The 476,340-nt window shown below is 35.4% G+C and overlaps 3 protein-coding genes and 1 long non-coding RNA gene across 8 annotated transcripts; all 4 read right to left on the bottom strand.

Moving 5' to 3' along the window:
* Positions 1-15,696: 15,696 nt before the first annotated feature.
* Positions 15,697-91,215, bottom strand: LOC138694816 (G-protein coupled receptor Mth2-like). 2 transcript variants are annotated; one of them, XM_069818912.1, is made up of 8 exons: positions 90,855-91,215; positions 77,381-77,667; positions 71,013-71,317; positions 64,578-64,656; positions 58,750-58,901; positions 49,033-49,180; positions 41,518-41,613; positions 15,697-16,250 (listed from the first exon to the last, which is right to left on the bottom strand). In XM_069818912.1, exons 2-8 carry the CDS (start codon positions 77,665-77,667, stop codon positions 16,043-16,045), a joined length of 1,275 nt encoding a protein of 424 aa, XP_069675013.1. In that variant the 5' UTR covers positions 90,855-91,215; the 3' UTR covers positions 15,697-16,042. The 2 variants fall into 2 exon arrangements, with proteins under 2 accessions (XP_069675013.1, XP_069675012.1); XM_069818911.1 differs by lacking the exon at positions 90,855-91,215 and adding an exon at positions 83,493-83,777.
* Positions 91,216-95,355: 4,140 nt separating this feature from the next.
* LOC138694815 (uncharacterized) lies at positions 95,356-370,203 on the bottom strand. 4 transcript variants are annotated; one of them, XM_069818908.1, is made up of 13 exons: positions 369,877-370,203; positions 360,620-360,682; positions 264,045-264,084; positions 212,361-213,309; positions 144,562-144,694; positions 133,781-134,090; positions 116,508-116,739; positions 114,407-114,634; positions 107,365-107,610; positions 105,843-105,963; positions 104,804-104,983; positions 103,190-103,325; positions 95,356-99,417 (listed from the first exon to the last, which is right to left on the bottom strand). In XM_069818908.1, exons 4-13 carry the CDS (start codon positions 212,413-212,415, stop codon positions 97,762-97,764), a joined length of 3,297 nt encoding a protein of 1,098 aa, XP_069675009.1. In that variant the 5' UTR covers positions 212,416-213,309; positions 264,045-264,084; positions 360,620-360,682; positions 369,877-370,203; the 3' UTR covers positions 95,356-97,761. The 4 variants fall into 4 exon arrangements, with proteins under 4 accessions (XP_069675009.1, XP_069675008.1, XP_069675010.1 ...); XM_069818907.1 differs by lacking the exons at positions 360,620-360,682; positions 369,877-370,203 and adding an exon at positions 294,150-294,302; XM_069818909.1 differs by lacking the exons at positions 360,620-360,682; positions 369,877-370,203 and adding an exon at positions 284,895-285,003.
* Positions 370,204-379,004: 8,801 nt separating this feature from the next.
* Positions 379,005-445,605, bottom strand: LOC138694814 (pancreatic triacylglycerol lipase-like). Its single transcript, XM_069818906.1, has 10 exons — positions 445,403-445,605; positions 443,525-443,787; positions 402,259-402,375; positions 398,154-398,425; positions 394,081-394,318; positions 389,647-389,877; positions 386,171-386,425; positions 384,717-384,831; positions 382,055-382,249; positions 379,005-379,422 (listed from the first exon to the last, which is right to left on the bottom strand). The coding sequence occupies exons 2-10, from the start codon at positions 443,607-443,609 to the stop codon at positions 379,326-379,328; spliced, it is 1,605 nt and encodes a 534-aa protein (XP_069675007.1). The 5' UTR covers positions 443,610-443,787; positions 445,403-445,605; the 3' UTR covers positions 379,005-379,325.
* A 2,494-nt stretch (positions 445,606-448,099) lies between these two features.
* Positions 448,100-455,828, bottom strand: LOC138695320 (uncharacterized). Its single transcript, XR_011331128.1, has 3 exons — positions 454,941-455,828; positions 452,768-452,916; positions 448,100-448,351 (listed from the first exon to the last, which is right to left on the bottom strand). It is a non-coding gene; the product is annotated as an uncharacterized lncRNA (long non-coding RNA).
* Positions 455,829-476,340: the final 20,512 nt, after the last annotated feature.

Below are 476,340 nucleotides of genomic sequence, written 5' to 3'. Positions count from 1 at the left end.
GGTTCGCAAGCTAAGAAACATCTCAAAAAATTGTTAAAAAAAATTAAAATAGAATTTGCAAAACTTTTTTTTCAAATAAATAATGGAAAAAAATTCTTTTCAAAGAATTTGTTCAAAAAAATTTACAAATAAATTTTGCAAAAAAATTTCACAAGAGAAAATAAAATAAGATTTAAAGAACTTTTTTAAAAGTAAATTTTGAAATATAAATTGAAAAAAAAATTTCAAAAATTTTTCGAAAAAATTTTCAAAATAATTTGTCAAAAGAAATTTTTTGAGAAAATATTTTCAAAACAAAATTAAAAAAAAAATTTTCAAAAACAATTTTCAAAGGAATTTTGCAAAAGAATTTCACAAGAAAAAAAAAAGATTTAAAAAATTTTTTAAAAGGAAATTTGGAAATATATATTTTTTTCAAAAAAGGAAAAAAATTTTCATTAATTTTAAAAAATTTTCAAAAAAATTTTTCAAAAAGTAAAATAATTTGAAAAATTTAAAAAATTTCAAAAATAAGTTGTCAAAAGAAATGTTTGTGAAATAATTTTTCAAAGAAATTTTCTGAAAAAAATTTTTTTTCCTTTTTGAAATTTTTTTGGCAATTTGTAAACATTAATGAATTTTTTTTTAATTTTTGTTTTTGAAAAATTTTTTTGTAAATTTGCAAAACATCTTTTCCAACAAAATAATGTAGAATTCTTTTCCAAATATATTTAAAAAAAATTTCAAGGAATTTTCCAAAAAAATTAAAAAAAAAATAAAAAATTTAAAAAATTTTCAAACGAGATCTTGAAAAATTAAAACAAATTAAAAAGACATTAAAAAAAAAATAAAAAATTAAAAAAAAAATTTTAAAAATTTCAAAAACTAAAAAGAATTTTTTTGAAAGAATTAAAAAAAAAATTAAAAAAAATTCCAATATTTCTTTAAACTGAAAAAAATATTTTCTGAAATATTTTTTTTTTAATTTTTTTGGCAATTTTCCTCTGAATTTTTTTTGAAAAAATTTTTTCTTTAATTCTTTTATGAAAATTTTTCTGAAAATTATTTTAATTTTTTTGTAGAAATTTCTTTTGACATTTTTGAAAATTTTTTTGTTGATTTTTTATTTTTTTTTTAATTTTTTTGGAAATATTTGTTTTAAATATTTTTCAATTTTTTTTTTATTTTCTTTAATTGAATTTTTTTTTAATTTTATTAGAATTTTTTTGGAAATCAAAAGAAAATTGAGAAATTAGTTTGAAAAAAATTTATTTCAAATTTTTTTAAATTTTTTTTAAATTTTCTTGATCTCATTTTGAATTTTTTTAAATTTAGGTCCCGCAACTTTGAGTTTGCCACACGTAACACGTTAGAAACCCGAAGTTTGGTATCTTGAATCCAGAGTTATGGACCCGGATCCCGAAGTTTGGGATCCGAAACCCGGAGTTTGGTATCCGTTATCCGGAGTTTGTGACCCGTAACCCGGAGTTTGGTACTCGGAACCTTCAGTTTTGGGCCCGGAACCCGGAGTTTGTGACCCTTAACCCGGAGTTTGGGACCCGGATCCCGCATTTCGGGCCCAGAACCCGGATTTTAGGAGCATGAACCCGGAGTATTGGACCCGGAACCCGGAGTTTTGGACCTGGAACCCGGAGTTTGGGAGCCAGACCCCGGAGTTTGTGACCCGCAACCCGGAGTTTGGGACCCGGAACCCGGAGTTTTGGACCAGAAACCCGGAGTTTGTGACCCGGAACCCGGAGTTTAGGACCCTGAACCCGTAGTTTGGAAGCAGGAATTCGGAGTTTGGGACCGGAACTCGGTGTTTGGGACCCGTAACCCGGAGTTTGGGTTCCGGAACCCGGAGTTTTGGACCGGAACCCGGCGTTTTGGACCGTGACCCGGAGTCTTGGACCAGAACCCGGAGTTTGGGATCCGGAACACGGAGATTTGGCAGCCGGAACCCGGTGTTTGGGACCCGGAAACCGGAGTTTGGGACCCTGAACCCGTAGTTTGGGAGCAGGAATTCGGAGTTTGTGACCCGTAACCCGGAGTTTGGGACCCTGAACCCGCATTTTTGGGCCCAGAACCCGGAGTTTAGGAGCCGAAAGCCGGAGCTTGGGACCAGAACCCCGGAGTTTGGGACCCGGAACCCGGAGTTTGGGACCCGGAACCCGGAGTTTGGGACCTTGAACCCGTAGTATGGGTTCCGGAACCCGGAGTTTTTTACCGGAACCCGGCGTTTTGGGCCGGGACCCGGAGTCTTGGACCAGAACCCGGAGTTTGGGATCCGGAACACGGAGATTTGGCAGCCGGAACCCGGAGTTTGGGACCCGGAACGCGGAGTTTGGGACCCGGAAACCGGAGTTTGGGACCCTGAACCCGTAGTTTGGGAGCAGGAATTCGGAGTTTGGGACCGGAGCCCGGAGTTTGGGTTCCGGAACCCGGAGTTTTGACCGGTACCCGGAGTTTGGGAGCCGGAACCGGAGTTTGGCATCCGGAACCCGCTGTTTGGGAGCCGGAACCGGAGTTTGACAGCCGGAGCCCGGTGTTTTGGTGCCGGATCGCGCTGTTTTTTACCCGGAACCCGGAGTTTTGGGAGCCGGAACCTTAAGTTTGGGAGGCGGAACCCGGAGTTTGGGACCCGGAACCCGGAGTTTGGGATACGGAACCCGGAATTTGGGACGCCGGGAACCCGGGGTTTGGGACCCGGAACCCGGAGTTTGGGACCAGGAACCCAGAGTTTGGCACCTGGAACACGAAGTTTGGTATCAGGGATCCGGAGCTGGGAGACTATACTGAAACACTACCGTGGAGTTTGGGACCGGGAATCCGGAGTTTGGGGCCCGGGAGTAGGAGTTTGGGATCCGGAACCCGGAGTTTGGAATCGGGAACCCGGAAACCGGACTGGTATCCGTGACCCGGATTTTCGAGACTGGAATATGAAATCCGAACAGGGATTAAGGGACCCGGAACACGGAGTTTGGGACCTGGGAACCGGAGTTTGGAATCAGAAACCCGGAGTTTAGTATACGGAACCCGTAGTTTGGGAACCGGAAGCCGGAGTTTGGTTTCAGGAACCCGGAGTTTTTAACCGAAACCCGGAATTTGGGACTCGGAAACCGGAGTTTGGTATTCCGGGACCAGGAGTTTGGAGACTGGAATATCAAATCCGAACGCGGATTTTTGTACCTGGAACACGGAGTTCGGGATCCGGGAATCGGAGTTTGGAACAAGGAACCCGGAGTTTCTGACCGAGATCCCGGACTTTGGTATACTGAACCCGGATTTTGGTAACCGGAGCACGGAGTTTGGTATCCGGGACCCACAGTTTTTAACCGAAACCCGGAATTTGGGACCCGTAATTTGGAGTTTGAAATCGGGAACCCAGAGTTTGGACCCGAAACCCAGACTAAGGGAACCGGAACACGGAGTTTGGGGACTGGAATATGAAATCCGAACCCGATTTTGGGACCCGGAACAGGGAGTTCGGAACCAGGAACCCGGAGTTTCTGTCCCGGACCCGTAGTCTGAGATAGGGAACCCGAGTTTCGTATCAGGAACCCGGAGTTTCGAACCGGAATATATTTATTTATTTATATATGATTTTATTTAATTTTATTTACTGATATTTAATTTAATTTTATTTATTTAATTTATTAATATTTAATTTATTTATTTATATTTAATTTGATTTATTTATTTATATTTCACTTTATTAATATCTTTATATATATATATATATATATATTCATTTATTTATTTATTTATTTTAATTTAATTTATTTATATTTAATTTTACACATTTTTATTTATCTATTTATATTTTATTGTTATATAATTAATTAGTTAATAATTCATTTATATTGAATATTATTTTCTTTTATTTAATTATTTATTTATTTATATTTAATTTTATTCAATTTATTTATTTATATTAATTTTTTAATGTTATAAATATATTTATATTTAATTTTATTTAATTAATTTACTTATATATTTATATTTAATTTTATTTATTTATTTATTTATATTTAATTTAATTTATTTAATTAATTATTGATATTTAATTTTATTGTATTTATTTATATTTAATTTTATTAATCCGAAAGCCGGAGTTTGGAACCCGGAACCCGGAGTTTGGGTCCCGGAACCCGGAGTTTTGGACCAGAAACCCGGAATTTGGGACCCGGAACCCGGAGTTTGGGACCCTGAACCCGTAGTTTGGAAGCAGGAATTCGGAGTTTGGCACCGGAACTCTGTGTTTGGGACCCGGAACCCGGAGTTTTGGACCGGAACCCGGCGTTTTGGACCGGGACCCGGAGTCTTGGACCAGAACCCGGAGTTTGGGATCCGGAACACGGAGATTTGGCAGCCGGAACCCGGTGTTTGGGACCCGGAAACCGGAGTTTGGGACCCTGAACCCGTAGTTTGGGAGGAGGAATTCGGAGTTTGTGACCGGAACCCGGAGTTTGGGTTCCGGAACCAGGAGTTTTGACCGGTACCCGGATTTTGGGAGCCGGAACCGGAGTTTGGCAGCCGGAACCCGGTGTTTTGGTGCCGGATCGCGCTGTTTGTACCCGGAACCCGGAGTTTTGGGTGCCGGAACCCTAAGTTTGGGAGGCGGAACGCGGAGTTTGGGAGCAGAAACCCGGAGTTTGGGACCCGCAACTCGGAGTTTGGGATCCGGAACCATGAGTTTGGGACCCGGAACCCGGAGTTTGGGATACGGAACCCGGAATTTGGGACACCGGGAACCCGGAGTTTGGGACCAGGAACCCAGAGTTTGGCACCTGGAACACGAAGTTTGGTATCAGGGATCCGGATCTGGGAGACTAAACTGAAACACTACCGTGGAGTTTGGGACCAGGAATTCGGAGTTTGGGGCCCGGGAATAGGAGTTTGGGATCCGGAACCCGGAGTTTGGAATCGGGAACCCGGAAACCGGACTAGTATCCGTGACCAGGATTTTCGAGACTGGAATATGAAATCCGAACAGGGATTAAGGGACCCGGAACACGGAGTTTGGGACCTGGGAACCGGAGTTTGGAATCAGAAACCCGGAGTTTAGTATACGGAACCCGCAGTTTGGGAACCTAAAGCCGGAGTTTGGTTTCAGGAACCCGGAGTTTTTAACCGAAACCCGGAATTTGGGACTCGGAAACCGGAGTTTGGTATTCCGGGACCAGGAGTTTGGAGACTGGAATATCAAATCCGAACGTGGATTTTTGTACCTGGAACACGGAGTTCGGGATCCGGGAATCGGAGTTTGGAACAAGGAACCCGGAGTTTCTGACCGAGAACCCGGACTTTGGTATACTGAACCCGGATTTTGGTAACCGGAGCACGGAGTTTGGTATCCGGGACCCACGGTTTTTAACCGTAACCCGGAATTTGGAGTTTGAAATCGGGAACCCAGAGTTTGGACCCGAAACCCAGACTAAGGGAACCGGAACACGGAGTTTGGGGACTGGAATATGAAATCCGAACCCCATTTTGGGACCCGGAACAGGGAGTTCGGAACCAGGAACCCGGAGTTTCTGTCCCGGACCCGTAGTCTGAGATAGGGAACCCGAGTTTCGTATCAGGAACCCGGAGTTTCGAACCGGAATATATTTATTTATTTATATATGATTTTATTTAATTTTAATTATTGATTTATTTATTTATATTTAATAGTATTTCATTTGTTTACTTAACTTATTTAATTTTATTTAATTTTATTTACTGATATTTAATTTAATTTTATTTATTTAATTTATTAATATTTAATTTATTTACTTATATTTAATTTGATTTATTTATTTCTATTTCACTTTATTTATATATATATTAATTTATTTATTTATATTTAATTTTATTTTATTTCATTAATTTATTTATACTTATTTTTATTTATCTATTTACATTTTATTGTTATATAATTAATTAGTTAATAATTCATTTATATTGAATATTATTTTCTTTTATTTAATTATTTATTTATTTATATTTAATTTTATTCAATTTGATTCATTTATTTACATATTTATTTATATTTAATTTTACTCAATTTATTTATTTATATTAATTTTTTAATGTTATAAATATATTCATATTTCATTTTATTTAATTAATTTACTTATATATTTATATTTAATTTTATTTATTTATGTTTAATTTTATTTACTTGATTTATTTATATTTAATTTTATTTATTTATATTTAATTTAATTTATTTAATTATTTATTGATATTTAATTTTATTGTATTTATTTATATTTAATTTTATTAATCTATTTATATTTAATTAAATTCGTGCTTAAATCTTTCCACTCGCGCAATAAAGACGCATTTACTTCACAAGTACCATTAATAACTATTATTGTATATTCTCTTCATTTGCTTAATTTATTTTTTGTGACAGTTTTTCTCTGTAGGAGTAAATATTTTTTAGAGTGGATTACGTATGTAATCCAAAATATGGGTGGATTACGTATGTAATCCAAATATGGGCGGATTACGTATGTATTCCAAATATAAGTGGATTACATATGTCATCCAAACCTGTGTGGATTACACATGTAATCCAAATCTATGTGGCTTACATAAGTATGCAAATGTGTGCGAATTATATATGTAATCCAAATCTGTGCGGATTACATATGTAATCCACCCATAATTGGAACTGCAACTATTACATATGTAATCCAAATCTGTGTAGCTTACATTGATATGCAAATGTGTGTGGATTACATACGTAATCCAAATCTGTGCGGATTACATATGTAATCCACCCATAATTGGAACTGCAACTTGGAATATCGAGCATGTGCAAGCTGTTTAAACAGGAACAAGTTTTACTGAACATACACACTGAGTTAAAACTGAAACATGGAATACTGAGCATGCGCAGTATGTCATAACTCGTCCAAGTTGGAGTTCCAATTATGGGTGGATTACATATGTAATCCGCACAGATTTGGATTACATATGTAATCCACACACATTTGCATACTTATGTACGCCACATAGATTTGGATTACATATGTAATAGTTGCAGTTCCAATTATGGGTGGATTACATATGTAATCCACACACATTTGCATACTTATGTACGCCACATGGATTTGGATTACATATGTAATAGTTGCGGTTCCAATTATGGGTGGATTACATATGTAATCCGCACAGATTTGGATTACATATGTAATCCACACACATTTGCATACTTATGTACGCCACATAGATTTGGATTACATATGTAATAGTTGCAGTTCCAATTATGGGTGGATTACATATGTAATCCGCACAGATTTGGGTTACATATGTAATCCACACACATTTGCATACTTATGTAAGCTACATAGATTTAGATTACATATGTACTCCACACAGATATGGATTACATATGTAATCCACCCATATTTGGATTACATAAATAATCCGAGCTTGCACAATATGCTTAAACTGGAACATGTAATACTGAGCAAGTCCACTGCATTAAAAATAGAATTTCAGTACTGAGCATGCGCAGTGTGTGGTAAGTGGAACTTGGGGCGATGAGAATGCGCAGGCAGCTATAAATATGAGTACGCGCAGGTTCTTAAAACCGAAACTTGGACTACTGAGCATGGGTTGTGTGTCATAACTGCAACTTGGAATACTGATCATGGGTATCGTGTTATAACAGAGAGAGAGAGTATATGGATCATATAATTATGTAATTCGACTGTCAGTAGGAGACAAATGTAATCCACTGCTGTTGATTAAGTTATCACATCCTTTAGTGTTACAGTTAATTAGCCCTGTTGTCTGGAGTGTTTGGTTTTATATGTGATTGGTTTCTGTGCAGGGGTATTTATGTAAAGTGTTCTGTTGTAACTGGAATACTGCACGCAACACAGATGAACTCCCACTTGATACTGCCTTCACACCACTCTGCTCCGCAGTATTCACAACACTTCTGTCCCGTAAGTCGAGATGATTCCCAGTGTACCCAACTCCAGAAACACAAAATTCACTATGTAGCTGCCAAAATTCCGCTACAGTGGCCGTATTAAATAAATATGGAGCAATCAGAAATATGTTACTGGGTCATATAAAGAGATTTTTATTGTTTCCTGACGTAATGTATATTATGAAAGCGTAATGGAACGGAGAAAAATTCTCTCCGGCGCCGGGATTTGAACCCGGGTTTTCAGCTCTAGGTGCTGATGCTTTATCCACTAAGCCACACCAGATACCACCCCGGCGTCGGACAGAATCGTCTCAGTTTTAAGTTCCAACTCTTGGGTTCCCTCTAGATGTCTATGAACGAAGGACTGAAGTCCACACATGTGCTGAGGTGCACTCGTTATGAGTGACTAGTTGGCCGGGATGCGACGGAATAAGCGCCGTCTTAAATCACAAGTGATTTACGCACATCATATATTATTTACTGTACCGAAGTACATATGATATTTCCATGCAGGTATTCTGCGTCATCATATGATGAAAGAGTAATGGAAATATCATATGTACTTCGGTACAGTAAATAATATATGACATGCGTAAATCACTTGTGATTTAAGACGGCGCTTATTCCGTCGGATCCCGGCCAACTAGTCACTCATAACGAGTGCACCTCAGCACATGTGTGGACTTCAGTCCTTCGTTCATAGACATCTATGACGTAGTGCAGAGGGCGGCCACTAGAGGGAACCCAAGAGTTGGAACTTAAAACTGAGACGATTCTGTCCGATGCCGGGGTGGTATCCAATGTGGCTTAGTGGATAAAGCATCAGCACATAGAGCTGAAAACCTGGGTTCAAATCCCTGCGCCGGAGAGAATTTTTCTCCGTTCCATTACTCTTTCATCGTATGATGACGCAGAATACCTGCATGGAAATATCATATGTACTTCGGAACAGTAAATAATATATGTAATGTATATTGTTTCAAAATCAAAGCAGTGAAATACATTCATTTTATTTCAGATTTATTCACAAATAGGCCTACTTAACTTTAATGAATAAATAGGCCTATTTTGTAAACAGAAATATAAGTACAGCCTAATGATATTTTATTACAACATATTTATTTTATAAAGACAAGTCTGAAAGCAAGTTGCTTTATTTATTCGTCTCTCTGTAATAACACACTGCAAATTTAAATTGACTTGTATTATTATTATTGTAATGTTACTTAAAGCTGGAATACATGTAAATCTTAAGAATATTATAACTTATTTCTTTACTTCCAGACTCTAGACTACACAATGTGTAAGTTATTTTTATGGTATCAGCACATAGATCTACTACTGAAAAAACATTAATATGATTCTGCATCCGTAAGAAGGCTATATAATAATTTTTTATGTAGGTAAAATAAAAATTAATCAGATTCCTTCCCAGTTGAATCTTGTGAAGTTCATGGAGTACTCTTATCATACATTTGTTGGTTGCAGCTTGTAATATTAACACCTATTTTGTAGGTCTCTCAGTATACATTTTTAACTTTCAGGTCTAATTTTATTCTCAGTAAAGCACTTGCAATGACAGGCGACAGTCTATTCTTTTTGCTACAGTTGCTAAAGCAGTAATTATTTTAATTTCTACGTGTGATTACAAGCATTATCGATATCTCTTATAGAACATTATGTTACACAAAATCTTTAGAAAAACGAATTGAATTTATTTGGGAAGATCCAGAGAAAATAACAAATTCAATATTATAACATGATTTTTTTTTGTAATTCCGCCACATTTCGGGAGGATTTCGATTATTGCCGCTAGGTTTCCCGAAACCTCATATTCTGCTAAGCATAGAAGAATTCCGCTACAGTTGGGCACACTGACAAGTCCTCACCAGGAAAACAAAATGAAGGTTCCACAAAAGTAAATACATTAGACATTCAAACTAACCAACGAGAAATAGAGAGAGACCCTTCTCATCAATTAGCCTCGCAACCAGACAATACTAATTGAAGGGTACATGGGAATAATGATCGAAGTCCATTTTAAAAAGTTTCGAGAAAATCGAATTTTAAAGTTTAAGCACTTAATACTTTGTTATGCGAGTATTTAATAGAAATTGACGTAGTGGAATGTCAAGAACGATTATTTCTTATTACTAGCCAGACCACATGATAGTACTTCCTTTCCAATATAAGATGGCATTATTAACTCAATTTCGATTTTTGATGGACCTTGATCATTTTTCCCGTGTACCCTTCAATTGGAAAAAAAAAAAAAAAAAAAAAAAAAAAACATGAATCAAAATGTAAATAAAGAGAGAGGAATAAAAGTAGAAAAGAGAAAAGGAAACGAGGAAAATCAGGGGTAAAAAATGTGACCTACTAACCAAAACTCACAGTCCTCTTCGTTCTCTCTACACACACTGTTCTATCATTCCTATCCTTCTATTCTCTCAGTCAGCTCCATCATGTCTTTTCTATAAACAAAATACTTCTTGAATAGATGGGTATTTAGTGACGAAGCAACCTTCCATGTCAGTGGGCGAGTGAATACCCATAATGCAAAGATATGGGGACGTGAAAATCCGCATATCTCATATGAACTGGAATGGGCTAGTCCTAAAGTTAATGTCTGGTGCACGGTAAGTCACTATAATCTTTATAGGTCGTTTATCTATACTGTTTATGTGTCGTTTATTTTCACAGAGGAAACAGTTCCATCAGGATCATGCCTGGACATACTGAAAAACTTTTTCAAAGCAACAGGCAAACATCAATGGTTATTGTATTCCAACAGGATGGTGCATCACCTCACTGGGCAACAGACGTCCGTGATCTGGATGACACATTTGGTAAGAACTGGTGTGATCGAGGAGAGCCAATTATGTGGCCTCCAAATTCCCCAGACCTGACACCACCCGATTTCTTTCTCTAGGGTTTTGTGAAGAATGATGTGTATGCACTGTGACCCAGGGATATTAATGATCTCAGAGCAAGGATTTTCTCAGCTTTTGAGAAAGCTACCCCTGAAATGTTAGACCACACATGGGAGGAATTAGCCTCTAGATGTAAACTGTGCCATGTTTGCAATGGTGGGCACATAGAGGTCTAATTTGGACAAAATTCCCATTCTTCTAGAATGCATGCACACATTATTTAACAATAAATAGCAACAGTTCTCATTTTGTCACGTTTTTATTTTATGTCTTCCCAAACAGATCACTCAGTATATTTACTTACTGGCTTTTAAGGAACCCGGAGGTTCAATGCCGCCCTCACATAAGCCCGCCATTGGTCCCTATCCTGAGCAAGTTTAATCCAGTCTCTACCATCATATCCTACCTCCCTCAAATCCATTTTAATATTATCTTCCCATCTACGTCTCGGCCCCCCCAAAGGTCTTTTGCCCTCCGGCCTCCCAACTAACACCTATATGCATTTCTGGATTCGCCCATACGTGCTACATGTCCTGCCCATCTCAAACGTCTGGATTTTATGGTCCTAATTATATCAGGTGAAGAATACAATGCGTGCAGCTCTGTGTTGTGTAACTTTCCATTCTCCTGTAACTTCATCCCTCTTAGCCCCAAATATTTTCCTAAGAACCTTATTCTCAAACACCCTTAATCTCTGTTCCTCTCTCAAAGTGAGAGTCCAAGTTTCACAACCATACAGAACAACCGGTAATATAACTGCTTTATAAATTCTAACTTTCAGACTTTTTGACAGAAGACTAGATGACAAAAGCTTCTCAACCGAATAATAACAGGCATTTCCCATATTTATTCTGCATTTAATTTCCTTCCGAGTGTCATTTATATTTGTTACTGTTGCTCCAAGATATTTGAATTTTTCCACCTATTCGAAGGATAAAACTACAATTTTTATAGTTCCATTTCGTACAATATTCTGGTCACGAGACATAATCATATACCTAGTCTTTTCGGGATTTACTTCCAACCCTATCGCCTTACTTGCTTCAAATAGGATCACTCAGTATATCGTCAAAAATACTATTTCATCACTTTTCTGCATGTGCAGCCTACTATACACTGTACAATTGGATATGAAAGGTTTATTCCACAAAGAGTTGAAGTTTATTTTTCAATATACTGTGTACTTCCTAACGAAGTAAGAAATACTCGTAATAATTATATCACCAACAAAACCAATGCTTAAAAATAAACCACAGCCTAATAGCTGCTTATAGATTGTTTGTGGGAGTTGGGGGAGGGGTGGCGGCAGATTTTAGCAGCACTATACCTAAATCCGTCCCTGACGATGGAGTCTTATCCTTGCACAATATCTGCAATATGGTGATGGATTTATCACTAATCTGTGGAGATGAACAACCAGACAGATACGCCCAGTGTATAAACTGAATAGTGTTATTTCTGTGTCTCACTTTTCCTTCGAAATTCGTCATGGACAAAATACATAAATAGAAGTGATAGAATAGAATATGTAGATGGAATAGTTTAGATAGAATTAAGTAGGATAGATTAGCTGGCATACATTATGTAGATGCAGAAATAACTAAAATGCTCTCTCAATTATTATCACTCAATAAAAGAATTGTATTCCAATGGATACCAAGCCATTGTGGAATCCTGGGAAACGAGAATGCGGATGCTTTAGCAAAGAAGGGCAGCACTGCTACTTACAGACCTGTTACTAAATCTACGTATTACTCTGTGAAGAGATTTATTAAATCTACATACTTAGACTTCAACAAACAAAATTTGATAACTCAATCCCAAGGGAAAAAATGGAACTCTCTGCATCAAAATCCACAGTTAATTCCCGATTTACCACGAAAATCGTCTGTAACTGCATTTAGATTGGCAACAGGCCATGATTGTTTGGCCAAACACCTGCATAGAATTGGAATATATCAGTCCCCTAACTGTCCATTGTGCAACTCAAACCAAGAAATGGATTCGGAACACCTCAAAATCTGTGCTTCAGTGGCTAGTCATGATAATATCTTTGAAAACTATTGGAGTGCAAGAGGTCAAATGACTTTATTGTCAAACGCCTGGCATTAGAAAACAACAACAACATTATGTAGATAGAAAAGATAGAATGAAGTAGATATAACAGATAGACTAAATAGAATGGAGTAGACAGAACAAAATAGATAGAATAGATTGGATAAAAATAGATCAGAAACATCGAATAGATTAAATAGATAAAATTGATTAGAAGTTAGCATAGATTAGAGTATACAGAATAGATAGGGTAAAATGGAATAGATAGTACCTATAGATTATATAGAACAGATCTAGTAGAATAGAAACTCCCTCTTGAAACTAAAGCCCTTTGCTATGCTAGATTTAAAAAGTCAATGAAACATATTTTACTTTTCCACATGCCTTTTACTGTCAATGGGTATCTTAGTTTAGCACTCCAAATTTAACTTACAGTAGTTAGTGTCTCCTTTTTGCGTTTACTGCTCTTCTTTTCTGTTTGATTCATGTTTGGGGTGAGACTGCCCAAGAAGATATAGTACCTATGAACATATTTCTATGTACGTAACACATGTTAAGGCTCATTCACAATGAAAATTAAACATAACGTAAGCGTTAACATAAGAATGTAAACGTTATGGTAAAATCAAGAAGTCATATCATCATTCACGATGGGAACATAAACATAACAGCAAACATACTTGGTAACCATGGAAACATAACAACAATGCCATTTCCTCATATTCTGTCGTATACTTCAGTGCTCCACGATTGTGTTCTGTTTGCAAATCACGTAAGCATAAGCATGAAAGTTTGGAGTTTGCAAATTTTCATGTTAACGTCTCACGGTAATGTTTATGTCAATGCTTATGTGAATCATTGTGAATGATCCCATTTGGTAGCCTGGGCGCAAACTTCTGTGTTTATGTTACGGTTATGTTTAATTTTCATTGTGAATGGGCCTTTAGACAAACAAATTTTATTTTTCAAACTCTTAATATATTCTTTATATTAATTTAAAATCAATTTGTCAACTTAATGACATATCTACTTTAATATTTCTTTTTCAACATGTTTTTAGATAGAATACTTTACCTTAATTATCTTTAATAAGCAGATAATTTGAAATCAAACAAATTCTACTACTATTATTTCAATTTGAATTACACAACATTATTAATTTCATCCTAGATTGAAGATCATCATCAGTTACAATTGTACATACAGTTCTGCGTCATCAATTAATATTAGAGGACCACCTTTCATCATAGAAATATTTTGCTCGTAACGCAGTCATTACCAACATCGATGGCTTAAAAGCTTCAACATATGAATTTAACACCTATATTTTATTGTATATACAACATTATCAATTCGAATGAAATTTCAATGCATTCACAATGAAAGGCGTATAATAGGTTAACAAAAACATGGATTGTAAGCAAGTTGGATTAACAAAGAGTTATAATCGTAAGCATGTCTTCACACAACACTTCACATGATTCCTTTCAGATTTAAGATTCTTAAAATGTGAAGACTTGCAAAATTTATATTTTATATGTATTTGTAATTATATAATAAGGTTTTAACCAATTGACAATAAGGGCATATGCACATAAAATAAGAGATTATTGATATTTCTAAATTCAATTCCTAAATTATGTTGATTTTAATATATTTTAAGCTCATACATGCTCACTGAGTCAGGGTTTTAATTGTTGGTAATAAGGACACATGCATTTAAAACTAAGAGATTATTATATTGTAACATAAATATTGTGACAGCCCGCCGAGACTCGATCACGCGTTCCACAGAGGGCAGGATGCACGTGGAAGGATCGGGCGACGTGGCGAAGGAAGCTGCAGCCACGCAAACTAGAGGGGCGAGACGTAAGGGGAAGGACGGCACGCTGGTGCATGCCAAGAGGGGAAGAAAGCCAACTGCAGCGCGAGGTGAAGGGAGAGAAGGAGCAACGTGACAGATTATTCTCGAAAACGAATTGTCCTGTAACGGAAACGTCCGGAAGGTCCGCGAAGCGTTGCCTAGCAAATAAAAGGAAGCCAGCCTCCGAGAGGATTTGAGATTTGGACAGCAAGCCAGTTAGTCTTGTGTAGCAGGAAGCCAGCTTCGAGGCCGGAATTCGACTTGAGTGTGTCCGCAGCTGTGTGAGCATCCTGGACAGTGGACTGTCGCCAGAAGTCCGGAGTTCGAGTGCAGTGGACCGCAGTTGGGGGACCTGAGTTCGAAGTTCAGTGGACTGTCTCTGAAGGTCTGGGGTTCGAGATACTGTGAACTTGAGTGACTGAGCTAGAAGAACTAGCCGAGGCAAACGAACTGTGAACTGAGAACTGACAGCTCTGTTTTGTAAATAGTGCTTTGTGAACATTAGTTAAGATTAAGAGTTCATTGTTGTTCTCAATAATCCAAGTAAATTGTCATTGTCGTCTGTGGAGTGCAACGAATACTGTGTTACTGTGTGGAGTGGAAATCCCATTGCTGACGGAAGAGTTTAAATTATTGGAAGTGACTATTGTTGAATCAATAAAATTTCATTATTGTTTTGTAATAAAAGTTACAATATGTATCTCATGATTTCGTCTGGAATGATGAAAACGTTAATACTAAAATATATCATGTATATAAGGGCTTACACCTTACATACATATGAAGTTTAAGTCATTGACTGAAAACATCAAATTATTGTATTGCAGAAAAGTGAAGGTTCAAGGAAACTTTGGAATGAAAGAAACAAATCTTAATGTCATGAAAGTTCCATTCAAGTACAATTCATAGCATTAATGATAACACTGACACTGGTTTCTTGATTATATATTTTCAGTTATAAATCATAATTCATTGGTACAGTAAAAAAATTAAATTATGGTTTATTCAACGATGCTCGCAACTCCAGAGCTTATATCAGCATCGCTGGTGTGCCGGAACATTTTTCTCTCGTAGGAGTTATTTTATATGCCAGTAAATCTACTGACATGAGCCTGTCGCATTTAAACACACTTCAATGATACAGTAAAATTACGCTGATACACAAGCATAACATGATACAGTAAAATGTGACTTCGAAATAAGAAATATTTCTGAAATACTTTTGTTTATAACAAAATAAATGTTTTATATTACAAATATTTTAATGAGAAAAATTCAATGTGCCGTCTGTGACAGCTCTACTTCCTCTGATAATATGGCTTCTGGAACTTCTTGATTCTCTCCAACCGTCCTACTTCTTACGCAGAACTTACTGGCACATTTGAACTGTTTAAGCAATCCACGCAGAGCTCTCTTTCGGAAGAGTACAAGAATGATGAAGATGAACAATCCTTGAAGCATAACTGCCAGATTCATCACTACCCTGAAAAATATAAGTATTTCCTAGATTAATAAACTACTAAAATGATTAATAAACTACTGAAAAGGATATATTAAACAATGTGACCATAATATAAATATGGAGTGACAAAGAGTCACTTCACACATTACATTAAATTATTTTCTGTCATAGTTGCTTAAATTATTTCACTTTGTTTTGTGCTCAAATTATTTTCCTCCTTCATTACCACATATGAACGGTACACGGGAATAACGATCAAGCTCAATTTAGAAAGATTCGAGAAAAATTAATTTTAAGGATTTTTAATACTTAGTTGTGTGTATTTAATAGAAATTGACATAGTGGAATGTAGAAAATCATGATTTCTTATTTATTAAACAATGAAATTTTGTTCCAAACTAGGATGGCTATAATGGAAAATGCAATATAAACAAGGTGTAAACTACCAAAATAAGAATGATCAAGGTCCAAATATAAAACAATAGAGGCACATGGGATATAACATACATTAAATGAAACAAACTCTAACTGAAACAGTTACTTTCTTTTTGGTCGCTGGATGGCAGGTGACCTAGCACTTTCGCTCGATGACAAGTGACCTACTTTCGCTGGATGGCAAGTGGCCTAATTTCCCTCGATGGCAAGTAGCCTAATTTCGCTAGAGGGCAAGTCACCTACTTTCGCTGGATGGCAAGTGACCTACTTTCGCTGGATGGCAAGTGACCTACTTTTCCTCCATGGCAAGCGACCTACTTTCGCTGGATGGCAAGGGAAATACTTTTCCTCCATGGCAAGTGACCTACTTTCGCTCGATGGCAAGTGACCTACTTTCGCTCGATGGCAAGTGACATAATTTCGCTCGATGGCAAATGACCTACTTCCAATGGATAGCAAGCAACCTACTTTCCCTCAACGGCAAAATACCTACTTTCCCCAGGTGGTTAGTGACCTACTTCTCCTCGAAGGCAAGTGATCTTCTTTCGCTGGATGGCAACTGACATACTTTACCTCGGTGGCAAGTGACCTACTTTCCCTAGATGGCAAGTGACCTACTTTCCCTCGATAGCAAGTCACCTACTTTCGCTGGTTGACAAGTGACCTACTTTACCTCGAAGGCAAGTGACCTACTTTCCCTCGATGGCAAGTGACCGATTTTCGCTGAATGGCAAGTGACCTACTTTCGCTGGATGGCAAAAAACCTACTTCCTCTGGATAGAAAGTGACCCACTATTGCTCGATGGCAAGTGACCTACTTTCGCTTGATGAAAAGTGACCTACTTTCTCTCGATGGCAAGTGACCTACTTTCGCTCGATGGCAAGTGACCTAATTTCCCTGGATGGCAAGTGACCTACTTTCGCTGGATGGCAAGTGACCTACTTTCGCTGGATGGCAAGGCATCTACTTTTCCTCGATGGCAAGTGACCTACTTACCTTCGATAGTAAGTGACTTACTTTCCTTCGATGGCAAGTACCCTACTTTCGATGGATGTCAAGTGACCTACTTTTGCTGAATGGCAAGTGACCTACTTTCCCTCGATGGCAAGCGACCTACTTTCGCTGGATGCAATTGACCTACTTTCGCTGGATGGCAAGTGACCTACTTTCCCTGGATGGCAAGTAACCTAATTTCGCTGGATGGCAATTGACCTACTTTCGGTCGATGGCAAGTGACCTACTTTCACTCTATGGAAAGTGAGCTACTTTTGCTGGATTGCAAGTGACCTACTTTCGCTGGATGGAAGGTGACCTACTTTCGCTGGATTGAAGGTGACCCACTTTCGCTGGATGGCAAGTGACCTAATTTCCCTCGACGGCAAGTGACCTACTTTCGCTGGATGGCAAGTGACATACTTTCCATAGATTGCAAGTGACCTAATTTTCCTCTGTGGCAAGTGACCTACTTTCGCTCGATGGCAAGTGACCTAATTTCCCTCGATGGCAAGTGACCTACTTTCGCTGGATGGCAAGTGACCTATTTTCGCTGGATTGCAAGTGACCTACTTTCGCTGGATGGCAAGACATCTATTTTTCCTCGATGGCAAGTGACCTACGTACCTTCGATAGTAATGTGACCTACTTTCCTTCGATGACAAGTGACCTACTTTCGATCAATGGCAAGTGACCTAATCTCGCTGGATGGCAAGTGACCTACTTTCGCTGGATGGCAAGTGACCTACTTTTCCTCGATGGCAAGTGACCTACTTTCGCTTGATAGCAAGTGACCTACTTTCCCTCGATAACAAGTGACCTACTTCGGATGGATGGAAAGTGCCCTACCTTTCCTCGACTGCAAGTGACCTACTTTCACTGGACCCAAGTGCCTACTTTCCCTGGCGTCGTGGACAAGTAACCGGAGCCCTGGAATCAGAATTCTTAGTCAGAGAACCTGAACCTTTAATTCGGAACACAACCTGGAACTAAAAATCCTTGACCCGCAAACCTGTACCCGTAATCCGGAAAATGGTACCCGACACTCGGAGTTCTGAACTCCCAACTTTAACTCTGTAACTTTCATTTTTATTTTATCTATTTTAATATAATTTAATTTATTTTAATCTATTTTATTTTAATTTAATTAATTCAATCCAATTATTAATTTAATTATTTTATTAGAATTTAATTTGCTTGAATTAATTCAAATTCATGTAATTTTTAAATTTATTTTATTTCATTTAAATTAAATTAAACTTAGTTGATTGCATTTTAATTTATTTTAAGTAGTTTTATTTTGTTTGAATTTATTTTAATTATAATTAATTTTATTTATTTACTTATTTATAATACTTATTTTCTTGTTTAGTTTAACCTGATTTTATTTTATATTAGTTTAATTTATTATTTCTTACTTTATAACACTTTATTTAATTTTATTTAATCAAATCAGTTGAATTTATCTTATTGTAATGTAATTTATTTCAGTTTAATTTGATTTTAGTTTTGATTTAATTTAATTTATTTAATTTCTTTATTTATTTTTGGTTTTCATTTATTTTAATTTTATTTTATTTGTTTTTTATTTTACTATCTTTTAATTTATTTCTTATTCTAGGTTATTTTAAATTGATTTTAATTTAAGTTATTTTTATTTTAATTTAAGTATATGATTCAAATTGATTTAATTTTTATAAATTTATATTATTTCAATTTATTTTTATTTAATTCAATGAGTTTTATTTGGTTTTTATTTGTTTTATTTCAATTTAATTCATATCAATTTAAATTAAATGGATTTATTTCTTTTTATAGATGTTAATTTACTTTAATTTATTTAATTTATTATTTATTTCATCCTTATTCATTTTCAGTTTAAATTAATTATTGTTAATTTATCTTATTTTAATTTAATTTAATGTAATGTATTTGTATCCTGAACCTGGTACCCAGCATACTAGATCGGAACTCGGAATCATTAAAAATGGAATGCGGAATTCTGAACCAGGAACCCTTTATCCTGAACCCGCAGTCTTGGACTCTTAACTCGGAAACCTGGACATGGAAACCGAAACTCAAAATTCTGAACCTGGACTCTTCCGTCCGGAATACGGAATAATAAAAAAAATCCGGAGTACTGCTTCCGGAACCAGGAGTACTGGTCCAGCAACTCCGAATCCTCAACCCAAAGTCTTCGGCCTGGAACCGGGAGCATTGGAAGCAGAACTGAGAGTATGGGACCTGGAATCTCGAGTCCTGCAACTGGAACCCGGAGTTCGGAAAAACTGAACCCGGATCACACTACTCGGAAACTGGAACCAGCAACCCGAAACTACTAGTACTGAACTCCCAACTTCAACTTTAACTTTCATTTTAACTTAATCTCTTTCAATTTAATTCAATTTATTTTATTCTATTTTAAATACATTTATTTTTATTTAATTGATTTTAATTTAGTTCACTTTTGGTACTTTAATTTATTTAATTTCTTTTTAATTTATTTTATTTCATTTTACTTTATTTTAATTTGTTTTATTTCAACCTAATTCTTATTTCCTTTATCTTATTTACTAAAATTTAATTTAGTTTAATTTGATTTATTTATATTTAATTAATTTTATTACATTTTATTTCATTTTCAATTAGTTTCAGTTTCATTTATTTTTATTTATGTTTTAAAAACTTTTAAGATATTTTTTCACATATTTATTAAATTCTTTTATTACTTTTTCAATATTATCTCTTTCATTTTTTTAATTTTTTTTATTTTTCTCGATTTATAAATTTTTTCAGATGTTTTTAATTTTGTATTTTTTATTTTTTTATTTTATTACATTTTTTTCAATTTCGTCTTCGAATTTTTTTATTTTTTTTAATTAAAAAAAACTTTTCTCTTTATTGAGAAATTTTTTCCATTTTATTAAGTTTAATTTATTCAATTTCATTTAATTTATTTTATTATTTTATTAACTCAATTTAATATAACTTAATTTTCTACTTTTATTTACTTTACTTCAATTAATTTTAATTCATTTAAATTTAATTTATTTATTTCGTCTATTTTTATTTTATTTTGCATTACTTTAATTTACATTAATTTAATTTATTTTAACATCTTTTAACTTATTTCATTTTAGTTTATTTTAATTTATTTTAATTCGATGGAACTTATTTCAATTGATTCTGATTTTAATCCAATTTCATTTATTTTATTTTCCTTTCCATTCATTAATTTCAACTTAATTGATTTTCATTGATTTATTTTTTAATTAACATTTTACATTAAGTTATTTTAATTTAATTGATTTTATTAAATTTATTTTAATTTATTTCATTTTAGTATGTTTTAATTGAATTTAATTTATATCTTCTTAAATTATTTCATCTTAATTAAAAATTGTATTAATTTCTTTTATTTCAATTTAGTACTTTCCCTCGATAGTAAGTGACCTATATTACCTGGATGGCAAGTGACCAATTTACCCCTCGATGGCAAGAGCCCTACTTTCGCGGGATGGCAAGTGACCTACATTCGCTGGATCGTAAGTGAACTACTTTCCCTGGACTGCAAGTGACCAACTTTCGCTCGGTGCCAAGTGACCTACTTTCGCTCGATGGCAAGTGACCTACTTTCGCTGGGTGGCGAATGACCTACTTTCCATGGATGGCAAGTGGCATACTTTCCCTCAATGGCAAGTGACCTAATTTCGCTGGATAGCAAGTGACCTACATTCCCTCGACGGCAAGTGACCTACTTTCCCTGAATGGCAAGTGACCTACTTTCCATCGATGGCAAGTGACCTATTTCCGCTGCATGGCAAGAAACATACTTTCGCTGGATGAAAAGTGACCCACTTTCGCTCGGTGGCAAGTGACCTACTTTCGCAAGATCGCAAGTGACCTACTTTCCTGGATGGCAAGTGACCTACTTTCCTGGATGGCAAGTGACCTACTTTCGCTCGATGGCAAGTAACCTACTTTCGCTGGACGGCAAGTGGCCTACTTTCGCTGGATGGAAAGTGACCTACTTTCGCTGGATGGAAAGTGACCTACTTTCGCTGGATGGCAAGTGACCTAATTTCCCTCGAAGGCAAGTGACTTAGTTTCGTTGGATGGCAAGTGACCCAGTTTCCCTGGATTGCAAGTGACCTAATTTCCTTCGGTGGCAAGTGACCTACTTTCACTCAATGGCAAGTCACCTACTTTCGCTGGATGGCAATGACCTACTTTCCCTAGATGGCAAGTGGCCTACTTTCGCTTGATGGCGAGTGACCTACTTTTCCTCGATGACAAGAGACCTCTTTCCCTCCATGGCAAGTGACCTATTCTCGCTGGATGGCAGCTGACCTACTTTCGCTGAATGGCAAGTGACCTACTTTTCCTCGATGGCAAGTAACCTACTCTCCTTCGAGGGCAAGTGACCTACTTTCGCTGGATGCCAAGTGACCTATTTTCGATGGATGACAGGTGACCTACTTTCGCTGGATGGCAAGTGACCTACTTTTCCTCCATGGCAAGTAGCTCGATGGCAAGTGACCTATTTTCGTTGGATGGCAAGTGACCTACTTTCGCTCGATGGCAAGTAACCTACTTTCCCTCGATGGAAAGTGACCTATTTTCGCTGGATGGCAAGTGACCTACTTTTCCTCGATGGAATGTAACCTACTTTCGCTCTATAGCAAGTGACCTACTTTCTCTCGATGGCAAATGACCAACTTTCCCTCGATGGCAAGTGACCTACTTTCGCTGGACCCAAGTGACCTACTTTCCCTGGCGTCGTGGACAAGTAACCGGGAGTCCTGCAATCAGAATTCTGAGTCAGAGAACCGGAACCTTTAATTCAGAACACAACCTGGAACTATAAATCCTTGACCCACAAACCTGTACCCATAATCCGGAATATGGTACCCGACACTCGGAGCTCTGAACTCCGAAATTAAGTCTATAACTTTCACTTTTCTTTTATCTATTTTAATTTAATTTAATCATTATTTTAATTATTTTATTAGAATTTAATTTGCTTCAATTTATTTAAATTCGTGTAATTTTTTAATTTATTTTATTTCACTTAAATTTAATTAAACTCAGTTGATTACATTTCAATTCATTTTAAGAAATGTTATTTTGTTTTAATTTATTTTAATTATAACTTATTTATTTAGTTATTTATAATATTTATTTACTTGCTTAGTTTAACTTTAATTAATTTTATATTATTTCAATTTATTATATCTTACATTATATTATATTTTATCTAAATTTATTTATTCAATTCAGTTGAATTTTTAAATTTATTTTTGTTTTTCATTAATTTTAATTTAATTTCATTTAATTTTTATTTTACTATGTTTTAATTTATTTCTTATTCTAGGTAATTTTAAATTGATTTTAATGTAAGTTATTTTTATTTTAATTTAGGTAGGCCTATATGATTCAGATTGATTTAATTTTTATTAATTTATATTATTTCAATTTATTTTTATTTAGTTCAATGAGTTTTATTTGATTTTTATTTGTTTTATTTCAATTTAATTCATATCAATTTAAAGTAATTGGATTTATTTCTTTTTATACATATTAATTACTGTTAATTTATCTTATTTTAATTTAATTTAATGTAATGTATTTGTATCCTGAACCTGGTACTCGGCATACTAGATCGGAACCAGGAATCATTAAAAATGGAAACCGGAATTCTGAACCAGGAACCCATTATCCTGAACCCGCAGTCCTGGACTCTTAACTCAGAGTCCTGGACATGGAAACCGAAACTCAAAATCCTGAACCTGGACTCTTCTGTTGGAACCCGGAATAAAAAACCCGGAGTACTGTTTCCGAAACCAGGAGTAATGGTCCAGCAACTCCGAATCCTCAACCCAAAGTCTTCGAGCTGGAACCAGGAGCATTGAACCCGGAACTGAGAGTATGGGACCTGGAATCTCGAGTCCTGTAACTGGAACCCGGAGTTCGGAAAACTGAACCCGGATCACGCTACTCGGAAATTGGAACCAGCAACCCGGAACTACAAGTACTGAACTCCCAACTTCAACTTTAACTTTCATTTTAACTTAATCTATTTCAATTTAATTCAATTAGTTTTATTTTATTTTAAATACATTCATTTTAATTTAATTGATTTTAATTTAGTTCACTTTTCGTATTTTAATTTACTTTATTTCAGTTTAATTCATTTTATTGCAATTTGCTTTATTTTATTTTTTTATAATTTAATTTATCTTGTTACATGAATTTAATTTATTTATTTATTTGTCGTATTGCAACCTAATTTTCATTTCTTTTATCTTATTTAATAAAATTTATTTTAGTTTAATTTAATTTATTTATATTTAATTAATTTTATTATATTTTATTTTATTTTCATTTATTTTTAGTTTCATTTATTTTTATTTATGTTTTACAATTTTTAAGATAATTTTTCACATATTCATTAAATTCTTTTATTTCTTTTTTAATTTTATCTCTTTCATTTTTTTTTATTTTCTTTTTTTTTATATTTTTCAAATGTTTTTAATTTTCTATTTTTTATTTTTTTAGAACTTTTTATTTATTTTTATTTTTAAAATATCTTTTTATTCCTTAAAATTTTAAAAAATCTTTTTTTTTATTTTTTTTTTTCATTTTCGTTTTCGAATTTTTTTTATTTTTCTTAATTAAGAAAACTTTTCTCTTTATTGAAAATGGTTTTCTATTTTATTAAGTTTAATTTATTCAATTTCATGTTATTAATTTTATTACTTTATGTTAACTCAATTTAATTTAACTTAATTTTGTTATTTTTATTTATTTTACTTGAATTAATTTCAACTCAATTAAATTTAATTTATTTTATTTCGTCTTATTTTTATTTTATTTTGCTTTACTTTAATTTAAATTAATTTAATTTATTTTAACATGTTTTAACGTATTTTGTTTTAGTTTATTTTAATTTATTTTAATTTAATGTAACTTATTTTCATTGATTCTGATTTTAATCGAATTTCATTTATTTTATTTTCCTTTCATTTCATTAATTATATTTTATCTTAATTTAATTTCATTGATATATTTTTTATTAATATTTTACATTAATTTATTTTAATTTAATTGATTTTATTAAATTTATTTTTTAATTTATTTCTTTTTAGTATGATTTAATTTAATTTAGTTTATATCTTCTTATATTTCATCTTAACTTAAAATTGTTTTAATTTCTTTTATTTCAATTTACTACTTTCCCTCGATAGTAAGTAACCTACTTTACATGGATGGCAAGTGACCTACTTACCCCTCGATGGCAAGTGACCTACTTTCGCTCGATGGCAAGTGACCTATTTTGCCTCGATGGCAAGTGACCTACTTTCCCTCGATGGCAAGTAACCTACTTTCCCTCGATGGAAAGTGACCAACTTTCCCTCGATGGCAAGTGACCTACTTTCGCTGGATGGCAAGTGACCTACTTCAGATGGATGGAAAGTGCCCTAACTTTCCTCGACTGCAAGTGACCTACTTTCCCTGGCGTCGTGGACAAGTAACCGGGAGTCCTGGAATCAGAATTCTGAGTCAGAGAACTTGAACCTTTAATTCAGAACACAACCTGGAACTATAAATCCTTGACCCACAAACCTGTACCCATAATCCGGAATATGGTACCCGACACTCGGAGTTCTGAACTCCCAAATTAAGTCTATAACTTTCACTTTTCTTTTATCTATTTTAATTTAATTTAATCATTATTTTAATTATTTTATTAGAATTTAATTTGCTTCAATTTATTTAAATTCATGTAATTTTTTAATTTATTTTATTTCATTTAAATTAAATTAAACTTAGTTGATTACATTTCAATTCATTTTAAGAAATGTTATTTTGTTTTAATTTATTTTAATTATAACTTATTTATTTAGTTATTTATAATATTTATTTACTTGCTTAGTTTAACTTTAATTAATGTTATATTATTTCAATTTATTATATCTTACATTATATTATATTTTATCTAAATTTATTTATTCAATTCTGTTGAATTTTTAAATTTATTTTTGTTTTTCATTAATTTTAATTTAATTTCATTTAATTTTTATTTTACTATGTTTTAATTTATTTCTTATTCTAGGTAATTTTAAATTGATTTTAATGTAAGTTATTTTTATTTTAATTTAGGTAGGCCTATATGATTCAGATTGATTTAATTTTTATTAATTTATATTATTTCAATTTATTTTTATTTAGTTCAATGAGTTTTATTTGATTTTTATTTGTTTTATTTCAATTTAATTCATATCAATTTAAAGTAATTGGATTTATTTCTTTTTATACATATTAATTACTGTTAATTTATCTTATTTTAATTTAATTTAATGTAATGTATTTGTATCCTGAACCTGGTACTCGGCATACTAGATCGGAACCAGGAATCATTAAAAATGGAAACCGGAATTCTGAACCAGGAACCCATTATCCTGAACCCGCAGTCCTGGACTCTTAACTCAGAGTCCTGGACATGGAAACCGAAACTCAAAATCCTGAACCTGGACTCTTCTGTTGGAACCCGGAATAAAAAACCCGGAGTACTGTTTCCGAAACCAGGAGTAATGGTCCAGCAACTCCGAATCCTCAACCCAAAGTCTTCGAGCTGGAACCAGGAGCATTGAACCCGGAACTGAGAGTATGGGACCTGGAATCTCGAGTCCTGTAACTGGAACCCGGAGTTCGGAAAACTGAACCCGGATCACGCTACTCGGAAATTGGAACCAGCAACCCGGAACTACAAGTACTGAACTCCCAACTTCAACTTTAACTTTCATTTTAACTTAATCTATTTCAATTTAATTCAATTAGTTTTATTTTATTTTAAATACATTCATTTTAATTTAATTGATTTTAATTTAGTTCACTTTTCGTATTTTAATTTACTTTATTTCAGTTTAATTCATTTTATTGCAATTTGCTTTATTTTATTTTTTTATAATTTAATTTATCTTGTTACATGAATTTTATTTATTTATTTATTTGTCGTATTGCAACCTAATTTTCATTTCTTTTATCTTATTTAATAAAATTTATTTTAGTTTAATTTAATTTATTTATATTTAATTAATTTTATTATATTTTATTTTATTTTCATTTATTTTTAGTTTCATTTATTTTTATTTATGTTTTACAATTTTTAAGATAATTTTTCACATATTCATTAAATTCTTTTATTTCTTTTTTAATTTTATCTCTTTCATTTTTTTTATTTTCTTTTTTTTATATTTTTCAAATGTTTTTAATTTTCTATTTTTTATTTTTTTAGAACTTTTTATTTATTTTTATTTTTAAAATATCTTTTTATTCCTTAAAATTTTAAAAAATCTTTTTTTTTATTTTTTTTTTTCATTTTCGTTTTCGAATTTTTTTTATTTTTCTTAATTAAGAAAACTTTTCTCTTTATTGAAAATGGTTTTCTATTTTATTAAGTTTAATTTATTCAATTTCATGTTATTAATTTTATTACTTTATGTTAACTCAATTTAATTTAACTTAATTTTGTTATTTTTATTTATTTTACTTGAATTAATTTCAAGTCAATTAAATTAAATTTATTTTATTTCGTCTTATTTTTATTTTATTTTGCTTTACTTTAATTTAAATTAATTTAATTTATTTTAACATGTTTTAACGTATTTTGTTTTAGTTTATTTTAATTTATTTTAATTTAATGTAACTTATTTTCATTGATTCTGATTTTAATCGAATTTCATTTATTTTATTTTCCTTTCATTTCATTAATTATATTTTATCTTAATTTAATTTCATTGATATATTTTTTATTAATATTTTACATTAATTTATTTTAATTTAATTTAATTTAGTTTATATCTTCTTATATTTCATCTTAACTTAAAATTGTTTTAATTTCTTTTATTTCAATTTACTACTTTCCCTCGATAGTAAGTAACCTACTTTACATGGATGGCAAGTGACCTACTTACCCCTCGATGGCAAGTGACCTACTTTCGCTCGATGGCAAGTGACCTATTTTGCCTCGATGGCAAGTGACCTACTTTCCCTCGATGGCAAGTAACCTACTTTCCCTCGATGGAAAGTGACCAACTTTCCCTCGATGGCAAGTGACCTACTTTCGCTGGATGGCAAGTGACCTACTTCAGATGGATGGAAAGTGCCCTAACTTTCCTCGACTGCAAGTGACCTACTTTCCCTGGCGTCGTGGACAAGTAACCGGGAGTCCTGGAATCAGAATTCTGAGTCAGAGAACTTGAACCTTTAATTCAGAACACAACCTGGAACTATAAATCCTTGACCCACAAACCTGTACCCATAATCCGGAATATGGTACCCGACACTCGGAGTTCTGAACTCCCAAATTAAGTCTATAACTTTCACTTTTCTTTTATCTATTTTAATTTAATTTAATCATTATTTTAATTATTTTATTAGAATTTAATTTGCTTCAATTTATTTAAATTCATGTAATTTTTTAATTTATTTTATTTCATTTAAATTAAATTAAACTTAGTTGATTACATTTCAATTCATTTTAAGAAATGTTATTTTGTTTTAATTTATTTTAATTATAACTTATTTATTTAGTTATTTATAATATTTATTTACTTGCTTAGTTTAACTTTAATTAATGTTATATTATTTCAATTTATTATATCTTACATTATATTATATTTTATCTAAATTTATTTATTCAATTCTGTTGAATTTTTAAATTTATTTTTGTTTTTCATTAATTTTAATTTAATTTCATTTAATTTTTATTTTACTATGTTTTAATTTATTTCTTATTCTAGGTAATTTTAAATTGATTTTAATGTAAGTTATTTTTATTTTAATTTAGGTAGGCCTATATGATTCAGATTGATTTAATTTTTATTAATTTATATTATTTCAATTTATTTTTATTTAGTTCAATGAGTTTTATTTGATTTTTATTTGTTTTATTTCAATTTAATTCATATCAATTTAAAGTAATTGGATTTATTTCTTTTTATACATATTAATTACTGTTAATTTATCTTATTTTAATTTAATTTAATGTAATGTATTTGTATCCTGAACCTGGTACTCGGCATACTAGATCGGAACCAGGAATCATTAAAAATGGAAACCGGAATTCTGAACCAGGAACCCATTATCCTGAACCCGCAGTCCTGGACTCTTAACTCAGAGTCCTGGACATGGAAACCGAAACTCAAAATCCTGAACCTGGACTCTTCTGTTGGAACCCGGAATAAAAAACCCGGAGTACTGTTTCCGAAACCAGGAGTAATGGTCCAGCAACTCCGAATCCTCAACCCAAAGTCTTCGAGCTGGAACCAGGAGCATTGAACCCGGAACTGAGAGTATGGGACCTGGAATCTCGAGTCCTGTAACTGGAACCCGGAGTTCGGAAAACTGAACCCGGATCACGCTACTCGGAAATTGGAACCAGCAACCCGGAACTACAAGTACTGAACTCCCAACTTCAACTTTAACTTTCATTTTAACTTAATCTATTTCAATTTAATTCAATTAGTTTTATTTTATTTTAAATACATTCATTTTAATTTAATTGATTTTAATTTAGTTCACTTTTCGTATTTTAATTTATTTTATTTCAGTTTAATTCATTTTATTGCAATTTGCTTTATTTTATTTTTTTATAATTTAATTTATCTTGTTACATGAATTTTATTTATTTATTTATTTGTCGTATTGCAACCTAATTTTCATTTCTTTTATCTTATTTAATAAAATTTATTTTAGTTTAATTTAATTTATTTATATTTAATTAATTTTATTATATTTTATTTTATTTTCATTTATTTTTATTTATGTTTTACAATTTTTAAGATAATTTTTCACATATTCATTAAATTCTTTTATTTCTTTTTTAATTTTATCTCTTTCATTTTTTTTATTTTCTTTTTTTATATTTTTCAAATGTTTTTAATTTTCTATTTTTTATTTTTTTAGAACTTTTTATTTATTTTTATTTTTAAAATATCTTTTTATTCCTTAAAATTAAAAAAAAAATTTTTTTTTTTTCATTTTCGTTTTCGAATTTTTTTTTATTTTTCTTAATTATAAAAAATTTTCTCTTTATTGAAAATGGTTTTCTATTTTATTAAGTTTAATTTATTCAATTTCATGTTATTAATTTTATTGCTTTATGTTAACTCAATTTAATTTAACTTAATTTTGTTATTTTTATTTATTTTACTTGAATTAATTTCAAGTCAATTAAATTAAATTTATTTTATTTCGTCTTATTTTTATTTTATTTTGCTTTACCTTAATTTAAATTAATTTAATTTATTTTAACATGTTTTAACGTATTTTGTTTTAGTTTATTTTAATTTATTTTAATTTAATGTAACTTATTTCCATTGATTCTGATTTTAATCGAATTTCATTTATTTTATTTTCCTTTCATTTCATTAATTATATTTTATCTTAATTTAATTTCATTGATATATTTTTTATTAATATTTTACATTAATTTATTTTAATTTAATTGATTTTATTAAATTTATTTTTTAATTTATTTCTTTTTAGTATTATTTAATTTAATTTAGTTTATATCTTCTTATATTTCATCTTAACTTAAAAGTGTTTTAATTTCTTTTATTTCAATTTACTACTTTCCCTCGATAGTAAGTAACCTACTTTACATGGATGGCAAGTGACCTACTTACCCCTCGATGGCAAGTGACCTACTTTCGCTGGATGGCAAGTGATCTACTTCCCCTGAATTGCTAGTGATCTACTTTGCTCGGTGACAAGTGACCTACTTTCACTCAATGCCAAGTGACCTAATTTCACTGTATGGAAAGAGACCTACTTTCTCTGGATTTCAAGTGACCTGCTTTCGTTGGATGCCAAGTGACCTACTTTCTCTGGATGGAAAGTTACCAACTTTCGATGGATGGAAAGTGACCTACTTTCGCTGGTTGGCAAGTGACCTACTTTTCCTCAATGGCAAGTGACCTATTCCCCTTCGATGGCAAGTGACCTACTTTCGCTCGATGGCAAGTCACCTACTTTCGCTGGATGGCAAGTGACCTAATTTCCCTCGATGGCAAGTGACCTACTTTCGCTGGATAGCAAGTGACCTACTTTCCCTTGATGGCAAGTGACCTACTTTCGCTCGATTGCAAGTGACCTACTTTCGCTCGATTGCAAGTGACCTACTTTCGCTGGATAGCAAGTGACCTACTTTCCCTCGATGGCAAGTGACCTACTTTTGCTCGATGGCAAGTGACCTACTTTTGCTCGATGGCAAGTGACCTACTTTCGCTCGATTGCAAGTGACCTACTTTCGCTGGATAGCAAGTGACCTACTTTCCCTCGATGGCAAGTGACCTACTTTTGCTCGATGGCAAGTGACCTACTTTCGCTGGATAGCAAGTGACCTACTTTCCCTCGATGGCAAGTGACCTACTTTTGCTCGATGGCAAGTGACCTACTTTTGCTCGATGGCAAGTGACCTACTTTCGCTGAACGGCAAGTGACCTACTTTCGCTGGATGTCAAGTGACCTACTTTCGCTGGATGGCAAGTGACCTATTTTCGCTCGATGGCAGGTGACCTACTTTCGCTCGATGACAAGTAACCTACTTTTACTCGATGGCAAGTGACCTACTTTCGCTGGATGGCAAGTGACCTACTTTCGGTCAATGGCAAGTGACCTACTTTCGCTGGATTGCAAGTGACCTACTGTCCCTCGATGGCAAGTGACCTTTCCCTGGATGGCAAATGACCTACTTTCCCTCGATGGCAAGTGACCTACTTTGCCCCCATGGCAAGTTACCTACTTTCCCTCGAAGGCAAGTGACTTACTTTCGCTGGATGGCAAGTGACCTACTTTCGCTGGATGGCAAGTGACCTACTTTCACTGGCTGGCAAGTGACCTACTTTCCCTCGATGACAAGTTACCTACTTTCGCTGGATGGCAAGTGACCTACTTTCACTGGATGGCAAGTGACCTTTCGCTCAATGGCAAGTGACCTACTTTCGCTCTATGGCGAGTGACGTACTTTCGCTGGATGGCAAGTGACCTACTTTCCCAGGATGGCAAGTGACCTACTTTCCCTCGATGGCAAGTGACCTGCTCTCGCTCTAGGATTGTGTTAGCAACGCGTTTTTGAATCTCTAGGAGTGGTTTAGCTGCTCATTTTTGACGCTCTAGGTTTGTGTTAGCGGTGCGGTTTTGACGCTCTAGGATTATATTAGCGACGCGTTTTTGACGGTCTAGAGTTGGGTTATGGTTGACGCTCTAGGCTTGCGTGAGGGGCGTATTTTTAATTTTAATTCAATTTAATTCCATTTTATTTTATTGTAAATTAATTCGATTTTATTTAATTTAAAATGAATTTGTTATCATATAGTTTTAAATTACTGTAATTTATTAAAATTGCTTTTAATATAAATTAGTACAAGTTAATATATTATTTTAATTAACATTAATTTATTTTGTGCCGAGAACAAGGTTGATAAGTGCTGTGAATAGAGCTCCTCGAACTCTATCTGTAGTGTAAAGGGCAAACCTCTGCCCTGAGGCATATGGCCGTTAGAGACGGGCAAAATAAAAAAAATGGTAATTTTTACTTTCCAAAACAGACTTTACTCCAAAGAAGGAGAATGAAGGCGGCCAGAAACTCGCCGTTTTCACTGTAGCATCCCCACATGTTTACTACTAAAAACCAGTAAAATCGAACAAATTCATTGCATTTTTTCCTAGCCTTATTTTTTTGCTTACCCTAAATGTTTCAGTCTCTAATCTCCGTAAATAATGGCGATATTGAGAAACAGGATGCGCTGTATTCCCCCCGACTCACTTCGGATGTGGTAGCATCAAAATGGAAATCCCGAACAGAAGCTGATGCTCGAAAAAAAAAATACCAACCGCCAACATTCTCACCATCATAATTCCGCCGCATGTGTAGCGAGAACAAAGCTGATAAATCCGGCGAATACAGCTCCTCGAACTGTATCTCTAGTGTAAAGGGCAACCCTCTGGATTCTTTCTTGTACATGAACATACACAGAAAAGGACGGGAATGGGCACACTACTCAAGGAAATCCACCTTGAGCTGCAAATAGGTGCAAAATAGACATAGAGGAAATTCAAAGAACACATCATGAAGAGAGCCATAATTCAAGATGCACCATGTGTAACATAAAGAAAGATATAAGAACAAAAACATCCTGTGATAAATGTATGAAACCCATGTGCCTGAAACATCCACAGTTTACATTTTTGGTGATTTTTATATGGGATATGTGTAAGCAAAAAAGAAGATACTGGTAAAAAAAGGTTTTACAATAAACATAAGATAAATGATAGGCTACATTTAACTGAATACTTATTTTACTAAAGACACATCGAAATAACAATATATTTCATGAAATACCCACCAAAATAGCCTATTTTGCTCATACTATCACTTTCTGTATGAGCAAGTATCATTACAGTATGTATACAATAATTTATATTTATATATATATATATATATATATATTCCTTCGCATCGGTACTCATAGTTATTATTTATAAGTTTACTAGTTTCGATCTCAAGAAATAATGCCCTACATGGACTCAAACTATATCCTTTTAGTATTTTGACATTTTAAAAATATTCCTTCCTAGTCACAGAGATAGAGAGAAATTAGGAAAAGACATAGGGAATCTTGGAAAAAAATTCACTTCATACTTACAATCAAATTTATACAAAACAAAACCAAATGCATATAAAATAATGAAATATATTAATCAAGATATTAAAGAATCTGAAAATCTTAAATGTGGATTAACGAAAGAACACTTGAAGATCTCCCCGGAAAAGGATGTAACATCAAATTAATAAAATATGTGATTTAGCCTAATTTAGCCTACGTGGAAAAAGTAATTTTGAAGTATTCATCTATAATCAGGGGCGGATGCAAGGGGGGGGATTAAGGGGATATATCCCCTCCCGAAATTTTGAGAAAAATACGAAACAAGAAACAAAAATAATATTAATTTTAATTCGTGAATGTACATAGGAATTAGAGAGTTTTCCATGTAAATTCTCTTTGCTAAAGTGTTAAATTCCAAGAACTGCAGGAAGACAAACACAGCGTTCTTACTTCAAGACAGAAAGTCATGAAGGGTATTTTATGCTTTTAATTTTCCTTCTCTTCTTAGACTATTTCATTAGTCAGCTCAAGGATAGGTTTTTAAATCATAAGGGAATCCTAAAGTCCATACAAACTTTGCTGCCTAGAAACATAGTGCGAGCATCAGATGAAGATTTAGAAACTGCTGTTGAGGCTATAGTAAATCAGTGGCCCAATGATGTTGATGCATCACCAGTCTTTCTTCAATGAATTGAAGATGTGGAGAAGAAATTTCCTAGGTCAGAAAAATCTTCACCTAATACCTACTGATTTTATATCATCTTTGAACAGATGCAATGAAATTATTTTTCCCTGCACTCGCAAGGCGCTGAAACTTCTCTGCACGTTGCCTGTAACTACAGCAACACCAGAATGGTCGTTCTCAACTTTGCGGTATTTGAAGACTTACTTGTGGAGCACGATGAGAGCAGACAGATTAAATGGACTGGCCTTGATGTATATACATAAAAATGTATAAGTAAAAGCTCATGAAGTACTGGATGAACTGTCTAAAAAGCCTCGTCACCTTCTTCTGTAAATGTCATTCTGTCATTGTTTTTCTATTGCAGTCATTTTAAATATGTTGTTGTTGTCTAGTGCCTTGCATTTGGCAATGAAGCCATTAGCAGTCGTGCTTTCCAATACTTTTGAACTGTAGTTTCTTCTGATCTTAATGCTTCACAGGTCTTCAAGTGGTCTTCATTCATTTCTGCTGGATCGTTACACAGGACACATATGGGTGAAGCTGAGATACCTATTATGTAGAGATGACTTGCTAGACAGTCATGATTTGTCAATAGTCTGAAGGCTGCAACTGCTGTTTTCCTTGGTCTCTGGGGGATTATATCTGTGTTGGAAAGTAGTGTAATCCATTTTTTGTCTTTAGCATTTGATTCTATTTCTTGTAGGTATGAATGAGAAAATTTTGTAGTGATCAAGCGTTTTATTGAGGAATATGAGAAATTAAATTTAGATTTTTGTTTTATTGTTGTGCCTTTCTTGGCAAGTGTGTCTGCAGTTTCATTCCCCATGACTCCACAGTGTGCTGGAATCCATTGGAGACGGACAATCTTATTAACTTTTTGGAGTTGTGTCAACATTTTGTAGCATTCCCTTATTTTTGTTGACTTCTTTGTAGCATTTGAACATATTCCCTGAATTGCAGCTTTAGAATCTGAAAGAATTACTGTCTTGTTATATTTATTTAAGGGAAGATTTAATAATTGTCGGAGAGCAATGTGTATAGCCTCTATTTCACCATCATAATTTGTTGTGTCTCTGCCAACAGAATGATAAAAGGAAAAATGTGTACATGTAACTCCAGCTCCAGTAAGGTTTTCTGTGGTTGATCCATCAGTATATATGTGTAGCCATTCTTCTGTAGGGTATCTAGTATTGATCGTTTCCAGTGTTAGAAGTTTTTGTATTTCTTTTGGTGTGTCTGATTTATTTATTTCCTCTGTTAATTCCAAACTTAAGATAGGTTGCAATAATTCCAATGGATTTTCTCTTATAAGTAAATTTTCTCTTGTGTTAGGAATCCTCAATTTAGATTTAATCTGTGTTAAATTTTCTAGGAAACTACTATGAGTTTTAAGGATTGAAGAAGGGAGGTTCTTTTCTGTCCATTTAGAGTTTGGCAGTCGTAACATTTTCTCATGTTGGAGCAGTGCTTGTTCTTCTATTTTTGTTGTTATTGATGGGATCCGTGTTAAGGCAAGCATGGCATCAACAGGTGTGGATTTAACTGCTCCAGTGATTAGGCGAATAGCCTGATTTTGTATTTGTTCAAGTTTATTGATGTTAGCATTTGCTGCTGTTATTAAAGATTCAGAACAGTACAAGAGGTTTGGTTTAATATACATTTTGTATGTTGCATTAAGGACTCTCCTTGAGCAGCCCCATTTAGCACCAGCTAACCTTTTCAGGATTTGCAGTTTCTTTTCAACCTTTTCTGAGATGTTTGTTATATGTTTTTTCCAACTAAGTTTTCTGTCGAAAGTGATCCCCAAGTATTTGGCATCATCAACTGCTTTGAGTGGTTTATCATTATAATTTATGTTAATAGCCACTGGTTTATATTTTAGTGTAAATAATTCATAAGTTGTTTTTTCTACATTAATAGTCATGAGGTTTTTGGAGCTCCATTCATGTACTTTGTTTAGGGCTGTTTCTATTCTGTCTTTAATTAATTTAGGTTTTTTTGGAGAGCCTGGAGTCCAAATGACTACGTCGTCAGCAAATAAAGCAATTTTGGTTTCTGAAGTTTGTATTATTGATGGAAGGTGGTTTATATAAATATTAAAGAGCGTTGTGCTCAGAACAGCACCTTGTGGAAGTCCTCGGTGTGTTTGTTTATATTTTGAAATATATGTATTATATTTTGTAGCACAAAATCTTTGTGAAATAAACTGGGTTATCCATTTCAGCATGTTACTTTCCACATCTATTGATTGCAACTTCTCAATTAATTTTATTTCTCCAGGCTGAGTCATATGCTGACTGAAAATCAATGAATACTGCTAAGGTGTCCTCTTGTCTATTGAAAGCTTCCTTGATGTCTTGGCTTAGTAGAAGTAATTTTCACTTGTACTATGATTCTGTCTGAAGCTGGTCTGTGAACTATTAAGTAGGTTGTAGTATTCTAGGAACCAGTTAATTAGATGCTACCATTCTTTCCATCACTTTTGCAATAACGCTGGTTAAAGATATTGGTCTGAAGCTATTAATATTGTTTGAAGGTTTATTTTTCTTTAAAATCGGGATGATAATGGCTTTTTTCCAGTCGGATGGTACAGTCATTTTCCAACATGTGTTATACAGTTTAAGTAGGATTTCTTTTCCTTTCCTGCCAAGGTGTTTAATAAACTCTGGTTGGATCTTGTCAGGTCCTGGAGATTTTTTGTTCTGTAATTGTTCTATTGCTAGATCCAGTTCTGTGTCTGTGTAAGGGGTAGTGATGCGTCTCCTATAGCCTCTCCTACCCAATTCCCAACCTCAACCTGCCCGTGGTACACCCTGGGGACCGAGTCACAGTGGTATAACTGTTTCATCTAAAATGGAGAAAATGCCATTTACATATGTGCTGGCCTATCACAGCACAACAGCGTCCCTCAGCGGCACATGAGGGAAAGGTCGGTGGATCTAAATAACATCTATTTAGTCCTCCCGGCTAGGTCCGAAGGACCCGTTGACCAACGACAGGTGCGGTCCCCCTTGCATAAAGGGGGTTTACGTCGGGTGATGTAACTGCCACATTGTAAAAACTGGTGCCCGTTAAGAAAACAGTTACATGAAAGCCACAACATACATGGGTATGAGTCCTAAAGATAAATATTCCGGAGTTAAAACTGTCCCCCAATTGGATCTCCGGGTGGGGACATCTTTAGGCAAATCTCATTTTAAATATTAAAATTTAAAAATTATGGTTTATTTAACAACGCTCGCAATTGCCGAGGTTATATCAACGTCGCCGGTGTGCTGGAATTTTTTCCCTCAGGACTTCTTTTATATGCCAGTAAATCGACCAATATGAGGCCTGTCGCATTTAAACACACTTAAATGCCATCAGCATGGGGTAGAACCTGCAACTTCGAGCACAGAAGGCTATACCGACTACGCTACTCAGGCCAACTTGTAAATGTTTGTGACTCGGAAACAAATTATGAGTATATAAACTTATTTCTCATTGCTCCATTTTTACTATCTCCAGAAATCCCTCCCTGAAAAAAAATCCTGCATCCGCCCCTGTCTATAACAACAAATTATTACATCCAATGGCTGAATAAACCTTCATCCTTGATTAGACAAATGGTTCTACTATAGGCCTAATGAAATATGCCTCGAAATTATTTTCTTTTCTTCAGAAACGTGCATTATAGATTCGTTAGTTACACCCTTATTTCATTTAAATTACTATGAAACACTCTGGTATGATGCCATTACTCAGAAGAAATACTGGACAACAACATCCAAAATAAGATTGAATTATCAATGGAAGATTTAATGGAAAGTAAATTCTCAGAACCACAGAGCAACATTGATGCAGCCGCAATGTATATGAAACAGAGAACATGCTCTTACGACATGTATTGCTCAAGAGAGATTTTTCCTGAAAATGTTCTCTTTTTATGTATAACACCCAGTAGTTGTTTCAATATAATAAATGTTGTTGTTGTTTTCTAATGCCAAACGTTTGACAATAAAGTCATTTGAATAATAATAAATGTAGAACCAGAAGATATACAAACTGGAGTCAGTTGTTTGGAGCAGCATTTCAAAGCAGATCTACTTTTCCTATTTGTCATGTGATTTTTGTATCACACTGTATTAAAGTTACTTCAGTAAAATCTCGTTAATACGCTCCTGCTTATAATGCCATCCTGTTCATTATGCTCTTTTTATACGGTCCCTGGACATTTCTCATATAATTCTGCATAATTTTGCCCTCTTCTAACGCTTCCAAATCCTGCTCGTAGCACTTTTTTCAAATCATAAATGAGTAAAAAATTCCGTATAAATTGCAAAAAAACTTGTAATGTTTTAAAAGCATGTGAAAAAATATACTGCTGTGACTGTACAGAGTGTCAATGCATCGCGAGTGCAGAAAAGAAATTTCACCTTCTACTTGAAAAAAGCCTCTGTTGGGCACGGTCGGAAGTTGCACTTACCAGTACTTCTCTTTGTATGAAAGAATTTTAACACTCAAAATTCTCCCTGTCATTACATTTCTGTCATTTCTATGAAATATAATAATATTTTGAATTCTGTGGAGTGTGCATTAACTTTGCAATGCAAAATGGCATAACAATGTATGAATTTAATCCCCCTTTCTTTAGGGATGATGATGAGGAATGGACTCCTGTGCAAAAATTGGGGAAAGTTACATGGAGTGTTTTGTGTCAGTTGCCAATGGTCTAGTGACATCAGAAATCAGCGATGATGGCGAATCATGCTGCCACTACCGTCAAGATAAAGACAGTGATGAGGAAATTGAATCTGCAGAGGAAAGTGTCTCCAAACCAAACGAAGCCCTTGGAGCAGTAAATGTGTTTCGAAAATACATTAGTGTTGCTCCTAGGATATATCAAGCAAGTTATCTGTAGTTCCTTGAACCACAGAGATGGTACAAACGTACGGCAAACAACAATCAAAGATTTTTTTCATATGAAACGAGCTCTTATTTGCATTTTTCACTGTAACTAATATAATAATAAATAATCCATGACACGACAGCCCATGAAGGACCATGACCAACCAGACACCTGCTGGCCTCATGTCCACATGCCGAAACAGAGGTCATCCAACCAGAATGGAGGTATCATGTGGTTAGTATGATGATCCCTCCAGCCGTTATAGCTGGCTTTCGTAACCGGATTTTGCTACCTAACATAGCTCCCCAAGTGCATCATGATGCTGGGTGGACACCAGTCCCATAATACACTGGCTGAAATTTCATGAGAAAATTTCTTCCTCCATGAGGACTCGAACCAGCACGGATTACGTAATGCGTGTCCTAGACAGGATGCCTTACACCACGACGCCAAGGTGCAGAACCACTATAACTAATGCATAATAAAATATGTTTCTTATAAACTGGTATCTAAATTATGTTCCCCATTTCATAAATCATTTCCCGTCTATAGCGCTGTACCACTTATTACACTTGAAGGCCACAGTTCCTTGATGAGTGCATTAATGGAGTTACACAGTACTTCAATGAGTAACATAAAAAACAAACAATACTGTCAACATCACTGACTCAGTAAGAGCAATAAACTGAAATTGTGGACCACTTGTAAATTATGATTGCGGTGCAATACTACATTGAGCCAAAGATGAGAATGATTCAAATTTCTACACTATGACAGGGAAAAAAGGAAAACATTATGCATGTGATCAATGAGATTTCAATGGAGGTCTTCCACGTAGAAAGCAAATGTTCTAACCATTCATGTAACAGTATGGCTTTTAAGAAACATAAAAATTATTATACAAACAGATATAAAAATTCTGGCAGTAAATTAACAATGCAAATTTTTTTCTTCTTCCTGTCAAGGAGAAGGCCTGTCTACATGTTTAACACCTATTACAGTACAGAATCCTTCCATCTTTTGAGAAGTGTTCATAAACTGCTCTCTCCCTTTGGGTGATATCACAGTCTACTATATACAGTCACGAGGCTTGAGTTTTGAGGGTGCTAGAAACAATAGACTGTGATGGTTCTATTTTGCATTGCCTGTAATGAGGCGATATTAGTGATCCTAGTGGTGAGCAACTATCTAATGTTTGCATATTTACTACGTATTGAGCTTCGCGACTGTATATACTAGACTGTGGTGATATTTTAAATTAGTTTAGACAGACCCCAAAATTCATTCTTACTACCAATATATAAGAATTCAAATTTTGTTGATACTGAGTTATGATAGTTATGATTGGAGTGGTTTTTAAATGCCACCATGTTCATCTAGCTTTAGGGTTACCAAACACATTCCCTAATTTTTTGTGCACCCAGGCATGACCAAGGAGATTTTACTGAATTGCTAGAGTATGGTTTTAATAGTGTTTTGGATTTTAAAACCTAATTCATACACATTCGAAAGTAATTATAATCGATACAAAAATAAAAATTGTAATTTTATTACAGATAGAGAAGTTGGTGTCATTCAAATGCAGTAGATATAAATTACCGAAGTTCACAATGATCTCTGGTGTCAAACTTTGAAGTATAAGGTTATTCTAAAGTTCCCAGTTTGAAATGGCCATATCTTCTGTACATATTAACAGTTTGGTTCCATAGAGATACTGGTACCATTATGATTTAGAGGATTTTTTTTTTCCAATATGCATTTCGTTGCTACAACAACTGTATCACACTTGCATAAATAAAATAATAATTTTTACAATGGTTTTGCTTTTACGAGTTCACAATGCCCTCGTTCATCGCTGTTATGAATGCAATAGACAACATCCAAATGCATTGAGAAGGTTTCGAACGTTACATGGATTGAAAAATGGACCCTGCTCTGTAAAAATCATTTCGTAAGCTGACAAATTTGAAGAAACTGGTGAAGTTACCAATAAAAAGCGATCAAGTGGTCAATTTAACTTTTTTTTCTTGTTTCTTCCTGTTATGATAAACTCTCATTTCTTTAGAAACAAATTGATGTTCTTATTTTTGCAGAATCTAATAATAATTTGCCGAAGTTATAGCCATTTGAACTTATTTTAGAATAGCATTATCTTGCTGCATGACATTGAGCTGTGATAGTAAAATTAAATCAATATGGAATCCATAAGGTATTTTCCTTACTTGCCTTTCATTTCAACTGAATTTTCATTTACTTTGAAGATATTTAAAGGAATGAAAATCATTACAGGCCATATTTTTAAAGTTATATCGGAAGAATGTCTTATTTTTCCCTAGTCTTTAGCCTAAGATGTTCTTGGTCCCAGAAATTTTATCTGGTAACTATGTCTACCTTGTTCTGCTCATGTATTATCTTGAAAACAAATAAATACATTATGTCACCTCAACTGTCTCCAACTAAAAGATACTAGTACCAATAGTCAGAGCAATGGTCGTGTTGACACCTTACAAAAATTTGGAGTAGCTGTATACTCAATTAAATGGGACATAACTTCCAATTCAGAATTATTGTCAAATACCGGTACTACTATTATACACTTTTTAATCACTTACCAATAAACTTTGTTGGTTGATGAAATCACAGCAAAAATTATACGGACAACCCATGTCATCCCCATAAGGAGGAACAGCTTCAGGTACAGAAGGCATCTGCAATGTGAATAGACTGTAAGCTATATAATATTGATTATAGCAGTAACAATAAAAGAACAACAATGGTGATGGTGATGGTGATGATGATAACGATAATGATGATGATGACGATGATGATGACAGTTTAATCTTCAATCTTCTTAATGTATCCAGCTGTTTGCCGACAACATAAAGTCCACTATAGTCTATCCAGTTGTTGTTTTTCACGAGAAATGAGGGGTATTTTGATTGGTGTACCCTCTCGTGGGTACTCACCTTGTCGTGGTGAGGGGGCTTAAACTTGTTGTTTAAGCTAACAAGTAACAAAGAGGTACCCACATGAGCTGCATTAACACCAATGCAGTCCCACTATATTTTTCACTGCTTATGATTCATGGAGTCCCTCAGTGTAAAATTCTCCGGAGGTAAAATAGTCCCTCAATCGGATCTCCGGGTAGGGACTGCACTGAGAGATGCCAAGAATCGTACTAAAGTAGTTATTTGGAACACCAAAAGTCACACCGTCCATTCAATCAGAGCCAAGTTCAATATTGAAAAGAACCATATAAGGTTCGTTTCAACAACAGTCAGGAACCGTCCGTAACCATCGTGAGCATGCGCAGTACAGAAAAAGCGTTCCAACACAATCCGAACCAGTTCTGAACCGGAAACATGTACTGCAGTCGGGCGTTCCAACAAGCTTTTGACACGGGTTCGGAACGGTCAAAATAGTCCGTGGATTGAGGCATGTACGGAAGAGTACGCAAGACGCGCATGCGCATAAGCTCACCAACGTCTCCTGGATACTGAAGAAAGACAAGATCGACTGTTCACATCATTGAGGTTAAAGATGAAAAGTGACAGTGCAGACGAATAATAAAACTAGAGATTTAATTTAAAGTTTCGCCAAAAAGAAAGGGAATGGAAATTATTTGGGTATTGAAATAGTTAATTACAATTTCAACATGCAGCTTTGATTAAAAATATAATAAATAACGTACATACATTAATAATTAAAAAAATAACTATTTTTAGATGAGAGTCCCCCAATACACGACGTTGAATTATCGGAATTCTTACCTTGCATATTTTTTGTCATATTTTTATAGAAAATGATCGAAATTCTATTTTCTGCAATTAGAATTAGCTGCGAAATGATAATAATTAAGTATCCCGTTCTTAGCAAAGATGATCACAGTTATAGCATCTCTGGATTCAGTACATAACGATCCGCGAAAGCGTTCCAACAGCGTCCAGTCCAGTTTCAATCCCATAGCAGATGCTCAACTAGCGCATGCGCATAAGATGATACAGGAACCGTACACGAACTGATCCATGAACCGCTTGTTGGAACGAACCTATAATGAGACAGAGAGGCAAATTTAATACCAAAAGGATTGAAGTATGGTGCCAGTCCAATGCAGAAGCAAATGACAGTTTAATAAGAAACAAGAGTTGTACCATAACTGGTCTTCCAGAACAACAGAAAAACTGAGTGTCAATAGAATTATTATTTGCAGCAACACAACCATCCTAAACATACTGTTCAGATAGCAAAGGTGTAGTTGTACAACATCCCTTGAGGATTTAAAACCCCACCTCAATGACATGATCTCAATCCAACGCGAATTTGTCGCATTTATTGGTCAAAGAAATCAAGAAACATTGCAAATCAAGAAAGACAGACTTTCATAATGTCCTTATGTAACAATTTTCTTTTGACACAACAGAAAATTGGTGCACTCCTTGCCACAAGGGTACAAACAGCTACTGTAGCAAATGGAACACATATCACTCATTAAAAGAGACTTATTCCAGCTTGTTCTAATTTATTATTTAACTTGCCAGACCCGTGCACTTTACTCCACTTCTTAGAAATAAATATTATTGACTTAAATCTATTACATTTTAAAATACAGTTTTGTTATTACTTCGTTAACAATATAGCTTATTATAAGTTGTAAGTCGTTTGCTCCTGAATTAATTTCAAAGTTATATTTAAATCTATGAATGTAACTGTTATTATCAAGCAATACTTTCTGGACTTGTTCAGTCAATTTTACTTTAAGCTTGGTACTATATTAGACCTAACCGACAATAAATTAGTCAGCATCTCAAATAAAATATACTTGTAAGAACTGAAGGTTGTTACTCTCAGCTGGAAGAAGACTTCCAATTAAATAATAAGCCTATACTTGAACTTTAAATGTTGGCATAAAATTGACTTCATGTATTTCTTTTGCATCAAACGATGCCATATGGAGTAAGGTGTTGTACTGTCTTATATTATTTAAAACGTGTGTTGATAATGGATGTACTCCTATAAGTTAATTTTTTATTTGTTTTTGTGGAGGCTCTTGAATCTCAGGAGGAACAACTTTTGTAACAGTGCAACATGAACCATTTGGCTCATTACCCCATTTTTTGCATTGCTTTTATTGTATAGTTGGTTCATTTTACCTATTTGAACACAATTCAAATGAGCATAAGCAATACAAGGTGTATCTAAATTGGTGTCAAATATTTCGGGGACATGTTCCTAACACCAAAACATTACAAAAAGTTCATATAAACATTGGTCTCAAAATAATTTATTTCAGAGTTACGAGACAAAATTTAATGTTACAAAAATTGCTCGAAGTGGCTTCCTCCTGATTCGATGTATCCCCTAAACCTGCGTTACATGCTCTGGTGTACTCTGTTGAAAATTCCTGGAATGTTTCGTATTTCGTGAAATCCATTTGGATACGCTCTCAGAATATCAACATTAAGTACAGGAGTCGCATAAAACAGGGACTTTAAATGTCCCCAGACGAAGAAATCCATTGGATTCAAATCAGGCGATCGAGCAGGCCATGCAATGAATCCCCTTCAGCCAATACATCTTTGGAGAAATTCTTCATTAAAAAAATTACGAACTATCAGACTGAAATGAGCTGGAGCAGCATTGTGTTAAAACACATTCGTTGGATGACATCCAGAAGCACATCATCAATTAAATGATGCAAATCATTTCGTTCTGTTCAATCACATAATACATTTTCTTCTGATTTCTTTGCTCTACAAAATACAAACAAACAAAAAACAATAAAAAAATCAGCGGTCAATGAAGGGACAAATCCTTTAATAACTCCCTAACGAATGGTTTTCAGACCCATGTTCGTATTAACTTTTTTAATTGTTTTGATGTTAGGAACACGTCCCTGAAATATTTGACACCAATTTAGATCATAACAGAATGTACTATTACTGCATACCTAATCAATACACTCTGAACATTCTGATTAGTACTAAATGTATCTTAGTTTTTAATGTGAAATTATTTACTTCATATCCTTTCATGCACAACTGTTATTATTCTTAGAGCTTCCTTTTGTGAAACAAAAAATATGTTTTGCTTTCAAGAGTTTCCCTGGAATATTAATCCATATTTTATTGTGAAATGAAAGTATGCAAAGTATGACACTTTAAGGGCGTTTATAACGCCAATAAAACATAAGGATCTTAATGTAGAACAGGCAGAGCTCAATTTAGGAGTAATATATTCTATGTGTGTTTTCCAGTTCAAGTGATGATCCAGCTCCAACCAAGAAACTTTGTATCATAGGTTCTTTGAGATCAGTTCTATTTGATCTAATATTGTACGAAAAACCAAGCATTATTATGTGTACCAAATTTGATTACACTGCACAGTGGGCCAGAACCAGGTAAAAATTAGACAAAAGTAGAAAAAAATCACTTGTTTATAATTGGTCGGCCACTTCCTAGCCCATCGCACTGGGCTTCACAGCCCATCGTAGTCCACCGCACTGCTCAGCACTGCAGTGACGTCATCCCACCAGTTGATTGCATTCTAGTGCTTTCCTGCTTGCCCATATTGGTTGTGCTTTCGCTTGGCGTGCGGCATGAGCATACAGGACACATTACAAAATTAAATTATTTTCCACTGCTGTCGAACACAGATTTAAAAACTGTCCCTATTGTATTTTTTTAATTTCCATCTGACTCTATTGTTTTAAACTCTCTAGCAGCGAATTTCTCCTTCACTACTTTTTCTCTAGAGAGATTGTATTTTAGAATGTATGCTTTCACAGCTGGTGTCTGTGATGAAGGTTTTCTGGGCTGCTATTACACTATCAAAGTTCTTTGGCAAATATCTTTTTATAAAATATATATTATACAATATATGACAGTGTAATGGGTTTTCTTTTATAAAAGTTTCTTTGATAAAAGATCTTTTATAAAATGTAAGTGCAGCTTGTTATCTTTGATAAAAGATTTCTATATCTTGAAACAAATATAGTGGAATGCAAATATAAATGGACTGTTGCTACCACAAAAATTCTGATATTAGAATATGAAGGAAATGAAATGTTGTAAATAAATAATTTTTATAATATAATATTAATATTATATGGACGAATCCAGAAATGCATATAGAGTGTTAGTTGGGACGCCAGAGGGAAAAAGACCTTTGGGGAGGCCGAGATGTAGATGAGAGGATAATACAAAAATGGATTTGAGGGAGGTAGGATATGATGATAGAGACTGGATTAATCTTGCATAGGATAGGAACCGATGGTGGGCTTATGTGAGGGCGGCAATGAACCTGCGGGTTCATTAAAAGCCATTTGCAATTAAGTAAGTAATATTTTATAATAATTTGCATAACTTTTCAAGTCTTCTCAATGTAGCTCTTTCAATAATTTCTGATGTATATTTATCTTATCACTTCTTGCAATCCATGGTTGAACCCATGACCACATATTTGTATTGTGATCAGGAGCAGTGGCGGCTCGTACCTGAAAACAATAGCGTGCTAAAAATAGTTTTAGACTCTCCTAATTTTTTAAAGTGAAATCCATCCGTCAACATTTTGAATCGACTTAGAACTGCCTTTAAACACATTGCTATTTTCAATGTATTCTCTCACTACATTGTCCACGCTGCTTATCAGATTAGTAAGACCTATGAACACACCGAGATTATCTGACATTTCCGTCTCATCGTGGCCACGTAGCGCTAGTTCAAATTTCCCACAAAATTGAATACAATCAATTATTTTCGATAAAATATATCGATTTTTTCGACTTTCTCATTATATTTCTGTGCTGATTCTTGATAAGCTCTATTAGCTGCGCTGCAATATTTGAGGTGCCAATCGTACAAAGATCAAACGAGTTTATGTTTCTTGCTGTGTGAATGTTTCTTTATATAGTCATTCAGAGACCAAGATCTTTGACACGAATCACCGCTACTAGGAGGCAAGGGAAGCAGAACAGAGCATTTCGTATTTCGCATCCACATATCCAGTTAATGTTGTCATAAACTCTTCTGTTACATTTCCTAGAGTACACATAGTTTTTACCATCCTTTACTTTCTGCACAATATTGGTGTTGGCCGCCCTAGATTTTTAATTCTAATTTAATTTTCTATGGCTGCTTGGAGAAAGCAGTTATGAGTAATGAATCAATGGAGTTCATCATGATATAACTACAATGAATCCCATAAACCTGCACACACTGTTTTGAAAGTGGAAAATAATCCCTATTTTAACAGACTCCCGCGAAAAGGTATGCCAACATAGACCCCGTAACACGTAGATAATAAACTCAAAACTTCTGCTGAGATTATATAAAAGTAAACCTGTTTACACAAACGTTCAAAAATGGATTTCAATATGATTATATTTATGAAAAACACAAAAAGCAAAAATAAGCTACATAATTATATAAAACGTATTTTCTTTATTTCAAAGTTATTTCTTTAGCGGTGTCAAGGCAGCTCTGTTCTGTCGACTGCTGCGAACCAAAGAATATAGAAGGGAAGAGAAAAAGTTTCACCAAAACAAGTGAAGAAGAGCGTACCGCACTGCACAATAGTGAGCACGGTGTTGTGTGAAAAAGAAGGACAAAATATCAAGGAGGGGCGAGGTGAAGTGCTGTTCTGCGAATGAGCAGACACTGCTAGCCGGGCTAAATTGGGAATTAGCACGTAGAGTAAAGATGGATTCCATTGAGTTTATAGCACCAAATTATCGAAAATAGTGAACTATTATAAGTAGAATTTGTATTATGTGCGTTTTTTTAACAATATTATTTCGACGATAATTTTATGGCATGCTACAGCACGTTAGCACGTAGGGAGCAGCCGCCACTGATCAGGAGTTTAACCCAAAGGCATTTCTTTTTCAGTAACATGCATATTGCAATAATTGAACTAATTGCAGCTAAACAGGCATAATACTGTTCTTCATTCATGGTGTTATAAACTTAACGCGTAAATATTAGTATAAACAAACCATAAATTTGAGACGTAAATATCAGTTTCAACAAATCCATCGAACACGTGTTCATTGTTGTGGAACAAGTCTTAGGAGAGATTTGTTCCTAATTTTAGGTTATGTTTGTTAAAATCTTTTATAAAAGATTTTAAAAAATTTTATGTAGGCCTAGTTTAATATACCCCAAATCCTATCTTTTATCAAAGATCTTTGATAAAATATTTTATCATAATATTCTTTGTCAAAGAACTTTGATAGTGTAATAGTAGCCTCACAGAGACTGTAATTTCGTTGCGATGTATCATTATTTGGACTCATCTTAAAAAACAGAAAACAAAAACGAAAACGTTTCAAACAGTAGCTGATTGTTGATCGAACCGCACACACAAGCACAAATTCCTGCAAACTCAATTGATAAGTAACTGATAGAAGCGGAAACTTGGGCTCGATGCTTTGACACAAACGACTCCACCGCACTAAACTGCTCCACAAGAAGCCTGCCGTGACCTGTCAGTGATGCAATGTGACGTTACAGGCTAGTTCCGTGCGACACTGCTGTGTAGCCCAGTGCGGTGCAGTGCTGAAGCAGCCCATGGCTGGGCCCACTGTGCAGGTCTCTGATACAGTTATAGCAGAAGAGAAAAATGGTTATCTTCTTTTATAATTTTTAATTATGGTTTATTTAACGATGCTCGCAACTGCCGAGGTTATATCAGCATAGCCAGTGTGCCAGAATTTTGTCCTGAAGGAGTTCTTTTACATGCCAGTAAATCTACTGACATGAACCTGTCGCATTTAACTATCAGTGCTATATCGACTGCGCTACCCAGGCTGGCTGTTCTTGTATAATATGTTTTGATCCAAAGTTACTAAATGAAGACAATGAACAAGCATTCTTATATTCCAACGCAAGAACATTAAATGTAGAATTCAAGGAAATCAACACATAATCGCAAGCCTTGTTTTCAATGTTTCAAATCAATCAACAATTTAAAGAGGCCTAACACGATGATAATTTGTATGTGTTGAGAAATAACCATCACCACAGTTCACATACAATAAAGTTAATCAGTGATTATACAAGTGTTAAAAGAGTGTATCCAACAATGAAGAATAAAGTTAACTTCTTTAAGTCACGAAACATGGGACTTACTTGTACTTCAGACTGCGAATTTCGTCAGATGACTGACTCTGATCTGTGCCACCACATAGTCTGCAACCAGTCCATATGAAGTATACAGTATTCAGGCAAATGATCAAGATCACGGGTATTGCGACGTACGCCAACACATTTACTGGTGCTGCAATTATTAGGAAAAAAACGACTTTAATAATAATAATAATAATAATAATAATAATAATAATAATAATAATAATAATAATACCCCAGTATTAGTAACAATAATGATAGTAGTAGTAGTAATAATAATAATAATAATATTAATAATAATAATAATAATAATAATAATAATAATAATAATAATAATGACTAGAATTTTTATGATACTGCATCTTTTTTTCCTCTGGATAGAAATGTTGCTCGATTTAATATTACACATTTCATACAAAATTCAGTGAACTAAAACCCATTTGTTAAGCTGACTGTATTATTTTGCATTTTCTTGCAAATTTCATAAGAAACTGCATTTTTACTGGTATTTTGCAGTTGTTGTGCATTTCTGAATGTTTTTAGAGGGTAACAATATATTATTTGTTTGCCATTGAATATAAAATGCATTTTTATGATTTGAGTATTATTTTCTATCCAGCTTATAAAACTTTCAACAAGAAAATGCACATATAAGATGAGGTAATAGTAATTTCCATGTACCTACTACAATGCAATAGAGAAATGGTGCCATTTAAATTAAAATTATGCAAAATTTGCACGGTAAATCACACATCAAAAGCAAATTATGCTACCATCAAGTCTTATTTCGGATCCCTGCCTACTGTGGGTTTGTTGAAGAAAAAAAAACCTGATGTACGATGCTGTCGCATATCGGGATAGTTCGGCTGCATTCTATCTGAAAAAGATGTTATATTTGTTTAACTGACTGCATACAGCCACACATATTATCAAGTGAGATTGTATTGTATTTATTAACATTCCATGGTATTCATACATACTTACAGCTAGAATATGGAACAAGTCAAAAAACTTAATACTATTATAAAATCTTAATTTATAGTCACAGTCTAGATGAAATATATACAGACAGATTTACAATATTGTCTACTAGTACAACACATAGTTTTAGTATCAATTTCATGAAGTGTTATTGAATGTCATGAATTCACCTACAGAATAGAAGGCGTGAGAAATTAGGTACTTCTTCAATTTGACCCTAAATAATTTTATGCTTTGAGTTTCATTTTTTATATCCATAAGGAGGCTATTAAAAATTTTTACTGCCATATAACGCACTCCTTTTTGATAGCACGATAGACTTACCGATTGCGTATGAAAGTCATTTTTTTGACGTGTATTTATGCTATGAACTGTTGAATTAGTTACAAAGTTTTCACGATTACATATGAGGAAGACTATTAATGAAAAGATATACTGACAAGCCATGGGCATTATTTGTAGTTTTTTTAAAATAGTCCTACACGATTCCCTAGATTTGGCACCTACTATTATTCTAATTACTCTTTTTTGTAATAGAAATATATTGTTACTATCTGTGGAATTTCCCCAAAATATTATTCCAAAACTCATTACCGAGTGGAAGTATGCAAAGTATATTGTTTTTAAGGTATTGATATTTACTATCTTTTGCATAGATCTAATAGCAAAACAAGCTGAATTTAGTTTGGGGGTAATTTCTTTAATATGATTTTTCCAATTTAACACATTATCGATTTTTAAGCCAAGAAATTTGGTTGTTGTTGTTTCTAATAGGGATCTATTGTTAATTATTACGCTAGAAATTTGCGACGTTGAATTTGGACAGGATTTAAATTGAATTATGTTAGTTTTGTTACAATTTAATACTAATTTATTGACTGAGAACCAGTCACATATTTTGAAGAGAATTTCCTCTGTTGAAGATTGGAATGTGTTGGAGTTATTGGCTGTAATTACTATACTTGTGTCATCTGCAAATAATATGGGATGACCTACATCTTTTATAAGGGGGGCAAGATCATTTATAAACACTATACTGCCTGATAATAGATGTACAGTCTTAGAAAAAAGTTTTGTCGCACAGATACTTTATAAGAAAGGAGGCAGTGCACATGATCAGAGGACGAGTGATCTGGTTCATAAGAGAAGGATAGTTGAGGTAATAAAATTAGTTTTGTTTCGTTGTATGTCTGATCATGTGCTCTGCCTCTTTATCAGCGAGAACCTCAATCAGAGGTAGTGGCAGTAATACAGTAACTCTTACAATAAAAATTACTACAATAATTACAGCAATTAAATTACAATAATTACAGCAATAAAATAACATAGATAAAATAAAACAAATTGATTCTAACTATAAATAAATAAATGCCATAAACCCAGATTATGCTATAAATAACGTCTACTATAAGCAAAAGTAAACCTAACTTACAAGTAAACCTATTTCTATTAAACCCAACTATTGTCACCTTAAGTAATTGCAAGTCACCTTAATTAATTACATGTCACAACTCAGATAATCATACTGCACACAATTTCAGCTTAATCTTTTCAACTTTTTCTTAAATGTAACGATTTTGAGAGGAACACCTCACAATGGGCAAGATACGAAATTTAGCTGGGAAAAAGTATTTTCATTCACCCTCACCAATTCATCTTTTTTCACTTTACTATAATTGTCAGAAGATTGTTCTTCACTTATCTGCAAAGGAGGGTGGGATTCTAAAGTTTATGAAGACGATATGAACAAAACCAAATCTATTCAATAGAAAAGATCCAACACAGGGCAGCAAAATATGTCAAAATGGGGAGGGACATGGCAAAGAGATAATAAAAGACTTAGGGTGGGAATTTCTCAAATCAAGGTGATGAAAAATCAGATTGAGAGCATTGTTTAAGGCACAAATGGACACAAAACAAGGACCGACATCAATACTAAATTAGTGACACCATCATACTTGGGCAGAGCTGATCATATTATGAAGTTTAAATGGAGAAAACAAAGAACAGACATGGCAAAATTTTCCTTTGTTAACCGCACAGTAGTAGACTGGGACAGCTTATCTGTGGCAGTCTTTCAGGGTGGTCCTCTCAAAATCAATACATTTAAGGAAAGGTTGAAAAGATTGGACTGAGATTTTAATTGTAATTATCTAAGTTGAGAGGTTAGGTTAGGTTAAATTAAGTAGCTGTATAGTATTATTATTATTATTATTATTATTATTATTATATCAGAGGTTACTTGAAGGAAAAACTGAATGAGGTAGAAACAAATAGTAAGAATAAAAACATTCGAGATTTATATAGGGGTATAAAGGAATTTAAGAACGGATATCAGCCAAGGGTAAACGTGATCAAGGATGAGAATGGTGACTTGCTTGCAGACTCTCATGCAATCCTAAACAGATGGAAAAACTATTTTGCGCAACTACTAAATGTTCATAGGCCAAATAGAAATGATCGGGACGAAATTCAAATACAAACTGCTGAGCCATTTATACCCGAACCCACGCTTTCAGAAGTCGAAATTGCGATAGAAAATCTGAAAAAGCACAAGTCTCCAGGTGTCGATCAAATTCCAGCAGAATTAATACAAGAGGGTGGAAGTGCATTATATAGCGAAATTTATAAACTTGTACTTGCTATTTGGGAAAAGGAAATTGTACCAGAACAATGGAAGGAGTCCATAATTGTACCTATTTTTAAAAAGGGGGACAAAACCAACTGTGGTAACTTTCGAGGAATATCACTTTTGTTGACGTCGTACAAAATTTTGTCCAATATTCTTTTGAGAAGATTAACTCCGTATGTAGATGAAATTATTGGGGATCATCAGTGCAGTTTTCGGCGTAATAGATCGACTATTGATCAGATTTTTTGTATTCGACAGATAATGGAGAAAAAATGGGAGTATAAGGGTACAGTACATCAGTTATTCACAGATTTCAAAAAGGCATATGACTCGGTTAAGAGGGAAGTATTATATGACATTCTTATTGAATTTGGTATTCCCAAGAAACTAGTTCGATTAATTAAAATGTGTCTCAGTGAAACATACAGCAGAGTCCGTATAGGTCAGTTTCTATCTGATGCTTTTCCAATTCACTGCGGGCTAAAGCAGGGAGATGCACTATCACCTTTACTTTTTAACTTCGCTTTAGAATATGCCATTAGGAAAGTTCAGGATAACAGGCAGGGTTTGGAATTGAACAGGTTCTTGTCTATGCAGATGACGTGAATATGTTAGGAGAAAATACACAAACGATTAGGGAAAACACGGAAATTTTACTTGAAGCAAGTAAAGCGATCGGTTTGGAAGTAAATCCCGAAAAGACAAAGTATATGATTGTGTCTCGTGACCAGAATATTGTACGAAATGGAAATATAAAAATTGGAGATTTATCCTTCAAAGAGGTGAAAAAATTCAAATATCTTGGAGCAACAGTAACAAATATAAATAACACTCGGGAGGAAATTAAACGCAGAAAAAATATGGGAAATGCGTGTTATTATTCGGTTGAGAATCTGTTATCATCCAGTCTGCTGCCCAAAAATCTTAAAGTTAGAATTTATAAAACAGTTATATTATCGGTTCTTCTGTATGGTTGTGAAACTTGGACTCTCACTCTGAGAGAGGAACATAGGTTAAGAGTGTTTGAGAATAAGGTGCTTAGGAAAATATTTGGGGCTAAGCGGGATGAAGTTACAGGGGAATGGAGAAAGTTACACAACGCAGAACTGCACGCATTGTATTCTTCACCTGACATAATTAGAAACATTAAATCCAGACGTTTGAGATGGGCAAGGCATATAGCACGTATGGGCGAATCCAGAAATGCATATAGAGTGTTAGTTGGGAGACCGGAGGGAAAAAGACCTTTAGGGAGGCCGAGACGTAGATGGGAGGATAATATTAAAATGGATTTGAGGGAAGTGGGATATGATGGAGATTGGATTAATCTTGCACAGGATAGGGACCGATGGCGGGCTTATGTGAGGGCAGCAATGAGCCTTTGGGTTCCTTAAAAGCCATTTGTAAGTAAGTATTATATCAGAGGTGTTGACGACACTGAAAACCCCATCACATTCAGGAAATATAGCTATATTTTTCATTCATGCACGACGAATTTGGTATATAAGTAACTTAAAGTACTTATTTGGGGTGGGCTGAGAGGGCATACAGCTGTCATGACCACCAGTGATTACATTCAATTTCCACTACTATAAAACCTAGGCATTTTCAAGGTATTTTAACAATTTTCTCTAGTGCCAGGGACACGAGTAACCTTCACTTTATATTAATAATAATAACGATTTATTTTAGCTGGCAGAGTTAAGGCTGTAAGGCCTTCTCTTCCACTCAACCAGCAAAAAGTGTATATACATATGCATGAACTTATTAGTAATTCCATTGATATTTACATTATCACAATATTCTAATTCAGTTCTATAGAATTCAACAATATTCTTACATTTTGCACCACAACTTTTTAAAATCAAATGTTTTCACTCATCTCTACATTCACAGTATGGTACCTACTTTAATTTGATTAATGTGATGATGAACTAGGAATTTGGAATTTCAAACTCAGAAATAATATACATTTTTCTCCACCATTTCTTCGTTTTTTTTTTTTAAATACTTTTCCTGTATTTCTACTCATATTCACAATTATAAATAGAAAACACAAAAAAACAAAGGAAACACTATTTCATCCAACTTGTTGATTTCAGCTCAGCCAAAAATAACAGAAGATTGTTTTCTACAATGTAGCCACTTCATAATATTTCCCTCTAAACAAGGTAGCCAATACATGAAATTTCCCTAAAACACTCATATATTCCCGCAATAAGGCAAATTCAGAAAGTAGATTTCGTGTCTTAAGGGCCATAGTGGGGGTGGGGGAGGATGCAGGTGTACGCCGTTGTCCTACTTTCTTTCCGAGGAGGGATGCAGTTCCCTTACTATTTTTATAATGAAGAATATTTTATCATTTTGCAACTCAAATCAAGAAATGGATTCAGAACATCTCAAAATCTGTGCGTCAGTAGCTAACCATGACAATATCTTTGAAAAATATTGGAGTACAAGAGATAAAATGACTTTATTGCCAAATGCCTGGCATTAGAAAACAACAACAACACATTTTATCATTAGCTTTCAATATCTTTTTTAATTAAAATATTCAAAATACTGTCTGAGTTACAGCTCTGATCACAAATAACAGATTGATCAGCCTTACAGACTTTCAAGACAACCACTTTTATCAATTTCACTATCCTATCATCCAGTGGTGGCACTAGTATTTGTGGGGCCCTAGGCAAACCTGTATTCAAGGCCCTATACCAATATAACAACAACACTAATAATAATAATAATAATAATAATAATAATAATAATAATAATAATAATCATAATGATGAAAATAATGATAATGATAATAATAATAATAATAATAATAATAATAATAATAATAATAATAATATAATAATAATGATGATGATGATTATGATGATGATAATAATAATAATAATAATAATACTAATACTAATAATAATAATAATAATAATAATAATAATAATAATAATAATAAAGGTGGTAGTATATTAAACTACTCACCATTATGTTGCTGAATTGTGATCATGCCTTCATTTTTAGTCTTACGAAGAAGCTTCTTACACACTGACAATAAATCACAGTACCAGTAATCTATCACCAACTGTGGTAACTTTCGAGGAATATCACTTTTGTTGACGTCGTACAAAATTTTGTCCAATATTCTTTTGAGAAGATTAACTCCGTACGTAGATGAAATTATTGGGGATCATCAGTGCGGTTTTCGGTGTAATAGATCGACTATTGATCAGATTTTTTGTATTCGACAGATAATGGAGAAAAAATGGGAGTATAAGGGTAGAGTACATCAGTTATTCATAATTTCAAAAAGGCATATGACTCGGTTAAGAGGGAAGTATTATATGATATTCTTATTGAATTTGGTATTCCCAAGAAACTAGTTCGATTAATTAAAATGTGTCTCAGTGAAACATACAGCAGAGTCCGTATAGGTCAGTTTCTATCTGATGCTTTTCCAATTCACTGCAGGCTAAAGCAGGGAGATGCACTATCACCTTTACTTTTTAACTTCGCTCTAGAATATGCCATTAGGAAAGTTCAGGATAACAGGCAGGGTTTGGAATTGAACGGGTTCTTGTCTATGCGGATGACGTGAATATGTTAGGAAAAAATACACAAACAATTAGGGAAAACACGGAAATTTTACTTGAAGCAAGTAAAGCGATCGGTTTGGAAGTAAATCCCGAAAAGACAAAGTATATGATTATGTTTCGTGACCAGAATATAGTACAAAATGGAAATATAAAAATTGGAGATTTATCCTTCGAAGAGGTGGAAAAATTCAAACATCTTGGAGCAACAGTAACAAATATGAATGACACTCAGGAGGAAATTAAACGCAGAAAAAATATGGGATGTGCGTGTTATTATTCGGTTGAGAAGCTCTTATCATCCAGTCTGCTGTCCAAAAATCTGAAAGTTAGAATTTATAAAACAATTATATTACCGGTTGTTCTGTATGGTTGTGAAACTTGGACTCTCACTCTGAGAGAGGAACATAGGTTAAGGGTGTTTGAGAATAAGGTGCTTAGGAAAATATTTGGGGCTAAGCGGGATGAAGTTAAAGGAGAATGGAGAAAGTTACACAACACAGAACTGCACACATTGTATTCTTCACCTGACATAATTAGGAACTTAAAATCCAGATGTTTGAGATGGGCAGGGCATGTAGCACATATGGGCGAATCCAGAAATGCATATAGAGTGTTAGTTGGGAGACCGGAGGGAAAAAGACCTTTAGGGAGGCCGAGACGTAGATGGGAGGATAATATTAAAATGGATTTGAGGGAGGTGGGGTATGATGATAGAGACTGGATTAATCTTGCACAGGATAGGGACCGATGGCAGGCTTATGTGTGGGCGGCAATGAACCTTTGGGTTCCTTAAAAGCCATTTGTAAGTAAGTAAGTACCAGTAATCTATCAGGTTAATATATATTTTTTTAAATGAACTAAAATGTTTGCACACGAAATCAAAACTCATTTCATTTTTCTACTTTTCACTGAACTGAAATCTTGAATTAAATCTGAATAGTCTGGACTATTTTCATGGGATTTAGAAGAGTACCAAGGTTTTTCCAGTCGTTATACCCCTGAAAAGACAATGCTGTCATTGAGGTCGAAAAAAGTCGGCAACCAAAACAATATGGCCTAGTCTATCTCGATTTTTTTTAATATAGAATACAAGCTAACGTCGATCCTGTTTTTCTTTATTGCTTAAAATTCTGTAATAATGGATAGGTGAAAAGTGTCTCTTATTGACATCTAATGGAAACACAGTGTTTTCTTCTCGAATGAGTTCTTTTTCGACAATTTGCATCCTTTTCTTGTCCTGAATTTGTGGCCAATTTTCAGGGTCAGCACTATCAAAAGTGCATATTTCACTACCTGAACCTGTTGCATTAACGTTTTCATTAGAAGACGCACCACCAGTGTGATTGTTTATATTACTTTCATTAAATTGATTACACTCACATTTATATTTTGTAGAAGTGGAGGGTTCTTGAAGGGTCAAATCATCACTTCTCGCAGAATGCTCAGTTATGGGCACTATTTCATGGATCTTAATACGAGTATATTTTATACTGAACAGCATAGCTGCTTCCTCAATTGCTCTGTCGCCGCCCATTTTTGCCTTTTTTAAATGGCATGATTCGAATTTTCTACGTCTGTTGCGTTCTCTCTCAGACATTACAACGAAAACATAACACAGTAGACTTAAACTAAAAAAAATGATAACTCTCTTGGGAAAGTATAAATGGATAAACAACACTGGACCTTTACCGCAACAAGACCGAACCTTACTTGTCGGTCAGATGTTAACTGTGATACTGTTTGTAACATAAATAGGCCTATGGCTCATTAGAATTCATACTGCGTGACAATGAGAAGTAATTTTATATTCATTATTAGGTAATGGAATATTTATAAACTTTATAATAATTCAAGAAAATATACATTTATCGGTGTTGTATAACATGTTTTGAACATTTAAAATTTATGATCTTACAAAGCATGTTGAAAGTTGAGATAGTCAATATAATATGATATAATACATATATAAAATTGTTTTATTAATTCAGTCTAATTGACATATCACAAATATAAAAGTCAATGACACTTACCCATGTAAGTGTCATTGACTTTTATATTTGTGATATGTCAATAAAAAAATTTATATTTGTATAGTACACAATGATCACATGGATAAGTGTCATTGACTTTTATATTTGTAATATGTCAATTAGACTGAATTAATAAAACAATTTTATATATGTATTAAATCATTTAAAATTTAATTTAACAATTTGTGATAGTTAGCGTATTTAAGTTTTATCATTATTTATAATATTTCCTCATTGTTGGTCGAATGTGCGTGTGGAGCAGGAGGAACAAAAATAAGAGTTCCAAGAAAGCCGATTGAGTGAGAATAGAATGACTTTAATGAATAAATGAATGAATGCATTGACTGCACTTTAAATGCTGGCCTAGTGTCAATATTATTATGTTTATATCCTAATTTGAGAAACATTCTACATACCATTAGAAATAGCATTATATCCTACTTTAGATTCTGATTTTCTATGTCTCAGTTTTACTTACCATCAAACCAGCATGAACTTTCGGATTTTTCTTCTTCACTCGGCAGATGATGCATCACTGTGGCTACTATCAAGAATATCAGAGGCACACCCCAGGCGAAGCAATTATAGATAATCAGCAAGGGTTTATCCGACACAGGAAATCTACGAAATCTGTAAAAAAATTTTTAAATGTTTACCTAATTTCTAATATGTTTAATATCATATAGGCCTATAATTGCTAACTTAATGTCGTTTATATAATTTCGTGTCATAATGTCCCCTACACACTAACAGGGGAACTGTCCCAAGTCGTGTAGCTTGAATTTAATGAAAATGCATATATTTAAGCTAATTTTCGTTCATTAACAAACGTGCTGATAGTCGTTCATTTCACTTTTTCTTAGTTTACGAAATATGACTTGAAAATCAATGTAACTTACACCGCTTCTTGCACGCACTTGAAACGACACTGTAGCACATCTCCCGCATTAATGCTCTAGTTTAGTCTATTTTCTTTTTCTCTTAACTCACGTTAATAGAGTACTCTTACTGAAATACAAATTCAATTTGAATATATTAACTTTGTGACTCACTTTAAATTTGATAGTGTGGATTAGAAATGAAATGGTCAGGACAAAGAGCCATTGAACTGTACAAACATTTTATATAGGCTGGTTTTTCACTCTCTTCTCTAACACACACTGTTTCCAACATGCAATATTGTTGCTAAAACGTTATCAAACTTTCTCATATGTTTCTCTGTCACATCTCTGCCATGCGTATATGTTGTTGTTGTTTTCTAATGCCAGGCATTTGACAATAAAGTCATTTGACCTCTTGCACTCCAATACTTTTCAAAGATATTATCATGGCCAGCCACTGAAGCACAGATTTTGAGGTGTTCCGAATCCATCTCTTGATCTGAGTTGCACAATGGGCAGATAGGGGACTGATATATTCCAATTCTATGCAGGTGTTTGGCCAAACAATCACGGCCTGTTGCCAATCTAAATGCAGCTACAGACGATTTTCGTGGTAAATCGGGAATTAACTGTGGATTATGATGCAGAGAGTTCCATTTTTTCCCTTGAGATTGTGGGAATGGCAAGTTGTAGCCGATTTAAGTGAACACATAATTTTAACGTTTTGGTGGCTACTTCATTCACACACAACCCCCAGAATGTCTGGAGGACCACACCTGCTGTTGGTCGACGGGTCCACTGGACCTAGTTGGGAGATCTTGTTGATCACCAGCTTACCCTCCTTAAGCCACTGAAGGACGACTTTAGTGCCATAGCAGGTCAGCACTAGGAACAGCAAAGTAGAAAGAGGAGAAAGGAAAGGGAAATGAACCCCTAAGCCTCGAATGCTCTAATGCCATCGGGGTCGAAGAAAGTAAGAGTTCAGTGAGAGGACTGGATAGGAAAGGATAAAGAGGGAATTAGGTATTTAATAGAGGAAAATTATACCAAATTTAGTCATTAACTCATCAAGCTGACCAGTGCTAATTGATGAGTAGCCTCTCCCTTTAGTTCAGCTTGTAAAATTATGCTTACTAACAGCAGCACCACAGGAAGGTAGATATGGGACAATGGGTATTTGTCCAGGTTGGTTCCTTAAAGCCTTCAATGGGAAGGATTAATGGCTCTCCCAACTGTATCCGACAGATACCCTTTTGCAACCCTCATGCGTATATTGGCATGTCTTTGAAGACAGGTGAATGAAATTGTTGATACAAACAGAATGGAATGTCATTATGAAACCCCTATCATGGAATGTGTCTGTAATGTTTCCACAGATAATTTTTTATCTGAAATATTCTTCTAGCCTTCGAATTAGAATTCTATATTGGCTAAAAAAAATATACATCCAAGAGCTGCAAAAATTTTGTAGTTTTTAGAGGGATAATTTGTGTTTTAATTGTTTTACCATCTAAAGTATTTTTTACTCCTTCAAAAGTAAAAATATAGTGTCATCTATCTGACCACTCCAGAAATCCACAAGTAGTAGCATGTCTTTCGAAACATCCGAGAGAAATACATCTCTTAACCATCTTCTTATGTGATTTTTCTCCCAGTTTACCGGAACTACTTGCATCAACCACAACATTAAATAGCTTATAATTATCTACATGTTTTACTTTTGGTCCAAATTCCCATTTTAGTTCTTGAAAGCATAGTATGTACAGTCATATTCCTAGACTTCCAGCTGCACTACCTATGGATTTGGACGGTGTACGAATGAGTGAAAGATGCCATGGATTGCACTATTACTTTATTAATGTGAGTTGAAGATCCGAGTGCGCGCAAGAAGTGGTATAAGTAGCAACGATTTTCAAGTCAATATATTTCGTAAACGAGGAAAAAGTGAAACGAACGACTATCACCACTTTCCTTAACGAATGGAAATTAGCTTAAATACCGGTATGCATTTTCATTAAATTCAAGCTATACGACCTGGGACGGTTCCCTTGTAAGGAACTAAGCTCTTGTGAATGTTAATATTATTTTAACAAGAAACATTTATGCACTTGAGAATCAAGAAATTATCAAACTTTCTGTTAATATGGTAGTATCATTCAAATTACAGTACTAGATGACTGAAATTATGATGTGTTCAAAACAAAGTAGTGTCAAATCCAGCCAGCCATGATAAAACGTAAGGAGAAACAAATTAATGTGACATCATAGGGCCTAATGAATTCACTATTACTCGTACACTAATGCGGGTGATTAATAAATTCAGAGAGTATAATGACAAAAATAGTTAATTTAATACAATCTAACTCTAAAATACTTACAAAAAGTTAAATTACTCGTATTACTTTTATTTTGAAAAAATAAATGATACTTCGGGAATTATTACTTTTATTTTGATCAAATAAATTATATTTCGGGAATTATATACATATATATATATATATATATATATATATATATATATATATATAATTTGAACTGGTAATGGAAATTACGATAAAACAGCTGAATGGATTTTAATGAATGACCTTCATTTTCAAGTATGGTATCCAAGGATGTGCGGGAAAATAGTAGTTTTCAGTGATATCGCAGTCTAGTATATACAGTCACGAAGCTTGAGTTGATGAGGTTGCTAGGAACAATAGACTGTGCAGGTACTATTTCGCATTGTCTGTAATGAGGCGATAGTAGTGATCCTAGTGGTTAGCAACTATCTATGGATGCATATTTATTACATATTGAGCTTAGTGGCTGTATATACTAGACTGTGGTGATATGTTAATTTTACTAGATGATTTTTCTATTTTCCAAAATCTGTCATCAGTTTTGAGAAATAATGGTTTTTCAGATAAAAACAAAACATACACTACAATAAACAATATCATACTAAGAATCATGACCTGCAGAATTGCTGACATGTCGATCTTCATTTGTGTAATTTTCTTAGAACGTTTTTATATTGATTATTAAAAACTTCAAGACTTACTAAAAAGAATTTACAGGTCTGATTCTCTGATGTGTAATTTTCTGAGTATCGCTGTGTATTGGATATTAAAAACTACAAAAGTTAAGAATGTTTGATGACATTATTACCATTAAAATGAATTATTATTATTATTATTATTATTATTATTATTATTATTATTATAGTTATTGCTAGGATGTATTTGTCACTAGTTATATACATTAACGTTATACGGATGATATTTTTTTTTAGTAGGTTATTTTATGACGCTTTATCAACAGCTTAGGTTATTTAGCGTCTGAATGAGATGAAGGTGATAATGCCGGTGAAATGAATCTGGGGTCCAACACCGAAAATTACCCAGCATTTGCTCATATTGGGTTGAGGGAAAACCCCGGAAAAAACCTCAACCAGTAACTTGCCCCGACCAGGAATCGAACCCGGGCCACCTGGTTTCGCGGCTAGACTCACTAACCGTTACTCCACGGATGATATGAAAATGAAACTTTTTGAGGTTATATAAGTAGACATAGAGAACATCTTAAATTAGAATTTTATTGTTATAATTTACTGTGTAACAGCTATATATGTTACTGAAAACTACAAAACTTACATAAGATAACAATATTGTTATTAAAATTAAATATGTTTGTAGTTATTAATCAAGTGATATTGTGTTTTTCATATATTTAATGGTGATGTGGTGTAGATATTTATATGTGTGATTATCTAATATTCCTTGGTAGTAGTGCAGTACTATGGAAGAGGCATTAGTAATTGAATCATGCATCCTATTTTAGCTGCGTCTTTAAACTACATCAAAATTAATTTCATATTCTTCTGGTTTACTCCATTACATTTATGAGTGCTGCCAAACATATCATTTTGTTGTAGGGAGAAGAGGCTATTTCACTTTTTACTGCCAAAATGAGTTAGTTTATTTCTCACAACCAGCAACGAATCAAACACTGAAACTGCTAATGATTTACGATGGACAATTTTATTTAGGACACATATAAGATTCTACAACTCTGATATAGCATTCGCCTCATTTTTCGCATCTCAGCAATAGATTCCTCACAACAGCCCATATTGCTGAAAATATATGAGATAATTCATAAATAACTTAGGTCTCTGATCTTCTGCCATTAACAATTCATTATGAGCTTATAGGCAATTATACGTCATTGATTCAACATATGCTAATTTTTTATGTTGCCAAAATGATGTCCAGCATTCACAGGTAGGCATACTTAATACACTCTAAACGTTGTCCGATATTGTTTCTAACAATCTTCATGCTATTTCCTAAAAAATGCAGTACAAATATTTGCAAATGAAGTTGTGCGATCTGCAGATTTAAGTTTCGTTGATTATATTGGGTTAGATCAACGGCTATACAATAAACTTATTGCAGAAGATATTGTGGGTGTTTTTGTATCCGAAGATGGTGAGCCACCATTATACCATTGTTGTGCATGGCAGAGAAGGAGGACCAAATTACGACCTTAACTATGATCTGATGATATAGGCACCCCCTTTTCTTCCCTTATGAACCACAATATTGTAACACTGTGCACCATGCCAGCAAAACAAGCTCACTAGAATGACTTTGCTTCAGTTTGTATCAATTCGGATTGCTGTTCGTAGCAATTTCTCACACATTCATTAGTCACACAAGTTAATCCAGCAATATTTTGTAGACCAGTATTGTCTAGAAGAAGCACAAAAATGACAGTTCCTAACGAAATACCAAAAGGTATTACTTACTGATAAAGTAAAAGGCCTACAAGATTTTTTAGTCTCCCGATCACCTCAGCAAGATCTCTTAGCAGGGAAAAGTGATTCTGCCCTCTACATTTCAAGCTAGTTCACGAAACATGCAGCAGCTATGCCAAGATGCTATAACTATTGTTGGAAAGCATGGCAAACCTGACATTTTCTTAACTCTCATCTACAATCCGCAATGACCTGAAATAGCTACTGCTTTATTCCCACATGAAAAACCCACAGATCGTCCTGACATTGTTACTTGCGTTTTCGCACTGAAACTCAAGAACTGAAGATGGATATGTTCAAGAAAAAGTATTTGGCATTAAAGAAAACCATTCAGAGGGAGTATGTTTGATTATTATGGAAGCCAATAACTTTCAAAATGTCTGGTACTCTTCACTGAAAATAAATCCGAAAAACTTTTATTTGAACTTCTAATGAACTTAGTTTGCAGCATTTGCTGCACAAGTCACTTGTTACTTTTATTTTGAACAAATAAGTGATACTTCGGGACTTGCACATTCTTGTTGTTGTAACTAAATTTATGTTAATATTAAATATCATTATGAAGAAGTCCAACTACATTTTCATTACAGTAGAAGGTAGCAGGCCTAAATGATGCATACTTACACTGCTTTTCTCCATATGTTGAATGAAACGACGTTCAACCAGAAGAATGAAGATAACGTCCAGTAGTAAGTGAAGAGTGCTGAAAATTACATAAAAATTATTCACTTGGTACTGGTTCTCTATTTGTTTTAAAAGTTCTACATGCATATAGCCTATCATAATTCATAACTTAATGCAGTACATTCAGTACGTATGATGAGTGTCGAATAGTGATTGGAACCATACCAGCATTCGGGAATAAGGACAGAAGAAATTAGTCTACCCAAGAGAAAGATAATTCAATTCCGCTAAACTGGAGAATTACCTATGGCAGCTATCAACCGTGCTGTTATGGTTACGACCAAATAGAACTAAATACACATTGTCGCCAACATAAGGGCATGACGTTGGCCTGTAGAGTTGTTAGAAGGAGAAATTTGTTTCACACAGCTCGGTACGGCCCAGTGACTAGTAGCCAGCGTAATCGGCGTTGCTCTACCGTGCGCATTATCCAGTTGCTCCTTTAATTTTTTTATTAAAATATATTTATCTAATTTTCCTCTCAATGTTTAAACAGTGATCGATCCAGGAAAAATATGCTGGGTGCTCAGTTCAAACTTAAACCAGTCTTGCACTTCAACTACCCATTCTGCAACAAACCATATAATATATTATACGTTATGAATTTATAAGGTAAATCAAAAACTCAAAGAAAAATCCATTCATGCCTTAATGAATTTTAGTGTACTGGTACTAACTTAACTTTAGAATTTTTAGTAGGTAAACTTATGTGTTAAAATAATACAGGGTGATTATAAAGTAAGTACCCATTTTTGTGAAATAACAATTTTTTACTTTTTATTTTCAGTTAATTTGAAAGAATGCTGTCCATTGAAGAACGAATAGCAGTTGTTTGTGGAAGATTGCGTGGATGGACATACCAACAGATCCAAGAGGACTTCAATCGTAGGTTCCGAAAACCTCGGCCAAACAGGAAGACCATAAGCAAGTTGGTGAACAAATTCAAGAGGACAGGCAATGTTGCCGATGTTAAACGTTCTGGGCAGCCATCCACATCAGATGACACCGTGGCACGTATTGAGGAGGCTATCACACGTAGCCCATCTGCTTCTACCAGGCGGCTTAGCAGAGAACTCGGTATCCCTCAGTCGACAGTTTGGAAAACATTGCACTATCGCCTGCACATGAAAGCGTACACAATTCAAGTCCTGCATCACCTTGAGCAAGAGGACTATGCTGCCCGAGAGGCTATGTGTGCTGCAGAAGAAGAACAATTGATGAACAATGTGTTGTTTTCCGATGAGGCAACATTTCACACGTGTGGCGTAGCGAATCGTCACAAATGCAGAATTTGGGCTACGGAACAACCACATGAGATCCGAGAATGGCAGAGGGATACACCGACAGTTAACGTTTGGTTGGGAATAACAAAATTGACAGTTTATGGACCTTTCATGTTTGGCGAACCGACAATTACTGGAAACAGTTACCTAGATATGCTGCAACAATTTCTTGAGCCTCAGTTGGTAGCCAATGGAATTCTGGACACTGTTGTTTACCAACAGGATGGGGCACCAGCCCATTTCGCTCTCATTGTCCGGGATTATCTTAATGCTACATTTCCGGGATGATGGATTGGCCGTGGGTCAACAAGGTTGTGGGCATCCCGTTCTCCAGACTTAACACCACTAGATTTTTTTTGTTTGGGGATTTGTGAAGTCTCAAGTGTACAGGGTCAAGATAAGAGATGTGGACCAACTCAAACGTCGCATCAGAGACGCTGTACGCCTCATTACACCAGATATTCTGGAACGGGTGTTTCGACACTCAGTGCAACGCTGGGAGATGTGTCGAGACATGCGAGGTGGTCATGTTGAATGCGGTGATTTTGTATGGTATATCACTGTACTTCCTTATAATTATCATTTCAGCTTCGTTGAAGTCCGTTTTCCTAGAAATGGGTACTTACTTTATAATCACCCTGTATATAAGAACTTTATTCTAGATATCATGTAGGAAAAAAAAACTTGTGGATTTATTCATGTTGGAAAGCCATTTATCAATAAGAAACCATCTCAGTAAACAATGGTTACGGTACCTTTACAACAAAGTTTACAAAGCCATTTTACAAAAGACTAGTGAGATACTCGTACAGTTGGGACGTTCGTTCTGTGCCGGTGAGAATCATGTGGTAGCTAGCCAGTGAGCCTACACTCTTGCGCATGCGCAGAATATGGCAAGTGGCCAGTCTCGCAGAAAGCCTTGGCTGTGTAACATCGTCCTGCCACGTGCGTGATAATTGCTTTTTGTTAGTTTAGTTAGTTCATATTCATATTGTTTATTTATTATCGTGGCAAATTGCAGTTGTGTGTGTTTGTGTAGACTAAAATGCCTCCTATTCAGTCTAAACTTGGCGCAAAAACACTGCATAGCCAAACTCGGGAAGTTGTAAACAATATACATTCTTTCATGAAGAGTGAAGCAGCTTCTGGAGACTTTTTAATACCGCTGAAAAAGGTGCAAGAACGAGTGAGTGCAGCAACTAAAGTGCCCGAAAGAACAATAAGAAAGATAATTAAAGAAGAGAAACAGTGTGAGGAAGAAGGGACCTCTTTTGGAACGCCCGGTAAAGTTCATCGTGTACCGAAACACATCACAGATGTTGATGATTTTGATAAAAGAGTTATACGACAGACAATTTATAATTTTTATATAAATGACAAAACAGTGCCCACTGTCAGTAAACTGCTACCTAAACTAAAAGGTGCCATAAACTTTAACGGCGGTAGTACAAGTTTAAAGATCATTTTACGTGATATGGGGTTTCAATGGAAGAAGACAAGAAATAATAAAGCGGTATTACAGGAAAGGCATGATATTCGAGAACAGCGCGTATCATATTTACGCGCAATAAAGAAATACAGAGAAGAAGGTAGGCCTCTAATATACGAGGATGAAACGTATATTCATAGCACACATACAAGACCAAAAAATTGGAGTGATGACAAAACCGCAGGTTTACTGGCGCCTATTTCGAAAGGACCTAGGCTTATTATTGTTCATGCAGGGGGTCGAGCGGGTTTTGTACCTGGCGCATTTCTGATGTTTAAATCGAACAGGAAAACTAGAGACTACCATCATGAAATGAATGCCAACAATTACCAGAAGTGGATAACGGAAAAGTTGATTCCGAATTTGCCCCCTAGATCTGTTTTTATAATGGATAACGCACCTTACCATAACGTGCAGTTGCATAAAGCTCCCTCAAGTAATTCAAAGAAAAGTGATATGCAGGACTGGCTTAGAAAAAACAATGTGCAGTTTCAGGAAAATATGCTGAAAGTGGAGCTTTACGGGCTCATTAAAACACATAAGCCACTTCATAAAACTTACGTGATTGACAATCTCTTAGCTATGAATGGACACTGTGTACTCAGATTGCCGCCGTATTCACCTGAGCTAAATCCATTGGAATTGATTTGGGCAGATATCAAGCAGTGGGTAGCCGGTCAAAACACAACTTTTAAATTAGAGCAAGTGATGAAATTGTGCCAACAATGGGTTGATGACATCAGTGTAGAAAAATGGGAAAAAGTATGTGAACATGTTGAAAAAATCGAAGATGAATATATTGAACAGGAAGGAATTATGGAAAATGTAATTGAAAGCTTCATAATTACGGGTGGAGACAGCAGTAGTGAAAGCGACGACGATGAAGATGATGATCATAACGAAAATCACGACGACAATGGTGGTGATATATCTGGTATCGAAAGTTTGTCTGATGATTAGATATATTGATTGCGTCTGTTTCTCTTCATTGCTATATAATTGAACCATGGATATCATGTTATGTTTATAATCAGTTTTTATTTATTATGATAACGCGTGTGATGTGATAAGTGATACTGGACAACTGTGAGTGGAATGCGCCGTTCATCGCACATCCTGGAACCAACTGCGCATGATGATGTCACTACACGCTGCAGATCCCAGCCGAGGCGGTAAGTCACGTGTTTCTATAAACTCACTCTGTTGCTCAAGTAACCAAGCACACCGGCACAGAACGACCATCCCAACTGTACATAGCTAGAATGCACGTGTTCTTTACACTTTATGATAGAGTTTAGAAAGTCAATCTAGCTGACATTAAACAGAGATGTACAGTAGAATCCATCTTAACTGGCACCAAAGGGACTAGGCTAGTTCCAGATACGAGATTCTGCCAGATAACTAAATAAATACCAGTATATACAAAAAAAACAAGTTCGTATTTCATGGTGTCAAATGTTGAAACTGCAGCCATGTGAAGCTTATTTCTCTATCACTTGCTCATAACTGAATAAACATAAAAATGTGTGGATTTTCCTTATTAAACCACATCACACAACACAAATAATACACTGTGTTAGGTTAGAATATTCACTAAAAACTAAAGTTCGTGCGAACTTCTTAATGTGGCAACATTGACAGCCCGAACATAATTAAATAAACATAAAAATTGTGTGAATTTTTTATTAAAAAACATCACACAACACAAATACTACACTAATTTTAGGTTCGAATATTCACTGAAAACAAAACTTCGTGCGAATTCCTAATGTGGTAACACTGACGGCTCGAACGTAATTAAATAAACATAAAAACTGTGTGGCTTTTCTTTATTAAAACATATCACACAACACAAACAATACACTTATCTTAGGTTCTGAAAATGAAAGTTCTTGCGAACTTCCTAACATGGCAAAACTGACAGCCCCGACTGTAGCAATGTGCCAGACTTAAACTTTTTTTTTTGACACAGTCAAAAGTGCTGTTGTTTTGGTATTGCCGGTTATTTGGTTGCCAGTTATGAAGGATTTTACTGCACCAACAGGATTGTACATGCTCTTTACGCTTTAAAATGGAGCTTTTAAAGAAATTAGCAGAGATCGGCACAATATGAAAAAAAATTACAATTATGAAACTTATTGTGGCAAAATATAAAATATATAATAGATGTTTCAATATTAAAATATCTTCGTATCTAAACCACATTTGGAACAAGTTTGCATCACAATTAAAAAAAAAAAAAATCTAAAGATTAATAGTTTTCTCTGCATTTAATATAATACTGTCTGCCTATGTGGTGCAGTTGGTACAGTGCTGGCCTTCTGTGCCTGAGGTTGAGAGTGCGATCCCGGCCCAGGTCGATCGCATTTAAGTGTGTTTAAATGCAACAGGCTCATGTCAGTATATATCCATTTGTCCAATTAATCTGTTGCTGGACACTTGAAATTAAAATGTAATGTAATGGAATTTCGAGAGGAAAGCAATACAACCCAGCACTGTGACCTTTAAAGATAAATTGCGCTAACCCTCAAGCTAGGTACGAGGGGGATCCAGGAAATAACGACCGTTTTGTTGTAATAATTAAAAATATATATATTTATTTGAAAAAACAAAGTCTGTTACATAACTGAAGCTTCCTTTACTTCTCTACATAATCACACCTACATTTAAACATTTGTCGTATCTGTTCACTAGCTTTAGAATTCCCGTGTTATACTCCTCTGCCGCCAGTTCATTAAGCCAGGTGTTCACTGTCTTCAACTCTTCATCACTTCCAAAACGCGTACCACCCAGAAAGTCTTTCAGCTTAGTGAAGAGGTGAAAATCGCTAGGAGCAAGGTCTCACAATAACGATTTGCATTGATCGTAGTGCCTTTTGGCATGAAATCCAGCAAAAGAAGACCTTTGCGATCCCAAAAGACAGTAGCCATGACTTTTTGTGTTGAGAGAGTCTGTTTGAATTTTCTCGGTTTCTTTCATTCATTACAGTATCACCATACACTTCTTTCAATTTCCTATAAATTTCTGCAGGTTTCAAATGTCGGGCATTCAAAAATCGAATCACACTCCTCACCTCACAGTCGGCGGGATTATCAATCACGTCGTTCATTTTGAAGTAACACAAAATGCACAATGACGACTTGTTGCAACCAGTACTCACAATATTATGAGAACACATGTTAAGGAAGCCAGTTGACCTTCAAACAAGGAAGGGGAGTAAGCTGCGCAGCGGGTATGCGCGAACGGTCGTTATTTCCTGGATCCCCCTCGTACATTCCCAAACCACACTGGCTGACTACATTAAGGTTTGCTGTGTACCCAGGCTTCAAGCAGGCAACCTCCCTCTTCCCTAGTCCAGTCTCCTTCGTACATCACCATGGAATACTATGGAATGATGACGGAATGCAGAGATGGCGACGAAATGATGTAGATGCGTGATATGGGGAAACGAGAGAATTCTGAGGAAACCCCAACTGTGACTTAGTCGCCACAATGTCACTATGGATTTTTCGATGGAAGATCTCAGGTTGAAGCCTGACTACTCAGTCACCGCAGAGTTTACATTTCAAATTACTATGCCAGAGATCAGTCCAACATACGTACCTTGATATACACAGTAGTCAGAGGAAATTAAATGCATAAGAAACATCCCGACGGACGTGTAGGCGAAGCAAAAACACAGCACGGTACACATGAGGCAATTTCCCTGGAGGTCCCTGAGCTCGGGAACCAGCACATATACAGCAAACGTCAAAAGCAGGAAAACCGCAGATATCAATGTACAGGCGCTGTACAATTTGATCTCCCAAGACAGCTCGGGACTGGGATAGTCTTCTGAATCACAAATTATGGCGACGTCTTTTTCGGTATTTCTGTCATTCTGTACTGTAAGTGTGGTGATGCAGTACCTGGGAAAAGTAGACACAATATCATTGTATTAGACGCATATTGGTACCAAATAAGCGCAACATGAAAATCGATGTATACCACATTGTTGCATGTTGCCCATTGCTCCTTTGATGTAATCCTGCCTTAACGGTTTGTATACAGTATTTAGCAGTAAATTGGGCTAACATGTTTTTCGAATTAATACAACATTTAAACGCCTGCAAGATTAAACTACCCGAAGACATACAATGACGTTGCCAATTTGAATTCATTACATGAAAGTTGCTAAGAGAGCTTTTGTTTACATGTGCTATTCAGACGTGAATAACGTTCATCTAAGAAGTTATAATGAAACTCGTGCAGGTAAGGCGATTTGCAAGAAAATATGCTGGCAATCTTGTTCCAGGAAGGGAAACTGTTCAACTTGTTAAAAAATTATGACAAACAGTATACGGTATCTCAACGAAAAAAAAAGCCTTCTATCAGACACAGAGATCTTATGGAATAAAAATTAGATAAAATATGTGAACGAGTGAATATACTCCAAAAAATCTCTCTGAACTCCTTCAGCTTGCCCAGAAAAAATATCAGTCAGAAAACTGCTTTAAACACTCCTGAGGAACTAATGCGTGTCAACGGCAATTTTCTACGCTCTTGGTGAGCTGATGGACATCATTTTCAACAATTCTTCCAACATACAGTTTAGTGCTTATTATCATCATTAGTTTTAAATACCAATTTATGCTGTCGGTAATAAAAAGGCGCGCTGATACTAGCATTGATGTTGGCACCCTTTTCCCGGCTGCAATGTGAGGCACAGAGCAGGCACAAAACAGAGTCTGACCGCTATGTATTATGTTCTGCTCAAGTCATCCATATCGCCCCCTCTTTTTGTTATTTCTTACATTAATAAATTATGTTACGCCCCTTCGAGACAACAAACACCTCTTTGTTTACATTTAAAATACCAAGAAATATTATGGGGGTACGCCAAATTATGAAATTAGAATTATGATAGAGAAATTGATAATTGTAAGGTTTGTATATTACAGTAGAATGTTATTGGCGTCTTTAGGTTTATAACAAGGTTTCTCTGAACATAACATTAATGAAACATGGGACTTTTTCATAGGAAATTTTGTTAATACTTTTGAGTTCAAACATCAAGAATAACTTAATATAATTTACTTGCCAACATCGACTCTCCTTATTTCTTCTTGGATCTCCGGTTTTCCATTGGACAACATACCTTTGCGTGCATTTAACTAAGTAATTATGAAAGTTATTTCAATGTCCGTTATGCATCATATTCTGGTATGCATTTTGCCACAAAATGGCACAGATAACTCATTTGTGACAAAATGTTAACTCTCCCCATTTTCCCCCTGTAGTCCTCAAATGCAATAACCATCCGTGAATAACTCAATGTGATTATATTCTTGTCATTGTAGTTACGAACAGAAAGACGCATAATGTGGTCACCACTACATTTCTGTGACACAAGGGGACACTTTCGTAACTTTAAAAACTTTCTTCTTCCCCCCCTCCATTACACAGGTTTCAACCATCTTTTCACAGTATGTTTCCATTCACATTGTACTGAAAAGTAAATAATACATTTTTAATAATTATTTTTTAATATTTTTGGACATATACAGAGTGGAAGTTAAATAACCCTGGAGACTGAAAGGGACGATAGGGTACACTTAAATGAATAGAAAACCTATATTATGTTTTGTGATTAAATGCATAATTAATTAGAAAATTAAGTTGGAAATTTCAGCACTCTGGCAACATCGCCGCTAACACACTCCTCTTTCTGTAATACAGATGTAAGAGGTCAACGAACTCAGGTCTGTCTTCCTAGGTCAGACATGTCAAAGTGAGCCAAAGATGGCATTTGTCATAGCCGTGGTTCATCTTTTTTACAGTAGCCATATGATTGAGAGTTCGATTGCTCGAAGTTACATACATTGCTAATCTCTCGTCATAGTAAACATACTAAAAGATAGGTTGTATTTTTTTGTTTTACTTATTTTATTGATTGAGTTTACTTTTTTTAAGGTGTATCATTATTGTAATGTTATAACATAGTTTTCTAGTGGAAGCAAAAAGTACAACCTTGATAATTTGTGAATACTGAAAGATTTTTCAAGCACAATTACGTGCCTTACAATACTTACAAATGAAGTAGACATTATTTTTCTTCTACAATATTTAAAATGTAAAATAATTAAATTTCAATGACTTCAAAAATCGAAGTTTATAAACCTGTTTTCCATACTTCAGAAAATAAAAAATAGCAATAGTTTAGAATATATTATTCGTTAAGTGAGGGGGAAAATAATAATATTATGTAATTAACTAATTAAATATTTTTCAATAAGCATGTTTAATATTACAGTTATGGAGTAACCTGCTTGTATGAATCTATTTCAATACAAACATACTGTACACAGAGTTCCGGGTTTTACGTATAGTATCATAAATTTAACATTTAACGTTATAGTTCACTTTATAGATCTCTTGGATATGGAACAACAAGTTTTGATGGAGAAATCATTGCAATAAGTGAAAGTCTCAGGAATCTTCTCTGCCACATCAATAAATTTAAAAATGCAGTTATATTGTCAGACTCCAAAGCAGCTATTCTATCAATAGTCTCTAGACACACACCTTCATCTCAAATAGCAGAAATAAATAAAATGCTCTCTCAACTAATAACACTCAATAAAAGAATTGTATTCCAATGGATACCATCCCACTGTGGAATCCTGGGAAACGAGAATGTGGATGCTTTAGCAAAGAAGGGCAGCACTGCTACTTACAGACCTGTTACTAAATCTACGTATTCCTCTGTAAAAAGATTTATTAAATCTACATACTTAGACTTTAACAAACAAAGTTGATAACACAATCTCAAGGGAAAAAATGGAACTCTCTGCATCATAATCCACAGTTGATTCCCGATTTACCACGCAAATCGTCTGTAGCTGCATTTCGATTGGCAACAGGCCATGACTGTTTGGCCAAGCATCTGCATATAATTGGAATATAATGTCTCCTAACTATTCATTGTGCAACTCAAATCAAGAAATGGATTCAGAACATCACAAAATCTGTGCGTCAGTGGCTAACCATGACAATATCTTTGAAAAATATTAGAGTGCAAGAGGTCAAATGACTTTATTGTCAAATGCCTGGCATTAGAAAACAACAACAACACATTTAACGTAAGAACACTGTAACATTTGGCTAAATATTCCAAGGCTGTAAATGTGTAGAACAAGTAAAAGCTGCTAACTTATTACTTTAGAGGTTAAATTCCATTTACATTTCTAATTTGTATACGAGAGTATGCTGAAAAGTAATACCTATTTTTTTTTTATTGCTGTAAATATAGTTAAAAATATTAGTGATAGTACACTGTATTCAGTGAACTTTCTGCTTTCAGTGACGTAAGTTTCGTATCTCTGTCAGTAAAGAGCTTCTGAGTTATAGCCGGAAACATGGGGGCGTGTACCAGCAGTATGTTTGTGTTTCTGAAGCAGCATGCTGTGATCGAGTTTTTAACAGCAGAAAATGTGCCCCCAATAGACATTCATTGGAGATTTAAGGCTGTTTATTGTTATCAATGTGTTGATATCAGTACTGTGCGACATTGGTCTGCTCGTGCTCGTAATGAATCACAGTCTCCCTTCTGTCTGCACGGCATCGTCAGAATCAAAGAGATGTCCTCTCAAGTGTTCTTTAAGTTTTGGAAACAGATGAAAATCTGATGTTGCCAGGTCGGGACTATATGGAGGATGATCAACAACAGCGAAACCAAGACACTGAATGTGTTCTGTTGTTATTGCATTGGTGTGCGGATGAGCGCTGTTATGCTGTAGGAGGCGCTGCTCCATATCTGGACGAACCCTTCGAATTCAGACTTTCAGTTCTTTTAGGATTTCACAATACCTTACAGAATTAATGGTAGTGCCTTTAGGCATGAATTCCATATGCATTACACCTTGAATATCCCAAAAGACTGTCAGCATGAGTTTGCCTGCTGATGGCACAGCCTTGAACTTTTTGGGTGCAAGTGATCCTTTGTGATGGAACTGCATTGATGAACTCTTTGTTTTCAGGATCAAAGTGATGTACCCAGCTTTTATCACCTGTGACAATGTTCTTTAAGAATTCATCAACTTCCCATTCACAGCGCAGAAGCAATTGTTGGCAAATGTCCAATCTGTTTCATGTGAGAAAGGAGTATTCGAGCCACCAATCATATGCAAATTTTCTGAAATCTCAGTTCTGCAATTATCGCCTGCACACGCTCCCTTGATATGCCACACTGGATTGACAGGTGTCCCTGCATTATGCGACGATTCACTGTAATGAGTTCACCAACACAATTCTGATGAGCATCATCAGTTGCAGTACGTGGTCTTCCACTGTGTCCTTTGTCACACAAGTTGAGAGTTACACCAGGTTCATTACGAGCACGAGCAGACCAACGCTGCATGCACAGTACTGATGCCGACACATTGATTACAATAAACAGTCTTCAATCTCCAATGAATGTCTATCGGGGGCACATTTTTTGTTGTTAAAAACTCGATCACAGCACGCTGCTTCAGACACACCGACATACTGCTGGTACATGTCGCCATGTTTCAGGCTGTAACTCAGAGCTCTCTACTGAGAGAGATACGAAACTTGTGTCACTGAAAGCAGAAAGTTCACTGAATACAATGTACTATCACTAATATTTTTAACATATTCACAGCAAAAAAAAAAAAGAGAGAGAGAGAGAGAGAGCGAGAGAGAGAAAGAAATAGGATGCGTTACTTTTCAGCACACCTTCATAGTTTAATAACTTATAACTAAAACGCTACATTTTCACTGTAGAAATAAAGAAAACTTTTACAAATAATACTTGAAGATTATTATAAATCTCATTAATAACTTCAGTGTTATGCTCTAATAACATAAGCTATTTAAGTTTAAATAATTAATACAAATATTATTAAAACAATTCACATTATAAAAATACAATAGCAAATTTTTAATTATAGTACAGTAGTAGACTATTATTTTTTATAGGAGACAGCTGCTACAATTGCCACACGAGCCACAACCATCTTGTAGTCATGAGTGAACTTGACAAGACTGCCCTAGGTGAACCTCTACTGCCCTGGCAATGTTGTAATCTGTTTGCTTCATTCAGTGGCTTAAAATTAGTGGTTTTTAAATTAAATTTACACGAAAACCGTCCATGCTATGGTAATATGCCAGAGGAATAAAAGATTTTTTATTACATTTTCTATCGATATGGATAAAAATCACGATCCTACTCTCAATAGTTACCGAAAAAGAGGGTGTTAAACATTTGGGAAAAAAAAAATTTTCTGAGAAAACTATGAACTTTCCACCAATATGGCATTACACTTTTTTGTTACATACAACATGAGCTATTCGCTCTGAAAATCTGCAGGGTTATTTCACTTCCACCCTGTATATTTTCAGTCAAATTTAATTCTAGGTTTATCAGATTTTAATATGCAGTGCAGAATAGATAGAGAAATAACTCCAAATATGTATGTCCTTCAGTTTAGTAATTACAGCCTTCAAAATGTATAATTATTTTTTTTTAATTTAACAACAACAAAAATTATTATTCGAAGCACAAACAAACTTACACAAAATCAATACTCGGAAATGATCTAGGATATGGTGTCTATGTGTCTGCAACATTTCATAAAGATTGGACCACATTTACTATAAAATGTAGGGTCAGAAATATTAAAAAAAAGAAAAAGAGGTTGCAGCAAATGGCAATTTAAAAATACTTTTCAATTTTATTTCCCGCACAGACATTGTAAAAACACCTTTTAAAAAACAACTTAGAAGTGGAATTGAACAATTTCCTTTGGTATGATGAAAGTACACATAAGCTTAGTAATGGTGTTTCAAGTTGAAAAAAATCCCTAAAATTTTACATTTTTCTCCAGTATTTCTCCTTTGTACACACATGTGCGGGAAGAAGATGCTAACCTAGTCATACCATATCTCTAATAAAATAAGACTTCACTTACTTTCCGGCTGGAATTGTGTATACCATAGCATTGCTTAGTATCAAGGAGTCATCACTGGGTTCTATACGGTATACTCCTGACTTTAAAATGTGGAAAAGATTTCCAGAGCAATTGAGTGAGACGTCAAACAACGAAGATCCCTCTTCATGGCTGGTACATCGTCTCTCATGGAATAATAATAAATTGTCTCCTGGACAACATGGACGGGCAGAAATCTCTCTTGAAATTGCTACTGTGAGGACGAGCAACCATTGCTTGTAAAACTTCTCACGAAAATACACACCCATCTGTGGAACAACATAAAAAAATCATATATCACTACATAATTTAGGCTAATAATAATAATAATAATAATAATAATAATAATAATAATAATAATAATAATAATAATAATAATAATATTTCATTGACCCTGCAAATGATGTATAGGACTTTTCAACTTAACATAATGCTAAATATTAATACAAATGTACAAATGAAATAATATAAGATAAATATATTAACCTATATTAAGTTTGGATGCCTAGATTTTATGAAAGTATTTAAAAAATATAAGTGGGCTCTCATTTTAAAATTTCCAAGTCTAAATAACAATTTATATCAACACGCATTTTGTATAACTAAACTGAAATGTGCCCAAGCACAAATTTCTTCTCTTTCAGGCTGCAATGCTTAAAGTAGTCAAAACTAATGTATTAAACAAATAAATTTAAAAAAAAATTAATTAATTTAATTTTAACAAAAAACACATCAATTTAGATACTGAGGGGGAAGTTTGAAACCAGTGTTAATCGCATTTTAAGTTTCAGCCTCTCGCTCCAACCCCTTTGAAATTTCAAATGGCATCCCTATATTATATTTTTTTTTTATTTTAGTAGGTTATTTTACGACGCTTTATCAACATCTTTGATTATTTAGCGTCTGAATGAGAAGAAGGTGATAATGCCGGTGAAATGAGTCCTGGGTCCAGCACCAAAAGTTACCCAGCATTTGCTCATATTGGGTTGAGGGAAAACCCCGGAAAAAACCTCAACCAGGTAACTTACCCCGACCGGGAATCGAACCCGGGCCACCTGGTTTCATGGCCAGATGCGCTAGCCGTTACTCCACAGGTGTGGACTCCCTATATTATAATACTTAATTTTGAAAGACTATTCAATTGTTTATACCTGTTTATACATCTCATTCACTTGTTCTCAAATCTTCTGTTTTCTATCGTCGCCTGACAACCTGGATTGTTGTTATTGTCAGTTGGGTGTAGAATGAAAACACAGTTTATTTTCGGTAATTTCGTAAATTTGATTACTTAGATTCACTAAATTAAACGTTCAAAATGTGCTCCACTGTTGCTCCAGATAGTAATACAACCTATTTCGGAATTCCTCTACATAGCATTGTCATAGGTTAGTATCAAAACCATAAATAAATTATGTACATCCAAACTTCGGATTATATCATTCTCTATCCTGCTTTAATTGTTTTAAGAATAGGTTTATTAGACATAACCATAACATTCCTTCATGTTACTATCTAATACCGTACTTACTTACTTATGGATTTTAAGGAACCCGGAGATTCATTGCCACCCTCACACAAGCATGCCGTCGGTCCCTGTCCTGAGCAAGAGTAATCCAGTCTCTACCATCATATCCCACCTCCCTCAAATCCATTTTTATATTATCCTCCCATCTACGTGCCAGCCTCCCCAAAGGTCTTTTCCCTTCTGGCCCCACAACTAACAATCTATATGCATTCCTGAATTCGCCCATATGTGCTACATGCCCTGCCCATCTCAAACATATCTGGATTTGATGTTTCTAATTATGTCAGGTGAAGAAGACAATGCATGCAGTTCTGTGTTCTGTTCTTATTGCATTGGTGTGCGGATGAGCGCTGTTATGCTGTAGGAGGCGCTGCTCCATATCTGGACGAACCCTTCGAATTCAGACTTTCAGTTCTTTTAGGATTTCACAATACCTTACAGAATTAATGGTAGTGCCTTTAGGCATGAATTCCATATGCATTACACCTTGAATATCCCAAAAGACTGTCAGCATGAGTTTGCCTGCTGATGGCACAGCCTTGAACTTTTTGGGTGCAAGTGATCCTTTGTGATGGAACTGCATTGATGAACTCTTTGTTTTCAGGATCGAAGTGATGTACCCAGCTTTTATCACCAGTGACAATGTTCTTTAAGAATTCCTCACCTTCCCGTTCACAGCGCAGAAGCAATTGTTGGCAAATGTCCAATCTGTTTCATGTGAGGAAGGAGTATTCGAGCCACCAATCGTATGCAAATTTTCTGAAATCTCAGTTCTGCAATTATCGCCTGCACACGCTCCCTTGATATGCCACACTGGATCTCCATTCTCCTGTAACTTCATCCCTCTTAGCCTCAAATATTTTCCTAAGGACCTTATTCTCAAACACCCTTAACCTCCGTTCCTCTCTCAACATGAAGAGTCCAAGTTTCATAACAATACAGAACAACTGGAAATATAACTGTTTTATAAATTCTAACTTTCAGCTTTTTTTGAGAGCAGACTGGATAACAAAAGCTTCTCAACCGAATAATAACAGGCATTTCCCATATTCATTCTGTGTTTAATTACCTTCCGAGTGTCATTTATACTTGTTACTGTTGCTCCAAGATATTTGAATTCTTCCACCTCTTCAAAGGATAAATTTCCAATTTTTATATTTCCATTTCGTACAATATTCTGGTCACGAGACATAATCATATACTTTGTCTTTTCGGGATTTACTTCCAAGCCTATCTCTTTATTTACTTCAAGTAAAATTTCCGTGTTTTCCCTAATAGTTTGTGGATTTTCTTCTAACATATTCAGGTCATCCGCATTGACAGGCACCTGATGTAACCCATTCAATTCTGTTATCCTGGACTTTCCTAATGTCATATTCTAGAAAAAGTTAAAAAGTAAAGGTGATAATGCATCTTCTTACTTTAGCCCACACTGAATTGGAAAAGCATCCGATAGGAAGTGGCCTATATAGACTCTGCTGTATGTTTCACTGAGACACATTTTAATTAATTGAACTAGTTTCTTGGGAATACCAAATTCAATAAGAATATCATATAAAATTTCTCTCTTAACCGAGTCATATGCCTTTTTAAAATCTATGAATAACTAATGTATTGTACCTTTATACTCCCATTTTTTCTCCAATATCTGTTGAATACAAAAAGTCTGATCAAAAAAAATTATGGTTTGTTTAACGATGCTCACAACTGCCGAGGTCATATCAACATCGCCGGTAAGTCAGAATTTTGTCTCATAGGAGTTCTTTTACATGTTAGTAAATCTATCATGAAAATATGTGGCCCAAACTGCACCCTTCATGTTCTCAAGATCATGCACATTGCATCTTATAGCCATCCCATGATAATTCTGCAACTTGACTATCATGCTATCCATGAGTCTTTTTGCTCCACCTATTCCTTTTCCATCTGATAGTTTTTTTCCAGCCAGGTTTCTTTTTAGTTTCCACAGACGACTACCATGCGTTTTTGTACATGGCTCATACATTCTAATTTTCTATTTATGTCTTCTCCATAAGGTTTACTTTCTACCACTCTCATAAAGTCTTTGCTATCTCCATCCCCTAAATACCTAAGATATTTTACCCCTCTTTTCTCTATAGACCTCTGGAAAATGCGTACTGCGCCCTCTGCCTCCATTCCTCTGCTGAAACTCTCAAAATTTTTGTCACAATTAGGATGATCTTGACTACAAGACTGTTTATAAGTATGACAGTACTTGGTCAAAATGTCTGTATCTATCACTTTTCCAGTATCTACAGATGTTGCAGCAATAACACCATGAAGAGAGGTATGTCTCTTTTCTGCCACGTTCCATCCAAAGCAATGGATATGTCAGCAGAACCATCACTGCATTCAACTGCTTCTTTCACTGCAATATCCACAGAATGTTGTATAGGCTACTACATTTTCTACTGAATTCAGAAGGACTATATTTATTTTATGAAATTTAAAATACGGGTTTAGTTTAAAAATGTTATGTTTTATTTACGATGCTCACAACTGCCGAGGTTATATCAGCATCGCCGGTGTGCCGGAATTTTGTCCTGCAGGAGTTTTTTTACATGCCAGTAAATCCACTGACATGAGCCTGTCACATTTAAGCACACTTAAATGCCATTGATCTGGCCTGGGATCGAATCCGAAACCTCGGGCATAGAAGGCCAGTGCTATATGCCTACTGCGCCAACCAGGCCAATTGAGCAGGGGCGGCTTTTGGGGTAGTGCCAGTGTGCCATGGCACCGCCAATGAAATAAACAAAAAATGATATCCTAAATAGCAGTTGTAATAGTTTATTTCTACACATTTTATTCGTATTTCATCTGAACGAACGCACGCACAGATCGGGACGCACTCTTGCACCGTTTTTCCGAACTTTGGAGCCACTTCTGTCCATATAACACTGTACCAAAGGCTACTGATTCTAGTTTATATACGTTTCTTATGGCAGACTTTGAGCCGAATTCAGTTTGACTCAGTAGTTAATATTCCGCCCGCTAGAGCACAGTAATGCAGAAATTTCGCTAGATGGCAGGATTGTTGGAGACATTAGGAAGGGAACCATGAACTGCAGACTTGCACGAAAACACAAGTTAAAGTTCCGCGCCAAATGTTAATGTAATGTTGCCAATTCAAAACTAATGCACATAACTTGGATTTGAATGCGTAAAGTATTACCCGTTTAACTATATTGAATGCAGAGATAGTCATGGTTCTTTTTAGAAAGATAAATATTTTTTTTCATATTATGTAACACTGTTAATGTTGTGTAATATTTGTTTTATTTTGTGGCAACTAAATATCGCTACATTGTTGCTATAGTATTGATGCTTTTGTTAACGATGCATGAGATCTATGCAGGACATGAATATGTGTTATTCAGGCCGCTGCCTTGGATTCATCGGCCTGTTAAATAAAATGCAAACGTGTTCGTTTATTATCTATATCACTGTTTATCTCGTGTGTTCTTGCCAGTAACTTTATTAGTTATAAAATTTATTTGTATTTGACTAACAATACTGTGAAAGTTTTGCATTATCTGTATCTGTAAATTTCGTTATTAATTTCGGAAATGTTATTGTAACTGTTATTAGATGCATTATTAACTATACACCTGGTAAAATAATAAAATAGCTGGTTTAATTAATGTGTTTTATTTAACATAATGTAAACGTGAGCTGCGATTATCAGTTTTCCTAGGGTAATTTGCGTAAAACCTTTTTTCATTTTTGGCACCACCACCAGAATGCCTCACCGGCCGCCACTGTAATTGAGCTAAAAGTGTTGCTAGCATTGTATCCTCTACCTATACACCTCATAGCATACATAAACCTTACATTCACATCATAGCCATTTTCAGTGTCCTTTGAAATTATTTTCCACTTTACACTAACTGCAAATACTGAGAGAAGTAGCCATTCCAACTCTTTTATCAATATTTTCTACAACTGACAAGGTATTTTCATGTTTACAAACCTTGCATACTGAAAATTTGCAAACTGCTTCTGATAAGATACTGACATCTATAATTAGGCCTATGTCACCTTATTTTAATTGGTTAAATATGAAAGAACAGATCGCTGGTAAGGAAAGTTATCCTCACTCTCGTCGCACGGCAGCTGCTCTCTGTCTACTGTCTACCCTCCGTCCCGATGAGTTACTCCCAAGCCCACCATAATGAAATGTGCATTCGAGACTCACGCATTTAGCATAACAACACACAACAGCTTCTACGATCTGTTCTTTCAGATTTTCCCCTTAATGAAATTGGTGGGATAAATTTCAGAACACGGATTCCTTCCTTTCCCTTTTACTTCAAAATTCCAACCTTGTGCACACAAAATAAATTATTGGCACTGAAAAGTGCCTTTTCGTAAGCACGATGATGTGCATTCGAAAAACACAGACAAATCTGCTCTTTTTAGTATTTCAAGATATAATTGACAGTGAGAAAAGCGTATACTGAAATTTTCCCTATTGGTGGAGTAGATTTTTCTCTGACATTATTGGAAGCACACGTATGGCATCAGTCTTATCAGCTATAACCTCACTTTTATCTCCAACTCTTCTGAAACCAGTACAATAGTTTCCAGTAAACTTTCTTTTACCAAACCTCTTCATACGACCCATTTTTGAGTATGAGATAAAAAAATATAAGCATACACAACACAACACTTGATTTTATAGAAATGATCAGAACATGGCACACATAACACATTTAAAACATAGCACAATAAAATTTTTTGCCGCTAATACAGTGTTGCCAACACATAAATAGTATCCCCATCAATCTATCACCTGGAAATCCGTCAGAATCCGTCAAAAAAAAAAAAAACAAAAAAAAGTAAGATCCACTCAATATATTTATATACAAATAAAAGCAAATATTAACGCAACTTCCTTAACAATCTTGATTAAAATAATAATAATTCATCCACATCATCTACTTCTAGTTCTGCTGTTGATGTGCTTTGTTGGTCTACGCTCCCCCCAAAATTAAACAATTACAAATGACAGCAGCTAAAAAAGTCAAAGGGCGATGTAAATGGTAATTTCCGCCAGAAAATCCGTCACCCGTCAAAGCCATTTTTTCCTGTCTGCTACATAGAAATTCCGTCGGAATAATTTTGACGAAATTTCCGTCTAGTTGGCAACGCTAAAAACAGCATGTATTCGATTGCAATTGTTACACAGGACAACCAATTGCATAAATCGAACATTTCCCTTCATGGATTAGGGTGCTATCAGTAAGATGCGAGATATATTTCAGCCACCTTGGAATCCATCACAGAAACATGCACCGTCTGAACCGGGCTTGAGTGACAGCAGGAAAGGGACGTAGTCACTAAATGTCAGATTCTATTTATATATACATTTCAGGCATTAAATATTCGAATTTACATTCAATTTTTCAGTATAATGTTTACCACGTATCAGAGATGCAATAAATCACAGTCTAGTATATACATTCACGAGGCTTAGTACTCAAGAAATTAACATCCACAGATAGTTGCTAACCACCAGGATCGCTACTATCGCCTCATCACATACCCTTTCCCTAGCAGATGATAAAATGTATTTTACTTTCGATATCGTGTTCTTTTGAAAAAATTACCAACTATTGAAATATGAAATACATAAGGTTTATATATTATTTTCATAGAGTATATATTATATTCTATACACTCACCTTCCTGGATCTTTCGAAAGAAGCATAACTCTGACCTCTTTTTCTTTCAATAAATTTATAGTGCTACAAACGTCTCCTTGTCCTATATTATTATTCAAATTATTGTATTTTAGCCATTTATAGTTATTACAACCGATAATGAACATTTTACAGTTTACACAACTTTCCACAACAATGCGAAATACGGCACAGTCAGTGTCTTTTCGATCTAGATCAGGCCGCAATATATGTTCGGCTTTTCTATTTCAGTGTATGGAGCTCAGTGAAATATTATATTATCAGTGGCGTAGCGTCAATGTAAGCTAAAAAGCTTAGCTTCCCCAGTTAATAATAATTTCATAGTAAACCTGCAGTTTATGGACAAAATTATTTATTAATTTTAATAGAATTTATATTTACGCGTTAAATATTGTGATGCGGCAGCTCAGGATGATTTGTGATGCAACAGTAAACAAGAAGCCTGCACACACCAGCTTCCAAGCAGACTGGTTTCTTCTGTGTAATCCACCCCGCAGATTTTCCATCCCTTTCTAACTAAACTACCCTAGTCGCAAGGCTCGCAAGAAGCTAGCTTTAACATTTAAAATAAGTAGTTTCCGAGTTATCCCTTTTCGTCAGTTGTGTTCAGTTGAAGTGTAGTGTGCATTGTGGCTGATATAATAAATAATGAGCGAAATAACAGTTCCTGACACTAATTTACTTGAATTTTTTTTAGGACAATTGTATTATCAAGTCCACACCTGTGGACTAACGGTCAGCGCCTTTGGCCGCGAAACCAGGTGGCCCGGGTTCGAATCCCGGTCGGGGCAAGTTACCTGGTTGAGGTTTTTTCCGGGGTTTTCCCTCAACTCAATATGAGCAAATGCTGGGTAACTTTCGGTGCTGGACCCCGGACTCATTTCACCGGCATTATCACCTTCATATCATTCAGACGCTAAATAACCTAGATGTTGATACAGCGTCGTAAAATAACCCAATAAAATAAATAAAAAAATGTATTATCAAGACTGACTTACGAACAAAAGTGTGATAACAAATGACCGACTCCCTTGCTGTCAATGGACACAACCAAAAGACAGACGCATACTTACGTAATAATACTAATATTGTGATTTCTCTAAGTATGACAGGGAGTGAGCTAATGTTATACGTATACGTGTCTATTTGTTAAGAGGTATGTGTAAACCGTCAAATCATATTTTACTACGTATCATTTTGAGGTCATGCCTTATTGGTGTTACGATGTTCCAACCAATCTTCGACTGCTGACTTGAAATTGACTACTATTTATTTTAAGACTGTATTTTTGTAATACGTTTTCTCATATTGCATGAAAGACAACTTGAGTTAGCTTCCCCTGCTCAAAATTTCATGCTACGCCACTGTATATTATAACTTTATTGCGTATCATTGCTAAGTTTTATTTAGTGTAATGTGTCCATAAGTTACGTTTACTTCTTGTTGCATAATATGTTGCAGAAATAATTATAAAACTGTGCTATTTTAATGTGAAGAGAATTTTACATGTTAACATAATCTGTTCGCATCAACATTTTAAGTTTAGAATGGAAGCTATTTTGAGGTTTAATAAAAAAATAATTTATATTGTGATTTTAATTTAGCACACCTACCTTCCTTAATTTTATTGTAGACAGAAAATTTACTATACCACTCCTATGAAATTAGTGTAGTACGTACGATTGTGTTACTTCGTCTCTTAGGTAGTAGATAAATAAAATAATTCAGTACTCAATTGTAGTATTAATATACAGACAAATTGAATGTGCGGGGTATCATACATGACATTATGTTTAATTATAATGTATAATTGCGAATATAGAAATATAAGTTAAATATAGTAAACATCGTCCACACCTGTGGAGTAACGGTCAGCGCGTCTGGCCGCGAAACCAAGTGGCCCGGGTTCGATTCCCGGTCGGGGCAAGTTACCTGGTTGAGGTTTTTTCCGGGGTTTTCCCTCAACCCAATACGAGCGAATGCTGGGTAACTTTCGGTGCTGGACCCCGGACTCATTTCACCGGCATTATCACCTTCATTTCATTCAGACGCTAAATAACCTAGATGTTGATACAGCGTCGTAAAATAACCCAATAAAAATAGTAAACATCATCATCATCCTTTACGAATTAGGCCTCTGTGGACCTGTTTCGGCCCCATCTAGCAGTCTTCTAAAAGGTCTTCCTGGTCGAAGATGTCCTCTAGGTTTATACTGCATCATAATTTTTGGGATTCTTGAATTTTCCATTCTTCTTACATGATCTAGCCAATTTAATTTGTATCTGTTGATTTTTTCTTCTAATGACTCTACTTATAATCGTTCTAAAATTTCTTCATTCCTTTTTCGGTCTAAAAGTGTATATCCTGCTGTCCTGAAAAATTTAATTTCCGTTGCTTTGATTCTGTCCATGTCTTTTTTCTTTAATGTCCAAATCTCGCTTCCGTATAAAAGGGAGAGTAATGCTAGTGTATTATATATTTTTATTCTTGTAGATTTTTGTACTAATTTAGCTTTTAATGTATTGTTTATTATTCCTAGAATTTGTGTAAATTTGGTAATTTTCTTGTTCACATCTTTTTCATTTTGATAAGATATTTCACAGCCCAGAAAATTGAAATTTTTTACTTGTTCGAGGCATTGGTTATTGTGTATTATCTTACTTCTGACTGGGTCTTGTCCTAAAAATGCCATTACTTTTGATTTTTGTGCTGAAATTTCCATCCCAAAATCTTTTAATATTTTATTTAATGTATATAATCCTCTTTGTAAATTATCCTCTGTAAACATAACCTATAATTTCCATATGTCATAACATGCATATGTAATGGCAGGGCATTGGAGACCACTAAAATTAGACAGAAAGGGGCAACTGGTACAGTAAACATAACCTATAATTTCAACATATCTAAATATCCGTGCAGTGCAACTGAAAACTATTGAATCGTGCATAAATGAATGTACAAGAATTTCGCAATATTTAATCGAAATAAAGGCAGGTATTACACTTACGAACAACGTAATTCTCACACCAAAAATAATATTACACCTTAACTCGCAAGTGAATTATGTCTAAAGTGTCTCATAATCATTGTTTTAAATGTTATCATTGCAATTACACTACATTTTAGAGGAATATATGTTACTCTTTATGCATTCCAACTAATTTATATGGTTGAAACGCCGCCCTTCGTGATCGGGTTAAGAGAGTTACATGGTATGCCTTGTCTTACGGCATGTATTAGATCACGATGGCAGTGGCACAGTCTATTGTTCCTAATACTCACAGCGCTCCAAGCGGCTAGCAACTATTGCGAGAAATGCAAAAAATCATCCCAAGCTTCATGACTGTATATACTAGACTGTGGTAAAACAACAATTTTTATATCTGTATGTGTTTTATAAAAGTGTAATACGACGTTATTGTTACCATATTAATAATGCAGCGATATGAAAAACTCTGAATACAAGTCTGAAGGTGAATTAAATCTGGAAGTAAGCAGACAGTGAATGCATACCAAGTCCAAGTGTCTTGGCATTAAGTTTAATAAAATAATAATATATTCTCGGACCTGTGGCGGTTCGTGCCTAAAATGATAAGGGGTTCGCTACTTTTATGATATTATTGGGTTGGTCCATAAGTTCGTAGCGTTTTTCGTTGCTATGGTAGCTGTCACTATATTACTATTAAATGAATGACAGTGCACAAAAACGCTACGAACTTATGCACCACTATAATGCATAGTTTTCCAACAATTTAAACAATAGGCCTATCTCACTTCTGAAAAAAATTAAAAGAAAAAAATACTACAGTTCTTCAAAGTAGATAATTACCTTAAAATAAGCCTGATGATGATTATGATGATGATGGTCAATTATCTTTGAAAGAACATAGCGATTTTTCCTTACGTTATCATTCTGTCTTTCAATATTTTGCCTGAAAGTAGAGCTAAGCTGTTGTCTAATTTCTGTTCTTACAAGGACTGATAAATCTAGGCAAGCATTCTTATGAGCAATAGATTCCTCATGCTTCTTAATTTTCTGTGTCAAATGGCTTAAATCTGACACACCAGTGCATGTCCAGCTCGTATATTTAGTCTTTACCCTTAGCAAATAGCATGCACGGGAAACAAAATAATTTATTTGTAGATTCACAACCGCAAATCCAGCTGTTTCTTTCATATATTTTTACATAAAAAGCCTGCAAAATGTCTTACCTCAGCTTGTTTGTGCTTGCTTTAAATCGAGTTGAGGTAACGGCCTTCCAAGCTTCTTTATTTTACACTTATCTTCCAACATTAAAAATGAAAAAAAAAAAAAATGTTTGTAAAAGATATTGAACACTACTCATTTTATTTAGAAACGAATACTAGTCACACTCACAAATGAATACATTAAGACTAAAACAATAAGAACGATCTTTGTCATTGCGTGTCGGCTGTCTCACTATTACGTCACTGGGCAGCTGCGCTCGCCGCGCATGCAAGTCCAGAAGCTGGCTCGGCGAGGTTCAGACGAGAAATTGAATCTCGTAAGCATGTATTCGAGGTATAAGATTCATAGGTTTTCATACGACAAAAATACTTCAGAGCTGCAAGTAAACTTATTAAAGACTAGCCGTACCCGTGCGCTCCGCTCCGCTAGAAATAAATATAAAGTAATTATATAATTAAAATAGGACGTTTGATCCAGGGAACATTCGTGTTTGATAGAAGGATAAATCGTTTAATATGTTACTTATTTTAAATTGCATCCAAATAATTAAAATGCGATCATTTTGGTCCAGAGACACTCATTTGGTGCAATGACAATTCCTTTAACATGTTTCTTAATTTTTATTACATGCAACCATAGTTTAATGAAGACTGACATCATTTAGATTTAATGTGTATATTTTATTTTACTTGTTATAGGTTTCCATTGAATTATGGTAATAACTTAATTTTAACCCTTGTTTTCAACGTATTCAGTAAATGGAGTTTGGCCCACTATGGTACTGAACCCTTCAAATAACTTAAATTATATTATATAATATTACATATTATATTATATTATATTATATTATATTATATTATATTATATTATATTATATTATATTATATTATATTATATCAGAAGTTATTGTAATAAAATTATAGCATTATGTCCATCTAGAGAAATTACACTTTCCAGTGATGAAATAATAATTAATTATACAAATCGGTTAATTTAGCTTCCGATATTACTTCATACAAACACAGAAACATTCTCTGTAGGCTATCTTTCATAGCTTTCGATTGTTGCTGTCCAAGGTCCCTTATAGACGAAGTCATTTGTTTTTAATTCATTACACGGCCTTAGATGGCAGTTATTTTAATTTTAAAACTCATTTAGGGGCCTATCTCATTAAATATCAGTCCTATCAAAATTTTTTTAAGGAATAAAACTTATCGCAAATTATTTTTAAAGAAACGTTTGTTATGTGACATTTTTCACAAAAATCAATAATAAGCGAGATATTTCGATTTATTTAATTCAGGCCCCCTTATAACTCCCCTTTTAAATAATGTATTTTGAATGCCATATAGCCTAAAATCTAAGTTATAACGAACTTAATTTATATTCCAATTTTCATCGAAATCAGTTGAGCCATTATCGCGTGAAAAGGTAACAAACATACAGACAGACAGATATACAAACAAAAATTAAAAAAAAGCGATTTTCGGTTTCAGGGTGGTTAATTATATATGTTAGGACCAATTACTTTTGGAAAATCGAAAATTACCAGAAAAATTTCGGCTACAGATTTATTATTAGTATAGATGAGCAAGAAACAAAGAATGATAGTGTAAATTATAAATAAATTTATTCAAATAATTAAATTGTTTTTTTTTTTTCTGGGGGTTCTCTGAACCATTGAACGCACAGGACGCACCGCCCCAGTCTCGGACGAATAGCGGGAGTTTAGACCAGTGATCGGCAAAGATTACGTCATATAAACTGCAGCCCGCAATACACAGTAAAGGAACATAGGAGGAAGAGGTTATCCAAACAAACTGCTTAACACTGAATAAACAAGGGTAGGTAAGGAGATCATGCCTTACCCCTTCGCCCTGTTTGTGTACTAATTCGCGAAACACGAAATGCCGATCACTGGTTTAGAAAATCAGTGAACATTATACCATTATACCTACGTACTATAATAGGAACAACGTAATATTTACTTACTGTGCTAAGTCTAAAAAAATCACAGTATTTTCTATGTCAATCAGGTACTATAATAGGAACAACGTAATATGTCTGCTTATTGTGCTAAGTCGAAAAAAAAATCACAGTATTTTCTATGCCAATAAACAGAAATCGACTGCGTTCGTCCCATAGTCACGTGACACGTCCGTGTTTCAATGTTGATGCCTCTCAGTATTCTGCGCAGCTATACACGTTCTTTATAATGGAATTAACGAAATAATAATTATCGCACTCACAAAATGGCTCACAACAGAATAGAAAAATAGTTACAATAAGTCAATAACAGTGTAACATGAGAATACAATGTAGCCAACGGAACGAAGGCAGCGATCAAAGATTATAATGGTACATAGTGGACGCCCTCAAATAGTTTGTTTTTGAACTCCTAACCAAGTCCATCCAGTGCAGCAATCTGGTGGTTCTTTTAAGAACTTCAAGGAGCGATCTGAGTGCTCTTCTTCATTCATAATTTTATTGTTCTTTTGGTCTAGGAGTCGGTTCTGGCCCGAGGGCCGTAGGTTGGAGACCTCTGCACTATAATACAAAGATTACTGTGCATTGTGGAGAACTGATTGTTGCTAGAGGAAAAATGTTTCTCGTAGAACATTTGAACTAACGCAGTCTTTGGCCAGCATAAATTCGACTTGTCTAGCTGGAACTTCAAGTGGACCTTCAGTATAACTGGGCAATAATGGAAATCTTATTTCAAGCATTCACTTAGGGCTCCCCTCTAGATATGTCTTGAAAAAATGGACATTTCTTAAATAAGAAGACAAAGTAGCTGAGCACTTAATATTTAGTTTTTTGTACCATAAGTTATATTTTCGAATAATAATTAGTTTAAATGTGTATGATGTTCAAAACGTCTGTGCAGCTGAACTTGGCATTTCCAAGCAAATAATTCGACTAACTGTACTGGTGCTACATGTATCACAAATTTATGTTAAGGCAAATCAATGGCGCTGCAAAACGAAGTTTTCAATGGTTTGAATGTGCAGAACATAATGGAATCGAATTACGTCATTCCACATTACAGGTATTTCGTTCCACTTATCAGGAGCAACAGGACAATCTGTTTATAATTACTGTCCTGTTTGTTACGTCACGCTCGGAAATGCGGAATCGTCCGTGACAATGATATGTTCACACACGAGCAAGTTATTCGATTGCTAAAAAATGTATGTATTTCACCTTCGTTTTGAGAGTGAACACTTTTTCGTTCATAAATTAATTAATGTGGACTTGTACTAGTGTTCTGCAATGATCGAACATCAAAGAGGCAACCAAGATAATACAAAATTCGTCTTATTACATATGAAAAACTAATCGCAAGATCTGTGCTAAATTCTTAAGCGGTTATAACATGAAGGGGGAGAGTGCAGAACAGCGAATACAGAGTTCGCCAGGGAGACGGGCGATTTTAAAGTACGCCCGCTACAGCACGGTGTGGCTACAGAAATATTGTAGGGGATAATGGACTAAAATGTGAATGTAAGGAGAAAAATGGTAAATACAATGAGAACGAGTAGGTAACTATAACGTCATTGAGTGGAATAAAAGAAGAAAAAGGAGAAATGAAATGGAAAGAGGCAAGGGGGAATAAAGAGGAAAAAGCGAAGGAATAATGCAGGAAAAGAAAGAATAATAAAAGGAAAAGAGACGAGAGATAATAAAAAGAAAAGAGACGAGGGGATAGTAAAGAGAAATTAGATATCGAGGGTATGAAAAGAGATAAGACGTTGGAGGGAACAAAGAGGAAAGAGACGAGGGAGGAATGAAAGGGGAGGAAAGGAGGGAATAAAAGATGAAAAGACGAGGGGGAACGAAAGGAGAATACGTGAGGAAGAGTAAAAGGGGAAGAGACGAGGGGAATGAAAGGAGAATACGTGAAGAGTAAAAGGGGAAGAGACGAGGGGAATGAAAGGAGAATACGTGAGGAAGAGTAAAAGGGGAAGAGACGAGGGGAATGAAAGGAGAATACGTGAGGAAGAGTAAAAGGGGAAGAGACGAGGGGAATGAAAGGAGAATACGTGAGGAAGAGTAAAAGGGGAAAAGACGAGGAGAATGAAAGGAGAATACGTGAGGAAGAGTAAAAGGGGAAGAGACAAGGGGAATGAAAGGAGAATACGTGAGGAAGAGTAAAATGGGAAGAGACGAGGGGAATGAAAGGAGAATACGTGAGGGAAGTAAAAGGGGAAGAGACGAGGGGAATGAAAGGAGAATAGGTGAGGTGAGAGTTGAAAGGGTAGAGACGAGGAGATATAAAAGGAGCTTAAATGAGAGAGTAAAAGGAGAAGGTACGAGGAGGAATGAAAGGAACCTACGTAAGGGGGAGTAAAAGGAGAAGATATCAGGTGGAGTGAAAGAAGAATAGGTGAGGGGAAGTATAAAGAGGAAGATAGGAGGGGGAATGAAAGAATAGGTGCTGGGGAGAAAATCAGGAATGTGCAAATCGGAAAAATTTGTTTAGGCTTGTTATCTTTACTTGCCAGTCTGGGAAGAACAATTGTTCGTATATGCAAATCTAACTTTCAGGTGAAGCAGACTTGAATAATTTCAAGGGAAAAATTGTTCCGGGGCCGAGTATCCTTCCCGGGACCTTTGGTGAAGTTCCTGAGTAGCTCAGCCGGTAGAGTGTTTGTGCGCTCATCAAAGGTTCCGAGATCGATACCCGGCTGCAAAATAATTTTTCTTTTGAAATTATTCAATTGTTCGTATATATCTGAAGTCTGATTAGTGTAATATGTAACTAGTCAGCGATGTATGCAATGTAAGGAGGAAGAAACTGGCCAACATACTGTATTATCTCCTGTCTTAGTCGCCTCATTAGTGATGCCTTATTGATGTCACTTGTGAGGTTCATACCTGTCTTCAGACAGTTGACTAAGCAACAACAACATTCATGCCACTACATATTTCTGATTAAATTCATGATGTGGCGTGCTGTACTTGTACAAGATCGCGGCCATTCAGCTACTCATTCATTCACAGAATAGGAGTGGTAAGCACAATAAGCCATAGGTTGCAGTGTAAAACTTCAGCTCCTCCTCTGTACAAGAGAAAAAAAAGCTATAAGGGTTCGGGAATTATACGATTTTGAAAAACGGTAGTAATGTATTAATGCTGCGTGTTACCAAGTAGCATAATATTTTCGACATCGGACTTATGGGAAAAAAAAATATATATATTGGTTTACTAATAAACGTAATTACGTATTTCAACATACTGATGTTATTGTAGAACTATAAAGTGGATTTTTAATTATGGTTGTGCTGCAGTGTGTTCCATATACGGATTATATTCTATAATATAACAATTAAGCAAATATAATAATTTAAATAGATTTGCGTAATATATACGTTACTGTAGGCTCGTTAACAGAAAGTCACACAGAGTTTGTGTGCACTCGATGTGGGTCTGTGGCATCTCGTCAGCCCACACAGTTGTGTGTGTATATAAAGGGAAAAATTGAGACGATGTCGGGTGGAGTTCCTGGGTAGCTCAGTTGGTAGAGCGCTGGTACGTTCAACCAGAGGTCTCGGGATCGATACCCGGCCCCAGAACAATTTTTCCTTGAAATTTTTCAATAAAATGTGACACGAAAAATTTCACTGGAGACATGAATATAAATAATAAATAATATTGGACTTACGAAGGATCCTTGTGATGAAATACTATAATCCATATTATGAATCTTGGATGTAAAAGTATTCTGCGGTTATAAAACGAGTGAGAAATGAGATGAATAAACGGAGGTGGAATATTGAAACAATATAATGTTGTTAGCAAAATGTCTAAACAAATTCCCGTGCAAGGTTAAAAAAAATGGCAAAAACCTCAGACATTTGTTTCCATAAATTATAGATTTCTGTAGTTATATGCTTTAAATTGAAATATGTGTTGCAATCTCTTCAGAATCTATACTGATTTTTCGGCCAAAGTCCATAACATTCTAAAGAACATGATAATCTATGAACTATGGTTTGTTCGAAAATTTCTCTAAGTAGGTAAATTGAAAAGAATAATGGGACTGTACTTAGCAGTAGTATTACTTTGTTTACCGGGTTTAAATATCGGAATGACGTAACATTCTAGCCACTGAGATGGTATAAGAAATGAGAAAAACCTTGTGTGAGAGTATTTAAAATTGGTAATGGAAGATGGTTTATCATGGAAAATGAAATTTCAACAGGTCCTAGTACCGTATCTCCTTTATGTTTATTAAGAATAATTTTTAATTCATTAACTTTAATGCTTTGATTCCCTCCATAATCGCAAACAATGTCTTGTATACAACTACAGTGGCGACATCAGCACTCAGTGGTCATGTAACATTAAAAACGTAGTACCTACCTACATACTCACCTATCTTTCAGTCTATATGTCTTGTGTGCCTCCCTATCGAGGAATACCTCATGGAAAAGGTGTTGAAAGGATAATTTTTTCACATGTTAGGTGGTAATTTTAGGCACTCAAGTAATTGATTTTAACAGTTATATAATTATGTATTATTTGCTTCGTTAACAGAGATATAAAATATAACAAATGTGGTTTTGTATAAACCAATAATATGAAAGTATTTACAACAGAAATGTGGTTTAAACTGACGTGTATATCTTATAAAAATATAAATATGGCTCAATTCGTAACGTATCAAAGAGCTTGAAAAATCAACTGTTTTTAATTCTATGTAACTTATTACTTAAAGAAATAAACAAACATGAGACATCACATAGCATAATTATTAAATTAAATTAATCACATACATACAGGGACACTTGTACATAACATCTTATTGGAAAATTTTCATCCTGAGAGACAGTTAAAATTGTGTGCCTTTATATACAATTGTTACTGCATTTATTTACATATGATATTCATATTTTATTTACCAGTAGTATTTAAATCACACTGGGAATGCTACATATTTCTTTACTCGAATATTAAAATTACAAAGTTGAGTTTAATTGACTCTCCTTGTGCTTGATGCAAAACCTGTTAAGAGTACAGTACAGTACCGAATGAAATACCGTAATTTACAAAATTACTTTTTGTTTCCCTGCTTGTGTTGAGATAACTAGTTGGGGAGCATTGCAGAATGAAGTCGTACATCAGACCAAAAAAGCAGCGAGAATAGCGGGCTGCAAGAATGATATTATATGGAAAAATAAATATCTAAATAAGGATACTAAGACAAGAATCTATAAAGCAGCGATATGCCCAATATCGACCTATGCTACTGAGACAAGAGCGGATACTTCTAGAACGAAACGGATTTTAGAGACAAATGAGATGAATATTTTAAGAAAAATCGTTCATAAAACTAGAAGGGACAAGGTTAGAATTGAAGAAATTAGAAGACAGTTAAGTATCCAGGCAATAAGTGACTGGGTGGATAGACAAAGAACTGAATAGAACCAACATGTATTCCACATGGCATTGGATAGAATTATTGTATGCTTAGCAAGGGGCAGTTTACCTGTGGAGGGAAAGAGATCGCCTGGAAGACCAAAAAAGAGATGGAGAGACTCCTAATTTCTGGATGGAATAGGTTATAGGCTTAGTATAACGAGGAGGAGGAGGAGGAGGAGGAGGAGAAGAAGAAGAAGAAGAAGAAGAAGAAGAAGAAGAAGAAAAAGAAGAAGAAGATTTTTTTGTTTTCAGTGCCTCAGGATAATGATTTTATATATCATCTGACTTATAGAATTACAAATAAAACTGTCAGATATTTCTCTTTCCAATCAAGGGCAGATATGACTATTTCATTATTATTCTGTAGCAGTTACCTCTAAAGTATTTGGATACCTGCTTTTCAAAATGGTAACAAATGTTAATTGCTCCAAAATAAAAATAAAAACAGCAGTTAAATAATTCATAAAAATATTTTTCTGTCCAGTAGTTCAGAACAATGGTTTTAGATCATGGGACTTCTAGAATGACAAGTAAAACTGTCTGATCTTTCTCTTTTCAAATCAAGAACAGATATGACTGTTTCATTATTATGCTGTATAGCATATACCGGTACGTCTAAAGGATGAAGAAAGTGTTTGGATACCTACTTTTCACACTGGTAACAGTAAGTGCTCCAAAATAAAAATAAATACAGTACCGGTAATATTAAATAATTTACAAAATACTTTTTATTTTCAGTGGCTCAGGATAATGGTTTCATGTCATCTGACTTCTAGAATTACAAATAAAATTGTCTGATCTTTATCGTTTCCGGGTAAATTGACATATTTTTATTGTTGTGTTTGCTGATGCACTTGGCTAAATACAAGATTACGAAATGTTTACAAGTAACTTATTATTATACAATAATTTTGTAGTTTGCTCCTCATCTGCATTATAGGAACCACCATTGCAGTTAGGCAATAATGATCCTTTTTATGAAACTGTTTCAACATGGTTATCTTTTGATGACAGTATGATTTATTTACTCAAAATAGGATGGGTTGCTTGCTTTCTCTCTTCCACATGGCTTTTGATAACAAGGAATCTGCTTACAATGATGATATTTTTCCTCTGGTATGATATTGAGACTAAATTATGCTTGCAGCCTAAAATTCTCAACTCTTTTAGCAAATATTTTAGAATTAACTGAGACAATTTCAAGATGTTTTACAATTAAAATTATTCACATTGTATTCTTAAATATAATTTACTATTAACTGGTACTTAATAGTTATTCCCTTTATGTCATAAAATATTGCAAGTCAATTTGTAAATACGTTTGTGAGATGCAAGATAGTCACCGATTGTGTGAAATCATAATAGTTAAACAACCAGCAAATTATCAATTGTTGAGAATTAAATAAAATTATTTATCCTGATAATCCAAGTAAAATTTTACCTTTGGTGTTTTATCTTGTGCATATAGTATGAATCATCTCTCAGGAATTTTAGGATATCTGTAAAATATACTGAAAAAATTGTTATAATTAAAACTACCATCTTTAACTTTATTATACTGTTTATTGCTATTATTTGCAGCTCTCTGGTCGTTACTGTTTGATTTGTTGTTGGTTTGCTGAACATTCTCATTTTTGTCAGCTGTGTTGGGATATCGTAACAATGGAATATATCTGGGCATTTCGATATTATGACTTCCTTCTTGATTCTCGTGAGTAACATATGTGTAAGTATATGGTACAAAAATATTTAGATTCGGTGTTGTATCTTTCACATGAGGTGAATTTCCAACAGAATCAATTCTAGGTTGAAAAATGTCTTTCTTTACGTGGCTAGTTCCAGAAACTTCTGTTGTTGATTCTCCTTTGAAATTGTGGAATGTGCTAGGTGTCGGATGATTGTTTTGCTTTGTGTTCACATTGCTTATGGAAGGTCGTGTTGTTGTAAAATGTTTTGGCCTTCGTTGTGTCTGTGCACCAGGATTCCTCCTGCCACGATCATCTTGAATTCCTGTTACAATCTGTGAATTAAGGGTATATAACCTGTTGCTTGAAGCAGACGTAATCTGATCAGAGTCTGAAGCATCTGTTGACTTGTAGTAACCTAGTTTACTTATAGCAGCCATTGGTAATGAAAACGTTAATCTTGCGTAACGTTCAGCTTGAGCCAGTATTGCTGCAAGGCGTTGAGGAAAAAACTGCACTGTTAGTGGTGATGAATTTGATTTCTTTATGATTTTGTTTGTTGGCGAAACAGATAACCTTCTTCCCTCTCCATTTGTTTCATTTGTCGACGGTGATACATCATACGATTTGTCTTCTATCACTGGTGTTTTTGTGGTGGTGGTAGCAGTTTCAGTAACCCAGTGCTGCCAAGTTTGAACACCACCGATTGGCGGTGGATTCAGGTCTACTGAAGGCATCCAGTTAGTTTTTTCGTCGTTCTGGTAACTTCCCGCTGCAATTTCTCGAGTTTTTACCACTGATGGACGTGGAGTTGATGTAGTTGTCTTTGGGTTCAGTACTGGCTCCGTTATCTCAGGTTTTCCTTGATGTGCCTCTGAAGTAGAGTTTATAGTTAATGCATCTTTTCCTGAGTCTTCTACTTCTCTTGGCCAGCTTGCAGGATGAGATGTTGAGGTTGGTGTCAGAACAGGTTCTTTTATTTCATGTCTAATTGGTGATGCTTCTGTTGAACTGCTGGAATTTTCTTCTTGAGTTGAATTGGTATCCGTAGAGATTTCCATGTCTACACTACTTCCTAAGGTCTGATTGTGAAGAATAACATTTGTTATATGAGTGTTGAAAGATCTAGAATTTTCTCTCTTATTATGTGTCCCTTCCAGACTGTTAGAATTGCTGTTGTCAAGAAAATCTATTGGTTGCCAGGGTAAACTCTCTAGTGGCTGAGGTGTAACAGGCTCTGCAGCATCCAAAAGGGTGGCTCTATCCTGTTTAATATCTCCGATTTGAGTGGTTTTGAGTATAGCTTCTTTGTTTATGAATTCATCACCTATCTTAACAATAGGTGTGAGAGTGAACTTTTCTAATTTATCTGTCGCATTTAATGAAAGAAGGCCCAAAGATTGCTTCAGTTGTTCTTTTTTCTCACTTTCGTTGGTTGGTGAAGGCTGAAAGGAATTATACATAAATATTAGTACATAGCCAACTAAAGAAATAACGATTTTAACTATATAGGCCCAATACATTGATTAAATTTACTCCAGACTGATCGATTTTTGTTTGGCACTGTTCTATATGAAAGTACATATCAATCAATTCGAAGTACTGACATCTATAATTTTTTTTGCTTGAATTCACGTGTTCCATGGCATCCTTGTGCAATTCAAAATTACAAGTAGGTAATGAAAAGGTAATATAGAATTGAAAATCAGTTATTTTTTTAATAGTTGCATAGAGACTCGCTTATTCCTATAGTTAGTAATACATTTTACGCATTGTAAAGTAAGTACAAAATACCTGGAGCTCTAGATGTGGAAAGAGACGTTCCTACTGCTATATACCACACAGACTCCTACTTAAAATCGATAACATCAACTAGCCAGTATTTGTGGGGAAAATGTTCACTTAATTTTTCATGAAAATAAATATTAATAGTACCGGTAGCCTACATTTATCAAGAATAGTAGCTTATATGTATAACTATTATCAAAATATAATAACATAATTTAAAGTCTGCTTACATATAAAATTCATACAGACTTACCTAATCACAACTACAAGCACTAACTAGCGCTAAAGACTGTTACCTATAGTAGCATCATTTACATCAGGGCTGAGGACGTTACATGATTCTGAGAAATGAGCGCTGTTAACTTTAAAGAGTAATACTTCCGAGTGCTGTGACGCATGCACAGGCCTATTGTACGTCACTCACTGTTAGTGCAGTGGATGACTCTGCAGTAGGATGGCGAACTTTGAAGGTGCACCCGCCTGAGAAGCTGTATGTCAGACGTAAACCTAAATTATATTTTGAGATTGAACATGGCTAATTAATTTGTTCCAAACATTGAACGGCTTCTGCAAATGAAACGACCTCATAAGAGTCGTTAAGTCTCGGAAAACAACCACATAGTTATTTTGGTTATTGAGTTTCAAATAGTTTTGTTTCAGTAGAAAATATTTATTGATTTCAAATTGACAGAAGTACGCATAAAGAAAAGTGTAAGAGAGTGTTTATCATTAATTTCCTTCTTGTATTTCTGATTGTAATCCTTTATTACATATGTTTATATTATTAATACCTTTATGTAATTGTTAAAGCATTGTGCATATAAATTGTGTAAATAAGCCTAATGATTTATTTGTGTGTGTGTGTGTGTGTGTGTGCGTGCGTGTGTGTATGTGTGTGCATAGAGCGACGATTATTTCCTTAAATTATTAAGAATGTTATAAAGTCTGTACTGTACAATGGTTTGCTGTAATATCCTTATAAACTATTATGTAGGTACTGTCAAATGGGCAAACTTGGAACAGTGTTTAACTTGGAACATTGTCATAGGGTATTTTCGTTTTGTCACAGTGGCAACATAATCTTCACTTGTTACTTTGTTGTACAGCACATTGGTTCTATTACAGTTTGGTGTTACTGTGACAAAACGAAAATACCCTCTGATAATGTTCCAGTTAAACACTGTTCCAAGTTTGCCTATTTGACGGTTCACTGATTTACATTATACCCCATTGATAAGTATTTGATATTGATCTTGTTTTTACACAAAACACTTCTTGGAGCAACTAAACGCAGAGTTGTCACATCTTGTTCAAAGAAAATAATTATTATCAACATCAAGTTTAAAAAAACGCGTCAGAAATGTGATACTGTATATAATTCTATTGATATGATCCAAGATATAATCACAGATGCCTGGCCTGCTATGTAATACTTATCTATTAATCATAATTATTGTTATAGAAGTAAAGAGTATCTCAGAAGTGACGCACAGCAGTTCTGCTTTTCGTCTCAAGATATCATTGACTCCCAAATGCGCTTATGTTTCAAAGAATTTCGGATTGTTTAGCAGTCTTCCACATGAAGGTCATGAAGACTCCCTACATCTTACATCGAGGTTGCGTACAGAAGCGATTTTTAATACCCACATAAATCAATCTTCTTAATGTATCCAGCTGTTTGCTGACAACAAAAAGTCCACTATAGTCCATTGTAGTCTATTCAATTGTTGTTTTTCACGAGAAATGAGGGGTATTTTGATCGGTGTTCATTATAGATGCCTGTTGCTAGTAGCCAGAGTTGGGGTGTAGTCTATATATACTGCAGGGCTGTGTCTTCTGCAACTAGTACTGATGATTTTAATTTACTTCTTTTGTAGTTTATGGATGGACAGTATAGAAGAATGTGTTCCAGATCTTCATCATGATTATTACACCACAGACAAGTAGGATTATCAGAAATGTGAAATCGGTGTAGGTACAATTGAGTGACAGTGTGACCTGTTCTGGCTCTTGTTAAAAATGTTTGAACATGTCTGGGCAAGTTTTTGTACATTTCCAGGTCATTTGGTTTCTTTTGTACGGACTGTAAAATTTTTCCTTTGTCAGAAGAGAGCCAATTGTTGATCCATAGGTTTGTAAAATGAGACTTTACTGAAGCAAAGCATTGGATAGAGATATCACTTGAAGAGGTCTTGGTTGCAAATATGTTGCCTGCTTTGCAATATTATCGACTTTCTCGTTTCCAGGTATACCACAATGACTAGGTATCCAATGAAATGTTATTTCCTTTTGGAATTCTTTTAGTTTACTTAGTTGTTTCTGAATTGGAATAATTCTATGTGCATATAGGTTTGGTACATATTTAATTATATTAAATATAGCCCCCTTGGAGATACATAAATAAAAGTGGTGGATTTAGATCAGGGGCACGTATAGAGTCCAAGTAATTGTTCCGTCTCTACCTAAAGAACAATCACGGAACTTTCGACTGAGAAACCGACAAACACAGATAGTGAAATGAGTAGGAGCTCCATCATGCATGAAGAATATGTTTTGTTGTATCGGTAATAGCCATTTTCTAACAGAATAGGTAAGTTGTTCTTCAAAAACACTTTGTATACTTTGCATGTTCGTTTGTCGAGGTTGTAGAAAAATATTTTTCTAAGAAGGATATAAAGCGTTTCTGAATCTGTGTTCTTATAACATATTTTCAGTCTCTATTTGCGAGGAATGTTTGCCTGAATTGGCGTACTTTTTAGTTGCGCTCTGTTTAAACCTAATACAAGTCCTTATATTGTGTTGTTATCAAAACAACTCACATTAGTTACCTTGCTTTCGTGAGGACGTTTCTTACTTGAACTTTTAAGTTCATTTGTAACTCGTTTTATCATTGCCTGTAACACTGTTCATCCTGTCTCAAACCTGACTTACTGATAACGAGGGTTTCCTATTTTTTGCGTTTTGATATTCACCTTCAAAATATTTATGAATATAACACAATATCTGGGTGAATCGGTATACCTTTCCCTCCTGGCAAGCAAACAGCCACAATGAAAATGAAACAGTTGAAATAAACGTCTGCCATAACTAGAAAAATAACTTCACAGAGCACAAATCAAGCAAGTGTTCTCACAGTTAAAGCAAAAACAAAGTGAAACATGGACTTGCTGCCTGTCTTGCACAATGAAACTATTTATGACCCTCACTATACCTGAAACTTGTCTGGAAGTGGCAAACAATCACACCTCCCACCTCTAATCACTTAAAATATTTAAGCGAAAACATTCTTTTGTTTTGCCAAACAGATTATAGTCATGGTGTAGAAATGTTAGTTGGGAAATGATTTATAGTGGTGATGATATAAAGTACTGGTATTCATTTCTAATATATCCAATTATTTAATCCATAATTGAAATGGGTAATACTTACTGTCGAAGAGGAGATAGTCCAATTATCTTTGTCATCTAGCAGGTTATCTCTTGGTGGATTACATTCACCAGGATAAAGGGGCAGATTCACTGGTATGCCAGATTCTAGAACCAGGCCCTTCTTACACACAGACATACTGAAAAAATAAAATAACATCTTTCAATTTCACTTCCTAGAACTGTAAATGCCTTATTTCACTCTATACCCAAGTGAAATATGTGAGGGAACAGAACGGAAGTGCGACAGGTCACATGGTCCTTCACGCAGTGTATAATAGTCTATACGTATAAAATATGAATGTTTTTCTGATCTGTTTAATTCTGTCACTTTCGTTGGAAAAAACAGAATGTAACACACTTGCGGAAATGATAATTGTAAAATTCGTGTGATTTAAATACTGGCTTCACTCGTGCTCCAACTTTCATACTCATTTACAATAGAGACCTTTCCGCACATTTATTACAATATATGTGTTCTGAAATTGATCAACACTTAACACACAGATCAATTTCAGAACACACACACTATTTGACACAACTCTTCATCACACGAACGCACCCACACAACAGGCAGCGAAGTTGAGATGACGCCGAGACACCTGAGGATGGTGTCAAGTAGCACCGAAACAACTGTAAGCCGCACATGCTTACATAATTAACACGAGTAAGATCGCCATTTAATTAATTAATTATATTTTGTGAGAGGGGGATAGAAGTTATCCCTGGCAGGGATGTTAATATGAATTTATGAGAGGGGGATAATTTTCCAACAGGGAGGGAAATCCCTTCATTCCCCCAGTTAATTCGCACTCTGCGCATATTATACATACACACACAAAGAAAAAGAGGGATATTAAGTGCCTAATAAAGAAGGAATTTACAATACGTCTAAATAGGACTGAGTGTGCAGAATAATCAAATCACAGCTTAGAAAGTAGGCCAACAGTATCTCAATCTCTTTAGCACTGAACTATTGGCTGTTGATTCCAGAGTAAAGCCTCACTTTAGCTACAGTGTTTACGTTTTGATTGCAGGTATTGAAAACAATGTCAGACAGAAAGTTGATTTGATGGCGTCCTACACATCACACAAAGATGAGAGTTGTACAGCTATCGCCAGGAATGTAAGCCCCTTCCATTTATAATATTCTTAGCTTCATATTTTAAGTAAATTTTTCGAGAGTAAATAGCACGCACACACGTACGCACGCACGCACGCACGCACGCACGCACACACACACACAAATATTATTCCGAAGCATATTCCATGTTGTTAGCTCATCATATGTAACAAGCGTGAACCATAGCTGGCAATGCTGGTGGGTGGAGGCCTTCATATGCTATTAAGTATTGCATTCAGTTTAGGCCAACATAGACCCATAGACCATGCCTGAAACAGCGGACTCTGAATAGAGAGGGGCCCCAACATGTTTGTAGCATAAGGTGATTTCTAAAATTGCAGAGAGTTTTCCCATTTAAGGTTATTAGTAATTCTGTGACAGTAATCAGGCCACTTATCTCTAAGGACTCAAATACGTTACAAATTATAATTGTAAGTTCGGAAAATTACTATTCATTTGTATGAGTTACAAAATGAAAGATGAATGCATACTCACCTCTTACCGAAGCTGTCGGTGAGAGTGACTTTATCTATGCTCCAAGAAGAGAGACCACTAGATATCCAGCCACTGTATGCTGTGTACATGATCTGAACACTCTTGGGCTCTTGCAGGACGGGATGTGGTACAGCAATGCGCGCCAAAGAACTTCCCATTTTTAACTCCTCGTCATCTTTCCTGCAAAGTAATAGTAAAAACAAAAACCAATTGAAATCTGGTGGGAAAGATATCACAAAATTCGACAGTAAAACTTCAAGTTCTTGTTCAAATACATTGAATTAACTAAAGTGATTTTTATCTAAGCTGTTTTGCCTATAGAATCAATTAAAATTTGGTAAACCATTGTAAGTTTATAGCAGGTAATAATTAATTCAATAATAAATAATTATTTTAATTTTATTTGCTAATACTGTAACAGTAACTATCATTTTAGTATGTTAGGTATTATGCTCTATTCAAAATTACATAGGAATTCCATGTTGACCACTTGTGCGTTAAATTGTGTAAGATATTGCACCTATTAAAACCTTTGGGGAAGCCGAGACGTAGATTTTTTTATTTTATTGGGTTATTTTACGACGCTGTATCAACATCTAGGTTATTTAGCGTCTGAATGAAATGAAGGTGATAATGCCGGTGAAATGAGTCCGGGGTCCAGCACCGAAAGTTACCCAGCATTTGCTCGTATTGGGTTGAGGAAAAACCCCGGAAAAAACCTCAACCAGGTAATTTGCCCCGACCGGGATTCGAACCCGGGCCACCTGGTTTCGCGGCCAGACGCGCTGACCGTTATTCCACAGGTGTGGACCCGAGACGTAGATGGGAGGATAATATTAAAATGGATTTGAGGGAGGTGGGATATGATGGTAGGGACTGGATTGATCTTGCTCAAGATAGGGACCAATGGTTGGCTTATGTGAGAGCGGCAATGAACCTCTCAGTTCCTTAAAAGCCGTAAGTAAGTAGTATTGCACCTATTAAAAAGATTGAAAGCAATTCCTACTAGGAGAAGAGGAAATATTTTTGTGTTACTTACTGTGTAAGAGGAAATGTTTCATTTATCTCAGAGTTTCCTATAAGTGTCAGCTGAATTTTTCCATAGCTTGTAAGTGGCTCAGGATGAAGAGAACTCTCTACTCTCACGTGATACTGATGAGCTGGAAGTAGATTATATAATAATAATAATAATAATAATAATAATAATAATAATAAATAATAAATTATTACAAATCAAAATGATATAAGGAATCTTCCAGAAAAACACTATCAGCTTCTTATGTTCTATGCATCTTATCATCTTAGTAGGATTTTTAATAACACTAAATACTCTACTATCGTAAAACGGGGTGACTTGATATGCTGGGAGGGGGGGCGACTTGATACTTTTTGTAGGTTGATGTTTTGGAACGAAACATCAACCTACAAAACGCGTATCAAGTCCCCCCCCCCCCAGTGTATCAAGTCAGTCCGTTTTACAACAGTACCTGTTTAAAATACTAAGAAAGAGAAGCTCAACATAAAGATATCTCCTACACTACAATAACTTGAAAATTCATTTAAAGATTCCGTGAAAGAGCTGAACAGACTTATAAGACTCGACAAATATACTGGCCAACATGATTTTTTCCCCAAGGAAACTTAACAGTGACTCTAGTGCATGTTTAATCCTGAATTCAAATACGTAATTACAATTTTTCTAGCATATTTTTTTTTGTGATAGTCACTTTACTTTTTTAAAATGCTAGTGTTCTTTGTGGCTTGTCATGGGCGAATTAACTTCATATTTACTGTTTTATTCTATATACCTAGGTACATTGAGAGGATTGAGATCTTCTACTATGATAGAAAACAAGCTGCCAAGCAGTGTTGCCACCCCATTTGCAATAAATTATTGTGTCGACACTTACAAATTATCGTTTTTTGAATAAAATTATCTTACAGTACTAATTTTTCTCTTTCATCAATCAATCAATAAATTATTATTATTATTATTATTATTATTATTATTATTATTATTATTATTATTATTATTATTATTATTATTATTTATTAATTTATTTAATTAATCTGACAGGATTAAGGCCATAAGGCCTTCTCTTCCATCCCATCCAATTATTTAAAGCAAAAATGTTTCCTCAAAAGGGAATTATTCCTGTGTTCGTCCATAGCCTGAATTTAGATTAAGTTTATATTTAAGACCTCTCCTGGCACCGCATTATCATAATCATCCTATCATATCATCGGGGTAATGTAACTCCACCTTTTAGGTGTCCCACCTTAAGAAGTGAATTGCACCTAAGCCACTGTCAAAAGAGAAGACCAGAAATGTCTAAAGACAACTTGGTGACAATGGAGAAAAAAATATATATTGGTAGTATAACACTGGTCTGAATAGCGATATTTTTAAGAAATTGCATTTCCAAAAACTTAATTTTATTTTCTGTGCAACAATCAAAACATTTTCTCCTCTAGAGTGAATCTGCTATACCCTAGAGAAAATTTATTCTGAATGTAGCTTGTAAACATCGCCTAGATTTCAACATTAAAAATAACCATACCACAAAAAGGTTCTTCTTCTCTTGTGATAAGAAATAGCGTCCCTCTACCATTGGATCGATCAGCATAATAACCCATGTTGCCACATCGTCTTTCCCCATTGCAAGGGAAGCAGTCTCCTTCAAGAAACTTGTCGTAGGATTCGCATGGAAATGAAGGAAAATGACATCGTGGCGAGACAGAATCAGTGAAGAATTTGTAAGCTCGTCGGTGATTACAGAGGCTTCGTCCTTCCACATCAGATGCCGCTGAAATTACAAAAACAGAAAATAAGGTAAATCGATGTAATCTACGTAAAGATCAATTTTTTGGTCCTACAGAATACGTCTGTTGTATTAGTAGTAAAGGTAAATCGAGCCTGGAAGAGGATATCAGATGGAGTGTAATGTGTAATACCTTATTATTTTTTCTCACACTGTCATGGATTTATCACAGTCTACTATATACAGTCGCGAAGCTTGAGGTGATTTTTTGCAAATCTCGTGATAAAGCGCTCCAAGCGGTTAGCAACTAGAAACAATAGACTGTCCACGGTCGACTTTGAACTGAATCGTATTTCCATCGAGTGCTAGCTCGTTGCGTATTTCACATTGATGCTTGTGAAATGTTCGTTATTGGTTGTAATGAAAATGTTAATGGCTAAAATACAATAATTGGAATAATAATATTTTACTAGAGACGTAGAAAAATTAAGTTTGTTTTAATGAAATTTATTGATCACGTTTTATTTTCAATTTTGGTGGGATTATTATTGCTTAGCCCTACTTTTTTTTTTCAAAGGATATGTTTTTAATTATAGCTGTTAATTTTGTTGTTATTTTTATTTGTTACTTTATTAGAGACGTAGAAAAAGTTTGTTACAATTAAAAAAATTTATTAATCACGTTTTATTTCCAATTCTGGTGTGATTATTATTGCTTAACCTCAACTACGTAAGCCTACACTACAAGTACCGGTACACGTACATAAGTTAATCCATTAATTCATATTTCCATTATTATTGTTGTAAAGGGAAATGCAAATTAATATTTATTGGTTTCATAGTTAATTATCGCTATAATCTTGAATGAGTGAAGCGATTATAGTAAATTTCAGTTCGTTTTGCACAAACAAAAATAATATTAACCTATTTCTTGCAGGTATCTTCGAGTTTATGGTGGAATTTAATATACTTCATTAAAATAATAAATTAACTTTATGCATCTAATATTTCAATAATGGAAGGAAGGTGTTAATTTTTCCAAAAGAACACAACGGAAGTGTAACATATTTTGTTGGCTGCTAGGAGAGAGATCTGCGATGATGAGGCGATAGTAGCGATCCTAGTGGTGGGCAACTATCCATGTTTGCATTTTTACTACATATTGACCTTCGCGACTGTATATAGTAGACTGTGGTTTTATATAGCTTCTTAAAGCTTTAAGTTTTTCTAACAGACAGGTTTAAAAGCTGTCGTCATTGAATTTTTAATTATATTTCTTAACTTGACATTTCATTTTATCATTAGAGAAAATACAAAAGAAGGATCATAGCGTTGTTGCACAAAATAAATTTCACTTAGACGAAAGATACATTTTAACAGTGAAGCTGTGAACAATTTTCCTACCTGAATTGCTTATTGATTTGTTTCATAATCACTATATACTAAATTTCGGTGCAGAGATGGTGATGTCCGCAGTGCTGCAAGGCAGATAAATCCGAATGACAACACAATAACAATTAAATACATTACAAAGACAGAGATAAAATTTTATTAAGCATAGAAGGCTCTTCAAGATTGGATAGAATGAAGAAAGAAGGCAGAAGATCAGAACTGGATGTAGAAATATTAAATACCGGTAATAAAGCAATTTAACACCGACAAATTTGAATTGATCATCTATCTAGGATGGAAACTTACAGACGACGACCCAGGAAACACTAATGGGATATGTGGAATGGACAAAATGTGTCTGAACCTTGAATTGGAGAAATAAAACGAGGTTTGCAGCATACAACAGGTTTACATATCATAGACATGAACCCAATTTTTCTTTCACTCTAAGCAAGTAAATAAATATGCCTACAAAATAAATTTTGAAAAATAAAAGTTGTAGACTTTTTAATCTTTGTTTTATTTTTTTTTGTTTTGGTTTTTGTTTTTTTTTGTTTTTTTTTTTTTGTTTTTGTTGTTTTTTTTTTTTTTTTTGTTTTTAAAAATTCAAATTCAACTTTAAATTCGCTTAAATCGTATGATGCAGACTAAAGTTACCCCAAAAGGCCATGAGCTCTTGTTCAGGTATAGTCCAGTAGAGCAAAAGTTAGGATTTATATACATTTTATATATAGATACCAATAATAATTGGATAATAATAACAATATTAGAATAATAGTGACGAAAAATAATACAAATGAAAACAGTAATAACAATTAAATAATAATAATAATAATAATAATAATAATAATAATAATAATAATAATAATAATAATGTTAATAAAATTGATATAAAAACCATTACGCGAGAGAAAGTTACGAAGAAGTTCAGTACCCATACCGGTATGTCGCACAGACGACAGCAATCAACTGTCAGATTGATACTATAATGCATTGACAAAAAAGAAAAAGAAAAAAAAAACCTACATACAATCAGAGGAAGTTAATGCTGAAAAACAAAACCATCTTCGGGTCAACCATTCCTTATTTCTGGGATAAATACAATATTTGCTAGAGATACGGTAACAAAATTTTTCGTTCAATGGCGAGGAAAATATAAATTTTAGAAATATCTACAGACAGAGATAGTGACTAATATAAGCAAATATTCTGTGGCAATACTAAGAAATCATTTATATGCAACATACAGTATTTAATTATTAAGAAATTTATCTAGTTATGTTTTCTGTTTAGGTAGTGTTTTATCTTTTATCTTTCTTTTTAACCCAATCAAAACCCACTGTATGAAATCATTGTTTTTAGTATTCTGGGTCTGAAGGCAAACCTTGTTGTAGTCAGATGTATAAAATAAATAAATTAAATATTAGTAATAATTCTATATTATTAGTAACACATAAAACTTATAAAATTAGTAACAGTAAAAACTAAAAGAATAATAAAATGTTGTTGTTGTTTTCTAATGCCAGGCATTTGACAATAAAGTCATTTGACCTCTTGCACTCCAATATTTTTCAAAGATATTATCATGGCCAGCCACTGAAGCACAGATTTTGAGGTATTCCGAATCCATTTCTTGGTTTGAGTTGCACAATGGGCAAACATAGTGATACAAACAATTTTACTTTATTTTTAAACTTAAGATTGTGTAAACTGTTTAAGCTCTGGATTATTTTTTTGTAATTACTGAATTGTACATTGTTGGTCCATAATTCTTGCTGTGTCTTAATCCAGCTGTTATAAAGCATTTAGGTTCTGCTAAAATAGTTGGGAAATTTCTTCTGGTATTATGTTCATGCAAATCAGTTACAAACTTCATTCGATTTTTGTGAAAATTAATTAACCAGTTCTGAAGATGGCCAATAGCAGGCTGAAACATATTAACAAGGTAATGTAAAATTTAACACAAGAAAGACAAATAAAACGTTTTCCGAAGTGATATAGAGTTAAAAGTTGTGCAATCAAGATGTGTAATTAATTAGTAAAGTGTATTTATGTATTTTATCTATGAATGTGAGTAATTCAGAATAAAAATTACTTAAGGATAAATTAACGCAAATACAAATAGTTACCTACATGAGCATGATTTATTTCAATTGTGGTACATACGATTATTCTTAAACTCTTTGAAAAAGAAGTTTGGAAATAATCGGATGAATATAAATTAGAATTCGTAAACTATATTACAAGAATGGAACACTAAATCTTATGACACAATTTGTTTATATGTCAAGACAACATGTGTGTCACACAAGTCTTGTTAAGTCTCTGTAACACTAGGATTACATTTTATTAGCTTCGCACGGTTTCACACTGTAATAGGAGGTATGCTAGCGCGAGAAAGCCCAGTATCGGTCCTTATTCCTTCAAATATGTCAGAGTTTCCGTGTTTTAAAAATATTGATAGATGAATTCAGTCAATTATCAAGGGATAGGCATGATAAAGTGGGTCAAAATGTATTTTATTGTACTTAAACAATAAAAAATACAAGTATATAAGCTTAATTCATTACATCTGTAGATTACAGGCGATAAGGAGGACTTTCCAAAATACTACTGAATGAGGATAAAAGAGCCTTAAGAAGACCAAATTGATGATGATGATGATGATGATGATGATGATGATGATGATCTTACAACAAAGTTCAATATTCATTAGGAGGATTCTTGTATTGCAGCCAGTGGCAGTTTTAGGCATGTTGATATTATTGCAATTGACTATCTGAATAATTAGGCTTATATTATAGTTGCTACTACAGCATATTATGATGTTGTGTACTATATGAGGTTCTGGCTGATAATAGTACATTATGCAACGAGCCTATAAGGATAGTAATTAAAACGCGAGTATATGTTTGTTTATGAAACGAGCGCAAGCGACTTTTTATGCTCGTCCATATTTCTAACTTGAAATTTTCAGAAGTATTCATTTTATTCGCATCTGACAGAAGATCAAAAGTGACCTTGTGCATAGCTCGTTAATTGTGAGATGTGCGCAGACGCGAAAGTATTGATTTTTTTCCGAGGAACAATAATGTCATGGACTTTGATATAATTTAGAGAATAACATGAACTAATTTTGATATTGTGAATGTGTAAGGTACAATTTAAATTGTGAATTTGTAATACATATGTTAAATTTTGGATTTATAAGGTATAATTTAAATTTGACTCTATCTATTACAATAGCGTATTGCTAGATAACTATGAACTATTCTACATATATCAAATTCGATTAATAATACAAACATAGTATGTAATATTGCAACACTTGTACAAAATTTTTCTTATAATGCATTTAGGCATAAGCTTTGTAACTGGCGAGCGGATTGATTCTATATAGTACATAGATAATTTAATTGTGGATTTGTAATGTGTATTTGTAACGTATTAATTAATTGTGGATTTGTAATGTACTTAAGCATAAGATTTATAATTAGCTAGTTGATCATCTATTGTGTAGAGTAGATAATTTTTATTTATTTTAATTTTTGGATTGTAATATCTATTTTAACCGACTCTGTATATTGCAATAATGTACCGCTATATGAATATCAACTATGAACTATAAAATATGTAACATAAACATAGCATGTAGTATTGCAAATCTTGTATGCAATGGAACATGCTGTTTCAGCACAATAAAGGAAAAAAAACCTGGAAATTGATTTAGGATTGAAAAACGAGATGATAAATTGAATTTATTTGAATATTATTTACAATTAACGCTAATTATTATAGTAACAGAACATAACCTTCTGCGACAGTATTGGATTTCCAGCCTCCGTGACGTTTCCCTCGTTGTCTTTCGATTGCATATCCGAGAATAATCGAAAACCTGAACTTTAATGAATAGGTGTACTTTAATGACATGCATTAAAGGACTGCTACCAGGTGTATAATTACTACATTTTGGCATGGTCGAGCATAAATCTATTATCAGGAAGTACATCTTACTTGACAACAGCCCATTAAAAGAAAGGACTGTATGTGAAAATGATGACACATGGTTAACCTACATTATACTCTCTATGCCTAGGGTCCAGACATATTATTTTAATCCCAACTTCTGGTACTGTGGTTAGCTCTGTATTCTCAATTCTACTATTTCCATAATTTTATAATCAATTATTTTTCACTCTTCTTAGAGAGATTGTAGGTTTAATTTGTAATTCAGTAAATACAAAAATATTCTTTGTTTTTAACTTCTATGATAAAATGTCTAGCTTTCATTAATCAGGTAATCTTGTCGTACTTTAATTTTTATTGTAATTGTAATTGTAAATTTAATATTAATTGTAATTTTATTGTTCATTATTATAGTTGTAATCCCCTGGTAGAGGGGCAGAGAAGACCTGACGGCCTTATCTCTACCAGGTTAAATAAATAAATACTAAATACTAAATACTAAGACGAATTTAATTTGTAACTCCTGGTCAGCATTTATATTTTCGTGTTTACAATTTTCAACATTTTTTAATGTGTTATGTTTACTATGCCTAGCACACTTAATTAAGTTGATTACAGTTTTTATTGCAAGCCAACTTAATTGTATAAATGTTTGTTAGTTGGAAACGACAAGAATTTATAATTTTTATGTAGTAGAATCGCGAGTTCTGCAATATTAAAGTAATAATAGAAACGTACGCTACACTTTGAGTGAACCATAGTGGAAAATGTGTTGTGAACTGGATTTAATTTCGGGATGTCATTTTATATCAAGAGAAAATATAATGCATGTCCTTCATCAATTACTTCTCTCTTCATAGACTCATATTCTTCATTTGTAAATCGAAATAAAAACCATTCAAACCAACACAACTGTTGTTTCTTATTACGGAATAAGAAGTTCCCCTTTTCAACCTATCTTGGTTACAAGAATGGGACACAGTTCTTCTAATTCCAATATACTCGTAGGCCTCATTGTGGAAATTAAAAAAGAAAAATATATTTTATCAAACTATAAATATGTTAAATTTTTGGGACTCACATATTCGGTCGAAATGATTACCCGAATTCTTAATTACAAATGAACAATTATAATATTTAATTTTAATTGAGACGTATTATTTACGTATTTAAGTATTTTCCTTAAAAATTCCTTACACAGTATGGTACTAGTACTAAAAAGATCTGGTTCTGGTCATTGTTACTGAATCTTTACACTAGTGACGTCTCTGGAGAGAGAGAGAATGTTCTGAGTCATCAACAAGGTAAAGAAACGAAACGTGATCTGTTGAAGAAGTGAATATCTGAATTGAATAGCTGAAGCAATTCTCATGTAGTAAAAACTTGTAATCCTATATAAATTGTTGAAAAACTGAATGAAAGTTTCACTAGAATGATACAGCAAAATAGCAACTGGTAAATCAAGATGCTTTGTTGTCGCTTACACCAAAGAATGTCAGTTACCGCTCCTACAAACAGATTGGTGCAGCCTTTCTGCATCCGACCTCCGTTTGGATAAAAATCCACATCGCCCATTGGTTGCCATGATCCCAGTCCTCCAAGAATTAGGTTTTCTCCATTCGAATGTATAACATCCACAAACATGGCATCAGACGAGTCCAAACGGACCTTCGGATCTTGACTTTCAAACAGAGGGGCTGCAGGATCTAAACCTGAAACACGAGAGGAATGTTAAATATAAGCACATTTATGTTAATTAACCTGTCTTTTGCATTAAATATTACTTTTCATTAGACACAATACTAATGTGTTAGCAAATTATAATATCCAATTGAATGGCAGTTCATATTATTACTGTATTATTTATACAGAGCTTCTATTATATGTACAGATCCAGAAATAAAATTTTGTTTCTGGCTGTGTACTGACTGCTGGCGTGGTGTTTTGCTTCTCGGCTTTTCAAGCAGGTATCATTCGCTGCATTACAGAGCATGGCAGAAACACTCACCAGCGAACAGGGATGATAAAGAATGGACACTGAGCGAATTTTCCTGTGTTTTGTTTCTCTGTGCGCCAGCGTTTAGTTCCACTTTCAAGCACTAGAGGTTAGTGTAATCGAGCATATGCTAAGATAATAATTGAGAATAGAGTTGAGACACAGAATCCAAACATCGCCTACCTTATTGCATAATCCAGCAACGCTTTGCTTCAAATAAATTCAAGTTAACAGCTTTTCCTTATTTCTCAGTGACAAACTAGTTGTAATAATAATATTTTATATTTCAGATGTAATAAATTATATTATAAAATAACATAATACATTATAAAATTAAGTATCGAATTCGTTTAATATTTGTATATAATATAATATAGGTATATGGTTTTACTTCTCGTAAGAGTTTTGTTTTTTCCATTTTCAGCGCTATCAAATCATTACATATTTTAATTGTTGTTTGGGTCAACGTCTCAACTCTCATTATAAAGGAACTCTAGAGTCTAGACATTACAGTTAATGACGGATTTATTATTTTATGGATCCAATTCATTTTATTTGAGTACATAATGTACCTAGATGTATTAATTATATGTGTTATATTTCCACTGTGTCGACTGCTAGCTGGTGTGATGTCAGCGCCAACTCTAGGGAGAAAGCAGAATCTCACGCTTTAGCTGGCTTGAAGGTCATTGAAATCAGTCCGGCTACATCAAAGGTACCGACGCGAAGTGTCCATTCTTTATAATCCCTATTCGCTGCACTCACCAACCAACACGCTGGATGATTTCTTATTATTCCCAAAGTGTGGGTCACGACCCTCGGAGAGGGGGCGTCGTGTAAAGAGCTAAGGTGGGTCGCGAGATGATTTATATTAAAAAAAGAGAGAGGGAGGAGGGAGGAGAGGGAAGTGGAGGGGAGGGAGGGGAGGAGAGTGGCGGGAGGGAAACGAGAGAGGGGGAGGGAGGGAGAGAGGAGAGAGAGATCATTTTAAATTTCAAGGCGATTTCTCACTTTTGTTATTTTGATGGTAATCACTGACGGGAAATATATTTTGCATAAATACGAGGTTGCAAATGCTATCAAAAATTTAAGAGTTTCTTTTGCAAACTGCAGTATTCTTGCATTATTTTGATATAAAACTGATCTATGATCTGCAAAAAAAAATTAATAATGTGTTTTAGCCATGGACCCAAAAGTTTAGGTCTACTTCCCTTGCACACAAAAAAAAAAGATCAGCGAATGAAAGATAAGTATTTTCCCAGAAATGCTAACTTCACAAACTCCGCTGAACAGTTGGGCTTGATTTCTTGCAACGTTACTGCACGAGTTTTAGCTGCTTATCTGTATTCTATAATCTTTCCAAATTATCGTTATTTTCGATTTTAGAGAGATTTGTATTTTGCGAATGAGATTAAGTATCCGAACGGTAGTGGGGAGTCAGAAACAAAAGTCTCGCCCAAAAGTGGGTCGCGCCTTCATAAAGTTTGTAATCCGCTAGTCTAAAGTACAGAAACAGGTTGATCGTTTTTAAATACTTTTTTAAGCTCATGAGCCCTTTTCACCAAATGACATCCCGAACGCTTGCTGACCTGTGATGCGGCTGAGGTTCTTGAGTTCGGCGCCTGCAAATCCCGCGACGTGGGCGCCCAGACTGAAGCCTATGACGTGTACGTTGTGGATTGGCAGGCCGATGTGCTTGTTGAGGCCCGCGAGCAGCATGGACAGCTGTTTGCCCACCAGGCGCGTGTTGGCCGCCGCCCGCACGTAGTTGGGTATCACAGCTCCCGCCTCCCAGTCCACGCAGATCACATTGCACTCCTCCTGCAACGGCGCCAATATGCACAATATACAAATTTCTATCAAATATATTATTTGATTTAGTTTAGCAGTGTTAAGCCCGATATTTTTCTTCAGGGACAGAAGAAAGAAATAAATTCAGGCAGAGGTGGAAAAATGTATTGTGTTCCGAAGTAAAGGCCAGTTTGTATAATTGGCTAGAAAGTGGCAGAGTACACTACTCTACTAACACTTTTGTTAGAGTACCGTTCACACAAAGCTAATTTTTGGTAGAGGAAAGTTTTTTTTTTCCTTTTCTGAAGAGGGCCCTAAGCCGCAGCCTGAGACTTATTCTGCCGACCTTCTTATTGGGGGATGATGGTTGTTGAAGTTCTTAGGACCGCATTCCTGGAAGTATGTGATTCACTGCTTGGTGCCATTTTAGCGATTCAGTTACGGCATTTAGGCTTGGCTGAGTCTCCCTGTTGTCCGCAGCCTCCTTAGATCGATGCAGTGGCGGTTCCTCGGGGGAGGGAAGGGAGGAACGTCCTCCTCACATTTTTCTTCTTTTGAAAGTAAATACCAAATAAAATATGTGCCTTGAAATTCAAGGAAAATTCGATCATTTTTAAGTTCACGGCTATAAGAAAACCTTGGTTGATCGAGTTTTAAACGATGCGCGCTCATGTACTGCTATAAAACTGTGAGAAAGATGCGAGATTGTTTGTGTGGAGGAAAGTCAATCCATTCCTCCTTTACTGCAGTTAGCACACATAGACAACAGCGCGCTAGCGGCCAGAGAAAGAAGCAGAGTTTTAAAGCGAGTAAATGAACGGAGAGGGAGGAGATCCTTCTCTGAATCAGCGCATGGGCGGGAAATAGAAACCGACTGGTCGTGGAGCAAGCTCGCTACCGCTGCCATCTAACGATCTTGCATTCAACGAGACTATAACACAACTAGGAGGAGGCACAATAAAACAGTTTTAAAACTACGCTATGAAAGACACCATATAAACTTTTTTTACAAATTATAAATCAAAAATTTTATTCATTGCACTTTATATAGGTTACTATTCATGATTTGAAACTTTCAAGGCTATTTGAAAGTTAAAGTCGTGTTTATATAAAACAAAGAGGAAGTAGTTCTACGTTAGTATCGCAGATCTTTTTGGCCCCTGAAATTCATTTCCGTTCATTGTGTACTAGACAGAGCAACAGCCAAGTTGTCGGTTTTATACAAATATATTTGAAATTGAAAGTAAGTAGGTACTCCAAACTACATTATTTTCAACATAAAAAATTGGGCACCGGCAACTTTGAACAATAATGGTAGTATGACTTTACAAGAACTGATATTCTTCAAAAGCATGTTGTACTGAACTTGTACAATGTACATGTGGCAACACATACCACGTGGGTGGGTGCAGTGTTCTCGCTTTCCTCAGATTATTTCCCATTCCCATTTCTGTGGTTCCGATTAAGTGTTAGTAGCTATAGTCTCTTCCAACACGTGTGGTGCTGTAGTGTGCTCGAAAAATGCTGCGAGGTGAATTTCCTTGTAATTATTAATGTGTGCAATTATTCAACAATGAATGGGAGTGAAAACATTATATATATATATATATATATATATATATATATATATAATGGGAAACTTAGGAAACTCAGTTTACAAGAACAGATTATTGCTATACAGAAGGGAAGGCCAACCCCAACACTACCTGCTCTTACATGTGTGCATGTTGGCTAATTTGTAGCATGTTTCATTAAAGAAGGTGTCATTTCGTCCTGTTACTTCCTTTCCTCCTCTTAAGAAATACGCAGGAGTCGCCACTGGATCGATGGTATCTTTACAAATCATGTACTACGTCATGCTGCATTCTATATTTACCTGAAGATCGCAGATTTATTTTTTTTACTTATTTTTAGAATTATTTTAGTTTTTTAGGTTTTTATTTATCCTTAATGATATACTTTATTTTATTGAATGAGATATTATTAGTTTTAATTCTGGATCTATTGTTATAACATTTTCATTTGATTGAATGTCCTTAATATTTATGGGTTTTGTATTTTTTATTTCTTCTTTGATTATTTTGGAAAGTGACGATTCAATTACCGAATCCTCCAATTATAATTGGTATTACTATAAAGAAAATTATAATGAATGCATGAGCAGTAACAATTACGATATAGATTTGGTCATCTCCGATTAATGAACCTGGTTGACCAAGTTCAGCGCGGATTAATATTCTTAGTGATGTTCACACTATACCTGCTGCATCCTATATTTACCTGAAGATTGCAGCACCGTAGATACCGTGATCCACCATGACTTCAGGTCTGAGGGAGCTACATAGATTTATTTTTTTATTTTATTGGGTTACTTTACGACGCTGTATCAACATCTCAGGTTATTTAGCTTCTGAGTGAAATGAAGGTGATAATGCCGGTGAAATGAATCCGGAGTCCAACACCGAAAGTTACCCAGCATTTGCTCGTATTGGGTTGAGGGAAAACCCCGGAAAAACCCTCAACCAGGTAACTTGTCCCGACCGGGATTCGAACCCGGGCCACCTGGTTTCGCGGCCAGACGCGCTGACCGTTACTCCACAGGTATGGACCGCTGCATAGATATACTAGATCCCTGGTCTGTCTTAGTCCGCTGTGGAAGCCCCTTCGACTCCCTGGGATTATATGCAGCTCCCCCAGACAGATGACACCTGTAGACGAATCACAGCATCACGTCTGCTGGATTTCCTGGTCGATCTAAGACCATTGTAGATAAGCAAAAGACATCAACGATTGACGAATTTTGGAAAGATGCTGCAAGAACGCGACGATTTCCTACGCTAGGTGCTTTTGTTGCAAATGTGTTTTCATTGTTCGAGAAGACTTATGTTTATGAAGCTGCATTTTCATTAATGAAATTAACAAAGTCATATATTCATAGCAGAATGTCGGATAAACACTTGTCTAATTATCTTCGGTTAATGACTTCTAAGAAAATTAACGCAAACATTCATGAACTTGTGAAGAGAACGCGTTGTCAGCTTTCTACGAAAGCAGCTTGTTCGTCCAAAATGTAAGATGTAAATAAATCTATTTGTCGCAAAGAAGTAGCCTACGTTTATTATTCCAATAAGCATTTTTCCCTTTAACGAAAACACTCATTGCATTTCTCTCACATAAATTATTCATTCCTGAACAAAAAGAGCGCTTATTGATACAGAGCTGACTAGTCTTTCAATATCGCGCGTTCGCAGGCTTCCTCTACCCTCGCGCTGGTGAGAACCAACGCTACATTTGGTCAAAGCAGCTACGTCCTTGACAGTCGCGAGCACCATGGTGCTCTTTCAATGACATTTGGTGCTCTCGTTATGAGATTCAAAAGTGTTCGCGAGCACGAACACTCCTTAGATCCATTTTCCATTCAAACATTGTTATATAAGTCAGAACAAATAGTGTTACCATCCATTCATTATATCTTAGGGTGCTATTCATAGACATTTCGCAGCACGCGCTACGAGAGTACTAAGCTAGCCCCGGCTATCCACTGGTTACTAGTACAGAATTCAAATCATATCCTATCGCTAACACTGGTTTATGAATACGAAAAACGATGATCATCCACCGAAAGCCCGCGCTAAAAATGTCTATGAATACGGCCCTATGAGACCTGATAGGCCTTCCCATATTTCATGGTACGTAACTCCTTTTAATTCAGTGTGGATTAAAAAAATCAGTATTATTCAACAGAATAATATGGCTCCTTGTGCGGAGCTTCACTTGACAGATCTCCAGTCCTCCTTAGCTCTGAAACATTTGTTTAAAAGGAGAAATTCATAGCCTTTGAAGAACAGAAGATACAAAAAAGAATACAAACATTACGGAAAGTTTCTCTTAAATATCTGGCTATGTTCGAGACCTATGCGAAAAAACTTTCTCACTTATGAAATACCTCAAGAACAAAGCAGGATCACGATTGACTAATTCACATCTGCAGGACTGTTACGTGTAGCTACAAGCGACTTCTCCTTGGACATCACTGAAATTCTGAGTAACATTTAAGTTCAAGGATATCATTATCTTGGTGAATGTTTTAAAAATAAATTTGTTTGTTTGTTTATTTTATTTATATATTCATATAGGCCTATTAAACCTATTCAATTTCATGGTGCTCACTCACTTACTATTACATGTGAGCGGTGCTCACAATCTTTAAAAGGTTGAGAACCCTTACACTAGCGGAGCCTCAGTTCGGCACTCCTGATTTAGATGAATATTTTTTCTTGTTTTAAGTTCTCTATCCATGCTCCAAAGGTTTCCCGCATATTAGTCAGTTCAGTATTCTTTTCTCTGTAAGTTGTAAAGAAAGATGTTGTCTGTACGCGATTTAACTTGTATACAACGCTTCGCTCTTCACTGATCCTCTCATTAAATTTGTTTTCTGGTTCAAATATTTTGACAATGGCTATTACACTTTTACTACGTCATACTACTTTTGACCAATAAAACGGTAGGAAAGGACGTCTTTAAATCAATCATGGCTGCTTATCGCACAATTTTATCGCTTCCCTAGCATTTGTTTAATTCTATCACTTCCGTAGCAGTTTCTTGTTTTTATCACTACACTAGCATTTGTTTCTTTGTTTTCCAACATTTCAAACTGCAAATTCTTTACGGTGCTATAAAACATGCTTTGCGATCATAATTTGTTTCCCGCATAGATAGTCGACTGGAAATGGCGGCTCCGTTCAAACATTTTGGTGAAGGTAACATTAGTGAAATAGAATTCTGTAAGTCAATATTAATATCTATTTTATTGTATTAGAGTACTTTATTTATTCTAATATTTATATACTTTCTTCTGTTTTTATCACCTCCCTACATTTATTTCTTTGTTTGCCAACATTTCAAACTGCACATTCTTTACGGTACTATAAAACATGCTTTGCGATAGTCATTTGTTTAGAGCATAGACAGTCAACTGAAAATGGCGGCTCTGCGTTTTGGTGAAGTTAACATTAGTGAAATAGAATTTCAGGAAGTCAATATTTTATTATATTAGCGTACTTTATTTCTTCTAATCTTTATATACTTTCTTCTAATCGTGTAATAATCAATTAAATCTCACTCGAGTTTTGATTTTCTGTAGATAAATCAAAACCTCTAGTGAGATTACTTAGGAAGTGTTGCATATTAACAGCACTCGGCCACCTTGACTATCATTAAAGCTTTCAGAACCTCACAGAGGTCTGATCTCTTCAGGAGAGAGTCCAAGGTCACTTGAGGGTGAAATTGTGCTGCCGTGATTAAAAGCCGAGTCATCGCATGAAGGGTGGGAAGAGCTGCAACGATTTCGCGGTTGAGTTGAGAGCTATGTGGAACACCGTCCAGGTTCCGAGAAGTGAGTGGCTTGATGGAGTGTCAATCTCTCATGGGGAATCTTATGTATTAATCACTTTTACCTACGCTCTGTGGGTCACAGAGTGGACTACTTCCCTTTCTTTCCACACCTGACGCTTTCAGTATGACGAAACTGAAATCTAGTTTGCAGTTTTTTTTTTTTTTTTGCACAAGGCGTCGTTTTGGTTCGTTACGTTTTAATGTTCTACACCTCAATTTGTTGTTCATCTCGTTCTGAGTTACCTGCATATAAATGAAAGTTTTTAACATCTGAGGTTATTTATTGCAAGATGTCCTTGCTGTACCCCAGAATTAAAGGGCAGCTTTGATACTACTTGGGGACAAATGGCCGTAGGTTTGAATCCCATCTACATCCCGGAGACGTGACGGCTCCATTTCAAGCAAATTAGATTCTGATGTGAGGCTAACAATGAAGTATGAAAACTATTCATCTCATTCAAGAACAAAGAAATCAAGTAAAACAATTGAATAAATAAAAATAAATAAATAAATAATAATAATAATAATAATAATAATAATAATAATAATAATAATAATCTGATTGGCTATGTGCTGTATATTTTTAGTAGAGCCATCAATGTAGCTCAGCTGGCCTGCTGATTCGGAGCTGCGCTCGGGCTTGGGTTGGTTGGTTTGATTGATTGGTTTCTTCCGAGGTTTTCCCCAGCCGTGGGACTGATGCCGGATGGTCTATGGCGAGTCCTCGACCTCATTTCACTTCACCCCCGTTTGGTCTGATTACCTGGTTGGTTTTTTCCGAGGTTTTTCCCAACCATAAGGCAAATGCCAGGTAATCTGTTGGCGAATCCTCGGCCTCCCCTCATCTAACTACATCTCGCCAAAAAATTGTAAAAAATTGAAATTGAAAAAATTGTAAAATTTTGACTTGTTCCACATCTTAAAGCTTCATTGCTAATGTAAGATCTATGGAATACAATAAATGAAATGAAAAAAATGAAAAAACAAACCCAGCATTCTCCAGTTTTTTTTTTTTTTTTTGCCTTTCTCTTATGTATTATATCTAGGAAGAATTCATATTTTGCTATATGAAGTTGTTACGACACCAGATCTATTCCTTCCTCATTATTACAAATAAAGGTCCGCTCCCACTTAGCGGAATCGAACCGAACAGAATTTCTCTTACAATGTATGTATTTAAATGGAAGATAGCAGAAAGCGGCGCGTCGACTCGAACAGAAGAGAATTCAGGAGCTAGAATATTTATTCCACTGCCGGAATAGAATTTCTTGTTTCGGGCATGATCGTAAGTTCTCGTGAAGCGTTCGTGAAAAAAAACAAATGAACCACATCCATTCTTGGCGGCTTAATTTGTTTACTATTCAAAGTTATTGCTGAAATAGTACGTATACAAAAATCGCAATGTAATATGAACGAAGAAAAATTAATAAATCATGTGTAGAATTATTCCCTTTTGTAGCCTATGACAAAATACCAAACACAAAAGTGCTGTTCGGTTCGATTCCATTAGGTGTGAGTGGCAGCAGACTTTTCGTTTCGATTCGATTCGGTTCGATTCTGCTAAGTGGGAGCGGGCCTTAAGACTTTCTCGTTCTAGTCTGTTCACGGTTACAAAAATGAGGCGCAGCCCTTCGATTCCGCTACATAAATAACAAATCTATCAAGTTTAATTTTTAACAAAATATTGTTAAATTCGATGTGTATCTGGACCTTTAATTATTTTAATCTTCAGTCCAGTTTTTGGTACTTGTCAGATATGAAGGCCTTTCTAGGACCAATGCAGATAATCTGTACGAGCTAGTTAGGCTGTCGCATACTTTTATGAATGATGGATATGGTGTAATGAATTAGCAGAAAATATCGAAGTATCCTAAGAAAACTTACCCCAGAGTCTTTCTGTGTATCTCAAATTTCACTGGCACTGCCGGGTATCGAACTATGTTCTCTTCAGTGAAAGGTTGTCGTTCTCGGCTCTCTTTTAACTCACGAGAACAATTTCATTTCATGCTATATGATTAAAAATGTGTGCAATTTTTAGAGATGGAAACTCAATTGTACGCACTGAGCATGTCACTTGTAATTTCAACAGTAACATTGCGCTGTAGAAGAGAAAGTCTGCGCATTTGACAAGTTCGCTGCTAACAATTCAATTTTAAAGCTTTCGGCGAATACTGATTGATTCTGGAAAGTGAGGAAAAACGCAATCATTTAACCGGAAAGACGTCATACCGCCCAACTCGAGATTGTAATCTTTCGTGCAGAAAGAAGAAAGTGTTGGCAAAGCATGACACTTTGGTTCGTTTGTGTCTAATTACCGGATGAGGCTATTGGCAGAACTGCTGCAGGTACAGCGGTGATGATCCTGATCAAGGCGATAGTCCGATGTAATACGTACATCCAACAAGGGCTAGTAAGCTTTCATTTGTGACTTTCTATTTCTGTAATCAGAAATGTAATCGGTAACATGAAATGTGAATGAAGATGTATTAAACCACAGTCTAGTATAACTTAGTCACGAAGCTCAATACGTAGTAAATATGGATCCATAGATAGTCGCTGACCACTAGGATCGCTAATATCGTCTCATTACAGACAATGCGAAATAGTACCGGCACAGTCTATTGTTCCTAGCACCCTCACAACAACTCAAGTTTCGTGACTGTATATACTAGACTGTGATTAAACTGTATTAATTTGTAAACTTGTGTGTATATACATACAACCTCAAGATTTCTTATCTTATTTAAGAGTGTTGGCTATTCTAAACATAAAGTTAAATAACTTAGAAAAAATTACACACAAAATGTTTTTAACGGGAAAAATAATGGTGCTTTTACAAGACAGTTTGGAGTGGACTTTTATCAATGTTATTACAGAACTATAGGAATCAGGGTGTGTCGGAAACTGGATATACTTTCCTCTTTGAGATAAAGAAAAGGAAAGAGTATCCAATTCGTTGAGGACCAATTACTAAATTTTATTAGCAATGGAAAATTCTTTCGTTCAAATCACCACTGAAGGAAAAACTCTTTAGAAGATATAAATTATTGTGTAATATACCTATGTGTGTGTGCGTGCGTGTGTGTGTATCTCTATACAATCCACAGCTTCAGATAAATTACTTGGCGTGTAATATAAGCAGTAACATGAGCTGCTGCCAGGAAGTCAAAAGGAGGATAGCAATGGCAAAGGAAGCTTTTAATAGAAAAAGGAGCATCTTCTGCGGATCTCTGGAAAAAAAAAAAAACTAAGGAAAAGACTAGTGAAGTGCTTTGTATGGGTTGTAGCATTGTATAGGGCTGAAACTGGTCTTTCATAGAAAATAAGTGAATTTTAACTCATAGTATAAATAAATACATTGAATTAATAATTCTAAGTAGGCCCCTGTTACTATTTAAGCCAGTGCTTACAGAAACTCTCTCTGGCATTCAAGAGCAAACAAGACTTTCTTGTTTCTTCAGTCTTCACTCCTATGATCGCTGGAAAGTAAAAATGTTAAATGTCCCGTTTTGGCCTTCTGAAGACTCTGGCAAGTCCAGTTGAAACTTATTTTGCGCATATAGCCAGCGCAATGGATATAAGGAGAATATAAACATACCGTAGTCTGTTCCCTCCCTCTACGGGTCAACTACAAGGGGAGGTAAAGAGCATGTGACTTTGCGTGACTGTTTACATTCTCCAACTACCCATTAAGCTGACTTTACATCTTATAAACGTGTGCAAGACGAGTTTAGGCTGGAATTTCATGAACCTGGCATTCCTAAGAGTCAATAATACTACGTTTAATTGCCAAGTGCGTAAGTTCTCGAGAATTTGCGGGATATTAGGCTGTTTTTTTAATATTTCCAAATTGAAAACATTTACTCGTCCTTTTGTTAAGATTTTAATTATCGCCACCAAATCTGAGTCTTCGCCCATAGCAGTCCTTGTTCACATCCAGTAGCTGCATGAGGCAGTTTGTAGTTTCACGTGCAATCGGGAATAGTGGGATTTGATGCTGATACGATATGCACCGGTGGCTACCTGTGACTACGAAATGTTTCTGGTATTTTTAAGCTCATATTAGGAAGTTAAACTCGTTATTACACGCCTCGACTCGGATACTGCCAGAAGAAAATGCAAATCCACGAGAGCCCCTTGAGATATCTCGAACAAGGAAGTAAGATACGATTTCCGTAAAGTAAATCGGAACAAAGCTGACACGCAACAAAGAGATAAGAACATTATTACGCAACCCAAATGACTGCCGCACAGAATCTCTCTAATTTTTGTGAGACACTAGTTCTAACTCGGAAGATAAATAAGAATATTATAGTTCACGAAGAATTTTGACTTTCATTTCGATCAAGATCGCGATATTCACCATCATCATCATCATCATCATCATCATCATCATCATCATCATCATCATTCAAAACTTTGATTTCCTGCATGCTTTTCGCCTCATTAAACAAAATTATTCGTCCAGCGTCGTCTGAATCTTCCAACTTCTCTTCTTTCAGTTGAAAGGAAAACAAATATAATTACTGGGAGTCTTACACTATCCATTCCGGAGCCATCCATTTGGTACGGATGTCAATTTTCCCCCTTGACCATAGCCCATTTGAGTACAACAATATTTCCATTTATTTTTAAGTTGTACCACAGTCTAGTATATACAGTCACAAAGCTCAATACGTAGTAAATATGCATACATTAGATAGTTGCTCACCACTAGGATCGCTAATATCGCCTCATTACAGGCAATGCAAAATATTGCCGGCACAGTCTATTGTTTCTAGCACCCTCAAAACTCAAGCTTAGTGACTGTATATAGTAGACTGTGGTTGTACTCTTGAATTGTCTTGTATATTATCCGTTTCGTTTACTTTTGGTCATTGTAAGGCTAATGACGTTTGTCAATTATTCTGCATTAAATAAATAAATATTTGTAATTAACGGGACATAGCCTATTTGCGTACAAGGTAGCCTATAGCATATTGTTTATTGTTTATTGTTAGTAAAATAACATGTACAAAAATACAGACTTAATTCTTCCCTGAAGGAGTAAAAACTCGTGCTCAGAGAGAAATATACCTATATTATTCAGGTATACTGTTGGTAACATGAAAAATCTAGTATTGTTATACTATTCTTTTACACAGTTGGTAATATGAATACTCGATAGATGTATCGTTCTTTTACACGGCTCGTAGCATGAAAAATCGATTACTTACTATGCCATTCCTTTACACAGCCAGTAACATGAAAAATTGATTACTATACCATATTTCGGGATATAACAGTCATCATTAATTAATAATGCTATTTAAAGTCTTATGTTTATCTCAATGTTAAAAGTAATGTTACAAGTAAATGAGAATGGGGAGAAAATGATCTCTTAGATGATTCCAAGTTTTGTTTCCACAGAAATATGAAGGACAATGTAAAATCATGAAACTTCTCTAAAATCTGTATGTGATAATGAGTTAGTTTTAATTTAAATAAATGTGATAAATAACCACGAAAGAAATTAAGGCTTTATGTTTGATTAACGGTAATTTCATAGAAACGATTTTAAATTATGATGTTATGTCCCATGGGTTAATTCCTACTATCGATGTGAGAACATGAAATGAGTTACGATTTTTACTAAAATTTAAAGACGTGTTTTAAACTAACAATTTTAATTAAAAACATAACATTGTTTAATGTCAACAATTATATCTTGTACATAAATTTCGGAAATCGAGCCTTGTTGCTTCAGCTTACAAAGTCAGCATGCTGTTTCGCTGGTTATTCTCAATTTCTTTCGCATTGCGTCTTCAGGTACACGACTGTAGTTTGCAAGACAGGTAGTAGTACGATTAAAGAGGCTAATTGTAATTCCAGCAGCGATCTCTTAACGGATACACGTCGTTCCATTGTGTTGACCGAGTTCCTGTCTCTTCCTGCCGCATTGTTCAGCCATCAGAACAAATTTCACTAAATTTGCATTCGTTCTACTACATACCACTCTACTAACGACTACCAAATGTGAGAGTGATCGTGGTGGTGGTGCTAATGAGGCGGTGATGCAATTATGATACTTACTATTTTTCTGTTCCGAATTCACCTTAGCCTGAAGGCTTGTTGTTTCTTTTTCTCCATAGAATAGGTCATAGATGAAGCATGGAGAGATAAGTCCGAGGTTCCGCCATTGAATTACCTGACATTCATCTTACAATTGAGGAAAATTTCAGAAAAAATCGACACGTGCACAGTTTTATGTAATGCTAGCAGTGTGCGGATGGGCATTATCATGCTGCAGAATCACTTGCTGCAGTCTTCTCGGTCGTTTTTCTTGAATTGCAGTCCCAAGACACTGAGTTTTTATCAATAAATCTCATTGTCAGCAATGATTCTTACATTCCTCGGAAGCATTTCATAGTAGATGACGCCTTGCCTGTCCACAGACGCACAATATTAGCTTAGGTGAATAGATACCAGATTTTGCACGGGAGTTACTTTTTTGTTAAGGTTCAGCCATTCATTTCTGTTCTTTAATGTCCATTGAAAAGCGTAATTTTTCGTCGCCAGTAATAAAATAGGACAAAAACATCGATGTTTTTGACGAGCTAAAGAATGACAAAAAATCAAAGCAGCAAAAATGATAACATACTGTTTTTTTTTCTTTTTACTCAAAACGTACGGTATACATACACCCGATTTTATTAATTTTTGCCCATGGAATGCAAATGTCTTACGATGGTCGATTGACCACAATTCATCACATTGGACAATTTCTGAGTTGACGTGGATCATCGTGAGTTAAATCGTTTGAACGGTCTTAAAAGTCGGTCTTCCTGAACGTGGAGAATAATTTATGTTGAAGTGAGAAAATTATTTTCGTGCCATACTTTCGCCGATGGCGTTCCCCCGTGAACGGCAGAAATGTTTCTAGCGACCTCCTATGCCTTTACTCCTCAGTTAATCACAAACAAGTGGATCTGTCAAAAATTTTATTTTCTTCTACTTGACACTTTATTTTCCTTAGCTCATAATTAAGCCAAATTTTCTTAAATGTTGAACAAACATATTCAGTTTGACAATACTATGACATTAAAATGACAAAAAATCAAAAATAACTTTCTTGCAAAATTCCTATTGGCATGGAAAATAAAAACACTACGAACCCATGTATCAACCTATTATGTTTCCTTCTTTAACTCGCCTATTACCCTGTCTGCCATCACATGTTTATTATTATTAAGTTATTATTCTTTATTCGAATCAAGAGTAGAAGGTAAAGGGAGGAGGGGTAGACCAAGAATAGAATGGGAACAATACGTTAATGATGTGGTGAGGAGAAGAGGGAAGGAAATCCGGGAAATAAGAAGATTGGAATTGGACCGGGAGAGATATAAGAAATGGGTGGAGGACCCGACGCTGCAAGGCATAAGGGATAGACGAAGAAGAAGAAGTTATTATTCTTGACTCTAAATCGTAGGTCAGCGACATCTTAACCAATATAGATTGCGTCACGTGGTTGACCTTATCAAGTGTTGCTGCTTTGCAAACACACCTATGCTCAAACCATACACGGAGGAAGGAAACGTGAGGTGTACAAGGGGCAGGAACAAGTCCTTGCACTTGAATGCTAATTCATGTTAATGAACCTTTAAAGGTATCCTTCACCCATTCATTAGAACACACATACCGGCCGGAAAGAGTGGCGAGAATAATTAAAGACTGCTGGAGAATAGGTGGAGGCCAGACGAGAGAGGAGGGAGGGAGAAATGCCTCCACAATGACTATAATGAACGAGATTGCTAGTCGAGAACTTTATTGCAAGAAGACCCGCCTAGCCTAGTGAGTTAACCTGACGGTTTCTGATAGAAGTGGTGAGATTTATGATGGAGAAAACAGTTAGGGGCAAGTTTTATCCGAGTACTTCGAGTTCTCTGATATTCTTTGTGTTCAAGAGAAATTTGAGTAGGAAAAGAATCCTAAGCACCAGTTGATTTCCGTAATGTTATTATTCCTGTGATAATGGGGTTGGATCCAGCTTACAAGGAAACCTTCAAAACCTGTCATGTTGTAAATGTTATTCAATTTTCGTACAAAGGAAGACGCTGAAATGAAAGAGCGAATAAAAAAAAATTGGCTTATTATGTGAACTACAAGATCCTCAAAATGAGGTATAAAAATATTGAGTGACAATCAGCGCGTCTGGCTGCGAAACCAGGTGGCCCGGGTTCGAATCCCGGTCGGGGCAAGTTATCTGGTTGAGGTTTTTTCCGGGGTTTTCCCTCAACCCAATACGAGCAAATGCTGGGTAACTTTCGGTGTTGGACCCCGGACTCATTTCACCGGCATTATCACCTTCATATCATTCAGACGCTAAATAACCTAGATGTTGATACAGCGTCGTAAAATAACCCAATAAAAAAAATTGAAAATCATTTAAGTAGCCCAATGGCTGTACTCATACGGTTAGCTTTCCGAGACCAGAAGCTCCCCCTCCCTTCCTGTGTGGATGCTACAGCGGCTTAGCTTATCGTATCAGACACTCTGCAAGAAAAAGCATGCATGCAAGTATTTATTTCAACCAGTAAAAGATTCCACATTGTCGCATACTGATGCAGACCTATGCATGTTTTATTTTGTCTTCAGTATCACTGAATCTATTAAATGTTTTTAGGCTTGCTATGCAATATTTTCGTGAGAGAAATGTTAAAGAAATGGCTTTTTTATTGACCGTCTATACAGTTAACAACTTGTCTTTATGAACAACCGCGTTTCGGAATAATACATCTCATCTTCAGTGTTCCTGTTGATATTAATTACACTGTGTCAAGTCCATGTCATTGTACCTCATTATGTTCATTTAGGTTTACGTTAATGAATTCAGCTTTTACATTCACTTGCCAAACAAATATCGTGCAATTAATTGTTATTATTTACATTATGATTCATGAACCACATATTATTTACTTATTTGGTAGTATATACCTACTGTATATACACTTTTATTCTTTTACGGAAAATTCTAATATATACACATTCATATTTTTATATAAAATTATTACATATGAGGAGCATCGTTTCAAAACGTATTATGTGCCCCTTACAATTTTTTTACACGAACGACGAAAAACTGGATTACTCGCAAACCGGAGAAGTTTTCAAAACACTACACAAAACCATTTTTAAGTACTGGTTTGACAGTTTACAAATATGGCGACTTGGAACCATCAGACTTCACAGCCTGAAAGATAAATAAGTAGAAAGTAAGAAATTTAATTTCGTCAACTGGGGGACTTAATACGTTTTGAAACGATGCTCCTCATATATAATAAAATATTGTCACTCCCATATTGAGTAAAATTCTTTAAATTATCATATATACAAATAGCTTATTGTCAGTGTATTTATTTGATGACGTGAATTATTGCATATTTTTAATGTGGCTTACTTTATGTCTAAATGTTTTTAAAAGTTGTTTAATTTGGTTATTAAAATTTAAAATACCCTGGGTTTTTATTTTTGCGTCCAGGTATTTCTTGTCTAGCATTTGTTTTCTTCATTACGGTGTTGAGGAAAGAGCAACAGACGACATTCTACTGTGATTCAAATTTGTCTTCAAAACTGTATAAATATTATACATACTTTTCTCTTCTTTTTATATTTTATTATGTTTTTTATATAATTCATTTGCAATGGCAGCCCCTGTGGGGGGAAGTAAAATAAGAAAATAATAAATTAATAATACTTAAGCTGTCTATGCCTATCTATTTTTTTAATTTGTAGAGTTATTGTAAATGTGTTGTAAGTTCCGGACCTCCATCGTCAGCTATTAGAGCAACAGCACATCTTCAATTGAAGATTGTACATAGTAGAATATATGAATACGTAAAGATAACTGTACATCCAATTTAAGTACGTTACTATTACTGTATATAAACTCCAGGGACGTAGATATTAAACTTGCCAAACTTTAGCAACTGTTAAGGACAATCAAATCAACTCTATTAAAGAAAGTTCGACCAGAAACAATTTTGAAATTATATAAAGTTATGGCAGTCCCGGCATTATTATATGGATCAGAGACATAGTCATTAACGAAAGGGCAACTTCGAAGAATAGAAGCTGCTGAAATGCGATTGCTAAGACCTCTTGCAGGATATACTCTTTACGACCATAAAAAGAACGCTGATATCCGAACAGAATCGAATATCACCGCCATTACGGATATTATAGAATCTTACCGCAACAACTGGAATGAACATGTATTAAGAATGCCCAACAATAGGTTACCCAAGAGACTATTGGACTATACACCTCATGGAAAACGAGACATCGGAAGAGATGGAAAGACCAACTTTCTTCTGGAAGCGGAACAGACCAGGATGCCTAATCCAAGACTGTTAATGATGATGACTATTACTGTACATATATAAAGCATTGTTTCAATAAAATTATTTTGTTTCATATTCTTAATTATCGTATATTATTTAAGGTCATTCTTATCACTGTCTAATATTATTATTTAATGAATATTCATAATGGGTATACTAGATCAAAATATTATTTAGTTTTATTTTAGTAATATTGTTTTATAAATTTAAAATTACGAGTGTGACAACAATTTGTAAATATAATATCGGAATGACTTTCGGTTGGTATACAGTATAGAGTGTTAGTTGGGAGACCGGAGGGAAAAAGACCTTTGGGGAAGCCAAGACGTAGATGGGAGGATAATATTAAAATGGATTTGAGGGAGGTGGGATATGATGATAGAGAGTGGGTTAATCTTGCACAAGGTAGGGACCGATGGCGGGCTTATGTGAGGGCGGCATTGAACCTGCGAGTTCCTTAAAAGCCATTTGTAAGTAAGTAAGTAAGTAAGTAAGTAAGTATACAGTTCAGCGATACGCTCCATCCTTAACTTCCTTCCCATCATTGCGGCGCAACGTAAACATCATGTGCTGGCGAAGTGCGTGCGTGTCTACTTAGTATGAAACTACTCTACGTATTTCAACCGATAATGTTACCTCCAAAAGAAGGGTCTCGCAGTAAAGGTAATGGGCTTTTTTTTTTTTTTGTTATATGCCTTTTCTTCACAGGGCCTTTCAGTTTGCAAAGTTTGGAAAAGAATCTCAACATGGCACAGTTGAAGGTTTCCTTGTTATGTTCTGCTGGAAATTGAACCATTATAACCAGAAGCACCACCATTCCAACCATAGTGAACAGTTCCGGTTGTTTAGAAGCATCAATGTATATCAGAAAGCGGCACGTTCATGTACAAAGAAACTTTCTTTCACAGTGTGAAAATGTTTGTTTCATCGCACCAGCATCAATTTAATTGACACTAATATAATCTAATAGTTGATATAGAATCTACTAAAGAACCAGGGTGAGAAAAAAGGCGAAGAAAAGAAAAGAGGAGATAAATGTATGGAAGAAAAAAAGGTAAATGAAATGACAGGATTGTAGAAAGAAGGGAAAATTAAGAAGAGACAGAAGACAAAGAGATAAAACGTGAATACTGTAACAATAGATCCTGATCCCATCTATGTTTTCATATTTTCATTAACGAGTGTTGATCAATTAAATAATATAATCCATACATTGACGACGTTGAAGTTCGAAGATCAATAATTCAAAGATCCAAACAAAAATTACTAAACAACAGGAAAAATATACGGATGCTCACCACAGTCATGAGGGCGGACCTCATCTCGTAGACCCATACATGGCTGCAGGATCCTCCGAAGCCGTGAACTATGACCTTGGTGGGAGCGCTGAGGTTGAAGGCCTTGGCAGCCCACGGCCACACGGCGCTCAGGTTGGTGAAGGGCATGTCCATCACGGGGGTGTTGCCGCGCGCCCTGCCAGAGTACAGGAGGAACCTGGTGGACACCTCCTCGGGGGGAGATGGGAGCATGTCCAGGTAGCTGAACGGACCGGAGTCCTGGAAGCACCCCACCTCCGGGTAGCAGACGGAGGACTCCGCCCTCTTCCTCCTGTAATATATAGTTCAGTAAAGGAATGATCAACCTTAATTACATGGTAAAAATAGGCTTCTTAGGGCAAGACAACCCTTTATTCAAGCCTCAAGTCATCTCAGTTGGAACTGCCTATATCATGCAATTCTACAAAGTAGCTATCACAAGGATAAAAGTGTCTATCATAAAAATGCAGCATTGGCCACTGGGTACGAATGATTTCATACTAATGCATGAAAACTAACAATACATACAGTCGGACACTAAAGTCTACATACACCCCCATTTTTAGCATATTTTGTACAACTCTGACTGCACAGATGTTAACGTGAAACTCTATGTCTGCGTTCACTTCCATAACAAAAACCAATGTATTCAGACCAGTATCTTGCACTACAAGCTTGATAGATGCAACTGTTTGTGTTTACTGAAGTACAGAAGTCAACATACACTTCGATTCTTTCGTCAGTTGTAGGAGAGACGTTGCAGTGAACACAGTAAAATTGGTGCAGTTTGTTGATACAGTAGATGTGTATTACAATACATAATTTGATCGCGTATCATGGATCCAAAAGGAACTGAAATACCAGTGGAAGTGAGAAAAAATATAATTGAACTCAATAAAAAGGGCTTTCCACTGCGTAAAATTGGGGAAATTGTTAGAAGGAGCCATGCAAGTGTCCAAACCGTAATAAGAAACAACAATGATCGAGGTAGTGTAGAAAACAAAGCTAAATGTGGAAGACCAACAAAATTATCTAACAGGGAGCAACGACACATCACTAGAAAAGTAAATTCAGATCCCAAAATTACAGCTACGGAGTTGGCGGTAGATGTCGCAAATACTAGTGGAAATATTGTTCATCCCATCACAGTACGAAGACTTCTGAAAAAGCATGAGTTTCAAAGTAGAACAGCAAGGAAAAAACTGTTCATAAGCATGGTAAATGAACAGAAGCGCCTAGAATTTGCAACTCTGCATCCAAGTAAAGATTCCACATACTGGAATACAGTATTCTTCACGGATAAGAGTAAATTCAACATCTTTCAGTATGATGGAGAGCAAAAGCTGTGGCGAAAAAGGAATGAAAGTTTGAAAAAGAAAAATCTTGTCACATCAGTGAAGCATGGTGGTGGAAATATTCTTGTATGGGGTTGCATGCCTGGAGCTAGGGTTGGGAATTTAGTATTTATTGAGGATATTATGGATAAATGGAAGTATCTCACCATATTAAAGGAGAATTTGAAACAATCTGTTGAGAAACTGGGACTAGGAACAGAGTGGGTGTTTCAGCAAGACAATGACCCCAAGCATACGGCCATTGTCGTAAGAGAATGGCTAATTTACAATGTACCAAAACAGTTGCATTCGCCTCCCCAGTAACCAGACATCAACCCAATTGAACATCTTTGGGGGGAACTAAAACAGAGGATAAAAAAAATACAAAAGAAAAAGCAAGAAGGATTTGAAAGCTGCCTTAGTGAAAGAGTGGAATAAATTTACATCAGCGGACACAAAAAAATTGGTGGAATCTATGCCTCGAAGTTTGGAAGCTGTGATAGAAGCAAAAGGTGGAAATACACAATATTAAATGGTGCCTGAAAGTAAAAATAATCAAAATGTATGTTGACTTTTGTACCTGAACGGTTTTTCTTTTGTGTGCTTAAGATGTTATTATATGGAATTGTTATTAATAATGCAGTATATATGTTGTTTTTCATTTCCTAAAATGTTTGTTTATGTCACAGAAAGTGAATACATAATATTTTCTTTATTGATTTTGAATTTAAGTGTTATTTTTAGGGTGTATGTAGACTTTAGTGTCCGACTGTAGGCCTATTTATCTAAACAAACTTTAATTTGTGAATTTATTTTTTCACTTTTTTACTTTTGACGCAGAATCACGTCATTCTCCTTACTAGATATGAGGAGCTAAGTTGGGAGTTGACCGTCACATAAAATTGCAATTCCCCCGCTCCCAATGCAAGGAATACAATGATAACAATGAGAATACAGTGGAACAAAGGCGAAAATATGTTGAATTTATTCGTCTTATTTTGACGCAGAACAACGTCTTTCTCCTTACTAGATATGAGGAGATAAGTTAGGAGTTGACCGTCACATAAAATTGCAATTCCCTCCGCTCCCAATGCAAGGAATACAACGACAACAATGAGAATACAGTGGAACAAAGGCGAAAATATGTTGAATTTATTCGTCTTATTTTGACGCAGAACAACGTCTTTCTCCTTACTAGATATGAGGAGATAAGTTAGGAGTTGACCGTCACATAAAATTGCAATTCCCCCGCTCCCAATGCAAGGAATACAACGACAACAATGAGAATACAGTGGAACAAAGGCGAAAATATGTTGAATTTATTCGTCTTATTTTGACGCAGAACAACGTCTTTCTCCTTACTAGATATGAGGAGATAAGTTAGGAGTTGACCGTCACATAAAATTGCAATTCCCCCGCTCCCAATGCAAGGAATACAACGACAACAATGAGAATACAGTGGAACAAAGGCGAAAATATGTTGAATTTATTCGTCTTATTTTGACGCAGAACAACGTCTTTCTCCTTACTAGATATGAGGAGCTAAGTTGGGAGTTGACCGTCACATAAAATTGCAATTCCCCCGCTCCCAATGCAAGGAATACAATGATAACAATGAGAATACAGTGGAACAAAGGCGAAAATATGTTGAATTTATTCGTCTTATTTTGACGCAGAACAACGTCTTTCTCCTTACTAGATATGAGGAGATAAGTTAGGAGTTGACCGTCACATAAAATTGCAATTCCCCCGCTCCCAATGCAAGGAATGCAACGACAACAATGAGAATACAGTGGAACAAAGGCGAAAATATGTTGAATTTATTCGTCTTATTTTGACGCAGAACAACGTCTTTCTCCTTACTAGATATGAGGAGATAAGTTAGGAGTTGACCGTCACATAAAATTGCAATTCCCCCGCTCCCAATGCAAGGAATACAACGACAACAATGAGAATACAGTGGAACAAAGGCGAAAATATGTTGAATTTATTCGTCTTATTTTGACGCAGAACAACGTCTTTCTCCTTACTAGATATGAGGAGCTAAGTTGGGAGTTGACCGTCACATAAAATTGCAATTCCCCCGCTCCCAATGCAAGGAATACAATGATAACAATGAGAATACAGTGGAACAAAGGCGAAAATATGTTGAATTTATTCGTCTTATTTTGACGCAGAACAACGTCTTTCTCCTTACTAGATATGAGGAGATAAGTTAGGAGTTGACCGTCACATAAAATTGCAATTCCCCCGCTCCCAATGCAAGGAATACAACGACAACAATGAGAATACAGTGAAACAAAGGCGAAAATATGTTGAATTTATTCGTCTTGTTTTGACGCAGAACAACACCTTTCTCCTTAGTAGATATGAGGAGATAAGTTAGGAGTTGACCGTCACATAAAATTGCAATTCCCTCCGCTCCCAATGCAAGGAATACAACGACAACAATGAGAATACAGTGGAAACAAGGGGAGAATATGTTGAATTTATTCGTCTTGATTACTTTTGACGCAGAACCACGTCTTTTTCCTTACTAGGTATGACGAGATAAGTTGGGAGTTGAACGTCACATAAAAATGCAAGGAGAAGAAGGGGAATACAAGGAAATATGGTACTCCATAACGTCAATAGAAGCATATAATTATGTGAAAAATACATTTGAAATTAGTAAGCTGCAGTCTGATTGAGCTTTGGCTGTTATGTACAGTCTTAGAAAAATATTTTGTATCACAGATATTTTGTTCCAAAAAGGAGGCAGTGCGCATGATCAGAGGACGAGCGATCTGGTTCACAAGAGGATTAATTGAGGTAATGAAATTAGTTTTGTTTCGTTGTATGTCTGATCATGCGCACTGTCTCCTTTCTGGGACTTAAAAAGTATCTGTGCGACAAAACTTTTTTCTAAGAACTGCACATCTATTATCAGACAGTACATCTCAATTGACGTTACATGTCAGAGGAAGAACACTTGTTTGTATACATCTGAAGTCTATTAAAATGTAGGCTATATTATGTTAAAATCCAACATTATTAAAACACATAACAATGCAATTAAAATTCATTTAGCTAGACTTACTGTCCCATCTTCAGTAGCTTTCTGAAAATACGAAAAACAACTATTGTAATGTATATATCTTGAAATATTTCTTGAATATTTAATGAATTTAGAGTATAATATTGTATTAATAAGTTATACAGATGTAGAAAGTGAAAATGGATATCGAGGCCTGATCAGCTGTTGTTTATACTATTCGTGTTGGTACGTATAGCCGACTGACTAGATGCGCGTAAGCTCGGAGCTATATGTACGCGTAATGTAACTACGGTGGTCATTTTGTGAATTAATATGTAATTCAATGAGAATGTTCCTGTTTACAAGGGTTTTTTATTTAGGTTGTTCTGGTTATTTAATTTATCATTATATATTTCTATAGATTCCAAAATGTTAAGTGCATGGTCCTTATTCTGTGTATGTAATAATTATATCACATCAGATTATGTGTCTGTGAAAAAAAAATGTTGGTTATTATAAATATGTTTATTAAGGGAGGAGATGGATAAAATTTCTAACTTTTCTACTTTTTGAGCTAGTTGGTTCATTTTTGGCACACATAGCCCACATATGATATATATATATATATATATATATATATATATATATATATATATATATATATATATACACACACACACACACACACACACACACACACACACACATGCTACAAATTTTCATGCATGTCACTCAGATATTTTCTGAGTTATGCCACTTTTCTAAAAAAATTGCGGTATATTTTCAAAATATATCTCCTCGTACAAATCTTAAATATATGATCTAGAAAAAATACAGTATCTTGGATGTACCTAGAAAAGCACTAAGTATCCACATTTTAGAGATATATCCTTAAAATAGAGAAAAAAATTATTATTTTGTCAAAAGTGTTTTTTTTTCAATTTACTAGTACCTATTGTTATATAAATTATTTTTAATTTCAAAAGTAATCAACATATTATCAAAAATCGATTACTCTGGTTTGTTAACCATACTATATAGAACATACATTAAAAATTTCGTGTTCCTTAGCATCAAAATTGTAAGAATATTTACACTTCCTGATGAAATGTGCTGAAAAAAATGTGTGAGAAAACAGCTTGTAAAATTTGCATGGGATTGAAGATTAAGGGTGCAGTCATTTACATTTTGCGTAATTTTTTATGCTTTCGAGCATTGGGACTTGTTCAACATATAAATAAGAGATTGCCGATTCATTTTTTTACAAGAAAACGATAATGAGATTTTTGACTGAAAATGACCCTTAAAAGCCGATTGAAAATTGAAGCGGTGAGATCAATAACCATTCAAGTCCACTTCTGGCCATTCATTTTTTGCAAAATTTGAAATTAAATTTTGGGTATTTCCACAAGTGTTACGACTTTAAAAGTTGGTATACTACTTTGTCTTGATCTCGAAAACAACCAGAAATATTATGCGCAAATAATAATAATTAGGTAAGAAAGAAAAAAAGTTTTTTTTTGTTTTTTTTTTTTTTCGAAACTTGTGTAAATGGACTTGAATGGTTATTGATCTCACCGCTTCAATTATTGTTATGAGAAATCTGTCTGTGGTCTTTATATCTTGTATTGAATGTTCTACCGGTCTGACCTATAGGCTATACGTGGATTTGCAATTAGGGTAAAAAAGAGCAGTGAATTAAAATGCATAAAGATACGAGTATAAAAAGAAGTGAAAAGTGATAGAAGGGAATAACAAAAAAATATAGATAGAAGGAAATAAAATGAAGAGAGAGAAATACAGAAGGGACTGAAAAGACATAAATATATAAAAAGAAATGACAAGTGATGACATGTGCTAGAAGGAATTAACAACAGATGGAGGGATAGAAATAGGAAGATATAGTGGTAGAAATAAATTTAAAGAACTATGAATAAAAGCAAACAAAGTGGTAGGCGTACACATAGAAAGCAATAGAGAAGAAGTAACAAAAAAGAGAAATATAAAGACACAGAAAGACAGATGGAAATAGAAAGAATAGAAAGCAGACTCGGCTCCTTCTGTATGAAGAATCATTAAAGATGACGCTTTTGTAACTTCTGATTATAGCACAAAAGCCAGTTGATGAGCGTTGTCTCAATTTTGCAATGTTCATCTCTGACCCCTTTAAGATTCGTGGTATTTGAATTCTTGAATTTACTACCTTTCACATTACTGCAAATGTCAACAGGTGAATTGCTGAGGAATTAAATTTTGAAATTCCAGCAACGGTTCGTATTTCACAATTGCAAAATGACTTGTACCTTCTGCCAAGTGTTACGAGGATCTTGAGATGCAGCAGCATGTGCTTGTCATCTTGGTTAACCTGTGCTTAAATCGTGTGAATAGAAAAAAACTAAGTAGTCGACGTCAAGAAAACGACACATATTTCCCATAATACCGGTACTCTTCATACGTTTCGCAAAATTCAATTCTTGACTGTGTCATGCTAGGAATGAGTTCCCGTTCACATGCTTACTTTCTTCCTTCATCATTTAAAAGTCACATAAAACTGGATAATACGTATCTATTTTATTATTATGAAGAAATGGAGCTCGTTCCGTTACCCAGAGCAAGTCGCTTGCATCTATGGGTAGATTAGGCCTATTATAATGATTTAATTAAGTTAGGTATATTACTTTGTATAAACTAAGTTTACAAATTTTTTTGAAATGGATAACGGACATTATTATCCGCATTTAAATAGGAACATTGAATATTGTTTCGGTGTTGCACATAAATACCAACCAACCATACCAACACATAAGACATCATCGTATTCATCATCATACACAATCTCGCTTTCGCGCTTGTGGAATACCCTACCCAGTGACATCAGAGACTGTCGGAATTTAGTAGCGTTCAAAAGCAAACTTATTAAGCATTTTCTTACTGCGTAGAGTAGGTTTAATTTTTACTTAGTTAATAAAAAAAAATTCTCTCTTCTTAATTTTTACAATGAACTGTCTAGCTTTTATTAGTCTGTTAATCTTTTAGTACTTTGATTTTTATTGTATTTGTAAATTCAATATTAATTGTAATTATAATTGTAATTGTATTCTTAATATTGTAGTTGTAATCCCCTGGTAGAGGGGAAGAGAAGGCCTGATGGCCTTATCTCTACCAGATTAAATAAATAAATAAATAAATAAATAAATAAATAAATAAATAAATAAATAAATAAATAAATAAATAAATAAATAAATAGGGCTAGGCCTACATTCTTCAGTCTCAGAAAGTAAGATAGCTAATGTAATTTTTAATACACAATTATGCACGTTCCGTTGTTTTAATTTCTTTATTTTTCTGGTTTTTAAATTGACGATTGAGCAACTCAATGTAATGTGAAATATTTTCTCAAAAATGAGAGTATTTAGTATTTTTAAAAACTGTATTTTTGTTTAATTTTAGGTAGATTCTTCTAATACTCTATAGTATTAAATTTACTGTTTTGAAATTTTCTACAATGACAGACCAGTTCATTACGAACAAAATAATATATTACGAGAGTAAAATAATGCATATCGAGCGGGCTAGCGGCGTGGTAGAGGGCTGGCCTTGCATTCCTGAGGTCCGGAGTTCGATCCCAGGGCCGGCAATCCTAACTGAGTTTTTTCATGGTTTCCTCAGTTATTTCCAGGCAAATGCCGGCCATGGACGGCGATCCTTCCCTTAATCCTTTCATATGTATGAGTGAATGCTGTGTAATGTTTGTGTTGTATCGGAGGTGGCCCTGGCATTGAGCTGATCCCTCATCCGCGGAGGCCCTCCATGTCCTTCTGTGGTCAAAAAAGTATGTATGTGATCCATAGATTAATTCCTCTCCCGACAGGTCGCGACCCTGTATGGCCCGTGTGGCGTGGGTCGTATATTTTATTTTTATTTTATTGAGTTATTTTACGACGCTGTAACAACATCTCAGGTTATTTAGCGTCTGAATGAAATTAAGGTGATAATGCCGGTGAAATAAGTCCAGGGTTCATCACTGAAAGTTACCCAGCATTTGCTCGTATTGGGTTGGCCAGGTAACTTGCCCCTACCGGGATTCGAACCCGGGCCACTGCGTGTCGTATAAATGAACCTAAAAGGGAGAGGTTAAACTAAGGTAAAGAGAGAGAAAAAATAATGCATAATTAATGTCGTTACTTCTCTAATTAAGAAATAGCATTAATTTTGTAAAATATTAGTATATTATACAGTATGCGGTAGCTATATTGCAAGATTCATCGCCATGGTGTCCCGAATCTTGCAATTCCATAGCTTGATTGGCTTGTGTCTTATTATCTCGGTTTTGAATATTTAACTGTTTTGAATAGATTTGTACCTAATAACCTTATTTTACAAATTTAAATGTTCAGTGTTGTTTACTTCTTAATTTCATTGGCATTCTGAAACAATATAAAATACAGCTTTTATGTTGTTGTTAGTCAACTGACCGAAGACAGTTTGAACATCATAAATGACACCGATATGGCATCACCCATGAGACATCTAAGCCAGGAGATAATGAGGTAAGGTGGCTAGTTCTTTTCTCCCTCCATTTCATACTTCGCTGATTAGTAACATATTACACTAATCAGACTTCAAATGTATACAAACAAAATTGTTCTTTCTCTGACACATATCATCAAGTGAGATGTGCTGCCTGATAATACAGAGTGATTTATATAGAACTAACACATTTCTTCTTTCTTTCTTTCTTTGTTTTTTTCTTTCTTTCTTTCTTTCTTTCTTTCTTTCTTTCTTTCTTTCTTTCTTTCTTTCTTTCTTTCTTTCTTTCTTTCTTTCTTTCAAAACGAATGATGCTAGCCACAATTTGTTAAACATCAAATGTAGAGTATCTTTTCGAGATTACTAACCTTTATAGCAAATGTTGAAAATTCTTTATTTATTCGGCTGGAAATTCACTTAATGACCAGTTTTTAACGTCAAATTAAGCAGGAGTTTTGATTCGCTGTCACGAGATGCACAGATGTTTATTCTTTATTCTTTATTGTTGGCAGCAGTAGCGGCCCGCGGTTACAAAGGTTGGCAGTTCTGCATGAAAAATAGTGTCTTTAGCAAACGCATGCTGTTTATTGCATCTAAATCGGATAACGCGTGTAATTACAGCCCCTTTTCGAAGTTGACTGTGCACCCGAAATTGTACTCCAACCATCCGTGCGCTACACCTCTCCCACCTGGCACAACTAGTCACGTAGTGGAGATGTGCCCCACATGCTTTTCTAGTTTTTTTAAGTCAAATTAACTAAATCCTTCACTCCGGTGTTTCTCCATGTATTTTCTCCTCTAAACAGAACACAGAAAGCGTTTTCATGAGCGCACCAAAAAACCAATCGTTTCCATGACATATTTCGGTATTAAAATGACTAGTAGGCTACATGATTTCCTCGACTTTTTCCAAAAATTTCAATATTTAAATTCTGTGTAGGACGTCCTAATTTCTTAAGTTAACATGCAATTTCTCTTTTAATTTCGAAAAGGGTTGGTCGATTAGGTTTTCATTTCATTCATTTTTAATATAAAATATTTCCTTAGACACACTGACTAATCACATCACACCACCCACAGTACTATAACACACTGGAACTGTAATGATATACAGTAGTCCAGAAGCCTATGTGTTCTAACGCAGGTCATAAAGAGATGAGGGTGTTGGCGGTTCTTTTGTATATTCGGAGAGAGCTGCTTCGGCTGCAGCTCTAATGCAGTCTTATGGAACGGTGAAGAAAACCAGTTTTCTGCTGCAGACTACTCTACGATGAGCTTCAGGAACTGCTGATCACAGATCCGAAAAGTACACTACAGCTAAAATTCTCGAGCAGTTCAAGGTTCCTACAGACAGTAAAATCTCGAATCGAAGGAGAATGAATTGGAAAAATAGATGAAACAATGAACTAGATTCCATAAAAGCACGTTTTACGTTTTTAATTTTTTCAGTCTATTTAAATGGCGGTTCTGCAGCTCTGCAGTGCTTATTGTAGAGCCGCTCCTGGTTGGCAGCTATTTTCGACATTTTGTTTTAGTCACTGAAAATGCAGTACACATTAAATCAACGGCTCTTCCTTGTGAAGCAATACTGGATTACGAATTCAATTACAGCTATTCATAGGGCATACCAGAGAGAATTTGGTGTTCGTAATCCCCTCAAACAAACACAATACTGGGATTGGTAAACAAATTGGAAACAACTGGAACTCTAAAAGAATAATAATTTTTAATCTAATATGGAATTCACGTGTCTTCAAAACTGCGGCTAAACTGCCGCGTAATACCATGGTCAACGCTAACAAAGGCATTGTTAAGTACTGGTATTATATTATATAATCTGTTTATGAACTTCGAATAAAAAAAAGACAATTTTTCAATCTTACCTGTGAGAGTTGTGACGTTTATTCCACTCTTCCATGGAAGTAATAACGGCCTTCAGGATCTCCTCATCTCGCACCTCGTCCAAGGCCTCCTGGTCAGGCGTTGCCCACGGCGTCCCCCCTCCAGCCAGACACTCTGCAATAAATAACAACTATGTGTACTCATGTTCAACAAGTGACAAGCGACGGCTTGTTCCTTGAGAGGCAGTCCCCCTGGCAAGAATATTAAAATAGGATTCAAAAACAAGTTTCAAGGCGAACTCTAAATTTTACTGCCTTAATATGAAATGAAAGCTACACTACATAGTCCCATTGAATTACTGAAGCTTTCATATTCACATAGCAATAAAAATACTTTGAATTACAACAAAAATTCGAAAAGAAAATAAAATCAGAAAATACATTAAGATACTCGTACTTAAAATAATAAAGCGAGTAAATACAAAACTGCGCTCGAATGAATTCTTTAAACTGAGTGGAGAGATATAAATGTGCAGACTGAAGAGGACAACAGAATACATTAAAATAAATAAAAATCTATTAGCGTTTTGTAATTAAGTGCATGGTTAATTAGAAAATTAGGCTGAAAGTGTGCTTAGTTCGGCAACAGCGTATTACCGGCTCACGTACGAATACACACATGAACTCAGCAGACAGCATTCCGTCCCTTAGTCACTGCAGTAAGGTTTTCATACTTTATAATCGTAGGAAATAACGATACGAGTTAATCATTTTATTTAATTCTAAACAAACCTGTCCATTCTATTTAAAGATTGCAAAGGAATAAATTATTCCCTATTAGTTTCCCTAATAACATGATTAAAAATCAGTATCGTACAGACAAGAGTTATCGGGTAAAGCAGTGTTAACATTTACAGGAAAAATATTTTTTCTGAAAAAAAGTATTAATTTAGGACTAATGTAGTATTAGAATTTTTGTCGTACTCCATCCAAACAATAATCTGTTGAAATATGCACACAGATAGGCTACATAACTTTCACCCTGTACTGCATATCGGCAATTATTTCATTGCGCACAGCAGGCAAGTTAGATAGGTAGATAGGTAGACAGGTAGACTGATAGATAGATAGATAGATAGATAGATAGATAGATAGATAGATAGATAGATAGATAGATAGATAGATAGATAGATAGATAGATAGATAGATAGATAGATAGATAGATAGATAGATAGATAGATAGATAGGTAGATAGGTAGATAGGTGGATAGGTAGACAGGTAGACTGATAGATAGATAGATAGATAGATAGATAGATAGATAGATAGATAGATAGATAGATAGATAGATAGATAGATAGATAGATAGATAGATAGATAGATAGATAGATAGATAGATAGATAGATAGATAGATAGATAGATAGGTAGATAGGTGGATAGGTAGACAGGTAGACTGATAGATAGATAGATAGATAGATAGATAGGTAGATAGGTAGATAGGTAGATAGGTAGATAGGTAGACAGGTAGACAGGTAGACAGATAGACTGATAGACTGATAGACAGATAGATAGATAGATAGATAGATAGATAGATAGATAGATAGATAGATAGATAGATAGATAGATAGATAGATAGATAGATAGATAGATAGATAGATAGATAGATAGATAGATAGATATCCAGGTAGCTAGGCGGGTAGCTAAGTAGGAAATAGGTGGGTAGATAGATAGATACGTAGACAGTTGGCAAGCTATATAGATAGTTAGGTAGATAGGTAGGTAGGTAAATATATAGATATGTAGGTACCTAGGTGGGTAGCGAGACGTGTAGCTAGGCGGACACCTAGGCTTGTAGCTAGAAAAGTAGCTAGGCTGGTAGCTAGGCGAGTAGCTAGGCTAGTAGCTAGGTGAGTAGCTAGGCTGGTAGCTAGGCGTGTACATAGACGAGTAGCCAGGCTGGTAGCTAGGCGGGTAGGTAGCAACGTATGTAAATTGGTAGATACCTAGGTAAGTAGCTAGATAGGTGGGTAGGCAGATAGTTGGGTATGTGGATGGGTGGGTGGATGGATAGACAGATAGACACACAAACAGATAGATGGATGGATTGATGGATGGACAGACAGACAGATAGGCAGGCAGGCAGACAGATAGGTAGTTAGGTAGATAGGTAGGTAGGTAGGTAGATGGATGGATGGATGGATAGGTAGATAGAGAGATAGGCAGGCAGGCAGGCAGGCAGGCAGGCAGGCAGACAGACAGACAGACAGACAGACAGACAGACAGACAGACAGACAGACAGACAGACAGACAGACAGACAGACAGACAGACAGACAGATAGATAGATAGATAGATAGATAGATAGATAGATAGATAGATAGATAGATAGATAGATAGATAGATAGATAGGCCTAACCCTTTGAGCGTAGTAAACAAATTTGGTTAACAAACGAGCTTCAGTATGGTGTAACAAATCGTTAGCGCAACTTTAGACGAAAGCCATTGACTTTTTATGAACATAATGATTACATTGCAGTTTACACTTGTAATATAGCACACTTGCTTCATTGTGAATATATATTTAATAGATGTACTTATATTGCGTCTGCAATGAAGCAATAACAACAATAACAAAATATTCCTTTGCTTATATTACCATTTTAAACAGCCAGTGAAAGCAAGTTAAAATGTTGCTTTTTTGATGATGGTGATTGTGAAGACAACGTCGATGATGAAGATGGCCATCGTCAGGGAGTTAAAGAAGAGGGAAACTTATCTCAAATCATACTTAAATGACATGTAATGGTTCTTGAGTCATCATCCCTTCCTAAGTCTTCAATAGTGCTATTTTCAATATAACGTACAATTAGTTGCTGAATTAAACCAATTTTCTATTTTCAATATAACGCAAAGTTAGTTGCTGAATTAAACCAATTTGCTATTTTCAATTTGAAATGTGCATATGGAGAAGAATGGAGCGTGTGAAATAAACAGAATAAGAAATGAAGCAGTGCTAGAAAGAGTGGGTGAAGAAAGAATAATGTCGAGACTGATCAGGAAGAGAAAAAGAAATTGGCTGGGCCGTTGGCTGAAAGAAACTGCCTACTGAAGGATGCACTAGAAGGGATGGAGAACGGAAGAAAAGTTTGAGGCAGTAGAAGATATCAGATGACAGGCGACATTAAGATATATGGATCATATGCAGAGACTGAAAGGAAGACAGAAAATAGAAAATGCTGGGTTTGAAGTGAAAGACTTGCCCTTTTTGCTAACACTGAATGAGAGACAAAGACTCACTACTACGGTGATCTTGCTTTGTGTTATCGGTATTGCGTTATCTCTAACCCTGACCATGATGGTACGAGACTTTGTATTGATGCTCTCGGCAGCACATAGTTCCACACGTCAAGAGAGAAAGATTTCACAAGGATGCGTGTTACGGAAGAAAGAAACGTAATTTTACCCAGTACTATTCAAAACCAGACAAATGCATGTATGAACTTTTTTCTTCACAATGATGTCAGAAATCAAATGAAGACTTATTACAAAAACAACCCTTGTCAAAATTGCTATTTTTCAGGAGAACAATAAAAATAAATACAGTAGAACAACACATGTCAGCTGTTTCCGTACAACTGGTGTTTATCCTTGTGGCTATTGCACCTGACATCAGTCGTTTTTGGAGTCTATAAACATTTGAAATAGTAGCAAATGTGTCCTTAACTCAGTTTCATTAAAAATGACTCGGGCTGTTTTTGTAATATTTAATGTCTCAAATCCTATAGTCCCGTCGTTCTTATTTCCGGCAGCCAATCACTTTGCAGGTCGGCTACATTTAAACGTGTGCGTCTTGTGATTCGCTGATGATGACATTATGCATTTCCTAAGGCTCGATAAATGCTTAATATAATCGTCCGCCATTTTGGCTCTTTCGTTGGCGTTCGCAGAAAGCACACGAAGTCGTTATTTGCCGCTCAGTTATTTGCTAAATTACAGTGCGTTTGATTTAATATCGTAGGAGCTACGACATGATAATCTTTGACGGTGTGGCAAATAGTTTCCTCGTCTGGTAGCTCAGCAACGAAAGAACAAACAGGGCGAACGATACTACCTACCTAGATTTTATGGAGCCTTCACTTCCTAAGACATAAGTAAAGAGGAGAAGTCACGCCGGGAATAACAGCGTCGCGACTATAGAGTAAGGCATGATATTCGTGAATCACTCTGTATAATTACTATCAGTCAGGATCAAACATTTTAGTGGCCAAAAATCTGAACGATTACATTTAGTACCATTCCTTAAAAGCAATATGCAATTATTTGAGACAATATTTTGAAGAGAAGAAAAATTTCATTAGGATATTCATACTTCCCACAAGAATTGGTTCGGGTATATTCAACGTAAAAGAAAAATCAGTTCAGTTCATTAGTCATCATCATTAGTAATACAGACTATTGGAAGCCTTGATCGCCCCTACAATGCGCCTCCATTCGTTCCATAGTCAATTAGCAGAAAACAATTTGTACTGAAAAACGATATGCTGAAAGACAATTTCTAGATGTGAGTGACGCTGAAGACATGTATTTTAATGAACATTTCGAAATTGATTTTTGCAGCATCATAACGTTTTTCCATACTTTTTAAACGAGAAAATAAAGTACGTATCTCCTCTTTTTTTCAATTTTGGCAGGTGTGCTAGTGTCTATTATCATGTTGAAATATAATTTCTTACACACAAATATATTTAATTGCAATCCATAGCATTGGACTCAGGTCGTCAGTAACAAGTGTCCTCGATTCGCAATGATTGTACTAAACAACAATCCAAATAAATACAGTTATAAATACAGGCCGTTAGCCTATTTATTTTTGTTCGCACTTGTTTTGTTTGCTTTGGAAGACTACACTTTCACCTATCGACCAGACAGCAGTTGTCACGATTGCAGTAGATGTAACGTGCAGTTTCAACAGTGTATACGTTGTTTATTTTCACTTTTTAGAACTATTTAACACTGCAAGAAAGGTTTTTTTTTTACTGAAGTGTACTTCTGGTGAACAAGATCAGAGAATGAGAGTTCACGGAGTTCTGCCTTGTTTTTTTCTTCTTCTTTACAACTTTAACAGTTTCATTCGACCTATACACTTCATTTCATCTCTTCTTTCCAATCATTTCAAAGCTCTTCGTTTTGTACAAAATATTACAGAAGATGTCGTACGAGATTCGGAGACATCCGATGGAGTTGTCAATTCAGATTGCTACTTCCCTATGAACCGCTCATTACCATGCACCAGCATCAGTCGATGAGTAGCTGGTGAGATCTAATTCTAGTCAACGGAAACATTGTTTCGAGCTGAAAACATCATGGGGTGAGACAAATGATTAACGGGCCTGGAGCTCACACAGACACAGGGTCCTGCGCATCCTGTTACATTTATGATAATTAAATTACTCAAAACATAGCAAAAACTTAGCCTACGCCTTGTGAGAAGCTGAACCTTGTAGGCAGAGTTTAATAGGTAAGTTCCTACAACGTCAGGAAAGGTATTGGATTTTTAAAGTCGAAAGGCGTTTTACCTACGACTCTATCGCAGAAACAACATACAAGTCTCTGGCGCGTAACTTGACATACCGCATTTAATTGTGTATTAACCTTGCGCATGTAATAGCCCCACTCAAATTTTGAGGACAAAAATAAGCATATTTTTCTGAACTTAACATTTAAAGACTGCCTTGCAGTAAAAAAATATTTATAGGGGGTTAACTAGTACGGAATATTTAACTTAAAGTACCGTCATTTCTTATAACTATGGTCCTGAAATACAACTATGGTCCATTCAATTTTTGTACTCCATAACGTAGTACCTCGTTTATCTACAGTACGTTACATACAGAACTGCCAATAGTCATAATTCCAATTCAATCCAAGTAAAATACATATATTAAATATGTTTCAGTTTAGATGTTTCGCACAGTGTACAAGTTCTATGTTTAAGGTAACTATACTTCTATAGTGAAAATATTCTGAGTTCAATCATAAGATAAATCTTACGATTGAACTCAAAATATTTTCACTATATTATATTAGATTTATCTGAATACAAAATTAATTGCAAAATAACTATACTTCGTCTTCATACCTGAAATTTGCGCTTGTTTACATCTTAATGCTATACTTTGTTCCATAAGGTATGACAGACGACAGGCGATAAGCGTGGAATGAGACCACTGCCATTAACTCAACAACAATTATTCTTCCCTCTGTCTCTGCCAGCAATGTTTACGTCGCCTGTGAGACATTATGGAACGAAGTATAAGCACAGTCTAGTATATACAATCATGAAACTTGAGTTTATGAGGGTGCTAGGAACAACAGACTGTGCAGATACTATTTCGCATTGTCTGTAATGAGGCGATATTAGCGACCCTAGTGGTTAGCAACTATCTATGGATGCATACTTATTACGTATTGAGCTTCGTGACTGTATGTATACTAGACTGTGGTGTAAGTACAGCTCACAGTCAGTTACATTGTACGATTGATGCGCAGGCAACTTTGCGTCCATGGTAGTAAATGTTCCATCTCTACTGACCAGTGTTAAATTTTACAATTCAAAAGACGGAAACAAATTTAATGATAAACATTTTCTGTTGCGAAAACAGGGTGATTCAGAAAATTCTGCACCAAACTTAATAATAGTAGTTGTAGTAAGATTAGTAATATTATTTTATTTAACGACGCTTTCAATTTCAGATATTATTCAGCGTCGAAATCCAACGTGGGCGAGAAATTGCTAACAAATATTACTTAATATAACGTATAAAGTTGTTTTATGAGTAGTAAATCTATAACACTTGACCCATCCGGGTAAAGCCATATCACCCTTCAAAATCCACAGTTTTCAGTTGGATATGAACCCACAAACCTCGGATCCAACAGTTACTATTACCACGTTTCAGAAGTAATATTAGTTATAATTCTATACAAACCACTGCCGTTTCTTAATATTTATGTAAACATGACATACTTCTTTGTAAATAGTAAGTCATAACTGAAGCGACTAGGTATATACTATCCTTTTATACTGCCTTAAACGCTCAACGAAGTTCGAAAAAACCTTTTGAATTACGATTTACGTACAGTGAATAATAAAAGTGAAGCAAGATCCTTTCAACAGTGAATATTAATAGTTTGTACGACCGCCGTAGTGTTATACAGACATACTGTCATAGCAGTACGAAGAGGAAATAGTTTAACCACATGTAATTTAGCACGAACACACTTGTAAATAAGTTGTAGGGCCATTCTGAATCGTGAATGAGTACTCTACTGCCTTTGGCTGTATTTCCAGTTCTCCCGTTTGTAACAGACAAGCAAAAAGTTAATAGGTCTCTTGTGATGTAACATCCACGATCACTCTGTAGTATTTTAGCCTACAAATTTTATTGACCTTCATTCGCTTTGCATGTCGGCACGTGAAATATATTTTTAAATGAATTATACGGTCCGGTTCATTAATTTAATTCTTATTCTTTTTTTTTACCTTTGTCAGGATTTGAACTTTATTACTCCTTAGGCAATTTTAATCTCATACATCAGGCCAGAGTTTTCATACTTTGAAGAAAGAAAAATTGTCAGGAAGGCAACACGTGTTTAGTCAATATATCCATTTCCTTCAACATTATGCGAACAATATTATTGTTTACAGTTTACTTCCTTGACTAATCAAAGACATATATGTGACACAACAGTGCTATGTCACTTTCATATGCGAGATATTATATTGATTTAATGTCCTCTGACTTCGACAGACTCAATTAGAAAGTCAGATAAGTAAGAGATATTGAATTGTATATTCACAGGTTGTTAAAGAGCAGTCATGAAGAACTGGGGAAGAGAGAGGTGGAAGCATGGGGAAAGAGTTTGTTCCCCGTCCACAATTCCTCGGCCTTGAAATACATATCTGTGACGTCCGCAAGCACAATTAATACATATTTCCTCTCCTCCTACCATATTCAATGACGTGTGGGGTGAAAGAAAGGTATGAATCACGTGTTCCGGCTTGTGACGTGTGTCACAATTGTAGCACAGTTTTGCATCGCTGTTAAAGAGTATAACATTGTTTCCCCGTTTCCATATTCTTCGGTTACAAGTTTGTTCTTCTGTGAGATTTTATAAATACTTAGGCCCATATTCATAGACATTCTTAGCGCGGGCTTCCGTTGGATGATCAGCGAACTAACGTTTTTCGTATTCATAAACCAGTATTAGCGATATGATATGATATGAATCCTGTACAAGTAATCAGTCGATAACCGGGGCTAGTTTAGAACGCTCGTAGCGCGGGCTAGCGAAATGTCTATGAATAGCACCCTTAGTTTCTTGATCTATCTCATTCTTTCATGTCTCTCCATTTTCTTCTTCTTCTTGAGGATACCGAGTGGAAAATTTTGGTAGGCTGGCAACTGCTTTTCAGATGAAAATTGCTAGTCGTTAGGAGCTGGAGATATTGCTTACGAATTAATAGGATTTGGAAAATTTGGTCGAGAAGCAATAGCAAAACAAGAATTTTATCAACAACTTATTCAACAAACTGTAATATCATTTCAATTAATAATGACTTATACACTATAATTTCATTTCATATGAAAGAACATAGAAAAGAATCGAAGAGTATTAGAAGAATAGCAAAAAGATTCGTATATTTGGAAAAATATTTCTAAAAAAAATTAAGAATTATATACAATACAACTGGAGAAGGACACAGTTGATTTACACCAAGAAAATCTTATATTTACTGTAGGATATCTTTGTCTTACAACATTTAGTTCTCATTGGTAGTCAGAAAGCTTTGATTCAGTTCGGAAATGTAAACTTTGGAAAGCAATGCGATATTTGGAAATATACTTACACTTCAGAAGTCACTTTGCTGGGAAGCCGGTGTCGTAAACAATCCTCTCTCTGATAGAAGACTTCAGACAAAACTTGTCAGCAATTATTTCTCGTTTATGTTGAATTTCGACTAACTGCTACTACTACCTTCCAAAGTGACGTTAAGGATTTTATAGCCTTTAAAATCCATTATAGTCTATGGTATTTGAAGTGAGGATAGAAAACTGTGTCATACCAGGTTAGTAATACGGTAAAGAATATGCATTTCCTCTTTAATTTGTTTAGAATTACTTTCTTCTGTTTTGTGATACTTTTCCTTCGTAAACAACAAACATGTTTACAAATCTGTAGCAATCTTCGAATACCAGAATTTTATGAATTCTACCGCGTCGTCAAGGTTACTGTTAGCTTTTACCTATTGAATAATGCACCACTTACAACGTATGCTAATAAGGAATTGTCTTTACAAAGACATTTTGAGCACTAAAAAGTTATGTGATTGCTGCATATGTGTGAGCTGAGTTTAAAGTACTGTAAAGCATATGTATTGCTTCGAAATTCTTTGAACAAACCGAAGCATAGCCGGTTACTTAGAAAGTGGACCTTTGCTTTGTTCGGTAATTACCAGAGTTGCTTAACTCGCCGTTTTACATAGTATTTCCATTTTGTCTGATATTGAGCTAACAGGACTAGTTCAAAGGAGCAAATAAACCGTGCAGTTAACACTGCACATACTTTCTCTTCATACATTCTGCATAGTAAATATTAAGCCGGAAGCCATACTGCAGCTTTAACGCTATGTTGCACCGACGATCTTCGATTCAAATCTCGCCTGAAGTATGATTGTTCGCTTGTGTTGTACTACACGTGAAGGCAGAATATGTTCCGGCGGCCCAATATCACAATATGAGGCCGAGGAAATTTCCAGATACAGTGGAATCTTCTTTTTAATTCCAACTCTAAGGGCGAAATTAAAAAAAAAATTAATATTCAAAATTCGAATTAACCAACAAATTATACTCCAGAAAATTCATAGAAATAAAATAATTACACATTCGTTCACAGTAATGGGCAATGGATGTTCAGTATGCAATCTTTAACCGCTGTAATGCTTTATCCTTATCCTCTAGTTCTAGGATGTATCGAAATAGAGAGTGTTTTTCTTTTTATAAATTAAAAAAATTGGGAGTCTAAAATGTTGTTTTGTGAGTTCAGTATTATGTATAACCACATTTGATCCTCAACGGACGATTTTTAACCTCAAAGTTTTCAGATTTTAACTAAAATACGTCTGGATTATTCCACAGCTCTTCCTTTCCTAAAGACTGTAATAGTTATTCAATTTACATATCGATAGCTAAGAAGTGATATCTCGTACCTACAAAAGTGATCGTTTAGTTTAACTACACTATTATTTAAATCAACTACATTATTATTAAGTTAAAATTTTATCATCCAGTCGGCCTGGTATGCTTAAATGCGACAGGCTCATGTTAGTAAACTTACTGGCATATAAAAGAACTCATGCGGGACAAAATTCCGGCACACCGGCGACGCTGATATAACCTCGGCAGTTGCGAACGTCGTTAGATAAAACATAAATTTTTTATCATCCAGTCTGCTCTAGAAAAAGCTGAAAGTTTGATTGCCGGTTGCTCTGTATTGTTGTGAAACTTGGGCTCTCACTTTGAGAGAGTAACAGAGGTTAAGGTTGTTCGAGAATAAGGTGCTTAGGAAAATAGTTATAGCTAAGAGGGTTGAAGTTACAGGAGAATGGAGATAGTTACACAACGCAGAACTGCACGTATTGTATTATTCACCTAACATAATAGGAACATTAAATCCAGACGTTTGAGATGGGTAGGGCATGTAGCACATATGGGTGAATCCAGAAATGCATAGAGAATGTTAGTTGGAAGACCCGAGGGAAAAAGACCTTTGGGGAGGCCAAGACGTAGATGGGAGGATATTATTAAAATGGATTTGAGGGAGGTGTGATATGATGGCAGGGACTAGATTAATCTTGCTCAGGATAGGGACCGATGCCGGGCTTATGTGAGGGCGGCAATGAACCTGCGGGTTCCTTAAAAAGAACTATCACAATATTATTCGTATCACAGTATTACCAACCTTTACCATTTATTCTAAAACTGTGCAGATTCTAACACATTCCTTGGAGAGTACAACAACAAATCCTAATACATTAGTCTCAAATGAATACTTTCGTCAGAAAAAATAAATAATTTTTCCTTTGTCATTACTGTTTCACTCAATAAACTCCTCGCCCCGATCCGTGATCAATTGATCAATCTCAGCCCCCCTCGCGTATGTGGTACCTAAGAGGTTACGTCCTATTTCGGCTTCCCCTTCAAAATTTTCTAGAGCTCCTTCAGGGGAGCAGCGTAAACCGGAGTGAGACTAGTGGCCAACAGGCTTGGAGCTCACATATTTAGTTTTGTACAGCCCCCAACCCCTTGCAAGGACGCGTCTTGCGTACCTTTTAAATTTTCCTCCCATTTCTCCTTCGATTTTTCGACACAGGATCAGTTGCCTCAGGTACGCCGAGAAGAGTCTTGCGACCTCGGATACCACTCCACTGAAGATGTCTGCCGCAGTTGCAGACGAAACGTCTGGTATAAAACCAACTAATAGACCACGGCCTCTCTGCCCGGAAAATGAATCTACATCTATAGACTCCGGCCGTGAAAGCCTACACTGCAAAATTAACCGCCTCTACGGGGAGGATAAATACAAACTGATCCGAAGACTGGAGGTGCTCCGAAAGAAAAAAGCACAGCTTTTGTGCTCTTTGACCTATCTTCTACGTTGCCGCGATACTGGGGTTATCCCGAGGTTTCTACGGTTAAAACGTCTGTTCCGGACGGCATCATCCCACCGCATTTACAACCGGACGGAGAAGGCCCTGCTGAGGGACAGAATTCATCAAACCCGCCGTGAACTGGCCTGGAACGACAAGAATTTATATTCACTACACCTACAGCTGAGCTACATCCTGACTACAGAAGATTGGACAGATGTAGATAGGATGACACATGCCACCATGACATCCACATCACTACACATCACCGATCGTCTTAAGAAGAAATATGAGAACAGCGTGACAACCAAGGCCCCCGCGACCTTGGACCCCGCTCGGACAGTAGTGAATCTATCCGACACGATACTAACACCAGAAGAAATGGCGGTACTGGCCAAAGGCGGGAACTTCGCAGTAACACCACGTGTGTTACCGTTCGAAGACATCATTGCCAATGTGGAATCCGGGATAAGAGGAGTGAGCATGGATAAGGCTGAAGAAATTCGAAGAGAGACAGCTCGAATTCTGCAACGTGCGCAGCCTTCGAAGAGCAATTTAACCAGAGATGAGTCAAGGGCGATTAAATCCCTTAACGAGAAAGAAGACATTCTAATCCTGGCAGCAGACAAAGGGAACGCGACAGTAATCTTAAACACCAAAGATTACGAACGAAAAATTGGTGACCTGCTGGACCCCAACACATATAAGAAGCTGACACGGGATCCGACGGCAGCAATCCTGAAGAAAACTAACCAGCTGATAAATACCTCGTCAATTCCAGCGGCCGTACAACGCTCCATTAAGAAATCGGAGGCATTACCGCCTAGACTATACGGCCTACCAAAAATACATAAAAAGGAGGTTCCACTCAGACCGATCGTCAATGCTATCGGCTCTCCTACCTATGAGCTGGCAAAATACCTCAGCAACCAATTGAAACAACACGTAGGAAAGAAGAGTTCTTACATCAGAGACTCGACCCACTTCATAGAAAAAATCAAGATGTTGAGAACGCGGCCTGAAGATTTACTTGTAAGCTTTGACGTGGTGTCATTGTTTACTAAAGTACCGGTCAAGGACACACTGGAGCTGCTACACAAGTTCTACCCGCAAGATGTAGTGGACCTGTTTCACCAGGTTCTGACCACAACGTATTTCCAATGGAATTATGAATTCTATGAACAGCTGGATGGTGTGGCTATGGGGAGCCCGCTAAGTCCAATGATAGCCAACTTCTATATGGAGTTTCTTGAAGAGTCGATCCTCGAAGCCGCGACACTTAAGCCTTCATGCTGGTTTAGATACGTCGATGATACGTTCGTAATCTGGCCCCATGGTGAACGATCATTGATGGATTTCCTGAGGCAGTTGAATAGCTTCCATTCGCAAGTACAATTCACTATGGAAACGGAAAAGGACGGCAGGTTACCCTTCCTGGACGTTATGGTACAAAGGAGGACAGATGGCACCCTAGGTCATGACGTCTACAGGAAGCCGACCCACACAGACAGATATCTGCATAAGACCTCCAATCATCATCCCGGCCAGAAACGGGCCATGATGAAAACCCTGATCAACAGGGCCAGGCGGGTAGCCGAGCCACGACACATCCAACGGGAGCTGAGCCATGTAGCGACAGCACTCATGGCCAATGGCTACTCAAGGCCGGAGATAAAGAGAGCCATGCGCCCCAGAGTAACACCGTCGATGCGGTCACAGGAACGAGCGACTAAGAAGGGCACGGTCTTCCTACCCTACTTAAGGAATGTGACGGACCGGATCAGCAGGGTGCTGAAGCGTCATGAAGTGGAAACGACCTTCCTGCCGACCAAGCAAATCCGGAACATGCTGAGGTCATCCAAGGACAAACGAGATAAGCTGCTGTCCGCCGGAGTTTACAGGATTCCGTGTTCGTGCGGGAAGGTCTACATCGGTACTACACAGCGGAGCGTCAGGACGAGACTGACAGAACATAATAGGAATTGCCGCCTAGGACAGATCGACAAATCGGCAGTGGCAGCACATGCCTATCAAGAGGGCGATCACAACATTAGATTCAAGGACACGGACATCTTGAGCACGACGACGCACTTCTTCCCCCGTCTACATAGAGAAGCGATCGAAATACATAAACATAACAACAACTTTAATCGCAAGGAAGAAGGCGTAAAGCTAAACAAGTGTTGGTACCCGGTCCTAAACAACAGATAAGAAGCCACTACAACAAAAGGACGGAACCCAGAACGGGAGCAGCGAACAAAGCGGCGCGGACCGCAGCGACAACAGGCCTCGGCCCGCGAGCCGCACTATAAATACGCTCGCACAACCAGACACAGGATAATGCTTGGAAATCCAAGGTTGAGACGATGGACAGCAGAAACATGTCAGATGTCTGGCGTGTATCTCGAGCTCTGTCCAATCCGTCTCAATCTATTCACCCATTAGTAGTCGGTCCAGATGTCACGGCCTTTACTCCTGCGGAGAAGGCTACCGCACTGGCAGACGTTCTAGAGACCACTTTTCAACCCGTGGAACAAAATTTAAACTTGCCCCATATCAGAGCTGTTGAGGAATCGGTTCGAGACCTCCTTAGCAGGGAGCCGGAAAATGGGATACGACCTACGAACACCCACGAGGTCGCCCATTTCATTCGTCGCCTCGGCCCTCATAAGGCCGCAGGAGCCGACGGTATCCAAGGAATTATATTGCAGCATCTCCCAAGGTCAGCTATGAAGCGCATAGCAGAGATAATTAATAACATCTTGGCTTCCGGTCACTATCCCATTCCCTGGAAAGAAGCTCACGTAGTTCTCTTTCCAAAGCCCGGAAAGGATAAGACGAATCCAAGCAACTATAGGCCTATTAGTCTCCTCAGTTGTCTCAGCAAACTGGCGGAGCGGGTCATACATAGACGCCTCACTGAAGTAGTATTGCCCCAAATCAGGAACGAGCAATTCGGTTTTCACCCTGGCCGTTCCACTACACTCCAGGCACTCCGCATGACGGAGGACATTACCTGGGCTATGAGCACGAAGCGTGTAGTAGCTGCAGCTTACCTGGACATCGAGCGAGCATTCGACAAGGTTTGGCATGAGGGACTCCTCGTTAAGTTACTGGGCATGGGAGTCCCAGATGGAATGATACGCCTCATTTCTAACTACCTCCGAGGCCGTACATTCAAAACCCGTGTAGGCACAAGTTTCTCCACCCCCCGTGAAATTCACGCAGGAGTCCCACAGGGTTCCATTATCGGGCCCATACTTTTCAATATATTCATTAATGACCTCCCGTTTCGCTATATCCACGGCAGAAGTAGTCATCTGTATATCTATGCAGACGACACTGCCCTCTTGGCGATGGGCAAAACCTATAGATTAGCGTCCCGTAGATTACAGTCGATCTTAGATCACCTCCAGCCGTGGTTCCACGACTGGAGAATCAAGGTCAATGTAGAGAAATGTCAGGCCATACTCTTTTCACTAAGAGCGAGGCTCGAAGACATACCACCACCACCCACACTTTTCGGACGAGAAATGCCGTGGATGAACCAAATTAAATATTTAGGGATCATCATGGACTCTCATCTCAACTTCCGAGATCACATCCAATCCCTTCTTCGTAAGGCCAACGGGCTGATAGTTAGACACTATCCCATTCTGGCGGCCTTAACTCCTGACAACCTGAGGGTAGGACTTACCATGTATAAGGCCCTCATTCGCTCTGTCATTACCTATGCCGCACCCGCATGGGGGTTTGCGGCAGTGTCCCATCTCCGTAAACTCCAAGTTGTCCAAAACCAGGTGATTCGACTCATTACCCATCTCCCCCGAGTCGCCTCGAGAAGAAAGTTCCATGATGAACTAGAGTTGCCAACCATAGACGAGTTCATTGCTCGACTGGCTAGGAACCTGTATGCGGAAGCTCGTGCTAACCCCAACCCGCTCATATCTGGCCTCGGCCAGTATGATCCTAGGTTACGGCGTAGACACCAGACAGGTCCATTAGCTATACTATTGAGACAGGAGGACAGGGAGGCTGGCGTTACTCCCAGGTTTTGGTAGCCACGGCTCAACTCCATGAGACTCCTTGGATAGTGCAACCGCTGTAAAATGACCTTGTCTTAACTGGGCTAAACAAAATCCCTCCATAACATTATCTACATTTGTTGATCGATGGAAATCTAATAGAGCCAATTGGCTAGTATATATCCATCGATTCATAGAGTCATTCAACCTAAGAGCCAACTGGCTAGTCTCTGATATTGAGACAACTCATCCTGCCTAAGGTTTTTCCGTGGTTTTCCTAAGGCGCTAAGACAAATGTCGGGATGAGCCCTAAAAGAAATGGGCCACGGACCTGCACTCATATCCCCATGAATCTCCTTAATTAACAATTACATCTCTCCCCCCTCTTCGCAATTGAGCCATCATATAGCCAAATGGCTGGTCTCGAAATTGAGACAAATCAACAAGGCTCATGACCTCCTACATAATAGCCAAATTGGCTAGTCTCTTATATGAGACAACTCATCCTGCCTAAGGTATTCCGTGGTTTTCCTCAGGCGTAAGACAAATGTCGGGATGAGCCCTATAAGAAATGGGCCACGGACCTATATGCCCTTCCCCATATATATTCCACCTTTATTATAAATTATGTATGCCCTAGTTCAGATAATATTAATAGTCTATTAAACATATGAGGTCACTCAATAAGTCGCAAATTGAAAGGACAGGGATATCTCAAATTGCAGCTTAGATTTCACGGCGCTTCTTCCGACGGCCTTCACCTGCTTTGTCATCGAACAACAGATGACGGCGTCTTGCCATCCTGACGGCAAACACCAGCCAACTCCTCCTCGCCCCGTTCCGTGATCAATTGATCAATCTCAGCCCCCCTCGCGTATGTGGTACCTAAGAGGTTACGTCCAATTTCGGCTTCCCCTTCAAAATTTTCTAGAGCTCCTTCAGGGGAGCAGCGTAACCCGGAGTGAGACTAGTGGCCAACAGGCTTGGAGCTCACATATTTAGTTTTGTACAGCCCCCAACCCCTTGCAAGGACGCGTTTTGCGTACCTTTTAAATTTTCCTCCCAATTCTCCTTCGATTTTTCGAGTTTTTTCGAGACACAGGATACCGCTGAGAAATTCAACTACAAGGCGGCAGACTGGGTGTTCTTTCAAGACCAGGTAGCCGCTACGCTTCCACCACTCCCCCCTGAAGTCACTCCGGCAGGGATAGATAGGTCAGTTAGCGACCTGACGGAGTGCATAAAGAAGGCAATGGTTGCTGCAATACCGAAACGGTCTTCACAACCGGGACGGATGCAGCTGCCAGCCTATATTAGAGACCTAAAGATCGCCCGCAATAGAGCAAGAACATTGTGGAAGCGTACTAGGTTAGATCAACATAGAATAGAAATGAACCGCTTGCGCAGGCGGATCAGTGAGGCAGTCCACGAAACGGTCGTGGATGCTTGGAAATCCAAGGTTGAAACGATGGACAACAGAAACATGTCAGATGTCTGGCGTGTATCTCGAGCTCTGTCCAATCCGTCTCAATCTATTCACCCATTAGTAGTCGGTCCAGATGTCACGGCCTTTACTCCTGAGGAAAAGGCTACTGCACTGGCAGACGTGCTAGAGACCACTTTTCAACCCGTGGAACAAAATTTAAACTTGCCCCATATCAGAGCTGTTGAGGAATCGGTTCGAGACCTCCTTAGCAGGGAGCCGGAAAATGGGATACGACCTACGAACACCCACGAGGTCGCCCATTTCATTCGTCGCCTCGGCCCTCATAAGGCCGCAGGAGCCGACGGTATCCAAGGAATTATATTGCAGCATCTCCCAAAGTCAGCTATGAAGCGCATAGCAGAGATAATTAATATTATCTTGGCTTCCGGTCACTATCCCATTCCCTGGAAAGAGGCTCACGTAGTTCTCTTTCCAAAGCCCGGAAAGGATAAGACGAATCCAAGCAACTATAGGCCTATTAGTCTCCTCAGTTGTCTCAGCAAACTGGCGGAGCGGGTCATACATAGACGCCTCACTGAAATAGTGTTGCCCCAAATCAGGAACGAGCAGTTCGGTTTCCACCCTGGTCGTTCCACTACACTCCAGGCACTCCGCATGACGGAGGACATTACCTGGGCTATGAACACGAAGCGTGTAGTAGCTGCAGCTTACCTGGACATCGAGCGAGCATTCGACAAGGTCTGGCATGAGGGACTCCTCGTTAAGTTACTGGGCATGGGAGTCCCAGATGGAATGATACGCCTCATTTCTAACTACCTCCGAGGCCGTACATTCAAAACCCGTGTAGGCACTAGTTTCTCCACCCCCCGTGAAATTCACGCAGGAGTCCCACAGGGTTCCATTATCGGGCCCATACTTTTCAATATATTCATTAATGACCTCCCGTTTCGCTATATCCACGGCAGAAGTAGTCATCTGTATATCTATGCAGACGACACTGCCCTCTTGGCGATGGGCAAAACCTATAGATTAGCGTCCCGTAGGTTGCAGTCGATCTTAGATCACCTCCAGCCGTGGTTCCACGACTGGAGAATCAAGGTCAATGTAGAGAAATGTCAGGCCATACTCTTTTCACTAAGAGCGAGGCTCGAAGACATACCACCACCACCCACACTTTTCGGACGAGAAATGCCGTGGATTAACCAAATTAAATATTTAGGGATCATTATGGACTCTCATCTCAACTTCCGAGATCACATCCAATCCCTTCTTCGTAAGGCCAACGGGCTGATAGTTAGACACTATCCCATTCTGGCGGCCTTAACTCCTGACAACCTGAGGGTAGGACTTACCATGTATAAGGCCCTCATTCGCTCTGTCATTACCTATGCCGCACCCGCATGGGGGTTTGCGGCAGTGTCCCATCTCCGTAAACTCCAAGTTGTCCAAAACCAGGTGATTCGACTCATTACCCATCTCCCCCGAGTCGCCTCGAGAAGAAAGTTCCATGATGAACTAGAGTTGCCAACCATAGACGAGTTCATTGCTCGACTGGCTAGGAACCTGTATGCGGAAGCTCGTGCTAACCCCAACCCGCTCATATCTGGCCTCGGCCAATATGATCCTAGGTTACGGCGTAGACACCAGACAGGTCCATTAGCTATACTATTGAGACACGAGGACAGGGAGGCTGGCGTTACTCCCAGCATTTGGTAGCCACGACTCAACTCCATGAGACTCCTTGGATAGTGCAACCGCTTTAAAATGACCTTGTCTTAACTGGGCTAAACAAAATCCCTCCCTAACAATATCTACTTTTGTTGATAGATGGAAGTATCATAGAGCCAATTGGCTAGTATATATCCATCGATTCATAGAGTCATTCAACCTAAGAGCCAACTGGCTAGTCTCTGATATTGAGACAACTCATCCTGCCTAAGGTTTTTCCGTGGTTTTCCTAAGGCGCTAAGACAAATGTCGGGATGAGCCCTAAAAGAAATGGGCCACGGACCTGCACTCATATCCCCATTAATCTCCCTAATTACTTAAATTAATCAACTAATTACATCTCTCCCCCTCTTCGTAATTGAGCCACCATATAGCCAAATGGCTTGTCTCAAAATTGAGACGATTCAACAAGGCTCATGACAGCAATCACCTCCTACATAATAGCCAAATTGGCTAGTCTCTTATACATGAGACAACTCATCTCGCCTAAGGTATTCCGTGGTTTTCCTCAGGCGTAAGAGAAATGTCGGGATGAGCCCTATAAGAAATGGGCCACGGACCTATATGCCCTTCCCCATATATATTCCACTCTTATTATAAACGATGTATGCCCTAGTTCGGATAATATAAATAGTCTATTAAATATACGAGGTCACTCAATAAGTCGCAAATTGAAAGGACAGGGAACTCTCAAATTGCAGATTAGATTTCACGGCGCTTCTTCCGACGGCCTTCACGTGCTTTGTCATCGAATAACAGATGACGGCGTCTTGCTATTCTAACGGCAAACACCAGCCAACTCCTCCTCGCCCCGTTCCGTGATCAATTGCTCAAAGTCAGTCCCCCCCCCGCGTATGTGGTACCTAAGAGGTTACGTCCAATTTCGGCTTCCCCTTCAAAATTTTCTAGAGCTCCCTCAGGGGAGCAGCGTAACCCGGAGTGAGACTAGTGGCCAACAGGCTTGGAGCTCACATATTTAGTTTTGTACAGCCCCCGACCCCTTGCAAGGACGCGTTTTGCGTACCTTTTAAATTTTCCTCCCAATTCTCCTTCGATTTTTCGAGACACAGGATCAGTCGCCTCAGGTACGCCGAGAAGAGTCTTGCGACCTCGGATACCACTCCACTGCCGCAGTTGCATACGAAACGTCTGGTATAAAACCAACTAATAGACCACGGCCTCTCAGCCCGGAAAATGAATCTACATCTAATTCTGATTTTTACTCTTATCATTAGAGAAACTGATTCCGAATGATCAGGCTATCCCTTTGCAATCTTTCAATGAAATGAACTGTTCTTTATTGAAAATTACATAAAAATACTGACACGTATTGTTATTTCCTCCCATAGGAAATCTCGCAACCCTGCTGCAGTGACTGAGGAATGGAACGCTTCTATTCAGACCGAGTGCGTGCGTGTATTCTTAGGTGAACTGGTGATGAGCCAAGTAAAGTTCCTGATTTTGACATGTAGAATACCTGTATAGCATTATAAATGTGTTTCATATATTATTTTTGTACATCATTATGAAACAATTAATAAAGAAATAACATCAAATTTGTAATAAGGGTAGTTTGATATCATGGTCTATGAAGAAAGGGCTGCTATGACAGTAATTATTTATTAAATGTTATACTGTAGTACGGCAAAACGTTTCATAATATTAAATTTATGGCACAAGTTATGCTGTCGTAATAGAAATCATGACGTTTTAGTTGTCATGGTAATATTTTATGGCACTGGTACAATAATGTGGTATATTATGAACGATTTTTACTAACGATAAAGAGTGTTTATAATGCTGGAATACTATTGCCCCTTCAATCTTCACTGTCCTGTATATGCTCAGATCTAATAGAGCCATGTCCCATTCTCAGAGGAGTATCTGATGACTCCCAGCGACCGGAGCCCCAAGTCCTTCCTATACCAGTATCGATGCAATCCCCACGACTTCACTCCAGTCTTTTTTTTTACTATTGCAGAAGATAGTGAAATGAGGGGAAAATGGAGAGTGTTGGAGGGAATGATAGGGGGAAACGGGAGTACTCTGAGAATATCTCTCTTCGGCCACTCTGCTCTATTATCTTCTGGTTTAGTTGCCTCAAAAGTGGTGTCTTACTGGTATCACTTGTGAGGGTCAGATCTGTCTTCGGACAGTTGACTAAACAACGTCTACTTTGTCTACCACAAATTTCATTACGATCTGACCAGGGATCGAACCCGTATATCTGGTTGGAAGATCAGCGTACCAGCGCTTAAGCCGCAGAGACATCTGTATGCTGTACGCACGAATGCACCTGAAATTTTCAGAACAAATTCAATATGGTACCTGTGCCAACATCATTTCTCCTCCACACATCAAGATTTGGCTAACAAATCTCCCAAGGTAATAAATATGCCAAAGGCGAGTTACTGTTTCTTCCTGTTTGTTCTTCGTCGGTGATAGCCGCCTTCCCTCTTCCCCGGAAGGGCTTTCATAAAAAGTTGATGAATCGATGCTGCTTATGGAGCCAAGTTCCGAAAGCCGCTTTCAAAGTGAGTGGACAGAGTTCAATGCTTCACGGTAAGAAAGTGGTTTGATGGGAAGATAATCATAAGTGTCTGTTACGCTGTTCCTTTGAAGTTGTAATGAGCCCCTAATTACGAACGGGAAGTGTGGAGTTCATTATCATTATCGTCATATAATTTCAAGGACTGATGACTCGCAAAACAGAATCGTTTAATCTTTAAAATAATTATAATTATGTAGTCAAGAATTGAGCCTCATGGTCAGTTTCTTCTTCAATAATTGGAGAATCCTAAATCTCAGAATTCGGGAGAAATCAAATAGATCGTAGTGTACATCATGATGGATATATTATGGACTAACCATGCTTAACGGGTCTAACAGAGTAGTCGATTCTTTAGCTGTTGGTTGATATAATACTGATGATGGAATCTGCAAAGTATATTTTCCTTTATAATTACTAGAGACGAGAATTTCATGCACTATAAAATCCCAAAATATGGACGCATTCATGCACTATCAAACTATGAAACATGCACGATCAAGCGAAAAATACACTAAAATATGCACTTTAATTTTTGTTCCAAATTTTTTATTTCACTTCACTTTTCTTTTTTGCACAGTTAACAACTAACATCATTTCTAAATTGGTTTCTGTGAGGTTTCTGCGCTTGTCAGTCAAGATGTTTCTGTAGGCAGAGAATGACTTCTCTACATCGCAAGAAGTTATGGGTGCAAACGTGAATTAACCTTTTCCTGTTATTTAGTTTTTCTTTCTTTTTCTTCTTCATTCCTGATTCCTGAAGCTAAAATAAGGGGCATAGAAATCGAAAAACTGAGGTGTCCACTCATAACCATTAAAATATGCATTTAAACTGAATATAATGTATATTATATACATGATTAAGCTACAAATTGTTTAAATATACATTATGCATGTTTTTATACCAAAAAAAGGCCAAAACATGCAAATATGCACGGAGAAACTACACATATTTGGAACAGTAAAGTAATGAAATGGGTAAGTGCTAAGTTTGAGCTATGTCCTGTATTTCTATAAAGACATCCATTTGCATGGAATTATCATCTCTAATAATTACCTTCTTAGCCTGAGATCGACCAAATATCTTAAATTTTATTGTTTATTTTCTGAAACATTATACTCGTTTTTTACAGGGTGGAAGGAGACTAAATAGAAGGTCCTTTTGAGAGATGAATCAGGGCAGTGAGTTAAACAAAGTAGTGTAATATTATTGTAATCTTTTCTAACGAGTCACCAGGAAAATATCATTTTTAGTTGATTTTTAAAATGTGTATTCCAGGGAAACTGGAGGCTTTGGAGAGGTGATGTGGGAGATTTTGTAGAGCAAATATCAACAAATGTGTCATCATTGGTTTGTTTCTTAACACTGATGGTTTGGTTGTAATTTCATTGAAGATCTGTAACAAAGTATGTGACAGGAAGACATGGTAACAGTACATTCAGTGACGGTAGAAGAAAGTCGGAAGGAGGAAATGCAGAGCCACTAGTGACCCTCTGTGACGCGTTATGCTACTGAATCTTTCGTGAAGTTTCGTGCAGCTCCATAAAAAAAATGGCTCGCCTGATTTTACTACGTCCCAGATACAACGCATTCCGCATGTATTATAAGCAGTAACATGAGCTGCTGTCAGGAAGTCAAAAGGGGGATAGCATGATAAAGGAACCTTTATAAGTGATGCTAGACTTAATAAAATATACCACGTTAATTTCACTGATTTAAATATAGCCACAATATAACCTGAGTACCTAATTCCCACGTTTCATAACGCAGTTTTGTAGTACTCTAAAAGATGTTTGACAATTAGGAACTGGTGTGGGTTACCTGTAAGCTTGTTATGTCAGTCTATGATTGGCATGTAAACAGAAGAAATAACGTTTTAATTAATTACTTCAACCTAATAAAAGCTACTGCCATTCTCTTGCTGCGATAAAAATGAGCGTGGGCACAATCCACAAAAAACACAGTGACTTGCAGGAGTATAACTTCAATTATGTCACAATTAAATCTATTATACGTCTCGTAATGAATGTAACCTAATTGAGGTCAATTTTTAAATCACATAAGATAATTTATTGCTTTTCGTCAGCGTAAAAGACACCTAGAAACTACATCATCACGAATGAAACATCTTATGCCACACACAGTATAATGTTACCTATAATAATAATAATAATAATAATAATAATAATAATAATAATAATAATAATAATAATAATAATAATAATAATATATTATAGCGGGCAGAGTTGAAGCCGTAAGACATTCTCTCTCAATGAACTAGCAAAAAGTATACATTTATATACAGTAATATAAACTTAACAAGTTACAAAAATTGAGATCAATACAAGTTGCATTGGCTATACGCCTACATGAGTTACGAATTGATGAGTAAAATACAATTACTTATGTCTTATTACTCGTTTTAAGGATAATTTAAATATTCCAACACATCGCTTATCAAGTTTCAATAAAACCTACGTGGTCTATGGCTGAAAAATATATAGGGTAAAGGTTGGTAATATTGTGATACTAATAATATTATGATAATTTTTTTGAGAATTTTTTACAATTTTACTGAGCGAGAGAAAGATCGGTTTTTCGCGTCAACGTATTAAGGGAATATTCTGCACAAAATCAGTCATTCTCGCGCTCAGTAAAATTGTAAAAGTTTCTTAAAAAGTACTATCATAATATTATTAGTATCACAATATTACCAACCTTTATCCTAATCATCCGCGTGATCAAATTAAAAATATGAATGATTTAAAGTGTTTTAAAAGGTATGTCAAAAGAATTTCAACAAACCTGTCTCCCTGCAATTCAGACTAAATACGTCTCGGTTTACATTGGTGGTAATAATTGAATCGCACTTTTTAGAAAGGAACTAAGTCAAAATTTGTCACTTTTATTTCTTCTGATGAAATGATTAATACTTCCAAGGCGCAAAGATAAGCAAAGGAAGGAACTTAAACAAACCTTTCCCTGTATCTCTAACATCGAGTTGATGTTTATATGACGGCACTGGTACACTGGTATTTATTCATGAAAGTAAGTTCTTTTGCTCTCCTGAAAAATAGAACATTTTGACTTAGTTCCTTTCTAAAAAGTGCGATTCAATTGTAATTTTAATTCTGTTTAAGTATTTTTTATCTTTTTTATAAGTTCTAAGGCTCTTAGCTTCTTTATTGATAAATAAATAAATAAAAAATAAATAGATAAATAAAAAATAAATAAATAAATAAAAAATAAATAAATAGATAAATAAATAAGTAAATAAATAAATAAATCAATAAATGAATTAGACAGTGAAATACAAACTAAGTTGCAAATTAAAAAAAAAGTAGACTACATAAAGTGATTAATACATTTAAAATTATTAGTAGTTAATAAATTACACTGAGAAAAAACATGTAGGATTGTCAGAATGAGAAGAGTTCGGGGTATAAGAAGATATTAGATGATAGACGACATTAAAATATATGGATCATATGAGGAATGGAAGAGGAAGGCAGAAAATAGGAAAGACTGGAGAAAGCTGGGTTTGGAGTGAAGGACCTGCCCTTGGACAGAACACTATATGAATGAATGAGTTATATTTAAATTTATGTGACTTCCAATCATGTTAACAGTCATTATAAATAAGAAACAATTCCTTAAAAATCGAAATATAATAATACCCAACCGAAAGCATAAACGTGCCACGCAATTGCAGAGATTCTAAGAGTTCCCTGTCACTTTTCTGTGTCTTTGTTTCTTCCTTCCTGTTCCCATATTTTTGTTCTTCCTTCATTTTTTCCTAATTTCCTTTCCATCTCGCACCTGTCCACAATGGACTAACCTGTTCGTTGTACCACATGGACTGGTGCCTGCTCATCGTTTCACCTTTCGTTTTGTTGCGGAAATAATTATACTTGCAGCTTCTTCTCTTTCCGTGAACGGCGACTCCCACTCGCATAACATTTCACGTGCGACGGCGTTTCCGACATAATGAGGCAGTCTGTGACGCAACATGTATTCTTTGAATGTTTTCTAATATTTTATGACTTGGCTTGCTTTTAATTACACAATCATTAACAAAACATTTCGAGAGATTTAATACACCACGCGGACTCTGGCCTTTGCCATATTGGATATTTTCCTACCGGACACTGATTGGTCACACGGCAGGACGACAGACAGTACATAACATAAAATTAATTGCGGATAAACGTTCGTGTGCTGAATAGGATTCAAACCCATGACTGGCATGCTAAAGCTACACGCTTTTGACATTGCGTACACTGTGGTTTATCAAAGTATATCGAAAGAAGAGAGAGAAACCTGTGTTAGTGGTAGTACTAGTAAAGACAACACAATGGATAGTTGGAGAATGTAAACAGTCACGCAAGGTCACATGCTCTTTACCTCTCCATGTGTTTGGGCCGTAAAGGGAGATAACAGGCTATGACGTGTTTACATTCTCCAACTATCTATTGCATTCTCTATACGCCTGGCATTTAAATCCTTAATCGAAGAAAACCAAATGTAATATCGTTGTGAACTCTTAACCATTAGCTACTTTACAGATTTTATCATCAGAATTAGTGTTTAATCTTTAAAAGGAATCTCGCTGGGGGAAACGGGAAAAACTCGCGAAAACCACCACCGAACCATAGGCGGAGTTATGGGAGGGCGTGGGGGGCACTGCCCCCCAAACTTGTCTGAACTCTTTTTCTTCCTTTAACGTTAGAAAATATTTAATTCAGAAGATCTTTTTCGCTTTTGTTTATGATTTAAGTTTCTGTGCTAAAATGTGCAAAAAGGATTTTTTTTTCATCACAGGCCTGTGTTATCTTTTTGATATTTTAAAATCATATGACATGCACATTATCTATTTTAAGTAGCCTATAGTTCACTAACATCCATAAGCAACTTACTTAAGGAACCCGGAGATTCATTGCCGCCCTCACATAAGCCCGCCATCAGTCCCTATCCTGAACAAGATAAATCCAGTCCCTATCATCATATCCCTCCTCCCTCAAATCCATTTTAATATTATCCTCCCATCTACGTCTCAGCCTCCCAAAGATCTTTTTCCCTCCGGCCTCCCAACTAACACTCTATATGCATTTCTGGATTCGCCCATACATGCTACATGCCCTGCCCATCTCAAACATCTGGATTTAATGTTCCTAATTATGTCAGGTGAAGAATACACAATGTATGCAGTTCTGCGTTGTGTAACTTTCTCCATTCTCCTGTAAATTCATCCCTCTTAGCCCCAAATATTTTTCTAAACACCCTATTCCCGAACACCCTTAACCTCTCTGTTACTGTCTAAAAGTGAGAGCCCAAGTTTCACAACCATGCACAACAACCGGTAATATAACTGTTTTATAAATTATAATTTTCAGCTTTTTTTTGACAGCAGACTAGATGACAAAATCTTATCAACTGAATAAAAACAAGCATTTCCCATAATTATTCTGCGTTTAACTTGTTACTGTATGCTCCAAGATATTTGAATTTTTTCCACCTTTTCAAAGGATAAATTTCCAATTTTTACATTTCCATTTCGTACTATATTCTGGTCATAAACATAATCATATACTTTTTTTCTGGATTTACTTTCAAGCCTAACTTCTTACTAACCAAAAATAAAATTCCCGTGTTTTCGCTAATCGTTTTTGGATTTTCTCCTAACACATTCACATCAACCGCATAAACAAGCAGATGATGTAACCCGTTCAATTCCAAACTCTCTCCGTTTTCCCGAACTTTCTTAATGGCATATTCTAGAGAAAAGTTAAAAAGTAAAGGTGATAGTGCATCTCCTTACTTTAGCCTGCACTAAACCGAAAAAAGCATCAGACAGAAACTGGCCTATACGGACTCTGCAGCACGGTTAACTGAGACACATTTTAATTAATCGAACTAGTTTCTTAGGAGCACCAAATTCAATAAGAATATTATATAAAACTTCTCTCCGTAACCAACTATAATTAATTTGTTCTGAATTTCTCCCACGAAAAGCCAGAGTTGGTTTAGTTTGCTTATAAATATAATATGCTTTGCACATCTTATTTAATTGATTTATTGACAGACCTACGTGTAAATAATTATGGGTGTTTTCTAACAGGATCTGATTATATAAACAACTGTTTATAAAAATACTTTTACAGTAGATATTTTAAGTTCTGGGTCTGCTAAAATACTCTATTCTTTCATAATGTTGGTATAAATGTCACAACAGATGGCAGAAACTGTACGGAAATATTACACTCAGCTGTAATCTTACGTCTACAGGAACACTCAGGAAGTGCCAAGCAAGAGAATTACTATAATTTTGGACGTGCTTTGCTCAAGCACGTACGTAACTACTCTCTGAATTCCTTTACTTCCGACAGAAGAGGAAATAAATTGGCATTTGTTGGACGGAACTGCTCATTCACGATTACGGAAGTCCAGCAGTAAAAATGAAGGCGTTTAAAACTCGATACCTTCAAATTGCTTACCCGTTGAAAACTAGGGGAAATCAATCATTGAACAGATGACATGATAATTTGAGATTATACAGTGAGGTTCACGAGGATTTTCCGCCACTTACGAAGCTTATTTTCGAAGACATTCTGAGCAAAATATGGCATATAAACATGTATCCTAATTTCAATATTTTCAGAGTTACACTAATTTGAAGTTTTTAGAAAAATATCTTTTTTATTTAGTTTTAAGGATAAGGGAATATTATAAATAGACAATAAACTATTTAGAAGTATCATTTCTTTAACTGGCTAGTGTTCTGAAGCTAAAAATATGTTGTTAATTGCTTTGTACAGATTTTGTTTTTCAATTTTTAATTAAAAGTTACAAAATTCTTACGCACTTACCACACAAATTGTTAGAAATCATACGACTTTAGGAACTTGAATCTTTACAGTTTAATTATGCATATTAATGCACAGTCTTAAAGAATTTACAAGAGTGGCGTGATTTGAAACAACTGTTGTGGTAAATGCGTAAGAAAAATCTAATGTTGCAGTTAAAAACCGAAAAATAATTCTGTACGAAGCAACTATGAAATTCAAAACATATATTCAGCTTCAGAATACTAGTTAATTAAAGAAATGATACTCCTGAAAAGTTCATTCTTTACCTGTAATATTCTTTTATCTTTAAAAGTAAAGAATAATGATATTTTACAAACAACTATAAATTAGTGTAACTCTGAAAATATTGAGATTAGGACACATGTTTATAAGATAATTTTGCTCGATATGTGTTCGAAAATGAGCTCCATAAGTGGCGGTAAATCCTCGTGAATCATCCTGTATAATAGAAAAGGCAAAAGTTATTACTTCTTACAACACTTCCTGACGATTAAATACCAACGTGATCGACCCTAATAATACTTTTTATTTTAAACAATCCTCCCATTTTTGTTAATATTCAAGAAGTTTTAAAACAAAATCAAGATAAAGACCACGTAACGAATTAAGAATCCTTAATTTTTATGCGAACACTCGCAATGTTTACAGGGACTGAGATGCAGCTTTGACACTGAGTGAAAGTCATGATCGCTGGTTTAAATCAAGCCTAGGGCATGTTTGTTCGTCCTTTTCCAAAGAGATATCCTATGTTGTTTCAAGTTGAGGCATGATGATGAGATGACCCACCTCACGAGATATTCATTTAGCATCAGATCTAGTGAAAGCTTAGATATGCACTCAGGTCAAGATTCTTCAAGGACTACACTGCAAGGTGTGGTAAAAATTGCTGTAGTAATAGTGACAGTACTGTAAATACTAGTAAAGGCTAGTTCACAACAAACCAGGAACGGAAACGAAACGAGAACGAGAACGGAAATATTGTTAAAATTAATGTATTTAAATGTGTGCATTCGCATTAACTATTGTGAATACACACATTTAAATACAATTATTTTAACAATATTTCCGTTCTCGTTCTCGCTGTCGTTTCCGTTCCCGGTTTATTGTGAACCAGCCTTAACAGCGACGGCACTAGAAGTAATGGACACAGTAATAATAAACTACGGTACTAAAGGAATAGTACAATAGCAACTGCACTACAGTAATGGTAATAACAGGGGCAGCCAGAAGAGTGGTGATATTAGCAATAACAGAAATAACTGTAGTCGAAATAAATAGTAATAATAGTATTGTAAAGAGTAGTAATAGTATCAGCAGTAATATTAATATTCATAGTACCTCTAGTAGCAGTGGTAGGGGAATAAGTAGGATGTCCATGTAGTATAAAAAATAGTTACAGTGGTATTAGCAACAGTAGTTGTTGTAAAATACTAGTATAACATTACTTATAACAATAGTAGCAAAGTAGTAATAGCAAAAGTAATACTACATAAAGGATCAGTAGTAGCAATAATGCTAATAATAATACACTAATAGTAGCAAGAATAGTAGTATAGTAGCAGTAATATTAGCTGTAGGAGTAACAGTAATGATAATATTAGTAAAGTAATAGTAGTAACAGTAGTAATTAAAGTTATAGTAATATCAGCAATAGTTTCAGGCCTAATAGCTCGAGTAATTGTGATAATATTCGCACAGTAATAATAGTAACAATATTTCTTACAATAGTATCAAGAGCAATATCAGTTTCAGGATCAATAGTGATGATAATATAAGTAGTAGTAGCAAGTGGAAGTTTAACTTATAGTAGTAACAGTAGCAGACTTAATAGTTGAAGAATCAATGGTAATAATATTAGTACAGTAATAGTAGCAACAGTGTTACAGTGGTAGGGGAATAAGTAGGATGTCCATGTAGTATAAAAAATAGTTACAGTGGTATTAGCAACAGTAGTTGTTGTAAAATACTAGTATAACATTACTTATAACAATAGTAGCAAAGTAGTAATAGCAAAAGTAATACTACATAAAGGATCAGTAGTAGCAACAATGCTAATAATAGTACACTAATAGTAGCAAGAATAGTAGTATAGTAGCAGTAATATTTGCTGTATGAATAACAGTAATGATAATATTAGTAAAGTAATAGTGTAACAGTAGTAATTAAAGTTATAGTAATAGCAGCAATAGTTTCAGGCCTAAGAGCTCGAGTATTGGTGATAATATCCGCACGGTAATAATAGTAACAATATTTCTTACAATATTATCAAGAGCAATATCAGTTTCAGGATCAATAGTTGTGATAATATACTGTAGGTAGTAGTAGCAAGTGGCAGTTTAACTTATAGTAGTAACAGTAGCAGGCTTAATAGTTGAAGAATCAATGGTAATAATATTAGTACAGTAATAGTAGCAACAGTATTACTTACAGTGGTAGGAGAATAAGTAGGAAGTTCATGTAGATGTTGTAAAATACTAGTAGTAACATTACTTATAACAATAGTAGCAAAGTAGTAATAGCAAAAGTAATACTACATAAAGGATCAGTAGTAGCAATAATGCTAATAATAGTACACTGATAGTAGCAAGAGTAGTAGTATAGTAGCAGTAATATTAGCTGTAGGAGTGACAGTAATGATACTATTAGTAAAGCAATAGTAGTAATAATAGTAATTAAAGTTATACTAATAGCAGCAATAGTTTTAGGCCTAATAGCTCGAGTAATGGTGATAATATTCGCACAGAAATAATAGTAACAATATTTCTTACAATAGTATCAAGAGCAATATTAGTTTCAGGATCAATAGTGATTATAATATAAGTAGTAGTAGCAAGTGGCAGTTTAACTTATAGTAGTAACAGTAGCAGGCTTAATAGTTGAAGAATCAATGGTAATACTATTTGTACAGTAACAGTAGCAACAGTATTACTTACAGTGGTAGTTATAGTAATATACTTTATTGCCAGCACAAAGTTACATATTGATTTTTTTAAATATAAGAACTCTCTAGCACCCCCAGAAATAGTAAGTTACATAAAAAGAGTAAGTTGAAGGGGTAATGATAATAATTCTCTATTATCACACTGATAGCAGCAAAAGTAGCAATAGTAATATTAGTAAAGGAATAATGATAAGATTATCACAGTAATAGTAGCAACAGTAGGTACAATAGTGCCAATATTAGTTGAAGCAGTAAGTGATAAAAATATTAGTACAGTCATAGTAGCAACAGTAGTAGTAATTGTAGTAGTAATAGTAGTATTAGTTGAAATAATAATGATAATAATATTAGCACAAGAATGGTAGCAACAGTACTTATAATAGTTATAAAAATAGCAATAGTAATATTAGTTGAAGGAGCCATAGTGATAATGTTAGTATAGTAATAAGAGCATCAGTAGTGGTTAGAGTAGTAGCAATTAGCGTCGTGCATTACAGGCACGGTTCAAGTTTATCGAGTATGGTAAAATTCGATATTCGCCGATGTTCGCTCTGCAGGAGGAGGCCTGTTATGTTTGTTACAACTTGTTATAAAAATATTCGCTGTCTTCCACGTATGTATTAATCGCTTGAGAATTTTAGCACAAAACTTGCGATTAGTTTTTCATATGAAATAAGACAAAGTTTTTAATGTCTTGGTCACCTCTCTGATGTTCACAGATTGCAGGACACTAGTAGCAATAGTAGTATTATTTGAAATAATATATATAATAATATTAGCACAGTAATGGCAGCAAGAGCAGCAGTAGTGGTTAAGTGCTAATAGTACTTAATAGTAATAATAGTCTTAGTTGAAGTTGAAATGATAATAATATTAGCACAACAATTGTAGCAACAGTGGTAGTTATAGTGGTAACAATAGTACTATCAGTTGAAGAGGTAGTGATAGTAATAGTAGTAGCAGTAGTAGTTATAGTGATAGCAAGATTAGTATTAGTTGAAGGAGATATAATAATATTAAAAGAGCAATTGTAGCAACAGTGGTAGTTATAGTGGTAACAATAGCAGTATCAGTTGAAGAGGTAGTGATAGTAATATCAGTACAGTAACAGTAGTAGTTATATTAGTAGCAATAGTAGTATTAGTTGAAGCAATAGTGATAATATTAATAGAGCAACAGTAGCAACATAGAATAGTGTTAGTATGGTAATAGTAATAACAGTAGTAATGGAGCAGTATGCCTAGTAGAAAATGCAGTGTCAGTTCAAGGTGCATTAGTAAAAATATCCTTAGTTTTAATAGCAGTAGCAATAATAATAACAGATATTGTCAGAATTCGAGGTAAGTCGAATTAGAAGGATTATGATTTCTTTATGTTCTGTGGATTAATTATTATTGATGATTATTTTTAATGATAATACATTGACATTCTTTTATGTATATTTGAAAACGAAATACTATTGTCTGGACAAATTATAGTAATAATAATAATAATAATAATAATAATAATAATAATAATAATAATAATAAACAATGGCGAAAGAATTGGATAATGAACTAAAAAGCACTGAATACAACGAAGAAGAAAGGGATGTTTACCTCATTGACGGTCATAATAATTATGATAATGATGAAACTACTTTATATTTCCATATAGTTATCTGTTTTATCCGTTTTCAACTGCAAAGGCTACTTATATGCGAACACTCTGCAATGTGCTGATGCTGAGCTGAAGGCTATTTTATAGTTCTGGCCGACAACACCGGCTCTTCTTCACGGAGCGAAGACAGTGAAATAATGATGGAAAGCGAAGGAACAATAATGGCGGAAATACGAATTCTGCGATAAAACTTGCGTAACACCGCCTTTTATTCGCCACAAATTTACCTTGCAAAAACCCAGGTGTCCAGAACAGAGTCCGATACTCCAGTTAACGCTGCGTCATGTGATTGTATTTAAACTCTAATTTTGTATAAATGTGGTATAACTATGAGAAATAACTAGAGCAACAAGGAGTGTTGGTGAGACTCCGTTACACCAGTTGTTGAGAAATCGACCGATCTGCACCATTTCCTACGCTCGCGTATAATTACGGTGTCTATGAAATGGAATTTGTTGGATCTCGTTTATTGAGAATATCAGTCTTATCTCACGATATTGGCATCCTTTTCATCACGATTTCTTATCCACATAATTTGGTCTACAATTTCCAAACCCATTATTGATAGTCCTACGTAAAGTAATAATAGCCTAATAGTTTTGTACCCTACGTATAAGGGGTAAACTTGAAGTCTTGAAACTTAACATGAATCCTAAAACTGATTTAAACAGCTGCATATATTTTGTGAATGTACAAAGCATAATGGCATCGAGTGCCTTTACGCTAAAGACTAATAGAGATTTAATATTCGGGAAAACGCAACCACCATAGGATTTATTTAATTATTTACATTGCGCGAAAAGTCTGTATTCTTAATATTCTTAGATTAGGTAAGAGTAGATTTAAGGATTAAATAAGTCCTACCACTGGTAGGATGAGTAGATATACACTCAATAAATGGAGTGAGAAAATATTGCTTTGCATTGCATTACATTACATATGAATTGTACCGTAGTGTAATGTAGTGTAGTGTACTGTATCTACTGTGTTTATTATATTATATTATTATTATATTATATATTACATTTAAATGTAACAGTGTTGTAAAACTGTTCTGACTTTAATACACAAACTATTATTACAATTATTGAGCTTTACCCCACTAAACTGAAAACACGTCAGAACGCAGAATCCGCTCTTTCGCTTAGTCTGTCTTCCTGATAGTTATACCAGTACCACCGTTTAGAAATCTGATTATCTATATTCCTTGTATAGTTGTATACAATTCTTGCCGTGATTGAGGTTACCATGAGCCGAGACGGTAACGAGTAACAGCAGCTTTCGCGCACCACAAGTAGCGAAATTTTCTGCAATACTTCCGGTATCCATTTAATATAATATTAATGAAAGTTTATTTAATAGCGCTTGTCACCTGCAGTTGTCCCTAGCTACGTGAAACAGCAGTTTAAGAGACGAAATTTCACTAACAAAAAACAGTGACATAATGTGGTTTTCATTTCACGATCCATACAGTGGGTTTCTGCTTGAATCTAATTTCCGTATACAGTATCAGTACTGCAGGATTGTAACAACATTTTAATATTCTTAAGCGGTTTGGTACAGTTTACAGCAGTAAAATTTTGGAAATATTCAACATTTTTTCCTCCATTACTTATCTTGTACAATAATGAAAATTGGTATGTATAAAACACTGTCCTTCTGCTGTATGAAAAAAAAAATAGTTTTACGATTTAAAAAAAAATTATATATATTTTCTCAAAATTCAAAATGTTGGCAGTTCACTGTGCAGTGATGAAGCGTTTCCCTCATAACTCAAAAACTTGTTAAATTTTTCACGTTCTCTCTCTTTTATTTTATTGCTGAAACTCATGTTTACAATATCATGCTCTTTCAATTACATTCCTTAATAAATAAAATGTTTTTTTATTTTCTGAAACAGAAAATACTGATATTTGACCATTTTTTAAAGTGAATTTATTTTTATCACACAGTCTATCAAAGGTAGAGAAGTGATTTTCCATCATATTATAGATATGACATGCATAAATACTCACAAAAATTTCATCACAGAATGTTGGATAGTTTTTGAGTTATGTGGGAAACGCTTCATCACCGCACAGTGAACTGAATTAAAAAAAATGCAAATAATCTTTTAAATCGTAAAAATATTTTTTTAATATAGCAGAAGGACAGTGTTTCACACATACTAATTTTCATTATTGTACAAGATACAGTAATGGAGGAAAAAATGTTGAATATTTCCAAAATTTTACTGCTGTAAACTGTACCTAACCCCTTAAGTACGCTGATTTTTTTACAGTGCATTTATTTTCCTGTGACATTCTTAAGTATGTTAAAATTTCTTCCCTTTCATGGTCCATTCTTTTATTCAAAACTGATAAGTATTGTTAAGTATGGACTCGTTTATTTAATAATATCAGATATTAAAAAAATATATACAAATTTTCTCTATATTTTTCGACTTTCCTCTTGTTTAATCTTATTTATATTGCGTTGTAAGAACATATTTATTGGCTTTTTAGCCATTAACGGTCCTATAAGTACATTAATGCATAACATCCACCAATGTTAATATTCGTAATAGTTCGTTAAAGAGTTTTTTAACTTGAAGGTCTGATTTTGGTTCTGTAAAGAACTTAACGTTTCGAGGTTGAGTTATAGGCCGTAGCTGCGTCATGGCTTGGACTAGCGATAAAGGATGAGAGGTGATTCGAGTCTTCTTGGGAAAATACATTTTGTCACGATATTTCGATATTGGGATAGATGTTCATCCAGCATCGTAATAAATTTGGATAACTACAGTAAGAAGCGAAATTTGGTTTTGCAAGCCAGCTATGATGTTTGGGGAAATAACAGCGCCAACCATCATCGTACTGGTTGGATGATCGTTCATCTCTGCTAAGGTATGTGGAAATGGACGCCACGGCATAGAAAAAGTCGGTAATGTAAATCATAACAAAATACGAGTATTATTTGGAAGGGAATTATCACTCTAATAAAATGTTAAATTAATGAAATAAAATTAACTGGGTTGACATTATCTAGTTTCAAAAATAAACTAAAATTGCACTTTTCCAATTCAGATTCCTTTCAATATAAGCCCTTTGTATATATACAGTATATATACACACACACAGTAGAGCATCGATTATCCGAAACAAATGGGAACGCGGGGTGTTCGGATAATTGATTTTTCGGATAACCGATCATTTACGAAAACAAATTGTGCCGGTGAGGCACGTAGAGTACCTATGTATTTTGTATCACACGTCTTATAAAATAACATAGAAAACGGACTAGCCTAGTCTGACAAGTTCAAAACGGCTATTAAAGTAGGCTTACAGTTTAGGAAAAGAAGTCCAAACTTATTATTCATTTTTTTTTTTTGCTTCAGAGCAGAGACTCGCTTTTTTTCCACTAAATCTTGCAAACAGGGCTAGCGAAACTTCTACATGGCGCGCGCGCAAATTCAAATTTTCCAACTGGAATGCTTTCGGTTAACTGATGTTTCGGTTGATCGGTATTCGGATAATCGATGCTCTACTGTATATATATATATATCTTTTTCTTCCTTTTTTGTTCATCAACACTGAACTCTCTTGATCACCAGATAAATTTATTATCATAGCCTTTTTATCGTGTATTTTATTTAAATTTTGTTTTTATATTATTTCAATGTACATTAATTTACTCTTTCTAGGGGTGATAGAATGATTATTATATAAAAACAATATGTATATTTCTTCTAACAATAAAGTAGGCCTATTATTATTATTATTATTATTATTATTATTATTATTATTATTATTAATACATTTGTTATATTCTTTCTTACATTTTCCCTATCAATTATTTGTACTGATTGAGTTGCTTATGGTATATTCCAGTCTTTAGGTATGTATTTTACTTTTTTCTATTAGCCTATGGTATTATTTTTTTTTGTACAGTGTCAACTCTTGTTATGTTATTATTTTCTGTAATATGTTAGTATTTTGTTCTTTAACGTTAAGTAAATAAATAAATGATTGAATAAATAAATACATAAATAAATACACATATAAATACGTAAATAAGTATACATAAACAAACACACAAGCAAACAAACAAAGAAACAAATACATAAATAAAAAATAAATAAATAAATAAGGTTCCTGAAACTTTTAGGATTTTATAAAAAAATTTATCATCATGTTTTCCTATCTTTATTTCTCAGTGTAACCATAGACTATATCTTTCATCAATAATTTTATTAAGGGTCATAGAATGTAATTAAACAATAAAAATGTACAGCACGTGTTCCGCATTAGGTCATTGGAAGAATTGGACGTCTAAGATCACGCTCGACCTCGTTTGCCTCTCAACTTCGTGCAGTACACTTAACTACGACACTTCTTATTGCCAATATTCAAAGTCCTGACCTCTAGATCGTGAGACGGTCGCCCAGAATACACTCCTCACCACTCGAAGGCATTTTTATCAGATCGTGACGACGGATCGTGTAACTAATTCCTCCAAGCCTCGACGCTACTGGTCCCGTGTGAAGAGGCATGGGATTCCTGTCTCGTCTGCAATCTGCACGTCGGCTGTGCAGGAATGTATGTAACTGGCGTGACAGAGTTGCGTTCTGTAGTAATGCGGCGCGTTTAATACGCTCGCTGTGAAACTTGCTCTGCATTTCTGCCATAAATAGGCTTGTTTTATGACATGATGATCAACCGGTCTGAGTGTTTCATGCAAGACTGTATCATGACACGTTTTAATAGTACAAGCTCTAGAAAAGTTACATAAATTTATGTTTTCTGTACGAATACTAGAACATACTGATTTTTTTAGTGATTTTTCAACCTCATTCACCGAGTAAGGTCCATCTAAAGCTGTGATTTCCAGTTCTACAACTCAGCCGCCTGAGTGCTTTTCCCCGTTGGAGTAGAGATATAAAACGTTCATTAGAGAGCGTAAGAGGAGTAATGATATGTTCCAAAGATTACGCTATGTATCCGTAAAATGTTATAATCATTTAATCACACTGTTTTACACGGGGTTCTTCAAAAGTAATGCACAGTTGCAATTAAAACTGAACGAAGGAATTTTCGACAAAAATCTCAGATAGATCAAACCTTGTATTTAGAAACTGCTTGGTCCACTTGGCGGTATGAACTTAGGGTGGTGAGGTAGGGGGCCCTCATTGGATGAGCAGGTGAGGGATCACATGCGGCCGGTGTGCTGGTACACCTCATCCTCATTCATCCCATAAATTCGGGGTGCACAATAGACCTCAGTATAGCCGACGTGCAAAGGATCGTCCCTAACCAGCCCCTAGCCACCGTTAACTAAGCTAACCTAACCTAGAAAGGGATATTTTTATAGAAAGAAACATTTTTGCCACTATTTTTGTCCATGTCATGATGTCATTTTTGAATTACACCCTCTAGTTTTTAGTATTAGCTGAAAGAGCATATTTTTTCTCTCGCTATGTAATAACTCATTTGTTTTATTCAGAAGCACTATGGTTGTAGTTACTAAATACATACAATTACATTGTTGATACATTTTGTTAATTCTTTAGTTATGGAAGCAGTTTTATTACTGAAATCAACATAAACAAGATGTCCTTAACAGAAAATGAGACAATTGTGAGTGGTAATGATAGGATTTGGTGACAGAAGACGTGGTATGCAAACTTTTTAACGAAACTCATCTCAATCGGCCACCTATTTCTCAATCGACTGTAAGCAGGATGAGGAAAAGTTCTCTTCTTTTGTTTTATTTAGCTAGTAAGTAAAGTGAGTACAATTGGACGGAGTTACGCAATAAGAGTCTAAGCGCCAAAAACCTGTTTCGAGATATTGGCCACGGAGTAGGCTACGTTCCGGCACCGGGTTTCCCCTTCCTTCCTCACCTTCATTATCATCCTCACCCATTCTTTATACTATACTTACACGAATACTTACACAAATACTTACAAATACACTCACCCTAGTACACGACATAACTTTTCAGATACACATCATGCATAACGTAGTCCGCCGAAGTGGTGTGCAACTTGAAAATGGGTCGCAGTCCTGCCATCTATCCGCAGTATGTGGAACCATAATCACGTAAGTACGGCCGACTTGATGTTCGCTTCGCTTCTTTTTACAAAGAAGCGAAGGGAGCATCAAGTCGGCCGTGACCAAGTGATGTGGATAAGCATTAGACACACACACACACACATACACACACTTCTAAAATATTTTTTTATTTTATGTTCAACGTTGTATTTGTTTCTAAATGATGCAAAATTAATGTATATTAATAAGGCGCTTATGTTTCATTTTGTAAATCATCTCGCGAACCTCCCAACTCTTTACACCACACCAAGGGGTCGCGATCCCCACTTTGGGAACCACTGCTCTACACAAATGAAGTCCACATATTATATACATAACCTACTAAAAGTTTATTATAACCCATGTGGAGTTGTAATATTTTTAAAAAATAATAGTCTATTATTGAGATGTGCTTGAACATCAAACAGACATGTGCATAATGCATGCGTAATTGTAGAAAGTTAACACAATGCTGATACACAGACAGATAAGGATAACAATATTTACTGGATAATCTTACATGCCTACAGCATATACAGTATACCAGTTAAATTTTTATTGTCTGTGGCTCAAAAACAGCTCTTTATTTGTTTTCTTAATAGTGCATTGTTTTCATGGATTATTATTATTATTATTATTATTATTATTATTATTATTATTATTATTATTATTATTATTATTATTATTATTGGAGAATTTTCTTATACATAGCTTGTTTCATTATGTGCAATAGACTCACTTAATATTTATTTACTACACCACTCATAAGTTTCCTCAAATTTCCTGCCACTTCTTCTACGTAGATAAAACGTATCTACACCCATGAAATATTGAAAAACTAAGGAAGCAAAACATATTGTGTCTTATATTAATGTGATGTACCGAAGTGCATATGGAGTTTCAATGCAGTAATTCTGCGTTTCCATATGGTGAAGAATCGGTAGAACGGGTTCGAGTCCCGGTGCCGGAGAGAGAAAGGTCTTTCAGACTACGAAGAGAAACCGTAAACTGTTTCAATACTTTGTGTGGAGAGTTTTTGTTTAAACTTAGAAGTTATGATAATGGTAATTTTGTAAGTGGTTATGGTGATATGATAATATGATGATGACATGATTCTTACTACAGCTATCTTAATGTTTTTTCGCTTTGTACTAAGAATAAGCGATAATTTCTAGGGAATCCCTCCCTAAAATATTGTCACCGCATAATTCCATTCAGCCAGCAAAGCAACGGTTTTGTGCTCATGTAAACATTCAAACCTTCTGAACCTGTTTATGACCTACAAACTTTCGACATTGTCCTCTATAACGCATAGCAGTCAAGGACTTCTAGAAACAAAATACAAACATTTGCATTCCATTTCATAATCACCGCAAGACCTACATACACTTATATATATTGCGTATATTTTCATTTTTAAATATAAGTCATAAGAATGAAGGCCACCAAATTAACCTCCGGCACGGGCAAGAATGTCACCTCTTCATCACAACCACTACAATTCCAGGCCTATTACTGCAAACAAGTTATTTGATTTTCTTATTTAGAGCTAGAAGTGAGACAACTACATAAAAAATGACTACTTCATGTTCGACAAAATTTGAGACGCTATTTATTCAGGAGTACACAGGGTGAATCGTAAGCAATGTCATTCATTTCAGGGGGTTATTCTCTGAGATATTTCAAACAAACACGTTTAATACAATTTTGCTCGTTTTCGCTTCCTTTTCGAGATAATTTTTTTTATATTAAATATTTCATAGCGTGCTTTGAGAAAGGCATTGATGCAATTCCCAATATCTTCAGTCAATTTAAGAGAACAGTCTAATATTATAATAAATCATTGAAATAATTTTAGTTTTGTCCTTCAAATGTGCAGAAATTTCATCCGAACAATGTAACATTGTAAAATTAATTTGCAGAACAAAAAGTTACATTTGTTCGGTTCAAATTTGTGCACATTTAAAGGACAAAATCAAAGTTCTTTCAATCATTTATTATCATAATAAAATACAGTGCTCTCTTAAAATTGACTGAGCATATTGGGAATTCAATCAATGGCTTTTCAAAACAGGCTATGGAATACAATTTTTATCTCGAAAATGAGCGAAAACGAGCAAAATTGTATGATATTAATTTTTTATATCTAAAAAAAAATAGTCCCTTAAAATAGTGCCATTACTTACGCTTCATCCTGTGTATTTCCGTCAGAATGAGCACTGTTAGTAGGCAAAGTTATCCGCTTTATTGATCAGTATATGTTATTGCTATAATAAACTACACATAAGTTTGGTTCGTTTATAACTTTTCAACAGGAAAAATGTCATAGTAAATTTCTACAATAGCTGACGAACAAGCATTTATTAGGAATGAAAGAAAGTAAATTCAGGGAACAATGATTCATCACATCCAACTCGGAAAACAGATGTTTATAGACATTTTAGAAGTCTCCAGAAACTGTTATTTTATGCATTTTAAATTGCACCACATAAAAAAGCTATTCGACCCACGAGCTGTTCGTCAGACAAAGCTTCTTTCGTTAATGCGCTACGATACCAGATTCCACGGCTTCTTAATCATGTACAGCCTGTTTCGTTAGGAAGACATAAAATAAAATCGCTATAATATTACATCAGGAGTGATGCAAAAGTTATTTTAGTTGTAATACACTACGACAATAAAACGCTGGAGATTTGTATCATTGCTTTTACGAACAAATTAAGTCAAAATATTACTTAGCAACGGCTAAATAAACAAAACGCCGTTTACTGCAAGGCAACTAGCGAAATGTGTGGTGCGGTTTGCAAGATTGTAATATCAGTTCAATGTCGTTTTATTTATATAGTGTATGGAGAGCTCTGAATTACAAATCGGTAAGGTTATGGTATCGCACATCAGAAGGCGTTTTCTCGAAACAGAAGCTGCTGTTAGCGCTCTTATGATAGCAAGTCCCAAGAAGAGTCTCAATGTTTGTCAGCAGGGATGGCTATGCCATTTCAACTTATCAATATTATCTCAAAATAAATCCTTAACGCATGCAACGTGCTCAGGCATCACGATATGTGACTGCATCTTCAGAAAGAGATCACTTTTTTCATACATCTGCAAATGGAAAACAACATGACCATGGTGTTCCAGCGTCCTGGTTAAGGTTTTTCCGAGGTTTTCTCTCAACCAACTGAAGCAGAATTCTGTGGCTCCAAAGCAAAATGTATGGTGGTTCAGATGAAGATGTAAATGCCAGAATAAAGAAAGCAAGACATGCATTTATTCAATTGAAATCGATTTGGAAGTCGAAGCAAATCTCCTTAAAACTTAAATTAAGATTATTTAACTCAAATGTAAAGTCGATTTTACTATACGGGTGCGACACTTGGAAGGCAACGAAACAAATTGGAAATAAATTGCAAGTGTTTATAAGTCGTTGCTTGAGGAACATCATGGGTATTTGGTGGCCAGAGATTATAACTAATAAGGAACTCTGGAGAAGAGCAGATCAGCACGAAATCAGCAAAGAAATCAAATTCAGAAAATGGAAGTGGGTTGAGCATGTACTAAGGAGAGAAAATGATAACATTACTAAAATGGCTCTGGATTGGAACCCGCAAGGACTGAACAGACGAAGAGGAAGACCTAAAATAACATGGAGCAAGACAATTAGAGAAGAGGCTAAACAGGCAGGGAAAAGCTGGAAACAAATTAAAGCGTTGGCGAACAATAGAGTACGATGACGTGCTTTCATCAAGGCCCTATGCTTCCCTGCGGAGTGACCAGGACTACTACTACTAAAGCAAACTGTGATAGACATTTCTTGCAGTTCTTCATAGCGAGCATTTAAAGTTTGAACGACTGTCTAAAATCATAGGATTCATGTTTCATAAAACGGGTTAGAGCGGAAAATAATAGAGATATGCATGTATTTTTTTTTCCATAACAGATACCATCAGCATGCACAACATATCGCAAAATTCATCTTCGCTAAAAAATGGCATTACCTTTTGCCTTGGAACCACAGAATTACTAGGTAAATTTTGGCGTTGGACCCCGCATTCATTTCGCCATCATCACCTGCCTTTCTTTCCCATATTTCGGACTTGCGCCCGATGTAGAATTGGCTGCTGGACCCCGTGGTATGTGGTCATTAGTTGCTGGTGGTTGTGCTATGTCCCATGGGCTCTTTCCTGGGCTCGGTACTTTTTGTGACCAGGATTGACGGATCGCGGTGATGTCTACATGGAAAGGTAAAAGAGATTCTGTAGGGGAGTTCGCAGGCGGCCCGCAGGGGAATTTGTAGCGCGGGGGACCTTAAGGCAGGCACATCATTCCATTTCGGATGGGACCATACAAGCAGTCCCCAGCCCCTGTACGTCCCCTCACGGTGGACTAATACTGTAGATGGTGTTCAGCAGGATGGCGCTTCACCTCAAGAAGTTTGTGAATATCATTCAACATCAACTGGTGAGGTCGTGGTGATCAATTACGTGGCCTCTAAATTATGAAGACCTGACGTCAACTGAATCCTATCTTCGGGGTTTTGTAAAGAATGATGTCTATGCCATGCGACTCAGGAATATTGATGATCTCAAAACAAAAACTGCCTCAGCTTTTGAAAAATTATCCTGAGATCATGCAAATCTAGTCTTTCAGGTGAAGCTTCCTGTAAAGCAGATTTGAATAATTTCAAGGGAAAAATTGTTCTGGGGCCGGGTATCGATCCCGGGACCTTTGGTTGAACGTACCAGCGCTCTCCCAACTGAGCTACCCGGGAATTTTTCAAATCTGCTTTACAGGAAGCTTCACCTGAAAGACTAGATTTGCATAATATATATGTCACTGTGTACGTTAACAGAAAACCACAATTCCAAGTCACACAGAGTTTGTGTGCACTCGATGTGGGTCTCTGGCGTTTCGTCAGCCCACACGAGTTGTGTGGATATAAAGGGAAAAGTTGAGACGGTGTCGGGTGGAGTTCCCGGGTAGCTCAGTTGGGAGAGCGCTGGTACGTTCAACCAAAGGTCCCGGGATCGATACCCGGCCCCGGAACAATTTTTCCTTAAAATTATTCTATCCTGAGATCAGATTGCACATGGAAAGAATACGTTTCACGATATGAATTGTGTTGTGTAGGCCTACACAATAGTGGACATATTGATGTGTAATGTAGTCAAAACTACAATCCTTATAGAATGTTGTTACATATTACTAAAAATAATAAATATCAATGGTTCTGATTTCACAGTATTTTTATATTGTCTCTCCCCAAACGGATCACCCTGTATATTTCATTTTCATCACATATTATACAATGTACTTTCAAAGGAGCAGAAAAACATTCCTCAACACTCTTAAATTTAACACAAGATCGCACTTGTATTATAACTGTTCTCGTTGTATTTATAATGGAGTACTACATAGTTGTTGAGTTGCAGTGCGGTAGTCTTTTCAAGCATTTAATTCTTGTACCTGTTTGTGTACGACTAGAACGCACAAATTAGGACACAACATTCAGTGCTATTTGGATAACCTCACTTTCCACCCAACCGCTCACTGACATGAATGTTGCCATCACCATTACAAACAGGCATTTCATCTCCATACACGAAAAGGGTTAACTGACTTTGTTGATGTTATTAAAGAAGGTGTGGTATTTTGTGCCACTACTCTATTGTAAATGTTCCTGTTAAAGGCCATCGAATGACTGACAAATTGACCCAAATTTTATTACAATCAGCAACGAATTTTAACGACTTCCTCCATATTTCCACAGAAAATATCTGGACTGCTAGAACGTGGTCTCCCCACACCGGAGATCTGGGTCAAAATTCACACGAGTTCAAATGAAATTTGTGGCGAACTGGTGAATAGAGTCGGTTTCCTCTAACAGAATTCCATCATCTCTATATTCGTCACTAGGGTCAGGATTTTTATGCCACAAAAATGTTGGAAATATTTATGCATTTATGCGTTATAAATCCGAAAATATGTGCTAAAACATTAATAATAATTATTAAGTATGGCTACAATAGTTCAGTAATGTCAGTTTACATATTATAATGTTATCTTCAGGGCGTTGCAGTCCGTTACGAAGACCATTCTCAAATTTTCGGTAGTGTATGATTGACTATTTTCACGAAATAGTCTTGTAGCGGGAAAATGCTCGTTTCACATCACAAGTTGTAAGTTTAGTATACTTAAATGAAACTAATTGTTTCGCATACAGGTTTTCAGCAAGTGACGTACAGTCCTCATCAACCAAGGTACTGGCAACAGCAGATAAAGTGTTGAATCCACTATTTCTATTAAACAGAGTTGTTGCTTTTTATTTGAGCGTATCTACCTTCCCTCCTATGAGCTTATTTATTTATTTAACCTGGTAGAGATAAGGACATCAGACATTCTCTTCCCCTCTACCAGGGGATTACAACTACAATATTAAGAATACAATAATAATAATAATAATAATAATAATAATAATAATAATAATAATAATAATTTATTTATTTAATCTGGCAGAGCTAAGGCCAGTAGGCTTTCTCTTCCGCCCAGCCAGACTCTAATTCTATGACCAAGCCCTGGATTTTTAGGTTTTAAAAACTATTTTTTTTCAATCCACGTTTTAGAAATTTTTAGGATTTTAAATCTTCTATTTAGGAATTTACAGTTTTTACAGAAAACAGTAACTATAAGTAACATATCATTAATAGGCCCTATGTCGCAATAATTATTAGACTTACATTAAAATAGCCATTATTATAACATTGTAAGTCTAAAAAGCAGCCTGATGATACACGTGGTGATGCTGTGTCTTATGGGTCCATTTACCAATATCAAAGCACATTAATAGTTTATTACGTTTACAACTCTGTCCCTTTCTTACATTATTACACCCGAAAACCACTCAATTAATTTTTCCTTTTCAGCCATGTTGAGTTTGTGTTACTTAAAAGTTAGTACTGCGACAATATGACAGGAGGCAGATCATCATCTAGTAACGAACTAGCTGTAAAATCCGTTAAATTTTACCCAAGGGTTTTTTCTTTCAGGCTTCATGTTCGATCATAAAGTTTGGGAATCGGGACCCCGTAATTAAAGACCATAACAGAGGACCACGCTTAAGATTTTCCCACACTGAAAAGGCTTCAGTACTTAGCCGGATATGAACAGCGAACTTTGGTTCCAGAGGCAAGAACGTTATCACTTTTCCACCACGGACAAGTTTAAGTTGCACACCGCAATTTAAAACGCGTAGAAAAAGAAAAGAGAAACAAATATATATACATGTAACAAAATGGCTCTTTCTTGTTTTTTCACGATTAAAAATCTTTTCGATTTTAAGCATAAGCTAATAAAATTTGTTTTTAACACGCAAAACGATTTTACTTTTATGGAATGTCAGACTCTTTAACTTTCCATTATTTGCTCCGACACTATAAGCGTGGCTTATAGATGTCGCTAGTGCCGAGAAATGTAGACCACATAGTTCATGGGAGACTATCCAGAGAGCACCACAGGCGGTGCATTAGACTCGTAATGAATGATGATTGATGATGGTTAATTGTTATGATAACTGATGATGGAGAATTGTTGAGATGGCGCATGGGAACAGGTTTATTCGGAGAAAACTCGTGTTGCCTGGGTCATGGGCTTGCCCAGCACAAGTTATACAGGTGGATTATCTGCCGAACCCCCTGGCTTACAAGCGCAGGGTGCTAGCACAATACCACAGTGGCGGTTCGCAGGAAAATTATAAATCTAGTTAAATTGCTATCTATATTGTCGATACAGACAAAAAATCAGTATTTTCTATTTGTTCGAAATAGCATTTTAATGTGATTATAAACACTTATTTCCTGGTTATTTTACCAAATGCTATTCCAAGAGAGATACTATAGACTTCCTAATTTTTGGTACATTACGCTACTGACATGTTATAACTTTGCCATGCAATGTTTATTGTGCATTACTCTTTCAACATTAACTACTCGCACTATATTTCGTATCTGAAAATCTATAAAATAGCTAAAAGCATAATTACGTAGCATTATGTAGAAGACAGCAATGTTTCAAGTATTATACAAAACATGTAGCGTTAAATTATAATACTCCAATCGTAATATACTGATTCAACATAAATTAATTCTTTCCAGCTCATTAGAAAAATAGGTTATGCAATTGCATAAAAATCCGGGCGACAGCTTTAAAGTAGAAGCAGGATTTCATGTAACTGTTCTATTGTAAACTGTTCCTGTTACAGAAAATCAAACGACTGACAAATTGGTTAAACTTTTGTTACAACATGGCAGGAATTTTAACAACTTCCTATATATTTCCGCATGTCTGATTTCATGTTTTTCTAGATGGAAATAGCCGGAAACAGAATTATAAAAATTATATTCGGCGTCCTAAATACGAATGTAATCCTAAATTACCTCAGAACTGTAAACTGGCAAAAAAGGTAAATAATTCAGTATGTTCAATAACGAGCTAGACTATATTATTTCGAAAACCTAAAACTAGGTTTTAATCTACGATGGGTAATAGTCTATTTAACAACTACGGTACATCAATATTACATAAATTGTTCTTCTTTCTTCTGACATTTCTTCCACAACCCTCCTAACAATATTCTTCTATCATAGTGATTTATAACAAATTCATCTAAGTAATTTGGTTTTAATTTTGGCAAAAATATTAATTTCACCATTCCCAATTAGGCTTAATAGGGTTTCTATTGCTCTAAAATGTTCCGTGACAGCTTCTTTCCAAATATCATTCAATTTTCTCATCGCTTTCAGTTACTCTCAAAATGGTAGCTACAGACCTATAAGATATAAAAAATGACAATGAAGTTATAACAATAAATTTGGATATTCCGTACCACAGCCACGTGGTCTAAGGCAAAATGGTTTGGACTGATTATACGGAATGCGCACTGGTTCGAGTCTTAAGTGAGAAGAAAGTTTCACATATTTCTGTTAGCGTATAAGACCGATGGATCCCATTTAAACAACAGATTATGTCAGTATTACATAAATTACAAACAATTATGTCGCCACTTACACAGACGTACTGTCTTTCGGATTCCTCTACTTACTTCTATACTTTAGCACTTGTTTTAGGCAGCTTTATTTCAACTAGTAGTGCATAATATCATAAACATTGCTGAACTGAAGTATACTGTACTTGTTTAGGAGTAAGGAACCTGTTTTAGAGTGATCCTGCAGTGCGCGTTACTTGTTTTGGTGAATACGGCGTCTCCTGAAGGACTACTGAAGTAATGTATACTCCGTGCACACTTATACTCATTCCAATATTGTTGGACGAAGAAAACGGTCTTTAGTTATGGAATAATTTATATTTAATTTAAATTGTCATTTTTCCCAACACTTTTTTACCCGATCCAACAATAATGTCACCTATTGAGAAATAGCGGAATTATTGCCGAGGTAAACTAAGCCCATAATTCCAAAGATGAAACCATAAGCCTTGTGTTATTTCCGTCATCCTTTGGAGTCACTTAAGTAGTTGCCTGCTAAAGATTGTAGATTCTTTGGTTTAAAGAATGCGTGCAATAAGGGTCTAAGCAGGGACCGCTGAAGTATACCATTGCACTATTTCAAACTTTGACAATTTGTTATATCTTTTGCTCTGATTTAGCCCGTGGTTGGAAAGGTCGCTTACACGATAAGAAAATTGAAGGTCAGATATTTTTGAACGGCAGTGTATACTGCTGAATAATTTCAAGGGAAAAATTGTTTTGGGGTCGGGTATCGATCCCAGGAACTCTGGTTGAAGGGGAAAATTGACGTTCAATCAGAGTTCCCGGGATCGATACCCGGCCCCGGAACGATTTTTCCCTTGAAATTATTCAAATCTGCTTTACAGGGAGTTTTACCTGAAAAACTAGATTTGCAGTGCATACTGCTGTCCACACGAAATCGAGTCCAATAAATGCCCATTTCGACGAATTTCCGTACCGTCTGAACGGAGCCATATTTATCAAACATCGCGATCGGAAAATGGGGGAGCTACGAAGAGTAGTGCAATCCGCTCTAACCAGTTTATTTTTTATGACTTGGTTATTTGACTACGCTGTATCAACTACTAGATTATTTAGCATCGGTGGGATTGGTGATAGCGAGATGGCATTTGGCGGAGATGAGGACGAGGATTCGATATAGATTAGCCTACCTGAAATTCGTCTTGCGGTTGAAGAGAACCTCGGAAAAAATTGAACCAAGTAATAATCAGCTCAAACGGGAATCGAACCCACGCCCGAACGCAGGCAAGCGCCTCAACCGACTGACAAACAAACGTTCTGATGGGGGCAGATAAAAAAGTTAATTTTTTTTCTTCCACCATGTTTATAATGTCAAAAGAAGTGCTTATACAAATTTTGGCCACTCGACTGCAATTACTAGGGCCGTAAAAAATTAATTCGCCAGGGGCCGCTAACAGAAAAAAAATACAATTTCATTGGACAAATTTATTGGAACGGACACAGCAACTGTTGAGCTATTTTTCAACATATTTTCCATCGAAATTGAGACATTTCTCATATCATGGGATCGACAGAGAGAGGTGGAGACTCAGTCAAACGCTGGTTCTGATCTGAGGCGGTTGACTTCTACGACACAAAAATCGATTCTATGGTATGACAAATGTCTCAATTCCAGTGGGGATATGTTGACAAATAGCGCAACAATTGCTGTATCTGTTTCAATAAATATTTCCATGAAATTGTGCTTTTTTCTATAAACGGCCCCAGGGAAAATCACTTTCTGGACGATCTCGTAATTGCGGTCGAGTGGCCAAAATTTGTATAAGCACTTCTTTTGATATTATTAACATTGTGGAAGGAAAAAAATTAACTTTTTTATCTGCCCCCATCAGAACGTTTGCTTGTGAGTTACGCCGGTGATTCTAACCAATTTAAATGGCTGGGGCGATCATATGCTGACTACACTGTTTAGTTGTAATATTTACAGAATATAACAAATTAAAGTTTCTATCTGATGCGTTTCCAATTCACTGCGGGCTAAAGCAGGGAGATGCACTATCACCTTTACTTTTTAACTTCGCTCTAGAATATGCCATTAGGAAAGTTCAGGATAACAGGCAGGGTTTGTCTATGCGGATGACGTGAATATGTTAGGAGAAAATACACAAACGATTAGGGAAAACATCGAAATTTTACTTGAAGCAAGTAAAGCGATCGGTTTGGAAGTAAATCCCGAAAAGACAAAGTATATGATTGTCTCGTGACCAGAATATTGTACGAAATGGAAATATAAAAATTGGAGATTTATCCTTCGAAAAGGTGGAAAAATTCAAATATCTTGGAGCAACAGTAACAAATATAAATGACACTGGGGAGGAAATTAAACGCAGAATAAATATGGGAAATGCGTGTTATTATTCGGTTGAGAAGCTCTTATCATCCAGTCTGCTGTCCAAAAATCTGAAAGTTAGAATTTATAAAACAGTTATATTACCAGTTGTTCTGTATGGTTGTGAAACTTGGACTCTCACTCTGAGAGAGGAACATAGGTTAAGGGTGTTTGAGAATAAGGTGCGTAGGAAAATATTTGGGGCTAAGCGGGATGAAGTTACAGGAGAATGGAGAAAGTTACACAACACAGAACTGCACGCATTGTATTCTTCACCTGACATAATTAGGAACATTAAATCCAGACGTTTGAGATGGGCTGGGCATGTAGCACGTATGGGTGAATACAGAAATGCATATAGTGTGTTAGTTGGGAGACCGGAGGGAAAAAGACCTTTAGGGAGGCCGAGACGTAGATGGGAGGATAATATTAAAATGGATTTGAGGGAGGTGGGATATGATGATAGAGATTGGATTAATCTTGCACAGGATAGGTACCGATGGCAGGCGTATGTGAGGGCAGCAATGAACCTTCGGGTTCCTTAAAAGCCATTTGTAAGTAAGTAAGTAAAAGTTTGACATTTACGAATACGGGGCACTACGTCTACTGATGCTACTGCTACTATCATCATCACTACTACTACTACTTACTACTTACTACCACTACCATTGCTACTACTATTCCAAGAAAACTATGCAAATTTCTTTCGCTCTAAGTGCATAGCACAGTTTGAAAGTCACTAAACTAAATAAATCCTTCGCCTACTGACTTTTTCCCTAATTAGCTCAAAGAACTTAATTAAACTGGAATTCTGAGGCTGAACCTGTAACAATTACCATTGTCTTAGAACTCAGATATTGTATTGGACATGTAATTCAGAATTAAAATTAACAAAACTCATACAAAATTTATTTTACAGATGAAAAACAATACAAACCGCGAAATATGATATACTCATTGTCTACAAAGATAATGGGAGAAATTGTTATAGCTTACAATGGTCTGGTTCTATAGCTAAGAATGACGTATTATTCTTAGCGCTTCAAGCAAAAACACTGAAGTCAATCACACAGGGACAATAGAAAACATGAGGATTTTGACCTTGTCCACCGAACCATACTGTAAACCTTCAAGCTTCGGTATGTTACGGTGCTGACTGTTGGACGAGCATCGCCGGACATCGTCAACAGTTTACTCCGGCGTGCTTTCTTTTATTCCACGGGCCATAGTCCATCGATTCTTTTTTCTTTGTACCTACCTATTACTGTTTGCAATTACTACACGTATTTTTATTTAATCTCACATATTTCAAGTTTATTAATTTTTTTCTTTCGACTTTAAATACTGTAGCTTAAATAATTTGAGATGGGCAGGACATGTAGCACGTATGGGCGAATCCAGAAATGCATATAGAGTGTTAGTTGGGAGGCCGGAGGGAAAAAGACCTTTGGGGAGGCCGAGACGTAGATGGGAAGATAATATTAAAATGGATTTGAGGGAGGTAGGATATGATGGTAGAGACTGGATTAATCTTGCTCAGGATAGGGACCAATGGCGGGCTTATGTGAGGGCGGCAATGAACCTACGGGTTCCTTAAAATCCAGTTCTGAAGAAGGCTCATAACAGGCTGAAACATGTTAACCAGGTATGATAGAATTTAACACAAGAAAGATATATAATACATATTCCGAAATGATATAGTGTTAAAAGTTGTGTAACCAAAACGTATGTTTAAATAATAGTTTAATTAGAATAGATTTTAATTTTTGTAAGGAATAAAAATGGAAATTTGCTCGGTTGGGCGTTTTCAAGAGAATGAAGAGGTGTAATGTACTGCCTTATATATAATAGATATACATATCAGCCAGAACTTCTATCAAAGGTAAGAATGCAATAGGAGTATAGAGACATACATATTTTTGTACGCTGTGCGTAATCTTATTACACAACGTTACTATATCGCTCGAAATTAGAAGCCAATTTATTGATAAAAAAAATCTGAACCAAAAGTTGAGAACATTATTTTCGACTCAATTTTGGACAAGAATTAAGAATGTTCTATTGCCACTCATAAAATGTAGACAGCTCTGTATAAATAAGAAATTTGACAGTCTACAAGGAAAGGTTCTTCTAGATTAGTTATCACCAAAGCTCGGAACTTGGGGACTTGTGTCTTTGCACGTGACTAAGCGACCGGACTTTAATGTCAACATACTCCCGCTTCCAGCACGGAGGTACTGTCAGGTCTGCTACAAAAGTGGTTTCTGGCTCCGACAACATATTGATAATATTATGGCAGGTTGAAACACGTAATTTCATAGCATATATATATATATATATGCTATGAAATTACATGTTATATATATATATAATAAAAATAAACATGAAAAATATATCAAATTTACTGTTCTGCTGTGTACATTTTATTACAGTGTATGACTACCTACATTCGAAGATTTTTCGGTATTAGACTTAAAATACTTAATTTTTTCACTGTTACTGTTTTCTGTTCGATTTTCAGCAGTTGCTAGCTGATCTCGTATCTGAGAAAGATAAGTATATCCTAAATTTTTCTCGAAAATAGTTTTCAATTAGTGTGTCACTACTAGGGCAGGTCCCTCTACGTCTCGATCCATGGCTATGAACAGATTTTTCTCCGATTTGAGGGGCTGCAATGCCTTTCATTGAATTCCGTTTCCAGCTTCTAGTTTGTGTGTGGCACAACTTACAAAATATAAACTCACCATTCGAAAAAAATAATGTATCTCCTCCGAATTCTCCACGAAATTCTGTATCTTAAATTTAAAACAAAATGTATTTTCAAACTTCTATAATACTCATTCGAAATAACACGTATTTTCTATTTCCTCAAACAGACCGTTTACCTTTAATTCTCAGAATGTCATTGGGTTCGACATAACAGTTTCTTCGTCCGTCTTCCTGTCATTCGTTGTGGCCACTTTCTTAGTACATACGACTGTCCCTGAGCACTTGCAGCGTGAGCTTTGTGTACGTTGTACCTGTAACCTTACTCATGCACACGACACAAGTCCCCAAGTTCCGAGCTTTGGTTATCACCATAGGTAGGAAATTCGTACCAAAACAGTATATTTCATTTGAGTACAGCGAGGAGTATAGACGTCACCCGCTCCTCGCCCTGCTGCCGCTCGCTACAGACGATACACAGTACGTTCACATAAACAACGTATAATGGCATTCTGTGGAGCTGTGTAGAGTCGTGAATAGTTTGAAGAATATTGTTAATTTATATTAATATTTTGGGTTCTGAACAAAGTGAGCTATTCTGTTATTATTGTATTAATTACGTAATGTTAATATTATGCATGATTAAAAAAAGTAATTTCATCTGTTATTAAATAATAAAATTATGCAAACAGGAGTGCATAACACGTTTATTTTTTCCGGGATTATTCTTCATTAAATCGATGGCCCAGAACCAGACTGTTCCAAGTCCATTTTACTATTTTCTTTTTTCAGGAGAGCTATTTTAAGCACCTGACATACAGACCTTCATGAAACAATTTGGAATAGCTTCATAGCAACCTTATGGATAGGAATATTTACAATTTTGTGCGATTCATATATATGCAGACAGGAACTGGAATACAATGAAACACAGATTTCTTTCTTATAAAAAGTTGGACTTAGAACAGTCTGGTTCTCAGCCATCGAAATGTTGACGTTTCGTGCTGCTATACATTCGGTTGCGTTACAGTTCAAGTTCAACATCGGAATTTCTATACAAACTTCCTAGCTGTCATTACAATAGAAACGAAAAATTTTCTTGAAAACAATTATGGATTTAATATTATGTGTCAAATACGAGATGCACTATTAGATTCACAAAATAGTTGTCCACCTGATGCTAGTACGATATACTGTATCATATTTCATATTTGCTCCAGTAACGTCTTGTGATATAGAACGAATATTTTCAGAGTGCAAATATTTTTTTTTCTGAATATAAAATAAGTATTTCTTTTGATAAAATGAAAATTTTCATTCTTATTTGTTATAATGAGGCTATAATCATAATTGTAGCATATACTTTATATGTTATTTTTATATGTGTCGGTAAATTATTTTAGTTTGGGAGTTTCGAAGTTTATAACTACAAATTATCGTTTCTTTATACTGTATTACTCGTTTATTATTTTCTTGTTCTAAAGCTGTGGACGATTAGAGCACATCTGAAACCAGAACGACAAACATGTACAGCCGCTGCCATCGTTGTGGTTCACTGACATTGAGAGATGCGCTATTATTTTTCATTTGGTAGAGATGTAATCCAAGCTCACACAACTTAACAATTTTCAATTAAATGGTTTTATTATTTCCAGTCTATGACTTATACAAGTATTCAAGGAGTATTTTCTTTATATTACATATTTGCTGTTTGCATACATTATCCAATATGTTAACCTCATTTTTATTTTGATATTGTTTGTAGATTTTTGCCTGACTGGCTTGCATAATTTTACAATTCATTCTGAAAACATCCTCAAAATGAAATGTAAAATTATGCAACCCGGTCAGGTAAAAATCTACAAGCAATATCTTAATCTCAAAATAAAAATGAGGTTAACATATTGGATAATGCATACAAACAGCAAATATGTAATAGCCTATAAAGGAAATACTCCTTGAATATTTGTATGATAAGTCATAGGCAGAAAATAATAAAACAATTTAATTGAATTTACTACGACTTATCTAAAAAATTCCTAAAATGATTTGCGAAATTATGTAAGCCAGTCAGGCAAAATTCTACTAATAATATCTTAACCTCAAAATAAAAATGAAGTTAACATATTGGATAATGTTTACAAACAGCAAATATGTAATAGCCTATATTTGAATATTTGTATGATAACTCATAGACTTAAAATAATAAAACCATTTAATTGAATTTACTGCGACTTATCTAAAAAATTCCTAAAATGATTTGTGAAATTATGCAAGCCAGTCAGGCAAAATTCTACTAATAATATCTTAACCTCAAAATAAAAATGAGGTTAACATATTGGATAATGCATACAAACAGCAAATATGTAATAGCTTATAAAGGAAATACTCCTTGAATATTTGTATGATAAGTCATAGACTTAAAATAATAAAACCATTTAATTGAATTTACTACGACTTATCTAAAAAATTCCTAAAATGATTTGTGAAATTATGCAAGCCAGTCAGGCAAAATTCTGCTAATAATATCTTAACCTCAAAATAAAAATGAGGTTAACATATTGGATAATGTATACAAACAGCAAATATGTAATATAAAGAAAATACTCCTTGAATATTTGTGTGATACGTCATAGGTTGAAAATAATAAAACCATTTAATTGAATTTACTACGGCTTATCTGAAAAAATCCTCAAAGTGAGTTGTAAAATTATGCAAGCCAGTCAGGCAAAAATCTACAAACAATATCTTAATCTCAAAATAAAAATGAGGTTAACATATTGGATAATGTATACAAACAGCAAATATGTAATAGTTTATAAAGGAAATACTCCTTGAATATTTGTATGATAAGTCATAGGCGGAAAATAATAAAACCATTTAATTGGATTTACTACGACTTATCTGAAAAAATCCTCAAAATGAATTGTAAAATTAACAGTTTTGGTATCAACTTCCTAGCTCTGGTTATCACAATATTACCTTTCAGAAGAAATGAGCATTAAGACATCATAGCATTCAGCTAGCTTGATGTTAGAGTAAATTATGAGAAGTGAAAATGAAAACAGAATGCTTACTTACTTTCAAATTATAGGAGACCTAAGTATAATGCAGAAGAAATTAGTAATAAATCTCTTTCTTATTACGTGAACATGAATTACAAAAATAAAATGATGTCAGGAAGTTTACTTTTCTTTGTGTATTAGGCGATTAGTGCATCTGCGCAGAGATGAGAAATAAATCACCTTAGGTGTCTTTAGTTTCAGCTTGATAGCGTCTTGCCTCTGCATCATTGTTCACGCAGCGTTCAGTTGCTGTCTCACGTAATATATAGCACACGTTTTACGGTCACTACCTCAAGTACTCCAATTTTTGCAGTCACGAACCATGATCAATAAATAACAAATCGACAGTTGAGGAAGTCCAGTGTACACTGGGAAACTGAAAACTGTCCCAGGCTTATCTACTACTATTGTCACTTATTTCACGCACTGTTAACTAATTGTGCTAAAGAGTTCCTGAATTTCTGGAATCGATATTTGGACTTTAATTTATAAAAGTAACACATTCACCTTCCTTTTCTTCACTGCCTGAACACTCTTTAAAAATTAGAAAAAAAAAAAATCTTAACATAATGTATTCAGACCATTAGGCTTACTTACAACAGCTAAGAGTATAAAATTTGTAATAATAAAAATACAAGTATACAGGAAATTTATAATTTCACCGAAATGTAAAATTTGAAGATGTCGTAATCTGTCAATGTTCATTCATGCAAAAATACTCCAAAGCATTGGTTTGGTGACATTTTAGTAAATTCAATATGTAATCTTCATCTTACGATGTTTGGTGACGTATATGCGTCCGTTGATGTGACATATTAATGAATTAAATACTATTATAGTCACAATCATGCCATGGCATGAAAGAAAAATTTCACAACCTCGAGCGGGAATCGAACTTACGACTTCCTGGTCTCCGGTCAGGCGCTCTACCACTGAGCTATCGAGCTCGTCTCAGGCCAAAGGCTTGGAATTATCCTTTCATACTGGCGACTCTGTTATAGAGTACTGTCCATAGCGTCTGATCTAGTCAGCACTGCTTATGGGTGGAAAGAAACTTTACAAATGTAATCTTCATCTTACGATGTAATCTTCATCTTTCATACAATGGCATGATTGTGACTATAACAGTATTTAATTCATTAATATGTCGCATCAACGGACGTATATACGTCACCATACATCGTAAGATGAAGATTACATTTGTAAAGTTTCTTTCCACCCATAAGCAGTGCTGACTAGATCAGACGCTATGGACAGTACTCTATAACAGAGTCGCCAGTATGAAAGGAAATTCCGAGCCTTTGGCGTGAGACGAACTCGATAGCTCAGTGGTAGAGCGCCTGACCGGAGACCAGGAAGTCGCAAGTTTGATTCCCGCTCGAGGTTGTGAAATTTTTCTTTCATACCATGGCATGATTGTGACTATAATAGTATTTACTTCATCAATATGTATTTTTTTTATCTAGTGGTGGATATTTAACTTTGCATGGTAACTGTAGATCATTTTTCCGCCATAGTGTTGCTCTCAATACACTAAAGGAGGTAGCCTAATCTACACAGATTCGTATATTTATAAAGGAAACTAATGTGTCCCGCAAAAATATACCACAAAGCACCGTGTTTGCCTGCCACAAATTATTCTAAATCTATCTCCCAAGAGTCGAACCTGAATTACCAGCACGGAAAGCAGACACTCTAGCCGTTCGGCTAATGTTGCTTCTATTAAGTAATTTTATTTCTGTAGGTAATACTTTATTAGGTATCCCGCGGATATTGTTCTTTGGTTAGCTTACACGCTTCCTAACATAGGGGTCCGTTGTGGCGGGGATTTAACTGGGATGGATGCCTGTCCTTTACCTTGTACTTGTCCTGCAACGTCTCCGCGGTGGTCTTGCTTCGTGCTAACCACATTGTGAGGGAGGCCTGCAATGTGAATATCAGTATGAGCGGAGGAGGTTTAAATATATTCCGTCCTCTACACCGCACAGCATTGGCTTATAGAAGACGAAATAAGTCGAACAAAGGAACATATTTTATTACGATACACGGTCGCTTAAATAGAAAGTCGCCAGAAATCTGATCTAAAGTTGAATGGATTGCATTTCATATCTAAAGAAAATAAACAATTATAAGATGGTAAATTTATAAAAGTGATAAATCAGAGTCTACTGGACAATGCTCAGTAACGTTTGATGTAATCAAATATCATGTTCGTAGGATGAATGGAACCATTAATCGGATCATAGATTCCATCTTGATCTTAATCCTTGGCAACAGTAACAAATGTTCAATGTACAGGAATCTCATTCTGCGAAAATCGCTCGTGATAAAGTTGTAGCTTTTCCTTATCGACACATCTAACCTCTTCATAAACTGAATATAACTTGATTAATGCTGCCTGTCCTGTTGGGTATTGGTTCTTATCCAGTAGCTCAGCTCAGATGAGTTTCTTTTTTACATTGTTCCTCACATTTACCAAAAACATAAAACTTAAAAAAAACTATATTCTTTCTGGGAAAACATTTTAATATCACCTATCAAATTTTGTTAGTTAAAATTATTTACATTGTATGTACACACGCACGCATGTAAAATTAAATTATTGTTTATTTAACGCCGCTCTCAACTGCAGAGGCTATATCAGCGTCGCCGGTGTGCTGGAATTTTGTCCCGCAGGAGTTCTTTTACATGCCAGTAAATCTACTGTCATGAGCCGTCGCATTTAAACACATGTATGTATGTATGTATGTATGTATGTATGTATGTATGTATGTATGTATGTATGTATGTATGTATGTATGTATGTATGTATGTATGTATGTATGTATATACCGGTACTCTTTGGCAATGTGGTGTTTTACATTTCCTGTATATGCTCCTATCGCTAATTATGATTATATTATTAAGAATCATGCCATTAATATTAATATTTTGTCGAAAACAGTTGATAATTTGTTTCTTATACATCCTTGGTCTATGTACTAATACCGATTTCAATTTTCAATAATTACATTTTCCCTTTTCATCGCCATGTGTTCGTACATCGCCAAATATTAGCCTATTACTTCGTTTCAGTAATGTGTTATTTATACTATTGATATTGCAAAGCTTCTTTTGCTGTTCCTATTTATATCTGCTTCGTGGTTGCCGTCTCCTAACTAAAAAATATAGGCCTATGTTATATTAAAACATTATTGATTCAGCCTTAATTTATTTCTCTTCTATTTAACTAATTAAGTATTTCTTTATTGCTTCGTTCTTTCTTATTTCTTCAACACTTCCCATTTATTAATTTTTATTTTCTCCATTCTTGCTTGCTGTCCTTACTCCTGTCTATTTTCTAATTCTTCCTTCTTTACTTTCCTCACTTTCAACCATTTTATTTTTTTGTTTTTCCTTCCTTTTTATTGCTCAAAGCTAGGTGTCATCGCCTGTTCTGGTCTTATGCATTTATAACTCATTAATTACTATCCGAAGTACAATATTTAATCTCCTTAGTTTAACAAATTTGAAAACAGCACATATACAATATATACATATACAGTAACAGTGGAAATCTCAGAAATTACGACTTCTGTCAGAATGTCGGACACAGCACACTTGCAGGTGCGCGTCTCAGGGACATACACGCTGAGTTATCACGACACCTGCACCAAGTGAAACGGGTTTCCGCACTATTCCTAAATATTCACCTAGTTTCCACACTTTACTAACACATTTCACGTTTTCTCCTACGGCATTTTTTATGCTTGAGGAGGAGATTTCCTGATATTACTGACAACATGGGTGTTTGTTTATGTGTATCTGAAGTGCAGCAGTAGTTTTACGAGTAAGCACAAAAGTGTACTAAGTTTAAGCTGGATAGACAAGAAGGATGGGTAGGTTTGCGTGCTTTAATTTCAGCCGCTGTGCCTTCTGATAATAACGCCGGTACCTAGGACTACAAGAAGGGCGTTCTTTTTTGGCACGAAAAAATAAAATATGTAATGAACAGTCACTTCCTGCATCTGTTCAGTGTACTGTTAACACGACGTTGATGGTTATTCGTACTGGGTATTATCGACCAGATTGTACACATCTCTTGAGCGATAGCGACCGTCAGATTGGAAATGGATGGTACCTACTAACAATATGTTACGCTGATTTGTACACGTCAACTACAACACATCAATTGTATCAGATTATGTATGTTGTCGCTGTTTGTAGTTGAGGGAAAACCTCGGAAAATATCTCTACCAGGTAACCTGTACCAACCAGGATTTGAACCCGGGCCCGCTCGTTTCACGGTCAAGAGTGTTAACCATTACTCCACAGTGGTTGACGTAGTAAGTTGGTATGCAGTAAGATTAATTTTGAAATGTAAACAACTTGAATACGATATTAATAGTGCCTATTTCAGTGTTTGTATTTAATGAGAAATAATAGGACCGTGTTGAAACAAAACGTAAGAAGTGCTGGTGATAAAAATATTTTGCAGTGTTACAGCGTTCATATTTCACAAATGAGTTGAGTCAGGTTAAAGACTTGCAGAGACAAGCCTTAGCTTATGAATACCAATTCAGTAAGGCAAGTAGGCTTGCCAAGACCAGATCCATGAAATAACCAAGTTTATAAGGGTAGATATAAAAAGTATAACTGGTAGTTTAATAAATCCACCTATGAAAGATGGGAATGAATGTTCTTGTGTAGACTAGAGAATTCATTTCGTCGTTAATGGAGAAAAATATTGCACAGAATTCCACATTTAAAGAAGAAAAATGAGAAGAATTCGCTGCAGGAAATAATAATAGGCTAGATGGAATTTATACAGGAAACATGGAGTATGAGGTAAGGTTTCTTATGACATGATTGAAATTCAAATTTTGTGCTCCACCCATTATAAACACCCACGAGCCGCTACTGATCATTATTATCGTCATTCTTCACGCATTAGTCATACTTTAGGTGTAGCAGATACAAAATGATTTCATTTCAACTAAAGCTACAATATTAATTCATTGAAACATTTTCAGCAGTTATCAGATTATTTCATTCAAATATTAACAACATATTTCTATTTTATCAACTGGCTTCTATTATCAAAATACGAATGGAATTTTTTACTATTCAATATAAGAAAAAATATTGTAATTTATTTGTGTAACATGTTTATGCACATCACCAGGAATTGTACAATGCAATATAAAACATTTGGAAGTAATTTGGAATAGTGTCAGATTTAAAATGTAGGAGGGGAAATTATAGAATTAAATATAGAAGAAATGGAAATAAAACTAAAATTAGAAACATAAATATAGGCCTAATCCAAAATTTCTATCCATAAACACAATGTTTAGAATAATTTATAGAAAAATAATTATTTCAACTGCTCTCCTCTACGCTGCAGAAAACTGGGTCCCGTTGAGTAAGAAAGTAGTGCACTAATCTCATTTGTAAATAAAATATTACGAAAATATTCACGTCCAATTAATGAAAATAACACGTGCAAAATCTGAAGCAACAAATATATCAGGGAAATTTATAACAACATCGATTTAACTGTAATAATCCGAAGTAGACGATTAATGTGTTTCCGATATAGCCTATTCTGTGTAAAGAAGGCTTAAAACATCAAGTTCTGCTTCGACTTTCAGACGACAAAAAATCTTCGGGCAACCAAGACTTCGTTGGAGAGACCAAGCACTACGGGACCTTCAGCAAGTCAGAGGTAATGTGGATTTGGCACTGAATATACAAGTATGGAAGTCACCAGTGGGCGAGACCAAAAACTTCTGGTTTTAAATGGTCATGGTTGTAACTTAATTTTATTTGCAGTATTATAAAATTGTATTTGGGGCTAAGAGGGATGAAGTTACAGGAGAATGGAGAAAGTTACACAACACAGAACTGCACCCATTGTATTCTTCACCTGACATAATTAGGAACATTAAATCCAGACGTTTGAGATGGGCAGGGCATGTAGCACGTATGGGCGAATCCAGAAATGCATATAGAGTGTTAGTTGGGAGACCAGAGGGAAAAAGACCTTTAGGGAGGCCGAGACGTAGATGGGAGGATAATATTAAAATGGATTTGAGGGAGGTGAGGTATGATGATAGAGACTGGATTAATCTTGCACAGGATAGGGACCGCTGGCGGGCTTATGTGAGGGCGGCAATGAACCTTCGGGTTCCTTAAAAGCCATTTGTAAGTAAGTAAGTTGTATTATAAAATTGTATTTAATTACAAATCTCTTGTACTTCGATTCTCGACGATCCAATTTTCTGTTTACTGACGTGATGTTCAATGTTCACAAAACTCAGTTCAGTTGCTTGTTAACTACTTTCGTCTTTCAGACCCAATGTCCGAATTTCATTTCATAGAATAGACTAGATAGAGTCCATATCATTTTCTCTGAGATTTTAAGGCCATAGATTTCATTCCTTATGTCGCTGATGTGTATTCTATTTCAGTGTTACTCAGCCTTTTGATGGTGAGGCCTTTCTTTTGCTCACATTTCTTTAGTGCGGCCCTTTGCCTAATAATCATAACGGGTATATTTAGAATTCATTCTAGTTTTGAGTTAGACAATCGAACATTTGAGAAAGATCGTAAGTATACAGGCCTAGACCTATATGTGTTTTATATTGTATGTAGCTATAATATATATGCACATATATAACATTATTATATATTATATAGCCTAATTATCTACGGTGCGCGACACCTGTTCCATATAACTGATTCCGACAATGAACAAAAGTAGAAAAATTAATTCTTTTGTACGATAAAAAATTGTCTTAGTTGGGCAGCTGGGAGGAGAAATTTCGTCAATTCGAAAGAAAATATTGATTATGCTTTTATTTGTCAGAAAATAATTGAATTATTATTATTATTATTATTATTATTATTATTATTATTATTATTATTATTAGACTACTGCTGCTGCTGTTGCTACTGATACTATTACAGCTGTAAAAGGGCTAATAAATATTGTCTGGCAGATTATTATTATTATTATTATTATTATTATTATTATTATTATTATTATTATTAGACTGCTGCTGCTGTTGCTACTGCTACTGTTACAGGTGTAAAAGGGCTAATAAATATTGCCTGGCAGATTATTATTATTATATTATTGTTATTATTATTATTATTATTATTATTATTATTATTATTATTAGACTGCTGCTGCTGCTGTTGCTACTGCTACTATTACAGGTGTAAAAGGGCTAATAAATATTGTCTGGCAGATTATTATTATTATTATTATTATTATTATTATTATTATTATTATTAGACTGCTGCTGCTGTTGCTACTGCTACTGTTACAGGTGTAAAAGGGCTAATAAATATTGCCTGGCAGATTATTATTATATTATTATTATTATTATTATTATTATTATATTATTATTATTATTATTATTATTATATTATTATTATTATTATTATTATTATTATTATTATTATTATTATTATTATTATTAGACTGCTGCTGCTGTTGCTACTGCTACTGTTACAGCTGTAAAAGGGCTAATAAATATTGCCTGGCAGATTATTATTATATTATTATTATTATATTATTATTATTATTATTATTATTATTATTATTAGACTGCTGCTGCTGCTGTTGCTACTGCTACTATTACAGGTGTAAAAGGGCTAATAAATATTGTCTGGCAGATTATTATTATTATTATTATTATTATTATTATTATTATTATTATTAGACTGCTGCTGCTGTTGCTACTGCTACTGTTACAGGTGTAAAAGGGCTAATAAATATTGCCTGGCAGATTATTATTATATTATTATTATATTATTATTATTATTATTATTATTATTATTATTATTAGACTGCTGCTGCTGCTGTTGCTACTGCTACTATTACAGGTGTAAAAGGGCTAATAAATATTGTCTGGCAGATTATTATTATTATTATTATTATTATTATTATTATTATTATTTATTTTTTTTTCGCGGCACCCCAGTAGATAGATAGATGGATGGATGGATGGATGGATGGATGGATAGGTAGGTAGGTAGGTAGGTAGATAGATAGATAGATAGATAGATAGATAGATAGATAGATAGATAGATAGATAGATAGATAGATAGATAGATAGATAGATAGATAGATAGATAGATAGATAGATAGATAGATAGATAGATAGATAGATAGATAGATAGATAGATAGATAGATAGATAGATAGATAGATAGATAGATAGATAGATAGATAGATAGATAGATAGATATAGGTAGGTAGGTAGGTAGGTAGGTAGGTAGATAGATAGATAGATAGATAGATAGATAGATAGATAGATAGATAGATAGATAGATAGATAGATAGATAGATAGATAGATAGATAGATAGATAGATAGATAGATAGATAGATAGATAGATAGATAGATAGATAGATAGATAGATAGATAGATAGATAGATAGATAGATAGATAGATAGATAGATAGATAGATAGATAGATAGATAGATAGATAGATAGATAGATAGATAGATAGATAGATAGATAGATAGATAGATAGATAGATAGATAGATAGATAGATAGATAGATAGATAGATAGATAGATAGATAGATAGATAGATAGATAGATAGATAGATAGATAGATAGATAGAACTTTATTGTCGATGGCATAATGTATGCATAGACATGGTCAAATATATACAATTACAATTTAATGTAAAATAAGTCAAATATAAAAAACATTATTCATTTCAAGGGCCCATGCGTGCATCCTCAAGACTGTAGGGACACAATTTTATTAATTTCGTTTTTATATAATTCCTAAATTTCAGAGAATTTTTTGTATATTTGATGTCATCAGGCAAACTGTTGTATATTTTGATACCAAAGACCATATATGTTCTACTAGTGTTTGTAAGGTGGTGAGCTGGAATAGTTAAACTATTTTTGTTACGAGTGTCGTAGGTATGGAAATCACAATTTTCATGAAAATCAGACAGAGTTTTATAAATTAGTAGTAAAACATTAAAAGTATATAAACCATAAACAGTGAGAATATTATATTGTAAAAAATGTTCCCTACAAGAGGTCCTACTGTCAACACCCGCTATGCATCTGACAATACGCTTTTGAGCAATAAATATATCATTCAGCATGGTTCCAGATCCCCAAAAACAAATACCATATGAAAGCTTTGACTCGACTAGGCCTAAGAGCTCTTTGGCTTCCCAGGGGGCCGCAATCCCCGAGTTGAGAATTACTATAAATCAATTTTATTTATTTAGTTATGTTTCAAATACAGTATAATATTTGTATTACACTATGTTAGTGTTATGAAATATAAGACCTGTAAGAACTTATTCTACCGTTTGCTTAACAATATTATAAATAGAAGTAATAAAAGGCATGTATAATATTTGGTATAATTATTATTATGGGCGTAGTAAGGATTTATGTTGCGAGGGGTAGAACATCCACCTGTCTTCTTCTGTCGTAATAAAGGAATAAGTTTGCTCTTATGGTATAATTGAGGAGATATATGTACAAGGGGCGTATACTTCTATAAGCCCTTTTTTAGGTACGAGTATAATTAATTTTCTTGTTCCCCATAATCATATTGCCCATCTTGCAAAATTTTGTTTCAATATCTCTAATACAGCGATCATGGCGATCGATTGTTTATCTGCATCATGGCGATCGATTGTTTATCTGCATAATAAGGTACGAGTACACAACATAAACTTTATAAAGAACACGCCAATCGTTAAGAGTCTTTCTTTAAGTCATGCGGCTACACACAAAACAAGTGACATTCATCTTAACCGTGAACATTTTCAAAATTCAGTCTTATCAAAGAATGGCATTTTCTCCACATGACGGGATTGCAGTATGTTCGTCATATTCTGGGTCTTATGAACCATTATTCTTCACAAAAAGATGTTCAACCATTCCACTGAATGGCCTATAAGTTTACCATCAATTTCCATTGTACAACTTAATACTGCCTAGAAAAATGACATTCGGAGTCTCTTCAAATACCTCACTGAAAATGAGGTGGCTTAGTTTGAAGACATACTCACCAAAGCTAACCAACAAAATATGACAGAAGGAGGAAGAGAGTGAAGTGACTCAAAGAAGATTGCTGAGATGAAAAATGACAAGCAAGAAAAGTTTGTGGATCATTTGTTAAACCATCAACAAAATTATTAGAGATTCCACATCAGTCTATTGAAAAATATAAATTACTCATTTATTTTGAATTATCTTTATTTTGTATGACCATATTATATGTATTTCTGCCATAGTAAGAGAAGTTGAAGTTAATGCAATTAGAAAGGGTATATGAATGTGTTAATTTTGTTTGTATATATTTTCAGGTTCTATTTTTTATCATTACTCTAACATGCAACAGAGTAAAACAGGCTGCAATAAAAGGAAATACTACTACTATTAATAATAATAGTAATAATCACAATAATAATAGCTGTTTCATACCACATATGTTTTTATGTAATTTTCCTTTTTATTTGTTTTTTCTGTGTATTGTATATAATATGTCTATGTCTTATGTGTTGAACATGCACTTGTATGTCATGTATAGTTCATGTCATTTTATGTCATATACGTCCTTAATAGTAATATGTATATTTCTACGAAATGCTTACTTATTATTAATATTATTACTACTATTATTATTTTTTTTTGTAAGTAACAAGTCTGTGTGTGATATGTCCTGGGAAAGTACTGTATGTAATACTGTATGTCTGCATTTCATATATATATATATATATATATATAATATCCATTTTATCTTATATCCTTGTATTTGCATAATATAAATATGATTTTCATTGTCATACACATTTAATGTAATATGTGTATTTTATGTCACAATTATGTATATATTTTATGTAACTATTTGTACAGGGCTATAATATGTATGATTTAATTACAGCCCTAATATACCTTTGGGTAAAATAGGGTTGTATAAACTTGGAAATTCAATAATAATAATAATAATAATAATAATAATAATAATAATAATAATAATAATAATAATAATAATAATAATAATAATAATATTATTATTATTATACAATAATAATAATAATAATAATAATATTATTATTATTATACAATAATAATAATAATAATAATAATAATAATATTATTATTATTATTATTATTATTATTATTATTATTATTATTATTATTATTATTATTATTATTATTGCAAGTGACTTAAAATAGCTATTTGAATTTAGTTTTGGTATATTAAATTCCTGTCGTTAAAATTATATATACTAAGGACATCTACTGGTACATTTTAAAGTGTAAGTTGCTATTTCAATTGTTAAACAATATCCGTTTCAAAGAATTGTTTTCAATAATAAATTATTACGTTCATTACTACATTCATTAAAACAGTTTTTTAAGTACTTAACACAAGCACTAAACCAAAATGAAAATTTCAAATGTCATTTCCTTTGAACATGGTTTTCTGGTATACGCCCCTTTTACATACAACTCCTCAATTAATATACAATTACCATATTTAAGGGATTACAAAACCAATTACGTCCAAATTTAAGGTTCCTGGCGTCGCGTACATTTTGTTTCTACTTTCAGTTAAGTATTTTTATTTATTTGCTTGATTTTAAGTGCCTGCTCCCATCTGTTTTCTTTAATTAGAATAGAAAATACATTAATAATGACTTACCCAAGGCGAATTGAAGAAAAACTGCCAGTACTGCTATGCGTACACCACTGATCATTGTTGTCGACTTAACCTTCCGACCTCTGATCAGCTGAAGCAGATCTCAGGTCACAGCAGTGTCACCCGCCCCGTTGACCTGTTCAGCGACCTGAGGCGCCACTGTCGTTTTTCACTTAACCACAACACTTTGGAAATGTTTCTTCAAAAAATTGTGATCGATTTGATCACGATTTTCCAATTCGTCTACTACATTTTAATATGGATTAAAGATTAAACTATAACATTATGCACAACGATGAATGTTATCCGATAATAGCAATCGGAAGGTCCTTTGAAAAAATTCGAACAATAAATTTACACTTCGATTTGCTATTGTATTATGTTTTCAGTTAATTCAAAAAATATTCCTAGAGTTGTTTTTAGAAACGTTATTCTTCTGTCACTTGACACAATCCGTTTTCGATTCGCTATTGTTCTCTCTTTGCTAGCAGTTTTCTGCTCACTCGAAATATTTCTGCGGTTAAGAAACGTTATTCTTCTGTCAAAATTCGTTTCGATTTTCTATTGTCTTCTCGTAGCTGTCCACTCAACTTCACTGTCAAGACTGTTTTCCACTGTATTGTATGTACTTCTGTAGTGCCGTATCGAGCCACTCACTTTTCTCCTAAGGTTTGCTACACATCTAAACTATTTTCAGGCTCTTCCAAACAATTTATAATTTTTTTCTACCGCAACAATAACCCGTTGTGAGGAAAACACTACTGCAGTTGAAGCGTGATGGAACCTACTTAGGAATTAGCTTTAGTAGGCTACACTCGCAGCTTGGCCTCTGCGCCCTCCGTTGAGTGGCAGTGGTATGACTTGACGCTGCCGCGTCGTCGGTAAAGTGAAGACTTTCTCCTGCTGGTAAGCCCACACCGCTGCATTGCACTGCTTTGCGGGAGACCATAACCTTTAGGAGAAAGGAAACAAAAAAAGTAGTGTTATACGCTGAAAACCAGGTTCGTTCGTTAGTAGGTTACATATTGATTGTGAGCCGTACTGCACTGGCCGGAAGGAACAGCGCTGAATAGAATAATGTCGTCGAACAGGAAATGGTTACTGGGAAATGTAAATCACATGCAATAATGATTACAATAATAGTAATAATAATAATAATAATAATAATCATCATCATCCCACTATTTTGCGTTAAATAAAAATGCAATTAAGTAGTTTTCTTCTTAAAATTATTCCAAATTTCATATTACTAAGTTCCACAGTCTACTCTACATTAGGCCAGAGGGTTGAACTAAAGTAATGTGAGGAAAAGGGAGTTCTCATCATCAAAAAGGTTTAAAAACACTGTGCTAATCAACAGTGATTAACCAGTCATAGGAAAGCACAAGAGTTACAATAATGAACCCAAGAACGATAAAGAAAGTTATAATAATAATAATAATAATAATAATAATAATAATAATAATAATAATAATAATAATAATAATAATAATAATAATAAAATGATGGCAATATCACACAAGAAAAAATCAAGGTGAATATTCAATTAAATTGCTTTATTATTTTCAGTCTATGATTTATGATACAAATATTCAAGGAGTAGCCTAGTTCCTTTATATTACATATTTTGTTGTTTATATTAACGTTTTCATCGCGCCTGCGACATCATTAGATACATTCTTACATTATCCAATATGTTAACCTCATTTTCAATGTGCATGAGCATAGTGAATATCAAATATCAATAAAAACAAGGATTAGAAGTTAAAATTAAAATGTATAAAGTAAAAACATTTAAAATATGTGCTACGAGCTTTCCTTAAAAATAGTACTAATAATAATAATAATAATAATAATAATAATAATAATAATAATAATAATTGGATTCAATTCTCTTTGCAGACGATTTGGTATTATTAGCACTTTCAGAAGACGACCTCCAAAGTCAATATACTGTATAATTAGCAGCAAGTAGCAGCCATATACAATATGGAAATTTCAACAGATAAAACAAAAATTATGGCATTCTGTGGGAAATACCCAATACAAAGTAAAATTTATCTCGATAATAAAATATTAGAAAGATGTAGGTAGTTTCCCATATTTAGGTTACAATCTTTCCAATTTTGAAGAATTGGACATATCACAGAAAATTAATAAATACACAAGAGCTATGGGCATTATAAATAATGTGATGAAACCATCCTTGGTTCAGAAACACACCCGCATACGTCTCTACAACACATTGGCACGACCGATGCTCAGCTATGGCAGCGAAGCATGGACACTGAGGAAAGCAGATAAAAGCAGAATAACGGCTTGTGAAATCCGATTCATGCGAAGAACAGCGGGCTATACTAAGTGGGATCTGAAAAGAAACTGTGAAATTTTAAAGGAACTAAAAACTCAACCAGTTTTAGATTACATTGTTCAATATCAGTCTAATTGGAAACATCATTTGGAAAGAATGAGTAATAGTAGACTCCCAAAGGCAATTTATGATTATGTACCACATGGCCAAAAATCTGTGGGTCGTCCTGCTAAGAGATGACGTGAAAATTTTATGTGAGACCGTAACAGGCCTTGTGGCCTAACACTTGTCAGGCAGAAGAAGATAATAATAATAATAATAATAATAATAATAATAATAATAATAATAATAATAATAAATGTAAATATGTAGCACATATTTTAAATGTTTTTACTTTGTACCTTTTAATTTTAACTTTTAACCTTTGTTTTTATTTATATTTGATATTCACTATGCTCATGCACATTAGAAATGAGGATATCATATTGGATAATGTAAGAATGTATCTGATGATGTCGCAGGTGCGATGAAAACGTTAATACAAACAGCAAAATATGTAATATAAAGGAACTACTCCTTGAATATTTGTATGATAAGTCATAGACTGAAAATAATAAAACCTTTAACTTAATTTACTACGACTTATCTGAAAAAAATCCTCAAAATGAATTATAAAAAAAAAAGAGATGAATACGTCAAAATGATCATTCCGCTTTTTCAAACAACACTCGATATCCAGAATGACTTGACAGTATTTGGATCATTAGCTGTACTTGTAATAGAGTAAAGTTTTGGAACAAAATTGTTTTAATTGATAATTTAACGACGCTGTATCAACTGTGACATTACTGCATATAGGTATGTGGAATTAGGAATAGCAAGATAGCATTTGGTGAAATGAAGCCGAGGATTAGCCATTCATCATCAGCTGACATGCGCCTTACAGTTGAACAAAATCCCGGAAGATATAATTTTATTATAACCAGCGATTCGAGCAAAGTCTAAGGATCTGGACACTAGCTCCTTGCCTTTCATGAATATTCCTTTGTTTGGTCCCAAATGCAAATTCTGAAGCAGGACTAAGGCATGCCTCAAATTTCGTCCCCAGATTGTAGAACAACTTCATTAAAACATTCAAAATTAGCATCTTCCAATAAAAAATTATTTAAAAAGCAAGCACTTCAATTAATTTTAAATACTGATTAGTATTCTAGTAATTATATATATACATATATATTTTTCATTTTTGATATTTTTCATTTTTTTATATTTCTCTCTTACATGACATTTTTGAAAAAAAAAAAATATAGTCTATATATATTTTATGTTATCAATCCTTCAAAATGCAATAAATCAAATAGAACTAAAATATCATCTATGTATGTAATATATTACTCCATTATATTATTGCATAATATCTTGTATTTATTTTACAATTGTATTATTTAATACTTTTTAATTTTATTTTATTATTGTTTAAAGGGGCCATCGCCCCTTGTTCTTTCAAGTTAACCAACTCTTCCGTGTTTTACCTGATATAATTTCATTGTATTTCTTGTATTATTATTTTGATATTCATCACTTTACTTTTGCTTACATATATTTTATTACTTAAATTAAACAAATAATTATTTTAGTGTAGGGTTAAGCGTGTAATATTACTTTTTAATTATGTAATGTAAACTCCACTCCCGGCCACAAGCTTTTGCTTCATCGGGAGTGCCAACCAAAAGTGTACCATTATTATCGTTCAAATAAAATTATTATTATTATTATTATTATTATTATTATTATTTTAATATTAATTTACTGTTACCGGATAGTGTACAGTATCACCAATACCATTCACGAAAGGCGATGGGAAACGTTACTGAGCCAGAAGTTTGACAGATGAAACAGCTGAACAGACAGATCAGGTATTACACTTGTGGACAATGTTATAAAAAATATTTTGTGCGAGATCGTGCGTATTTGCTTGGTTTCCGCACAAAACCAACCCGCGGTAAGCCTAAAATTCCACATTCAGTATTCCCAACCGAACACACATAACAATTTCCCTCTTCTTACCGCTTAAGTGACATATTCATTTTACTGCTTTAGGCTTTTAACATATTATTTTTAGAGACGTTCAATATAGTAATAATTATAAATTGGAAACTTACCACTGCAATTTCACCTAAATTGCACTGTTAATTATTGTTTTTAAATATTTACAAAAATTAAGTAAACTCTACAACTCCACTAAAGTTACTGCATTTCGTGATGCATGTAACATTAAGGAAGCCATTTGTTTTAAGTTCGCATTTATAGACTGGGGGAAAAAAAGACAGACGTATATCACGGCCTGCTGGAGTATAGTAAATACAGAAAAAATTTTAAAGCAACAATGTTGAAGATAGATATTTTTGTTTTCCAAAATTGCCGTCATTGAACAGAAACCAAGATGGAGATTTCATTGCAACTAATTAGAAATTCGTCTTTCAGGTATGTAATAAACGATCTTCGCACAAAATAATGTACGATACACGAGCGGTATGTTTTCTTTCAATTCTCGGAAATTAAAAAAGTTCAACTACGTTTCGCTTTTTCTAACTTTTCCTCGAACATGAAAACTTCAACATACCGCTCTTGTAACGCATATTACTATTCTGAAAGATTTAACAATCCTAATGACATTACATTTACATCTGCATACACAACAAAAACATTAAAAAATATTGATTTTTGCCATTTAAATTTAAAAACTTAAGATAATAGTTGTTGAAATTTTGCTAATAGTTAAACCAGCAAAAGTTGCAAGTCCATGGTCTAAGGTCGTAACTCGTAACTGCCTGGATATTTAGCAACAACACACTCAAGATAATACAGAAAGTCGTCCTGTGGAGATGTAACACAGTCCAAGGATTGTTTCGCATAACAATTTATGGGTCAGAAAGCAGATACATTAGTTGAACTTCACCTTGGTCTGTAGCAATCCAAGAAGCTAGGGTCAATGTAACGTCACGAGATGTAACTAACAATAGCATACAATTAATAATAATAATAATAATAATAATAATAATAATAATAATAATAATAATGCCGCCACGGTGGTCTAGTGGCTAGAGCGCTGGATTTACAATCCTGTGGATCCGGGTTCGATCTCCAGTGTATCCCCGATTTTTAACTTTTGTTGGGTAAGCTCGTGATCCAGGTAGGTATAGTTTGGTCGAATTCCACATTAACATCTAAAATCAAAGGCAAGACTGCCTTGAAGCCAAATGTTAAAGGCGGTAAGATGGAAAGAACAGCTCTGATTTCATTGAACACAATAATGGGACCGCGTATCGCTTTAGCTATTCTAACACAATACGCGGAGTAGATATTGCCAGAGTGTATGTTAATGTATGTATTTATATAATAATGTAAAGAGTGTCCCAACAAGAACGCCAGATTTAATAATGTGAATAAATGCAACAAAACAGATAACAGAACTGACTGCCAAAAGGCATTTTTAAAATTATTTGAGAGAAATACAGTATATTAGCTATCTTAGTGAAAAAGAAAACCTCTGATTGAGGTTCTACTGAAATGTACATTTTTATCAGGCAGTACATCTTACTTGACGATATGTGTCAAAGAAAGAACAATTATTCTTTGTATACATCTGAAGTCTGATTAACTGATTAGTGTAATATATTATTCCCGGCGTGACTCCTCCTCTTTGCTTACGCCTTATGAAGTGAAGGCTCTATAAAGTCTAGGTAGGTAGTATCGTTCGCCATTTTTGTTCTTTCGTTGCCGGGCTACCAGACGAGGAATCTATTTGCCACACCGTTAAATATTATCATGTCGTAGCTCCTATGATAATAAATCAAACGCACTGTAATTGAGCAAATAATTGGGCGGCAAATAACGTCCTCGTGTGCTTTCCGCGAACGCCAACGAAAACGCCAAAATGGCGGGCGATTATGTAAAGTATTTATCGAGCCTTAGGAAATGCATAACGTCATCATCAGCGAATCACAACACGCACATGTTTAAATGTAGCCGACTTGCAATGTGATTGGCTACCGGAAATAAGAACGACGGGACATAGTGATGTGTACAATGGAGGGGGAAAGGAATTGGCCACCTTACCCCATTATCTCCTGGCTTAGTTTCCTCCTGAATGATATCTTGTTGATGTCACTTGTGGGGTCCAGACCTGTCTTCGGACAGTTGACTACACAACAGTGAGAGTGGAGACATTTCATTTTGGAATCCTATTATTCTCTTTACTGGCCTACAGCACCATTGATGACTGGGATTTTGTATAGAACTCAGTTAAGTAACAAGGATAATTTACAAATGATAATAATAATAATAATAATAATAATAATATTATTATTATTTACAGCTTTATTTTGCCATGAATGTTGCAAATACAATGCCGTGCATAAGATTATTACTAAAATTAGATTGTGTATGAGAGTAAAAAAAAAAAACAATAATCACGAAATTTTTAACAAATTGTTACATTTTTACCATAAGTAAGATAACTTATTCATTATTACAAAAGAAAAACTGGCCCTGAAAATAATTACACATAAAGGTGTAAAATGTATCATAATGAAATATAGGCCTACACTCAGTGACTAAGGAAACACAAATCTATTTTTTTGATATATTAATACTATAAAAAAACCAAATAAGGTATTTCTATTTTGATAAAGGAATTATGAATGTATCGAGTATAGCAGTGTCGAAGTATCGAATATCGAGACCGAAAATATGTATCGGTGTATAGTATCGACAGAATTTGGTATCGACTCATTTCTAACATTTATACTAGGTTAGTATATTATGCCCGGGGGTTCAACTGCGAGTGGATAATGCGATCGACCTTGGCTGAGTCATGAAGGACATGAGAATCTGTAATCACGTATCAGGACGGATCCCTTTACCTGGGAAAGTAAAGTGAGAAGACGACAAGTCGGGAATGAAATGCTAGAAGGTGATAAAGACAAAATGCTCACGAGTAACGAGAGTGAAAGACGACGGAGACTGGAAGTGGAAAGCAGCGGTTAATGCAACAAAAAGAACTGGCGGTAATAATAGAGTTGTAGGATAGCCAGGTCGTGGTTTGTAACACTTTTTTGCTTTCATGTTTCTCACATACTATTACATATCCTCAAGATGTTTCATTTTATTTCGGCAGGAAAGTATTAGCTAGCACAGTTCTACACTGGCAAAGAAGAAATCTTTCTCAAAAAGTCAGCCGATGCTTTGACACAGATATCACATGTTGAAGGCAGCTTTCGATTTAGGTTTCGATCAATTATTAGTGGCTTTCAATGATGATGTTGTGGAATATTAAAGTGAATGCTATTTAAAAATGAGTATAATATTACATACTATCATTTTTCTTCATACATTCATGCGTTTCGTACCAATTATTCAGTTCTTTTAAGGGGTTAGTTACAGCTTACAGCAGTAAAATTTTGGAAATATTCAACATTTTTTTCCTCCATTACTGTATCTCGTACAACAGTGAAAATTAGTATATGTAAAACACTCTCCTTCTGCTATAAGAAAAAAATATTTTTACGATTTAAAAAAATTATTTACATTTTTTTTTCAAAATTCAATTCACTGTGTAGTGATGATGCGTTTTCCACATAACTAAAAAACTATCCACCATTCTGTGATGAAATTTTTTTTGTGTATTTATGCATGTCATATCTACAATATGATGCAGGATCACTTCTCTACTTTTGATAGTTTTTTTTTATAAAAAATAAATTCATTTTAAAAAGTGGTCAAATATCAGAATTTTCTATTACACAAAATAAAAAAAAAATATTATTTATTAAGGAATGCAGTTGGGAAGAGCATGATATTGTAAACATGAGTTTCAGCAATAAAATAAAAGAGGGAGAACATGAAAAAGTTAACAAGATTTTGAGTTATGATGGAAATGCTTCATCACTGCACAGTGAACTGCTAACATTTTGAATTTTGAAAAAAAAATATGTATATATATATATATATATATATATATATATATAATTCTTTTAACCTTAAAAATATTTTTCTTTCATATAGCAGAAAGACAGTGTTTTATACATACCAATTTCCGCTATTGTACAAGATACAGAAATGGAGGAAAAACATGTTGAATATTTCCAAAAATTTTACTGCTGTAAGCTGTACCTAACCCCTTAACAGGCTTAGAATTGAAGGGTTCAGAGCCATAGTGGGCCAAGCGCCATTTATTAAAAGCGGAGAAAGCAAGGGTTAAAGTTAAGTGAATACCATAGTTTAATGAAGATTGACATATTATTTAGTTTTGATGTGTATACTTTATATTACTTGCTATATGTTTCCATTGAATTATGGTAAGAACTTCATTTTAACCCTTGTTTTCTACGGTTTTAGTAAATGGTGCTTGGCCCACTATGGTTCTGAAACCTTCAATTATCTTATCACTCTTATTGTTTATGCAGCGTTTCTCTCAAAGTGTTCCACGAGGAAATCCCTGGGATTCGGAGAATCTTAAATGTTTTAAAAATTTTATTTGATATTAGCAGGATACTATAAAATGTATACAGTACAAATATCATGAAATTATGACTCAATAGAAACATTAAACATCATTATTAATTATGATGATTATGATAATCATAATAACAAAACAAAAAAATATGGATTGAAATGGTTCCGTGGTTAAACTATAGGTAAGAGGGGTTCTGTGTTTATACTATAGGTTAAAAATAGTTCCGCGATGGTGAAAAGCTTGAGTAACACTGGTTTATAGTTTATTTTCTTGAACAATTTATTATTGAAAAGATGTAGTACTAGCTTGATGGTAGAACATCATATTTAAGAAATAGCCAATTATTACAAAAACTTAAACACTTCAGCACATAAAAATTCACCAGTGTTAAAAATGTGTTCAAAATTTAATGAAATATGTAAAACATGGGATCTAGATTTCAGCATTTCTTATATTAAATATAAACTTTTTTTCTTATTAATATGCTGAAAGCAGTTGAATTTAAATAGTACTGAGGAATTTTTATTTAATTTTAACTACGGTGATAATCATATACAGCAAGGTGCACTAAAAGCTTCTGTTTTGTCTCAATTCTATAGCTAGTCTTTGCATCTCTTCATACAGCATGCAACATCCTTCTACTTTTGGTTCGTAGACTCAGAGTTTATTTGGAAATATATCTGAAAACAATATTTTTAATCGTACACTAGTTCATTACTTCCGTGACGCATGTCACACTAAACTGATTTTAATTATGATGGAATTAATACATTTTAATTCTGTTTTACCACATAATTATGGTAGTTCATGAATAGGTTTCGTAGCATAGAGGATCGACTAAATAGACTGCTGAAATTAAGTTCCAAATATAATTAAGCCAGCGATAAATCTTAGACCCCTTCGGCGTAGAAAATAACACATTAGCAAGATTTGCCTCTTTGCTAACACTCACTCGCGAACTTTCAACGACAGTCTTATTATCATAATTTTTTCACGTTTAATTTTGTAACTTGCTATTTGACGTCCATGTTAAATGGAAGTTTGACGATGCAGTAACGACTGTGCATTGAATATCACTGGAGAAAGCGGCTCATTTCCCTACAGAGACAAGGGAGATTGTTAATGTCTCATACAACAGACGCCCTGAGTGGAAGTCGAACCGACTCTCTACAACACGTGATACTAAGAGGCAGTCCCTTTCTCAATGTTTTTGCTTCCTTTTTTTAACGGTCTTACAGAAGTCTTCAGAACCTTCGTAACAATCAGTACCTTGATTTTATTTTCCTGATTCGAGTTTTGAAACAGTAGTAGTATTTTTTTTAATTTGTTATTTTACGACGCTTTTTCAAATGAGTCCAGGGTCCAATGCCAAAAGTTACTCAGCATTGCTCTTGATGGGTTGAGGGAAAACCCCGGAAAAATCCTCAATAAGGCGACTGGTCCCAACTAGGATTTAAAGTCGGTCCCGCTCGTTTCACGGTCAGACATGCTAATGTATGAACTGTACAATTTTATATAGCTTAACGAAAGTATGCTTGTAAATTGAATTAATCTGTTTGCTTTGTATTGTATATGTTTATATAGTTTGGCTGGTGAATTATTGTATAAGCTTTTAATTGAATAGTAATCTGTATAGCTCTACTGATGAATTGTTTATGTTCGTAATTTGAAGTAATTTGCATGATATGTATTATCAATTTCTGTATATCCCACTGAATTGTTTATGCCTTTAAATTGAATTAACCTACTTCTATGTATTATATTTTATAGCTCAACTGATGAATAATCGTTTGGGTTTGTAAATTTAATAATCTGATTGGCTATATACTCTATATTTTTAGTAGAGCCATCAATGTAGCTCAGTCGGCAGACTCGCTGGCCTACTAATCCGGAGCTGCTCTCGGTCTTGGGTTTGATCCCCCGTTTGGTTGATTGGTTTCTTCCGAGGTTTTCCCGAGCCGAGGGACTAATGCCGGGTGGTCAATGACGAGTCTTCGGCCTCACTTCACCTGACCCCCGTTTGGTCTGATTACCTGGTTGGGTTTTTTCCGAGGTTTTCCCCAACCATAAGGCAAAGGTGAATCCCACTATATCTCGCCAAAACAATGGTAAAAAACTGAAATTGAAATTCTAAAAAAATTGTAAAATTTTAAATTGTAATCTTGTAAAATTTTGACTTATTCCACATCTTAAAAATTCCTTACTAATGTAAGATCTATGGAATATAATAAATGAAATGAAAACCGTTAATTACTCCACAACGGCGGTCCGGTGGGCAGTAGTATTACCACAGCCTAGTATACACAGTCACAAAGCTTAATATGTAGTAAATATGCATCCATAGATAGTTGCTAATCACTAGGATCGCCAATATCGCCTCATTACAGACAATGCGAAATAGTACCGGCACAGTCTATTGTTCCTAGCACCCTCACAACTCAAGCTTCGTGACTGTATATACTAGACTGTGGTATTAAAAAGCCTGCGGAGTTATTTGTTGACGGAGCAGGAATTTTACAGAAAAGGCATCAATAATTTTGTCTGTTGACCTTCCATTCATAGATGAAGTTCTCTCACGTCCTGTAAATCTATTACGACAAAAAACTGGCTTTAATTCCTTTCTGAAGGAGCACAAGTATTGTTTTACTGAAGGCTCAATTGCATTCTATTATTTTTTGAGCCTGAAAATCTTTCGCATCAAATAGCAAGTACAGCATAAAATAAAAAAAACGTGCTTGTAAAGATCAAGTAAAATGTTCGACCCTTGCTACTGAGGGGTGAACGGAAAATATTGATTTATTCGGATGGTAGAGTTAAAGGCTTCTCACAAACACTTTATTGCTTACCATTAAGTATTTCAAGGTTTTGTTTTCTTCCTAAAACGACAAAATATTTCGCACATTCATTCGGAACCGTTCTGAATCCCAAGTTACTTCGACACGTTAGAATGCTTGTGATCGTTGGAGTGCTCCTTCCCGCATCGCTTTACTGGACCATGTGACCTGCATATTTGAGATAAAGGCACTCAATGCTGACATGAAATGTAACGGTCACCGATCTATCGTATTGCAAATGATGACTGTAGCGTTCTCAGGTGTTACTGTGTTCGGTCTGCGGTGAGTATATTCTTCATCTCACGCTTTCAATGTTACTGTTTTGAATAAGACACATTCAAACTAATTAGAATCTAAAAATATTTATACGTATAAAATAAGTTCACTCATTTCTTTATACATATACTGTATAACACTTGAGACGTAGCTTTCAGATTATGTGGAAGTCTCAAATTTGAGATTGAATCCTACCTGAGACTTTGATGCTGAAGTCTATAGTTAATGTAATGTTTCATGTTTTTGGAGAAAAAATTGTTTCCTGCTAATCCTGTCCGTTTGCTACGTAGAAAATTTTTAAAGAAGCTTATACAAATTTTCGATACTGTTAGGAAAATATAATAATAATAATAATAATAATAATAATAATAATAATAATAATAATAATAATAATAGTTATAAATGGCTTCTAAGGAACGCAGAACTGCACGAATTGTATTCTTCACCTGACATAATTAGGAACATTAAATCCAGACGTTTGAGATGGGCAGGGCATGTAGCACGTATGGGCGAATCCAGAAATGCATATAGAGTGTTAGTTGGGAGGCCGGAGGGAAAAAGACCTTTAGGGAGGCCGAGACGTAGATGGGAAGATAATATTAAAATGGTAAAATTCCCCTAATTTTTTCCCTAATCGTTGTGGATTTTCTTCTAACATATTCACGTCATCCGCATAGACAAGCAGCTGATGTAACCCGTTCAATTCCAAACCCTCTCTGTTATCCTGGACTTTCCTAATGGCATACTCCTTGCTTTAGCCCACAGTGAATTGGAAATGCATCTGACAGAAACTGACCTATACGAACTCTGCTGTACGTTTCACTGAGACACATTTTAATTAATCGAACTAGTTTCTTGGGAATGCCAAATTCAATAAGAATATCATATAAAAAAGTTCTCTCTTAACCGAGTCATATGCCTTTTTGAAATCTCGCACAACAATAGTGGCAAAAATATTTTGTTCACATAAATATATTCCTTTCTAAATAAAAGATTCGACGTGGCTGAGGTTTTATCCAAAATCCCCTCATTTAATTTGAATTGCAATGTAACTGTGTGAAATTTTTGAAAAACTCTGTATAAATACTGAGGACGACACCGAAACAAAAGAATTGAAAGACTAGAGCTGATTGAGCGAAGGTGCGAAGCAGGAGCCACGCCGGGTAAGTGCACCGCTCTCTCGCGTGATGGCCAGCTGCGGAATCGAGATCGCGGCTGCCGGGTCGTGAGAGGTCACGCCCGCACAACGGATTTGCTGCGACTGAGTAAAACCTTTAACACCGCCTGCAGGTCAGTGTCAGTGGGTCGGTGCATCGCGAGCAGTCAGTCACGCCGTGTTCTACCGCCACACGTGTGCCGTGCCTTCAGCTTCTTACTCATTTCGTATCCGGCTTTTACTTGCCTTGATCTTCCGGTGCCGATGACGTCATAGAGATCCTGCTCTTACTGCGGTTCACGCCCATTCCGTCTGTTTCCATTTCCGTAGACATCGCTCTCTTTTCTTTATTAAATAGACATACTCTGCTTTATACTTTAGTCAACTCAGACATAATATTTTATTTTTCTAGTCTGAATGTAGCGGTAATGGAGTAATGGTAGAAAGAAAACGACAGACATATTCGGATAAAATCAGTCCCACAAACGGAATCGAGTCACTAACCTTAGGTCAGAATCCGACAGGAGGATGGCGTTTTTTAATAAATGCATGATGCGCGATCGTTTCATTCTTTTGGATGTTTGATATCCCTTTTCCTTATTTCTGTACGTCTGATGGTTTTACTTGTTATTTTATTTTGTCTTAATTTTAATTACTAAGGGTGCTATTCATAGATATTTCGCTAGCCCGCGCTACGAGCGTGCTAAACTAGCCCCGGCTATCGACTCATTACTTGTACAGGATTCATATCATATCATATCGCTAACACCGGTTTATGAATACGAAAAATGTTAGTTCGCTGATCATCCACCGGAAGCCCGCACTAAGAATGTCTATGAATATGGCCCTAAATTACTAAATATACTGGACTGCTTGCAGCTTTCTATTTTTAATTTTATGAAGAAACTATGTATTCAAAAGTTGTCAGTGAAATGCGTCATAGTGCCACTACAGGGAATGAGATGAGAGTAAAGTGAAAGACTATTGACACTTATGTAGGACCTATAGATAATTATGTAGGTTGTATTGTAAAATTAGGTATTTTATTTTATGTTTTATTATTATTGTGTTAAATTGTATTGTGTATTATTATTGTATTGTGTGTAAAATTGTATATGTGTTGTAAAATTGTATTGTGTATTGTAAATTTTATTGTGTATTGGTTATCATTTTATTGTGTATTGTTAATATTGTATATACCACTGCCACCGGGTGCTTGCCCACTTGCAGTGTAAATAAATACATACATACATATGGGGTAAAAAATTAATATTTTAAACATGTTCTGAAAAATCTATGTGTATTATTTATAAAGAGCCTGTTTTTTTATTGGCACCATTTAGTTGTTTTTCCATTTTTGGATTCTTCAGATCTCAAAAGGTATACAATTTAGCTAAATAACCCAGTAGTTGATACAGCTTCGTATCAACTACTGGGTTATTTAGCGTCGATGGAATTGGTGATAGCGAGATGGTATTTGGCGAGATGAGGCCGAGGATCCGCCATAGATTACCTAACGTTCGCTTCACTTTTGGAGAAAACCTCAGAAAAAAAAAACAACCAGGTAATCAACCCAAGCGGGAATCGAATCCACGACCGAGCGCAACGCGCTACCGCCTAAACCATGCCGATTAATTTAGCTCAATTCATGGCTTTCTTATTCTCCATAGTGATAAATAGATATAACAAATTCTCTTTAATCAATTAATTAATTAATTCATTCATTCATATATTTATTTATTCCCGTGAAGTTAAGATAGCAGGACTTCTCTTCCATACCACCACAAATCCTTACACACACAAAACTGTAAATCAGCAACGAAAAAACTAATTAATAACATTCAATTACACAAAAATATATATACAAAGCAACGTTTACACTTACAGTAATTACAGCGGGATCATATATTTGAAGCATTTTTACAAAATAACAGTTTAGAAAAAAACACACACACAGTGTTCTGCTCAAGGGCAGTTCTTTCACTGGAAACTCAGCTTCCTCCGATCTTCTCTATTTTCTACCTTCCTCTTTGTCTCTGCATATGATCCACATATCTTAATGTCGTCTATCATTTGGTATCTTCTTCTGCCCCGAACTCTTCTCTCGTTCACCATTCCTTCCAGTGCATCATTCAGTAGGCAGTTTCTTCTCAGGAGGTAGTGACCCAACCAGTTCCTTTTTCTCTTTCTGATCAGTTTCAGAATTATTCTTTTCTCACCCACTCTTTCCAACACAGCTTCATTTCTTATTATGTCTGTCCATTTCACACTTTAAATTCCTCTCCACATTCATATTTCAAATGCTTCTAGTCGCTTCTCTTTACTTCGTAATGTCTATGTTTCTGCCTCATTAAACGCCACACTCCATACAAAGCACTTCACTAGTCTCTTCCTTAGTTCTTTCTCCAGAGTTCCGCAGAAGATGCTCCTTTTTCTATTAAGAGCTTTCTTTGCCATTGCTATCCTCCTTTTGACTTCCTGGCAGCAGTTCATGTTACTGCACCCGAAGTATTTGAATATGTCCATTTGTTCTAGTGTCTTATTTCTAATTCGCACGTTTACCTTTTTTAGATCTCTTCCAACAACCATGGTCTTCGTCTTGTTTGCATTTATCTTCATCCCATACTGCTCACAGCTGTAATTTAGCTCCAGTTGCATATCCCTTAGTGTCGTCTCTTTTTATGCTAGCAACGACAAGCTATCAGCAAGGTTTATGCACTTTATTTTTCTTCCACCTACTATCACCCCTTCTATGTTCTGACAACAGTTCAGTTTAGAAATGGTAAATAATATAATTTTGAACGTTTTGAGACCTAAATAATCCAAAAAGGGAAAATGAGTACTTGAGTATATTATACCATAAAAAACAGATTCCTTTCCACATGCTTTATAAATGAAAAACACAGTTCTTGAAAACATGTTCAAAATATTCCTTTTTTACCCCTCCCCCATAACTTTTTTGTATAAAGTTTCTTCATAAAATGAAGAACAGGAAAGCTACGGTGTTCTGTACTATTTGCTCACTATAATATCAGCAGAATCACCACAACAGATCCTGAAGTACATCTTAAGGTATATGTACACCTTTACATACAAAAAATTTCGTTTTGCATAATTTTGCTCTGTAAAATTTTTATACAATTGAGAATGGTACCAGAAAGAAAATGAAGTGAACAGATCCCTTGAAATTATGTCTAAAATGTTTATAAAAATTATTTTGTTTGTAATTTTGACATACAACTTGAAACATGATAGTTCATGCAGTTTTTAAGATAGAGCCAATTTTTTTCGCTGTTTTATAGTTAAAACTACTCTTTAGTGCCTGATATAGAGCTATTTTTTATTTTCATTAGTATTAATTAAATATTACCATATATGTAACTTATATTAATATTTTATGTTGCATATGTCATTTAAAAAATCCATAGATAATTATTAACTATATTAATGTTATTTTACTCATTGTCAGGCACTAGGGGACATTTCAACTTCAAAATGACACCAATATCTTCTTGGTATCACCATATTTGGCTGAGATATCATGTTTAAAAGAATTAAATATTCTAAAATTACTATTTGCAGGAAATGAGCCACAAACTTTCAGAGCCTAGAAGACTCGATCATCATATGTCACCTCTTAAGCAGCTTCATGTCCGTCCAGTTTCAGCCTCTTTCTGCCTCTCAAATACCTCCTCCTTGTTTCAACTTCAGGTGTTAAATGTTTTTTTTTTTTTGGCATTTTGTCCTTATTTTCAATTGATGCAACAAATCCTGAGAAGGTGTTTGTTCCAGGGTTTATTCCTATCCTCCTCAGAATTTTAATTTATACTTTTGGACTCTTATTAAAATGACGTACAACATCACTTACACACAAATTTACAGTTTTATGACTAATAGTAAAAGATTATAAATTACTTCATTATGTAAAAACGTGTTTTCAATCTAATGATCTTGCACTGATATCTATGCATCTATTTTGGGACTAGAAAGAAGTTTATTTTACAAGCAATGCTGGACGAGGGGATTGACTGCTACCAGGATCACTCCAAAAGTAATCCACAATATTTATTTAAAAATTACATTTTTATCCTACAGCTTTGCTATTTTCATAGAATGTAGACACATCCTTCAGGAACAATACGTCACTTTTCCACATAATCCCCGCACCTTTCAACTGCCTTATGCCACCTTGGAATGAGGGCCTGTATACCTGCACGATGAAAGTCTGGACCAACACGTCTGAGCCACTCTTTAGTAGCGTGCACGAAGGAGTCATCATCTTCAAACCTCGTTCCTTCAGTTTACCAAAGAGATGGTAATCGCATGGTATCAGATCAGGACTATAAAGCGGATGTTTCAGTGTTGTCCATCCAAGTACAGCAGCCATCTCGAAGAAGTTTCATCATGGCGCCACTCATGGGAACGACTTAAATTAAATTTGAATACATGGGGGAAGGATGTATCTATGACCTCCATAAATTGCAAAGGTTTAGAATAAAAAATAAATTTAAAAAAAATGTTGTGCGTTACTTTTGGAGTTATCTTCGTAGAAGTGACCGTGGCTGATGACGCAGAATTTTGGAAAATGGGACTTATCTGAAAAATCATAAGGCATAAATCGAAAATCCTTATATAAAAATAAAGGGGAGAAAATTCTCTATTAAAATAGTTATATTTTGAAAATTCTAATTTTTCATCATTTCTTTGCGTTTTGTGGGTGTACATATACCTTAATCTCAAGAAAGGACATTTACTCGAAGTCAGAGAGGACCATAAATAAAGCTTATGAATGTAAACCCCATGACTTAGTTTAAGATGCCAATGAATATGTTTGATGAATTTTGGAGGCCTCTGGTAGAAAAGAGTGGGCACACCGTTTCACAGTTTCATCGATACCTGATCTTCACGAGGTGTACAAATTGAAAGTGAGTGTAAATTAAGCAGAGGTCATTTGAGAAGACTCAGTCATTAACTGCCCAGGATTGGAAACCAACTTGAATGCCGGAGCACCACTCCGACTAGGCGTAGCTCTCACATTTAATTGTATGTATGCTTATTACTGTCCAGGCTATTATAGATTTCTCTAAGCGAGTTTAAAGGATTTCACTCTCCGTTTACGCATGGGCCACGATTAGTCGCTTGGTATCCGTGTTCTCATCTTCACAAGGAATCGAGGTCTTGTTCCGGCCTTGATCTTGCTTTTCCTCTTCCGAATAAAAAACAAAACACGTATCTATATTATGCAGCTGCTCAGGCACCTCTTCTCTTCGCAGTCACGTACATAGGCAAATCTCAAGAACACATCATAGTCATAATGGAAAGTTGCAGATGTGATGACTTCTTCTTTGTTGTTTAGTTAACTGAACCACACAAGTGATACCAACATCGCCGATTAACCACGCGTTACACTAATCAGACTTCAGAGAAATTGGAGTAATGAATTTAAATGTAATTTGTAAAATTGTAAAAGAAAGGTGTAACGAAATCACGAGACAAAGAGTTATATCAAAATCTGAAGCTATTAAGAGTATTAAATAAGTTTTAAGGACATAAAAAACGTCATGGGAATAACAAGAATGAAGATGGGTTTGGCTTGTGGAAGCTAGGAATATGGAAATTGAAAAACAGGAGTGGTACTGGGAGAAGACACGTTTCATATAATATTAGAATGTCAAGAAACAGACAATGCAAGAAAAAAGTGGTTAGGCAAAAATATAGTGTTAATAGATTTGTAGTCTACAAGGAAATATGTAGTACAACTAATACAAGCGAGTTAAACAAATTAGGTAATTTTTTTTATGATAGTGAAGTTGAAATGGGAAGAGAAAGTTAAATTTAATTATGTATTAGGTTAGGTTAGGTAACAGTGGCTAGGGGTGGGTTAGGGACGAACTTTTGCACGTCGGCCATACTGAGGCCTATTGTGCACCTCGAATTTATGGGATGAATGAGGATGAGGTGTACCAGCCCACCGGCTGCATGTGGCCCCTCACCCGCTCACCCAATAGTGTTGCCAACTAGACGGAAATTGTAGCAGACGGGAAAAGAATGGCTTTGACGGGTGACAGATTTTCTGGGGGAAATTACGATTTACATCGTCTTTTGTCTTTTTTAGCTGCTGTCACTTTAATTATTTAATTTGGAGGGGGTTACTTTTTCTTTGAACTGTACTGTACCATGTTAGAATCCCATTTCAGATTTCCTCAGTAATCACGTCAGAGTCTGACGAATTATTACTTTTAATCAAGATTGGTGGGTAAGTTGTTTTAAAATTTGCTCTTATATATATATATATATATATATATATATATATATATATATATATTGTGGGGTCTTATTTTTATTATTTTTAAAATTTTGTCGGATTCTGACGGATTTTCAGGTGTTAGATTGACGGGGATACAATTTATGTGTTGGCAACACTGTCCCCAATCCCCCGTCCTAAGTTCATACTGCCAAGATGACCAAGCAGCACGGCCCTTCCAAGGTGTCGAAGCGCCCTTGGAAGTGCTCTTAAAGAATGAATCCTGATAGAGATACCGTATTTGCTCGCGTAATTTGCGCCCCCGCGTATTTTGCACACCCTAATTTTTAAGGGATTATTTTGAACTTTATTTTTGCTCCGTGTATTTTGCGCACACATTTTACGTACATATTTTTTTCAGTGTAGTAGGGATTACGTACATATTTGTTTCAGTGTAGTAGGGATTTTCCTTCCCTACAGTCCATCGTAGGTCATTCACCAGCAACTGAAGTACCTGCTTCAGAAAGAAACCCCAAAGTCCCGCTACTTTAACAATGCTTGTGCTTGGTAGAGACAAGTTACCGGTATAAAAAATTAGCCCTACCGTAAATACTTACCTATACATATACTAATTGAGATAAACTCAGAACAGGACCTCTTATTTGAAAAATCCGCATATTTTACGCACCCCAATTTTTTTGTGGCCAAAGTTAATTAAAAAGTGCGCAAATTTCGCGAGCAAATACGGTACTGAAGAAGGCTGGGAACCTAGGGACGGTTGCGGAAGTCCTTTTTGTTTTAAGAGTCCCATGACCAATGTAATAACTTAATAATTGATTCTTTGACTGAAGGCTTAGCAGTGTTTTCATAACGTAGATTATTTGTTATGGTGAGTTGCTAGTCACAAGCTGTCTTCATTTATTACTCTGTCAGTGGGAGAAACTGCAGAGTTTCTATCTGCCTCTTACCGGACCACCCTTCTTTTTCTGCGCATGACGCCATATCTTACAATAGGGTCAGTGTCTCTCATCCTCACTCTTAACCAACATAGCCGTCTGAAATCGCAATGTCTAGTGCTCTTACATGCACAGTATCAGAGAGCTTTCTACTCCGCTTCTTCCATTAGGGTGTCTTATCCAAACAAAGAAGCATTGTCAAAGAGAGTTAGTTGACTGACTAGTTCCGGGTCTGCGAAAGGTGCCTTCAAACGTTAAGCATTACAGTTAAACCTTCTACTCCAAATGGAAAGTTTTATACTGAGATTGCGACGAAATACAGGGACATCATTTTATTTTTACTTAAATTTTAATTGTACCTGAGTTTTTTAATGTACTTCACTCCCACCCCTTTTACTAACGAAGTTACAACTGTCCTCTACACAGAACCAAGGCCGCAGTACTGAGTTAGTGATTATAGTACGTTTCAGAAATATGTTCGCGTTTTCCAGTGACGAAAACTTCCAATATTGAATCATATTTTCGCACAGGTACTGTCGTCCGTTTGCCTACGTCGCATCTCGATTTCCCCACCTGCTTCTGCTCGTTCCACTGTAAAGACTAGTGGCTGGGCTTTCTTAGCTCCTTTCTGAAAACTTTAATTTCTGTTAGGAATTAATTGGGCGTCTACGTAATATTATGCAACTGTTTAAAATAACTTAAATAAAAGGGCCTCGTTAAGTAATTAACTGTCACATGATCCCCCCCCCCCTTTCTACGATCCTGCACATAACCACTTGGACGGACAGTAGATAGCATGTCTGAGTAATTTTATCTGTGCGGGTCGGGCAGAAGTGAAGATTGAATTTACAGTGCGTAAGATACTCTTTTATAGAGTAGGTACGGAATTATTTCAATATGAGTTACTAGTACGAAGGACGAAACTGGTAATTGGAATTAGATGCAATAGTGTATAGTGCGATAATAGGCAAAAAGAACTGAACCCTGTATCGAAATGAACGGCCACCGTTTTCAAAAATGTGTTTAGATATCCATATTATGATTATTTTTCATTTTAACTTCATTCTCTATATCGTACGCTAATGTGCTGTATACAGTATAATATACACTGCATAATGAATACGTTCGTGAGTAAAAACACTTATTGTTAATATTGTACTGTATTTTGAATAAACAAAACCTAATGATAATTATCAAACTCAAAATCGCGATATTTCCTACTTTACGTAAATGGATGAACTACTTTTCTTCCCTCCTTTACCTAGTAAAGTGATTTGTTTGTATTTTACGCCAGTATCATCGAACTCCAGTCGTGGAAGGAGGTAGCAAACGGTGTTTCCGGGTCTCAATCATTAATCCAAAGGTATAACCAGTTTAATATTAAAAATGTTAGTAAAAAATAAAATGATGTCCCTGTATAATGAATACCAAATATGTGTAACAGATATTACGTCAAAATAAATTGATGTTACTTTACGTCGGCTTTCCATTCCGGAGAACAAGTTCGAATCTCGCCAAGGGCAAGTGAATTTTTTTTCATTATCACAATCACTATCTTCATAATTATCTTATGGTTTCGCCCTTTTATTTCACTTTACCTCATTTTACTTCTACTTATGCTTTCACCCCTGATCTTCTGATTAATACATTTTCTGCTTTTTCTGTTATTTTGAATTCTGTACTTACTTCCTTTCTTTCTCATTCCACATCATCTTCTGAATTTTCTCTTATTTTTTAACGGGTTATTTACGACGCTTTATCAACATCTATGATTATCTAGCGTCTGAATGATATGAAGGCGATAATGCCAGCGAAATGAGTCCAGGGTCCAGTGTCGAAAGTTACCCTACATTCGCTTTTAATTGGTTGAGGGAAAACTCCAACCAGGTAACATATTCCAACTAGGATTTGAACCCGCGCCAGCTCGTTTTACGGTTAGCTAATCGTTACTCCACAACGGTGGACTAAATTTTACTTATTACTCTCCTATTATTTCTTTTCATCTTCATCTATTCATGCTTTCACTTTATTTGTGTTTTCTTGTTCTCATTTCTTCTTTCTCTTTTTCCTTCTTCATATGGTATTCTCCATTTCTGTCTTTTGTTTTCATTGTACTTTAATGTTGGTAATTTGCTTAAGTTTTGTTATTGAGTTAGAAAGGAACATGTTCGTAATTCACTGGTGTTGCTGTTATTGATTCAGAATGAGATATTTTTGTCTTCTTGCTTCTTATTATTTCTTTCACTTTTTATCAAGAAAAAAAAAAAACATGACATATAATGAAATCTCGTCTTTGATAGACTTGTTAATTGTTGTGTCTAAGGTTCGCGAGTTAACACACGCCAATGTCGATGGATTTTAAAAAACTATAGAACACTTAGTCAGGCTTCCTCCGGGAGGGAAGTAAAGCTGGAGGTTACGTGTCGTAGATTTACGGACTGTAAAATAACCTTGTTCCTGATAGAGGACTCAGGCAAAATTTGTTGGCCACTTTCCGCCCACTTTCAATTTCATAATGGATAATCTTAAGTGTGGATTGGAAAGACAGGAGGCTGTTCAGTAACCTTTATATGAAACGAGTCAAAGTCAGGATAGGAGAAGAAATGTCAGACGGAACTGAAATAGGGAGAGGAGTACGACAAGGATGCCCTTTATCATCTACTCTGTTTAACATCTAATTGGAGGATTTAGTGAAAAACTGTTTTCAGAACATGGGAGGAGTGATAGTAGGAGGAACAAGAATAAAGTGTGTAAGATTTGCTGATGATATGGCGTTGATAGCTGAAGAGGAGATGATACTAAGGGATATGCTGCTGGAGCTAAATTATTACAGCTTTGAGCAGTATGAAATGAAGATAAATGCCAACAAGACGAAGACCATAGTCATAGGAAGAAATGTAAAGAAGGTAAACTTGCGAATTCTAAATGAGGCATAGAGCAAGTGGACAGCTTCATATACTTGGGGTGTACTATAAGCAGTAACATGAGCTGCTGCCAGGAAGTCAGCAGGAGGATAGCAATGGCAAAGGAAGCTTTTAATAGAAAAAGGAGCATTTTCTGCGGACCTCTGGAGAAAAAACTAAGGAAGAGATTAGTGAAGTGCTTTGTATGGAGTGTGGCTTTGTATGGGGCAGAAACATGGACATTACGACGAAATGAAGAGAAGTGAATAGAAGCATTTGAAATATAGATATGGAGAAGGATGAAGCGTGTGAAATGAACATTCATTCATTCATTCATTCATTCATTCATTCATTCATTCATTCATTCATTCATTCATTCATTATCTTCCATAGATCTTACATGAGCAATGAAGCTTTAAGATGTGGAACAAGTCAAAATGTTACAATATTACAATTACAATTTTTACAATTTTTTACAATATTTTACTATTTTTACAGTTTTAGAATGTAGTAATTTTCTACAATGATGAGGCGTGGTCCGAGGATTCGCCAAAAGATTACCCGGCATTTGCCTTTTGGTTAGGAAAAACCTCGGAAAAACCCAACTAGGTAATCAAATCAAAGGGGGAAATGAAGTGATGCCGAGGGCTCGCCATAGACCATCCGGCTTCAGTCCCACGGCTGGGGAAAATCTCGGAAGAAACCATTCAATGAGACCAAAGGGGGATCCAACCCAAGCCCGAACGCAGCTCCGGATCAGCAGCCAAAATACAGAATAAGAAACGAAGTTGTGTTGAAAAGAATGGGTGAAGAAGGAATGATGTCGAAACTGATCAGAAAGAGGAAAAGGAATTAGCTGGGTCACTGGTTGAGAAGCAACTGCAGGATGCACTGGAAGGAATGGTGAACGGGAGAAGAGTTCGTGGCAGAAGAAGATATCAGATGACAGACGACATTAAGATATATGGGTCATATGCGGAGACAAAGAGGAAGGCAGAAAATAGGAAAGATTGGAGAAAGGTGGGTTTGCAACTTTAGTAAATTATAAACCTATGTTTTCGCTCAACAACGCCAGCGAATTACGAACATATCTCTTTCTGACTCAACAAGAACAAGAACTTTGGGTCGTCCGTGAAACGATGGAGTGAGACCGTAATAGGCCACCAAGCTTAATACGTGATAAGAAGCAGAAGGAGAAGATTATTATTATTATTATTATTATTATTATTATTATTATTATTATTACGTTAATTATTTTCATTTAATGAAAAAACTGGTAGAATATGCCTCTAACGAACAGTATGCATCTAAAATAATACGTAACGATTTTCATAACGGATACTTTAATATAAAGAATTTGGTATTCTCTCTCTGTGGATGGGTAATTGCAAGAGAGGATGTAGGACGTGAAGTAACATGCTACATTCACATTCCAGCTCCATTGTCTTTGCAGAAACATTCAGTGAGATGGATGTCAATAAAATTAAAACCGTAATGAATATCATAAGATGTTCTACATTTGCGGTTACTTATTTCTTGGGGGCGGAGACGGGTGGTTTATTTTTCTCGGATGTTACCGGTTCGATTTCCATGGACTGCAGTCGTGATAAAATGTAAGCCACTCAAAACCACACTGAATGACATGTAACAATCAGATGAATATTGCTATGCAAAGAGTTTATAATTCATTTACGCTGAAAATATGATGGACCACATTAAAACAGGGATTTCTATTGCAGAATATTACGTTTTAATACCATTTTACTTTCAAATTTCTCAGTATATGAAAGTAAAGAGTGCCGCCTCCTTGGATTTGTGATCTAAGGCATCCTGCCTAGGACTCGCTTTACGGAATGCGCGCTGGTTCGAGTCCTCATGGGGGAAGAAATTTTCTCATGAAATTTCGGCCAGTGTATGGGATCGGTGTCCACCCAGCATCGTGATGCACTTGGGGAGCTACGATAGGTAGCGAAAATCCGGTTTCGAAAACCAGCTATAATGGCTGGGGGGATCATAAGTGCTAACCACACGATACCTCCAGTCTGGTTGGATGATCGTCCACCTCTGCTTCGGCATGTGGACGTGAGGCCAGCAGCCGGGTGGTCGGTCCATGGTCTATGGGCTGTAGCGCCATGGATTTACTTTACGTTTACTTTACGAAAGTAAAAAGGACATATTTTTTGCTATAAAAATCGATTTATAATTTTAACGAAAATATTTTTCGGCATTCCTGATAAAGAAAAAGTGGTTTCTGACATGCTGTTCACGTATATGTATGGAGATATTTCTTCTAAGTCACAGCTCCCCCTCTTTGATTGCACTCAGTGTGCCTAGTATTATAATTCCACACAATTTTATGACTTACAAATACTGAAACAGATCATAAAACGTTCCGAATGGAACGAGTTAGCGGACATGCAGATGGCATAAGGAACAGCATCTGGTTCTGATCGAAGAGCTCAAGGATTTACCAGAAACTATTCCCAAACTGGCGAGTTCTCCCCCGCTTTTTGCGGTGGCTGATGGTCAGACCTTCAGCCTGTCACGCAGGCGGTCCGAGTTCGAGTCCTAGTTACTTCTGAAATTTTCCATTGAAAAATCATTAGTGACACTTGTGGCAGACAAGGCCGCAGTTGGGGTTTTTCTGGGGTTCTCCCGTTTCCCCATATTAGGCATCTACATCATTCCGTCAATATTTTTCCATTTCGTCATAATTCCGTAGCATTCCCCTTCTGGCGACGCACGGAAGGAAGGGGCTGGCCTAGGGATGACTGGGGTGGCCTGCTCGAAACCTGGATACGCAGCGAACCTTAGTGTAGTCAGCCGATGTGGGCTTGGTAATGAGCCTAACTTGAGGGTTAGCGCAATAGATCGTGAAAGGTCGCAATGCTGGGTCATAGCGTTTCCCTCCCGAGAATTCCATTCTATTTCCCAACGCACTACTTTTGCCAGTATTCATCGTAGATTGCACGATAGGGGCTGATTAATTTTCAATTAAATCACTGCCTTGATCTATTACTATCGATTCGACTAACATAAATAATTACATGATAAGCTGTTACACTGAAACTGAGCGTCACAGCCTGTAGATTCCTTTACTAAAAATGTCTGCAGGCTAAATACTGTAAGTTCTCTACCCGATCCAAACGTTTGCCGGTGTAGTAAAGATACATCCTTTATATACAAAATGGCCCACTTAACTCTTTCACCTCCAATAGCGTGTGAAATATTTCAGATATAGGCCTACACAAACCGACAATTACAAGTTAAATTACATCTGATACACATAATGTATTTTTTGTACATGAAATCATTTTCAAGATATTAGTGTCAACTTTCTTCTTTAAACGGAAACCAACTATGTTTTGTATTGCAAATGTTGCGTTAGCTCTGTCTAATAACAACTGGCTACTTTACAGACTGTTTGAATGTCATCAATAAGAGTAGGGGAGAGTCGGGTAGTATCGGACATCGGATAGTATCGGACAGTGCGTTTCTTTCATCTATCGGATAGTATCGGACAGTGCGTTTCTTTCATCTATCACCATATGGTAGTACCTGAATGACATGGTTACGTTTCTCTATGCGACGTCACAGAAATGTAACCATGTCAATCAGGTACTATCATCGTGTGGTAGATGAAAGAAACTCACTGTCCGATATTACCCGATGTCCGATACTACCCGACTCTCCCCTAAACATAAACAATGTCTGAAGCACCCTTTCTTATAATACCGACTTAATTGAAGATCGAACACACCTATGCCTAGTACTGTACAGTGGTGGCAAAAAAAAATCAGACCGTACCTTGTAGCTGATTTCAGAGCTTTGTTCACTCCAGAGCACGATAAACTGGTAACTAAGACTTTTGTGGTTCGAATCCTGCCTTGGAAGGAGACTTTATTTTGTTCCTTATTCAAATTTATTCCCAATACTTTTCGATTGCTGGTAAAATTCATGTTCTAGGAATAATAAGTTAATTAAGCAGTAAAATATCGCTGCAATCGATTGCTGGTAAAATTCATGTTCTAGGAATAATAAGTTAATTAAGCAGTAAAATATCGCCGCAATCGAAAAGTATTGGAAATAAATTTGAATAAGGAACAAAAAAAGTTTCCTTGCCAGGCAGGATTCGAACCACGAAAGTCTTAGTTACCAGTCTATCGTGCTCTGGAGTGAACAAGGCTCTGAAATCAGCTACAAGGGTCGGTCCGATTTTTTTTTCCACTACTGTACACTATCCAATACAACCCTTATTTCTTCAGTTCTGTGCTGGACAATTGAATGATAAGACTTCGGCGAGAAATCTGATTGTACTTCGGAGATTTTGTGTTTTGTTTATGTTTTTTTTTTTGAGAATAATTGTTTATTCTTTAATGTACACTACTTTTATGTGTCACTTCACCACGTGCAACATTTCCATTGTATTAAAATGTACAGTACATTGTGACTGTGATTTAATTGGCGCACAAATCTAACCATAATTGTCCTCCCTGTGTTCGATCCTTGGTCAGACATTGCTTATGTTTACTCTTACCGGTGACATTCTAACAGTCAGTAAAGTAGCTAGTTGTTATTAGACACAGCTAACGTATCATTTTCAATACAAAACATAGTTGATAGAAAATTGACTCTAATATCTTGACAATGATTTCATGTACAAAATATGCATTACGTGTATAAGATGTCCCCTTCGATGTAATTTAACTTGTAATTGTCGGTTTGTGCATATCTGAAATATTTCACATGCTACCGGGCACCGAAAAATTTGTTCGCAGTGCAATAAATCCATCTGCCTAGTTATTCTGTTGCTTTTACTCTAAATTTAATTACTGTCTGTATTCATAAGAACAACGGGAAACATCCATCTCATTTATGTCCCTACTCGTCTCTTGACCAAGTTAAATAATAAACTTATATACCACATGTTTCATAGTTGTGTGAATGAAGTCATTTTACTGTCAACGAGCATTGTGTGGAACTTCAGTTGTAGGTAATGTAAATACAATAACATTCAGTTGACAAAGGTAATATAAATTAACCACGATACTACAACCGTCTAGTTGTCTGCTTGGCCTAAAAAATTGCCCAGCTGTTGTAAGATTTCTCACGATCAATCTTAAAGTCTAAGGGGAGTCCAACATTCCTACAAGTTTTACGAATGTATTATTTAAGATTCTACTAGTAGAAACTAACTTAAAATGTTGTCTTTAACGAAGGATCCATCATTCATAGATTTATGTTATGTTTCAATTAATCGATTTGAGAGAGGAACATAGGTTAAGGGTGTTTGAGAATAAGGTGCTTAGGAAAATATTTGGGGCTAAGAGGGATGAAGTTACAGGAGAATGGAGAAAGTTACACAACGCAGAACTGCACGCATTGTATTCTTCACTTGACATAATTAGGAACATTAAATCCAGACGTTTGAGATGGGTAGGGCATGTAGCACGTATGGGCGAATCCAGAAATGCATATAGAGTGTTAGTTGGGAGGCCGGAGGGAAAAAGACCTTTAGGGAGGCCGAGACGTAGATGGGAAGATATTATTAAAATGGATTTGAGGGAGGTGAGATATGATGATAGAGACTGGATTAATCTTGCTCAGGATAGGGACCAGTGGCGGGCTTATGTGAGGGCGACAATGAACCTCCGGGTTCCTTAAAAGCCAGCAACTTCAATTAATCGATAAGGAAAAATTTGTTATATAATGATAAAACGTGAATATGTTACGAGAAAATCCACAAACGATTAGGAGAAAAAAGGGAATTTTACTTGAAGCAAGTAAATAGATAGGTTTGGAAGTAAACCCCGCAAAGACAAAGTATATGATTATGTCTCGTGACCAGAACACAATACGAAATGGAAATATAAAAATTGGAAATTTATCCTTTGAAGAGGTGGAAAAATTCAAATAGCCTATATCCGAGCAAGAGTAACAAATATAAATGACACTTGGGAGGAAATTAAATGCAGAATAAATATGGGAAATGTCTGTTATTATTCGGTTGAGAAGATTATGTCATCTAGTCTGCTGTCAAAAAAACTGAAAGTTAGAATTTATAAAACAGTTATAAGGTGTTCAGGAACATATTTGGGGCTAAGAGATATGAAGTTTTAGGAGAATGGAGAAATTTACATAAAGCAGAACTGTAAACTGTACCCTGTTGTATTCTTCACCTGACATAATTAGAAACGCTAAATCCAGACATTTGAGATGGGCAGGGCATGTAGCACGTATGGGCGAATCCAGAAATTCATTTAGAGTGTTAGTTGAGAGGCCGGAGGATAAAAGACCTTTGGGAAGGCCGAGATGTAGATGGGAGGTTAATATAAAAATGGATTTGAGGGAGGTGGCATATGATGATAGAGATTGGATTAATCTAGCACATGCTAGGGACCGATGGCGGGCTTATGTGAGGGCGGCAATTAACCTGCGGATTCCTTAAAAGCCATTTGTAAGTAAGTATTATTATTGTTATTATTATTATTATTATTATTATTATTATTATTATTATCATTATTAAAATATGAACTGTTAAATCCAGAAAACATTAAACGAACGTTTCACGATAAAGTCAGAACTCAAACTAACGAACAGGTAAATACCGCTCTAAAAATGAATTTAAAATTGACAGTGTACACTGCAGAACTGTTAAAACAACCTTGTCAATATGTTTCATAACAAGTTAAATTTAATATTGTGTCGGCTTAATTTTATTAAGAGGTCGGTAGTAGGCAGTAGGTTTCTAGGTAATAAATATAGCATTGTTATAATTCGAACCTGCCGCAATACCAAGCACAGGAGTTATATTGAAGTAGGGGTAGGAGGACTATGCCTTATGTCGATGTAGACTTTGTTACCCTGACAGTGAGAAATAAGAGAAGGGAAAACGATTATGGATAACAAAATGTTCAAAACTAAATACGTAATTTTTTCAAAAAGTTCAAGGGGAGGTTCAAATTCGGTAACCCCCCCTTTGCGTACGCCCATAGTTAGACTTCACTAAATCTAGGAAATTGGTCTCAACATCCATCCATCAGTCAGATTGATTATGCAATTCCTGCAGTACTATCACTTGGGAATATTGATGCCTCTTTAAAAGCCATTCCCTGAACGAATTAAACTGGTGAGAAGGCTTTATAATTTTACTTCGCCTTTTTACAGCGAGACAAGTCGTGAAAACACAAATAGGCACAGCTTCCTCTAGAGTGGATTCGTCAAAACTGAGGAGGATTACTGAGCTGTGTGGACTCAAATGGCTTACGTGATGACTTGCATGCGCAGTTTCATTCGACGATTTACGTCTGGACAGGAATTTAGTGCAGTGCTATAACCACTGGACCACTGGGTGGCTTCTTCTTCTTCTTCTTCTTCTTCTTCTTCTAATTATTATTATTATTATTATTATTATTATTATTATTATTATTATTATTATTATTACTAGCCGTACCTGTGCGCTCCGCTGCACCTGTTAGAAATAAATATAAAGTAATTACATTTATTAAAATAGGACGTTTGATCCAGGGAACATTCGTGTTTGATAGAAGGATAAATCGTTTAATATGTTACCGGTACTTAATTTAAATTGTATTTAAATAATTGAAATGAGGTCATTTTGGTCCAGAGAGCAATCATTTGGTGGAATGACAATTCCTTTAACATGTTTCTTAATTGTTATTACATGCAACCATAGTTTAATGAAGATTGACACATCATTTAGTTTTAATGTGTATACTTTATATTACTTGCTATATGTTTCAGAAGTTACTGTAATAACATTGCAGAATTATGTCCATCTAGAGAAACTACACTTTTCAATGGTGAAATAATAATTAAAAAATTAATTAGCTTCCGATATTACTTCATACAAACACAGAAACATTCTCTTAGGCTATGTTTAATAGCTTTCGATTATTGTTGTCCAAGGCCCCTTATAGACGAAGTCATTTGTTTTTATTTCAGTACAGCGCCTTAGATGGCGTTGTTATTGTAATTTTGAAACTCATTTATTTCATTAAATATCACTCCTATCAAAATTTTGTATAGAATAAAACTTATCGGAAATTAGTTTTAAAGAAACTTTTGTTATGTAATATTTTTCATGAAAATCAATAATAAGTGAGATATTTCGATTTATTTAATGCAGGCCCCCTTATAACCCCCCTTTTAAATAAAGTATTTTGAATGCCATATAGCCTAAAATCTAAGTTACAACGAACTTAATTTATATTCTAATTTTCATATAAATCGGTTCAGCCATTATCGCGTGAAAAGGTAACAAACATCCAGACAGACAGACATACTGTACAAACAAAAATTTCAAAAAAGCGATTTTCGGTTTCAGGATGGTTAATTATACATGTTAACACCAATTATTTTTGTAAAATCGAAAATTACCAGAAAAATTTTGTCTACAGATTTATTATTAGTATAGATTATTATTATTTCCAGTTTTGATTGGAGTGGAACGGATCTTATGGCCCATACCGTGATGCAGATGATGATGATGATGAATAGTGTGAGTTTATTGTCCCAGTTCACGAATAAGTCATACATGCTTTGCGCAACAAAGAGTACAGTAACTACAGTCTGTCATTCCCTAATAATCCTTAACAAATCATACGTGCTCAAGCACTCACTAAACCCGATGATCACAGAGGTCGAGGCGACGCAGTCAATGGAACATGATACCAAACCGCAAGACTTAATAACGGTGATGACGTCACGCTCTAATGAGCGAGTATGGTCACCCCTGAATTGGAAGTGCTTGAGGCGTATCATTTCCGTTATGTGAAGAAGACACTACCTGTCACACGGCACAGCATTAGAATCGACCATCTGGCACGTTAACAAGGTCAGGATATCAACAGTTCACGAGACGTCTGCGCGCGCAGCGACAAAAAAGGATTTGTCTGATTTCCACGGATCATCCTATTTAATTGCTATGAGCGCACTCACGTGTGTTAAAGTCATATACAGCACATTCAAACAATCAATCACATCTGATGAAGGAATATTGCATGTTATGCAACATGTTTTTTGACTACTAGCGTAAATGATTTTATCCACAAAAGCTTAATAATGCCTACTCATCCGCAGTTACTTCACCATGGTAGTGTGTTGATTATCCCCCCCCCCCAGTGCAACAATCAACTTTAAAAAATGTTAAATCTTTCTCTGAAATGAGTTATTTTGAAAAAAAAAAACTTTCCTTCAGATATTGAAGAAGCAGCTTTAACTGTTATTTCATCCCTTTTATCAGACAAATCGAGAGTGAAATATGAATTGGCATATGACAGCTTCCCGAAATGGTGCGAAAATAAGAAAGTAGGTAATATTACAAAGAGAAGGTTTTGGCTATCTTAAGGCTGGTTCACAATAAACCGGGAATGAAAACGACAACGAGAACAAGAACGGAAACAATCTATACTAATAATAAATCTGTAGCCGAAATTTTTCTGGTAATTTTCGATTTTACAAAAATAATTGGTCCTAACATATATAATTAATCGCCCTGAAACCGAAAATCGCTTTTTTGAAAATTTTGTTTGTATGTCTGTCTGTCTGTCTGGATGTTTGTTACCTTTTCACGCGATATGGCTGAACCGATTTATATGAAAATTGGAATATAAATTAAGTTCGTTGTAACTTAGAATTTAGGCTATATGACATTCAAAATATTTTATTTAAAAGGGGGGTTATAAGGGGGCTTGAATTAAATAAATCGAAATATCTCCCTTATTATTAATTTTCGTGAAAAATATTACATAACAAAAGTTTCTTTAAAAATAATTTCCGATAAGTTTTATTCTATGCAACATTTTGATAGGACTGATATTTAATGAGATAAATGAGTTTCAAAATTACAATAACAACGCCATCTAAGGCGGTGTAATGAAATAAAAAACAAATGACTTCGTCTATAAGGGACCTTGGACAACAACAATCGAAAGCTATGAAACATAGCATACAGAGAATGTTTCTGTGTTTGTGTGAAGTAACATCGGAAGCTAAATTAACCGATTTGTATTATTAATTATTAATTCAACATTGGAAAGTGTAGTTTCTCTAGATGGACATAATGCTATAATGTTATTACAGTAACTTCTGAGTGAATCGAGGGCAGGTAAGATTAAAATAGCTTCTCATGCACAGAAAACTTGATAGGCTATTCTGTACATTCGTTTCCTGTATTTCCTAAAATAATTTTTATGACCAAATGAATGGTCTCTGGATCAAAATGATCGCATTTTAATTTTTTAATACAATTTAAATTAAGTAACATAATAAACGATTTATCCTTCTATCAAACACGAATGTTCCCTGGATCAAACGTGCTATTTTAATTATGTAATTACTTTATATTTATTTCTAACAAGTGCAGCGGAGCGCACGGGTACGGCTAGTGTTAAAATAAATGTATATAATGTGAGCATTTATTTTAACATTATTTCCGTTCTCGTTCTCGTTTTCGTTCCCGGTTTATTGTGAACCAGGCTTTACTCTGAATACGGAGTATCCCAAATTGATGTATACACTCTATGAAAAGAAATGAGATAGAAATACGATTTTTGCGGTTTATGATTCAGAAGGCAGTGGAAAGCATGGAAACATGTTCATCTGTTTATAAACAAACATGGCCGTGCAATTATCGTTCGATGAACGTAAGTGGATACTGAAATGTAATTAGAAAGTGGAGAATGTTGTTGAGGTTCAACGACGTTGGAGAGTTGAATTTAAAAATGTTGGAAACCACGATTCCACGTCTTAATGAACTCTTTGAGAATAAAAATAGGTTTTACTTTCAACAAGACGGGGCTCCAGCTCATTTTTATGTCAATATGAGGAATTATCTCGATCGTACACTCAATCGGAGATGGATAGGACGAAGAGGAAGTGCTGCGGAGTTCCCGCCTCGATCTCCGGATTTAACCCCTCCAGACTTCTACCTCTGGGGAGCTCTAAAGGACACAGTGTACGCCACAAAACCACAAACACTGGAGGAACTGAGAGTTCAGATTGAACATGTCTCTAATGATATTCCATTAGCAACAATCCAGTTGGTATGTCGTTCTGTTGTACGCAGTTGTTGGGAGTGTACTATGGCAGAATATGGCCATTTTGAGTATGTATGGGCTTAAGGAATACAAAACCACAAAAATCGTATTTTTGTCTCATCTCATTGGTGAGAAACAGTATTTAAAAATGTATATACATCAATTTGGGACACTCTGTATATAGCTTATGCACAATATAATATCATATATAGGGAAACAACTCAAAATTTCACCGGCATGATCACCTTCATCTCATTCAGACGCTAAATAACGTAAGATGTTGATACAGCGTCGTAAAATAACCTACTGAAAGAAAAGAAAAGTATGAAGGAAAAAGTTTGCAAGGAACTAAGGATTTGCAACCAATACTATTCTTCATCATACAACTAGGTTATTTTACGACGCTTTATCAACAGCTTAGGTTATTTAGCGTCTGAATGAGATGAAGGTGATAATGCCGGTGAAATGAGTCCGGGGTTTAGTACCGAAAGTTATCCAGCATTTGCTCATATTGAGCTGAGGGAAAACCCCGGAAAAAACCTCAACCAGGTAACTTGGCCCGACCGGGAATCGAACCCGGGCCACCTGGTTTCGCGGCCAGACGTGCTAGCCATTACTCCACAGGTGTGGACTTCATCATACAAATCCATGTGATGTATCTGGCTCTGGAGCATAGAAGTGCTATGCAGTTGTAGAATCATATGAAGATATGAAATAATAACATTAACTCGTTTTCGAAAAAAAAAGTGATGTATCTGATTTTGCAACTCACATGTGAATTCGTGTACGTTCATACTGATGGTCAGTTTTCAGCCAACCGGCATCTGAATTTCGGATCAACCATGTCTGCGGGGGAAAGTAGCACGCCCGAGTGTTGCCAGCCTGTCTCATCATTGTCGACTTGGCTACTGATGTTCCGCCATTTTACCTCGGACTATCCGGTTCTTTTTTGTAGAATCAAGAAAAGCTGCTCTATTCATGCACTTCTGCGGAGAAAAAATAGGACGCGTTCTCCATGGATAACTGCACCACGTGCATTGTGAGCTTACGTCATAATACAGGGCTTGTAAGAGAACTATATTTTACTACTTTAAATTACTTTGCTGTGGTTTAAGTGGTAGCGTGTACAGCTACAACTCCAGCGTAACTGAGTTCGATTCCTGGCGTTCTCCATGGATAACTGCACCACGTGCATTGTGAGCTTACGTCATAATACAGGGCTTGTACGAGAACTATATTTTACTACTTTAAATTACCTTGCTGTGGTTTAAGTGGTAGCGTGTACAGTTACAACTCCAGCGTAACTGAGTTCGATTCCTGGCGTTCTCCATGGATAACTGCACCACGTGCATTGTGAGCTTACGTCATAATACAGGGCTTGTACGAGAACTATATTTTACTACTTTAAATTACCTTGCTGTGGTTTAAGTGGTAGCGTGTTCAGTTACAACTCCAGCGTAACTGAGTTCGATTCCTGGCGTTCTCCATGGATAACTGCACCACGTGCATTGTGAGCTTACGTCATAATACAGGGCTTGTACGAGAACTATATTTTACTACTTTAAATTACCTTGCTGTGGTTTAAGTGGTAGCGTGTTCAGTTACAACTCCAGCGTAACTGAGTTCGATTCCTGGCGTTCTCCATGGATAACTGCACCACGTGCATTGTGAGCTTACGTCATAATACAGGGCTTGTACGAGAACTATATTTTACTACTTTAAATTACCTTGCTGTGGTTTAAGTGGTAGCGTGTTCAGTTACAACTCCAGCGTAACTGAGTTCGATTCCTGGCGTTCTCCATGGATAACTGCACCACGTGCATTGTGAGCTTACGTCATAATACAGGGCTTGTACGAGAACTATATTTTACTACTTTAAATTACCTTGCTGTGGTTTAAGTGGTAGCGTGTTCAGTTACAACTCCAGCGTAACTGAGTTCGATTCCTGGCGTTCTCCATGGATAACTGCACCACGTGCATTGTGAGCTTACGTCATAATACAGGGCTTGTAAGAGAACTATATTTTACTACTTAAAATTACCTTGCTGTGGTTTAAGTGGTAGCATGTACAGTTACAACTCCAGCGTAACTGAGTTCGATTCCTGACAGGAAAATAGAGATTTATGTGCCCATAAAAGGACTGAAAATGTATCAACTATAACCTTGTGCCATGTTGAACGCTTGATCAGAAATGTATTTATATTATGAAATGCTTAATGTTATAGTCGCTGTTATTCCCGACGTGACTCCTCCTCTTTGCTTACGTCTTAGGAAGAGAAGGCTCTATAAAGTCTAGGGTCCACATCTGTGGAGTAACGGTCAGCGCGTCTGGCTGCGAAATCAGGTGGCCCGGGTTCGATTCCCGGTCGGGGCAAGTTACCTGGTTGAGGTTTTTCCCGGAGTTTTCCCTCAACCCAATACGAGCAAATGCTGGGTAACTTTCGGTGCTGGACCCGGACTCACTTCACCGGCATTATCACTTTCATCTCATTCAGAAGCTAAATAACTTAAGCTGTTGATAAAGCGTCGTAAAATAACCTACTAAAGTCTAGGTAGGTAGTATCGTTCGCCATTTTTGTTCTTTCGTTGCCGAGCTACCATACGAGGAATCTATTTGCCACACCGTTAAACATTATCATGTGGTAGCTCCTGTGATAATAAATCAAACGCATTGTAATTCAGCAAATAATTGAGGGTGTGCTTTCTGCGAACGCCAACGAAAGAGCCAAAATGGCGGGAAATTATATTAAGTATCTATCGAGCCTTAAGAAATGAATATCGTCTTCATCAGCGAATCACAAGACGCACACGTTTAAATATAGCCGATCTGGAAGATCTGGAAGTGGACGTATACTTCAAATGACAATCTACTATGAACTAAGCAAATGTAGTTCCATCGGTGAAGACGAACTTCAAATGGCAGTCGACGAAATACATAAATTAAATCCTAGCAGTGAAGAAAAGCGTCAAAATGGCAATCTGTGAATTACACAAGTGAAGTTCCAACAGTGAAAATGAACTTCAAATTGCAGTCGGTAAAATATACACATGAAATGCTAGCAGTGAAGACAAACGTTAAATAACAATATATAAACTACACAAATGGAAGTTATAGAAATAAAGACAAACTTAAAATTACAGTCTGTGTACTACAAAAATCAAGTTCAAAAGTCGAGATGAGCTTCACTGCATAAATGGCAGTCGATGAATTACACAAATGAAGTTTCAACAGTGAAAACAAACGTTAAATTACAATCTATAAACTCTACAAACGAAAATTATAGAGATGAAGGCAAATTGAAAATGATAATTTGTGAACTACATAAATAAAGCTTAAAGAGTCAAGATGAATGTCAAATAATAACCGATGTTATACACAACACTAACGTTTCAACAGGGAATAATAACGTCAAAAGAGAAGATAAACTTCTAAGGAACTCTATTAACTATATACGAAGATTAATTCCAAATGACAGTCATTGAAACACACAAATGAAATTACAGCAGTGAAGACAAACGTCAAATGACAGTCTATAAACTACACAATTAAAAGATCTGAAAGTAAATACAAACTTCAGATAGTAATCTATGAACTACGCTAATTAAGTTAAAAAAGTAAAGATAAACTTCAGATAGCACTAGCTATCTGATATGCGAATGTATGCTAAATTTCTCATCGAGAGTTCATAGTCTAAACCTCAATCAAAGTATTTTCTTACAAAATAATGGAAAAGGCTAAATAGATCTATGGTAACAGCGATACGAAAAAGACACCTCCAATTTTGGTAAGAAATACGCATTGGCTATAACGAGTACTCGATAGTGTGTCATCGGTAGGGACTGATGTTGATGAAAAGTCTTCTTATTTTTCACATTAGGACGATGCCTATTAATATATAAATTCTTTCTATGTTAATATCAACTTAAAAAAATAATTTCTTATATTGCATTTTTTGACGTTTTTGAACTAATAGGTCATTTTTATATTTTTTTCGGCATTTTTTGGTAATTTTTAATACTTTGAAAAACTTTTAGATCATTTGTAATGTATTTTACTTTCTTCTTTACCGATAGGTCTGTTAAATCATTTTCTAAGGAAATAAGTCAGTAGTAATTAGCTACTGAATGAGTGAATAACAGTGAAGTTTGAGTTTTGTAGTTTGGAACTAACTCTAAAGTGCATCCCTCATTCCACTGAAGGCTTCACTTCACACAACGGAAGTAATATAAAATGCTTGACAATAGCTTAGTTTCAGTGAGGGCTTTGACCGCTACTGTTCTTATGTCGGTATGAGGGTGTCTTTAGAATTTATGTTTGGAAGGGGGGAAACTTTCACCATGTCCTGGACAGGACGTTGTGTTCTCAGCATGGTTCGGAAGGGATGTCTACTGTAGTAGACAGTATTTTAAACACAAAGATTGCAAGAATACACGCTGCGCCCACAATTTGTTTCGTCATTCACACTCCCTCATCTGGAAGATCTGGTAACAAAAGTGAAGCGCGGGAGGAGGAAGAAACGGAGAACGAAGGCACTGACATGGACCACCCCTGATTGAAACACATTGTAAACCCTCATTAAAATTTATAGTTTTTCCTTAAAACCTTCATTTTGTTGCATGTTCTTTTCCTTTATCTTAGCTAAATTCCAGGAAGTTGCCTCCTCTCTCCGAGATTTGCAGGGCAATCATTGAAACAAGGTGACTAATTTTTAAGAAGTTGTGGTGCGAATACTGTGAATAATATTTAAATATCATTTTCTTTTAATTATATGTCATTTTTTCATTAGTTTAAGGGCATTTTAATGATCATTTTAAGTAGATTTTTAGGTCATCAACATCCGCACCCTAATCATCAGAGTTGTAAAATCTATAATCTAAGCGAAAGATAAATCAACGATGGGTTTTTCCTGATGTCGGAACAGGAAATTATTATGTATATATTCTAGCGATGATCACAACCATGATGTAATTTTAAGAGGTTTTCTGACATAATTTAAATTAAAAAAATTCGATTGTTATTGAAATAATTTTCTACTGTTAGAAACGTACGTTTAAAAAACAGAATATTTAAAATCTAAGTAACGATGTGTACTTCCGTATGTCTTGCACCTCACACTGACTACCACAGTTTCATGCAGTAAAGTAGGTACTGATTGTACTGTTCCTTCCCGTTCTACGACTCAATTAATTTATAGGCAACATCCTTCGCGTAGTGGACCATTTCGCTCTTCAGCACACTTAAATGTAATTATGGTCAGCTGACTACAACGAGCCTCTTAATAGTTTCAACTACTACAACTTCAATGTAGTCAATGATTTTATTAGTAGGAAGGCGTATTGTTCTATATTTCAATGATTTTTCGGGGGTAAATCTTAAAGAGTTCAAATAGGAATAAAATGACTATAACAGATGGGAAAACGAAATGCGATAAGACTGGTGAAAAGCTCGCGAGTTTAAATTTAGCTACTATTATGGTGATCTCAGTCCGTTAGTTGTGAAGAATTTACGAACACCTTACTGTTCACATCAGCGACACACTTCCGTGTTCATTGACAAGGCTTCTTTTGTTTTACTGGATAAGTGAATAAATGTTAAAAGAAACACGCCGCAAAGAAGGTCACAACTCATTTCAGGATACAGAGCTACCAGTATTCACCACATAGAGACAAAACCAAACATGTAGCCCAGGCCTGGACACAATTTTTTTTATTTTATTGGGTTATTTTACGATGCTGTATCAACATCTAGGTTATTTAGCGTCTGAATGATATGAAGGTGAAATGAGTCCGGGGTCCAGCACCGAAAGTCTGGACATTATTAACTCAATTGAGGCACTGCAGATTTCTCTTTAACTCCCCACTCCTCCTTCCCCGGGTGAGACGAGTACATAGGATGTATTGCTCAGTGACGGATTGTATAAGATTTTTACGAACTTTCGGCTCTCGCTGGTCGCCTGAAATCCAACACTGACGCACAATGGCTACTGTGTGTTTGTTTATAAGAGAGTGTAAACGAAAAGGACATGGACGGGGGTATCTGAGTTACATTTCACTTATCCGTTGTACCCAGGGCTGATGTAGGCTGTAGATAAATACAGTAGATTGACAGATGAATGGACGGATGCATCGATGCATTGATTGATTGATATGTGGGTATGAAGCCAAGTAGGTAATTAGGTAAGTAAAGCCTGGACTGGCGTTACGGAATGCGCGCTGGTTCGAGTCCTCATAGGGAAGGAATTTTCTTAAGAAATGTCGGCCTGTTTATGGGATCAGTGCCCACCCAGCATCATGATGAATTTGGGGAGCTACGGTAGATAGCGACGGTTTCGTAAACCAGCTATAAAGGCTAAGGGGATGATCATTCTGACCACACGTTACCTCTGTACTGATTGGATGATCGTTAACCTATGCTGAACTTTGTGGATGTGAGGCCAACAGCCGGCTGATGTCTTGACCGTTCATGGGCTGTTGCATCATGCATTTAATTTAATTTTTAAACAGAAGAACTGACCCACCCACAGATTAGATAGGTGGATGTATGGATGAATCGATGGATGGACAGGTAAGTAGGAGGGAGGTGACATGAGTAGACAGACAGACAGACACACCGAGGCAGGCAGAGATCGGTGGATGACCAGACAGAGAAGACGACTTGATTAGATTACATTACGCCTACATCAGATTAGATTACATTTAGATCAGATCAGATTTAGAGAGATGAACGGAGAGACGTATCGACGAACAGACAGACATACAGACGGACTGACAAATGAGTTCTCAGAGGTCGATTTCATGGCAAGAAGTGTTTGTTCCATTCTCATAAAATGGAATAACTACCGGTACTATTCAGAATTCTGAGAAATGATTTGTCTTGCAACGTTAACTTTTATGCGTGCCGTGCAAGATGGAAGATACTGCACGTTCTGTGCCTACATTGCTGTGCCTGTTGGCATTGACTCTATTATTTGTGAGTTTGTGACCTCAACCTGAATAAACTGCCAAGTAGGTACTCGTCCCTTTGTAACTAGGCTTATTACTTCAATGGTAAGGAGTTCTTATGAAGTAGTTTCTTTATTTGGAAAGCAATATATTCGACGTTGAAATAGACACAAAATACATCCTTCCTATATTCACATATTCCACAAGATCCTAATAAAGCAGGGAAGTAAATTATGTGCTTCCATAACATTAGATGTAGGAGTAAGAAAGGGATCAGCTTCAACACTGTTGCTACTTAATTCCAGGAAAAAATTCTTCACACTCTTTTAGCTGGGTTCTAATTTTATTCTAGAGCTGCTTCTGGAATTTATAAAGTAAAGACATTCACTGTCTTCGTCTGGGTTCGAACCAGCTACATTTCAGTCCGTAGATACTCCATCTATCGATTTATGAAATCACTTCCTTAAAAGAACAGTGAACAGCGTATGGCTCAAAAACAAAGAAGCTGAAAGCCTCAAGGGTAGTAATCGATGAAGACGACGTACGAATCCACCACTATACAGGACCAAAAGGACGTTATACAAATGTAACACAAGTTTACTGCTGATCAGTGATAAATAGAACCCTTTATGCCTGTTTTATTCCTTTGTACGTAAGAGGGAACTTCATCCAAGATCAATGTTTGGTTTCTCCAACTTTTATAGTGTCTATATAAATGCAAACGCCTATTTAAGATATAATAGCATATTTCAGGAGTAGCAGCCTATTATTACTTACTTTTGAACAATTATGTGTGTTACATGTCCCGCCCTGTAGATTTTTCCCTTCATTATGACGTTCAAAGTTAAAATAGTGTTATTACCAACTATTGTTTTGTTACCGTATCTCTACCATTCCCAGGATGCGAATTAACGGGGAGAAATCCCCCCTGTTGGAAAGTTATCCCCCTCTCATAAATTCATGTTAACATCCCTGCCAGGGATAACTTTATCCCCCACATAAAATATAATTATTGTTTCAATTCGAGTATACTTTATAAAGTACAGTATAAAGTAAGTAAAGAAAATAATATTGACGTATTATCATTACCGGCAAGCTGACAACAGTCAATAATTTAGGAATTACACATCTTATCTTAAGCCTGTTCATGGATATAATTATTATTATGGTCAAGATGCAAGACAAGCAACTCAATGCGACCAAGCGTTGAGCCGTATCGAATGAAGATAATGATTTTATGTATGGTATTCTCTATCTAGGATTCTACCCCCCGCTCATCAGAAATCTTAATTCGCACTCTTACCATTCCATTATTGAGGTAGCATTCTTTCAGACGTGCGCGCTCGTAACGAGATTTTCCAATAAATATCGAGATAAACATGACGTTAGGCGGCATTCTTCTCAATTGTCCTATACTATTTAATTACTCGAAACATATTGCCACTTTGAATCTGCTTAGTGGTTCGGTATATAGTACTAACAACTTCTGTAACGCCAAAAGAAAAGAGTTCAAGAAGTAGCCCAGGTCAATGAAGAAATGGATTGGTGAAGACGAAGGTTTCATGGCAGACGAAAGGATAATTTTCTTTTAATACTACGAGAAATTGTACCGTATGTTTCTGTTTATATAATTCTGACATATTTTGAAGTTCGAAATAGCGAAACCACAGGCTCAAATATGAGTAATCTGCAGACAGTGGATTTCATTAATGCAGTTTTTTCCTCTACATTTAAACGGATTTAAAATGGATTTGAGAGAGGCAGGATGTGACGGTAGAGACTGGATTAATCTTACTCAGAATAGGGTCCGATGGCGAGTTATGTGAGGGCGGCAATGAACCTCCGGGTTTTCTAAAAGCCATTAGTGAGTAAGTACATTTTTAATTAAAATGCAGTTTGAAGGCTTATCGTTCTTCGCATAATATTAAGCTAGAAAAGTCAGCTGTAAATTCTATTTCGGATATAGGAGTTTCATATTTTTTATTGCTTAAATGTAACAAGGGAATTTAATCTTTTTATTAGTTACTTTTTTTTTTTTTAGAAAATCGGTTTAATAATTCATTTTCCTTTTATTAAGATTTAGATTAGACCTTGGACCGATATATTGGTCTTATTTATTAACACACAAAATGTGGGAACAAGTGGCATTTAAAGCACTATAAAACCCAACTGCTCATAGTTATATACAATAAAAGTGATTTAATACAGTTATATGAACACTTTTAATGATTGAATAAAATTAATAAAATCGGTTAAAAACCATACATGTTTCGGAGGAATGCTCCTCCATCTTCAGTGGTAGTACCACGACGCTGGTATGTATGTTCGACCGCGTAACGTAGCTTAACGTAGTCTTCCTTAAGCTACGTTACGCGGTCGAACATCCATACCAGCGTCGTGGTACTACCACTGAAGATGGAGGAGCATTCCTCCGAAACATGTATGGTTTTTAACCGATTTTATTAATTTTATTCAATCATTAAAAGTGTTCATATAACTGTATTAAATCACTTTTATTGTATATAACTATCCTACTCATGAACACTGTTGTATCTGACCTAACTTATGTAATTTAACCAACTGCTCATTTTAAAAATGCAGCACAGCAAAATAAGTGAAAATATTAATAATTTTTATGCCCATTATATACATGTTTAATTTAGTTCGTACTTTAATGCCTATTTTAAGTGCCTATTTCGAATGTTTTAATACCTTTTTGCCTGCGTTTTAAGTGCCTGGTGATAAGAGGTAGGTCTACAGCTGAGATAAAATAAATAAGGAAAGCAGAAACATTATATTTGTAAGGTACTGGTATGTATAATGTTTTATATTTTCTTTATTGTACGAACGATGTGATTGATTTTACCTACCTTATAGTATATATTAGTAGTGGTAGTGGTAGTGGTAGTGGTCGTGGTAATGGTAGTAGTAGTAGTAGTAGTAGTAGTAGTAGTAGTAGTAGTAGTAGTAGTAGTAGTAGTGGTAGCAGTATAGTAGTAGTAATAATAATAATAATAATAATAATAATAATAATAATAATAATAATAGTAATAATAATACGTACTTACAAATGGCTTTTAAGGAACACGCAGGTTCATTTCCGCCCTTACATAAGTCTGCCATCGGTTCCTATCCTGAGCAAGACTAATCCACTCTCTATCATCATATCCCACTCTCTCAAATCCATTTTAATATTATCCTCCCATCTACATCTCGGCCTCCCCAAAGGTCTTTTTCCCTCCGGTCTCCCAACTAACAATTAATAATAATAATAATAATAATAATAATAATAATAATAATACAGTAGTAGTACTAGTTGTAGTTGAAGATAGGCCTACACTACCAGTCAAAAGTTTTCACTCAGCTATGAAAACAACTATATACTTTATTTCAATGTACAAACACATCGGAAAGACTAAATAGACCAACAAAATAAATATTTTCTCTCCCTAGCATTATGATATGATAGAATATGCAGAACGAAATCCCTGTTTTAACCACAAATCTATAGTTATGATAGGTGATCGAAAACTTTTGACCGATAGTGTATATCCTAAACAAGAACTAATAGAACTAATTAAATTTTATATTGTGATATTTTAATTTAGCCTATCCTGATGAGTAAGATTTTTTTATTTAATTTCCGATAGCCTATATACAATTCATTATACTTTCTTGTTCACTGTAATCAAGCGTTTGTTAAAAATCATAGCATTTTTAAGCGATCAATAGTAATAATAATAATAATAATAATAATAATAATAATAATAATAATAATAATATTGTTTCCACACAACCTTTCCGGAAAGGAACTTTAATTGAGTAACTTATTAACATTATGGAAGCAGGATCCGTATGAAATGCCAGCATTTGGCACATTGTCAGCAAAGAAGCAAAGTACTTGAAGAAATCTCCATATTTTGTTGGTAGCACTGACAGGAAGATGGTACGATTACGCGACGACACGCATGTCGTAATTGAGATGTTTCTCTTTTGTCTCAGATATTGCCTTGATTTCGCTCGAGTTATCGCACGGTACAGTTTCACAATATGCTTTGTTGCTCTAGTGACATCAGCGAGTTGCAAGTCTCGGACAATTACAAACAAGGAAGGTTAAGTTTATTTAACTGAATTATTATGACACTGCAGATATTATCTGTTTTAAAATAATGACACGAGTTGGCACGTTCTTGCGACCTTAACTTACTGACTTACATTAAAACAATGTGCCAAAAAATTCTCATTGCAACGAGATTTCTTTCCGTTGCTTTCAATTTAGTACTTATCTCGAATCGCATGAGAATCTTCCACACCATCAGGTAGGTTATTCAGTTTCACCTTGGAAGTTTGTTTTGTATAGAGGAAAATGCTGCGAATGTGAGTGTCACAATATGACACATATTTTGTTCATCGTTTTAGTAACAATTCAATTCCTTCATCATGTTGCAAATTATATTACAGCTTACAGTTTATTTCCTTCAATTCGAAAGATACTGTTTCGTGAGATGAGACTGAGAAATCACCATAGGATTACCTAACATCCACTTTATATTCAGGGAAAACTTCGAAAAACTCAACCAGGAAGTCAGCTATCAGAATCGACCCCGAGCCCGATTGTAGTCTCAGATCTCTAGAAGGGATGCTATTGTAACTGAAGAAAATAAGGTTGGGTGTCCCAAGAGTTTTGAGATAAAGGTCGACGACATGAAAACACAAATTCTGGTAAAAATCTCTTAAATAGTTTACTTTTAGAAATGTGCTATACGTGCCATTATCAAAGATAAAATTCGTTCAAGTTATATCTCTCTTGTTTTCGTGGATTATATTCGTATTATTTCACTTACAATATTTTACAATTTTACAATACTCAGGTTTGCAGGGATAATTGTTTTTAATAGATTTCTGTATAGGGAGGACCTACATTATCAGTGTATGTATGAGGTAGCATACATGTTCGTAAAGTTCCTTGCACAACACCTGTAAGTAGTGGAAACCTGCCTATAACTGATATATATTAAGACATTGTTAAATTGTGTACAATTTCCTATTGTAATAATAATAATAATAATAATAATAATAATAATAATAATAATAATAATAATAAACAGTTATATTACCGGTTGTTCTTTATGGTTGTGAAATTTGGAATCTCACTTTGAGAGAGGAATATAGGTTAAGGATGTTTTACAATAAGGTGTTTAGGAAAATATTTGGGGCTAAGCAGGATGAAGTTACAGGAGAATGGAGAAAGTTTCACAAAACAGAACTGCACGCATTGTATTCTTCACCTGACATAATTAGGAACATTAAATCCAGACGTTTGAGATGGACAGGGCATGTAGCACGTATGGGGGAATCCAGAAATGCATATGGAGTGTTAGTTGGGAGGCCGAACGGAAAAATACCTTTGGGGAGGTCGAGTCGTAGATGGGAAGTTAATATTAAAATGGATTTGATGGAGGTGGGATGTGATGATAGAGACTGGATTAATCTTGCTCAGTATAGGGACCAATGGCGGGCGTATTTGAGGGTGGCAATGAACCTCCGTGTTCCTTAAAAGCAAGCAAGTAAGTAAGTAAGTAAGTAAGTAAGTAATAATAATAATAATAATAATAATAATAATAATAATAATAATAATAATAATAATAATATGCTATCCTTTTAGAGGAATGAGGGCGATCTTTCCAACTTAGAAAATCATTACTCTCCGCCCATAAAAGTCTTGTTTCAGCCAGGATTTTATTCTCTTTGAGCTGAGAGTATTTTCTTATAAACAAAAATAGTGAAAATGTATTTTTAAGTAAGATGTAATTGTTACTTACTTACAAGTGGCTTTTATAGAACCGGAGGTTCATTGCTGCCCTCACATAAGCCCGCCATCAGTCCCTATCCTGAGCAAGATTAATCCAGTCTCTAGCATCATATCCCGCCTCCATCAAATCCATTTTAATATTATCCTCCTATCCACGTCTCAGCCTCCCCAAAGGTCTTTTTTTCTCCGGCCTCCCAACTAAAACTATATGCATTTCTCGATTCGCCCATACGTGCTACATGTCCTGACCACCTCAAACGTCTGGATTTAATGTTCCTAATTATGTCAGGTGAAGAATACAATGCGTGCAGTTCCGTGTTGTGTAGCTTTCTCCATTCTCCTGTAACTTCATCCCTCTTAGCCCCAAATATTTTCCTAAGTACATTATTCTCAGACACCCTTAACCTATATTCCTCTCTCAAAGTGAGAGTCCAAGTTTCACGACCATACAGAACAACCGGTAATATAACTGTTTTATAAATTCTAACTTTCAGATTTTTTCACAGCAGACTGGACGATAAAAGCTTCTCAACCGAATAATGACATATTTATTCTGTGTTTAATTTCCTCCTGAGTATCATTTATATTTGTTACTGTTGCTCCTAGATATTTGAATTTTTCCACCTATTCAAAGGATAAATTTTCATTTGTTATATTTCCATTTCGTACAATATTCTCGTCAAGAGACATGATCATATACTTTGTCTTTTCGGGATTTACTTCCAACCGATAGCTAAGTAGGCTGTTTGTAGATGAACACGTAAGTTGGTAATAAATGTACGTAGTTGGTGGGCCTAAGTAGATACAGTAAGTATATTGGTACTTAGGTGGAAAGGTCGATACATAGATGGACAGACAGACAGACAGATAGACAGGTAGGTAGGTAGGTAGATAGGGAGTTAGACAAGCAGACAGATATATACATAGAGAGCTAGATATGAATTGATGTATAGGAGTTAAGGAGTTGATGGATGGACAGATAATGTCTCCGCCTCTGGGAAAATAAACAGTTACTTACTTACTTACTTACTTACAAATGGCTTTTAAGGAACCCGAAGGTTCATTGCCGCCCTCACATAAGCCCGCCAGCGGTCCCTATCCTGTGCAATATTAATCCAGTCTCTATCATCCTATCCCACCTCCCTCAAATCCATTTTAATATTATCCTCCCATCTACGTCTTGGTCTTCCCAAAGGTATTTTTCCCTCTGGTCTCCCAACTAACACTCTATATGCATTTCTGGATTCGCCCATACGTGCTACATGCCCTGCCCATCTCAAACGTCTGGATTTAATGTTCCTAATTATGTCAGGTGAAGAATACAATGCGTGCAATTCTGCGTTGTGTAACTTTCTCCATTCTCCTGTGACTTCATCCCGCTTAGCCCCAAATATTTTCCTAAGCACAGTTACAGTATTAATAATAATAATAATAATAATAATAATAATAATAATAATAATAATAATAATAATAATAAATCTACCTGTTCAAGAGTGCTCTACACACGTTTACAGATCACTGTTGTCTACACTGTTGTCAGATCACTTTATCACCTGTCTTCCCGTCCACTCCGCTTGATCAATGCACGAAGACTGGCTAGTAGCACTACCCGCACGCGCTCAAATGACATTAGCCAAGGAATATTGCTTCTTGTTCCGAGGAAACCGCGCGTCTAGTCGTTGGACGGACTCCAGTGTCTATACCCCCACTTCGGTGATATATTATTACATCGGTGATTGTCTAGTATGAAATGAGCGGTTCGTCCCATGTTCGAAGGTGGCCGGTTACCTAACTGTATACTTTACCAATTAGCCGTTAAGAAGAAGAGTATTTCATATCTTAGATGTACTTCCTCTGTGTTGCCGTCCAACCGTGTCGATTCCAGTAGGTTATGAGTGTCTTTCAAGAAGTAATGAATTAGTGTCAGGAACAACGGGGGAGGTCGAGCGTATGTGGTTATTTACAGACATCGGTTGTCCAACATGAAACTTCATGTGAATAAACTCTGCAATATCAGGTCAAGGCTAGAATTTATTAGAATTATATAATTTAATCGTCCTATGATATAAAGTTTACTAGCAACAACGTTATGCAACCGTTTCTACTTATTCAAAGAGTTGAGATATGTTTCTTCATTTCAAAATATATAATATTTAGTGATTATTTTACTAGAAGAAAATTTACCTTCTCTTTTACAAAATGTGTGGATAACATTAAAACTTTCTGAACTTGAAAAATGTGGAAACTTACGACAGAGTATTCAGACAAAAATTTTGAGATAAATAAAGTGAATACAACGTTACAATAAATTTGATAATTTGCGGGTTTACAGGAAAAAGTTGGTCTCAATACTTTCCTATGTAGTTACCAATTATTTTTTTTTCCCCACGAAATACAATTAAGTACATGTATGTTAATATCCCTAAAGAAATCAAGAAAATTCCTTGGCTACAGAATGGCACTTAATTTTTCAACATTCTATATGCAAGGAATCTCATATAAATATGATCAACTTGATATTCTCGTCATAAGAAACATACAATTTGCAGAAATTACTGAAACCAAAAGGAAAGTAAAAGATAGAAAAGAAACAAATACAGTGGAAGCTCTTAAGCTCGACAGAAATCAAGTTCAACATCCTATAGTTTGACTGCTTAAGTAGGATAATTAGACACGCCCTATACGGGCACAAAGAAATGGGTTTGCCATTTGAATGGGAATTGGTTCTGTGTCTTGTAGTGATACTTTTGTTAAAGGAAAACAGAATATTTCATTGATTAGGACATCCATATTTAATCACTGATTTTAAATTAATGAACTCCTCTTTTTCTATTTGAAAATTGTGCCGTTTGTGAGATGGAACTGTCGAAACCCACTGTGGTACTGGAAACGCATAGGCTACACAAGTCTCGGGGCGGGCAGGAAATGCAAGTAAAGTACTGTATTCGTTGATGGATAACCAATAAGAATTCGTATTATTTCATCCGCCACACCCACTACCCTTTTTGGACTGAACTTTCAATTCTGTTCAGTCGAACTTAGGAGAGTCCACTGTAATTACATACAGTCAACAGAGAAGAGAGGTCGAAAGCTGGTGTTGTGGAGATGTTGTTTGCTGTTTAGTCAACTGTCCGAAGACAGATTTGAACTTCATAAGTGACACCAATAAGGCATCCCTCATGAAACAACTAAGCTAGGAGATAATGGGGTTGGGTGGTCAATTCATTTCTCCCTTTGTGGCAATGGTACACAAATAAATGAACTCTGCAATATAAGACCGAAGCTAGAATTTTATATCATATTTTAAATTATGTAATTATAATAACGTTTACTACCGGAGATAATTGTTTACCTGCCATCCAAATTCTTAAAAAAATTTAGATATGTTACTTAATCTTAAAATACACTCGTATGTAAAAGTAATATAATATTTTTACTGGGACATTTTTAATTTAGTGTTGTAACCTGTATGGGTATATTAAAGTATTCTCAACTTTAAGAACATGTAAAAGTATAATATGATACTATAGTGTGCTGAGAAGATTGTGGGACATACTAAGTAACATATTCATTAAATAGGCCTACAATTAAAACGCTGTAGGTTACTGCCTCTTTAGAAATAAATAAAATGTTTTAGAGAAAGAAAAGAATTTTTAACTTTTTCAATATAGAATGTGTAAATAATTTTATATAGGCCTAAAGACGCTCAACTTAATATTTCTATCAAAATTAACATAGGCCTAGACATTGAAATGAATTGAAAGTTGCAAAAAATATTAACATTTTAATTTAAAAAATCGAATTTAAAAGTTACACGAACATTAAAATATGTTAAGACATTCTTCGCTCACATGTAATAGCTGAATTTATAAAAATCGGTCCTAATGCTATAACAAAAAGTTACTTTTAATTAAAGTCAGCAACTACATCGGTCGATCTGGAGTTCTACTGGACTCTGACAAAATTCGCAACGAAAAGTGGAAATAATTCTTCACATAGACTAGAAATTAATTTCTTCTAATTTCGTCTAATTCTGAAGACATATTGGGTTGCTTATTTAATTTATGTCTCCATCTTATACAGGAAACTAAATTAGAAAATCGCTTGGCTAGATTTAGAATTCATGGTCATTCGACTTCAAATAAAAATTTATTAATTATATGATCAATAATGCAATATTTCATATGCGCCATTCTAGGATAAACTGACTCGTGGATACTGAATATAAACAAAATCCGTCTGATATTTCAGGAGAAACCGCTGCATTCTGACAGATAACATACCAGAAACCACTTTTTAGTGTCATTGATACTAAAAACGTTTGATTTCCCGAAAAGTTGGGGACAAATGCTTTGCATAATCACAATGATTTATTTATTGAGAACATAAAGGGGAATTACATATTCTTCCTAATATTGTGTAAAATCTTTTTTAGCATTCCTCTCCAAAATATTAAGCTTATTAATTATGTACATATCTTTTGGATCGCGCTGAGGTCACTAACGATAGGAGAAGTGAGTAGTAAACTCGTTCTCTAATGACTTTATAGGCACACTGACAAAAAAAAGGGTAATTTTTGCAAATCGAAGGAAGGTAACATTATAGCTGTGCATGTCTTACGTCACAATATAAATATAATTTAAGACAACATAAACTGAAATGCCTGTGTTACTTACGTGAGTTACACCAATATTATTGCTGCCACGAGACGAATTCCTGGAAAATAATAAAATCTACAATTAGTTGTAAAACTTAGGAACCTTATTTAATAGCCTATACAAAGTCACATTATATGATGCCTCTAGGAATAAAAAAACGGTTGAAATCAGAAAGACATTAAAAACTGCTTTGTTACATACATTTACTCCGATAAAATTCATAAATCTAGTAGAATAAATACTGGTTTCATTTACAATGTATGCCACAAAAACAACTATAAATTATAAATCAATTGGATGTAGATTTTGAGGCCCTTCCATTTCAAGATGGATGGATAAGATGAAAACCTTCTGATGATCTAAATCACGATAAAGAGAAGAAAAACTACTTTTGCACTAACCGAAGATATCTTAAGAAATTATAGTATTGATGAAATAAACCTAAAGTATTCTTTGGGGGATTTCAATGAAATTTTACACATAGGCCTACTCATTGACAATACTTCGCCATGGGCGTGGATATTTGCCAATTTTCAATTCAATGCCCTGTGTTGTAGTAGTAATACTGGTTTAGCAAATTATTTTCTGACCGAAAAGCGGCGATTTTGGCTATCAGTGGAAGGGCTCCCAAACGCTGATCAGGGAGATAGCGTAGTAGGGCGATTCGACAAACCACAATCTAAGCAGTTACAACGTCATTTAGTCCATCGTTGTGGAATAACAGTTAGCATGCCTGACCTTGTAACGAGCGGGCCCGGATTCTAATCCTGGTTGTGAAAAGTTACCTGGTTGAGTTTTTTTTTCGGGAGTTTCCCTCAACCCATTAAGAGCAAATACTGGATAACTTTCGGCGCTGGACCCTGGACTCATTTTTCCCGCATTATCACCTTTATCTCACTCAGACGCCAGATAACCATAGCAGTTGATACAGCGTCGTAAAATAACCAATTCAAAATAAAACAATGCCATTTCTTCACCCGAAAGTCGTTGTTAGCAGAAGAGGAGACGATATTAAGATATATGCTACACGAGCTAATTGACAACTGTGAACAGTATAGGATGAAGATAAATGCAAAGAAGACGAAGACCACGGTTATCGGAAGAAAAATAAAGAAGGTAAACATACGAATTCTAAATGAGGACGAAGAGCAAGTGGACAGCTTCAAATACCTGGGATGTACTATAAGCAGTAACATGAGCTGCTGCCAGGAAGTTAAAAGAAGGATATCAATGACAAAGGAAGTTTTTTATAGAAAAAGGAGCAAGAAAGACTGGGCAGAAAACTGTGAATGAACTGGATTAATTAACTAAGGAAGGAAATTCTGAAACTGTCTGCTTCTCGTCCCAAACGTTTTTGGTACCTATATAAGATATAAGATATAAATATCAGTCGGAATGTTTGCCTCCCCTCTCAAGTCCCAGACGTAACACCCTGTGAATTTTATGTACACAAAACTTTGAAAAAGAAAATGTTTACTGTAATAGTATATTACGATACAAGCTTGGGAATTTCTTTTTTCAAAATCGAGGAAAAGTCTGAAAAACGAGCAGAGCATTGAAAATTTAGAGCAATATTATTCCAAAGCCTTCGCAAAAGTATACTGTAATGGTAACTAAGTAACAATAAATGTTCTTTATTTGTTTTAGTTGTCCGATTTAAAGATCAATTTTCGCATCTGTATGTAATAAAGAGTTCTGTGAATTTTAATTTCATTGATCGTAAAGTTTTGTTTTTTTACAGTCGTTCGAAGCGATCCACACATTTATTGAAATACACTTATTTTAAAATCGATATAGGCTAATTTTCTTTTAAATAGGAGATATCGAACCCTAAATAGTTGAAGGAAGATATTCGTACTAAAATTATGTCATTAATAATTTAGGCTGTAACTTATTTAATAATATTTCACATTAATAATTCGCGCTATCTCCGCAATCAGAGTGTGGGAACGGACCCGTCGATAGCCAAAGTTTCCCCTTTTTGTCCAGGGACTAATTTGTTAATATAGTAGCAGCAGAAGTAGTAGTAGTAGTAGTAGTAGTAGTAGTAGTAGTAGTAGTAGTAGTAGTAGTAGTAGTGGTAGTAGTAGTAGTAGTAGTAGTAGTAGTAGTAGTAGTAGTAGTAGTAGTAGTAGCAGCAGCAGCATTTTTAACATCGCTTCCAACTGCAGCTTTTCTAGCACAATTTTAAACGGCAAGGGCAAATAATGTGAAGTAAATTATTTATAATTAATACCAAGAGAAGCGTGTGCTTTTTCTAGTGTCGTACCTCCAGCACTGGTGCTAACTTTTCAGCTTTCTCTCCAATTTAAAACAATTAATTGCATGCAAAATGAGGATGAGAAATCCCTTACGGGACCTCCTGGGCCTATTCCCCAGTTACATGTTATTTCTCTCATTGTCGCAGATTTTCCCTGCGGTCTTTGTTTACACCAACACGAACATATAGTTACTATCTCAAACGCGAAACTTCCCTGATATCTAATTAAATTTCTCTCTTAATCTCTATTCTAATCAAGCAGCTGAAAAATACGAGACTCCTATTATACGCCACATCATTTTTCTCTGTGGTACAGGTATCAGCGTATCCGACTACAGTTTCAGCTGACTCGAGTTCGGATTCTTACATACCATTGATGAATTGGTGCATGAGCGAAATAGTTGTCGATATTTTATAGGCGAGAACATTACTGCATATCAACCTACACCAGCGATTTCGTGACGATGTAGAACATCTTGGCAGATGGAAAACTGCATTGTTCCAGTTTAGACGCTTTGTCATTGGATTTAATTTCAGTGCGTGGTGAGTGAAGAGAATTTGTTTCCAGGAAGACTAGAAGATTTTGTAACCACAGCAACTTAAATTATATAAGTATTAGGACACTTTTCTGAAACCAATTTTTAAAAGCGTGTAGTGATTATGTCGGTAAATATTCCATAACCTAGCACAGCACGAGTCTAATTGCGAAAGCCACAGCTCCCCAATTCACCCAAGATATTTGTTCAGTGACTTTGAATGATGTGGCAGAATTGCTAAAGAGAAGCAGTCCTCGACTTAAGTTCTGTAGACCAAATGTTAGTCTTCTGAATAACAGCGTTACATAGGGAATGTGATGCGTAATGGAAACCATTCACTTGAAATACTGTATTTACATAGGAGATTTTCTTACGACGAATGTTTTGCAGTGTGTTACATATTATGTAGGCAATAGGAAGTATTTAATGCAAATATCATGTTTATTGACATAGAGAGAATTGGGAACGTGCAATGCATACTTTATTTTTAAAATGTATTTTACATGTAATGAATACTGTATGTGGACATGAAGAAGGAGCGTGTGAAATGGCCAGATAGAATAAAAAATTAAGCTGTGCTAGAAAGAGTGGGTAGAGAAAGAATAATGCTGAAATTTACCAGGAGAAGAAAATTAAATGGCCGAGTCATCACTGGCTAAGAAGAAACTGCCTACTGAAGGATGAGCTGGAAGGAATGATGAATGGGAGAAGAATGTATCAAATGATAGACTACATTAATATTTGAAGAGTCCACTGCAAGAATGATGGATGTCACTTTCTTGTTGAAAATGAACCAAGACTGCCAATGCATAGCTTAAGACATATAGAATGTACATAGGGAGTTATATGGCATTAACACTGATAGTCATTGTCCAGTAATGATCGGAAAATCACAGTTAAGCTTTGAGCGCTAAGCATTTCAAACTTTCAATTGCTTCTCCTGCAAAATGTATTCCAAATGACATCCATCATTATTGCAGTGGACTCTTCATTTGTGGATCGTATGCGGAGATTAAGAGGAAGGCGGGTAATAATAAAGACTAGAGAATGCTGGATTTGCAGTGAAAGGCCGACCCTTTGGCAGAAAACTGAATGAATGTAATGAATTCTCTTTTCCGTCGAAAATGGGTTCTTTTATTCAGAAATATGTTACAACATATAATAGGTATTAAAAAACTTAAATCTTACATCTTGGTCCGCAAAATTAAATTGAAATACAATAAAAAAATAAAAATCGATAAACAATTTGAGGCCATGTATTGTGGGTCCCTATCACCACGGCATGGAGCGTCCTCAGGTTGCGGATAGAGGAGACGGCTCCCAGATATGGAGGGTAGCAGCAAATTTATTGAATAAGCAGTCATGGACAGCCGATAAAGGGGTAGTCCTCCAGTTTGGGGGTTGGGCGAATCCAGAAGTGCTTATAGAGTGTTAAAGGGAAAAAGACCTTTGGGGAGGCCGAGATGTAGATGAGAGGATAATATTAAAATGGATTTGAGGGAGGTGGGATATGATGATAGAGAGTGGATTAATTTTGCACAGGATAGGGACCAAATTTGAAAGCCCTAGTTTCTACTTAACAAATTCCGATCTTGTTAAATCTTAATAACTTTTCAATTTCATTTAGTACAACTGTTCCGTGCGCTCGCGTACATATTTCACATCGAGATGTCTGTATCTAGATTTATGTGGCTTATCAAGCTTTTATAGCTATAACAGTATTCTGATCTATATACATGCACTTTGCTCTGTTCTTGTACATGACCCTCCATTATAACTTGGTATAATAGGTATCACAACTTGATACATATTTCTGTTCTTCCCCCACAGATCTCAAGTCAAATCTGGACTTCAATACAGATACCAACCTGTCTCAATCACAACTGTATCGCACATGTTTTAATTTAATTCTGTATGTAATAACTTTTAATAACTTTGATTATGGCTCACATAGTCTACAGTAGTTTTAACATAGTAATGTTTTAATCTCATTGTGTGTCCATTTACTTCTACAGAGAGACATGTTAATTGATTTATTTATTTGTATCATATATACATGTACCAACTTCATGCACATAGGCATAAACTTTTCTGAAGATGGCTTAATCAAGCCGAAAACGTTAAAAATCAAATAAATGTAACAAGTTATTGAAAACTAATAAATTTGTTAAATAGATAAGCACTGACGGTTCATGATAAAACTTTATTGTTACAGGATAGGGACCGATGGCGGGCTTATGTGAAGGCGGCAATGAACCTGCGGGTTCCTTAAAAGCCATTGTAAGTAAGTAAGACATTTTGAGGAAATTTCTATGAATGGGTGTACTGTATATAAATATAAATATAAATATATATTTATGTATACATAGGCCTATATGTATTAGGATAATGGAATTATGATAAATAAATACAATATGCTGTAAGATTTAAGTGTGTGTAATGAACGGAATGAAACAAGCTATGAATAACACACAGTTCTCAAATAATAATAATAATAATAATAATAATAATAATAATAATAATAATAATAATAATAATACATTAAAACAGAGTGTACTATTAAGGAAACAGGTAAAAACAGTTTTCGAGCCACAAATGAACATTTAACTGGTACACAGTACAGACAGTTCCTATAAGGACCGGCTCCACTCCAACTTCTACCTAGCAAAGTCTGTTGTCGGACGGTGAGCGATCGTACATCGCCGTAAAGACAGGTCCCTGCACGCTGCCCTATGAAGATCGGTCCCACTCGACCCTTCACCGCTTACAAGCAAATATTCTCATGGGGGCAGATAAAGAAAAAGTTATGTTTTTTCTTCCAGCATGTTAATAATTAAAAACAAGTGCTTATACAAATTTTGGCCACTCGAGCACAATTACGAGAGCCGTAAAGAAAATAAATTTCCCTGGGGCCGTTTACAGAGAGAAAACACAATTTCATGAAAAAAATTATTGAAACAGATACATAATTGTTGAGGTATTTATCAAAATAGGTTATTTTTTATTTTAGTAGGTTATTTTTACGACGCTTTATCAACATCTTAGGTTATTTAGCGTCTGAATGTTATGAAGGTGATAATGCCGGTGAAATGAGTCCGGAGTCCAACACCGAAAGTTACCCAGCATTTGCTCATATTGGGTTGAGAGAAAACCCCGGAAAAAACCTCAACCAAGTAACTTACTCCAACCGGCAATCGAACCCGGCCCACCTGGTTTCGCGGCCAGACGCGCTAACCGTTACTCCACAGGTGTGGACTTTTATCAAAATAATCCACACCGGGATTGAGATATATGTCATACCATGGGATCAACTTTTGTATTCCTGCATCGTAGAATTCTGCCACTGGAATCGGAACCAGTGTGTAACAGCTCTACACCTCCCTATGGATCTCACAGTATAACAAATATCTCAGTTCTGGTGGTGACTATGTTAAAAAAATAGCTCAACAATTTTATTGCTGTGTCTGTTTCAATAAATATTTCCATGAAATTGTGTTTTCTTTCTGTAAACGGCTCCAGGGAAACTTAATTTCTGTACGGTCCTTGTAATTGCACTTGAGTGACCAAAATTTGTATAAGCACTTGTTTTGACATTATTAACACGTGGAAAAGAAAATAACTTTTTTATCTGCTCTCATGAGAATTTTTGCTCGTTAGCTTTCTCGGGACAGGCGCTCCGCACTACCGTCATTAAGCTGGTCTGTGTAGGAACTCTCTGTATATAAGTATATGAGAATATCTCGTAAATATTGCTATTGTTAGGTTCTATTTAGCCATCTGCATATATGAGTTCCAACCTTGTATTAACTTTCTGTAATTATGCATATAGGCCTACATGTATTGTGCACGGGTCTGTTTCCCAACCATGTTAAAGCACAACTGAATACATTACTTTTATTGCTCTCAGTGCTATCGTGCTGGTCTTCCATAACAGATCGCCCATTTATTTGTTTATTTATTTACTTATTTATTTATTTATTTATTTATTTATTTATTTATTTATTTATTTATTTATTTATTTATTTATCTATCCATCCATCCACCCACCCACCCACCCACCCAACCACCCACTCACTCACTTATTTACTTAGTTATTTATTTATTTACTTATTTATTTATTTATTTATTTATATATTTATCCATCCATCCACCCATCCAACCACCCACCCATCCACCCACTCACTCACTCACTCACTTATTTACTTAGTTACTTACTTATTTACTTACTTATTTATTTATTTATCTATCCATCCATCCATCCACCCACCCACCCACCCACCCACTCACTTACTTATTTACTTATTTATTTATTTATTTATTTATTTATTTATTTATTTATTTATTTATTTATCCATCCATCCACCAATCCAACCACCCACCCATCCACCCACTCACTCACTCACTTATTTACTTAGTTACTTACTTACTTAGTTACTTATTTATTTATTTATTTATTTAATTATTTATTTATTTATCTATCCATCCATCCACCCATCCACCCACCCACCCACTCACTCACTTATTTACTTAGTTACTTACTTATTTATTTATTTATTTATTTATTTATTTATTTATTTATTTATTTATTTATTTATTTATTTATTTATCCATCCATCCACCCATCCACCCACCCACCCACCCACTCACTCACTCACTTACTTATTTACTTACTTACTTACTTACTTAGTTACTTATTTATTTATTTATTTATTTATTTATTTATCCATCCATCCATCCATCCACCCATCCAACCACCCACCCATCCACCCACTCACTCACTCACTTACTTATTTACTTAGTTACTTACTTATTTATTTATTTATTTATTTATCTATCCATCCATCCACCCACTCACTCACTCACCTACTTATTTACTTAGTTACTTACTTACTTATTTACTTAGTTACTTACTTACTTAGTTATTTATTTATTTATTTATTTATTTATTTATTTATTTATTTATTTATTTATTTATTTATTTATTTATCTATCTATCCTTCCATCCACCCACTCACTCACTTACTTATTTACTTAGTTACTTACTTACTTAGTTACTTATTTATTTATTTATTTATTTATTTATTTATTTATTTATTTATTTATTTATTTATTTATCTATCCACCCATCCACCCACCCACCCACTCACTCACTTACTTATTTACTTAGTTACTTACTTATTTATTTATTTATTTATTTATTTATTCAGGTGTAGTTAAGGCCATCAAGCCTTCTCTTCCACACCACCAGAAATACAAATACAATAATAGAAATAAAAAGAAAAATCACACTATAAACAAGATTATGTTCGATTTGAAATTTTATCGCATATAAGGGTGCACACTGGGCCAATCTGAGCCTGAATACATGGATTCATGACTCTCATGAAGCCAAGCAAAGACAGTTGCTACTCAGTCATCCATTGAATAAATGTGCAATGACGGCAAGGAGGAATTACGTAGCTATACGAGAGTACGAAATATGGGCCACATACGTTACTGTTAACCCTTCCTTTGCAGACTGTATGAGTTACAGATAATTAATGACTACCTATCTGCGTAGTCATGTGCGGGGTGAACAACAAAAGACAAACATTAAGTCCTGCTTTATGAACATTTTTAAGCAGGATATGCTTCACGGCCACTGAAGACAGCTGAAAGCAAACTGTGAACGCGTAGTAAAAGAATTGCACATAGGGCAAGTTGCTATGGGAAGCTATAAGTCATGTTTTGTCTGAGCGAAGGTCGTATTTTCAATGATAGTATCGTCTGCTACATGACGGATAGCGGAAATAATAACAGTTACATAAGATTTACTAGGACAAGGAAATAGGCATTAGTTTGTTCCAGAACGGAAATGGCTTGATCATAAAATAATAATTTTTGTGCCATGTATATTGCTTTATAAACGTTCCTGTTTTAAGTAAGGTAAGGTAAGTAACGTATGAAACAAAAAAACATATTGTATTAACATTCAAATGTATTTATAGGGAGAAGAGACATGTTATGCCCCCTACATGCATGAACAGCACATAGCTACTAATGTCATAAACTGCCAAGACGCATAACTCGCTTTACAAGTGCCATTATTAGCAACAAGTCATAAATGGATTCCGATGAAGGTCCTCTCAGAACACGCTCATTGATTCGCTCGATACCTTTTCTGTGTGTATTAAATAGAGAATATTACGACTCTGAAAAACGCGACGTACATTCTATTTATAATTAGGTACACTACAAACATTATACGTTTAAATATGATCACTGTGTTGTTAAAACATGCATGCATGCATTTGTGTGTGTGCGTGCGTATGTGTGTGTGCGTGCTATGAACTGACGAATTGACCAGTGTGAAGAATGCTATTAACATTGAATTGGCAGGCAGAGATGTGTGGGCAATGAAGAAAAATATGGTGCTATTACACATTCAGAAATGTTTTACTTACTACCAAATTAAAACTAAAGCAGTGAAGGTATTACAAAAATGCTTTAATACAGTATTGTGCAACACTTACTTTCTGCTTATTCACTGTCACGCAGTGGTGTATCAACTTCATTTCGCGCGCAATAAAAGCAGGTTACTGAATGAAAATGCATTGTGCATGAATGATAGCCTACACATGTATGCGGAGGGAGTCACATTTGTCTGGGTTTTGCAGATAAGATAAAAGTAACAGCCCTTACCCGTCATATGTTGCAAGCCATCTTTTCTATGTATGTATGTATGTATGTATGTATGTATGTATGTATGTATGTATGTATGTATGTATGTATGTATGTATGTATGTATGTATGTATGTATGTATGTATGTACGGGAGGCTGGTCTTCGCTGTACCCTTGATGAGACGAGGATAAAGATTTGTTAGGGTGTCACAGGAGAACCAGAGATCCCGGAGAAAACCCCTGTGTTACCTGGACCACCGACTTGTCCAACACAAGTTATAAATCGGGGGTAGCCTACGCTGGGGATCGAACCCGGGTCCACAAGATTGTAAGTCCAGCACTGTAGCCACTAGACCACCGTGGCGGCTTATTGTACTGTATGTATGTATGTATGTATGTATGTATGTAGGTATGTATGTATGTATGTATGTACGGGAGGCTGGTCTTCGCTGTACCCGTGATGAGACGAGGATAAAGATTTGTTAGGATGTCACAGGAGAACCAGAGATCCCGGAGAAAACCCCTGTGTTACCTGGACCACCGACTTGTCCAACACAAGTTATAAATCGCGGGTAGCCTACGCTGGGGATCGAACCCGGGTCCACAAGATTATAAGTCCAGCACTGTAGCCACTAGACCACCGTGGCGGCGTATTGTACTGTATGTATGTATGTATGTATGTATGTATGTATGTATGTATGTACGGGAGGCTGGTCTTCTCTGTACCCGTGATGAGACGAGGATAAAGATTTGTTAGGATGTCACAGGAGAACCAGAGATCCCGGAGAAAACCCCTGTGTTACCTGGACCACCGACTTGTCCAACACAAGTTATAAATCGGGGGTAGCCTACGCTGGGGATCGAACCCGGGTCCACAAGATTATAAGTCCAGCACTGTAGCCACTAGACCACCGTGGCGGCGTATTGTACTGTATGTATGTATGTATGTATGTATGTATACACATATATATTCTTCCTCTTCTTCCTATCACGTATTAAGCCTGTGGCCTGTTACGGTCTCTATCGTTTCAGCGGACGGCCCAAAGATATATATATATGTGTGTGTGTGTGTGTGTGTGTGTGTGTGTGTGTGTGTTTGTTAGTATCTACAGCAAAATTAACGAAAGAAATTGCATTCGCAGGGTGGTTGCTTGGGTCTTGGCAGCTTTTCCCAAACTGGCGGGACGCGACGCCCAAGGGAGGAGAACGTGGTGGCATATCAAAGAGGCCGTGAAATAAAAGTAACGTAATTTGTACAAAAGGAACAACAACATTTCCTGATTTAGACTGCTCAGTTCGTTTGGTCACATATTCGTTATATTTTGCACTGTCAATTGAAGAAATTATTTCACGGATTATTTTTACCGAGCCCATGCTAAGTACTGAAGTTACAATTCTGGAAAATTGAATGACAGCACAAGCCGCAACCTCGGATATTATTCTCTGTCTCCACTTCTTCTATAACAGGCACTGGTAAACAAGGCTTGTTCACGTTTGAACATACACCTTGTGAGGGAGCGGTGTACGCGATAAGTCCAAATTCGCATACATCGACGTATAAAAACAAGTCGACTTCAACACGTTGCTGTCAAAACAGCTAAGCAGTTTGAATTAGATGCTCATTTAAGTTTTTATTATTATTATTATTATTATTATTATTATTATTATCATTATTATTATTATTATTATTATTATTATTATTAATATTATTATTATTATTCAGTTCTTGTATTCTTGCAGAGAAATCCAGAAGTACTGATTTTATTGTTCTTTTACGTTTTTTGGGATTGCGATGCTAAATTGCTTGAAAAACATTGAATCAAGATATAAAATATATAGCCTATAAACTTAAAAAGAAAGAGTAAAATTTCTACGAGTACCACATATATATACAAATTTGAAGAGACACCACTAAAGATATCCAAAAGAGAAGGTTGAAAAAATGTGACAAAACAGGAAACATAACATAAAACTAAACTACAGGTTGGCTCTAAAAACAGAGGAGAAGAGTAAAACGCGCAGATTACGATTTTAAAACTAATTTAAGCAATTTATATTCTATCGAAACAGATTTAAATATACTGATTCTTGACGACTAGAAGAAGAAGAAGAAGAAGAAGAAGAAGAAGAAGAAGAAGAAGAAGAACATCTTCTGTTCATTGTATCACAGTTCTAAAAACCGAATATCAATAATTATTAACGCTGCTATTTTGAAAGAATTCTAATGCAAATACTGTTTATGTAGCCTACAGCTCCTTCAGAAGTAACTGTTTTTGTAGCAAGTGGACACAAGAGTACTGTATTTGTAACTGTAGCAACATTTTCCACTAACACGCAGGCTCTATTTTCAAGTACAGTCTCAATTAACTGTCTTATATAATCGCCATAGAGATTTAAACGTTGTTTAGTGAAGAAAGTAATTAGGCCTACTATACTGACACATTTTACAAATTGACGATTGGCAATGAAGGTTTACAGTAAACAAGATATAACGACTTCAAAACCCTCGAATATGAAATAAAATAAAAGAAAATTATAACTATGGCCATGTAAAACCTAGAAGTTTTTTTTGTCTCGCCCGCAAGTGTCTGTAATGCTTGTCTATCCAGTGTCGTAGTTTCATTTCCTACAACTTTCTGAAGGTCATGGTAGCACTTCGTCTCTGCACTTAAGGTCTGATTATACAAAAACGTCTTTTTCCGTCTGGAAGTCCAAGCAGTTCTTGAGATAGAAAGCAGTAACGCAGAATATGTCCAGACCATCTTTTCATTTTCTACGAATTTTTGTAATTAAATCAATATTAATATAAAATGTCATAATACCTTTGTTACTTGTGTTATTTTAGTTATTTGAAGGCCCTATATCAACTACGAGGTTATTCAGCGTCGATTTTATTTATTTCAGTAGGTTATTTTACGACGCTTTATCAACAGCTTAGGTTATTTAGCGTCTGAATGAGATGAAGGTGATAATGCCGGTGAAATGAGTCCGGGGTCCAGCACCGAAAGTTACCCAGCATTTGCTCATATTGGGTTGAGGGAAAACCCCGGAAAAAACCTCAACCAGGTAACTTGCCCCGACCGGGAATCGAACCCGGGCTACCTGGTTTCGCGGCCAGACGTGCTAACCGTTACTCCACAGGTGTGGACTTCAGCGTCGATGGAATGGGCGATAGCGAGATGGTATTTGGCGATATGAGGCCGAGGATTTGCCACAGATTATCTGACATTTGCTTTACGGTTGGGGAACACGTCGGTAAAAGCCCAATCAGGTAATCAGCCCAGACAAGAATCGAATCCGCACCCGAGCGCAACTTCAGATCAGCAGACAAGCACCTTAGTCGACTGAGCAACGCTGGTGGCCTTTTCCATGTGTTGTTTACATTAATTTGGTCCTTCTTTGGCATTGTTATTTTTTCCCAAATGTGAATAGTAGAGGCAATTTTTCTTACTCAAAACAAAGTTTTTTACACCATAAACAACAGCAGAGAAAATAACTGGTCTGTAGGCTTAAATCCTGAATTTTATGTTTCTAGATAATAATTCATACTTATTTATTTATTGACCATAAAATAACAATTTCGTACTTAATGATTTATTGACCATAAAATAACAATTTCGTACTTAATGATTTATTAACCATAAAATAACTTCTATTTCTATCTAGTTCTTATTTATTTCTCTTCTAAATTTCATTAGATAGTTTTTACTCCTAAATATCTGAAATCTGGCACTCTTTTAAAAATGATACACTTTCGTACTTATGTTCATTAACTGTGGTTTACAATTACTATTTCTGGTGATGTGCATAAATTTAATGTTTCGCTAATTAAGTTATTGGCATTAAGAGTTCCAGTAATTAATTTGTCAACTAGTGTCATGAGATGCTATACTTTGCCATCAACCAGTAATACTATGTCACCAGCATAAGCAATGATGTTAAATATTGCATTTAATTTGATGCCAATATCAAGACGCTGAACTTTCTGCTCAGCTTTTTCAGTACTTAGATAATAAGAAAGACTGGAGATAAGACACCGTTCCTGTATTAACATTGGTGATATCTCTTAAGTAAGTGCCAATTTTAATTTTACATTTAGTAATTTCTGTTCATAGCATGTATAAACAAATAAATTTGTCTGAAATTTAAACTTAGTTTATTACTTTACAAAAGGATTATGATATGATATGATATGATATGATATGATATGATATGATATGATATGATATGATATGATATGATATGATATGATATGATATGATATAAGTGCATAAGATTTACTGATGATATGGCGTTGTTAACAGAAGAGGAGACGATATTAAGGAATATGCTACTGGAGGTAAATGACAGCTGTGAGAAGCATGGGATGAAGATATATGCAAACAAGACGAAGACCATGGTTGTCACAAGAAAAATAAAACAGCTAAATTTACGAATTCTAAATGAGGAAGCAGAGCAAGTGAACAGCTTCAAATAATTGGGATGTAGCTACTATGAACAGTAATATGAGCTGCAGCCAGGAAGTCAAAAGGAAGATATCAATGGCAAAGGAAGCTTTTAATAGAAAAAGAAAAAGGAGCATCTTCTGCGGACCTCTAGAAAAAGAACTAAGGAAGAGACTAGTGAACTGCTTTGTGTAGAGTATGGGACAAAAACATGGACATTAAGACCAAGTAAAGAGAAACGAATAGAAGTATTTGAAATGTGGATATGGAGAAGAATGGAGCGTGTGAAGTGGGCAAACAGAATAAGAAATGAAGTTGTGTCTGAAAGAGTGGGTAAAGAAAGAATGATGCTGAAACTGATCAGAAAGAGGAAAAGGAATTGATTGGGTCACTGGCTGAGAAGAAACTGCCTACTGAAGGATGTATTGGAAGGAATGGTGAACGGGACAAAAATTCAGGGCAGAAGAAGATATCAGATAATAGGCGACATTCAGATATGTGGATCATATGCGGAGACTAAGAGGAAGACAGAAAATAGAAAAGATTGGAGAATGTTGAGTATGCAATGAAACACCTGTCCATGGGCACACTTACTTATTTATGATATAATATGATATGATATGATATGATATGATATGATATGATATGATATATGATATGATATGATATGATATATGATATGAAATGATATGATATATGATATGAAATGATATGATATATGAGACTTTTTGGTTAATTTTCTTCTCGCAAGTCTTACGAAATGAATGATTGCAGTTAGTCTTACCTCCACTGCGGATCAATGATCTCAAGGAGCGTTGCAACACGTTACATTTCGTATTCTCAAAACTATTGGACGTATTAAAAAACTTATATAACAAAACTTGTTCGCATTGACTTCATCTATTACCACGTGAATTAATGTAATAGGTTCCCTTCCACCCTGTATATATTTATGTACAGGGAGATCATTTTATTTTTACTTCAATTTTTATTGTACCTGAGTTTTTAATGTACTTCACTCCCATCCCTTCTACTAATGAAGTTCAACCGTCCTCCACACAGATCCAAGACCGCATATACAGTCATAGTAGTCTTACGGTCATAGTAAACAGTACGTTCCAAAAATATGTTCGCGTTTTCCAGTGACGAAAGAGCTTTCAATATTGAATCATTTTCGCACAGGTACTATCGTCCATTTGTCTACGTCGTATCCCAGTTTCCCCCACCAGCTTTTATTCGCCAGCTAGTGGCTGGGCTGTCTTAGCTCTGTTCTGGGAACATTAATTTCTGTTAGGAATTGGACGTCTACGTAATATTATACAACTGTTTAAAATAACTTAAATAAAAGGGTCTCGTTAAGTAATTAACTGTCACGTGATTTTCTCCCTGTCTACGACCCTACGACATAACCACTTGGACGTACAGTAGATAGTATGTCTGAGTAATTTTATCTTTTCGGGTAGGGCAGAAGTGAAGATTGAATTTACAGTACGTAAGGTACTCTTTTATAGAGTAGGTACAGAATTATTTCAACATGAGTTACTAGTACGAAGAACGAAACTGGTAATTGGGATTAGGTACAATAGCCTATAGTGCGATAATATGCACATTGGAACTGAAGCTTGTATCGAAATGAACTGCCATCATTTTCAAAAATGTGCTTAATATCCATATTATGATTATTTTTAAATTTAACTTCATTCTTTATATTGTACGCTAATGTGCTGTTAATACTGTACTCTATTTTGATTAAACAAAACCTAATGAAAATGATCAAACTCAAAAGCGCAATATTTCCTAGTTTACGTAAATGGATGTACTCTTTTCTTCCCTCCTATACCTAGTAAAGTGATTTGTTTGTATATTACGCCAGTATCATCGAACTCCAGTCGTGGAAGAGGGTAGCAAACGACGTTGATCCAGAGGTATAGGCAAGTTAATATTAAAAATGTTAGTAAAAATAAAATGATGTTCCTGTATATGTATGTACATACACACTTTGCCTAATATATGTTCTAAAATTTGCAAACATAATTTACTTTTAAGTATGTTATATTTACGTAACCAAATCATTGCAATACAGCCTGGTAAAGAAAGGTGTGGAAACTGCAACTACAAACATGCTATCACATAACGACTCGTGTACTGGTTGAAGTTTACTAATACGGTGTCAGTTGACAGATTTCTCAACCTACTGAAATTATTCCGGCTATTCAGCCTAAGGGCATCGACGCCGAATTTTAATTCGAGTTCATACATAACAAATTACATAATTTTTGTTCGTGTAAATTACACATAGTATGCAAAGATGTCGCCAAATTATTCCGAAATCGATCTCTTCCTAGGGACATTCGCACACATAATACAGGGTGGCAGTGATGTAACTGTTTAGATCGAAAAGGACAATAGAACACACTAAAATAAATAAAGACATATTATGGGTTTTGTGAGTAAATGCAAAATTAGGCTGAAAGTGTGCGTAGTTTGGCAATAGTACGTCTCCGGCTGAAGTATGAAAGCACACACACACTCGGTCTAAACAGCATAGTTCCGTCCCTTAGTCACTGCAGCAGGGTTGCCAGCAGAGTGCTGTATTGGAGTTAAATCGCTCGCTTGAACTCGGTCGAGTGTCGCACCCTCGAGTGAGATACGATCGGTCGTGGTACGCTCGTAATATATAGAAGCACAGTACAAGGTCATCTCGACATGTCTTATCTTGTATGGAAGGCGACAGATAAGATACACATATGTTTTGCTCACACGGTAAAAATAACGTTTAATGGAACAGTCAATGGAACGTACCAAAACAGGAACATGAAGTTAAAAATAAAATAGTATGAAAAACTTCGATATACAGTTATTATTTCTAATTAATAATTATTCAATATTTGATTTACTAGTACATAATATATATTAAATACTATGATAGGTCCATACATAGTGTTCCGCCTATATACTGAGACAATGTAGAAACGTTTTACAAAATATTATTGATATAGCAGTAGATTAATAACAATATTAGTACAGAGATATATAATAAAACAAATAATCATGCTGCACAACTGTTACAGACGCAAAGATTGATACATTAATTAATAGAGATTATTATTATTATTATTATTATTATTATTATTATTACTATTATTATTATTATTATTACTAGAAAACTAGATACAGTTCTTGCATTATCGTGATTGTGAACTCCGTTTATAATAATTACATTTACATCCAATAACATATATCAGATGTGGCAAAAACAAAATCACTCCTGTGGGGGGGGGGGATACCTACAACATTTACATTACATTTTAAAGCAAGTTTTGTAGTTGTACTATGGAGAGGTTAGTTAAACACTGCAAAGTTTTGAAATGATAAACATCTATGATGTTACTACACAGTTCATCACTGTGACAAGAACGAATGTCTAACGCTCGGCTTATACCGTTCGAGGATTTATCGCTCGTGACAATTTTACCGATCATGCATGTGCGCTACCTATCGGATTATGCTATAAACTACTTGGCGCTCGAGCGAAAACGTCCGATGCAGACCTTTGGTTGCCAGACTTCCAAATTGCAGCAAATAGTGATACATGTTAATCTTTTTATTTAGCCCAATTTACAAGAAAAACGTCAATTTTAATGAAAAACTGCAAAGTTATAAGCAGAGAACAGACTTTGGCAGAATGCCTTTTTAAATGTGTTAAATCTATCTTCATTTTGAAAGTAAATCTGTACGAATTATACCTTTGTGATTGAAACGTCACAGTTTTATGTTGCCCTTTTCTGCCTTTTTTAATATAAATGCCTAATTTACAAAATAAATGCTTTTTTTGCCTTTATTTGATTATTTATCTCTTATTTATTAATTTATTATTAAAAATTACCTAAGATATATTTTAATTTATTTCTATAACCGCTACAATGAAAGTGACTTCACCGAATGTATATTATTGTCTTTCAGTCAGTTCATATTATTTTTGGAACAATGAGTGCTGCCGTGCAAAAATGTATATCAGTAAGCATTTTAATTATCGCTTGTGTTTATTTGACAAGGCAACAATGAATGCGGGTCTAACGTCATTTTTAACGGTTATTTTTCTATCAGTTTTCATTGCGACGTTGTTGTAGCTATAGCTAAATATTTCATATCGCAACATATCAGTACAACTAAACATAAAAATTCACTTTCCAAGGTTACTGGGAAGAAGATTTCTTTGCTTTCCAAAGTTTTTGTAATTGCCTTTTATTGCGTATTTTCGCTATTTATAATGCCTTCTTGCCTGCCTATTTTAGCTATTTATGGTATCTTTTTGCCTGCCTATTTTAATGATTCATAATGCCTAAACTTCCGGTCTCTGGTGATAAGTTATTCCTTATCAGTTTCTTTAATGATAAGAGTAAAAATCAGAATCGTACGGATAGTACTTATCGAGTAAAGCAGTGTTAACATTTAGGAGAAAAATATTTTTTAAGTATTAATTCTGGACTAATATGGTATCAGTTGTTGTACTCTATTCAAAGAATAAACTGTTAAAATTTGCATAGTTAAATTACTTTCATTCTGTATATACGAAATGAGTGTAGGCCTTTCTGTCTACTATGATAGAGTTCGACTCTCATTCCGATGGTCTAAAAAACTTTATAATTTTCAATAAAACGTTAATTAAAATATCTAAGTTTGTTAAAATCAGTTAATTGCTTTAGATATTCATCAAGATGACACAGTGTAAGTAGGCAGAAGACGCAGTTTGTTGATAGTGGCTGTGCACCAGCTATTGACATCATTCAGAAAATCTCCTGTGTGAAAGGAATTGACTTCGTCCAAACGTGGCTTGTGAAGATACAGTACATTATTTTGTAGACTCACACGACCGTTATTTTTTAATTTCATTTCATATGCTTTGACCATAATGTGGATTGAAACTTTTTTATTTCTATACTTTGTAATTCTTTGTAAGATTCTTTAAACTACATCAAATTAGGGCTGTAATTTTTGTACACTTACAGTTTAAATATTAGCAAATATATAACGATTGTTTCTATGCGTTCACGTAAAAGTCAGGTGAAATATTGGTAATTTTCAGTCAAAAATTGCATTTTCTTTCTTTTTTGTAAAAAATAATCAGCAAATTATAAGTTGAGCAAGTTTCAGTGCACTGCGGCGCTTGGAAGCATAACAATTACCGATGCTTAAATGACTGCAGTTTTGAATTTGAATTCCATGCAAGTAAATTTTACAAGCTGTTTTATCAAACTTTCTTCAGCACATTTCGTCATGTTTAAACGGTAAAAACTCTTATAATGTTGATGCTAGTAACATAAAATGCTTACAGCATGTTCTATGTACTGTGGTTAACGAAACATAATAGACCTACATCATTTTTTGATAAACTAAATACTTTCGATATTAAAAATAATACAGATTTCGTGGACATAAATTTAAAATTTGATGTTACATATTTACATTTTTTCTACTTATAGATGTAAATTTAAAATTCTGGATGCTTAGTTATTTTCTAACTATATCAGAGATGCCGTAAAAAGTTATGCGTAAAATTTGAATTTTGTAAGAAGAGTTATTTTAAAAAAAAATTTTTTAATAATCCAAAAACCATTCATTTCATCATAATGAAACTTACATTTCTAAGAATACTTATGGCAAGGAGATATGAAGTCTCTACCTTAAATTGTAGAAAACAGAAATTTCACCCATCACCCCCTTTACGCAGTCATTCTACTCAACGAAATACAAATTAAATGGCCTCCGCGCAAAACAACACAAAATATCTAGTTAACAAAAGATAAAAAACCCATGTCCTTTTTAGTATATTAGAACCGACGATAGTTGACTCCATGCACTGACAAGCCTTTGTCTATATCTCGTCCGTGCAAAACCGATAAATATTAATAACAATAATATAAAAACATTAACCAAAAATAAATGATAATCTGACACTAGTGATTACATCTAAAACGTGGACGTAAAATTACTCAATATTAGTTTATAACATATAGGGAGACTGTTGTACTTTGAGCATAGTGTACCTTGCATCATTTTTTGTTTCTGATTTTTGCTGCTACCTAGCCGACTCAAACTGAATTAGATTGTAGAGAAAGCCGCTAGGTAGCTCTGGTCATAGTTCCGGTTTGATTTATTACAAAGTATGAGTTCTGTGGACGAAACAACTTTTTAGGTACCAAAAGTAAATATTTCATTCATTGTTCTATGCTTTCTAACACGAAACCAAATTGTATTTGCAACTATCATTCAAGTACGGTGTGTTCTCTATCATCTGGTGAGTAAATACATATGTTAATTTCCATTATTTATTCTCATCTCTAGCTTAGACAGCCTTATTTGTTTAAACGTGAACCCTCTTGTACCTTGGATCACAAAAAATATTTTACCGAGAGACATGTTCCAAAGTAATTGGTTTTTGTTTTCCTTTTATTTTACGATCATGTCACGAAGTAGGCCTAAGTCTGGAGTTAAAAGGATCCTAATTGATACGGATGCCTTGAAGAAGGCTGTTGAAGCAGTTATTGCTTCTCCAGAAAATAAAATCTCAATCAGAAAAGCCTACAAATGATGGCAAATACATTTTTATAATTATTATGAGTTTTTTACAGCTATATTTCCATCTATATTCCTTGTGTTCCAATGTTCCAAGGTACAAGAGGGTAAGCTCCAAGGTACACGATCCTGTTGTACCATGGAGCACTTTACATATTCCTTTATTTTATTTTTTCATCCTTAATAGATGTGTAAAACAGGAAAATACTTGTAGAATGTTATAAAGGAATATTCAATAATTATTTCAAGCAATCTTTCATTTAAAAAAATTCATTTCCCAAAATTAAAAAAAGATAAAATTTGAAAAGTGATTCAAGGTACAACAGTCTCCCCTACATAAGATAAACTAAGTCTAGATAAGTAAATAAAACCTTATATTAGAGTTCTTACCCTAGGAAATACTGAAGTACGTCGAAAGCACGTGTTGCACTGACAGATGAAACAATTACTCATCCCTTCTTAAGTCAAATGTAGTCTTTTATAGAAGTACCCGAGTTTTTGTCTTATTCCCATGCCTCTAATTGACCATTTTATTTCCTACGCTCATCTGAACCCTCATTTTATGTGGAACAGTTTAACTAGAGGAGTACGCCCTTAGCGACCTCACTTATTCTGAATTGAACTCAATTCCTCTAATGAGAATATTGCTAGTGGCAGCTTTACTCTTATTGAGGCGTAAGGATTTACCAGTCTGAGTGGATGATTGGCCCCCGGTCGAGTGGTGAGACGTCAGTTATGTGCTGCAAGGCAAATATTTGAGCGCCATTGCGTTAAACCAGGCTCTGATATGTCACGCAAAGAATTAGGCTACTACGTAAATTTTAATTCGGGGAATCTTAATCATCATTTGTAGAATAACAGCAAAAAAATATTCACTTGAAACTCATAATGACATTAACGGTCTCATTGCAGCTGCAAATATCATGTTCAATTTTATGGCCTAATGTACCGGCCTTACTTACAAATGGCTTTTAGAGAATCCGAAGGTTCATTGCCCTCTCACATAAGCCCGCCATCGGTTCCTATCCTGAGCAAGATTAATCCAGTCTCTACCATCATATCCTACCTCTGTCAAATCCATTTTAATATTATCCTCTCATCTACGTCTCGGGCTCCTTAAAAGTCTTTTTCCTTCAGGCCTTCCAACTAACACTCTATATGCATTTATGATGAGTTATATGTCCTGCTCATCAAAAACATCTGGATTTAATGTTTTCAATTATAATAGGTAAAGAATACAATGCGTGCAGTTCTACGCTATGTGACTCTCCATTCTCCTGTAACTTCATCCCTCTTAGCCGCATATATTTTCCTAGGCACCTTATTCTCGAAGACACTTCTGTTTCTTTCTCAAAGTGAGAGTCCAAATTTCACCGCCATACAGAACAACCGGTAATATAACTGTTTTAAAAATTCTAACTTTCAGTTTTTTTGGTAGCAGACTGGATGACAAAGACTTCTCAATGGAATAATAATAGGCATTTCCCATATTTATTCTACGTTTAATTTCTTCTCGAGTGCCATTTATATCTGTTGCTGTTGCTCCAAGGTATTTGAATTTTTCCACCTCTTCAAAGGATAAATTTCCAATTCTTATACTTCTATTTTATGCTATGTTCTGGTCACGAGACATAATCATATACTTTGTTTTTCCGCAATTTATTTCCGAACCTATCTCCTTACTTGCTTCAAGTAAAATTTCTGTGTTTTCCGTAATCGTTTGTGGATTTTGTCCTAACATATTCACGTCATTCCCATAAACAAGTAGCTGATGTAACCTGTTCAATTCCAAACCCTCTCTGTTTTCCTGCACTTTCCTAATGGCGTATTCTAGAGCAAAATTAAAAAGTAAAGGTGATAGTGCATCTCCTTGCTTTAACCCGCAGTGAATTGGAAAAGCGTCGGACAGGAACTGGTCTGTCTATACGAACTATGCTGTATGTTTCACTGAGACACATTTTAATTAATGGAATTAGTTTCTTCGAAATACTAATATTACTGACCTACATATAAGAAATTCATATTTTTCCATTTACCATAACTTCTAAGTTAAAATAAAAATTCGTTCGCATTTGGAACAGAATTAATTGTTGTTTGATTTTTATTTTCATGTTAAAATGAACTGTGAGCATAGATACACATCGTTTAGGCTATACGTTCTTTAAGGAGAATGTCTAGATTGTCTAAAATAACACTTAAGGGGTTAGGTACAGCTTACAGCAATAAAATTTTTGGAAATATTCAACATTTTTTTCCTAAATTACTGTATCTTATACAATAATGACAACTGGTATGTATAAAACATTGTCCTTCTGCTATAAGAAAAAAATATTTTTACGATTTAAAAAAAGTTATTTATATTTTTTTCAAAATTCAAAATGATGGCAGTTTACTGTGCAGTGATGAAGCGTTTCCCACATAGCTCATAAACTTGTTAACTTTTTCACGTTCTCCTTTATTTTATTGCTGAAATTCATGTTTACAATATCATGCTCTTTCAACTATATTTTGTGTTAGAAGAAAATACAGATATTTGGCAATTTTTAAAAAGGAATTTGTTTTTATCAGACAATCTGTCAAAGATAGAGAAGTGATCTTGCATCATATTGTTAATATGACATGCGTAAATACACACAAAAAATTACATTACAGAATGTTGTTCAGTTTTTGAGTTATGTGGGAAACGTTTCATCACTGCACAGTGAACTGAATTTTGAAGAAAAAAAAATGAAAATAATTTTTTTAATATAAAAATATTTTTATATAGCAGAGGACAGTGTTTTACACATACTAAGTTTCATGATTGTGCAAGATACAGTAATGGGCGAAAAAATGTTGAATATTAAAAAAAATTACTGCTGTGAACTATACCTAACCCCTTAAGTGAGAAGATGTACAAGTGAAAAATTAAAAATGTTCAATTGGAACTGAAATTGTCAATTTTAGTTTCCTTGCCTGATTTCCTTATACAGTCACTCAACATAAGATTATAACACAATTTTCTAGATCAGCAAAGCAACTCGTCTGAACCCTTTCCACGGTTCCATGGCTAGATTCAACCCTTAACACATTTTTTCTTATTTCTTTCTGAGTGAAATATGAAAGTCCTAGACAATGAGAAATGTTCAATCTTATTTTTAATTATTAGGATTACTGTTAACCTCATTTAGGCTAAAGCAAGGAGATGCACTATCACCTTTACTTTTTAACTTTTCTCTAGACTCTAGAGTATGCCATTAGAGAAGTCCAGGATAACAGAGAGGGTTTGGAATTGAACGGGTTACATCAGCTGCTTGTCTACGCGGATGACGTGAATATGTTAGGAGAAAATTCATAAACGATTAGGGAAAACACGGGAATTTTATTGGAAGCAAGTAAAGAGATAGGTTTGGAAGTAAATCCCGAAAAGACAAGGTATATGATTATGTCTCGTGACGAGAATATTATACGAAATGAAAATATAAAAATTGGAAATTTATCTTTTGAAGAGGTGGATAAGTTCAAATATCTGGGAGCAACAGTAACAAATATAAATGATACTCGGGAGGAAATTAAAGACAGAATAAATATGGGAAATGCCTGTTATTATTCGGTTGAGAAAATTTTATCATCCAGTCTGTTGTCGAAAAATCTGAAAGTTAGAATCTATAAAACAGTTATATTACCCGTTGTTCTGTATGATTGTGAAACTTGGACTCTCACTTTGAGAGAGGAACAGATATTAAGGGTTTTTGAGACTAAGGTTCTTAGGAAAATATTTGGGGCTAAAAGGGATGAAGTTACAGGAGAATGGAGAAAGTTACACAACGCAGAGCTGCAAGCATTGTATCCTTCACCTGACATAGGCTAATTGGAATATTAAATCCAGACGTTTGAGATGGGCACGTATGGGCGAATCCAGAAATGCATATAGAGTGTTAGTTGGGAGGCCGGAGGGAAAAGACCTTTATGGAGGCCGAGACGTAGATGGGAAGATAATATTAAAATGGATTTGAGGGAGGTGGGATATGATGATAGAGAATGGATTAATCTTGCTCAGGATAGGGACCAATGGCGGGCTTATGTGAGGGCGGCAACGAACCTCCGGGTTCCTTAAAAGCCAGTAAGTAAGTAAGTAAATAAGTAAGTAAGTAAGTAAGAAAGTAAGTAAGTTAACCTCATTTAAGTTTACTATATATGTCTATAATTTCTTCAGATTTTTATTAGTCGGCTGAGAGACGCACATGTTTCTTCTCTCGAACACGAAAGCTGACTGAATAGTGAGTTCAATTTATGCATTGCCATGTAAACTCGTAAAAAATTTCAATACATATTTCGTGAAGCTTGTTTCCTTTTTTGAAATCATCCTATACGCGTTCGTAAATATTTTCCCAAGAAGAATTTCTGAAAATATGCAGAGTCGGGAACTCCTTCACGAACTCTTAGGGTTAAAATTCATGTCAAAGCGACATCGCATGCGAACATCTGCATTGTTATTACGAAGAATTAAGAAAACTCTCAAACGCATAGGTCACGCCACGACAGAACTTGTTTCCGCATTTCTTAGTACTTAAGTTTATAAACTTCGTCACATCAGTTAAATACTCTCTTTCTCATATTTCAGCCGCAATTCTAGTCCAGTCAGTCTTTTCTTCTATCCCGCCCGATCGTTAACTTCAATTAGCATTACTGTCATTCAAGTTCCTACTAAATTATAAGATGTTCTCAACGAACACTTTCACGCTAAATTTTCTGTGAATTAGATCTAATCCCATTCTGAATCATCTACATTATTCCCTGCTTATACAATCTTGTTCGTTCTCAGATGTGGCTGCAAGTGACAGGAATTTTAAGCTACCAATGTAGCAAATCTAGTTTCGATTTTTGAACTGGCATTGGAAATTAATTTCAATACCAGTACCATACGATGTTCCATGTTGTAGCCAAGTATTCTAAGGCTTCATGTTCTAGATTGGACCACATAATACGCTACATTTAAATTTAAATTGGTACAGCTGTATGTAATGGATGAAAGAACACATACTATCAAAATTGCTTTAAAATATAAACCAGCAGACAAGGAAAATGTCGGAAGACCAATAACTCGATGTCCAGTTGATATTATTTTCTAACTCGGAAAAGACCAGATGGTTGAAAGCTTATGGTTGAAGATAAAACTTGTGCTGTTGATCGATCAAAATATTTAATCGATTAACTATTTGAATTTAATCGATTAATCGATAGATTAATCGAGTTTTGATCTAATTGAAAAATGTTTTAATATACTGTAATAGGCAATTATTGTTAAATTTAACTTGTGTTCGGTGATAAGCATAATTATTAAATGTTGTATATTTGTATAAGCCTATATTGCATCGTTATATTATAAAACAACTATTTTAATTATTTATCAACATATTTATTATGAGGCTTATAATTTATTTTGTCCATTTCTCCGGGAATTTTTGGGACAAACATACAGTAAATAACAAAATGTACGAATACTCACCTAGTTAACACTGCTTCATCCATGATTTTAAACATATGAGTGCATTCACATGCTCCTAATTAAGTGCTGCTCTACCTTTAGTAACAATGTTTCCTGCATCACTAAACACGAAAAAACTTTTTCTTCTGTCAAGCTCTTCGTTCGTTCAATTTAAATTCAAACGTTTCACCGAGTTTACCTTTCAAATTCTCATATGACATAATGGAGTTTACACTTTTCACAAACCACAGAAAACTGATTTTTTTTCTTTATCAAACTAAACACACAACCTTCATATACAAACTCAGTACAGAAACTGCAACTCCTGCAAAAGTACAGCTGTCGAAACGGAAGACTGGCCCCTATTGTAATCGAATTAACAGATTTTAGAAAGAGAAGGAGGTAGTTACGCTCCGTCTTACGTCGTCTTTGATTAAATTAAATATCTTCACCTGAATCATTAGAACGTATGCTAAATAACATTACAATTGCTCTAGATTAACTCGTAATGGTGTCCAGTTATTCATGAAATTAATTTTATAAACATGTATTTATTTCCTTCGTGCATAATTTGTTCTATTTTCAAACTTTACACAACTAAGGACAATTTTGTGGAAATGTACTAACTTTAGGTCTACAAGACTACAAGTCTACAAGACTATACAATTCAGTATTGAAAAATAATCCAGACCTAAGCAATTTACACATTCTTAAGTTTAAAAATAAAGTGAAAATGTTTGTATGATATTTGGAAAAATTTATTATATATTTTTTAAGTGTTACTAGCATTATATGGTAATAATTTTTATTGTATTTATCTGATGCATGTACCCTATAAGATAAAACATTGTAATAAATATAAATAGATCATTTTCTTAATTAATAACAGTGTATATCTCCAATAAATGATTTTCTTAGCATCGCCACAGATACACTTGATTGTACTTGTCACTATATCTTGTCACTAGAAAGTTTTTGAAATTTATATTTTCCCCGCCATTCATAAAATATTTTGATATGATACCTCTTGCACAAAAGAAGAGATCTATAACTGAAACTCGATTAATATATTTCAGCATTATTTGTATTTATCCTGGTAATAATGAACAGTTTGACTCGTAGACATTTTGTCTTTTCAGCATTAACTTCCCATGATTGTACGAGAAGATTAGAAGAGAACGGCAGTAACGTAGACTTTCAGCTCCCCCCTACTAACATTACTGCACAAGACAATGTCAATACGGCGGTTGCTGTCGTCTGCGATACATCGAACTTTTCTGTTGATTTTCGAGTTTGGCTTTTTTTTTCCGGTTATTATATGCTTATTTAAGTTGTGTTAACTCTCGCTAGTGGTTTTATATTTTATTTTATCCGTCTTAGTATTTATTTTATTATTGTAAATATTTTTGTTTTATTATTATTATTATTATTATTATTATTATTATTATTATTATTGTTGTTACTATTATTTATATCATCAGCATTATTATTTGAACCCTGTAAAATTTATGTAGACTACTGGACTGTACCCGAGCACGAGCATATGCTCATTTCGGGTATCTATTCATATGTATTCAATTCAAATGTAAATTGTAAATAAATTTGAAATTTGAATTTGAAAAAAAAAGTAAAATTTACACATTTATAAATTACTCCATTGTGAAAGGAAACACTTGTAAAGCATGCAGCATATAGGCTAATTTATAAAGATTTGATATTTTTGTCAAGTTCAACTGTAGAAACTCAGATTGTGAAATAGAAATTTAAAACTTACAAACAAAATTTTACAATTTACAATTATTTTAAATGTTGCAAAACAGGTCCGAGATCACGTGTAACTCTTTTTATACTCCTTTTGACTTTTTTATATTTTCGCTGTCATTGTAGTTACCCTTCTCCAGTTTTTTGAGCTAACCAAATGCAACGGACTCACATAGTAGGCTACAGTTGCAAGCGTTGAGTAGTAAGGATCTGAAAATTAAATCAATATGTATTTTCTTCTTGTCTATTCTGAAACCTAAAATCTTCTTCTCTCCATACAATAACTTTGCAGTATAGGAATTATCAATAATCTACTTCCCTTTAAAGAAAATGGAATCACATACCTCTACCTCCGCCTAGCTGCATCCTCCGTAACCCGGTTCGTAATGAGAGTAGGACGAACTGCTAAATATTTGCAAGCGTTGTGGTAGAAGTTCTTTGCATTTCAGCACGTCAGACAACAGAGAATATATCTTCAGGTATCGCATGATATCTTCAAGTTTTCCATTCGCGAATCGTGACCAATCGCTATTAGAGAAATGCATGTCACTGTTCAAATACATTTTACAAGATATATTACCTACATTCGGTTGATTTGTAAAGAGTGCCTGAACCACTTGCAATCAATATACCGGCTCTAATGAGTATGCAGTTCATTTGAGATCATTGAATACTTGACATGCAAACTAAAATACCGGTACTATTATCCGAAGGACATTTATTTCTTCTTAATGCTGATCGTAATAAATTCAGTTAGCTAATTGTAACGTTTCTTTTAATTTACAGATGCTAATTGGAGGCGAAGAGACGTTGTGACAATAATAAAACAACACTGACAATAGAATCGAAGAAGAAACCCAACGTGACTGCAAAGAATCTGTTCCGCAATCTCTTTCTTCGCTGAAAATTTTACAGCAAGTGCCTGTGAATTAGAGATGAACAACGATCGAGAAAGCAAGACTAACAGCGCCCGCAAAGCCGATGTTGTATACGTCGCGTCGTTGACGTAAAGACTGCTTGTGTTTCGAGACGTCGAGATTGATCACTCCCGAAGTCCCGAACGTCAAGCAGTCTTGAATGCCACAGTTGTTTATATCTGACTTAACTTTTATCTACTTTGGCAATTGTTATATATGTTTAAACAATCAAGTAACCTATTTGAAACATCTGCTGTACCTTTCAGTGTATAATAATCCGTTCCCCAGTCTTTATTTAATTACTAGGCCCTTATTAAAAGGCTAGGAATTTTCTTTTCATAAGTTTGAGATCAAGTGTGAAATCTCAAGTAAAAAGATATTAACGTCATGTTTTATGTTTCTTAGAAATTCAAATTTATTTGAGAACTGTTTTTCTATTTATATAACCATAGGGAATATCATATAATAGAACCAGAACATTTTGATAACTAAGATACTGTTCTGTTTTGTCTTTTTGTCTCATTTACACATTTATAATGTTATTTATTTAAATGATGTATGTTATTCAAAGTTACGAAATCTTTCCACACCGACCAAATGCTATTTCGAGAATGATGAGCGAGACTCGAAGCGCACGAGAATGATGAGATGAGACTCGAAAGACAAATGCAACGAACACAGCGAGCGAGAGCGGCAGTTAGTTTTGTTAATCTCTAGTAGCTATAACCATAGTCATTCTTTGTAAAACAAACATAATATTACATAAAAAATGTGATCTTTCAGACAATATAAAAAACTATAGAGTACTATTTTGAAATGTTTTCGATGACGTCATAACTCACACAACAATAGTGCTAAAATATTTTGTTGTCATAAAAAGATTCTTTTCTAAATATAAGTGTTTCGTATGTTTCAGCTATTGTCCAAAATCCCCTCATTCAATTTTAATTGCAATTATGCATTACTTTTTAAAATCCCTGTATGTAAACAATGGATTTACAGACTAACTGTGTGAGATTCGAGAACAGATAAGATTGTGGAAAGACTAAATATCACGATATGATAGACTAAAGATAAATTTTGGCAGATAATGGTCAATACTAAAGACGAAAGATTATGAAGAGAGGAAGATCATAAAGAAATTTCTTTAGAAGTCAAAACTTTTCTGATATTATAATAAATTGTATATGAAAATTATTGTTTTTAAGCAAAAAATTCACCCTTCTTTGATTATTGTGATAATAATAATAATAATAATAATAATAATAATAATAATAATAATAACATTTTTCTCTACTCTACTTCTTCGAATTTCTTCTAACATAAAATGATCTCCATGACATACTGAGAGGCAGTTGATACATTTTAAGGCAGCCAGTTTACGCTACTTGTATTAATTTATGTGACCAAGTCAGCAGCGGCTTCGCAGACATGGAAAAAACCGTAAAGGATGCTAGCAAAATAGGCACAAGGTCTTGTTACAGCCTAGTCCGCACATACCTGTCACATGTCGCCTTCCTGACTGTTACACTTTTCAAGCAACTATCACCACGTAACAGAGATCTCCCACCGGCTTTCTGATCCACAATATATGAGCCTTTGTTTCGCGACATATCACACACACAATGTGAAAAGTGGTTCAGTGGGACGAGCATTCGCCACATTCCCTCCCACATGATAAGATGACCAATGATGTCAAGCGTTGACCACACTCCAACCTGATCGTTAACAGAAAGAAAGGTTCTTCATTCCTATTATCGTGTTTTAAGACTGCGGTAAACTGAAGTTGGCTTTCCGTCAAGAGAACGGTTACAAGCCGAAGAGTCTCATGTTATGATTCCGGCAGTTTCTTCTTCTTCTTCTTCTTCTTCCTCTTTTGCCTCACGGCGTCGGGTCTTCCTCGATCTATCTCCTCCATTCCTCCCTATTCCTTTGCCATTCTTCTCAGTTCCCCACTTCCTTTCCCTATTTTCCTTGCCATTATCTCAATATTATCCATACACTTCGTCCTTGGTTTTCCCTTCCTTCTTCTCCCTTCCGTCATTGCCTTCATTACTTGCTTTGGTTTTTCTTTCTTTCCCCATTCGCTCCATGTGTTCACACTCCTTTACTTATTTTCTTCTTAACTTCTCTTCCACTGATTTCTGTTTTAATTCCTCTCTAATTCTCTCATTTCGTACTGTGTCCCTCTTTGTATTTCCTGCTATTCTTCGGTAGCATTTCATTATAGCCTATACTTGTGAATGCTGGTTATAAACATTTTCAATTGTGATTGTTCTTTATCATATAGGCTCTTGTTTTTGAAATCTGTACTATTCTATTGCTTATATTAATTGTTTATTTTGTCGTCTTTTTCTTTCTGCTTATCTGCAGAGCGGTTTTGAACTACCGACCACGAACGTTTGCTCATACGGGGGTAAATTCTTTGATTTATATTTCTGTTTTATGTATGTAATAGTTTTTCAATGCATTTTAATGCATATAAATAAATAAATAAATAAATAAATAAATAAATAAATAAATAAATAAATAAATAAATAAATAAATAAATAAATAAATAAATAAATAAATAAATAAATAAATAAGTAAATAAATAAATAAATAAATAAATAAGTAAATAAATAAATAAATAATTAAGTAAATAAATAAATAAGTAAATAAATAAGTAAATAAATACATAAATTTCAATTGATGTTATATTACTTATTCTCTCGTTCGTCACTGGTAAACTTTCCCCTCCATACAACAGAGTTGGTTCTATAACGGATTTGTATATCTGTAATTTTGTTTGACAGTATTTCTTTCTATCGAAATATTAAGTTACTTAATTGATAGTAAATATTACAGCCTTTCTTGGTTCGGTTTAATATTTCTTCTTTTACTTTTTTCATTTTGATATATATTAGTTCCAAGATGTTCATAATTGTTCACCTGTTCTAGTTCTTTCCTGTCACAATTAATATGGATTGTGCCTATTATTTCTTCCTTTTTACCCACTTGGATTACTTTAATCTTCTTGGTATTTACTATCATTCCCTTACTTCTTAATATTTCTGTCCATTCAACCACTAATTCTTGTAAATTTTACTCTCTTTCCAATACTAATAATGTGTCGTCCGTGTACACCAACACCTGGCTATATACTGGCCTCATATTCCAATAACCAACTCTCAACTTCGCTGTCCTCCTTTTGCATATTTTAATTATTTCATCCATAAAAATAATAAATAGCAATGGACTCCAACATCCCCTTGCTTCATCCCTCTATTCATTTCAAATTCCTATGATAATAACCCATCAATTCTCACTAGTCCCTTTACTAACTTGTAGGATGATTCCATAACCCTTAATAACTTCTCATCCTTCCCTCTCTTCCTCAATATCTTCCATATTTACAATTTTGGTACCATGTCAAATGCCAATTTTAAATCTAGGAAGGCCAAAACACTTTCCTTCCTGTTCCCTTTTCTTTCCATGCATAGGATTGTGTTATAAAAACAATTAAATTTATGGAGTTGTCTTATTTCTGCACCGGAAAGTAGTTTCTTCAAGTTGTTATGCCTAAGACCTACTAAATAAGATAAATATGATCAAATAATAAGAAATAAAATTTCAGAAGTTGGTATATATCTATTTATTTGGAGCTTTCATCAGAACGGTGGAAATATTTTTCTCACTGGCACTTCAGGTTGTCATAAAACCATCTATAATTGGAAGGTAGGCTAGTTTTTTTGTAACATGATCGCTTGAGTGGTAGGAATAAAGAATAAAGAAGCAAGTCTTCATTAGGAGCTAGTGTCGTTATTGCACTAGGTGAAGCAGTACATATTATATACTAATATTAATCTGAAAATTGAAAGAAAAAAAAGAATGGACTTACCCTTTTTTTCATGGGTTCTTCACTTATTGTCACAAGTGCAGACCGAAACGGGGAACAACTGCTCTGTATCACAATCGCAAGATACCAAATTCACGGAATTAATACAGCGATCATTTCTCGGAGCAAATAACAACAGAACCACTCCTGCTGTGACTGAGTAATCAGACCTTCGGCCTGTCATGCAGGTGGCCCGAGTTCGATTCCTAGTAACATTTGTAGCTGATAAAACCACAGTTGCATTTTCCCCGGCTCTTCCGTTTCCCCCATATATAGCGGAATGATGTAAATGCCTATAAAATAAGTCATTATTATTATTATTATTATTATTATTATTATTATTGTTATTATTATTATTATAATTAGTGGCCTAACATTTTGATAACGACGATAAGCGCGAAAATATTCGAAGTGACATTTTAGCACCTTTTAGGAACTTACATTTGTCGTAAATAAGCAAAATAAAGCCGCGAAATATTGCGAAATTTGTTGGTTGCACGAAATATGGCTGTTTCAGCAAAATAAGACCCCCATTATCATAAAAATTATTAAATATATCTTCCCCCCCCCCCAAGGAAAATATGTGATTCATTATGGTTTTAATATTTATTTATCTTCTTTGCCTCTATCTAGATGCTCTGTTACAATGTCCTTTCAGAAATGTTTGTATGTCGAGGGCTGCTGTGATAGTTAATTTTTCTGCCGCTTGATATAATTTTACAACCTGCGTCACCAAAATACTTCCAGACTGTCTCACAATTCTTCCTGCAGATAATATTGAAACTATGCTAGATGTTTGTTTTGGGGATGTATTTGAATGCTTATTTCTCGTTCTACAGCATTTCTCCGATCGCCGGCTGGCGATGCACGGAGGGGGTTGACCTATGGGAGTGTGGGGTTGCCTGCACAAGATATAGGTGTGCAGTGTACCTTAATCTATCAGCTGTTGTGGGTGAGAATTTGCCTAGTTAAGGCTGTTAGCAGCACAATAGATACCGATAGTTCCCATGTGGGCTAGTCACAGCGCAATGGGTTCGCCTCATTCCAAGAGAATAAAATTCCTCTAATCGACCAGCCTTTAGCCGTTTGTATACAAAAGTGTTAGTTATGTAATATTTTCTCATTCTTACATAAGTGTTCTCATCAGAAAATTGATAATTCACAAAGGCAAAGTTCATTTAATATTGGACAAGTAAATTCCTATATATGTGTTCTCATCAGAAATTGGATACTTCACAAAGGCAAAGTTAATTTAATATTGGACAAGTAAATTCCTATATATGTGTTCTCATCAGAAATTGGATACTTCACAAAGGCAAAGTTAATTTAATATTGGACAAGTAGACTCCTACATAATATGTATTCTCATTAGAAATTGGATACTTCACACTGGCAAAGTTAATTTAATATTCGGCAAGTACATCCCTACATAAGTGTTCTCATCAGAAAATGGATACTTCACACAGGCCAAGTTAATTTAATATTGGGCAAGTACATCCCTACATAAGTGTTCTCATCAGAAATTGGATACTTCACACAGGCCAAGTTAATTTAATATTGGGCAAGTACATCCCTACATAAGTGTTCTCATCAGAAATTGGATACTTCACACAGGCCAAGTTAATTTAATATTGGGCAAGTACATCCCTACATATGTGTTCTCATCAGAAATTGGATACTTCACATAGGCTAAGTTAATTTAATATTGGGCAAGTACATCCCTACATAAGTGTTCTCATCAGAAATTGGATACTTCACACAGGCCAAGTTAATTTAATATTGGGCAAGTACATCCCTACATAAGTGTTCTCATCAGAAATTGGATACTTCACACAGATTAAGTTAATTTAATATCTGACAAGTACATTTCTACATAGGCATATGTGTTCTCATCAGAAATTGGCTAAGTTAATTTAATATTGGGCGAGTACATCCCTACATAAATGTTCTCATTAGAAATTGGATAATTCACACAGGCAAAGTTAATTTAATGTTTGGCAAGTACATCCCTACATAGGCTTAAGTGTTCTCATCAGAAATTGGATACTTCACACAGGCAAAGCTAATTTAATATTTGGCAAGTACATTCCTACATAGACCTAAGTGTTCTCATCAGAAATTGTATACTTCTCATAGGCTAAGTAAGTTTAATATTGGCTAAGTACAGTATATTTAAATTCGCATGCAGGAGACTTCCTCGATTGTTTTACGCAACCGATGGAGTATCACTTGGCTTTCGAAGCATTACCTCTGTTCAACTCAGTTGCCAACAGAAACAATCTATTGCACACGTCAACAAGGGGCTTTCTCTCGATATCAAGAGAATCCGAAGAATTGCGCCAGATTTCTCCATTGATCAGTACTCTTATTTTAAAAGTAATCTTCGATTTCCTTACACTATAGAATACCAGTTTAAACCAGGTCATTACACAAACATATCTGCTCTAATGGAATCATTGCATATAAATATACCTGACTCGATGTCCTTAATCCCTAAATTAGCCATAAAGGGGCTTTAAGATATTCTTCAGCCCCTGTTCATGATATCACCCCAACAGCTGCATCCCAATCCACTAGCTCATCTGGCCACTTTAATAACAGCAAGAAAGGTCACGCTTCTGAAAGTTGCAACACAGTAAAAACTGCGAAGCATAAAGAAAATTTACCGAGCCGATATTCTCAATGTGTAATGTGAAGCATTATACTCCTTTCTAAACAAGTTCTTCTACTAGCATAAACTTTGAAGTCATACATGTGAATCGGAATAAAAAAGAAACTTTCATAAGCAAGATGTTAAATATAAATTTAATAATATAACCGAGTGACATTTCCGGTATAAATTGCGGAAGTGACACAATGACTAACAAAGAATAGGGAAGTTAAAAAAAATGAACAATGTAAACTTCAAGTTTACACAAAGAAGCCTGTACTGCAACAATAAATAATAATATAACAACAAAACCAAAGAACTAACACAAAGCTTGCACGTCAGAACGCAATGGCTATATTTGTAACTCTTTAATAGTGATATTTATAAAAACAGAAGATAGAAAAAAAATTAAGGCAGATGAGATCAGATTTCTAAGGTCTGTTTTTGGAATGGTATCAAGTAAACGTACCGAAAAAGCGACAATAATAATTATCGTTTTAATGATGATGATGATGATGATGATAATAATAATAATAATAATAATAATAATATGTTACTATTATTATTACAGTATTATTATTATTATTATTATTATTATTATTATTATTATTATTATTAGGCCTAGTATTACTATTATTAATGAATATTCATTTACTTATTTATAAACCTATCCCACTATGCAATTTCAATAGACGACAATACGGTATATTCATTACAATTTGCCCATGATCAACATATTTTGGCTTAGAATTTTGAAGACATAGAATACATTACTGTAAACTGAGATAGGAATAGTATTAAATTGTGTTTTGTGGGATAAGCAAGTTAAAAAGTAAATAAAAAACAAATACTTAAAACATTAAATACCAAGTCATCACAAGTCTGGAATGCCAAATCACAATTAAAATTAAAATTAATGGCATTAGTGACTATCTGCAAGGATATCGCGAAGAAAAAATTAAGCGATATAATGAATGTCCAAAATTCAATGTTGATTTTATTAAAAAAAAACAATTGAAATTGACACACAAATTGGATGGCATACACAAAAACTGCCGAAGAGACCATGGAGTAGATCCTACTTGAACGAAAGAAATGGTGAAAACCTCCTGAAAGCCAGATGAAGGAAATTCATATAAATGACAGCGAGGGACACAAAAGAAAATTTTTGGGTAGACAGACAAGAATGAAAGAGAAGAATAAAAATAATTTGTAATCTTAGGCTCCGGAAAAATGTGTGAACATGGTTAAAATGGAATTAAATATTTTTTCTCCCTCTAGTAGATACTTAATAGTTGTAGCGTACACTAGCGCAATCTAAACTTACAAATTAAAATCATATTAAATAAATTGCTATCAACTATTCCAGTCTAATGTATAGACTTACTAAATACCCACTAGGTCGCTCGCTGGCGCTAGTGTTATGCTCCCAAATTTAAGTCGATGGACGGACATTTGTAGGGAAGTGCTGAATAAGTATGGTTCGTTCGTGTGCTGCTTTTGATTTCAGTAATACACACGGATGTAAAGATAAAGAAGGAAGGGATGTTATGTTCTTTTGTATATTGTTTTGTATAGTTCAATTATTTGTTATGTATTGTATACTTTTGTATGTAATATTCCTCTGCTCTTTCTTCTATCGTAATCATGATAAATTTCTTCAGTCCCTGAAGATTTGTGGGAGGTGCACATTGGCAATGTCTTTCACATAGTTCCATAAAAATAAATCTTAATTGTCCAGGAATTTGGGAGGTCAGCAGCTCAGGACAAGATTAATGATGTCGCTGCGTTCAATCCAAGGATGTGGGAGAATTTCAACAAGGAAATTACGAATCTGTTGATGAAAACGAGGCAGAGTACAATCTTGTTAGAAGATGTTATTAAATCATTCAAATATGATAGCCTAGTCACTGTTCTCTCCAGAAATTCCGATAAAAAAACTTTTTGTTTCGAAATAAGCTCTTGTACGGAGGAGGAACCCGAAGGTTTGCAATGCAGCCTGAGGCTTATTGTGCTTACCACTCCTATTCTGTGAATGACTGGGTAGCCGAACGGCCGGACTCTTGTACAAATACAGCACTTCGCACCGTGAACTTAACCCGGGCTATGGTATGGATGATATTTGCATGATAGAGAAATGAGTCCGAGGTCCAACACAGTAAATTAGCCAGCAATCTTGCTTCAATTGGTTGAGGGAAAACCCTGGGAATAACCCTAACCAGTATGCAGAATAAGCTTGATAATTTTGTTTTATTGCGTTTTCTATAAACAATACAAACATTTCGAATATTTGGCGTATAAGACGAAGTTGGGGAGTTTTCCTTATAATGTAGTGCAAGCAAGATATTTGTTACTTTCAAGATAGCTCGTTATTCACGTATGCAATGAGGTCATTCGGTTCTAAAGGCGCTGTAGACAAATAAAGCATAAAATCTGACTGTCCTATTAATCCTCGATGTGACTAACAAGGAAGACAGCCGCGGTCGTCACAGAATGGCTTGGTCACAGTAGGTTAGAGCACGCGTTTTCTTTATGACGTCATATCCTTCTTCACCCATCGTAAGCCAATCCCTTCGACAATGCAGGAAATTGTCTGGTGAACTTGTGAATTGCTGCTCACTCCGTCTGAGGTACAGCCGATATAATTATGATTCTCCGGTATGTGGATAAAAACTGACATTTCTGCCCTGTTGGTTCGACTCCTTCGCGATTGCTGTCCACCCGTTATAAGGCTTGAAGCATCTCGTAACACTCTGCTGGTTATGTTACGTGACCTGCACGAGCGCTGTGGCACAAAAGTAGGAGAGATTAAAGGGCAGTTAACCTTTCAACCTTGGTCACTTACTTCTATTAAATTATAGCATTGCCGCAAGGAATACGTTACGCGTATATCTAAGTATATGGTGACTGTAATATTTACCTACAAATTAAAAGTTCCTTGTCTCCGAGTAATACAATTTTTGATCCGTTTACTTAACACGTTTGTGAGAATGCAGAGTTATGAACTGTCTCCAATAATGCCACAATTTTTAAATCTTTTGGCCTACATTGGCTAAGTAGAAAGTGCCTACTGAAGGATGCACTGGAAGGAACGTATTTATTTATTTACTTATTTATTTATTTATTTATTCTGGTAAAGTTAAGGCCATAAGGCCTTCTCTTCCACACTACCAGAAGGAATGGTGGAAGAAAAGTTCGGGGCAGAACAAGATATCAGAGGATAGACAACATTAAGATACATGGATCATATGCGGAGACTAAGAGGAAGACTAGGAAAGATTGGAGAATACTGGATTTGAAATTGGCAGAACACTATGAATGAATGAGGGCTACATATTTTAATATAACAATAATAATAATAACAATAATAATAATGATAATAATAATAATAATAATAATAATAGTAATAGTTCTAGCAGGATAAATCTGGCTACATGTGAGAATCAGGAAGCCAAATGTGTGTGTATGTATGTATGTATGTATGTATGTTAGTATGAAATGCACATGAGAAATATAATTAAAACCAAATTGAAAATGAGAATAACAATGAAAATGATAATGAAGACAAAATTGAAAATGGAAAGAGAATTAATGCGATTGGCAATTAAAATAAAATTGAAAATGGAAATGAGAATTAATACGATTGACAATTAAAATAAAACTGAAAATGGAAATGAGAATGAATATGATTGACAATTAAAATAAAACTGAAAATGGAAATGAGAATAACAATGAATATGGTAATTAATATAATATTGGAAATGGAAATAACAATGAGAATTGTAATTAGTATAAAACTGAAAACGAAAATGAGAATAACAATGAAAATGATAAGTTAATTAAGATAAAATTGAAAATGTAAATGAGAATTAATGCGATTAACAATTAAAATAAACTGAAAATGGGAATAACAGTGACAATGCTAATTAAGACAAAAATGAAAATGGATATGGGAATAACAATGAGAATAGTAATTAATATAAAATTGAAAATGGAAATGGGAATAATAATGAGAATGCAAATTAAGATAACATTGAAAATGGAAAAGAAAATAATGAAAATGATAATTAATATGAAATTGAAAATGAAAATAAAATGGAAATGGGAACAACAATGTGATTTCTAATTAAAATGAAATTGAAAATGGGAATAACAATGAGATTGCTAATTAATATAAAATTAAAAATGGACATGAGAATAACAATGAGATTGCTAATTAAAATAAAATTGAAAATGGGAATAACAATGAGAATACTAATTAAGACAAAATTGAAGAGTGAATAACAATGAGAATGATTAATATAAAATTGAAAATGGAAATTAAAATAATCATTGAAACATAAAATTGAAAATGGAAATGAGAATAACAATGATAATGGAAATTAAGATAAAAGTGAAAATGAAACAAAGTGAAATTGAGAATGATACTTAATATAAAATTGAAAATGGAAATTAAAATAGGAACTAGAATAAATTTGAAATTGGGAATAACAATGAGAAATATAATTAATATAAAATTGAAAATAGTAATTAGAATAACAATGAGAATGATAATTGAGTTACAAATAAAAATTTAAATCTCGATAACAATTAGAAGCCTAATTAAGATCAAGTTTAAATTTAAAATAAAACAACAATGAGAATGATAATTTTAAGATGAATTTGAAAATTAAAATTAAAATAAAATTGAAAATGAAAATTAGAATAATTAGAATGATAACTAAGATAAAAATTTTAATGAGAATAACAATGAGATTGATAATCAAGGTGAAATTGAAAATGGAGATGAGTATAACAACAAGAATAAGATAAAATATAAAATGGAAATGAAAATGAGAATGCTAATAAAACTGAAAGTGAAAATGAAAATGACAGTAAGAATAATAATGAAGATAAAATTGAAAATTTAAATGAGAATAACAATGAGATAGAATGATATTAACAACAAGAGAAAATAAACATAACAAGTATAGCAATAAAATGATAATAAATAAAATTGAGAATGAAAATCACAACAGCAGCCAAAAAGGAAAGAAGAATTAAAGGTAGAATATATCTGATTGGAGGGGGTGAGAATTGATAATAATTGACCTCATACACCGTGATCTACAAATTCTATTGTACGTTCTGCAACCAAATCCTTGAACAACCTCTAATCTTCAACTGAGATTATTACTCTCTAAGTTGGGATATATGAAAATTCTCTCAGTTCCATAGAGTAATTATCGAAATCGCTGTTGGCTGTGTTAAAATCTTAGCATTACATAATACATTCCTAGCAATAATTTTATCTACTATAATCATGCTTAAGAAATAGGACATACCACTTTCCCAATCTTGTATAAACGACATTTCACCTCATAGTGTCCAGTTGTCAGATCAGGTATAATCAGCAGTGTTGGCAGCTCGAAGACCATCACCCTCCATTTAAAAACGGTCTAAATCCTTATTTTGTTTACGCGTGCTTCTTTTAGAACGCACAGTCATTTTGTATTTCGATTTTCCATTACCGAACCGCACCATGACTGAACTCCGCGAGTTGACACTGATTTTTTGCTTTCTTCGAGCACTTTAGAAGGTCCGTTCTTATTTTATCTCTAAGTAGAACAAGTTATATGGTTACTTGCAAGCTTCGATAAATTTTCAGTATTATTATATGATTAAGTACTCTTTGTCCCTTGTGGGAACACACGAATGTGTTTATCGAGCATCCAGTCTTAAGAGCCTGCTTTTTCAAGTTCATAAAACGAAGCACACAAGAATTTCAGATTCTATAAATGTCTAGTGGCTTGTGCAGCAAATTCTCCAAACTAAGTTCAATAGAAGTGCAAATAAAATTTTTTCAAATTTATTTTCAACGAATACCAGACATTTTGAAAGTTATTTACGTCCATAACAATGAAACATACTCCCTTGGAATGTTTTTTTATGCCAATATTTTTTCTTGAACCTATCCATTTTATATCCTCGAGTTTCAAACGCAAGTAACAATGACAGGACGATCAGTGGGTTTTTCATATGGGAGTAATACTTACTTACTTACAAATGGCTTTTAAGGAACCCGAAGGTTCATTGCCGCCCTCACATAAGCCCGCCATCGGTCCCTCCTTTGTGCAAGATTAATCCAATCTCTATCATTATAACCCACCTCCCTCAAATACATTTTAATGTTATCCTCCCATCTACGTCTCGGCCTCCCCAAAGGTCTTTTGCCTTCGGTCTCCCAACTAACACTCTATATGCATTTCTGGATTATGCAGTAGCTATTTCAGATCATTGCGGATTGTAGGTGAGAGTTACGAAAATGTCAGGTTTTCTTTGGTTTCGAACAATAGACAAAGCATCTTGGTATAGCCGCTGTATGTTTCGTAAACTACAAGACATTCGTCTTACGGTTGGAGAAAACCTCTTAAAAACCTAACCAGGTAATCAGCCCAAGCGGGAATCGAACCCACGCCCGAGGGAACTCTGGATAGATATATGTACAGAATGGACGTGATATAACTGTGCAGATTGAAGGGGCAACAGAATACATTAAAATAAAAGCTGCATTGTAATTAAGTGCATGGTTAATTAGAAAATTAAGCAGAAAGTCTGCGTAGTTTAGCAACAGTGCATAGCCGACTCACCTTCGAATAGGCCTACACACATGAACTTGGTCTGGATAGTAGCATTCAGTCCATTAGTCACTGCAGTAGGGTTGTCAGACGTTTGAGATGGGCAGGGCATGTAGCACGTATGGGCGAATTCAGAAATGCATATAGAGTGTTAGTTGGGAGGCCGGAGGGAAAAAGACCTTTAGGGAGGCCGAGACGTAGATGGGAAGATAATATTAAAATGGATTTGAGGGAGGTGGGATATGATGATAGAGAATGGATTAATCTTGCTCAGGATAGGGACCTATGGCGTGCTTATGTGAGGGCGGCAATGAACCTCCGGGTTCCTTAAAAGCCAGTAAGTAAGTAAGTAAGTAGGGTTGTCAGACTTTCTAACGACAGGAAATAACGATACGTGTTAATCTTTTTATTCAACTTGCTAGAAAACTGCCCATTTCACTTAAAAATTGCAAGGAGACAAACACTGCCTTGTTAGTTTCTCTAATGATAAGAGTGAAATGTAATGATAAGAGTAACAATTAAAGTCATACGGAGAGTAATTATCGAGTAAAACAGTGTTAATAGAATTTTTTTTCTGAAAAAAAGTATTAATTTGGAACTTACAATATGGTATTAGAATTTGTTGTTGTATTCTATCCAAGGAATAAGCTGTTAAAATTTGCACAATTATGATGAAACCATAGTTGTTCAGTATTATGTCAGTTGGTCATCGTATTGCATAAAAAGCTCTTGCTGTAATTTGCAAAACTGTAGTAATTCATCGTTACTATAGGTGATGTGTTCCAAATACTGTATTTACTTGCGTATTTTTCGCACTTTTCTGGGGAGTGGAATATCCGTTCTGAAGTAGGGGTGCGTAAATTATTATTTTTTTTTTTCTGAGAAAAGTATTCATTTGGAACTTACAATATGGTATTAGAATTTGTTGTTGTATTCTATCCAAAGAATATACTGTTAAAATTTGCACAATTATGATGAAACCATGGTTTTCTCTGACTTTCAGCGGGATATTCTCCAAGAGTTCTAGCAGTGCTTCGCGAAGAAATACAAGATAATTTCTACAACGGAGAATGTTAGGCAACAGGTAATGCCCAACCAGATGGTCGTATATAATGCCAGCCTATATGTTTATTGCAAATCTGCCTTGATACCGACCTCATAATCATTGTACGAGGATGTTCGAAGTCCCAAACATGATTGTTACGGCAGTTGAAAGTCCCTACCCTTTAAGGACATCTACCAGATTTTTGTAACATAAAAAAGTAGTTTGTTTTCACCTCCTCTGTTTTGCCTGAAACGTTATAAACAAACTTTTTTGCGTAGTATATACGTACATATAAAATGTATAGTCATACCTGCCTCTGAAGGCATAAACTGATGCCTAAAAATCATCACTTAGAACTGGGGTACTTTAAAAACTGATTTAATCTTTCTTGTGATACAACTAAAATATATTTCCTAATAAAATTTGATGAGCGTTCAAGTCTAATCCTTTTTTTTTATCAATTATTATTGACGCTGTATAATTTCGATATTGCCTAGAGTTTGTAAAAATGGTGATAGTTACAGTGGCGTTCACGTACTTCTAAAAAACTAATATGGCCGTCTTTTCAATGTTGCCAACTGTTACCAGACATTACCAAAGCTTATAAAATCACTATGTATTGAAACAACAAGAATGATAATGATGATGATGATGATGATAATAATAATAATAATAATAATAATAATAATAATAATAATAACCTATTCAACTCGTGGATAATCTTATTATGACACTCGTGAAAATTGTCGCCCGAACGGTACTCATGCCATAATTATCAAGATTATTCACTTGTTGTATAAGTAACTATTGTTTAACAACTGTCTATTGCCTATTTTCTGGTTTGGCTAAGCAGTTTATGTTTCACGAGATCTAACATAAATTTCATTTTGTTTGACATCACATGATTAGTATGAATTCCGAAAACCAAATACCGTTTTAAAATGTATACTGTTTATTTATTACGTTCAAATTTCATATATAATACTCGTTAGTAACTTTCGTTTGAAGGACGTTGACAGATTCTTAAAATGCAAACGATGCTATCAACAATTACATAGCAACTGGCAGTTGCATTATTGCCAGTATCAAAATTCGAAACAAGGTTAGCAAAATAAAATTCAACGTGACAAATTGGAAATCATTATAATTCATTAGCATATGTAGTAATAGGGGGAAATGTCTAGATTTCACCCTTAGGGCTATACTACACGAACGTTAAAAATGTTGCGTTGACAGGCGTTGGTAACGTGTGAAAAATGTATAAACTACACGTTGCGTTAGGGACGCTGTGTTTGGTTTCAGAACTGGAATGGATGTTATACAAGTTGCATATGTAGTTCAGCTATGTGTTCAATTTATAAGTCTGTCTCAAAGAAAGAGGAAAAGGAGATGGTGAATTCATCCCGCAAACATTAAGAGATTTTCGACAGGAAAGTTTTATAATTTGAAAATCACCGACAGTATCCCGATAAGTTTTTTCTCTATTTCAGAATGTCAATAAAAAGTTTTGATGATCTTTTGAATTTAATTTCTCATAAAATTAGGAAAACTGATACTGTAATGAGGAAATCAGTTCATCCTGTCGAAAAGCTGATTGTAACATTAAGGTAAGTAATAAAATTTGCCTTAATTTGTAATGATTATATTTTTATTTTATGAATAATATGTTGAAAATTAAGACCATTACAAGCTGCAGAAAATGATTATATTTTTATTTTATACATAATATGTTGAAAATTAAGAATTACAAGCTGCAGAAAATGATTATATTTTTATTTTATGCATAATATGTTGAAAATTAAGAACATTACAAGCTACAGAAATAAGTACTGACTGAAATTAACATTGAGTTCAGAATCATTTGAACCATCGGCAATAACACTCAACGGCGACATATCTGACAAATGGGACATTCTTGATGTTGCCCGTTGCTGGACAAGCAGGTTTCTGAACATTTCAGAAACTTTTAAACGGGCCTCAATTGCAAGCTCTGGAGGTAAATTGTCCATGATTTTGACAAATGATAATAGGAGAGCTTTGTTTCTATCCTTGTCATTCTCTCTGTCTTGTCTTTATATGGCCACGCTCTCTGATAATTAATATATTTGTAATATCCCTTGTTGCAGTTACTAGAATATTTTCAGATTTTCCTTTTCTTCCTGTCCCTGTCGAGCGAAGAGATGGTCCCAATTTTGTTTGGGTATCGTTTACATTACTCTCATGACCCCGAAGTAGCCTGAGAAATAATACTATCCGGCATGTCTTCTTGTTTAGGTGAAGGTATATTCGAAATGGATTCATTCTCACCAAGAGTAGGTAGTAAAAACTGCAATTTCTTGACAATATCCACTCTGTTGTTGACGTTGCGTTGGTGACGCACATGTAGTATGAATACGTTTGCAAAAGATGGCGTTGCCAACGCAGACCTCTGCGTTGAAACTTTCCAACGTCGAAGCAACGCAACCAAACGCAACATTTGTAACGCTTGTGTAGTATAGTCATACAATTATACAAGGGATCATACTACCAAAAACCAAGTTTCTATAAAAGAACGTTGTCAACGCAACGTTTTTAACGTTCGTGTATATAGCCCTTAGCGTATAATGTAAGAATACCCGAATTGATTCATAGTTTTCTGTCCAAGGGCAGTCTTCCACACCAAACCCAGCATTATTAAATTTTTCCTCTTTTCCGTCTTCTTTTTAGTCTCCGCATACGATTCTTATATCTTAATGACGTATATAATCTGTTATCTTCTTCTTCCTCGAAATTTTCTCTGATTCACCATCCCGTCCAGTGCATCCTTCAGTAGGCAGTTTCTTCTCAGCCAATGGCCCAGACAATTTTTATTTATCTTCCTGATCAGTTTCAGTGTTATTCTTTCTTCATCCACCCTTTCTAGCACAGCTTCATTCCTAATTTTGCCTATCCATTTCACACGCTGCATTCTTCTCCATATCCACATTTCTAAAGCTTCTAGTCCCTTCTCTTCACTTTGTCGTAATGTCCAAGTTTCTGCCACATACAAATTCACACTCCACACAAAGCACTTCACTAGTCTCTTCTTTAATTATTTTTTCAGAGGTCCACATAAGATACTGTTTTTTTTATTAAAGACTTCCTTTGTTATCGCTATCCTCCTATAAACGTTATTTAGAGAGATGAGGCCGAGGATTACCTGAATCCCCTTACAATTGGAGGAAATCTGATGAGGGAAAACCAAACGAAATAATCATCCCAAACGGGAGTCAAACTCACGCGTAAGAAGAGTCGCAGATCACTGTCGCTTGAGCTACACCATTGACTTATCCTGGTTTTACGGTGCATTGACAAGTAAGAGAACTTGGCCTATGAAATCTGATTATTAATTAATTAATATTTTGGTAGCGTGTGAAAATTTATGTATTGTTTTAATTTCTGAGGTCAGACATGTGCGAGACTAACCGACGGCTGTATCGTTCTCGTAACCATAACCTGTTTCAACGAACGGTTCGATAATTATAAAAGAGGATCGCGCAAACAAATTCATGATGATCTCATGCATTGGAATCTAGGTCAAAAATGCAAATTAAATAAAATCAGTGCATGAAATTGTGCAGCAGCGCTTTTAAAGGATAGTAGGAAACTGAAAGCGCCACATTAATCACTGCGGATGCATGATTTGCATTCTATGCACTGATTTGTTATTCTTCTCCAGCTCCATTGTACTTATTCAGGACACTTTCCCTTGCATCAGCTGATTCCGCATTGAATTTTTTATTTGTTTTTGTCCGATAATAGATGCGTACTTTTATCAAAATTATATAGCGATGATTTAAAAAAAATATTATTTTATAATATTTCAAATCAAGTATTAATTAAACCTACTCGGAAATCAAAGGATTTGAATTAACCGTCTAGGCCCTTTATGATTGGTATACTTCATAATTTTTCTGACGATACTGATTATAGCTACATGAAAATCTTCGGAATATGAAACTCAAACTCATTTCATTGCTGAAACATTGTACATTGCATGACAGTGTTATAGGAATACAGCGAGATTACAAAAAAAGTTAATTGAAAAATATTTCAAAATATTTCCTGATATCTAAACAGAGATGAATTTGGAGACTTTTGACAGATCCTTTAAAATAGTTAGTCTTTAAATTTCTAATATGTTTTGGCATTGTATTATATAATAATTTAATTCCTATTTCATTAAACATATTTTACTCAAGGTGTTTCTACAGAAATTAAATCTGAAATAATTATTATAAATTGCATTATTATTATTATTATTATTATTGTTATTATTATTATTATTATTATATGGACATCAACGGTTTATCTTTTGTTATAAATAGCAGTATAATGTTAGTACATATTTATATGCGAACGATATAGTAGCAGACATGACTGGGGACTAAACAAGATGAACCGCAAGTAATATCGTTAATTTCAGGGGCTTTATTCTTTGAAATATTTCAAACAAAAAAGTTTAACACGATTTTAATCGATTTTGCTTCCTTTTCGACGTAAAATTATTTTGTATGAAACATTTCGTAGCGTGTTTTGTCGTACTGCCGGTTTATAACTTGTGTTGGGCAACCCCGTGGTCCAGGTAACATTGTTTTTCTCCGCGAGCTCCGGTTTCCTTCCAGCTCAACATATCACCAACATAATCTCATCTCATATCAACTGCAGCGTAGACCAGTCTTCTATGTCGCACCCTGGACAACGACGCTATTAGTAATTGCTTCAGTTGGCTCCATAATCAAGTATGCCTACCCGGTATTAGTAAAAAAAAATTACAACGATACAATCGGAGCCGGACCGGCTCTTTCTGAAATCACATGATCTTAGTTCAGTCTTGCTTCACAAATCACATTCAATATCCTTATATTAAGAAGCATCATCTGTGGACCTCTGAAAAAAAACTAAGGAAGAGACAAGTGAAGTGCTTTGTGTGGAGTGTAGCTTTGTATGGGGCAGAAACATGGACATAACGACGAAGTGAAGAGAAGCGACTAGAAGCATTTGAAATGTGGATACGAAGAAGGATGGAGCGTGTAAAATGGACAGACAGAATAAGAAATAAAGTTGTGCTTGAAAGAGTGGGTGAAGAAAGAATGATGCTGAAACTGATCAGGAAGAGAAAAATGAATTGGTTGAGTCACTGGCTGAGCAGAAACTGCCTACTGAAGGATGTACTGGAAGGAATGGTGATTACCGGTTGTTCTTTATGGTTGTGAAACTTGTACTCTCACTTTGAGAGAGGACATAGGTTAAGGTTGTTTGAGAATAAGGTTCTTAGGAAAATATTTGGGGCTAAGAGGGATGAAGTTACAGGAGAATGGAGAAAGTTACACAATACAGAAATGCACGCATTGTATTCTTCACCTGACATAATTAGGAACATAAAATCCAGACGTTTGAGATGGGCAGGACATGTAGCACGTATGGGCGAATCCAGAAATGCATATAGAGTGTTAGGTGGGAGGTCGGAGAGCAAAAGACCCTTGGGGAGGCCGAGACGTAGATGGGAAGGTAATATTAAAATGGATTTGAGAAAGGTGGGATATGATGATAGAGACTGGATTGATCTTGCTCAGGATAGGGACCAATGGCAGGCTTATCTGAGGGCGGCAATGAACCTCCGGGTTCCTTAAAAGCCAGTAAGGAAGTAGTATAACATTAGATTTTACTTTCATAAGTCAAAATTGAAATCACGACCCAGAAACATGATAATTTCATTGCGATTTAGTGACGACGATGGTAATGACGATGGCTTATGATCTTACTAATGGTGAGATTGACGTCAATGAATGCTGTAGACGTTGACGTTAGGTACCACGCCCCGCTCCTCCCACACAGAGTGAGAGTGCAAACCCCGTTGTTGTGCGAATATCTGTATCAACGCCCGCTGTCACCCAGTTGCAGTGCTATCCAGAACAATCGGAAGTGGGTCGCCATAATTCGGAAGTTCACACTGTACCGATATCTTGCAAGACTGCTTTCACTTAAAGTTTTAACCATCCTCGTAAATTAAGGTCACTGGGGCTTTATATACACCCTTGCTCCTTTTATTGCGTGGAGGCGTGCAGTTTCTACTCTTACTTCTTCCTCACAATGCAGCTCAATCGATACCCCAGGTCAATTGAACACTCGAGTAGTTGAAAAGTCACTTTCGTGTTAAGGAGTACAATTCTTGGAATGAAAAATAACTAAGACAGAAGTTTCAGTTACACACGGACATTCATCATAATCGACATCATCATCATCATCATCATCATCATCGTCCTCTCTTCTGTCTCCCTGTCTACGTATATCTGTTTCTTTCCTTCTCTGTCAATTTCTATTCGCCTCTGTCTTTCTCTATACGTATCTCAATGTTTGTCTCTCTGTAACTCTATGCCCCTCTCTCTTTGTTCCTCTATTTATCTCTGTCTCTATCTATCTTTTTCTATTTCTCTGTATCCCTGTCTCTCCGTATCTATAATTTATACATTTATTTGTGAAAAGTTGATCCATTCTTGTTGATTATAAGATTGAATGACCTTGATGATCACAGGTTATTCTGTGTGTTTCTATAAATTGTCATTTAGTCCCATCATAAAGTAGAATTACGATATAAATTGTAATTACTTATTATGTATCATGTTTAGTCAATATTTCATTATATGTAAGCTCGTTAATGTGCATGACAAGATTTTTATATTTAAGTATTACTATTAACATTACTACTTTTGTTACTGTTTCCGTGTATATTTCACTTCTAGTAGTGTGGAAGAAAAGGCCTCATGGCCTTAACTCTACCAGAATAAATAAATAAATAAATAAATAAATAAATAAATAAATAAATAAATAAATAAATAAATAAATAAATAAATAAATAAATAAATAAATAAATAAATAAATAAATAAATAAGCTTGTTCTCTCTGTTTGCTTCTTTATTCTTTTCCGTTTGCATCCCTGACTATCTTCACATCTTCCCTTTTCTCTGTCTCTCCATATCTCTTTGTCCTTCTATTTGTCCTTGTTTGTCTCTCTGTTTCTCTGTATCTCTGTTTGTCTTTCTATATATTTATGTTTGCCTCTGTCTAAAAGTATTTCCAACTAAAGATTGAAGTAGACATAAACAAAACCGAAATGTATTACTCCGCAATCGCAAGCTAGTTAACAAAGCAGCCACCAGGGCGCATTATTTTCAGCATGTGAGCACGTAGGGCAGCCATCATCTGATATACCATACTATACATTAGAAGAAGTCAAAATGCCATTCCAAAATATTAAGGCATGCATCTCTCACGTGATCGTTCTCGGAACGCACACACGCTAGAGGCAGAGGGGAGACGAATTTCGTGCTGACAGACACGGTGATTCAATAACACAGGGATACAGGGATATCGAAGAATTTTCATTAGTTAGATATATGCGCATTGATATCGAAGAGTTCATTATTTCTCTACTGGGAATAATGGATTTTCTTTTTCTGTAGATTCGTGATTAAATTATATTCTTTAAAGAGCGGAGCATTTCTTTAATCCTACAGAAATTTCTTTGAGGTTGGCAACACTGAATCTCGTACTGTGTTACCAGCTGTGCTGATGTGTTTTGTGAAGCTGGAGTTCCGCATGCGCGTTGCCATAATACACGTTACAATGATTTATCATGCAATCTCTGAAACTACTAACATAAACATATTGTTTAAATCGTAAGAAAGTGTTTTTATAAGCATGTTTAATTTACCCGTATTCTATATATTTTATACATTTCATTATTTTAGAAAGAACTATTTCAATGTGAGGAAGATGTCAGGCATGAGTTTGGAGGCGTTGTGCGTCCAATAGCCAATCAGGAACCATTATGCCACGTGCATTTATTTACATTTACTTCAATCTTTAGCTGGAAAGAGAGTATATTGTTGTATCTGTCTACATTTATCTAACGGCCTGTACCCATCTGTCTCTCTAGTGTGTTCATCTTTCTCTGTCTTTCTGTGTTTGTCTCTCTGTCTCACTATCAGTCTCTCTCCTGTCTATAACTATCCTATCTAGGTGTTGAGATAAGTTGGAGATCTCTGCACAATGAAGTTACATATCAGGCAAACAAGGCAGCAGGAATATCCCGTTGTATGAATGATATAATATGAAAAAACAAATGTTTAAAAGAAAGGATGCTAAAGAGGAAACAGGCAAAGCAATGATTCGTCCAATATTGACTTGTGCAGCTGAGATAAGAGCTGATACACTGAAGAGTGAACAGATGCTAGAAACAAACGAAATTATCATCTTCAGTGTTGGAATGTTAAGAATCTTCTCGAAGTAGCAGAGAAACTGAAGAGCTGATTTCTGTGGCCCGCGTGTTTCACTTTTATCAATCGAGTCCCACTGCACCTGCTGCTCTGTGCACTTTCGCCGGACAACTTGTCGACTCTTTCCACTCACAAAACATGATTTATGTGCTATATAGGAAGTGTACATCAAGTTCTTTCGAAATCAGAACTACTTATTTTAGCACATGTATTCATAATATGATTTAATCTTTAGACTAAATCAACTCCCTGAAGAGAAACTGTTAAGTTTGCTCTGCCTATGTAGTTATTTATACATACGAAACAACAACAAAGGAAGTTCAACATAGAGTAATTTGAAGAGTTGGTTTTCTTTATCGTTCACCTTTGTCATTTAATATTCCATGTTCGTTCGTTTCGTTACAATATATTGGGAGCAGATAATAATCAGCAGAAAATGTTACTCTTAAAAATTAACACCATGAGTATCAAGAATTTTTTTTTCCCCTACTGAAATAAAAAACCTATGTAGAGTTGGTTTTTGAAAGCCTAAAGGAAGAAAACTCTGATAAGTGAATGCAAAATTACCTGGTTCTCCAGATTGGGGATTCAGCGTGGGGCTAACAACCCCATTTCGTATTAATTTTAATATTCAATCTTCCTCAACTTGGTGAGGCTGACAAAGACAAAGGATGTTAAACAATAACATTAAAGATGACATTAAAATGTCTTACAAGAAATTTGTTTACAGTAAACTAAAATTTGCAGTAAATAATGTTTTAGTAATGAAAATTTGCAGTAAATTAAAAATACAGATAAAAAGAATATATTGAGAAAATTCAACTGTAATTTGAATTGAAATACAAGTGTCGCCGTAAAATCTGCAGAGAACACTTCAAAGCTATAGGCTAATAGAAATTTCCTTAATTGTTGTTGTTGGTACTCCAAATTTATGACCGAATGACACAAATTGTTTTGTTATGGTCCCTCTAGCGCTCACCATTGATCCGATGACGTCTATATCCCTGAGTTTATATTATGTTTTGTAATAAGGGATAGTTGGTTCATAAATTGTACTTTTCTCTAGATTAACCTCCTCGAGTTGATTCTGATGCGTCTCAAATCTGATGGTCGGATCCAGAATATAATCTTTTGTCTCTCCAGGTTTAAATGTTATAATATCGATACTCCGATGACTTCCAGTATCCGCTATTCCATGGACTTCTTCATAGGTAGTTTATCCATTGGACTTAAGGCATGTTGCGATTACAGACCTGATCTTGTGATGTCTGCTGTTACGAAGAGTTTCGCCAAATGGGCATGAACCCAAGACATGAGCCAAAGTTTCAACCTCACAGTGGCATCGCCTACAGTGGTTATTGTCCTGAGTTCTGCCTGGAATAGCGCATACATGAGCAATATTACCGGTCATCTTTAGCGCATCTCTCCACTCGGAGCTAGAAAGGCCTGTATGATGCCTGACCCAGCTGTTTGCGGGAGTGAAATCTTGATATAAGCTGACCCCTTTACCTTTCTGTGGCAGTTGACACTCTTTATTAAATTCTTCAAAGCGCAAATTTTTCTAAGTTTCTTGAGTCAATTAGACCTCTTTTGTGCTTAATGGTGTCTGGGGAGATAAAATTGTTATCCAGAGGTAACTTTTCCGAGGTTAGTTTTTAGTTCACTCTCTAAATCTCTGATAACAAGCCCCAGTTAATCACTGTGTAGCACGTATGGTCCTATTAATCCATAGCCAAGAACGCCTGCCCATACATTGATTGAAAATCGGTGCTGATGCCTTGTTTCTTCAACTGAATGGCAATTTTCATCAGCCTACACATGCTGATTACGCAAATTCATAACACCATCTCTACTGAACCCCTCTCCTATCCGCAACCAAACTTTTGTTTTCAGTATTTTTTGCGACTTATCAGTATTTCATGCCAAGAGTGTCAACTATGGTAAGATTTTTTAGTAGGTTATTTTACGACGCTTTATCAACATCTCAGATTATTTAGCGTCTGAATGAGATGAAGGTGATAATGCCGGTGAAATGAGTCTGGGGTCCAACACCGAAAGTTACCCAGCATTTACTCATATTGGGTTGAGGGAAAACCCCAGAAAAAACCTCAACCAGGTAACTTTCCCGGACTGGGAATCGAACCCGGGCCACCTGGTTTCGCGGCTAGACGCTCTAACCGTTACTCCACAGGTGTGGACTTTTAAAATTCGTTCCGGCACCGGGAAGGTAAGATTGTCTGATAGTCTGTTGTATTGTAGGGCAGAGGAATGCACTGCCATGAATGGACGTCACATTGAGCACCTCCTATGAACAAGTGTTCAGATCTCAGAAAGTATGTGTCGTAGGACCCATATTCATTAGACATTATTTTCTTGTTTTGATGCATACTATCACCTCCCAAAATATTGAATACTTTTAAACACCCTGTATATGATTAAATTAAATGAATAATTGTGTCAACGTTGACCAAACTTCTCCGTAATCGCTTCCGCTACTGCCTTGACATAGACCTGTTCGCTCCAGAGTTCAGTTACTTCTCCGGGTGACGCCCATATTCACGCGCTGTTGATTTTAACTTCAATTTCCGGACAAGTACGCCGAGGAATAAGAGAATTAGAAACTTTTATTTGGAGTAGATTTATTCGAAAGGTCGTAGGCGAACAGATATCTGTGACTCGAGAAAGGTGCAGCTGTCTTCCTGTGGCAAAACACACCACTCCCTGACAGACAGCTTCCTAGGCTATAGCCTGCGGCTGCTTACTTTACTACTTATATTATTTAGTGCAAATATTAAATATAACTATACACATTTAATATAGATTGCCGTCTACGGTTTTAAACTGTTATAAATAGGGTTAGAATTTTGATGACCTATAAATCATGAAAAAATGTCCTAAAACAATGCATTTATGACCTAAAAATCTTTCAAAAATGCTCTTAAAAATGTCCTAAAATTGATCTTACATAATTGGCCTAGTAGGAAAAGAGGTTTTGTACTACTTAATATTTAGACTAGTAATTAAATTAAATTTTACATAATTTTTTCTAAGTAGTACACTTTAATTAATTTTTTTGCCTGATGTAATTTCCATGTATGATCGTTCACCTCTGCGTCTGCATGTGGACGTGAGGTCAGCAGTCAGCTGGTCCGTCTTAGCCCTTCATGGACTATAGCGCTTGGATTTACTTTACTTTTAGTTTCCATGTAATCTACCACAAGGCCACTCTTATCCGGAATTAGCAGGTATAGAGGAGTCTATATTGAAGGGGTGGTTGGACTGATCCATTACATGGGGTGTATTACGTTAAAATGGTAATATTTGTGTAGAAAAACGATTAAAATATTATACAAAACAATAGGTATTAATGGACAAAATATGTAAAGAAAATATCAAAGGAAATAAACATTATTTTACATTAATAATGGTGATTTATGGCCAAAATTAAATGAAAATGCCTAAAAAATGACCGAATAAAACAAAAAATGCTCTTATGAGTTGAAACAGGCAAACAAATGCCCTAACAAATATGTCTTAAAACACTCAGTTTATCACATAACATATAAATACTAAAGCAGCTATGTTTCTGGCTTAAGTTACTAGAAAAAATATGCAATTTCATCAAAATGCTAGCCCTAGTTATAAACAATGAACAGATTCTAGTTTGAAACCATTTGGAACACAATGTATCTCCCTCCGACAATAATTTTAATCATCATCAGCTCCATGAGTGATGCCTTATTGGTGTCAGTTACAAGATTCCAATCAGACTTCGGACTGCTGACTAAACAATCATCATCATCATCATCACCACCATATATCATCATCATCGTCATCATCATCATCATCATCATAATACGAGCAAATGCTGGGTAACTTTCGGTGCTGGACCCCGGACTCATTTCACCGGCATTATCACCTTCATACCATTCAGACGCTAAATAACCTAGATGTTGATACAGCGTCGTAAAATAACCCAGTAAAATAAATAAAATAAAATAAATCATCATCATCCCCATCATCAGTCGACCTGGTTGGCAAGTTGGTATAGCGCTGGCCTTCTATGCCCAAGGTTGCGGGTTCGATCCCGGGCCAGGTCGATGGCATTTAAGTGTGCTTAAATGTGACAGGCTCATGTCAGTAGATTTACTGGCATGTAAAAGAACTCCTGCGGGACAAAATTCCGGCACATCCGGCGACGCTGATATAACCTCTGCAGTTGCGAGCGTCGTTAAACAAAAAACATAACATCGCCATCATCGATTTCAAGGATTAGATATTTGACCTGCTGTCGCTCATTAAGTTAGTCTCCCTATATTTTCCGTGTTTTCGTTCTCCTCCAGAATTATACTGCAGTACTGTTTTGGCTGTTACGGATTCTGGCTTATGTCGCAAGTGCTTGTATTCCTGTATTGTGCGATTATGTATGTGTTACATTCGGGATATTGAGTTCCAAATTTCATTTCTTGGTTTGTGATCCAACAAAATATATCCAGCTATATAGCGAAAGAATATTCTTTCAGTTGATTCTGTGTGTTTTAGTTGAGTTTTTGTTAATATGCTTTACTGCCATAAATAAGACTGCCTGGAAAACTAACCTTCAGTAGTGCAAAATAAAGCTACTCAGGTCAAAAATTTCGATTTTGAGATTTTGATGCAGTCATTGAACATTCTGTGAAAGAATCAAGAAAATCTTTTTCCCAATTTGTGATCATAAGAATATTATACCATTTCTAGAAATGAAATATTTTCTTATAAGTTTAACTTTTAATTCAATTTACTCTAAATATCATTCTAAAAGCGAAGGTTTCAAAATACAATATAAATTGCATTTTTGTCGTCGAAATATGATTTATTTTATTTCCAGCAGTTTATGATCTTTTCAACTCAGAAAAAAATAAATAAAAAAGTGAAATCTGTCGCCTTAAAGTGGGATTTTCTAGGAATACTAGGTAATAGTAGTATAGCTAGCTTTATACAAATTTTAAAATATGGTCTCCCTTCTTACTTTGTGTTCTCACGTACGATATTGATCCTGCAAATCTCCGTATTCATAAACATTTTTAGCGCGAGTTTTCGGTGGATTATCAGCGTTTTTCGTATTCATAAACCAGTGTTAGCGATAGGACATATTTGAATTCTGTACTAGTAACCAGTGGATAGCCGGGGCTAACTTAGTACGCTCGTAGCGCGTGCTGTGAAATGTCTATGAATAGCACCCGTAAAGTTTAGCATAAAGGTCTCGTAATTTTCCATATGTGATGTGATTGCCTAGATACGTAAAATCGGCTACTTATTGTATAATTTTCTTATCGGTACGCGGTACATATTATGTTCGCCGTAATAGGATTTATTCCTTTAAACTCCATTATTTTGGTTTTCTCGGTCGATATTCCTATATTGAATTCTCTATCGAATTTACACATTCCTAATTGGAATGTCTTCTGCCTTATCAACTTTGAGCTGATCATCAGCAAATAATAACGTTGCAAAGTTTCTGTTATTATTTGCAAAATATTATTTAAAATTCATCTGACATTTTATAACGACTTGAGTTATGTTACTTGAGAATTTTCCTGATTTAGTTGTTCAGATTCGTACAATAGGCCTCTTACTGCCATAGGGTAAATTAGGGTCTGTTGGACAGTCGGGCACGTTGGACACTTTGTACTTCAACGTGTTACCTCGCCACTTGTGGGCACCACATTCTGCTAGAAGTCAATGACGGAAGTAGCCACGAGTGGGGCTACTTCCGTCATTGACTTCTAGAAGAATGTGGTGCCCACAAGTGGCGAGGTAACACGTTAAAGTACAAAGTGTCCAACATGCCCTACTGTTCAACAGACCCTAATTTACCATATAAAGATTTTATTGCATTGATTAGATAGATCTGTATTCCACGTTCTATTAATATTTTTCATATCAATTTTCTCTTAACTCTATCAAAAACTTTCTCTTGACTCTTTCGAAAGCTTTGTCATATCTTTCGAAAGCGTCCTCATAATCAATTAAAAAGTAAAATGCTGTGAGATTAAATTTCTTATTTGTCAGTTATTGTAAACATTCACTTTGTTCATGATTTTCCTTTTCTAAATCCATGTTGGAATATTCTTATTGCTTTAAATAATGTGGACAGCGAGAGAATATTACATATAGGGAACCACTCTGGCTGCAGACAATTCACATCAAATTCAATGTGGTTCTCTACTAGTCCTTCAAAAGTATAGCCTCCGTTGCGAGTGCCTGAAGAAAAACCCTTTACAACGTCTGCTTTGTCCACGTCTGCTTTACGACCTGGCCGGGAATCGAATCTGGACCGCTTGGATGGTAGACCAGTGCTCTAACACTTGAGACCCAGACACGGTACGTTAGGTGTTATAACCGAAAATATGTCGCTAGCTTCGTACTCGAAGCGCTAGGTGTAACGACGAGATCGTTATGTAAACATGATAGGCTACGTAATTTGCAAAGTTATCCGTATTATAGGCCATGGAGACTCACAGACTCCCACTTTTCTTAGACAATCGGCATTAGTGACATTCCTACGAGATTGCGTCCTTAACCTCAGGTATAGGCCTATACTCCTTGCACTGTTTTCAATTTGAGGCTGGATGAACTCCAGGGTCATAGTGCGGCAGGAAGGCTTAGATCAATGAAGAAAATCCATGACTCTCTCGGGAATTGAACCTGCGACCTTCCGGTATGCTGCGCAATACGTCAACTGTGACTTTACCGTACGATCCACACTGGTTCATTATATTTATTTATTTCATAATTAAGTGGCAGTGAGATAAGTACAGTTTCTCTGCCACAGAATTGTATTATGTTAGATCCTACACTCCGCTTTCTTCATACCCCATTGTTTGGTTACATTCACCATAAAGAAGTGTACTTCATCTCACTTGGAAGCAAAATAATACGCTTAGACATAAGCTATTAACTCCTAATTTCCGTTCCACAATTAGAGACTGCATTTCCCTGACGCTTTCTGACGTGTCCTTCAGCTGATACAGCATGTCTGTGCGCATGATTACTATATTCCCATTTACCCAGTAACCTAGTGAGGCACATTGTATTGTGTGAGAATAATAACAGCAGGTTAGTGTCTTACTCGGGCGTTAAAGTCTCTCTGCCACAATGCACTGAATGAAGTATTATGTAATATATCCGGAGACAGTATAAATGTCCCTCTCGTAATATAAATGTAAACATTGTACTAGTAGCAGAAGGAAGTGTGTCAGCATTTCTATCTGTTCAATTGACGGAAAATGTGCACGTATTCTTCCTTCCTTTACGATTGTTCTCAGCGTCACTGAGACGATTCTCAACTAAAGTAAGTTTCAATTCGCCTTGGCAGCTCAATTGGCAGAGCACTGGCTTACTGTAGATCCGAATTCGAATTCTGGTGATACAGGGTCGTATTTGTGGTGGACAAAGCCAAAATTGCTGAGGATTTTTCTCGGGATTTTCCAGTTTCCTTCAACATTTCCCTGTCACTCTCCATCTCAATTCTTTATTATTATTATTACAGTAGCATTAAATAAAATGGTGCCGGCGTGATATAGTTTTGTGATTGGCTACGGCTGGCATAAACCTGAAGAGACCGTAGTACGCTTTTCGGGTAAAGCTATGGTTTGTCTACGACGATCTTCGTCGAACGAACATCGCTGACGATTGAAATCGCCAGCGTTCATCGTCAGTGAGTGGTTTCTTTACTTCGAACTTCGTAGGTGGATAGTAAATTGTTTTATATAGTTGACTGTGCCTGATCAGCTGATAATGGATGATAATCTGATAACGGTACAATATAAGTTTTGCTTTGAAAAACAAGTACGGATCTTAAAATTAGCTAATATGTTTAGAAATAGATATAGAGGCCTGTTCTAATTAATTTATATTGAGAAATCTTGAAAATGATCCCATCAAATTTAAGGAATATTTCAGACTTTCTGTCGAATAATTTAATTTTGTTTTAAATTAATTGAAAATGATATTGTAAAATTAGACGCACAAAATTTGTTCAGAAATAAATAAACTCAGCTGAAAGATTAGCAGTAACTTTAAGGTGAATAGCAATGATACAAACACATTATTTTTACTTTTTACGATGTTAATTTTTTTTCATTTAGGAGCATTTATTTGGGAAATAATATTACAAATAAAAAAAATAATGTGAGAAGGAGGTTGTTGTACTTCTCTCTTTTGCTCGGCATTCCAGTTCACTTACTATTTCACATTCTAACTTGTGCTTCCGCATCGTGTGTCCTGATATTAGCGATTCCTTATTTTTCAATTATAAATCATTTTACTCAATTGTATTATTAGCTCTGGTTGATGCAAGGTATAGATTTGTTATTGTTTACGTTGGTTCTTCTTTTCGGCTCATGTCGAACAGGGATTTGTGTTTGGAGACATAATCAATTAATATCTCGTCTTCATTAGCGGGGAAATGCAGAAAGATTTCTGTTTTACCGCCACTGTGGTATGTACGATGACGTGTAGATCACATGTTATTAAATAGTTTAGTTCATGACTTACTGTAATTTTACAATAGCTTTCGCGGCAATGATTGCCAGGTTTTTGCCTCGAAGGCAAACTCCGACGATGTTCGTCGAGCGCAGCAATGTTCTTTGACGATCTTCGCTGTAAAGAAATCATGCATATTCAAATCAACGGGAAGAAATCCCAGCAAAGAACGTCAGCGATGATCGTCCGGCTAACACTTCGCAGTGGGACCCTTAGGAACAACAAAGACATGCAAGCTGATTGGACAAATGGCAGCACGTAGCCTACAAGAGTGCGACCGTTGGGATTTCATCATTCCCTCAAAAGAAGAGGTATGGCACAATAAGTCCATTAGAGTTTGTAATGTTAGCTTTCGGGCTGATTTAATTCACCTTTCTTTTAGTTATTTTCAGTGCAATCGTGTAAAACATTATGACGAAGTTCTGAAGATAGCTCAGTTTTCAATTCGGTTCGTAGAGTCCAACTGTCATTATAGGAAGGCGCCTCTAACCACAAGATAGCACCAGAAGATGGTTAAAATCTGTTTAAAGGAACTGGGAGTGTGGAAGTTTTTCCCCGGAGTTCACGTGCCGAGGTCTCCCAAGATTTCATGGACTGTGTCCAAACAGCATCTGCACGTGTATCTCAGAAGTCAATTCGCAGAGCTTCCCAAGAGCCATTGATTGCTGAAGAAGCAAATTATTATTATTATTATTATTATTATTATTATTATTATTACTATTATTATTATTGTAAGTATTATTATCAATAGATGAATAGAAATCGCCCTAAATGTTAGGATACAGACCATTTTATAAGTATTTCTGATCAATTTTGCGACCGCTCTTGTCGAAAACTTCAATCACGGAGCCGTAAAATGACGTTGTACCAGATTCCTGGAAATTACGGACGTAATTCTTCGTTTTCTTGCTCAGATTAGAAAGTTGTGGAGTTGGCTAACCCTACTTTATTATATCACACTTTCTTGTCATATTTAAGTCCACCAAATGTTGCATCCACAAACTTGCCAGCATATAGTTACAGTCCGAGAACATTTAAAGAGCCTGCCATTTCCTCCACATTGACCTAACATTTCAATAAATACAACGATAATTCATATACACATCAAAGAACTAGTTCAAAGTTTAGAATTGCAATAGTAATGAATATTAAAACACTTCACATAAAATAAATCAAATAAAATAATCACTTATATGTTTGATAAATATAGATTTCAACAATGTAGCCCGATGAAAATAAAAACTTTGAGGTCAGCATTCAGCTATCGTAATCGCAGATGACATAGGCTTACAGGTGCTCGCTAAACACGCGACTCCCATTGGCTCTTTGCTTCCCGTTGTCGACGGTGCATGGTCAAGCAAAATAGAAAATACTGAAGGTGAGTGCGCACTCGTAATCAATAGCTCGTACACGTTCTTCATTACTGGAAAGTGTAGGACTACATTTTACTATAAGAAATCGAATATATTCTTATATGTTTAACTTTAGGTACAATTTATTTATTTATATTATTTAAATTTAAATATACACAATAAAGAATATAATTACAAACAAACAAGAGATATAGAAATAAAATAATACAATCAATATAAAAAAGGAGATACAGTAGTATTAACAAAATTTGAGACCGAATGAGCAGTGCTCGTGTTCGGTCGCAGTTCAGATATAATATTAATAGGCCTATAAGAGAATATAAAATAAAATAAAATAAAATAGGAAATAAAATTAAAATTACAGTTAGAGAAATTATATAATACAATATTAATATAAGAGAAATATATATATATATAATTTATTTATTTATTTATATATTTCAAATATACAGAATAAATAAATATAATTACAAAACAAACAAAGAGAAATACAAATAAAATAATACAAGCAATAATAATAATAATAATAATAATAATAATAATAATAATAAAATAAATAAGTAAAATAAAATAGGAACTAAAATTTAAATTACAGCGGCAATGGAATTATATAATATAATATTAACACTAGAGAAGAATAATATCGCGCATGAAAGGTAGGACTATACATATTTCAAAATTATAGAATACAAATATAATATAGGTTGATTAATTCATACACATAGGCTATAAATTTATTTAATCAAATTGAAGATATTAACACGTTTCTAATTTTCTTGTTATATATTAGTAGGTTGCATGTTAGAAGTTCTGGGTGTAATTTAGTTAAAGCATTGTACAACCGAGGGCCAAAATTAATGCTATGCTTTAGACCAGCAGATGTGAGACATTTAGCTTCTACTAATGTTGAATTAATATTTCGTCTTGTGTCATAATTATGTGTCTGTAATACAAACTTATTACGATTTTTATGATAAAATTTTAACAGCGTATACTTATAAATTTGTTCAATATTAAATACATTAAATTCAGAATAAATTAATTTAGTTGCATAATTGAAACGTTTCTTCAAACAAATTTGAATTATTCGTTTTTGTAATAAATTTAATGGACTAAGATTAATTTTTGTACTTCCACCCCAAATTTACTTCCACAATTTACTCTAAATATCCTTTTAAAAGTGAAGGTTTAAAAATACAATATTAATTGTATTCTTACTATAAGAACAAAACATGTCAGAGACTGCGTGTGAATAAACATTCTATACTAAGATTTTTAATTATAAAAAAAGAAACGCTGCTTACAGGAGTTACATACATTACATCTCGCCACTGTACATTTCAACTTCAAATTTGGGGCGTAACAAGCGCTCAACAGATCTAGTTTGAAAGTGAAACAACTGACACTTAACCTGACAACTCTTGAATACAATATTAAAAATAGTTTAAATCGTAGGGTATAAATGCAGTAATCACTTAAGGTTTCAATGTGAAAGTTAAATTATCTTACTAATGAAACAATATTCAAAGGCAACATTTGTTTCGAATTTCATTGGTTGCATCGTTGGTAGATTAACATTGCTTCCAATCGAAGAACTAACACCTTCACAAATTCTGCCAGTCTGATAGTGTCTAGATTTTTTTTTGTGAGGTGGAGACGCCCGAAGGTTTGAATTAATTAAAATGCATTCCTTGTGGAATGATTACGAGAGAGTTAATTACGAGGTAGGCCAGAAACTATCTGTAAATTTTTTCTGACGCTCTGTCTTCAAAGGACAGGTTAAATATACTATACGGGACCATGGTTATTAAAAGTCCATCAACTAGGCCAGATTTAATCACATGAGTCTAAGATTTAATAGTGAGCACTGCAACCTCTCGGCCACTAAGAGAGACACACGTGTTTGAAAGGTTTATTCGGTCACTGTCGAGGTTTAATTTATTGTTATGTTATAAAATGTGAATCAAGGAGAACACGTAATGTGAAACTAGATTTTGGAGAACTGCAAAATTTCTTAGCTTACAGTCAATATGCAGTATATTGCAGAAATACCTATATGAAGAGTATTTTCCAACTGTTACTCATTATTTTCAATCACTAAGTAAATTAGAATACCACATCTAGACATACTGCTTACATAAAATAGTTCAAAATTAAGTTTCGTTTTAAATACCGGTATCCATAAGTTTAAAATTAAAGTGTATACAAAGACAAAATAATTTATATTTGTAAATCAATAGGGTTTATTTAAGGGGTTAGGTACAGCTTACAGCAGTAAAATTTTGAAAGTATTCAACAATTTTTTCCTCCATTACTGTATCTTGTACAATAATGAAAATTAGTACGTATAAAACACTGTCTTTCTGCTATATGAAAAAAAAATATTTTTACGATTTAAAAAAAATTATTTACATTTTTTTTTCAAAATTCAATTCACTGTGCAGTGATGAAGCGTGTCCCACATAACTAAAAAACTATTCAATATTCTGTGATGAAATTTTTTGTGTCTATTTATGCATGTCATCTACAATATGACGCACGATGACTTCTCTATCTTTGACAGATTGTCTGATAAAAAATAAATTAATTTAAAAATGGTCAAATATCAGTATTTTCTTCTAACACAAAATAAAAAAAATGTTATTTATTAAGGAATGTAGTTGAAAGAGCATGATATTGTGAACATGCGTTTCAGCAATAAAATAAAAGAGAGAGAATATGAAAAAGTTACCAAGTTTATGAGTTATGGGAGAAAAGCTGCATCACTGCACAGTGAATTGCCACCATTCTGAATTTTGAAAAAAAAAAAAAATATATATATATATATATAATTTTTTTTTAATCGTAAAAATATTTTTTTTTCATATAGCAGAAGAACAGTGTTTTACACATACCAATTTCCATTATTGTACAATATACAGTAATGGACGAAAAAAAATGTTGAATATTTCCAAAAATTTTACTTCTGTAAGCTATACCTAACCACTTAACTCAGCTTAAATTTTACATATTATTTCCAGATTGTTCTCAAAGTTCTTCATTACTGAGTCACGATTTTCCATTATAGAAATATACCGTTATTATAGTTATAGTAAATAACATGATTGAAATTAATATAATTTCTAAATAAATTGAGCAATCAGTATTAACCAAGCGATCATGGAATGTGTGAAGAAAATGGAGATGTATGGCAACCTTCCATGAATTTAATTGTAAATTGAATTGAATACGTGAATTTCAATCACTTTTGCCGTTTATTCGATTAGCAATAAACCTGTGTTTGAAACCAGACAACACAGAAGTATTTTAAGTGAAAATGCATTGCATACTTTGCTGAGGGTTTCTTGTGCCTGAACGTATTTCTCTTGTTTATCCCTGAAGGACATTTCAATAAAACTTTTATGGGGACAGCCTTTAAGTTGAACAGAGAAGGTTAAAAGTGAAAATACAACACTGTTGTGTCCCTTCACTCCTTTGCTTAGATGGGAGTGATAACTACAGATTCCGTATTCATTAAATCACCTGAGCGCATGCGTATGAAACGGAGTGCATTGTCCATAAATTTCTCTAACGAAACACATTCCAAGTTGCAGTATCTAATCTGGCCTTTCGTTAGGTCAATGCACCCAGAAAAATATCCTTAAATGTTGCTGTTTCCACACAAGAATATTGGCATTAGATCCTGCACAATTTCTACAGTATACATTTATTTTAATTTAAAAAATACCTGGTCATTCTGAATCAAATGTTACAGCATACAATATTTTGCTGTTACCCTCTTTATCTTATTTTATTTCAAATCGGTTATTTAACAACGGTGTATCAAATGCGCGGTTAGTTGGCTTCGTTGAAATTGGTGACAGCGAGATGGTTTTGACAAGATGAAGTCGAGGATTCGCCAGGAGATTACCTGATATTCGCCTGACAGTTTGCATAAAACTTCGAAAAAATATGCAACCAAGAAATCAGTGCAAGCGAGATTCGAACCCACGTCCGAATGCAACTTGCGAGTATGAGTCGAGCTCGCTAACAGGTAAGCTATGTCGTTGGCCTCTTCGTTATTAAGACTCAAGTACGTTTAAGTGTTTGCACATTACATTTACAATTGAAGAGTCCACTGCAAGAATGATGGATGTCACTTTTTTTTATCGAAAATTAACCAAGACTGTCAAAGCATAGCTTAAGACATACAGAATGCACATAGAGAATTATATGACATTAACACTGATAGTCATTGTTCAGTAATGATCGGAAAATCACAGTTAAGCTTTGAGCGCTAAGCATCTCAAACTTTCAATTGCTTCTCCTGAGAAATTTATTCCAAACTAGCCGTACACGTGCGCTCCGCTGCACCCGTTAGAAATAAATATAAAGTAATTATATAATTAAAATAGGGCATTTGATCCAGGGAACATTCGTGTTTGATAGAAGGATAAATCGTTTATTATGCTACTTAATTTAAATTGAATTAAAAAATTAAAATGCGATCATTTTGATCCAGAGACCACTCATTTGGTCATAAAAATTAGTTTAGGAAATACAGGAAACGAATATACAGAATAGCCTATCAAGTTTTCTGTGCATAAGAATCTACAGAGGTGTGAAAATTATTAGAATAATCTTAATTTTAAAGGTTTTTTTAATAGTTCCTTCACAAATATTCATTGAATTGATGAATATTGGTATATAATATTACTATACTCATGTAGGATATATTTACTACTAACAATGCCGGAAAGCAATGTTGTACATTGGTATTTTTCTTATTTTACAATTGTTATGGGAATTCAGAAATTATATTATGTTGGCGGAATTGGAAACATAAAAAATTAATTAAGAAATGCTTTAAACAAATTGTTCTTTGCTTTTACATTGTTGTGAAGGTTCAAATGAACGTATACATCTGTTTTGTGCATATAATTTTTTATGTTTCCAATTCCGCCAACATAATATAATAATTTTTGAATTCCCATAACAATTGTAAAATAAGAAAAATACCAATGTACAACAATGCTTTCCGGTATTGTTCGTAGTAAATATATCCTACATCAGTAAAGTAATATATACCAATATTCATCAATTCAATTAATATTTGTGAAGGAACTATTAAAAAAACCTTTAAAATTAAGATTATTCTAATAATTTTCACACCTCTGTATTTTAATCTTACCTGTCCTCGATTCACTCAGAAGTTACTGTGATAACATTATAGCATTATGTCCATCTAGAGAAACTACACTTTCCAATGGTGAATTAATAATTAATTATACAAATCGGTTAATTTAGCTTCCGATATTACTTCATAGAAACGCAGAAACATTATTTGTAGGCTACCTTTCATAGCTTTCGATCGATGCTGTCCAAGGCCCCTTATAGACGAAGTCATTTGTTTGTTAATTCATTACACGGCCTTAGATGGCAGTTATTTTAATTTTAAAACTCATTTATCTCATTAAATATCGGTCCTATCAAAAATTTTCAAAGAATAAAACTTATCGAAAATTATTTTTAAAGAAACTTTTGTTATGTAACATTTTTCACAAAAATCAATAATGAGCGAGATATTTCGATTTATTTAATTCAGGCACCCTTATAACCCCCCTTTTAAATAATGTATTTTCAATGCCATATAGCCTAAAATCTAAGTTACAACGAACTTAATTTATATTCCAATTTTCATCGAAATCCGTTCAGCCATTATCGCGTGAAAAGGTAACAAACATACAGACAGACAGACAGACAGACATACAAACAAAAATTTCAAAAAAGCGATTTTCGGTTTCAGGGTGGTTAATGATATATGTTAGGACCAATTATTTTTGGAAAATCGAAAATTACCAGAAAAATTTCGGCTACAGATTTATTATTAGTATAGGTGACATCCATCATTCTTGCAGTGGACTCTTCAATTGTAATAATATATGTTATACTATGTATATAGGGCAGAAAGCTGTAAATGTGCAGACTGAAGGGAGCAATAAAATACATTAAAATAAATTGTAAAACCTATTATGCGTTAAGTTAATGGTTAATTGGAAATTTAAAAATTAGGCTTACAATTTACATTATCGGTATTCTAAATGTTGTGTATTATTATTATTATTATTATTATTATTATTATTGTTATTATTATCATTACTATTATTATATTTTATGTTAAAAATATGAACTGTCAAATGCACGAAACGTTAAACGAACGTTTCACAATAAAGTCAGAACTCTAACGAACGGATGAATACCTCCCTTAAAATGAGCTTAAAATCGACAACGTACAATGTTTAACATCTATCTACACAGCAGAACTGTCAAAACAACAATATGTTTCACAAGTTAAATTTCATATTCTGTCAGCATCATTTTATTACAAGGTCGGTACTAGGCGGTAGGTCTCTCTATAATAAGGATAGCATTGTTATAATTCTAACGTGCCGCAGCACCAAGCACAGGGATTATATTGAAGTTGAGTGGTTAGCATAGAAGTATCCAATATGGCTGGTGCGTTAGATGATGAACTTATATATCTTGATTATTTAGAAAATGATATCCATGTATACATAAACAGAGGGGTTGATTTCTGTGATTTGACAGAACAAAGGTATACAAAGGTATAGGCTATTTTGTGCCAAGCCTCACTTTTCGCTTTCAACTTAGATCCATTTATTTGTTTATTCTCATTAATTGGTTTATACTGTGAAACAATTTCCAGCAGAAGGTTTCTTTCGAACGAAGGGAAATTAGTCCCAAGATTTCTTTTTGTTCCAGTATATTCCATTTCATAACAGCAATACCAATACGCCGCTCCACGCTATTATGATATAGACGAGGAAAGAAGCAGAAATCAAACCAGAGAATAGAAAGACTTCTTTTCTTGTCTTTCTATTCTCTCTGAATCAAACAACGGAAACAAGCGAGAATCGCAATTGTCAGAGTTCAGAAAACAGAAGTGAGCCTATACTTGGTTATAGGTTATGGTTAAACTGTAGAATCTCTGGTCCTAACAGAGAGTTAACAAACAGAATGTTAAAATGTGAAATGTAAAGTCGAAGAAACGCAATATTTTTAACAGCAATTCATACTTTTAACTTACAGTTAATTAACGCTATGTTAGATGCATTTTAACAAAGGTTGAAGAAACCGGGTCCACACCTGTGGAGTAACGGTCAGCGCATCTGGCTGCGAAACCAGGTGGCCCGGGTTCGAATCCCGGTCGGGGCAAGTTACCTGGTTGAGGTTTTTTTCCGGGGTTTTCCCTCAACCCAACACGAGCAAATGCTGGGTAACTTTCGGTGCTGGACCCCGGACTCATTTCACCGGCATTATCACCTTCATATCATTCAGACGCGAAATAACCTAGATGTTGATACAGCGTCGTAAAATAACCCAATAAAATAAAAAAAATGAAGAAACCGGGCCTATATCTCACGTAAAGACATGCCAATACTCTGGTTGTAACAAACACACAGCACTATTATTAGTATTAATTTATTTATTTTATACTTCACTTTACTTTGATGTAGCTGTACTCCCTACGAACTTAGCGTGCGCTATGAACAAGAATTTTGGGAGGGGAGATTAGCGCATTACGACTGCATATACAAACTTACAAAGTAGATCCCTTTATAGCAGGTTGCTATATAATTGTCAACATTGAGCTTCCCTAATGTATTAATACTGTCTTATACTGTGGTCAGGCTTAGCGAAATATAGCTGTCAGTATCTATATAAGAAGAGTTGAGATTACGGAGTAATGGTGGAAAATACATGGCAGTAAAGCGAAGTAATCGGGGAATAGATGCATCACTATCGCATTGCCCACCACCACAAATTTTACAGCAGCTCTGAATGTATGATTGCTTAACAATTGGTATAACGTACATTGATGCAAGAGGGATCATGATCTTGACCTCTTAGGAGACATATTCAGTTACCGTCATTGTCTCGAAGTTGCAGAGTCACGTACAGCCAAGTCATATGAACTTGAGGTCATGAATCAACTCTCACAACTCGAATAAATTTGCGCAGTTATTTCATTTCCATTTCTGACGAAGATCCGTTGCGACTTATGAAGTTCTAGCAGTGGCGAATTAATTTAAATAGCAAATGAAACGAATTCCGTTGCGTAATTACTTTCTTAAAGTAATTTGATATTACTGATTTTATCCCTGCTGGGTCATGACGTGGTTTTAATGTCGCATGTTACTCGAATCTCGCAAATGATGTAAATTTTTGTGAATCTAACACCTCAATCGAAGGCTCGTTGTAATATTAACCTCAGATCAAGAATTCTACAATGCTTCGGGCCTGTAAATGCTCTACATAAGGATTTGGGTCAAGTTTCTTGGAGAACTTTAACTTCAATAAAAAGAAGTTTTACCTTATGTTATAAATTCGTATTTTATATCTCCATAATCTATAGTGTGTTTTATCCTTCATATTTCCATTTTGTTTTTAGCCATTTTCTTAGCCTATCTGCAGATAGTAGTAGTAGTAGTAGTAGTAGTAGTAGTAGTAGTAGTAGTAGTAGTAGTAGTATTTATTTATTTATTTATTTAACCTAGTAGAGATAAGGCCATCAGGCCTTCTCTGCCCCTCTACCAGGGGATTATAACTATAATATGAAGAATAAAATTACAATTAATATTATATTTACAATTACAATTACAATAAGAATTAAAGTGCGACAAAATTACCTGATTAATGAAAGCTAGACAATTTATCATAGAAGTTAAGAACAAAGAATATTATTGTATTTACTGAATTACAAATTAAACCTAGAATAACAAAATTCTATAGTGATGGAATTACCATATAATGAGATATTTTGTGACAGATTAAGAGAACTGTTTACAAGAAACCATGTCTGAACGAGTCTCAATTACTGACCAAGTGACTAGTAAATTTGTGTTTGAATTCAATTTTATTTCGACAGTCCCTGATGCTAGCAGGTAACGAATTCCAGAGTCTTGGCAGGGCTATTGTAAAAGAGGATGAGTATGAGGAGTTACGAAATATATTGCGCTATTATATATCCTATCACCACGGCATGGCGCGTCCTCAGGTTGCGGATAGAGGAGACGGCCTCCAGAGATGGAGGGTAGCTGCGAATATATTGAATAAGCAGTCGTGGACAGCCGATAAGGGGTGGTCCTGCAGCTTGGGGGTTGGACGAAGGGCTAACAACCCATCACTGTAAAAAAACAGCTTGTTACGAATCCATACAATAAGCCTGGGAATGGGACTGATTCTCTGGCACGACCACAGCAAAGGAATAAGGTTATGAGATGTAGTTCGTGGAACGTAACTAGTCTTTATAGAAATGCATATAGAGTGTTAGTTGGGAAACCGGAGGGAAAAAAAAAACTTTGGGGAGGCTGAGATGTAGATGGGAGGATAAAATTAAAATGAATTTGAGGGAGGTGTGATATGATGATAGAGAGTGGATTAATCTTGCACAGGATAGGGACCGGTGGCGGGCTTATGTGAGGGCTGCAATGAACGTGCGGGTTCCTTAAAAGCCATTTATATGTAAGTAAGTATTATATATGGAAATAGTCCTAAGGAATAATGTTTCTATTTTTTTTAATTTTAAAATTTATTTCGGGTTAAATAGGCCTAATTAGTGTTTATGATAGCTATAGTAAAAAATAAATCTATTTAAATTTATGATTCTATTAATTATTGAGAAGTGACAATTTTACTGGCAATTTTCATCAGTTATTTATTTAAGATATAGCCTATATTGTTTCTTCAATATTCGTCCCGCGCCGTAGCTGCGTGATCTAAGGCTTCATGTCTTATATGCACTAGCGTTATGGAATGAGCCCTGGTTCGTTTCTTCATGGAAGAAGAACTTTTCTCATAACATTTAGGCGAGTGTTTGACAACTGCCAATGGTGGATTAGCCACACGATCACTATTGAACGTAGGACATGTCCTAGGACCGCGGGCTCTGGGGGTCCGAGCAACCACAGTCTAATATATACAGTCACGAAGCTCAACACGTAGTAAATATGCATCCATAGATAGTTGCTAACCACTAGGATCGCTAATATCGCCTCATTACAGACAATGCTAAATAGTACTGGCACAGTCTATTGTTACTAGCTCCCTCAAAACCCAAGCTTCGTGACTGTATATACTAGTCTGTGGAGCAACGGAACCATGGCATTGAGACGAGTTCCGAAATTACGGGAAATGTTTCTTGTTGAAGTTATCAACATTGTAACGGAAACTATGTTTTGTTTATTGTCCATTTCCACGACGCAAACATCACGTTACAAGCTAAGAAAATTGCATCTCGCTGCTGAACCATAAGAAAGGAGAGAGTTGTGAAGTAATTGAATGAAAATGCGACTTATACCCGAAGTTATTTGAAAGACGCCCGCCAATCAATAACCGAGAAGTTTTGTAGCAAATACAACTAAAAAAAATTAACTTCGAAGATGCTTTGCTGCTGTGAGAGCAAGCCAAATGGACTTTTAAAAAATGCGCATTGTGTAATATTGGTGTCAAAACTGTATTACAAAGTGAATCAAGTAGCGATATGCTTGCTTTATGTGAAGTGTGACATTGTATGATGCAGAACGACGGAATGAAGAGAAACAACTAGAAGCGTTTGAAATTTGGATATGGAGATGAATGAAGCGTGTGAATTGGACAGACAGAATAAGAAATAAAGCTGTGCACGCTGTAGAGTACGAAGAAGTAATAGTGCTGAAGCTGATCAGGAAGACAAAAAAATGGTCGGGCTACTGGCTGAGAGTGTAGGTCTATTGGAAGGAATGGTGAACGGGAGAAGAAGAAGATATCAGATGATAGACAACATTAAGCTATATGGAACATATGCGGAGACTAAGAAGAAGGCGGAAAAGAGGTAAGATTTAAGAATGATGGGTTTGCAGTGAAGGACACGCCCTTGGGCAGAAAACTAGAAATGTATGAATTGATACTTATATAATTTCAATACAATTAATCAAATTTATTTATAAATTTGATAGAAAAAATTATAATGGAGAGAAGTCATGAGAAAGTGAGGCAGGAAATTGTTTAGCAGTTTAAATAGTTAAAATTATTAATAGATTAGAAAGAAATAAAAAATCATGAAGACGGGAAGAATATACAAAAGTTAATAACCGGGAAGAAAGGATGGGACTAGCGTGGTGGAGGCTGGGAATTTGGAGGTTAAAAAATAGAAGAGAAGACATAAGAAAATGTATAATTATGTCCTTGTTTAATCAAAAAGAAGACACGAAACACAAGCTACTATCACAGTCTGGTATATACAGTCACGAAGCTTGAGTTGTGAGGGTGCTAGGAACAATAGACTGTGCCGGTACTATTTCGCATTGTCTGTAATGAGGCGATAGTAGCGATCCTAGTGGTTAGCAACTATCTAGGGATGCATATTTACTACGTATTGAGCTTCGTTACTGTATATACTATACTGTGCTACTATCTTGCCCAGAAAATGAAAGAACAAGAAAACGAGTGAAGGAGGAAGAAGATGGGAAGAATAAGAAGTAGAGAAAAAAAAAGAAAAGAAAAGAAGGAAACGTTAAGACTATCATCTAACAAAACAGCCTTTAAAACCAACGAGTTAGTCTAACTCGTTGCTTAGAACATACTATTTATATAATTATATATTTTTTTGCTTATGAAGCAAATGAAGGAAAAACATAAACCCACGCGGCTGCTCTCAACCCAAAGACAACACGCCATTCCCCGCCCTCAGCTAAACTGAATACCGATTTCCAACGCGCCGCTATGCATGTGGGTTCTCAGAAAAGATGTCATCTGCATAGCGGTATATGAAAGCCACCGTACACGTACTATGAGATAAGCGGGGGGAGGGGAGGGAGAAGAAGGAATATATGGACTTAGTAACCTACTGATTGTTCCAATGCTAAGGTTCTTTCGTTTTCAAATATGGAACAATATGGCATCTGCGGGCAATCAAGCAATCTAGTAGCAGCTGTCTCTTTCGCACAGCGGTGTGTACCGTTAGCTGTTAGAGCACAGTGTATGGAATTTTGCGAAGAGTAGTAGAGAATACCCGACTACAACATGCTATCCTTCGACTATTATTTAACATCATTATCATCATCAACAACAAATTAGAACAGATAATTAGCATTATTTACTTCTGTCCCATACAATTCAAGATGCTCCTTATCTCTTCAACGCTGTCTATGGTTTTACAGTTCTCGCAGACTTCTTGTTCGATAAGATGTGATAAATACGGAAGACGATCTTTGATCATCCTTTGGGTATGGTTGCTCCAATAAAATCTTGTTGATTATTGTACGATATCATCTACTGTGATCAAAATGTGCAGTCTTACACTAATATCATTTCGTTGTGGGTCTTTAGTATACCAGCGTTGTGCAACCCAATAATGTTTATAAAAAAAGCTTACATGCGCAGCTTTCTTTAGATTTTTTATTATGCAGTATTTTCTATTGAATGCCCAAATTTGGCTTAAGTAATGTTGTTCAGATTTATATAAATTACATTGTACATGTCTCACTCATTTTGACTTACTGTTCACATTTTAATTACATATGCTTTTTTTTCTTTCTTTCCATATACCAACTTCACGATATCAGTGCCACGGAATTGATGTTTGGAGCAAGAGGAACGATACACAACTTCTCTTCTCAATTCTGTAAGACCCTAGGACTGCACAAATCTTTTCTGAACGAACTGGCTCTCCTCATAATTAGAGTCAGTTAAACTCTTACGGAACTACCTATATGGACTCTAATTCGAGTACTGAAAAAACTGACGCACCATCATCATTTTTCTTTTTCTTATTAACTTTCATTGCTTCTTTACTTATTTGTAACTTTTCTTATTCTGTGAACTGCCATTGTTTGCTTGTTTACTTGTCATTTTTCTTACTCTGTTATCTTTCTTAATCTATTTCTTCTTTTTTTTTGTTTTGTATGCTTTGTCTAATGGCAGCCTCTAATTTGAGGAAGCTCTGGTAAATAAATAAATATATACTAGTGGCTTGTGCAGCAATTGCTGCAAACTAAGTCCATAAAAAGTTCAAATAAAAATTGTTCAGATTTCTTTTCAATGAAGAATACCAGACATTTTGATAGATATTTGCTTCCATAATAGTGAAACATACTCCCTCTGAATGTTTTTTTTTTTTTTTTTTTTGCTAAATACTTTTCCTTGAACCTATCCGTCTTCAGTTCTTGAGTTTCAATGCGAAATCGCTAGTAACAATGTCAGGATGATCAGTGGGTTTTTCATGTGTGGGTAGTGCAGTAGCTATTTAGGATCATTGTGGATTGTATGTGAAAGTTAAGAAAATGTAAGGTTTGTCATGCTTTGAACAAAAGACTTAGCATCTTGGCATAGCTGCTGCATGTTTCGTGAACTACCCTGAAATGTAGAGGGCAGAATCACTTTTTCCCACTAAGAGATCTTGCTGAGGTGATCAAGAGACTACAAAATCTTGTAGGCCTCTTATTTTATCAATAAGTAACACCTTTTGGTCTTTTCTTATTAATTGTAATTTTTTGCGCTTCTTCCAGACAATACTGATCTATCAAATACTGCTGGATTAATTTGTGTAACAATGAATGTTATTTCGTATATTTTCTGTAATATAGGCTGTTGTGAGGAATTTATTGCTGAGATGTGGAAAATGAGGCGAATGATATGTCAGAGTTGTAGAATATTATATGCGCCCAAAATAAAATTGTCCATCATAAATCGTTAGCAGCTTCAATGTTTCATTTGTTGCTGGTTGCGGGAAATAAACTTACTCATCATGGTAGCAAGAAGTGAAATGGCATGCTATTTTCCCTACAACAAAATATGCTTGGCAGAGATCACAAATCTAATCAATTAAACCAAAGAAATGTGAAATTAATTTTGATGTAGTTGAAAGACGCAGCTAAATTAGGAAGCATGACTCAATTACTACCAAGGAAAGTTAGAGAATCAGACATATAAATATCTATATCACACTGCCATTACATATATGAAAAGGACCCACACCACTTGATTAATAATTGTAAAAGTATTTCATTTTTAATAACAATATTGTTACCTTACGTAAGCTTTATAGTTTTCAGTAACATAAGTTTATATAGGCCTATAGCCGTTACGCAGTAAATGATAGAAATGAAGATCTAATATAAAATATTCTTTCTCTGCGTCTACTTACATAAAGCCCCAAAAGGTTTCACTTTCATATATCAGTATAGCATTATGTGTTGCATTAACTATAATAATATTTCATTTTTAATGGTAATAATGTCATCAAACATTCTTAAGTTTTGTAGTTCTTAATATCCAATACACAGCTGTACTCGGAAAACTACAGATCAGAGAATCAGACCTGTAAATTATTTTTTATACGTTATCAAAAATTGCACAAATGAAGATCGACATATTGGCATTATGATGGGAAAGAATCTGAGCCGTCTGAACTCTATGTCAGCAATCCTGTAGGTCATGGTCTTCGTGTAATAGCCTATTGTTTATTGTAGTGTGTGTTTTGTTTTATTCTGAAATGCAACACGGCCGACTTGATGCTCGCTTCGCTTATGGAAGTGAACATCAAGTCGGCCGTGAATGCAATTAATTAGTTCTCAAAACTGACGAAAGATGGATTTTGGAAAAAAGGAAAATGATGTAGGAAAATTGACATTTCACTGAAAACTACTGTTTTTCCGAAAAACTTTGGGTTCCAAGATTCAAAATGAGGGGTCATTTATTAAAATCCGTTCAGCCGTTTTCCCGTAATTTCCATTACCAGTTCAAATTATATATATATATATATATATATATATATATATATATATATAATTCCCACTGATTTATTTTTACATTGTATTATGCTTAGCTATATCTTTAAATTTTTGTGTAGCATACCGGTATTTAGTATATTTTATAACGTTCTTTTTATCGCAGTTTTATTTCTGGTTGAGTGTGGAGAAGGCCCAATGGCCTTAACTCTACCCGGTGCCCAAAGCAATGCTGTTGGTTGACTTAGAGAAAATAAAATCTTCAGGCCAAAATAATAAACATAGTGAAACGTATTGTTTCGCTAAACGGAGCCATGTTATTGATTTCAGGTAGTTAAACCACGGTAATTTTATTGGAAGTTTCTTAATTTTCAAATACACATATACGCCACAGCTTTGAGTTTGTAAGCTTCTACGTTAAAATTGTATGATTATGTTTAAATATATTTATGTTATTGTTAAAGAAAATGATCCAGGATTTTTATGTTTACATTACGTTTGCGTCTAATTTTTGTGTGAATAGTCCTTAATGCTTTGATAAACAAATTATATTCAAACAGAAAATAGTATCTCCTTCACGGAACATTCATAGTAGAATCCTTAGGGTTTAGTCAATGAGATAATTTACATGAGCAATAGTTCAGGTATTTTCTACGCCTGTGATACGCGGTTGTAAACTACTAAACATTTATGCAGTGCTAGAAGAGAAACTATAACTCCTCTAGGGAAACCATCTTCTTTCATCACAAATTTCACTTCAAATCGCAGGGATTTCAAACCGATCTCTGACGTGGATAATCAACGTTTCAGTTCCGGCTGTCCGGCTAATGAGATGTCATGGATAGGGACGTTGCGATACTATCTATATAAGTGGGGTATCGATATTTTATTTGCCATACTAGCTGTAATTGGATTCGAAATTAGGTTTTTGATATTCTACTGGTATCGATAGAAAAATAGCAGTATATAAATATAACGTAATGAAAGAGGCAAAACGAGTCAGATTTGTAGTTAACCATAGTAAGTTACTAGAAAGTTTTTCTCAGGAAGAATGGTTCAAATAAAATCAATTCAAGAGGGAATAATTATATACCAGAAGATGTCCATTCTGTTGGAACGTTGATGTTATTCATTTTTAATCGATTTTGTAAACTCATCTTTTGTTTGTAAGTAGGCCTATATATTTAAATATTTCTTTGTAATATTAAAGATTTGTTTGCCAGCTTTATCATTGAATATTATTTTATTCAGTAAAAGTAACATTGCTCTTCAATGAACTTTACTTTTGAAATTATGTGAGTATCGATAGGCCTACTGAATATGAAATTCAATATCGATTATCGATACCAAGCATCGCTTAAAATGCAGAATCGCAACGTCTCTAGTCATGAATAACTGAGCTACCGATGTTCTAATTAGATCATATTAAATATGTACGCCAACAGACAGTTCAGTGTCTGCAGTAATGTCTCAGACAATATTTAACATGCAACGCTGGTCCGGTTTTGTGTATTGTTCGTATGTGAGAGTCACGGGTCAGCAAGGAGACTTTCATCAGATAGATAGTTTTCCTCTTAGAGTTAACTGAACTTAACTCAGTATGTACTGAGGGCGCTTTCTCTAGGGGTGAAGAAGACTATCCGCTTTCTTAAAATTCCTTAACAGCAATGTTTCAAAACAGACGGCTTGGTAGATCAGCTGGCAGAGCGCTAGCTTACGGCGATTGCAGACCCGACTTCATATCCCAGCGATAGCGGAACCAAATTTGTGATGGACAAAACCAAGGTTGTTAGTTATTTCTCTCGGTTTTCCTCTTAATTCCATCAACACCCTTCACAATTCTCTTTTCATTACCATTTCCGTTTCGAAAAATAGGGTATATCTGTGTTTAACACCGAATCGAACGTACGTCATAGTGAATATTCCTTACGATTAAGGCTGGTTCACAATAAACCGGAAACTGAAACGTTAACGAGAACAGAAATATTGTCAAAATAAATGTATTTAAATGTGAGCATTCACAATTAACGAGAAACTTGACGGAGCCCAGGAACAGAACGTGAAGATAGGGCAAGTTTTAACTTTGTCGTTCTCGTTTCCGATCACAGCCTACTAGATTCTTTCTGTTGCCATGAAAACGCTATTTGGTCGTCGTTATTTTTTAGCAAGGAGGCCGTAATATAATTTCTTCTTTATCCATTGTTTATAACTAACTTAGAAATTCAGAAGAATCACTTTCAATATGTGCTACGTGTATATGTGACCAGACTACAATCTGAATTAAATTCTTAAATATTCCGTGTCATAAATTTTTAACCTGTGTTCACGTTGGTTGGCTTGTACTCATGAGAGAATGTCATTGGTCAATTATACAGAAATAACATCAGAATGTGTAATATTGACTTTATATATCGTCACTGACATAAATATCTATATGCATACCCGTTTCTGTTTTAGGTTTATTGTGAATAAAAAATTTTCATGTTCACTTCCTCCGTTTCCCGTTCTCATTCTGGTTCTCGTTCCCGATTTATTGTGGACCAGCCTTCAGTCCAAAGATTTGTACATGGCAGTAGCGGTGGATTATAGATGATTCAGATCTACAAAACAGGAATCGAACCCCGTCCCCAAGTTCTTCCTTCCTTCCATGATAACTCAAATTATATGTATGAGGTACGGTAGACCATCACAGTGGTACAGTATATGGACTTGATGACTACAGACGGCGGTTGGTGGAGCCGACTTAACCGGCATCGCGATCGGCACGAAATTCACAGATTATTTATTTATTTATTTATTTATTTATCTATATCTATGACAGGGCAAAGCCCCAATTACAATAGACAGTACAGATCACCAGATATATCATAATTATAAATAAATCCTTAACTCTCTGCATTAGCTAGCTTCTTGTTTTAAAGATTGGGCGAAGGAGGAACGTTTGACAGTGTTGATTTCGGCATCTCGTCGAGTGAGTAGAATGTAAGAGCAGAGAGAAATATTTTGACAATGCAAATGGCGGTCTTTGGAATAATGTCATCATGAACAATTTGAGAAAACATTACTTAAATAACGATTATATATTTTAATTGCTTTTTACAATAATGTATAATAAAAATGTTTGTATCATTTAATGACACCGTTAATTTTTCCTGAAATAATACATTTGAAAGAGTGTATGGAAATGAGGTTGGCGATCTGAGTGGCTTCTTGGATTTCCCGAGACTGTAGACAGATGAGAGAGCTGGTTAGTGGACGACTGCAAGTAACGGCTCCTTGCGTATTAGGCTGGGTTTTAGAATGACTGGCCGTCTGCTCTTCCGAGCCTCCACACCTGGCGGCCGTTCATCACGAGGCAGTGAGTTTGTCCATTGCGTAACCAATCGAGTGCAATAAAGTCTCGTTTTCTTGTCCTAAATTAATATGGCCGCCGAGTTAGATGACCATCGCGGTTTTTAAAGGATATGCCTTTATAAATATCGTGTGCCAGCGAGCTCACATCCACGAAAGTGTGTCATTAGCACTTCAATCACAGATATAATACTAATCTAAAATTATTATTATTATATTATTGTTAGTAGTAGTAGTAGTAGTAGTAGTAGTAGTAGTAGTAGTAGTAGTAGTAGTAGTAGTAGTAGTAGTAGTAGTTGTTGTAATAGGGTGCGGTTTTTTAGCCGCCTAGAACAACACGAATCTTTCGCGCTATAGCAACGTTGACTAATTATTGCAATGTTAAGACTCAGTCACTCTTAGTTATGTTGTTGTTTAGTCAACTGTCAGAAGACTGGTCTTCACCCCATAAGTGACACCAACAAGGCATCACTCATGAGGCAACTAGGTCAAGAAATAATGTGGTAGGGTGGCTAGTTCCTTTTCCCCTCAATTGCATACATCGCCGACTAGCTACATATTACACTAATCAGACTTCAGATGTATACAATTGTTCTTCCTCTGACACATTTTGTCAAGTGAGGTGTACGGCCTGATAATAGATGTACATATCAGCCAGAACCTCAATTAGAGGTAGTTCGTTGTGGTAAGTTAAATATTACATACGTCTAGACAAAATATTGCAGGGCGAAAAAGATAAGACGTATGAATTAAGCCGCATGAAAAGCATTAGTACTAGTGATAGTAATAGTGGTAGTAGTAGTAGTAGTAGTAGTAGTAGTAGTAGTAGTAGTACTAGTAGTACCAGTGGTGATAGTAGATAATTACAGTGGTAGTAGAATTTGTATTAACGGTGGTAGTAGTGGTACTTAGTAGTAGTGGCGGTAGAAGTAGGCTAGTAATAGTGGTAGGCCTAGTTGTTTTTATAAGATATTCAACAACCAAGATATCGTAGTTGAATGCATTTGTCTGTTGTATTATCCCATCGCTTACGTATTAAATTTTATAATCTTATACTTAATTGGATCTCTTCAATAACTGAAGGTTATTATTTACTTAAGAATATCTGCAATTGATATTCATTCAAGTAAAGATTAGTACTTAAAAGATATTTACGAATTAATTTGAAACATGAACAAGTTCAATTTTCCCGTGAGGGTTTCTAGTCCTCTTGGTAGCTAAATCCAGTGATGGGGCTGTCATCTATGCCTCTAAACGTACATGTTTTTCTTTCGGGGTGTGCTCTCTTTTTTTTTGATGATATTCCGTTTTAAAGCGCTGGATACCCTCCTGTTTGCTACAGTTTACACTTTACAGTTCAGACTGCATTATCTAGAAGAATTCTGAATGTATAATGAGTTTTGAACAGGCTACTAGGCTTCAAAAACCTTGATTGATGATGATGACAACGACGACGAATTAATTTCCAAAATTATTGTAACAGGCTAAAATATAAAAAAAATATTTTTATGTGACAACTTAATTTTTTTGAATATACGCTCTCAGAATCTCTTTTTAATATGAATAATTTAATGTCCAGGAAAATTAGACTTGTTTTTCACAAATAATTACTGCCTTGGCTAATTATAAAAGAACTCTTATACACGTGCGCATATGGCAATAACAAGATAAAGTTTTATAGCTTCCCTCTGTGACGGTCGTCGTCGCCCTCGGCTGCCAGCTCCGTCATATATGGAAAGTATCTCGAGGATGGCACGTCGATGTCAATAATGAACTACGAACACTGATTAATTTGGGCGCCAGCCTCCTCGAGATTACTCCGGTAGAGGATGAGGTTCCCAGGTCAGCTGCAAAACGGTCGGGACATGGGGTTTGGGAGACATGCTCGTAGGTTGAAATGATTTAGGCGCACACCAGAAGTTGTTGGTAAGAACTATGAGAACGTTTATTATTATTATTAAGTGTTCGTTTCAGATTAGCAGAAATGCGCGTCCAAGTGTATAATATCTCGCTCTCACTTCCCACAAGTTGGTATACTAATTTCTGAGTTCACGTAATTATATATTTTGTACCATAAAACACCAGTAATATAACGGACAGTTGATAACGTAATGAGAGGAAAGAATTCAGACTTATAATAATAATGCAACACACGACTTCTTACTACACCCACTAAAAAATTCCAAGGCCGTAAATTGTTATACTTCCGAGTTAGGTTTGCCGAGAATATGTGGAGTGCAACTTCTCCGTACGCGTTCTATATGCCTTCTGTCTATCTGCCAAATCTATCCCCTACTTTCAACCACCAAACATAGAATTTCGCCCTCCTATATATATATCACGTGTCTCTATCAAGAATTCTGATTGGCCATGATTACACTTACGTCACTTAAGACGCGTTCTTCAAAAATTGTTCGTTAACTAGAACATCTCCCTTACTTCCGGGGTCCTGACAATTCTCTGACATATACCAGATCATCTCTTTTGGAACCTGGCTTGGCGTCATCTTACTGACCACCCGCAGGCAAAGTCCATACATTCCCTCATCAGTCAACTCCACGCCTGGACACATGTTTCCTGTCAGCCTGGCTTCCTTTCGGCCTTCCTGTCCACCTGTTACTTCCGTCTCAGATTTTGAAACTAACTTACACGTCCGCGCATCCTATCCATATAAGAATATTAACACGAAATACTAATCTAATGAAAATCTCCTCATCCTATACGAGGAACCGTCTCAAATGCCCTCTCATGACAAAGAATATTCCCAAGGGAATATTTGTTGTTATGAGACGTCCCATAAAATACTTTCGCTACTAGTCTCCGGTGTCCCCTAATTAGTCACACTTGGATACACCTTTTGCTATGCTTATAAACAATGTACAAATTTACACTTACAATTAGTACATATTTACAACTATTCACATGTATGAATCTATATACACACCTCGCGCCTGCTTACATCTTACACGCCAGTTTAACTGACTTCTACCTGACATATATACAGCATCCAATCGTAACATTCAGGGCACATCCGAATACAATGGCGCTCTCTCACTCACATTCATGATCGGTTCCATGATACATACTTATACTTATAACATAGAAATAAGAATTATGAACCACAATAAAAAAATATGCTAAATAATACATAATACATTTTAAAATACCAATTAACCCTTTATATCATACTTCATACATTATCTGCAACCTTGAATACACATCTCGAATAACGTCCCCTCAATATAGAGGACAACTTTATGTCTCGAACAAAAATAATTATGGCCTGGCACTTAATATTGATTCTAAAAAAAATGGATACATATTCAAATCGAATCATTCAACATCTACAAATGAATGAACATAAATGAAGTTAATTAAAAAAATATTCTATCATTATTATTAATCATTATTAATTCTTATTAATATCATCTTTAAATTATTGCCACAGGGAATACTACTTATCGCATGATCTTATAAGAAAACACACAAAAAAAAAACAACTAATTATGAAGGTGGCAAAAAGAAAACAAAAGTAACAAAAAATTTTCCCAAGGTTAACATTTTCAGCACTGACATTAGTTCTTGCTTCTAGTTGCTTATACCGCTCAAATACTACATGCACAAAACAAACACATTCTTATTTTTCTTATAATTAAAATCATATTATTTTCAACTTTACACAAATTCTCGTCTATTAACCTGGTACGTCGCCTGGATGTCTATCATGAATCGGATCGTCATTCTCCGAATGGGATCGTCTGCGGCCTTCCTCATATGTCATTGTGCCATTCTTAAATTGACCATTTACACGTGGAGACACACTTCTCCTCACTTTAAATCTACCAGCATGCTTCCACTTAACTTTTTCTCCTCCTGCAGAAAAATGAGGCCTCCAATAGCCCTTCCTATATTCACTCCTTTGATCGTTGCAGTACCGCTTTGTACCATTGTTAGAAAATCGGTCATTATTGTAGAGTTGTAAACCATGACCGCCAGCACTGTGTGGCCGATCCCTGCTCCAACCGTCATTATGGTCATTGCCATTGTACCCTCTGTGGGGTGGGAAGGCTTCTTCTGCCCTCCGCCCCATGTTTGTGATGGTTTTAGCATTCTCTTTCTCGCTCCCAAACTCATCAAACTTTTCGATTACTCTATTTACTTGCTCCTTGAATGCTCCATAACTTTCTAACACCTGGCTCTCTAGCCTGATACTATTCTCGGTTAACCTATACTCCAATTCATTACTATTCTCGCCGAGATTATCGTCCAATCCATTAATATCCATAGTTATTTTACTTTCCAGCTCATTATTATTTTCGGCTACTTTAATATTCAATTCCTCAGTATTCTCATTAATATCCTTAGCTAATTTACTCTCCACTTCATTACTATTTCCTGCTATCGTATTATTCAATCCATTAATAATCTCAGCTAACTTATCTTTCAGTTCAGTACTATTTTCATCTAGTTTCTCTTTCAACTCATTGATATTCACAGCTAATTTAAATTCCACTTCGTTACTATTCTCAGCTAGTTCATTACTCAATTCACTAATATTCTCAGCTAACTTATCTTTCAGTTCAGTACTATTTTCATCTAGTTTCTCCTTCAACTCATTAATATTCACAGCTAATTTAATTTCCAATTCATTACAATTCTCAGCTAGTTCATTACTCAATTCATTAATATTCTCGGCTAACTTATCTTTCAGTTCAGTACTATTTTCATCTAGTTTCTCTTTCAACCCATTAATATTCACAGCTAATTTAATTTCCACTTCATTACTATTCTCAGCTACCATATTATTCACTTCATCAATATTCTCTTCTAATTTATTATCCGATTCATTACAATTCTCATCTAGATTATCTCCCAATTCATCAATATCCACAGCTAATTTATTTCCCACTCCATTACTATTCTCGGCTATCTTATTATCCAGTTCACTAGTATCCTCAATTAATTTACTTTCCACTTCATTACTATTCTCGGCTACCTTATTATTCAATTCACTAATATCCTCAATCAATTTACTTTCCACTTCATTACTATTCTCGGCTACCTTATTATCCAATTCACTAGTATCCTCAATTAATTTACTTTCCACTTCATTACTATTCTCGGCTACCTTATTATTCAATTCACTAGTATCCTCAATTAATTTACTTTCCACTTCATTACTATTCTCGGCTATCTTATTATTCAATTCACTAGTATCCTCAATTAATTTACTTTCCACTTCATTACTATTCTCGGCTACCTTATTATTCAATTCACTAATATCCTCAATTAATTTACTTTCCTCTTCATTACTATTCTCGGCTACCTCATTATTCAATTCACTAATATCCTCAATCAATTTACTTTCCACTTCATTACTATTCTCGGCTAGTACATTTCCCAATCTATTATAGCTCTCTTCTATCATATTTCCCAATCTATTAGATCTCTCGTTCATTATATTTCTTAATTGACCAATTTGCTCTTGATATACGTCAGAACTTTCCATTAACTGGCTCTCTAGCCTACTACTATTCTCAGCCATCTCACTCTTCAAATTACCCATCTCACTCTTCAAATTACCGAACTGGCTCTCTAGCCTGCTACTATTCTCAGCCATCTCACTCTTCAAATTACCCATCTCACTCTTCAAATTACCGAACTGGCTCTCTAGCCTGCTACTATTCTCAGCCATCTCACTCTTCAAATCACTCTTCAATTTATTACTAGTTTCTATCATTTCGTTCCTCATCTGATTCATCTGTTCCAATATCCGCTCTAACACACTATTCGACATGACATTGTCCGAACCTCGCGAACTTTCTTTATCTTGGCTAGTACTCGTCCCTGCTGTAGTCTCCATTTTTCCACTTTTAGTTTGGCTCCTTAGCAACATGTAATATATAATATATCCTCAACAATTCCCATTAAACTCAAAAACAAAATAAACCCTACCAAAATGAATTACACACATGTACATATATATGGACACAACAATTGAAATGAAACCCTTTATGCTTACGTATCGACGTCTTCTAGGTTACGCCTGGGTGATCGTCTCCCCCACCGTCCATCATTGTTCTCAGCTGTTTGGGGTCTGCATGGTGTTGTGGCTGTCGGTCGTTGACACTGCATGATACTGCAAGCTGCTCCACTAACACTGCGTCGGCTGTCGGCTCTTGCGTCGATCCCCGCTGCGATCATTGTTGCCATCAGCCGCATTAACCCTGCGTCGGCTGTCGGCTCTCGCGTCGATCCCCGCCGTGGTCATTGTTGCCATCTCGAGCCCGAAGTTGTTCATCAAGGGCTCGACGTTGTTCATCTCGAGCCCCACGTTGGGCGCCAAATTTTGTGACGGTCGTCGTCGCCCTCGGCTGCCAGCTCCGTCATATATGGAAAGTATCTCGAGGATGGCACGTCGATGTCAATAATGAACTACGTACACTGATTAATTTGGGCGCCAGCCTCCTCGAGATTACTCCGGTAGAGGATGAGGTTCCCAGGTCAGCTGCAAAACGGTCGGGACATGGGGTTTGGGAGACATGCTCGTAGGTTGAAATGATGTAGGCGCACACCAGAAGTTGTTGGTAAGAACTATGAGAACGTTTATTATTATTATTAAGTGTTCGTTTCAGATTAGCAGAAATGCGCGTCCAAGTGTATAATATCTCGCTCTCACTTCCCACAAGTTGGTATACTAATTTCTGAGTTCACGTAATTATATATTTTGTACTATAAAACACCAGTAATATAACGGACAGTTGATAACGTATTGAGAGGAAAGAATTCAGACTTATAATAATAATGCAACACACGACTTCTTACTACACCCACTAAAAAATTCCAAGGCCGTAAATTGTTATACTTCCGAGTTAGGTTTGCCGAGAATATGTGGAGTGCAACTTCTCCGTACGCGTTCTATATGCCTTCTGTCTATCTGCCAAATCTATCCCCTACTTTCAACCACCAAACATAGAATTTCGCCCTCCTATATATATATCACGTGTCTCTATCAAGAATCCTGATTGGCCATGATTACACTTACGTCACTTAAGACGCGTTCTTCAAAAATTGTTCGTTAACTAGAACATCTCCCTTACTTCCGGGGTCCTGACAATTCTCTGACATATACCAGATCATCTCTTTTGGAACCTGGCTTGGCGTCATCTTACTGACCACCCGCAGGCAAAGTCCATACATTCCCTCATCAGTCAACTCCACGCCTGGACACATGTTTCCTGTCAGCCTGGCTTCCTTTCGGCCTTCCTGTCCACCTGTTACTTCCGTCTCAGATTTTGAAACTAACTTACACGTCCGCGCATCCTATCCATATAAGAATATTAACACGAAATACTAATCTAATGAAAATCTCCTCATCCTATACGAGGAACCGTCTCACCTCGCTTGTTCGTCTAGACTAGACTCTAGTGTTTGATAAAGAAAATGTTAAGATAAAACCTATTTCGGATTGTACAGTTGCTAGAAATATTATTTTTTAAATGTTATCACTCACTTTATACATTATTAAAATATTATCATAAAAATCGTCAGAAATATAAAGCTCAACAACTTGCTTATTCTTACTTACTTACTTACTTACAAATGGCTTTTAAGGAACCCGAAGGTTCATTGCCGCCCTCACATAAGCCCGCCAGCGGTCCCTATCCTGTGCAAGATTAATCCAGTCTCTATCATCATACTCCACCTCCATCAAATCCATTTTAATATTATCTTCCCATCTACGTCTCGGCCTCCCTAAAGGTATTTTTCCCTCCGGTCTCCCAACTAACACTCTATATGCATTTCTGGATTCGCCCATACGTGCTATATGCCCTGCCCATCTCAAACGTCTGGATTTAATGTTCCTAATTATGTCAGGTGAAGAATACAATGCGTGCAGTTCTGTGTTGTGTAACTTTCTCCATTCTCCTGTAACTTCATCCCGCTTAGCCCCAAATATTTTCCTCAGCACCTTATTCTCAAACACCCTGAACCTATGTTCCTCTTTCAGAGTGAGAGTCCAAGTTTCACAACCATACAGAAGAACCGGTAATATAACCGTTTTATAAATTCTAACTTTCAGATTTTTGGACAGCAGACTGGATGATAAGAGCTTCTCAACCGAATAATAACACGCATTTCCCATATTTATTCTGCGTTTAATTTCCTCCCCAGTGTCATTCATATTTGTTACTGTTGCTCCAAGATATTTGAATTTTTCCACCTCTTCGAAGGATAAATCTCCAATTTTTATATTTCCATTTAGTACAATATTCTGGTTACGAGACATAATCATATACTTTGTCTTTTCGGGATTTACTTCCAAACCGATCGCTCTACTTGCTTCAAGTAAAATTTCCGTGTTTTCCCTAATCGTTTGTGTATTTTCTCCTAACATATTCACGTCATCCGCATAGACAAGAAGCTGATGTAACCCGTTCAATTCCAAACCCTGCCTGTTATCCTGAACTTTCCTAATGGCATATTCTAGAGCGAAGTTAAAAAGTAAAGGTGATAGTGCATCTCCCTGCTTTAGCCCGCAGTGAATTGGAAAAGCATCAGATAGAAACTGACCTATACGGACTCTGCTGTATGTTTCACTGAGACACATTTTAATTAATCGAACTAGTTTCTTGGGAATACCAAATTCAATAAGAATATCATATAATACTTCCCTCTTAACCGAGTCATAAGCCTTTTTGAAATCTATGAATAACTGATGTACTGTACCCTTATACTCCCATTTTTTCTCCATTATCTGTCGAATACAAAAAATCTGATCAATAGTCGATCTATTACGCCGAAAACCGCACTGATGATCCCCAATAATTTCATCTACGTACGGAGTTAATCTTCTCAAAAGAATATTGGACAAAATTTTGTACGACGTCAACAAAAGTGATATTCCTCGAAAGTTACCACAGTTATTTTTGTCCCCCTTTTTAAAAATAGGTACAATTATGGACTCCTTCCATTGTTCTGGTACAATTTCCTTTTCCCAAATAGCAAGTACAAGTTTATAAATTTCGCTATATAATGCACTTCCACCCTCTTGTATTAATTCTGCTGGAATTTGATCGATACCTGGAGACTTGTACTTTTTCAGATTTTCTATCGCAATTTCGACTTCTGAAAGCGTGGTTCGGGTATAAATGGCTCAGCAGTTACTTGCTTATTCTACCAGAATAAATTTGACTTGACATTTAGCTGAACGAAAACCTTTTCAAACTAACTTTATCATGAAAAAAAATTAAGATATCAACATATAGTTTACATGGTAGAAAGCTGTGAAGTAGAAGAATTAAATGCAACAAAAATTTCAATTTTGCTAAAAATGTCAGATAGAACCTTGTCATTCTGAGCCTTCGATTCATAGGAACCTTCCCCGAACACGAGCTTGCTCAAACGGTTGTGCTCTATATCCATCATATATATTTATTTTGTATTGTATGTAGCAATAAATACTAAATGCTATAGCCTTCGTAATCAATTCTGAGGATCACTACTCTCCTGCAAATGCCTGAAGAGAATTTAAAGGCAATTATTGCAGTATAAGAAAGAGGTGTCATGTCTGACTTCACAAGAATGCAATTAATGTAATAACATAAGTTCAAGTAACAGGATGTGCAATTGAACTTGCATGAAACGGTTCGAGATTCGAGACCAGTTTGTTGCCCATGGGGTCCACACTAGACGACATTCAAGTGATTTCACCCGGTCACTGCGACCGTCAAACTCCGAGTGTGTGTTACACGAAACCCCTCATTTACATATTTATGTACACACACGCTTATTTTTAAGCATTGCGTTCTTTAAAGATGAAGGTACACTTTTCCAATAATTGTAAACTTAGTGAAATTTAACAATTTATATCTCATGTCAGTACCTTTCATTCCTGGAAAAGTGAAATTTGGCATAATTGCAATAATAATAATAATAATAATAATAATAATAATAATAATAATAATAATAACAATAATAATAATAATAATAATAATAATAATAATAATAATAATAATAATAATAATAATAATAATAATAGGAAATTTATCTTTTGAACAGGTGGAAAATTCAAATACCTGGGAGCAACAGTAACAAATATAAATGTTACTCGGGAGGAAATTAAACACAGAATAAATATCGGAAATGCCTGTTATTATTCGGTTGAGAAACTTTTATCATCCAGTCTGCTGTCAAAAAATCTGAAAGTTAGAATTTATAAAACAGTTATATTACCGGTTGTTCTTTATGGTTATGAAACTTGGACTCTCACTTTGAGAGAGAAACATAGGTTAAGGGTATTTGAGAATAAGGTGCTTAGGAAAACATTTGGGGCTAAGAGGGATGAAGTTACAGGAGAATGGAGAAAGTTACACAACGCAGAACTGCACGCATTATATTTTTCACCTCACATAATTAGGAACATTAAATCCAGGAGTTTGAGATGGCCAGGGCATGTAGCACGTATGGGAGAATCCAGAAATGCATATAGAGTGTTAGTTGGGAGGCCGGAGGGAAAAAGACCTTTGGGGAGACCGAGACGTAGATGGGAAGATAATATTAAAATGGATTTGAAGGAGGTGGGATATGATAGAGACTGGATTAATCTTGCTCAGAATAGGGACCAATGGCGGGCTTATGTGAGGGCGGTAATGAACTTCCGGGTTCTTTAAAAGCCAGTAAGTAAATAAGTAATAATAATAATAATAATAATAATAATAATAATAATAATACTCTAATTTGGCAGAGTTGTAGTTGTAAGGTCTTCTATATCCCACTCAGTCAGTGGATGAAAAATAAATACATAATAATATCATATTAACACAAAACAAAACTATATAGGCGTACATAAGACAAAATCGAAGTAGGAAAATATGCATAAGCTAGAAGAAATTCGAACTTAAATACATATGTACCTAAATAATGCAACTGATTAAAAGATATGATTACTTCACGAACTAATGACAGTCAAGCAATACTGTACGTTCGCTTTGCTTTAGTCCGCACTTTTCTTTATATTTTCAAGGAACGGTTTCTGAAGTGACATGCATAGTTGTTAATAGGAATATCTCGGACACTAGCAGGCATCAAAGAAATTCTTTCACCACGAGGAAAAGTGTACAGTAATATAATATAGAAATAGGAACATATTAAAAATGTCAGTTTTTTGTCAATAAATGTGTACCTCACCTTTTAACTCTTTCACCTGTTTCGATCCTCATGTGTTTTACAAAAATCTTAATATTCAACACAATTCCTATTCGCAACCCAGGAAAAGGAACGCAAACATCAGAAGAAGAAGAGGTATACAGGATGCAGCGATACTGTCACAGCGTTTCAAATGGAAATGGGGTAGACATGTGAGTAGGATGCACTGCAGCACGTGGACCTATGCCTCGTCCATGTGGGACCCGCGCATTGGAAAAAGGAGTAGAATACGTCGAAGGAGAAGATGGTTGGATGCCTTCTGGAGAGAGAGTGGAGAGCAGTGGACGAGGATACCGAAAGACAGGCAGGCATGGAAAAGTTTCGAAGAAAACATTACGAACACTATGTAAATTGTTTATTATTGTGTATTTGTATAATTTATGTGTTTAACTTGTAACTATACAGTATAAGCTCTCTTGGACTGACTCCCCAAGTATAGTAGACTTTTTAGCTCACCCTACACTACTGTAGGAAACCTGTTTCCCTTACGGGATTTCAGGCTTCTTATATTTCATATATGCCGCAATATTATCGCTTGGAGCAACAAAGCAACATAAGACATATAGTAAGGACAGCTTATCTTCTAATGTGAGCTATTTTGATTGTTTCTTATTGAGTGTATTGCTTACTGAAGAAACCAAATGACTGCACCAATTCGTTTACTGGATTTGCGATATGATACTGTATAACCAATATGAAACAAGCAAAGTGCTCAAATTACAGAATAAGATGTTCACCCCTTGTTTCGTAAAAAATTTAATTTCAGGGCCTCGTTCATTATACTTTATTCTTACTTTGATTAATACTACCACCTCTCAGAACATTGCTTTTTTTTTAATGGAAATAATATTCAGCATTTCCTATGATGTTAATGACAAATAACTCTCATATTGGAAGATATTAATTTTAGGACCCATGATTATTAGACTTCGTTTTCTTGTTCTGATGAGCACTACCATCTCTCAAAGTATTTGATTTCTGAACACTATACAGATGTAAGGAGTATAAATGCCGTCCCTTTCACAGTCATCGGGGACGGTCTACAGGATCAAAAAATGTCCATACAACGTAGGGTCAAAACTTCATAGTTTTGCCAGAAAAAATATTTCTTTCCTTATTTTATTTGCGTTATATTGCTTATATCGTTAGTAAAAATACGGAAACAATTACAACAGTAGGTACATCTAGCAAAGAGTTAATATTAGTTTAAATAAATGTTTGTGTTTTCTATTACGTTTTCGTGAAATTAAATAATAATGCATGCTTAAATTTGTTAATATTCTGGCTTGAGAAACGTGGCAACGTTCAGCAGGATTAATGAAGCTGACAGACGTACAGGTCAGCTGAGTTCAAGCTCCCTGTCCATAGGTCTCCTGCCGAGCGGATGGCAGTTCGGTACAGGTATTCTATAAACAACTTACAATGTTATTCAAGTTCAGGAATATCATGATTGCAATAGATATTGCTAGGGCAATTACTCATCCCAATTTATTTGGGATTGATCGTAGAATGGCGTGTGCAAATAGGAAATATCATTCTGGTTGAATATGAACTGGTGTTACTAAAGGATTTGCTGGGGTAAAATTGTCTGGATCCCCTAGAATATATGGTTCTTTTAGTGATAAAATTGTTAGTAATATATTAATAATTTATGCAGAAAGTCGTTGTAATTCAAGTGCGGCAATAAGAATGTACCGTAAACGTTTTCCGCAAAGAAGGTTACCTAATCGGCGAACTTTTGTAGCAGTTTATCTACGATTATTAGAAACTGGGAGTCTCTTACCCCTTTTCGAAAACCACACAACGATAAATTTCTTTAAAAATGATACTGCTTTACGGAAGCGGGAGAGATTAAAATTTTGCATTAGAAAAAAATAAGGTTCATGTGATTTTGTGCAGTAATCCATTATTGTTTATTTTTCAGACGTACAATAATAACATATATCTTTAAAATAATGTTCTATTAATGAGATTGAAAGTTTGTATTTGCTTCTCGTTTTATGTAAACAAAAATTGTCCTATCCGCCCCTGCATTGAACAGAGCATCTGTTTTGTACCGTTATGTCTGTACCCTCTTGAGCTGTGCTGTGTACTGTAAACTCTCTCCTCCCATCCAGCAACGTTGCAAAACGTCTAATATTGTAAACTTTAATAATTAGTTAAATATTACAATTAGAAAAAAATTGTGAGGACAGCTTCTCTTCCTATCACATGGATAATCATCAGTTAAAATAGTGACACTTATACCCCTTACACTCTGTATATAAGACCGTATTCCTGCTGTAGGTATTGCTAACATTTTGAACAACGACGAACAAATGAATCAAATAACGCGTCATTTCAAGCAATGGACTCTTTGGTATGCTTCTTTATCACACGAGTTAAACAACAGCACTAGAGAAATTGCGAGATTACTGTTTGTATTGGAGTTATCGCTATCACTTGAGGGAACACAGAACAAATACCACTACATAAAAATTCACATATCAGACACTGAGTCACTTGACCATCCATTCTAATACGAGTTATATAACAACAGGGGGCTTACTAGATAACTGACGAGGTCAGTATAGCCACTACTTGACAAAACGCATAACAAATACAGAAGAAAGAAAGTCATATCTCCAGAACTGGGTTCTTTAACCCATTTGCACACTTAAGGACTTACAAGTACGCCAATATTGCATAATTAGCGATACCTTACTTATGTGTTCAATATTGCTAAATGTCTGCAATAATACCGCTTAAGGAAACACAAAGCAAATACAAGATGAAGAGTGTTCAATTTTATACAATGGGTTCTTTAGCCCAATCTATATGAGAAGAAATTACGTGTTCATGTGTTCATGTTGAATAATTTGAGACACTCCTTTTTTTTTTCCTTCTAGGGCAGGCATGTCAATTGATGCCCACAGGAGCAAGCGCGCGCTTTACAGCCCAGGAGAGCCTGAGCGCTTTACAGCGGAAAGGAAAGAGACAGACGAAAGAGGTGATATATGCCGCTTGGTCGAGCTATATTCAGGGATGGCCAGCACTGATTCAATAGATAAAGGGAAAAGAATTTATTAAAATTGTATCCATGTTAATTTTTAGATTTGCCTGAGAAATATAAGTGCATTATAAGAATGTAAGTTTTAATTTTAATGCTCATTTTTCACAAGTTTGATTTTTTTTAGTCAAAAGAAATATTTTCTCAACTTTTCGTATAGAAAAGTGAAATTTTCAGGTATAGGCCTATTTATTTAGTAGCCTTGCAGAATGTTTTCGTAAACCTTATATACCGTATATACGTATTACTGAAGATAGTGTATTAAAATTTTGAAAATATTCGCATGGAAATTGTTTGTAAGGAAATTAATTAACAAAGCAACTACTGTTACATCATAAGCAAAAGATACGTGTCCATGTGTTGTAAAAATGTCAGCTCTATAGCTTCAGCAGATTTCGAGAAAATAATTTAATATTCTGATGATAGGAAGTTGCTCACAAATATCACCTTAAAAGCATAATGCGATAAGAGTTTTGTTATGTAATATTAGTTACATTTAAAAACAGGTACAGCACCTAGGTAACTTTGCTTTGTACTGTAATATTGTTTTGATTAGTTTATTGATTACTTTTGTAAGGCTAAAGATACCATCAATATAAATTCCAACTTATCATGTGATACTCAATCTCTTTCTTTGGAATATCACTTTCTTTATGAATGATGTGTTTTATCCACTTAATACAGTATAATATTATACTACTATGGGATTTAAGTGAATATTCCTTCTTAACTCTCTATTATGTTATTAAGATTTAAAACACAAGTGCAATATTAAGAAATCAGTGTTAGTACTTTTGTTTTACAGACAATATAGATAATATTAAACAGAAAGAAGCTATATAAAAATAACGACATAAAATTTTACGTTCCGTTTGAAGTTTGTGCACCACTGTTTTCTTAATCCAATAGGTTGCTTATTCATCTACACAACCCTTCCTCTTTCCATACTTAGCGCTTGCTGCCCGCGCACGACGTCAAGGTCAGAAAAATGCACTTGCTTTGACATCACTGTCCTAGAGGGAGGGCGAACCTATTGCACTACGGGCGATCATCCCACGTGGAAGCTATCTATCGTAGTGATTGCAATTAGCTGAGGACTTCTGATCACCTGCTTTTAAAATAACTGAGCTGTGAATTACGTACTCTCGAATTTTGACATCTATATGGTAGGTACCTAAACAAAACAATTTAGTTGAAGAGAAGGTGAATAGATCTCAATAAGCAAAAGAATAGACAAAAAAAAAAACGAATAAAAATGAATATATAAAGAAAACAAGGTCATTTAATTTAATTTTACTAATGTCTATTACAGCCTACATGAACAACACATAATTTTCGAGCATTTACTATATGTGATGCAAGAAATCATGTCCTTTCTTTTCCTTTTTAATCCCTACCACTTCCGGTTCAGTACTTCCTACTTTTTGTCTCCCATCTGAATAAACTATTTATATATTTTGTTCTTCATAGAAGTTCACTCTCTTTAATTCCAGTCACTTTCATCGATTTTTATTTTATGTACCAAGGCCATTACTTGTTGTATTTGATATTATACCACCTTTTGTCATATAAATTCGTCATTTGCCTATATTACTTTGTCCATTCGGTAGCCCCCAATGAAGGAAGTTTTTGAAATGAATGAATGGGTGGGTTATTTTATTTAGTTGGTTATTTAACGACGCTGCATCAAGTACGAGGTTATTTAGCGTCGATGAGATTGATGATAGCGAAATGGTATTTGGCGATATGAGGCCGAGGATTCGCCATAGATTACATGGTATTCACCTTAACGATTGGAGAAAACCTCGAAAAAAAAACCCAACCAGGTAATCAGCCCAAGCGGGGATCGAACCCGCGCCGGTGGCTGGGTGGGTGGGTGGGTGGGTGGATCGGTGAGTGAGTGAATATATAAATTAATTTATTAATTAATTATTAATAACACATTAACAAATAGATATGTGATGAATGAATGGATGTATGAATTAATTATTATAAATAAATAAATTATATCTTAACCGTAAGTTTTAAATAATTTAGTGCAGGAGAGTAATCTTTGAAGCTAGTCAAATTCTTCGTTAGTAAAGAAATCTATCCAGTGTTGGGATCTAGCGAGGCTACTACCTTTATGTAACTTCGCTTGAACTTAACCGTAACATTTTAATTACTGCTTAGTTTGATCTTCAGCTTAAATAAACACATTATTACTTCGAAAGCTAGTGTTTAAATTGTTAAGGAATGTGAAAATATCTGCTGAGTAGGCTACCACACAACAAACAAGAAAAATTTATTCACCTGATCCAACTTCTGTAGTTTTTGAGCTAGTTGGTTAATTTTTGACACACATTCCATGATATATGTATATACATGCTACAAATTTTCATGCATGTCACCTATATATTTTCTAAATTATCCCTCTTTTTCTAAAAAAAATTGGGGCACATTTTCAAAATTTATCTTCTCGTACAAATTTTAAATATATCTAGAAAAAACAATATCTTTGATGTACCTAGAAAAGCACTAAGCATCCATATTTTAGAAATATATCCTTAGAGCAGAGAAAACAAATACCGGTATTATTTTGTCAAAAGGTTTTTTTTTACTTTTCTAGTACCTATTATTATACTAATTATTTTTAATTTAAAAAGTGATTACCATTAAAAATCTGATATTATAATTTGTTAACCATAATTCATAGAACGTGCAGTAAAGATTTTATGTTCCTAGCATCAAAATTGTAAGAATCTTTACACTTCGAATCTGACGAATTATATTGAAAAAAAAAGTGTGAGAAAACAGCTTGTAAAATTTGCATGGAATGAAGATCAAGAGTGCAGCCATTTATATATTAAGTAATTTTTATGCTTCCGAGCGCCCCAGAGAAATTGAAACTGCTCAACACAGAAATAAGAGGTTGTTTATTAATTTTTTACAGAAAAACAAAAATGCGATTTTTGACCGAAAATTATCAAAATTTCACCCGTCGCCCCCCCATAAGCACTAATGAAATCTACGCTGAATCTCATTCTGATTCAGTTCAGTACGTTGTTCACTTCAATATTTATGTTATCAGGTAAAAGGGAGTACTAATTGATAAATGCAAATGCTTATGCAAATATGAAATTCAATTTAGGTCAGAAATTTAACGACTGCAAAATATAAATACCGTCAGTGTTGTAATAGGAGATAATACAATCAATTTTATTATTTACCTTCTATACAGTACATCAACGACAGCCAATCCGCGAAGACGCAGTTCTCACCGCACACATCACCTGCAAGAATAAAAGATCTTCAGAGTTCATCACACTCAATACAAAACCTTCTTTCTCTAAATTTAGATTTAAAATCTTCCTCAAAAATGTCAACACGGGCTATACAGCCGAATGAAAAAGGCGTCGGTTTCCTCAGTACCCGGTACGTGCAGTTGAATTTCTGATAAACAAAGACGGTTGTGTAGCAAGATTTCTCTAGTGCTTCCGTTGTCCGTCCAACTCTTTAATTTCTCCATAAATCACACTAATCCTTTTAAAGAATGCAGCAACAATAGGAAAGTACTCATCTCCTTCCCTAGGAGATCAACTTTATCAGTACCTTAACATAATTTTTTTAATTACTGGAGATACTAAGAGTTCCAATAGGCCTATAAATTTTGACCTAAAACTGTATATTTCTCCTCACTAGATATGGAGGGAGAGGATAACTAGGGAATTGACCACCACAAAAAAATCCAACTAGTCTCTTCTGTTCTCCTTGTTGTCCCAGTATTACCCTTGTTTTCGTTTATTCCTCCTCTTCTCCTTGTATTCACCTTCATCTCCTTGCATTCTCTTTAATCTCCTAGTATTTCTTCCGTCCTCTCGTATTCCCCTTCCCCTCCTCGTATTCCTCTTGTACTCCTTGCATTCCTCTTGCCCTCCTTGCATTCCCTTTATTCTTCTTGTATTCCCGTTGTTAACCTTATTTTCTACTTGTTCTCCTTGTATTCCGCTTGTTCGCCTTGTATTCACCTTGTTCTTCTTATATTCCTGTGTTTTCTTTATATTTCCCTTCATCTCATTGCATTACCCATTTTCGTATTCCCCTTGTTCTCCTTACATTACCCTTGCATTTGCCATGTTCTTGTATCAGCCTTCTCCTCCTACTAGGCTATTCCTCTTGTTGTCCTTATCTCCTTTGTTCTCCTAATATTCCCCTCGTTTTCCTTGTTTTACCGTCTCCCCTTTTTGTCCTTGTATTACTCTTGTTTTCTTTTTATTTCACTTGTAATCCTTGTATGCCTCTTGTTCTCCATGTACCCTCTTTTTCTCACTGTATTTCATTTACTCTTCTTGTATTCACCTTGTCCTCCTTACCTTCCACTTCTTCTTCTTCTTCTTCTTCTTCTTCTTCTTCTTCTTCTTCTTCCTCTTCTTCTTGTATTCCCTTGTTCTACTTATATTGACCTTGTTTTCTTCATATTCCTCTTGTTATTCTTGTCTTCCTCTATTCTTCTTGTCCTCTAGTTCCCTTATATTATCCTTGTTTTTCTTGTATTTTCCTTCTTCTTACACTTTCCTTTATTTTCCTTGCCTTCTCTTTGTTATTTTATTCCACTTGTTCTCCTTGCAGTTCCTTTTTTCTCCTTGTATCCCCCTTGTTTTCCCTTTTCTCTTTGTATTCCCCTTATTCTCCTTTTATCCTTATTTTCCTTGAACTTGTTCTCCTTGATCTCCTTGTGTTTTCCTTATTCTCCTTGTATTGCCATTGTTCTCCTATGCTTTCTGTTCCCTTGCATTTCTCTTACTTTCCTTGTATTTCCCTTATACTCCTAGCGTTCCCCTTTTTCTCCTTGTATTACCCTCCTCCTCTTTGTACTCCCCTTGTCCCCCATTATTTTCCTTGCATTCCCCTAGTTTCCTTTAAACTCTACTCGTTCGCCTTGCATTCCTCATATTAGCATATTCCACCTGTTCTCCTTGTATTCCCCTCAGTCACCTTTGTCCCTTTCTTCTTCTCTTTGTCTTTCCCTTGATCTCCGTGTATTACCCTTGTTCTCCTTGTATCTCTTTTTATCTACTTGTATTCCCTTTATTCTTCTCGTATCTCCTCGTTCTCCTTGCATTTCCAGCGTTCTCCTTGAATCCCTTTGTTCTTCTACTCCCTTTATAATCTTTGTATTTGCCTTGTTGTCCTTGCGTTTCCCTTGATCTCCTTGTGTGTTCTCCTTCTTCTCACGATACTCTGCCTCTTCTCCTTGCATTCCCATGTTATTTTATTTCATTTGTTCGCCTTGTATTGCCCTTGTTCTCCTTGCTTTACCCCTTTTCTCCTTGTGTTCCCCGTGTTCCACTTGTATTACCCTTGTTCTCCTTGTATTCACCTTAGTTTTCTTCTATTTCCCTTGTTTCTCTTGCCTTCACCTTGATCTTCTGGTATTCACTTTCAGCTCATTGTGTTCCCCCTTGTTCTCCTCATATTCTCCTGGTTCTTCTTGTATCGCCTTATTCTCCTTATATTTCCCTTAATTTCTTTCTATTCCTCTAGCTCTCTTTGCCTTTCCCTTGGTCTCCTTGTGTTCCCCTTGTTCTCATAGTATACCACAGCAAAGCCAAGTTGATGAAGTTGATAGATGACAGGAGACTGAGGACTATGACAAGGTTAAAGTGGGTTAGATGAAGTTGATAGCTGGCAGGAGACTGAGAACTATGACTAGGTTAAGGTGGGTTAGATGAAGTTGATAGCTGACAAGAGGCTGAGAACTGTGACAAGGTTAAAGTGGATTAGATGAAGTTCAAAGCTGGCAAAAGGCTGAGGACTGTGACAAGGTTAAAGTGGGTTAGATGAAGTTGATAACTGACAAGAGGCTGAGGACTGCGATAAGGTTAAAGTGGGTTAGATGAAGTTGATAACTGACAAGAGGCTGAGGACTGTGACAAGGTTAAAGTGGGTTAAATGAAGTTGATAACTGACAAGAGGCTGAGGACTGTGACAAGGTTAAAGTGGGTTAAATGAAGTTGATAACTGACAAGAGGCTGAGGACTGTGACAAGATTAAAGTGGGTTAAATGAAGTTGATAACTGACAAGAGGCTGAGGACTGTGACAAGGTTAAAGTGGGTTAGATGGAGTTGATAACTGACAAGAGGCAGAGGACTGTGACAAGGTTAAAGTGGGTTAAATGAAGTTGATAACTGACAAGAAGCTGAGGACTATGACAAGGTTAAAGTGGGTTAAATGAAGTTGATAACTGACAAGAGGCTGAGGACTGTGACAAGGTTAAAATGGGTTAGATGAAGTTGATAACTGACAAGAGGCTGAGGACTGTGACAAGGTTAAAGTGGGTTAGATGAAGTTGATAACTGACAAGAGGCTGAGGACTGTGACAAGGTTAAAGTGGGTTAGATGAAGTTGATAACTGACAAGAGGCTGAGGACTGTGACAAGGTTAAAGTGGGTTAGATGAAGTTGATAACTGACAAGAGGATGAGGACTGTGACAAGGTTAAAGTGGGTTAGATGAAGTTGATAACTGACAAGAGGCTGAGGACTGTGACAAGGTTAAAGTGGGTTATATGAAGTTGATAACTGACAAGAGGCTGAGGACTGTGACAAGGTTAAAGTGGGTTAAATGAAGTTGATAACTGACAAGAGGCTCAGTACTGTGACAAGGTTAAAGTGGGTTAAAAGAAGTTGATAACTGACAAGAGGCTGAGGACTGTGACAAGGTTAAAGTGGGTTAGATGAAGTTGATAACTGACAAGAGGCTGAGTACTGTGACAAGGTTAAAGTGGGTTAAATGAAGTTGATAACTGACAAGAGGCTGAGGACTGTGACAAGGTTAAAGTGGGTTAGATGAAGTTGATAACTGACAAGAGGCTGAGGACTGTGACAAGGTTAAAGTGAGTTAGATGAAGTTGATAACTGACAAGAGGCAGAGGACTGTGACAAGGTTAAAGTGGGTTAGATGAAGTTGATAACTGACAAGAGGCTCAGTACTGTGACAAGGTTAAAGTGGGTTAAATGAAGTTGATAACTGACAAGAGGCTGAGGACTGCGATAAGGTTAAAGTGGGTTAGATGAAGTTGATAACTGACAAGAGGCTGAGGACTGTGACAAGGTTAAAGTGGGTTAAATGAAGTTGATAACTGACAAGAGGCTCAGGACTGTGACAAGGTTAAAGTGGGTTAAATGAAGTTGATAACTGACAAGAGGCTGAGGACTGTGACAAGATTAAAGTGGGTTAAATGAAGTTGATAACTGACAAGAGGCTGAGGACTGTGACAAGGTTAAAGTGGGTTAGATGGAGTTGATAACTGACAAGAGGCTGAGGACTGTGACAAGGTTAAAGTGGGTTAAATGAAGTTGATAACTGACAAGAAGCTGAGGACTATGACAAGGTTAAAGTGGGTTAAATGAAGTTGATAACTGACAAGAGGCTGAGGACTGTGACAAGGTTAAAATGGGTTAGATGAAGTTGATAACTGACAAGAGGCTGAGGACTGTGACAAGGTTAAAGTGGGTTAGATGAAGTTGATAACTGACAAGAGGCTGAGGACTGTGACAAGGTTAAAGTGAGTTAGATGAAGTTGATAACTGACAAGAGGCTGAGGACTGTGACAAGGTTAAAGTGGGTTAGATGAAGTTGATAACTGACAAGAGGCTGAGGACTGTGACAAGGTTAAAGTGGGTTAGATGAAGTTGATAACTGACAAGAGGCTGAGGACTGTGACAAGGTTAAAGTGGGTTAGATGAAGTTGATAACTGACAAGAGGCTGAGGACTGTGACAAGGTTAAAGTGGGTTATATGAAGTTGATAACTGACAAGAGGCTGAGGACTGTGACAAGGTTAAAGTGGGTTAAATGAAGTTGATAACTGACAAGAGGCTGAGGACTGTGACAAGGTTAAAGTGGGTTAGATGAAGTTGATAACTGACAAGAGGCTCAGTACTGTGACAAGGTTAAAGTGGGTTAAATGAAGTTGATAACTGACAAGAGGCTGAGGACTGTGACAAGGTTAAAGTGGGTTAGATGAAGTTGATAACTGACAAGAGGCTGAGTACTGTGACAAGGTTAAAGTGGGTTAAATGAAGTTGATAACTGACAAGAGGCTGAGGACTGTGACAAGGTTAAAGTGGGTTAGATGAAGTTGATAACTGACAAGAGGCTGAGGACTGTGTCAAGGTTAAAGTGAGTTAGATGAAGTTCATAACTGACAAGAGGCTGAGGACTGTGACAAGGTTAAAGTGGGTTAGATGAAGTTGATAACTGACAAGAGGCTGAGGACTGTGACAAGGTTAAAGTGGGTTAGATGAAGTTGATAACTGACAAGAGGCTGAGGACTGTGACAAGGTTAAAGTGAGTTAGATGAAGTTGATAACTGACAAGAGGCAGAGGACTGTGACAAGGTTAAAGTGGGTTAGATGAAGTTGATAACTGACAAGAGGCTCAGTACTGTGACAAGGTTAAAGTGAGTTAAATGAAGTTGATAACTGACAAGAGGCTGAGGACTGCGATAAGGTTAAAGTGGGTTAGATGAAGTTGATAACTGACAAGAGGCTGAGGACTGTGACAAGGTTAAAGTGGGTTAAATGAAGTTGATAACTGACAAGAGGCTCAGGACTGTGACAAGGTTAAAGTGGGTTAAATGAAGTTGATAACTGACAAGAGGCTGAGGACTGTGACAAGATTAAAGTGGGTTAAATGAAGTTGATAACTGACAAGAGGCTGAGGACTGTGACAAGGTTAAAGTGGGTTAGATGGAGTTGATAACTGACAAGAGGCTGAGGACTGTGACAAGGTTAAAGTGGGTTAAATGAAGTTGATAACTGACAAGAAGTTGAGGACTATGACAAGGTTAAAGTGGGTTAAATGAAGTTGATAACTGACAAGAGGCTGAGGACTGTGACAAGGTTAAAATGGGTTAGATGAAGTTGATAACTGACAAGAGGCTGAGGACTGTGACAAGGTTAAAGTGGGTTAGATGAAGTTGATAACTGACAAGAGGCTGAGGACTGTGACAAGGTTAAAGTGAGTTAGATGAAGTTGATAACTGACAAGAGGCTGAGGACTGTGACAAGGTTAAAGTGGGTTAGATGAAGTTGATAACTGACAAGAGGCTGAGGACTGTGACAAGGTTAAAGTGGGTTAGATGAAGTTGATAACTGACAAGAGGCTGAGGACTGTGACAAGGTTAAAGTGGGTTAGATGAAGTTGATAACTGACAAGAGGCTGAGGACTGTGACAAGGTTAAAGTGGGTTAAATGAAGTTGATAACTGACAAGAGGCTGAGGACTGTGACAAGGTTAAAGTGGGTTAGATGAAGTTGATAACTGACAAGAGGCTCAGTACTGTGACAAGGTTAAAGTGGGTTAAATGAAGTTGATAACTGACAAGAGGCTGAGGACTGTGACAAGGTTAAAGTGGGTTAGATGAAGTTGATAACTGACAAGAGGCTGAGTACTGTGACAAGGTTAAAGTGGGTTAAATGAAGTTGATAACTGACAAGAGGCTGAGGACTGTGACAAGGTTAAAGTGGGTTAGATGAAGTTGATAACTGACAAGAGGCTGAGGACTGTGTCAAGGTTAAAGTGAGTTAGATGAAGTTGATAACTGACAAGAGGCTGAGGACTGTGACAAGGTTAAAGAGTAGATGAAGTTGATAACTGACAAGAGGCTGAGGACTGTGACAAGTAGTTTAGAATGAAGTTGATAACTGACAAGAGGCTGAAGACTGGACAAGTTTAAAGTGGGTTAGATGAAGTGATAACTGACAAGAGGCTGAAGGACTTGACAAGAGGCTGAAGACTGTGACAAGTACAAGAGGGTTAATGAAGTTGATAACTGACAAGAGGCTGAGGACTGAGTGATAATGAGGCTGAGACTGACAAGGTTAAAGTGGTGTTAAATGAAGTTGATAACTGACAAAGAGGCTGAGGACTGTGACAAGGTTAAAGTGGGTTAAATGAAGTGATAGACTGACAAGAGCTGAGGACTTGACAAGGTTAAATGGTTAGATGAAGTTGATAACTGACAAGAGGCTGAGGACTGTGACAAGGTTAAGTGGGCTGAGGACTGTGACAAGGTTAAAGTGGGTTAGATGAAGTTGATAACTGACAAGAGGCTGAGGACTGTGACAAGGTTAAAGTGGGTTAGATGAAGGTGATAACTGACAAGAGGCAGAGGACTGTGACAAGGTTAAAGTGGGTTAAATGAAGTTGATAACTGACAAGAGGCTGAGGACTGTGACAAGGTTAAAGTGGGTTAGATGAAGTTGATAGATGGCAAGAGGCTGAGAACTGTGACAAGTTTAAGGTGGGTTAGATGAAGTTCAAAGCTTGCAAGAGGCTGAGGACTGTGACAATTTTAAAGTGGATTAGATTAAGTTGATAGCTGGCAAGAGGCTGAGAACTGTGACAAGGTTAGAGTGGTTTAGGTGAGGAGATAGCTAAATGACAGGAAACTAAGGACTGTGACCAAGTTATAGCGGGTTAGATGAGGGAATAGCTAAGTGGCAGGAGACTGAGGACTGTTACAAGGTTAGAGTGGGTTAGATGTGAAAAATAACTAAGTGATAGGAGACTGAGAACTGTGACAAACTTACATTCGATTAGATGAAAAAATAGCTAAGTGGCAGGAGACTGAAGACTGTGAAGAGGTTAGAGTGTGTTAGATGAAAAAATAGCTAAGTGACAGGAGACTGAAGACTGTGACAAGGTTAGAGTGTGTTAGATTGAGAATAACTGACAGGAAACTGAAGACTATGACATGGTTAGAGTGGGTTACGTGAGGGGATAGCTAAGTGACAGGAGACTATGTACTATGACAAAGAGTGGGTTAGCTGATAAGGAGATAGCTAAGGAAGAGGAGGCCGAGGACTGTGACAAATTTAGTCTCAGATGTCGTTACTGTTCCCTGACATCTGAACACAATTAATGCCGGTAAAATAAAAAAATACTAATGACAAATTTTTCTTCTTACTTTCATTACTTCGGCGTCATAATTACTCTACTACCACCATCGCCTTCGTCTTCCTTTATGCGTATATTTTTTTTCCTCTAACTTATTTTTCGTTGCTATTATTATTATTATTATCATTATTATTAATATTATTATTATTATTACTGTTATTATTACTAAATTTCACATCTCTCATCTGCAAAATGAACAATTTATCGACATTTTTAGGTTTACGATACAATAGGAAGGTTATCTTATAATGCTATCTGAGAGTCTTAGGAAAGATGTGAACAATATCTAAAATTATCTTGCAGTGCATTTATGTTGAAAAGGTAATTTGCTAGGAAACGTCGTTGCATATAGACCACTTTTACACTAAACCTAAAATTTGTCTTTGCAAGATATACTAAAACCCTAAACTGACCTAACCTAACCTTTTCCTTAATCTGTGACAGATTAGGTTAGGTTAGGTTAGATTAGTATTTTAGTATACGTTGTATATACTAAAGTTAGGTTTAGTGTAAAAGTGGTCTAAATGCAACGACGTCTCCTAGCAAATTATCTGTTGAAAATAATAATAAACCTTTTCAGTAAAGTATCACAAAGCTCCAATGACACTTAATGTGATGATACCTGTACATGTCACATGCCCTGTGTTCTTGTTTCGAGATCCAAAATTTCAGCAGTTTTTATTCTGTTATTGATTGGCTCTTATAGCCAAAGGGCTACTACTTGGCTATTACACATATTATTATGTCTTGTTTATTTGCTTCTATTTTACGTCCGTTTGTATTGAAGTGATCCACATTATAACCAGATATGAATCATGCAAATAAGTTATTATTGTTATTATTATTACCCTCAAGGGATAACCGATAATATGTGACTAAATTAATCTACCTTATAATGGTGGTATATTCTCTTCCCTAACCTAAATGTGTACATAATTGTAATTACCATTTCGAAATCCCCGGTACAGTAATTTTTATGCGAATATTCGACATGTTTTTATTGATTTCTATGAACATTTATAATCAGAAAATTATAACTGGCACTTCATCTCTCACATCGAAACTATTAATCATTCTTCGCTTGCACTTGCTCTATCAGTGACCAACGACGATACTTGATCATTATCAATACAAATATTGTTTTAAATATTACCAAATAATTAATATTTGATTTAACGATAATGTTAGGAAAATTGTACCTATAACTTCGTCTAAAGCGATATTATACCTCTATGACATGCAAATACTCACAGTAGAAACGGATCGGGATATTCAAATGAAAATGACGTTTCACTCAGAATCCTATGTACTTTGTGAAGTATTTAGTCACAAATTAACCCCCTCACAACATAAGCATATAATGATAATAAATATGGGCTTGTGTTATAAGCTTTTAATGTCAGTATTTGTCATTGCATGAAAAGTAGTTTGTTTACAAATTGAATTACACAAATTATATTAATGGAGATATGTTTCCATAATTTTAATACTCAATATATACTCATAAATATTTTTTAAACTTACCGCATTGCCTGAGATTCTGACGTTCTTTAGGTTAGGATAGCCTGGAACCACTCTTGCAAACATAGGACGGACGTAAACATATTGCACCAGTCTACCAATATTGCCTATAGGGAAATTATCTTTCACAACACATGATTGAGAGACTGTTTGGCACCACTGTTTCCACTTCGACTGACACCACTACCTCAGACGATGAAAATAATTTCATGATACAAGGGTTAGGAAAAAAATAAATAAAAGGAATCAAAAATGTTAGTAGGTATAAAAAAAGGATCAACGACCCTACCGGTTTGTCGACATTCTGTTCTGTTCTTTGCCGTCTATTTCTCAAGTGGGACGGATAGAAGAGAGTTGGAGAGAAATGAGAATAAGGCCATAGTAATCATCTGTTCTTACCGTAGTTTACAGAACAAGCTGTGGAGGGCATGATCATTTTGAAGTCTGAACACCAGCCCGTTTACAATCTTGCTTAACAGATGGCAGTCTTCATAAACTACAGAACAGATTGAAATTTCGAATAGGGATTAAAATATTGCATAGCATAATGTTGCAAGTAGGTACAAAGTATACCGCTAGTTGGCGCCAGCGCTCAAGTTATAATGTCAATGTTTTATATCAGACGTCAGCGCAATGCAGGTGGAAAATTTCTAAACGATGCTGTAAGATGTCAGCACAGAGCTTACTGTACAACAATGCTTACGGCAGTGGTTCCCAAACTATGCACCACAATCAGGGACTCGGGGGGGGCGGGTTCATCATCTTGCAAAAACAACTTACCTCTGAAAATTTTACCCTGACATCTCTCCACCTTTCTTTTCGCGAAGTTTACACCTTTTACAGTTGTATTTCAGAAAATATCAGTTGTATTTCAGAAATTATCAAATGTATTTCAGATTATTCAATTTAATTTAAGAAATTATCAATTGTATTTCAGATTTGTCAATTCAATTTCAGATAGTATCAATTGTATTTCAGATTAGTCAATTGTATTTCAGATGGAATCAAATGCATTTCAGATATGTCAATTGTATTTCAGATGGTATCAAATGTATTTCAGATGGTATCAAATGTATTTCAAATTGTGTATCTTCAATTTTTTGTTTTATTTTTATTCTTATAAAGTAAACTGGGTTTCATATAAGGATTTTTAAAAATATACTGTACTGTAAAGTATACTTCTTAATGTAAATTCCGAAGTTATTTATCGAATTATTACATACGAACAACATTAATTTGACAGATTAATACTGTACAGTACAGTGCAGTACTATAGTCAATTTAATTTCAGAAAATAAGCAATGCATTTAAGATTACATAATCACTTTTATTTCACAAAATAACAAATGTAGGCCTACTTGAGATTTTAACATATTTAAAAAAAAATGGAAAATTGATTTTAAAAAATCCTCAAGTTTATTGCATTTTAGCGTCCGACAGGCATATTCTCCATAGCTATAAAGCTGCAGCATGATGAATTGTACTGTGTTGTACTGCACGAGCACAATCACTACCAACTTCTGAAATATAAATGATAGTTTCTAAAATACAATTGACAAATCTGAAATACAATTGATGTTTTCTGAAATACAATTGATACTATCTGAAATTGAATTGACTAATCTTAAATACAAATGATACTATCTGAAATTAAATTGACAAATCTGAAATACAATTGATACTATCTGAAATTGAATTGACTAATCCTAAGTACAAATGATACTATCTGAAATTAAATCGACAAATCTGAAATACAATTGTTGTTTTCTGGAATATAATTGATACTATGTGAAATTGAATTGACCACTCTGAAATACAATTGATAATTTCTGAAATTAAATAGATATTTTCTGAAATACAACTGGAAAAAGTGTAGTTAGCAATAAAATAAAATTTATGCTCCCGTCACAGTTTTACTTGTTCTAAGTCGTCTATCACAATTTATTACTCTGTCTTTGACTCGAAAATTTGTTACGAGAACCTTCCTGGCGATATTTGAACTCCAGATTTCCCTGAGTGGGGAGAACCAGTCTTTTCCATTCTTTTGATTGTTCTTTCGTTCCTGGATCATAACGTTGGATTCATGTTTATCTATATCTGTAATATGATTCAAGAAGTTAGCAGAACTCTCTTAAAAACGGTGACAAAGTAACTTAGGAAATTGTCACTATGAGTCGTTTCTGACCAGCTGCAGCGTTCAGGCATTTTAGGGATCCAATTACTGTCCGACCAGTGGTTGTGTCGTAAAATCGTCGAAATGGGGGAGATCACTTGACAGTTACTCAACGGGACCATTTTCTTTAAATTATTTTAAACAGTTGTAAAATATTATGTAGATTTCTATTTCCTCACAGCAAATACTGTATTTTCAGGAAAAAGCCTAACAGCTCAGTCACTAGCCTTTACAGAGAGGCCAGCAGAAGTGGATGGGGGAAACTGAGGTGCATTTCATTTTTTCATTTCATTTATTGTATTGTATAGATCAGCGGTCATCAAAACGCTGCACGCTCGGGCTACTGTCGCTTACCCGCGGACAAGACACAGGCCTAGCGTGCAATCGTCGCTGCTGGCGGGTATGCTGTCTCTCTATCCCTTGTGCACGACGGAGTAGAGTTTCTTATTCTCTATGCCAGCCGTGGCGAAAATGTAACTCACGAGAACATTGTGGCTCGCAATGATAGCTGTGCATTTCTCTTACTTCCTGCCTTCCCCAACCCCCACCCTCTCACTCACTGGAATCAAACTCCGTTCCATTTGCATATTTGTCTCTGATCTGCGAGTGGCGTATCGTCCAATGTCTCTCTCGAAACTATGTACCTCTACAAAAACGAAAGTTTCAAGTAGGATGGGAGGAGGAATGTTTTTGCTGCCAATATGATGAGAATATTAAATGTATGATTTGTTCACAAGTATTACGAGGAAACGGTTGTATAACATAAAATAGCATTATACTACATGTCACTCATGAAACATTAAAAAGTTAAGTGTTATTATTATTATTATTATTATTATTATTATTATTATTATTATTATTATTATTATTATTATTATTATCTCTGTACTTCCATCCTTTTTCAGCAGATGTACGAATAATGCGGTTAGATCTTCAATTTAAACTCACAGATTTACAATGTGATGTTAAATGAAAGCTAGATGTAAGGACTTGACAAATGTTGAACTTTTCATATCTTTGCCAAAAATAAATATCCGAAGCTTCATTCTTTCATTTGCTCTGTTGAAGACATGTTCGCTACAACTTACGTTGGTGAAAAATTATTTTCAACAATGAAAATAGTAAAAACCAAATTTAGATCACGATTGACAGACAAATACCTTCGTGATCAACTACGACTGGCAGTAAGTGACATAATTCCTGATTTTGAAACTCTATCGCAGAGACATTCTGAAGACAATTATTAATAGGTTGTGATAATGTGTCCTATAGTTCTTCGTTCATTTCTTTCTTCGTTAAACGTATTAAACATTAGTTTGTAACATTATACTGTATAAAATTATATTTAAGGGCTTGACATAAGGAGAATGAAATCCGTTAATAAGTCAGACAGTTGCTTCACTTCCCCTTCGGGTGTCCGCCTCCCTCCATAGGTGCTATGCACGTTGCAGGTTACAAAATGGCTCGGCGCACGATGACATTTTCGCCACGGCTGCTCTATGCCAGCAGTCATCAGCACAGAGCACTCTGGGGCTAGCGTCGCTTACCCGCGGAGAACACACTGCACTATGGTGCACTCATAGATGCTAGCGGGTATGCTCTCTACCTCTTCTTGCTGCACAACGGAGCACACGGGAAGGCCCTTTACCCATTTCAGCGAGTGCTGACAACCACTGCTATAGATCTTACATTAGCAATGAAGCTTTAAGTGTGGAACAAATTTAAAAGTTTACAAGATTAAACTATTTTTGCGAGATGTAGTGACATGAGGTGAGGTGAGGTGAGATGAGGACGAGGATTCTCTAACAGATTACCCGGTATTTGTCTTATGGTTGGGGAAAACCTCGGAAAAAAACCAACCAGGTAATCAGACCAAACGAGGTTGAAGTAAGGTGAGGCCGAGACTCGCCATAGACCACCCTGCATCCGCTCCTCGGCTAGAGAAAATCTCGGAAGAAACTAACCAATCAGATCAACCAAAGAGAGATATATCTCCAAACCCGAGCGCAGCTCCAGTCAGCAGGAGATGCGACATAACCACTCGGTCGGACAGTAGCAGATCACTTTCTCATAGCAAAATTACAATGTGAAAAACGTGTTAATAGGACACTTTTGAAGTCTCTGATATATGTTTGAGCCAATTCGTCGATCCTGCAAAATCATGTTATGCGCATATTTTCTGGAATGATCACAGAAACAGATCTTCCAACACGAAGTTTATCTTTCAACTCCGTTCTTCCTCTCTTAAATTCCGCAACCCAATTTGTATGGTGGCGTACAAAGGACAATCGCGTATATGTCATTGCTGGGCTTCTCTTTCAAAAATAAGTACATTTCCACAATTTTGATTAAAATTCAATTTTTATCAGATATAATTTCTTACATCAGCTGCTTGTCTATGCGGATGACGTGAATATGTTAGGATAAAATCCACAAACGATTAGGGAAAACACGGGAATTTTACTGGAAGCAAGTAAAGTGATAGGTTTGGAAGTAAATCCCGAAAAGACAAAGTATATGATTATGTCTCGTGACCAGAATATTGTACGAAATGGAAATATAAAAATTGGAAATTTATCTTTTGAAGAGGTGGAGAAGTTCAAATATCTGGGAGCAACAGTAACAAATATAAATGATACTCGGGAGGAAATTAAACACACAATAAATATGGGAAATGCCTGTTATTATTCGGTTGGGAAATTTTTATCATCCAGTCTGCTGTCGAAAAATGTGAAAGTTAGAATTTATAAAATAGTCATATTACCGGTTGTTCTTTATGGTTGTGAAACTTGGACTCTCACTTTGAGAGAGGAACAGAGATTAAGGGTGTTTGAGAATAAGGTGCTTAGGAAAATATTTGGGGCTAAGAGGGATGAAGTTACAGGAGAATGGAGAAAGTTACATAACACAGAACTGCACGCATTATATTCTTCACCTGACATAATTAGGAACATTAAATCCAGACGTTTGAGATGGGCAAGGCATGTAGCACGTATGGGCAATTCCAAAAATGCATATAGAGTGTTAGTAGGGAGGCCGGAGGGAAAAAGACCTTTAGGGAGGCCGAGACGTAGATGGGAGGATAATATTAAAATGTATTTGAGGGAGGTGGGATATGATGATAGAGAGTGGATTAATCTTGCTCAGGATAGGGACCAATGGCGGACTTATGTGAGGGCGGCAATGAACCTCCGGTTTCCTTAAAAGCCAGTAAGTAAGTACAATTTCTTAAAAATTCACAATATAGAATCGACTAAACTTTTTGTCATCAAAGATAGAAAACTAATTATCAAATAACATATTCCTTTGTATGGTAACCGCTTTTGCATTACATTATAAGGAAGACACCAGGAGAAATATAATATCACTGCTCCTTGGCAAAGTTTGAACTTAACACTTTCGTAGATGGGTTTATGATAAGGAAAATAAGAAATAAAATTCATCCAAGAAAGTAAGTCTCTCCTTCTTGAAAACACCGTGACAATGTCCATTGCTAAACGAGTGCAATTTAGAATGCTGGATTTGAATCTACAATATTTATCATCCCCTCTACTACCCTGATCTTCCTCCAAGTGACTTTTATTTGTTTTCAAAATTCAAAGAATATTTTAGAGAGAACAAATTTGAAAAAGAAGATTGTTCCATGATTGCTATATAAGATTTCTTTGCTGACCAAAGCATAGAATTAAAAACAAACGTGTAACACTACAACTGTTACATAGGTGGAAGAAGAGTCTTACAATGTAAGGAGATTATGTTGAGAAATAGTTATTTCTATGTGAGGGACGATAAATTAATAGGCCTCTTGTACACTCCGAACTCCATAAAATATGTTACATTTTCGTCTATGAAGAAATTAAAAAAAAAGCGCGGCGCAACAGCCCATTAAAAGTCAGAGATAACCAGCCGACTGCTGACCTCAGAGGTGAACGATCATCCAACTAGAAAGGAGATATCGTGTGGTTAGCACGATGATCCCCCAACTGTTATAGCTGGTTGTCGTAACCGTATTTCGCTACCTATCGTAACTCTCTAAATGCATCACGATGCTGAGTGGGTACTTGTCCCATACACTGGCAGAAATTTCAGAGAAACTTTCTTTCCCCATGAGGACTGGAAGTAGCATGCATTCCGTAACGCGAGTCCTAGACATGACGCCTTAGGCCACGATGCCACGGCGCGGAACGTCATGAAATTTATGTAAGATATTTTTAGTCTTTCATTATAGGGCAGTGGTTGCCAAACACAACGAAATTGTGACGTAATAGAAATGCAACCCGCACACCATTATCGCAGGGAGAGGGGTAGAGTGGGTATCTCCTCAGGTAATGCAGTGAATAACAGTGCAGAGACGGACTGTGACCAAAAAAACGAAAGCAATATAATATTCTTCTATTATTAACTATACACACTTTCTTTCATGTTAATATTTTATCATCCTATTAATTATTTTTGTATTATTAATAAAATAAAATAATTTAATTTTCTTATTTACCATAGAAAGAGCGTGGACTTTACATCAGCAGATATTTGAATTTAAAAAAACGTAACAGGCTGGTCACGAAGTTGTAAATTACACTACATACTTAAAAAAAACGTTGAAATATTTTACTCCGATTAAGACATAGAAGCCGATATTTTTTATTGTTTATTTATTAATGAAATATTCAAATTACACTCATACGTAGAAAAAAAACGTGGAAGTATTTTACACCGATTAAAACATAGAAGCCAATACCTTTTATTGTTTATTTATTAATGAAATATTCAAATTACATTACATACGTCGAAAAAAAAACGTCGATGTATTTTACCCCGATTAAGACATAGAAGCCGTTACTTTTTATTGTTCGTTTATTATTCAAGTTACAGGTAAGGGCGTGGTAGTCTTCATAACAAGAAAAATAATGACAATGTACATTGTTCTTTTATACTTCATTTAAAATTTTACAACAAATTAAGTATCTCATATTTTTGCCATCTGCACAAAATAAATACTTTTCCTTCCATGCTCCTTAAAATTAAGCTTTTACTTATTATCTGTTTTCGAAAAGACATCGAAACATATTATCCTACACACTTGTAACATTACATGCGTACGTCCGCTGCTGATAAATGTCTTTACTTATATCGAAGTGTTGGCTGTAAATAGAGGTTGGGGATATGTCATGGTTACGCTTCAGTGGAGACAGGGGCATGTGTCGCGACACAGCTTTTGGCGATCACTGTTATAGGGAGTGAGAATGATCCCTAAAAGCTCTGCGAGAAAACCTCTAAAGAAAACATCCGCGAACCTGGTAGCGGTAAGGAGGCAACCCCTCCACTAGAATTAGGTGTTTGGTCCGGTAACTGGAGTTACCTGAAAATATTATATCACAGAAACTGTAACAACCAATCGGACATCAGGTTAAAAGAAGGAAATGGCAATGGATTGGACACAAACTACGTAGATCTGACGATCTTATCAACAGTAATCTCACTAGAAGTTTTGATTTTATCGAGTGGGATTTAATTGACTATTACGCGATTAGAAGAAAGTATATAAAGATTAGAAGTAATGAAGTACTCCAATACAATAAAATATTAATTGACTTACGAAAATACAACTGTCTTCAAATGTATTATTGTACCATCTCAACATTACAAATATTACGCTAGATGCATGCTAGATGGCAGTAGTGAGGAATGCCTTATCGTCGGTCGAGAAGTTCTCGATCTATTATACACGATGGCAATGTTACTAGTCAAGAAGCCTTTGTTGATTCAGTTTCATTTTTATTAAAATGCAACATTCCACTTCAATTATCCGAATCCCAGTAATCAACGTCACTTGGCAGATGATTTTCAATAAATCTTAATATTAAACAATCTCTGATACGTGACTATCCATAATATCATATAGCAGAAGCTATAACATAACCAAACTAATATACACAAGTGTTAGAAAAGTTTTAATTAACGACGATGACATAAAAAATAAACATGAATAATTTTAAAAAGAATAATTATTGAATGTACAATTTTCAAATTTGAATGTGATTGGTGGCTCAATTGATGTTATATTGGACGTGTGCGTAATAGAAGTGGAACTCGTTGATTTAGGCTTACATGGTGTATTCAACTTATTCAGAATTTCCGAATGAATAATTTTAAAAGAAATAATTATTGAATGTACAATTTTCAAATTTGAATGTGGTTGGTGGTTCAATTGATGTTATATTGGACATGTGCGTAAGAGAAGTGGAACTCGTTGATTTAGGCCTACATGGTGTATTCAACTTATTTAGGATTTCCGAATGGTGCTCTTCATTTATTTGTAAATCGGATTTCAGAAGATGCATAGGTATGATCAGTGATTTTTATTAATTCTTGTTCTTGAATGCCAATGCGAGTTATATTTGAAACTGCTGTGCATCGACTGGAGTGGTTTGTAATTTTATATATATTTTTGACGTCCAGACCAGCGCAGTTTCAAATGTTGGCAAACAAAGAAACAAATGCTAGGGACGCGATAAAATTAAACAAATGCTAGGGACGCGATAAAATTAAACAAATGCTAGGGACGCGATAAAATTGTGCGATAAGCAGCCATGATTGGTTGAAATACGTCCTTTCGTACCGTTTTATTGGTCAAAAGTAGTATGACGTAGTAAGAGTGTAATAGTCAGCATAAAAACACTTGAATGGAACCCGCAAGGACAGAGGAGAAGAAGGAGATATAGGATGACGTGAAGGATGTAGAGGATTGCAGATTATATTCCAGCATCGACCCGAATGGTGAAACCTTGTTGCAGCCCTTCGCTCCACAACAGGTGTTTAAGGACCTGATTGATTTTATATGCGGGTGATATACATTGGTACGTGTCTATTCTGTAATTTGTTTCGAGTTTCTATTGCCTAAATCCATAACTCTGTCATTATTTACATTTACCTAAACGTAGAAATTTAATCTCTAGTATAGTAGTATAGTATATATATTTATTTAACCTGGTAGAGATAAGGCCATGAGGCCTTCTCTTCCCCTCTCTACTGAACTATTGTACATTTCATGACAATTCAGCATGTGATTGTGTAGCTTGTGTACTTCTGTTGGATGAAAATGGCCTCCACAGGCAGATAAGAAGTTCTCTTCCCTCCCAGATTTGGGTAGCGCGTCTCGTGAAATTCCACCCAAACTGGAAGTTCTTACGAGCAACACTTTCTGATCACGCTCTAGTCGACAACATGATAAAGGGTTGCTGCTTCTTCCAGAGTATCCCATGCGTAACTCTTCAGTCTTCTACAGGCATGGATGTTGCGTGAGTTCCACTGTTACGCTATCTGAAGCTGTGTCAATTTTGTCCTCTAGAAACAGGTTCTCTTCACAGTACTGCCAACTGTAACAGACACGAATATCAACACTGTCTATAGTGTTCAACTAAAGTTCTTAACTGGTGTGTACTCGCAAAATTTTAATTCTAGTTTGCATCAGTGAAAACAGTAACAATTAAAAAAAAAATGAAAATGTTCGTTTATTGTTCCAAAAGATAGTTTAATGATTCACATTTCATAATCTGTAGTTCGTTCACCTCTGTATCACTTAAGCTCCAACATATGGAGCTGGGCAGTTTTAAGGTGAAAACATATTGTGATGTGCGTGCTCTTATTTAATGGTCGTTTTCTCGACTTTCTGATTTTCGACACATTTTAGACTTCAAAATACATTACTGAATAAAGTCTTATTTTAAATAGCCCGAAATTTTGCACAGTTCGTATGTATATTATAAATGAACTGCAATTTATCATTTTTATTGTACTAATTAAAATGTTTTGACCATAAATTATTTTTGAAGCCGTACTGAAACTTAGAAACTAGAAATTTAATTTTTTTCTCTCAAAAACTTGCTTTCTAAATTTAAAAATATTTAACGGTTTCCTTATTCATGTATTAGGAATAGAGGGAAATTATTTGAGGAAAAATAATTTGAGTAATGAAAATCAGAATAATACAACAAAAAAATAGTAACTTAAAAATTAATTGCGATATCAGAATGAAAATTTGTTTGATGCATACCCATATAGCCTATAATGTGTGATGGAAATTTCAGTTTCATAATTCTGAAAATGTAGAAGTTACAGACATCATCTTAATAGATTAAACATTCTTCTCAAAATTATCCGGTGTTAACCCTTTTCCGAATACTGGGACAGACATGGCACATACCGGTTTTATATTCATATAACTTATAATATATAACTTATAGTAGCGTTCAAAAGCAGCTTATTAAGCATTTTCTTATTGCGTAGAAGAGGTTTAATTTGTACTTAATCAATAAGAGAAATGCTTCTCTCTTCTTAATTTTTACAATAAACTGTCTAGTTTTTATTAATCAGTTAATCTTTCAGTACTTTGATTTTTATTGTATCTGCAAATTTAATATTAATTGTAATTATAATTGTAATTGTATTCTTAATATTGTAGTTGTAATACCTGGTAGAGGGGAAGAGAAGGCCTGATGGCTTTATCTCTACCAGGTTAAATAAATAAATAAAATAAAATAAAATATAAGCATATAATATTTCCAAGTGCATGCTGGGACAGATATGGCACACTGTCAATAACTGGATTTGACCATATGTGACATCAGTTGAGAAAGAGAGAACTACTTAGGTTATTTGAATATTAACCCAGTGTGTGCAAAACTGTCCTATGCAGTAAGAGGTTAACTTATAATGTAGAGCGGATCCCTTTTTATGTTTTTCTTTTTGTCTCAGCGGGAAAATCGCAATTAGCAGAACATAGAAGCTCCGCCCACCACCCCTTCCACTTTTCCCCTACTAGCTCACCAGACACTCTATGTAATACGTGAGTGTTGTGTTGAATTCACATTTCATGTGGATGGAGGTAATTTCCCCTGCTGGCGTTCTCTTTATTGCAATTTATCCGTCCAGCATCTGCTCTGGAATTTACGAAATATTCGCTCCATTTCCTTAAATAAATAATTTACTAGTTACGCAAGATCAGTTGCCAGGCTGTAGTGCTGCGAAACGTGAAGACTGTTATCTGCGAAAACTGGCAATCTGCTTGCCAGACTGTAGAGCCGAGAGACTGCGGGAGCGCCGATCCCTTAAGGTACGGTCACACGTCGCTACTTTTGCAGCGATGCAGTACAAAAAACTGCGCAACTCTCGTACTGCGACGTGTGAACAACGGTGCAACCCGAAAAGTAGCGGCTGCCGAACCTGCTGCTCGCTACTTTTCCATGCTGCGCGCAGCTTAAAATTAGCGACGTGTGAACAGGGTTCTCAGGGTTGCAGCCGCAGCATTTTTGATATCGGTATGGTTGAAACTTTTGCTGCGGTTGCGACCAGTGTTGCCACCCAAATGTGCCAATGATACTTTTATTGTTTGGATGTATTTTAATGTTAGATGTGACGAAAATAAATTATTTATAACAGTTATTAAATGCACAACACAGTCTGATCATATTTGCTGACGATATAATTCACTTTTTTAATTTTCTGTAGCGTAGTTTCAAACATGAGGGTTGCCAACATTGATTACGTGAATATGCGTTGGTTATCATTTAAGTATATAGGCGTTTTTAAAAGCTTTATAGTAAAAATAATGCCAATTTCTGAATACTAGTTAGAACAGAAAAGCAAATAATAGATAAGTAAGTTTTCGCATGAGTTTCTTAATAATGCGAACATAACCACAAAATGTATATTGAGAGGTCAACACGGAGATGGAAATCTGCAGCATGACTGCGGCTGCAGAAGTAGCGCCTTGTGTGTGAACAGACTCGCAACCTCCAGTTGCAACTCTTGCTGCACTCGGGTTGCGCAGCACGAAAAGTAACGTGTAGCGCGCTACTTTTGGCTTACGTGTGAACTCGACACGCAACTTTTGCAGCTGCAGTACAAAAGTTGCGCAGCAAAAGTAGCGACGTGTGACCGTACCTTTAGATTTAACTCATGCTGTATAATGTAAAAGATTCGACTTGGTTATGACAGTATTCTGACTACCTGTTTCCATTGTGATCCACGAGTGATATTCGATCCAGAAAGAGATGATGCTGTCCTCCTATTCGCCGCATCCCTTGCGAAGGGGTGAAGGTGAGGGTGGCTGTCAGGTTTGGGTTGTGCTCAACACTCACACTGCCTGGTTTAGCTGCTGCTATCACCGACATCTCACGACCACCTTCTATCACGTCCGGCGATCTGGAATTAATAACCAGAAATCTTTAATCATAACTCAGCAAAATTCGTATCCTATGACTATTTCGCTCATGTACCAATGGAATGTAAGAATCCGTTCAATTTCAATCAATCACAGCCATTTATCACTGAAATATTGTCGATTTTATATTGTCACTTTTGCCCTTTTGTTGATTACTCACAAAATTTGCTTCCTGTTTGCTAGACTATATAAGTACTGTAGTTAGAAGACAATGGTACTTGTAGTATGTACATACAAATCGATGAGGAACAATGTAACAACCTAATTATCAACAGTAATCTCACTAGACGTTTTGATTTATCTAGAGAAAATCAAAACTCGAGTGGGATTTAATTGACTATTACACGATTAGAAGAAAGTATATAAAGATTAGAAGTAACGAAATACTCCAATACAATAAAATATTAATTGACTTACGAAAATACAACTGTCTTCAAATGTATTATTGTACCATCTCAACATTACAAATATTACGCTAGATGCATGCTAGATGGCAGTAGTGTCTTTATACAGACACTGTAATGATTACTATTCAATAAATCTTAATATTAAACAATCTCTGATACGTGACTATCCATAATATCATATAGCAGAAGTTCTTTTTATCCTCTCAGAGCAGAAGCTATAACATAACCTAACTAATATACACAAATGTTAGAAAAGTTTTAATTAACGACGATGACATAAAAAATAAACATGAATAATTTTAAAAGGAATAATTATTGAATGTACAATTTTCAAATTTGAATGTGGTTGGTGGTTCAATTGATGTTATATTGGACGTGTGCGTAATAGAAGTGGAACTCGTTGATTTAGGCCTACATGGTGTATTCAACTTATTCAGGATTTCCGAATGGTACTCTTAATTTATTTGTAAATCGGATTTCAGAAGATGCATAGGTATGATCAGTGAATTTTATTAATTCTTGTTCTTGAATGCCAATGCGAGTCATATTTGAAACTGCTGTGCATCGGCTGGAGTGGTTTGTAATTTTATATATATTTTTGACGTCCAGACCAGCGCAGTTTCAAATGTTGGCAAACAAAGAAACAAATGCTAGGGACGCGATAAAATTAAACAAATGCTAGGGACGCGATAAAATTGTGCGATAAGCAGCCATGATTGATTGAAATACGTCCTTTCGTACCGTTTTATTGGTCAAAAGTAGTATGACGTAGTAAGAGTGTAATAGTCAATAAAATTAGAAATAATCAACTAACATCAATTTCCTTAGTATCATGTACACCCAATAAATTTACTTTTATGGAATGTCACTTCCAGAATTTTACATTTGATTAAGTTTCCAATTTTTTAAATTTCTTTGTATTTGAGATAAAAATTATTTTTCCCATCATTCCCTTCTTTCTGTCATTAATGTGACCTGGAATTTGTAATGACAAGTGTTTTTAATGACGCCATGAAATAAATAAATAAAATAAATTTCATCATTTCAGACATTTATTATATGTAACAATTCCAAACATATCGAATTTACTCCACGTTTTAAGGCTAGCCTGCAAACGAGTGTCAGTATAGTATAGACCTATTGCGATACAAGGTGGTAAGTGCATTATAACAGAATCGAGGAAAAGATAGAGAAGACGAGATGAAATCGAATCTTCCTATTTCCGAGGTTCTGTTATGCACTTAATACATGTATTGTATACTATTTTTTGGCCGATCTTATTAAAAAATATTATTAATCCTTTTAATTTAAATAAATAGTTTGTTTTTCGACGCTACTATTTTCATGTGTGATCGCCGTTTGTTATTTGTCGATAGGTCTCATTCATTTGTTGTTATTTTTATTTCGACAGGTGTTATTCATTTGTTATTATTCGGCGGCGATTGTGAAAATGTTGTAATATAATAAATTATTATTATGGAAAGTTTAGTTTTGTCTTCAAAGACGTGGGTAGGTGACACATTAATTATAATAGATCAATATAAATAAACAGCATATAGAAAACGTTTGTAGGTTGTTGTTAATTATACATCAGTGTAAATAAATTGCATACCGGTATAGGTTAATGCTTGAAATCGTATTTTACTCCATGGATGTTTTTGCGTTCAGCCACGACCCCCCGAGTGACGCTCAGAGCAACAACTGAAAGTCGTCAGAAATTATTTTCACGCTTACGTCATATCTACATTAATAATTCTTGGTTTCTTACAAATCTCCACTCCAATATATTAATTTAGAAAGAGTGCAGTATAATAAGGCAATTAGTTATTTCCTCAGAGCACATAGTGGTGCGCGACACTGATATAGTTCATTACTTTTAGGTAAATAAATAAAAGTTGATTTGATTCATTTACTTACCGCACGTATGTTGTAAGTTTAACTTACAAGGCCTACCAACATCGGTAAGTTGTTAAAAAAAAACACGATCGGCCAAAAAAAAATAATTTCTGTCTTAAGGCACATATTATCCCCTGACTCTTACTGAAGATTAAGTGTGAAGTCAGTGGTGCTGCTCCCATGGTGAAGTTTCATTTGAAGAAATCCTCGCGTCGTCAGCGTTGTCGGCGAAACCCACACAGTAGCTCTCAGCTGTTGGCCTGAAACGACAGGTCTCATTAGTAGCTCCTCTTTTATAATTGAATCGCACTTTTTAGAAAGGAACTAAGTCAAAATATGCTACTTTTCTGAAGAGCAAAAGAAACTTATTTTACGAATAAATACCAGTTTACCAGCGCCGTATATAAATATCAACTTCATGTTAAAGATACAGGCAGAGGTTTGACTAAGTGTTTTTCTCCGCCAATTAGTGCGCATTGAAAGTATTAATCATTTCATCAGTTAAAATAAAAATCGCAAATTTTGACTTAGTTTCTTTCTAAAAAGTGCGATTCAATTACAGACACTTGCTTCATTAGCACAGTATACGCCAATCTGTTAAGCAAGTGCCAAATAGAAGAGATTCGTGTCGGAGATATAGATTCAAATCATTGTTGCGTTCAAGTTTAATTATACGAATATCTTTAGAAAGTATACTAATAATAATAATAATAATAATAATAATAATAATAATAATAATAAATAATTAGTAATCTATGCAATAATTTAAAAAATAAATGTAGTTTACAACTTCAAATGCAGATACACTTTTCTCTGAAACCATACATCAGAATTTCACAAATTTTTATATTAATGCTTTTCATAGATGTCTTGATAAAGCCAGTTAACCATTAGGACACTTCCAGGGCATAATTTGCGTTTTTTAAATTCACATTTCAGAAAAATTTTTGTTGAAATTTTTTATATTTAGAAACTTTTTAGGGGAAAATGGTATACTTTTGTATCAAAATCTGTCACGTATTGTATGTAGTTAAACTTTCTGTACATTTTTAGGAAAAGTGTACCTGAAATGTACAAAACCAAACTTCCGGGAAATGGCAACAAAAGGGCATTTTTTTAATATTAGCTAGAAATATTTGGTAACAATGAACTCAGAAAATTATTTATTTATTTATTTATTTATTTATTTATTTATTTATTTACCTGTTCATTTATTTATTTATTTATTTACTTGTTCATTTATTGATTTATTTATTTATTTATTTATTGATTTATTTATTGATTTATTTATTAATTGATTGATTTATTTATTTATTTATTTATTTATTTATAATAATGTAATATAATAATGTAATTCTAGAGAAAGCTAATCTTCTTTTCAACAATGATTAATTATAAAATTACCCTGCGAACTCTACCAAGTGTCCCTAATGGAATTACGTCTTCGCAAATTAAAGAGAAACCCGGGATGAAAAAATTGTTGTAGAGCAGAATATTTATAATATATTTGACGGAAAAAGACTCGAGAACCAGGCCACTGCCCAAAAGAATTCATTGTCACTACAAGAAGTTCGTGTTCACTAAGCTGCTAGGCCTCACCGCAGTAGGGGCTGGTGGCTCTGGTGACGAGGTAGCGAGGTCCGCGCGCCGGGCTGGCAAGACCCATGACCGCACACGTCGACGAGCTGTCTCCACAAGGTCCGAAGCAATTCCCGTGTTGGAAGTCCCGTCGAAAGTCCCTTACTCCTGGACACGGAAATCCGATGAAGTGACAATGTGAAGATGTCAGGATCTCCAGAAATATCTCCCATGCCCGACCGTGGCTGCACACTCCTGTAGAGTTGGCATTGTTACCTGGAGAACAAGGAAGGTCCTCACAGTTTTATCTCCAGTTTTCGTGTCACCGTGTCACAACTAACAAGCGACAAGTATCTTGTATAGGCCTACTCTTACAAGAGACATGGATAATTGTTAATAACATAATAACTTTCTTGTCCTGAAATATCATGCAATCTAGGCATAGAATGCGTAACATTTGGTTTCTAACAGTGCTGCTCATCGGAGTGACTACTACCGCGGAGGAATCGGAGATTACGAATAAAGCTCTCCACCGGTAATCTCCGGTACTACCGTAGGTGAAACAGGGGACATACGGAGGGATGCGGTGGTTCGGAGCGAAGCGACAGTTAGCTCAAGGACGACCGGCTCGTACGGACTGATGGTAGTTGTGAGTGGAATAAAATGGCACCAAATCGGATATCCGTCGCATGGAAATTCTTTAATTTAGTTGAATGTAATAATAAAGTCGCACATTGTAAACTTTGTGGGCGAATTTACTCTAAGGGTGGTGGAACTTCGAATGTGTTAGACCATTTGAAGCGATCGCACAAACGCGAACTTGATGAAACAATTACGCAAAACATTTGATACGATTTCTTTTTAAATTGTTTAAGTGCTATTGTTCCCAAAGGCCCACAATATAGGAAAAAGTCTTGAAATTTCTCTAAAACGTAACTTTCGAGGCAATAAAAAACATATGAAATATTTAAAAGACGACTTGAGTTATATTTTTCTGTTTAGACAACTTGAGTTATATTTTACTGTTTGGATTAAAACATTGAGTTTCTGAATGAAACTACAGGAACATGTGGTAATAATATAATTACAATTATTCTTAAGTTGATATCCGCTTATATTTTTATTATAAAGAAAGAGTGGCGCGTTTTAGAAGAGGCAGTTCAAATACTGACACACTTTAACAAAATAATCACAATCCTGTCCGGTGAAGAATCTGAATAAATTATGTTGGATAGTAAATTTTAACCCATTGATAGCCCACGTTTCTTTTGTTCCATTCTGAAGCTCCCTTAATATATTTTACGTTAAACTGAACCGATTAGAATACTGTTTGCGATTAAACGATAGTTTCTAGGAGAACTACAGTATACATGTTTACATTAGCTACTGAAAAGCTTTACTTCTGCATTAGTTTTGCAGTTAGATTGAATGTTATTAATTTGATCAATGACATAAAACTAATACGCCTTTCCACATATGCTATGAATTTTAAAACTAGAAAAAAAATCTGTCAGCTAACGTAGCACTTCAAGAAAAACAAAAAAAAAAAAGAGCCGAAGAAAGAGAGAGAGATAAACATAAAAGAGAGAATGAACAACAACAAATTACAACTTATTTTAAAAGATACGCGGACGTCAGCGGACTCGAATCACTACCTGATCCGATTAAAGGAATGCTCAGCGGAAAGTGTGTGTCTGCGCCACAGCACATATACAACCTGCGCGGCATCAATCGGAGGTAATCCGGATGTCTCCGATTGAAGGCGCGCAAACAACTGCTCCGGAGAAAACCTAATCATAAGCAGCACTAGTTTCTAAGGTCTAGATCTCCAATTAAATTCACCAAGCACTTTAGATCTAATGGTTTGAATACTCTATATTTTCTGACTCGGAAGGAACACGCAAATTCAGCTTTGTTTTCAAGAAAACTCACAAGAAAACTGACCGAAAGTAGAATAATAATAATAATAATAATAATAATAATAATAATAATAATAATAATAATAGTAATAATAATAATAATAATAACATTAACAATAATAACAATAATAATAACAGTAATATTAATAGCAGTAGCGGTGATTGTAGTAGTGGTAGGACTATAAACAGAGGTAGTTGTAGTGGTAGTTACAGCAGTAACAGTGGTGATAGTGGTAGTAGTAGCAGTACCAGTAGTAGTAGTAGTAGTAGCAGCAGTAGTAGTAGTAGCAGTAGTAAAGGCTGTGTGATGTATCTTGTCTCACTGTGAAAAGAGAGAGAAAGAAGATGTGTCTTACTTCGTCTGTGTTGTTATGGCGATGGGGGAGTGGAGCGGTGCCGTCCATCCATTCAGTGGCGGAAGGGACTAGTTGATGCATTCTGTAGCGCAAAATAAAATAACAAAATATCTCTCTTCGTACTGTGTAGTTCCGTCACTGAGCTCGTCTTTCAAGAAACTGAATTCCGGCAGCCTGTACAATAGCAAGGTTTTGAAAAGAATCCTGAAAATTTACAACCCTCCTATAATCTCCACCCTCATTTGAAGGGACTTGGTTTTATTGCTATTGAGACAAGATAAACCTTACCTTATATAGTAGCAGAAATAGTATTAATAGACTAGCAGCAGTGGTAGCAATAGTAGTATTAATGAGTATCAGTACCAGTAATAGTAGTAGTAGTAGTAATAGTAGTAGTAGTAATAGTAGTAGTAGCAGAAATAGTATTAATAAAGTAGCAGTACCAGTAGTAGTAGTAGTAGTAGTAGCAGTAATAGCAGAAATAGTATTAATAGAATAGCAGTAGTAGTAGTAGTAGTAGTAGTAGTAGTAGTAGTAGTAGGTAATAGCAGAAATAGTATTAATAGAATAGCAGTAGTAGTAGCAGCAGTAGTATTAATAGAGTAGCAGTACCAGTAGTAATAGTAGTAGTAGTACTAGTAGAAGTAGCAGTAATATTAATAGAGCAGTAGTACCAGTAGTAGTAGTAGTAGTAGTAGTAGTAGTAGCAGTAGCAGTTGTAGTAGCAGAAGTAGTATTAATAGAGTTGCAGCAGTGGTAGCAGCAGTAGTAGTAGTAGTAGTAGCAGTAGTAATGATATATTTAACGACAATTTTAATTACAGATGTTGTCCAGCATCAAATATCATCTTGGATAATAAATGGTCTAAAATTTTGTTCGAAACTCTCTATTAGGGACAGGGTTCTTTTTTTATTCCATAAATCTACGACATCGGACCCATGGCTTCACTCTCCTCCTGGAAGAAGCCAAACTAGAGATTGTGTCACATTTTAAAATCCACAGTCTTCTACCAGGTTTGAACCTCGAACCTCGGACCCAACGGTTAGCACAGTGGGTAAAGATTAAAACCTGGGGATAACTCTGAAGAAAATGTAAAGAAATAAGGGCGAGAGGGATGGAGTGGAAGATGACTATTACATGATTTAAGGAAACACTGCTCCGAAGGAATGCGGATGTCAGTGAGATCGAGGATCGCGAGCCTTCCCGTCTGATCTGTACTCACTTAGCCCGAAGGCCAAGGCGTCCACGTAGCTGTCCTCGCAGCCCGGCTGGTCGACGCCGCCGTTGGGGAAGTAATCGACGTGCCCGACGGGCGCCAGCAGTCCGAAGCCGTCCGACCAGATGCGACTGCCGTCCGTGTGGATCACCTCCACGTAGCCCGCGTCGGTGTGGTCCAGGCGCCGGGAGGAGGGCAGCCTCCCAGACTCGAACAGGAAGGACGCAGGGTCCAGTCCTCAAAGGAGTGTGTACAAAGTGAGCAAGTCGGTGCTTTTATATTACACAGAATAATCTCCTAATGAATTGAAATAATCCATTGAACTGTGCAAATAGTTCTAAGAACTTTAATACTATGTTAATATTCATAATTTAACATGTAAAATAATTATAATATAGGTAATTAACACCCCAGATCACATATATAACAGATTGCTCATTCCCTACTTAAAATCGGTAGCACTTTGAAAATCCACAAACGATTAGGGAAAACACGGGAATTTTACTGGAAGCAAGTAAAGAGATAGATTTGTAAGTCAATCCCGAAAAGACAAAGTATATGATTATGTCTCGTGACCAGAATATTGTACGAAATGTAAATATAAAAATTGGAAATTTATCTTTTGAAGAGGTGGAGAAGTTCAAATATCTTGGAGCAACAGTAACAAATATAAATGATACTCGGGAGGAAATTAAACACTGAATAAATATGGGAAATGCCTGTTATTATTCGTTTAAGAAACTTTTATCATCCAGTCTGCCGTCAAAAAATTTGAAAGTTAGAATTTATAAAACTGTTATATTACCGGTTGTTCTCTATGGTTGTGAAACTTGGACTCTCACTTTGAGAGAGGAAAATAGGTTAAGGGTGTTTGAGAGTAAGGTTCTTAGGAAAATATTTGGGGCTAAGAGGGATGAAGTTACAGGAGAATGGAGAAAGTTACACAACACAGAACTGCACGCATTGTATTCTTCACCTGACATAATTAGGAACATTAAATCCAGAGATGGGCAGGGCATGTAGCATGTATGGGCGAATCCAGAAATGCATATAGAGTGTTAGTTTGGAGGCCGGAGGGAAAAAGACCTTTAGGAAGACCGAGACGTAGGTGGGAGGATAATATTAAAATGGATTTGAAGGAGGTGGGATATGATGATAGAGAAAGGATTAATTTTGCTCAGGATAGGGACCAATGGCGGGCTTATGTGAGGGCGGTAATGAACCTCCGGGTTCCTTAAAAGCCATTTGTAAGTAAGTAAGTAAGCACTTTGAAGAGAACAACCGCCAGGATCGCCACCCGTCCGCCGTAAACGAACACGAGATGTCAGTAAAGTCGCTAATGCAATTCAAATGGAAATTACGACGTGACTCCTTATGTAACAACTAGATGGCAGCCTAGTAAACTTGACAAAAGTTGTAACCATGAAAGCCTATAAGGCCCAGCAATCTGAGTATATTATATGATCTAGGCTAACACAATATAAATATATGGAATCATAGTAATTGAACAAAATATGACACTATACAGAACGTAACAAAAATACGAGCACAAATTCTGGATTGGATTCCTCACATGTGGAGAAGCAAATTATGGGTTATAAAAACGTAAGTCGAGAAGTACTTAATTTTATATGAATTGTTCAAAATCTTCACCTTCTGCATGAATACAAGCCTCAGTTCGTCGTTTCATTGAGTTCAGAACACGCTTCAAAATTCCTGGCTTAGTGCCATTGCCTGACAGACTGCTACAATACGCTCACGGTGAGTTGCTGCACCATCCACAGCAGTCGAATACACCATTGTTTCCCAAACTGTAGTTCGTGAACTCCCTGAGAATTCGCGAAATTTTGCATGGGGTTCGCTAAAATTTTTTCGTAATGGCGGATTTCGAGGTTGTTGTTGTGTAGTCAACTGTCAGAAGACAAGTCTGAATCTCACAAGTGATAACATGACACTACTTATGAGGCAACTAGGCCAGGAGATAATGAGTTAGGGTGGCCAGTTCCTTTCCCTCTTCATTGGATACATACATTGATTAATTAGCTACATATCATACTAATCAGACTTCAGATGCATACAAACAAATTGTTCTTCCGCTGACACACATCGTGAAGTGAGATGTAGGCCTACTATAGTCCGACCATCGGATCTGTGCCCCCGTAAGATATGCGAACTGAACCTTAATTCCTTTTCAGCCTCGGCAATTCATTTCTCTTCCTGTATTCCTATTTCTCTCTTTTCTATCCCTCTCTCTTTCTCTCCCCCACTACTCACAATTTTGAGCCTTCTTGCGGGACAGTTTATTTGCACTTGCAGTCCAGTGTTGTCAACTCAACATGAATACTGTAGCACGGAGTTGTGAAAGAAATATTATTAAGCAAGTAATAGCATTTTGCATAAGTCAATCAGCGTCAATAGACCTACTTGAATTAAATTATGAATAAGTAATAATTAATCTTACAGTATTATAAGCAATATTCAAGAGACATGACACTGTTTGACGGAAGTTTGGCAACATCCCTATTCGGCAAGGTTCGTGGCCTGCTGTTTGACGTAGTGGGAGAGAAACGGGTGGAATGGGGTGAGTAGAGGCGTTAACTTTTCCAAGAACGACGACAGCGCTGAAGGGGCATAGATCCGATGGTCCGACAATACTTGATAATAGATGTACATATCAGCCAGAACTTCAACCAGAGGTAAATTCGAGGTTATTGTTTTTTTATTGTTATGGTATTATAATTACAAGTTACACCTGGAATGTCGAACTGTAGCAACTGTAATTCCGTGTGTATGGTGACATTCTTGCTAATAGAAATGCGAAGCCTTCTCTACTTAAACGCCATTTACAATCATTTGCAATTAAAGAAAGGTTATAGATCTTTGCCATTAATTACATTTTAGTTAAGTTTAAATAAAGATTTCCCAGTCATAACAGCCTTATTACATTTTTCAACCACATATTTGTGCGAAAGGTCTATTCCTTCATATGTCTACCCAAAAATTATAAATACAGAAATATACTTTTTGCTGAAAAAGATCTGAGACTTCATTTAACTTCTTTGATTCCTGAAATCAAAGCTCTGTGCCATCGAAAGCGTGTGCATTCTTCACAATAAATACCAAATAAAGAAGTGAGTAACTTTATAATGTAAACTTTTAAACTAAAAGAGAAGTTTAAAATATCGAAACTCCCCTGCATCTTAAACCCGTTTGAAATTATGTCACTTACTTACTTACTTACAAATGGCTTTTAAGGAACCCGAAGGTTCATTGCCGCCCTCACATAAGCCCGCCATCGGTCCCTATCCTGTGCAAGATTAATCCATTCTCTATCATCATATCCCACCTACCTCAAATCCATTTTAATATTATCCTCACATCTACGTATCGGCCTCCCCAAAGGTCTTTTTCCCTCCGGTCTCCCAACTAACACTTTATATGCATTTCTGGATTCGCCCATACGTGCTACATGGCCTGCCCATCTCAAACGTCTGGATTTAATGTTCCTAATTATGCCAGGTGAAGAATACAATGCGTGCAGTTCTGCATTGTGTAATTTTCTCCATTCTCCTGTAACTTCATCCCGCTTAGCCCCAAATATTTTCCTAAGCACCTTATTCTCAAACACCTTTAACCTATGTTCCTCTCTCAGAGTGAGAGTCCACGTTACACAACCATAAAGAACAACCGGTAATATAACTGTTTTATAAATTCTAACTTTCAGATTTTTTGACAGCAGACTAGATGATAAAAGCTTCTCAATCGAATAATAACACGCATTTCCCATATTTATTCTGTGTTTAATTTCCTCCCGAGTGTCATTTATATTTGTTACTGTTGCTCCAAGATATTTGAATTTTTCCACCCCTTCGAAGGATAAATCTCCAATTTTTATATTTCCATTTCGTACAATATTCTCGTCACGAGACATAATCATATACTTTGTCTTTTCGGGATTTACTTCCAAACCGATCGCTTGAAATTATGTCACTACATAAAATATTTCAATGATATCAATGAAGTAATTCTCAGTGTATGTTGAAATTAAAATGTTTGAACTCTAATAATGTGACTTTAAAGATAGGAAACTGCTCTATAGTATTATTAGCTTACCTATTTAATTTCAGTTTTAATGTCACACCCAATAAACCCTAACAGATAGTGGGGAAAGTGACTCACGAACAAATAATCTCACTGTAGGTTAAAACTGGATAATTTTCTTTATTTACAGCTATCCGGATATTTTAGAACTTTAGCATAGGGAGTCGGCACTTAGCAAAAAATAGAGCATGAAGAAGGTAACAGAGAAATATCCGTGTCTAAGGTGACATTCGGGCACACAACCTCGCTTACGCAGAGAGTTAAGATATTCTTTCACCAAGGGAGGAAAAAAACTGGAAACAAAAATATCTAATTAGCACAGAAGATACTCTGCCCTACCTGTGATCCTTCCCAGCTTCATGCCGTGACGTTTGAGTGTCTCGCCAACAAATCCTGCGACTTGGGCCCCAAGACTGAAGCCGATCACGTGGACGTCGGAGGGGTGCGTGCCTAGAGCCACCATGGAGATGAGGGTCTTGCCGACCAGGCGTCCAACGAGCTCTGCGTTGGACACGGCCCTGTGGTACTGGCCCCTGGCCGCTCTCTGCCAGTTCACCAGCAATACATTTACGTCCGCCTGCAATCACCACATTCTGCACTCTCCGCATTGTTAAATTAGGACAAATTATTTGACGGCGAGATTAACTGAACGCTACAACGGAAGAAGAAGAAGAAGAAGAAGAAGAAGAAGAAGAAGAAGAAGAAGAAGAAGTAGTAGTAGTAGTAGTTCACTGCAAGTTTTTTTAGAAATTAATATTTTAATTTATTTATGTAGGCTATTTATTTACTTTTGTTTACTTGTTTACATGTTTGTCTTTCTCTCTTTTTTCCTTTCTTTCTTGTCTATCTCTTTTTTCTTTCATTTCTTATTTTTTACTGCCTCCGTTGTCTGTTGGTCAGCATGCTGGCTTCCAGATCCGGAGGTCCCGGGTTCGATTCCCGGGCTCAGCTCTCGCTGAATTTTTCTAGAAGAAGAAGAATTCCCTGGGTGTCTAGAGTCTGGAAATTTGTATGAATGTGAGTGTGATTGTAAGTGTGCCGGGCCGGGTTAATATTAATTAACCAATCATCACAAATATAAAAATACATCAGAACTGACACTGGGCAGTAACCTGAACACACGTTTCAGCGCCACATTGTTGATAAATAACTCCATCTGTTAGCACAACCATAAAGTATCTAATAGATGCTATAGAGCTACCAACAAAGAAAAAAAAATTATTATTTTTTTCTTTCTTTTTTCTCATTCATTCACTCATTTATATATATTTTTTCATTCACTTATTTATTGGTCTACAACAAGACAAAGCTCCAATTACAATAGACAGTACAAAATTACGGCCACTGCTGTCACAAAAAAAAAAGAAAAAAGTATCAAAATACTGTAGAGATAAATATTGATAGAAAAGTACAAGATACATATATAAATACAAGATGTAAAATGCATAAAATAAAGATTAAAAAGTAACAAATAGATAGCAATATTGTATTAAATCAACTACAATATTTTAATAAGAAAAATTTATACGTAATGTACGAAATTCTGAAATCTAGAACCAATATTTTACATATTTTTTCCTCTAATGTAATAATTGATGGTTTCTCAAATTTTATGTTCGAGGGCTAAGCTGGATTTGTGACAATATTTCGCTATTATCCAGTAGGCCATTGAATATTCCACACAAAAGTTGCTCAGCAAGCAGGGTCTAATCTGCGACTGGCAAGAGTCATTAAATTAATTTCAGTAAGTAGACTGTTGTACGGAATTTTGTTATGAAAGGCCGAATAATAATATTTTTTTAAAAGAAAGGTTTATTGAAAATTGTTTTTTAATTTTTAAAATTTGATTAGCCTACTATGTTGTTTATAAATTGGGAGAACAAATTACTAAGACATATTCCAATTTAGCGCGTACATGGTAATTAAAAAGAAGTGTTTTTAATCATGTGTAGCGTCACTGCAATACTTTCTTGTGACGTATTATAAACAAGAAAAAAATATTATTGAAGATACTGCATATTAAAATAGATCCCTGTAACTGCGTAAAACGTTTTTGCTTTCTGTAGGGAGTTACTGTAATGTTTAGATTTTTAAAGATCGTTTCTTATTTATAAGGATTGTGAATATGATTGAGATATTGAAATTTTAAAACTATTTTATCCATTAGAAAATGAACATCTTACTTCATGCTGAATATCATCCATCTTGCACTTGCTGACGTTTCTTCTTCCCGATCTTTTCAGTTGTAATGTTAATAATAGCTTCATAACTTGGTTGCAACCTGAATGACGTGTCCACGATCTTACGCCCTGAAGTGTACCTTTGCACGTCTGTGTGTGACAATGCTAATTCTAACGCATCATCATCGGTCAAGTTTTCAAGCTGATGGCGTGGTATATACGAATGCTTTTCTGTTCCACTCCATTTATTTAATTGAATCTTCGTTGCGTGGTTTGCGTCGACTGCTGTAATGTGTGAGCCGGCACACTGAAGATCATGGCTTCATTAAAGATCGGACATCCTCTCTCCTTTCTTCGTGGAAGTTTTCTTCTTGTGAACTTTCTACCCGTGCTGAAGCAGGCAGGCTACACATTAAATGAGAAATATCTCTTCCAACGAAATAGTTAGGAAATGATCCCAGGATGACGGCAGCATTCCCTCTCTGCGTTGACGAAGGAAATTGATACATCTAGGATCGCCGGTGAGGGACAGTAGGCGTGTACCAATTTGGGTAAGTAGATCTTTAGTTCTTAATAACATGTTGACTGTTGGACTTCTGCGGTTTACATTTTATCCATTTAACCCTAAATTGGCAAAACTTCATTTCTGACACTAGCTTATTAAATCGTGTCGGACTGTAAAGAAAACAACTACCTCAATGTCCATATTTTATATGTCGTACAAAATTATAGTATTGTGAAATTTTAATTTTCCTACCAAGTTTTTCTATTGTACTATTAAAATTATAGCATATAGCCTATTAACCTCTTGTATCCTATAGGATAAGGGCTAACATTCGATCATACACTTTTCATTTAAGAATTACTGCACAGGAGGAAACGGAACTCATTGCACAAAATAAAAAGTGCTCATATGATATAGGCTACGGACTGTTGGTAGAAAACTACTGGACTGTGGATGAGTTGCTAGTGTTCAACTGTTAGTGTTCAATTGTGAACATTCATTTTTATACTGTAGTTGTGGGCGAGTCAAGTAGTGGTAACTGTATAGAGGATAATATAAAATTGTAACAGAAACCTTATGGAAAAAAGAAAATCGGATGACAGAGTGAAATATGTAGAAAGAAAGTTAAACCATAGTCACGAAATGGGAAACGATTGTATGTGTAGAATGAAGTGCTTTGAATGAATTTCTTAAGAAAATAGGTTGTAGATACTACACAATTTTAACCTACTTTTTCCTCTGTTTTGAGAACCATATAATTGCAGAAATTAGCTTAACACTGAATCTAAAACACGTCTAAACATTCTGGCAAATAAATAAATACTTGGTTGCTAGGCTAACGTGTGCAGTAGTTGAGCGTTAATTTCAACACTGTTTCGGCGCATACTGCATTTTGTGATTCCTGGAGTGGCAGCACAGTCTAGTATATAGTCACGAAACTCAATACGTAGTAAATATGCAGCCATAGATAGTTGCTAACCACTAGGATAGCTACTATCGCCTCATTACAGACAATGCGAACTAGTACCTGCACAGTCTATTGTTTCTAGTACCCTTATAAACTCAAGCTTCATGACTGTATATACTAGACTGTGGCGGCAGTAAGAAAACATATTCAATCGTTTTCTGTAAAACTAAGTGAATGTGGGACGGAAACTTAAATTTGTGAAAGTCACATTTCAAGGGGACACTTCTAACTGGAATGCGATAAAATCATAAGATTAAGAAACAGCAAAACAGAAATTTCAAAGAAATTGATCAGTATTTTCAAAAACCTTCACCATTTGAAAATTAAGAGTTGCTGTTTAGTCAACTGTTCGAAGACAGGTTTGAACCTCATAAGTGTCATCAATAAGGAAGGCATCACTCACGAGCCAATTGAATCAGGAGATAGACCTAGAGTGGCATTGTATATATCGCTGACTAATAACATATTACACTAATCAGACTTCAGATGTAAAATCTACAAACAATATTATTCTCCCTCTGACACATATCGTCAAGTGAGACGTACTGTCTGATAATAGATGCACATATCAGCCAGAACCTCAATCAGAGGTAATATGAAGAGTAGAAGCAAGAAAAAAATAACAGGTATAGAAGGAAGAAAAGGTACAGAAGAAAAGTCAAGGAGGATAGGAAAAACAGAAGAAAGAGGAAGACGAAGAAAGGGACAGAAGAAGAAAAACAAGTCTGAAACTACAATACTAATTATGGAAATTACTCACTGTTTGAAGTAAAGAGTTCTTGGCCGCTATAATGTTGGGATTCTTGGACTGACCCCCATATCCGTGCACCAACACTTTGATGGGCAACCCAGGGTCAAAGATGGTGTCTTCCACAGAATTATTGTCATAGGTGATGAGCTGTAATTCCGGGTCTACTGGATCTGGGAAGCGGCGAGTGCAAATCCAAACTCCGGTCTGCAACGTGCGAGGGTGATCGGGCAGCTGACGTAGATGTGATAGAGGCCCTCTCACGTGGAAACAACCGACGGACTCTACCACCAGAACAGACAGCATGCAAAGCAAATCTTCTTGGCTAATGGGCCTCATTTTGGGAGTCGAGTATTCCACTATTCCACGATAATATAAATAGTCCTATATAGAGTGGAAGTAATAGGTTGTAACTGTGCAGCAGATTTTAAAAGCTTATTCCTTGGATAGAGTCAACAAAAAATTCTTATACCATATTATTTCCAAATGAATATTATTCTTTCTCAAAACACGCCATATAATGTTTCATATAAACAACATCTCGAAAAGGAAGCAAAAAACGAGCAAAATTTTATTAAACTTTTACTTGAAATATCTCAAGAGAGTAACCCCCTGAAATTAATGACATTACTTATTGCAAAAAGGCGTGGCTTCATTATTTGTTTATATTTTAACCCCCTAAATTGCTGATTGTAATTAATGAGTGAGTGATAAAATTAAACTCCTAGGTACCCAGAACATGCTCAGAAAAAGGAAAGAAGCTCAGTTAAAATTTGATTTTTTTTAAATGTTTTTGTTGTTTTCCACAACTACGTAAAAGTGGAGCTAATACCTCCTTTTGCAGGGAGCCTTCAATTGTCCATGAATATAGATCTGAATGACAAAAAGAACGCCCTTTGATTGTTGATTAGCCAACTGTCCGAAGACAGGTCTGAACCTTACAAGTGATACCAAGAAGGCATCACTTACGAGGCAACTAGGCCAGGAGATAATGGAGTAGGGTGGCCAGTTCCTTTCTCCCTCCATTGCATATATCTGCCACTAGCTACTTATTACACTAGTCACACTTCAGATTTGTACGAACAATTGTTCTTCATCTGACACATATATCGTCAAGTGAGATGTAGCCTACTAATAATAGATATACATTTCAGCCAGACCCTCAATCAGAGGATAGAACGCCCTTTAAAACATTAAAATGATAAATTATAACAATGGAGCGAAATAAACACATGTTGTCATCTCTGATGCTGATGTTATTGCTTGCGGTGGTGATAGGTGATAGCGGTGGTAGTATCATTAGGTTCTACTATTCCAAAAAAAAAAAAATACAGAAACAATTCATGCTGCTGACTGAAACTACCGTAATGGGTAATGATAATAATTATGGTTGTAATTTTATTGTGACTATTACACTCTTACTACGTCATACTACTTTTGACCAATAAAACGGTACGAAAGGACGTATTTCAACCAAACATGACTGCTTATCGCACAATTTTATCGCGTCCCTAGCATTTGTTTAATTTTATCGCGTCCCTAGCATTTGTTTAATTTTAACGCGTCCCTAGTATTTGTTTCTTTGTTTGCCAACATTTGAAACTGCGCTGGTCTGGACGTCAAAAAAAATATATATATATATATATATATATATATAATTACAAACCACTCCAGTCGATGCACAGCAGTTCCAAATATGACTCGCATTGGCATTCAAGAACAAGAATTAATAAAAATCACTGATCATACCTATGCATCTTCTGAAATCCGATTTACAAATAAATGAAGAGCACCATTCGGAAATCCTGAATAAGTTGAATACACCATGTAGGCCTACACCAACGAGTTCCACTTCTATTACGTACACGCCCAATATAACATCAATTGAACCACCAACCACATTCAAATTTGAAAATTGTACATTCAATAATTATTCCTTTTAAAATTATTCATGTTTATTTTTTATGTCATCGTCGTTAATTAAAACTTTTCTAACACTTGTGTATATTAGTTAGGTTATGTTATAGCTTCTGCTATATGATATTATGGATAGTCACGTATCAGAGATTGTTTAATGTTAAGATTTATTGAAAATCATCTGTCAAGTGACGTTGGTTACTGGATTCGGATAATTGAAGTGGAATGTTGCATTTTAATAAAAATGAAACTGAATCAACAAAGCCTTCTTGACTAGTAACATTGCCATCGTGTATAGATCGAGAACTTCTCGACGAGAAGGCATTGCTAGTAATCATAACTCACTACTGCCATCTAGCATGCATCTAGCGTAATATTTGTAATGTTGAGATGGTACAATAATACATTTGAAGACAGTTGTATTTTCGTAAGTCAATTAATATTTTATTGTATTGGAGTACTTCGTTACTTCTAATCTTTATATACTTTCTTCTAATCGTGTAATAGTCAATTAAATCCCACTCGAGTTTTGATTTTCTCTAGATAAATCAAAACGTCTAGTGAAATTACTGTTGATAATAATAATAATAATAATAATAATAATAATAATAATAATAATAATAATAATAAATTAATAATTCTTGTAGGGCCACCTCCATGCTTAAAGCCAGATGTTGAATGTTATGTTTTATTTAACGACGGTCGCAACTGCCGAGATTATATCAGCGTCGCCGGTGTGCCGGAATTTTGTCTCACAGTTCTTTTACATGCCAGTAAATCTATTGACATGAGCCTGTCACAATTAAGCACACTTAAATGCCATCGACCTGGCCCGGGATCGAACTCGTAACCTCAGCCATAGAAGGCCAGCGCTATACCAACTCTGCCAACCAGGCTGAAGACGCATACTAATTGGGTTATTTTACGACGCTTTATCAACTGCTATGATTATTTACCGTCTGAGTGAGATGTAGGTGATAATACCAGCGAAATGAGTCCAGGGTCCAGCGCCGAAAGTTACCCAGCATTTGCTCTTAATGGGTTGAGGGAAAACTCCGGAATAACCTCAAATAAGTAACTTGTTCCATCCAGGATTTGAACCCGGACCCGCACGTTTCACGGTCAGACATGCTAACCGTTACTCCATAGCGGTGGACAGATGAATATTTAAAAATAGGATGACAATACAAGCATGACTATTATGAAGCAAAAGTGCAATTAAAATTACGAAATAAGCATAAGAACCTTGAAATTCTTATCCCATAATCAATTTATCACAAACACTAAAGCAGCCAACCCTGGTTTATGTCACCTGAGCTAGAACAGGTTATAGTTATAGATACCAAGAAATTCTTCGCGGATCGAACCCTTGTTCCTCTTATCAGAAGTCCTATGCATACTACACTGCGACTGGATCAAAATAGTACATTATGCAGCGAGCCTATAATGATAGTAATTAAAACGCAAGTATGTTTGTTTATGAAACGAGCGCAAGCGAATTTCATAATTTTCATACGAGCGTCTTAATTACCATTATAGGCAAGTTTCATACGACTTTTTATGCTCGACCATATTTCTGACTTGAAATTATTTATAAATATTCATTTTATTTGTATCTGACAGAAGATCGGAAGTGACCTTGTTCATAGCTCGAAATTGTGAGATGTGCGCAGATGCGAAAGTATTGATTTTTTCCGAGGAAGAATAATGTCATTGACCTTGATGTAATGCAGAGAATGTATAACCTGGAAATTGATTTAGAATTGAAAAACGAGATGACAAATTGAATTTATTTGAATATTATTTACAATTAACGCTAATTATTATAGTAACAGAACATAACCTTCTGCGACAGTATTGGAATTCCAGCCTCCGTGACGTTTCCCTCGTTGTCTTTCGATTGCATATCCGAGAATAATCGAAAACCTGAACTTTAATGAATAGGTGTACTTTAATGGCATGCATTAAAGGACTGCTACCAGGTGTATAATTACTACATTTCGGTATGGTCGAGCATAAATAATCTTATGCATTGAATTAAAAAATAATCGATTTCCACAAATCAACACGTAGGCTATTTGCTCTCGTTTATCCTAAATTATGTTAAAGTCGCAGAAGAAAAAGAAAAACTGTTCTAATTATCATTCCACATCACGGTACGGCTCCTAATTAAGGCATCAGAACTTTACTGTAATCTTACCGTAGCAGATTGATTTCCTGCCCAGCCTCTGGAAGTGAATTATTCTGCTCAGTAGATCATCCCACATTCTCTGGCCCGGGTCAATCCATGACAAGATGGTCTGCAGGAGAGTAGCCTCTGGAAAAATTATATGCATTTATATTATTTAATATTATATAGGGTGAGTCAAAAGTCTGAAACCATCCTAATATTTTATATTAGGTTAATATTGTGACAGCGACGTGAGATCGAACTCACGACCAGCGTCCCGCAAGAGAGAAGATCGCGCGGAGCACTTTGGGATGGCGCGCGGCGGAGAGGGGAAAGGGCCAACGCGGCGAGAGAGTGGAGAGAGAGTGCGTGCGCATCTGGTGCTGGTAGAGAGTAGAGGGCTCTGGATTTTTCTGGAGTGCCATCTCTAGAGACGCGTGGAACTTTCGAGGCTACGTCGCTGTGGTTATAAATTACGGACGCGAAGGAACGACAGCAGTTTTCATTTGAGTTTTCAGTTATTCAGTCAGTGAGTAAGCCAGCCAGACTTGTGCGCCGGAGTTCGACTCGAGTGTGCGTCCGCATCTGCGTCAGCATCCAAAGGCCTGAGTTTGAGTGCAGTGGACCGCAGTTGGAGGGACCTGAGTTCGAGTGCAGTGGACCGCAGTTGGAGGGACCTGAGTTCGAGTACAGTGAACTGTCTCTGAAGGTCTGTGGTTCGAGTGACTGAGCTAGAAGAACTGTGAACTGAGAACTGATAGTTCTGATTTGTAAATAGTGCTTTGTAAATATTAGTTAAGATTAACAGTTCATTGTTGTTCGTACTAGTCCAAGTAAATTGTCATTGTCGTCGGTGAGTGCTATAACGAATACTGTGTTGAGTAAAAATCCAATTGTTGGCGAGAGCGTTTAAGGCGAATTGTAGAAAGAAATTATTGTTGTGACGAATAAATTACATTGTTGTTACTAATAAAATTCACAATATATATATAAATGTTACCATTGCAAGACTTATGAATCAACCAATTACACACATAAATCTCTCTGTCACTTTTAAATTTCAAGTACAAAGGAGTCATGTTAACACACTAAATATTCTGTCTGATTGAAAGATATTTGTATACAATATTTTATATAGGTAGTGTTGATGCTAGACGATTTCATTACGATTACTTTCCATTTGTTTTCAATATTGTTGTTGAGTGAAAATGCTATTGTAGATCTAATTCATGTCAACTAATTAAAAAAAATCTGTGAAATTCCTTCAAGTGTTACAACAATAGGAAATCGGCACAAATTTCGTACTTGGACGATTTTCGTTCAATTTTACTTATTTACAATATTTATTTAACACAAATATTTTCTAATATACAGTAAAACGACAAATTCATACTTCGTTAAGAGTTAGGCCTACATGTTAAAAATCTACATATACCACATTTAATAATAGGTATATGAAGGTAATTTTGTAATGTCATAATATATAATTTCACTTCAGTAAAATATCATTAACTAACAAGCTAACATTCTCATGGGGGCAAATAAAATATTTTTTTTTCTTTCGCCTTGTTAATAATGTTAAAACAAGTGCTTATACTCGTACAAATTTGGCCACTCTAGCGCAATTACGAGGGCCTCCTAGAAAGGAAGTTTCACAGAAAAAAACACAATTTCATGTAAAAATTTATTGGAACAGATACAGTATTTGTTGAGCTTTTTCTCAACATATTCCCCACTCGAATTGATGCAGATAAGTGCAGACGGCTGTCACACACTGGTCCCGACTCCAGGCGGCAGACTTCTACGACATAGAATGTGTCTGAAGATAGGGAATGAAATTTGAAATTGGTGGTAATGGGGTGTAAGAGTGGAACAGGAAATTCAATCAGCAGTTGTTTTGAACTTCCCCCTCGAAAACTAAATCGACATGTTTTTCCTCAAAATCGTGTCCCCTGCACAACTAAATTGAGGTGTTATCTGGAAAAAGAACTTAACTGCAGAATGTTGAATTTGAGACACAGAGCATCAAACATTTTAGGTATGATATAAGAGCAATTCGCAGAACGACATTCAAACGTTTCTAAAGAGCGCTGTGATTGTTGAAGGTATATTTTTTTCCCCCCAGGAGGGAGATGTGTTTTTGAGGATTCAATATATGCTGGAAAAGGGAAAACGACGTGACGTACGTTATGTTGGTGTTCCAGGGAACGCTTCAATTATTCAAGTTAGGAAGTTTTGAAATGAACATACGACGCATAAATACGTATATAGTGAGGATCACATAAGAGCAGTTCCTAAAAGGCTAATTTGGCCGTCTCTTCAGTGTTGCCAACTAATACCAGATATCATCAAAGAGGGTAAAATCACAATGCTACGTATAAGTAGGATTTTTCAAAGGATCCCCAGTCGGTCTGTTTTGTTGCTAGAAGAACTTAGCCGCACGGTCCACCCCGGTCATTAAGGGACGCGTGCGGAAATTTCTAGGCGCGCAGTTGTCACGTTTTACATTGACTTCGCCACGTGGTGGGTATGAAACAATCGTATATTTATTTCTATACAACAAATTGTACTTTAATTCAATCAATCACGAATTAATGAATGGTTAATTTTGAGTTACTGTGTGCATAAATCCGTTATAGAATCATTGCACGGTCAACTTCTTCAAACTAATATATTTCATACTTAGACTATATCAATAATAATAATAATAATAATAATAATAATAATAATAATAATAATAATAATAATAACACCGAAAGAATATTGTCAATTTGTGTTTCGTGTCTAAATTCGCAGCGAAATCTGAAATGTTATGTAATAAAATATGACATTTTTCTTCTCTTACCTCTATTCGTCGTCACTCTCTCCTTAATGAATCACAAATCTCTCTTGGTTACTGTCCCTGTCCTGCTTCATATAATTCCCTTCCGTTTTAATTGCATGTTCAACACAGGAGGACCAATTATGAGGACCGATTGTTGCAGATCCATCACGCAGAAGTTAACACACTAGACTCAAGTCGGGATAATATTGTTTTTCCAAACATTAGACTTCAGTTGATGCCAGATCATTTCCAAAGGTCGACCTGGTTGGCGCAGTTGGTATAGCGCTGACCTTCTATGCCCGAGGTTGCGGGTTCGATCCCGGGCTAGGTCAATGGCGTTTGTGTGCTTAAATGCGATAGGCTCATGTAAGTAGATTTACTGGCATGTAAAAGAACTCCTGCAGAATAAAATTCCGGCACACAGGCGACGCTGATATAACCTCGGCAGTTGCGAGCGTCGTTAAATAAAACATAACATTTAACATTCCCAAGGGATTTAGAACACAGTGGTACGGAGGAAATCGTAACGCAACGTGTCCATATGAGGCTGCGAGCTCCTCCACTGCATGTTTCTTACTGCACGGCTGATTTGATATCCTGCAACATAACTCCCTTGATGGGTATGGGGTTGGGCAAGGTTATATTATTGTCCTAATAAAGTTAATTATGTCTTTAAAATTGCTGTTCATCTATCATTGCTATCTTGGGGTTGTAAACAACTAAGTAATTTACAATATACTCCACGAAATAATAATAATAATAATAATAATAATAATAATAATAATAATAATAATAATAATAATAATAAAATTACGGAAGACTTTCAAACAGCGAGCAAAAGCACTTGTGAATTGTTTGAACATATTAAGAAAGACTGCAGTTAGTTTTAGCATTCAGGGGAGAATTGGCAACATTTATGTTTGCCTCAGAAAGCGGAAACAGAGATTACCCCATCCCCCGAGTGGGCAGAAAAGGTTGGGGGGACCGTCTTACTTCAAAAGACAACCGCTCAGCGTGCGGTAGCCTCTGTCTTTAACTGGGGATGCATAGAGCGAGCCTACACTAGAATAATAATAATAATAATAATAATAATAATAATAATAATAATAATAATAATAATAATAATAATAATAATAATAAAGTGTTAATAACAACAATGTCTTGCTTATTGACCACATCTGATCTCTATGTTGCGAGGTGTTTCCTAAATGGTTCAATAATTTGTATATGAAATAGCATATTTTCTTCCTGGACTTCTCGCATATTATGTTGGTAATTAGGATTAGTATGATCTAATATTACAATTGAGGGAATTAGAACAAAAAGCAGGTAAGTGACATTATTAAAAAAAAATGAGGTAAGTGCATGTTGTGATAGCCCAAAAGGATGTTTCTTTGGGATAAAATCAGGTAAGTGATCACACCGTGCAGTGCTGCTATATGGGCATCATTTCACCAAACTAGTGTATAATACTTCATTGCATGTAGAACTTTAACTGTAATTTCCTCAAAACTAGGTTTCCGTCACTTACCTGCTTTTTGTTCTAAACCCCTCAATTTATTTTGTCAAGCAACATGAATTTACGATTCACGAGACCTAACCTAAAAAATGTATTTACTTACTTGCATTTTCATCAGTTTGCTTTACTGTAAACCGAAATCATTGCTGCCAAAATAACAGTTAGAAAATAACTGGCAGTTATAGTATTTGTCAGTACCCGAAATTTGAAACGAAGTTGGTAAAAGAAAATTCAACCTGAGAGCTAAAAAATCACTACAATCCACTAGCATATTTAGTAATAGTGGAAAAATGATTAGGTTTCACCCTTACGGTATTACGTAAGCTGATCCGGAATATAGCTTCAACTGAAAGACAAGTTTCAAAACAAAAATTGACACACCTGAATGACAGCCTACAAAATCGGGTAGGCCTGGTAGGAAGAAGCCATGTTTACAATGAATACACGAGAGAGTAAGTAGCGTAGAGCTGCTGCCACGCGTCGAGAGCAACTTTCGCCGTTTTGCATCTTAGAAATTGGTCCGGCCTGGGCGAATTCAAACAGAATGCTAATCCCTTTGTATTACAATAATTATATCGTAGATCTCGGAGCGCCGAGGTGTGTCTGATGCATTGCTCTTATAGTTTCACCTGTGGGCCTCGCGCGCTTGAGCATTAAAGGCGCCTAACCTGTACTTATGTCATCTGCTGACGACAATTCATAAATCACTCCTCAAGCAGCAGGTGGTCCCTGTGTGTCCCTTTCCATTATTCACAACTCGCGCGTAAAATCCGCACCCACACCCCAAATCTGCGATCCCTGACACTAATTTTGCCTCAGTGTGTTTAGTATGGCATTATGCGTCAGGCTGGAACTCCCACATCGCTTGTCAGACGCTTCGCGGTGCTGGGTGAGCACTCGCACGATTTTACAAAATACTGTACAGTCTGTCTTCACTTCAACTAAGTGATAACGCATCTGGTGAACTAAGGTTCCTGGGATTTTCCAACTTAAGAAGACGATTAACACAAACTGGAAATCAAGTGACATCTAAATAAACATGCGAGTTAAAATTACTGGTAGTAAGAATATAGTACATTATGCAACGAGCCTATAATGATAATAATTAAGACGTGAGTATGTTTGTTTATGAAACGAGCGCAAGCGAGTTTCATAATTTTCATACGAGCGTCTTAATTACCATTATAGGCAACTTTCATACGACTTTTTATGCTCGACCATATTTTTTACTTGAAATTATTCAGAAGTATTCATTTTATTCGTATCTAACTGAAGAGTGGAAGTGACCTTGTGCATCGCTCGTAAATTGTGAGATGTGCGCAGAGCGAAGTATTGATTTTTTCCGAGGAACAATAATGTCATTGACCTTGTTATATTCTACAGAATAACATGAACTAATTTTGATATAACCTGGAAATTGATTTAGAATTGAGAAACGAGATGACAAATTGAATTTATTTGAATATTATTTACAATTAACGCTAATTATTATAGTAACAGAACATAACCTTCTGCGACAGTATTGGATTTCCAGCCTGCGTGACGTTTTGCTAGTTGTCTTTCGATTACATATCCGAGAATAATCGAAAACCTGAACTTTAATGAATAGGTGTACTTTAATGACATGCATTAAAGGACTGCTACCAGGTGTATAATTACTACATTTCGGCATGGTCGAGCATAAAAATTTAAGTACTATTCTCAAGATTTGTACTTATGAGTAGAGAGCGGAATTTAGGCAAAAACCTATTTTTTTCCTTTATACATACAGGCTTGAGATTTAATATGTACATTTTTCATGAAAATATAGGTATAAATAAAGGGTTCTTATAGTGTCTAAAATGCCTATTTCGACGTTAGTGCCTATTTTAAAGTTATTTTTAATTTTTGCATCTTTTTCGTAACTGTGTACTGTTTTGTTTACATCCTGTACCGTTTACATTCCAAGACGGATAACAACAACTCCTTTCTAGCAGTGAACAACACAATAGAGAAGTACCTCCGGGCCACCCCTTCTCATTCTTACAATCTTTCAATCCAAAAATTCCAACTTTCAATCGGCCTGGGTAGCGTAGTCGGTATAGCGCTACCCTTCTGTGCTCGAGGTTGCGGGTTCGGTCCCGGTCCAAATCAATGACATTTAAGTGTGCTTAAATGCGACAGGCTCATGTAAGCAGATTTACTAGCATATCCTATAAAAGAACTCCGGCGGGACGTATTATTATTATTATTACTACTATTATTATTATTATTATTATTATTGTTATTATTATTATTATTATTATTATTATTATTATTATTATTATTATTATTATTATTATTATTATTATTATATCTTCTTCTGTCTCTCAACAATTTAACACAAACTCGCTGGGTTGTACCCGAATAAGCATTCTCTTACATTCCAAGACAGATAACAATCCCTTCCTTTTTCCTCACCTTTGTAAGTACAGCAGTGAGCGATACAATAGCCACAATAGGTGCTGATCAGCTACTGTGAAGCAAACTATGGAAATATGTTTGGTGAATAAAAAAACACTAACTTAAAGACAGAATGTCTTCATTTTGTATATGCATGTGTACCCTTGTAAAATGTGAAATGTGTGGAAGTTTATTTTTATCCTAGAATTTTGCATTAAATAAATGTTGAATCTTATATTAGTGACATTCTTTAACAAAAAAAAAAGCCTTTTTTTAAACCTAGCCTAACAAAAAAAGCCTATTATTTATTTATTAGAGCCTAAATAAAGAAGTTTAAGAGCCTATTTTAGGTGCCTAAAATGCCACTTTTTAGGACCTAAAATTCCACTCTTACTTATGAGTATGAGCATTTCCTGTGACTATATACTCATAACCACAAAATAACCTCCGGGTTCCTTAAAAGCCAGTAAGTAAGTAACTACAAAATAAAAACATATGTAGCAAAACTAATGCACATTTGTGCGCTTTTCTTCTACTATAAAATAAAAACATATATTCAGAAATACCTGTTAAATTGACATTGTGATTTTATTAAAGAAAACCGGCAGCACATAAATTTAACATACAAGAAAACCCTGCGGTGAGGCTTCCGAATTTCCCCTAAGGAAACGTTTAGTGAAAGATTACTAGAATACAACAGTCCTGCCATTAAACTGCCGGAGAAGAAAAAGAAATATGAGAAGAATGAGAATAAGGAAAATGAAGATGTGATTATGAAGGAAAAGAATGAAAATCAGGATAAATGAGAAGCCAAAAAATAATACGAAAAATTGAGGAGAAGAATAAGGTGAAGAAAATGAGGAGGAGAATAAGATGAAGAAAATGAGGAGAATAAGAATGATATGACGAAGAATGAGGTTAATAATTAGAGAAGATTAACGAGGAGGAAAAGAATGACATGAAGCATCAGGAAGAGGATAACGAGATGAAGTATGAGGACGAAAAGAAGAATGAGGTGAAGTATGAGAGCAAGAATAATAATGAGATTTAGAAGTATGAGGACGAGAATAATAATGAGCTTTAGAAGTATGAGGACGAGAATAATAATGAGATTTAGAAGTATGAGGACGAGAATAATAATGAGATTTAGAAGTATGAGGACGAGAATAATAATGAGATTTAGAAGTATGAGGGCGATAATAATAATGAGATTTAGAAGTATGAGGACGAGAATAATAATGAGATTTAGAAGTATGAGGGCGATAATAATAATGAGATTTAGAAGTATGAGGACGAGAATAATAATGAGATTTAGAAGTATGAGGACGAGAATAATAATGAGATTTAGAAGTATGAGGGCGGTAATAATAATGAGATTTAGAAGTATGAGGGCGATAATAATAATGAGATTTAGAAGTATGAGGACGAGAATAATAATGAGATTTAGAAGTATGAGGACGAGAATAATAATGAGATTTAGAAGTATGAGGACGAGAATAATAATGAGACTTAGAAGTATGAGGGCGATAATAATAATGAGATTTAGAAGTATGAGGACGAGAATAATAATGAGATTTAGAAGTATGAGGGCGATAATAATAATGAGATTTAGAAGTATGAGGACGAGAATAATAATGAGATTTAGAAGTATGAGGGCGATAATAATAATAATGAGATTTAGAAGTATGAGGACGAGAATAATAATGAGATTTAGAAGTATGAGGACGAGAATAATAATGAGATTTAGAAGTATGAGGACGAGAATAATAATGAGATTTAGAAGTATGAGGACGAGAATAATAATGAGATTTAGAAGTATGAGGACGAGAATAATAATGAGTTTTAGAAGTATGAGGACGAGAATAATAATGAGATTTAGAAGTATGAGGACGAGAATAATAATGAGTTTAAGAAGTATGAGGACGAGAATAATAATGAGATTTAGAAGTATGAGGGCGATAATAATAATGAGATTTAGAAGTATGAGGACGAGAATAATAATGAGATTTAGAAGTATGAGGACGAGAATAATAATGAGATTTAGAAGTATGAGGACGAGAATAATAATGAGATTTAGAAGTATGAGGACGAGAATAATAATGAGATTTAGAAGTATGAGGACGAGAATAATAATGAGTTTTAGAAGTATGAGGACGAGAATAATAATGAGATTTAGAAGTATGAGGGCGATAATAATAATGAGATTTAGAAGTATGAGGGCGATAATAATAATGAGATTTAGAAGTATGAGGACGAGAATAATAATGACATTTAGAAGTATGTGGACGAGAATAATAATGAGATTTAGAAGTATGAGGACGAGAAGAATGAGATGAAGTATGAGGACGAGAATAATAATGGGATTTAGAAGTATGAGGACGAGAATAATAATGAGATTTAGAAGTATGAGGACGAGAATAATAATGTGATTTAGAAGTATGAGGACGAGAAGAATAATGAGATGAAGTATGAGGACGAGAATATTAAGAAGTAGGAGTACTAGACGAAGAATAAGATGAAGAAGTATGAAAATAAAGATTAAGAAGAATGAGGACGAGAAGAATAATGAGATGAAGTATGAGGACAAGAATAATAATGGGATTTAGAAGTATGGGTTCGAGAATAATGAGATGAAGTATGACGTGAAGAGTAATGAGATGATGATGATGATGATGATGATGAATGAGTACGATATGAAGAAAGAGAGGAAAAATGAGGACGAGAAGAAGAATGAGAAGTAGAAAAGAAATGAGAAGAACAGGGTGATGGAGGAAGAGGAGGATAACGAGACAGTGAAAAAGTGTGAGGAGGAGAAAGAGAAGTATGAGATGAAGATGAGGACGAAATGAAGAATGAAGTGAAGTGTGAGGACGAGAAAAACAATTAGCTGAAGAAGGAGGACGTGAACGAGATGGAGACATAGTAGTGTGAGGAGGAGAAGAATGAGATGAAATATGAGGATGAGATGAAGCAGAACAGCAGAAGAAGAATAGAAAGAAAGGAAAATATCTGGTAAATAATGAGAAGAAAAGAATGAAAGAAAGCGATGGAGGAGAAGAAGAAGAAGAAGAAGAAGAAGAAGAAGAAGCAGAAGAAGAAGGAAAAGAAAAAGGATAAGTCAGAAGAGGAGAACGAAATAGTATAGAGGTATGAGGAGAAGAATGAGATGAAGATGACGAAGAGAAGAATAATGAGATGGAGACGAACGAGATTGAGAAGTAGTATGAGGAGAAAAAATAAGCTGAAGTATGAGGACGAGAAGAAGAATGAGAATAAAAAGGAGAAGAACAAGAGATAAATCAGACGGAGAAGATGGGGATGAAGAAGGAAGAGGAATTGAGGAGAAAGATGAGGAGTAGACGGAAGAGAATGAAGAAATACGACGAAGGAAAGGAGAAGGCACAGTACAAAGTGTTTAGTTGATACTAATTGAAAGTGAGTGATTTTATTACGGAAACACATAAATACTGAACTGTACTACGAATTGGGAAAGTTCTATCTGCTCGTCACATTTTGTACAACCCTGTGATAGCTTATGTATCGCTCGAATATTTTATTATGTATGTGGAGATAAGAGTCAGGAAACGGGGTGGGGCCAGCTTGAGGTATTTCCAATTGTATTCAGTATAGTATGGAGAAGCTTAAGAGCTTAATGTTACACCGTGCCTGTATACCAATTGACTGTCGATACTGATCTGGCTGCACAGGAATTGTCAACTTATCTGGGATCACAGACAAATTGTCGGGACTGTCACTTCACTTCAGATTCTTGATATCTCAAAGGAATGGGCCTGTGGACAAATAATGTGGGGCGGGTTTTGAAAGCTGTGAACTTGGAAAAGATCAATTAAAGAAGCACGAACGTAGTTCGATCACACCTCATAACTGGAGCTGGGATTTTTCTGTAGTATCGTATAACAAAATACGAGTATGCAGTGAAATACGATAAACTATGTAGTTTCATATTACGTAAATAAAAAAAATGTAATATATAACGTGAGTGCGCGGACAAAAGGGGATAAGTCACCAAAACTAAGTTTTGAAGTAATTGCAAAACACACTTTGACGAAATATGTGGGATCGCTGAAACAATTTGTTAACTACATACATACAATTCTCTTTCATTTTTAACTTCAAAGCTATGACTTAGCGCCTAGAATATGCCATTAGGAAAGTTCAGGATAATAGGATTTGGAACTGAACGGGTTACATCAGCTTCTTGCCTATGCGGATGACGTGAATATGTTAGGAGAAAATCCACAAATATCAGGGAAAACACGGAAATTTTGCTTGAAGCCAGTAAAGCGATAGGTTTGGAAGTAAATCGCGAAAAGCAAAGTATATGATTATGTCTCGTGACCGGAATATTGTACGAAATGGAAACATAAAAATTGGAGATTTATCTTTCGAAGAGGTGGAAAAATTCAAATATCTTGGAGCAACAGTAACAAATATAAATGACACTCGGGAGGAAATTAAACGCAAAATAAATATGGGAAATGCGTGTTATTATTCGGTTGAGAAGCTTTTGTCGTCCATTCTGCTCTAAAAAAAACTGAAAGTTAGAATTTATAAAACAGTTATATTACCGGTTGTTCTGTATGGTTGTGAAACTTGGACTCTCACTTTGAGAGAGGAATAGAGATTAAGGGTGTTTGAGAATAAGGTTCTTAGAAAAATATTTGAGGCTAAGATGGATGAAGGAGAATGGAGAAAGTTACACAACGCAGAACTGCACGCATTGTTTTCTTCACCTGACATAATTAGGAACATAAAATCCAGATGTTTGAGATGGGCAGGGCATGTAGCACGTATGGGCGAATCCAGAAATGTGTATAGAGTGTTAGTTGGGAGTCCGGAGGGAAAAAGACCTTTGGGGAGGCCGAGACGTAGATGGGAGGATAATATTAAAATGGATTTGAGGGAGGTGGGATATGATAGTAGAGACTGGATTAATGTTGCACAGGATAGGGACCGATGGCGAGCTTATATGAGGGCGGCAATGAATCTGCAGGTTCCTTAAAAGCCATTTGTAAGTAAATATGACAGCGCAGTCTTCACAATGTTCTTCTCACATTTCTCTATTGAAGTGTTAACTTAACTCAGTCTTGGCTGAAATGTGACTTATCCCCTTTTGTCCTCGCACCCACGTTTAAGTAAACGAAATATTTTCCACGTTTACAATATGTGATGGCATAGCATAGACATTGAAGGATTACTTGCTGCACGATGTAAGTCATGTTCACATTCTCTGATGGGCGGGCAAAAGGGCTTAAGTCACTTTATGCAAACGTTACAAAAGGAATTTTCAAAGATTTGAATAACTGCCGTAAATCCGAAAAGTGACATGTTTCGGCTATTTCATTATTATTTTTTTTACGTGACTGGTTTTAGGATGTCTTTTAGGAAACGGGTTTAATGAATGAAATCTTATATCACAAAAGTAATGACTTGAGCCCTTTTACCCGCCCATCTAAGATATAATTCAATGTTTTCTGGTGTCATTATTTGCCACTTATTAGACAGAATATACCTGAAGGAAAAAAGCATCCTTTCCACGACATAGGGTGATACTGGGGCATATTTAACAGAGGAATTTCCTTTGAGTACATGGCACATGCTGACAAACGTTGAATACTCTGGGTTTCGGAACGACCATCACATCACATAAGTCCTTACAAAATTCCTATCTTGAACTTGCGGGATCTTGCATCTGGACTTTTTTCTTCGAAGAACTCAGTTCTTTATGTGTGTACATTAAATGAACATCGGTCAATTCAGCATTAGAGAATCCTTTCATTAGTCAAATGTTGGTAAGTGGGTTTACCTTTAACTGGAAGAAGTAGGAAAAAGTAAATAAAACGTTGTTTTACGTACATTTTTTAAAACAAATATCAAAATATTTGCACTTATATCCATAGCACACTGTATACAACACATTGATGCGTTGCAGTGTAGGCCCTACACTGGTCGCAATGCATGTTTGCATTACCATTTTAAGCTCGTATTATTACGTTAACATACATTATAAATCATATCTCGTTGCGGAAATTTTAGTCCTACCGTACTAAATTTCATTCACAAATGGCTGCCATCAATGACGTGAGGCCAGCAACCGGCTGATCAGTCTTAGGCCTCCATGGGGTTTCACGCCACGGATTATTATATCGATGGCCCAGAACCAGACTGTTCCAAGTCCATTTTACTATTTTTTTCAGTAGAGCTATTTTAAGCTCCTGACATTCAAAGCTTCATGAAACAGTTTGAAATAGCTCCATAGCAACCTTATGGAGAGGAATATTTACAATTTTGTTCGATTCATATACGTAGACAAGAACTGGAACACAATGAAACACAGATCTCTTTGTACGCAGACAAAAACTGGAACACAATGAAACATAGATTTCTATGTACGCAGACAAGAACTGGAACACAATGAAACATAGATCTCTTTGTATGCAGACAAGAACTGGAACACAATGAAACATAGATTTCTATGTACGCAGACAAGAACTGGAACATAATGAAACATAGATTTCTATGTACGCAAACAAGAACTGGAACACAATGAAACATAGATTTCTTTGTATGCAGACAAGAACTGGAACACAATGAAACATAGATTTCTATGTACGCAGACAAGAACTGGAACACAATGAAACATAGATCTCTTTGTATGCAGACAAGAACTGGAACACAATGAAACATAGATTTCTATGTACGCAGACAAGAACTGGAACACAATGAAACATAGATTTCTATGTACGCAAACAAGAACTGGAACACAATGAAACAGATTTCTTTATACGCAGACAAGAACTGGAACACAATGAAACATAGATTTCTATGTACGCAGACAAGAACTGGAACACAATGAAACATAGATTTCTTTGTATGCAGACAAGAACTGGAACACAATGAAACATAGATTTCTATGTACGCAGACAAGAACTGGAACACAATGAAACATAGATTTCTATGTACGCAGACAAGAACTGGAACACAATGAAACATAGATTTCTATGTACGCAAACAAGAACTGGAACACAATGAAACATAGATTTCTTTGTATGCAGACAAGAACTGGAACACAATGAAACATAGATTTCTATGTACGCAGACAAGAACTGGAACACAATGAAACATAGATCTCTTTGTATGCAGACAAGAACTGGAACACAATGAAACATAGATTTCTATGTACGCAGACAAGAACTGGAACACAATGAAACATAGATTTCTATGTACGCAAACAAGAACTGGAACACAATGAAACAGATTTCTTTATACGCAGACAAGAACTGGAACACAATGAAACATAGATTTCTATGTACGCAGACAAGAACTGGAACACAATGAAACATAGATTTCTTTGTATGCAGACAAGAACTGGAACACAATGAAACATAGATTTCTATGTACGCAGACAAGAACTGGAACACAATGAAACATAGATTTCTTTGTACGCAGACAAGAACTGGAACACAATGAAACATAGATTTCTATGTACGCAGACAAGAACTGGAACACAATGAAACATAGATTTCTTTCTTATAAAAAGTTGGACTTAGAACAGTCTGGTTCTCAGTCATCGATATATTACTGCATATTTCACCCCACAAGGATAAGCTACACATTTTCTACCAACTTCCCATTTCTGCAGTCTGTCCATGTCGACCCCACGACTACTTCCCTTCACTTATTTCAACCTTCGGAAATAAGTCGGATGAAATAGAGTCGTCACAATACAAGTCTTCCTTCGTTCTAATGAATAATTCGATGCAATGCAGACTTCCAGCTTACGGGTGATATAATTTTGATTAAAATGATGTGACTGTATTATAGACATCGGGATGATGTATATAATTACATGTGGAACCTCATCTGAGTAAAGATATCGCATCATCATAGCCAACTACGGCGAAGGTGGGGCCTGCATTAATGAATTCATTATACCCACGAGAGCAGCAGGTCAACCAGGCATCTGTGCTGGTGGAATGTGCTGTTGTCATACAGACTGTAGGACCTTACTCTGCAGGAACGGGCTTACTTCTTCAACTAACACTAGACGAAAATACGATGGGACTTTCGCGTCATGGGGTCCACACGACGTGGAACCTCCGCTTGTGAATTTATCGTTGTCTTGGTCATCTTCGTCATAATCTTGATCATCATCTTCTTCGTTGTTTTGGTTACCATCATCTTGGTCATCTTGGTCATCATCATCTTCGTCATGTCTTGCTCATTATCTTCGCCGTGTTGGCCATCATCATCACCTTCGTCATCTTGGTCATCATCTTCTTCGTCATGTCTTGCTCATCATCTTCGCCGTGTTGGCCATCATCATCACCTTCGTCATCTTGGTCATCATCATCATCTTCGTCGACTTGTTCATCATCTTCTTCGTCGTCGTCTTGCTCATCATCATCTTCGTTGTGTTGACCATCATCATCATCTTCGTCGTGTTGGCCATCATCTTCGTCGTCTTGGTCATCATCTTCTTTGTCGTGTTGGCAATCATCTTCGTTATAGTCTTGATCATCATCTTCTTCGTTGTTAAGGTTGTCATTATCTTCGTCGTCTTGCTCATCATCATCTTCGTCGTGTTGGCCATCATCGTCACCTTCGTCGTGTTGGCCATCTTCTTCGTCGTCTTGCTCATCATCATCTTCGTCGTGTTGGCCATCATCATCATCTTCGTCGTGTTGGCCATCATCTTCGTCACCTTGATCATCATCTTCTTCATCGTCGTCTTGGTCATCTTCTTCGTCGTCTTTCTGATCATCATTTTCGGCCTTGGTCATCATCTTCATCGTTGTCTTGCTCATCATCATCTTCGTCGTGTTGGCCATCATCATCATCATCATCATCATCTTCGTCGTGTTGGCCATCATCATCATCTTCGTCGTGTTGGCCATTATCATCTTTGTCGTGTTGGCAATCATCTTCGTCGCCTTGGTCATCATCAACATCTTCGTCGTCTTGCTCATTATCTTCTTCGTCGTCGTCTTGCTCATCATCATCTTCGTCGTGTTGGCCATCATCGTCACCTTCGTCGTGTTGGCCATCTTCTTCGTCGTCTTGCTCATCATCATCTTCGTCGTGTTGGCCATCATCATCATCTTCGTCGTGTTGGCCATCATCTTCGTCACCTTGATCATCATCTTCTTCATCGTCGTCTTGGTCATCTTCTTCGTCGTCTTTCTGATCATCATTTTCGGCCTTGGTCATCATCTTCATCGTTGTCTTGCTCATCATCATCTTCGTCGTGTTGGCCATCATCATCATCATCATCATCTTCGTCGTGTTGGCCATCATCATCATCTTCGTCGTGTTGGCCATTATCATCTTTGTCGTGTTGGCCATCATCTTCGTCGCCTTGGTCATCATCAACATCTTCGTCGTCTTGCTCATTATCTTCTTCGTCGTCGTCTTGCTCATCATCATCTTCGTCGTGTTGGCCATCATCTTCGTCACCTTGATCATCATCTTCTTCATCGTCGTCTTGGTCATCTTCTTCGTCGTCTTTCTGATCATCATTTTCGGCCTTGGTCATCATCTTCATCGTCGCCTTGCTCATCATCTTCTTCGTCGTCTTGGTCATCAGCATAATCTTTTTCGTCGTCTTTGGTCATCATCAACTTCGTCGTGTTGGCTATCATCTTCGTCGTCTTGGTCATCACCTTCTTCGTCGTCTTGGTCATCTTCGTCATCTTGTTCATCATTATGTTCGTCTTAATCATTATCATGTTCGACATCATCTTCGTCTTAGTCTTCTTCTCCGTCTTCGTCACTATCCTCTTCGTCTTGATCACCATTATTCCTCGTCGTCTTCGTCATTATCACTTTCGTCTTCGTTATCATCTTTATATTCATTATCTTCGACATCGTCGAACATCCGTCTGTAATTTTAACATAACGTTAATACTACAGTATACAGCCTTAGACCAAGGATGTCAAAGAGGATTCACTGCGTGCTCTCAAGAATCCGCACAACATTTCCTTAAGAGCGATAATTGCACTTCATCTTCTTGAAAAATAAACCTTGCTGGATTTGCATTGATTGTAGTATGCGCACGTAATTCAGGCGATATTTCTGCCTTAGAGTTTGCGAACACGGATGACTGCATTTACCACTCTGAATAATAATATTCTTTTCTTGAGTTTCCCGAATATGAAACTTAAGACATTTCACAAGGAACGTTTATGCTCGAGCGTCAACTGAATAACATATGAAAATTAAATATCTGTGTAAGTTGCTTAGCAACGGCAATGAGTTATGTCCAAAAATTCTGATGTCACTTGCTTTGGAATGGATCAGCGTTTATGCTTAAGTGTCAAATAACAGAAGTTTTACAAAACTACATCTGACTTCACTTGCTTCCTTTTTGTCATAAACTTTATGTTCGTCATCCTTGTCACCATCATCTTCTTCATCTTCCTTTTCATCGTCATCATCGTCGGCTTCATTATCTTTGCTTTCATCATTATCATCGTCGTCAACTCACTATCCAGGTAGCAGTAGGCTTATCAGCTTTCTTTTAATCCCGAATTTTTATGGGAAATAAAGGCGCGGGACAAATTTACTAGAAATAGGCCTACTTAACTCTTCCTTGTAATTGTGATTTCACTGTATTCACATTATTTAGTTTCCCATAAGTTCAAAAAACAGCAACATTGTAGGTCAAAGAAAAATTGGATAACCTTCACCTGGACGGCTGAACAAATTGCAGGAAAGTTTCTGATCTAATTGGGATTGAAAATTTGCACCACTTGCGATTCTGCCCCGTTGTTAAGATATCGATAGCGAGCAACAAATTAAAACTTCCGGTTGAGAGATTTTATCTATGCAGTTAGCGTGCAAAATATAGGCGTGGCCGGGCATCGAGCCCGCACTTCTCTAATAACATATCAAGTGCTCCGTCACCATTGTCACAATGCTCTTGGTAGGCGGATGGCCGCGGAGGTTAAACTGATTAAACAGTCTGGGAGGGACGGCTTGAACAATGTTTTGGAATACATTAGGCCCAGTTACTAGAAAGCTCCCCCACCCTAAGGCGGTACCAGAAAGAATTTCTCTCTGGGCCGCTATTAGCCTATGTATTTTATTATTTAAAAAAGGTGTTTCTAATTCGTCCCACGGACACGAATGCGAAGTTTGATTCATTGCAGACAACGAGGCGGTGGGAGAGAGACAATAAAGATGTGAGCCTGGAGTATCAATATGATCGGTTAGTAGGTTTGCACGGATTTGGGTCCAGGTTGCGCAAAATATAGCGAGGAATGTTAATTCTAGGCGGGGCGTGCCGGCTGTTAAATCTTAGCAGTTTGACGTCGCAGAGATGACGTTATTTATTTAATTTATTCAACTGCTCAAGTAATGTATTCTAGCTGTGATGACAGTAAAATAATTACAAAATTAATAACAATGTCAATAGCAGTAGCAGTAATAATAGTAGTAGTAATAATAAAAAAAGAAGAAAAGAAGCATACAACCGGATAAACTAAAGTTACGACGTCATTGGATGAGTTCATATAATAATAATAATAATAATAATAATAATAATAATAATAATAATAATAATAATAATAATAATAATAATAACAATAATAATAACAACTACAACAACAACAACTTATTTTAGCTGGCAGAGTTAAGGCCGTAAGGTCTTCTCTTCCACTCAACCAGCAAAAAGTATACATACATATGTATGAACTTACAAAGAATTCAACAATTTGATTTAGATAAGAGCTACTGTATACAAGAGTTATTTACGAATTAAACAACAAAATACTGTGAACTATTAATTAAACACTGAAATACAAACTATGTAGCAGAATTAAGCTAAAATACATAGAATGTTAATATATTTCAAATAATGTTAGATAATAGAAAGAGATTATTATGAGACAATTTTGAAAATACAGCACTATCAGGATGCATGTAGTCAGTGACAGTTTAAGTCAGTATGATTGGAGTGAAATGCTAAGAAGATTATCTTTTAAGCTGTTTTTAAAAGTGTTTATTGTCTTGCAGCCCCTAATACTTTGTGACAGGGAATTCCATTGTCGCGAGGTGGATACTGTAAAAGATGATGAATAACGAGATGTTCTATGAAGAGGTATACTTAACGCACCACAGATAAGTGATCTGGTATTTACGTCGTGGTTAGAGTATAGATAAGAGAAACGAGACGAAAGGTAATTTGGTGTTGAAGTGTGCAGAATTCAAAAGAGTAAAGACAAAGAGTGTAAAGTTCTACGTTCTTCAAGTCGGAGCCACGAAAGACTTGCGAAGGACGGTGATATGTGATCGTATCGTCGGATGTTATAATAGAGTAGTGTCAAATGAAAATGAAGAATTCATCATATCCTTTATAGTCAAAAATAAAATACAATAAACACATAAGAATAACAATAAATTTCGAAACAATAAAACGAAAGACGTAATCATGCAATCATCTGGATTCTGTGAATTTTCTGTTACTATTTAGAATTTCGTCTCTCAATACTTGGGTGCGAAAATTCCGAGAAAAATATATGGGCCAGTATGTCACCAGAGAGAGTAGCGAATTAGAACAAATAATGATGAATTCCAAAATATGTACAAAGATATCAGCATTGTTATCGATATTAAACTTAGAAGACGGAAGCGGTTGGGATATGTTCTACGAACGAATAACAACAAAATATCAAATGCTATATTAGATGCAAATCCAGGAGATAGAAAGAGAATCGTAAGACTAACAAAAAAAAAAAAAAAAAAGATTGGACGATGTACAGCTGTCAAAAGAAAAAGTGGCCGCTCCCCTGAAACAAAGTTCCCTTCGGGTATCTTCGCTACAATTCGGAGACAGGCGATGTTACATGTTGTTGGACCACGTTGCCTGATATCTACAGTTATAATTGAAGTATTTCGTGTGTTATTCGATAGCATAATGGTAGCGTTCAGGCCTCTTATTCATGAGGTCCTGCGTTCGACTACAACCTCGTGCTTTTTATGTCCTTTTTTGTTCTGTTTTTGAGAGAGACAAACTAGACATAATGGCTCCTTTCTCTTTTATGATTATTTTAGTAATTAACATCAGGTTCATTAATATATTATGCCATGACTTTATCATTATCAGTATGATATTGTGGCTGCAAATGGAAAGAAAAAAGATTTTATTCTCAATAAAATATCTTTCGTGGCATAAACAAAACAAATTTACTGGCGTCGGCCTTAAAACATTCAAACAATTAAGCGTTCAAAAAACAAAACAAAAAGCCACAATTCAATATTTAGTCTATCTTCCTCTTATCTCGATCATCTTGCAGTTGAGTGGGCATGGAATTGACTAGTCTTTGCAAATAGCGACTGTTTTTAGACACGATATTCCAGGCATTCTGAACATACACACATAAATGTTCTGTCCATGGGCAGGTCTTTCATTGCAAACCCAGCAATCGCCAATCTTTCCTATTTTCTGCCTTCCTCTTAGTCTCCGCATATGATCCACATATCCTAATGTCGTCTATTATTCTTTTCAACCAGAGACCCAACCAATTCCTTTTTCTCTTTCTAATCAGTTTCAGCATCATTCTTTCTTCACTCACTTTTTCAAACACAATTTTATTTCTTATTCTGTCTGTCCACTTTACACGCACCGTTCTTCTCCACATCCACATTTCAAATGCTTCAATTCGTTTCTCTTCATTTCGTCGTAATGTCCATGTTCTTTCCCCATACAATGCCACACTCCACACAAAGTACTTCACTAGTCTCTTCCTTAGTTCTTTTTCCAGAGGACCGCAGAAGATCCTTCTTCTTCTATTAAAAGCTTCCTTTGTTTATGTTTGCAGTTTTCTTGGGAAGGATAGGCCTAAATGCGGTAACATCCCGTTGCTTTCCACACACCACTATCTCTTTCGCATCTTATTAAATTCCAGGGGGCCCAAGCGTGGAGATGAGGAGAGTAGATTTGACTAATTGGGCCCTCCGGACTTCACCGAAAGTCACGGCAAGGGTTAAATATTAATTCTATCAGGATGTTTGACCCGGTCAGAGACCGGGAAATCTCAATTAGCCTTTGCCCCCCGCATCCTGGACTAGCTTCTACGAATCATCAGAAAATCTTTGAGTGTGATTGGGCCAATTTTTCCGAAAATGTTTCCACACTTTTGCCCTCGTAGCTCAACGGACGAACGTCGGAATTTAGATGTCAACGTCTCAGGTTCAATTCCTCGTTACTCCTTTTCATTTTATTGAGGTTCAAGATAGTATAATGTAATAATACAAAAAGAAAAACTAATACCAGTATTATGCAACTGGATTTTTCGAAACCTAATATTAAATTTATGTTATTTATATCGCTAAAGAACGATTACAATATAAATAACTTGAATATTATTTATACAGTATCACTAAAGAACGATAACAATATAAAAAACGTGAATATTATTCATATCGGAATTTCACAGATTTATTACAGATGTATTTAAGAAATTGTAGAAGAATAGTAAGTAGTAACAGTGTCCTATTTATTCTTTTTGGAGCCAAATTTGTAACTTTTAAAAGTGTGGTTACTATGTTGAAGTGTATGTGTTGTAACGAATGCTTGATTTGTTATGTATGTGAGTCAGTTATGTGATGCTTGATGTCGTCGCAATGTCGTAATTATAGTTTGATTGTGTTTGTGTGACTATTGTGTATTAATTTATGATGTATGGTACGGAAGGCTGCATATTTGTGTTATAGAAGTGTTACGTATGTGTGTTGTTAATGTTTTTGTATGTTTCAAATTGATACCTTATATTTGTTTTGCAATCGCAATGCCTAATTTACGGATTGTTTATGTTTTGTTTACATCGCGTAAGCTAATTTAATTTTCTTTTCCATTTCTCTTTATGCTTATCTTTTTTGTGTATAAAACTATAGCCTTAACACACATATATATAATAGGGCTAACCCCCATTGGAGATACAATAATAATTATTATTCATATCGTTATAATACGATAACAGAATACAAATGATGACCTGAATTTTATTCATATCTCTAAAGAACGATAACAAAATATAAATAACGTGATATCCATAAAGAACGATAACTGGATATAAATGATAATTTGAATATCATTTACATCACTAAAGAACGATTAAAAAATAAAATGAAAACTTTAAGAAGGCCCGAACCCACGACCTTTGAATCATTAAACAAGCACTCTACTGCTGGTCTACGAGGCGCAGATATGGAACAGTTTCATAGTTCCGGAACTGCTTGTACAAGCACATGCATCGTGTAACATCGCCGCGACCCGAAGTGGACTTTGAAAATATTCGCTGTTCACGAGTGCGGCCACTTTTTTTTTGACAGCTGTACAGAAGGACTTCTTGAAAGTAGGCATCAGGAGATGGAGGATGAGAGCTTAGGATCGAAATGACTGGATGGCTGACATTATGGAGACAAAGGCTAAACTCCAAAGGCCCTAATGCCAAAGATTATGATTTAAATTTTCATGCAATAAACTGACAAAAGAAACAATACAATTTTAAGGAACGAAAAACTATTTGTTCAGATAAATTAACTACAGTTATATAAGTAGGCCTAATACTTAATTTTCTTACTTGTTGAGACTCAAAAGTTTTCCTTTTAGGAAACTATGGAATACGTAGATAATCTCCCTATTTTTTTTTACAGAGTAAGTGGTGGCTAGTTTCAAATCCACTTTATTTTGTTGTCGATAATTTCCACAAAATCACGTCGTTTAACTACGATCTGAAAGACAGTATTGCAGGAGTATGCTTAGAATCTCGTTACAGACCAATAATATCTTACAAATTTAATGTCACTTCGAAACATTGATTTTTATAATTAAAAAATAATTGCAAATGATTGCAATATAGGAATAACTATACTATGTAGACTTATGCACAAGGGATTCCATATACAATATGTCAGTTGAAAATCTACTATGCGAGAAGGAGAGAGTTAAAATGTAGGAAATACAAGAATTCATTACCGTAAACTGATAGTTATCTCTACTGGGTTACATATCATTTCAATTTATAGCTCGAGTAAGTAGGCTTATTACATATTACGGAATTCTAATGCCCAAGGCAGGCATTCTGTTTAAGAAGCATGTGGCTTAATTTGCTCTTTCTTCATTCTATGTATAGAGAAAGCGTCTTTTCTCTGTTACTTGGAATAGTCCTATAACTTGCTATACTTTCCTGTATTTCTTTTAGCATGTACGGGATTATATAATTAAGTTTAGTTAAGTTACATTACAGCCTGTTTGAAGACTGTCAATGTTCACGTAAGTAGGCCTACTAGGTTGGTTGAAAAAAGTCGTAGAAGTGAACGCAAAATTTTTGAAATAGAAATTTCAATAATAAAAAAATAAATACTGTTCACTCTTCGAAATAAGTCAATTACTTTCGTGCACAGTCTGACGCCATTTTCCTCCTTGTAGGTACTTCAAATTGGTGGTTATACTGCTAATTGACATCAGAAGCGAAAAAACTCCTGTAATACTTTACGGTCACCATTAATAGTAATATACGTTACAAGAGCGGTAAATTGAAGTTTTCATGTTCGAGGAAAAGTTTGAAAAAGCGAAACGTAGTTGAACTTTTTTAATTTCCGAGAATTGAAAGAAAACATACCGCTCGTGTATCGTACATTATTTTGTGCGAAGATCGTTTATTACATACCTGAAGGAGGAATTTCTAATTAGTTGCAATGAAATCTCCATCTTGGTTTCTGTTCAATGACGGCAAATTTGCAAAACAAAAATATCTATCTTCAACATTGTTGCTTTAAAATGTTTACTGTGTTTACTACACTCCAGCAGGCCGTGATATACGTCTGTCTTTTTTTCCCCCCAGACTATGATGAGTCTGGAATCTTGTTGATTTTTTCACGGCTTCCTTAATGTTACTTGCATCACGAATGCAGTAACTTTAGTGGAGTTGTAAAGTTTACTTAATTTTTTTGCAAATATTTAAAAACAAAAATTAACAGTGCAATTTAGGTGAAATTGCAGTGGTAAGTTTCCAACTTATAATTATTACCAGGGAAAGGATTTATATGTAAATACATATTTACTTATAAAGCTAATATAATTTATATTTTGCATTATCTTTATGTTTCACAATGTGTAGGGTTGAAAAATCCTACTTTTATTTTCCATATTTTTCCATATTTTAGAGTTTAGTACATATTTTCGTTAATTTCCATATATTTTCCATATTTCATATAAAACAGTCCATATTATATTAGGTTTAACAATAAAACAAAACAAAATTCCATTAACTTTTAAAAATACATTTCAACAATAGAGATTTAAACACATGTTCAGTAATCCCTTTAACATCAGAGTTATTTGAAAATTAGCAGTCCTATCAACAATGGGAAAGTAAGTTACAAAACTGTATTAATTTAATTTAAAATTTTTAACAGACTTCAGTTGTGCAGCTCAACAGTTAAATGCCAGTCAGAGTACACATAGGTTCAGTTTTGTAAATCATACTATAAAGACGGTAAATATGCCAAAAGTACGTCATTCAGTCAATTTAAAATCAAAACTAACAAGTTACATTTCAGAATTTAAAGAAGATGGTTTATCAACTGACAATAAAATATTATTTTGTAATTTGTGTCAGTGTGCAGTATCATCTACACAAAAGTTCCTGGTGCAACAACACATTACAACTAGTAAACATCAGGCCAACAAACAACTAAATTCCAAGCAGAGACAATTGTTTTTAACACAACCAACAACATCGAATGTAAGATCTGAGTTTAACATCGACCTGTGCCGTTCTCTCATCTCTGCTGATATTCCTCTCTACAAACTAAAGAATAAGGTCTTCAGGGAATTCCTTGAAAAATATACTCAACATACAATCCCGGATGAGTCAACACTTAGGAAGACGTATGCTCCATCCATCTACGATGAGACAATACAGAAGATAAGAGATGAAATTAAAGATAGTTCAATTTGGGTTTCCATTGATGAGACTCCCGACAAAGAAGGTAGACTTGTTGGTAATGTAGTTATCGGTTTGTTAAGTGAACAATATTCTGAACGAATTCTTTTATACATTGTGATGTTCTAGAAAAGTGCAATAACAAAACTATAGTTAAACTGTTCAACGAAGCTATGGGTATCCTGTGGCCAAAGGGTATTATGTACGATAATGTGTTATTCTTTATTAGCGATGCTGCCCCTTATATGGTCAAAGCTGGACAAGCATTATCTGTTGTATATCCTAAATTGACTCATTTTACTTGTGTGGCGCATGCATTTCATCGTGTGGCAGAAGTGGTCAGAGACAATTTCCCTAAAGTAGATTTGTTGATTTCATCAGTGAAAAAAGTATTTCTCAAAGCTCCCAGTAGAGTTAACGTGTTGAAAGAAATGTACCCTGAAATTCCATTGCCACCAAAGCCAATTTTAACTAGATGGGGTACATGGCTAGAAGCAGTTGAATATTATGCCGAACATATAGACTCTATTAACAATGTTCTCCTTGCATTGGACTCTGAAGATGCAGTCTCAATTGATACTGCGAAAACAGTTACCTGTGACATAAGTGTGAAGAATGACTTAGCTCACATTCAGCATACATTTTCATGCATCATAAAAACGCTCAAAAGTCTCCAAAATAGGCACCTTTCACTATCTGAAAGTTTTGAAATTATAAATAGTACTGTGGAACAACTGAATCGTGGTAGAGGTAAAGTTGCAGATGCAGTAAGAGCTAAGGTGGACACTGTACTTTCAAAAAACCCTGGATATGAAGAACTACAAAAGGTTGTTGCTGTGATGAGTGGTGAATCAACAGTGAAGATTAACTTGGACTTATCCCCAGCAGACATTGTGAAATTGAATTATGTACCAGTTACTTCTTGTGACGTCGAACGCTCTTTTAGTCAGTATAAATCTATCCTCAGAGACAATAGAAGAAGATTCACTTTTCAGCACTTGAAAGAAATGTTTGTAACCTATTGTTATGGTAACAGACAATAAAAATTGTGTTTTGTTGAAACTACATTGGAAGATAAGGTACGTCCATTATATTTTTTGTTTAGTCTGATTAAAATGTACCAATATTTAACGTACATAGTCATTTTTTTATAATTTTAAGTCCATATTTAATTCCATATTTTGGTAAAAATCCATATTTAATTCCATATTTTGGTAAAAATAACTACATATATATTTACATATTTCATATATTTTTAGTCCATATAAATCCGTTCCCTGATTATTACTATATTGAACGTCTCTAAAAATATGTTAAAAGCCTAAAGCAGTAAAATCAATATGTCACTTAAGCGGTAAGAAGAGGGAAATTGTTATGTGTGTTAGGTTGGGAATACTGTATGTGGAATTTTAGACTTTCCGCGGATTGGTTTTGTGCGGAAACCAAGCAAATACGCACGATCTCGCACAAAAATATTTATTTATTTATTTATTTATTTATTTATTTATTTTTCGTTTATTTATTTATTGTGGTGGAGTTATGGCCATCAGGCCTTCTCTTCCACACCACCAGAAATACAATACAACTACAAGAAAAATTATACATGTATGCAATTAATCTACAGTAATAACGAGTTACAGAATGAATACGACATAAAAATTAACTGAACATACAAATACAAATTGAAGATAATAAAAATTAGTCTAACATATTAAATGATGCAAGAAAAAAGAACAAATGAAAAGTGAAAACATACACAACAAATACAGACACAGATAATTGTGTCACTCAGCATCATTGTTATTAATTAAGGGACAATAAGCTGGTCTAGTATCCTGGCACAAAGACAGGAGAAATGGTTAATCTAACAATATAGTATTTGACAGAAATTAACAATAATTAAAAACGTTGACAATGACGTGTCAGCTAACCAGTGATTGCGAATGGTGCACAGAAATTATATTTTAACCACGGTTACTTTTTAACCGTGGTTTCGTAAACCATGGTTTTTACGTTTTTAACCCATGTTGATGCACATCGCCGTAACTCTGGCTCACTCGTGATATGTTTGTACAGCCCTACTCAAGCTCACGTTTCAATTTCTGTAGCAAAATTAAACATCCAGATAATAGGAACAGTTTCATAACGGTGTTACGCTTCTGACAATAGCTCAGAGACTTTGGTGGCGTGGACCGTGGACTCTGTTCGATGTGAAATGAACAGGACCTGTCTTTGGGGAAAGTCTTCACTAGAGCAGTAATATTTTTAAAAACAATGTCCATACAATTATTCTGAAAGAAACTGTCCATGTGATCTGATTACCGAGCCTCGGGACCTGATATGCATATGACAATGTATTTCTCTTTCTGAGCACGTGCAAATTTAGTGACTTTGGCTCCGGAAGTACGGACGTTTAACAATGGTATATGGATTAGGCTACAGATCATTTATATAAAGTAGCTAGACACGCATAGACAGAGATCAAAAGTCATGTTCGTATAAGAATACAGAAGCTATAATGTACAACAGATAAAGGCTAACTCTTGAAATATTAATAGAAAGTAAGAAAGAAGGCTTTCGCTACAAAACGGTACATCTGCCGTGTTCATAATAATAATAATAATAATAATAATAATAATAATAATAATAATAATAATAATAATAATAATTATTATTATTATTATTATTATTATTTATTTATTTATTTACTTGTTTACTTGTTTGTTTATTCATTCATTCATTCATTTATTTATTTACTAGCCGTACCCGTGCGCTCCACTGCACCCGTTAGAAATAAATATAAAGTAATTACATAATTAAAATAGGACTTTGATCCAGGGAAGATTTGTGTTTGATAGAAGGATAAATCGTTTAATATGTTACTTAATTTAAATTGTATTTAAATAATTAAAATGCGGTCATTTTGGTCCAGAGAGCAATCATTTGGTGCAATGACAATTCCTTTAACATGTTTCTTAATGTTATTACATGCAACCATAGTTTAATGAAGATTGACATATCATTTAGGTTTAATGTTATACTTTATATTACTTGCTATATGTTTCAGAAGTTACTGTAATAACATTGTAGAATTATGTCCATCCAATGGTGAAATAATAATTAAACAATTAATTAGCTTCCGATATTACTTCATACAAACACAGAAACATTCTCTGTAGGCTATGTTTAATAGCTTTCGATTGTTGTTGTCCAAGGCCCATTATAGACGAACTCATTTGTTTTTATTTCAGTACAGTGCCTTAGATGGCGTTGTTATTGTAATTTTAAAACTCATTTATCTCATTAAATATCAGTCCTATCAAAATTGTGTGTAGAATAAAACTTATCGGAAATTATTTTTAAAGAAACTTTTGTCATGTAACATTTTTCATGAAAATCAATAATAAGCGAGATATTTCGATTCATTTAATTCGGGCCCCCTTATAACCCCCCTTTTAAATAAAGTATTTTGAATGCAATATAGCCTAAAATCTAAGTCACAACGAACTTAATTTATATTCCAATTTTCATATAAATTGGTTCAGCCATTATCGCGTGAAAAGGTAACAGACAGACTGACAGACATACAAACAAAAATTTCAAAAAAGCGATTTTCGTTTTCAGGATGGTTAATTATACATGTTAACACCAATTATTTTTTGAAAATGGAAAATTACCAGAAACGTTTTGGCTACAGATTTATTATTTATTTATTTATTTATTTATTGTAATATTAATATGCTGGTCAACAGCCATGGGCCAATGATAGCCCAGCTCAAGTGATACAATAATAATACAGAATAAACAGAATTAAATTTTTTAATACAATTAATTTAAAATAATAATAATAATAATAATAATAATAATAATAATAATAATAATAATAATAATAAAAATAATAATTATTATTATTTATTTATTTACTTGTTTACCTACCTACCTACCTACCTACCTACCTACCTACCTACCTACCTACCTACCTACCTACCTACCTACCTACCTATCTATCTATCTATCTATCTATCTATCTATCTATCTATCTATCTATCTATCTATCTATCTATCTATCTATCTATCTATCTATCTATCTATCTATCTATCTATCTATCTATCTATCTATCTATCCATCCTTCCATCCATCCACCCATCCATCCATTTATTTATTGTAATATTAATGTGCTGGTCAACAGCCATAGGCCAATGATAGCCCAGCACAAGTGATACAATAATAATAATACAGAATAAACAGAATTAAATTTTGTAATACAATTAATTTACAATAATAATAATAATAATAATAATAATAATAATAATAATAATAATAATAATAATAATAATAATAATAAAATAATAATCATCACCGAGAGAGAGTGAGAAAGAGATGTGATAGAACGAAAGATTGGCATAGGGAACGTGAATTATCGAGGAAAATGGTTTTTCTATTTCTATATTATTATTATCAATTTTCAATTGGGTTATTTTGCGACGCTTTACCTACAGCTATGGTTACCTAGCATCTGAGTGAGATGAAGGTGATAATGTCAGCGAAATGAGCCCGGATCCGGCGCCAAAAGTTACCCAGTATTTGCTCCTAATGGGTTGAAGGAGAACTCCGGAAAAACTTCAACAGATAATTTGTCCCAATCAGGATTTGAACCCGGGCCGCTCTTTTCAGTTAGGCATGCTAACCGTTACTCCACAGCATTGGACTATTATTAAATGACTCTGCATCAAGTACAAGATTATCTTGCATCGGTGAAGTTTGTTAAAGAAAGATGAGACCAAGGATACACCATGGATTACCTGACAATTGCCTAACAGTTAGGAAAACGCTGCTAAAAATTCAGCAAGGTAATCAACACAAGCAGGATTCGAACTCACGCCCGAACGCATCCCACGGTTTCTTTAATGAATTTGGTTTTCTGAGTCGTTCACACACTGAAAAATTAAAGTCTCTGTTCTTTCTTTTCCACATTCCTCCAAATCGATTTGCAATACTAGTTCTTTAATTATATTAATCCTCTATTACCCATTTTCAAACAAAGAGATGATGACATCACAGAGGGAAAGTTCTGTAGGCTAGCGCTTACACAAAATCTTAGTCCGCGCCCATATTTCTATTGCAACAACAACACAAATGCGAGGGTGAGTTATTAAGTAAATTACAAATTGAAGTAGTGACCTATATTTTTAATGAGGTACCTGAAGCAATCGCGGCTAGATGGCAGTATTACCGTGTAAGAATAAGTGAAACAAAGAAGCAGCAGTTGCCTGATGGCTGTACATCTGCACGAGTGTACCGTTGATGACTTGATCCGAGCATTGTTGCACACTTTGTCTCGGACTGGTAATGATGTAACCAAGACTGATCACTTTTGACTATCCGGATTAGCATTTCGCCCTCTCCATCCTGTCTCTTATTCAGTAGCCAACCTGTTGCGTATTTGCCCCCGCAACAATCTCCACTGCCCGATCTACTCATTGTTCAATACTTGTCCGCCCTCCAGAGCACTTCTGCACCCAATTGTAGACTGCTTCAGACAGGCAATGCTCACCATACACGGGCAGCATTTCTTTATGAATATCCCTTGCTACCAGACCTTTATTCAGAAAAGTCGCACAACGAGAAGTTACTAAAAAAAAAAGCACACTCGTGCAGAGGTGCCGACATCTTACAACTGTTGCTGCTTCGTTTCGCTTATGGGCACATTGATTACTTGGACACCTGGATATTATTACCATCTTGCTGTGGTAACTTCAGGCACTTCATTAAATAATGTAGATCGCTACTTTGATTTTTAACATATCACCACAGTCTACTATATACAGTCACGAAGCTTGAGTTTTAAGGGTGCTAGAAACAATAGACTGTGACGGTTCAATTTTGCATTGCCTGTAATGAGGCGATATTAGCGATCCTAGTGGTGAGCAACTATCTAATGTTTGCATATTTACTACGTATTGAGCTTCGCGACTGTATATACTAGACTGTGATATCACTCACTTGCCTGTGTATTAAAATGATTTTGAAATTGTTTCAGAAACATTTTAAACCCTGTTTATCACTTTTAATGACTACTGTTATTTTTATTTCACAGATTTTTCTTAGCAAATATTTCATATCAAATGAGGTCTGTTTTCGAACATAAATATTTTTCTTCAACTTTCAAGCAGTTTGGACTCACTTTGAATCATACCTACTAGAAGAAACATACGAGTATTCCCTTATTTATTAATGGTTACCTCACATATTTTTAATGTTTCAGGTCCTAAATTGCATGCGTATTTAGTACAGTTTTAGGGCATAAACTTCCGAACGCTAGTAACAATACAAAGAGGAAAACTGCCTTACTGATAAAGTTCGTTCGAGAATCGATCCGTTACACTCTTTGTGATACGTCAGCAGTTGATTAAGCCATTATTTAGCCTACGATGATATTTATAATGATGTGGGGATTATAATTACAGCCAAAATTATATGCAAAATACATATTGCACGCAAACTACTGTAATTTAACATAAGAAAAGTAATCAGTAATCACTTAATACGTATTTGCATATTTTAAGATTTACTTACATTGCATGCATATTTTCCTTTTCAGAACGGAATGGAATTTCGGGAGAGAGGCACTATGGCCAGCACTGCGACCTTCCACGATCTATTGCGCTAACTCTCAAGCTAGACGCATTCCCAAAATCACACTGACTACACTAAGGTTCGCTGCGTACCAAAGTTTCAAGCAGGCAACCCCCCTTGTCCCTAGGCCAACCCCCTCCGTGCGTCGCCAGCATTTTCAGTTGACTGTCTATGCTGTAAACAAATGATAATCGCAAAGCATGTTTTATAGTATCGTAAAGAATTTGCAGTTTGAAATGTTGGCAAAAAAAAAAAAAAACAAATGCTAGGGTAGTGATAAAAACAAGCAAATGCTAGGGAAGCGATAAAATTAAACAAATGCTAGGGACGCGATAAAATTGTGCGATAAGTAGCCATGATTGGTTGAAAGACACCCTTTCGTACCGTTTTATTGGTCAAAAGTAGTATGACGTAATAAAAGTGTAAAAGTCAAGAAATGTACCTATGTGATATTATGTTTAAGTATATTTTCGAGCCGTTGCAACAATTAAACAAATTGTGAAGGACAAATTAATAATCTAAATTAAGTGAACTATAAGCCATTCAATTCAGCATTCTTTCAAGATTCAGTGGTAAAATTTATGTATGGCTATCTTAAATCTTGTGGTAGATACTTTCAAAAGTGTTATTGCTTATTTTGCCATAATTTTTGTATGCTTTCGTAACCTTCTGCCCTTAAGATTCTAGAGAAAATATTTGCATAATATTTAAAGCTTTGTAAGTGCAAATTAATCCGGTCTTTAATTTCATAATAACAGTGACAGCGGTTGAGGACAATATGGCAAGATGGTAGCGATTAAATTAATTGAAGGAAAGTACAGAATTAGGCCTAATGCTGAGAAACATGTACCGCAAGTGTTTCGTCCAGCACACACCTCATAGAATATTACGGCAAATAAGTCACAATTTCTTAGTGAAAGGCTATTATCTAAAGACAAGGCAGGACTAATTTTAAGAATTAATTACTTTGCCAATCTGGAATTGTGTAATTCGGTAATGCAATTTTAAGAACTAAGAATTGACATGAAATGGAATACAAGTCCAGATATCTGTAACTCGTCAACTACGCAGGAAGTCGTTATGTTCTTTAAATCTAGATCTCTATCAACAGAATTACGTTCTCCACTCAAAAGGCTGATTATAATGCTACAAATGACTGCGCGAGCATTGTGCATACTTGTCCAATCAGAATCGTGACACCAACGACACAATGCATGCCAATGAAGTGGTAAATGATAATCATAGCAGTGTTGCCAATAGTTTTTAATTACACTTGTTTATATAAATTCTAGCACAACGATTTTGTTTGTGTATTTCTAAATAGGACACAGTATATGATTATGTCTCGTGACCAGAATATTGTACGAAATAGAAATATAAAAATTGGAAATTTAACTTTTGAAGAGGTGGAGAAGTTCAAATATTTGGGAGCAACAGTATCAAATATAGATGATACTCGGGAGGAAATTAAACACAGAATAAATATGGGAAATGCCTGTTATTATTCGCTTGAGAAACTTTTATTACCCAGTCTGCTGTCGAAAAATCTGAAAGTTAGAATTTATAAAACAGTTATATTACCGGTTGTTCTTTAAGGTTGTGAAACTTGGACTCTCACTTTGAGAAAGGAACAGAGATTAAGGGTGTTTGAGAATAAGGTGCTTAGGAGAATATTTGAGGCTAAGAGGGATGAAGTTACAGGAGAATGGAGAAAGTTACACAACACAGAACTGCACGCTTTGTATTCTTCACCTGACATAATTAGGAACATTAAATCTAGACGTTTGAGGTGGACAGGGCATGTAGCACATATGGGTGAATCCAGAAATGCATATAGAGTGTTAGTTGGGAGGCCGGAGGGAAAAAGACCTTTAGGGAGGCCGAGACGTAGATGGGAAGATAATATTAAAATGGATTTGAGGGAGGTGGGATATGATGATTGAGAATGGATTAATCTTGCTCAGGATAGGGACCTATGGCGGGGTTATGTGAGGGCGGCAATGAACCTACGGGTTCCTTAAAAGCCAATAAGTAAGTAAGTATTTCTGAATAGGACATTCTCAATTTTACAGAGCTGTGTAGTTTGAATATTTTCACCAACTTTTAGTGACGTTAGTCCTTTTTTAAGATTACTTTTACATTTTTAAGTAGTTGGCATTTCGTGTTGCAGAAATTATTTGTGAAAAGGTTGTTATTATTACACAGTGACATTTTTAAGTTACTCACCAAGTTCAAGCAGACTTCGTAACGGCAATATCAGTTGCCTTGTAGGCGAAATATTTATTATTTGGTAGAAAAAAGTAGCCTGCAAATCATGTGTCATACGCTTTCTTAAAAAAAAACACATTCGTGTCATACTTCTCAGGAAATCTGATAGGTCAGTGTACCTGTGCGCAGATTTTCAATAAATGTTTCGTCCTGTTCTCTTGTTATACTCACAGAGATAGGAAGTCCTTCTGCAAGAGAAGTCGAGGCTGAGTTTACGTCAACAGTGAACTTTCCGTTCTAATAAGCAGAACTAAATTATTTTGATGGGGAAAATCTATATTGGACCAACGAACTTTTCTTTTGTTCAATGGCAGAGCTCTTTAACTTCCCGTTATTCGCTCCGACTCTATGGGTGCTATGCATAGACATTTCGCTAGCCCTCGCTACGAGCGTGCTAAACTAGCCCCGGCTATCGATTGATTACTTGTACAGGATTCATATCACATCATATCGCTAACATTGGTTTATGAATACGAAAAACGTTAGTTCGTTGATCATCCACCGGAAACTCGCGCTAAGAATGTCTATGAATATGGACCTATTAGTGCATAACAGGCGCTGGATCTACTCGTACATTACACTAGAATGAATGATTAAACTTAAACGAAAGAACGAAGAAACGAACGATTATTATCATTATCATTATTATTATTATTATTATTATTATTATTATTATTATTATTATTATTATTATTGAGAATTGTTGGAATGTCATAAGGGAATCTAATAGACAGGAAAAAGTGTAACACTTTATGTAAGATGAAGTGCCCAAAGTTGATTACAGGTGCAAACCACCGTTTTCGTAATTGCATCAGCCGATAAATTTAATGACAGTTTCTAAATTAAGGGGAGGCAGAGGTGAAATTTTCGAACAAAACCGAAGAAAAAATGAAAATTTGGTTTTTTCCATTTTTATTATCTTTATTTTAATATTCCAATGTTAGTTTTTGATTTTGTGCCCTTTAAAAGTATGAAATTAAAACCAAGATAACTGTATTACTATATTATTCCCATAATAAACTAATACTTATCATTATTTATATACCTTCTCTGAACATATAAATAAAAAGAAATATTGAAAATTTCTTACAATATGGTGCATGGAGCATTTTATATCAAACGATATAAAGTTTTATAAAATTATTAATATTTACAGAACTATTGTACTTAGAAAGTTGAAACTTGGCATATCTATTACTAATAACATACTTAGTATCCATGATCAATTTGAAACAAATCGGATAAATTTTGTGGATTTTGAAATATTCACCTCTGCCTCCCCTTAAATATGTATAAATGAAAATGATAATGTCGTATGCTCATTAAAGAACAGTCGACCATGCAACTGTAGTGCAAGTATAAGCTACACGAGTCCACATGCACAGAGAGATTGCATACACAAAATTAAAAAAAAAAAAAATATATATATATATAACATGAAGAATCCATCACATATATATGTGAAGGTTGAAATTTATAACTTTTATATGAGTCAGTATTGTTTTGTTGTTGAAGCGAAAAAGTCACTGATCGATCAGAGTGAAAATAAAAAAAAACTTCTAAAAAAATGTTTGTATCCCGGAGTTGGTCTCGTTCCATATTGAACGATTTAATTTAAGATTGTAAATAATAAGTTGAAATAATATGGAAAAAGTAAGCGATAGCGATAGATACGTTAAGCCCATATCTATTTAATCTGTCTTCGCAGATCCTGAGTTCCCGTCTCAAAATTTTCAGTGCAGCAACCCCTATTTTCTATGTAATTTTTGCACGCTTTTACTGAATCATCCTGTACAAGCCTTCGTAAAGAATAAAATTAACGAAAGACACCGTTACACAGTGTTGTAGTAATGTAACCTACATCGCTTTGACAGGAATGCACATCTTACTTTATTGCAGAACAAGAGAATTAGCAACGTTAAAGAATTCATGTAACATCACAGAGTACGACTTGAAGCTGGATATTTAAGTCTTTTATAGGATTTTATAACAAGAATGTAAACAAGAAGTGAAATAGCTGAATTCTTTCTCAGACAAGTTCAACAATAATTAGGCTGGGAACGTTCGGAGTGATTGCGAGGTGAATCTTCGGGTTCACAACGGTTGAGAAGCTAACAGCAATTAGCTTAGATGCAATTAAGTAAACACTTTATGTTAATCTGTTATAACAGCACAATAGCTGCGATTTAATGTGGTCTTGTTTACCTATTTAGTAACGAATAGTTGGAGAAAGTAATAGTAACATTTGAAATAAGCCTATAGTAAGCATACTCCTCTCTTTTCAATTCCTCCATTTCTTACGTCTATCGCGCTCTCTCTCTCTCTCTCTCTTATACACACACAACACATATTGTCATTTTTCTGTTTACCTATAGTATACATTCATACATTTAACATTCCCGTACACATATAATTTGAGCCCTTTAGTTTCAAAATCTGCCTTTTCCAATTTTTCAGATATTTAAGAAAAACTGTTTCACCATATTTTCTGTTGTATATTAATAAATAATTGTATTGTTTTGAAATACATTACATTAAAAACAAATATTCCGAAGTGAAAATGAGGGTAATATCAATAACACAGACACAAGGTAGAAATTAAATATGGAGAAGGTATTGAATTGAATTTAATTTGTGGAAGGGAGGCACTATGGCCCAGAACTGCGACCTGTTAAGGTCTATTGCGCTAATCCTCAAGGTAGTCGCATTCCCAAATCCACACCGGCTGACTACACTAAGATTCGCTGCGTACCCAGGTGTCGAGCAGACAACCCCACTCGTCCCTAGGCCAGCTCCCTCCGTGCGTCGCAAGCCGAGGATCGGGGAATGCTATGGAATGATGACGAGATGGAGAAATGGTGACGGAATGATGTAAATGCCTAGTATGGGGAAAAATGGAAGAACTCCGAGAAAAACCCCAACTGCAACCTTGTCCGCCACAAGTGTCACTATGGATTTTTCAACAGTATAATGAAAATATCATGACTCGGGGTTGACCGAGACTTGTGTGTAGGCCTAACTTTTGCGAATAACATAGTTTCTCATTTTCCACTCGCAACACTGAGGGTGCTATTCATAGACATTTCGCAGCACGCGCTACGAGCGTACTAAGCTAGCCCCTGCTATCCACTGATTACTAGTACAGAATTCAAATCATATCCTATCGCTAACACTGGTTTATGTATACGAAAAACGCTGATCATCCACCGGAAGCCCGCGCTAAAAATGTCTATGAATATGGCCCTGAGTTTTTAGCTCTTGCTCACGTGCTTTTCCTCCATTTTGTATTCTGCGACAGCAGACCAACATATAATTGAGTGGCTGAATGGAATAAGGACCCATCCCAATCTCTCTTCAGAATGACAGGTTTCAGTGAAACATGCAAAATTTATGCATTTAATTAAACTAGGACCCTACACATTTTCAGGAGAAAGATTGATATGCATTGTACACAATACCATGACAAGAAAGAATGTATGATATATATTTATAATGAGAAATAAGTAATGTTATTGATCTGAAAATTTACTGGAAATGGAATGGGCCCTTATTCCTTTCAGCTACTCAATTTATTAACGCAAAATTTACGTCGCACTCATTATGATGGTAAATAATCTCCTGTTTGATATTGAAATTTTCTTCTACAATGCTCAGAGTCAATTTAATTTAAACAAAATTGATATTATAAATTTATAATGAACTCCAACTAAATACCTAAATATCCCTTAAAAGTTATTTTTCTGGTTGGTCTATTTTTGCATAATTTTATCCAAGTTAGTGCAAAAGTGATAGGGCTACCTCCGTTTTCTTTGTTTTTTGTTTCCCCCTCCCCCCAAAACTGGTGGCTCATAATATTGTAAATTCCATTTAGTGACCACAAGATTTCTCTAATTTCACCACACGGAACGACAATGCGATATGTTACATGAAAGCGACACAATATCTGTTCAAAATTGTGCACGTTTCCGATATCCGCATAAAACAAAGGTCTGTGATTGAATTCCTCAGTGTGGAGAAAATTAGTCCAACTGAGATCATTGCTCATCTAAGAAATGAATCGTGATAGTACTGTAGACATCAGTACAGTTAGACGCGGGTGAGACACTTCAAGAGCGAAGAAACGAACATCGATGACAAGCCTCGAAGTGGCCAATCAGCAACGGCAGTGACAGAATGCAACAAGGGTCGAATCGACGTGACGCACTCATCAAAGAAGACCGCCGTATTATAAACGTGAACTGTGTGGTGCAGTTGCATCGAAAAATCAGCTTCGATAGCCATAGCAGCTTGGTTACATAAAGGTTTGCTCCCGGCGGGTACCGAAAACGCTGACAGACGAGCAAAAAGAGGCCCAAAAAAAATCTTTTCGGAGCTTGTGGAGTGCAAATGAAGAGGGTAATTTTTCTGTAACGCATCATTACAGGAGACGAAACTTGGGGTAACCATCCAGAATCGTAATAAGGATTTTACCGTAATGGCATGCAGAGTTTCAGGCGCAGGCGCGTAGAAAAATAGATGGTGCAGGCGCGTAGAAAAATAGCAGCGACTTTGTAGAAATATAACAAAGTTTATTAAAGACGTAGAAATGCCAAATTGTTATATCAAGGGACGCAAATTATACATAAATAAAATGAAACGTTCCACAAAGTAACTATCTTGCTTGAATCGGCCTGGGGGCTGTTGATAGTTTGACAAACTTCCCATCGAAGTACTGTACATATAGGCCTATAAAAAGTCCGGGGAAATACTGACCAGCTTATTTTATTCATTTCTTCATCTTATAAGAAAATAAAAACAAATTTCATTTGAATGGATATAGAGATAATCGCCATTTTGTGTTTTTGATTTGAAATAAAAACTCGTTTGATATTTACTGCTAAATATTATTATAATTTTATAACATTCATGGAAAATTTGACTCATTAGCACTAAATATGAACAAAATCCGTCTATTAGTACACAGGAGGACGGACGAATAGACACATGGTACGTCAAAATCCAGTTTTTTCGGCACCGTGGGATAATGAAAACCTGCATTACTTCTTGGATGTCAAAATCCAATGCACTATGTCCCAAAAGACATGGTGTGATTTCAAAGGATTAGTATCTTTTTAATGAATAAAGGCAGAAATATAATATTGGTGCCATATTAAAATAAAACTCAAAGTTTTTCGTCTGTATGTTTGAAATACTGAATTTCATCGTGTATTTAGCAAAGAACCATCACACGAGAATAACATTCATCGTTGGATAGACAGTTAAGAGAGACTGGAAGCCTAGAGAAGAAAATCGTACTGAAAGACCATCGAAAAATGATGAAACGGTAGAAACCATCCGAATAGAATTTCTTCAGAATCAAAAGAAATCAATTCGTAAATGTGCCCGATAATTAGATCTTTCGAAAACAACAGTTATAGAGTTTTAAAGAAACGTCTTCATCTGACTCCTTATAAACTTCTTATTGTTAAATGCACTTCATTCAGATGATTATTACAAAAGGTACGAGTTTATTGTGGATATGCTTAAGGGCAGAGGGTTACGAACTCGTACAAAATTTATGGCAAAATATGAAGTAACACTTTTGACAACATCTACCACAAGATTTATGATAGCGTACATAAATTTTACCATAAAAGCTTGAAAGAATGATGAATTTAATGGCTTATAGTTCACTTAATTTAGATTATTCATTTGCTTTTTACAATTTGTTTAATTGTTGCAACAAATCGAAAGCATGCTTAAACATAAGTTTACATAGGTACATTTTCTTGGTAAAGTAATGATTCTATCGATTAGGGAAAATATGGGAATTTTACTTGAAGCAAGTAAAGAGATAGGTTTGGAAGTAAATCCTGAAAAGACAAAGTATATGATTATGTCTCGTGACGAGAATATTGTACGAAATGGAAATATAAAAATTGGAAATTTATCCTTTGAAGAGGTGGAAAAATTCAGGTACCCGGGAGCAACAGTAACAGATATAAATGACACTCGGGAGGAAATTAAACACAGAATAAATATGGGAAATGCCTGTTATTATTCGGTTAAGAAGCTTTTATCATCCAGTCTGCTGTCAAAAAATCTGAAAGTTAGAATTTATAAAATAGTTATATTACTGGTTGTTCTTTATGGTTATGAAACTTGGACTCTCACTTTGAGAGAGAAACATAGGTTAAGGGTGTTTGAGAATAAGGTTCTTAGGAAAATATTTGGGGCTAAGAGAGATGAAGTTACAGGAGAATGGAGAAAGTTACACAACACAGAACTCATCGCATTCTTCACCTGACATACTTAGGAACATTAAAGCCAGACGTTTGAGATGGGCAGAGCGTGTAGCACGTATGGGCGAATCCAGAAATGCATACAGAGTGTTAGTTGGGAGGCCGGAGGGGAAAAAGACCTTTGGGAGGCCGAGATGTAGATGGGAGGGTAATATTAAAATGGATTTGAGGGAGGTTGGGATATGATGATAGAGACTGGATTAATCTTGCTCAGGATAGGGACGGCAATGAACCTACGAGTTCCTTAAAAGCCAGTAAGTAAGTAAAGTAATGATTCTATTGGTCCTAAATGTTTACCAAATATTGCATATTACCTTTTAATAGAGAAACTCAGTTTTTAGTTTTATAACTTGAAAATTAAGTTAGTTCCATAATTTTATACTTGCTGTGAAAATTATTTCCTCCAAATTATTTGTTTCAAAAATCACAAAACCGGCAAATCTTTCTCAAATGAAGTAAAAAGTGGGATTCTTATAGCTGTATGTATATATAAGATTTGATAAATATTTAGGACCAACGAAATCATTAGTTTACCAGGAATTTGTACCTGTATGATCCTACGTTTCAGTGATTTTCGATTTGTTGCAAAAATTAAATTATTTAGGACAGATGAATAATATAAATTAAGTCAACTGTATGCCATTCAATTCAGCTTTCTTTCGAGATTCAGCGATACAATTTATGTATGGCTATCATAAATATTGTGGTAGATATTATCAAAAGTATCAGTGCATGTTTTTCCATAATTTTATATACATTCATAGCCCGCTGCCCTTAATTTCAAAATAACGCCAATACTCGTCTAAAAGTTTGCGTTATTGTGCACGTTACTTGAAAATTCGCTCGGTCCGTAGACCGGTGGATAAAAAAAAGTAGTCCAGTCCTTTCATAAAAATGGACTTAACACGTTTTGGGATAACACTCGTCAATTGCATTAACAGATTACATAGTGAATGATAAACGCGTCTTAACATAGCCTAACTGTTGAATTCTAAGGGCCGTATTCATAGACATTTTTAGCGCGGGCTTCCGGTGGATGATCAGCGTTTTTCGTATACATAAACCAGTGTTAGCGATAGGATATGATTTGAATTCTGTACTAGTAATCAGTGGATAGCCGGGGCTAGCTTAGTACGCTTGTAGCGCGTGCTGCGAAATGTCTATGAATAGCACCCTATGGAGCTTTCAGAAAGACTAATTTAACATAACCTCAAATTTAACAAGACACTAGATACCTCAACAAGATAAGCTTATTACAGGTCAAGGTTACAAAACAATCACTTCACTGAGTGTACAATAACTACTAGGAATTTCCTCCTCTTTAGGTAGCAGGCAGTATTCCAATAAGGTTACTGGTGTATCACAGTGCTTACCTGTCACTGATGGAGCCATCCAAGGCCATCTGACAGCAATAGCCATCGTCGCCAATATTAAACACACACGTTGAATCCTAGCCATTGTCTTCTTTGTATTCTAATCCGAACGTAAATGTTACATAACCACAATTAACTCAGATTACGTTGACTTGTGAATATCATTTAAGCATGTCCACTGTTAGGCACTGCATATTCGAGCATGTAGTAGTACATTTTTTTTGTTTAGCAAATTGCTTATAAGTCTTATAACTTATGCGCTCCTGAAAATTACAAATAAATAAAATCAGTTCGTAAAGTATTCTTTGAAAATTGAACTCATTTTTCAATAGCGAAAACGAAACTTCCATTTCACAAACAGTTATAAGTACAGTATATTTAGTAATACAGTTAATGGGCTATTTTTATTTAAATAAATACACTTTCACTCTGCTATTCCGTAGATATCGAACCATCTGTTATTAGAAATCTGTACATTATCGCCTACAGATCCGCTTCGTCATGAATATAATTTGAACTACACGGCAGAAATTATAGCATTCGATTTCTGAAATGTGTTGTAATTTTATTCCTACATTTATGATTAAGGCTTAATAAAAATATTCGGCAGTAGTATTGACTGCATCATGGAAGGGTACAACATTGAGAGCTAATCCATGAGTATTAATTTACACGAGTTATATTTCTCAACGCTCACCGTTAATCCTTCATATGATTGATTCGTTTTCAATGTCAAGCACTTAACAATAAAGTAGTTCAATTTTGAGATAGGTATTAATTTTATGTATTTTAGAAAAATATTTGTTCTGAATTTAAGTTGGATATATATTACACTGTAAGATTCTGATTGCAAATAACTAAAAAATTGAAGTAAAATAGATGAGGAGGTCCTTAACTTTAGGATGCATGATTTATGCCTAATGCATAAGAAAATAAGTCACAAAATTTTAATTTATTGACATTCATCTAGGTATTGTATTGTATCATATGGTTTGTCTGTACTGAGTTGTAATATATTGAATTAGTCAAATTAAATATGTGTTATATTACATTGTATATTATATTATATTAAGTTATATATTATATTATATTATATTGTTTTATTTTATTTTATATACTACAAAAATATATTATTATATCGGTTGAAGTGCAGAAACTTAAAAGTGCTTATATTATCATTCAGTTCCTATCAGTACATGGGAAGTATGGAAGTTATTTCCAAAGATTTGACATTCATTTGAAAGTTGTTATTCATGCACATACCGTATAAACAATGTGTACAAACAGTGGAACACCTTCTTTCTGAATATATAGGATTTGCTGATGACATATAACTGTCTGGTAAGCTGCTTTAGCCAATGTGAAATACAGTACACTAACTCACTGCCGGCAACCGAAAAAAAAAAAAAAAAAAAAAAAAAAAGCTGCTGCTGCATACAATCTAATCGTTCATCAACAGATTTTTCCTTACACTGAAACATATCTACTAACTTATTTCTTGCGTGTGATTTTGTAGGATAATATATAGGTACTAAATTTGTTCATTTTTATAATAATTGTGCTTTGTTGATATGTTGCAGTTTTTTCAAACTTCAACTCCTAACGTGCTTTATAAAATGGCGTTACAATAGACTGAGATTATTATTATTATTATTATTATTATTATTATTATTATCTCATTCTTTTTAGAAATAAATTTGAAGAAATTACGGTATAGCTATAGGAACATTTTCATCTACCTAATGCATAATAAATTTTATTTTCAAATATCAAATTTAAATTAAATGTCACGTTACGCAAAAAAATTATTAAAGCACGACGCTTTAAGTTATGTAAATGTTTATAAATCTAAAATATGGTATACTCATTGCATATTACTTGAAAATGAAATATAGAATGTTCCTAATTTGCTTCGATAAATAAATTTAGCACAGAAAAACTTAACACTTCAAAACTTATACGCAGAAAAAATTTGTCCACTTTCACCCTTCGACGCCGAGGTGCAGTACGCACTCTTGTTGCCTAGTCGATTCGAAGTCTTGAGGAACACTAGAAAAACGCCAGCCGTGCACAAGGTGAGCACACCGCAATACTGTGACGGCACAGGTTGCAGAACGTACACAACACAGACAATGATCTGGAGGCTGGCCCCTTTTGAACCTCGGCCAGTTCACTGCGAATATTCTAATATTTCAGTCACGCTCAACTCGTATACGCGTTTTATTTTTTTGTCAAACATGAATCTTTCAACATGATTTTTCCGACAAGATGCAATGTAATTTATAAACCACAACTGGACAGTTAGGCTCCGAGTTCTCTTATTTTATATGTATTTTGTTTGTGTTAAATTATACATAATACATCTTCGTACTAATAATTTTCTTTAAAAATATTTATAAAACAATATTCATTTAGGCTCAGTTGTATAAGTCACCATCTTCTATTTTCAATTGTGTTAGTAAATAACTCAAAGTTTGAGTAGAATAATAGAAGGCAATGCAAATTCGCTCTGGCAGAAATGGTTTTTGCTACCTCCGATCATTCATGAAATTTAATTGCTCATTTTAAATTTTACATACTCCTGGTTGCACATCTACCACTGGAGTATAGTATTATAGAAATGATGTGGCCACTTAAGGGGTTAGGTACAGCTTATAGCAGTACAATATTTGGAAATATTCAACATTTTTTTCCTCTTGTACAATAATGAAAATTGGTATGTATAAAACACTGTCCTCCTCCTATATGAAAAAAATATTTTTACGATTTAAAAAAATTATTTATATATATTTTTTTAATTCAATATATTAGCAGTTCACTGTGCAGTGATGAAGCGTTTCCCTCATGACTCAAACTTGTTAACTTTTCATGTTCTCTCTTTTTTATTTTATTCCTGAAACTTGTGTTTACAATATCTTGCTCTTTCAACTACATTCCTTAATAAATATTATTTTTTTAATTTTGTGTTGGAAGAAAATACTTATATCTGACCATTTTGCAAAATGAATTTATTTTTTATAAGACAATCTGTAAAAGATAGAGAAGTGATCTTGTATCATATTGTAGATATGACATGCATTAATACAAGAAATTTTATCACGGAATGTTGGATAGTTTTTGAGTTATGTGGGAAACGTTTCATCACTGCACAGTGAACTGAATTTTGAAAAAATAAATAAAAATAAATAATTTTTTTAAATCTTAAAAATATTTTTTTTCATATAGCAGAATGACTGTTTTACACACTAATTTTCATTATTGTACAAGATACAGTAATGGAGGAAAAAATGAATATTTACAAAATTTTACCGCTGTAAGCTGTACCTAACCCCTTAAACATTCCACGCTAATAACGGAAACTAACATAAAATGATGTTCAATTTAATTAAAATATTAATAAGGCTACACTGTGTTTGAAAATAGGCTAATGTAGCTATATCAAAATTATGAAGATATTAGAAAATATTAGACCATATTATGAAGGTACTGTGCTATTATTGTTTTATAGAAAATAAATCTGGAGTTTCCCCTCCCTCCTTGACAGCTTTTAATCTTATATGATGCAATACGATTTTATCATAAAAGTGTGATCCTTATAGGTCTACGTACCCGTATCAGAATTATGTATCTTAAGTTTGTAATATTTAAAGTAATAAACAGACCACAACGAAAAATTGTTCGAATTTACTAAAAATGACCTTACTAAAAAGAATCACAACGAAAATTAATGCCAACAGACTCTCGCAAACATGAAAATTCAACAGAAAGGAGTACCAAATAGTAATGTACGTACAGCATTTGCAATATTCGCTACGTATGGAACTTTTAAGGGAATTCATAGTCCGCTACACCCAAACGCAAATTTATTGTAAATTTTCAGAAAATGTTAATCATTTTGATTTGTATTTCCCAGTAATCGTAGAAAATTTGAGTTTACGAATGAAAGGTACAATGAAATTTATCCGTTCAACATTTACAGTATCGAAAATTTTCAGCAGATATGGGTTCACTAAAAAATATTCGTGTAATTCTCCCAGATTAATTCACAGACTTCTTTGAATTAATCATCTTATTTATCCTAATTTCATGACCTGATGGAAAGCACTTCAGTTGATTCGCTTCTAGAAAAACAGTGCATGCTATATCTCCCAGACAGCTTTCAATTCTAGCACTAGGCCAACACATTCACGCTAGACTGCAATCTAATCTTGAATTCTCATGCTTCCTGAACAATATTGCTACGATTATAAAATCATGCGAACTTAAAATTTACAGATTATGCTGATTTCGGAATATTGGAATCAGAACTGCTCATTGAAATTTAATTTCCCGGAGATAACTTCCTTCGGGAAAACACACACGTAGGCTACTTCCGCACGACTGGTGTTTTGGAATAACATGCCAAACTGAAGTTCATCTCCGATCCTAAGAGAATATGTCGTAACACTCTTCACACTTTTCGTAACAATTTTCATTTTTAATCTGCAAGTTTCATAAACAGATTCTGGGATATTTGACAGGTTTATCTCAGATACACATGAATGCAACAAGAATGATTTAAACACGAACCGCTTTATTTTTTTTAACGTTTAAATTCTACAAGAAAATACAGTATTTTAAGAGTTTTCTCAAGTTACATTACAATTAAATTCCATGTTCCCTACGTCCTCACTTCGTACAGGCTAATTTTATTCCACGAATTGGAACATTGCATTGGCAGTGAACATTATCATTTCAATCTTCGTTCCATATTCACGTGATGCAGCTTCCAACTCCCTGATATCTTCATCGCTTGGCTGTCAAGAAACCAGAAACCTCTCGCATTGCCTGTAATAATACAATCAGATTACGATGTTAAAATAAAATCCGTAGTTTTTGGTCATTAAACATTTCAAACGTAAGAAATTTTTCAGCAAGAAATGAACACGAGTACACGAATTATATTAATACACAAAAATTATACGGAGATTTTATAACAAATTTGTCACTTCCTTTGAATTTCATTATAAAATGTCTAGATCTCTGCCAACTCCCATTTCATTTACTCCCATGCATGTATTAGGTAGTCTCAAGTACGCTAATGTGTTTTTAAATTCTTTGTTTAAGGTTTTAATGATTTTATTTAGTTGTGCAATGCAATTTACAGGACCTTATAGAGAAGGATGAGCGTTTGAAATGAACAGAAAAAAATGAAGCTCTGCAGGAAAGAGTGGGTGAAGAATGATGCTGAAGCTGACCAGGAAGGGAAGGAGGAATTTGTTTGGACACTTGCTGAAAAACTGCTTACTAAAAGGATGCACTGAAAAGAATGGTGAACGGAAAAAGAATTCGGGGCAGAAGAAGACATCAGGTGCCAGATTTCGTTAATATACAGAGTGATTCATTATTACGTGTAAGCACTTCGTGTGTATATTTTAGAGGTGAAACTAAGACTAACGTTCTATACAACTTTTTCTCAACCTTTAATTCCAGAGTTCCAGTAGATGGCACCTACGTCGTCGTAACTGCATAGGCATTACTGTTCTCCCACACATTTGGTGTGGTATTGTGGGGAATCAGTTACTCGGACCTCGAGGTCTACCTCCGCGGTTGAATGGGGAAATCTACCGCACATTCTTGGAACGCGAATTGCATGGTCTGCTGCATGATATCCCTCTTGCAACGCGAGTGAACTTATGGTTTATGCACGATGGTGCTCCTACGCATTATTGCCGCAACGTAAGGGACGTATCTCAATGCTGCGTATCCAGAACAATGGATAGGCCGCGCAGGGCCAACTCCTTGGCCAGCCAGATCACCGGACATGAACCCTCTGGACTTCTACCTTTGGGGCTGCCTGAAGTCTTTAGTGTATGCCTCTGCTGTACCTAACGTAGAAGTACTACAACAATGAATTGAACATGCGTGTGGAATTGTTTGTAATGAGTTGAAAGGGCTGTGTAACGTTCATAGATCACTAAGGCGGCGAGCACAGGTATGTCTTCAAGTTGAGGGACAGCACTTTGAACATGCATTACACTAAGAATTGTGCAAATGTGTAAAGTCTAGAAGAAATTTATTTACATTCTTTACTGTGTCTGGTTTTAGTTCACAAAACGTGCATAAGTGAACTGCCGAGGATATGGGTTTAGTGACTTGGTTGTTTTTGTATTGCAGTCCAAATGCACTGTACGAAATCGATAATTAGTTTACATTTGGTGTTATCCTTTCTTTGTTTGGGAGCGTAAGTTCTACGCAAAATGGCGTTAACTCTGGAATTAAAGGTTTTGAGAAAAAGTTGTATAGAACGTTTTAGTCTTAGTTTCATCTCTACATTACACACACAAAGAATTTACACGAAATAATGAATCACCCTGTATAGAATCAAATACGGAGACAGATGAAGGCAGAAAATAGGGAAGATTGGAGAATGCTGGGTTTGTAGTGAAAGATCTGCCCTCGGGCAGAAATTTATGAAAAATGGTTATTACGTATTGTGAGCATACGAGTCTTAAATGAATACAAAGAATATAAAATAAGGGTGATAAAGTGGGATTAGAGACTCCCAAAGCACTACTGGACACAAGATTATAAAGCAGCTGCCACGGCTCGAGAAACTGCGACTTGCCGTGCTCACCGGGTACAATTTCACATTACATCGTCTGGAATATTCCCCTGAACACTTAGTTCCCTTCAGGGAACGCATATTACGAAATGTGTAAATTTACTGCCTTTGTAAATTTTATGTTGTATTGGCTAAAACCACACCGTAGAAGAGTGGCTAGAAACATGTGTTTTATAATTTTGAATTTGTACTCACTTTGCCTACTAGCTAAATAAAAAAAATGCTATGAAGTTATTGAACTTAAAACCTGAGAAATTCAGTGGTGCTAAGGCTAAGATTCAAGAAACTAGTTCGATTAATTAAAAGGTGTTTCAGTGAAACGTACAGCGGAGTTCGTATAGGTCAGTTTCTGTCAGATGAGTTTCCAATTCACTGCGGGCTAAAGCAAGGAGATGCACTATCACCTTTACTTTTTAACTTTGCTCTAAAGTATGCCATTAGGAAAGTCCAGGATAACAGAGGGGGTTTGGAATTGGACGGGTGACATCAGCTGCTTGTCTATGCGGGTGACTTGAATATGTTAGGAGAAAATCCACAAACGATTAGGGAAAACACGGGAATTTTACTGGAAGTAAAGAGAGAGGTTTGGAAGTAAATCCCGAAAAGAAAAGTATATGATTATGTCTCGTGACGAGAATATTGTACGAAATGGAAATTTATCCTTTGAAGAGGTGGAAAAATTCAGGTACCCGGGAGCAACAGTAACAGATATAAATGACACTCTGGAGGAAATTAAACACAGAATAAATATGGGAAATGCCTGTTATTATTCGGTTAAGAAGCTTTTATCATCCAGTCTGCTGTCAAAAAATCTGAAAGCTAGAATTTATAAAACAGTTATATTACCGGTTGTTCTTTATGGTTGTGAAACTTGGACTCTCACTTTGAGAGAGGAACATAGGTTAAGGGTGTTTGAGAATAAGGTGCTTAGGAAAATATTTGGGGCTAAGAGGGATGAAGTTACAGGATAATGGAGAAAGTTACACAACGCAGAACTGCACGCGTTGTATTCTTCACCTGACATAATTAGGAACATTAAGTCCAGACGTTTGAGATGGGCAGGGAATGTAGCACGTATGGGCGAATCCAGAAATGCATATAGTGTTCGTTGGGAGGCCGGAGGGAAAAAGACCTTTAGGGAGACCGAGACGTAGATGGGAAGATATTAAAATGGATTTGAGGGAGGTGGGATATGATAGAGAATGGCTTAATCTTGCTTAGGATAGGGACAAATGGCGGGCTTATGTGAGGGCGGCAATGAACCTCCGGATTCCTTAAAAGCCAGTAAGTAAGGCTAAGATTCGCTGACCATGTCATTTACGAATTTTGTCAGCCGATTTTAATAGAGTATGACAATCTCATTCCTTTGTTTCAATAACACTACAAACAAGGCAGTTTCAAAGTCTCTTTTCTCAGCTTAGATTAATTATTTGAAATTGCTTATATTTAGTAATGTTTTATATTAGTTTAATCAACCATACGCTTCTGATCACCGATCATGTTCTCTGCGTAACCTGAGCCTACACAAGACCGCCGAAAGTCTCTTGCTATCTACAGCGTGTTCGTAACTTTATGTGCAACATTTTAAGGACATATTCATGTTAAATTCTACTCAGATACCCTAATATACTTCAGTAAATTGTTTAATAGCTGTCGAGGCACACAAGTCTAAATTAGCAAACTTTAAATCTAGGCATTTCTCTGATAATACACGTTAGAATAAGACTATTTACATCTAGATTACTCTGGAATCTATCTGGAATATCTTAATATTAGAAGAGGTAACTAAGCTAAGAGATAGTGGGATAGTGTGGCCAGTTCCTTTCCTCTTTCTATTGCATATATCGCCGATTAGGCTACATATTACACTAGTCAGAATTGAGATATATACAAACAATTTGTTCTTCCTCCGACATCGTCAACTGAGGTGTACTGCATGATAGATTTATATATCAGCCAGAACCTCAAGCAGAGTTGAAGAAGTACTGTATAACATAAAATTATACTTTTATATTTTATCAAATAACAGAATATTGTCTTTTTAGAATAATTGAACACAAAGATAGCACTAAGAAATGAATTATAAGAAGTGAAACTGTAGGTATTGAATACACACGTAAGAAGATTCTAGTGAATACTAGAAACGAAAACAGTAGATCTATAAACCAATAATTTTATTTTATATTTATTACATTAAGTTATGTGCGTAAAATTATTTACCCTTTTGTTAAAAAATAAATATTTACCCGTCATATGCTTGTATTCTTGAAATAGCACTCCTATATTCAAGACAAATATTTTAAAATTAACACAATTCCAGATAAATTACAAAACAATTTCCAGATACATTTGTTTTAACCATCGTAGACATAAAAAACATCAAAAGTATAATATATATTTTTCACTTCTACAATATAAAAAAGTTACAGGAAATCTAACATATGAGGCGGTTCTTTCCAAAATTTACCTGAACCACTTTTTCAATTAGTTACTGGCACCCTGACTTTCTTAGGCGTGTAATAATTCTATATCGTGTCAAAGATGCTCTAAATTAAGTAAATTCAGAATTTCTGGAGGATAGAGACGCTACTGATGCAATGAAGCACGCAGTACCTAGATTAACAGAACTTTTCTCATACCAGAGTGAAGTTTCAGATGGAGTAGTCTATTAGATCTTGTATTTTGGTGCAGAAAGTGTCTTCAATAGTGGCTTCCATAGGAAGCCAATATCCTTTCAGTTGACTGGTATATTGAGCATGAGGATTTCATTCCAGGCTAAGGGCTCCACCTAAAATTTAAAACCAAACATCAATATACAAAGTGGATAATAAGGTTTCAACTAGTACCGTTAATAGCAACATTAACAAGTAACTCAAATCAGACATTTCCTTTTAAACGTTATCGAAGCCAAACATCCAATATTATTGAAGCTATTAGAAATGTGATTGAGTTAACAACAATAGCACTTAAGACAGCACAGGTAACAATTTCCAGACTCCAGAAAAAGGAGAGACCTCTCATAAGTAATTTCAACTGCAGTGGGTAGTAACCATTTTCTTACACAAGAACTGTAAACTCAACGAGAGTCCTACAATTTAAAAGTTATAAAATTGAATTATTGAAATTCTGTAACTCCGAAAAAACTACCACTCAAGACTAGAAGAATTCTATAATTCCAGAAAGCTGCAAGTAATTCATTAATAACGCCTAATAACTAAACGTTCTCCAGAATTTCAACTTAATTTTTTTTTCCAATCTCTATACAAACACCACCAGTCCAGTTTGAAAAAAATTCGAGAGAGGTAAAAACTACAATTTCTTACCGAAGTAGAATCTGATGCTATGAAAGTTACTTTATGTGACCGAATGTCTAATATTTCAATAAAATAATTTTAATATGCATTACTCTAATTTCAAGTTATAAACTATTACACCAACATCAAGATTTTCGACACGACCAGAATTGAGACTGCTGTAGAAAATTAGGTTCCTAATTTATCACATTGCGGATAGTCTCTAATGAGTTCGCTAATGTTTAGTGGAAATATACAGGCTGAGCAGTACTAATGTAACTTCAAGGGCTTATTCTTAGAGACATTTCAAATTAGAGTTTAATAACATTTTGTACGTTTTTGCTTCCTTGTCGGAAGAAAGGAGTAGTTTTACACAAAAAATTTCATAGCGTATTTTGGGAAATCCATTTAATTCCCAATATGCTCGACCAATTTAAGAGATCAGTATATGATAGTAAGCGATTGAAAGAATTTTAGTTTTGTCCTTTAAATGTGCCGAAATTTGATCCCAAAAAAATTAAACATTTTAAAATTTATTTTCAGAACGAAAAGGAACATTTGTTCAAATCAAATTTCAGCACATTTAAAGGGCAAAGATTCGTTGAATCATTTATCATAATATACTACTTTCTTAAATTGACTGAGCATATTGGGAATTAAATCTATGGCTTTTCCAAAACACGCTAAGAAATGTTTCATAGCAAACAATTTTTATCTCAAAAAGAAAACAAACAAAATTGTATGAAACTTTTGTTTGAAAAATCTCTAAGAATAAACCCTAAAATCAACGACATTACTTATAGTTCACCCTCTATTTAGAGACGTTAGATTTTAGCAAACAAATGCGAATGTGTCCAAATGCTGTGAAAGTAATAGTGTTTAGAAGCATATTCAGTATAGTGAAGTAGTTTTCTAATCCACTATAAGATTAGAAATTTAAAATAAAACGCGAAACGTACGAGTAGTGGTGATGGTGATGGTGGTGAATTACTTTAGCCTATGTGATCTCTCTAGTTACAGAATTCCCTCACAAAGAATTTTACAGTATGTGATAACTGCTGATCGGGATCGATTAATAAGATGGGTCGAGATAACATGTCTTGGCACATTTCCCAATGTTCACAATTTCCATTGCAATTGTGTATGTTCCTTTATTTATCATTCAAGATTTTTAACTGAAAATACACCTGTTAACACATTGATATTTAATGACCATCGCCAAACTTTCCATAAAAATGTTCAATTCAAAAACTCTACGAAATGAGTATTGTAACGTTGAAAGTTCTAAAAAATACAAGTTTGATTTCTAAAGTGATAAATGTTTTATTTTAATTGGCTAAAATCTACCATTTCTAATAACATTAAAGTATTTTTACGACTGGTTCAAAATTAGACCAGTTATAAAATAAATTTCCCCACAATGCTCGACAACACTTTAGCTTATGTTAAGAATAGAATTAAGCCTACTGAAAAGTTACTGAAACCCTATAGTTGTGTTTAAAATGTTTAATAGACCTACCTGGGTAGTTACGACATCTGTAGTCTACACCTCATGTCCCACAGCATCCCTCAGCACGTGTCGTCAAACACCTGAAATGATAAAAAAATAAGACGCAACTTTCCAATAAAGTTTCACAATGGTTACGTCCAGTAATTTTTTCTGGTGGAACGCGCCGAGACGGTGTTCCGAAATATTTTCGTTTTATTTTTTATTATGGAACAATGTTTTAATAATTAGATTTTTAATAATTTTTCTTCGAACTCCTCTTAAATCTTGAAAGACAAAGCTGGGAGAAAATGAGGTTAAAAACGACCAAATTTCCATGGATTGGACAGTAATCTCTCCGTCTGCTATAATATATTCTACACAGAGTTCCACCACATTTTTTTCCAGAATGAAAGCACTGGTTAGGTCGATCCTGTTTCGCCAAGAAAATGTGCCTCAGAACACGAATTTGATGAGGATACTCATTTCTCGTTTTATACAAGTAAGAATCTGATCAAATATATAATGCAAAAATAACGTTTAACGAAACACTCGCGGAAGTGTTTCCAGGAATTAGTCATTAAAGGAGAAGACTGAATTTTTTTTTATTTCTAGTTTATGCACAACTAATTTTCGTAATTAGAATATTACTACAAAAGTTTTCGAAAAATGGAACGCAAATTAAGAAGAAATGCCAGAAAATAGTATATCACTAAAATGAATACATCTTGGCCATTTTTAAAGAAATTGAAAATTGTCTGCTTCTAAAATGCACGCTCTTTAAAATGTTTCAGCAAAATTTTGATCTTGATTTTCAAAATGTTCTCAAATTTACATTTTAACATTAATTTTAGAGATACTTTCATAGAAATTTAGGCTTATTTTTCAAATGCATCAAAATAGGCCTATTTCTATTCCAGAGAAAAGTTTTCTAATAGCCTAAAGAATATGTGTACCAAATATTTACGTCGCATTAATACTTTCGAATATAAATTGTGTAATAAAAATAAATTAAAATTACGGAAAATTAAAATCAAAGTTTAGAGTAATTTAAAAACTCTGTAGACGAGAGCTATAAAATGCCACAGCAGCTGACAAGGCCACAAATGTGCATTAAATTTCATGCAATGCGTTTCACATATCAGAGTGACAAAGTAAAAAACTTAAATGCAATGCGGAAAATTACAGTCAAAGTTCAGAGTCATTTAAAAACGCTGTGCATCAGAGCTTTAAAAATAACTTCACAGCGACTAACAAGGCAAAAATGTAGTACTTTAAAATACGCCGATTTTTGCAACATATTTAACAATCTTCTCAAATTTTAATAGAAATTGTTATTTAACACTTAATTTATGCAAGTATTCGTATGGATATCTGCAAGAACTCTTCCAGCCATCCAATCTTACACTCCCACATTTATAATTTGAGATTGATAAATTTTATCCAATTACATTCTGAATATTAATCCTTTCCAATTCTTTTATTTGAGAGATTTGTTTTATAAAATCCTTTCGGAAAGAATTCCACGAAGTATTATCCAACCAATATCAAATTTCGCAATTCCGGCACATTTCCTTGTTGCCACCCCTTCGACACGTTGAGTCACAGGATCATGAAGGGGAAAGTTAATAATGGTTCGCCACTATAGTTTTTTTTATATAGATTTGGAAGAAATTGGCTTGATGGCTCACGTAGTATCTCCTCACACCTGGACATGTGTCTGCGCACGCCTCCCTTTCCTACCTACGGGGCATTTCATAACTAACGAGTAACGACGCGACGCACGAAATAAGGCGCGACACACACATGCGAGGTCGGAAGATGGCTCCGCTCACCGCTACCGGCAGCCAATCAGCCGGGCGAGGTCCACAGCCTTCTAACTCGATCGTAAACATAATATGCACCATTTATCACAACATTCATTGTTCACCATTATCACAAATTAATTGTTTCATTACTTTAACATTACAATTAAATTGTATTTATATATTCTCAAAAGCTTCACTCCATTAACATTTAAATTAAAATGCATTTAATAATTATCAGTACTAAGAATATCTCCATATTAGTGTCAAGATTTCCTTCATTATATTTACTCATTCATTTAACATTTACTTATGCTCCATTACGTTTACGATCAGAACTGCTTCTCTCGATTCCTAGGGGACGAATCCATTGCATGCGTCAATTCAATGTGTATGGATACCTTCTGTGATTTAATGAAGTTCATACTCCAAATCGCAGGCATTTTCATTGTGATCCTGATTAATTCGAATATCAAATAATCAGGTCATTTGTAAGTGAAGAGAAATTTTATTTTCGGAAGGTACCCAGCTACCCTAGGTAATCTAGTTAGGTTAGAGATCTATGCCATACTCATCACCCAAAATTGAATGAAGAGTTTCAGCACATCACTCTACCCTGACGCATGCCGATAGATTCAGTGAAGAGGTCTCCTTTATAGCTTTAGATTTCAATCCATCTTGATTACAAGTGTTATTCAACTCTCGATATATTTGTGAATCTTCAAATGTTAGGTACTTCATTTACATTTTTGCAAATACGTTACTTCATTTAGCCTACAGTGTACTATCCTGTTTCACTACATTGTAGATTGGTTAACGTTCCTAGTTTGAACTTTAAAAGACATTTCTGAAGTTAATATGGAATTCACAAAATTTGGAAGAATTTATGCAGACCTCTTTACTCTGTTGCCTTATGTCCGCCTCTGGCTGAACCTGTTGCCAAGTCTCATACAGCCTGCCGATGCCACTGCCCTACCAATGCAACCCAGCACATTGGCACGTCTTACAACTAACATCCTGATACATCAAGCCCTGACAACCTGACCAACGCGCAGAAAATGGGGAAAAACCACAGCAGAACAAACAAATCAATGCACTACTATGTCCTTAATTATGCAGTGACATCTTTAATCAGGCCAGCCAACTTGACCCTTACAAACTAAAATCCTGTAACGGAACTACAACCACCTTGCCAGGGGTGGTTCGCGAATTTCTAGTAGTTCAGCCAGCGACCCTTACTGATCATAAAGCAACAAGAAAGGGACAACATGTTCAGTCCTACTATTCGTGGAGATCTCGGGAAACCTTTCCATGTGGGGCTGCAGTTGAAGCGGGTGGTGATTGAAGTCTAGTTGAATAGGCCAGGCAAATTGACCCAGTTGACCATCAGGCAGGTTTTCAGCAATGTTGCCTTTATGTTTGAACCTGAAAGATCCGCAGACATTTACTCATACGATAACAAATGTCCCAAACTGCTTTTTAATGTGCCAAACAAACTGTTATTAGGCTTTTACGATTTAAACCAAGTTTCCAACAAAATTTGAAAACTAACAATTTTAGAAGCATAATTAATATCTAAACACATTTTCATAGCTTCAACAAGTGTTCGAAAATGTAGGACCGAACTTACTTCAGGAAGCTTCTTCAGTTTTCTTCAGAATTCAGTCTGCAGGTCCCATATTGTCGACCTCATGGACGTCATCGATATATTTGCCGTAAGGGTTTACGAACATCTGACAATCTAATATGGCATTGTCAATTTCGGATAAAATTTCAGACCACGTATCTTGTGCTAGCATTTGTTAATCTATACTAAATGAAATTCGAATAAGAATTTTGATTAATAATGGAACGAGGAATAGATCATTTATTAACTTTGCCTTTCATCGAATTTTACAGAAATTCGAGTTTGCTGTAAGGTTACAACAGTTTTAAGTCAACGTAATTCAGAAAAGTTTTAATAAATTTAATACCAACAATTTTGTTTCTCCTGGTCTAATTTTAAACTGAAAACTATTCTATCAACTTTTATCACAATTATCTTTGTCACCATTATGTAGGCTTACATTTTGGTGTGTGAACTAGAATGATACAATTTGACCAAGATTTAAATGAGAATGTTACAATTTTTAGAAAATCTTACGCCTGTATGAATTAAGAGTAAAGTTTTAATAGGCGTAAGTTTCAATTTATGATATATAGACTAACTTAGGAAATCTGAGATTTACTAAACAACCTCCGTATTAAGTGAAGACTTTCCCCCCCCTCCCCACAAACTATTTCATAGCGTAGAGAGCCATTATTACAGCTATTTTGAATTATTTTTGTGACTGCAGAGTTTATAACTGTTCTTTATAAAATCTAAATCCATTTTAGCAATGAATATGACAGTTTTAAATACATCACATTCTGTGTCTCATACTTGATCTGTTAAAAATGTGCGCCAGCGAGTGTTAAGTAGGTTAATTTGTGTGAAATTATTGAGAAATAAGCCACCCACCTTAGACTATGGAACTACAGATTAGTAAACTACAAAATATTGCTACAACTATATTAATGTTATAACCAGAACTACAATAAACAGAGTACAGAACAAGGAGATATTAGTCCTAAAATAGTGTCCTTTGATGAAGTATTAACATCGAATGTGATTTAGTATTTATCCACTTAAGAATTCCCAGTGGAAAGGAAATTTACAGATTAGTATAAATTCATCAGCACTTAAACAGGTTTCGTTCATTGGAACAGTGAAAATCACAATAGCAGTCTTAAAGTTTACTCCAGACTTATGTTGAAACGAGTGTAAATTCCTGAATAATATAAAATTATGCAAATTTCATTGTAAACAAGTTTCAGTTGCAGTTCATCGAATTAGAACTTTCGGACGTACATGGAAATAACTCCAAAATTTAATGGTAAAGGTTCCGTTTTACGGGTTGAAGCCCATAACTCAATATGAAAATTGAACCTAATTTAATAAAATTCAAAGAAGTTACTTTGATTTTTGAAAATCGTGTGCGAGAGATTCAGAATGTTTACAATTAAAATTTAACATCCTTGTTATATTAGAATTTACGGCAACTTCAATTTTCAAGGTACTCCTCAAAATAGTTTTGAAAACTTTTCTAGTTCTATCTATGTTGAAGTAGAATATAATGTTCAATATTCGAAAACTTGCATTAAAAAGGATATTTACATCTGGCTTGCAGTTTCTACGCATTTTACTCTACTTAAGAACTTTAAACGGGTACACGCGTGTGCAACTGCAATATTTTCTTCATTCTTTTAGATACACATTAGATTATTCTTCAAATTTAATTATTAAACTCTAGCACCCACAATTCTTAAGTCTTATGTCATACCGGAAATTTAAAAAAAACCGAAAGAATGAATATGTAGGTTACGTTCCAATTCCACGCTAATATTTCGCATCTACAGAAATTAAATTTACTTTTAAGACGATATGAATTTTGTAAAATTTTAAAAGCGTACACAACAAATACCCAAACAGCAAACATATCTCATTCCATCGTCCCCATTTCACGGACTAGCGAGTTCTTCGCTACTCCTTCTCGCTGATAAACTGATTCTCACGAGCTCAAGAACACAACTAAACTTAGGATACAGACGGTAGTGTCCACTTGTCTATTCGGAACTCGATGTTCAATTTTTATGTGATGTCATGTGATTTTCTACCAATCCCTTCGCTTCACATGTTATATAAATTATTTTAATTGCTTTATTTAAAGTTTAATCGTAAATTAAACTTAGTAATTATCTCATATTACAAATAATAAATATTTGATATACAAATTTACGTTAATCTCCATAAATTAACAAAATATTTAAATTAACCTTCTCGACAGCAACGCACTCTGAAATTACTACGTATTATAGGGTGTACTACACATTTTTTTTACGCAAATTCTCGATACCCTATTAATGCTATTCATAAATTTTGAGACGATTGCAATCCTTTTAACTGAATTTAATTATTTCATAGACAGTATTTACTTGTTATGAATTTCCTATACGTATATCAATATAAAGGAAATAGCCTACACTTCCGCAACAGTGTCTCAAACAAATCGTTCATGGAACAGCAAAATGTCGGAAACAACCACAACTAAATTTTACTGGAGAGCTAAAAAAATTGGATAACCTTTTACTGTTTCAAATTAGACTTCTGATGTAAACGATTTAATGTAATTTATAGCCTTACTTTATCTTCACAATGAATGTATGCTGATATTTTTCAATTTTTCTTTTTGCGAGGGGGATATGACATAATATTGCCTGTGAATATTTCTTACTATTGGGATACATCATTTTGTTATTCATAAAATTGAGAGGGAAAAATTATTTTATAGATAAAACATTTTGCAAGAAGGTGTATTCGTAGCCAATGAATTCATAGGCCTACACGTCAGAATCTCAGTTTAATAAATTGTGTGGGTTGCGGAATTTTGCTGTTTCATATCAACAAACATAAGAATTATAAAAATGACAATGGATTTTAAATACAATAAAATTTATTTAAGTATTATTATAAAAGAATAAAAGAATGCACATGGAGAATGATTCATGATTGTGAACCATGTTATGAGATTTACTGTCTCCCAAAATACGTTTGATAATCCAATAGTATTTTGTCCAATGTAATCATGATTAAAGCCTTATTTATGTAACATATGAATACCTTGGATTATTTAATAATAATAATAATAATAATAATAATAATAATAATTGCAATATTAGCAATCAAACAGGGTTTATAATTCTGCAGTGCTTGGGAAAAGTGACATAAGTCAGTTTCCACAAACATTTTTTATTAATTTTTTGACAACTTACGGAACATCTGCTCGCTTGGGAAAAGAGACATAAGTATTTCTCCCATTACAATAATTCATCATCATCATCATCATCTTCACTTCATGGTTTAGGCTTAGTGCCTGTTCCGTCTTCACATTTTATTCAGTTCCACCTTTTCCCAGGACGTCCGACCTTTCTTTTGCCTTTAGGTTGGTATTGTTGTATCAGTGCTGGAATTCTTTCATTATCCATTCGAGACAAGTGTTCTTTCCACTTTTCTTTATAATCTTCAGCTTTATCGTTTATGTTGTATATATTTAATTCTTTACGGATATCCTCATTTCTTATCAGATCCCTTCAATAATTCATACAGAAGAAAATCAAATCGACATAAACCAGTATGAAGACAGTTTTTTTCCTTCTTCTGTAAAATTAACATTTTTGACTTGTGCTACTTTTCCCGAGCACTACAGAATTCGTAGTTACAATCACATTTTATATTAAACAAAATGTGACTAGTCCCGAATAATTTTTACGTGGTCTAAGGTACCATACCTTGCATCAGCGTTAAATAATGAGTACTGGTTCGAGTCCTCATATGGAAGGAGATTTCGCATGATATTTCGACCAGTGTATGGGACAGGTGCCCACCCAGAATCATGATGAATTTGGGGAGCTTAATTAAGTAGCAAAATTTGTTTTCGAAGCCATCTATAATGGGTGCGGGAGATCATGCTAACCACTCGTTACTCCGTACTGGTTGGATATTCGTTTACCTCTATTGACGCATGTGAACGTGAGGCTAGCGTTCGACTGGTTGTCGTGCCACGGATTGTAATATTATTTAATATTCCCTTGGTGTCCATTATGGTGGGATATTTTATATTTTCTACATAATGACGGTGGGATATTTTATATTTTCTACATAATGATAATCTCCCAAAATTTTCAGAACTCTATATCGTCTCCAACAGCAGTGTACACAAGCAAAGGGGAAGCTATCTACAATAATCGTACAAGGCCTATTCTCATTTCCTTTTGTGATGATGGAGTTGTTGCTAGTTCAGAAACGTTGTGTATTTCTTCATCTATGACACGATGTAGGCTTAAGAAAAGAAATATCCCACACAGTAATAAAAATAGTTCACTACAGTAGAACCCCATTTATCCGAAATAAAGGGTGATTTTTCGGACAATCGATGAGAAATATTTTCGGTAAAAGGGTAGCCATGCTATAATAATCCGTGGCGGCGCTACAGCCCATGAAGGGCCTAGACCGACCAGCCGGCTGCTGGCCTCACGGCCACATGTCGAAGCAGAGGTGGACGATCATTCAATGGAGGTATCATGTGGTTAGCACGATGATCCCCCAGCCGTTATAGCTGGTTTTCGCAACCGGATTTCGCTACCTATCGTAGCTCCCGAAGTACATCACGATGCTGGGTGGGCACCGGTCCCCTAGACTGGCCGAAATTTCATGAGAAAATTTCTTCTCCCATGAGGACTCGAATCAACGCGCATTCCGTAACGCGAGTCCTAGGCAGATGCCTTAGATCACGACGCCACGGCGCGGGACAGCCATGCTATAGGGGATGAAAAAAATATTGCAGGGATAAACAAAACATTGTTTTTTTTTGCGACGTTTCGGATAAGCCGGATTTCGATTAACTGAAGTTAACCGGGATCATGAGTAGGTGGCTATGAAGTTATGATAACGAATATAAAAAAAAAAAACTAAAGTTAGAACACACGTATAGATAAGTACTACAAAGCGTTGATTGATCCTCTGTCTAATCATTTACATTCCCAATACAGGCATGGAGGGTCGATAGGGATGAGTATACTAGATGCTAATATTCACTCACCCCACAACCTTGTGCTCTGAACTGCTTGTTGTTTACATCAAATGCTCACTGAGTTCCGTTGTAGTATAAGCGGCAGCAGTGGCGTGCATGCCATTACAATATAGAATCATTTTATTATTTTTGTAGGTTATTTTACGACGCTTTATCATCTTAGGTTATTTAGCGTCTGAATGAGATGAAGGTGATAATGCCGATGAAATGAGTCCGGGGTCCAGCACCGAAAGTTACCCAGCATTTGGTCATATTGGGTTGAGGTAAAATCCCGGAAAAAACCTCAACCAGGTAAACTTGCCCCGACCGGGAATCGAACCTGGGCCACCTGGTTTTGCGGCCAGAAGCGTACAGTATAGAATCATAATACGATTTGTAATTAAATGTTAAAAATCAATTAGTTATCAAATGTTAAATGTTATGTTTTATTTAATGACGCTCGCAACTGCAGAGGTTACATCAGCGTCGCCAGATGTGCCGGAATTTTGTCCCGCAGGAGTTCCTTTACATGCCATCTACTGACATGAGTCTGTCGCATTTAAGCACAATTAGTTATCAATGTTTAAAACTAAAATTTACTGTTCATGTATGTTCCACGTTTGATAACGTGTCAATATAGTAATAACTAAAATTTACTACGTAAATAACTCAGAATCACTTTTCTGATTTACAATCAAGCCTTTCTAAATTGGATGAATACTTTTTGTACTTAAGCGTAAAATTTACAGAAGATGGCCGTCTCTTAGACGAGAACTTGTTGTAGATTTAATGCGGTTCATTTTTTTTTTAAATTGTTCACAGACGTACGTAAGTGGATCCGAGCATAGCCAGAATTCTTGATGCAAATTTCGTGGTAATGAAAGTTTCACTGAGTAGTTACTAGTATAATTCATCGCCGTTTTTATTAGTCTATAGGTACTATTTTATGTACCGCAATTCAACAGATCAGAACATACATTCGGATTTAAGTTATCTTTATTTAGAACAACAAAATACTCATTTTCCCACGCTTCACTAGTACTGTGTTCGAATCTTATATACACAACACGTCCATAAGTCTTGTGGATTGAGGAGAGTAGTGATAGTGTTCAGAGAGACCTTCAGGGCTTATACCCACATTGTCTGAGTCACACAGACGTCATATAACCGCACAGTTGATACAGTGTTGCTAGAAAAATGAAAAATAACAATCGGATTTCATACTTAACTAAGAATTATTATTACCATCTGTCTACCCAGAATTTAGTACCCTGAGTTTCTACTGCAGATACAGAATATGTAGTTGTTATAATTTATGATAATTGTATTATTTTATATCATCTTGTATGTAACTGAATAAAATAAAATACAGTGTAACGTAAATTCTGAAAGTAAGCTACCAATGGCGTTTATTTTCTTTTTACAAAACTTCCTTTCTCTTCTTTTCCTGTTTTGTTTCTTACTCCGTCTGATTTACCTCTTCCTATTAACACCGACATATAGTTCGACAACTTCAAGTGAAACCCCGTAAAACACGCCAACTTCTGGAATCTCTCTCTTTCTTTCTTCTCTCTCCCTCGCTCCGCGTCATTCAGTCACCAATCACCACCTAAATATCTGAGAGGGTGTGTGTGGGCATCGCGACCAATAGAAGAACCACTCTCCAGTATTACCACAATAACGGACTCTTCATTTTTGCCTCGACTGTCGGCAAGGAAGGTTCCATTATGCTAGCATTGCAGGCAACTAGTCAACCTTTTAATGCTTTTGTTAGCAGGTTTGACAAACTGTGAGTGGACCTGCAAGTACATAGTGCATAGTGCCCTCTCCCTTCCCCCCGTGCTTTCTCACTTGCTCCTCCCCAAGACAGCCAGCGCTCACGTAGTAACTCGGTCAAGGTTTCAGTTCTATTTGTCAATCTATACGTATATTGCTGTGAGGTGAATGGGGTAAAATTTTGGACCGATACTGAAGACAAGCCCACATTTCGGGCCTCCCTTGTCGCGAGGTTAACACAGCATAGGTAGAGACTGTAGTTTTGGTGAAATAAAATGTACGATTACAGCAGTAGTATCAGAATTGTAAGCTCCAAAACCAGTTGTGGAGCTAGATCGGAGCGTGAACTTGCTTATGTCTGTGGAAACACCGGAGCACGCAACCAGTCTAGTGCAGCGCTCCGCTCCGTTTAGTCTCTATCTGACAACGCTGGATTACGGTGTTAAGTCTGCCATTATTTCGGTATTTCATGATATAAGTTGTCAATTAAATGTATTATGTGGACAGTCAGTATTTTCATGTAAGCAGAAAAGCCCCTCTCGCTATCCACATTACATACTAGATGTAGGGAACCACACTTCCTGCAAACAATTCACACCAAATTCGTTGTAGTCCTTTACTACAGTATCCTCCAAAATCTCTTCGCCATCAAAATACAGCTTCCGGTGTGTAACATACTGCAGTCGACTACAGAAATCGATCTTGTTTCGATAACCATAAAGATAGAAAGTGTACACAACATCCATACAACAATACAGAAATACCAAGCGATTGAAAAAATGACAAACAAAAATTACGAACATATTTTGGTGCATATTTCGTAGTTTTTTGCAATAGGGGGGATATATTTCGTGGTTATTGACATACTTAGCACAATGATCCAAACTTCGCTTTATTTCGCGGTTTTTTTTAAAATTAAATATGGTATTTTATTTATCTAGAAGGCTAAAATTAACAAAGAAAGTAAATGTATAAAATTTCGCGCGTATCGCCATTACCAAAAAATATGGTACCTAGGCACAGAGCAGCAAACAGTACCTGCAGTGAGTCACTGAATTATTCGAACATGAACGGTATAAGTGCACTAAGGACATTTGTCTCTTTACACATAACTTTTGAGAGGAAAAATATAATTCTTTACTCTTGTCACATATATACAATCATATCTTAATGAAACATATACGTTAATAGTTATAAACAGAAATAAAATTCGCAATAAATTAAAACTTAAATCATTCTTTGGTTAACAAAATTATTCGGACACAGCGCATCTTTCTAAATAAAATTAGTCCTGTACCTCTATAAAAAATATTCAATACCTGGCTGCCCTCCGTTTCATTTTTATAACTTCTGCTAACCATTCAGACATACTTTGCACCAATTTTCTTGTGTAAACCTTGCACACGTTTCGCCATTCTTTCTTAAGTCTCTCCTTAAGATGTTGTTTTGATTTTATTAGGGGTTTCCTCACTTGTTTTTCCAACCTGTCCCATAAATGTTCAATCACATTCATGTCTGGAGACTGCGGAGGAGGATGGAGTACCTCGGGGCAGTGGTACAGCGACCAGAGTTGTACAATATAGGACGTATGATTGGAGTCACTACCTTGGTAGAATGCGAACCGGTCATGAATCCCCATTTTTTCCGCAATTTGCTGTAGATTATCCTTCAGGAGTTGAAGGTATGAATACTTGTCCATTTTTCCGTCAATGAACACTAGATTGCCAACTCCGCTTGCGGACATATACCCTCATACCATTACACTGCCGACACCATGTTTAACTGTTGCTTGCATATTTTTCTCGCTAAACTCTTCATTGGGTCTTCGCCATACTGTAATCTGGCCAGATGATTCGCTGATATTAAATTTACTCTCGTCTGAAAAGATAACTCGATTCCACCAATCCTGATCCTTTTCTAGGTACAATTTTGCGAACAGTAGTCTTTTACGCTTGTTTCTTTTGTTGATGTAGGGCTCGTTCCTTGCCACCCGGCCATGAAAATTGTTTCTACTGAGAACTTTTCTAATAGTCTCGGGATGGACTTGTTTCCCTAATTCTTCATTGACCTTAGAAGCAATTCTTGGATCACTTACAGAGGTGTGAAAATTATTGGAATAATCTTAATTTTAAAGGTTTTTTAATAGTTCCTTCACAAATATTAATTGAATTGATGAATATTGGTATATATTACTATACTGATGTAGGATATATTTACTACTAACAATGCCGGAAAGCATTGTTGTACATTGGTATTTTTCTTATTTTACAATTGTTATGGGAATTCAGAAATTATTATATTATGTTGGCGGAATTGGAAACATAAAAAATTATATGCACAAAACAGATGTATATTTGAACCTTCACAACAATGTAAACGCAAAGAACAATTTGTTTAAAGCATTTATTAACTAATTTTTTATGTTTCCAATTCCGCCAACATAATATAATAATTTCTGAATTCCCATAACAATTGCAAAATAAGAAAAATGCCAATGTACAACAATGCTTTCCGGCATTGTTAGTAGTAAATATATCCTACATCGGTACAGTAATATTATATACCAATATTCATCAATTCAATGAATATTTGTGAAGGAACTATTAAAAAACCTTCAAAATTAAGATTATTCTAATAATTTTCACACCTCTGTAATCTAGGATTTTTTTTTATCTTCCGTACTATTATCGCTTCTTCCCGCATGGAAAATGTCTTTGGACGTCCTGAGTGAGGATACGATTCAAGTCTGTCTTCATCTCTGAACAATATCCACCACTGTGCTTTTCTTCGTGTGTAGTAATATCGGCTATGTGTCGGTAGGATTTCCCCCTTGCATGGTGGAAGACCACTGACTGACGCTGCTCGAACATACTGTCTTTTCCTCTACGCCCCATTTGTTTCTATCCACTACACAATACTGAGCTACTGAAGGTACACACTGTTACTGACTATTCGTGTATCTGATTACATTATTCTATAGACTGCAGACAACTTACCTGTGGTCTCTGAAAACTTAAGTTGATGTCACATTATGACGTATATGGGTTCGAACCCCACTACTGCTTCCTAATAAAAGTAGAAATATACATTAAACCCACTGTGTATAATCTTTGAAAAGTAAACTTTTCAACAGCTCACTTAAAATTCTTTATTTATACTTTTTACACATGTGACCGTATTATTTAGTAATAAATGAGCATTGTCCGAATAATTTAGTGATTCACTGAAGGGATAAATAGCCATTCTCGTGGACGGAACATGAATCTCTCTGTTCGCTGCGTCAGGGATCAAACCACGGACTGTTTGAACGCGAAAACGCTTACCTTATCTACAGATCCCAAGCGATCCCTTTTTGCCATAGGTACATAATTTGGTTAAATACACTTCAGAATTTTTGTATCTAGAAGAATTACTTTCATATTACACAAAAATTGTTCCATATTCAAGTTGAGAATGAAAACATCAAGTATCGTAAGAATGTTATGAATTATGGACATTTACCTCACTTGCACTGCGAGATCATAACTAGGCTCAGAGAGTGCAGCACTGCGGACCGAGGTTGTCTACTTCCAGTGCATGTAAACAGAGTTACGCGTAGTCACAGTCGGAAGAGCAAACCCGAGCTCCTAGTACTGATTCGTTGGGAAGACTTGGTTGAATGCAGCACTTTATTATGCCAGATACTATAAGACAGCCGTGGCGAAAATGCGACTCACGAGCACATTGTGGCTCGCAGTACATTTCCCTTGCTTCCTACCTACAACCCCCCGCCCCCCACTCTCTCAATCACTGGAGTCAAACTCCGTTCCATTTGTATTTGTCTCTGACCTGCGAGTGGCGTATCGTCGCAATGTCTCTCTCGAAACCATGTACCTCTATAAAAACGAAAGTTTCAAGTAGGATGGGAGGACGCATTTTTTTGCTGACAATATGATGAGAATATTAAATGTATGATTTGTTCACAAGTATTACTAGGAAAACGGTTGTATAACACAAAACGGCATTATAAGTTACTACATGTTCCTACTGATGAAATATTAAAAGGTTAAGTATTGCTGTTTACGTCCATCCTTTTTCAGCAGATGTACGAATAATGCGGCTAGATCTTCAATTTAAACTCACAGATTTACAATGTGATGTTAAATGAAAGCTAGATGTAAGGACTTGACAAATGTTGAACTTTTCAAATCTCTGGCAAAAATGAATATCCGAAGCTTCGTTCTTTCGCTTGCTCTGTTGAAGCCATGTTCGCTACAACTTACGTTTGTGAAAAATTATTTTCAACAATTAAAATAGTAAAAACCAAATTTAGATCACGACTGACAGACAAATACCTTTGTGATCAACTACGACTGGTCGTAAGTGACATAATTCCTGATTTTGAAACTCTGTCGCAGAGACATTCTGAAGACAATTAATTTTAGGTTGTGATAATGTGTCCTATGTTTTCTTGTTCATTTCTTTCTTCGTTACACGTACTAAACATTAGTTTGTAGCCTTGTACTGTATATAATTTTATTTAAGTACTTGACGTAAGGAAAATGAAAAACCGTTAATAAGTCAGTTAGTTGCTTCACTTCCCCTTCGGGTGTCCGCCTCCCTCCATAGGTGCTATGCACGTTACAGCTTACACAGTGGCTCGGCGCACGATGGCATTTTCGCCACGGCTGCTATAAGAAGATGGTCGTTATCATTGATGGCAATGAGAGATCTTCAGTAAAGACTGTAAAATCTCTAGACTCTGAAATATTGGTTCAAGATTTGGATTCCATATAAAACAGAGTCGGGCATGAGAGCGGCTCCATTTAGCAGGCCAGAGCTGCTCTCGCTCCGCAAGTCAAGCCGGAGCAGAACGCTCACGCAGTGGCGGACTCACATTACAGCTACCTTACCTGCATTAATATAGCAAGAGCCACGGCTGTTCTATTCATTCAGTCTATCAGTACATAACAGTTTATAAAGATATTACATCAATCCATTGTACAGTACAGACTTTATAACGCTTTTATTAATTTAATGAAATAAACTTCGCTCTATGCACACACACAAATCATTAGGCTTATTTACATAACCCATACGCACAATGCTTTAACAATTACATAATGTAGGCTATTAATAATATAAACATATGTAATAAAGGATTCCAATCAGAAACACAAGGAAATTAATGATAAACACTCTCTTACACTTTTATTTTGCATGAGTAAACTACTGTAATAAAATCATACTTCTGTCAATCTGAAATAAATATTTTCTATTGAAACAAAACTATTTGAAACTCGATAACCAAAATAACTATGTGGTTGTTTTCCGAGACTTATGAGGTCCTTTCATTTGCAGAAGCCGTTATATGTTTGGAACAAATTAATTATTTATATTCGATCTCAGAATATAATTTAGGTTTTCGTCTGACATACAACTTCTCAGGCGGGTGCATCTTCGAAGTTCGCCATCCTACTGCAGAGTCAACCACTGCATTGACAGTAAGTGACGTGCAATATGCATGCGTCACAGCTGCTCTTTAAAGTAAACAGCGCTCATTTCTCAGAATCACGTAACGTGCCCAGCCCTGATATAAAAGAACTTTGAGGGTTTGTCTCACAACACAATCACACTGCTCGAAACACCAGGGGCATATTGCATAAAAGATACTAGTAAAAAGTGACAATTTCCCACGTTGACAAATGACAAGACTTAGTAATTTTTGTTTTGTAACACAATTTTATTCATTTGACATGACAAGCATATTTTACAAGTGAAAAGCAATCATATTGACAAGTTATATTTTAAAATATGACGCAAAAAGTAGTGTTATTTAACACTAAGATCTGTTTTAAGTATTATTTAATTTTGCTTTAATTTAATTACGAAAGAAGAAAGACAATCGTAGTATATGATGTACACAAAATATTCAACATTTAAATGTCTTATTGTTGTAAAAATGGCCATGTTTCTTGGTGAATTAAGAGAAGAAAATAATACATTACTACGACAGTTTTCTTTCAATTTAACGAAGGAAGTAAAATAAAATAAAATTGAAATAACACCACATGTGTGTTCAATCATTTGGTCTGGTATCACCGAATAAGGATTGGAAATATACGCGAGATACAATTTGACCGAACTTTAGGAAGAAATCTATAGCAATATAGGCCTACTTACATAATATCTTTAAAATGAATATTATTACTAATATCAAATTTTTTTAAAATACGGTGTTTGATTAGTATCAAAATAGCCTTCTCTTGGTTACAGATAAAATGTCTGTGTTGCAGATCGTAAATAAGGCTCTGCTGTAGCTGTAGTAAACAGTAGATTTGCATCAAGCCAGTTTTGACAATACTCAATACTTGTTTAGAGATGCTACTTTAACCATTCGAAATTAAAACGCTCTATAAAAAAATAAAAGGGGGGGGAACAAGATGCAAAATTAATGATGATCTTCATTCGAGATTGTCTGAGAATCAACCCACAGATAAACTGTCTAGAAGATTTTGTTGGTTTTTCATTTTAAAGCTTGATTTACACTTACATACAGTAGAACCTCGATTATCCGTCACCCTATTAACCGATTGTTGGATTATCAGACTTTTTTTCTAGCTCCTATTATCTTTTTGCTGCAGAAAAAAATATGAAGTACTGTAAGTTATGTTTCTACAGAAGATTATTACAAGCCTTTACTCTAACTACAAAGTATGTAATAGAAATGCTTCACTGTCGGCAACGAACACAATTACTTGTAAAATAATCACTACTTGCTTCCAGTGGCGGCTCGTGAACTTGTGGATTGGGAGAGCTGCAGTAGATTTCGGTACTTACAAATTTCACTTCTTGATACCATTACTAATAAGTATAGGACAAAAATAAATGCACTACATATTGAAAAATCAAAACTTCCTGACTTAGTTGGGAGATGTCTGTGGGACCATTTGCTAATCCGTAAGAAAAACTAATATCATCGATTTCAGTCTGAATTTCAGATCGGCAGACACTCAACTTACAATCTACCAGTTCATTCTGAATTGTCTTAGAATAACCTTAAACAGTGGCATGTTCCAAATGATTTTTGAGAGGCTCGTTTAGATTACTCACGAATTGTAGCAACCCCCGAAACATACCAGGGTTCTTCGAATTGTTTTTTCATCATGTCCCCTAAGGGGAAGTTCATATTGGCCACAAAATTTGATACAATCAATATTTTTTTTTAAATAATTTCACGATTTTTTCTCACTTCTTGATTATGTTTGAGAATGTTTGTTCTGTTCGTTTCACTTAATTGCACAGCAGTATGAGTTGCGTAACATAGCCAATGAAACAACATTTTTCAGGTGAGACTGCGAAGATTCGTGCATTTTGCTTTTTAGGGGCAAATATCCTAAATCTGTCACACCACCGAAGAGTAGGCAAGGAAAACAAAATACAGATTTTTTTTTTGTTCACATCCACGTAACCACAAATGCTTAGCGTAAATTTCATTGTTATACTTCCTTACATATATGCACTATTTCGGCTGGATGAAGCTTAAGTAAGATTTAAGTCAGGTAACGGACGACCCTTTAATTTCACTTCATTACATCAATATTCTCCGCAAGGGAAAGTTGAGAAAAATAAAATTAATATTCTGTAATTCACACACACTCATGCTTGCCAATTTGCACTGGTTAAGTTACGGTATTAATACGTCACACCAAAGCAACACTCAGATATACTGATGGTCAACAATTTTCTAAAACTGGAAAGAAGTATCTTTCGTATTTTACGTCCTATATCAAAAGGATTCTACTCGTGCAATCATTTTGAGTTAAGGCAAATATTAGGTTCTGCTGGAGGCTGGATATATACGTAATAATAAGGCAAAAGAGAATATTAATTTCTTATATTAACTCGATATGATTCTACAACAATAAGTATGTGAAAAGAAAATACAAATTTAGTCATTAAGTTTCAAGGGAATAGAGAATCCATTTGACGCAGCATTACAATAGCGGTGTGGGAAGAGAGGAAAGATCCCTTGTGGCCTGGCTCTGCAAGCCACTGCAGCGAGATATGGGTTTTGAACAGCGGCAGTTTCCCTCTGCTCCCTTCACCTCTCTACCCCCTGACCATGCAAGACACACTCTCTATGAGCTGACCACCCTGCAGATCCCCGGACGACTTTGAATGCAGTGTCAATTCCAATACAGTCGACGCGCAAAAAGATTATGCATAAGATAATAGTACATATTCCCGGCCAGATGAAATATAAGGCAATTTACCAATAAAAGCTGTAACAATTCTTCTAAAAATTAAAACAAATATTATTATTATTTTCCTGTCAAAGCAGGGAGTGCTGCATCTCAGCAGCTCTTATGGACGAGCCGCCCCTGCTTGCTTCCAAAGAAATTACCCCAAGAATTTCCACAAACCTGTGTACAATTTATTCAGTCCTTATTCCTACTATTCGAGTGGTCATACTGTATAACTTCTATGCAAATGTCTTTCACAGTTGTCAAAGAAAACGTTAATTATCAAAAAAAATTACAAATAATTGAGAAGTTTGGGAAAGAAGAAATTGTGGTTAATGCTGCTTCTGAGTAGAAAATTGGCCTTATAACTGTAAGCGAATAAAAAAAAAAAAAAAAAAAAAAAAAAAAAAAAAAAAAAAAAAGGATAAAAAGTTTAAAGTACGTAAATCTACAACACGAGACTTCAAGTATTCCTATCTTTCCGCAGACAATCATCAAACATCAACCCTTGGCCCTTAAGCACCCGTCATTGACAACCGAACTTTTAATGAGCTCCTGATCCACTATACAGCACGTTAACACAAGACCACAAAGGAAATTACGAAATTGTGTATTATGCACTTAATTTATTAACATTTTTTATAGTACGGATTATCCGATTTTTTCGATTAACCGTTCAGTCCACCCCCTTCATTACCATGGATAATAGAGGTTCTACTGTACAGTGTTTGATTTTGATTGACTCACGTGTCTTAAGAGTTTTGTAGGGTATAATTATTTTCTACGCTTAATAATGAAATATTAAAACCGTTTCAGCCACAGCATCCCTTGCCTAGCCATCAAGCCAAGGGAGAAAAGCTACAGCACCAAAGCCAAGTCCCAATGCCTGCCAGTGTTTTAAGAAGATCCACTAATGCCAAGGTTCCTCTGCCAGCCAAAGATAAGCGAATGACAAAATTTGGGAATTCGAAATGTGATTTTTTTAATTGGTTTATTTTACGATGCTTATCAATTGCAATGATTATCTAATGTCTGGATGAAATGAAGGTGATAATGAGTCCAAAAGTTATCCAGCATTTGCTCTTAAGGGGAGAGGATGGTATTTTTTAAAACTTTTTTCCTATTTGGTGTAAATTATTAATTTTTTGTATGTAGAGAGCTCATAGCTGTGGCAACTCAACCAAATAAAAATATAAAAAAAAATTATTTGAGGGCCCAAATTTGAAAAAAATATATATCCAATGCAGGATTGTACTAAAACCGATATATCTAAACCATTTTTAAAGATAGATTCAAACAGTTTTTGCAATGTATTTGCAAAAGTATGTTCTACAAACTGTCTGTAACAGAATTTTGATATTAGTCCCTAAGTTTGTAAAATGAACAATTAAAATTTAGTAACAATTTTCTGATTTCCTTTCTTGCAAACAAACGGACGTATTTTTAAAATGAAATCAATTAACAAAATTCTGTTACAGAGAAAAGTTTCCTAATAGTCTAAAGAATGTGTGTTCTAAATTTCATGCATGTATGTTTAATAGTTCAGAAATTATATTCATTTTGTCTGGCAATGTAGCAAAAAAAAAAAAATGAACTTGCTGGAAACCGATAAAAGCGGGCATGTGATTTAAAAATCCATAGCGCAGGAAGTTTAAAAATGACGTCTCAACATCCGATAAGGGCACAAATACCCACAAAATGTTATGCAATGCATTCCACACATATCAAAGGGTATTTTAAAGAAAAAAAAAATTTAATTTAATTTACCGGAAACAACAATAAAAGTGGGCAAGTGATTTAAAAATCCATAATGCAGGAAGTTTAAAAATGGTGATCCACACATATCACAGAGTATTTTAAAGAATTTTTTTTTGAAAACTGTCATTTTTCATCAAAAATACCATCCTCTCCCCTTAATGGGTTGAGGGAACCCTTGGATAAAAAAAAAACAGGTAACTTGTCCCAACCACGATTTTAACCTGAGTTTGCTCATTTCACAATCAGACATGCTAACCGTTAATCGGCAGCTGTGGACTCCCCAATGTATACTGGAAGGGATAGGTCCATGGCCTATTCTTTCAGGGCTTGTCTTGACTTTTGTCTCAACGCATTACAGAAATCATGTAAAACCACATGAAATATGAATGGTCTCAATTTAGGAAACCGAGTTAATTGGCCCATTAGTATTGACTCTAATGAAAATCGAGGAATTCTCTGAAAAAGAAACATTAATTAAATGGAGACAAATCCCTATTAAAACCAGGCTTAGGATAGGTACCGATATGTGAAAAATGGCTAAGAGAGTGTTTGGGGTGGGCATCATTAATAGTGGATGCAGGGCTATGCGAGAGGTTGGGGGTGAGCATGATGTTACTCATTCAGACATTCCATAGTAGTAAAATGATACGAGAATATGAACATTAAAATTAAAAAAAAAAAAATCTATAAAGCATGAAATATATTATTGTCAGTGGTGGCTGGTGGAGAACATTTTATTTTATTGGATTATTTTATGACGCTATATCATCATCTAGGTTATTTAGCATCTGAATGATATGAAGGTGATAATGCCGGTGAAATGAGTCCGGGGTCCAGCACCGAAAGTTACCCAGCATTTGCTCGTATTGGGTTGAGGGAAAACCCCGGAAAAAACCTCAACCAGGTAACTTGCCCCGACCGGGATTCGATCCCGGACCACCTGGTTTCGCAGCCAGACGCGCTGACCATTACTCCACAGGTGTGAACTTGGTTTTTGAGATAGAATAATAATGAAGTTTCTTTGTTTTTTATTGTTATTTAACAATGCTACAATAACTGTGAAGTGATCTAGCATCGATAGAATTGGTGATAGCAAAATATTAGACAAGACGAGTCTAAGGATTCGCCATGGAATTACCTGATATTCATCTTACAGTTGAGGAAAACCTCGGAAAAAAATCAGGTAATCATCCCAAGCAATAGAGTAACTCATGCCCGAACA

This window comes from Periplaneta americana, chromosome 2 (assembly GCF_040183065.1).
Source record: "Periplaneta americana isolate PAMFEO1 chromosome 2, P.americana_PAMFEO1_priV1, whole genome shotgun sequence".
In the NCBI taxonomy this organism is placed as follows: domain Eukaryota; kingdom Metazoa; phylum Arthropoda; class Insecta; order Blattodea; family Blattidae; genus Periplaneta; species Periplaneta americana.
Note: the sequence above shows the minus strand (reverse complement) of the source record. Positions and strands in the feature narration are given on the sequence as shown.

Coding starts and splice junctions, on each gene's coding strand:
- LOC138694816 (XM_069818912.1), bottom strand. CDS start 77,667: ATGGGTGTGTATTTTCGTGAGAAGTTTTACAAGCAATGGTTGCTCGTC. Junction 41,614..49,032: donor ATTCGCAGTCTGAAGTACAA/GTAAGTCCCATG, acceptor TTCACATTGCAG/ATGCCTTCTGTACCTGAAGC. Junction 16,251..41,517: donor TCAACCAACAAAGTTTATTG/GTAAGTGATTAA, acceptor TATATTTTTCAG/GGTAGTGATGAATCTGGCAG.
- LOC138694815 (XM_069818908.1), bottom strand. CDS start 212,415: ATGATCAGTGGTGTACGCATAGCAGTACTGGCAGTTTTTCTTCAATTC. Junction 114,635..116,507: donor GAACCTCAGCCGCATCACAG/GTCAGCAAGCGT, acceptor CTCGTGTTTCAG/GTTTAGATCCTGCAGCCCCT. Junction 104,984..105,842: donor GAAACATTTCCTCTTACACA/GTAAGTAACACA, acceptor ATTACTTTGCAG/GAAAGATGACGAGGAGTTAA.
- LOC138694814 (XM_069818906.1), bottom strand. CDS start 443,609: ATGGCTAGGATTCAACGTGTGTGTTTAATATTGGCGACGATGGCTATT. Junction 394,319..398,153: donor AGAACTCTTTACTTCAAACA/GTGAGTAATTTC, acceptor TGGTGATTGCAG/GCGGACGTAAATGTATTGCT. Junction 379,423..382,054: donor GTGGATCACAATGGAAACAG/GTAGTCAGAATA, acceptor TGTCTGTTACAG/TTGGCAGTACTGTGAAGAGA.